The sequence below is a fragment of the Elgaria multicarinata genome, chromosome 1 (genome assembly GCF_023053635.1).
Source record: "Elgaria multicarinata webbii isolate HBS135686 ecotype San Diego chromosome 1, rElgMul1.1.pri, whole genome shotgun sequence".
Taxonomy (NCBI): domain Eukaryota; kingdom Metazoa; phylum Chordata; class Lepidosauria; order Squamata; family Anguidae; genus Elgaria; species Elgaria multicarinata.
The window spans coordinates 153,714,544-154,175,156 of record NC_086171.1 but is presented as its reverse complement, the minus strand read 5'-3'; the positions used below and the strand labels follow the sequence as shown (position 1 = coordinate 154,175,156).

Below are 460,613 nucleotides of genomic sequence, written 5' to 3'. Positions count from 1 at the left end.
AGCTGATAGGAATTATAGTCCAAAACATCTGGACAGCAGGTTGGGGTAAGTTGCCTTAGAGTAATTGCTTTGTGCCTTGTCTGCAAAATGAAGTCTGGATTATTGCAGAAGTCTAGATAACAAATTTAAACTTGCCAGCTCCTAAATTTGCCACATAATCCCAAATGTGGCACATACCCCCCCCCTCAGAATGGTCTCTGGTTGTGTAAAATATGAAGTGTCAAAAATGCTACCCTCCAGTTCTCTTACAGGCTGCACACTTTAGAGGAGTGTCTTTAGAGGAGGGGTGGTTTTGCCAACTCTCTTGATCCTATCCTGTTCTTTCCTCCAGTTCCTACTTCCCTTCTCTATTCCTCATTTCCACTTTTAGCTTTCTGAGGGCTTCTCCAGAAGAGTGAAAGAGACCACAGGTCATCATGATGTTGGGATTGTTATACAAATAAATATTTCTTTTCCCAAAGCTTCTTCACTTGAAAGTTTCAGGTGCTGGAAGCCTCTGCTCAGTTTAGAAAGCCTGGGCTTTCTGTAACTCTCACAACCTAGCAAATTCCAAAGTTCTGTCCCTTTCATCATGCTTCTGTTGTCCCCTCACAGGTCTCCAAAAAAATATGATGCAACACAAATGATTTAGAGTAGCTGGAGATCACATCAAGAACAAGAAAATGACAAAGCTCTTAAAAGTGGTGCTACATTACACATCTCTTAGGATCCTTCAACTTGGAGTTTCCTACTTGCCTATTCAGGCACATGCCATCTGATTTGTGAAAGGGGGAATTGTATCCAGTGACTGTTCCTCCAGGACCATCTTACTTTGACTAAGGGGATCTAGTTCTAAAACCTTTGCTTTGCCTTCCCTTTCCTTATCCCAGGCTTGCGGGGGCTAAAACAACTTCATTTACCTAGGGAACACTCTGCTAAAATCTCTCAAAGTGTCACGAGTGGAATTTTCAGATGCCTACAGCAGGGGTAAAGCACCCTATATCCACAGGCCAAATTTCATCTAGCCTGCAGCAGCATCTATTTCACCAGACACTGCAGGCCCAGTGACTCTTGCCTCTTAGGACCATCTCTTCCTCTTGGTGCTGGCAGAGGAGACACAGCTGTGTGTGTAAGAGATGAGCATGGAAAACAAATGGTGGGGAGCTCTAGAACAAACTGGAACGGCTCTGGCACCTAGAAGTGAGCCACTGGGAGAGGGCAGACACAGAAAGCCAGCATGCCTCCAATGGCTCTGGGCTGGAGGGAGATGGCAAAGGTGCTTCCTTTTGTCATTGACTTCATGCTGCATTTCAAAAATGAAGCACGAGGTCAGGGAACAGGGCAGTTTTGATTCAGTGCAGAGCAAAAGAGGGGGACGGGCTCTGCTCACCACCAGCTCCAACCTTCAATGGACTTTTCCTGTTGGTTAATAGACTGCTAAAAATGAAAGGTTCTCCACCCCTGGCTTGCAGAAACAGTTTTAAGCATGCAGCTGGAAGCCTTTAAGAGGTGACATGGTTCAGGGTAAAAAAATCCCCTTGAAAATTGATCTAGAAAATGAGTAGGGTTGAAGCAGCCATAATCAGACAAATCTAGATGACCAGATCCACACAAGTCTGAAAGATGTTAGTAGGGAAGTATTGACACCTGCTCCTATACATCTGCTTAAGTCCCACTGAGATCAATAGGGCTCAGCCCAATATAAATGTGTGTCGAGGGTTATAGCCCTGATCTTCAAATAACCACTACACAGGAAGTCCACTTGACTGCAGGAATGAAAGGTCTAGGCATACTTCTGCAGGGAGGCTATTTTCTGACACTGACTGCCCTCTCATACCCAGCCACCTGACCCCTGAGGGGAGACAAGAGAGGAGGGTATACAACTCTGCAAGCAGTATACAACCCAGTGGAATTCCCAGGCAGGTTTGTATAGGAGGGTATTTCTGCTTCTCCTGCAAAACTGCATACTTCTAGTTTGCAGCTGAGTGGGTTTTAGTGCTGCAACTTCCCTGGGGCCTAGCCCAAAAGGGTATTTGAGGTTTCACTGCACAACAAGGAGTCTGTTTGACAGCGCCACAGTGGGCAAGGTGCCAGTTCCTTATATGTCCCTTTGAAGGCAGCAGAAGCCTTTGAGGAGTTCCTCTGGGTTAGTGGGTTTTTTTAAAATTAATTCCAGGCTCAAGCATAATTACATTCATTAGCAAAAGGCTAAAAATCAATTTCAGTGGTTACCTTTGAAGCTAAAAAAAAAGTGGGGCACAAATTCAGATAAAAAGAAATCAGACCTGCTGAAAACAAGCCACTTCCCTCAGGAGTATGCATCCATGTGTCTGTGGTAAAGCAACAGAATAGAGGGAATATTTACACAGAAGATGGCAGGTAACAAAGCCAGCCAGAACTGGGATTTGCTTTCTCGGAGCAGAAATCCGTGGCCCTCAAATGTTTGTTGGAAAGTTTTGTTTGGAAAGTAAGATATAGACTATGAGGGGAGGGAGAGGAAAGCTATCAGGAAAGCTGCTCTTTCATTACTCTGAGCTAGCAGCAGCAAGGCAAGTGGAAATGGTACACCCAGAGGGCACAGTGGCTCCATCAACAAGAGCCAGCATGCTGTAGTGGTTAAGACTAGTACCAGATTAGGACTAGGGAGCCCTTGTTCCAATCTCTACACTGTGATCTTGGTCTTAGTCACAGTCTCTGCAAGCCAAACACATCTTGAAGGGTTACTGTTACAGTAAAATTGGGAGAGGCAGTGGTGGGGAGAACTGTGCACTCTTTAAAGGAAGGGCAAAAAAAGAAGTAACTGCAAGGCTAATTATGGCCATCTCAAAGCTCTAGTTACAAAGGGCCCCTTCCATTCTACGTCTTCTATGTATGCATCTAGAAATGTCATATAAAGTGGCCCGGGTCCACAGAGTTAATAACCCTGGGTTGTTGGCAAGCCAAATGGGAGAGGGGTGTGCATGCTTGTTCCTGTCTGCCTGCCCCGGAGATAAACAAGGTTATTCATCATGCTGTCCAAACCCAGAACTCTACATTGCTAGACAACACAGAGTTGGAACCCATGGTTAAACTGAGAATCGGCATGCACATCCACTCCCATTCATCTTTTCAACAACCCTTCGTCTTTTATCTGTGGGTAGTTATGTGTGAACCAGTCATTAAGAAAAGACATTTGCTACATGCATTATTCAGGTCCATGCAGCAGGGAACCAGGAGCTATGGCTCATGGTTTATGTACACAGGGCAGCAAATGTTTGTCATACATGGGTGAAGTAGCTCTCATCAACTGTTGCAGTGTTTCAGTGCAGCCTTCCCCAACCTGGAGCCCTCCAGATGTGCTGGACTACAGGTTGTAGCATCCCTAGCCAGCCAGGCCATTATATATGGACATTTCTAGATGCACACATGCTGGGTGGGAGGCCACCAGGCTGGGGAAGTGTACAGCCCGGGGTTATGCAGAGACATTTTGTTTAGTCAAGTGAGTACCATGAGCAATCTATGTTTTGTGCCCAGGCATCTTCCATCATATTACAAGGGATCCTCTGTCACTTCTCTCAGACAGTGAACCATTTCTTCACTATCCCTGTAAATCTCACCACCCCAAGCAGCTACTTGCCCTGCTTCTGTAATTAAGCTAGCTGTATTTACAGGAAGCCAAAATAAAAGGGCTATTTATCCTGCGAGCCGCTAAAATGTTGCTTTCCAAAAGTAAAACGTGGAGTTTACAAAAGCATTTGCAGAGGGGAAGATCGAACTATGAAGTTGTTTGCAAATGTCTTAAAAAGGTAATTTAGAGGGCAATGTACTGTTGTGCCTGGGGGAGAATGCTCTTCATTATTAGTCATTTGAAGGGCGAACTTAAATCATTGAGCTGGAAGGCCTTGATACCACATGAGCACGGGTTACTCTCCTCCAGTTTCTATTACTGTTTTGCGGTTCACGTTCAGATGAACGCAAGCCAAAGCACTGGAATCTAGGCTGCTTAACCTCATGGCATTACATAAGAGCAAGGTTATTGTTATGACATCACGTAATAGAAGCAGCCACAGGGTTTTATTTCAAGCTGATACACATATTCAAATCTGAGTTATTTTTATAGATGATTAAAAGGTCACTAGCTGTATGGAAAGCTCCATTCCCACCCCATCATAGCCTCAGTAACAAAACATCCTAAACAAGAGAGAAATCTGCCTGCTGCATGCATGAAAGAGAAATTCAGATGTGCCTTTCAGGCTTTCCTTGGCTAGTTCTTTTAGAGTTAAACTGTTCAACATGTTTAGTATTGCTTACTCCTAGTGTATTAAGGGGACACGGCTTCTAGTCAAATTCCCCAGTGAACTTGTGTTTCTCCCTTTACCAGCAGTGATCTTGTTTCAACAGTGTAACAGCTCAGGAGCCAAGTTAGCATCATATTCTAGTTCTCTCAACAGAAGGCTGCACTTACAGACTATAACTAAGGTTTGGGGCAACAGTGAGTGAGAGAAAAAGCCTAGGCACAAGCTGTCTCCCAGAAAGACATCACTCCTATGCCGTTCCTCCGTCCTGAATTGCCAGAATGTCTCCTCTGTCCTGATATGTGCTAAAGACGTTTTGTCTTGCAGTAAGTAGAAACATTACCTTTATAGCATGGTAGAAGTTCTACTACCACTGAAGGTACTAGTAGTACTACTTGAAGGTACGTGTAGTACTACTTTGGGCAGTATGAATAATCCCTGCAATTTATTTATTTATTTAAAATATTTATATACTACTCCCCATTGAAAATTTCGGAGCGATGTACAAGATAAAATGAAAATAAAAACAGAATAAAACACTTAAAATAGATTTTAAAAGAAGCAAAAACAGTGACTCATGGCTGGACGTTAAGGAAAGGTTTCCTGGAATAATGTTTTCAGGAGGCGCCGAAAGGAGTACAAAGTTGGCGCCTGCCTGACCTCCAGAGGCAGGGAATTCCACAGGAGAGGAACCACCACACTGAAGGCTCTTCCCCTGGTGGACTCCAATCGGAGGATGGATCTATGTGGGACCACCAGCCAATGACTGATCACGGTGCAGACTCAATCAGAACAAACTCAAAATACAAAACAAATTTGGTTATGTTTTTATATATATTTCTCTTCAGCCCCTTCCCATTTATTTTAAAAAAAGCTTAAATTCCGTACAAAAACAAAACCCAATATAGATCAGTTCTAGAACTGAGCAACGTTCAAAAGTTAAACACAGGATTTATCCCAGGAATACAGTCAGTTATTCTTTATGACAAACTGTTCCATCCAGAGGTCATGAATTCAGACTTTCCAGCCTGTACTTCCCCAGCCCTAAAAACAAGCCAGTGTGTTAGGAGCAGCGTAGAACTAATAAGCTCTAGAAGCAACCATTGCTTGCCAGCGCTCTTTGAACTATAATGGAGCATCTGTTGATTTAATCCCCTGCGGGCAAACTCCCCTCCCTTTCCTCCCCCTGCCTTTAATCCTTTTTCTTTCTGAAGTGCTTTCACCCTGAAATTGGACATGCTCCCTCCTGTAGGCCGTTCTTAGAGGGATTCTCCTTTTAACACAGACTTCCCTAGCTGTTACGGGGGAGCTTTGTTCAATGTGTTGATGTGTCACACACAAGAAGTCCAGGGGCTGTTACATTATTCAAAATAAAATTGGGGACTCCATGTCTATTTTAATAGCCTGAACTTCCAATTTGGGACTTGAGAAGGGAGAAAGAAGCAGTTGAAACAGCTGCAATTCTCAGTCAGCTTTATCTCGTCTCCTGATAGCACTGACCTGCTGTCTCAGAAACAGTGTACAGGAAAGGGGTTTTACACTGAACGAATCATCCAGGCCTGTCGTTTAACTTCAGTTCTTAATAATAAGGAATCACCAGGTCCAGACCTGGAGACCTTCTTTGTAACGAGGAATTCTGGGGCAGCAAAATAGACAGCACAGCCCTTGCTCAACTAGTTTATTTATCTACTATTCTTTTTCATTGCTGTGGGCTATAACAGGAATCCTGTTTACCACAGAGGCATGAGAGAAGCCCAAGCCAACAGTCAGTTTAAACCCTGCTGCAACTCTCATCCTGATGCGCTAAACGCCGCAGTTAGGCTCCAGCAACAGGCTACTCCATGGGGCAAATGACACTCGATGCACAACTAGATGCAATGAAACGATGGTTGGGATCACACAGGGTTGAGTATGGGTTGACTGAGGGTTGTTATTGTTGAACTGTGGGTTGTTGTGTTGTGTGAACCCAGCTGTGCTAACAAACCAGTTTGTTAACCATGAACCACCCACAGTATACAACCCAACAACAAACTCTGAGTTCTTTTTGTGGGTCGTTTCTGGTTAACCCATGGTTTGTCAGCACAGCTGGGTTCACATAACACAACAAACCACTGTTCAATAACAACCCATGGTTCTAGAATAACCCACACTCAACCTTGAGTATGGGTTGTCATGCTATGGGACAGGTGTTGTGGAATAGGGGCTGGTTAATGCCTTCCCACCCGCATTAATTGCTCTTCCATTCAATATTGTCCTCCATGGGCTTCTAGATAAGATTTCTGACATCTAGAACACCAAAAGGGGGAAAAGCAGCTAGGGGAGCTTTTTTTAAAAAATTAAAGTTTGCTGGCAGGGAAAGAATTAAGCAGCTCCTTGCTGCAACGTACACAGCTGCTTTTTTTAAAAAATAAAATAATCAGGACTTCACTATATGTATTACCTATAATATGTAGTTTGTGGCTATATTTGACCATCTTGGCTAGTAAGTGGCTGATGGGCCTCATTCTACATACACATCTAGCTTGGCTGAAAAAATATCTTCCTAATGAAATCAAGATGGCAAGCAAGACTCTTGGGTTTCTACCTCTGCCATTCACTGAAAAGGATCCAAGGCCAGATTAAAAGAACACAGATGAGTGCACTGAGCTATATTTTACTTTCCCACCTAAACCAAAATCCACAAAAATTAACTGCACCATTACTAAGGTAAACACATATCTGGCACTGGAGACCATAGTTCACCCCTGTTCAAACACCAGCAGCTCAAAGGGCAAGGAAACTTACGATGCCCACAGCATTTTCCAGATATCCCTTCCTGTTCCCAGATGGAAAGATGGTCACAGGTTGTGCTCTCCCAGGATGTCTCACCTTCCCCACCCCAGGGCAGTAAAATACATCCAATCATAGCAAGCATGTCAATGACTGGCTCAATAAGGGCAACATAATGGGTTGTATCCAAAATTAGTCCAACTTAAGTACTATTAATTTCAATGGGTCTACTCTAAGCAGGACTAACATTGGATACAGCCCATTATATGTTCCTATCTTCCTCAATGGAGTGTTCACCTTCACATCTGGTTTTACCTTAGCAGTGCTAAAACAGGAGAGCCAGATGTTCTTGTGTGGATAAGCACAGTGGAACAGATTAACAGAATGTGGTCTAAGCTGGATTAATTTCCAGAATGTTTTGTCTTGCAGCTCAGCCTCAATATTGGGTTACAGACGAATTAAACAATAGGAGAGTTGGGAATGACCAGCTCCTAGAAGGAAGCCAATATGTTCCAACACACACACACACACACACACACACACACACACACAGACTAGCAATACAACTGTTCCTTTCCAGAAGGTATGTTGGAAGCCTCTGAACAAAACAGACACAGTCCTCTTGAAGGGTTTTGGGCCTGCACCTCCTACTCTGATGTGCTAACTTCACACGGGTCACAGGCTGAGGTAACACTGTCCCTCCTACCTAATTTTGAATCTGTACAAAAAGCAGCTCAGCATGCAGAAGAGCAGTCCATATGTTTCTCCTCTTTAATTTTTTTCCTCATTAGAAAGAATGAGGCAGTCCTTCGGTGAAGCTTTAAAGGTCACTCAGGTTGAGCTCGGGCAGACTGGTGGACAACTCCGTGCTGAGCTCTGCTCTCTCCAGCATGCCACCAGTTGCCCCTCCAAGGGAACTCTCCTCCAACTCCAAGCTTGGTATGGAAATCTTGTCATCTACAAGTACAAGACAGAGTAGTTAGCCCACTCCTCTGATCCTGATTACACGTAATCACCACCATGCAGCATCACCTCCTGAAGTCAATGTAGTCAATATACTCGCAAGGTGCAGTAAGTTTATTACAAGTGATGTCAGACAGACACATTTTTCAAGTCTTTCAGAAGAGCCAGTTTTCCCTAACAAAATGCAAGAGTTTATTCAACTCATGTCATAGGCATGAGTTAGACTACAAGATCTTTGGGCAAATGGAGCCAGTGAAGTTGCAGAGGGCTACAGCTCTAGGAAAGGTCCTAGAAAAGATCTTGAGAGTCCCAAAACAGATCTACACAGAAGCTGAATTGCAGCAGCTTCATTAGGAATGACTGAGTCATCGGGATTAGTGTAGAAAAAGAGCAACATGCAAAGAGGTTTAAGAGACCCAGCCCCCAGGCACTGTTCACAAGAATCTTAAGCATCTTAATGAAATAGGACGTGAATTCCCCTGAAGAGAATGTTAATCCCTTTATTCCCCAAAATGGGGGTTCCTCAGCATGATGCAATACAGGCCCTGGAAGTTCCAGGGAAAAGGAAAAGCAAACATTGCAGAGAAGCCTTTTCTGTATCAGCCCCATCCTCTTCCTGGCTAGACATAATCATAGATATAATTCAAAACAGAAACTCAAGTAAAAATGTAGACAGAAACCTCATGGCCCCAGAGAAACCAAGCAAGGGTTTCAATAAATATTTCAGAGTGTGCCGGTTACACCTGGGCTCACCAGCAAGTTGTGCGATCTCTGGTTCACTGAAGAGTTCATCTGAGCTGACATCTGTGAGACTGAACTCGGAGACTGAATCATCACTGAGAAAGAACAAGGCATCTTCATGCAACAATCCTTTGTTTTTTTCTAGGAAAACAAAACACCCAAACCGATTAGGAAGAACAGCAGCTCACAGCAATTCAAGGTTCAGTTTCCACAAGAAATGTTTACCATTAGTAAACAACTGAAAAGCTGCCCCTTTGACTGTCTGAAGCCGAGGATCCAGTAGGAGATTCAATGAACAGTACAAGCACACTGTAATGACAATTTGTATTGTTTCCTTAAACATAAAAAAGAGACCGACAGGCGTGTACGGCTCCTCTTCTGTATGTTCTTGGTGAGCGTGCCTTGTTCATGTCCTCTAACACAGAAGTGGGGAACCTCAGGGCAGGGGCCAAATCCAGCCCCTCCCAGGGTTCCCCAGAGGGTCCCACCCTCTTCACTCTGCTCTCTCCAGCATGCCACCAGTTGCCCCTCCAAGGGAAAATATAAATTGACCTGAACCCGCCCCCTTCCCCCCAACCATTGATCATTTGGTGGTTTCTGGATTTTGTGCTGCCCCACCCCCACCCTTCTCCTACAGCTTGCTTACTAGCAGAAAAAACTTGAAGCTAGTGTTTTTTTATATTTTTGGCTCCACCCCCTTTGCCTTTGGCTCCACCCACTAGTGGAATGCACTCCCTGAGAGCTTCTCTGAAACTGAATTCCTCCCTTGGGCTGAAGAGGTTCTCCAACCCAACTATATTATGTGTGTTAGCTACATAATTTGGAAATGTGAAGCACTTCTCTGAGCATCTCTCTCTTTTACACATGCAGATTATTATTCCCAGCTGAAGGGAAAGAGAAGCCAGAGTGATGGTACAGTAGGATCACTCAAAAAAGTTCTAGTGAACCAAAACTAGCAGGTTGAGGGCCATTTTACATGCAATGTTTTTTTTTCTACAAAAGATCTGTGTTGTAAAAAGCAAGCACTCTTTCGCATACCTCAGCGTTTATTTTACAGGAAATACTGACAGATTTCAGCAAAATAAACAGCATTGTCACACTTCACATGCGATCACATGCACCCTTTTTCCTAATCAGAGATTACCTCTATGTAGTGTTCTAACTGGGCCTGGCCAATGTGATCATATTATGCCATCTGCACTGACTGCCATGCCATTTCTGGGCCCAATTCACACCGCTGATTTTAACCTTTAAAGCCCTAAATAGCTTGGGGCCATGTTACCTGAACATCTCCCCCAGGTACTCCCCAAAAAGGAGCAAGGCAGATAGCCTTTTCAGTGGTGCTATCATTTCTGAAATGTTCCCCAAAGAGGCTCACCTGGCATCTACATTGTGATCTTTCTGGGCCATGTGAAGACCATTTTATTCCCCCAGGTATTTTAAGAACTGTTTTTAGAGCTTTTAGTATTTTACTCTGTTGCTAGTTTTAATTTGGTTTTACATGCTAAAATGGTTTCTTCTTTGCTGCTTGTTTTAATCTGGACTATTCTTATTTTTGTTTTGAGATTTGTTTTTAATGCATTGTACACCACCCATGAATTTTGCTTATTGGGTGGTTTAAGTCAATAAAATAAGAATTGGCCCTTACTCATATGAATGCATTCTTCCTTAAATGTCATAGCATTCAGCCTGTCCTCCAAGTGGAGACTTTTCACCTGTTCTTTTAGGTCAGTAACTGCAGATCTGATTAAAAACAAACAAACAAACCATAGCAGCAATTAGTTCCGAGGGAAGGAATACATACAAGTTGAAACATGAATTCTTGCATGGCAGACCATCTGAGAGACTTAGTTAAGTTCATAACAGCTCTGTGCAATTCAATTATGTACAACACAAGAAAGGTAATTAATGTCCTAAAGTGCCCATAGATAGGGACATAAACAGTACAGCGACTGATGAAGTAATGGAAAGCAAGCCATGATTGGCTAGTGACAGAAAAGCTGGCATTATTGCAAGAACAGATGTAATGCCAGAATTATGGCATATCTCAAATGTTTCTCTGGTGTTGCTCACTTAGAATCATTTATGGATTTGAGAGGAACACAGAGGAATAAAGAGCTACAGAGAAGAACAACAGTATTTGTTCCTGTAGATTCAAACCAATATCATACAACTGACTTACTCCAGGTTTTCTGAACCTGGGTGATGATAATTGCTAGAACGGAAGGCTCTTTCATCCCTAAGTGATTAATTCTAGGAGGGAGATCCAGGTAAGCTATGGTTAAAGGCAAAGGGCGCAAAACAACAGGGCAAGAAAGCAAATGCCCCATTTAATGGAAGTGGGATGAGACAGGAAAAGAGTGGAGACAGCAGGAATTTAAAGCAGCATGTCTGTGAGAAGCTGCAGGCAGGCAGGCAATTCATTTTACTAGTCATCCCTTTCTAAGCAGCAGCAAGAGCACACAATTCACTGAGTGGATGTGGTAACAGCAAAAGGTCAACCTTATACAGGACCTTTACAGGAAGGTTTCTGCCTGCCTCTTTTGGCAAACACTGTGAATAGGGGGCCCTCTTGTGGGCAGTTGCCTCTAGCCACCAAGTTGAGACTTCCCCCCCACCCTCACCCCCCTTTCAAATGAGAAGAACAGGAATTCTAATCTAGCAATCATGAACATCTCAGTCCTACAGAGCCACCTGCACACTTGCCCACTGCAGCACACAAGGAGTCTCACACATTTCCCTACTTGACGTGGCTGAGTTCCTGCTGGGTGCTCTGGGTCTCATTCCGAGCTTTATCCAAATCCCGAGTCTGAGTTGTATGAGTGTTCATCAGATCTTCCAGCATCTGGGAACAAGAAAGAACATAGACAACTGTGGTCTTCAATCTAAGTGTGTGTTTGATTTTGTTTTTAAAGATAAAATGAGCATATTCCCATACAATCATATAAGAAGGGGAGTTTCTATGGTTTGGGTTTTGTTCTTTTAAGTACAACCATACGGTTTCCCACTCATGTACTTCCTCGCAGAGGTTAGCAAGCGCCTGGACACAAAAGTGAAATGGCAAATGTTATTTGTATCCGCACTCCCACTGTCATAGCACTGTGCTACATTTCTCAGGCTAGGGAAATGCAGGACAGCATTAGAATGACTATATTCCAGCCTTAAGAGGAGGCCACAAGTGCAGCTGCTCTGACAGCGCATTATGTTTAGGCAGTTGAAGAAATGCAGGACTGCTTTGGTGAATGCAACACGCCCACCACCCAGCAGCTCTGGAGTCTGTTGGCCTGCTCACACACACACACACACCGGTGCTCTCCTGCTGTTAAAGCCGTAAGAAGAAAAATGTACACTAAGACTAACAGCAGCTCTAATGCAGCACCCTTTCTATAGTTATATGAACGATCACCAAGAGAGGAAGGGCACTTGGGCGAGCGGAGTAGAGGATGGGCCATGACATTTTGAACCACTTATGTGTGAGTATCACCAAGCTTGTGGATCACTAGTCATCTCCGACTCTCTTGTCTGTCTAATGAAGATTACTGGCATCCTGGGTAGGAGCTGCATCCCCCTCTGTGTTCAATCTAGCACTGCTGACACTAACTTAATGGGTAGCAAAAAGTAAACTTCCCAACGTTATACCTGACAGTATCGACTTTGAGTTCTCTTAATCTCATGGGTTGCTGACACTTGATTGAACAGATCTTCCTCTTGTCGATCTAAAAGATGCAATAAGCCATATCATTTTCTCAACTGCATGCATCCTCCCCTCTTCCCTACTAAGGTCACAGGGAAAGTGGTCTTTACTCTAATAGTTATTAAAGTAGAGGCTAGGGGTGCAGGAGCGCGAAGCAGTACTTGCCAAGTTTATGTTTCAGCTGCTCTAGCTCCCTTCTGATGCACTCGTACTCTTGCCACAGGACTTTTTTACTGGAATAAGGGGGGAAAGCAGGAGCATGAGCAACAGGACAACAGGGATCACTTCTCTGGACCAGCTGCAAAGTCCCTTGGAAATTCAGTGAATGTTTTAAGATATGAATACTGATGGAAATGCAGCAAACTAGTCCTTTGCCAATTTGAGGTGTAGAGAAATGGTAGACTAGAGATCGTCAGTACTCCTAGCTGGATCTCCATAGGTTAGAAATGAGTGGAAAAAGGTAAATTCACTCATTTATAGCCTACAGGCAGCCAGGTAGGAAACATGATTTACTATAAGCATGCGGTGATTAGCAGGGGCGGTGGGGAACCTAATTTTCCCCAACAGAACAACCCCATTCAAGGGACTTAGCAGAGGCCAAATATATTCAAGCCTTTGAAAATGTGCTTAGACTCTGAATTACATTCTATGAACCCAAAATTATTACACCAAACATATTTTGTGGATGGCACCTGGAAATGCACTGTTTTGCCCTATCCATCACTAATCTCAGTTGTGGATAAAGCCAAGTTGCTTTGGTTTGCTAACCCAAATGCTGACCTCTCCAGCATATCTTGCTTGATACCAGGGCTGGAAAACAAATCAGGAGTGCAGTCGCCATCTGATTGTTGAAACACTTGTTGATGAAGGCTACGGAGCTCACTCTTCAACCCTTCCATCCTGAGTCCCAGCACCGATTCCAAGGCACCGCGGGAATTGTGCTGCAGTCGGTCTACCTCTTCTGCAGCGATAAGCAGGACAGGAGAAAAATATTAGCCAGCAGGACTCCCCTTGACTGCTGCAACAGACAATGGTGGGGATATAACGGTGGCCTTGATGCAGATGCTTTATTGGTGCAAGGAACTCCATTAACTGCGCAACAGGAAACATTTGTCTCCATTTGGGTACTGCAGAGCCAGTTTAGGCACCAGGAATGAGGAAGCCTCCAGAGGTTGCTAGCAAAAGTGAGACATAGATATGGGTTCTATACCCCAGTGCCAACAGACTTAAAGGCCATATGGCTTCGGATAGGAAGGGTAAGAATCCAGATACTTAGGTAGCCTTTTTCATATGGAACACTCTGTAAAGGTATGGAATGCACATTAGAATGTATTACATGTATATATGTGCACCTCCACAGAGCTATTAGAAAAGCAGGAGGCTATCTGCAATTATAAAAATTCATCTAGTGCCCAAAGGCATAAATCAAAACACAATACAAATAGGTAGGAACCTGTGGATGATTAGATCAAATAAGTATGTTGAATTTAACATCCCACCCCCTGTTTTTTGGTACTCAGTGCCCTCTTATGGTTGCTGGTACACAACACTGCAGTGACACTGCTTTCTCACAGGGTCTAGATTCCAGACCTGGCATCCCTATGGCTCCTAGGCTTCCTGACCCACAGTCCCTTGCTTGCCAACAGTACACAGGCCCTCCTGTCTAGGGGCCCTATGTACAGCTTTGCCCTTACTCCTACTTTTTCCTTGCCTTTTCCTTTCTCCATCATCCATAGTTTTCTCAGGGCTCTGAATTCCCAGCTAGAGCCTACATTATCCCACTTCTTTTAGCCACTCTATCTCTCCCACCCCATGCCCCGCGTAGCCTATAGTCCCTTCTGATCTTAGCTGCTATAATGTTGTTTTTAGAGTCTCCTTTCTGATTAACCCTTTTCTGGCATCAGTTCCCTGTCCACACAAATCTCAAGTATTCCACACAAGTCTGGGCATTCCCCTCCCTTTCCTCCTCTCTTCCCTCTGCACTTTCATAGGTCTCTCTGAATCACCATTTCTCAGTTCTCCCTTTTTCTTCTTTCAGTCAGTTTTGCTCCATGACTCCTTTCCCGCCTCTCCTTTTTTCTACTTCCCTTTATGGAGCTCAGTGACAATGACCCACAAGGCCTTTCTTCGCCCAGCATTTCATTCCCCTAGCAATTCACACTAGTGATGAAATCTGTGCATAGTAGCTGGCTAACCACAACAGACTAGAAAAAACTGGTACAAACTTCACCATGTGCCTCTCAATTAAATCCAAAGGGAGAGGTGGGTAAGAAATATTATTATTATTATTAATTCAGGGAGAGGAGGAATGCAGACATAGGCAGGCCTTCTCCCACTCCAGCTTCTATTTTTTATTACTTTGATAGGCCATAGACATTCCTACAAAGAGGTGGGGAATGACAGTAAACAGGAGATACTTTGAATTCCCCCTTGGAGCCACAACTGACCCACAGGCCTTATGTTGTACAGGCCTGGTTTAGAGAAGCTGCTTGGAGAATTCAAAGAAAGAAGTAAATTGCTGTACTGACAAGCCAATTTAATGTTTGAGAAGGAAAGGGAGAATCTTCAACATCGTCAGTGAATTTTTGTTTGGTTTGTTGGTTATTACCTTTAAAGCCCTAAGTGGATTAGGACCAGAATATCTAGAAGATCATCTCCCATATGAGCCTGCTCACTCATTAGCATCTGAAGAGGCTCTCCTTTGCACCCCCTGCAACATATGGATCAGGTTTGGCTGGGATGCCTCCTCTGTAGTTGCATCTAGACTATGGAACCCCCTTTTGAGGGAGGCTTGCCTTGTTTCCCTCGCTGATAGACGTTTTGCCTGTCAAACTGTTGACGATTAAAAGTCCCTGGTTTGAGGTTTTATCTACAGTTTCCTGATCTATTCCTCAACCCCATCTTGTGGTTTTAGACTATGTGTTTCTTAAACCATAGCTGTTAAGATGCCTTAAGCATTTTAAGGCCTGTTCAGACAACACGCCATACCATGCGCTGCTTAACCACAAAATGGTTAATGGAATGCAGTAAGGGTAATGCATTCCGTTAACCATTCTGTGGTTAAGCAGCATGGTTTAGCATGTTGTCTGAACCAGGCCATAGTGTTCTAAATAAAATAAACTGGTTTTTTTTTAGGGTTTACAAGCAAACCTTTGTTTTAACGACACCAGGCGATCAAGAAACGAGGGCACCTTTGGAAGAGCAATTGCCAAACAGGGAAAATCTCTCATACCTTCTAGGTGACTGATACTCCGCTGCTGCAGTTCCTTCTCCTGTTTCAGCCGATGTACTGCCTGAGTGAGGGACTCTATGACCTAATGAGAAAGAGGAGAACCCAAAACCTGGTAACAGTCAATTTCACCTAACAAAGGGCTCTCAAAACCTTAGCTGAAATGTAAGCAGCCCAATAAAGCTAAGCTGAACCAAAGAATTGGTTTGAAGATGTGCATAGTTCTCTGTGAGCACCCCACCCCATCCTGACCGGAATTTCATTCAAATGATGGGATTTCCCTCTATTTTGTCCTCACAACAATTCTGTGAAGTGGGCTAAACTGAGACGCAGTAACAAGTCCAAGGTCACACAGTGAGCTTCATGGCTAAACAGCGACTTGGAACCCAGGTCTATCTGCTTTAAGTCCAATTATCTATTTCATGACATCTCTTATGTGCAACACTTTGCATATGGTTTTGCTGAATTAATTAATTAAAGCTCCCATTCATTAATTTAGAAGCCTCCAAGGTACAGACAATCCCTTCACAAAAGTGTTTACGAGGGAAGAGTGCGTGTATGCACCCAGTTATGAACATAAACATGTTCTCCACCTCATAGCAGAAAGGCTGCATGTCACTGCAGTCTTGATTACCTGGGCTTGTGAATGCAGTTGCTTGCTGATGGCTGAGAGCTCGTCGGTGGCCATTCTGCAGCATGGGTGAGCTTCACATGTGAAATGCAGGGGTGATGGTCCACTCTGTGGCTCACTTGGAAGAGCAGTTTCGGTATTTATTCTGTCTAGAAACAAATCAGCTGTGGGGATAGAAAGCAACAAAACTGGCCAATCTGCAAAGCATGAAAACCGTCTAGAATTGGCTTGATACTTTATTTAGCCCAACTGCAAATAATTTATTTATTTAAAACATTTCTTGGTTGCCTTTCAGGGCAAAGTCCTCACAAGGCAGCTTACAATAAAATACATAAAATATCAAAATCAATAAAACAGCAATTAATATACGTTGACTCCATATCTTCCCCCACTCTTGACCACTTAACTGTCCTACCATATCTTGGTCCCATATCATTTTAATATGTTCTTGTTGTTTTTCCATGCTCATTAGTATCTTATACACCACACTCATTATACCCCTACCAACTAACTTTCCAGTCTTGTTTTCTCTTTGTAAAATCAACCTTTCCATTTCTGTACACTCTCTACACTCTATATTTTCCTCTTTCCACTTTTTTGTCCATTGTTCTAGTTGTGGTGCCTCCATCCAAGCATTTCGCCTCTCTCTTACTAACTCTTTTATTTTGTCTTTATCCATTTCCTTCATCCAATCTTTTAATTTATTTATTCCCTTTTCTCTTAAATCTTTCTCCAATTCTTTCTTCAAATTCTCTGGGAAATCCCCCCTCATCACCACTGGCATTAGGGGAGATATCTTTGGCATTAATTTTTCTTTATATTTGGCCCAAACCTCTGTTATATTTTTCATCAGGGGGTTCTCTATTCCCCCCATTTTTTTTTTTAAATTATAAAAAAAGAAAGTTCTCCAACCTACACTTCTTCTCTTGCGTCTCCTATTCTAACCATTCCAAATCTTTATTTCCTATCATCCCCTCTATCACATATCTTAATTGATTTGCAATGTAATACCACTTTATATTAGGGAGACCCAATCCTCCCACTTTTGGAGATTCATACCATATCTTCTTATTGATCCTTGCTTTCTTATCCCCATTAACATAATTATTAACTACCGTTTGCCAATATTTCACTTCTGCCTCCGACACTTTAATTGGTAACATTCTAAACAAAAAATTAATCTTTGGTATGATCTTCATTTTTATAATTGCTATTCTTCCAAACCATGACAATCTTATTTTCCTAAGCTCTTCCATTTTTTTCTTGATCTCCTGTTTCAGCCCTTCAAAAATTTTCTCTCCCAGATCCTTTAAATCCTCAGTTATATATACTCCCAGATATTTAATAAACCTCCTCACTTTAATCTTTACATTTCTACTTATCCCCTCCTGTATCAGTTCCTTATTATAGTTAAATAACGTCATTTATGATTTAGGCCAATTAATCTGTATCCCTGTCATTCCTCCAAACTCCTTCAGATGTTGTTTAACCCTTTCCATTCTCTCCAAAGGCTCCTCTATAGTTAATAAAGTATCATCCACAAAGAAACTTATTTTGGTTTTCTCTCTACTTCCTATTCCTCTGATACTTTCATCTTTTCTAATTATTATTGCCAATGTTTCTATTACTAATGCAAATAAAATCGGGGAGAGGGGACATCCTTGCCGTGTACCTCGGGTTAGGAAAATTCGTTCTGTCAACCTATCATTTACCTGTACCCATGCACTATTTTTTTGATATAACTTGTTTATCATACCTTTAAATCTCTCACCAAATCCCAATCTTTCTATTATCATTTTTAGCACTGGCCATTCCACGCAATCAAAGGCTTTAAAAATATCTAAGGCTATCAACCCCGCTATAAATTTATTTCTCCCAATTATATCTATTGTATTAAGTACCCTTCCAATTAAATTAGACATCTGTCTTCCTGCTACAAACCCGCACTGGTCCCTTTCGATATAATTAGCTATAAACTTATTCATCCTTTTAGCCATAATTGCTGTCAATATTTCTGCGTCTTGATTCAATAACGAGATGGGCCTATACGACCCAGGATCTGTCGGGTCTTTCTCTGGTTTTGGTATTAACACTATCAATGATTGTTCCCATGATGGTGGGATCACTTCCCCTTCTTATACCCTATTATATAACACTACTAACTTAGGTATCAACATTCTTTTACATTTTTTATAATATTCTCATCCCAATCCATTTAATCCTGGTGACTTCCCCCCTTTTAGCCCATCAATAACCTCCTCTATTTCCTTGTCCGTCACTATTCAATCCATCTCCTTTCTATCTTCATCCTGTAGCTTTATTTTCCAGTGTTCCTTTATATATTCCTCAATTTTTTCCCAATTTACTCTTCGATGTATACAATTCCTGATAAAATTTTTGAAAAATTCTAACTTTTCTTTCATCAAATTACAATTCTTCCCCGCTTTATCCTTAATTACTCCAATTAAGTTCCTACTCTTCTTTGATTGCACAGATCTGGCCAGCCATTTAGAACTCTTATTACTATGTTCAAAAAATTCTCTTTTTAAATATAGCAAGTTCTTTTGTATTTCCTCAGTGTTCCTTTCCTCCCATTCCTTCCTCTTTGCCTGCAGCTGCACATATGAGTGCTCCTTCTCTAATTCCTTTGCTTTCTCTTCTTGTTGTCTCCTCATCCTATATGTCTCCCTAATACAAATCCCTCTAGCAACTGCTTTCATCGAATCCCATAATATTGCTTGGGTACATTGTCCTGTGTCATTGATTGCCCAAATATCCTCCATTTCTTTCTCAATTTTCTTCACAATTTCCCCCCTATTAAGTAATCTGTTATCTAATCTCCATCTTCTAGCATCCCTGTAATCCTTCTGTATTTCAATATCTACATTAACTAAAACATGATCCGTAACTTTGATTATCCCTATTTCTGTATTTATTAATTTCGACACTAAACTCTTTGATACAAAAATGTAATCTATTCTAGAAATATTGCGAGCTGAGGAAAAGTATGTGTACTTTAACTCATGCCCCTTAATCCACCTCCACACGTCTTGCATCTCATTTCTTTCCATAATTTTATATAACCCTGTAATATTTTTACGTTTTTCTTGTGCTGTAGGCTTCAACTTATCTTCCTTTTTATCTAAAACCATATTAAAATCTCCAGCCATTATTGTTGATCCATTTTGCAGGCCCCCCATTTCTCTAAACACTTGTTCGTAAAACTCCACTTGATTCTCATTCGGGGCGTATATATTCACCAATGTGTACTTTTCTCGGCCCACTTCTCCTTGAATTATTATAAATCTTCCCTTTGTATCCTTCTTTACTTGTAACACATTAAAACCACATTTCTTCGAGATTATAACCGCTACACCCCTAGACTTTGATGATCCATATGCTTTTTCATACGTGGTTGCCTACCTCAATTTAAGTTCGTTATCTCCTTCTTTAACTTGATGTGTTTCTTGTAAGAATATAATATCCACTTTATCTCTGGTCTCTAAAGCGTCTATTCTCCGTCTTTTTAACACTGTTCCTAAACCTTGACGTTTAACATAGTAATTCTCATTCTCACATCGACAAGAATAAAAGAACACTACTACAAATTAGTATGGAGGTGGTATTTAACACCAGTAAGATTACACCAGATAGATAAGAAATATTCAGTAAATTGTTGGAGAGGGTGTCAGGAAATAGGTACGTATTTTCATATGTGGTGGGATTGTAAAAATATTCAGAAGTTTTGGCAAATGGTATTTAAAGAAATAAATGAAATAATGAGATGGAAGGTAGAAATAGGCCCAAAGATAGCATTGTTATCAATATATGAAGGGGTCCAATGTATGCAAAATAGTAAAGAATTAATAACTAATTTACTAACAGCAGCTAGACTGATAATTGCTAGGAATTGGAAAGAACAAAGAGAATATAAAATAGAAGAATGGTATAAAGAAGTCTGGGATATTGCTATTAATGATAGGCTAACGGGGTGTATGAAAGTTAAGAAAGGAATATTAAAGCGGAATGATTTTGAGGAGATTTGGAAACCATTTGTTAAATTTGTATTAGGAAAAGGGAAAGGGTGTAAACTGTCACAAGATGTGTTACAATTTTGGAGTGGAGAATAATGGTCCCAGGGGGTGGGTTGCACCTTTTATTATTATCATTTTTATGATGGTTATTATTGTTATTATTAGATTATTGTATTAAGTAGTTTTTTTCTTTGTTCTTTATCGTTATTATTGTAATTATTAAAAAAAATTAAAAAATAAATAAACAAGATGTTGGTTGAATTTAAAAACAAAACAAAACAGCAATTAAAACAATAAAACCAACAATAAAATCAGCAGGAACAACAATAGCATCAATAACAACAATAACAGCAATAAAAACACTCATCATGTGAAGGCCATGGTAAAATAAAATATTTTAAGGCCTTTTTAAAAGCCTGCAAGGAAGGTGCATGGCAGACCTCTAATGGAAGTTTGTTCCAGAGATTTGGGGGCACTGCAGAGAAAGCCCTCTCCCGTGCGGACACCCACCTAATTGCCCTCACAGGTGGGCAAATGAGAAAGGCCTCTCTCTCTCTGATCTTAAAGTGCAGGCAGGCTGATATGGGTGAAGGCGGTTCTTCAAGTAATTTGGTCCCTCATCATTTAGGGCTCTAAAGGGCAAAACCAGCACTTTGAATTGGGCAGCTGGTGCAACATAGACGTTATGCGGTCAGAGCGCCTTGGCCAGCTGCATTCTGCACTCAATAACTGCTCAATGCAAAGGTCAGTTGCATTGATTATATCCAACTATCTTTCTGTTCCTTTAATCTCTCTGTTCGAACTAATATTTCCTATATCTGCTTGGATGTCAGATCAATCTTCTCAGCCAATTAAGAGTCTGAGCATCACCTTTGATCCTTTTTATTATTATCCTCTTTTTTGGGCTCACATCAGCATTTTAATTAATGTTTGTTCGTTTGCTAATACTTCTAAAATCCACCCCTTTTTATCTAGTGAGTTTATTAAAACCTTTATCCAGATGCCCCTTCTGTCTCTGTGGTGACTACTGTAAGATTCTGTTTGCTGGCGTCCCTGACTCTTAACTGAAATGTATTGGCGTCCTTCTGAATTCTACTTTTAATATTTACAACTCTTCACGGTTTCCCCCTTATCTGTCTACAATGTTTCTCTCTAGTTCCCCCAGTCTCCATTTAATCCACTTTTTTGTGCTTTTTCTTGTGTCTGTGCACTCTCACTCATGTTGCCCCTTATGTGGAGAACACTTTCTATTTAAATATCCAGCTGGCCTCCTCTTTGCCCCACTTTTAAGAAATTAAAAACTTACATTCTCTCTTGCATTTCTATCTCATCCTATTTGACTTTGTCTCTTTCCTACTCCTAGATTAATTCTTGTAACCTTTTAACTCTTTTTCTTCAACTCCTTCCAAATTCTTCTCGCTTCCCGGTTTCATTTTTTAAAAAAGATTGTGAGCCTGCAGGCAGGGATTTGTTAGATACTTTTATAACTAACTGATAAAAAAGAAAGATTACATTCCAGTTTTAAAAGCAAAGCCTAGAGTTTATATCTGCTATATTTATTTATTATATTTCTATACCACCCAATAGCCAAAGCTCTCTGGGTGGTTCACAAAATTAAAACACTAGAATGAAACATGATAAGCATAATATAAAACCTTTGAAAGTTTAAAACAGAATAAAACTAAAATAAAAACCAGCAACAGAAAAAAAATCTTAAAGCACAACACACAGTCAAAAACAAACTGAAGAACTAAACAACCTGGGAAAATAAAAAGGTCTTCACCTGGTGCCCAAAAGATCACAAGATGCTTGGTGAACCTCTCTGGGGAAGGTATTCCACAACTGGAGTGCCACCACCAAAAAGTCCCTCTCTTTAGCATCTACCCGTCTCACCTCATTTGAGATGGGTGGCAACTCGTATGAGTTGAAAAAAATAGCAAACAGAGGGGGTAGATGTGACTGAGATTCAGAGACAAAATCATTCAGCAGGTTCAACAAACATTAAGAATTGCCTTGCTGGACCAGAGTGAGGTCTATCTTCAGGGGGAGTGAATCTGTGGCCCTCCAGATGCTGTGGGACTACAATGCCCATCAGCCCCAACCATCTGATCAAAGACGGCCAGATCTGGTAATCAGAGGTAAGAGTTGTAGTCCAACAAAAGCATGAAGGCAACATATTCCCTACTCCTGGTCTATCTAGCTTAACATTCAGTTTGTAATAGCAGCCAGCGAAATGATGCCGCAGAGTGTTCAGAAGCACGTGATGACAGTCATGGCCTTTCCCTATTCTTGGCTCTCAGGATCTGCACACATCTGAAACAGCAGACAGCTGCCCCACCGGATTTCTACCCAGAGAGATGTTCTAATCTTGTAATTCAGAAATTCAAGGCATTAGAGAGATTTTTCTTCTGCGGCAAGTGCTTTAGAATTACATAATACAACCACTCATCCTTACCTTTGGAAGAACTGCTGGCTGGGTTCAGACGCTGCTGTAATAGAAGCAAGATGATGTTAAGTTATAAAAAATTCCAGATACTCTCTTTGGAAACTAACTTGAAGCACTTTTGTAAACCGCCCAGAGAGCTTCGGCTATGGGGCAGTATATAAATGTAACAAATAAATAAATATTGTAACCACTTTGCATCAAAAGCAGCTTAGCTTGTTCCATATAAACACTTGGAGAGCAACTGGCAAGACAAAATGCTCTCATATTGTACTGCCTTCAATGGGCAGGCAACAGTAACATAACTTGTATGTAATATATGTAACATACACAGTCTGAGCAAGCGAGCACGGTCGTAAAATGCCATGTTTCCCACACAATTACAGAAACTGTCACTTGATCGCTTGGCTGAATGAAGACTAAAGCAACATTTCCAACATCCTTTATTTACAAGCTGTCAAAACTGCTTTTTAGCTGTCGCTCTCAAAGTGGTGTACAAAATAGTCAAAACAAACATCTTAAAATCACACAGGCAAAACAAGAAACCTACAGACTAAACAGTTTCCTGGCAGAAAACCACACAGTAGAGCTAATTTCCAAAAGCAGAATGCAATATAATAAAATGAAAATTGGAGTGGGTGGTTTTTACCTGTTTCCAGAATGCCATGAGAGGGGGAGTCAAACAAACAGCTCTTAGAAGCTAATTTCATAGCTCCAGTGTGGCAACCAAGAAGCCCTGCTTCTTCCTGGAGACATGTCTGGCCTCCTTATGAAATGGAGCTTGAAGCAGGGTTCCACTAATATTTTTTAACTTCAGGAAAATTCATTGGGGATGCAGCTTTTCCTCATATATCCCAGTCCCACACGATTTAAGGCTTTATAGATTAAAACCTGTATCTTGAATTGGCAGAAATTCAGCAAAATTTGTTTCAATATAGGTCCCATATAAAATACAATTCAGAGACGAGTGAGTTCCCAACCACCTCCATGAGTAGCCATGTTTACAAAGCACTGCAATGGTCTACACTCGAGGTTACCAAGGCATGGATAACAGCAACTAGGTTTATTTGCCAGAACAGGGCACAGCTGGCATACTAACTGGTAAAAGACACTTTGGGCCACAGCCAGGGGTCTGCAGTCAAACTCTCCCAATGCCTCCCCCACACCAGCACTAGCCTTTGCCAACAGAAAGGCCAGCAGGAGAGTGCCAGGTTGCACAATGCTGGTCAGAGGTGCCCCAACACCCTGCTCCTCTGCTCACCTTGCCCAAAGGGAAAGGCCAATGGGAGAGCGGCCAGTTGCAGGATGCTGGTCGGAGGCAACCTGAGCACTGGTGTGCATCATCCCCTTCTCTGTCAACCGTTCCTGTCAGGAAAGGTTAGAAGGGGAGCAGCTAGTTGAATGCCACTGCATGTAGGCATTTCAAGCACCTTCAAGCAGCAGCATCCAACTTTCCCTGCACCTTTCCTGCTCCAGAGAAAGAAAGACTAGCCAAGAAGGGATTTTCTTCGTATGGTCCTATGTGGCTGACTGCTCATCATGCTCACCAGAGGGCAGTGCCCCAGTCTCCACAGTGAGCACGGCAACTGAGTGTATCGAATCCTGCCAGCCATCACTAGAACAAGGCCAAGTCCAGAATTTCCCCTAAGTGCCAAGCCTGATCTTTCAAAGAGAGCAAAAACCTGCCTAGAAGAGGCATTTCCCTCTTCCACCCAGCTATTTCAGTGTGACAAACCTAACAGCATCACTTATGTCTTCTCCAGATTGAGCTTAAGTTTGTTGTCAGAATGAAATAGCTGCTTCAGAGGATACATGGTAATTCTTTGCTATGTCTCATGCCGGTTATTCAGGCCAACACACATGCGACTGATAGGGAGAGACAAACTGGAATAATTCCATGTCATTTCAAAGCACCCCCCTTCAAGAATGTGTGACATATGGGAGTCAGTTTTGTCTTATATGCTCCAAGTCCAGCCACAAACTGGACAAAGCTTAAGTAGTTCAGCAAAGATTGCAAGAGTAAAATGCCTAAGAAAAAAGTTTAAAAGAAGACAACATAGTTAAACTTGAGGAGAGATGATATGGTAACCATTTTAGTTTTGAAAACCATTATTATAAGGAGCCCAGTTATTCTCAAGGACCCTTAAATCTGAATTCAATGCTTGTCCAAAAGATTCCTATTAATCTCAACTTTTGGGCCCATTCAGAAGACACCTTCTTAAACCATGGTGGTTAAGCCAGAAAGCCAGGCCGTGTTCAGAAGACACCTTAAACCATGGCTTTAACCATGGTGAATAAGGCTTTTTGCTTTATTCACCGTGGTTAAAGCCATGGTTTAAAGTGTCTTCTGAACACAGCCTAACTTTCTGGCTTAACCACTGTGGTTAAAGCCATGGTTTAAGGTGTTTTCTGACTCATTATACCCCTTTTACCACATTCTCAACCTACCAAGCTGTCACTCCAGAAGGAACAGTAAAAAATTAATAGTCATCTTTAAAAATTAGGACCAAAAATTTCAGCAGATTCTTGAAATTTACTAAAACCGGATTCTTGGAAACTATCAATAATGTACTTGCCCCTCACAAAACACACCTATGACGTGAACAAGTATCAACAGCATCTTTAACAGTCTTATTCAATGACCAAAGGCCTTTCTTCAACACTGGGAGGGGGGGGGGTGGAGGACACAGGTCTATATGTTGCTCTGAAGCTGAACTTGCCTTAATTTTGGCCATGTTGCTGTCTGTTTCAGTCAATATTGAGCTGAGCTGTGTGTTCCAATCCATGTTGTTGGCAAAAAGATGCTTTTAGCAATTCACTGGCTGCCAATTTGTAACCTAGGAGGAATCCTTGGCTAGAAAGAAATCCCAGCAGGAGAGGAGTGCCTGCAAAAGCAGCAGGAGAAATGTTGGTTTTCTTCCGTGATCTATACTGATCCTCATCACAGCCAAGGGAAAAAGAGCAACTACCAAGAAGTACAGACTTGAAAATTCAGGTCCTTTCACACAAAGATGTCCACAAGGTTTTTTTGTTTCAAAGCAGCTAAGGAATACCCAGCATAGAAAATACCTCTAAAGGGAATACACCACCTCACATCTGCCACAACTCCATCTCTAGGACAGACTCACAACAATAACCCTTCACCCTGAGAACCAGGAGCACGTTTGAAAGAGCACTCCCACCGCCCGCCATCAAAACACACAACTGTTCAGGAAATCTGTAAGCTCCCTCAAGGATGGACATGAACATAAACATCTAAGCAGCCCCCCTCTGTAGGAGCAATAAGAGCTCAAGTGCCTCTTTCTGTAAGCAGAGTTATATCCATGTTACCTTGTTCCATTCATTTCAATGGGGTCTACTCTAATTAGGACTAACAATGGACAATGACACACACACCCTTTTAAGGGGTTGTGGCCAAACCTTATCCATGGGATTTATTAGTGGGGCACAGACATGTCCTTGGGTGCTTTGCGATAGGGACTCACTCGATCTCTCTGATGATAAGGCAGAGCAGAACCCCACCCAACCTTCGCCGGTGCTTCTGGCTCGGAGGGTTCACACAGATACTTATATCAGCCTCTCGCCGCTATGGGGGCTGTGGGCGCCCAGGCTCCTCGCCATAGCAGCTCTGGATATCCCGACTAGAGAACAGCAAGTAAGCAAGCAGAGCAGGAGGAAGGAAGACGAAAGAAAAGATACGGTGGCGGCCTTGCCCGCATCCGCAGCCTGTCCCTTTCCACGGCAGAGATTCGAACACGCACTCCGGAGACCGCTAAAAGCCCGAGGGCAGGTTCCGCCTTCCGCTACGCCGCGGAGGCTTCTGGAGAGGAAAGTCCAGAAGGAGTACCAATTACAATGAGCAGGAAACTTACTTGGACTACATTTCCCAACAGGCATTTCACCACGGAAAGAGTGAGGGGTTGTGGGTGGGGGGAAGTCCTTTCCGTCTTTTCGTGCATAGATGCGCGGCCATTAGCGGAAGGTCGTAATATACGACAATTGGAGAATGCACTACCAGCCGGCTCAGCTGTGTCTCGGAAGGCACATGGTGTGGGCCTGTCGGGCCCACAGGAAACTACATTTCCCGTAATGCTCTTCGTTTGGGTACCATGGAGCTACACATGGTCCATCTGGAAAAGAGAATCCAAGACCACTTGGAGAGCCTGGGCTTTGAAATCTACCCATTGAAGGTACGGCGTACTCGCCAGGGTGTAGAGCGGGGAAAGGGCCGGCGCAAGAGCGCCTGCCGCCGCCCATTCCTAAGTATTGGCTGAGGATGGCCCTGGAGAGCGCCTGTAGAAATCCTTTCTCGTCTTTCGCTTTGCTTGCTGCAATCTAGACTCTTAACTGCTTGTTCCTGTCCCTCCACCGACAGTTTCCAATTCCTCACCCTTTTCTGTGCCCTCCAATTCTTTCCGTAATATCACGAAACGTTTGTGAATAATATTTTGAGGATAATGAGCAGGAGCATAATTCTTAACTAACATCTGAATAGGTCTGGAAGAACCACCCCCGTTTCAACCTATGTTCTTTTTTCCGTATCAAGAGCCGTTTCTTTTTTAAATATATAAAGAGACCAGTGTTGCAAGATGCTGGATCGGTTGTAAAAGTCACTGAGAACATTTTACCTCAGGCAACACACCTCACATACGGGAAGACCTTATAAAGTAGGGGCAGGCAATGTGGCCTCTGCGCCACAGTGCACCCCTCAGACATCTATCTTGATGCCTGCTGAGGTGCAACTTTTTATTTTTTATTTTTTAAAAAAACATGTCTTACTGGCAGCTGGGATTGTTTCAAAGCAAAGTGAAAGCATTTAACTGCTCCCATTTTCTTTTGCCATGAATGTCTCTGGGCTAAACGTGGGGGTCAGAGATAATCCTTAGGAAAGGAAGATGGCAGGTGACTGCAGGCCAGTGCTTTCATTTGCAACATACCCATTTTGTATTTTCTCAAGCTGCCAAATGTGCCTATGGGCTCCAAAAGGCTGCCTCTGTGTTATAAATGAATCCTGTTGTTTTAGCTTTGCACCAAATCTCCCATCTTTTACCCATTGCTTCTAGAAGTGTTCTATCTCCTGCACTTTCCCATTGGTTGCATCCAAGGATAGCATTGTACATGTACCTATGAGTTTAATGCAGATTTAACTGGCTGGGGAATGCTGGCTGCAAAATGCTGGGAGCTATCTGACTTTTTTTCTGTCTAAACGTGTAAAGGATTGCACCCTTATGAAGAAGAAACACTTGTACTACTGAAATCCACATATAGAATTCTGGAGTAGATACATATAAGATTAGCTGATAAAAACAGGAAAGAGCACAATTAACAAGCATCAAAAGAATTCTCAATAGCATTTAAGATAACAGCTGAAGAAGGAAATACAAAGTGGAGTAGAACTGGGAATGTGGCCAGCAATAGCTGGATATGGAGTTGAATGTCAAGTTCGTTGGCTTGGAAGTTAAAGATTGACACCGAGCAGTTAAATTACTAATGTGGAGGTGAGGTATGTTCCACCTGTGACTTAAATATTAACTAAGGGAAAGAGGGGGGAAATGTTCTCTTGGAAACCCAACAAATCCTTGTTTTCCTACAAAACTATATTCCTTGATTTTGAATTTATTTATTTATTTATTATACCACACAATAGCCGAAGCTCTGAAGGTTGCTTTTAATAACCTTGATGCAGGCTCTCCTGCCACAGCATAACTATCTTGCGGGAGACATTCCGAGAAATAGCTTCTTTAGGGGAGGAGAAGATACATGACAGAAACAGCCCCTTTGTGGTTTGCCAAGAAGCCAATGAATGCTGGAGGCTATGATGTAAATTAAACTAATGAGGCCTCAGGGCACACAAGGGGAAATTAAATGTAAAACATCCACATGACATTTTGCTAACTGTAGCTGCACCTTCTAATGTCTGAAAAGATGAAAGCCACATATTGAATCATAGACACTTAATTTCTGGCTGAAAAGGAAAGCATCTATTTTGCTTTCCTTACCTTGAAGAATAATTTCCTAACTTGCCCACAATAGGTTTATTTACTAAAAATTCAAAGATGAGGAATTCCCCTTTAGAGAATACAATGTCAAACTATTTCTGCTCATAGCAAGTTTTGGCAGACTAAACACTGAACAATAAGGCACTGCACATAATCGGAATCTGATGCCAGTTCTGTGGAGATCTAATGTTCTAAGACTGAGGAAGGACTGTTACGATTTTGCCTTCGTAGCAGCCATCTTATGCCAGCCCAATCGCAGGGTTCTTCCTTGCATAAAAGTGGAGAAGATGGTAAAAGGCTACAGCAGGACAAAACCAAGGTAGAGAACTTAGCAAGCCTACCAGCCACTTTCCTGGCACCCGTGGTAACACCACTGACTCCCACTGATCATGCAGTGACATACTGGGCTTGTTCAGACAACATGCTTAAGCCATGGTTAGGCCGCTAATCCCTTTGCAGCAAATGATTAGTGAGTGTGTTTAAACCATGATCATGTAGCCACCATGGTTAGAAATGATTCACACAACATGCTAAGTCCTGGTTCACACAACACTCTAAGCCATAATGTTTAGCTCAAAATACTTAACCACTGTGGCTTAGTGTGTCATCTGAACAGGGTCACTGCATGACTGGTGGCTTCAACTATTAGCTAGGCATGGTAGAAGCCAGTATGTGCATTGCAATGGGGAAATGCCTCTAGAACATCACTGTACCCATTACACACTCAACGCACTACCCACCAAACTTAAGAACAACTGCAGCACCCTCCACAGCAACCACCTTTGTGTATGCAGTAAGAGCCCTAGGGTGAGCAAGAATCCGGAGCCAGATCTTCATCTGCTAACCCTCATTATCAAAGAAACAACAGAGGCAAATAGCCTAAATGTTTTTATTGAACAGCGTCAAAGATGGAGCATGTTGTGGAATCAGGACACATGAATAAGATCACCAGCCTTCATGTCCCAGCAGGGCTGTTTGAAAGCAGCACAACAATCAACAGGATAGCAGGTGATAATTTACCCAATTGCTCCATCCCTGTGCTGGGTACAGCTTCACCTGTTTACATAAGTGTCTGCCAAGGAGCCCGGATGGGACAAGAAGGCTGGCAACTCCACAGATGAACAGCTGCAATCACACCGACCAGTGCTTCAGATCAAGCTGTAGGCCTTACTTATGGTCTGTATTGCAGTGGGAGTGAGGAAGGCCCTTGCCTCTGTATCTGCTGGAGAGCCAAGAGAGAGACAGGGACAGAAATAGCAATGTTCTGCAGCAATTAGTCTCTGGCCCTAGTTGCACTATCTGTGATTCGAGAGATGGGGAGAAAGTTAGCAAACAGGTAGATGGGGGGCTCTCACTGTTGAGGGTGGGTGTGGGGAAAGCGTAGTCACTTAAATGATGCTTACCCCTTCTCTTTGGGGAGTTGTAGTGGAACTTTGTATGTGGCGGCTGTTCTCTTCCATTTGTCCAGCTGGGATCCTGCAAGGAAAAACAGTCATGAGTGTTTGGTCAGCAATAGCAACCGTCAAAGTGCCTGACGTTTAGGGTCCCCCTTCTGCACAAGTGCATATCTATTATGTGTCTCTCTTGTGTGGGAGACACTGCTACTTGCTGTTAAGGAAGGAAGGCATGGTTAGCTAATGTGACTTATCCAATTCATCAGCCTTCCCTGACTGGGAATGATAGGAGATGCAGTCCAACATGTCTGGAGGACACCCGGTTGGGGAAGGCTGCAATACAGTTTTCACAGTTTGCAAGGGAGAGGGGAGAGATTTGCAGCAATCCAATTTTGAGGTATGGATTTCCCCTTCCTTTGTTTACCTGTGTAGGGTGCTTTGTTCTTCCAGCCTCAGTTGAAGGATCCAGTTGGTTGGTTGTGTATGGAGTCCTGAGGCAAGTTATCTGTAAATGTTCTGAGAAGAGAAGGGTTAGCAATCTGCTCTTCCTGTATTTTTTCTGGGCCAGGGTGTGGGTGGGTGCAAAGTGCCCTTTTTGTGTAAAGTGCCATTTCTCCATAGTTTTATCATCAATGTCCCTCATAATTTGCTCTAAGCATGCACAACATGGCGCATACCCTGTCATTTGACCAATAGGTTCCCTGACGGGTTTCCATTCTGCTATGGGTGCCCTGTGACTGGGTGTAAATTCAGACAGAATGCTATGCTCTATTACAGTAGCAGAGCAGGGGAAAGTGGGTAGCGATGTGTTTTGGCTTTCTGTTCAGCGCCATGGTAGTGTTGTTGCCCACCCCTTTCATCCATGTAATGTGACAGTGGTATTGGAGACAGAAGTGGTGTCTGCAGGCCTTTAGGATTCAGACTTAAGGCCAGTCCTTTCCTGACCTATCCCTGGCATTGCCCTTTTTGGGCCCCTTCATTGGCATAATGTTGTGCCACCATATTCTTGACATTTTGCCAGAGTCAGGGCAAGTCTCCAAAACCTGCTGATGCAGTGGGTTTACACCGAACCCCAAAGTTCTCAAGGCAGCATCAGTGGCACACCGCTCCACTGCTAAGTCTGCTCTTCATGAGGAACATGCGGCCTTCCAGATGTGATTGGACAGTAACTTCCATCATCCCTCACCATTGGCTGTACTGGTTAGGGCTGATGGGAATTGCAGTCCAACAACAACTGGAGGGCCAAACATTACCCCTCCCTGATGTAAAGCAAGGTGCCATCAGTGGCCAACACAGTAGGCTTAACTTTACTGCAGTGTGAGGCAGGAAAGGAATTGAGACCTCTACCAAATTGAGAGCATGCCTGCGTAGAAGATACTACTTTCTACATTGAAACCATGGTGCTTTTAAATGGAAGTGGTTCCATTGAAATAAACTGAAATATGTGGAAGTAATTTTCCCAAATCAGTGGGACGTTTTTGGAGTTGGGCTTTAAGTGCAGCATTGTTTACAGCATAGGCAGGAAGCGCATACATTTCCCTCCCAATTTAACCATGGTGTATAGCTTGTCCCACAAACCATTAATTGACTGTAATCATATTTCACATTCACAAATGATTATTAAATAAAAATAAAATATTAGCAAATTGAAATTTCGTAAGTGCAATTACAGATATATACATCCAGGCATGATTTAAAATATTCCATTATTTTTAATATGAACACAGTTTCACCGCCACCAACCAAACTTCCTCACTTCGGGGGGGGGGGGAACACCATTCTCAGTGGGTGCGTGTTCTCGGATTTTGAGGAGAACATGTTGCAGAAAACAGTATAGGCTGTCATGCTGGTGATTGAGCAAAAGAATCTATGATTTCTGTGTTTTAATAGTCCTAGCATTAAGCTTTAACTCCGAGTTCTTTGTCAATTGAATTGAATTTTATTTATTTTAGACTTAATTTTATTCTGAAGGAAATGACAACAGTCCACCATAACCAGTTTAGATAGAATCCCTGCTCATTCTTTTCTATGCACCCTTTTTAAAAATAAAAATAAAAAAAATCATGGGATATTAACAAAACTACTGAAGTCAAGTGTTACAAGATCCTACACATTACTATGATGTGTTTTCCTGCTGTGGAACGTGTGATTTGCTGGTAAATCCTCTTAATGCCCCTTCCTTGTTTGTCCTTGTTTCTCTTGCCATATTCCTGCTCTTTTAGGAAACTCTTTTCCTGGCACTTTCATTATAACTGTATTATTAATAGACAGCAGACTGGTATAAACAGAAAACTTGTAGAAATGCAGAATTCTTAAAAACAAATCCAAACATTTTACCAGTCTTATGTTATTGTTTTGGTTGGCATGATGGAATAATGGGGGACGTTGCTAACCCTCTGAAGGGGGTACCCTTTGTGAATAGCAAGATAGTCTTTCCCAGATATGTATTACCCCATTGCAAGTGGTTTGTGAGGAGAGTTAGAGAGCCCAGGCATATTAGCTTGTTGAGTTAGAGAGCTGGAAAATGTCCAGCTCTGATTTAAGGTGAGTTCATTGACTTCCCTACGCATAGAAGGAGAGTGATAATGTCTTACTCTGCAGTGCCAATGGAAGAGTGAATAAACATTTCGTCCGGCACGTTGACAAATTTAGCCACGTTAGCCAGTACACTTTGCTGCTTGCTTATATTGAACACAGAGGGGCTTCTTGAGAGGTCCTGTTTACTTTATGGGAAGTGCTTGTTGTTTTAGCTCTTGTTAACATGAGATAATGGCTCATGCATAGGCTGCCTGATCTTAGTTAGAGCCGGGGAAAACTTTTCTATGTAATGAGCTGAGGGCACAAATGTAGGAAGATTCCCTTAAAGGAGGACAGAGTAGAATTATTCCATCATCACCACTGAGGGGTTAAACATTCATCATGAGAGCAGTGTGGTGTAGTGCTTAGGGTGTTGGACTAGACTGGACAGATCTAGGTTCTAGTCCCCACTCTACCATCAACGGTGCTGGGTTGCCACTGCATTTAAAGAAACCCCATGCTTTCTCTACTGCAAGGTGGCAGCTAATCTTGAGGCAGAGGGAGGACATGGGCTTTCCAGCAGCCATTTGGCTCACCAGCCTGTCCCCTGCCCTTTGCCCAGATGGACAGCAACCAATCAGAGCAAGGTTAGACAGCAGATGTGCTGTATTCACCTTGCTCTGCTGAACAAGTTGGGTTACAACCCCAGCTTTTTTACCTTGCTGCTTTGTGGGAAAGCCCCATGATAGCAGTGTCACTGTGCACCCACCACAGGTCTTTCAGATCGTCTAGGCCACCCCTGGGTGACTTTGGGCCAGTCACTCACTCTCAGCTTAACCTACCTCTTCTATCTGTGAGGATAAAATTGAGAGGAGAAGGCTCATGTACTCTGCTTTGGGCTCCTTGGAGGAAAGGCAGGATATCAATGTAAAATAAATAAAAACAACCAACCAAATAATATATAAGATACATACACACACTTCTCATTTTGCTTGAATACAATTTTGGCAAAAGTCCTGCAAACATCTGCATGTACAATGCTGCAGTCCTAAGTATATTTAGGAGTCCTGTTGTACTTGGTGGGACTTGGGGCCAAGCTAAGCATGACGATAGCATCTCCATAAGTTTAAAGATACAATGGCCCCTATCATGCAAGAAGAGGCTGTGGCTGTCTGATTTTTAACAGCTAAGAGGCACATGGGGGAGGAGCGCAGAATTCTTTCCCTCTCCACAGCTTTTCTCCCCTTGTGTTTTTCTCATCAGCTGAGCTCCAGTATCGGAGGTGACCTTGGCTGGATAAAAAGTGCTTGGGGAGAGGGGCTATAAAGAGGGAAGTGGCAAATGTGGGGTAGGCTCAGGTCTTCCCAGACACAAACCTTGGCTGCTGGGCAAAATCAATTGGAGCAGATTTATGGTGAAAACTGCCACCATCTAGTCCACCCCTTAATTCTGAGCACAAATGCATAAGAGCAGGCTCTAAGATCACGGCGATATTACCTGTTTCCACGTAGCACTTCCAAAACCCTTTTTGTGATCTTCTGCTCATGACCCCTGCTGCTTGGTCTGCCTTCTAGTTCCTGATCTTTGGGCATGAATCACATGGCTAAACTGAAGGCCCCAGACTTCTCGCTGGCTGCTGCTCACAACCCTTATGACATCATAAGGAGCAGAGATACTGTGTCATTAGCCTATATCAGTGGTTGGATCATGAGCTCTAAATTAACTGAATCCAGTTTTTACAGCCCCTTTTCTCTACAGCAAATTAACTGGCAGTAGAAAACAAAATTGATTTAAGATTTTTATTTATTGCTAATAAACATTTTAGTGCTAAAGTTGAAATGGTTTGAAATTGTTTAAAGATCCTGGCTAGTTCCAAAGCTGGTAACCATAATTTCCCAGTTTGGATGAAAAAGGAAATTATAGTTAATTGGAGACTTCCAGATTTCATTCAGGCATGCAGCAAAGGAAGGAGAGAAGGATTTGCATGTCTGGGCAAAAGGCTCATTCATATCTCATCTTATTAAACTGAGATATAATTACCTGAACACAGCTAGTGTTTTGCATGATTCTCTGTCTCTTCTCTGTGACTACCACTGCCTGAATGATTAAATAAACCTCATATGGGTGTCCTTGAAAAGCAAAAGCACATTCTCAATCCTTTAGACATCTGATCCTTGGGAAATAGAAAGTAAAATTATTAGTAAATTGTGTAACTTTGTGTTGCTTTGGGTTGCTTTGATGGACCCAGGTACCAGGTTGTGAGATGAAGGCAGTTGGGAGTTTTGCTTTTAGAACTTGTACCTTAGCGTGGAATTTTTCTTCTGTGCAAATACAAGGCCCAGAATGCTCAGAATGTAATCCTCCTTGTTTCCAGAATCCAGGCTTCCTGTTCTTCTGTAATTTGTTTTTATATTTTCTAAAGGTAGGGTGGTACAATGCAGTCCTTGCTCCAGCTTTTCATTTGCCATACTCGAATAACACACTGGCATTTGTGGTGCTCAGCATTCCTGCCATGTTCGACAGAGCCTTCAAACCCTTCTTGAAGAATCAGCTACTGAAAAAGATTCATGATCCTGTGGATCAGTGCATTTCACATCACTTATCACTGGTTAGGGAGGTAAGAGATTTTAATGCTTCGTCTCCTTTTGTCCTTTCTATGAGTAAACACCTAAAAGCCGTCCTGCTGAACCAGGCCGAAATTCCATCTAGCCCGACACCTGTTTCCAACAGTGGTCAGCCAGATGCCTCTAGGCAGCCCAAGTATGAAGGCAAAAGCCTTCTCCCATTGTTTGTCCTCTAGTATTCAGATGCAGCATGTCTGGGGGTTCTATTCAGCCATCACACTGAACAGCAGTTGATACATCTATTCCTCCTTGAATGTATCTAAGACACAATGATGCCTTCCAGTGTAATAGTATATGTGTGCACCTGGTCCTCGTAAACACTACAGAGCAGTGGTACGGCTGTGTGCAAAACCAGCTCTGGCTGCTTTGGCTGTGGCATGTGATGATCTAGCCTGGTTTCCTCAACTTCACCCTGTACAAGCACCTAGACCAATAAAGGTAAAAAAGCTTTAAGGTCATCACTTAAAAACCTCCAGAGTGGTTTTTCGTTTCTCCACTCTCCATCACTTTGAATATTAATTCAAATCTTTATCAGTCAGCATGTTTAGCTTTTTTATATATGATATTGTAAACTAAAAGATAAAGAAGTCATTGTGACAAGTCTAGGGAGTTGGAGAGATTTGCTTTTAGGTTAGAGTGGCTTGTACACTACATATTGAAGGTCAAGGTTCATTTTCACATGAGAAGGTCTGTGAACTCTTTAATGGAATTGGGTGGAATAATTTTGGAAATCCCAAAGCAGAATTCTGTTCTGCTTTGAGAGAACAGGATGACACTTGCCTCAAACCTTCTCATTGTAGGAGGCTGTAGCTTCTTTATCAAGATGTCGCATCATTAGAGAATTGAGACTATAAGAGTAGAGGCCCAACTTGGTGGGAGCTGGGGGGTGGGGGAGAGGCAGGAGATTTCCCAGCCAGCAGGGGAGTTGCATTCCAACACATCGGGAGGTCACCAGGTTGGGGAAGGCTGTTGTAGACCCTCTCCCTACATCAGGGGTGGCGAACTTCCATCAGCCAAATTTCATTTCATTTCAGAGAAGTTCTCCGGGGCTGCATTCCAGCGGTAGGTGGGGTCGAAAGCAAAAGGGGCGGAGCCAAAATACCAGCATATTTTAACTTAAAGCTCTTATTGCCAGTAACTAAGCTTCGAGAGAGGCATTTCAAATGTTCAGAATTGAGTGGTGCTGGTGGGGAACTACACAAAAGTCAGGAAACTACCAAATGATTGATGGTTGGGAGAAAGGGGGCATGGCCATCTGGGACCCCCGGGTAGGCTGGGTTTGGGCCCTGAGCCTCTGCATACCTGGGCTACAACGTCCTGGGGCTCCTTGACATGAGAGATCAGATCTAATAAAGACACTTCTTTCCCAGAGCCTTGCTGACCAGCAGGTTGATATCATGTATGACTACGAGATGCTGCCCAACCGGAAGCCCAGATTCTTGGCCCAAACAGCAGCACATGTAGCTGGTGCTGCATACTACTACCAGCGGAAAGATGTGCAGCAAGATCCCTGGGGAGAGAAGGTGAGAGCATGAGAAGCAGCAAGTGGGTGGTGGGTAAACTGTACTGTTTTCCATTTAGGAGGGTTGAGTCAGGGCTCTTTGCATGCATACGCCACAGATCCATGTTTCCCACCCAAAGAAATCCACATTCTTCTCTTGGATAAATTATGAATTTAATTTCATCATTTTCCTTTAACACAATATTCATGTTTCTCCAATTTCAGAATACTTTGGCAAAGAGTGGAGTGTCAGAAGGAATAAACATTTCCTCCAACATAGTTGGAGAGACGGAAGGGCAGCCACGGTTGTTTTTGAAATTTCAGCCTCCACAATTACAACATTTCCTCGGCCCATTTTTAGACCTTAGAGTTGCAATTATTTCCTGAAGTTGATTTGAAGTGTAAACTTAGATTTCTTTGCTTTGTAAAGGAAATCATGCCCCGAATTTAAATTCTTGCAAGATGGTGCACATGCAGAAATATATGGAGCACACACGGTCATAAATAATCTGGCTGGGGGTCCTAGGAATTGTAGTCCAACATATCTAGAAGGTACACGATTAGAGAAGGCTGGTCTGGATTATTTCTTTCTTTATTACATTTATATCCTGCCTTTCCTCCGAGGAGCCCAAGGCAGCGTACATGATCTTCCTCCTCTCCATTTTATCCTCAAAACAACCCTTTGAGGTAGGTTAGGCTGAAAGTCAGTGACTGTTTACTTGGAGGTTTACTTTGGACCAAAGTCACCCAATGAACTTCACTGCCAAGTGGGCACTGGAACCTGGATCTCCTGAGTTCCAGTCCAACACTCCAACCGCTATGCCACACCAACTCTGGATTATGTGGAATAATCTATTAGGAAAGGTGATACAGAGGAACTTGCTTCACTGCAGACAGCATATGTGTTTGGGTAGAGAACTAGTAAATAACTCTTTGAAGTTTCAGTTATATTGTCAGTTGTCTGTGATAATTACGAGATGTCCTAAAGGATTTCCCACAATAATATTCCGATTTATAAGATGAAAAAGGGGGAAAGGAGGTAGCAAAACACTTGAAGATGAGCTGTAGCTCAGTAATAGAGCACAGGCTTTGCATGCAAAGGTCAACGAAAAAGTGACAGAAGAGTGGCAATGTTGGGTAAAGAATGATTGTGACATGTGAAAGTCTCCTATACGTTTGTTCACACCAAGCTTAAGATCCTGTGTAAGAATCCCTATTGCTCAGAGGTAGCCCCAAAGTCATACCTTTTCTTGAAAAAGTACAACAGATGTTCAACACGTGGCTATTTCACCTCATAAATGAGTGGCGACACTATATTTCTAGAGCATATGTGCTACATTTCCATCAAGGGAGCCACATGGCCAGAAAACACCTGAGGAACTTGTGCTCATTTTTGCCAGGAAACCAGAATCAAATAAGAGCTAGCACTCTCTCACGTATGTGCTCTCTCTCGCTCTCTCTATGTATAAATTAATCCATGTCTGAGATCTAAGGTAGGCAGAGAAATGTGGCCTCAGAGTCCCATAAGAAGAGCCCTGATGCTGGATCAGACCGAGGGTCCATCTAGTCCAGCATTCTGTTCACACAATGGCCAACCAGCTGTCGATACTCTAAGGATACACTCCTGTATTACTTCTGAGTAGGCATGTATAGGTTTGCACTGTTAGAATGCAATCTGATGTACATTTACCTGGGAATAAACCACTGAATTTGGTGGGCGTACTTTAAAGTAAACATGCATAGGTCTGTAGTTATAGGGCTGGGCTGTAAATTAACAGCTTGCTTTTTCCATAGTCAGTTATGTATGAAAACCATCAGGTGCCTAAAATGGAGACTATGCAGCTTGGTTTGGTTTTCCCAGTGTTGAAGGTAGTATGGTGCTTATGGGATGGAATCCATATTTTCACCTTTGGTTAACAGTTTCTGTATTGTTTTGCAAACCCTCTTTGACCAGCGGCAACATTGAGGGGGAACACTATGTAAACCATGGACAGTGATGACTCTCAGAAACCACTTTCAATTCTCTTCAAAACTATTCCCAGACTCATTGAAGGCAGATCTCCCATGGCCAAAGAGGTCTGAGATTTGGCAGAAATGGAACCAGCCCAAGCCCTATTATTGTGGGATGGCAATCTACATCTTGAAAAGATGTTTGCTAAATACTGTAGTTACGTTTGTCTACTTTAATACCTTGCCTCGCCTGCCACCCCAGGACTTGAGCATTGACAGACTTAAATCAATGACTTCAATCTGTTTTCTTCCTCTCTAGAAGATCTATGGTGTCTGCATCCACCCCTCTTATGGTGGCTGGTTTGCCATCCGGGCTCTTGTGGTTTTCCCAGATGTTCAGGTGCCGTTCTTGCTACAGAATACCCCTATTGATTGTGTGACAACAGAGGAAGAAAGAATAGAACTGCTGGAGAAGTTCAATTTCCGATGGTGGGACTGGAGCTACCGGGACATTGTTGAAGTGAAGGAGAAGTACTCAGAGGAACAGAAAACCTACTTTGCAACTCCTCCGGCTGAACGGTTAAAACTCCTGAATCTGCAAGGAGAATTACAACAAAATGGCATTCACTAAGTAGCTGTTTTCACTGTGCATAAGGTTCATCTAGCTTATTCTACTATGTCAACTACTATGGAGACAGGGCTTGCTGGTTTACTTGGTCACTGAAGCTGCAATCTGGAACACTAGGAAGTAAGACCTGTCAAATGTAGTGGGACCTATTTCTGAATAAATATGCATAGGATTGTGGTGTAATATTAGTAACACTGGAAGTCTGCAAATCCAGGCATAGATACACTAGGTTTCTGAATTCTAGTTAGATGCTATTTCTAAATCAGGTTTGGGGGGCTTTGTTTTTTTATATATTAGTAATTAGAGATTGTTCTTTTTTGTGTGTGATCCTTTGGTACTTGGTGTTACTAGCTCAGGGGAGACGTTTTTGTAAATTGCACTTTTTGTTGTCCTGTGGGAGCAATTCTCCTGGAAGCAAATGTTTTTGAAGGATATCATTTTGTCATTTTCACAGTCTAAAATCATTTCAGGTATTACAACTTCCTACAATTCTCAACACATGTTATGAGGCTTTGAAATCCTTGAATTTAGTTCCAGTGGTCACTTTCTTTCCACTCCTTCTCAAAGCATTTGGAGATACTGTCTAGCTCATGTCATGAAGGGGAGGTGATGAAGTTGTTATCAAAGTAAAACTGAAGAAGGCAAAAAGGTCTGTCTCTTTTTGTGTGTGTGGTACTTATGCTAGATTGTAAGGCTTTCGGTGAAAGTACATTTCATTGACATGGTTCACATGAAACAACCCTCAAATAACCCATGGCCTGTTGCCATACAGACCTGGTTCAGATGATATAGGAAGCTGCACCCAGGTGGGTAGTTAGGGAAATAGCAGCCAGCGTGCACTGAGGATTAAAACAGCCTGGTGGCTTGAGTGATACTGTAAATGCCCATTGAATTAGAATGATACAATAGAAATTCAGGTGCAACCTAGTCCATTCCCACCAAGAACTAAATTCTCTAATGTTGACATCTACATAGGCAAAGCGCTAGGCATTTCTGTAAATACTTCACACATCTGTTCATGTAATGAAATGCACCTCTCAAGAGAGTTTTTTAAAAAGCAAGAGAGAATGGGAAGGAGTTGCAAAGATGGAGCATGACTATTCCTCAGGGCAAACAAAGTAGCACACTTCCTGCACTTACATTATGATAGTGCAGATAGGATAGTACAGCACTGTACTGTAGTGAAGAGGTGTGCAATTCATGCATAAGTAATATGAGCATACTGGAATAGTAAAACATGGCATGTGGAATTGGTTTGTCAACAGCTATTGGCTGTTCTATATAGCAGGATTCCCCCCACCCCCATCTGGTGCCCACCATAAGTGTTAGACTACAACATACTGCCTGGGAGATCTTGGGAGCTGTAGTCCAACACATCTGGAGAGCACCAGGTTGGGAAAATCTGCTATATACTAACAGCAAACTCATTCCCTGTGTGCTAATCCTTATCTAGACAAAGCAGCAACACTAACATGCAGGAGGGAAGTATCAGCATGCCTGGGGGAACCCCAAGGTTTGCAGATGTAACCCTCCTAAATTCTTCGGACAAAAAATATTAAGGAGGGGGAAACAACTCAAAATAGCCCAATGAGGACTGGGTATGCTCAGTGAACACAGGATGCTGACTGTTGAGAAAGGAAAATAGAAAGGAAGAAATAAAGAAATGGAATATCCCAGAAAAGGGTATGGCTGGCTGGAACCCACATTATCCTGTAATTTTCTGTGCCTCTTCTCCTCTCCTTGATGTCAATCAGTGCTGGGGCATGAGCTGTCAAGAGCATAGGGTCATGGAGGTATGAATCCCAGCTGATACTCTATTCTTTTTCTAGCTTTTTATTCTTTCCCTTGGCTTTCTTGCCTCCTGCCTACTTTTCCTCTCAAGAAGAGCAGTTCAACATTTAGTGCAGTGTTTTGTTGTTTTTTCGTTCAGTCGTTTCCGACTCTTCGTGACTTCATGGACCAGCCCACGCCAGAGCTTTCTGTCGGCCGTTGCCACCCCTAGCTCCCCCAAGGTCAAGTCTGTCACCTCCAGAATATCATCCGTCCATCTTGCCCTTGGTCGGCCCCTCTTCCTTTTGCCTTCCACTTTCCCTAGCATCAGCCTCTTCTCCAGGGTATCCTGTCTTCTTATTATGTGGCCAAAGTACTTCAGTTTTGCCTTTAATGCCATTCCCTCAAGTGAGCAGTCTGGCTTTATTTCCTGGAGTATGGACTGGTTTGATCTTCTTGCAGTCCAAGGCACTCTTACAATTTTCCTCCAACACCACAGTTCAAAAGCATCTATCTTCCTTCGCTCAGCTGCCACTTTTTTTCTCCACCAGCCATATCTTTAATGTTCTGGTCCAATTCTACCTTTTTTTCTGATTGGCATGGAATGGTGAGCTATGAAACATTGATCCGACTTGTGGTGCTCTCAACCATTTCAGCCACTGCAGGTTAATTCCAGCATACAAATCATCCCACTTTGCAGGAATTAATTATCAAATATTGTTAAGGGATATCATGCTCAGGAATACTTTCTAATTGTTCTTAAGATACTGGGGGGAGACATTAGAGAATAATGTAGCCTTTCATGATGCTTTCTGAGCTGCAGTTTGGTCCTGAATACAAAATAAAGGTTCTGCCTTTGAACAGGCTGCAACCGTTGGTCATCTTTCCAAGCAGTCTTCCTCAAGAATAACATTACTATGGGAGTTTGATGGGGACGGAAGATTTCCTCCTATTGCCTTCTGTTTGCAGGTATCATAGCAGTCCTAAACATACTAAGAAGTCAGTCTTCATTAATTCAGTAAGGCATAGTAAGCTTGCATAGGCAATTAATGGCTAGAGTGTGAGAGAGCCAGTCTATAACTCCTGCTTTGCACTATGGTTTAGATACACCTTCCAAAACCATGATGCTCTTGGTGTGAGTGGTTATGGAAGGAGGTAGCTTTCACATGGTAACTGCTCCATGACACAAATATTATTTCAAGCAGTCTCTTTGACCACTCAAAGAGTGGATGACCACTCTTCAGTCTTCATCTAAGATGCCTATTTGACAGGGAGAAGGTTTAATTAATGACAAGAGTCTATTCAACACTGGAAGGGATCTGTGTGGTACTCACAGGAGGCAGAATCTCTCTATTCTACAGCTCCTAGTTACTTCTGTGCTGTAGTGGTAAATTCTGAAGTGCTGATGTTCATGATGCTAGTCCCCATGACCATGGCCCTCCAAGGAGAGTAAAAACATTTATGCAGCTGGTTTGAGCCATATCTGTGTATATGGGTGTTTTATATGTCTTTTAGGGTGCAATCCTATCGATTGTGCCTTCACCGTTTCGAAGCTCCCAAACTCAAAAGTTTCCAAGTTTCCTATGCCCTTCCAAACACTGTCTCTGACCCTGGATAGGTTTTACAAGCCATCCTATGATCAATGGAATGCTCTCCTAGGGACCATTGGATTGCTCACATCAGATCACCACCAGATCTACTACTGTGGACAAGAGGATCACAGAAGAAATGGAGTAGCCTTCATAATTAATAATAAAGTGGCTAAAGCAGTGCTTGGATACAATCCAAAAAACGATAGAATGATCTCAATTCGAATTCAGGGTAAGCCATTTAACATCACAGTGATCCAAATATATGCCCCAACTGCCGATGCTGAAGAAGCAGAAGTAGATCACTTCTATGAGGATCTGCAGCACCTACTGGATAATACACCAAAAATAGATGTTATTTTCGTTACAGGAGACTGGAACGCTAAGGTGGGCAGTCAAATGACATCTGGAATTACAGGTAAGCATGGTCTAGGAGAACAAAATGAAGCGGGACATAGGCTGATAGAATTTTGCCAGGACAACTCACTGTGCATAACAAACACTCTCTTCCAACAACCTAAAAGATGGCTTTATAGACGGACTTCACCAGATGGCCGACACCGAAATCAGATTGACTACATCCTTTGCAGCCAAAGGTGGCGGACATCTATACAGACGGTAAAAACAAGACCTGGAGCTGACTGTAGTTCAGATCACGAACTTCTTATTGCACAATTTAGAATCAAACTAAAGAGAATAGGGAAGAACCACAGATCAGTTAGATATGAGCTCACTAATATTACTAATGAATATGTTGGGGGAAATAAGTATTGTTGTACAAATTCCTCCGCAGCTCGCAAATTAACGCAAGCGTGAGTTTTGAATCTTCAACGCAGTTTATTCAGAGAAGTTCTTCAAAAACAAAACAACCAGGCTTGTAGCAGCAAATTATAACAAAGCAATTGTCTCACCATAAATCAAAGTAAGCATAACAGCTTTACGGTTCTCCTTGACAAAAGTTGGCTTTGCATCAATACAGCATACTCCTTTCTCTGGCAGCGGCAGCAGCTTACGCCATACCCTCAAACCTCCACTGGCTGACTGCATATTGCTATGGAAGAGTGAGCCTTATACTCCCTTCACTCAATCACCAACAGGTGTGCTGAGCTTGCAAGTCTTTGCCAATAATCTGCCTTAATTACTGTTAAGGTTAACACGAAAACCTGACAGAATATGCAGTGGAAGTGAAAAATAGATTTAAGGGACTAGATTTAGTAGATAGGGTCCCGGAAGAACTATTGACAGAAGTTCGCAACATTGTCGAAGAGGTGGCAACAAAAAACGTCCCAAAGAAAAAGAAAACCAAGAAGGCAAGATGGCTGTCTGCTGAGACGCTGGAAGTAGCCCAAGAAAGAAGGAAAGCAAAAGGCAACAGTGATAGGGGGAGATATGCCCAATTAAATGCAAAATTCCAGAGGTTAGCCAGAAGAGATAAGGAATTATTTTTAAATAAGCAATGCGCAGAAGTGGAAGAAGACAATAGAATAGGAAGGACAAGAGACCTCTTCCAGAAAATTAGAAACATCGGAGGTAAATTCCAGGCAAAAATGGGTATGATCAAAAACAAAGATGGCAAGGACCTAACAGAAACAGAAGTGATCAAGAAAAGGTGGCAAGAATATACGGAAGATCTGTATAGGAAGGACAATAATATCGGGGATAGCTCAGACGGTGTGGTCAGTGAGTTAGAGCCAGACATCCTGAAGAGTGAGGTTGAATGGGCCTTAAGAAGCATTGCTAATAACAAGGCAGCAGGAGACAACGGTATTCCAGCTGAACTGTTCAAAATATTGCAAGATGATGCTGTCAAGGTGATGCATGCCATATGCCAGCAAATTTGGAAAACACAAGAATGGCCATCAGACTGGAAAAAATCAACTTATATCCCCATACCAAAAAAAGGAAACATTAAAGAATGTTCAAACTATCGGACAGTGGCACTTATTTCACATGCCAGCAAGGTAATGCTCAAGATCCTGCAAGGTAGACTCCAGCAAGTCATGGAGTGAGAATTGCCAGATGTACAAGCTGGGTTTAGAAAAGGCAGAGGAACTAGAGACCAAATTGCCAATATCCGCTGGATAATGGAGAAAGCCAGGGAGTTCCAGAAAAACATCTATTTCTGTTTTATTGACTATTCTAAAGCCTTTGACTGTGTGGATCATAACAAACTGTGGCAAGTTCTCGGTGGTATGGGGATACCAAGTCATCTTGTCTGCCTCCTGAGGAATCTGTATAGTGACCAAGTAGCAACGGTAAGAACAGACCACGGAACAACGGACTGGTTTAAGATTGGGAAAGGAGTACGGCAGGGTTGTATACTCTCACCTTACCTATTCAACTTGTATGCAGAACACATCATGCGACGTGCTGGGCTTGATGAATCCAAGGCTGGAGTTAAAATCGCAGGAAGAAACATTAACAATCTCAGATATGCAGATGACACCACTTGGATGGCTGAAAGCGAGGAGGAGCTGAGGAGCCTTATGACAAAGGTGAAAGAAGAAAGTGCAAAAGCTGGGTTGCAGTTAAACCTCAAAAAAACCAAGATTATGGCAACCAGCTTGATTGATAACTAGCAAATAGGGAGATAACGTGGAGGCAGTGACAGACTTTGTATTTCTGGGCGCAAAGATTACTGCAGACGCTGACTGCAGCCAGGAAATCAGAAAACGTTTACTTCTTGGGAGGAGAGCAATGACAAATCTTGATAAAATAGTTAAGAGCAGAGACACCACACTGACAACAAAGGTCCATATAGTTAAAGCAATGGTATTCCCTGTAGTAACCTATGGCTGCGAGAGCTGGACCATAAGGAAAGCTGAGCGAAGGAAGATAGATGCTTTTGAACTGTGGTGTTGGAGGAAAATTCTGAGAGTGCCTTGGACTGCAAGAAGATCAAACCAGTCCATACTCCAGGAAATAAAGCCAGACTGCTCACTTGAGGGAATGGTATTAAAGGCAAAACTGAAGTACTTTGGCACCATAATGAGAAGACAGGATACCCTGGAGAAGAGGCTGATGCTAGGGAAAGTGGAAGGCAAAAGGAAGAGGGGCCGACCAAGGGCAAGATGGATGGATGATATTCTGGAGGTGACAGACTTGACCTTGGGGGAGCTAGGGGTGGCAACAGCCGGCAGAAAGCTCTGGCGTGGGCTGGTCCATGAAGTCACGAAGAGTCGGAAGCGAAGAGTCGGAAGCGACTGACCGAATAAACAACAACAACAAGGTCTTTTGTAAAGCGAATGAGCCTTAATTACTAATTGAAGACCAGTCATTCCAAAATACTTATGATTACAACAGGGCTAGCTCACAACAATACGTTGTGGCCAGGAAAATCCATTTTCCCCACAGCTACTGCAAGGATTGCAGCTAATCTCATAAGGAAGCCTGAGATGAATGGCTATTCAAAACCTTGCTTTGACCATGTGAGCCCTGGGTCCCCTACACCACCAGTTATTTCTGGAGGTTTTGCGTCCCTTTTTCTTCTGTCTCTACACATGCATTGCTTTTAACAACCCATTTATCCTCCCCACTATCACCTGAATCCCTGCATATAAAATATTCCTTCTCATTCATTGTGACACCCCTGCTCAATACCTCCTACAATGGCTGTGGAATCTGTGTATATAAGCACCCCCCTTTTATTCTGTCTTTGAGCCTGGGCTAAATTGTTCAGCCTGTACAACAACTACACTTCCCCCAGCATCAGGGTATGTTGCACCAAGAGCTTCCCCTCTGCCTTGTGTGCAGAAAGCCAGACTTGCAAAACACACACTGACACACACACAAAAACCATTTGCATGTGAAAATCTGGGATTCATAAGGATGAAATTGCACTCCACTGGTGACTTAGCGCCCATTTTCAGCTGTGTTTTCCTTCTTCCTGGCAGCTGTTTGGCTACATAGGGATCAACTCTATCTGCATTAAGCAGCAAATTGGGTGTTTAATCCCCTCTTGCTGGTACCATAAGCAGCTGGGATTGGAAGGCCATCTCTGAAAGATTTGTGTCTGCAGTCTGCTGGGGTATGGCTAATTTCTAAATCCCTCACAACCTCCTCTCCACATGTCTTCTCCTTTGCATTTCACCAGCTGAGGTGGAGGGGCCGTTGCAGTGGAATCTTAGGAGCAGTGTTTGCACAGTACAATCTTTGCGTTCCTGCAGGAACAGCTGGGCCCCTGATGATGGCTACATGAGGGGTTTTGTGAGAGACAAACCAACTTTCATATCCTGATAAGAGGTGCACAAAATCATGCATAGTGTGGAGAATGTGCATAGGGAGACATTTTAGTCCCTCTCTCAAAATACTAGCACCTGGAGTCATCCCATGAAGCTGATTGGTGGGAGAGTACAGAGAGATAAACTGTTAATAAAAGTCTGATCTTTTGTTACCCTGTACAGATCTAGCCTCAAACTCCATTGTTACATTGCTGGTTACACTGAGACCACTGTCCCAGGTAGTTACAGGTAGGACTTCTTCACACAGCACATAATTAAACTATGGAATTCGCTGCCGCAAGATGTAGAGACGGCCACCAATTTGGATGGCTTTAAAAGGGGGCTAGATGTAAATCCCTGAAGGAGAAGGTTATAATGGCTGCCAGTCCTAACAGCTTTGTGCTACCTCCAGTAGCAGAGGTAGTATGCCTATATACACCAGTTGCTGGGGAACATGGGTGGGAGGGTGCTGTTGCACTCGTGACCTGCTTATGGGTTCCTGGTCAACAGCTGATTGGCCGCTGTGTGAATAGAATGCTGGACTAGAAGGCCTCCATTGTTAATGTTATTATTTCATGGAGGCTATTTCCAGATTTGCTCTAAAAGTGCAGTGTGTCATGGCTATGCACTTAGACTGTCCACTCCAGTCCCAGCCAGCTGCATTATTTTGGCCAAGGAGTGTGTGGTACTGTTACCCAACTCAGAAGTTTATGGTGTAGTCCCACAACCTATTGTTATGCACATATTAGGCAGCATGGAAGAAGATGTTGCTATTCTTGGAGTGTGTTCTAGATGTTCTGAACTGGAGAGAGGTCACCAGTTCTTCTGTGGCAGCATTAGGGATGCTATTGCTACAACGGTGGGATGAATAGAAAGATGCACATACTCTAAATCCCCATCAAAGAACAAATGCACCCAGCAAATCCAGTAACTGGGGACACAGCACACAGAAAGGATGAACAAGAAAGTATCTGGACTGGATTCTGAAGAGCATAATTCTCAGCTACACCTTATTTCAGCCATGTGGAAAAAAGCTTTGAGGGAGCAATTAGCAGGTACAATTAGTTGGAAAAGGGAAAACTCTATGTTACAGTGATGATTGTTATAAAGGTTTGAAACAGTCTTGCTGCAATGTTCAAAAAATTATTTCTACTGGGGAAAATGAACAAGATTTAAGGCTCTTTAAATTGTTTGATGCACTAGACAGTATTTAACGATGCAATCCTATGCATGTTTAGATCCGGGGGGGGGGGGGAATCCTACAATTCCCAGCATTCTGGGAGTTGTAGGCCTCTTTCTATCTATACATGCATTGTGTTATGCCTTAAGAGAGAAATCCTAACACTACCAGGTTGGGTGGGTGCTGTAGCCTAGTGGTAGAGTATATACTTTGTATGCAGAAGGTCCCAGGTTTAATCCCGGCACCTCCAGGTAGAACTAGGAAAGAATCCTGCCTGAAAACCTAGGAACTGCTGCCGGTCAGTGTTGGCAGTATTGAGCTGGATAGACCAATGGTCTGCCTTGGTGTAAAGGCAGTATCCTGTGGGATGTGTGCAGAGGATTGGTTTTATGGACTGTTTAGTCCGGAAGATCTTATATTCTCTGAATTTTCTTCACGTTTAAGCTGCTTGTGGTGGTGAATTAGCTATTTCAACCTGGAGGTGGCATAACTGAAGGGCACAATTCAGACCTCTGTTAGGGAAATGAAGGGGCCTGTTTCTGTCCCCTCCCAGAACATGCCATTGTCAATAGTATATTTACATCCACAGAGCTTTCTATAGGAGTAACAGGTGCCTTGGGGTGGACACCACCTTTTGCTGGTGGAGTTCCATGCCTGCTGCATCTTAACCTCTCTAAAATGGCTATCTAAAGCAATTGGGATTGCCCTGCCATTATCCCAGGCCTGGGATTCAATAGCTTTTTGCTGACATGGGAATGTGCTATCTGTACAGTAAGAGACATTATTGTCTAAATCTGTAATTCTTACTATTTCAAGGTATAACACACAAGATAATAGTGCATATATCAGGCTCAGGCTCAGAATAAGATTTTAATGGAAAACTGTATTAAAGCACACAAATGTCTTTAAGTGGACAATACTAATCAACAGAGTAGTATTAAATTTCCTGTTATAAAAATGGATAACAGAAGTTATTTCCTCTTTCTCCCTCCCCCATCCCACAACAGCTGTGGGGTACCCAGCAAAAAACTGATTGCCAAGTTGGACTGCTTTGGAAATATATCCTAGAGACAGCAGCTGAGATCAAGAAAATGAGCAAGTGGAAATATAAAGAGAGATAAAAGCATAAGTCTGAATTCCCTTTCTATACCATGTTTCTCCCACTTTGATGCACCTAGGATAGTTTGGGGTGGGGAAAATTCAAAGAGGAATGTTTCACTTCCTTTTGGTACAGGCACAACGTAGGGTGGATTGTATCTTGCCTGCAAGTTTCCCCACAGTTGTATAACATGAATTGCACCATTTATTTAATTAGTGTCATGTATCCTAGTTGCTGTATGCTGCCCTCCCCCAACCTGGTGCCCCCCAGATGTGTTGGATTACAGCTCTCATTAACCCCAGTCAGCATGGTTGGAAAGGGCTATTGAATGTTTCTGGTTTAAATGTTTTCCTGTCTTTATTCCAAATGTTGGGATTTCATGGTGAAGAGCCCTTGCGGTCAGGGCTGGCCCAATATATTTTGCTGTGTGAAGCGAAGAACAAGATGGCTCTTCATCCTGTTCCATGTTCAAAAGCTGACTGGACTGCACATGAATCTGTCTCAAACACTGAAAGATTGGACAGTATCTTCCACTGCACATAAAGTCAGCTGGTTAACTTAAGGGGTGCAGAACAGGCCACATGACACACAGGTCTCTCCTCAAACACCTCTCAACATCTGCTGCCTGAGGCAATGGCTTCATACCACCTAATAGTAGGCCAGCCCTCTTGTGGCTTAGCAAAAAGACAGCAGTAAGGGCTGGCATCAAGGATAGGCATGATCAGGCACCTGCCAAGGGCCCACAACCCAGCAGAGGCCCACCTACTTGAGCTCCCTGAAGTTGCTTCTCATCTTCACTATTGTAACCTGCTTGTTTGCCTGCCTCCCATCTGCTCCAAGCAATGGCGGTGGTGAGGAGGAGGAGCAGTAGATGCCACTGCCTACTTACTCACTGGCTAACTGCTTCCAAACAAGCAGGTGGTAGTAATGATGAGAAAGAGGGTGGCAGCAGGTGACAATGGTGGTGAGAAGGTAGACTCACTGAGGGAGGGGGGCCTTTGAGGGTGTCTTCCCTAAGGGATCTCAAAAACCTGGAGCTGGCATTGATCATTTACCCTCATGCTGAACTCTGGCACTAGTCTGAATAGATGAAGTGGGCCTAGGAACCATTCTGGAAAGTTAATTTGAAATGTCCTGTTTACTTTTACTTTTTATTTGATTTATTCATGCTCTTTCAGGCTGGCAAAAATTATCCCCATGTTATTTTAGTATTTCTAATTAACTAGAGTGAACATGAATGATTGGGGGGAAGTATGATTCACTTGGGGCTCTTTTTTGTTGTTGCTGAACTCAGCACTGCTTTCAGCCAAGGCCAGAAGCCTTCTCTCCTGGATCGATGAGTAACATTCTGGATCTCAAACCCCTTATTAGCATTTCCTCCTGAGGGGAGGAAAAGACAGTAATTCCTTCTGCAAGAGCCCAGGCGTTGCTCGGCAGTATCTTGATATTTGTCAGCACATAAAATTATTGTTGGCCTCCAGAGCAAATGTATTTGTAACAGAAAGATGAAGTAATGTGTTGGATGAACCTCCTTCTATTAGAATCTAAGATGCCTGTGTGGGATGATTGTCCCTTTGCTTACCATGTGGGTACCAGGTTTTGAAAGGAGGTCTAGTCTGCTTACAGTTCAAATTATGTTGGCTGAAACTTCAAAGGCAGAACAGTTACTTTTCATTCATTTATAGAATTAAGAAGCTGGGGTGTGGGACAGCTTGAGGGTAGACTGAAAACTAAAAAGGGAGCAGACATCTTGAGGACAGTTCATTTGGGAATAATTTGCAACCGCACAAATTTCTCTCACTATAACATATTCTGTAAGTGTTAAGTTTCTCCAGTGACACTCTGTTTGATGCGCCTGAACTATGGCCAATTCTACTAGAAGGGCTCTGGTCAAATAGGTATCATTCATTAATTACATATCTACAATGCCCCATAGCTGAAGCTCTCTGGGCAGTTCATGAAAATTAAAAACCATGAAAATACACTATACAAAGTACAAAAAGGAAAGCATCTACATAAAACCATATAAACAGATAACATACACAGAGACAACATATATCTAAAAACAATTTGATAAACCATCAGCGAAAGATGATCCATCTTTAGTGGGAATGTCCCACTGCACTGATGTGCTGGTGTTTAGATGTTGACTGTCAAGAACGCCTCCATTCCAGACATGGGCTACTTTTAGACTTAACACGAAACCATGGTCTGTTTAGCTAAACGATGGCTTGTTTTAATGGCTGAACCCAAGCCTACCTGCAAACCATGGGCAGACAAATCAGGATATGAAACTAAAGTCTGAAGCTGGTTTGCAAGCCATAGGTTGTGCTAGCTGTCATTTTTTGTAATGTCTGAATTCCCAGACCATTGACAAACTACATTTAGGGCCATTGCTCCACCTCAAAAAGCTGCTGCAACACAGAGATGGGAGTGACTGTAAAAATATATATCCTTAAATTCCCCATTCCTCTTTTCATTTTCATTGTGCCTATTAAAGCTTTATCATACCAGGGTTATACTGTGTAATCATTGCGAATTGCATGCAAAGGACTCAGAAGTTTTCCACCTTATAATCTGCTTTTATTGTGAAGTACTCCCATGCATCCTGCTTTAATTGTGCTAGAAAGCCAAAAGAAGTGCAATATTTAGGTAGTACTTTTCGAGCGTATCATCTGAGCAGCCACTGGGGCACAGGAACAGGATTTTAAAGAAATGCTTACATCTGTGTAAGCTTTAAAGATAAAGACATCAAAATCAGCACAGTAATAGATATTAAGGAGAGCTTTAAGCATACGAAATTTAAATTGGATTGGGTCATCCGTTGATTTTTAATGATTTTTTTTTTTACATTTCCCCCCTTAAACTCACTTCCTGATATGCAAAGGATTGCTGCCACCTGGTAGCAACAACAACAACAACAATGTCGAAAGCTTAGCGCTATGGGGATAATTCGAGGGAAGCAGGTACTTGGGATGAAGCTCTTAGATAGTAAGCCTGCAGGCAGGGATGATCTTGGGTGTTGATCTCTGTAGAGTGCCTAGAAAAAAATTAAATCTTATAATTGATGCTGATGAAGATTTTATAAAGAATTTATAAAGCTGTGTGCTGAATATATGGGAAACAAAAGCAGTCAAGCAGCCTCGTATAAAGCATGGTTTTACATTATGGCTCAATCCAGAATGCAGATCTCAAATCCATATAGCAAGATGACTCTGGCTCCTACAGAAAGTCCTCCTTAACCAGCTATATACTGCTGTTAAACTATGCATGCCAAGGAACTTGAAATCTCCCCATCATCTTTCCAAGCCCAAACATTAGATAAAATATGGGAGGTGACGGTTATGTTCAACCGTTTTCAATTGCATTTACTTTGGGTATAAATATTGCCTTGTATATATAAATGGACCTCAAAGATAGTGTATTTTTGAAATGGTTATATGTCGTATTTTAAAGGAAAGTAAATTTTATGAAGTAAAGATAGTTATGTTGTCCATAAAAGAAAATAATAAAAATCCAAATTCCAAACTTTTACTGAGTCAATAACCCTGATATCTGTTGGGAGACCATTACTGCCAAAAGCGGCCCTTCCAAGAAATTCCTGACATGTATGGGTGATAACTTTCTCCTACAGAAAGTGGAGGAAGGAACTAGTGGATCGGCAATCCTTGACTTGTTATTGACCAATAGGGATGACTTAGTGGATAAAGTGGCAGTTACGGGAACTCTGGGGGAAAGTGACCACGTCATACTTGAATTCTTGATTATGAAGGAGACAAAAGTCGAGCGTAGCCATACATGTACTCTGGATTTTAGGAAAGCTGATTTTAATAAACTCAGAACTATAATAAGTAAGGTCCCGTGGCAAGTGAGCCTAATGAGAAAAGGAGTGCAGGATGGGTGGGAGTATTTAAAAAAGGAAATTTTAAAGGCACAGTTACAAACAATTCCAGCCAGGAGAAAAGATAGAAGACAACAGAGGAAACCAATGTGGCTCCACAAAAAGCTTAGAGATGACCTGAAAACAAAAAAGGATACATATAGGAAGTGGAAGGAAGGCCAGGCTACAAAAGAAGAGTACAGACATGTGGCTCAGATGTGCCGAAATGGCATCAGGAAGGCTAAAGCTGTGAATTAGCTGAGATTAGCAAGGGATGCTAAAAGCAATAAAAAGGCTTTCTTCAGATACGTGAGTAGTAAAAGACAGAGGAAAGAAATGGTGGTTCAACTGCTTAATGAGGATGGCAAATTGATAACAGACGACAAACAAAAGGCTGAAGTGCTCAATTCCTACTTTGCCTCGGTCTTCTCCCAAAAGCGGGTCTATGACCCCCCTGGAAAAAGTGAAGCAGAAGTTGAGGGGGCAGGATTGCAGTTTGAGATTGATAAACAAATGGTCAAAGAACACCTAATTTCCTTGAATGAGTTTAAATCTCCAGGGCCCGATGAACTGCATCCTAGAGTAATGAAGGAGCTAGCAGAAGAACTCTCAGAACCTTTGTCTATTATCTTTGCAAAATCATGGATGACGGGTGAGGTGCCGGACGACTGGAGGAGGGCTAACGTTGTCCCTATCTTCAAAAAGGAAAAAAAGGAGGAACCTGGGATCTACAGACCAGTCAGTCTGACATCCATCCCTGGGAAAATTCTGGAGCAGATTATAAAGAAGTCAATCTGTAAACACCTTGAAGTCAATGCAGTGATTACTAGAAGCCAACATGGATTTGTCAGGAACAAATCCTGTCAGACTAATTTGATCTCATTTTTTGATAGGATAACCTCCCTTGTGGACTGTGGGAATGCTGTGGACGTCATGTATCTTGACTTCAGCAAAGCTTTTGACAAAGTACCACATGACATTCTGATTAACAAACTAGCTAAAAGTGGGCTAGATGTAACAACTATTAGGTGGATCCACAGTGGGCTACAGAATCGGACTCAAAGAGTACTTATCAATGGAACCTTCTCAAACTGGGGAGAGGCAACGAGTGGGGTGCCGCAGGGCTCAGTCCTTGGCCCAGTGCTCTTCAACATTTTTATTAATGATTTGGACGAGGAGGTGCAGGGAACGCTGATCAAATTTGCAGATGACACAAAATTGGGTGGGATAGCTAATACCCTGGAAGACAAAAATAAACTTCAAAGTGATCTGGATAGGCTGGAGTGCTGGGCTGAAAACAACAGAATGAAATTTAATAGGGATAAATGCCAAGTTCTACATTTAGGGAATAGAAACTAAATGCACAGTTACAAGATGGGGGACACTTGGCTCAGCAATACTACAAACGAGAAAGATCTTGGAATTGTTGTAGATCACAAGCTGAATATGAGCCAACAGTGCGATATGGCTGCAAGAAAGGCAAATGCTATTTTGGGCTGCATTAATAGAAGTATAGCTTCCAAATCATGTGAGGTACTGGTTCCTCTCTATTCGGCCCTGGTTAGGCCTCATCTAGAGTATTGTGTCCAGTTCTGGGCTCCACAATTCAAGAAGGATGCAGACAAGCTGGAGCGTGTTCAGAGGAGGGCAACCAGGATGATCAGGGGTCTAGAAACAAAGCCCTATGAAGAGAGACTGAAAAAACTGGGCATGTTTAGCCTGGAGAAGAGAAGATTGAGGGGAGACATGATAGCACTCTTCAAATACTTAAAAGGTTGTCTCACAGAGGAGGGCCAGGATCTCTTCTCAATCCTCCCAGAGTGCAGGACACGGAATAACGGGCTCAAGTTAAAGGAAGCCAGATTCCGGCTGGACATCAGGAAAAACTTCCTGACTGTTAGAGCAGTGCGACGGTGGAATCAGTTACCTAGGGAGCTTGTGGGCTCTCCCACACTAGAGGCATTCAAGAGGCAGCTGGACAAGCATCTGTCAGGGATGCTTTAGGGTGGATTCCTGCATTGAGCAGGGGGTTGGACTAGATGGCCTTGTAGGCCCCTTCCAACTCTGCTATTCTATGATTCTATGAAAGGTCACAAAAATGTGCAAGCTTTATCTCTTTGCCACTTAAATTAAGTTGCTTATTTTGCACTCTTGGGGTTTGTTTTCCTCCTCCTTCTACTTGATGTGCTCTTTGTGGGGAGAAGATTCTGTTTTTTCATTTTACATTGAGTCATTGAAAGGAATGTCATTCAAAAGAAAAATGCATTAATTTCACATGTTGTCACTGCAGACCAATGAACACATTCTACTTAGATACAGAACTGTATATAAATCTGATATAATATACACAGCCTGTTTGGTCACAATCCATGCTGGGCTCCCTGCTTAGCTATTCAACTAGACTTAATATTTATTTATTTTGTGTGTGTGTTGACCCCCTTCTAATTATACTTCCCTTAATCAAGGATGTTGGGCAACTTTTGTTGAGTTCAATGATTATTTCAGTACGTGTTTGGTTATTTATTTTGTTTATTAACTTAAATTTGTATATTCATCATGATCTTAAATTGAAATACATTTCAATGAAATCCATGGGTTTTTTGTTTTTTGAGGAATGGAACTTGCCTCATCGCTGCCCATATTAGTTGTCAGTAGGTTTTGCACCCACATGCTAAACTACTTTGTATACTAAGGGTGCAAACCTATGTATGTTTAGATAGAAAAACGTGCTGGCTTGGGGATGCTGGGAGTTGTAGGACTTTTTTCTGTCTAAACATGCACAGGTTTGCATCCTAAATGGTTCTTTCTCAATTTATCCCCCTCCCTCAGGTGTATAACTAGAGATTGAGACTTTGCCTTCAGCCATGCCCCCAATCCCACTGCTCCTGCTGAACCCACTCTCTTGCATGAGTGTGAAAGGGGCTTGTGTAGACTCCTCTACACCATTGCAAATCCTGATCTCCCCTGGGTGCCCAATTGCATAGAAGAACCTATGCAGTGTACATACAATTGAAGTTGCATAGAACCACTTTAAAGCTAATGCTGCATACAGATGTCTGGGACGGCGGTCAGTGGCCTGTTCTCCCTCTGCCTGTTCAATCTATGCTGTTGTAGGGAGTTTGCAGAGCTGTCCCTACCATTAGGCAGAGTAAGGCAGCCACCTTAGGAGGCAGATGCTGGGGGGTGGGCCAATCAGCCTGCTCTTTGCTCCCTAAGCTAGCTGGCTTACCTCAGGTTCACAGGAAGATGCTGTCCTGTTGCCAGCATGTAAGTAAGATTTCGCTGCTAGTCTGGTCAGTTTCTGCACATGGAATGCTGGGGTATCATCTTGTCTTTTGCTTCAAGCAGTGAAATATCTCATGCTGCATACCTCTGGTGCCCATAATTCACCACCAACACCCCAACCAGCAAGTTATGTTCCACCTCGGTATAATAATTTCCTAAAGTGCATTACTAGGCATTTGTGTCATATATTCTGGCTAGAAAGCAACTGAGAAAGTGTCTGTTGCTATTAATTGAGCAATAACTGCTTGCCTTATTGCAAAGTCTGGGGATTTCTCTCTCTCTCTCTCTCTCTCTCTCTCTCTCTCTCTCTCTCTCTCTCTCACACACACACACACACACACACACACACACACACACACACACACACACATGCCTTAGCTATACCTGAGGTTTATCCCGGGATCGTCCCGGGGTCATCCCTGCCTGCTCCCGGGATATCCTGTGTGTCATTTACATGAACAGGGATGACCCTGGGATGATCCCGGGATAAACCTTAGGTATAGCTAAGGCCAGAGAGAGAGAGAGAGATAAAATGTTTAAAACAAAAAAAACATGAGGATGAATAGTATCTCCAAACTGGAAAAGGATTCTTTGCAGTGAATGTAAAACAAGAGAACCAACCACAGAGTCATGTCTGTCCATGTGGCAGGGATCCAAGAGTATTCCAAGATACAGGGAGGGAAAAACCTCATCCATGTTCTTTTTACTGCTTTGAGACCTCTGGCTATGGGGCAGTATACATATGAAATAAATGAAGATGATGATGAAGGAGGAGGAGGAGGAGGAGGAGGGAATGGGAACCTTCTCTTGACTCCAATCAAACTATGACACACATCCTATATTTCAGGGCTGAACCAAACAGCCCAATTCAGTTGGCACCCATTTTTTACAATAGTACTAGTTGAAAGATACTCTTCCTTTCTAACCTTCCCTCCTTTGTCAGATCAGATTGAGGTTGTTTGGCTACCAGTTGTAGCCCCATTCCTCAGGGGTGAGCTGGACTGAACAGTTGAGCTCAGTTGAGTCAATATTTTTACAGCTTATTTTTAAGAGCAGGAAATGAGGGTCAGATGGCAGGGACAAATAAATCAGGATAAGCTTCACAGGGCCGACCCTACCAGTAGGCAGAGTAAGGCAGCTGGCTCAGGCAGTTGATGTGTGTGTGTGATGAAATGGCAGCAAGTTGTTTATTTTGTAAACTGCCCAGAGAGCTTCGGCTATGGGGCAGTATATAAATGTAATAAATAATAATAATAATTTATTTAATTTATAGTTGTACTTTTACTGCCGGGGAGAGGTGTTCGTGGGATTTTTTTTGCCTTAGGTGTCAAAATAACTTGACCAGCCTTGGGTACTATGCAACTTGACTGGGGTAGGGGCCACCATTTGCTACTCCATCCCAAGCAGCAAAATATCTCCAGCCAGCCCTGGGGAGAGGACAATCCATTTACGCTTAATTAGTAATGGGTATGCTGTCTGTCCTCTTCCTGAGAGGACTGTGATTATTTAGATCTAAACCCTTTTTGAGATTTAATTAACAAGACACTCTATACCTCTCAAGACTATTGAGAAAGGTTATCTGCATATGCAGAAAGTTCTTTGTCAGTTAGCTCTTCTCCTCAATCAATACATACAATATCTCTAAACTGAAGTTCCAGTTTTTCTGAAGAGGGGGAAAAAAGCTGTCTTTAGGGACTGCACATCATACACTAACAATTTCCAGCACTTGCTTTAAATTGCATGCTACTGGGGGCAAGGAAGGCTTATCTTGATTAAATACCGAATATAAACAAGTACAAAGAAGAAAGAATTACGAAAAAATAGGACCCATTTCAGGTTTTACCTATAGTACCCAATGGTGTTCCTCTTCAAATGGCTGGTGAAAATATATTACCCTGGGTAGCTTGACCCTTTGCAGCAAATGTCCCAGCAACTACTGCAATCCACAAGAATGGAATGTAAGAATTGAGATGCATCTTTCATGCTTCTATTGGTTGGAACTGACCTTTGCATTATTTTCCTCCTTTCCACCACAAGAGGGACCTGGAATATAAAACAGCATTAATTAAATCCAAGCCGATTTAATTTCACTGCAGGAATCGAAAACAAAGCCCCCCACCACACACACACCTGAAACACCCAACAAGCCAGGGACTGTCAGTTAGCCTTTTGTTCTTTACCAGCTTGACACCAGTCAGTTGTGGAGAACTGAAAGTGCAGAAGTGTTCAGTTTTCAGACGAATCAGGAGAAGAAATGTAATAAAGGTTATCGAGTTCACTTGGCCTCTGATATCTTAACTCATTATAAAATTATTATAGATATGAACAGTGATGCTTTGCCTGTGGATGAGCTTTTCCCTCGACATGACTCCCTCCTTCACTTTTATTATTATGAGCTGCCTTGGCAATAAAGCTAAATACATACATAAATAAATTTGATCCCACAGTCCCTATCCTAAAAGAGAATTTATATAACACCTTAAAAGTAAGCCTGCAGGCTTTAATATATTTAATTGGCAGACTAATAAATGAAAGCAGTGGATTTCAAATGTCCTACCCTCAGGAAATCCCCATCCACACTGATTTGTTTGCAGAATAATCCTTGCGTATCTGCATTAGAATCCCTGCATGTTGCAGAAGATTCATGGGTTATTTTTAGGGAATGCTTTGGGATTTCTGGCCGCGCCCACTGGGCCAGTTACCATGCATCATTCCCTTACAACTGTACATAGTCCTGGGGATGACAATGAAGCCTTACACACACCCCAGAGCTGTTCTTTTCATCTTTATCTTTCATGGGTCCCATAGATCTGGAGAAATTATGTCATTTTAACATGTGGCCTGATATCACAGTGGTGGCCCTAATGCAAAATGGTGGCTAAAAATGTGCCCCTCTCTACTTCTGAGCCCAATATCTCATGCTGATAGTCAACACTGAAACAAAAACTGAACTAAAGCTGAGATCTATGAACATATTTTAATGGCACAGAAATGGACTATATAAGTACCAGCAAAGTTTAAAGTTGTAAAACATAGGAAAATTTATCACTTTTCAGTCAAAGACACGTATAATATGAAAATATTTTGAATTCAAAATATTAGTCAACTTGATTATTTTTATTTTTTAAATTTTATTTAAAGTGTTACAAAAAAAGAAAATGAGTTCAAACAATCCCCCTAACACTTAATATCAAACTGACAATTATATAGATATGTATGATATACAAAGAAGAAGAAGAAAGGTTGATTGATATAATTAGTAGGGGAAGGAAGCTTAATCGAAATAGAAAGAAAACTTAAAAAGAAAAAAGGAAAGGAAAATTAAAAGGAATATGTGTGTGTGTGTGTGCACGCGTGTGCGCTGTAATCCTTCATTTGTTGTTACAATGAAGCAGGCATACGTTGTTGTACATCCGGTTGTGATGCATATTGAACGAATCTATATTCTTCTACTTGATGAGTTGAGCAACTAAGTTGGTCGCTGACATGGCATGACCATTGGATTGTTCTGTAAATAGAGCTGATTCCATCCTGCATAGTCTTTGAATGGGCTAGGTTCATAACTTTGCACAAGCTTAATAAATTTCTTATGTAAACCTATAAACAAACTGTATGGGTTGCAGATGCCAAAGTATAAAGAAATATATTATATTGCATCTGTAGAGGTAGGTGCCTTTAGACATTCTCCCAGTCGCACAGGAACCAGTTATCCATGAGTAGCTCCTGTACAGCTGGGAAAAATGTTTAAATAATGCAACCATATGGATGAGAGCCAGTCGGGTTCGACCCACAACCACAAGGCTGGAAAATTAAAATATTCCCCCAGATGCATGGAAGAAACAGCTCCCACATGACTGGGAGCGTGTCTAAAGAATGTTTTAAATGAAGAGGGCAATGATGCAATCCTTGATTAGAGACATAAAATTGCTGGAAATTTTGAGGCCACAGAAAAAATATGGAGGGGTTCCATTTTTGGGGGGGAAGAGGGAATGGAAATTTTAGAAATAAAATAAAATAAACTGTACTAATTTTTTTAGCACTCTTTACAGATCTAAAATCCCTTTGTTGCTTTAAGACCACCTTCCCCAACATCATGCCCTCCAGATATTTGAATTTCAGCTCCCATCAGCCTCTAGCAGCATAGCCAATGGTTAGGAATGCTGTGCATTGTAGTCCATAACATCTGGAGGGCACCAGGTTGGGGAGGGCTGCTTTAGAAACAAAGAGCAGGCTTTCTGTTCCTAAAGTTATTGTATGTATAACTTAGTTTGCTCATAAAATTATCATTATATTTAAAAATGTTTAAAAGCAAACTCAGTAAATTTGTAATTGTCTGAATAGATTAGAACTACATTAAATGACTGCTAAAGAGCCAGAAACACAAGACTCTTTAGAACAAAACACAAACTGTCAAGAATGCACATTTACTGTCAGGAATGCACAATGGTGACTCTACTCACATGTTGGGAAACTGAAAATAAATGTCTATCAGTAAACTATACTTTAGATCAATAATTTTAATACGGAATGAAAGAAAAAACTATGCTGGGAATCTTACAGAGAGAATTAAAAATACATTTCCCCCCATGGCTTCATTATTTCCAGACATTTTACATCTCTAGCCTTTCTATTAAAGTCTTATTATATAGTTTTTAGAAATCATTTTGGGTGTAGTTAAATCTGGGTAACAATATATAAATACTTTGTCTTAGGCCACAGATAGACCTAAGGTTTATCCTGGGATCATCCAGGGTTCGCCCCTGCCTGAGCACAGGATCCCGTGTGTCACCTAGATGAACAGGTTTGACCCCTGGACAATCCAGGGATAAACCTTAGGTCTAGCTATGGCCTTAGATTCTAAAAAAACAAACATAATCCAAAGAAGTTCATTTTTTTCAATTTTTCAGAAATAAACAAACAAAAATGTTCCTCAGAAAAACAACAACCAGGAAAAGATGTGTCCCCCCCCCCCCCCCCCGCCCGTTTCTATTCCCTCCCTCAGGGCCTTCACTTCTCTGTCCTTGATTACTGGTTACCTTGAAGCAGATATCACATTTTTACATTTGTATCCTGTCCTTCCTTTCAGGATTAGTGCAGGATCCATAGGTTTCCAATCTTCTATCCAACTAGTGGTCAGCCCAAGACCTCTTCGCTTCAGAGATAGAAACATGTAAGACCGCTTCTGGCCCGCTTTTATGTTTCCAAGCTGAATTCAAAGTGCTGATTTTGACCTATAAAGCCTTACACGGCTCAGGACCTCCTGGCATGAAATGACCCATATTTTAACGTTCAGCATCTAAGGCCCTCCTCTGACTGTGGCAACAAGAGAGAGGGCCTTCTTGGTGGTGCCCCTCCCCCAGTTATGTAATAAATGAATGAAATGAATATCAATAACTTCAGAGAGAGAACTATAGTGCCTTCTGAAGACACATTTGCCAACTGTCAGCCAATAACCAAGATCTTCCATCACAAAGGGGTTCCTGGATGTCCCCCATTAGATGCATTGGTGTACAAATATACACCAATGCCTCTAATGGGGGACAGCCAGGAATCCCTTTGTGAGAAATAATGGTGATTTCTGAACCAGCCCTCTTAAAATAAAATATTGAGAAATTAGGTAAAATGAGATCCTAGTGATATAGGGTGGGATACAAATGTTTTAAATAAATAAATAATAAACTGTGCTTCCCAACAGAATTTCATTTCTGCCAACTTCTAATTATTTAACCTGCATTCTTCACTGTGACAGATGCCCTATATTTGTTTTAAATATGTTTTTGCAGCTTTATAAAATCTCACCTGCTCGTTCCTCTCCTGCTCAGTTTTCGCCACTTCAGAAGGCACGCCAAATGCGAGACAGCCTTTGTAGTTAAGTTTACTTTAAAGTTCTGTGCATTAATACTTACTCTGATGTAATGAAACTAGGCCCTGGGACATTTTAAATATTCATACGATTTCAGTTAACCCCCTTTCTGGGCAGAACAAGGACTATTTGTGGTTTTAATGGGGAAAGAGCAATAATAATGTAAATGCTGACTTTTGAATGCTTCGTGGTGCAATCCCGTACTTGAGACGCACTAGCTGTGGGGCATTGAGATTTGGTGGAAGCCCCTCTATGTCAGCAGAATTCCAGATATACTGGTGATAGAATGGTTGAAATGGGGCAGGCATGGGAGGGCTGTGGATGGCATACTTATGCCCTTTCAATCTATGGCCACACCTCTATTAGTGATGGAATTTTATGCAAGCGCCAGGCCTGGTGCAATAAATTTTCCTCCCACTGAATTCAATGGAAAGGGGAAAATGTTAAAGAGCTGCCCATGCCACTGTCTCCGGCCCTGTGCACATCTCCATGACAGAGCATAGGATATGGTGTAACTCAGCACTTGAACACAGCACACCAGTACATAAATCCCACGCAAGCAGACCGTAACTCAGATGACAGAGTGAGGGACATGGAGTTGTATCTCTCTGGGCTCATGTTGTGCACATGTAGCGCTCACAAGGGGGGACTTTGATGATGGGAAACTATGTAGAAAGGGCACTTTGCACAAAAACGGCTTCTCCCCAGAACACTCACAGGGACTTGAGCACATTGCTAACATTTCTCTGCTCTTACATCTGCCTCCCACTCTCTATACCAACAGCTACCTCACCTTGAGACTCCAGACACAAATACCCGACACCCTATACCCAGGTCCATTCTAACAACTGGGGGCTGGGCAGGACAAAGCACCCCACACAAGTAAGCAAAGGAACACTTGCTATAATGATTAACAACTGCAACTGTCTCCCGTGGCTATTACATTTTGTCTGAACCATATTGCTCCAACACACTCCCACCCAGCCCCTAATAATGGGGAGTAGCATCTCCCACACACAGGGAGGCCCTCATCCACACATGCAGGTAACCTCTCTGCTGGCAAAGGCCAGGCACTTCACTCCAACCATTGTCACTGCTGGCCATTTATGTGCACTTTTGCCTTACAAGACCACAGAACACGCTGTATTCGAGCATGCAGAATTCCACTACAACCCCTAAAGGAGAAGGGCTTCATAAGGCATAGTCACTGCTCTCAGTGGTATAGCTGAGACAGGAGCGCCGGCTAACCACTCAGGTAATACCACCCACTTTTCTCCCTCACTGCCTCACAAACCCCTCATGTGCATCCAAGTCTAGTCTGAAGTAGGAGCCCAGGAGGACTGAGGCAGCATCTAGGAGAGCTTCCAGTGAGCAAAGTGCTTCAACAAGATCTGAGACCAGGTTGAAGCCTTTGATGCTTCAGTCCACAAGCCCTTTTTAGACTCCATCCTTTCCCACAAAGTGGAAGCCTTAGATGGGAGATGTCTCTGGCTTGGAGCCTAGCGTTCCTCCATTTCTCCAAGAGTTCATCTCAGATTCACTACTGGACTTTGAGCACTAGCTCTGTGGATTGTGGAACTCTTGGAAAGGGGGTGCTGGCCTAGTGCTGGAGGTACTATGCTTGGTGGCCACAGTTGGTGGTCCAAGCTTGAAGGTTTCTAGCTCAGGGGTCTCCAGCATCTTGGGGTCTGTTTCCACAGTGGTGCTCAGATTTGGTGCCTCCTCTTTTGTCACTATTGGTTCCTCAGCCTCTGAGCCCATGTCAACTGGAGGTCAGCCATTACTAAAGGAGCTATGGATTTTGAAGAAGAGCAAAGACAGGGTGGAAAGGATAAATGAGCTAAGTGGAAAGCACATCAAGAAAATCCTTATTGCGGCTGTCTCCCATCTAGGAACCTGTGTCCTCACTGTGGGAGGCTGTGTGGATCCAGGATCGGCCTCCACAGTCATCTGCGGGCCCACTGTTGAAGTCTCTAACTCCGGAAGACTATCTTACTAGGATACGAGTGATCTCCATAACAATAGTCCATATGGTATTTATCTACAGAGTTCACTCACTCACCAGTCATCTTCTCTCTTTTGTTCTCTATATTTGTCTGTTTTTGTTTGTATTTTTTGCTTTTTGTGGTTTAAAATTTTGTATATTCTTTTTAATGTTCACTGTTTTTAACTTTTGTAAACTGCCCAGAGAGCTTCGGCTGTGAGACAGTATATAAATGTAATAATAATAATAATAATAATAATAATAATAATAATAATAATAATAATAATATGCTGTTGAGCTCTATGCCTGTGCATTGTCCAAGGCAGTGGATAACATATATGGTTGTGCGTGTGTGCTCTGAGTAAAAGAAAATGACTGAGCTTGCACAGGATATGGTAGGAATTAGTCATGTCTACTACTGATCCAGTCAGTCCCAACACTGATCTTGGTCTGAGAAGTGCATGCAAACCAATTGAAGCAAGGACTTCCCTTGAATGAATCATAGGTCTAAGAATGTTAGATAGCTGTTTGTTATACACATGTTTTTGCTTACTGACGCATACTTTGGACACTTTCTACCAGGGCATGGAAAATAAATGGTGTGGTACCCAACCAAAAGGCAAGTTAGGAACGCCTAAACCAATTTTGCTTCAGTAGTCTCAGGCATGTCTAACTGTGCATATGATCAGGTTGCAAGTATTCATGTGTGCAAGTTATAATCATGCAGATATGTGCTTAGCTAACATGCGGTAGCATACCAGTACAATTTCACAAAAACACACTTTCCTTTGTGTTGATCTTTGTGCAAATTAATGGTGTTCTTTTGTGTGTGTTAAGCACCATTTATTTTTTTCAAGAAAACACACTATAGAGTTGGCGGATATCTATGCGGGTGTCATGGGCTATAATGTTGCAGCGGCGGGGGGGTGGGTGTTGGAATGGGACCTTGGGTGATCTGTGAGTGGAGGGTCCGTGGAACAGGATTTGTTCTATGTGGTCAGGTGGAGACAGGCTGTGGTTGTTTTGTGAGGTTCTGTTTATAACATTGCAGGTTGATTGTCTTGGGCAGTTATTTAGCTATGAGGATTCTATAGCTTTCTGTTCTTTGAGATGTCCCTTCTTGAGTCTTGTATTATTGTTGGCCATATATATTGTTTTTCCCCCTAGGGCTGTGAGAAGCTAATTCTATGCAATTCAGGCATAATAAGAGGCGAATGGGCTTACTTCCCAAGGCTTTTCTAAAAGAAGAGGCTGGGGAGTGGGGGTGGCAGCAGCTCAAGCCTGCCTAGAAGCCATCCCAACTACACTTGACGCCTTCCTTTAATCCTAGGCCTGAGAGGGAGCCGGAGAAGTCAGCGGCAGGATAAAGACATCCTACTGGTCTTCAGAAGCACTTGCTCGCCTCTCCTATTCCAGGACGCAGCCCTAGAAGGAGAACTCGGAGCAGATTCCGAAGCAGAGCCCTTGCGCAAAGTAATGCCCATGAACGCCGTGAAGTGTGCGCGGCAGTCTTTGCGCCACAGAGTCCTCGCCACAAACGAAACCACGATTTCCCTTAGCAAAAAAAGAACACATAGGGAGTTATCGCGCGTAACAATTTTTGTTAAAGATGAAATAAATGCCCATTGGAATAAGGACCTGAAACGGTGGGGAGGGTAGCAGGGGAATGTTTGGCGAGGGGGGGGGAGAGAGAGAGAGAGAGAGACTGACTCCTCCCCCGCCCCATTCTGCTGGCACCTACGCAAGTCGAAGCCAGGAGAGGAGGGCAATTGTTCTGTCGGGGCGCACCGTTCCGAACGAGAGCTGCTCCTTGCCTAGGGAGGGGCCACGTGACACATAACCCCCCCCCCGGGTCTCTAGGGCGGCTGCCCACGCTGTGGTGCCCGTCCGCCCTCCCCCTTCTCCGCCGCAGTCTCCTCCCTCCACCGCCCCCTCCGCGCTCTCCCAGGCAGGCGGGCGGGTGGGCAGGCACGGGCTGGGGCTCAGTGGGTCGGACGCAGCCATGGCGGAGGGAGGCGAGGGAGAGGAGCTGCTCCGGCCGCCGCTGCCCGCCACGGGGTCACCGGGCCCGAAACGCCTATGCTCGCGGGTGGTGGGGGCAGCGCTGCCCCGCTCGGGGGGCTGCCCGGGAGGTCCCGTCGGAGCGGCCGTGGCGGCCAGCGGCGCCGGCGGTGGGGGCGGCGCCGGCACCGGGGCGCGCGGTTGTTGCCCCCCGGGCGGGCCGGGACCGGGCGCTGTCTGCGGGCCGGAGGGGCCGCTGCTGCCTCTGCTACAGCCCGAGTCGCTGCTGGACGCGGCGGCGAAGCGGGTGGCGGGCAGTTGGGCCTTCGAGCGGGTGGAGGGCCGCTTTCAGCGCATCCCGGAGCCCGTGCAGCGCCGCATCGTGTACTGGAGCTTCCCCCGCAGCGAGCGCCAGATCTGCATGTACTCCAGCTTCCAGCCCGGGCGCCCCGGCGGCAACGGCGCATCCGGAGGCGGCGCAGGAGCCGCGGGAAACGCGGCGGGCATCGGCGCCGGCGGCGAGGACAGCCCGGCGACAGCCACTGGCCCCGCCGTCCCCTCGGGGGCGCCGGGCACTGCCCCTTTGCCGGCCCCGGGCGCCCCAGCCAGCGCCGTCACCGAGGGGCTTCCCTTCCGCAGAGGCATCCGCTTGCTGGAGACCGGCGCCGTGGATAACGTGCTCCAAGTGGGTGAGTAGTGCCAGTGACCTCGGCGGCGGCCCAGAGACCGCCCCTTCTGCCTGCCTGCCTGCCGCGCGTCCCACGGCTTCGCTCGGCTCTCTGGACTTCTTGCTCAGCCTCCCCCTTCCTCTCCCTTCCTTTTCTCCTTCCTCCTCTCCTTCTTAAGCCCTCAGAGTCCTTTTCTCTCTCTTCTCACTGGTCTTGTCCGTCCACCCCCGACTGCTTCTCTTCGCTCTTCGGTGCTTTTCCGTCCTCTTTGCCTTCTCCGCTTGCCCTCCAATTCCCCTCCTTCCTGTCAAATTCCATTCCTATCCTTCCCCCTTTGAATAATGCCCCCCCCATTTCTTTTCGTTTCTCTTTTCAGCTTTACTCTTTCCGCCTTCGACCCTTTTTTCGTCCTCCTGCTCCTCCCCGTCCCCCCTCTTTTCACCTATTCTCCCTCCCGTCTCCGTCCTTATCTCTGCTGTTGTTTGTGTGCTTTAAGACCCTGAAATCCCACGCACCCCCCCCCCCCGCCCTCTCCACACACGCACAACAATCGCAGCCTTTTGTCTGGTCTGTTTGCTATTTGACAGTATTTCCCACCAGCATCGCCACCCCTGAGGGCGAGGTTGGGAGAGGGAAAGGCAGGGGGTGTCCCTTTTCACAAATGCAACCTCTATTTGGTGGTGCCTTGAGAAAGGAGCAAGCTTTTATCCCTGTAATTTTCTTTGTAAATGAGGGTGTTGCTAATGGGTGGGAGGGAGATGTTGGGGGTGAAGTTTGCAAAAAGATTAGAGCAGCTGCCAGCATCTAGAAACCTGAACTGGTTTGAAAAATAATACAACTCTTATCAAAATGCTTTCCATTGCAGCATTACCTGCTTGCAAAGCCCCTCTTCTCCCTCTCTCTCTCTCCCCCCCCCATGCTCAAGTGATACTGGGGGCTGCCAAAAGGCCAGATAAGGATAAAAAAGAGAACCCCACATGGGAAGATCTTGCCTCTAGGAGAAGTGGTGTTATAATACCATACCTCACACTCTAGCTCCTGGACTTTGGGAAATTGTGGTGGCTGTACTGCTTTTTAAAGGAAAGAAAATACTACCTTTTACTCTGATACTTGTAAATCTCATTCAATGCAGCAAATGGGGTTATTTAGGAGGGAGGAAGAAAACAACAAATGTTTAGCATTTATTAAATATGCCTTCATATTTAGAGCTTTATTCCATTCCATGTAGTGTATGAGTAGACACATAATGTGTGTATTGCTGTATAGCATTCTCTTGATTTCATTGGAAACTGAAAATGGAAATGAGGTCCTTGACTTTATTGACATTCAACACAAGGTTCATTATTACTAGCCTTGTCAGGGGACTTGTGAGTGAGTGACAAAGGTGGTTTTCCTTCCATCATTACCCTTGAAATCTGCTTTTACACGTTGCATAAAATAATCTGTTTTACACTGTTAGTGGAAGTGAATAAAATGAGTGTTCCCATTAAATTGGCATTCTGGTATAATTTGATTTGCAAATGTGAAACGTAAATTCAATTTGTACTGAGGCCCATCATCATGCATATGAAGTAACTCCCCCTTTCCTCAATTTTATAAATAGTTTAATCTTTCAGTGTATATCCTTGGCAGTTTCCCCCCAAGAGAAAAAAGAAGAGGTACAATGATAGAATCCAGTATTAATCCAAAATGCAAAGATGTTCAGATTTAAAAAAAAACCACAGTCCTTTTAACAACAACAAAAACAACAACAAAAATCCTTCTGGAATATTTCCTTTTTTAAAACCATAATTAAATTATATGTTGTTTTGCCTTAAGAAGGGTTCAGTTATCCAATTTTTGATAAATTAAAAGGCTCAAAGCTTCACTTCTTAAGGTAGCTAAGAACTGAAAAGGCAACATGAAATATTGTTCTAAGAAGGGAAATAGGTCTAAAGAGTCTCTGGATTAAATATGTTATTGATTGCAGAGGTTATACAACAATTCCATTTGATATATATTTCAACAAGAAAAAGCAGTTTATTAAACTTGTTATCAAAATAGTATGAAATTCAGTAGATTTTTAAGTGGGTGAGTCAGTAGCATGTGAATGTTGTGACTGGAGATCTCAGGGCTGGTTCTATACAATAAATTAATTAGAACTGAACATTTTTTAGACTTCTCATTACTCTGGCAATAATATAAGTCCAATATTATGAATAAATAAGTATAAGGTATTCACTCCTGAATATTTCTTGCGTTAGGAGTCTACAGATGTTTGGATCTTTGTTTTGTACTTTATTGTCAATATTTCCTGCAGCAGTTGGAAAGTGTCTTTTGGAAAGTATTTTTAAAATACTTTGAGAGAAAGTAGAGGGATTTTTTTAATGACAAAGGTGAGTTTCACAGAAATTGAAGGAAGGGAAGCATTAGTTATGCAAAGCTCTATTATCAGTGTACTAATTAACAGTTTCAGAATAGACCAGGCCTTCTTATGGTTATATAGAAGGAATGAACATTCGTGTGTCTTTGCCATATCATGGTGCCATGACTAGGTGAAGCAGTCTCCTGGGACTTGCAATTAGCAACATGATACCTGAATTTGTCAGATACCATGTTACATAAATGCAAAACTTAGTTATGAATTGATACTTGTTCAGTTTTAACATGTTGTTGTTTTTAAAAGATCAGCAGTGTTTGAAGGGGTGGGGAGGGCAGTGGATTTTTCTTGTTGAATTACATATCATGGAAATGTTCTGTAATGCAGGTATGGCAACCTCTGCCATCAGTGACAATAAGGAGAGGTTGTCAGCTTCCATTGATGCTCTCCCCCACTCCTTTTAAAGTTTGCCAGCCATAGATAAATTCATAACAGGGCTGGGGAATGAGATGAAAGACTGCTGATTTAATAGGGGAAGGAGTTGGTACATATTTGCATAATACTGTAAGCCCCTTCCTAGAGAAGAGCTGAAAGAGAATTTAAATAAAACAAAATGCTCTGAAGTGATGAATGTTTATCTCATGCAGATGGTGGGCATAATGCTTTCCATATCTCTACTAGTAACCACATTTATTAATGTATAAGGTAGGGTAAGCCTAACCAACAAAGAGGTTTGTTGGTCTTGGAAGCATTTGCATTGAAATTGGAGCTTTTGATGCTAGGATGTATGAAAGCTTTTATATTTTAAGAGGGGGGGGGAAAGCTTGGCCACAATGGTTGTTAATTTATAATAAAGGCCACCTGTAATTCTGCTTTTCTGTATGTTCATAATATGATACTATCCAGTCAGTATGTTCTTTGATATCTGTTCATATCCTGCAAAATTGAATGCAAAATTAATATTCAGTGGAAATGTCAAACATAGACAAGTGGATATTTGTTCTGAAATTGTCACAAACAGTAGAGGTGGCCTGGACAATTTATTTTTATATTTAACCTTTTGCAGCTTGCTATTTATTCTAGAGATCTGAGCAATGTGTTTAGTTTTTCCATGCTTAGGAAAACTTAAAACATGGCTTAAACCTGGTCTCAGTAGGGTCATTCAATTGATTTTTCAGTTTTAGGAAGCTGTTGGACACAGACATCTTTATCTTTTAAATACATTACTGTTCATATAATAATACATGTTCATCTTTGTATGGCAGTGATAGCAGAGTTAAAAAATTACTGGACAGATACCAAAGCTTAAAAGAATAGAGGACCTTGGGTAGAAGTATACTGTCTACTGGGATCCCCAAAAGATTTAAACGCTTTAATGATGGGAGTTAATTTTTTATAAGTTAATTCGTATAAATACTTTTCAATAAAAGTTTTTATGGGGAATATTTTCCTCTGAGAATATATTGTTTATGGATGGTGATAATTAACTGTTACCCAGCATTTAAAAATGTGTCTAGTTTTCACTTATAATGTAATGTAGTTTGTCCTTGATTTGTCATGCTTGCAGACTCAAAAGTCTCTCAGTTTAGATGGGAAACTATATTTATTGCTTTTTGTGATTAGAGTAGAATCTCAAGTAAGGAAAGGTACCTTTAAACACATTGATAGCAGTATACTTTGAACTTTATATTATAGAACATACAACCAGGAAACCTGAAATTCTCTGCATTATGTATCTTGCTGTGCTAGAGCTCTTACAGAGAAGTTTATGTGCATTGCAGTATGTGGTATGCACTTCAGCCATAGATATATAAGGATAATTTAGCACTGCAGCCATGAAGAAGAGTTAAAACTATATTGGCTTAGATCCTGACTAAAGCTGCAATCCTATACACGTTTACCTGGGAGTAAATACCACTGAACTCTATGGGACTTACATTTGAGTAGACACACATGGGGTTGTGCTGTGAGTTAGTTGAACTTGGGTCCCATTGATTTCATGGGACTTTTGTTCAACTAACTTAGGCCTAATCTACACCAAGTAGAATATTGCACTATGAAAGCGGTATATAAGAGGCAGGAGCCACACTATTGCTTTATAGCAGTATTGAAGTGCACTGACAACTGTTGGGGCCCATTGATACATACCATATAGTGCTTTCATAGTGCTATATCCTGCTTGGTGTGGCTCCTGCCTTTATATACCGCTTTCATACCACTTTCATAGTGCAATATCCTGCTTGGTGTAGATTAGGCTGGATCCCACCCATTGTAATTTGTTGTATAACCACTCTAATAGTGCAGTCGTCATCAAGGCTTACCTGGGAGTAAATACCATTGAACAGAGTGAGACTTCTGAATACACATGTTTAGGATCATGTTGTAATTGTGTTTTTAGTCTTCCTTATAACTTTACAACACTCCTAATATGTTGCTTCAGATAGTTTTGGACTAATCTCCTTGTATCTAATGTTGGGAATAAACATTATTACTCTATTGGGAACATATCTAGAACCACCTTCAGTGGATGGATATTTTCTGCCTTGTTTTGACCAACTGTAAATATGGTTAAAAGTAAAAAATACACAAGGAATTATGTGTACAATTGTTTGCATTCATAAACTCCAATCTGAACTATCAGGTGTATAAAGGCTATAGATTAATCTAGTTTTGTTGAGCTTTAGCCATAAAGCCATTATATATCAAAACAGGACATTTTGAAAATGGTTCAGAGGAAAACAAAACAAAAATAAGTGTGTTTCCTCTCCCTTCCACCGTACCACGTGAAATTAATGGAAATTTATTTAAAATTTCAACTAAAAGCAGGGGAAAGGAAGTGATTAACTTTACTCTTGGGATGATTTGCAATACTGCTTGTTCGTTTGTGTGTAGTCCCAGTAACAGGAATACTTATGCATCACTTAAGTAGTTTGTGGATTGCTCCTAAAATCATAATGTACAACACATTTACTAGGTGTTATTGATTTTTAGTGGACTTTACTAACCATAGGTAGTACAATTTTACTGAAAACAGATTTAGCCTGAATTCTGCAGTCTTGCTTGGTTCAACTAAACTCCACAGATGTTTTCTTCTCTTGAATTGTGCAGTCCAGTGCCAGTTAAGCATGCTTATGTCCAACAGTTTCAGTGAATGCAATGTGTGCTTAATTGTTTTCTCAATTTCTTTCTAAAGATCAAAATTTAGTGCAAGGAAACAGTGTTTCAGCTTTTTTCTCTAAACATAAATACGACCCATTTTCATTGGTACTCTCTGAAAACAGGCTTATTGGAAATTAGCAATAGGGAGCAGCATATATTAAATTAAAAACATATTTTCTGTTATTTATGTATATATACTAGTAGGTACCACATGAGAGTTATGGTGTCTGTTTTCTCTTCGCGGTGTACCATATTTTGATTCCTTAATTATTTATGTTTTAATAATTGGATAGTTTTTCCCAAACCAGCATCATCATAAAATTAAAAAAAAGATTTAATTTAACAGTTTAGTAAACAGAATTATAGATGTAAAATGAGTGAAACGTACGAATAGTTTGTGTTGTCCAAAATACTCATTCTAAAGTTTAAGATGTAATCTCGCTTTAAGTTGTAGGAACTAATTTTGGAGGCGGGTGGGTGGTTTTGAAGTTCAGGTGGGGGGGTGTTTAACCCTCCCCTCCCCAGAAATCCCCCCACAGCAATTAGACTTGACAGAAGTCTTCTATTGATTCCTTTGTGTGCAGTGGTGGGTGAGGAGGGGCTGCAGGCCAAATGGAAATGCCTCACAGCCTGGAGGTTGCCACCCCCTGCCTTAAAGCTTCATGTATATATCTGGTTTATCACAGAAGGCACAAATTAAATATTTCTCAAAGCATATTTGTGGATAGTATAAAATGCAGCTTCGAGGGTGAGATGACAAAATAACAGAGGTGTTGATTACTGGCAGACAGAGATCAAGGCCAAGGATAACTGGAAACAGGATTATTTTAGGATATGTACAGATGTACATAGTTTGTATGGTTAGCCTGCTGTGGATCTTCACTTGTCGGATTTAGATCAGAGGTACAGTCGTTGTCAGAGAATTGATTTCAGGAGCAATAATTTCTTTCTGTTTTCAGCAGAAGCAAGCAGAGGTGCTGATTGGTTGGCCCTTCTGACAATTGTGAAGCAATGGAATAATCTTGGCTTGTCAGACATGGCTGCCCATAGAATGTTCAGGATTGGGGTTTTGCCTGACACCAAAGAGCTTACATATGATTCTTAGGCAGTCAGGACTTGGGATGTCCTGTGACATGGCACAGAAAGGTGGGTTGAGCTACACGTCACAGCCTCCATGTGAGCAGCACCAACATGATGGCTTCTTCATGCAGCAGTTTTAATATTTATTTTTATTTATTTATTACATTTATATGCCACCTTTTTTCCTCCAAGGAACCCAAGGCGGCATACATAATCCTCCTCTCAGTTTCTATGCTCACAACAACCACCTTATGAGGTAGGTTGGGCTGAGAGGCTGTGACTCGCCCAAAGTCACCCAGTGAGCTTCCATGGCCAAGTTGGGACTAGAACCCAGATCTCCCAACTCCCAGGCCAACACTCTAGCCACTACACCACACCGGTGCCATTTATTAGTTGATCTGCACGTTGGCAGCTACTAGGAATGTGCAATGCAACTATAGATAGTGTTATGGCTAATACCCTATTTCTTCAATTCTAAGACACACTTTCCCCCCCATATAAACATCTCTAAAAATGGGGTGCGTCTTAGAATCGCAGGTGTGTCTTAGGTTTTTTTTTTCCTGTTGGTGGTACTGAAATTAGTGTGTGTCTTACAATCAATGGTGTCTTACAATCGAAGAAATACGGTATGTGAAGAAACTGCCACACAGATGCTATTTACAGTGGCTACAACATGTAAATTGGTCCTAAGTCAGCTTTTCAGGGTGGTTGGTTAGGTAAAGTCTCCCCCTCAGGATTCTAGTCCTGTGGGAGCCAGTAGTTCACATAGGCCTTAGCTAGACCTACCTTTTATCACGCGACGGAGGAGGGAAGATCTCGCGTTGTGTTTAATGTGAGATCCCTCCTCCGTTTACATGTGAGGTGCGACGACCTCAGGAGGGGAGGCGTTGTGCCCACCATTTTTTCAAAGCAGCAGGAGCGCACGAGCGCTAAAAGGTAAGTGTTTTTTTTAAAAAAAATTAAATTTCCCTGCTCCCCCCACCCTACCCCCGATAGGTGCAGCTCCGCACGAGGAATCGCATGGAGCTGGGTCAACCTGTGGCAATGGGCCACATGTTCCACAGTCTCAGGCTCAGCCTGAGACCGCAGAAAAACCGGGCCCAAAGCATAGGGCTCTATCCTGGGGCAAGGGAGGGATCATCCCTCCCTGATCCTGGGATCCCCTGTGCGTCATGTGGATGCACAGGGATGATCCCGGGGTTCGCCCTGGGATAAAGCCCCATCTAGCTAAGGCCATAGTATGATGCACAACAGGTAGCTGTAACACAGTAGTTGGTTTAATGTGTTTTAAAGGGCAATTTATTGCTCTACTGTGTTCTGAGGCGGAAGTCACTCATCCTACTTTCACCATTTATACGTTTTGTAGATTTTGCTATTATTTGAAAAATCTCTCAAACCTATTTGACCAGAGGTGATAGGGGGGACAAAAGAAATAGCTATGTACAGCATGGGAAGTAAAGCCCTTTTCAACTAATTTCAATTTTGAGCATAATTGTCTGCCTCCAGAGCCCAGCCTAACTTGCCCTCATATTCCTGGGTATACATTTGCAACGAAAACATAACTCTGACTCAAGCTACTGTGAATAGGGTGGCCAGATGCAAAAGAGTACAGGGCTTCTACACCTTTAACAGTTGTGCAGTAGACGGAATTTCAGCAGATGCAGTTGTCATGCAATTGACATCTGAAATTCTCTTTTTCTGCGCAACTATTAAGGGTGTACCTGTCCCCTTCTGCATCTAGGTGTCCTAACTGTGAATAGAACCACAGCTTCCCAGTGGTGATTTTTGTAATTGTAGCACCACCTTTTCAGCTATTACAATCAGGGGATTTATTTCTGGGCCATAGCTAGACCTAAGGTTTATCCCAGGATTGTCCTGGGGTCAAACCTGTTCATCTAAGTGCCACACAGGGCATCCAGTGCTCAGGCAGGGACGAACCCAGGATGATCCTGGGATAAACCTTAGGTCTAGCTACGGCCCCGGTTAGGTTTCTTCCAGCTAACACTTTACATTCTAATGTCCTCTGGAGTTGATTTTCAGGCTGCAATTGTAATCATATTTTCTAAGGAGTAAACCCCATTGAACACAGTCAGACTGAATTCTGAGTAAACATTTATCACTAAAAATACTGATAAAAATACATTATTAATAAATTAAATGAATTATTCCCTTTTGAAATTTTCTATTTTGTAAACTGCATACCAATTTGTTTCTATGACAGTTTATTTATTGATACTACTTTTTTTTTACCACTTGTTTATTTATTTATTACATTTATATACTGCCCCATAGCCAAAGCATTCTGGGTGGTTTACAATCTGAATATCCTAAGATTGGTAAGCTGTTCACAGGTCACACACAGACACACACTGTATAAAACCAATATACAAATAGTGAAAGAACAAGCCAAACAATAAATACATAAAATATTAGAACAAGGCAATCATAAAATGAAGCAGTGTCAGAATCCACCATAAGTCAGGCAAAGCCTGTGTAAACAAATGTGTCTTCCAGGGAGGTATGCCTAAGGGTAGGTGCTACTACCAAGAAGGCTTGCTTATTTGATCTTACTTGGTAACATTCTGTTGGTTGAGGAGCAGCCAATAAAGCCTTCTTGGAAGATCTCAGGGATTGATTGGGTGTATATAGGGGAAGGCAGCCATCTAGGTATCTTGGTCCTGAGTTATTTAGGGCTTTGTATACTAATAATGAACCTTGAATATGGTTCGGTAGCTAATAGGCAGCCAGTGGAGTCCTTTTAACATAGGTGTGATATGTGTGTAGCTCATTGCTCCACTGAACAGTCTAGCTGCGTCATTCTGCACAATCAGGTGCAAGGCCAGCCCCACATAGAGCACATTACAGTAGTCTAATCATGAGGTTATCAGGGTAAGGATCACAGTGGCTAGGCTATCTCTTTTGAAGTTGGTAACGGGGTGTTCCAGGTCCCTAAACAGACAAGAATACTGATTGGCAGCTTAAATATGGCATAGGAGCATAATCCAAAATCTTTCAATTTATAGCCCACTTGACCTTTGCATTACAGCACAATCTGCTTGGAGACTAACAGTGCATGACTACTTAGAAGTATGCTCCATTGAGTTCAGCAAGAATTACTCCTGCGTAAGTGGGTATAGCACTGTAGTCAAAATGAGGAATTCTTACATTAATGGATTTCTGTTGTCTCTCTGTACACGTGCAAGGACACTAAGCAAGATCACTAACTTCAAGATTAAATCTCTAAAACATTTTAGAAGCAGGGTTGGTAGATAATGAACAGAACAGTGATTGGGTTGAGACAACACAACAGGCAACCATGGTTTAAATAGTTGAAGGTTTGTTATTTAATCCACAGTGGGTCATCGTGTTGTGTGGCGGGAGTTTTTAAACTAGCGGTTGGTTATTTGGCCAAAATAACCAATGCTGTACAGAGTTGTCTATTTGATCCACTGTTGGTTATCATGTTGTGTTATCATAAGCCACTGTTGGTTATTTCATCAGCCACAGAGTCTCAAGGCAAAAGCAGTCAAAGTGACAGCTGCTGCTCTAGTCCAGCTGGCAGGATAGATTTTCAGCAGCAATAGCTGATGGGATATTAGTGGGAGGACTGAGTGGGTGGGAGAGAGGGCGGGGGATGAGTGAATCAACTCAGTGTGGACTAATAGGCAACTCATCACTTATTATCATGCTGTGTGGGTAGATAAACAACTGTCAAGTTGATTTTTACCCCACTGTTGACTATCGTGTTGTCTGAACGCAGCCAGTGTTTCTGAAATGGACAACAAAGGGCCTTGCTAGACCTACCTTTGAATCCGGTTGGGAGGAGGGGCCAGCCCACGCTAAAAGTAGCGTGGGCTGTCGCCCCAGTCTAAATGTCAGATGCGACGGGCTGCAGGAAAGCCCCGTCGCGTCCACCATTTATTTTTTTAAAGGGCCGTGTGCGCAGGAGCACACCATCGATTAAGGTAGGCTTTTTTTTAAAAAAGGGTTCCCCACTCCCCCTTTTTTTTAAAAAAGGGTTCCCCACCTCCCCCACCCTGGCCACGATCCCCCTGGCTCCGTTTCCCCCCCATCTCCCCCCCCCGCCCTGATGGCCGCAGCGCTCCTGTGGAGCGCTGTGCACCGTCCACCACTTTTCACGGCTACTCGCAAGTAAATGCGGTAGCCGGGAAAAGCGGTGGAACGGGCTACACGCTCAGCCTGAGACTGAGCCACAGCTGAGCCACTGCCGTTGCCGATTATCCCGGGCCAAGGGAGGGTTACCCCTGCCTGAGCCCAGGATCCCCATGCATCATCTGGACACACAGGGTCCAGGCCGGGGCTCTCACTGGGCTACCCCGTCGTCTAGCAAGGCCCAAAGACAAAATCTAGCCAAAGTTAAACAGCAAGTCCCATTGATTTCTATGAGAGAGTACAACAAGGGTATAACACTCTTCCTTTGAAGTTAATGGGATTTATTGTACCCTAAATTCCCATGCTGTTTGATTGACAGTCATACATATTCATAAATTGACCTTTAAAATCAGATATCTTCCCCATGATTTGTTCTTTTATGTAGAAAAAGCTGGCTTTGGCTCAGTATGTTTGGTAAAGGGTCATGTATTCAGTTTTAAAAGGTTAAGTGTTGACTTTTATGTGTTAATTCGGTATTGAAATCAGTTTTTAGTTTAAACCAGATTATCTTGAAAGAGAGACACTTATTATAACTGCAATTAACAAAAAATATAAATCTGATTCTTTAAACTTTAAATTATCAATATTTTTAATACACATTGTCATTTGGTGAAATTCCCAGGGATAACCAGAACATATATTGTAAAGAAGTTTCTGGCATGTCTTAACCCAGGGGTGGACAACCTGTGGCTCTCCAGATGTTTTGGCCTACAACTCCCATCATCCCTTACCATGGCTATGTTGGCTAAGGCTGGTGGGAGTTCTGAAAGGTGACAAGCTGCCCACCCATGTCTTAACAGATTTTACTTCACCTGCAATGCAGGGTACTTCCAGTGCCCATGTGAGACTGAGGGGCCAATTTCATGTTACATGCAAATGCCAAAGCATGCATTTAAACTAAGTCCATTTTTCTTTTGCTGTTTGCAGGCACTGCAAAGAGCATCAGGAAGGAACATTTTAGGGAATCTGAGGAGAGGGGACAAATGTTGGGTTAGGGAGTGAACTTCAGTATAGCAAAAGCAGGGGCTGAATTCTATTTTGGATAAGTTCTTCAGGGTTGCATTCCAGTGCTCGGTAGCTGAAGGCAAGGGGATCCAAAGGCAAAAAGAGGGGGTGAAAAAATACAAAAAATACATCTTGTTTTAGCTTAAAGTTTTTACTACTAGTAACTAAAGAGGCATTTCAACCTTTTAGAATGGGTGGGTGAGAGGGACAGTACAAAAGCCAGGAAACCACCAAACAACAGAAAGGGGGTTTGGGCCAAGGGAAGGTAGCATGGCCTTCTGTGGATTCTCGGAAGGGTGGATTTGGACCCTAGGCCTGGAGTTGCCCATCCCTGCAGTTCAGAGTGTTTCTCTCAGTAGTCACATGTTGTCAGATGACCTCCCCCCTCCCCAGATCCCACAGAAAATGCTAAATGATAATATAGCACCACCCTGAGGGGCTTCCAGATAAATAAATAAAAAGTCTAGAGGTCTGCCTTTTTTCATTCCTTTTTTTGGTCATCATATTGGTATATGGCGATTATGGGGGAAACCGCCATCTCTGTTCTTAAAATGTTACAACTTCAACTTTAGGACCAAATGATATGTTCCAGACAGCCACATCTTCTACTGAAATGTAGCTACAGAAAGTGGAGATTTTAAGAACAGAAGAAATAGGAGGGTGCATAATTCCTGCTCTGCTTATTACTATTATGCTGCAACTACCTACCAGGTGTTCCCCAACTCCAGCCTCCTTCACGTGTGCTTGCAGCTATGACTATGTTCAATGTTCAATAATGTGCAGAAACCTGCCGTTTTGGAAAAGAGGATTCTCTCTCTCTCTTCTTCACTGTGGGTTTTGCCCAAACTATTTCTGCAGATGTTAGGTTTGCTTAAGACTAAATTGAGGGAAACCCAATTCTTATGGTCAGGACGGAGATGAAGATGTAATTCATCAGCTAGCTATATGTATGGCTACTGTGGATGATGATTCATATACACACAAATACATATGTGCATCTTTCAGTAAGAAATAAACATAGTGTTGGTACTCATAGAATTACCCCATACCTTAAAAATACAGTTTGTTTAAAAGCCTTTTTAAAAAATCCAAGCAGAGTTTACCCCCCCCCCTTCCAGCAAAAGAGTTCAGGTAACACCTCCTGGTCTTTCTTTCTTTATTAGGAAAAGAACTTAACCAAAGTAATACACTTGCACAAAAGGAAGGGTCGTCCTTCCTTCATTTTGTTTGTCTGATTGTCTGGCTTGTGATGTTGGACTGGAGATAGAGTAGGGCATGGGCAACTTGTAGCCCTTAAGGTGTTTTGGCGTACAATTTCCATAATCCCTCAACATTGGCTATGCTGGTTAGGGCTGATTGGAGTTATAGGCTAAAACATCTGAAGGGCCAAAAGTTGCCCACCCCTGAGCTAGAGAACTATAGCTGTACGGGAAATATTGCTCCAAAAAGGTTATACGTGTGCCCCCCTCCACTAAATTGGGATAAATTTTAGGCTGGAATCCCAGATACGTTTACTTCCAAATAACATGCATTGGATCAGACCACGAGAAGGAACACTTTTTCCTAAAGATCGTGTGTGTGTGTGTGTGTGTGTGTGTGTGTGTGTGAGAGAGAGAGAGAGAGAGAGAGAGAGAGAGAGAGAGAGAGAGAGAGAGATTGGGTACTTCAAATTCCTATTTACAAAACTGTAAGAATGTTGCCCAACTGCAGAACTAAGTATTATTCAATGCAGCTGTCTGCTGCACCATATTGAGAGACGGGATTTGGAGCAACCCATCTGAAATTATTTTTTGATAATCCAGATACTAATGGCTTAGCATTTGATGTCCTATCCCAACCCCACTTAATCATATGAAAAGGAGAGAAGAGGTTTCCGCTGCTAATCTTCCTAATGCATTGTCCGATTGACAATAGTTTCCTTTCACAGTGAAGATTTTGGGAATTCCAGAGTTTAAATATTAACACAAGCAAGCAATGTTTCAAGCAAGGGTTTACCTGTGATTGGCATGCACATGTTAGAACCCCCAAAGGAGATGTTTAATTCTAGATATGTGACACTGAAATTTAAATATGAAAATGCTTAGCCACCTTTACATGATCTCCCTGTTCTGTCTGTGTTCATGGTTTAAAGAGAAACCTTGAACTATTCATAGGACCAAACCAATGGTGAGCTGAGTATTTCAAAAAACCCTTCCACAACTACCTTTGCCATCCTTAATTCCTGCTTTTGAAATTCCTTTAACAGTCCCTGTCAGCAGGATTTGACAAAAGTCTGCTCATACCTCTAGGTCAAGTGTTCTTCAGCCCGTTTGCTCATTGGTTCTTCTCTTTCTGAAAAGTATTCCCTTCTTCCTCAGGGCTCTGTCTACTCATCCTTCTCTTCATTCAGAAAACACTGTAGTCAATGGTGGGTTAATAGTCAACTTACAGTTGGTTATTTTGTGGGTACTCCCCACACATGTTCCTACACCACTGTGGAGTGTTGGGGCTGGTGTTGAGTGGACTAATAGTCAACCCAGCATTTGACTGACACAGCCCTGCCCCTCTCCCCTCCCTCAGTACTCCTGGTGCTATCCCAGCAGCCTCTGCGAGTTGTGCTGGCTGTAGCAGAATGGCCGGTGCGGTTTTGGCCACTCTTGCCTGGGAACTCTGTAGTCCGCTGAAATAGTCCACTCAACTCTGCAAAATAGTCCACTGAGCCCGGCAGACAATGGCGCTAACCAATGGTTGTGCAAATGCTCAACCCTGCAGAGCATTGGTTATCTCAGTTGGTTATTTTGGGGAAATAATCAACCGTGGGGTGGTTTTTGCCTGACAGACAACACAATAACCAACCGTTGACCACTTAACTGACAATTGACTACTTAAACCACCGTTGATTATTGTGTTGTCTGAACCCAGCCTCTGTTTCTCACCCAGCTTCATCCTGTACCTGCCTTTGGTTTCCTTGCTCTTAACTCCTCTTATATTCTGGTGTTTCTTCCTGCAGAGATTCTCATCCTCCCTTTCTGGCCAGTACTGCTGCCTTCTCACTTCCTTTGTGCCCCTAGGCCCAGTGTGTGGGGCTTTGCACTCAGCTAAGCTGACCTCTCAGTTTTGTGAGGGACTGCTGCTGACACTTTTTCACCTCAACGGTTGGAGTACTCACAAATGTATTGTAGAAGGTCAGGTAACAACTGGGGACCCTAGGGTGACAGGCAGTTTTTGAGAGAGCAAGAGAGAATGAGTGTGATTCACTACCATAGTATTGGATTAGTACAAAAACTACAGCTTCCTTGGATGTCTTCATAATGGGGAAAGGTTTAGCATGCTTTATTACATACATACATATCAAATGAGCGTCCTATGTACCTAATTTATTTAATAGGGACAAGCATTCATAATTTCTTTTCTGAAGCCAGATGCCATAAATGCATTTGGAAATGCCTCAGATCCCTTGACAGTGATGAACACTGAATCAAGAGGAGTTGCATCATGCAAAACAAGCTTTTAAAATAAAACCATTTATGGCTCCAAAGCACAAGAGATACACAATTATGTCCAGAGGTTATGAAAACATCAGTGAGTTTTGTGTTGCATTTACCGTTTTTGTTTTAAAGGTATGCATTCACCTAACTATTTCAATAGCGATCATGAAGACCGCATTTGAGAGAGATCAGAAACAATAATTCACATTTTAGTTTCTTCATCACCGTGGGTAGTGCTGTATTTTAATATGCCAGAATTGGTGTTTGCTAGCATTTTCCCTGCTGCTTTCATTGTAAACTAGAAATGAAAGACTAGAACTAGACATCAAATTGCATGCATTTGTATTTGGGCTCTCTCCCTCCTCAATGGAGTCTGAGCAGCTGTGTTAATCCACACACAGCTGATGACATCCGCAAATCAAGTTTCCTGCTACTAAGGGGAATAAAAATGCTCCAATGTGCTTGACTGGGAGAGATTGGGTGGAACTATTGTGTGTGTGTGAGAGAGAGAGAGATTGATTGATTGTTTCCCTCTGTACTTTCCTTTGCCTGTTTTGGTTTGGTTAAATGGCTATGCAATGGATGTTGTAGTACTGCATGATCTAGTAGAATGAGCGCTTTTGTCTGGATGTACATTTCTGTGTTTTGATTTTTTTTTAAAAAAACTGCAGAGTGAATTGCTACCTCCCAACTATCTCCTTCAAGCAGCGGCTCTTTTTGGCTTTGTGTTCTCGTCTTAAAAAAAGTAAACCTGCAACATATTAGGGTTTCTCTCTGAAAAAATAAGAAATGTAGCAAAACTGAGAAATACATTCCAAACAAGTGCAGGAATCTTTACCTTTATTCCTCTTTACGTTGATTAATGAGACCTAATCTACAGTGGAGTATATTGCCTGAACACATGATGCTTTCTCACTGTTAAACTTCATTAGTGTAGGAGACTGCAGGCAGTCCCTGATTTTTATTTAGCATTGTGTCACATATTGCTAGGTCTCTCAAGAGTACATGCTGAAATCACTTATTCAATGCTCTTTCTGTGTATTAAGTGAAATTTGCACTGTAAAGATGTATGAAACTTTGACCTTTTTCCTGCAACAGCATTTTCTTATTTTCTTATACCTGTAATTGTTTTGTATTACTTTATACTATCAAGGGTTCTATAAAATAAATGTCTATATGACCCTTTATCTTGCAGAAAAACAGGCTAACCCATTTTTAAAATAAATGTTGTAGTCAGCAAAGCTGTACAAGGCTATGCTTTCACACGGCTGATAGGCTGGGAGAATGTTCAATGGACTTTGGTTTAGGAGACAATATCTGCTTAAATTAATCTTTGTCAGATACATGCCAGAGCAGACAATTAAAATGCTGTTCCCTTTTCTGACCTTGTTAATGCTTCCCCACCCCAAAGTACCTTACACTAGTTCTTTTAATAAAATTAAAGTTTTGTATGTTATGTTCTGGTTGCAAGGGTACTATTAGAAATGATTATAAGGGGATTTGATTTTTTAAAAACACACCAAAGCAGACTTTTAAGCTTTGGATATGAGGGTTTCCCTCTGTCAAAGATGGATGTCAAAGATGGATTTGTTAAAAAAAGAAAGAAAAGCGCACACATCTGCTATTGCTTGTGCTAACTGTAACCATTTTGAGTAATTGTTATATGGAGGCTAGGATAGCGCAGTAATTAGCAGGCACACACTTTTTTCCTGTGTACCTAGTGCCAGGCCTACACTGTTAATTTTAAGAGTATTTCTAGGGTACATATTCCCCATGTTTCAGTTCTAGAAGAAAGTTCTTTTGCCCTAGTTATCTAAAGAGGTAGAAAAGTCTGCTTTTATGTTCCTATTTTATCCTTCTAATAATTATAGGGTGATAATATGAAAAGGAGGACAGGGCTCCTGTATCTTTAACAGTTGCATAGAAAAGGGAATTTCAGCAGGTGTCATTTGTATATTTGGAGAACCTGGTGAAATTCCCTCTTCATCACAACAGTTGAAGTGCAGGAGCTATACTAGAGTGACCAGATTTAAAAGAGAGCAGGGCACCTGTAGCTTTAACTGTTGTGATGAAGAAGAAATTTCACCAGGTTCTCCATATATACAAATGACACCTGCTGAAATTCCCCTTTCAATACAACTGTTAAAGATACAGGAGCCCTGTCCTCCTTTTCATATGGACACCCTATCTAATAGCAGGACTCTTGGACTTTTCTTAATTCCATGCTATTGGTCCTCTGTAATTCCATGCATGAAGCACTTCCCCCCTATTTTAATTGAGTGCTGAATAAGGTATACAAATTGACCACTAAATTGGCCCCAGTTTTCCCTACTTGGTATATGCACACAGTGCATTGCATTATTGCTGGGGATAGGAGGCCAGTGTGTGCCTCCTCCCACATCCCTGCTCAGCCCTTCCTCCTTTGCTTGGAGGAGGAATGTGAGCTTAAACCTCATGTTCTTGAACAAGCAGAGCATGCAGGCTGAAGGGGGCTATGGGAGGTGGACACAGTTCTCCCATTTCCCATAACTATTTGGTATGATGCCTGCCTGCATTTCCATGCATGTGCCGCAAGGTGAAGTAGGAAAAATGGTTCATAGAGATATCCTGTGAAGATCCCTCCTTGCATGACTGCTCAGCTGTAGGATCAAGTTATATGTCAATAAATGTAACAAATGCATTAGTACAGCTTCCTATTGATTTTCATGAATTCACATCTCTTCAGAATTTTTCATCGAATACCAGCAGCTTTGAATAATGTTTTTTTGGCTGCATCTTGGGTTCTTTCGAGATGGAAGACTCCTAGTGCTACCATTCAAAAGGCATTGTGCAGCTTTCCCGTCTTTTCCTCCTCAACAGATTATTTCTGGTAAGAAGAAGACAGAAGAAGCAGTAGGAAAACAATGTGAGGGTTACAAATGGTAGATGGCATTTGGATGTCCCTGTAAAATTCCAATGATTGCAAAATAAAAGCCTCATGTGAGACCCTCATTCTACTTATATTTGGATAGGATTGGTGATAAGGTCCTGGTGAGTTTAAACCTTTCAGTAGTTTGGTAGATTTTTGTTCTTTTCAAACACAGGAAGTTCTTAATTCATTAAACATTGTGGAAAGATTATTAAGATTTGTTTTAACAAGTTGCTCATGCAAAACACTATATTTAGTCTGTGGCTATCTGATTTATGATGCCTCCTTTTATTAACAACACGTAGAAATAAAAATGCAACATTTCATAAGGTTCCTGAAGCAAACAGAAACAAGTCGAAGTGCTCATTTCTAAGAGGGCGCAGATCAGTGGAACTTGCAGAAGGGAGCTCCACTGACTAGCCTACTTCTGTAAATGAGTATTTCTGTACTTCTCTGTTGTGGAAGTAGTGGATCCCTGGAGCGCAATGGAACCAGTGGAGGCGGAGCAGCTCTGTTGGACACTTCGACTTTCTATGAACATATTTGAACTGTAAGAATTTGCTAAGAAGTGATCCATACATTTGTGCCACAGCGCTGGGATATTTATTTATATGGAGAGATTTAAATACTGCCTTTGCAAATGCCTCAGGGCAGCTAACAAAGGCAATTAAATTAAACAATAAAATCATATTACAATGAAGAGCAAAGGCAGCAGATACAATAATAATAATAGTAACAATAAGACAATACATACAAAATTGTGGATTGCTGGGTAATATCTTACTATGCCCCAGTGCTAGCGCTAATGATGTTGTGCTAATGATGATGTGCTAGTGTAAACCAACACTTGTGCAATGTAACTACCACTTGTTAGTGGCAAAACAGTATTCAAATTCAGTGGCAAATCAATACTTGTCGAACTAGGTGTAAATAAACAGTGCAAAGAATTGTAGTTCCATTATCGTAGCCTTTTCTAACCTGATACCCCCCAGATATGTTGTGACAAGTGCCCTGAAAATTAGGTATACTCCCTGAAATTTTGAGTGATCACTTCACCTGCATGTAAGGGACATACCATGCATTCAAAGGGCTAACCAGCTCATTTTACAAATACACTCCTTACCAGGATGATGAGCATGCTACACAATTTTGCTTAAAGGGATAAGTGTGATGTCTACAAATCTACAATATTTTCATTTCCTAGTAATTAGAGGACATTTATTTGACTGATTCACTATTAAGCCTATTAAAGTATTTTTCTACTGAATAGCTTCGTTCCTTCCTTTTAAATATCATAAAATCAATTCTATGGCAAATCTTAAGAGTACTGCTTCAATTAAGAGACAGAAATAAACTGTTTGCAACTTTACAATGAGTAACAAGACAGTTTTCAAGCAGTACTCTCACTTAAAAACCCAAAACTTAAACCTGCAGTTAATATTCAGTCATTGTTCAGCCGGTGTTCTTAGTTGGTTGCTCTACTATGGGAGGCAAGAACCCTTTTCAGGGTTCTTCCCTGAAAAGGGAGCATAGTACTTTTTTATACAATTGGCATTGCTTGTCTTCTCTAAACCACATTATTAGCTGACTGCCATATAATGTTCTCACTTCATAACTGTAAGGCATTTTAAATAGCTATAAACATAACAAACCTAGCAGATCTGTCTTTTTTAACAACAAACTTGATCACAAACTGCTATGAATGAGGTGAGAGTATCTCCAGAGAAATAGTATGCTTTCTCTGCCGCTATTGTAATTATCAGCACTTTGAGAGAGGATTTTTGTGTGTGCTTCGCTATGCGGATGCCAGAGTACAAAATGCACACACCGAACTTCAAGTAAGAATAGGGTGATTTCTTCAAATGATTTTGAAGGAATTTGGAAACAGTTCTTAATATTTGTGTTTTCTAAAGGAAGTGGGAAACCGCCAGCGGAAGAAAGCATGAGATTTTGGAAGCAGGAATAGATCCCGAGGTGGGGGGGGGCACTTATATGTTAAGAATGGTATATTGTATGATAGGATAAGTAATAGATAATATTTATTCAATATATATGTATTCAACATTTAGTTAAATGTATGTAGTATGTTGTGTTGTTGTTTTTGTAAGATGTTTATTTTGTGTGTTTTTTTTTTAAAAAAACTAAAATAATAATAATAAAAAAGAATAGGGTGATTTCGACGCACATGTTCCACTTCAAAGACATTTAAGCAGGTCCAGGTTGGCCCCCTATGTGCAAATATTAAAAGTGGAACACATGACAAAAAATCTATGTAGTCTTCATACTTAGCAGGCAGAGCTTGAATTTATACAAGAATATAAAAATATTCCGTGAAAAGCAGCTTTGAATGTTTATGTAATATGAGTGCATATTTATAATTAACCTTTGAGTAGCCAAAGGATGTTGTGAAAGCAAACAACATCATAGTTAAATTAACAACAACAAATCCAACCCAACAGCAGTAGAGCTTACCTGAGTATCATAGTGACTTGTTCTTAAGGACATTTCACTGGGGGAACAGCTAAGGACAGAGGGATTATTGAAACTTCCAGTGATTAGGCTGTTATCTAGATGTCCAGCTGCTCAACGTAACATTTCTTTAACCATTGACCTGTTTCTGTTTCTGAATTGACCACAGCCATTCAGTGTTTGTGAGCTGGGTTGCTTCCAGATGAGGCTTTCATCATGTAGTCATCCTATCTCAGTCATGGAATTTACAGGGGGTCCAGAGATCATTGTTGTCTCCCATTGTAACCTTCCCATGTTTTCCCACTGTTTCTTTCATCCTTTTTTGTTACCACAGAAAATCTGTTAAGGAGGGGAAGATGGAATAGCTGCACAATGTCTGTTGATCAGTGCTTCTAGGAGCTGTCTGCCTGGAATGACTTGGGCCATAGTTAGACGGGGTGATATCCTGGAGTGATCCCCGGGATCATCCCTGTGCGTTCACATGACGCACAGGGGATCCCAGGAAAAGGGAGGGATGATCCTTCCCTTGCCCCGGGATCTCGCCCTCCACTTCTAGCCCGCTTTTTTTGTGGTCTCAGGCCGATCCCGAGACTGGAATGTGTGGGCGGGTGTCGCGGTTTGTCCCAGCTCCTCGTGAGTAACCGCAAGGATTCGGGAGCCAGGCAGGGCTCTGTGCCCATCGAGGGTGGGGTGGGGGGAGCTGAGAAAATTAATTTAAAAAAAGAAAAAGACTTTTAAAAAAAGACTTACCTTCTGCGCACGAGCGCTCGTGTGCTCCCTCTTCTTTAAAACAAAAAAAAGGCGGCCGCGATGTTGTGTGCCGCATGTAGACCAGTGCAACGATCTCGCGATCATAAAATAGCAAGATCGTCATGGTAAAACCCCCTGCTCTGGCTGTTTGTTTACTGACTTTCTTTTGAAATAGGGTCCCACCACCACTACCACCAGAAAGCGGAAGGATGTGATGAACTCATAGTATATCTTGGATCATAAGACATGAATGTAGCTAAGGCAGATTTGAGGAAAAGTCAGTAAACAAACTGACCAAGAAACCAGAAATACTTTCAGCTATCCATTATTGTCCATTTATTAAAATAGTAAACGCTTGCTCATTCTCAACACGTGGTTAACTGACTTGACTGGCTGTTCCTCAGTGATTATGCTTCTTCTATACTCCACATTGGACCCAAATCTGCTCCTCTCACAAGATTTTTTGGACTCTGGTATCTGAAAATAAAATTCATATCCTAGCCATTAAGTATAAATTACACATATCTTTACATTTCATCCTGTTCTGTCTTAAAACATAGGCAAGTGGCACTTGGGCCAGGACACTTTTAGCATGTATTTTAAAAAGGAATCCCCCCCCCACACCTGTCCTTCATATTTGAGTATTGACACAATACCCCTTGAAAAAAAGGCCCTGAACCCCTGCGAATCTGTGCTCTACTAGCTGTGCGTTGGTCATGTGGGCCCTTTGAATTCCAGTGGCTTAAGACTAAAAAGGGATCATGCTCCAAACAAAATTAACTTCTTTCTTTTATCTGAATTTCTTAGCTTGATCTTATTTATAACTTTAAATGTTAAGGTGGAATTAATTGTTTGACATAATTGTTTGAGTGAAGTACTTTGTTTTGTGGTTTCCCTGTAGCTTAGCTTCTGTAGTTTAGCTTGGCCTAAAATCTAGTTCCTACACTTGAGAGATGATTGACAGGTGAGGAGGTAGCCTTTGAAGGTGCTATTCAGGTATTTCTGCCTACAGTAATACCAGTCCTTAGATGGAAGAGAAAGCTACATAACCTTCTAAATGTTTTCACAGCAGCTTTCCCCAGGCCAGTGGTTTTGAGAATTCTATCATGAGGATATTTCAAAGCCAAATAAGCAGCAGAAGTACACCATTAAAAATCCTTGTTGGTTGGGCCTGGTTTTTTTTACTCTTCATCTGACAGATTACGTTGACTTGGTTTAGACATCATAATAAAATACGGTTTGACCCGCAGTGACCTGTGGGCTTGCAGGCTCGTCCCCTCTCTGGCTCAGCTGCAAGGAGGAGATCTGAAGCTTCCAGTTCCATTTTTAATTAACAGCAATTTAGTTTTTCTTCTGAACCCTAAACTGGAGTTAATCCTAACTATGATTTGTTGAAACAAGCTAGTTCCATAAATTCTGGTTAGAAGATGGCTTGTTTCAAACAAGCCATAGTTAAGATTAATCACAGTTTGTTGGTGGAAGAGGAGAGGGGAGGGAGGACATGCAAGCCAAGGCTTGCTTTAGCTCATTCCTGTCAAGAATAACCATGGTTTATTATGACGTGTGAACTAGCCCATTGTATATAATTTTCCTTCAGTGAACTGATGTTACACAGGGATGCAAATAATTCTGAGAGCCACTTTTATGTCAGTAACAGAACTGCATCTCCTTCTCTGTGAGCCTCAGATAAAGAAGTTGAGAACCATCAGAACATAAACATAAGAAGAGCCGTGCTGGATCAGACCAAGGCCTTTGCTAGACCACGAGTTAGCCCGGGGTGAACTCCAGGCTAGCCCCTGTGCGTCCAGATGACGCACAGGGGATCCTGGGCTCAGGCAGGGGTCAACCCTCCCTTGTCCCAGGGTAACGGGCTCCAGTTGTAGCCTGGTATTTCCTGCGGCCTCGGGTTGAGCCCGAGACCATGACCGTGTAGACCGTTCCACCACTTATTCCAGCTATCACAATTACTCACGAGTAGCTGGGAAAAGCAGTGGATGGGGCGCAGCGCTCCTCAGAAGCGCTGTCCCCATGGGGGCAGGGGGAGAGATCGCGGCCAGGTGGGGGAGATTGAGGCCGGGGGGGAGATCGCGGCGAGGGGAGATCGCGGCGGGGGGAGGAGATCGCGGCAGGGGGGAGATCGGGGGCAGGGGGAGCGGAGAAACTTTTCTTTTTTTAAAAAAGTTGGTTGATCGTGCGCTCCTGCGCACCCGGCCCTTTAAGAAAAAAATGGCGGATGCAACGGGGCTTTCCTTCAGCCTGTCGCATCTGACCTTTAGACTGGGGCGACAGCCCATGCTACTTGAATCACGGGCTCACCCCTCCTCCTGCACGGATTTAGAGGTAGGCCTAGCAAGTTATTATTATTTATTTATATAGCACCATCAATCTAGTCCAGCATTCTGTTCACACAGTGGCCAACCAGCTATCGACCAGGGACCAACAAAGCAGGACACATGCAACAGAACCCTCCCACCCATGTTCCTTAGTAATTGGTACATATAGGCTTACTGCCTCAGATATTGGAGGTAGCGCATAGCCATCACGACTAGTAGCCATTGATAGCTTTCTCCAGGAATTTATCCAACCCCCTTTTAAAGTTACCCAAATTGGTGGCCATCACTACATCTTGTGGTAGTGGATTCCATAGTTTAGCTATGTGCTGTGTGAAGTACTTCCTTTTATCTGTCCTGAATCTCCCACCAATCAACTTTTTGAGATGACCCCAGGTTCTAGTATTATGGAAGAGGGCTGTAAAGCAGTACAAATTCTCTCTGGATGGGGGTGCACTTGGCCCAAAGTCCTCATGTTGTGTAGACCTGATGTTACGTTATCAGGTGTGAATACTTTTATGCAAAGCTGTTACTTCTGTTTGGCAAATGAACAGAAGCATGTAGTCAGGACAAAAATAGAGTCTCTTACTCAATGTCCATTCCTATCACTTCCTGCATTGGGAAGGTACTGCTGAGCTTGTGAGATCTGCCAGGCTCATAGCCAGAAACGGAATAGCAGTGTGCTCCGTTGATGCTGTTGGCAATTATGAAGCGCAGTGTGGCCTTTGGTGACATTCTGTCGCCATCTAAATCTGAACACAGATCAGAGAAAAGGGTAAATGTAAGTCAAAAACTGTGATGATGGGTTTAACAGTACATGTTACACAACTGAATTCTTTTGCTTTTTTTAAAAAAAATGTTCTAGTCTTGGCATGTAAAAGATTAACCACTTCTATAATGACAGGCCAAATGTATTGACTATTTGTAATGTGTGAACGGATTAGTGGTCTTCCTGGCCATTAATGCAGCTTTAAAAGCAGGAACAGTAATTTTACCGCTGCCTGGAGACACAAGGCTTGCCCTTGGTGTTTATGATGTCTATAGTAAGTATAAATGGAATACATTTTAAAAGCTTCACTGTGTTTGGAAGGGAGGGCGCTTATGCGGGGATTTCCACTGTGTAGCCATTCATGACACAACCTACTGAATGATACTATACTGCGCAAGCTGCACTGAAATGAACAGAGGTTGCACAGTATCTGCTTGGTGTCAGGGAAGTGTGGTGTTTGAATATGGAATCTTTTTTTTTAAAGTGCTTAAACTTAGTATTTAATATTTTAAAAAGATCTTCTGCATTTGAATCTGCTTCAAAAGGGAATGCTGTTAGCTACAAAGCAGAATATATCCGAGGCCCCCTTATCTGTGCAAGATAAATTACCATTGTTTAGGAAAGGCACTCCAGGGACTGAAGAATTTAATTAAATACATGGGGGTTATGAATATGCATGTAAATTAGGCAGGCTAGATCTGAAATGGCTTTAGTACAATTGAGGGGAATTTTTCTGGCTTCAAACAGGCTTTGTTTTTTGTAAATCTGAGTATCAAGACCAGTAAGCATCTTTTCCCATTTTGCCAGGTAGTCTTGATGATGTGGAAGGTTTCAGGTAACCAAACAATGGAAATTATCCATAGCAGATCAGTTGTGGACAGGCAGCCTGCAAAGAATGGCGTACTTGATCCTTTTTCTCTTATCCTGGCCTTAATGAACCTTGACAACAACCAATAGGGTAGGGATTGTGGTTATGCTGACCCAGATAAAGGGCTAGGAAAGCAATGAGGGTGTATTTTTATTGTGCTTGAAAAGAGGGAGAGGATAATACAGACTTGATGAAAGCCGGGACAGCTTTGTGTCTGGTTACTTTCTGTGTTTAGGGTATATGCAGACAGCATACATGTTATTGCTAAATCATTACTGAGGACTTCACATTGCTTTTGCTGTTGTGCTCTTATTAAAAGGACTTTCCTAGTAAATATCCTAATAGCTGCATCTTACTCCTGACATAGTATTCCCAGTACTCAGCACGTATTGATCATTTTTAAAATTTAATTTCCAGTAGTGCAAATTGTTGGCTTTCTCCCCTCCCCCCCCCCTTTGGTACTGTTCACAAAATAATACCTCATCAAGTTTGCATGAGGAATGGTATTGCAACTTAGCTTCTAAAAACTGTTTTATTCTCAAAACTACTCTGATGCTTGTATTTATAAGCATTGTGTAGATTTTGGCAGTATAAAATGGTTTTTAATAGATCAATGTAGTTAACATTGTGAGTTTTCCCTCCTCTCTGCTTTTCAATTCTGAGAAATGTTTTTTAAAAGAGTGCAATCCTATACATGCCTATTCAGAAGTGAATCCCATTAAATTTACTCCAATGTCAGTGGGTAGAGGATTGCAGCTAATGGGTGGTATTCAGTTAACCCCTCCCACTGATAGAATAGCTTCTGTCAGTGGAATGGGGAGACTGCAATTCCCACTCCCCTTTGCTGCCGCCCCCCCCCCCTCTGTGCACCCTCAAAATCTGCTCTACACAGTTGAGAAATCTTCCAGAGATGACTTGGGGGAACAGGGGATGCAGGAGGGAAGAAAGCAAAGTAAAATCCCATTGTATGAGGAGACATTATTGCGTAATGTTGAGTTTAACCCATTGCTATTAAGTGATAGGGAGTTCAATTTGGCTATCTGAGACTTAACATTTACTGTGAAAGCTATTTTAAAATCATGGTTTCTTATATGCATATATACTTATTTATTTGATTGCCTCTTGTGCTTGTGGTGGTTTGTATTGCATTGTTGGAGGCTGTTGCAGAGAGCGTTTTGTGGCCTGCTGTGTCATTGGAGTAGATAGCACTTTGTTCTTTGTTTGCAGTGCCAACAGCCAAATTAATGGATAGAATGATCACACTGTGTTTCCAGCTTGATGAAAGCTAATTCGGATCTGGGTAGGGGGATTGAGCCTTTGTTTAAAGCATATACAGTTGGGTTGAACATGCTGCTAACTTTTTTCTGCACAGAGTTTCATTCTCTCATATTCGTAAGCATTCTTGTTGATTAGTGATTGCCTATTACTCCTGGCTTCTGGAAATTTGAGATGATTTGAACAAAAATAATTTATTCTGTGTTACTATTTCAAATAAAGCAAGTATTCAGTAATATTTCTGGTCAGGTGTTGATGATCTTTCTTAGTCCTTTTGGCTGAGTTTCTGGGGCAAAACAAATACAAAGCTTGGATAGCATCACTGGGAGGCAAAAAAACAAAAAGTGTGTGTGTGTGTGTGTGTGTGTGTGTGTGTGTGTGTGAATTCCAGATGCTAGAAAAGAAATTTATTCCAGGCCTGACATGTTTTCAGGGGGGGAAACTTCCTCATGGGCATGTACTTATAGTACCCGTGAGGAAGGATTTTGCCCTGCCCCCCCCCCCCCCACTTCTGGAATGAATTGGGCCTGAAATAAATTTTGTTTCAAGCATCTCGCATTTCCTCCCTCTCTAAGCTTCTGTGGCTCTAATGCCATCAATGGGCAGAACCAAAATAAAAGTGGGCAGTGTCATCCTCTCTATCACTCTCATTGGCTCAATTCAGACAACCCGCTAGTCAATGCAATGTGAAAACTCCACTCAGTGATTTTTTAAGCAGTACTCCCCACACAACATGTTCTAACTCCTCTGTTGTGTGACTGTGGGTTACTGTGGAATTGAGTAAAATCCATCACGATGTTTGATTGACAGTTCCTCCACCCTCTCTCCTGCCTCGGTCCTCCGGATGGTATCCCATTAGCCATTGCTGCAAAAAACCAATCCCTGCACCTCTCCTAGAGCGGCATTTACTCCTTTTGCCACTCTTGCCAGGGAACTCTGTAGCCAGTGGGAAAAGTCAACTCAACACAATAGGAAACTCCACAGAGCCCTCCACATAACATGCAACACAATGGTTGTGCAGAACTGGATATTCTGTTTGGAGTGTTTTCCAAAAAAAACCTCCACCATGGGGTGGGGTTTTCCCGCCAGACAACACATTTCTCAATGGTGATGTAAAAATTCTACCATGGAATTCTAAAACCACCATTGAGAAACGTGTTGTCTCAACTGACACCCCCCCTCACACATACACACATCCATACATCTATACACCCATATATATTCATTCATACAAATATACATTCATTCACACATTTTCATGAATGCATGCTTGCATGCACATATGCATACACATCACTGCTCCCTCTTTGCCTCTGCTCAACTGTTTATTGAGTGGCTTTAAACCTCACCTACCTGCAACCCGCCCCTGCTTAGCTGAGCTGTGGCAAACAGGGTGCCACTTTCCCAGCCCAATTGGCTGTATTGCTAGCCTGATCAGCTTCCATACCAGCCAGTAGGGCTGGCAAACCAGGACTCCGTATAGTCAAGCATGCTAGTAAAGCAGCCCCCCACTTCAACGCTGCTCAAATGAGCAGTGGGGGTGCAAGGTGGGGAGATCACAGGGATGGGATGTTTAAAGTTCAGGGAACAGCTGGAAGTGGCCAAGAGGGAACTGCACTGTTGGTGCTCTGGGTGTATTCAGGCGGTGGACTGATGGAGCAGGCTTCCCTCACCTTCCGTGTTGGGAAAGGAGAGGGAAGTCTTTGAGATCTGCTCCCTAAAGGTGCTCCAGGCACCTTGAAGCAGTAGCTCCCAACGGAGCTGCTTTCCCTCACCTTTTCCAAGGGAAGGAGTTTCAGTGAAGGGGAAGAAACTTGGACAGGTCCTTGGCAGGCTGGTTGGGGAGACCTGGCAGCCAGGCTGCACCCTCCCACAATCAGGAGGTTCCCTAGTCCTCATTTAGGTAATACAGGGCTCATACTTGATCCCTAAAACTCCCTAAACTGAAACAAAGCCCCTAAAAGTCCCTTTTTTTAATCCTAGGTCCCTAAAGTCCTTAAAAATGGGTATATGAATTTATTTATTTTGAATAATTTATGTAATTTTTTTTATGATTTTCAGTATAATTTTTAGGCAAGTTGCAGCAATTCAGGACCGATGTCCTTAAAAATTGGTAAGTTTCAAATTTCAACCTTTTGTCCCAGGTACAATGTTGTATTTCACAGGTTTTGGAATGTTTTCTTGTGGCAACATGTTGACTAATTTTTTCAAAACCTTTGGTTACATTTATTTTAGCGTCACAAACAATACATAACCCTTCAGTATCACTTATAATTTTTGCCCAAGTCACTATTTGATGTCCAAATGAATCCTTTTGTAGCAACCAATCTTTACCACAACAACACTCCCCCATTTAACAAAGTTAAACTTTTGACCTATTTTTTCCGTATCTTCTCCAAGCACCTATAACAAAAAAACACAACAATCTTAGCGCTTCAATAACCTAACACTTCTAACAAGAAGTGGCCAAGGGAGACCTACAGGAAAGAAGAAAGGTACAGCTAACACAAGAAATGGAAGAAATGCCAACCAAACAGGAAAGACTTCAGGGCAAAAATAATAATAACAAAAAAACTTAACAAGGGGAAAGGGTCCTGAAGAGGCAGTTTAATGTCGTACCCGGAATGAAAGGTTGAAACTTAGCAATTTTTAAAGACATTGGGCCTGAATTGCTGCAACTTGCCTAAAAAATTATACTGAATATCATAAAAAATTACATAAATTATTCAAAAAAACTTATTTTTGGTCATTTAATATGGCTAAAATAATTGATGAACTTAAAAGTTGAGTTAAAGTTAAAAGACAAGCTAAAAATTGAACTTAAAGAGTTAATATGCATTGAAAAGAGTTAAAAAGAGTTTTTTGGTTTGATGTTAACTGGCTTAGTGGTTGGGTTTTGTTTATTTGTTTTTTTAAAAAAAACATTTTTTTGAGTGATGTTTTTGTTGTTTCCTTAATTTTTATGAGGTCCCTATTTTGGTCCCTTTTTTTGACCCGAAAGTACCCTAAAGTCCCTAAAATAGACCTGAATATGGAGTATGAGCCCTGGGTAATAGAAATCGATGGCATTGTGTGTCTCTTCTCAAATTTTAAATATGCCTGTTTGTACATCCAAGCCAGGAGGGAGACATTGAGAAAGCTCTTGACCTAAAAAGATATATGTAGCAATAGGAAGACAGTGTTTGTGATATTTCACAGTCACATTAATCTTTTCCTTTTTAATATGTGACGCTCTGAAGGGAAAATGGTTTCTCTCATTACTGCAGTGTATTATTATTTATGGATCAGCCTCTGGATTATATTTCTCTTCTGACAGTGTATTATTTTGTATAAGCTTGTCCTTTTCTGCCAAGATTACAACTTGTGTTTCAGAGTTTCCATATTAAGCAGTGACAAAGGAAAGGTGTTACTAAAGTAAAACATTGATACCCAATCTTGACTGAATGATATTTTTTGCAAGGTGGGGGGAATACTTTTTAAATGTTATGTAACCAGGACATTTTAGTGGGAATAGAAAATTAGGAACACTTTAAAACATGTTTTGTTACACATGTACCTTGGAGGCTTTAGTTATATCCACAGCAAGTTAAGCAACTCTGAATGTTGGTCAGTAATTTTGGATCAGACACAGTTGTTGTCTGTAGGAACAAGAAGCCAAAAGGTGCTGTGGCACTCAGAGCCTGAATACATGTTACAGAGGATGTGCAGTTGTCACCAAACTGCATTCCCCCGTACCCCAGCATTGCATCCCCCCCCCCCCCCGGGTAACAATTTAGTAAAAGAAGCATACGATGGATAGCCTTCTTCTGCTCCCATAAATTGGACTGCTGTTTGCTGGGAAAATAGGTGGGAGCTTGACACGATGAGATCACATTGCACATTTCTTTTATCAAATGTTACTGGGGAAATGTGTGGGGAGGGGAGGTATAGGTCAACAAGCCCTTAGAACTAGCTGTAGTTCTTACAGAATATGTGTTTGCCTGCAACTGCAAATGTTCTTTTGTGTGTTGTTGCCAGCCGCACTTCAGAAGGTGGGATTGCACTGAAGAGCCTCATCAACCATCCTCAGCGGCCTGTCTCCTTCCATATGAACCTGCCCGCTGAAGTCTTCTGAAGTGCAGTTGGCAGGAATGCATGAAAGGCTCTTCTTGGTTGTAGTTCCCAAAATGCAGAACTCCCTGTCCTGGAACATTTATTTGACTCCATCACTCTCCGTGTTTCACCATTAGCCGAAGACACTGTTGACACTAGCTTTTGGCTTGTCTGCTGCTTGAACTGAAATTAGTTACTGGCTCTCCATGATTTTGTTGCTTTTATATTTCATATTGTATTATGGTTTCATTATTCATGTTTTATGGTTTTATTATTGATGTTAGCTGCCTTGAGCACCTCTCTGGAACTGAAAACGTGGGAAAGACATTCCTTAATAAATAAATAAACCTTAGGCAAACCACTGCTGTTAGCCTCAGCTCCATCTGCTGTATGTGGATAAAAATACAGATCTATCTTACAGGGCTGAGTTGTTATTAAGTAATTACTGAGATAATGTATGCAAAGTGCTTTGAATATTTGAAATGTGCTATATTAATTATTTATTGTTGTTGTTGTTGTTATTGCTATTATTTTGGGATGCTGATAACAAGGTAATCAGTAAGTAAGCTATGGCTGTGTTCAGATGATCAGCCTTTGGCATAATAATCCAGGATATACATAAACTTCGTGCATCAGCACATAGCCCCTTTGCTCCTTAGTCTCTCCTCCCTTTGTGCGAACAAGCTGGAAAGCTGCAATAAACCATAGCTTCCCACTGAGTGGCTTTGTATAATACGACAGCATATTGTGGATTAATTTACCTGCAGGGACTGTCACATTGTGCAGGTGCTCATGGGTGGCATTTTTGCATGATGCCCACAGGTGCCCAGCTTGCCATGGGTTGTCAAGTTGTGCGAACCCACATGGCAGGGGTTGTGTGAGGATTAGACAAACCTCAAATAACCCTAAAACAAACCATTGTCTAACCCTCAAACAACCCCTGCTGCCTGGGCTCGCGCCGCATGCCCCAGCATGATCCGACAGCTCCAGTCAGTAGGTCATTGTGTCATGCAAACCAGATCATTGTGTCTCAACCAGGAACTGTGGTTAGTGGCTTTCAAATAGGCCTGGATTCAGAAGCCAACTTTAAACCAGGGCTTCATTTTCTAGCTTATTTCTAGCCATTATCTGTAGTTTCTTCCTTTGGACATAATGGGAAGCTATGATTAACAGTGGCTTGTTTCCTCATTTGCCCAAACAGAAGAGATGGAGCAAAGGGCTGTGTGTAGACCTACAAAGCTTTTGCAATTTCCAGTTTATTAAGCCAAGATTTGATTGTCTGAACTGAGATATGATTGACGAAAGCATAGACAAAGAAGAATAACTAAGTACAAAAGTCCAGTCTCTGACTTAGGAATATTTGGTGAAACTCTTCATTTCTCTTTCAGATTTTGTAGAACCATAGAGTTTTAAAGGTGTAAGAGTTTTGAAAATAATCTTTTCCACATATTGTTGTAAGACCTTGACTATGTAGTTATGTATGTTATAATACAACTGAGGGCAAGAAACTTGCTTTGGTGAATGAAACAAAGCTTTTAGATTGTAAGCCTGTGGGCAGGGACTGTCAAGAAATACTTTTGTAAGCCACCGTGAGAGCCTTTTTTGGCTGAATGGCGGCATAAAAATGCTTAAATAAATAAATACATAAATAAAACCAGCCTTTTTGGGAATCAACATTTTGTGCTGCATTGTGCATTGCACAAATAATACTTGGCAGCAGTGATTTATTCAGCCTTTCTGTCCATGGAACAAAGCCGTAGGAGGTCATGTGACCTGGCTTTTTAAAGTTGCTTAGCACCCTGCAAAATGTAAGCAACTTTGACTTCTCACAAAAATGGCATCCAATACGGTTATGTGAATATGTTCCTCATGTAGCAAAGCAATTGATGGGGGAAGCTTACCACTGCCTTAGGCTTTTACTTTGATAAGTGTTACAGGCTGATCTTTCACTTCTGTTGAAGCTGTTCAAACTTGACTCTGTTCGAATCATTTTGCTGCTGAAGAACCATTGGATAAATGAGATCAAGAAAAGCTAACAAATCTTCCTTCTGTAAAATGAGGGTGGCACAAGTAGCAACACAGCATTGGTTGAGGTTCAGATTGATGTCAAGCTTGAAGCAAATTCAAGGCAATCAGATAAAAGCTTTTTAGTCTATTGGATGAATGCACAACAAGATCTGGCTGGGAGCAGATTTCAACAAATGTCAGTCTAAGAATGACCCATCATCACTGATTAAAATTTGTGTTTGGCTGTAGAAACAAATTACCAAGGCACGTGGGTGGCCTTTGTCATTTGGAGATTCTCTGGGAAATATTAATTCGTTCTATAATTGAACCTAGAAGTCTAATGCTAGAAACACTAGACGGATATTCATTGGGCTGTGTTCAGGAAGTACTAAAAACAGCAAATAGACCTTTTGCTTCTTAAACGAAAAGCTGAGTTATAGATTCAGGAATAGCATGTGGTGTTGTCCTTACTGGACTAATTTGCTTCAGACTGCTGGGAAAGATTATATATTTGAATGCCCCATCATTATGTATGGAAAGCCATCACCAGGAGAGGTGGTTTATCTTTGCCTGCTCCCTGACATCTTTGTTATATGTGTACAGAGAGCACTGAAATATTTGATCCCCCACCTGCATTTTGAAATGGTATAGTTTGGGAGGGACTGTGGCAACTATTATATTTCTGAATATGTAATTCAGCACTTAAGGCACAATCCTCTGTGTGTTTAGACAAAAAAATGTCCTACAATTCCTAGCATAACCTAGCCAGAGAAACAATTCTCGGGCCTGACCGTCGACTCCTCCTTGGTGCCGCTCTTACTTGCTCAGAGCTGTCATCCAAAGCCCAACACTGTGTTGTGGGAAGCCTGAGCATTATTTATTTATTTATTTATTATTTATTGCATTTCTATACCACCCAATAGCCGAAGTTCTCTGGGCGGTTCACATGGTGGGTTGTACTGCCTGGTGAGGCTCCTGAAGGCCACGACACACGAATGGGCATCTTGGGGGCTGCTGACTGCTCCAGGGTGGCCAATGGCAGTGCTGCGTCCTATGCAGGAGCTCAGTGGATGCCAGCAGCTCCATCCCAGACATGCTGGGATGTATAGCCATTAAAGAGATCTCGTGAGATCACCCATGTGGCCGCACATGATCCCCTGAGATCTGTGAAACACCTATACCTCCCAGCATTCTTTCAGAGTTGCTGGGAGTTGCAGGCTTCAGCCTAGGATTTATTTTTAATCATTTATAAATAGTTAAACTGCAGAAATTCTGGTTTTCAGATTTTGTTGGTGCGTTGTACATGAAGACCTATCAGCACTCTAAATTTCAAGATTGCAGCTCATCTGGAAGGGGGTAAACCTTTCCGGACATACAAACCCACACAGATACTTTCAGCTTCATAGGTAGAGATGTTTGTATGAGTTAATTTCACCATATATTTGAAAGCTACATGAAGAATGCTTTTGTTCTCAAAGAGGTATTTGTTTAGTTTTTCTGTTGCCCTTGTGACTGAGGCTGCAGCTATGCAGTCTGTGGCTAATGTGTACTTTTCTATCTTCATCAAGCAGCATTGCAATGGGGACAGTTTGCATGGGGGAAGCAATGGAGGAGGGGTGCTTAACATTTATTCCTGCAGCCCCCCTTCTCCCACTCCAGCTGGGGTTCCAAACTGTTTGTAGTGGAAATCAGTTTTGCCTGCTTGGTTACTAAAGAATATGAAGATAAGCTCAAACTACTGCAGAGACCATATCTTACTGTCTTCAAGTTGTAAACCAAAGTGACAATTTGAAGCTTAAGCAGCAGACTTAATCAGCAGCAAATGCAGTTAACATTTTGCCCCTCTGGAGCCAAGTAATAGACAAGGAAGCACCACTGGATCCATTTGTCAAATGATTGTGATTCCTTCAGCACACAGACATCTTACAGCATAGTCAGAAGTCTCCATTTTGTTCTGCATGTAAAATTTGGCAAATTTCTGCAGAGCCTAGTATAGAATCAGTTTCTGTGCTTCAAATTTATCCACCGTCTATGTGTTCAGATGTACCACTCTTGGAACATTAGAGCAAATTTATATATAACTTGTTCAGGTGTAAATTTGTTTTTTTGTTTTTGTTTTTTTAAGTGTCTTAAAAGGCAAAGCAGTTTTGAAACATATAAATTATATAGATGTGTTCATCAGGGAGCCTCGATTATGTGATTCCTGACATATGATGCAAGGAAAGACCCTGAGTCTTGGTATTATCAGTAGAAGAAATATTTTTGTTCGATTTTATTTGTAAATATTTGTAATATTTGTAAATATTTTAATTACAGCATAAAGTGAGTTGCTAGTTGTTGTCTTCATGAAATGAGACGCTGCTGCTTAAATAAAATCTTAGGAGTCCATGGAAAGCAGACTCCATCCTGTGCTAATACTGGCTTAGAATACAGCTGGATATACTTATTAGAATAACTAGAAACTGTAGGGAAGACTGAATGTTACACTTCTAAATAGGTATATTGCTTACACAAACATTAATTGCCACTGAGTGACAAAACAGTTTGATTGCTTATTTCCTAACTGGCATTTCTCTGTGTCAGGCACGTTCCTAGGGATCTTTAATTGATCGACTTTTTAAAACAGTAATTAGGTATATGGTACTGCACAAGGAAATGGGGTGGGCATTGCGTTAAGCAAAATACGTGGCTCCTGCTTTATAGAGAAATTTCCTGTAATTGTTCATAACTGCCATGGTATGGTAAGACCTCATTGCCACCCTATACACCGAGAACCTGGTGGGAATATTAAGCATTCAAACACCACAGGCATACTTTTTGCAGTTTTTCTTGACCTCCTCCCTGGCTCAATCCAAGTTAAGGGTGAAATACTATTTGCTATGCTTTTTGTCCCATAAGTCATCATACTGTTGATCCCCCATTCACTTTGGGAGAAACCAGAGGTCACATGGGACATGTGACTAGATCTTCCATCTTTTCCTTTGCTTGAAAGCAGCTGCCTAACAGGGGAAAGTAATTTTAATCCTCTCCCTGTGCTATTTCTCCAATTTAAATTGCTCCCTCCCTAAGACTGCTGTTAGTTGCAGAAAGAGAAAATTACAATTGCTTTAGGGGAGGGGAGAGTTAAATAGTGTAGGGGGAAGGGTTAACACCCTCTCTCTCAGGCCATAGCTGGAAGGGCCTTTATCCTGGGGTGATCCCCGGGATCGTCCCTGTGCATTCACATGACGCACAGGGGATCCCAGGATCAGGGAGGGATGATCCTTCCCTTGCCCCGGGATATGGCCTTATGCTTTAGGCCCACTTTTTCCGTGGTCTCAGGATGATCCTGAGACCGTGGAAAGTGTGGCCCACTGTCACTGTTTGTCCTGGCTCCTCGCAGTTACTCCTGAGCTCCTCAGGAGCTCTGTGTCCATTGGGGGGTGGTGTGGGGGGAGCGGGAAAACTGTTGCCTTGGTCTACATGTGGCGTGCGACATCACGGCTGCCATTTTTTTAAAAAGGGAAATGAGCACACGAGCACTCGAACACTAGGTAAGTTTTTTTTTAAAAAAAAACAAACACCTCGCCCTCCCCCCACCCCACCCCCGATGGACACAGAGCTCCTGAGGAGCTCTGTGCGCTGTGCCCAACTCGCGGTTATTCGCAAGGAGCCAGGACAACCTGCGACACCTGCCCACATGTTCGGTGGTCTCGGGATCATCCCGAGACTGTGGAAAAAGCGGAATTAAAGGGTAGGGTGAAATCCTGGGCAAAGGGAGGGATCATCCCTCCCTGCTCCTGGGATCCCCTGTGGACTCACAGGGATGATTCCAGGACAATCCCAGGATATAGGCCTGGTCTAGCCACAGTCATAGTTTAAGTAGGGACAACACACTTCTGGAGTTTACCCTTAGTTTAGGGATGGGTTGTACCAGGAAACTTGTCTCTCAGGGCCATTTCCCACAGTTCCAGAAAATGCTTGTGTATTAATTAGGGATGGACGAATCTGACAATTTCTGTTTCTCCCAGTTTCTCTTTTTTTCCAATCTTAGGTTAGGTTCTTCTTAAACTTTGAGAATTTCTCCAGTCTTAAATTTCATTCACCCCAAACTTTTTTTTCAGTTTGGATGAAAATTCATAAGCATTTTTGTTCACATGTCTCCGAATACATGTGTTTTGTTATGCACTTTTGTCTAATATATAAATTTTGTTGCAAGCATTTTTTCTAATATAGTACATTTAAAATGTTTTTTTCCTAATATGCACTTTTTTTACACATTTTTGTTTGGAGAACACTGCAAAATCTAGAGTAGTGCAAATTGTGATTCGTAAAAGAGTTTTGGTTTGCTTATTGGTTTGAAAGTGTGAAATTAACTAAATTGACATTGAAATTAAAACTGAACAAATCTCCCGTCTCTCCCTAATATTAATGTAAATATGAGTATCATGATGAAAGTGGACACACATTCATTTGCAAAAGGCAGAGCAAATGTCTGTTTCATTGTGGGAATAGGCATTAGGAAATTAATGTCCCTGGGTGGTTGAATTCTGGCTGACTTGTATAATGAAAAAGAAGCCAGATCCAGGGCTATATATGACCTCTTAGATAAACACACACAAAAATTTGTGCTAAAGTAATCCAAATTCTGTAACCAGAAAAATAGAATTCATTGCCCTGTCTAAATAACATAAATTAAGTAGGTTTGCATGATTTCTGTTATTTTGCATAGTTTATTCTGCTTCTGTAGTCCTAGGGAGGAGCAAGGACCTATACAAAACACTGGACCACTTCTCTCTGGCTGCTGGAAATCTTATTCAGGAACTTCCTATTCAGGTCTTGAGATGTCACTAGGAACCATCCTATGCTTTTCAATCAGATTTTTGCAAACTTTGGTATGTTTATTTAACTTATATATGAGAGTACAGAATCTCAGGAAGCTGAATTCGACATCTTTTCTTGTTAAGGATCTGGAAATTAATTTTGTAGGGTGCAGTATATTATAGGGTTAAATTTCATACAAGCTGAATTCTATCAGTGTTAATTAGGCCTAATTCTAGCCTAGGCCGGATCTACACTACTGCTTTAAAGCACTTTATAACAGTTATAAAGCGCTTTAACTGCTTTAAAGCGCTATAAAACTGTTATAAAGCGCTTTAAAGCAGTAGTGTAGATCCGGCCCTAGTTCACTAGTTTCAAGGAAAGGGCTAAGCTTGAGAAGCAAAGCTCTAGCAAAGTTCTAGCTCTTGTTTAAGCAAAGCTAGAATCCTCCAGTTCATTTTCACTGTGTAATAATCCCTTCCTTAATATGCATATGAAGTCTCAAAGTTTGTAGTAGTGAGAATATAGAAGGGGTGTCCATTGCAGTTTTATGTAAAACAAAATTTATAGTTTTGTTAACTATAAATTTATAGTTTTGTTAACTATAGTAAAACAAAAGGCCAGCCAGAACAAGAACGTTTTAGCCTGCCTCCGGAAACACACCAGGGAGGGAGCCAATCTAGCTTCCCTGGGAAGGGAATTCCAGAGCCTCAGGGCAGCCACTAAAAAGGTCCTCTCCCAAGTTCCCACCAGGCGTGCCTGTGATGGTGGTGGGACTGAGAGAAGGGCCTTCCCTGAAGATCTCAGAGGACAGGCAGGCTCATAAGGCAGAATACAGTCTTCTGTTGCAGCTATCTCTGGTGTCCTGGGAATTTTTCTGCAGAAGTATCTTCAAAATAATAGATGACTTTGTTAATGCTAAAAAACAAAACAAAAAAACACCAAACCAAAAACAACAGCAACAAAACAACAACAACAGCAAGGTTTATAAATTATACTTGTGACTAAACCCATCTTGCATTGCTGAGCCTTGTAAAATATACACTGCAATGATATTTAAACTGAAATCAATTTACCTTTCCTGTGGGATTTCATTAATGTTTTTCATTTTTGGAAGAGCTGCTGTCACTTTTCTCATACCTGTGATTAAACTAGGATTTTTAAACTTGAAACCTATCTCACTCTGCTTAAAACTGAAGTGTTGATCTGTGACATCCATGGCAGCTCATTTATTAGGAAGAAGGAATTACTATAGAGTCTGACTGGTGCGAAATTGCATGATAATCTTGCTTTATAACATTTTAACATACAAAGCATGTTGAAAGAAGCTTGTATTTTTTGTAGAGGGCAGGGAAGAAGCCCTTTTCCTGAAGGGGGGCTTTTCCTGAAAGATGTCTGTACAACTTTATAATGTAATCCCAATAAATAGTTTGAGTGAATTTATTCCTTTTTATAAAATAAAAGAATATACAGAGAACTTAAAAGATTTTAGAATTTGCAGAAAACTCATTACCTATCCATTTATATCACTGTAAAGCATTGTATTATTCTTTGGCAGATACTGTTACATTTTTAAAAAGCTAAATGGAACATATAAAACATAAAATCACATGTTGTAATTTTAAACTTGTTCCAACATAAGATACAAAAGCTTATGTTTCATAGAGCTGTCTCATCTCAAGTAGAGTTACAGTCTTTCCAGACGTCGTCTTTAAAGCCATGATTTCTCTACTGCTGTTTTGAAACAGGAAAAAGCCTTAAAGACAGCAATTTGAGTTTGCTTTTTAACGTCTACTTACATGCTCCCGCATTTGAAAATATTTCTGGCCCACGTCACACGATCACAGGCCTCTTAACCACCCTGCATGCGTCAGTTGCAAGCCTGCTGATTTGCAATTACCCTAGCTGGATGCAGATTCTCATGTTGTCAGAATCCAGCGAAGGGTGGCTTATTAAGGGGTGTGTGTTAACAAACCATCCAGAACTCAAGGCCTGTTATAGGGTGGTTTGTTGATCACCCACCCATGGGTACCGCAACCCACCATGGCTAGTAAGCCATGGTGGGCTGCAGTGATCATGTAAACCAATCTCTTCTCTACTGGACAGTGCAAATTGTCATATGAAGCAGGCTTGGTTTGTATTCTCCTTCTGAAAACAAAATGAAGTAGGTGGGGAGTACAAGTTGGATCCTAATCCATTTATTGTTCAGATAGTGAATGTGGATGTAACTTCGCACCTGCTTGGCTGCAAACTACAAAAGTTATTGGACACTTTTCAATTTGTACAGCCTGAGGATGTGGACAGGATCCTTGGAGAGGTAAGAGCCACCACATGTATGCTACATCCTTGCTCTTCCTGGCTCATAAAAGCAGCCAGAGGGGGACTGGCCGAGTGGGTAAGTGGAGTGGTTAATGCCTCCGTCCGCCAAGGCAGGGTTCTACCCTGCCTGAAGCAGGCGGTAATATGACCTATGTTGAAAAGCCCTCCTTGAACCCCAATGTATTAGTCAATTCTTGGCTAGTCTCCAATATTTCATTTCTGGGCAAGGTATTGGAGCGCGTGGTGGTCTCCCAACTCCAGGGATTCTTGGTTGAGACGGCTTATCTAGATCCATTTCAAACTGGCTTCAGGACTGGTTATGGGACAGAAACAGCTTTGGTCACCTTGGTGGATGACCTATGCCGGGAACTAGACAAGGGGAGTGTGTCCCTGTTGGTTCTGCTGGACCTCTCAGTGGCATTCGATACCATCGACCATGATATCCTTCGAGGCTGCCCCACTTGGATGGGACTTGGAGGCACTGTTTTACAGTGGCACCATTCCTTCCTGGAGGGATGGACCCAGAAGGTGGTGCAGGGGGACTTCTGTTCGACTCCTTGGCCATTGGCATGTGGAATCCCTCAGGGATCCATTCTGTCCCTCTTGCTATTTAACATATACATGAAACTGTTGGGAGAGGTTACCGGAGTTTTGGGGTGCAGTGCCACCAGTACGCTGATGACACCCAACTCAACTATTCCTTTCCACCTGGTTCCAAGGAAGCTGTTTCGGTGCTAAACTGGTGTCTATCGGCAGTGATGGACTGGATGAGGGCAAACAAATTGAAGCTTAATCCAGACAAGTCAGAGGTGCTCCTGGTCAGTCGAAAAGCAGATCAGGGGATAGGGATTCCACTTGTGCTGGATGGGATTATACTCCCTCTGAAGACACAGGCTCGCAGCTTGGGTGCACGCCTGGATTCAGCCCTGAGCCTGGATACCGAGGTTTCAGTGGTGGCCAGGAGTGCATTTGGACAGCTAAAGCTAGTACGCAGCTGTGCCTGTTCCTAGAGATGTCTGACCAGGCCACAGTGACACATGCCTTAGTTACCTCCTGTTTGGATTACTGTAATGCGCTCTACATAGGGCTGCCTTTGAAGAGTATTCGGAAACTTCAGCTGGTTCAAAGAGCTGCAGCCAGATTGTCTACCAGGGCTGGTTACAGGGAGCATACAACTCCCTTGTTAAAACAGCTTTGCTGGCTTCCAGACTGTTCTGGGCACAATTCCGGACCTATAAAGCTGTATACAGCTCAGGTCCAGGTTATCTGAAAGACTGTATTCTCCCTTATGAGCCTGCCTGTCCTCTGAGATCTTCAGGGAAGGCCCTTCTCTCAGTCCCACCACCATCACAGGCATGCCTGGTGGGAACTTGGGAGAGGGCCTTTTTAGTGGCTGCCCTGAGGCTCTGGAACTCCCTTCCCAGGGAAGCTAGATTGGCTCCCTCCCTGGTGTGTTTCCGGAGGCAGGCTAAAACATTCTTGTTCTGGCTGGCCTTTGGGGAGTAGTCTGGACCTCTGCTTATGTGTTATTTATGTGTTAGATTTTTAAAAACTGTTTTAAGTGTTTTAAATGTTTTAAAATTGTAGTATGTTTAATATTTTTTTTGTATATCTCTATTTTTGATCCCAGTGGAAGCTGGTTCTCAGGCAGCCGGCTCAGGTCGACTCAGCCTTCCATCCTTCCGAGTTACGAGTACCCAGCTAGCTGGGGGAAAGGTAACTGCGACTGGGGAAGGCAATGGCAAACCACCCCGCTACAAAGTCTGCCAAGAAAATGTCAGCGAAAGCAGGCCTCCCTCTAGGAGTCAGCAATGACTCACGTGCTTGCATGAGAGGTTCCTGTCCTGTCCTATTTGTTTTAACTGTACATGTTTTAATTTGTAAAGCCGCCTTGAGTCCCAGCAATGGGAAAAAGGCAGGATATAATGATGATGATGATGATGATGATGATGATGATGATGATAATGATGTCAAATATTGTCAGTGCCCTTGTGCAAGAACAAAGCATCAGGAGGAATGAGTCTCTGCAGAAGTTGGGTCCATCCATCCATCCACTCTTCATTTCGGAAAAGATATGTCTGCTTTGGACTATAAGTATAACCAAATTTTAAAACTTTTTTATAGTTGCTCCGTGTTTTTATTTTATTTTAAAAAACCACCTTTGCAGCTGTTTGGTATAATGTATTGGCTAAAAGATTGATCTTTGAATTGGGAAGCTTTCTGGCAAACAACTCTTGCAGCTTCAGGCCTTCCATCTGCAACATGGGGGATAATAACAAACTTAATTTACAGGGTTGTTGTAAAGATCACAACAAGATAATGCACTTGTGAAGCACTTTGAATACTTGAAGTGCTGTACAACTATTAAGAATTCTTATTCTGATTAGGGTGGTCTCTGGGCCCCCACAATAAAAGCCAAGAAGAATGGTTAAATCTGTTGATTATCATTAATACAGATTTTTGTCACATAGAAATTTGCACACCTTTATTAGTTGCCAGCTAAAGCTTATCTATAGATTGATAATAAAGCGAAGTATGGAGAGCTCTGCATTGCCTCCAGCCCTCCTAACTTGGGCTTTTGGTTGAGGTGGCACATTAGAAAATACTGGGTTTTTCCACTGAGTCCTTGAGCTACCCCTAGCCACTCGCTTATATTGGAGAAAGTAAAATCATGTCATCAGGCGCGCTCCATTGTTAAAAACAATCATTTTTTCCTGAATCTTGATGATGATTTGCAGCTGGTAGTACTTTGAAAGTTTTCAGTGTAGTCCGTCACTTAACGGAAGGACCAAGCTGCTTTTCTTTTTAAAGGGTGTCCATTCACTGCAGCCCAAACACCTAGTCGCACATGCATGCAAGCAGTCATCAACATTCAAGATGAAATGGTTTTTAAAAAATGGAATCATGATATTCATGTTCTGCTTCTAAAGAGTTCAGCCAGTTATTAGTTGCATTTTTAATATGGAAAAATGTTCAGTATGAATTGTTTAAAGAAATTAGTAACATTGCAATGAAATTTGTATAAAGCAAAGGTGTTAATGGTATGAGTAAGCTTTGCTCCTTATTTTTCATTGACACACCACTCCATCCCCAGTTTGCGCGGGGGATACTGATTTTACATTACAGGAGTCTTCAACCATGCCTGTGTTGAGCTGATCATTGGGAGTTAGTGACACACGAGAGTGCAGTAAGGCCAAATTGAAAAGTCTGAGAAATGTAGTTTAGGACTTCCCCATTCTCCTGCCTTGCCAATTTCCTAATTAAAAGAAAAAAAATGAAGCAATGCCTTTATTAAAATAAATATGTTTAGCTGAATCACAGTGGAATTCATTTTTTAGGAAGAGTTCACTCTGCTTTGTTCCAACATAACAATAATGTTCAGGGTCAAGGAAAAACAGTAGTAGTTAGGAGCAGGGTATGGAGCATATATAGCAACCAAAAACAGCTTATTCAATACCATTATCAAGCAGTGTGCAAAATAATACATATTTTTCTCACTTTCATTTCACGATCACAATTTAGCCCTCCTACAGCTGTGGTTCTTCCAGATGAGGCTTTTATTGTGCCATCGCTCTGCCTCATTCACGGAATTGTGTGATGAGTTGAGGCATCATCAACTTCCAGTTGTAACCCTCTCTTGTTTTTCCACTTCTTTTTATATATTTTTTCTTACCGCAGAAAATCTGTTAAGAAAAGACAGAATAGCTGCGCAATGCCTTCTCTTAGGTAATGCTAGGAGCCCTCCTTGTAGAAGCGTCCCTAGTATTGGGAGAAGGGTTTCCAGGGCAGTTGTTATAATTTCCAGGCAGGTCTGAACACTGGAATCTCTTTCTTTAGAATTTAAAAACAAGTCAGCATGTTTTATGCACTGAAGCAGCACCTGCCTGGCAGCCAATGTTCTCTTTGTCATATCCGCTTCTATTCTTTGAGAATGACTCATGAGGTGGCACAGATATAAATCCTTTTCTCATGACTGTTTCTATCACAAGAGTGACTTGCTGGGGCATTGCCATGAATTATAATCATAATCTGAAAAGCAGCACTGAACCCCTGGCTTGTTGAAGATATGCTACCTAACTTAATTAACTTTTTTGAGGAGGGATGCTTCTGTAAACATAACAGTGCTGCCTTTGCCTTGAATTTGGGGCATCAGCATAAAAGAGGGAGCTAAATATTTGGGGATGGCTGCAGCTCAGTGGTAGAGCACATGTTTTATTTGCGAAAGGGTCCAGGTTTAATCCCTGATACCTCCAAATAGGACTGGGGAAAAACACTTGCCTGAACCCTGGAGAGCCGCTTCCATTCAGTGTAGCCAATATTGAGATAGATGGACCAATGGCCTTGACAATTTAAGGGAGCTTCCTATCTGTGGGTTCTTCTGACATATATTTTTTTGCCATGGGAGTGAAACAATAATTCCATGTAAAAATGTAGTGTTGGATGTAATGCCAAAAATGTAATGCTCTCAGAAGATCTGCATAGTGATATTAGACTGTCACAGAGAATGGGCATAAAGTCCTTCTAACTTTCATAATTTTCAACTTGCAAGATTTGTGCGTGTGTGTTTTATGAAATATCAGAAAGGTTCAGCAAAATGTATCAACTTGTATCTCACCCCACAATTGTATCTCACCCCACAATTCTAGTGAGGGTGTAATTGCATTGTCATTTGTTTCCTTTCTTGTTTATTAATGTTGTATTTCTGGCTCCTCTCCAAGGACTTGGTGAATCTGTTTCAAATGAGAGAGAAATGTTCCTCACCTGCCAATTTGTCTTTTTGTGTAAAACACACTCTCTCTCCAGTTTTAGTGGCTCGTTAACAGCATCTTTTAAACAAGAGAGTAAGTATAATATGCACATAAAAATTCTTCTGTGATAATATGAGTAGGGTTGTGTATTGAGCAAAGTGCTCTCATTGGATCGTTCCTTTGTGCTTTCTCAGCAGCCTTCCATAGTTCTGTTTTATAGGTGTGAACAAGAAGGGGAAATGAATGTTTGACAAATACGGAAAGGGTTAGGAGGATAGGCTCCTGTCTATATGCAACACAAAGCCCTTTATGGCTTTTTTCCAGATTAGGTTCTCAGAATGGCTACAGTAGGTATTCACATTACCCAAATCTTAACGTTCCATTCAACATCATATGAGCAGCTTTCCCTTTGCAGAATGGTTACCCACTTCCTCTCCAACTCTTTGGAGTAGATTTTGGGTTGCACAGGAGCGGGATGCAGGGGGGGAAGAGGGAATCCATTCCGCTAACTGTGTTCATGCTATTGGTGAATTTCACCCTTAGTTATCTAAATTCCCTGATTAGATGTTTTAGCTTCATGTCTTTTCTTTATTGCACTTACATTCTACCATTAAGCCCAAAGCATATAGGTTTAGGTGGTGTCCCATTCAGGCACTGACCAAATCCAGCTTCAGCAAGCTGACTTCATGATGTGCCTTTCTTGGGCCTTGAAAAACAGTGGGAATAGCACTCCTGTCCACCCAGACCCCTACTCAAAGGCTGGTTCTCGTAACTTTTTAGATGATCCCAACACCATTTGGAGACATGAAATCATACTGCATTGGTTTGGTTTTGTATCATATAATTTATAATAATATTTCTTCAGTCACTTGTAAAGTTGGGTGATGGGGCGATCTCTGTAAAGCAGTTCCTACCTCTTGATGTTTCATTAATGCAGTTACTGCCATATAAACTCAGATCACTAGGTTGTCCAGTCTAGGGAGAATGAAGCACTTGCCTTGAGTTGCAAATTCTGAGCAGTGTTAAAGATCAGCAGATTTTCATTTATTTATTTTTACCATAATTTGGATTTTCTACTTTGTGCCAAAATATCTTGGATCAGTGCTTTATTCAATCTTGCATCTTGGTTATGATAATTGTAATGGTTAGTGCCAAAGATGCCAGAATATGGACTGATTCACCATAATTCACAAGCTTTTGGACAACTATAGGTTAGGTAAGGTTTGCCCTTCATGCTCACCAGGATTCATCAGATTTGGCCTAACCTTTCTCTACGTGAATAGAACTGTATGTCTAGAGATATGCATGTGTCTTACATGCAATGTAAATGGGCTGTGCAGATGTTGTGAAAACTGAAAGTAGATGCACAAACAACAGAGGCTCTCCCTGGTTAGCCTCAGATTTCTAACGCATTGTTGCAGTTTGAGCCAAATCCCAATTAATATGTTGTCTTCTTTGTCATCTAGTTCATATTTTGTTTTCCTTGATACAAAAAAGAAAAAGAGAAAAGAAAAGCTGTATCTTTTCAGCAATAACATAACGTTTATATACCACCTCATACCTCCAGCTATGGGGCGGTATATAAATGTAATTAATAATAATAATATGATGATGATGGTGATTTGTTCAGGAAATTGTCTATCAGTTTTGTCAATGTTGGGTCAGGGTGTTCTATGTTATGTAGGATCAGGGTGTTCTATGGATGCTACTTATATGGATGTCTCAGAGGGGACATTCATTATTATCCTGAGGAGACTAATTGGCTAACATAAGGCAGGGGAAATGGAGGATAAACACAGGCTTTGCTTGCTGGATGAATTGTATTTGCGCCTCACACATGAAAAATCATGAAGCACAAATGGAAGCTTGTGATATAAGAAAGCATTCTGCCCTGTTTATAAGTCCAGTGGTCTAGATAAACCAAATGGGTCACTCATCACAATGACTGGGTTCACACAATCACTGCAGCCCACTGTGGTTTTTTATTTAAACCACAGTGGTTTGTGGTGCATGCCAGAATATTCAAGCTTAAGCAGGCGGTTGCTTTGGCTTATTGTGTTCATATGAACCCTGGGAGGGTGGCTTATGCAAGGCTTAATCAACCCTCACAAAGCCCATGGGCTGTTTTGAGGTTGTTTCACCCTCACATAAGCTACCCTCAGCAGGTTTGCACTACACGATAAGCCACAGTGACTGCCTCTCATGCCTTGAATATTAAAAAATGGCCACTTGAATATTCAAAATGGTAGGTTGCAGCAATCGTGCAAACCAGCCCAATGTGTTGTGAGCTCTACCCTTTTGCTGAAACCTGCTGTGAATTCCCACGGTTTGCCCCTAAATCTTATTCTTTTGCAGGTTCGGCTTCAGTTGCTTAAGGGTGTTAATGTTGTGAAGCTTTCCTTTGCCCAGTTGAACTAGACCCAATTTTCAGATGCTAAAACAGATGCTACCTTAATTTTGATTTAATAAAAGGTGGAAGGGTTTCTAAACACATAAGTTTGTCCAGAACAGCTTATCTGAAACTGCAATTAAGTGTGCAGCAAAAGAGCATTTTTTGGAAAGACTGTCAGATTACTTCAGACCATCAGAAAAAAATATTAAGCTGCCAGCTTCATTAGTAATTAAATGTCCAATTACTGCATGTAATGTTTCTGCTTTGCTGAACTCCACAACTGCATTCATAAACAGCCCTAAGGAGGGCGTCTAATCTGTGCCATTGTTCTTCAAGTGGTTTGCACATGCAGAAAAAGAAAAGCGAAATCAACTCGACATATATAATATGGAAAGAAAGGGGGAGGGAGGGGCTGTTAAGGAAAGAGGAAATCAAATCAATGCTCCTCCTCACCAAGCTTAGGAGCCTTGCCAAAACCCACAGAGAGCCCCTCAGGCCTCTCTCAAGCATGCAAATGTAATTTTCTATCCAGACAACACTCTCACTTCTTAAAGTTCATTTAAAAAATGAATGCAGAGCAGAAGCAGGAGATAATGTTATAATAAAAGAATAAAGTAACAACAAATAGTCAGGGGTTCTGTGGTGGAGTTGACCGTATAGAGCATTCAAAATTTAAATAGACATAAAAGATAATGAAGGTAAGGGGGATTGTAATCAAAATTGTTTGGGGGCTCTTCAATCATTCACTGTATATGCTTGCTGGCTGATGTTTTCTGCAAAGTAGAGCAGGAGTAATTTATGAATATTCACTTGAGTTCAAATCAAATTCATTAAAGGGAGGGGTCCTGTTGAGGCCCTGCCGCCTTCTGTCTTTTGCTTAGTTCTGGCAACAAAAAAAGGCCTCTTTGTGAATGTGTGAGTGTGAGAACATGTGCACCCATATGAGTTGGGGGGTGGGAGGGAGACATACTGACTGAACCATTCAATCTGGATAATGTTGTCCGAGAGACATTTACACTGATGCATGAGTGTAAAAGTGAGACTAGTGTAATTTCTGGGGGGGTAGTCCTTCAAATTAATGGCCTCTCCTTGTTTGCTGATTTTGCTAGCTCTCCTGCCTTGGCAAAAGCAAAGCTGCTTCTCTAAGTGAGTTTGGGAATCCAACATAGTTTTATTTTGATTTTATTTATTTAATCAATTTGCATACTGCTTACCGTATCTAAAAATATCGCTAAGCAGTTTAATTTTTTTAATAACATATAGAACTATGACTGCAATGGTGGTGTCAGTTTAAAATAGCCATGCTTAACTTGTTGAGCCTTGAGTAACCTGGGATTTCAGGGAAGGAGAGGAACGAATGCTCTTGGTCATTTGGTGAAAGCAAAAAACTATCAGGGAAGGGGAATATAGTTCTGTCATGTGAGGTCTGTGTTTTGCCCCCTTATATACATGCTATGATGTCTCAGAGATCTCTGAGAAGACTCTCCAAGTGGAGAATGGGACAGGACAGGGCATGAGAGTCAGCTCTGAATAGTGGAAGAAGATAATAGGAATGGAAACCTATCTAAATATGTATTTAATTTGAAGCAAAATCTTACTGAGTCAGAAATAGCTTCATAGCAGTTTGGCTGAAATAATTACCACATTATATATTTCAGTTTTGACTGTTGACTTGAACTCCTTTCTCTGCTCAAGGATCAAAATTGAGCTTGCGATGCAGATGGTATCCCCCCTGTAGAGGAATAGTTTCCTTAATACCAAGCCAATCAAAGAAGCATTCAAGCCCTTTGTCATAGGAGCATGGGTGGCTCTGAGTAAGGAGATTGGAGTCTTTACTGGCTGCTTTTCCCCTAGCATATTACCAAGTTCCTATGAGCATGGCAGACAAAGGCTTTTCAGACAATGGACTGGTGATAGCTTCTCCTGCATGTCTGGTGTGAACAATATCACAATATCAATCTCTCCTTTCCCAGGAAGACAGGCGTTATATCAATGTGTCAAGTACCAAAGCATTGCTATTCACCAATTTCTATTCTTCTTATATATTTATTTCTACTCTCCCTGCTCAGTTTGAGTAAAGGGTATGTGACACAGTTATTTGCCTGTTTCTTCTTAGAGGAATGTCAAGCTAAGTCTTTGAAATGGCATGTTTTTTGAAAATATTTCATTCTGTTGAACCATAGAAAAGGACTATGCAGGCAGCCTATGAAAAAGGAGTGGCTGCAGAGAGTTTGGGATATTTTAATTCTGCTGACACACCAAGTATATATACCTAGACACTCAGCTCTGAAGTCTAATTTCCTTGGGATTTGGTTCTCTTTAGGTTCATATTCAGAGAGTCCTAATAGATGTAAATACATTTATTTGTACTAATTCGGTATCATTGTGGCTAGGGCCATTGAGGACAGATTTGGTTGCTATTAATATTTTTAAAAACCTAATATGTGTGTATTTCCCCCCTTATTTTTCTTCATTATATATGGTGGGTAGAATTTATTATGTTGAAAGCGAATAATTCTATGCATTTGTTTTGGTGTATGCACCTTAATTTTATTTATAATTTCACTTATTAATATGTGTTTCAGTTGCATTACTCACCAGTGTAGGAGTTGTAAAAATGTTCAAACTTTTTAGTAAAAACTATCTTTAAATAACTATTTTTAAATAAATAGAAAAGGTAAATGTGAAGTTCAAACTCAGTCAAGCCTCCATAACAAAACAGCAAAGTTTTGTGTCTTGGGGTGCAATCCTATGCATGTTTAGACAGAGAAAAGTCCTACAACTCCTACATGGCTGGCTGGGGAATGATGTAAGTTGTAGAACTTTTTTCTGTTTAAACATGCATAGGATTGCACCTTAACTACTTAAATATTCAATTGATTCATAGCTCTTTCCTTTAGGGAAATGCAAATAGCATATCTGCCTGCACTCATTGAATTCCCTCCCTGTTTGGTGAAGAACACTTAAAAAATAAATAAGAGAGAGGACAAATGCACTTTTGATTTGCAGATCCACAAGTAACACCCTCCCTCCACATGTAACCTATTTCAAATTTTAGCTTCTCCATCTTAATCAATGTCTATTGATTAATTTGCCTCTGCTTTTTATAAGATTGGAAAGGTTGTTATCAGGCCTGTGTACTGCACACACCCTTGAAGTTGATTGAGAATATCCATCTTCATAATGGAAGCTTTAATTAAAAAAGAAGACTGTACAGAATTACTTGCAAATGCATCAGCACTGCTTGCTAATGCTTAGAAGCAGAGGGGAGCCTAGGGGCATACTTTCTTGGACTTGCATTGCACTCTGTCTTTCCCCAGAACACCAAGTCATTCTTCCCCGGATAGACAGCCGTAGTGTTTCATCTCTCTCTTTTCCTTTTTACTAAACTCTAGATTATGTTATGCAAAAATTGAATAGCCTCTAACAACAGTGTCTTGCACAGAATGGAGATACCTTTAGCCTTTAGAACTTCAATTCTTATCTATTTACAAGTATTTTAAAGACGTACTAGATGTGAATTTGCATTTTGATATTGTACATGGGTACAAAAGTATTGTAAAAATTGCCTTTAAATAAAGACATGGGTACCCAGAAGTCTGTATGACAGAGGGCCTGATACAGGCCTGGGATGTCAGAGTCCCTCTAGCTGGCATAGGCTGAGCTGCTCCCATGTTGCAAGAGAATGTTGCATGCTTTGAGCTAGGCAGCTGTTCGCTGTATTTATTTAATTCAATATATATCCATCTCTGGTCTATCACAAGAGCTTGGAATGGCTAACCATACCTTTGAGTGATGTAGAACGGCTCTGTGTTCTTTAAAGAATCAAAATAAAACCACTACAGATAAAGGGATACACCAGGTGGGGCAAAGCACTGAGGGGACTAGAGAAGAACAACTTTAAAGTATTCACTGTGACCCAGCAAGGGGGGTTGGTATAGAAAAGCAGCCTTTTGCATGTGGATCCTTTTGCTGGACTGAGAACCCCACTTGCAAACAGGTGCCTGGCTTAGGAGGAAACTTGATTCTGAATTCTAAGGTACCTGGGCAGATTGGGGCTAAATCAATCTTTCTCTCTCTTTCTTTCTTTCTTTCTTTTCATGCTGTCAGTGTGACATAACAGTGACAACCTCTCATACGCTGTGGCCTTAACTAGACTGGGCTTTATCACGGGGCGAACCCCAGGATCGTCCCTGTGCATCCATATGACACACAAGGGATCCCGGGATCAGGGAGGGATCATCCCTCCCTTGCCCCGGGATAGAACCCTCCCCTTTGAGCCTGCTTTTTCCGTGGTCTTGGGCTGAGCCTGAGACTGTGGAATGTATGGCCCATTGCCGCGGTTTGACCCAGCTCCACACAATTCCTTGCCAGGAGCACTGCACCCATCGGGGGTAGGGTAGGGGGAGCGGGGAAATTAAGTTAAATTAAAGAAACCCCTACCTTTAGCACACAAGCGTCGTCTTTAAAAATAAAAAAATGGTGGGCGTGATGCCTCTCTTCCTGAGGTCATCACGCCTCACGTGTAAACAGAGGAGGGATCTCGCATTATTCACAGTGCGAGATCTTCCCTCCTCTGTCGCGGACTATCAGGTAGGTCTAACTAAGGCCTGTGAGGACAAATCCCTGTCCCAAGAAGTTTACATTCTAAACCAGTGTTGGGAAACCTGTGGCCCTCTAGTTGTTGTTGAATTACAGCTCCCATCTTCCCTAACCATTGATCATCCTGGCTGGGGCTGATGGGAGTTGGAGTCCAACAACACCTGGAAGTCCACAGGTTCCCTACCCTCAATCTGAAGTTCTCCTGGCACAGGAGAAACAACAGAGTAAAGAGAAACAAGAGTAAAAAATATGAACTTAGTTCTGTTACATATGCTTCGATCTCAGGCTTACTTGCATGGAAACAAGGGGGTTGCAACTTGCACCAAAGACTTAATGGAAAAGGTGGGTTTTTTGAGGGGGCTGAGCATGCAGATAATTTGTGCTGCTCTAGTGCCTTTCACCTGAAACAGGCATTATTAAATTGGACTCTACATAAATTTAACCAGAGCTTTTTAGTTATGATGATAATAGGAATGACTGATCCTGCAGCTATATAATTGGTGCCTCAGGCTGCAGTTCTGTGCTTACTCACTTGAGAGTAAACATCATTTACTCCTTATGTCAGAAGTTGGCATAGTTGGGCATCTTCTGAAGCTCTGACTGGATGTTGCTATTTCGTACAGAACCTTATTGTTGCCCCACCCTCAAAGAAGAAAACATTGTTGGACTCATTTGAACTTCCAAGTAAACAAGCATAGGATTGGGTTCTGCGTTAAGAAAATGGAGGTGGCATGGAAGCTTGGTATAGTAAAAATAAAACAAAATTCAAGTCTATGAACTGATTAAATGGTTGGAGAGCAGCTCCTAAGGAGGCATCCAAAACAACATGGAATCTGGTTGTATTGTATCAGTTTTGAGACCTGAGGGTATGGACAAGGTGCTTAGATGGGTTCAGCTGATTACCTGTTTACTCAACCCTTGCCTATCATGGTTAAATACATCTAGCTGGAAGGGTTTGACTCAGTAGGTCCAGGAAATTATTAGTGCTTCTATGTGAGAAGGAGTATGCCCAGCCACCTTAGACAGTTGTGTGGCCTCTCCTTAAGAAACTCTGTCCTCTCTGCACCTAGAAGACTAATAACTTGCTTCTTCCAGTAGCAAATATCCCCTTTTTGAGCAATGGCTGCTGGTGGCTCAACTCCTGGCACTCTTGGATGAAACAGATTAGAGCCATTTCAGTCTGGTTTTAGGATTGGTTTTGACACAGACAGAGCCTTAGTTACCCTGATAGATGACCTATGTTTGTTGAGAGTCTGGGGAGTGATGAAGTGTCAATGCCTTATAATAACATCAGCTATGGTAGCCTTCTGGAATCACTTTGGAGGTTGCGACTGGCAGGCTTAGTGGTACGGTAGTTTTGTGCTTACCTGCAGAGTCAGTATTGGGGGATTGCTTCTTGATCCTGTGGCACTTGTGCTATGAGGTCCCACAAGATTCCATGTTGCCCCCTTTCTCTCCGATACTTATATGAAGCTGTGAGGATTGGTCATCCAGATATTTGCGACTAAGGTCCCCTAAGTATGTTGACACACAGTCCTATTTATGTAGACTCAGGGCCTTGCTAGACCTGCCGGCTTACGCCGGCAGGGAGGCGGGGCCAAGGCACGCTACCATTAGTGCGCCTCCCCCAGGCTTCCACATGTCAGACACGCAGGGACGTTACGTCCCTGCGGCGTCCGGCATTTTTTTTTCCCCCTTAAAGGGGCCGGGTGCGGCCCGAAGACTCCGGAGATGGTGAGTGTTTTTTGGGGGGGGGTGTACGGGGGGGGCGAAGGATGGCAGGGTGGGTGGCAAGGGGGGGCGGGTGACAGAGGGCGCGCCGCTGCTCGCAAGCAGGCGAGCGGTGCTTGCCCGGGCAATGCGAGCGGCGGCGGCGGTGCGCGGCGCTCCCTCTGTCACCTGCCCCCCCCTTGCCACCCACCCTGCCATCCTCCCCCCTCTCCTCTCTTTCCCCCCCGCCCCCGGGCCAATGGGCACAGCGCTCATACAAGCGCTGTGCCAGGCCAGACCGCGGCTTTTTGCGGCTCCTCGCGAGTAAGCGAGGAGCCGCGAAAAGCTGCGGAAGTCTCCACACTTCCCCCAGTCCCGGCCTGAGGCCGGAGCTGGGGAAAAAGCGCGCCATAAGCGCATTCGCTTATGGCGCGTTGGAGGAGGCCTCAGCGCGGCCTGCCTCCGGATTCCCCTGTGCGTCATCTGGACGCACAGCAGGGAAACCGGGTCAGAAGGCGCGCTAAGGCCTCGTCTAGGAAGGCCCTCAGGCTCCCAGCACAGAACCATCTCTCTCCCAGCTGCAACATCTTTTTGGGACTGGGAGCTTAAGAGGCAGGCTCCTGCTACTTGGGATCGTGTCCATCTGATCCAGCCAGGAGAGGAAGCCTACAAAGCCAGGGGCCAATCAGCGGCTGCTGTTATCCTGCCTTGGGGGTTTGTCTAGTCTGTGGAATCTCCAACTGCCTCCTAGCAGACTCAGGGTCCCAGCACAGAACCATCTCACCCCCAGCTGCAACATCTTTTTGGGACTGGGAGCTTAAGAGGCAGGCTCCTTTGGGTGTGTTGTGTATTTTAATTTTTTTAAAAAAAATTTTTTTTACTTTTCTTTTCCTATGTTTCAAAATGTATGTTTTATACTTTGTAATACCGCCTTGAGGCCCAGTATTGGGCAAAAGGCGGAATACAAATAAATATAATAATAATAAATATAATAATATTTTTCTTTATCATCTGAATCAGGTGAGGTTGCTAAAGTGGTGCTGAACCCTGATTAGATCCTAAGGAGAAATAGATCCCAGGACTCATGGGTGGAAATGTTGCAGTCTTACCGACATCCAACAAAAATGTTTTTATTTATGTGGGCATTTTAATCTGTTGTAAATTGGTTTGATTTATTGTTTGATTATTGTATTTTTGTTATAATATTCCTAAATGGCTTGGCACCTGGATAGCTAAAAACAGTCTTCTACCACATGAACCTGCAGTCCTTCTCTACATCCAACCCCCACCTCCATCTGAAATTATGAGGTTGGTGACTGAAGAGAGTCTACATGGTTTGGGTCTGGAGCCAACTCTCTCATTACAGTCTGGACAAAGACCTTTTAATTTGCCCAGGCTTTTTTTAAATCAGTAGTTGTGTACTCTGGCTGTAGTTTTCTTCTATTCCTTCCACTGAACTTTATGGGCCTTTAATTGTTTTATGCTGCTTTTACTGTTTTATTTATTGAACTGTTTGTTGTAATAATAGTTGTTGTTAAATACTATTTTTATTACTTTGTTGTAAATTGCCTTGGAAAGTTTGCCTGAAGGGCTGAATTAAATAAATAAATAAATAAATAAATAAGGGCAGTATCCATTGCTGTCTAAGTACCAGCAGGACCCACCTCTAGTATTTTAGGAAGCTAGCACTTTCTAAAGCAACTGGAGCCAAGCCAAAACACTCATTTCCAGAATAGTATAGGTTAGCGGAGCCGGCAGAAGGGAGAACCTGTTGACATGTCTCATTCCAGAAATAAGCATTTTGGTTCATTTCCCAAGTTGCTCTAGGATGAGCTAGATTCATGTTGTGCTAGCGGTGGGTCCCAGAAATGCAGTGCAGTGGCAGCACTGACTATTGCTCAAGATGTTCTTATTGATTTATTGATTAACCAGTTACACTAAATATTGGGAATGATCTTGGCAAGTTGTTTATTACAAATGTATTTATAACAATTATATAATTGTGTAATTAGAATAATTATGGATGGTGTGGAAAGAATTAATAGAGAGAAATTCATCTCTCAGAACATTAGAATTTGGGATCATCTAATGAAATTGGTTAGCATTATATAAGCACAATTTTTTAAAAAACAAACAAACACCTGCTTCATGGAACTTATAATTTAAGTTGTGGAATTAACTGCCATGAAATATTGCAATTGCTACAACATAGATAACAACAGGTTTAGACAAATTTGTGAGTGTTTCATTGACCTGTAGCCATGATAGCAAAAATGGACTCTCCTTCATTACCAGCCATTGGTGATGAACATCTTTGTGCCTTGGAGCTTTCTAGGGACATCTGGCTAACCACAGGTGGAGACATCTGAGTTCTGAGGTACATGGACCTTTTAATTTGGTCCAGCACAACCATTCTCATTGTTTGGGACATACTGCCAGAGTTTTTCCAACAATGCTATTAACATTTAAACCCTTTCTCAAGAGAAAACTCTAATGAAAATTTGATTTAAAATCTACAGCTTAATTACAGGTAATGAATTATATGATTGATAGTACTACCAATTAATTACTCAGTGCAGTCTTATTACTGAGTATGCATGGAGATACCAAGTAAGAACACTGAGAACATTTCTACATTAAGGGAAATTTCGTTGTTTGTCTTCTGTGCTTCTTGGTTGTTTTGGTGTGATTGTTATGGGCTGCATTACACAGTTTCATTGAGACAGCACCATTTAGTGGTGGAAGATCCTGCTGTTTTCCAGTTATTACCACTTCTTTTGGTTCTTTTCATACCGGGATTTCCAGAGGATTCAGCGGGTAATGTCCTCGTCTTTGACGACATTTAATCAACACTAAAATGTCTATGAGTGGCCAGTCATGCATGTGCTATAAGTCACTCATTTAGAGGAGCCCTTCATGAACGTTCTCCATGTTAGAGGAAATGAAGCCTAGCAATATAAGACCTTGGTTTCTTAGGACAGGGGTAGGCAACATGTTGCCCATGGGCACCAATAAACCACTGGAGACCTTCCTTGGCATCCACCAAGGTGTGCTACTCCTCCCAGTTTTTAGGGTTTTTCTTAATTAACATATTTTCTTACCAGCAGCTAGGATTGCTGTAAAATAGGTTTCTTTTGGTGTTGAAAACTGTGGGTTCAAAGGAGTTCTTTAGTACTTTAGTTCAGCCCCTACCTCTGCCTTGTACTCAGTCTTTTCAGCAGGTTACTTGTCCTTTGCCATACTTCCCATGGCAGGACAGTTTTTCAAATTGCCAAATGTGCCCACGGCCCCCAAAAGGTTGTCTTCCGCTGGTCTAGGATCATGGGCTACTCTTTCCCTGCTTCAATATATTCAGAGACTTCATGTTTGCGAGTGGCTTAAATGTATCCTTGGGTCTTCCAGTTGTTGCCAAAGACAAGAGGCTTGAAGCCTGGAAATGGAGAATCTGTGTATCTGTCAATTATTTCTTTACCGGGGAAGAAACCTAGCTTTATGCAAGTCTCTTCTAGAATTTAGCTCTCTTAATAAAGAGTTTCATAAATAAGGAAAAAAGGTAATTCAAGTGATAGATTTATTTGGTAATCCAGTGTATTTTTTCATTTAAAAGCCACCACCACTAAGGAAATAAATCCAAAACAACCTGCAAAAGAAGGTTATCACAATCACCAAAACAGAAAGACATTTGTTATTCTGTCATTCTGGCAACCCCAGGTTACATCCAAAGCAGCTAAAATATTCTTCAGCGTTTTTTCCTGAGAGCTAGTGGACATGTAGAGACAGACCCAATTCTCCAGAGATGGTATCAACTTTCCTCGCTCATTTGAAAAATCTCCCACCGACACCAGACAGGCTGAGGCCCTGAGTATTCAAAGATATGCGAGTAAAAATTTTCTCATACAACAATCTGAATGTCAGAAGAACCTATCAACTGTCACTTCAACTGAAATCCCATCTTGAAAATTTCACCCTCCCAGTTCCTTCGCTTGGAAACAAACTTAAGCAAATTTGTCTGCTGACAGTTAACAGAGCTTAACACACGGACATGAGAGTTAGCACAGGAAGAAAAAGGGTCAGATTTATCTGGATCAAAGTAGTGCCATGACTGCCAAGGCAACAATAAAATTAGATGCCTAGTCCTGAAATTTCACAAGAATAATTGTGTTGTGCTTCTCCAGTTTGCCCTAGTCTTGAATTAGTTGGAGTCTGCATTCCATGGATGTAGGTAGTTTATAAATGTGAATATTTTTGAAACTTAAAAATGGAAAGTTATTTCCCATGAATATTTTATCCTCTTACAAATCTGGTCACAGAAAGCACATCAGGAGAGTAAGGAATTAGTGTGGGGGGGTGTTAAAAAAAAAGAGGGGAAAAGGAGTTGTTGGGAGTCATTCACTTTTGGAACTATGCTCACCAAATGGTGTTACAAGTTTATCAGATGCTTCAACGCCAAAGATTGCCAGGCATTGATTTTAATATTATGTATAATCTTAATTATGCTTTTCTAGCAGCATTAGTACTTTGGCAACTTATACTTTTGATTACAGAGGAGAAAAACATTTTGAGATTCAGAACAGTGTTATCTTTCATAAACAACACACACAAAAATTATCATTTGTCAGGGTGTGGATAATTCTCGGAACAGGGGTGAGCAACTTGTGGCCCTCCAGATATTTTGGCCTACATCAGCCTTAGCTAGCATAGCCAAGGGTGAAGAATAATGGGAACTGAAGGCCAAAATATCTGGAGGGCCACAAGTTGGCCATTCCTTCTCTAAAACAATATGGCATCTAAAGTATTACCCAGAGAGACTATCAGAATGGATTAATTAGTATTGGTGTTTCTTGCATTTCAGGAGGATAATGGTTGCTGGAGGATGTCTTCAATTTGATTGGATATGTCAGGGAAAATTTGCTCCAGGGCTTCCTGGATGACCCATTTGACCCATCTTCCCTTGACCTTTTTCAGTATGGCTTCCAATAAGGTTTTGGAACCAAGACAGCTTTAGATGACCTGGTTGGTGACCTTCATCTGAAAATGGTTCCCTGTTGATTCTCTTTGACTTGTCAACAGTGTTTGACACTGTGAGCCATGACATTTTATTGTACCATCTGGAATACTGGTAGAAATATAAAGGTTGGCATTGGACTACCTTACCTCCTTTTTGTTGAACCAATTCCTGAAGGTAATTATTTGAAGTTTCTTATTCTTGAAAGATGTGGTAGTTGATTTTATAACCTATGATATTTGAGCCACTGGGGAACAGATTATCCATTATTTGGGGACTAGTTTCATCAGTATACTGAGGATACTGAGCTATACAGTTCTTTGGGAATAGCTATCACTGTTCTGAATCAGTGGAAGCTATTGTTAGATGGATGAAGTTTAATAGATTGAAGTTGAAGCCAGATGAGATAGAAATGATGCTGGTGAGAACAACTGAGGCTCTGGAAGTATAGGGCCTACTTGCTTTCTATGATGTATGTCTTGCTTTATCTGTCCTCTTCAATCTACTGCTGCTGTTGGAGAAGCTCATGGTAACAGTGAACAGTAGTGCTTTTATCAATATTTCTCATAGGACAATCATGTCAATTTCTGGAAGTTACAGACCTTGCAACATGCTATTGCAACGTCAAAGATTGATTAGTGCAATGCACAGTACATGGAGTGGCCCTTGAAGACTATTTGGAAGCTGAAGCTAGTGCAGTATACCACAGCCATTGTGATATTTATTGTGGTTGTTAGATGACTTGGGTACTCTGCATAGAAAGACTGGGATATAAATAAACAAATGAAATGTTACCACGTTAGACTGGCTGAGCAATTTTCCATTTACATATATTGAACCTGATCATTCTGTGGTCACCGTTTCCAATTAAATTCAATAACAGAAGATCCTGGGTACTACTCAAGATTCCAAGACACAGTTAGACTGATAGTCACTGAGAAAAGGCTGCTTTTCTCCTTGCAGGCTGCATGTATTCTCAGAACTATTTCCTATTCTGCCTCCCACCCATTGCTAAAAACAGCAGTTGTCTTCAAGTTTGGGAATTATGCTCTTAGTAGCAACCATTGTACCTATCCCCTGCCTTTTGCCTTATGCAGCCAACAATTGTACATGCTAGAGCAGGAAACAGCAGTAAGTTCCTGTCTGATTCCTTACACTCAACACCCCTCCCATCCTAGAACATAGGGGAAGAGGAGAATTTAACCTGTAGCCAATATTAAGATCTTCCAAGAGATTAAGAGAGAGAGAAAGGGGTAATTAATCATATATTGGGGGAAAAAGAAAGAAAGAAGACAATCCAGAAAGGAGTTGTATGTGTGTTCCTTCTCCTGGAAGCTTAGTGGTTTTTAAAAAGTGCTCTTGCTGTAACAAGAAAAGCAGGACTTTATTGAGGCAATGATTCACCTGGGACAGGAGACAGAAAATTGGAGCTGTTCTAGGTGAATGTTGACAGTTGGAGGGTATGTGTTAAGACAGTCCAATAAATCCCCCTGCCTGCTACAATAGATAGCATAGCAGGAATTTAAACTGGTGGCAGTTAAGGTCAAAAAGCCCAAAATTAAAGTTAAGAACTGTAAAGTATAATGCATTCTTGTGTGTATTCATCTGCCACATGGGGGATATGTGAGAGAGACAAAGGGTAAGACATAAACCACCCTACAGATAAGCCACGGTGGGTAAGCCACTTTACTCCCGACAAATGATTGGGTGCACTGCCATTTGCCATGGGTTGGTTCTCCTTCCACCTGCTCCTGGCACATACCCCATGTGCCTTTGCGGCAGAACTCCTTGTTTCCTCATTCCTTACATCAGCACCCTTTTGGCAATTGGTCCACTAAGGTTGCTAACTCCTGAGGAAACTCCTCCCACCACCACATCAGATCACCAAAGGGTGTAATATCTGAACCTTTATGAACACAGTAATGCGTTCACAAACTTTTTCCCCAGGGCCTTGTGCAAGTGCAAGACTGCCTCTCCACTATTTAGCCCAGCATACCAATAACCCCCTCTTTTTACTGTTCTTTTAAATTTCATTCTCCACTTCAGCATTTCCCTTGCTAGCAAACACCTTTTTTAAAAAAAGGCTGCTTCACCTATTCCCAAAGTAATTAAACCACCCCAAAATCCCCTTCTCTTGCAGCTGCTGGCAATTTTTGACTCTCTCCCCTCTCCTGCTTTGTGTTTGTTGCTTCCCTCCACTAGTCACCATTATTTGTTGTCAGACATACATGTGGTTTACAGAATAGTGAGGTGGATTGGTAAAGATACACAAATTTCAAGGTAAATATACGCAAATTTCAAGGCAGCACAGTGAAGAGGATTAGTAAAAGTATGCAAATTTCATAGCACTGGAATTTTATGGAGTAGAGAAAACTCTGTTGCTTGGCTGATGAGTTTTGGGAGCAATCGTGTATTGATCCTGACCATTTCCTAGTTTCAAGAGTTAACTAGAGACTGGGCAGGTGTCTTGGCCAAATCTGCAGAAAAAAACTGCAGAGACACCAGGAAACCATTTGGACCCAACCATCTCCAGGGATGGACCATCAAAACCAGTCCACCATCCAGTCCAGTCTGGGCTTCTATTTGACTATGGCCTTAGCTAGACCTACCTCATAGTCCGCGATGAAGGAGAGAAGATCTCGCGTTGTGATTAACGTGAGATCCCTCCTCCGTTTACACGTGAGGCGTGATGACCTAAGGAGGAGAGGCGTCGCACCCACCATTTAAATTTTTTTTAAAGACACAGGAGTGCATGAATGCTCGTGCACTAAAGGTAAGTTTTTTTAAAAAAAATAAGAATTTTTCCTGCTCCCCCCACCCTACCCCCAATGGGCGCAGTGCTCTTGAGTGCTGTGCCCCATGCACGGCTCCTCGCACAGAGTCGGGTGAAACTGCAGTAACGGGCCACACGTTCTGCGGTCTCAGGCTCAGCCCGAGACCGTGGAAAAAGCGGGACCAAAGGGGATGGCGAGATCCCGGGGCAAGGGAGAGATGATCCCTCCCTGATCCTGGGATCCCCTGTGTGTCATGTGGACACACAGGGACGATCCCGGGGTTCGCTCCGGGATTTTACCCGGTCTAGCTAAGGCCTTTATCTCTGAAGGTGGGAGTACTTGGAGCATTACCATTAATGATCTTAGTGGACAGGTAGGTTCATATGGAAGTATGAAATAAAATAAAAAAATTTTTTTTTCCAGACCTAACATTTGTGATGACTCCTAATAAGATTCTAATGTGTGAGTTGCATTTCTTATTACCTATCGTTACATTATGCACTTTCTAGAAGCCACTGACGGTTGTGGCTTTGCAGTGCATGCACATGCAACCATGTTTGTGGGTGTATGACTGTGATAATTATACATGGTTTGCATAATAGAAATGCTCTTCATGCAAGAATTTATTACATCTGAATTGGCCCTGAGTAGGTGTAAGGATCGTTATGTTTGCCTGGTTTTGTTTTTGAAATGCTCCCTACAGGTTTCTTAGAAGCTTTTAGAAATAAATTTGAAATAATGGGATTTAGTGTGTCTGGCCCTTCCTTAAAATCCTCATTCAACATGCATAAAAGTGCCAGTCATATGTCCCGGTGCACTGGCCAGCATAGTAAATGGTTTTATTTATGCTTGGAGAAGCACAGCCAAAAGATATAAACCCAATAAAGATTATAAACTGAACCATGGAATAATAAACTTCAAATTCATGAAATTTCTAATGTTCCACTAATGGGCAAAAAATATGTTTAATGGCTGCTGAGTGATACTTGGCTGAAAACTTAAGACTTAACATTTTCTTAACTTGCCAATAACATTTCAGAGGCTTTTTCTGTTTCCCTAGTGTGTGAACTCCCTTTTGCTGAATGCTGGAATTTTACTTCTTATCTCCATTAGCACAATGAACAGATAGGATTTCAAGTTGTAGTTTTGTTCATTTTCCTTTGGCATGTTGTAGCTTCAGCTGTCCTGTCCTTTATTATGTTTTGTATAGTGTGGCCTTTAACAATAATTAGCTTTGGATTACAAATCCTGCTGGAAGAATTGATTTGAAAATTATGATGATGATAAAGTGCAGTTCACACAATCCACCAAAATCCTTAAAACAACGACACTTCTGGAGTGGTTGCATAATGCATATAGAGAAGGTGCCTCTGCCTCTGCAGTTTGCATTTACTGCGTAATGGAGCTCTGTAATAGGGTAGTCCAACTTTTGCTGAAGCTTGGGCAAGCTGGGCACATCTCTTATTAATCCATCGAATAATGATGTGCCTTCTCTTTTTGTTAAAATTCTCCATCACCGACAGTAGCAGTATGATTTTTTTAAAAAATTATTGTTTAGTATTAGTGAATATTTCTTGCCGGCTGTGTGCTATGGCTACTGCTAGATAATTCTCCTACAAGTAGATCAATACTGCAGTAGATAATGCTCATTCTGTATAAGTTTGTCTTTGGCCTAACCTAGGTAAACAGCTCATCATATAAGAAACCAGTTCCAGGGCTGTGCATAGAGTGGTCTTATATGGGAGGAGCATTCAAACACTCCCCCACATTTTCAAGGGACATATACCTTAAAAAGAATAAATGAGCTCTTTCCTCTCCACACACCACCCTGAAGTCACATTTTAATGCTTTGTGGTCAGGAAGGCTTGGAAATCAACTGAGTGTATGCGTAAAACATTGATCAAGGCAGATTTTGTCAATTTGGTTAGTTTTCCTGCACAGTATAAGTATCTACATCTGTCTTTGTAATATTATCCTTCTGCTAACTATGTAATATGAAGCATTGTTGTAAGGAAAACTAGAGGGAGTATCTAACTTGAAGGAACCTTCTCCTTGATGTATGGAGATAGATCAAGAGTTGCCTTCTGATCTTTGGATTTCAACAATAAACTGCAGATTTCCACCAACATATTGGGTAAAAATTACTGGTGCATTTTAAGAGATAATGACTTGTGATTATATTCAGTCTAGTCTGCCCCTTTAAGGTCACAATTCTGCCAAGCAAATTTGCAACGAAAACAAAAAACCTGAAAACAAAAAAGGATACATATAGGAAGTGGAAGGAAGGCCAGGCTACAAAAGAAGAGTACAGAGAGGTGGCACAGAAGTGTCGAAATGATGTCAGGAAGGCTAAAGCTGAGAATGAGCTGAGATTAGCGAGGGATGCTAAAAGCAATAAAAAAAGGCTTTCTTCAGGTATGTGAGTAGTAAAAGACAGAGGAAAGAAATGGTGGTTCAACTGCTTAATGAAGATGGCAAATTGATAACAGATGACAAAGAAAAGGCTGAAGTGCTCAATTCCTATTTTGCCTCAGTCTTCTCCCAAAAGCGGGTCTATGACCCCACTGGAAAAAGTGAAGTAGAAGTTGAGGGGGCAGGATTGCAGTTTGAGATTGATAAACAAATGGTCAAGGAACACCTAACTTCCTCAAATGAGTTCAAATCTTCAGGGCCTGATGAACTGCATCCTAGAGTAATAAAGGAGCTAGCGGAAGAACTCTCAGAAACGCTGTCTATTATCTTTGCAAAATCATGGAAGACGGGTGAGGTGCCGGACGACTGGAGGAGGGCTAACGTTGTCCCTATCTTCAAAAAGGGCAAAAAGGAGGAACCTGGGAACTACAGACCAGTCGGTCTGACATCCATCCCTGGGAAAATTCTGGAGCAGATTATAAAGAAGTCAATCTGTAAGCACCTTGAAAACAATGCAGTGATTACTAGAAGCCAACATGGATTTGTCAGGAACAAATCCTGTCAGACTAATTTGATCTCATTTTTTGGTCGGGTAACCTCCCTTGTGGACTGTGGGAATGCTGTGGACGTCATATCTTGACTTCAGCAAAGCTTTTGACAAAGTACCACATGACATTCTGATTAACAAACTAGCTAAAAGTGGGCTAGATGGAACAACTATTAGGTGGATTCACAGTTGGCTACAGAATCGGACTCAAAGAGTGCTTATCAATGGAACCTTCTCAAACTGGGGAGAGGTAATAAGTGGGGTACCACAGGGCTCAGTCCTGGGCCCAGTGCTCTTCAACATTTTTATTAATGATTTGGATGAGGAAGTGCAGGGAACGCTGATCAAATTTGAAGATGACACAAAATTGGGTGGGATAGCTAATACCCTGGAAGACAAAAATAAACTTCAAAGTGATCTGGATAGGCTGGAGTGCTGGGCTGAAAACAACAGAATGAAATTTAATAGGGATAAATGCCAAGTTCTACATTTGGGAAATAGAAACCAAATGCACAGTTACAAGATGGGGGATACTTGGCTCAGCAATACTACAAACGAGAAGGACCTTGGAATTGTTGTAGATCACAAGCTGAATATGAGCCAACAGTGCAATATGGCTGCAAGAAAGGCAAATGCTATTATGGGCTGCATTAATAGAAGTATAGCTTCCAAATCACGTGAGGTACTGGTTCCTCTCTATTCGGCCCTGGTTTGGCCTCATCTAGAGTATTGCGTCCAGTTCTGGGCTCCACAATTCAAGAAGAATGCAGACATGCTGGAGCGTGTTCAGAGGAGGGCAACCAGGATGATCAGGGGTCTGGAAACAAAGCCCTATGAAGAGAGACTGAAGCAACTGGGCATGTTTAGCCTGGAGAAGAGAAGATTGAGGGGAGATATGAGAGCACTCTTCAAATACTTAAAAGGTTGTCACACAGAGGAGGGCCAGAATCTCTTCTCGATCCTCCCAGAGTGCAGGACACGGAATAACGGGCTTAAATTACAGGAAGCCAGATTCCGGCTGGACATCAGGAAAAACTTCCTGACTGCTAGGGCAGTACGACAATGGAATCGGTTACCTAGGGAGGTTGTGGGCTCTCCCACACTAGAGGCATTCAAGAGGCAGCTGGACACCCATCTGTCAGGGATGCTTTAGGGTGGATTCCTTCATTGAGCAGGGGGTTGGACTCGATGGCCTTTTAAGCCCCTTCCAACTGCTATTCTATGAATTTATTTGGGGGGTAGCATGATTGGCATTGAGTAAGAAAGCCAAATTCTAAACTAATGCCTTTGACTGTCCCAGTATAGGTAGTTATATAGCCTGTAATCTGATTGGAATATAAGATTTTGAAGTGGGGGAAAAATCAGAGGGTGGGTAGGAAATGCCACTTCTAGATTGACCTTCCTGGGGTATTTTTGTTTCTAGCCCTACTGTTATGTGGAAAACTACTTGCTTGAGTCCAAGCCCATTTTCTCACATACACAAGTTCTTCATTGAAATGTCCATCTGGCTCTCACTGGCAGAGGGTGAAATTTAACTCTTGCTTTGTTCGGTCAAGGTCCACTTCTGCAGATATTAAAGAGCTGTCATTTTAGGAGCAATAACTGAAATGTTTCTACCATGATTCCTTAAGGCAGCCATCCAGATGTTTTGGACTTCAGCTCCCACCAGCCTCAGCCAGCATGGCTAATGTTCAGAAATGCTGGGAGTTGTAGTCTGGAGAGTACCAGATTGTACAAGGCTGCCCTAAGGAATGTCCTTCTTAGGAGCCATTCTTAAGTTCACTTATGAATGACTTTCTCTTTATGCTTGCTACCATGGATTGTATCTGATATCATTCCTAGTGGGAGTAGATCCATTGAAACGAATGAGAATTAAGTTAGTCATGATTAACTGAAAACCCATTCATTTCAATGGGTCTGCTCTCAGTTTGACTGACATCAGATGCAACACCAGGCTTTTCATCCAGTAAATATTGTTAGAGTAGTAAAAGAATGGACATATTTCCTCATTGTTATAAAGAGCTATAATTAGTGACATAAATATTGGTGGGAACGCAGGAGAGTGCCTTCTCGGTGGCTGCTCCAGTGCTCTGGAACTCTTTTGCCAGGGAAGCTAGACTGGCTCCCTTCTTGATGTACTTTTGGAGGCAGGCAAAAACTTTTTTGTTCCAGCAGGCCTTTGGCGCATGATCTGGACCTATGTCTGTGCCAAGGACTTTTAAAATTGTCATTTTAAATGTTTAAGTGTTTTAATATTGGAACATATTTAATATATTTTAAACTTTTGTATATTTCTATTTATAGGTTTTAAATGTATATGTTTTAAATTTGTAATGCTGCCCTGAGGCCCAGGATTGGGCGAAAGGCGGGATATAAATAAATAAATATAATTTGTGAACCGCCCAGAGAGCTTCAGCTATTGGGTGGTATAAAAATGTAATAAATAAATAAATAAAAATAATGTAGAACTCAACATTAAAAATTAAAAACTTTTAAAAGTATAAATGTATATGGGCCAGTTATAATGCCATCTTTCCCTACTTTCATTTTAAAACAACATGCTTCAAAATTTCTTATTGCTTCAATAGCTAAAAATATACAACTTTTTTGATGTTGGAGGAAAGACCAGAAGAGAGTATAAGACTTTGCAGCTCCAGGGTATGTAGAATTTTACAAGACAGACTGGGCTCATACTCCCCCTACTTACATTTTCTGCCCCCCTTCATTACATTTAAAATTATATGTATTTGGTTGGATATTTAGATCACCTTATTTAGCTGCTTAGGGCAATATAGTGTTTCAGAGCAGCAGGTGGTATTCTAAATTAATTCAGATTTTGCTGTTGTTGAAAAATGGACAGCACCTTGTGTTCATAAACCCCCACAACTATTGAAGTTTGTTAGGTTTCCATAAAAGTATGAAGGGCTCTTCTTGGTCTTGTAATCTTTAGAAATGGAAACTCCCTACCATCTTTTACATCTGTTCCCTCTTAATTTACTGACAGGAGATTTATGCATAGGGACTCCATAGGTCAGAGTCGATTTGCTTGATCTTACTCACTCATGCTGTCTTTGGGTATAGTTAGCTTCCTTGTGCTTTTTCCTTGCCTGTATTGTGCTTATTTTAAAGTCTTGTTGACCATATATGCAACTACCATACTATGCTAAAGATTCTGCTTAGCCTTCTATCTGGCTCAAGCAAGGATACAGTGTTTTGTTTTATTTTATGTGTTATTTCCCATGTGGACCACCCTAAGAGCATTTTGTAACAAAGGCGTTATTGACAATTTCACCTGTTGCTAATGCCTTTTAAGTTTGCTTTGGCATAACAATAACCCGGGTGTTGGCTTTTCTCATAATGAGACTGAAACTTTAAGCATTTTAATAAGTGTGTAAAGAATACTCAAAAGTATTTTTTCATGGCCAGAGAAAGCTAAATTTGTCAGTTTACTTTTATTTCTAATTTTATACTTGAAGCATTATGGGTTGGAAATTTTATAGCAAAGTGACTAGTGGCTAAGTGTTAGAGGAACATTTTGACTTGATGTAAGAGAGTGCAGGTGGCAGAGCTGGCTCTGCCATCAGGTAAAGTAAGGCAGTTGCTTCGGGCAGCTGATTTTGGATGTTATTTAATTATTTAATGTTACTTTGCTTTTACTCCCAGAGGGAGAGACTAGTGGCGTTTTCTCCCTCAAGAAACAAAATAACTTGGTCAGTCTAATATGCTATGTAACTTGACTGGCATGGGCACATGGGGGATGACAACCATTTGCTGTCCCACTTAGGCAGCAAAATATGTTTGGCCAGCCCTGGCAGATAGCTCCCATATTAAGACAAAAATACCATTGGCTGAAGCACGTTAATAAGAGGTTAGAAAACCAGTGTGACTATTCAATATTTAACCAATGAAATGGGTTCAAGATGTAGTTTTGAGCAAGCTTAATGATTTCGATGCTTCATGGGGGCTTGGTCAGGTGCACTACTGATGAGCTTTTGACAGTTAACTTTAAAATATATAATTTCTACAGCTAGTAAAAGTATATTTTTAAAATCTGAATTTTGAATTCTGTAAAATGTATAATGTACTAATTCAAAAGACCAGTGTAGGCTAGCAATTATGTGAGATCCAACTCCCAAGGACAACAATATTGTGTCAAAAAACTGACACCTGCTTACAGTTTAGCTGTATTATTGGAATCCCAGTAACATGTAGACACAGGACTTGTTCGGATGTCATGGTGGCTTTTGGTGGCAATTTAAACAGTTACCGACAATTTGTGGGTTGTTTCCAGGAACAATCTACGTATGCAGCATCACATCCGAACCTGGGCGCTTGGGATTCTTCATGGATTAAACTACCCCAAGTTTACCTAAGAACAAACCAAGGGTTAACCTGGGGTTAAACCCATGAACAACTGCAAGTGCCTGTGTTCAGATGTTACCGAAACAACTTACAAATGGTGCATTTGTAGATTGTTCCTGGAAATTGGAAATGACTTGTACAGATCTCCACAATTTGTAAGTCAATATATTAATCCACGAATTGCCACCAAAAACCACTTTTACACCCAGACAGGGTCACAGAGTCTGATGTTCTTGGCACAGTGCTGTGCATGACGGTCTTCAGTGTGTGTGTGTTCCCACTGAAAACATGGTCAGTACTTTAATCTCCCAATTTGCCCAATAGACATTCAAAAGCCGACCTTCTGTTTGGTGTGCAAATGTGAGCACACCTTTCCAATGTCCATAATATGAACATATAATACTTTCCTTCTAGCACTAGATCATGATAAGGAAAAAGAAATGAAAATTTCTAAAATCATCTGGAAAGGCCCCAACAATAATAATCTGTGCAATTTAATTGAAGAAGATAGTACAGTCAAGATTGACCTTTTTGTATTGTTACTTATCCATTTGCCTGTACAACAGTCAACCCTGCTCATTTTTGTTCCTCACAGTAAACCTGCCTCAGCCTCTGTGGTCAGGGATAAGATGAGCTCTGCTGTGTCCCTGATCCAATTTTAAAGGTTGTTGTGATTCAAATTTGGCATGGCCCTGGAAGCTTAGCTTAATTTTTAAAGCACCCAATGTGAATAATTCCCCTTTGAATGCAGATAGAAAGAGGGGATATTGATTTAAAACTTTAAAGCTGGTGGTTATGGATTTTTTTAAAAAAGCAAGAGGGAAAAAGGCGGGGAGAGGTTTAGTGTTGGAAGGGCTGCCTGCCTAAGTGTTTGTCTTTTGCAAACATATTTTTTTGCTGAGCACTATGTAAGGGTGAGAGAGAATGCAGTTGTGTTTGAAGTCTAGTTGGCTTACAGCTGGCAGCCAGCTGTGGGGCACTCCCTGCACTGTGGTTTCCATTCACATGGAAATGTTTGATATGAACTCCCAGGCCTTGTGTAAGTGAAGTTAAGTGAATTGGTTTGGTTTCCTGCAGTAAGACTATCGAGTTGCTTCAGCTTTCTAAACCCTTCTCGTTAGCCTAATCCAAATAGTCTGAAGGAAAGGAAGCATAGGGAGGGAAGGAAGTGGAAGAAATTAGGTTTGTTTTCAACATCATTTCTTTATGCCCAAAATGGTATTAGTGAAAAAGGCATTAGAGCAGCAGGCTTAGTTCAGAGCAACTGGAAGAATAGTTCAGAGCCTAGAAGAGTCGTCCCAATAGCATATAGGTTATAGAAAAGATGCTGCATTTTTCAGTATAGAATTTGGTCTCTCAGCAAACTGTTGAGATGACTCTGTAACCTCAGCTTTCTGAATTATAGAGGTGGCTGTATTAATTATTTGTTTTAGTAAATCTTTAATAATGCATGTATGATAGGAAGAGAAGAGGCAGTCCCTCGGTAGTTCATACCCATTTGAGGAACCAAATTTTCAAAGACTGGATTGATTCCATTGTGCAGAAAGGGGGGGGTGTGCGTGCGTGTGTTTCATGTGTGGGGAATCAGTAAATGGTCATGCATGCTTCTGGATTCAGTGGCCAAAATCCAAATTCAATGGCAAAAAAGTTGGTGATTTTGCTTTAAAACAAGGCCCATGGAGAAAAGCTTCCGAAGAGCGCAATTTCACTTAAAAACAAGGTGTGTGCTCCCTGCAGGCCTTGTTCTAAAGCTAAATAATGTGGACGGGAGAGGATAGATTTGGCAGAAAATTTAGTGGTGTGCTCCGTGAACAGGAGTGCAATGCGGCCCCCAACCTGCAGAAATTGCCCTGGTCTAAGGGATGTCCTGATTAATAGTAATATTAGAGGTAAACATTAACTGCTGCCATAGGACAGTATTGATAAAAAAATATGTTTCAGAACAAATCTGTACGTGTTTAGTCTGAAGTAAGTCCCATTGAGTTTAATGGGACTTATTGCCAAGTAAATGTGTGTGTAAGCTTACAGCCTTTAATTCTAGGAAAAGATTTAATCTATTAGCAAACATTTGTTTGAATGGTGACATTGCATAGATATTATGGCAACAGGCTTGCAGAGTAAGGCAAGAATGACCTGTATACAAATAACAGCAGCAGCATGGCTCAAACTTAATAAGATTAATTAAATCTATTTTCCAGCTGGACTGAATTAGAAAGATACCATATGCTTACCATAGCTAATTGCCCAAGCCATTTCATACATGATGGATATATAGAAATTAGATTCTAGGTCTGTTGTCTTCGCTAAACTACTTTAATCGTGTGGCTTTCCATAGTTAGCCCATGAAGTTTCTAGAATTTTTAAAAAATGCTCAGTTGAGGATTGGAGATTGAAAAGGGGAAATTGCTCATCTCTCTCTGCTTAAACAATAGGCTGATGTATTTCCTGAAAACACCAACAACCCCCTGCAGTGTTAGAGTAAGGTAACCCAATGCTTTGTGATGACACGTTGATGTATTACTTGGTATGCTTTCTCCTAAGAACATAAGTGCCATGCTGGATCAGACCAAGGGTCCATCTAGTCCAGCACTCTGTTCACACAGTGGCCAACCAGCCATCGGCCAGGGATGAACAAGCAGGACATGGTGCAACAGCACTCTCCCACTCATGTACCCACAGCGACTGGTGCACACAGGCTTAAGCAGTTATCTGCTGGTGTAGCAAGTTCTAGGATTCAGCTTAAGACAACTTTCCTCTTACGGTGTTATATGAGGTTTGGACTATGATGAGTGAAATCTGGACTTTGGGGAAATTCAGCTTTCGGAAATCTCCTGGCCTTAATTTAAGAAGAATTTGCAGACTATTCAAGACATAACCTCATGCCACTCACCCCATTTGTTCAAAATAAGGAGAGTGCAGACTGAAGAACATAGAGAAAACAAAGGAGTTCTTCAACTAAGGTATCTGGTAGTACTGTTTTGAGTTCCCAGCTGCAATCCTGCACAACAGTTTGTGATGGGTGTGAAGCCATCTCTCTTAGGGAGTCTTTTCGTTGTTGCAATCACTGGCATTGAAGAACTACTCTTACACTTCTTGTTTCTGGTCTTTGGATTAATGCTTATGAATTAAGAGAGGATTGTAATTGGTATTTGTTTGTATTTCTAATTATGCTTACATAATTTAAATGGATACTGTTGTTTTTATACTGTTTTTATGTGTGTGTGTGTGTGTGGTTTTAAATTGTATACTTTTAATGTTTACTATTTTTAAATGTTGTAAACCGCCCAGAGAGCTTCGGCTGTGGGGCGGTATATAAATGTAATTAAATAAATAAATAAATAAATATGCATGCATATGAAGTCTTTAGCAAAGGAATTGGTTGGTTAGTTCAAATCAGTATGTGAAATTCAGCTCCTGCTTCTTGCCTCCTGATGCCTCCTTAGGGTTACAAATCACATTGGTACAACAACAGTGGAAGTCATAACTGACAAAATTGCTTTTTTAGGGAACTCTTAATACAGGGGTCCCTTAGTTCAGTGGGCACATTTGGAATTTTAAGAGAGTTGTGGGTGCTGTCACAAAATGGCTGCCATGAAGGCTTTCCTATTCAAAAAATGGTTGCCGTGGTGGGCATGGCCATTCATTTCCCAGAAGGCAACTGATAAAAATAAAAGAAAAATAACTTGCCCAAGAACCTAAGTACAAGGCACAGTGGGTCTGAGCTCTAAAGCATAAAACCATTTCTTTGAACTTGGGATATACGGATTTTGTAAAAGCCATTCTGATTGCCGATTGTCAGGTGCCTTTTGTTCCATCATCTGACAGAATCAGATTTTTTCCAATTTCCTGAATTTGTGCAAATTCACACTTGCTCAAATTTGGACTTGTGAAAATGTGCATATCCCCCTAAATGTGCAAATCCTCCTAAAATGTGCAAATCCACCCAAAATGCACACTTTAATTCTTTAGCCTATGGTGAAAATTATTTATTTATGTTATTTATTTATTACATTTCTATACCACCCAATAGCCGGAGCTCTCTGGGCGGTTCACAAAAATTAAAACCATATTTAATTTTGCATATTTTTGGCCTACTTTTTTATTTTATGTATTTTTCTACAACTGCATTGGCATAAATTTCTGGAGAAGTTTTTTAAAAATGGTCCCCAAGTCCACATAATCTATGCGACTTGGGAAAAGCCAGTCCACTGCGGAATTCATGGGTCAGATTCATAGAAACCTGAACTCATTTGATTTATTTGCGGATTTCTCCATCATCCTTACTTTGAACCCAAATAAAGATGGTGCTGGAGGATAGCACTTTCCTTTGCAGCATACTAGCCTCCCAGGTAAAGTATTAATAATTTTACAATCTTAAGAGAACAGCCCTATGCCCCCGAGACAGTGTCTGTCGGCGGGACGTAGGATTGTTTGGTTTCTGGGACCCAAGGTCAGAACCCATTGGAGCCCAGAAACCATGCTCCCTGCCCTCGCCCCCTCATAGCCAGCGTGATTCTGTTCATACCACCTATGTCTCTGTGTTTGGAAATGGATTGCGGAGACAGGGGAAAGCAGGTGGTCCTGGAAGCAGTGAGGGGAGGAGACTGGGGAAGCTCTATTACGCAGCTTCATATGCGCGCTCTAGCCTCCTTCCTTCCCACTCAGAAACACTGTGGTTAGACAGCCGAAATCGCCCGTCTAGTGAAAATGCAGGGTGGCTGGAGCATAGAGGCAAGGATTACCTCGCACTCTGGCTGCCCTGCATTGAATGCCTGGCAGCCTCAGTCTTTGCAGGCTACTGACTATAGTCTCCATAGGATTGTGCTCTAAATAACACTAAAATCAGGCAGGTCAGGGAGCCTGGTGGGCAATGCCAAGGGAGGTTTCCATGGGCACCACATTGGAGACTCCAGTCTTAAAGAAACAGCAGTCTTGCTTAGATTCTAGTTCTAGTAATCCTCTACCCCCTTGTTACCCAAGCCCACAGTCCTCAGCCCTCCAAGCCTTGGCCACTTCCTTCCTACAAATAGTGCTCAGCTTTGTTGTTGTTGCATGTGAGATTTTGCACTTGTTTTACTTTCTTAAGCTCCATTTCTCTAGTACTCAGACTTTCCTTGGGGTGCTGTTTTACAGCCCTTTAGCTCACTTCGTTTAGCTATCCCTCTCTTGGTACGAGTTCCTAGAATTTCCTCACAGCATACAGCTCCTCTGACCTTAAGCACTATTATTTTATTTCAGAGCTTTTTCTTGCCTAAGGCACTTATAAAGTCACTCTTCTTCTTGAAAGCATAATTTGGCTGCCATGTAAGCAGTTAAGAAGTTATACTGTCCCTTACCTTGCTTCCAACTTATGTTCCATGCATCTGTACCTTTTCTTCATCTTTCAGCCCCAGTTCTCTTCTGCAGATTCAAGGCAGTAGTGAAACTGTGCACAGCATAGGGGCAGTGGATATCAAGATGCCCACTGACGCCCTGCTTTCAATTTATGCTTTAATCTGAGTTGGTGAGAATGGCACATTAAGTTTGAGAGATGCTGGATGGGGGGAGAGAGAGAGAGAGAGAGAAGATGCCCTGCATTCTGAATAAAATATTTGTGGTTCTAAAAGAGTGTCCCACACTTTATGATAGAGCCACTCCTGCCTCTCTGTGGTATATATTATGACACTGTACTTAAAAGTATCACTCTTGGTTGTGTATTGTTAGTCCATACTTTTCTGTCTGGAAGTAACGTTAATTATTAACCTGGAACCTGTGGATTCAGCTTTTGCTGTAGCGGTTTGCAGAACATACAATCTTCTCTTAACATCAGGGCTTTACTAGGCCCCATTATAGCACTTGACCAATGGGGTCCATCAGAAAGGCTTTTAGAACAAGCCGTCTCCCCTCTCCTTTCACCCACCCCCCGGCCCTTTTTGGATGAGATAGAGCTGAAGAGGCATCTGGAAGAAAAAGTACAAAGCTTTTCTTAGGAACTGAAATGGACACTCATTTTTCATTCTGCAGAACTAGCCAGTGATTTGGGGTTGTAAAAGCTTTTGTTCTGAATCCATGTAAACTGGAGGAAAAAAATGCAATTTATAGTAGTATTTGCAGCTTGAGTGTTTATAGTAACTTTACTGTTTTGTAATGGTAAGATTGACTTTGTCTTAGAATGCCGGGAGTGATTAAAACCACCTGAATTCTGTTAGGGAAGAAATATGATGGAACAAAACTGTAAAAAGTAACTTCTCCCCTCCCCCACCTTTCGCCTTGTTCAAATTGGGAAGAGGCATCTAATTCTTGTCCACAAATCTCAGCACTTATACATTGCCCTCTGTATCTACCTGAAACAGATTGATCTGGAGACATGGAAAATTAATCAGAAAATCCCAATAACCTATAAATCATCTGAGCATGATTAATGCTTCTTGAAAGTGAAAGGTGGTGAGATGGTAGGTTGGGTTGCCTTGCAAGGCTAGCAGTTTTTCCATGAGAGCAATTAGTTTCAAACATTGATCCAATAGATTATGTAAGCCAAAAAATTGATGCTTGCTTGCATTATAAGGTTTTTACCACTGTACTAAATTAGGTTTGCAGGCAGAGTGTTGCTGAAAGGCAGTAGATTACATATGCAACCAATTTTCTCTTGGAGATGCAATAGAAGGGAGATGCCACAGGGGGAAGGCAAGATTTATCAGTAGGCCTATCATAGGTTAGAAGTATTAGTGCTGTGGGCTCTTGTCTTCTGATTTCTTACATCAATAACTGGAAAGTGCATTTGCTGAGTAATGCAAATTCATAAGAATCCATGTAGACCTTTCAAAAGTCTTAACCGGAATAAAATTATTTTTTGAATCTTTTAATATTTTTTCTTACACTAATTGCATATGGATCTTCTATGAAAACCATTATTTCATTTAAATTGACAAGTTCTCTTTCTTTTATCGTCCAAGGCCAACCTGTTAACTCCATCTTGGGGGAGGCCAACATCTGGAAATATTTTGTAAGTGGTATCTTCACTATAGACATATATGGCATTTTCGAAGAGTTTTAAAAAATAATTCAGGGGTTTTTCAGTCTGGCTCCTAACTCTGAAAACTAAGTTGTATAAACCCTAAAATTAGGGAACAGGGGAATAGATAGCTGCAGGGGTTGTTCACACATAACAGCGGCATTCAGCAGTAAATTGCTGGTTAATTAACCCACAATTTGTGGGGATGCCCCTGCATGTAGGCCGCTTCCAGTTTTTAGCAGTAACCTACAAATGCAGCATTCGTCAATTAATAGCATGACATCTGAATCCAGACACTCTGGGTTATTTGTGGGTTGAACAAATAACACTGGGGTGTGAGATAGTGAAGATTCCCCCTGAAAATTCCTGTATTAAGATGTGAGTTGGAAGGCCTCCTTCAGGTGTATATTATTTTATTATTTTAGTTGTAATTTTATACTACTCTGAAAACTTCTGTCTAAAAGCAGGATAAAACAATTAAATTTAAAAAGCATATAGATGAACAAGCCTTTCTAATGAAGAATCAGCATTTCTTCTTCAAAGCGAAGTCCTGCTTCACCAGCTTTTTGATGTTCTTTGTATGTGCCTGTATATGGATAAGAGTGACTGGTAGATTTTTTATTATTATTTCATTTCATTTCTATACCACCCAATAGCCGAAGCTTTCTGGATGGTTCACAAAACGTGCTTGGACTTCCAAAAAGATTTTGATAAGGCTCTTCAGTAATGTTAACAGCCATGGTATAAGAGGACAGTTTATGGATTAGTAACTGGTTTTTCACTAACATCATATTAAGAACCAGGGTTACACAGTGAAATTGATTGATGGTAGTTTTAATATAGGCAAAAATAAAGTAGTTAACACATAATTAATGGAATTTGCTTTGAAGGCCATTAGCTTAGATGACTTTAAAAGCAGATGTGACAGATTTGCACAGAATAGGTTTATCAATGTCTGTTAACCATGATAACTACATGAAACCTGATTCAGAAGCAGAGGCTTCTGGTTGGCCAATTTGATAAGAAGGATGATGGACAAAATGGGCCTTTGCTCTGATCCAGCAGGACTGTCATGTAATGTATGTTAAGTTCTCCTTGAAATATTGAGAGTGCAGAGTTGAGACGAATGGTCTGCTTTTTCACAGGAGTCCGAGGCTGGTGGTTCAGCCTTTGCCACCTGTTTTAAATATGGGAGTTAGTTGTGATGTCATGTTCTCAGTGTATCTTCATAACACATCACCCCTTGCTCCATCATCATCATTATCAACATTTATATTCCACTTTATTTGGTGAAAAGCCATCAAGGCGGTAAAGAATTTAAAACAGTAAAACGTACCACTTTTTTTTCCTTTTAGGAACAGTTCTTGGAAAAAAAGTGTTGCTGCAGTTTGAACCTGTTTCACCATAATAGCCAAGAATATAAATGTTGCATATCTTTCCCCAATCTTCACCCCTGCCATGAGTTCCACAAGTCATAACCTCACTGATAAACCAATTTCCCCCCTGTCAGGAATAAAATGTCCCTCTTCCTCTCTTCAAAAAGTGGCATGATCTGTGCTTCTTTATTCCCTAGATGGGGGCTTCTTGTTCAGTCCCAATACAAATCTGTTCTGAAGTGTTCAGTTCACTCTTCCCCCAGTGTGGTAACGGGAAATGCCTTGGGGTGCTGCTTTGAGGATATGCCAATAAATAACCAGCATGTTCTAATTATAGCGTTACAAATCACTGTTGGCAAGGAGGTAGGAGAAATGCTGATAAAACGTACTGTAGTGTGTTCAGTATGCAGCAAAGTCTCAACTTTGCAGTTCTGTTTTAATAAAATTATTATTATTATTATTATTATTTATTTATATAGCACCATCAATGTACATGGTGCTGTACAGATAACACAGTAAATAGCAAGACCCTGCCGCATAGGCTTACAATCTAAAATCAGGTGGCATGCTGCAGAAATTTGTCTCAGAAACAGCAGCTGAATCTGCATTGTGTGGCAACCAAGTGAAAGCATTTTCTTGCAGGCAGCCATTAGAAGGACGGCTGTCTTCCTTTTAAGCTGGGAAGTTTTGACAGTGTTTTATCCTGAAGAAAGGGGCACCAGGAGTGGTGTGGGGAAGGGGTGAGAACTTCCCTTTTTGATGCTGAAGCAACATCCCTGATTCATGACTGCTAATATTGAAAACCTGGAGACCAAATGAAGGAAATTAGAAGACAGTTCAGATTTTTATTCATGATTTCAATCCCCCTTTTTATATACTTGTCTTCTAAATTTGATTGTGTGCTGTTAGCAAAACTTAGGACTCCCAGATACAAGATATACTCTAGGGCAGTGTTGGGGAACTGGTCTGCAGGGCCTCCTCAAAGGGCTCACAATCCCTCTCCTCAGCCATGCCCCCCTTGCGGATTATCACAGAAGTGCCTATTGAGTAGCTTTGTCATAACATCTATTGAAATATTGGGGGGAAATATGTTCATTGGCAATATACAGTACTGGCGTTGCATCTGTGCTGGTTTCGTTGTACTTGCAGAATCCATGAGCTTAACAGAAACTAGTACTTCCTAAAGGATACGAGTAAACAAGTAGAAATGGTTGTTTCTTGAACAGGACAAATCAGCGGGGCTTCTTTCTGCGAGCTCTGCTGACCTATGCCATTCTGAAAACAAGTGTTTCTGCTCATTTCTGATTGCTTTGGGAAGCGCTAGTTTCCTATTGCACTAGAAGTTGGTCCACTAGTGCAAGAGCAGTATTGGATACTGCCCGTAGAGTACAAAGATGGTATAAATTCCTTTGAAGTGTAAACTGATATGGCATTTTATTTCCAGTTATTATTATTATTATTATTATTTATTTATATAGCACCATCAATGTACATGGTGCTGTACAGAGTAAAACAGTAAATAGCAAGACTCTGCCGCATAGGCTTACAATCTAATAAAATCATAGTAAAACAATAAGGAGGGGAAGAGAATGCCAACAGGTACAGGGAAGGGTAAGCAGGCACAGGGTAGGGAAAAACTAACAGTAGAAAGTAACAGTAGAAGTCTGCACAACATCAAGTTTTAAAAGCTTTAGGAAAAAGAAAAGTTTTTAGATGAGCTTTAAAAGCTGTGGTTGAACTTGTAGTTCTCAAATGTTCTGGAAGAGCGTTCCAGGCGTAAGGGGCAGCAGACGAAAATGGACGAAGCCGAGCAAGGGAAGTAGAGGCCCTTGGGCAGGCGAGAAACATGGCATCAGAGGAGCGAAGAGCACGAGCGGGGCAATAGTGTGAGATGAGAGAGGAGAGATAGGAAGGAGCTAGACCGTGAAAAGCTTTGAAGGTTAACAGGAGAAGTTTATATTGGATTCTGAAGTGAATTGGAAGCCAATGAAGAGATTTCAGAAGCGGAGTAACATGGTCGGAGCGGCGTGCTAAGAAGATGATCTTTGCGGCAGAGTGGTGAACAGAAACCAACGGGCTGATGTGAGAAGAAGGAAGGCCAGAGAGAAGAAGGTTGCAGTAGTCCAACCGTGAAATAACCAGTGCATGAACAAGCGTCTTGGCAGAAGAGACAGACAAAAATGATCGAATCCTGGCAATATTATACAGGAAAAATCGACAAGATTTAGCTACTGCCTCAATATGAGGAATAAAGGAGAGCGAGGAGTCGAAGATAAAGCCAAGGCTACGAGCTTCCTTGACCGGAGTAAGCGTAACATCATTGACAGTAAGAGAGAATGAGAGATGAGGAGAAGGTTTAGGAGGAAAAACAAGCAATTCAGTCTTTGCCATGTTAAGCTTCAAGCGACGATGAAGCAGCCAAGCTGAGATATCTGAAAGACATGCCGAGATACGATCGTGAACATCAGGAGAAAGTTCCGGAGATGACAGATATAGTTGTGTATCATCGGCGTACAGATGATATTGGAGACCATGAGATTGAATAAGCTTGCCCAAGGGCAACATGTATAAGGAAAACAACAACGGGCCAAGCACCGAGCCTTGCGGAACCCCTACTGAAAGGGGAAAGGAGGAAGACGAGCTGCCATTAGTCAACACGCTGAAAGAGCGACCCGCTAGATAGGAGGCAAACCAGTTATAGACAGAGCCACAAAATCCAAGGTCATGAAGGGAATCTAAGAGAAGATCATGATCAACCGTGTCAAAGGCTGCAGTTAGATCAAGGAGAATAAGAACGGAATAATGGCCTTTAGACTTGGCAGTAAGGAGATCATTGGTGATCTTAGTAAGGGCTGTTTCGGTGGAATGCAGAGGACGGAATCCAGATTGAAATGGATCCAAAGCAGAGTTACTAGAAAGAAAGTCAAGACAGCGAGAGTAGACCGCACGCTCCAGGATCTTTGAAACAAAAGGCAACAAAGAGACAGGTCGGTAGTTAGACAGAGATAGCCTATCAAGAGTAGGTTTCTTGAGAATGGGAGAGACAGTAGCATGTTTAAAAGCAGAAGGAAATGAACCAGAGGACAGAGAAAGATTAATAATATGTAGCAAGGAAGGGAGGATAGCAGGAATAAGATTAATAAAGACGCGAGAAGGAATCGGATCACGAGAACAAGTGGAAGGCTTCGAAGAGCGCAGTATTGTAGACAGTTCATCCGCAGAGACCGAAGGAAACGCAGAGAAATTTGCAGGAGGAGCTGACAGATGAGGAACAGGAACTGGAAGAGGAGCAGAGCTGGCCAGATCAGAGCGGATAGTTTGGATTTTAGCATTGAAAAAAGAGGCAAAGTTGTTAGCAGACAGAGAGGCGGGGAGAGATGGCGGATTAGGCTTCAGAAGAGAATTGAAGGACGCAAAGAGCCGCTGAGGATGCCTAGCATTTGACTGGATCAGCGTTGAGTAGTACTGCTGTTTGGCCAGTGAGATGGCAGAAGAGAAAGAGGAAAGTACAAATTTGTAATGGACAAAGTCTGCCCGGTCCCTGGTCTTACGCCAAAGGCGTTCAGCTGCCCGGGAACAAGAGCGAAGGTAGCGGAGGGAAGAGGTGAGCCACGGTTGGGGTTGAGAAGGGCGAGCTATCCGAGTTGTAGATGGAGCAAGATTATCAAGAGTTGAAGATAAGGAGGAATTAAAGAAGGAGACAGCTGAGTCCAAGGAGACAGCCGAACAGACAGAAGGAAGGGAGGAGGCTAGAGACTGGGAAAAAGCCTCGTAATTGATAGATTGCAAGTCACGACAAGAGCGAGAAGCGGGACGTGAAGGAGGAGGATTATGAGTAATATTGAAAGAAACTAGGTGATGATCTGACAGCGGAAAGTGAGCAGTAGAAAAGTCCAACACAGAGCAATTCCGAGTGAGAACAAGATCCAGACAGTGTCCAAGGGAATGTGTGGGTGCATCAGACCAAAGCTTAAGATCATAAGAGGAAGACAATGAGCGAAATCGTAGAGCTGCAGCATCTTGAGGGTCATCCACATGAATGTTGAAATCACCCAGGATAAGAGTAGGACAGTTGTCAGAGAGGAAAAAGGACAGCCACGAATCAAAATCAGAGATAAATTTTGAGGACGAGCCTGGGGGGCGGTACAGAACTGCAACCCGCAGTCGCAGTGGAGCGAAGAGCCTCACCACATGTACCTCAAAAGAGGAGAAGCAATGTGAAGGTGGAATGGAAAGAGGCTGGAACTGGCACAAACTAGATAATAAAAGACCCACACCACCACCCCGACCCTCTGGGCGACTAGTGTGAGAGAAAGAGAGTCCTCCAAGAGAGAGGGCAGCAGAGATGGCAGTATCATGGGCAGGAAGCCAAAGGTGTGTTACAAACGCTAGATGACTGTGCTTGTCTTTTCAGTGCTTTACGTATTGAAAAACATTTAAGGCCTTCAAATGTTTCTGTTAACTCTATACCCAGTTTGCATCTGGATCTTTACAGTTTGATGTTTATGGCCATATGGAGCTTAGCGGATGCTCAAAAAATACACAGTTGAATGGATCCTTTCATGAATTGACCAGAATTCTTTTGATGTTAGCTGTTTTTGAAATCTCTCAAAGAATTGATTTAGCAGATAAAAATATTTTGAACCCTCTTAATTTGGGAGGAAAAATCTGATGGAACAATATACTTTAATGATAAAGTTTCAGAAAACAAAAGTCAAAAGACTTTTTCATATTCAGTGTCCTCATTTGGAGTCTGTATTCCTCAGGTTTTTAAAATGTAATTTATTTTTGTGCACTATTTGAAGTTGCCATCCCATTGAGCATCATAGTATTTAGCTCTATAAGCAGGGAAATTTATACTATCTGATAATATAAGGGAAAATTATACTGTCTGACGTTTGAATGATAACTACTCAGTATTTAGCTCACTACATTGAGTTCATAAAAATAGTGGAGGGGTGGGGGAATAATGACTATGTAACATACATTTCAATGCAACAAATGCTTCCTGTCTATACAGCGTATGCTTTGCAAAGGGGTTGATGTTACTGATCTAGTTGTGGTTATTAAATTTATTATTATTTATTACATTTATATACTGCCCCATAGCTGAAGCTCTCTGGGTGGTTTACAAAGATTAAAAACAGTGAACGTTAAAAACAAATATACCAAATGTAAAACCATAAAAAGCATAAAAACAGACAATACCCATTTAAAAACAACACTTGGGCAATAACTCTGTGGTTGAACACATGCTTCCCATGCTGAAGGTCTCAGCTTCAGTCCCTGGCATCCACAGATAGGGCTAGGAAAGGATCCTGCCTGAAAACCTGGAGAAATACAATGCTGGACTAGATGGACCAGTAGTCTGACTCAGTATAAAGCAGGTTCCTATAGTCTCTTATTTTCCTAAGCAGCTAATTTAATGAATGCTAAGCCATTCTCCATTCCATAACTGTTTTCCAGTGTCTGCTCCGACTATTTTTGTTTATAGGTTGAATGCTTTTTCCATTTGGCTTCCACTGTCCCTAAAAAGGAAAGTGTTAAAATCCTCCTCTCAGTACACTAAGGTCCTGATCAGATTGGGGGAGCCTTGTGGCTGCTGTTGAATCATATCTGGTCCCAGTGTCCCATCTGGTTGTGCCCTGGCAAAACGTGAAGCCAGTTTTGGTAGCCAACTTCTTTTTTTTCCTAGGAACTATTCTCAGATCTGCCTTATATGCTCTGAGGTCTGTGGACCTCATTCTGTCTCTTTCATATTGTTTAGCTTGGAAAAAAGGAGGCTAAGACATGATAGAGGTGTACAAAATTATGCATGGTATGGAGAATGTGGATAGGGAAACATTTTTCTCCCTCTCTCAAAATACTAGAACCCGGGGTCATCCTAGGAAACTGATTGGTGGGAGATCCAGAACAAATAAAAGGAAGTACTTCTTCACACAGCGCATAGTTAAATTATAGAATTCACTACCACAAGATGTAGTGATGGCCACCAATGTGGATGGCTTTAAAGGGGGGTTGGATACATTCCTGGAGGTGAAGGCTATCAATGGCTACTAGCCCTGATGGTTGTGTGCTATCCCCAGTATTCGAAGCAGTAAGCCTGTGTGCATCAGTTGCTGGGGAACATGGGTGGGAGGGTGCTGTTGCACCATGTCCTGCTTGTTCATCCCTGGCTGATGGCTGGTTAGCCACTGTGTGAACAGAGTGCTGGACTAGATGGACCCTTGGTCTGATCCAGCATGGCTCTTCTTATGTTCTTATATATGTCGTGTTTTTATGCAGGGCCCAAGCATGGTGAGTGGGGAAAAGGGTGCATTTTGTCAGGGCCCAGAGATTCAGAGAGGCCAGGCTGCAACTCTATTACCATGGGGGTGGGGAGGCTGCAACCCCATTATCATGAGATGGCGGGAGGGGGGGAATGAGACTAAATTGTAGATAGTGCTTGAGAATATTTATGGAAACATATTTACCAGATTTTATGAAATTTGTTGGCACCAATCAGAAGCAGTGTTAGAGCAGAAGACGTGACAATCTGAACAGTGAGTTGCTAAGCCAGGCTGTTCTCTTGAACAGAGAAAGTTTGTGCATTTAAACTGAAGATGGAAGTTTGAGAGACAGAGACATTTCTGCTTCCCTAAATAACATGCTCCCTCAAGAACTACCAATCCTAGAGTTCTTTACGCAGGAGGTAGGGATAGCTGGTAAGAGGGGCAAGACACCACAATAATCAGGAGCATGATCCTAGGGAAAGTGGAAGACCATACTGTTGCTGGCAGGATTTTCAGGCCCAAAACAGATGTGAGTAAATGTCTAGTTCACACCAACACACACACACCAATCATACTGTCATGTTGGCTATAAATGCATATATTGGGTGGGTTCACTGTATGTGGGAGGGAGCCCATGTTACAATTTTGTACTTGGCCCCCCAAAATGATGATTGGCCCTATATTTATGTGCAATTTTAATGCTGAGTCTGCGCTATGAGGTATGCAGCATTAGCATGTATTGATGTGGTCTACTATGAAAAGCTAGAGATCTTTGCTTTGAAACTTTCAGAGAGGAAATGGGTGTCTTTGTTCTAATGCCTGAGAGAATTTAGAACTATGAAAATCCCACAAGCCCACAAGGCCACTCCCTTCATTACCCTCTTGAGTTATTGGATTCAGATTGTTAGTATATGATTATTTTTACGGTTAATGTTTAACAGAGCTGAAGACCATAAAGGAGATGGCAAGAGAGCTTCCAGACTTGCACAGCTTCATCACAATAAAATGTGTGAAGTGATTTTGCACCAAGCAGTTTCCCCCTCCCCCCTCCACTAGCCTGGAAGTACTACCACTTTTAATATGTTAAGAGACAGATTGGTCTGGTGCCCAGAATTGAATCCAGATTGACTTAAAAAATGGTACGGTCACCAAGTCTTTTTTGTGTCACTTGTATTCACTAACTCTAAGCATGCCGCAAGAGAGGTGTGTAACTCTAAGCATGCCACAAGAGAGGTGTGTAGGTGTGTTTGTGAGAGAGAGGGGGGGGAGGGTTGGTTGGTTGGTTGGTGGTTATTCTGAAGTAGTTAACCATAGGCATTCACTGCCACACAATATTTTGCTGCAATCTGGGAGATAGCTATACTGCGTATTTGCATGGGTGAAGATGAGTGGGTCTGCTTTATGCTGGTTGGGCACTAATGCACAATTGACCTGTGCAGTTTGCATCACATTATTGTGTAGGTTGTTTATTGCGACTGAATGTGAGGGGAAGTCTTTTCTTACCAGTGCATTCCCCTTCTGTAAGAGCTCCCCAGAAAAGTTGCTTGAATTTATGATTGATTGAATTTGTTTTGGTGCATATGTAGACTGTTATTTATCTTTGTTAAGGGTCTCTCTTGTTTGGTTCTTGGTCATTGTTGCATGATTTTATTGTGTTTATTAGTTGTAACCAACTTTGGGATTATATATGAAAAGTAGGTAAGACATTTCATAAATAATACCCTTACAATACAAGGGGTGGCCTAATACCCATGCTATCTAGCACATGGGGAAATTTTTAGAAAGAAGGTGGTGTTGGAACAAGGTTGTCTAACACATCTAATGGTGTCTGTACTTGATGAAATCCATGGGCTGGTTGAATGTTAGATCCATGCAGATGTACAGCTGACCTGTGTGGTCTTCACTATGATATGGGTTGTATATCAAATGTTCCGCTGTCTCCTGCAATCTGTACTGCTGTTATGTGAGCTCACTAGTGTAATTGTAGGAACTGGTGTCTGTGAGTGTGCTGTATCAAGAGGTGTCAGTACTGTATTACCTCGTATCATCTTGTTCCTATTTAATCATATATATCCTGTCATGGATGGTTCATCTTACAACAGTAGTGCCAAAGTCACAAGTATAGATACAGTCAGAAGGAATGCATTTTCCTTGACCTTCCCTCTTCTTGCTGTACCAGAGTTGCACTGTCAGATCAAACAGTGTTTGTGGAGTTAGGCAGCAGTTAGGTGGACTTGGGAAGCATCAAGCCCTTATGGTGAAAATTCATCAAGAATGTAAACAGGACCAACAATGCTTGCTCCCCATCATACACCTTTGCTGTTCTCTTAGATTCTTCCACAGGTTCTCTTGCTGGTCTGTTTTGGAAGAACAGCTTGCATTGCAGGAATTTGGAATTGGAATTGCTTGACTTCCATATTAACAAGTGCTGTTTTGATTGCTGGAGCATTCCAACTTGGTATGCAGAGCAAAGCCAGAAAATCTAATGGAGAGGTATTAGGAGGTTACGTCCTCCTCAAAAGGCGATCTCTCCAGTGGCATAAGGATGGCAATTTCTTGGCTCTTGATTGCTCAGGTTGCAAAGCCAGCTACCTTATTCCTCCTAAATTATGTGTTGTAATTCTGAGCTTTGGCTGAGTGCCTCAGTCTGGCTCTCCTTCTGAAAAGCCTCTCCTTGCTTGAAGCCATGGGGATGTTTGCAAAGTGCCGCTGGAATGCAAGCCAGCATTCCTGCAAGGCAGCCTCTGCTGAGCCAATCCAGAGGGTCATTGTATGAGGCATGTGGCAGGCCTTAGTGGGAGAAGGGGGGAAGATGTCACTGGGTAGTCTGAATGAGAACATCAGTCCTCTTGAGTTTGAACTTGACATTTGTATTAGCAAAAGACACGAGGTTCTTAACTGACCAGTTCAATCTCCTAGATATAGAGTGTTGTAAAATATCAATAGCTTAGAAAGTGTCAGACAAAACCTGCCAAGTGTCCAACATCATGTTCCTGCTTTTAAAACATGCTTCTAAATGAGCAATTTAATTAGCTGGAACTTTGCCTTCTCTTCTTTTGCTTGCCAGCCCACAATACAGAGAAGCTTGTACAATATTTGCATTGCACATCTAGCAGCCAAGTATGGGTAAAAATGTGCAGCCATACAGAATTCAATAATGCTATGTGAGTTGAACAGCAATAATTTGAACTGTGCCATCTTTGAAATTAAAGTAAATACCTTTCAGAGATGGGCAATGTGGAATATCCAGTCATGGAATCTTTTGGTAGAACTAGAATAGTATATGGCTAAAATATGTTTGAGGTTTTTTATTATTATTTTACAGAAGCTTTCCTTGCTGCTGCTTCCTCTTACTTGCTTCTACGCCATTCCTTTAGCCCTTTGCACTGTTTTGTCAAGATCTGCTTAATTATAATTATGGAGTATAATTACTATTTTTATACCTCTCTTTAATCATATTCCCAGGGCAGTTTCTGAACTCATGTGATTGTTCCAAACATATTTTCACCCACACGCACACCCCATAGTTCCAGCTCACCTCTTAAGAATAACTTCAGAAGGTGAACTCACAATCTTTTCCAACCATGTTTGTCATGGGTTTTTGGATCACACCTATCTTGGATTCTTAAATCCTATTGATTACATGCACATCTAGCCACCAAAAAATGTCACTTTGTATTTACCCACAATTACTTCAGCTTTGGGGAAAATATGTATCTTCAGATCAGTTGCACTGTAATGGGTTCCCATGGCTCCAAAGTATGCCAGTGTCTTCATGGCTGACTTAGGCCATGGCTCTAGACCTACCACTCTAGCACGACGGAGGAGGGAGGATCTTGTGATATGGTTATTAGGAGATCTCCCCCTCTGTCTACACGCGGCGTGCAACATCCTAGAAGGAAGAGGACATTGTACCCGCCTTTTTGTTTTTAAAGGAGACGGAGTGCATGAGTGCTCATGTGCAAAAGGTGAGGTTTTTAAATATATATATATATATATATATATATATATATATATATATTCCCCACTCCCCCACCACCACCCCCGATGGGCACAGAGCTCCTGAGGAGCTCTGTGCCCCATGCCTGGCTCCTTGCGGTTACTTGCAAAGAGCTGGGACAACCTGCGATGCCTGCCCACACTCGATCATCCCGAGATTGCGGAAAAAGCGGGGGAAAGGCTATGCTGATATCCCGGGGAAAGGGAGGGATCATTCCTTCCTGCTCCCAGGATCCCCTGTGCGTCATGTGGATGCACAGGGATGATTCCGGGGCGATCCCAGGCGTATCGGCTGGTCTAGTTATTCCCTTAGTACTGTACTGCCTCAGTTCCTGCTCCCAAAAGCCTGCTCAGTACCTGAGATAGATTGACGACATCTTTATCATGGACAAGAGGCAATTGGAAGTTCCACTAGGACTTGAATAACTTCCACCACATCAAAATAAGTGTAGATCAATCCATGCAGCAGGTTCACTTTCTGATATTGCTGTTCTACTACATAAGTGCTACCTTATATTGGAAATCTACTGACCACTACATTTACTTGCATGGTTCCAGCTTCCACTGAGAACATACCACAAAATCTACAACAAAGCCTTATGATAAAGCTATCTCTTCAGGCTCCTTGGACAGGGACTCACAACTTAAAGGTTTAATCAAGGATTTCTCAAACTACATTACCCAACCAACAAAGTGGGGAAAAACAGTTTACCAAGGCCTGACTAGTACCAAGAATAGTTTACTACGATAGTCCTAGAAGAAAAAGAAAATTACAGAACACTACATCTGTACAGTAGCTACCACCTAAAAGCATTTGAAAGTATCATCAGTCAGCTACAGCCCATCCCGAACAGTGACACATCCCTCTGACAGGCCTTGAGTGATAGGCCTGTACTTGCTTACAGATAGCCTCTCCTACCTAAAACAGCTACTCACTGGCGCAGGCCATCTAACAAAAATACAAACTCCTCAGGGACCAGACACTGCAACAAACCCCAGATATCTGGGTTAGATATCTGTCCCCATATCTACTGTGGCAACACTGTCTTAGAAATCATAATATGTCACCCACAACATCACAGGTTCATTCACTTAGTCATCTTCCAGTGCCATCATCTGCCAGCAGTGCCCTTCTGCATAGAGCAGATAGGCCAAACTCTATGCAAAAGAGTAAATGGACACAAATCTGACATTAGAAATAGCAGTATTCAAAAACAAGTGGGAGAACATTTCAGTCTCCCAGGACGCTCTGTCACTTATCTTAAAATGGTCATTCTTAAGCAAAGATACTTCAAAGGGCGATTGAACAAGAGACTGCTAAGTTACAATTCACCACGAGGTTAAATTCTGTCTCGTGTAACTTGAAATGGGTAAAGGTGTTTTTTGTTTATTTATTATCAGACTCCATATATTAATTGGCTTATGTAAAGCTGGGACGGTTGTGTTATCAGCAACAACCGTTTTATGAATAGCCACTATTACTTGGAAGAATATACACTTGTTTCATTTGTGAGTCGCTGCTGTGCTTGCATTTTTTCAAGATGCAATTGCTGCTCTCGGGGCACGTGGTAATGAATACAGCACAATATCAACCACGTTCATAATGCAACCAAGTGCTGCATTCAAATACATGGTATTGTAATTGCAGGAGAAATAGGAGGAGTTTGAATGGTCACGTGTGTTTTATTATTTGTGTTTATTTGTATTTATAGTGCAAGCACATGCTATAAGCCGCAGTATATTGCTACATGCAGGAGAAATGGGCGGGCATGCTGCCATCTCAATTTTCTTTTGTAGTCCTTTACCTGCATGTGCACCTTCCCTCCTGCTCAAGCATGGAGGTTTAAAAATAAGAGTGTGTAATTATTCACTGCTGTACAGCTGAGTAGGTGCATAGTGAAAAAAATAGCCACAAAAAATTAGCAATCACGTTTTTTATATCTGCAAATCTCATGAAAATCAGTGTGAGGCAAGAGCAGAGAACAAAAGGAGAAGGAGGAGAAAGAAGTGGATATCCTACCACAAGAAGGGGGAAAGGGGAGGAATATTGCAAAACAGGTTATTATTATTATTTATTTATTTATTTATTTATTTAGCACCATCAATGTACATGGTGCTGTACAGAGTAAAACAGTAAATAGCAAGACCCTGCCGCATAGGCTTACATTCTAATAAAATCATAAGAAAACAATAAGGAGGGGAAGAGAATGCACCAAACAGGCACAGGGTAGGGTAAAACTAGCAGTATAAAGTCAGAACAAAATCAAGTTTTAAGAGCTTTAGGAAAAAGAAAAGTTTTTAGCTGAGCTTTAAAAGCTGCGATTGAACTTGTAGTTCTCAAATGTTCTGGAGCCACTCCCACTTATAAATACAGCTAGATTAGAATAGCTTAGTAGCGTATGGAATCGTGAAGCGCTGAAAAATCATAAAAAATTAGAAAACCTTAGAAAAATTAAATATTGAGGGAGAAATAGTGACAGGGCAACAGCTTGGGAAGTGTGTCGTGTTCCACACATGGAAGCCAGACTTCACAGGGCTTGCGGTTGTCACTGTGTGTACTTTCTGCATTTAATTTCTCTCTGACCTCGCTTCCACAATTCTCCCTGTAGGAAACCAACAAGTAAGACATGAGCACCATAGCACCCTTTCAGTTGGGTTCCTCAACAATTGGTTTATATAGGCATATAATGCCTCTGATACTGGAGGTGGCATATAATCATCAGGACTAGTAGCCTTTGATAGCCTTATCCTCCATGAATCTTAACTAATTCCATTTCAGGCCATCCAAATTGGTGTCTTATCACTTTACCTTGTGGTAGTGAATTCCATGGCTTAACTATGTGCTGTGTGAAGCAGTACTTCCTTTATCTGTCTTGTATCTCCCCAACCATATATGATAGGATAACATTCTACGCATCTAACAAATTGAACTGAGGTCCACAAATGCTTCTACCATACTAAATCCATTAGGGTGCTTCCAGAAAGAGGGCTCCTAGTGCTACCAATTGGAAGGCGTTGTGCAACCCTAACCTTCACCCTAAACTTCCATGAATGTGGCATTAAAGCCTCATGTGGATGCATCCTTGTCTTTAAGGTTTCATTAAGCTCTTTGTTTTTGCTGGAAGAGACTTACATGGCTACCCCTCTGGAAAATGCTTCTTTTAGGGTCAGAAATTTATTTGGAGCATTAGTCCTTATTTAAGGAAATCGGTTTCAGCTTTCCTCGTTGAGGTGTCTGGAATTATAAACCAGACTTGTTTAGTCAGCTCTTGTTGCTTCTGCAGGCATGTGCAAACTCAACTATGAAATGGCAAGGAAAATGGCTCTGTGTTTAAGGCTTGATACAAGCCTAATACTACGGGACCAGAGTTGCTTCAGAAGCAAAACAATTAAACAGTTGTTAATCCAAGGTAAACAGATGGCTTTTCTAACAACATTTTAACCCTTTGCTCAACAGTGCAAAGAAAATATCGGATTGTCCCTGTGATTTCACAGGGCAGGAATGATGCTCATAGGCATTGTGCAGATTATGCCCATAAAAAATACTGGCAGATGTGACATGCATGGCCAGTGTAGCTGGAATGACATAAGGAGTAAATATAATTTTAAATCTTTGCACTTGCAGTATAGTATATACTATGGCTACACTGAATATACATGTCTAGAAATCAAGAGCATAGGCCAGCAGGGGTGATGCGTTTGCCCTCTCTTTTGTAATATTTTCTGAATTCTTTTCTTTTTCTCAAGTCCATAATAATTATGAATACTACTATGACATCCTTATTGTTAAACCCTTTCACAATTCACTGATATTTTCGTCTTTAATTTGGAATATTACTCCAGAGTGGAACTACCACTTCAGATTGAAAAATCAATGCATTTTGGGATAATTACAAACCGCATTTTCCTCCCATAGGAGATATCAAACTAAGTTCAGATATATTGTCCATGAGACAAGACCTTTGAATTTGGAAGCAGCTTTACAATTGGACCCTTGCTCACAGATGCGTGTAATGCTAAACCATGATTTAGTACTATGTACATGAGCAAGAAGAAGCCTGAGCGAAGCCTCCAGATTGCATGTGCCACCTCCCCTCCTCTCACACAAACAGACTTTACTAGTATTTCCGATTACTTCCCACTTATCCTAGCTTGTAGTTATGTACACAGAATTATAGTTTAAACAAACTGATCTGTTTATAAACAAGCCAACTTTAAAGACTGGGTTATGAAGAGAAGTTGTTTAACTTGAATTTGTATTGAACCATGATCTCTGTTTTGTACATAATGATAAGCTAGGATTAGTGGCGTGAAACTAAATATTAATGAACTTGCTTCTCAGATATACACCTGATCACATGTGGGTGAAGGGAAGGGGAGAACACATGAGCCTGAGGTTTTGTGCAGATTCATTCCAGGTTGTGCACAAAACACTAAAATATGGTTTAGTGCAGGGGTGGACAAACTGCAAAATTCATTTTTTTTAACTAGGATATTGAGATTAATCAATCAGAATCTTGTGCAAAAGACATACACTTCAAAGGAAATCATTCTAAGTCCAGGAATTTGTTTTGAGTGTCAAAACTGAATTCACACTACAGTCCTTCCACACAAGAATCCACTCCTGGTTACACCCCCGCCCCGAAGCTTTCTCCATCTCAGCAGTATAATTTAGGGGGTCTGGGGGGAAGCAAAATTTTATTGTTGCTATTCCTGAACAATGGGCAATCTGAAATTCATGCCAATCTACTGCATATTACCCAGAAAACTACAGTAGAACCCAATGCTCACCCCTGCTTAGTGTCATATGCAAACCAGCCCCCTGAAGTTGGGAGGAGCCGCAGGTCAGTGGTAGAGCATATGTTCAATCTCCAGCGTTTCCAAGTAAGTCTGGAAAAAATCCCGCCTGAAACCTACAGAATCACTGCCAGTCAATGTTGATAGTATGGGGCTAGATAGAACCATGATCTGACTCGGTATAAGGAAGCTTCCTGTGTTCCTAGGCCCTTGCTGGAACTGAAGATATTTGTGTAGATTAAGTTCATGGGATACTTACAGGAGTAGGAGCTCTAATTTCACAAGCATGTTCACTTTCCTTTACATAGAACTAATATGCTGGCGGTTCAGGCCCTTTAATTTGAATGAATGGGAAAGCATAGACACATGGATCTCTATTTCTGGTTGCATATGGAATCTGTACGCTGTGATCTCTGAGGCCTTTGCTAGACCAGGCTATATCCAGGGCTGATACCCGGGATCGTCCCTGTGCGTCCAGATGACGCACAGGGGATCCCGGGATCAGAGAGGGATCATCTTTCCCTTGCCCCGGGATACAGGCCTACCCTTTGGCCCTGGTTTTTCCCGCAGTCTCAGGCTGAGCCCGAGACCGCGAGCGTGTGGCCTATTTCCGCAGCTTTACCCAGCTCCACACGATTACTCGCGCAGAGCCGGGAGCTGCACACGGGGCGCAGTGCTCCTCAGGAGCGCTGCGCCCATTGGGGTTAGGGCGGGGGGAGCGGGGAAATCCATTTTTTATTAAAAAAAAAAAGACTCACTGTTTGTCGCTAGAGTGCTCCTGTCTCTTTAAAAATAAAAAAATGGCAGCCGAGACACCTCTCTTCTTGAGGTCGTCATGCCTTGCGTGTAAACGAGGGCGAGATCTCGCGTTATTCACAACGCGAGGTCTTCCCTCGTCTCCCCCGGAACAACAGGTAGGTCTAGCTAAGGCCTGAGTGACCTAGAGATAACATTTTAAGGGTGGGGGAAGCTTTAGAGATTATACTGTGGTCTAAGAGCAAAATGTTAACAGGGACGTATAGCATCCCTCTTCTCCCCCCATCCCCAAATATTTTTTGTATACACACTACTTACAGGGTGACATGTAACACTGTATATTTGAGAAGCAAATTCAGTTGCAGTGATAATTCAGAGGGTCTTTCATACCACTTTCAGACAAAAAAAAGGGGAATCTCACTCACTCTTAAATTCCTGGCTTTAATGCCCCCTTTTCCCTTTAGATTTTTGCTTTACCTGCAAACCTTCTTTATCCTGAGCATTTATATTTATGGATTTCACAGAGGACAAGTGTCCTTTTTTCTTCATTGTACATCTGCATCTTTCCTCCTTGTAGCAATAGTCACCCTGATGATAGATCTTGTCATTATGTGGTATCATTATAGATGTTTGCACTGCACCAAAAGCAAATGAAGGTGGCGGCAGCATAGTCTGTGTATTGAATAGCAATGTTTTCCAGCAGTTTTAATCAGGGGTTTGAATTTTAGTGAGGCAGCCTGCAAAATGTCTCCCTCTTCAGAATGGTGACAAATTTTAATAGCTTGGACACCTTGAGTCATCTTCCATTTATAATATGAAATGAAATTGTGCCATCTGTTCTACAGAATTTTCTACAAATCAAGGTTTCTGACCAGCAAGGAGCCTATCAAGAAGCCAGTTATGTCATGTAACATCCTTTTCATTTTTGGAGAAGGATTAAATTTGGCACTAATTTAAAGTTCTTAATTCATTGTGTCTTAACATAGAATTAGCTGGCTATCTGCCTGTCTTGAAAGCTCTTTGCTGACCAGCTTCTTTGAGAGAAGGATTAGCAAAAATGCATAAGGTCATACTGTTGTCTGAATTAATTCAGTCTGGAGCAATTTCTTCTCCTTAACTCATGGAATAGAATTGCCAATCTACATGTAACCGTGTATTGAATTGGGAAGAATAGTCACCTTGGCTGCAATCCTATACACAAAAATGGGACTTACTTCTAAGTAGATGTGCATTGTTTTGCATTGTTAAATGTTTTAAAAGGTAATTAAGGTGTAATCCTGAGCATACACCCCTCTCCAACTGCCTCAGTTTTGCTGTTTTGCATGGTATTAATACATTCAGAGTAGAGAGAAATGTATGACTTCGTTATACAGTAAATTGATTTTAAACAATCAGTGGGCCAGATTCTTCATGGCAGTGGGTGTTTGTGTCAGTTGAGAAAATGCTTGGCGGTCTGGTTAGACCTCACCAGGACACAATGCCAGGACTCATCCCAGGAGCATGTACTGAAGATTGCATCTAAGTATGCAAAGAGTACTAGCCACAGCCAGCCTACACACATCTGGGATCATGGTGAAGGATGCTGAAGTGAAAGGTGTGATTTTCAGACAGGCTTCAGCCCTTCAAATCAGAAACGATACTTTTTGCCTATTAGTAGCTGTGCCTAGCCTGTGCCTGAGCGTTGTCTCTAGAACTCACTGCCAAGGGAGGCTCTCCTTGCTCCTTCTCTGATAGCCTCTGATAGCGGCACGAAGACTTTCTTTTTAGAAACTCATTTGGGCTATAAGAAACTAGTTTTAGTCTTTCCCTGGTTTGCCTCTTACAATCTTTTGTCAATGTAACTCCTCAGCAGGGCACTTCAGTTTTTTATTTATTTTTGCATTGCTTGTTAGTGAATTTTATGTTCTTTTTTACATTTGTTGTTGTTGTTGTTGGATTGGATTCAGATTTAATCATATTTAGGCTAATATAAGTTCCATTGGTTTCAGTGGGTCTACTCCAATTATGGCTAAGCATGGATCTAACCCATTGTTTTTATCAGTTTAAATTACTAGCTGCCGTGGGATATATATTTTTATTGGGAAGATAGCAGTCTTCAAACAAACTGTTCCTTTTGGTCCTGCAAGTCAAGTATGCTGGTCTTACAAATCAAGTCCCCACAAACAATTAGCATTGATTGCTAGAGAAAATGAAAGGTGGACTTTGAATTTTAAAGGAGGCTTGTTCTTTTTCAGTTTGCCTTCTCTGAAAGTTTAAGCAAAGTTTCCAATCTACATTTTGAATAAAATAGGAACCAATAATGCAGTTTTTAGATCTTGAAAGATACCAATATTGAAAGACTAGAGATGCTTATTACCAGATGTAACCTTGCAGAAGGGCACATGCAGACGTGTGGCAAGCTGGTTGTAGTGAAGCAAATTTTACCATGTATTCAAAACCAATTGAAAGTGAGGGATAGTGAGATGTAAATTCACCTCAGTGGCTACTAGTTCCCCAAATGGTTGCATATATCCCATGTTAAGTTTAGAAGCAGCCACTGTTTGTATCTACTTTCGTTTGTATACCAAAGTTACGTAAGAGGTTCTTTGAGAAATGGTCTGAATCATGATTCAAGCAGGTGAACACATGAACACAACTCATAGCAGTGGGGCACATGAAGATATCAGGGACACCTGGACACAAGGTTTACAATTCAAACAGAGAAAAATAGGCAATGTTTGGGTAAAAAAGGGAATGAAGATTAAGCATGCATTGATAAACTAGAGGGAAATCCACCTTTATAACATCACACCTTTGTGCCCTGTATTCAACCAGGAATAACACGTGAGGTGCCACTTTTTTGTGTTCAAACCTTTGGGAACCACAAATTGCCCTGGAGAATGAGGGCTTCAGAACGTTCCAGCCAAGAAGACTGAGTATAAAGCAGGGATGGGGAACTTCTGGCCCACATGCTGGATATGGCCCACAGGACCAGCCTCCCTGCTGACGTAAGAGATTTCTCCTCCTCCTTCCCCCGCTGAAGAAAGGCTTTAAAAAAACCACTTCCCCAACGCTCCCACCCTGCCTTGAAAAATCACCCCTCCTCTTCTGCAACTGGGCTTTTAAACACTCTCCATTGGCACTAGGGATGTACGAATTTTGTTAAATCAGTCCTGTCTGTGTTTTGCTGATTGTCAGGCATCTCTTGTCCCATTGTGTGTTCTTTGATGAAAAAATGGGGTTTTTTTAGGGGTGTACGAGAATTTTGTTCCTGTTTTTAAATGTGCAAACTGCCTTCCCACAGTAAAAAAAAAACACCCTAGCCTGGGTGTCTCCAGAAAAGCCAGTCAGCTGTGGATCCCCCAGGTCAGATTCATAGAAATCTGAACTTATTTGAATCTGTTACAAAGATCCCTACTTGGCACCAGTGGAGGCTTTTACATTGTGCTCTCTCTCTCTTTCTGTGGGTGTAATTGTAATTGTAACTGTGTTTGTATTTGAGTGAGTGGTGTCTGTGCAGTCATGTTGGGGCTGCTTACCATCAGTGGGGTGGCCCTGCCCACTTCTGTCATGCAGTGTCTAATGTGCTTTCCCAAAATTAAGGTTCCACACCCCTACTGTAAAGCAAGAGGAAGGATTCTTGAACTGCAGCTGTGATAGCGTGGACAGTTCTGGAATATCTCTTTGGAATATTATTCTAAAGTGGTCTATAGAGAAATGGTTTGGTCTATTGTGAATATACCACCAAATGGGGGAAACCATCTTGATTGGCTGAAGCGGAGCCAGAATGTAACAAGCAGTTTATTAGCAAAAGTGGGAAACTTTTATGTTATGCCTAAAGGGCCAGCATCATAGACTGACTTAGGCCCTTTCTATACTATCTGTTTTTTGAGGGATCATCCCTGGATCCATCCCTGTGTGTTCAAATGACGCACAGGGGATCCCGGGAGCAGAGAGGATGATCCCTCCATTTCCCCGAGATAACTGAGACCTCAGTTCTCCCGGTTTTACCTGTGGTCCCGGGATGATCCCGAGGAGCGCGGGCAGTGTGGGTGCCCGTCCTGGCTTCTTCCCTCTTCCCTGAGAGTAGCAGGGGTCATCAGAGGGAAGGAGCTGGGATAGTGGGGAGTCCAGGGCCCTCGAGAGTGGGTGGGGAGCGGGGTCGGGCCGTTTTTAACCTCAATTTACGCTGGAGTGCAAGTGCTCTTTCTTTTTTTAAAAAAAAAATGACGGCCGCGGCTGTTCTATGATTGTATTGTATATTTATTGTATTCTGTAGTTCAGAGACAACTTTTGGTTATACTCATTGTAGCTGTCCTAACATTGCTTAAAGGGCATGTTTAAAATATTTTGATTATGTTGATGCTGAAGCTAGGTTGGGGTCTGACCCCACTGCCCTACCACCACCATCATAAGTTTCTTCCTTTTGATAATTGCTTCATGAGAGGAGGGCTGAGCCTCCAGCAACTCCTTTGTTGGCCCTCAGATTGTCTGTATATAAATGTACATTCTCAGCATTTCATCACACTCTAGCCTGTGCAAGAAACAGATTTTGGATGAGCTGTAAACCTGGCTGTAAGTAGGCAGTAATGAAGGACACAGTCTGAAACCTTATTTTACCCTGACACTGAGTGGCCTAACTAATACCCCTAGGTACCCCGTGGGGTGGTGTACTGTATCTCTATGCAAAAAGTGTACATTATAAAACCCGTGGGCCTTTGCAGTTTATGGTCCTTCCTTTTACAGATACCCTGCGCATAATAATGGACATTGTGCTATAAGAATATAGTTGCCTTGCTTATCTCATATTTATCCACTTTTGGCAGTGACTTCCTCTAGCAAATGAATGTTTATTAGTATCATCTATGTGTATAGCTTTTACATTGTGTATTCATTATTATTTCATTATTTTGTGATTATAGGCACCTCCCTATGGGATACCTATTGGTAGATGCTAGGCCACCTGGTGTCAGTGGTAATGTGAGATATCAATCTGTGTTTATATATAGTGCTTATATAGCAACATCCAGCTCTAACAGTGTTATCCCTGAAGGTCTGAGCGGTAGTGCTTCTGTGCACTTTCTAGCTTGTCTTGAAATGGTAACAATGAGCTATGTTACCATTCAATAACCTATGTAATGCCTTTTTTTAGTAGCTTAGTTAAAGGCGGAATGAGGAGAGGCATTCATTGACTGGAGTATTGTGGTCTTAGCCAGGACAGCTGTGGGATTTTAAAACAACAGCATATTTACTTAATAGTGGCTTTTAATAGTAAATTGTTTTCCATTTACATGTCTAGCCATATGCATATGGGGACAAAAACCCTCATTTTACGCCTTACTAACCAAGCTGTCACCAAGAAGCTGTTCTGGCTTCAGGCAACCAATAAACCTATTCTGGTGCCTAGAGCTGGGACGTGCCCAAAGAGAACAAAAGGCCTGGAAAAGTTGCAGACGCAGTAGGGAGGCTGTCTCGCTGAAAAGCAGGTCAGCAGTGGGAATGGGAATGCGGACAGTTTCCATACACTGAAGGTGTGGGGGGGAGCTTTTTTGATACCAGAGGGAAGAACACAAACCAGGAGACTGAGACAATGGGTACAAGGAGACTATGACCGATTAACAGGATTAGGCAGACATAACTCAATTTTTATTCAGCCAGGAATGCTGATGCTAGGCAGATCTTTGGAACAGCTCAAGGAGATCTGAATCTTGGCTCCCTTCAATAGCCTAAGCAAAATAAAACACATAGGCCCAGTCTGCAGGAAACGACAACCCAGTGCTTTTAAAAACCTTGGGTTCTTGTGAATGAAACATCATGCTGCGATCCAATATGGAAGTAGTTGCTTGAGCCTGTCTGAGCACCTTGTCAGTGTCCTTGAACTGTACCAACTGAAACTCATCCAATATAATTGGACAAGGCTGGGCTCTGGATACTTCACCTGAGCCACCTGTTATAACAGTGGAGTCTAAGTCCTGGTGGATGCAAGAGATTTTATCTTGAAAGTGCCTTGCAAATATATCACTGCGGATCTTTGATGGATCTATGGTGTCCTTAGGGCCAGTGTCAAAAAAGCCCCAGACAATCCTGAAGAGCTCCAATGGATGGCACATAGAGAATTTCATAGTTTTTGCCACCTTAACTTCCCCTGAGTAGGCTTGAGTATAGGAACTTATCAATGTATTCACTGGGAGTTTTCCTCCATCTGAACTCAAGCCATCTCCTATTTTGTTTCGTTGCTCTCAGCTACAGGGTATACAAGATCTACTATGGAGAGGGCACTCAGGAGCAATCCTGTCAATTGCCCAGGTCATTTCTACATTCCACATATCGGAAAACATCCAGATCCACTAGCTTCCGAGATTGGACTAACTTAACAGGTATCCCACCCTTGCAGAGGGGAAAAGCTGCTGTCAATCTAAACCTCAACAGGGGGTGATCTGACCAAAGGGACCAATTGTCATGATCAGGCCTGTTGCCCTTAGTGTGGGGGCAAGGAGTTTCAGGCTATGAATTGGAATCAGATTCTGAACCAGAAGAAGCAGAACTAGAAATGTACCAGCCTGCACAGGAAGCTGGGGCAGAGATTCTCCTAGAATCTTCGGCAGCCAGGGATGAATCTTCACTGGACTTTCTCAGTGAAAACTCTAACAACTCAAAGTCTGTGGGAACTTAGCAATCCTCAGTGGGGGAAGGGACTTCAGAGTTGACCGATCTCAGAGTCCACCGCAGATTCAAATGGGTGGAACTAAAAGAAGGTGAGAGGCGATCAACTCCGCTAGCTTCTCGCCAAAGACTTCTTCAGAGGAATTCTCCCTGAAGAGGGCGGTTGCAAACCAACTCCAAGAAGTTTTGGATGACACAGATTTTCTAGACCCATTTCAAACCAGCTTCAGAGCAGGATACGGAGTTGAGACCGCTATGGTTGCCTTAGCGGATGATCTACGCCTAAGTATTGACAGGGGGAGTGTGTCCCTGCTGGTACTTTTGGACCTCTCAGCGACTTTTGATGCCATCGACCATAGTATTCTTCTGGATCACCTGAGGGGATTGGGAATCAGGGGAACTGTGCTTCGTTGGTTCCAGTCCTACTTCTCGGGCAAGTTCCAGATGGTGATGCTTGGGATAGCTGCTCCTCAAAGAAGGAGCTGCTGTGTGGCGTACCACAAGGTGCCATCATTTCCCCAATGCTATTTAATATTTACATGAAACCGCTGGGAGAGATCATCCAGAGGCATGGGGCGGGGTGCTATCAGTATGCTGATGATACCCAAATATATTTCTCTATGCCTTCGACATCAGCTAAGGATAGTGTGTGTCCTCTGAATGAATGCTTAGAGGCGGTAATAGGCTGGATGAGGGGAAACAAACTGAAGCTGAATCCAGGTGTTAGCTGTCAAAGGCCACAACCTAGGTTTGGAGGTGTGTCAACCAGTTCTGGATGGGGTTACACTCCCCCTGAAAGACTGTGCTTGCAGCTTGGGGGTGCTTCTGGATCCATCGCTCCAAATGACAGCCCAGATAGATGTGACGGCCAGGAGTGCCTACTATCAGTTTCAGCTGATTCACCAGCTGCACCCCTTCCTAGAGTCAGAAGACCTAAAGAGGGAAGTGCACGTGCTGGTAACTTCAAGGCTTGACTTCTGCAATGCGCTCTATATAGGGCTACCTTTGTGCCTAGTCCGGCACTGCAGCAGGAAGGCTTGTAAACCCGACACCTATTCAAAGTTCCCTACCTTTAGATCACCATCTCCATGACCAGCTGGAAAAAAAAGTCTAGAGTGTGTCTTGCTACATGTGTTGGGCTGATGACATGTTGGGACAGTCCTATGGTTGGCATGGAGTGCATGAAATCCTGAGCTGCCCCAGACGTTTAGCTCTTCATAGTAGCTACAGTGTGCTAAAAGGGTTAAATTTACCTTGCAAACAAACTAAAGCTCTTTTCTCCGTTATTTAGCAGCATATAATGAGTTTGATCGGGTCCTGGATTTGTTGTATGGTAGATTGTTTAAAGGTGTTTTAGATATATATTAGCTCTGTGTGTACTCTCTGTTTGTTGCGTTTTATTTAACTGGTTTAAAACTTTGTATACTGTATATTTAGTGTCCTTTAATCTTTGTAAACTGCCCAGAGAGCTTTGGGTATGGGGTGGTTGTAGTAGTAGTAGTAATGTGACCATTTAAGCACTTCATAGTGCTAAAAACACCTATTTTTTCACTATTATTTTCCCTACCATTACCAAGTGTGGGAGGCACATGTTGCACAGACCTACACTTAAAATCTTTACACATTTCTTGATTTCAGGCAACTTAATTTTAGTAATAGTCCTTCCTAATAATAAAAGATTGGTGTATATGCAAGTCCCTTCTCATAAATAGTCCCATCAGATACTGAAAGACTTACTTGGTTAATTGTTTAAAATGTTAAAAACAAGATAATTGACCTAAATGCTTTTAAGTAAGATATATCCTAATGTTATTAGGTTTTGTAGGAAAAGCACGGAGCAAAATTAATCCACTCTTTTAATAGTGACTTGTGCAGGACTGTAGAATAGTTCAGAGCAGCCATTCCTAACCACTTTCTTCCAGCATGCTGGCTGGCAATGATAGCAGTGCAGTCCAACACATTTGGAGGGCACCAGCTTGGGGAAGGCTGTTCCAGAGGCACATGATGCAGTTTTGCTGGTGAAGTATCAGAATGAGTGTACATGTGTATCTGTGAAATGATTAAACCAGTAGAACTGAAGAATTTTGCTTTAATGGGATACTGCTGATGTTTTGCTTTAACACAACAGTATTCATTCTATGCTGGCAAATGTATTACCTAGTAGAGGGTAGCTATTCAATACATCTCTTCATAATAGAGGTCAACGTGAATAAGAAACCTAAACCAACAGTATCAGAAGGAAATAGTCTTGGCTGAATTGCCCTTCTCAGTCACTTTCTGTGTATCTTCATGAGGATTTACTGTATTTCTCCTTAGTTTGCAGTCTGCCTGATTTACTATAAAGCTGGTACACAAATATAATTTTCGCTGCTGGTGTAATTGAACTGTTCTTGGTTCATAAACTCCAAGGCTTTGTTACTATTTATTTCATTTTTCTCCCTCAAAACAACCTTATGCAAGTAGTACCAAATATGCAGGCATGGGCAGATTAAAAATCCATATGTCTAAGGAATGACAGCCTGCTAGATGTGTTGGCTAATGCCTTGGGTCCTGACTGGGGTGAAGGAGATACTCCAAGCCTTTCATTCGAACATGTTCTAATACATTCCTCTAATAATTTGGGTTAGGTGGATATGGGGGGATTTAGGGGGGTTGATTTGTTTTGCTGGAATGGAGTACAGAAAGCATTGAGCAAATGGGAAAAGTTCCATTTTTTGGCTTCTGAACAAGCAGACATTCCAAATCCTGTATGGATAATAGTAGCAAACAGTGGGAAATTGAGTTAATACCAGGGCATTTGTGTAAGTGAATGCTTGAAACAGGCAAGCTGCATTGTTCTTTAACTCTACTAATGCTGGAACAGATGGGAGGCGAAGGCCACTTCACGCATTAGCTGGCGCAGATAAAGAGCAAAGCAAAGAAGGGCCCTTGTGGGTGATTAGAGGTTAACAGGAATAGAATCTAGCAGACTGACTCTTGATTTGCAGGAGGTGTTCTGGGAAAGGAGCAGATGGCAAGAAGAACGTCCCTGCAGCTTATTCAGCTGCTCAGAGAAGTTTATGGCGACCTCTGATACAAACAAGCCTACTTAGAGCCTCTCATTTTAAAGGAGCTCCGTGCATTTCTTTCTGCCAGGATCACTGCAGCTCACCTAAATCTGCAGACATGAGTGTTGCCTCCTCCCTTTGGCCCATGTGTCTGTGTCTGAGCAGGCTGCATGCATGCAGTCATTTAATTTAATATATATATATACATATATATGTAAGGCCTGTTTGGCTATGTGTTGTGTTTTGAAGTTCAAACAAAGCTTTCTAACTCAGTTTCATTCCCCACCCCCCGCCCCGATTCCTCATGGTCAGGCTTTGCCCCCAAACCACATGCATTGTTTATTGTACTCTTATTCATCAAACCATTCAAAATCCTGGCTTACATGTTGGTAATAAATAATGGGGGGTGGGGGGTGGAAGGAAGAGAAGAGAAAATGTGTGATGTTAATGAAGTGCCTCCTTTTTCTGCTGTGTCAGCATTCTTCCTGCTGAGAGAGAAGCAGCCACCGCCTCTTGTCAAGGAAAGGGACCCACACAATAAGGTCTCCCCTGGTTGTAGGTTCTCAGCATACACTGTCCAGAAGCTTTGCTGTTCAGAAGGAACAGAATATGAACTTGATTGTTACAGACCTCTAAGATGTCTTGCCTGTCTGTGCAATGGGAAGAAAATTAACAAGGGACTTCTGAGTTAATTATAACTCTTGATAATAAATTGCCTTCTGAGGAAAACTGAGAGGAGCTTATTTCCTTCTTCAGTATTGATCTCTGTAATCTGTGTGTGTGTGTGTGTGTGTGTGAGAGAGAGAGAGAGAGAGAGAGAGAGAGAGAGAGAGAGAGACATTACAATAAAATCTGCTTTCCTACTCCATCTGTTTTTTTCTTGCGGGGTTGGGTAGAAAGGGGGAATGTTTTGCTGCAAAGATTAGGTTTTCTTTCCCCTTTGTGCATGGCAACACCTGCCCAGGGAGTCTGTGTGTATCAAAATAGCAGCAAAAAAGTGGGTTTAATTGCACACATCTTCAGTGGACTCTTTCTGGCACTTATAGTACAAAAGGCCATCACTGAGCTGTTTTCAATGGAGGCTGGGAGGGCAGGACTGAGAAGAACTCTCCACTATTCTCACAGGCAAGCAAATCACTTTGCAGGAGCATTGTCATGTGGAAATGAGTTCAGGAGCCCATCTTCTTTCCAACTGCAAGGTCAGGGATAGAGCAATTTTCAGTTTCAGCTGGCTGGAGCAATTGATCTGTTTGCTAGAAAATGTTAGCTTATCTCTATTGCCTCCTGTGCCAGTATATAGATCTCTCTCTGTGTCTCTTGTATTGGTGTACATACACCCGGTACACTATATATTGATTTAAGTTCACAAGTAGAAATTAGCAGTCACTCCGCTTTGCAAATGTGTTCATTAGTGTGTCATAAATTGCTGCCAGTGTAGCAACCCTTATTTAATGCTAGTTAAGACTTTTTCTTGGGAAAATCATAAATGTCCCTCCCACCACCACCGCAGCAATCTTACCATGTGGGTGCATTGAAGAGATGGAATTCTGTATAGATTCATGTTTCTACTCTTCCAATATGGGACTTGAAAAATACAAAATGATTTTGAATCTTGATAATCCTGATTGGGTGACTTATCTTGGGAAGTGTAACTAAACTTGCATACATCTGGCCAAACCTTATTTCTGTTTCCGTATATTTGCATCTCTGAAGGGTAAGACATTGGACATGTTTTTTCATCTTGGAACAAATGTCTCAACTAGTGGTGCAGTTCTAGCTGGGTCGTAGGGCCAATGTCTAGGGTCTGTAGCCTAGACATTTGGAGGGGGGGGGCATGATCGAGCAGGTGATGGCAGAAGAAGCAAGCTCCATTTTACTCCTGTAGTCATAGTGGTGTTAATGATTTAAATAAGTTTAAAATGCAAAAGTGCGCATCTCAGTATTTTTTTCAAATTAAGGCTGGCAAATAGTTTTGTCATTGTTCTAACATAACAGGAATGTAGAAGCAATCGTAAAGCATGGGGTGATTGTGGGAGAGAAATGTTAGGCTTTAACTAGACCTAAGGTTTATCCCAGGATTGTCCTGGGGTCAAACCTGTTCATCTAAGTGCCACACAGGGCATCCAGCGCTCAGGCAGGGACGAACCCAGGATGATCCTGGGATAAACCTTAGGTCTAGCTACGGCCTTAGTTGTGTGCTTCACTAGTTGAAGTAATACCACCTAGCCATTTAAAGAGAGGGATAAAACCATTAATTCCAGGGTCTAAAATGACCTAGCTGTCTCAACCATAGGCAAGCCATTATCCAAAGAGTACATGATGTCCCATGATTGACCTTCACTCTATCCTGGAAGGCTGATATGTTTAGGGAGAGGGAAATGTCGTTTACTCATCCAAATGAAAAAAAGAAGAAGCTGGTGAAGTCAAGCTGGTTCAGGAAGAGCCATGTGAACTTAGTCATTCACTACATTTCCTTGGACTCAGGCAGCTTTGTAATCGGACAGCAGGCTGTTATGCAGCAGACACACAGTTGAAATTGGGTTAGTCTGATTAGATGTGGGTGTTTCAGAGCTGGAGGCTGAACATGCTCAGTAAGATGATATGCTACCTTAGAGTAGTGGAGAGAGGCAGAAAGCTGCATTGTTACTGAGCAGCTGCATCTTATGGGGGGCATGCAAGGAAGTATCAGCAATGCCTGATGGGAACAAAATGTACTGGGCATAGCTCTCTGCAATATATTTTGAAAATACTCAGATCCTTTAACAAAGAAAATCTAAACCTATGAGCAGTGAATAGCTTCTATTACCGTTGCTACTTCTGGGATTTATAACCCTGTTTCTTTGTTTAAACTCCCAAAGCTGCTGCTGCTGCTGCTGCTGCTGCTGCTGCTGCTGCTGCTGCTTCTTCTTCTTCTTCTTCTTCTTCTTCTTCTTATTCTTATTCTTATTCTTATTCTTATTATTACATTTTTAAATCCTGCCTTTTTTCCTTCAAGGAACCCAAGGCAGCGTACATCATACTCCTCTCTATTTTATCCTCACAACAACAACTTTGTGAAGTAGGTTGGGCTGAGAGTCTTTGACTGGCCCAAAGTCACCCAGGCCATGGCTAGACCAGGCCTATATCCTGGGATTGTCCCGGGGTCATCCCTGTTCATGTAAATGACATACAGGGGATCCAGGGATCAGCCAGGGATAACCGCGGGACGATCCCAGGATATAGGCCTGGTCTAGCCATGGCCCCAGTGGATTTCCATGGCCAAGTGGGGACTAAAACTCGGATCTCCCGACTCCCAGTCCTACACTTTAGCCACGACGCCACACTGGCTCTAATATTTATATAGAATAGTTCACATGTTAAACGTGATTCATGTGTCACAATAAGTTTCTTGGTTTTTTTTAAGATTAAAATTTAAAAAACCTGTCTTTTAAAAGCATGTGCTGGGCTTGCTTGTTCATTTTTCAAAATAACCAAAGATATGGTTGTTCCCAAGGAACAATCATTTGCAATTTGGAACTTGGGAGACTGCCTCACAAAACATGTGCAGGGAATATATGTGGGACAATTCAAATGTGTGTCCTCTCACCTAAAGCGATACAGTTCAGGGAAACCTTTAATGCTCTGCTGCTTGTAAAAAAGAATAAAAAATGGCCCTGAATTGCTTCCTTAACATTTGGGGCTGGCAAAAGGGAATTGTGTTGCATCCTTGTTTGCAAATCTCCCAATCTAAGACTTCCCTTGAGAAGACTGAGAAATGTTCCTCTTTCGCATATTCTCTCCCCTTCTTCACCTGGCTCAAATTTTCTTTGGAGTTGCTGCCTACAAATGGGATGCTTTGGGGAAAATCTGTTGTTATATCTCTATAGGAAGCCCTATAAACAAACATTTGTGATATTGGCAGGCATTGAAAGAAACCAAATCTGGGTTTTGGATGACATATATACAGAACATAGAAAGTCCTTAATCACAATGTACTTGGATATAACTTCTTTTTAAACGTAAGAATAGTGTTGGATTAGATCAAAGGGCTATCTAGTCCAGTTTCCTGTTTCTCACAGTGGTCATCCAGTTGCCAACGGGCAGCCCACAAGCCAGCCATGAGGGCAATAGCCCTCTCCTACTGTTGTTCCACAGCAGTATGGTATTCAGAGGTATACTGTCTTTGATAATGGAAGCAGCATGTAACCATCATGACTAGTAGCCATAATAGACTACAGAAGGATACAATATCCTTTTTAATATGCAACAATCAGACTTGAACACAGAATTCCAAATGGGATCTCATTGTGGATTTGTACAAAGGCATTATGATATTGGCAGTTTTATTTTCAGTGTCTTTCCTAGTGATCCCCAAAATGGACACAGCTGCTGCAGACAACATTTTCATTGACCTGTCCACTGCATCTCCAAGATCTCTTTTTTGGTCAGTCACTTCCAGCTCTAAAGATAGGATCCCCCTGCCCCCACACCCCCAATGTGTATCAGTTTACACTTACTTGCACTGAACTACATGTATTATTATTATTATTATTATTATTATTATTATTATTATTATTATTATTATTTCTTACCCGCCTCTCCGCTTGGATCGAGGCGGGGAAGAACCACAAGCACAAATACATAAAATTGATTAAAAACATATTACACATTATTAAAACATCCTAAAATTCCACTGCGTAGGCCTGCTAGAAGAGATCAGTCTGAATAGCTTTCTTAAATGCTAAAAGACTTTTAAGTTGACGAGTGTCCTGTGGCCATTCCACAGTCTGGGAGCAGCAGAGAGAAGGTCCTCTGGTACTATTTTATTGTCCATTCATCCAGTTTGGAGAGATAATTCTGGAGCTTTTCGCAGTCCGTTTTGATTGGCCACCTCACTACTGACCCCTAACTCTAGGTACTTGGGGGAAAGCATCTCTCTATTGCAAGAACTGTCCATTTATTCCTACTCTCTGCTTCTGTTCTTTAACCAGTTACCAGTCCGTAAGAGGACCTCTCCTCCTATCTGTCAAAAGCTTCTTGAAAGTCCAAGAATACAATGTCAACTAGATTGTGATTTGTTGTTCAGTAATTTGAGTATGTAATCTGCCTCCTACTGAAGGCTCAGTACAGACATATATATATATATATATATATATATATATATATATATATATATATATCTCCATCTATAAACATATAAAAATAACAATTTAAAAGAAATGAATCAAGTCTAGCATATATTAGAACACTATGCCCTATATCAGGTTATTTTTGGCATCAAAGGAAATAAAACTGTAGCAGGTTGTGGAAGAGAGAACACAGAACTACCTGATTTCTCAAAGCTTAGAAGTTAGTTTGTTATTTACATGGCATCATCAGTGTGCATGGGGCTTTATAGAGTAGCACCAACAGAAGACTAGTGTCTTTCCGGTGGTTCTTAAAATCTAAATTTAGGCCAGGGTGTTTGGGGATGGGGGAAGACAGGGACAAAGTGAGGGTAATGAGAACAGTGTGAACCCTCTACCTCTCCCCAAAGTCCAAATGAAGAAAGTTTGTATCTATCCAACTTAATTTGCATCTACATTATAAAAACCACAAGAACTATTGTGATTGGGGCAAAAATTATGTTTTCTGAATATTGAAATCCCACCCAGATGCCTCTGAATATTCTCAGTTTTTTCCCTCTCTGTCAAGAGGTCCATATTGGTAAAATTCTGTATTTGGCCAAATGTACACACATTTCTAATTATATAGGCCCTTTTCAGCCCAGTAATCTAGGAGTCGCCATTCCTCATTCATTTTACAGGCTCCCACATCTCTGATCAAGAAACCAACCCTCTCCTATATTCCATTTTGAAATAGTAAAGTAAATGGACACAAAGTAGTATTACAAAAATTTTATTCTACCTTTATTTAGTTAGTATGCTTTCCCCCTTTTATCCTCATAACCACCCTGGTATCTCCCCACCCCAAACTGAAGATCAGTATATTAAAATTTTAAAATTAAAGGAGATAGTGACTGGCTCAAGATAACCCAGTGAGTTTTATGATTGAGCAAAGAATTGAACCCTGGTTCCCCTGGTTAAAGTTCAACATGCCACCCACTACATCACACTTAGCTCTCATTACTTTGATTATTATGTATGTGTGTGTTTAGTGAATGAGTCTGAATAGTTTCCCTTTGAATGGAGTTATCTCTTCTATATGAGATTCATGTTCTGGGGCCTTATGTATGGTACTTGACAGTCTAGCTTTCCTTATGGGAAGTCTAACTGGAGCAGTAACTTCCTGCAAAACATTTGTTCTTGTATTGGAGTTTGCTAGTATTTACTCTTAAGTGTGGCTGATGTACTAGCCAGCCAACCAAAAGCATCCCAAGTGCTCATGTAAATACTCCAAATACAATAACTACTTGAGCTAGCCTTTTTTCAGAACAGTGTTTAATCTTTGGCTAAACATTTGATAAATATTTTGAATATGTTTTTTCCTAGTTAATGTTAAATAGATGTGCTGTCATGACAGCTCAAAATTAAACTAACACTTGATTTAAAGCCTAAACACTAGATAAACATGGCAGACTCCAGACATATTTATGACTTATTTGGTACAAAAATGTAGGATGTGGCTCATTTCCCCCTTAGACTGTTTTTAGCTGTCATAGTAACTTCTGGCCAAATGTAATATGGCTTTGGGCTACTTTCATGATTCCTGAAAGCAAATAATTAAAATTAAGTTTCTTCCTGGGTCTACTTTACTCTGAGGCTGACTACACAGATCATAGACAGAACAAGCTTTAGGCTCATTTTGGGTTATGAATGGGGAGTGTTCCGCAGGCTTACATGCTTCCTCTCTCTTCTCTTCTTTCCATCCTTTGCTTCTGGATTGCTGTAACAAAAGACATCCATGACATTTGAATCTGGTAAACTATGCTTAAGACAAGCATCCAAACCATGTTCTAGAGGATAGCATTAACCAGAGCTACCCAATTCAGAAGTCTGGGGAAACTATGGAAGAAAGGAATGTGACAGGAGAGGAGTGTGTGAGCCTGCATCCAACAGCACAATTCTGTGCAGGTTTACTAAAAAGTAAATTTTGCTGTGTTCAGTGATGCTTCCAGGCAAAAGTATGTAGGATTTCAGCCTAAACCATTGAGGATCTTCTGCACTAAGCCATTGTGTTTATCATACCGTATGCAGAGTTAGTATTTTCCCTTGGTTCTTAGACTGCTGCCAGAAATAGAAAGTGCAAAAGCTGGGTTGCAGTTAAACCTCAAAAAAACCAAAATTATGGCAACCAGCTTGATTGATAACTGGCAAATAGAGGGAGAAAACGTGGAGGCAGTGACAGACTTTGTATTTCTGGGCGCAAAGATTACTGCAGACGCTGACTGCAGCCAGGAAATCAGAAGACGATTACTTCTTGGGAGGAGAGCAATGACAAATCTTGATAAAATAGTTAAGAGCAGAGACACCACGCTGACAACAAAGGTCTGCATAGTTAAAGCAATGGTATTCCCCGTAGTAACCTATGGCTGTGAGAGCTGGACCATAAGGAAAGCTGAGCGAAGGAAGATAGATGCTTTTGAACTGTGGTGTTGGAGGAAAATTCTGAGAGTGCCTTGGACTGCAAGAAGATCAAACTAGTCCATACTCCAGGAAATAAAGCCAGACTGCTCACTTGAGGGAATGGTATTAAAGGCAAAACTGAAGTACTTTGGCCACATAATGAGAAGACAGGATACCCTGGAGAAGAGGCTGATGCTAGGGAAAGTGGAAGGCAAAAGGAAGAGGGGCCGACCAAGGGCAAGATGGATGGATGATATTCTGGAGGTGACAGACTTGACCTTGGGGGAGCTAGGGGTGGCAACGGCCGACAGAAAGCTCTGGCGTGTGCTGGTCCATGAAGTCACAAAGAGTCGGAAACGACTGAACGAATAAACAAAAAAAAACAGCCCTTTTCACTCTGGTGGAACACCTTTGATTATCACTGGAGGCTTCTACCCCCAATCAGAGTACAGAGTAAGGGCTTTCATCCCTCTTTAGCCCTTTGAAATGCCAATTAATCATTTATATGATTGCGAATTTGCCTGAAAGATTTTTGTTTAGATAGTAAAGGATTTCCGTTCAAACGCCAGGATAAAATATAAGCTGGAAGGAATCTGGCAATGTGATTAAGGAATGCAGTCCAAAGAAGTGGTAAAATAAAAGCACTTTTTAATTTCACCTTTTTGAGTGTCATTCTTCAACAAAGTAACTTCAAAAGGAGACTCCAGAGTGAATTTGCTGAATTAGAATGTATCAGAGTATGGTTATATTAGGTTAGACCTGAATTGAGGCAATGATTTCCTTTCCCACTATTGGTGTTAACTAACATAACCAAGCTAAGTTGATTGTATTATCAATTATTGTTGTTGTGAATGGTCCTGTATACATCTAAGCTTTACATAGAATTATCACGGACTGTACCACTTTACTTTACGTGAACATTTGGCCCTACTGTTTACACTTTTTTTCTCTGTACCCAGATATGGCAACTGAGGAAACCGTTTCATGCATCTGATGAATTAGGCTCTGGTAATCCATGAAAGTTGATTGCCCCAATATAAATCTGCTAGTCTTTCAGGGATTACAAGATTGTTATTTTTCCTCAGCAGACTAACATGGCTACCCCTCTGGAATTTGTTATCTAGGATTTGTAAGATGCGTTCCTCACAGGAAGAATGGAGTCCTTGACTAAGATTTTCTTTTATAACACTCACACCTTTGTTCCTGTCTGCTTGTGATGGAATCTTACAACATGTTACCAAGAGAGGGAAAGAGGAGAGTATGAGGCTGTAGAAGATAGCTTTACAGAGTCTGTTATACTGAGCCGTTATTGCCCTCAGCACGCAGTGTCACTGTGTAGTGGTAAAGGAGGAAGTAGCTCCTACTGTTGCACAGAAATAATTGTATACAGCCTGAGAGCTGTCTCATATGATGCTTAGAACGAATTATATGAGGGGAGTGGATATGTTTATTGGACAGGTTTTGAATGGTGGGTGCTTTTTCGGGCATATTCCTATGGAGTGCTACCCTTTATAGTCTGTTTAGAAGGCCTTTAAAAAAATCTAGTTCTTAAAGTGAAAGAAACTTCTCAATACTTAATCAGATCTGGATGTGGGTTTTGGCACTGCTTTAAAGAGAATAGTAGCTTATAGATGATTTTGATGCTGTTGATTAAAAACCTCTGGTAGAATTTGTCTCAGAAACCTTGTAAGGGTTGGCAAACACACAAGGGATTTATGCAGTTAATGTAGTTTAATCATTTTTCTCTTCTTTTGCTATCCATAAGCCTTTCAGTTTCCTCTAGTGTGAGTTTGCGTTTGAAATACATTTATAGAAAAATTCCAGCAGCATAGGCAATAAATCAGCATCTGTGAGGAAAAATGGTACTGTGGTTGAAGTTGTGTAGACTCATGGATTCCTTATAACACATTTTGTCCAGTCATATTGTAAGTTTAGGAGAGTCAGCTGGTTTTTTATCTTACTATTTTCGTCTTTTGCTAAAGATATATGATGAGGACTACTCTGGTGTGCACCCACACATTTTAGGAACTGTTTTTCATTGGGATTTGTTGTTTGAAAGGTGGTGTGCTGAAATATTAGTTCTTTTTGTGGATTTTCTATTGACTGCCTTGGAATGTTTTGCCTGTGAATCTTTCCCTCCTTCTCCAGGACAGCCAAAACCTGGATGCCACATTGGCAAACATTCCTCTGTGGGTGTGGGAACTGAAAGCATCTTGTTTAGCTCCTTTGAGAGGCTAGTGGGATGAAGAGCTCTTCTGAAGAACAATTTGATTGCATAAGATGATGCTAAATGTCCAATTCCTTCTCCTTCACCCAATTTCTTTGGATCACAACTTCAGTTCTATTCTAAGACTGTTTCTCTTAAAAGTGTTTGTCTATTCTATGGATTAATGCTCCAATGCAATGCCTGCCTGCTTGTTATGATATTGGTGCAAAGGTGAATGCCATTTTGCTCCATATGCATGCCTCGTGATAGCTTCTGTTTTTTAGCCTTCCCTGTTAAAGAGTCAGGAGAGAATGACATGATGACTGGGTCCAGACGACACAATAACCTACAATGGGTTAAATAATCTATGGTGGATTATCATGTCATGTAGTGGGATTTTTTTATCCCATGATGGGTTATTTTGCCAAAATAACAGATGGAAGTAACCAATGATGTGCAGAGTGGGTTATTTAAAGGGATGATAGGATACAAGCGAGGAGGGAGGGCAGGGGGAAAGTTAGTCAATGCATCATGGGTTAATAATCCACTTGCTGGCTGAGTTCGGACGACACGCTAATCAATGGAGGGGGGGAATAGGAACAAAATGGAAGTCAACCGTTGATTAGCATGTTGTCCGAACTCAGCCCGTGTGGGGAGTACCCACAAAATAGCCAACTGTGAGTTGACTATTAACCCACCATTGACTATTGTGGCATCCAAATGCAGCTGATGGCTCTTTCACACTGCTTTTACCCTGATAAGTTAGGGAATTAATAAATATGTTTAAAGCATGAATATTTTTATTTCTTTGCTTTGAGCTCTACAGAATTGGTAATTTTTTTTCTGTGTTTATGGTAGTTTGTAGGAACTGAGCTAGCTGATCCAGAAGAAGGATGCTTCATCCAGTTTCCTAATGCATTCTAGATGTGTCCTGAGTTTGGGGTAGTTCAGTTCAGCATTTGTACATCATGGGTTTGAATATAGGATATTTTGCAGGAGTATCTGGTGTTCAGCTGATTCTGAAAAGCTTGGAGTTGCCAAGATATATGAAATCGTATTTTCTGTCGGAGAAAATGTACAAGATGCAGCATGATATTAAACCCACTTTGCCATCAGATGAAAAAAGTAATCTTCAGGTTGCAGCCAAGCCCTACTTGTTTGGACAGTGACAATAAAACGAAGGAAGGGATAGAATTATAGGGGCATGAGAGGTTTTTTGCAGGATTCACTGTGTTCTATTAGCCATTTAGAGGACTCAAAACAAAACAGCCACCTTTTTCTCTAAAAGTTCAATAAATTTGCCCATAGGCTGGTTGTAGCTTAAAAGTTTAAGACAATTTGGAGTGGGTCTTATGCCAGCCCAGCTGATTCAAAAGTAAATTGAATATTTTACATTCCATTGGATACTGCAGTTGGTTTGGGATCATTCTAAGCTGGCAAAATAATACAGAACGTGGCTGTTCAGCTGGAAGCAACCTTCATGCTGAGTTGATAATTTTCTTGAGCCCCAAACATATGTTCGTTTTATAAAGAGAGTTCTGTGGCCAGTGGCTATGACCTGTCTTTTGTGCACAATAGCTTCAAAAACAGTTTATGTGCATTACTGAAGTCTGAGCTATGTGGTGTTCTATTAAGAGGAAGCTCCTTTGCAAGACTAAATATCCTTTTCCTTGTTCTTGTTCTCCTCCTAGGATTCCACCTGAGTGGTACGGTTACAGAGTCTGCAACTGCAACAGAACCAGAAATGACCTACAAAGTGGCCATCAGCTTCGACCGGTGCAAAATAACTTCTGTGACATGTGGTTGTGGGAACAAGGACATTTTTTACTGTGCTCATGTTGTGGCACTCTCGCTGTACAGGATACGCAAGCCTGATCAGGTCAAACTCCGTCTTCCTATCTCAGAAACCCTTTTCCAAATGAACAGGGACCAGCTCCAAAAGTTTGTTCAGTATTTGATCACAGCCCACCACACTGAAGTGCTCCCGACAGCCCAGAAGCTAGCTGACGAAATCTTGTCCTCCAACTCTGAAATCAATCAAGTGCATGGTAAGTCTTTCTGGTAAAAATAACCACTTCTGATAAATCCTCAAAGCAGCATGTAATCTGGCCAATAAATAACGCTTACTCAGTAGTAAGAGGGTGTAGCTGGAGCTTTAAATTTTGTGCTCATTAATCTTCCAGTAGAAAATGCTGTCAATAATCTGGACCTTCCTCATGAGGGAAGAGCTGGTGATTAGAGCCAAACTGGCAGTTGGCTGTGTGATTTGTAGTCGTAGATGGAAGAGGCTACATTGAGGCAAAGGTTATTTGAGAGTTCCATTGAACAACAGCCTGAACGCAATGTGGAGGCCTGAAGCTCCACATATTTCATGGCTCCTTTTCTGGTCTATTGAGTCACTTACACCATATATTCCAATGCCTCACAAATCAATATATCTTTGCTTGGGTGATGAGATGGAGAAATGTTATTCTGGGAGTTAATTAATGCCCATCAAATATCTTGAAGGTGAAAAGTCCTGTAGAAGAGAAAGTGAGAGTGTATCATTATTCACAGGCAGTGGGCCTATTTGCCAGCCCACTATGGTTTAATTGCCAACCCAAGCTGGAGGGCTTGTTTGAGGGTTAGACAACCCTTAAATAACTCTAAAACAAGCCTTGGGTTATTTGAGGGTTGTCTAACCCTCAAACAACCCCTGCTGCCTGACTTCACACGTCATGACAAGCTGGGTGCCTGCATACACAGCAATCTCCACAGGTAAATTAAGCCACAGTGGGCTGTCATGTTGTACGAACCAGGTAAATGGGAACATAGGAAGCTGCCCTATGCTAAATGGTATTTGGTCCACCTAGCTTGGGATTGTTTACACTGTTTAGCAGTGACTTCCCACGGTTTCCAGCAGGAATGTTTTCCCAGCCCTTCCTATGGAAGACATGTGCTCTGCCACTGAGCTACCATCTTAAAATGGGCCTAGATATTGAAATATAGCATGTATGTGATTTTGCTACCTTCATGCCACCCCACTGGAGTCGGGAAGAATTGTGTGATGGCTGCAGGTCCTAAAAGGATAAGAAAACCTTTATTCTTATTTTTTTAGTTTCCCTTTTATGCTTAGTCAGGATTGAGCTGCTCTGCTTTGTAAGGTGAGGTTGGCTGGTACGTCTGAATTTCTTCAGACATGGTCCTCTTGGCATGTCTGGCATTGTGTGCTGAATCTGGATGAGGATGTATTTGTGTGTGTGTGTGAATCGCCACCACATTCTGAAGATATGAGGAGGATAACCCTTTAAAACGGGTGGGCAACAAGTGGGCCCCTGCTGCTGAATTTGTCACCATGACACTAGTGGCAAAAAAAGAAAGAAAAAAGAGTGGCAATTTTGCAAGAAAACAAGGTAGACATACCTTGTCTGCAAGCAGAATCACACTCCCGGAAGCTTCCTGGGTGCATGATTCTGCTGCCATACTCCCCATGTGCTTTGCCACATGGCAATTTCATCAGGAGTGTGGGTGCCTGTGGTGCATGCTGGGGGAGGCAGGGAATGTGGCCCAGAAGACCCCCAGCAGTTGCTGCTTTAAAACATAAAATCCTATCCAGCTCCTCACAAATCTTTCCCAAGCTCATTTTCTTCACTCTGGCTACTCCCAACCATTTCTGTTTCTACAACTGTCTCCTGGAAAAGGGACACATTTAAACATTCTAGGGCAGCCTTCCCCAACCTGGTGCCCTTCAGATATGTTGGACTCCAACTCCCATTGTTCCCAGCCATTATGTTGGGGAAGACCACACTAGGGGGCTATGAATGTTACCCAGTTCCTTCTCAGGCCACATAAACCTTGAATGAAATGTTGGGAGGACAAAGATTGAACATCTGGCACTCTGCCCCCTTTTTGTAAATCCTGATACACCTAATACTGTGACACTCTTGCATCACATGCAGTGACCGGGGCTTGCTACTGAAGGTGGTGGCAGATGTTCCCCATTAGCTGAGGAGAATGATGAAATGTATCTAAAGGCCATAGCTAGATGAGGGCATTTCCTGGGGATCGCCCCGGGATCATCCCTGTGCGTCCACATGACGCACAGGGGATCCCGGGAGCAGGGAGGGATGATCCCTCCATTTCCCCAGGATTTTGCCCTACGCTTGCAGCCCGGTTTTTCCACGGTCCAGGGCTGATCCCGAGACCATGGAACATATGGCTGAGCGTCGCGATTTGTCCCAGCTCCTCGTGGTTACTCGTGAGAAGCCGGGAACTGCTCTGCACCAATCGGGGGTGGGGTGGGGAAGCAGGGAAATTGAGCGCACCAGAGCTTGTGTGCTTCCTTTGTTTTTTTTAAAAAAAGAAAATGGCAGGCACGACGTCCTCTCCCTCCAAGGTCATTGTGCGCTACCACCACGTGTAAACAGAGGGGGAAATCTCGCGATAAAAATATTGCAAGATCCTCACCCCTCCATCGCGCTAAACCAGGTAGGTCTAGCTGAGGCCAAAGTGTTCTTATTTAACATTTATTTATTGTTGCATTTTTATCCTGCCTTTTCCCCTCTTGCAAGGAATCCAAAGCGGCTTATATAGACCTCCTTCTCTCCATTATATCCTCACAACAAGCCTGTGAGGTAGGTTAGGCTGAGAGTCAATGACTGGCCTAAAGTCACCCAGTGCGCTTCATTGTGGGGACTAGAACTCCCAACTCCCAGTCCATCACTCTAACCCCTACAACACACTGGCTCCTCATTTGCCCATCCCTGGTTCAAGGATCCTTCCTCAGTGCCAGTAGCAGAAGACTATTCAGATCAGCTTTTCCCATCCTGGTACTCTCCAGGCAGAAGTGAGCTGTAGTCCAACACATCTGGAGGATATCTGGCTGGGGAGGGCTGGTTTAGATCAACCCATCTTTACAATGAGATCCTATGAGGTGGGCAGACTGCATGTTTCAAAGGATGCGGATAGCTGTGTGAGTCCCTCCTCTGTTCCATAGCCATGGGGGTTTCAAAGTCTTATGCCTCAGTATGTTACCACATGGGGATTTGTCAGCTGCCATGGTGCAAGCAGAAGGCACCCAGAAGCTTGTTGACTATGATACTAAAAAAACAGAAAGCAGTGTGGTTTCTATTTGTAGATATTTTGAAATGAGGAGGAGTGATTCTTAACCCCCCCCAAAAAAAAACTCAATTTAGATCCTAGCTAATTATCTTGAAATGAAAAAACAGCTCATATTCACAGCATCTCCTCTGAAACATGTTTTGCTTTCTAACTGCCAAATGCAAAGCCTGTACCCTTGAACCTCAATGATGACACACCAGACATGCTTTCTAGGGTAGGATTAAAGATCTTTTATGCTTTGGCATTGATTAGGAAGAAACAAATCCTAAATCAATGGATTTCTCCTTGCATGCCATCATTCAGACATGGCTCAGAGAACTTGAGATATATCACCTGTCCCCTAAATTGACTTGCATGTTAAATGGATTAAACATCTGGACAGTGAATTTCCAAAATGGAAAATGTTCTGGATTTTCCCCAACCCCCAATACTTTATATTGCCACAGGAAAAAATGTTTCATAAGTTTATTAGTAGCAGTGAAAGGATGCCAGTTGCAAATACAATATTAGGCATCCTTGGCAGTTTCAAATTTGCAGATAAGTGGTTGTCAGCATACCATGTACAGTTCTTTGGGTTGCTAAAATGTATTAGTGTGTCAACAATTTTCAGTACCTTTGTTGTTTAGAATTTAAACATTGTAAGGGAAGTACATGCTATTGTTTTTAAATTTTTACAAGTATTCCAATAAATATTTCTATAAAATCAGCAGTATCCAGTGCTTCCCTTGTGACAGCAGGATCCATTGCTGGCACAATGGGAAGTTAATGCTTCCTAAAGCAAATGGAAATGAAGTGAAACACTTGTTCCCATATAGCACAGGTCAGTGGAACTTGCAGAAGTGAGCTCAGTTCACCTTTCCCATTCTAGAAATAATTGTTTTGGCTCATTTCTGGGATTGGTCTAGGAAGCACTTACTTCCTGAAGCAGCAGCGGTGGGTGCCGTTGACGCCACGTTATCAGTGAAGGTGCATGGGCACTGTTGGATACTCCCCAGTATGCACCAGATGCTGGGGAAATGGGTGGAAGGCTGCTGTTGCACCGTGTCCTGCTTGTGGGTTTCTGATCGACAGCTGTTTGGCCACTGTGTCAACAGAGTGCTGGACTAGATGGACCCTCAGTCTGATCCAGCATGGCTCTTCTTACGTTTTTATAACTCTTAAATCTCATTAAGTGTATTTTAATTCCCCACCCCAAAATATTTAAGGTCCAATAGTTGTTGTGTATTGGGACCAAAAAAAAATAGCCTGAAGTACTTTTTTCTTTAGCCTTGTTTAGTGTAAACTAGCATGCTAAATTAGATCACTTTCTAATGCATCAGAAATTTTTCCAGTGCAAATTACCTTAGGGCAAATTAGGCTAATTTTCATAGGGAATTTTTCCATTTCAAAAATTTCCAGACAACCCATTACTACATCTGGGGCACCTCTTCCCAAGTCCAATATGCCTTACAAGTTTGATTAGTAATGTAAACATGGATGCATATATTCACTGGCCTAAAGTCATCATGAAAAAACACTTGGGTATATAAGGAACAAAAGATGCACATTATTGACCAAAATGATAGTTGGGTCGAAGAGGCTCACTGTTAAAAATCTAAGGGGAGCAAATGTGCCAATTGTAATTAGGAGCTCCATAAACTTCATACAGATTCCAGCTTTCCCTTTACCCTGACCTTGAATTTATTATTAGTAGCTGCTTTGAGTTAAGTTTGTACTTTCCTAGGTCAGATAAGGTTCTCCAGCATGTAGAATTTCGTGGATCTGCTCCTTAATTGCAACTAGCTCTGTGTACCTCTCCTCCCCTATAACATCTATGATGTTGGGATATATGACTAGGGTACTATTGTGTGTAGTGTTGATGGCATATTGTTACAGATTTAAGGGAGAGAAATGGTGAATTGGAGAAACGGCCTTTGTTTTTAGGCTTAGAAATTAGCTAATTTTCTTTGGAATAAATGTTTTTCCTTTCAGGTGGGGCTGCCCTTGAAGCTGCTCCGGAAGCTGGAGCTAGTGCAGAATGCTGCAGCTCGGCTGTTGTCTGGAGCTGCCCCTTTCCAGCATGTAACTCCTCTGCTGAGGGAACTGCACTGGCTGCCTATTCGCTACCGGGCCAGGTTTAAGGTTCTTGTACTTGTGTACAAAGCCCTAAACAACTTGGGACCAGGATACCTGAGAGAGCGCCTTCTCCCTTACCAACCTGCCCGGTCACTGAGGTCATCCGAGGGCCTGCTCCTGGTGGTTCCACCTAGATCCATCCTCCGATTGGAGTCCACCAGGGGAAGAGCCTTCAGCGTGGTGGTGCCCCTCCTGTGGAATTCCCTGCCTCTGGAGGTCAGGCAGGCTCCGACCTTGTACTCCTTTCGGCACCTCCTGAAAACGTCTTTATTCCAAGAAGCCTTTCTTTAACATGCAGCCTTGGATTTCTGATTTTTGCTTCTTTTTAAATTTTGTTTTAACTGTTTTATTCTGTTTTTATTTTCATTTTACCCTGTACACCGCTCCGAAATTTTTCAATGGGGAGCGGTATATAAATATTATAAATAAATAAATAAATAAATAAATAAATAAATAAATAAATAATACAATCCCTTTTTCCTATTTTATATATCTGATATTGCTATCGCCTAATTCCCCCACCCCCACAGCTAAAGGCGCTTATAGCAAACGGTAATATTGATGTTAAGATCTGTGCCTGCTCTATCAGCAACAACTTTTGCTTGCCGTATATTATCATCACTCCATCCTGCCCACTCATCTGTGGCTTCTTTCTACCATATACCTCTCCTGCTCTCACCAATGTGTTTCTCCTTTCCCTCGTAGGCATCACCTTCTGCAAGAGCTCTGTCTGAAGGATCCCATTCATCATGATCACTCCTCCCCTTTATGGTACACTACCACCCCCACCACCCCTAAATAAACACCCTTGGAATATCTCTGACACCTTCCCTTGTGTCTTGTGGTGGAGTGATGCGAGCACTAGGCATAAGGGGATCCCTAGATGAAAAGAGAGAAAGGCGCTGTTCTTGGAAAACTCGTTTATTGAATAACAACTGCTCTAGGCCAGGGAAACCAAAGGTGATAAGAGTGGAAGGGGAATGACAGTAAAGGTTTGGTATTACACCTTGAATCTCCTAGTGGCCTCCAACCATCTTTCCTCTTTTGCTGTTTCCTCCTCCATTTTGCTGCCTGGCTTGAGGTTTAAGTCAGGTGTTACTATGTGCATCCATTTGAAATTTGCCAATAAGAAGGGGGGAGGCTCAGGTACGGGATGTACTAGGTGGTTGGAGGTGTGAGCTCTCAAGGAAGCTGCTGCACGAATTACTCAAGTGCTTCCCTGCAGAAGCTCTTGAGGTGTCGTTTAACGAGCTCTGTTGTTAGTCAGCCTAATCAATATTTAAATATTCATCTCATGTTTGTGATTCAGCTGATCACTTGCCACCTGGCATAACTGAGCTTTAAAAATGTGAGCTTGGTTCAAAGTGCACTTAATTCCTTAGTCAAGTTCTACTTTTGGTGACTGCATTTACCTTAGAGTAGTCCTCAAATCAAATGTTACAAAGGTCTACGTTTGCCCAAATAAATCAAGCAACTAATATAGCCTTCCCTAAACTGGTGTCCTCCAGATGTGTTGGACTACAGCTCCCATTACTCCCAGCCGGCATGGCCATGCAGGCTGGGAATGATGGGGACTGTAACCCAACACATGTGGATGGCATCAATTTGGATAGGGCTGGTCTAGTAGCATAAATACAACCTGACAGAGGCCAGGTTTCTCTGATAGCTCTAGTTGTAAATGTTGTGCGGTGAGTTGAGAACATATTTTCATATGGGACAGAATTTGAAGTGTTAGTCTTTGGCCTAGAGCTTTTGTGAACCATCCAGGGAGCTTCGGCTATTGGGGGCATAAAAATGCAATAAATAAATAAATAAATAGTTTACACAGTAGGAGATTATGAGTGTCTTTCAGAGGTTTTTATCTTGAATTGACAACTTCCGTTCTGGTTCTACTAGTACACTTTTGGGGATCCATGCAGTTTGAAGGATTGGGCACACCAGATTTTTGCTGTATCTTCCCTTTCCTATTCTTACATTTTGCAGGTACTGACCATGGTGGTATTTATATGGTAATTTGCTGCAAAAGGTGATACAACTTGCCAAGGCGAGGAATCATAGAATCATAGAATAGCAGAGTTGGAAGGGGCCTACAAGGCCATCAAGTCCAACCCCCTGCTCAATGCAGGAATCCACCCTAAAGCATCCCTGACAGATGGTTGTCCAGCTGCCTCTTGAATGCCTCTAGTGTGGGAGAGCCCACAACCTCCCTAGGTAACTGATTCCATTGCCGTACTGCTCTAACAGTCAGGAAGTTTTTCCTGATGTCCAGCTGGAATCTGGCTTCCTTTATCTTGAGCCCGTTATTCCGTGTCCTGCACTCTGGGAGGATCGAGAAGAGATCCTGGCCCTCCTCTGTGTGACAACCTTTTAAGTATTTGAAGAGTGCTATCATGTCTCCCCTCAATCTTCTCTTCTCCAGGCTAAACATGCCCAGTTCTTTCAGTCTCTCTTCATAGGGCTTTGTTTCTATTCAGCTTGTGATCTACAACAATTCCAAGATCCTTCTCATTTGTAGTATTGCTGAGCCAAGTATCCCCCATCTTGTAACTGTGCATTTGGTTTCTATTTCCCAAATGTAGAACTTGGCATTTATCCCTATTAAATTTCATTCTGTTGTTTTCAGCCCAGCACTCCAGCCTATCAAGATCACTTTGAAGTTTATTTCTGTCTTCCGGGGTATTAGCTATCCCACCCAATTTTGTGTCATCTGCAAATTTGATCAGCGTTCCCTGCACCTCCTCATCTAAATCATTAATAAAAATGTTGAAGAGCACTGGGCCCAGGACTGATCCCTGCGGTACCCCACTTGTTGCCTCTCCCCAGTTTGAGAAGGTTCCATTGATAAGTACTCTTTGAGTCCGATTCTGTAGCCAACTGTGAATCCACCTAATAGTTGTTCCATCTAGCCCACTTTTAGCTAGTTTGTTAATCAGAATATCATGGGGCACTTTGTCGAAAGCTTTGTTGAAGTCAAGATATATGACGTCGACAGCATTCCCACAGTCCACAAGGGAGGTTATCCGACCAAAAAATGAGATCAAATTAGTCTGACAGGACTTGTTCCTGACAAATCCATGTTGGCTTCTAGTAATCACTGCATTGATTTCAAGGTGTTTACAGATTGACTTTATAATCTGTTCCAGAATTTTCCCAGGGATGGATGTCAGACTGACTGGTCTGTAGTTCCCAGGTTCCTCCTTTTTGCCCTTTTTGAAGATAGGGACAACGTTAACCCTCCTCCAGTCGTCCGGCACCTCACCCGTCTTCCATGATTTTGCAAAGATAATAGACAAAGGTTCTGAGAGTACTTCCGCTAGTGCCTTCATTACTCTAGGATGCAGTTCATCAGGCCCTGGAGATTTGAACTCATTCAAGGAAATTAGGTGTTCTTTGACCATTTGTTTATCAATCTCAAACTGCAATCCTGCCCCCTCAACTTCTGCTTCACTTTTTCCAGGGGGGTCATAGACCTGCTTCTGGGAGAAGACTGAGGCAAAGTAGGAATTGAGCACTTCAACCTTTTCTTTGTCATCTGTTATCAATTTGCCATCCTCATTAAACAGCTGAACCACCATTTCTTTCCTCTGTCTTTTACTACTCACATATCTGAAGAAAGCCTTTTTACTGCTTTTAGCATCCCTCGCTAATCTCAGCTCATTCACAGCTTTAGCCTTCCTGACGCCATTTCGGCACTTCTGTGCCACCTGTCTGTACTCTTCTTTTGTAGCCTGGCCTTCCTTCCACTTCCTATATGTATCCTTTTTTGTTTTCAGGTCATTTCTAAGCTTTTTGTGGAGCATTGGTTTCCTCTGTTGTCTTCTATCTTTTCTCTTTGTTGGAATTGTTTGTAACTGTGCCTTTAACATTTCCTTTTTTAAATACTCCCACCCATCCTGCACTCCTTTTCTCATTAGGCTCACTTGCCATGGGACCTTACTTATCATAGTTCTGAGTTTATTAAAATCAGCTTTCCTAAAATCCAGAGTACGTGTATGGCTACACTCAACTTTTGTCTCCTTCATAATCAAGAATTCAAGTATGACGTGGTCACTTTCCCCCAGAGCTCCCGTAACTGTCACTTTATCCACTAAGTCATCCCTATTGGTCAATATCAAGTCAAAGATTGCCGATCCTCTAGTTCCTTCCTCCACTTTATGTAGAAGAAAGTTATCACCCACACATGTTAAGAATTTATTGGAAGGGCCGCTTTTGGCAGTATTGGTCTCCCAACAGATATCAGGGTAATTGAAGTCCCCCATCACTACTACATCACACTTCCTTGAAACACTGGCAATTTGTTTCTCAAAAGTTTCGTCCTCATCATCTCCTTGATTGGGTGGTCGGTAGTAGACTCCGATTATCATGGTTTTTTTTATTCCTTGCCCCATTTATTTTAATTCAGATGCTCTTGATGGGGCTCCCAGTCTGATCCGCCTGTATTTCTGTGCAGGGATAGGTATTTTTAACATATAGTGCAACTCCCTTTCTATTTCTTCTGATCTTTTTGAACAAGTAATAATAATAATAATAATAATTCCAGTCATGAGAGTCATCCCACCAAGTTTCAGTTATACCTATCAAGTCGTATTTGCCTTCATGTAATAAGAGTTCAAATTCATTCTGTTTGTTTCCCATGCTCTGGGCATTAGTATATAGACATCGAAGACCATGTGTTTTATAGTCTGGCTTTGTTCCTACATTGTTGCGGACACTATTTTGGGGCACTATTGGAGCTGTTCTCTGTACTGTGGTGCATCGGCGTTCATCCATTGTTGCCTCGAAGTTTACGTCTCCTGCCCCCGTAAGATTCAGTTTAAAGCCCTCCTGATCAAGTTCTTCATGCTGTGGCCGAACACATTCTTTCCAGCCCTTGTGAGGTACAACCCATCCCTTGCCAGAAGTCCATGTTCCAAGTAGTGTAGCCCATGGTCCCAGAATCCAAAACTCTCACGTCAGCCCCACCTTCGTAGCCAGTCGTTCATCCGGAGTATTTTTCTTTGCCTTTCTAATCCTCTTCCAAGAACCGAGAGGATGGATGAGAAAACTATCTGGGCCCCAAAGTTCTTCAGTTTCCTTCCCAGAGCTTCAAAGTCTGAAATGATTTCTTCGTAGCTCTGCTTGACGACATCATTTGTTCCTACATGGATGAGAAGAAAGGGGTATGTGTCCATGGGCTTTATGAGCTTCGGTAACCCTTCAGTCACATCTCTAATCTGTGCTCCAGGGAGACAGCACACCTGGCGAGTCCATGGGTCTTCACGACATACTTGGGTTTCAATCCCACGCAGCAGGGAGTCTCCCACAACGACTACTTTTGCAACAACGTTCCAAGCATCTCCTCACGGTTAACTCACTGTTAACATTGTGAGTTCTGTAAGCAAGAACGGGGCTGAAACTTTACATTGTGTAAATAGCCCCCTGGAGAATGTCTGGAAAGTTGATTTGAGACCAGATTTTGAAAGCAGCAATGTTGCTGAATGAGGGACTGTTTAAACCATCTCCAGGCCCTCTCTATATTCAGTCCTCAATCAGCCTGGAGCTAAGATGAGAGAATGGCCCATTGTCTTACTTAGGTTACTGTTTGCCACTGGCTGGCTTAACTACATGTTAATTCATTTATTTATTTAAAGTATTTTTATAGCGCTGCCTCACCATTTCTGGCATCGAGGCGCTTTACAATAACATATAAAACAATTCCATTAAAACCCTCAACCCACATTAAGACAATTCCATTAATATTGGCAAAAGGAAATTGGCAGTATGTCTTATTAATATTTGAACAAAAAACAACAAATGAGTGATGGGTTGTTGTTGTTTCGCTCACTGTTACGTTTTAAAAGCGGAATAATTTCTGGTTCAATATATAATATGGCAAGCATTTGCAGAGCTGACAAGATTCTTGTACTTCTCATTGATGTCATTAGGGAGTGCATTGCTGCTGGACAGTAACCCTAGCCTACTGTTTCAATTGGCTAGGAACAATTTGGCAATGTGAGCTCTGGGTGAAGGCCTTTCTGCTTATCTGAAGCAGAAACTTGAGGCAATAGGAGACCAGTGTTTTCCTCTTTTAGGGTGCAAACCATGCCCTAGAGCTTGGCTGGCAAGTCTCTTTTGCTGATTGTTTTTAAAGGTTTAGGAAAATAGAAATAGTTAATCTTGTCAAATAAAAACAGATGCCTGTGGGTGGAAAAACTACTTTGCCATATCACCCTGCCTTCATAATTCTTGTGAAGAAGCTGGTTTCATTTTGATGGGCGGATTACAGTTTGACTTTTCTTGGTGTAATATTATAATGTACTGCTCCTGCTCCATGAGCAATTAATTATCTTTGCATCCCTGGGGTTTGAGAATGCTAACTGCCGCTGGCCCCATGAAGGATGAGGCAGAGATGTAAAGTCCTGCAAGAAATTCTTAGTATCCCTCCCATCACCTGAATGATCAGGGCAACATTTACTAAGCAGAAACCTCTGAATGGGAGTAGAGATGGACTTTTACTGACGAGCAGAATTCCAGTGGAATAGATTGAACTGGAAAGTGCTGTAGCCGTTGCTTTCCTTCTTCTGCCCATGTCTTGCTCTTCCAGCGATGACCCCTTTACTCACTGAAGTGTAGTAATAAGCATGAGGCAAGTGGGTTAAAGTTCAACGGAGCATGCTGCAGGCACCATGATTTTTCATTGTCACAATTTTTCATCCAGGAATTTCTGTGCACAGAGCCAGCCTAGTGGAGGGAACTTGTTTTTGTTGTTGTGATGGTGGTGGTGGTGGTAATGGTTATCTAATGTCAGACATCCAGATGCAGAGATGCTGATAATTTCTACAAAGTAGCAGCATTGTTCAGGTCCTTACAAAGCTGCCTTTGAAGCATTTCAAAGGTTTGAAAATGGAATCTATTTTTTTCTGGCTTGTGTAAATTGACTACAACATGACAATGTGGAATGCTTTCTAATTTCACGGGCGTGCTCTACAACTGAGTGCTTCATAAATATTGCTTTGTCCTCTCCAAGTGCAAGCTGAATTTTTTCTGGTGGCTTCAAAGGGGAAAGAAAAGCTCGTCAACTCCGTATCCTTCATTTTTGAGCTTTGCTCCGTTTGACTCTACAAGGTTTTTGATTCAGTCTTGTGGCATTAGGATCCTCTACAAGGAAGCAGTTCATTGTGCAAGGCACATCAGCTAGGCAACCAGCTGCTCTTGCAGACCAATTGCATGCCTTGCAGCATTGCCGAATACAGGCCTGGAACATAAGAGGCGCTGAATGTGTGGGAGTGTGGAAGTACTAATCAGAAGTATTTTGAGAAACAAAAAGGGGAAGATGTGAGGCTTTAGGAAAGAGAAACAGAAGCCTGTTCTTTAGGACATGATTATTCTTCCTTAAGAAAACACTCTGGGTGAGCAGAGTGTTTTATTAAGAGTCCTTGGTGTGGCTACCATTGCACAGGAGAAGAGTTACTTGCAGAAGTAAAGCAATCTTCAAGGGCAGTATTTCTCTAAAGAGATGTGAGTTGTCTTGACCTTAGCTAAAGCAAGATGATTCTCCTAAGCCATTGGAAACCAGTCACCCATTAAGTACAATTCCAGGGACCTGTAATCGCAATGATTCCTCCCTGAATGCACTCAGAAGTAAGCAGGCATGTGTGTGCTTGAACACACACACCCCAAACACACGCACACACACATACAGGTCATATGCACGGAACCTCAGATCTTCCAGAAGTAACAGGCTGTGCTTGGTTTAGCAGGATTTTTTCTGCTATTTCCTTCTGTTCTCTCCTGCTGCTGGATAAAGGGAGGAATATAATTTCCCATCCAACAGCAGAAGGCTGAGGCATGGATGCTCTTGCCATTAGTAATCAGGAAACAGTCTGTTACCTTGTGCCAGTTCTGGGACCAGGAGATGAAACAAACTGAATTGAATTCTCCCCCCCCCCCCAGATGCTTGTTGGTTTTCTCAAAGGTGTTTTTTCGCCCTCTTTTTTTCTTACTCCTCACTTTCCTGTTGCCTAGGGTTGGTAGCACAAGGGTGTATAGGGCTACTTAATGACTCGTTTTTATTTTCACTTCCATCTCTGGTTTGGCTTGCACATGCTAGTAGTGTGGATATTGGTCCAGAATGCCATTTGGCAAGCTATTGGCCATCCTGGCAATACCTGTCCAATGAACCCCCATTAGCTATAGCCATGTGATACAACTGGCTGTCGTTTTGTTCATTCTGGTAGAAAGATAATCCAAAAGTGGTTAAGATAATGTTTTCCGTGGTCCTGCCATCACTAGCCCTCAAATTGCTTTCCGTGTTAAAATTGTGATCCTGTTTTACACAACTCTTTGTTGAGTCTTTCTTGAAAGAGCAGGCCCACAGACCATTAGCTAGGATTAAAACATGTTAGAGGTACTGCATGTTTTCAGCTTGGACGACTCCTAACATTTCATGAAGCTCACTAGCCTCCCTAGATCCAGCTAATGATTGGTGCTTGTACAGGGTGTACTCATTGGCTGAGTTGGAGATGCTTTAGTTTAGAGAGATGGTTTCTCCCTGCTGAGATGTACTAAAGACCATCACACAAGAAGAGCTGAGCTGAGTACGAATCGGCACAGCAAGACTGACTATAAATATGGAGGGAGCCATCCAGGCTATCACATGGTCTAGGGAGTATTTACATAGCTGATATGAGGCTTCAGCCCAAAGTGAGATGTTACAGAGCTCTGGGGAGCCCAGATGGGACTTGCACATGCCTGAATCGTAGCTCATTTCAAGAGCTGCTGTGCCAAGAACAAATGAATGGCAGTACAAGAAGTGTTGTACCTATTACGCTGGCATGGAATTGAAACTTTCTCCCCCACTATTGTTCCGTCTTCTCAGTGCTTCATTTTGGGTAGCTCATTCTAAGCTGGGGCATTAACCAGCTCAGTCAGCTTCTAATGCCCCTACAGTGTAGCAATGTTTGGTCTTCACTGAGAATAAAAATTGGTTGTGAAAATACTGCAGTGCTGGTTTGTGTAAGAGAATAATTTTAATTTCATGTTCCTCTTTTTAAAATAATAATAATAATAATAATAATAATAATAATAATAATATCTGAATGAAATACAATGGTATCCTCTTAACAAATGAACGTGGTTGGTGGGAACAATAAAGCCATTCCACCGTTGTGATGCCTCGGGACATGACTTCTTTCAATAGTTGGGCTTTTCTTGCCACAGGTGCACCAGACCCTACCGCAGGGGCCAGCATTGATGACGAGAATTGCTGGCATTTGGATGAGGAACAGGTTCGAGAGCAGGTGAAGCTGTTCCTCTCCCAAGGAGGGTACTATGGCTCTGGAAAGCAACTCAATTCCATGTTTGCTAAGGTGAGGACTGGCTTCGTTTTCTCCCCCCTTTGGCAAAAACTTAGCACCCATCTAACTTGTTCATAGTATTCCTGTACCTTGCAACTCTCTCCCCTGCAAGCTCCAGAAATCAGCTTTTGGTACTTGTAAGAGTACATCCCTTAGACGTTTCCGGAGACTGAGCTGGCATGTGCATGATTTAGACGCACTCGTTCATTGATCTCTAGGGATCAGAGCGAATACTCCAGGGTGCATCTTCTCCTTGCTCCCAATTAGTTTGTCACTAGATATGTCCACCTAGAAGAAGAATATAAATGAACAGGACATACTTGGCATCCCCAAAACAGATATTTCTAGTGAATTTTATCATGCAGGATGTTACGATAATGTTGGATGCATGAGTGTGTTACTATGTGTCCATTGAGGAAAGGCTAACTTGTCACATGTAGTTACGTTCCAGTAGTTCAAAATGATGGGTGTAAAATGTTTTTGGCACAGTAAGATTGCACTGAGATACATTGATAAACTAGCATTATGTGAACGAGCGTCGGACTAAAGTGCCACTCCCCTCCCCTCTTCTCCTCTGGCAAAGTCATAAAGAGGAGATTAAACGTGCCATTCTCCTATCCCTTGATTCTCAGGGAAGAGATCTCCCACTCTGCCTTGTCCTTTTCTCCTTGAGCAGACTGTGACTTAAGTTAACAAGGTTTACTTCAGGGATGTGGAACCTGATCAGAGATAAGACATTTTCTCCTGCTCCTCCATTTTGCCATTGAAGGCTTTTCAAAAGCTTAATTTCAATGGATGAGCATTTCCAGTGTGTGTGTGTGCTAGGGAGGGAAGGGCTAACCCTCCCTTCCCAACACTAAAAATCCCCCTCAAAAATCACCCCTATCTCACTAGGCCTTTTAAAAGCCTACATTGGTATCAGGAGGTGGAAGTATGTGTTGTGTGGTGTGTGTGGTCCTAACAATCACATTGGGGGGACACATTCAGCAGTGGGATGACTCCGGTCACTTGAGTTGGTCCCAACGACTTTAGGAAGCAGCCCCCGGCGTGCTTGCTGAGAGCCAGTTCACCCCTTGGGCTAAAAAAGGTTTCCCACCCTGGTTTACCTTTTAGTGCCACATCTTCACTACCACATAGGCAGCATATTAGCTAATTTCTTGCCACCTGGTAGAAGTATACAATTCCTCTGAGATAGCTTTTGATTTCCTATAACATGCAAAACGTTGTCCTTGCCTCTCTTAAATGCATTCCACATGTAACTAAAAGTACTCTGCTCTTCCTCCTCTGCTCTAGGTCCGTGAAATGCTGCGCATGAGAGATTCCAATGGAGCCCGGATGTTGACACTAATAACTGAGCAGTTTATGGCAGACCCACGGCTTGCTCTCTGGAGACAGCAGGGAACAGGCATGACAGACAAATGCCGACAGCTCTGGGATGAACTGGGTGAGTTTCTGTGTCTTTGTGCAGTTTGATGGAGGTCAGTTTGTCTTAACAGTTTGTGATGGAAGAGTCCAGCTCAAACCCTCGTGGAACACAAATCTGAAAGGCTGCAGGACATTTGCCAATCTCCTCCGAGCAGATGGCTTCTGGGGGTGGTTAGAAGTTGTATGGAACTAGGAATGGGCATTCGATAGGGGAGAGGCAACAGACAGGGAGTGTGGGTTTTGGCAGTCAGTCTTAGAAATTAACTTTCCCCTTCAGATTTTGGAACATAGGAAACTGCACAGGTTTTCTCAATCACCTGCTACCTGATTATTTTTCCACTGGAGATACCAGGAATTGAACCTGGGACCTTTTACATGCAAAGCATATGCTCCAGGACTGAGTTATTGTCCCTCCCTTAGGTGTGGTTCCTCTCCTCCCCCCCCCCCCCCCCCGCCCAGACTGCCGTTTTACCAGTGCATGGGCTTGTCTCAGCATTTAATATCTGAGTTTGGGAAACTTTTGTCCTCCTGTCCTTTTAACTGCATAGGAAATGAGTCATGCATAGAGAGCTGGCTTGCCTGTAGGCCACGTCTCTGCCTTTTAGCAGCCAGGGTAAGTGGCTGCCACTGTTAGTTAGTGTGGCAGCAGCCTGTAGGCTGCCATGCAAACAGCCTCTTTGAACTTTGCTTGTGGCTTAAAATGGAGGAAGAGGTTTATATTGTAAGGCAGTCTGCCATAGCCTTTCATTTAGGAGATGGTGGCTGCGTTTGGACATCATGATAAACCATGGGAATGAGCAGTTGGGCACACACCCCTTCTCCTCTGCAGTTGTGAGGAGGAAATTGGAAGCTTTCCGTTTTTTATTAAATGCAGCTTAACATTATGTCGGAATCTGAAACTGTAGTTAATATTAACTATGGTTTGTTCAAACAAGTTAACGTTCACTTCCATTTTTGATTTCCCACATTCTTGGGTTCAGATGAAACAAATTGTGGTTAATCAAAAATGGAAGTGAACACCTTGTCACACCTGCACTAGAGGAGGAAAGTATTGCAGAAGCCCGAGGCTTGCTGGGGAGCTAGTAATTACCCTTCAAACTAAGCAGCCTGCTGTCTCTCTTGACCAAACTGAGTAGCATTTGATCCAGAACTATGTACGGATTGGTGCTGCAGCCTGGGCCTGAAGTTTAGCAAAGTTCTACTGTTAAAAGTAACGAGGAGAATATTGTTGCGAGGCCGAATCCAGCATTGTTTGATCCAGGGGTTGGCAATTTGTGGCTCTCCAAATGTTTTGGCCTGCAACTCCCATCATCCCTCACCATTGGCTATGCTGGCTAGGGCTGATGGGAATTGTAGGTCTAAACATCTGGAGGGCCATGAGTTTCCCAACCCTGGTTTAATCTTTACAAGAAAAGGAGAGAGGGAGAGCTCAATGCTGTATTGAGGAATACTAAATGTGACACTAAGTATAAATGTGTATGTTTCTATATGTATGATATTGGAAAAGCGTAAAACTGAGAGAGGAGAATATGCAGGGAGAGAGGGGGCAATAGGGGCAGGGAAACAATGATTGGGAGCCATGGAGCAGGGAAGTCTCTGACCAGGGGTCACTGAAGATGGGTCCAGATTCCCTTTCTCCCCAACCCCTTCCGCAACTTTTTTCCAGGTCTTTAGCATATACTCCCCACGTGTTTTCAAGATTTTCTTTGTATTCACACCAGATCAAGTAAAATCCAATGACACTGAGAAAACAACACCTTATGGGTGGGAGCACAAGCCGTTCAATCTGAGGCAGCCTAGGAATCTTTCATGGAAAGATGAAATTTTTTTTTTATTATTAAATATTTTTATTTGCAACACAGCCTTAACAACAGCAGACCCCAAAAAGGGGGGAATTCATATCATGAAACATATCAATATATAGCAATAATTAATATCTCCCCTGATATAGGTAAAAGGGGGGGGACACCTGAGGCGAAGGATTAATACTTCCATTTCAAATATATGCATTTATATAAGTAGTCCATATATCTAAATAAGCATCCATGTGTGACTTTGATGGTAGTAGGAGATATGCTCAAACGTAGCAAGAGCAGTCCATGGGAGTGATAGGTAGTGGGTGTTTTTTGTTCCAAGCTTGGAGTACAAGTCTTTTTGTAATTATAAAGGCTCTCAGTTTCCACTTTTGGTGGAAAGATGTGATTAGTAAGGAAGTCACTCTTTGATTTTCTGGCTTTAAGTATGCATTATTTCTATTCAGATTCTTTGTAGATTGTCATTAACCTGGTTCGTACATAATCGCAGCAATCAGCAGTATATTGTGGGGAGATGTGCCACATGTGAATTGCTTCTGGTTTGCAGCAACAACCTACAAACGCCCTATTTGTAGGTTGTCAGTGTGACAGCTGAACCTGAATACTTTGGGTTGTTTGTGGGTTAAACAACAATCACAATAGTTTATTAGCCTGCTCATGTAGTGGGGGGGTCATGGGCTACTGTGAGTAACTTATTAACTCATCTTGGGCTATCATGACGTCTGAACACAGACTGTGTTTGTCCTTGCCAGAACTGGAGGAAACATCTCTCTCTTTAAGAAAGTAAACAGGGCTGCCCTTCAGAAAGACTTATTCAACCTTTTCTCTTATGTGGGTACACAAAGTTAGAAAAACTACCTTTTATCATCTGAAAAGACCCTAAATCCTTACCATGGATAGCCTTACCATTAGGCAGAGTGAGGTGGCTGCCTCAGGCAGTAGATTTTAAGTGTGATAAAGGGAAGCAAATGGTTATTTCTCTTTTTATTATATTTTTTACAGCCAGGGAAAGGGAGAGATGCTTGTGGGATTTTCTGCCTCAGGGTGCCAAAATACCTGGGCTGGCCTTGTGTACTATGCACCTTGATTGGAGAGTGCCATTTACTGCTTTGCCTCAGGAATCAAAATATCTTGGGCTGGCCTGATTTTTGTGACAAGAAAAGAGCCGGCCATCCTAGACTATGCATGCTTTTGAGTTCATGCTGAATCATACATGTAAACCACCCAGAGAGAAGATGATGATAATAATAATAATAATAATAATAATAATAATAATAATAATAATAATACTAATAATAATAATAATAGCAGCTTAGAATCACCATCTAGTTAGTAATCTGAACAGTGATTTATGTTAAAGGAGTGCTCTTATTCCTGGTAAAATTCAGGTATTTCTTCAAAGCTGAAAGGGCTCAAATGGTGTTTGTACATGATCCTACCCGTTGAAACACAAGAGGAAAGCTAATATTGCCATCGCATGAGAATTTTTGAAGCTTTAATCACAGTGCACTAATACTGAAGATTAGATCCTAATTGTGAGAAGTAGATTGAAAACAGTTGGACTAAATCTTGACCTTAATCTGTCTGGAGTCTGTTTATATATTTCTTTTGTTTACTGTTGGGGATTGGACCAGGTTGGGGTGGAGAGCAAAATTCAGGAAAACTATGCTTGGTTCAGATATAATGGCAAATGAGCAAGCCTCAGGCTCACATGCTCCAGTTCTCTCCATGCTCTCTGATTCTTGGTACGCCATAGTTTGCCATTTTGTCTGAACCAGACAAATCATGAGAAGAGGAAGAGGAGGGAATGCATGAGCCCAAGGCTTGTTCTTGTAATGCCAAATGATGGTTTGGCATTGCATCTGAACTGACCCGTTGTGTTTTTGAATCCACTGAATTAGTTACAAGACAGTGGCATTGTGGTCGCCTCTGGCATCTCCTTAAGGCAGTACATTTCAAAATTCCTGTCCTCAAGGAACATCTGCACGTTGCAGAGGATCCTGGGTTATATTTTTAGGCTCATTTGCAGTTCATGTCAGGACCAGTGAGGCCTGTTGTGTCCAAGCTGTCATTCAATACTTGGACAAATGCTTTCTCTGCTATTGCAGTTATTATAATTGTGGTTGATGAAGTTTCCGTGAAATCCTGCTCACAGAAAACCACTGTCTTAAGAGAAAGATTTAGAGTGCACCCTTTATTAATCTTTAATCACTCAGATACATTATTTTATAAGGGTTCAGAGGAGAGAAATTGCTTTGAGTTGGTTGAATCCAGTTGAGCCCCAGTGCTAGCACTAATGACGTTGTGCTAGCGTAAGCCAATGCTTGAGCAATGCCACTAGTTCTTCTGAGGGCAATGGGAAAAAGAAGCAATTTGCTACCGAAAGGCTTCGGGAATTATTGGTTGGGGTGTGAGACTGATAGGCTCTCACCAGTGTTCTGTGTTATCTATATGTTCATACAGATTCTATGTTGTTCATTATCCTTTCTTCTGGCAGTAACTTGTACCAGATTTCAGAAGAACATGCACAAGGAATGGGGCAATTAGAGAGCGCTCCATCCCCTGTCATTCACTTCCAGCAGTCTGAGGTTTCAATCAGCTGTTTTGTATAAACCCAAAGGAGAGTTTAAAAACCTGCCACCCAGGAGCCAGATCTGTGAATCACTTTACTCTGAGCATCGCGGCGCTCTCCCAGCCCTGTATCAAAAGAACTGACTCTTTAAATTGGCAGCTTTGGGAAAGCAGCCCTCCTGCAGGGCATTGAACTCCATGGGAAGACTTGCGGGCTGGGAGACTTCAAATGCCAGATCTGTAGAGCTGCTTTTTTTTTTCCTGTAGAAGGGAAGGAAAGAAACTCTTAGAAGTTCAAGGATGGCTGCCCTGTATTTGTGGTTGGGCCCCAAAGGGAAATGCCAGTAACGCCCCCAAACAGTTCCATGGCGCTTCTGTTCAGAATGCTCTAGATGCAGGAGGAGTATCCTGCTCAGACTGCAGAGGTGTGCAGAAGTGCCTGGCAGGGCAGGGATTAATAGGCTTTGAAGAGGGAAAGGCTGGGGCAGGGGAAGGGGGCAGGCATTAATTGGTATAATCCAAACCTGCACAACATCTGCCCACCAAACTGAAAGCAGCCCACCAGCCATGTCCCTGTGTTTGCTGTTCCAGACAAGCAGAAACCACAAGAGGTTAATAGAACCCCATTAGGCTGCTATGCATAGCTGGTTGTCTCCGTTCAGCTTGGCGGGTCATGTGCTACACAGGCCTGTGAGTGGAATTGGTAGTTTCTGGACTACGCAGGAGTCATCCCTGCCAGTACCAGTTGAGAGAGAAGAGCAGAGGTGTGTAGTACTCAAGACGTGTTCTGGGTATCACGATACATATTTTTTAGAGCTTGTTCTGTTGGTGAGAAAGTATGCAAGCTTTTCAAGTTACATGTAACTCCTGCAGACTGTGAAATTGGCCCAATCAGATGTGTGTGTCTGTGTGTGTCTTTAGGACAGCTCTCTTTACCAAGCCATAGCATGCTGAATTCTTTGCCATGGCCAAGTTGAGTTCTGCCCCTTGTTCTATGTAAGCTATGGGACCAAAAACTGATCACTATGGATTGGATCCAGAGTAATGCTTTGCAGCATTCTGCTCACGCTGGAAGAAATAGACAAGGAGGTGATGGTTATTTCTATTTCTCTCTGCAGCTCCCCCATGCCTCCTGAAAAGCTGCCCTGGAAGTTTGGAGTACCCTCCAGAGCGCCATGAGAGTCGACACAGGGTGGGGTGGCGAGGGAAGGGGGAAATCACCTTCTTGCCCTCCTTCCTCCCGTGGGGAGCAGATGCCTTCCATGAACAGAAGGAGCCCTTCCTAGATCCAGCCCTATATGTTGTAATATGGTGTCAGTTCAAAAACTTACTACTTCCTCTCCTAAAGACACTTAGGAAGTAAAGGCATTTTTTTCGTGTTGTCAGATAATTCTTCCCTCAATTCTTGTTAAGAATATAGGCATTGGTCCCCTGTAATGTCTGTTGCTTTCTGGAGTGTGTTGAGGATTCTTAAGGCTGTGCGGTGTGGCCCCCTCCATATGTTGTTGAACTGCAATTCCCATCAGCCCTTGGCAGCATAGCTAATAGTAAGGGATGATGGGAGTTGCAGTCGAATAACACCCATTTTCCATCCCTACTGTATGACTGGGCTTTTCCTGGCTAATTAATAGCCTATGGGAGAAAGAAGAGAGGTGGGGCTACCTGGGTGTGTTCTAGAAGACGGCACAGCTCTCTAGTATGCTAATAAAGCATGTGAGTGATGGCAGTCTCTCTAAGGGCCAAAACACACATGAGGCCAAATCTGTGGTCAAATCTCCCAAAATGTGCTTCAAACAAACAAACAAATAATAATACCATCAGAAGTGCCCTAATGCTGGATCAGACCTAGGGTCCATCTAGACCAGCATTCTGTTGTTGTTGTTATTATTATTATTATTATTATTTATTTATTTATTTATTTATATAGCACCATCAGTGTACATGGTGCTGTACAGAGTAAAACAGTAAATAGCAAGGCCCTGCCGCATAGGCTTACAATCTAATAAAATCATAGTAAAACAATAAGGAGGGGAAGAGAATGCAAACAGGCACAGAGTAGGGTAAGCAGGTACAGGGTAGGGTAAAACTAACAGTATAAAGTCCGCACAACATCAAGTTTTAAAAGCTTTAGGAAAAAGAAAAGTTTGGGAAACCCACAAGCAGGACATAAATGCAACAGCACCCTCAATTGCAGGGGATGCTGATTTCGAACAGAACAGTGGTGATGGAAAAGATGTTTAGTCCATTCTTTTTATCTACTTTTCCCAATCTAAATTGCCTCTCCCCCCCCCCTTCCTGGGCTTAGGAAAGGGGATTTTAAATTAAAAGCAGGGGGGAGAGTTAAACCCACCCTTCTCCAATACCACTGCCTTAATCAAGATGAAAGCCTTCCCCTCCCACCATAGCTGACGTTTGTTTTGATGTAAGAGATCTCATCTGTAGTCAGATCTCACACATCATGTCCGTTTAGCCCCTAAAAACCAAAGTAATAAGTTCCATTCTGTCTGTCGGAGGCAAAAAGAGCATTTCCATGGAAGCGTTGTACTACCATACTTGGCATTTGTTTAAAATTGTATTGACTTGGGAATGGAAGCACTAGGGATATCTCGAGCAGTGCTTGTAACAGCAAGTGCCTCTGATCACTCATAAGTAGGTGTGGGTGAAGCAAGACCCTGCTCAGCCTATACCTTGAGTCCCTGTCTTCACCACCTCCGTATCCCCTTTCTCCTGCCCCCAGAAGGCCCCCAGATATACCTGCTGCAGGAGAAGGGAAAGGTGTAAGCACTGACCTACGTCAGTGTCAGAGTTGAACAGAGTTATTGGTGCAAAGGGAGTGGCGGGTCTCTACTTCCCTTGCTCGGCTTCGTCCATTTTCTTCCGCTGCCCCTTACGCCTGGAACGCTCTTCCAGAACATTTGAGAACTACAAGTTCAATTGCAGCTTTTAAAGCTCAGCTAAAAACTTTTCTTTTTCCTAAAGCTTTTAAAACTTGATTTTGTTCTGACTTTATACTGCTAGTTTTACCCTACCCTGTGCCTGTTTGGTGCATTCTCTTCCCCTCCTTATTGTTTTATTATGATTTTATTAGAATGTAAGCTTATGCGGCAGGGTCTTGCTATTTACTGTTTTACTCTGTACAGCACCATGTACATTGATGGTGCTATATAAATAAATAAATAAATAAATAAATAAATAAATAATAATGACTAAGGCAGTGGCAGCAGCAGGGGTGGGTGGGGCTCAGCTCGTCAATGGAGCATCACATTCCCACTGAACATGCTTTGTGGGGACATGATGCCAATTGTGTCCTTTTCTGTGGTGGCCATCAGGTTCCCACCAGGCACCTGGCGACATGTAGTCCCTGTGCCTCTCTTTGCAGGAACATGATGCTCCACCACCCCTCCTGCCATTGCCTTGGTAGCTGCTTTCCCCCCTTTTCCTGCCACAGGTAACTCTGAAGGCCCTCAGGAGGCAGAAAAGGGAGAATAAGGTGCCAGTGAAGGTGGCAGCAGGTACTTAAATTCTGCACAAGTGTATCATGTGCATTCAATTGGACACAATTTTGTGTGCAAGTGCTTGGAGCACAGAGGATTGAACCCCGCTGGGAGCAAACAAAAGGATGCTTGTGCGTCTTTAGTAAGCACAAAGATCAGCACATGTAAGATATCTACAAGGGGCTCTGTAGAAAAGTAAGTCCAAGTGTGGACATACTAAGTAGGAACTCGAGAAATTTTACAGGGGTCCAGACGTCATCACCATCCATTTTTAACTAGAAAAAAATCTTTTAAAGAGGAAAAGAAAGCATAGCTAGGCAAAATCTTTTGAGTGGTAGTGCTAGAAGCCCTCTGTCTTGAAGCATCCTCTCTCAGGGGGTGTCTTCACGGCACTGGGCCGGTGCTGCCGATGCCAAGGAGGGAGTGTGGGGTTTCTGAACAGCCTTCTGGGGACCAGAACTACTCTTCCTGGTGGAAGGCACCCAATCGCAGGTTGCTTTCCACCAGGCACCACCCATCCGTACCTCCATTGGGACTCTGGAGTGAGGCTTTGGGACTGTTTTGACCCTGTCTTGTGAGTCCTTGCCTCGCTCCAGAGAAAAAAATCGGGGTAAATCCCCAACTTTTTCTCTCTGCAACTTCAGCGGAAAGCCCCAGGGTGGGTGCATGACTGCAGCGTCATCATATAATTGATGCCGCGCCACCGCGCACCCACCACGGGACTTTCCAAGCATTTCGACAGGTTCCCAGTGTTAGGATGGGGTCTCTGCAGGCTGGATTGGCAACCTCTGTGGCCAAATTGGGCTTGGCAGGCCCCTACTTTATATGGTCAGGATGGTAACTTCTGGCAGGGAGGTATGGTTTATCTGAGGAGGCTTGTTGTAAGGGTTGTATTGGGGTTGGAGCCTTGGAAGATCCCAAGCCAGCGACTCTCCCACTGTGGCATTTACCACCACCACGTCAGCTCTATGGAGAGCCATTGGGCAGTGGTGCTCTTGTGAGACCTAGGTAAGAGCCCTGCCACCGCTTCTTGAGGCCAAGTGGCTCTCCACAGAGTTGATGCCTCCACAGCAAGCATAAGGGGAAGTGGGTGTGCGATGGTGTGTGTGTGTGTGTGTATGCAGTGGGTGGGAAGGGACAGGGTGTTATCTCCTGCCTCAGGCAGCGCAAGAGAGTGCTTATTTCAGCTTGTTTCAGCACAGCATTATAAGGTTTTGAAAAAGGGGTCGTGTCCTGAAAGAGCCTTGTTATAATAAAAGATAGCTTTGGAGAGAACATTTTAGCGGGTTAGGCTTTTTACCAGTGATCTTCATGATCAGGAAGAGAAATGTATTGGGGGCATTACCAATATTGCTGTTTAAATCCATTGGAAGAAAGGATTACATGTAGTGCTCTTTCCTCTGGTTGTGGTGTTGCTTTTGTTCAGAGAAGTAGAAACCTGAGTGCAACTATACCGTAATATGTAGTACATTAGTCTTACTTCCTGTCTCTTCCTCATAAATTTCCTATTCTGATCTCCGTGTTGTTTGAGAGCTGTGGCAACATCACAGTGAGGGGTGTTATGCCAGCAGGACGCAGTAGAAAACTTTGACTTTCTCTGGAGTCGTTTTGGGAAATAAGCATCAATAACCTCTTGCATGCAAATGCGCTGAAGAACAATGGTAGATGAAATGCCGTTCTTGATCCTGATTTTATAAAGTGGAGCAAAACATGTACAGGGTAGGAATCAGTTTATTGTTTGGAGTTACTGACACTTGGGCTTGCTGGCGTATATTTAGGCAGGCTTTGATGTGCAGTTCAAACAGAAGATTTGTCCTGGCAGACAGAAATAATCTCAGGTGCATATGCAGCCATCTCTCAGGAATACAATTTAGCTTCATTATGGAAAATGTTTTCTTCAGTTATTTTCTTTTATAAATTCTCCCTCTGGGGCCCTGTGCATTTCTCTGAAACAAGATGAAGGTGTTTCTGAAACTTTCCCAGCAAGGAAACAGTGGGGTTACCTTGTTGCATGCTCATGTCAAATCATACTGAATAACTCCTTCTGCATGGTTGCATCTGGCTTGCTCTTACAGGGGCCTTGTGGGTGTGTGTTGTGTTAAACCCACACTGCACACTAGAAGAGAAGGCGTGCTGGCTGCGACAGCTCCGGAAGTGGGGAGATATGGATGTTTGCCCGCTGGAGGATGGGAATTACGGCAATGAACTTCCCAACATTACTAGTGCACTTACTCAGAGCTCCAGTCACAGGCAAAGTAAGTTGGAAGTAAGGTGTTTTTGTCTTCGGCTATGGAACATTTTCCCCATTGGATGTCCCCAGTCTTTCAGCGAGCAGTGGAAAATAATCAAACAAGATCCCAGCTGTGCATGAGTATAAAGCTTGTTCAAATGAGTGATTACCCCTATTGTTGCCTATGCATGTCAATTGATAGACTCCTTTATGGAGGTATTTGGATGGTGTTTACAGTATGGAGGCGCATAGCTCTCTCAATAGGGGTTTCTGACCTTGTTTTTTGCTTTACGTGAGATATAGTCTGGTTAAAATAGCCTATTAAGGAAAAACTGCAAATGTTAACAGGTCTGAATGTTATCAGTACAAATGTTATCAGGTCTGAATTCTTAGAGCTCTAAGAATCTTGTTTTCTTTTTTCTATATCTCTGGTTGGGGAAAAGGTTAGGGTTGCTTACCTCTCTCTCTCTCTCTCTCTCTCTCTCTCTCTCTCTCTCTCTCTCACACACTCACTCTCACTGTCCTTCTCATTACCTTCCTCTATGCTTGCTGGGTTTGGGTCATGGGGTAGGTGGGTACTGCTGTACATTTGTTTGTTTTGCATTCTAATGGTAACGTCCCTCTCCCCCAAAAATCAAGGAAATTTAATGTTCAATTTACCTTGTCTGTCTCAATTATTCCTTCTGCTGTGTTGTACTGTCATATATCTCATTTGTATAATAGCTGGAACTTCAATATGTACTAAGTAGAAGCACCACTGGTAAATTATGCAGTCTTGGATATTCCTACCCAGCCTTTATATGCTGTGTTCTAGTTCACTGATGTTTTGATGTAGCCATTGAGGAGAGAGGAACCTGCGTCAACTATGGTGTGTGGAGACTTTAACACTTCTGGGTGTAATTAGTTATTCAAAGCCTCCTGTCCCTCAAGCTGTGTGCATACCAGAGTTTGGATTAAAAATCCGAAATTCTTTGACTATCACCCTCTCCCCTTTTATCCCGAATCCATCCCGGAATATGCATGCTAAATGCATCCAGATTTGCATAATTTATAGCAGTGGTAGAAACTGGGATATTCAAGTGCAGAATTTCTTACACTTTTGCTTATCAACAGTCAAACTGAACTTGAGTTACTTGCAAGGAAGCTCTGTTGGTGCCTATAGGATGTTGTTTCCTTTGAGAATATTGTTTTATTCGTTTGATTTATACACTACCTTTCCACCAAGGAAATGGCATTGAAGGCAACTAACGATAATAAGAACCAACATCTAAAATAAAAACTTAAATAATTATAAAACAAATACATTAAAAACACAATTTTTAAAACCTCAACAATAAAAGAATAAAAACGGCTTCCAGCCCGACATGCCATGGGCTTGCTTGAATGAAAACTTCTTTGCCTGATGGCAGAATGACAGCATAGAGGAAGCCAAAATTCAAATTTGGAAGCCAACCTAGCCCCCCTCCTCTGGGAGCAGCCACCAAGAACGGCCTCGGTGTTACACAGTGCCCTGTGTCCAGCATGTTCTCTTTCACTGTTCTAAGCTCTTTGTGACAAATGCTGAGATTTAGCCAGCATTTAGTTGTGAAATGACGCAGGAGGCCTTACGCACACCTGGACACTTTGCCTGTGTTTTTTTCTTCTAGGCTCTTTAGCAAGGCCAAGACGCACAGTGTTCACTCGTGCCATTGAAGGCTGTGACCTGCACTGGCAGGATAGTCACCTGCAGCGGATAATCAGCAGTGACTTCTACATCTCTCCCTCTTACCAAAGGGAGGGAGAGGGCCTTCTCTTCAACTCACAAGGACAGCCATTGTGGTTGGGTAAGCGGTTACTCTTCTTGGTAGTAGCCATTATACCCATGCTCACTGCACACAAGTTGGGGAACGTCAATATGCTGACAGAGGAATATTGTGTCCGTGCAAATAAAGCTGCAAAGTTAACTTTGAAATCCCTCTCTGATAACATAATAATAGTGCACATTTGCATGGGTGGTCACTCTCTAGGGAAGAACACTTCCATCGACTCACCTTTCAGAACCTGAGAATTCATGGCATCTAGTCATTTCCCTGTGCAGATTGGGTCCCTTCACAGAAGGACTATTTCTGGCTGTCAAGAGCAGCTATTGCTGTGCTGTTCAGGGTATAGACACTCAGGGACTCCATAGTATCTTGTTGTAGCTGACCAAACAGCACAAGCAACCCAAGTGATTGCTTTGGGACAGTGGCAATATTTTAGGGTGTGCCAGTGAAACGGTGTCAGATTTAATGGGTGCATTTATTTGATCCAGTGGATGTGGCTGCTGCACACAATTCATGTGCTGGCAAAATGCATGGGATCCAGGGTTGCCCTTTTGAATCTTTTTTGGGGGCAACTGTGTTGTGCTACAAATAGTTATAGGCCATCCCATTATCCTGCTCCTTAGCTCTCAGTCGCTTACATCAGTTCCTCCCAAATTTGCAAAACTATAAAATTGCCAAAGGAATTGATAGTACACATTGCATTTCTGAAATGTTGCTGTCCTGTCTTCTGCCTTTTTCTTGGAGCTCCTCCTGGAGGAAACTGACTGCATAATGGAATTGCTTTTGATTTGCCAGCAACTTCTGAATGATGTATTCAGACAGACAGACAGACACACACACACACACACACACACACACAGATCTTTCTTCATGCGATGAATAAATGCTAAGGATTCTTTTTTGAAATGTCTGAGCCTTTTCTTTAGGAGCTCATCTTCGGGCTTTAATAGCAATTGGGAAATCAGCTGGAGATTGGGAGGAGGAGGAAGAGGAGTACAGCTACATTTGAAGGCCTAGTGGAAAATATTTCCTTTGGAGATGATCCCTCTCCTGCATAGGGACATTTGTAGAGGACCAGCGTTTGTGTTGCTTTCCATGCAGCGTGGGTCATCTGTTCCTCCTTATGACTTCTCCCTCAGAGTCATAATCCTCTCTGCAGTAATTGTGACTTCAGGTGGAAGACAACCAGCAGGAGCAGACGAATGTCTGCATCACACAATTGTGTTGCACACAGGGTAAAGCTATTTTCTGGTAAACTCCTCAGGAAGGGCACAAAACACACACTAGATGCAAAAGCACTTCCAGTGAGGCATTGAAGAAGCTGAGCCCAAATCTATAAAATTTACAGGAAAGGATGCAAGTCTTTCCTTGACAAAGAGACTTGAATAAAGGAGTAGTGTGAGGAGTGGAACAGTCAGTGTGGCCCTTTATTTGAATCCCCAGAGGATGCTAGATTAGGATACCATCTTAGACCATCTCTAGCAGCAGATATACACAACAAACTCAAACACCTCCTTTCCCATGGAAATCTAGCATTTCTGTGAGAAGGGTAGGCTAAAACCCTTGTTTTAAATGGCAGCTTTCCTTGCTTTTGGAAAATTCACTTGTCAGAGAGAACTCTAGAAGAACTGTACCACATGGTATTCCTGCACATGTATTTCAGCGCTAAGAAAGAACCAGGAAAAATGGCAGAAATAGAATTCCGAGCTCCTAATGTTAGCTGAATTGATTCTCTTAATTTGTCTGTATTTCGGGCTTAATTGCATATGGTGTTTGCATTATGCCACAGAACATGTCCCTACAGCCTGTGCCCGTGTTGATGCCCTTCGTTCCCATGGATACCCCAAGGAAGCGCTCCGTCTCACCGTGGCTATAATCAACACCCTGAGATTGCAACAGCAGAGGCAGCTGGAGATATACAAGCATCAAAAGAAAGGTATGGGCTAGCCTCTTGTGGGAGGCTGGACACCAATCCAGCAGATGACCAATACTGGTTGGCCCTCTTGATGGATAGTTTCCATGCTCTTTGCAGCATATCAGTTCCCTGCCGTAGCTACCTAAATCTTTTCCAGACAATCAAAAAATGCAAGTCCTCTACCACATATTAGAGCAATTATTTAGCATAGATAGTTGCCCATTTAATGTATGTGTGTCCGTGTCCGTGTCCACTCGTACGCGCACACACACACACACACAGCCTTACTGCTGCAGAATTATGTTGATCACTGTTCTTTTATTAAACCAAAGTAATGTATGGAGGTTATAGCATCTCGAAATCTGATGCCTGAGAGAGGCCACCTCACTTTGCTTAATGGTAGGACCACACTGGCCATGATGGAAGTTGTATCTTGGAAGATTAGGGCTAGAGAGCATGCACCTTATGGCAGGAAGGCAGGAAAAATATAGAAATAATTATTGTAAAATTTCTCTTGCTCTATTCACCTTACTGTAGAACTGCTGCAGAGAGGAGCAACCACCATCACAAATCTGGAAAGCTGGGTGGGGCATCCTCTCAATCCCATTGGCTGCTTATTTCTCACTTTGACAGAAGCATGTCGAGTAGAGGATGAAAACTGCCTTGAAATTTCAGGTATGAGAATATGAGAATTCCAGATTGCCAGACCCTGAATCCAAAGCAGACCTTCTGTTCTGTCCCTTTGTATCCATTTTGGAGCCATCCACAGGTTGCTACTGCCGCGGTGGCAGCTAAAAATAAGCACTGTATATATATTTAAAGAGAGTCCCCTGTCCCTGCTCACAGTCTAATAGACATGATACAAAAGGAAAATGAAATGGGGAGGGAAAAGGAAAGCAAGCATTGGGGAGGCAGATCCTTCTCTGGCTGAAGGATGGGAACAGGTGGACTCCTCCCTTCCTGTGGTCTTCTTCCTGGGAGTCAGGGGGCTGCAGTTTCCCAATTGTCCTTGGTCTCCTTGCTGGTGGAGGAAGCCAGAGCATGCTGCCCTTCAGCTCTAGCTGGTACTAGTCAGGCACAGTTATGCTGTGTGCGGTTAGCACAAGCTATGCATTCTACATGGCGAGCTTTCTCTGGTGAGCACAGAGTGTCCCATAGGGCAAGATACCTGGACAAGCCCTTTTTGTGAAAGATGCCAAGGTTAGTTGTTGACCCCAGAAACACGGATGCCAGCTTGCTTGCAGATAGCGTAAGTGGTGTCCCTCAGTGTTAAGCCGCCCAAGGGACCCCGGTGCTTCTGTGGTGCTCTGTGGACTCCATGCATTGCAGTTCTTCATGCAGAAGTCACTGGATTAATCTGGAGTCGATTAATCTGTCTGCGCAGCAGAGCCAGCGTATTTGGGCACATGAACTACATCAAGGGACAGCCACTGGGCTGGTTCATATATTCGCTGCAGCCCACCATGGCTTATCTAAGTCATGGTGGGTTGTGGTACATTTATGGCAGCCATTGTGAATATTCAAGCTGCAGTGGCTGGTTGCCACAGCTTATCATCACATGCAAACCTGGTACAGGGTGGGTTGTTGCTGTGGTTAACAAGCCACTCATAATCCACAAGTTATTTTTGGATTGTGGGTGGTTTAAATAAGCCATGGTGGGCTGTGGTGATCGTGTGAACCAGACCACTGTGTCGTATTCTAAGCAGGTAGGCCGCAGCTAGACCAGTGTCAGTGATGGTGCCAATCAAACCGTGAATCTTGGAAGGAGGCTGGGAGGGAGGCACATCATGAGGACTTCTCTACCATCTTATTGATAACTCTCTTCTCCATCAGATTCTGGTGACTCCAAACCTCCAGTCTATCAGCACATGCCTGTGGCCAACAGTTGCCCTGAAAGCGGGGAATCCTACCTCTCCCTGGCTTTGGAAGTGGCGCTGATGGGGATGGGGCAGCAGCGGGTGATGCCGGAGGGCCTTTATGCTCAAGACAAAGTGTGGCGTAACGAGGAGCAGATTATTGCCCGCCTGCAGGAGCTGGAGCTGGATGCGGTGCTGGTGCAGACGCTACGCAAGCAGAGCATCCTGCTCCTGGAAGGTGAGAGGACCGAGGTGCTGCCATTCATGGTCATGCAGAACAAAGCTCAACCCACTAAAACAGTCTAGATTCCCTGCATTAAGCTCCATATTCTGCTACACCAAATCCCCAGAAAATGCCCCTTGGTCACAGTAACTTATCCAAAGCAGGTATGGATGGACAAAGGACACTTGAACAGAACCATCAAGCAGCTACTGTATATGTGTTACTACAGGATAGAAGGTGGCTGTTTGTGTCACCATTGGTTAGAAGGAGGACATGATTTCGTGGGTTGGGTGGGAGGGTGGGAGGGAGGGGGAGTGTATAGATATCATCCTTCCCTAAGCGCTAGGAAAACCACACAGGCCTCCTCTTATGTTTTAACAAATGCTGCCTGTATACATTTTTTCCATTCCCACACCCTGCTGTTGCTTTACTGAAAAGAAACCCCTTACAGTGATGTCTACAGCTCCTCTGCCCCAAGGCAGCTACATTGATGGAGAGGGGAATCCCCGGGAATCCCTTGCTCCTCTTGAGCAAACCCCTCCACTCCACTGTGCCTGCATCAAGAGCCTACATGCTCACACTTCTGTAGTTCCCACTGAAAGGCAACAGAGGATGTGGGCAGAGGAACAGCAGCCATGGGGCAATGAGTGAGTGAGTGGTGTTGTTACCTTGCAGCTTCTCTTAATGGTGATGGTGTTTGAGTTACGCAGCATTGGCAAGAATGGAAGCAGAAGCATGTTTTCAGTGTAGTGCTAGGAGAGGTTGTAGCTCTCTTCCCACTTGGCCCTTAGGAACCCGGACTCTCAGGTTGAAATCACTAGTATGCAAGGGAAATGCCAGGAGGTCTCCTTTTGCTTGTATAACTACTGACCCAGCAGAACTCCCTCTGGCTAAATCCTGATGCTCTGGTTGCAAGACAGATGCTGATTTGGTTCTGCTCTTGCCCAGGTGGTCCCTTCAGTGGCCTGGGTGAGGTCATCCACCGCGAAAGCGTGCCCATGCACACCTTTGCCAAGTACCTGTTTTCTGCCTTGCTGCCCCACGATGCTGACCTGGCCTACAAGTTGGCACTGCGCTCCATGAGGTTGGTACCGCTTTCCCCACTTCCTTTAAAACCATGTCAGTCAGTGATGCAAAGTGAAAACTACAGAACATTTTCCTAAAGCTTGCTACATGTCTTAAATTCTTCTTTTCTAAAACGTCTCCAGCATTCCAATTGTTGCAGTGTATTCCTGGCAGGTTTTTAAAGAAAGAATTTGCGTACATTTTACTTTTTAAAAAAAGAATGTGAAAACAAAGTTACTGATTAGCAGGTGCTGTTTGTCTGTTTCATCAATAAGCTGTATTTCCCTACTGACTTCGCTTTTGGAAAGCAGCAGTATTTTAATCCAGACAGCCTCCTGAAATTCCAGTGATCCCCAGGCATTCTAGTACCTTCGCTGTGGGCTTGAGACAGAGGCTGTGTCAAGGGGTAGTGATGGAGAGTACAGAACTGGAGGGTTGTAAATTATGCATCTTTTGAATGCTCTCTGAGTGGAACTTGTTTACTACCCTTCATGCTTGATGTTAAGAATAGTTGTATGTTGCTTGGCTGTTGCTGCTCCAGCCAGATATGCAGAGAATTGGAAAGAGTAGGCAGGCTGAAAATGGATAGGATAATTTGTCTCTGGGCTAGCATATTTGTCATCCTTATCTGCAAGGCTGTAATAATAAATGCAGGAAGCCATCAGGGGCTGTAGTAGCTGTGTGTCCTTGCATGCAGGCCTGGGTGGGAGGGAGAGTTCTGGCTTCCTGTTCCTTGGATTTCCAAGGCCTTTAAATACAAACATGTGAGCAGGTAGCTCCAAACTGCAGCAGATGCCCTGGAGCAAGACACACAAACACACACACACACACACACACACACACACACCAATTAAGCAAAACCAGATGACTGCTGTGTAAATCCTGCTTGGCGCTGACATAAAAGCACAAAAGGGGGGAAGTTTCTAAACTCACTTTTTTTCTTTACAAGTTTATAAATCATTCCTCAGTTCTCTAGAAGCCTTTCAAGTTTGTTCAAGGCTAGTCTTGCATCCATATGTTGTAGAAGCCCTTGAAAGGTTTTCCACATGGTTTTCCACCAGCATGAGACAGAAAGCCTTTACGTCTACCGTTCGTAGCTGAGTGCCCCTTCATTGATGTGATGTTGCTGCTTTGGTTCCTCCTAGGCTGCCTGTTTTGGAGACGACTCCCTCAGGTGATGTCACGCACCCTCACCATATTGTTTCAGTGGTGCCTAGCAGGTACCCACGCTGGTTTACTCTGGGACACTTGGAATCGCAGCAGTGTGAGCTCGCTTCCACTATGCTGACAGCAGCCAAAGGTGGGTGAAGTACTCTTTGCACATCTGAACATAATCACCAGAAACTTCATATGGTGCCCTCTGGGTGTGCTGGTACTGCAACTCCCAGCATTCCTAGCCATGCCAACTGAGAATGCTGAGAGCTGCAGTCCAGCACAACTGGGGGGGGGGGGCACCAGGTTGGAGAAGGCCGTTCTAGGTGGCCTAGAGCTGAACAGAGAAATGTGTAGTAAGAAAACAATCACTGTAGATGCCTCTGATGGCACAGCAGAGCCTTGGAGGCTGCCATTTCTGTCCCTGAGAGGTTGACATTTACCAGGAGCTATTTCATATCACAGGGACTGCCAGGTAGCTGAGAATCAATGAAGAAAGGGGAGCCTTGACCGTTGGGGTGTCTGCATTTGGGGGACAGGTGGATACAAAATAAACCTTGATGCTTTGGAAGTGAAAAGAGAGATGGGCACGAATGGAAGACAGGGAGCATTTGCTCTGTGTTGACGAGGGACATCCTCCCCTCAAAGATTTCTGAGCACAATGTGGATGCCGAACTGCAGCCATCTTTCTGCTGACCTGTACCAAGGAAGCAGGCTGCTGAGAAGGAAAACTTTCCACCCCTCAGTTTATTTGCAAAGAGATATGTACATTCTTTGATGCTTAGCCCATCAGCCTGTGTTAGGTGGAAGGTCTATTCAGGCACAAAGGCCTCTCTCCTTGCTGGATGGTGGGATTGCTAAGAGCAAAAATGTGCTCCCATGTGGTGATAAGAGGGTGCTTCAAGGCTACCCCATTCCACCACTGCATACAGATGAGGCTGAATGTGCCTACCTAGTATGGTTGCTAATCCTGGAGAACGTGGGCTGGTGGGGCCAACTGTATTGTACCAATGACTGTTACTGTTGTTGTTGTTGTTGTTGCTTCTCTAGAGTCCCCCTTCCCAGGCACACCTTAAGCCATGTGTTGGAGCATACAGGCTGTCTCCCTCCTTTCCCCCCACATCTTCCACATGACTGCCAACAGGGAAACCATTTGTCTTCACTGTGATTGAGGAAAGTTTGGAGATGGTTTCTTTAAATTAAGGAGAATCACTCTGCAAGCTGGAGAGTTTCTAATTTTACAGGTCAAATGGGATTCCCCCTTATGTGTCCCAACTAATTGGTGCAGAAGCTCATCTAAATCGCTCTCTCACTGGCAACATGAGCTTCTTCTTGCCCTTGCAGATCTGCTTGAGGTTGTCTGTGAACTGCGCAAACTGGATGTAGCCACCCTGAGCCAGCAGGAAAGTCTCCCAAGTTTTCCTCGGAGGAAAAAAGGCGGGATATAAATGCAACAAATAAAAATAAATAAAAATAAAACTAATATATAAATAAGGAAAAATAATAGGCTGAAATGGGCAGGATTGGGTGAATACTAATAGATCAGATGTCAGAGTGTTTCTTTCTTGCGAACTTCGCTCCTTGACTGGTTACTTTCCGGCAGGGCTGTAGGAAATGATGCCAGCACACATGGTCAGACGATGGAATTTGCTAGCACAGGATGCAGTGGTAGCCACCAATTTAGATGGCTTTAAAGGGGGATTAGATAAGTTAATGGGGGTTGTGGTTATCAGTAGCTACTAGTTTGATGGCTATATATTACAGATACTAATATTAGGGGCAGTATGCCTCTGTATACCATTTGCTGGGGAATATGAGCAGGAGGGTGCTGTTGGACTTGAAGTCCTGCTTGTGGGCTTCCCACAGGCACCTGGTTGGCTACTGTAGGAACAGAATGCTGGACTAGATAGGTCTTTGGTCTAACCCAGCAGGACTCTTCTTATGTTCTTAGACTTATGGGTGCAGTGCTGTCCAGTTTAGACAGGGAAATGTTGACATATTATTAAGAGTAGGGAACTGGCATTCTAGCAAGCCAATGGATGAACTCTGTTCTGATTTCTACGCAGGTGACATGTTGCGTCTACGGACTGTCCTGGAAGCAATTCAGAAGAACATCCACTCTTCCTCCTTGATCTTCAAACTGGCCCAGGATGCCTTCAAAATTGCCACGCCTGCCGACAACAACTCTGACACAACCTTGCTCAATGTGGCACTGGAGCTGGGGTTGCAGGTAAGGAAGATCAGTGGTCACTAGGAAAACTGGGGAGCTTTTCCAGATATTTGTTCTTGGTCACAGGCCCAGCTTGAAGGTGAAGGAGAAATTATTATTATTATTATTATTATTATTATTTATTTATATAGCACCATCAATGTACATGGTGCTGTACAGAGTAAAACAGTAAATAGCAAGGCCCTGCTGCATAGGCTTACAATCTTCATAGGAAGACATATCTGTTCAAAGAGTCTGTTTTCAGAAACTACCAAATGTCACTCTGATCTTGGGCACTCCGGCTGCTTCCTAGTAAATTCTTATACTCAACTCTGCCCATTAAATGACTGCACTTATTCCCATCTTTCTGAGGAGTTCAGAACACCTTGTGTATGGTTCTTGGCTGGCCTTCCCCCTTGGCAGCTTATGAGGCCAGACCTTATCTTCAGCGCCAGAGATGCATCTTGTCCCTTCAGACCATTCTCTTGATATGTTGATCCTTAATAAACAAAGTAGTCCTACAAGTCTCCTAGGAGGTGTGCTTTTGTAAAGCTAATGGGTCTTAATTGCACATTCCAGACCAGGTCACCCCAAAATACTTTACATTGCTATAAGGAACAATATATTATTGCTGGGAAGTCATTTCCCCCAGCTACTGGATTATAGCTAAACTCAGATGCTAATCTAAGAAAGTGCAAACCCTTCCTTAGTAGTAAATAATTGTTCTCCACTTGTTTTCTGGCCAGGTGATGCGAATGACCCTATCAACCTTGAACTGGAGAAGGAGGGAGATGGTGCGATGGCTGGTGACCTGTGCTACGGAAGTGGGTGAGTATCTCTCATGAGCACGTCCTTAAAGCAAAGACTGCATTACAAAGTAAGTCTGTAAATTCTGATGCATCAGTGGTCGGTCCTGCCAGCTTGAAAGATGGTGTGGTGCTGCTGAGCAACATAGCCAAGAAGGCATAATAATAATTGCATTTATATTACACCTTCAAATACTCAAAGCACTTCACATATATTGAGTATGGGTTGTCAATGAACTGTGGGTTGTTGTGTTGTCTAGTCACGATAATAAGCCATGATTTGTTATCATTGCTGAGTTCAGACAAAACTCATGTTTCAACAACAACCCATATTAAACCATGTGGATGAATTATTGTGTTGTGTGAACCCAGTCATTATCTTGTTTAAATCCTTAAAACAACCCTGTAAGGTAGGCCAGTATTATCCCCAGATGTGTGGGCTGATGCTGAGAGAAAGTGCCATCTTTGAAATCACCTACTGAGTTCATGGCAGAGGTGAGATTTGAATTGAGGGCATTTTGATTTATAGCTCATTCTCTTATACATTATACTACATAAGCACAAAACATCCACAGAGAAGATTGCGTTTTCCCATGACACGGGTTCCTGCACCAGCCAAAAAATAGAGGAAACTAGAATTTGATACTGCAGAGCTTGTATCAATGAAGATGCCTTTGTGGGTAGCAATCTGTCATAAACTAGAAATCTCCCAGTCACAACTGAGAGAAAAGGCCGTAGCTCACTGGTAGAGCATCTGCTTTGCAGAAGGTCCCAGGTTTGATCCCTGGAATCTCCAGGTAGGGCTGGGAAATCTCTTGCCTGAAACCCCGGAGACCCGCTGCCGGTTAGTGCTGATGATATTGGGCTAGATAGACCAATGGTTAGACTCAGTATAAGGCAGCTTCCCATATTGCTAATTCATTAAGCTAATTGCATTACGCTTCCAATTATCATAGCAACCTTGGTTGGTAGCACAAACCTCCACTGCAAAAATAATGATTATTGCCAAATTGTGCAGTAATATCCTTCTTCTCAGATAGAGACAAAGAGGTTAGAACATGTCTAACCTAGTCTGCAATATCGGGCACCTGAAATGAATAACAAGATTGCCGTATTACTGATTGAAACCAAAATGATGGCTTAGCTCTTTTAGCTGCCACCACACTCTCAAGTGTTTCATAATCATGCTGCCACTTTATCACTGGCTAAGAGGCTTATACTCCCTCCTTGCAGGTGTACGGGCCTTGGTCAGCATATTGCAGAGTTGGTATACACTCTTCACCCCAACTGAAGCCACCAGCATAGTAGCAGCAACAGTGATGTCTCACAACACCATCTTGCGCCTCAGCCTGGACTACCCCCAGCGAGAAGAACTGGCCAGCTGCGCCCGCACATTGGCCCTCCAGTGTGCCATGAAGGACCCGCAGAACTGTGCGCTCTCAGCCCTGACTCTATGCGAGAAGGACCACATCGCCTTTGAGACTGCCTACCAAATTGTCATAGATGCTGCTTCCACAGGCATGACTTATTCACAGCTCTTCACCATTGCACGGTACATGGAGCACCGCGGGTACCCACTGCGGGCCTTCAAGCTGGCATCGCTTGCCATGACACACCTCAACCTTGCCTATAATCAGGACACACACCCTGCCATCAATGATGTGCTGTGGGCATGCGCACTCAGCCACTCCCTGGGCAAGAATGAGCTGGCAGCCATTATTCCACTGGTGGTGAAGAGCGTGCACTGTGCCACTGTTCTATCGGACATCCTGCGGCGTTGCACGATGACGGCGCCAGGCCTGGCCGGCATTCCTGGCCGCAGGAACTCTGGTAAACTGATGTCAACAGACAAAGCACCTTTGCGCCAACTGTTGGATGCTACAATAAGCGCTTACATCAACACCACACACTCCCGGCTCACCCACATCAGCCCACGACATTACGGGGAGTTCATAGAGTTTCTCAGCAAAGCTCGGGAGACTTTCCTGCTGGCTCAGGATGGCCACATCCAGTTTGCGCAGTTCATAGACAACCTCAAGCAGATCTACAAGGGCAAGAAGAAGCTCATGTTGCTAGTGAGAGAGCGATTTGGATGAGCTTCTGCACAAAGAGCAGGAAAAGAAGACACCCTGATCCCCATTGGTGGAATTATGCTTACTAGGCAAGACTGATTGAATTTTCCATCCAGAGGAGATTTCCAGATTCTTCGAGGACCGTAAACCAAAAGCTGCACGGCAGGAAGGGTTTGCTTCCCACCTACCACTCGCTCGCAAACACCTCGGCAATACCAAAAGCTATCCAGGAAATTGAATACCTCTTTCCCAAAGGGCATGGCCGGTAGAGGCTGGAAAGCAAACCAGCACCATGGAGACAAGGAAGCACGCCGTTCAGCCTCTTGCGTTGCCACCTGTGTTCCCTGCTGGGGGCCTCGTGAGAGGTGCATCCTGCCAAGACTGGCAAATTTCACCAGTGCGTGTGTGTGTGTGTGTGCGTGCGCGTGAAAGAGAGAGAGAGAAATCCTTAATTAAAAACCTAAAGTTAATTGTTCTCAGGGATTGCTTCACTAAAAGTAACAGAAGCATTTATGATATTGTAAATACAATAGTGTATGTGTCAATTATTAAATTGTAAAGTTCTAATTATTTATAATTCTCTTTTTGTTTGGGGGAATACTTGAAATGTGATATGGGCTGGGATATATATATATATATATATTGTTCTTGTTAAGCATTTCTGAACATGAGAAACATGAACTTTTCTCAGGTTTTCCCCAGCACTGTTGAAGAGGGATGGGTGGGCGGGTGGTGTCTGACGAGCGGAGATTGATCCAGCATGTATGCAGAACTAGGACGACCACAGCAGCCTTGGAAGAGAGAGATCACCAGGCTGGCAACGGCAAGGCCAGATGCACCTCAACATTTCAAGGCCGTGAGGGTGTGGACTTGGCCCACTGGCTGTCAACCACAGCACCCTCCCTTGCCTCTTCTGGTTTGTACTGTGTTTCCAGTGTATGGGATACAAAGACCCCCCCAGGAAACCAGGTACCTGGCTGTGAAACAGTTGAGCTTGCACTGTAAATAATCTACTTTGGGCCGTTCTCCATGTGTGTACAGATGGATGGGTGCAAGAGTCGCATACCTCTGTGAACATAACACGTGGGAAGGCTTCTGTCTTTCCTCTTGGCAGGTGGGGAGCAGGAAACCCAACTTTCTCTCTTGCTTATGTGTGTCTTTATTTTCAACTCCCATTTCTCAATGGCAGCCTTCAATGGCTGGTGCCCTCTTGAGGACAGCTTCCTGTTAAACACCTTCCTGCTGCACCTCCCACTGCTCACTCTCATCTTAATTTTAAATTTGTTCCAATGAAACAAAGGGGGAGGGGGGCTGGCAGGAGCAAAAAGGCTCTTCCTTATTCCAGTTGTCTTTGTGTTCCCCTGTTCCAGTGTGTCCTAGTTTTAAAAGGGGCAGGGAGGGAATGCGGGGCAGGGGTTGGGTGAAGTGTAGCTTAGGAAATGTGGATTAAAAGTTACCTACTGTCTGACTCCAATTTTTGTTTTTTTTAAAAACCCTGGAAAACTGGTCCCAAGGCCAGGCAAACCCAGCTCACCCAGTATTTGTTGCCATAGAAGTATCATTCTTCACTTCTGACTTTTTATTTTGTGTGTACAACTTCTTGACCTGATGTTTAATAATAAAAGAAAGAAAGAAGGAAGACTTTCATACCCCTTCTCTATCACTCCGGATGTTTCTCTACCAGTCACAGAGCTATGTCAGTTAGAAAGTACAGCTGTTCAAAGGCAACTTAGCCAAGCTATCAGTGAGACGAGAGTGGATGTCGCCTTTTGAACCACCATCTTCACAGAACTATAGGCTGAGCTTCTTTGGAAGAGGAAAAGCTCATGGCTTTGCCTCTTCTTCTGCACTGGGGCTTCCCTCAGCAAGATACTTCATGTGTAAGGTGCAGGGGGGCTACTCACCTGCACCTCAAGATGCTGACCCTGGCAACACCACTCTTGGCACCTGCAGATCTTAAACTGTGAAAGAAAGAAAGTGCTTGGCCAGAGGAACAGATTTGCTGCCAATGTAAGACGAGGAGCCACATCACTACAAGGAAAGGCAGACCAAGTTCTATTGTAAGCAAAAGGTGTTCATTGATTGTCAGTGGAATTGCACTACTACCTTGTAGGAATAAGTTAGACATTTTACACCATGAGACACATTCACTCCATTCCTTTACAAGACCAGCCACTCCAGCCGTCTCAAGCATTGTGCCAGTGTGAGTGGGGAGAAAGACATTTTTAATCATGTGCTATTGAACAGCTACACCCTCCTTCCTGGCTGTCATTGATGGCTGGGTTTATAGTAATAACAAATAAGTTCCTGTCCGTATGCAACCTCGTGAGTACAACATGCTCAGCACATTGTCCACTTTCCAGCCTAGGCTCTGCTCCCACAAGGCTTTATTGGCTTTTGTTGAGGTGGCGAGAGTGCATATGTACAGCATCCACAAAGGCCCCCACATGTTCTGGACTCATGTCAGGATAGAGCCCATGGCCCAAGTTGGCAATGTAGCGCTGGGAACCAAAGCCTTCCACCATCCTCTTCACTAGCTCCCCAATCTTCTCCTGAAAAGAAGTGAAAAAGAATTGGTGGGTCATAGCATCATAGAATAGCAGAGCTGGAAAGGGCCTATAAGGCCATCAAGGTAACACAGTTGGAGACAGTAGTTGCACGTAGGGCCTAACCTTCAGTGTTATACAGGGAGTGTTTGAGAAACAGGCTTGATGCAGAAAATACATCTGCAATCCTCCAAACCATGCTTTGGAAACTAGGAGGATCTTGTGGTCTTGTACACTTCCTCCCTCCTACAACCTCTTTTCCTGCTTTTCCATTATTTATTTATTTCATTTATTAAAACATTTGTATCCTGCCCTATATCACAAGGATCTCAGGGCAGATAAAATCATACAAACAATATAAAACAAATATACACAGCTAAAAACAAACCATTAATAAGCTAAACCCGGTATAGAATTTATAACACTAAAACCAATTAAAACTATGTACAGGCTTGGTGAATTTAGCCATAAAGACTTTGTTAAAAAGCCATGTCTTAACTTGGCACCGAAATGAAACCAGTACCAGCACCAGTCGGGCCTCCAAGGGCAGGGCATTCCACAGCCGGGGTGCCACAACAGAGAAAGCCCTCTCCCATGTCCCACCATAGCGTATGTCTCGGGTTGGTGGGATGCAGAGGAGGGCTCCACCAAAAGATCTCAAATCTCGGGCAGGCATACACAGGGAGAGGTGGTCTCTCAAGTACTGAGGTCCCAAGCCATTTACGGCTTTAAATGTCATTACCAACACCTTGAATTCCAACTGGAAGCGAATAGGCAGCCAGTGCAATTCCTTTAAGACCAGTGTTATGTGGTCTCTGTGAGATGTACTGGTCAGCAGTCTAGCTGCTGCTTTTTGCACTAGTCGTCTTCAAGGGCAGCCCCACGCAGAGTGCATTGCAGAAGTCTAATCGGGAAGGTACTGGTGCATGCACTACTGTGGCTAGGTCTATCTCAGGCAAATGGCTAGAGCTGACCATAGTTTGCCTCCAACTCACAATTTGAATCCATGCTTTGAAAGCAGCCTGGGTAAAGTGCTAACCAGTTTTCGCGAATGGAACATCACGCTAAGCTGATTAGGCAAACCAGGAAAGGGTGGAATGCGCAAGCCCATAGGGTAACCACAAATACAAAACCATGGTTTGGAGGATTAGTAGCAAGCCATCTAATCCTCAGCATGGAAAATGCTGTTAACAACAGCAACCCCTTACTAACAAGTTCAGCAAGATTTCATTTGCAACTACAGAAGGTTCTTCTCCCCAGACATACCAAGTGTCATCATGACCAGGCTTTGAACTTGGTCAAAGTATTATGTCTGTGAAAGAGGTCCCAACCCTTAGATTTGTACTAATCCCATGACCTCCAAATAGGGCTTTTTTTTTAACTTAGAGAAGTACCAAAAAACAATAACCTGGACCAGAATGATGCAAAAAGCTAACAGCAGGAGGCACAACCCAAGCTTTGCTATATGAACTTTGCCAGCCTTCTTAACCTGCTGCAGCTAGCAAAAACTCCTGTTGCTATCTTTACTCTTCACCACTCTGTAGTGAAGGCAGCTGATCCAATAAAATGCAATTTCATGGGCTTGTGATGCCTGCCCCTTTACCTTTGGTGCATAGAGGGCACATGGATCCAAGTTCCCCTGTAAAGTAATGCTTTTTCCTGTCCGCTGGCTGAAAAAGAAAAAGGAATACCTGTATTGGAGTTGGAGGAGGGGCATTTAAGCAAGATAAAGCACCATGTGATAATAGCCTACTCAGGTGATTTTAAAATGGGAAGATTAGTCTTACCAAAGGCCAATAGCCCTAACAGCTAAAGATGGTAGCACACTTTTATTTACCATCCATTAAGGATAAGCAGGAAGCACCATCTCTATTATGCTTTACCTTGTACTGTCTCAGATCTATCTGGCTAATTCTGGCTAGAACGCTGGAGCAGATGAAACTTGGTCTTCTATTCAACAGGGTAATTCTCATATTTCTCAGACAGGACAAAATTACCATTGCCCTGCATGGTGTATGGCTTTCCCTGCTTCTAAAATGCTAACCAGAACTGGCTTCCTAAAGGTAGAGCAATGAGACACTGGGCCTGTTCAAACAACACACTAAGCCATGGTTAGGCTGCTAACCCTTTTGCAGCAAATGGTTAATGAGCATGGTTAAACTGTGGTTATGTTGCCACCATGGTTAAGAATGGTTCACATGACATGCTAAGCCATCATGTTTAGCTCAAAACGCTTAACCACCATGGCTTAGTTTGTTGTCTGTCAGGGTCGATGTGCCTCATCTGAGCACAGCTGAGCAGATTCCGGCTGGACTTCAGGAAAAACTTCCTGACTGCTAGAGCGGTATGATAATGGAACCAATTCTCTATGGAGGATGTGGGCTCTCCCACACTAGAGGCCTTCAAGAGGTAGCTGGACAGTCATCTCTCAGGTATGCTTTAAGGTGGATTCCTGCATTGACCAGGGGGTTGGACTCAGTGGCCTTATAGGCCCCTTCCAACTCTAGTATTCTATGATTCCTATAGAAATGCAATAAATAAATAGAGACAAAGTAATGGGACATTGTGCCCCATCTGCTGCAGAGTCTTACTCCAACTCATCCTGTTGGGAAACAGACCTATACTCTTAAGAAAGTGTTTAAAACATGGTTTCATTAGGCGAGAGCTGAGAAAGGTTTCCAGACACAGACAAGTGTCCCTTTATTCTTCAACCAGCACATGTAAGCAAGATCTGGCTCTTCCTAGAGGCTACCCAATGGAAGGGCATCCGGCATCTAGAGTTGCTGGCTAAGAAGAAAGGACTGGGAATAGTACTTGTTTTCTCCACAATGCCCTGTCGCAATGGGATGAATGAACATGAGCTCCTGTGAATGGCACTAGTAAGATTAGACACAAATGACTGGGAAACAGAGAAAGTATGGCACTGGGGAAAGCGTCCAGCTTACAGAGGAAAGCACTCTGTGAATACTACAAACCCTCCTACAGTCCCCAAGGGAGGGCGGTTTCTCACCGAGCTTCCTGGGGGCGGATAGTCCAGTCCAAGCCGACCACTTCATACCCAGACTGTGCCAAGTCCTCCAGTGCGTAGTGTGCATCTTTGGCGAAGACAATCTGGGAGGGGATAAGAGGAGATGGGGGGAAAAGCAGGGGAAACCATCAAGGCCCTGATTTTACTGGTTCTAGGCCCTCTCCAGCTAGCTTTCCACTTCTCCACTGGGAAGTTCTGGGAACCAACGCAGGACGCCAAAGTACAAAGTACACTCTACAAAGTGTAGAGCCCTTACTGCCGAAGAGAGAACAAGGGTTCAACCCCAGGGCTGGGGAAGAAAACGGAACAAGTATCCAGTTTCTATTGACACCAGGCAAGTCATTGCAGCCAGAGTACTTACTGGCCTGCTTTGAACAGCTGGGATTGCTTTGTTACTTGTCTTACATCTAGTGGTGAAATGGAACCACAACAACTTTGGTGGGGGAGGGGAGGGGGCTGATCATGAAAGAAGATCACCTTAAATTAAAAGAAGGATCAAAAGCAAGGCAGGAAGCAGGGAAGGGGGGCAGGGAGCAGAGAGACCAGCAGATATCTCCAGGCTGGAGAGAGGGCTCAGAATACAGGTGATTTTAAGGCATCAATAGACTTTCTCTTAAGAAGCAACGGGCTTGGTGCACCAACCAGGAAAGCAGGAGCAGTTCCTTCTGCCAGACGGCTCCACTTCCGTTACTGCTAGGCCGCAGAAAGCTCCTTTATATCCAATGGAGATACCCAGTGCAAAGCATCTTGGTTAGCTCCTTTAGAGTTTTCACTGAAACCCGGACTGGATTCATCACCCCACTGACACCAGAGCCACCAGCTCCACTGTTTGTACCTGGCCAGACCATTCAACCAGCTAGCTCAGACTGGCAGCAACTCAACTGGCTCTCAGGCAGAGTTCTTCCACATCACCTCTTACATGACCTTTCCAAGAGGAGATGCCAGGGGGAGCTTGAGACCTTCTGCATGCAAAGCATGTGCTCTTACCACTGAGCTCTGCTCCTTCCCCAGGTGGCAAGTCATGAGGGAGCTACCTCCAGTGCATGGCTGGGTGCAGAACAGGTTGATCCACTCAAATATCAAATCGCCTAGGATAGCCTTCCCCAACCTGGGTGCCTCCAGGTGTTTTGGACTACAAAACTCCCAGCAGCAAGGCCAATGGTCAGGGATAATGGGAGTTGCCCAAAACAGCTGGAGGGACCAAAGTTGGGGGAGGAGATTGCACTAGGGCGTAGGAAGGTCAGTGGCCCTTCCACTGAATAGGTAACTATTCACCATGACTTGGGGGTGGGTAGGTTGGAGTTTCCAGCTCCTCAATTCTCACAGCAGGACTCTTGACAAATGTCCCATTATCATTTGGAGTCTGAGACCTCCATGCATGGAGGATAAGGCTAGCAATGGCTATTAGTCATGATGTCATGATACATTATCTCCAGTATCAGAGGCAGTATGTGTCTGATCTAAATGCCAGTTATGAGGGTGCTGTTATAATCACGTCCTGTTTGTGGGCTTCTCGTGGGCATCTAGATGGTCATGGCTGGAACTGGATGCAGGACTACCCAAGCCTTTGGTTGGAGCCGGCAGGTCTGCTCTTCTGTTCACTTATACCATACCCCTGCCCTGACTATTTCTTCTGGAAAGTGTCACTCAATGGCCGCCTATCCTATGCTCAGTATGAAAAGATGGGGTGATCTCCAGTGGCCACATCTTTAAGCCACCACCATGTGATCTTTGAATTTAAGATGAGCAGAACTCAGGTGGCCTTCCAGGCAGGGTGACTCCAACACTGGCTGATGCCAAGAATCCTCCGAGGAAACCCAAGGGAACAGCCCTGCCTCTTACCATGGGCACTGCAGGTAAGGCATCTTTCTGCAGCTTACTCTTCACTTGCTTGGCAATGGACTGGATGAATGGGAGGGCAAACTCCGCAAACTGCTCTGGCCCCAGATGTCCTGCGTGGGACTCAAAAAGCTGCAGAGCCTGTCAAGAGAGAGACAACCAGGAAACTGGCACCCCTTCCCAAGAGAGCCCTTCTACTGCTCTTGCCCAGACAATGAGCACAGAAAAATGTGCTCCTTCCAGTCCAACCTCTCCTGGCACAAGACAATTCTAATAATCTAGAATTCTTCAACTGGAACAAATTCTGCATGCAAATTGCTTTAAGGTGGCCATCCTAAGCACACTTATTTGCAAGTATAGCCCATTGAAAACATACACAGAGTAGGGCTTACTTCTGAGTAAACATGGATAAATTCGAATGCTAGTTTGCAGCCCTTATTCTTGTTGTCATCATCATCTGAAGGATGTGTCCTAAGGCTTTGTTTCAAACACTAGGGAAACCAACTGGTATAGCCCATTTTTGCCTTCATGCTAAATGCATGGAAATTGGGAGGGTATGGAACCAGCCAGCACAATCCTGCTCCCCACTACATGCCTCTGCTGTATGTCTATGTGGGGTAGTAGTTGGACTGGAACTCAGGAGATCCAAGTTCTAATCCCTTCCTGGCCATGAAGTTCAATTGGTGACTTTGGGCCTGCCTAACCTACTTCACAGGGCCTATTGTGACGATAAAATGGAGAAGAGGAGGACTATGTAACTCACCTTCGGTTGCCAGAGAAAAAAAAGGCAGGATATAAATATGATAAAAATACAAACTGAGAAGAGGATTGTTGAGAAGTTAGGGATGAGAATAAGTTTCCTGTGGATTTAAAGCTGTAAAGAATGCAACTTTGAAACTAGAGGAAATCTGGGTTGGGATTTTTATTTGTTACTGTGAAGGCTAGAAATCTACTCTTAAAAACAAAAATGAGTTGAAAGCTATCAGATTCTATATTAATGTTATGTTCTACAATCAGAGGCATGGAAATCAAGAATCTAATGAGTTCTCAGAGGTGCCAAAGTGAAACTTGTTTATTTAAGTGCAACATGATTTGGAGACTGAGGCTCCTTCATCAGAGGCAATCTTATAAAATGCAAACACTACAAATAAACTCAGCCAGTTTACGAAGGTGGTGTGTGAAGGACAGCCAAGTTTCATGTTGGCGTCTCTGAGAACTCGCTCTCTTCTTGCTTTCCACTCATCCTGGCTGCCTCTCTTCTGTTTTTTGTTTCTATGATTAGAAGTACAACCATAGCATTACTGATTCCATGCCACCACCCTTTACCTTCCCCTGAAGGGGTCTTTCTCCATATCTCACTTGTCTTACTTTCTTCAGGGTTGTCATTGCAAGAAGATAAGAGGTATCTCAGATGAGTCTTGAAAAATGAGGGCCAGACCTGCTCAACCTCCAGCAGTGCTTGTGGGAAGAGGCTGATCAGAATCTACAGCTCCTCCCAAGCAGGATGATGACACTTCCCTCTACTCCACTCACCTGAGCTCCAGCAGCCACCTGTCCCACCAGGTAATCTACGATTACCTCGGTCAATAACGTGAGGAGACAGTGGCTGGCCTTAGGATGCCGGTAGAGCCAGGCCTTGGCTTTGGCCATGGTTTTGGAGCCACCACCTTCGATCATGTAGGACATCAGCGTCCACTGCGAGGAATAAGCAGAATTTTAAGGCAGGCCTGAATACAAGAACCCTAATCCCCATGCCCCACCCTGCTCAAGCCAGCTTCTATAAGCAAAGGGCCCTTGCTAGAGCAGCAACGTAGTCCTGCTCTGACCAGATAATATGGTTGGTATGGAACCGTGCCTCTCAACCCCACGGGATTCCCATAAACCATCAGCTGCACAGGCCTTAACAAACTATTTCCTCCAAGAAGTGGCCCAGTTGCACACCCAGCCTGCTGCAAAAGTAGCAACACCCCAAATTTCATGCTCTTGTTCTTTGTCACATCCCACTTTTGGCAACGCTAATCACCTAAATGTATGGACGTTCTGAATTTGGACACAAGTTACAGAATTTAACCTTAAAATGAAAAAAAAAAGATTAGGTGGGAGATGGTGAGTGTTCTGCACACTTGGCTTTCATGTCCACCATAGAATACTGATATGAAAGCGTGGGGGGGAGGGAGGGGGGGAGCCACCTAGCTCCACCACCTGCCCACAAGGTAAGGCTAACCAGACAGACACCCATCAGTTCCACAAAGATCAACCTATGAATTCAATGGCTGACCAGCCAGACAGGGCATGGAGTCAACAGCCTTATAAGAAGAGCACAAACAGGATGCCAGGGCGTAAGTGATATGCCCCCATGACACTCTCTACACCCTAGAGATTTTGCCAATTGCTGCTGCTATGAATCCATCAGACACAGAATCCACTCAGAGGCAACACAGGTGGCCAGCATGCCTCCTCCTGTCTTCAGCACCCACCCCAACAGGGCATTCCGAGGGGTTCAGACAAGGTCTCTCTCGGAAAGGTTCATATCCAAGGAATCGTACTCACTGGGGCACCAGAGAAGCCAATCAGAGGCACCTTCCCCTCCAGTTTGTGCCGCGTCAGCGTGATGGCCTTGAAGACGTAGTCCAGTTCTGCTGCCACATCTACCTTCTGTCGCAGTTTCAGCAGGTCCTCTACCTCCTTCAGCGGCTCAGGGAAAGTCGGTCCTTTGCCAGGCACCATCTCTACCTCCATGCCCAGTGCCTGGGAAGAGAGCAGGATGTTGCATGGAACACAAATGGTGGGTAAGGAGTTTCTCTTTAAAAGGCGACATTATAAAAGATACAGCCTTCATCCCAGCATCTCTTACCTGGGGCACCACCAAGATGTCCGAGAAGATGATGGCAGCATCAAGAGGAAAGCGTTGCAGAGGCTGAAAGGAAGGACAACAGAAAACATACTACATATGTTGTACCCTATTTTACCTAGAAAGTACGTATGTATGTACGTACGTGTGTGTGTGTGTGTGTAGACAGACAGATACTGCCCATCTTTCTGATATATGAGGGCCAGTATCTAGTGTAGGAATGATGGTACACTTTTGGAAAACATAAAGGCCAAAATCCTTTGGTGAGGGGGTGGGCAGGATTTCTGCTGAGGCCCAGCAACTGTGTGCAGCATCTCCTCATCTCAGAGGATGAGAGACAGTGTGAGCTGCAGAAAGCTCCAGAGAGAGCCTGAACCCCATCTGTGTAACCCATTCACCCCACATTGCCAGTCTGGCTTTTCAGCAACTGTGGTACAGACCTGCCCTGCACATGTATCCATTGCACTGGAGGGCTTTCCCGTAGCCCAGCCCCAATATTTATTTCTTTGTGGCATTTGTATATTGCTGAATATATTAAAATCCCTCCATGTTTTACAATATTAAAATATATTAAGAAACACAACATTAGAAGTACAACATTAAAACAACTACAGTAAAACAAACTATTAAGGAGCAGCAAAATGGAGTGGCATAATTAGTTTACTTACAGCCCAGGGAAAGCCTGGCTGAAAAGATGGGTTTTAGGAGGCATTTGAAAGATGCCACATCCTGAACTGCATGGGGAAGGGTTTTGTGGAGGGTGGGTTCTTCCACAGAGGAGGCCCGCCATGGATATTCTTCATGGCAGCATTCCACTCACTTTGCCTTGACCAGCAAGGCATCCTCTGATGATCTTAAAAGTCACCAGGGTATGTAGAAGGGGAGGCAGTCTGCCAGGTATCCTGGTCCCAAGTTGGCCATCAGATGTCCACATCTCCCCTGACTGTTAGCAAAATTTTCAAATTCAACCAAAACTGAAGTATCACTTCCTATAAATATACAGTGGGATATTTATATAGATACAGTGCATTTAGATAGATACAGTGCAAGCAGTGCCTAAACGGACTGTGACGGTGCCACTTGTTTCCCCTCAGGCTGGGGCCTAAAAGAGTGGGTAAGAGTAACGGGAATCAAGAAATGTGCGCCCGGCACAGTGTGTCACCTGGCTCAACTCCCTTCCCATTTCCAGATGTTCAGGATCCCTTGAGCAGCTAGGAGACCGACCATATTCCCCACAGCTTAAAAAAAGGAGGAATTGTTGCTTGGGTCCCCCTGGGCTATACCAAATCCAACAAAAAGGGAAGACAATAAGTGACTGCTAAAACAAGGAAAAGGGGGAAGGAAGAAAAGAAAGAAAGTAAAGGATAAGGTACTGAGTGGGTTTGCGCAAGCACGGAGGGAAAATAAGCCACGATCATGACCCATCTAATTAGCATAATTACTCTCACTGGGTGCAGGTAGCTGTGATGTCTGAACCCAGTAAGGCTGGCTGGCTGAGGCAGTTTACAATCGATGGCTGAGTGTTTTGTAAACCATCCTTGCTACCCACATTCACCAGGTTTGGACATCATGGCAACCTGTGCCCAGTGAAATTAATTATGCTAATTAGGCAGCCCACTGTGGCTTATTTTTCCCTTGGTGATTGCATGAACCTACCCACTGAGTTAGGAAAGCATGGATTAACAAAAAATAAATAAAAAGGGACCTAAATCGGAATTTTAAAAAAACTGCATGCGGTTGGGGGGGAAATCAAGCAGTTAAAACAAAAACAAAGAAAAGTTTTTTAAAAAAACAATTTAATGGCTTGAATCCAGCTACTCCCCCCAGCGGAAGGAAACCACTTAAGGGATTTCACCTCCCCCTCAGCCCCCACGCACTCCAAATCTGCTCTGGAGGGTTGGGAGACCTTTTGGAGCAAATCTGAAGGGACACATGGAAGACTATAGTAGGGAGAGAGAATGTGGAAGTCCATTTGCACAATGTGGATTTAAGCCCATAAAAATGTCTTTAAAAGAAAATTGGGTGATACTCAGCAGCAGTAAGGAAGGCATAAATAAAGAAGTTGCAATTTCAAAAGGGGCAGGAGCGGAATGCAAAGGTAAAGATAAGGACCAAACTTATATTTAGTTCAAGTCCAATCAAAAACCATTAATGAACGTCCAAAATAGAAAGAGATAAACGTGTGGAGACAATGGAAAACTGAGGAAAATAAAATGAACTCATGAACATTTTAAAAATAGACTGAAGTAATGTTTAAAGCTATGCTGTCAGATAGACAATGAACACAGAAAAAAATAGACAGGTTGTATAATGAAGTGAGGGAAAACAGAAGGAAACATTGTATAAATACAATATAAAAACGGAGGTGAAAACTCAGCAGTACATTAAAAAAAGTTTCACAGGCAAACAAAAAGGAACATTTAGACATTAATAATATTTTCAGAGAGAAAGACAAAGCTATGTGTGAAGAAAAGGTTAATGAATGTTACTAAAATAGAACTAAAGGAAATATATGAAATGTTGTGAAAGAGAACATTAAAAAAAACCACAGTCAGTGTGTAAGAGCAAAAATAAAGAAGGTGAGGAAATGCCAAAAGCAAATGAGAAGGGAAGACATCCTGGATGTACACACACTAACCAGAGTAGAGCAGATGAAGTATTAAAGAACACCAAGGAAAAGCAGAGAGCTTCGGCTGTGGGGCGGTATATAAATGTAATAAATAAAATAAAAATAAATAAAATGATGAACACATGTGTGTTCTTTGAGCAGAAACAAACAGTGTATGTAGCCCTGTGGGTTAGTGGTTCCAGAGTCTGGGAGACAGGCTCATTGCCTGTTCTGGATGGGGTTGCACTCCCTCTGAAAGATCAGGTTCATAGTTTGGGGGTACTCTTAAATCCATCTCTGTCATTGGAGGTTCAGGTGGCCATGTCGGCTCAGAGTGCCTTTTACCAGCTTCGGCTGGTTCGCCAGCTACGGCCTCTCCAGGACAGGGATAGCTTGGCCACGGTAGTACAGGCATTGGTAACCTCAAGATTGGATTACTGCAATGTAGTCTATGTGGGGCTGCCCTTAAAGCTGCTCTGAAGGCTGGAGCTAGTGCAGAATACTGCAGCTCGGCTGTTGTCTGGAGCTGCCCCTTTTCAGCATGTAACTCCTCTGTTGAGGGAACTGCACTGGCTGCCTATTCGCTACCGGGCCAGGTTTAAGGTTCTTGTACTTGTGTACAAAGCCATAAACAACTTGGGACCAGGATACCTGAGAGAACGCCTTCTCCCTTACCAACCTGCCCGGTCACTGAGGTCATCCGAGGGCATGCTCTTATTTATTTATTTATGACATTTTTATACCGCCCAATAGCTGAAGCTCTCTGGGCGGTTCACAAAAATTAAAACCACAGTAAAACACCCAACAGTTTAAAACACAATTACGAAATACAGTATAAAAAGCGCAACCAGGATAAAACCACACAGCAAAGTTGATATAAGATTAAAATACAGAGTTAAAACAGTAAAATTTAAATTTAAGTGGTGGTTCCACATAGACCCATCCTCCGATTGTAGTCCATCAAGGGAAGAGCCTTCAGTGTGGTGGCCCCCTGCTTCTGAAGGTCAGGTAGGCACCAACTTTGAATTCTTTTCAGTGCCTCCTGAAAACATTATTCTTCCAGGAAGCCTTTCTTTAATGACCAGCCATGCTTCACTTCCTTTTTGCTTCTTTTAAAAATCTATTTTAAGGTGTTTTATTCTGTTTTTATTTTATTTTATCTTGCACACCGCTCTGAAATTTTGAATGGAGAGTGGTATATAAATATTGTAAATAATTAAACAGGTAGATAGGTATTACATTTATATCCCTCCAAGGAGTCCAAGGCAGTGTACATGATCCTCCTCCTCTTCCTCTCCATCTTATCCCCACAACAACCCTGTGAGGTAGGTTGGGCTGAGAGTCAGTGACTGGTGCAAAGTCATTCAGAGAGTTTCATGGATGAGTGGGGACTAGAACCCAGCTCTCCCAAGTTCCAATCCAACACTCTAACCATTACACCACACTGGATCTCTGGTGCAGAAAACCAGTGCGTTAGATTTTTTTTAAAAAAAGGTGTTGTTGGCGCACACAACATGCCTTTGTGTTTAAAACACCACACACACCTACCTTTATTTATACAAGCATGTAAATTAAAAGAAAAGAATGCAAAGGCCCCAGGATATGCAGAATGTTGACAAGCGGAAGGGCTGGTGGTTAGAAGAGACCCAAAACTAGATTAACATTTTCCTGCAGATGGCCTGCTTTAGCCTTGTCATCCAAGGTCATGAGCCTTTACTTTCCCCATATGCCAACTTACGATGGCCTTGTAATTTAACATACAATGCCAATACACAGACTGGTGTCAGAAGTAGATTCATACAATTGCAACACAAGTTCCCTACCAGGGAAAATTTTACACATCATAGTACAAAACCTCCAAGTGTGGCGGAAGACATGGGTTCCTCCTTTTCGTCCTCTTCTTCTTCTTCCCTCCACCACATTCTGTCATTCTACCTCTGCAACTCACCCTTACTTCTAAGTCATGGAGACAGACAGACAACTCTCCCTCCAGGAGCCCCACACACCTGCAAAGTGAGTTCACAACATCTCTCCGGTGACCGACATGTAGCAAAGAAATCTTGAGCTGCTCGGGTCTCACGGAACTCTGTCAAAAGATCAGAAAATTGAAAGGAAAGGGAGGGGACGCCCCTCAAAGGGGATTAAGTCTTAGAGCAGGGGTGGACTCATTTTGAGAGCAAATACAAAGGGTGGACTACTCTCTTCTGCAATTCTCCCAAGGCTCTGGCCTTGAGAACTATCTCCACACTATCCATGTTAAGAAAAATATGCTGCTTTCCTGAACTTCAAGACTAATGTACCTCACAGGTACAGAGAATGATGGGTATTGCTCAGTAGCAGGGCCATCGCAACCCAAAGAACAGGCAGACCAGTGCCCAATAGCCAGGAGTGGAGAACCTGTAGTCCTCCAGATGTTGCCAGACTTTAGCTCCCATTAGCCCCATGCAGCATGGGGCTAATGGGATTATGGGAGCTATAACCCTACACTATCTGGAGAGCCACAGACTCCTTGCCCAAGCCGCTCCAGTTACCTCACTTACCTGGGAGGTACCTTCCTGCCTGTCTCATGCACCAAACTGGAGTGTATTCCGTCTCTTCTCCTTGTGCCGCTCGGAGGAAAGTATCATTCTTCAGTTCAGGAAATCCTGTGGGACTAATCAAAAAAGAACAAAAGCTTAGCACAAGGAGTAGTGGATGCTTTGAAGCCTCAGGTCCAATCATCAGTGATTGGACTGAGCATGTGAGTTGTTCCTCAGCCTAGATTATATCTCTAAATTCCTCTACTTCCCTACCACTAAGCATGGCTGTCCAAAGTTAAGAGTTCCTACCATAAATATGCCCATGGATGCAGGTTACTGGGGGAGGGGGGAGTCATGCTCTTATGCAGTGCCTATTTTCACATACAAAAAACACCAGGGCTCAGTTCTGCCTAGAATTCTACCTTTGTGTAGTCATGGTCACTTTAAAGATGAAGGAGAAGCATTGTGCAGATACTCAGAGATGCTCTGGTAGTCTCTAATCAAATTAAGACCTACTCTTATAACCAGGCCATGAGCTTTATGAATGGTACCCACTCACTATCTGCTATGTCAAATATAACCAAATGGTCCAGTACCCTGCATCAGGAAAGACTGGACATGTATATCTGCATGCATAAAGAGCCTTCCAGTTCAAAGCAGATGTCTTCTCTCTCTTTCTCTCCCTCCAAATACTAAACTGATGACAAGGGAAGGAAGAGAGTAGCAGCCAATCCATAATTATGCATTGTAACTACAATCTGTAAGAATAAAGGTATTTACTGCCAGCTTCCTTTCTCATCCCCCATGTTCTTCGCTGCAACAGAGGTACAGCCCATTTTGCTTCCTCATACAACCTATTGCCTTAAAACCTGATACCATGAACCAGGAACACACACACACACACACACACTCCCCACCCACCAGCCCATCTCATGAAGAGTCACTGATTAAATTATCAGTGCCAGGCAGGAACAGTTGCACTAGACTGAGCTGGAGAGGAAATATATGGGCACAAAGTCATAGGATGTCCTCGTCACTACACTATGGTCACAAGACACCAAAGCTCTCTATGAGAGAACATGTATAACAACACACTCTTTAATTCCAGGTTAATAAAGAATAATTGCTACCTCTTTGTGTCATGTTACGATCACTATCATGGATCAGAAGCAAAATGTGGGGATGGATGATGACATTCTTCCAGTATCGTTCGATTACTCTCTATGCTATTATGAAGGAACTGTTAAAAGTACATTGACGTAAGCGAGATAAACAGGGCAGGAATACATGTTCACTGAAACAAGTTCCACTGGGCTTAGTGGGGCTTACTCTCAGATATGGTCTAGAATTCAGAAGAAAGTAATCCTTTCTTTAACTCCATTCCCTAAAATAAACAACAACAAAACTCATTTTGCACCTCTAAATCTCCACATACCAAATGAAGCGCCACTCTGAAAATCAATTTCTGTTCAATGTTGAATATCATGTGGTGGCAACTCTTGAGTGGATAGAATAGTACCTTCTTACATGGAGAAAATTAACACAAAAATACCTAGAAGTGCAATCCTATGTACGTTTAGACCCCCCCCCCAAAAAAAAGGCCAAGGACTTTGTTCTGTCTAAACATGCATAGGATTGCACCCTAGATGACCACGATGATGATTTTTAGATTTCTATACTGCCCAATAGCCAAAGCACTCTGGGTGTTTTAGATTACTTTTTTGGGTATAAATATTGAAAGAAACCAAAAATATTTAGCACTACCACATGCATTTCACCCTGATGTTTTATCCTTGAGACTGAAAGGTACATTTTTAAAAAGTGTCAAATGTCAAAGACATCATGACAAATGGCTGAGGGAGATAAAATGCTGGAAGTGTCCCTTTCTCTAGATTTACTCTCTTCTTGCCACCCCCTTTCTGGATTTTTTATGTGATCTTTCACCCAAGCATTCAGACACACGAATCACACAGCAGACAAGGAATACAACTGACACTGGCATTGAAAGTCTGTGTGGTATAGTGGTTAGAGTGTTGGACTGGGACTCCAGAGATCCATGGTCTAGTCTCCACTTGGTCAGGAAGCTCACTGGGTGACTCTGGGCCAGTCACTGACTCTCAGCCTAATCGACCTCTCAGGTCTGTTGTGCAGAAAAAATGGAGAGGAGGGGCACCATGTAAGCTGCCTTGGGTTCCTTGCAATTGGAAAAAAGACAGGATATAAATGTAATTCAAAAATTTGACATTGGTTGCCAAACTGGGACTTCATACAGTACACCCTTTGGATCAGAAACTGAACTGGATTGTGTACCTGCAGAACATTTAATGCAATAGGACACAGCCTAACATTTCTCATTCTCACACCCACACCCACACCCCCACACAGCCCAATCCCATGAATATTAATCTAAAAGTAAATTCCACTGGGATCAATGGAACTTATCATCAGGTAAATGTGTGTAGTACTGCCAGCCTTAATAACATGGTTTGCAAAATATTTTCATACTTGCCACAGTGTATCTACTTTTTCAGAATAAGTATAAGCAGAGCAACTCAAAAGGAAGGAATCAAAACACCTAAAAAAAAGGTGTGTGTGTGTGTGTGTGTTAGGGGAGTTGGAAAGAAGCCTGAGCCCCACTCCAATTTTCTATCAGGACAATAGAGCTACTCCATATCAGTGCATATTAATATCTACCAGTAGATTAAGAAAGTACAAAAGGTGAAAATTCTGCTATGGCGCTTGGCGCCTTGGCATTCAGCACAGGACTGGGGGCTCAGCACTGAGTAGCCCTGGCTTGCATTCAGAGGCTCAACCCAACTACGAGGACGCTGGGATGAGCAACCGCAGGAAGTTTCCTCGCAAAGTTGCTACTTCTTCCCTCTGCCAGCTTCCCTGCGAGTCAGCGAAGGCTTCCGTGCCTGCAACTACTGGCGTACGAAGTACAGCCAGGATTTGGGGGGGGGGGGGGGGAGGCGGCGGCGGCAACCTATTTCTCTACACTGCGTTACTCGGTATGTAACTCGATACCCCATTGAGTTACCTCTTCCTTCCTCCTCGACCCTTGTCCCTCCCGCCTCATAACTGGCTGACCCCCATAAACCTTGCACCTGGCCCGTGCAGGTGTTTCCCCACGCCCTCGAACATTGCCCCACATTCTCTTCCTGCTGCCTCCTCCTCCGCTGCTACTCACACGACCGGCTCGTTCTTCGCCATGCTCTCTGTTCTCCTGCTGCTGCCACAATCTCCCCGCCCCTATAGCCTACCAAGCAAGGAGACAGACACCGCCCCTCTTCTTAACTTCCGGGTTCCCCCCCCCCCCAGCTGCCCTGATTGGTGTCTTTAGGATCCTCCCATCGCTACCACCTTGCTTGGAAGAAGCGGGACGGTATTACCGTAATGCACGCCGCAGCAGACCCCTAGGAAAAGGGAAGAAGCAGAGGAACCTAGTCTTAAAGACTGGTAGAAGAGAGGACGGGTAGAAGAGAGGACCTACTGGTGATAGATCGTTGGATGATGTACAACAGATCGGCAAGGGTTTCTGACTCCCAATAGTTTAACAATAGCAACAAGAAAAAATACTTCTCGTCCCTAAATTAGACATTAAACAAAAACAAAGAAATTTGTGGCAAATAATCTCCATTTTATGCATGAAGTGGGCAGCGCCTACGAAGTCATGACGGAATGAATTCGTTAGAGTGAAATCATATGCATGTTTAGACAGGAAAAAAAGTCCTATTACTCCCAGCACGCTCCAGCCAGATATATTTGTATAGGGTGACCATATGAAAAGGAGGACAGGGCACCTGTATCTTTAACAGTTGCACAGAAAAGGGAATTTCAGCAGGTGTCGTTTGTATATATGGAGAACCTGGTGAAATTTCCTCTTCATCACCACAGTTAAAGCTGCAGGTGCCCTGCCCTCCTTTAAATCTGGTCACTCTAGTATAGCTCCTGCAGCTTTAACTGTGGTGATGAAGGGGGAATTTCATCAGGTTCTCCATATGTACAAATGACACCTGCTGAAATTCCCTTTTCTGTGCAACTGTTAAAGATACAGGTGCCCTGTCCTCCTTTTCATATGGTCACCCTAAACCAACACCAGAGTTTTTTAAATAATAAAATGATAACAACAACACAGAAAACCAGTAACTGGGCCTACCAAAATACACCCACACCAACATCCAGAAAACAGTCATACTTAAAACATGATAAATTGTCAGGAAATTCTGAATCATTAAAAGACAGCATGACCTAGCAAAGCCCATCATGTCTATCTAGAAAAACAGCCCAAAGTGAGAAAAGAAACAATATTAATAAATGGGATCTGCAACAAAATGTTGCACCACGCAATGCACAGGATTCCAGCCATTGGATATGCCATCCTATTCCCCTCCCCTCCTGTTTTTCATGCTCAGTCCTCATTTGTTTGGGTTTGGGGGTTACCCCCCTTATAGTTTTGTTTCCAGCATGTTTTGTATTTCTGAAAACCTCAGGGTTTTCCCAAGCCTGCAAATTTACCTCCGTTTTTGGCATGGATGGTGCCATTTTGGCTACATAAAGTTTGGCACTTGCAGAATTGAGTTTGCTACCGCCCAGAGAGCTTTGGCTATGGGGCGGTATATAAATGCAATAAATAATAATAATAAATAATAATATATAGGATATTGCTACTGAGCTGTGGATCAGAAAGTGAACACTTGAAACAAAGGAACAGACAAAACTGGCTTTGGCAAGATCTCCAATTTTTATCTAGAGGAGCCCAGGTGGAGCTGTGGTTAAGGGCATTTTTATCTGTAAGCAGAGAGCACAATGAACCCATGGAGGAGGCAGTTTTTATCAGCCCAGAGCAGGGGATGGCCCTTATCTATTAAGAACAGAAATACAACACATATTGATGAACCTAGAACTAGTAACAGGCCTCCAAAGCTGTACACAAATGTATACTTAATTTATAATATTCTGCATAGTCACATTCAGCATGGAAGCAAACTAATTTGCTAGGGTGACCATGTGAAAAGGAGGACAGGGCTCCTGTATCTTTAACAGTTGTATTGAAAAGGGAATTTCAGCAGGTGTCATTTGTATATATGGGGAACCTGGTGAAATTCCCTCTACATCACAACAGTTAAAGCTGCAGATGCCCTGCCCTCTTTTAAATCTGGTCACTCTAGTATAGCTCCCGCACCTTTAACTGTTGTGACGAAGATGGAATTTCACCAGGTTTTCCATATATACAAATGACACCTGCTGAAATTCCCTTTCTATGCAACTGTTAAAGATACAGGAGCCCTGTCTTCCTTTTCATATGGTCACCCTATGTAAGCACAATGGGCGTGAAGTTCTCAAGGAGTGAACTACCAACAGGGCCTGTTGAACATTTTGCTGCCTGAGGTAGACCAGCAAATGCCCCTTCCCACCCCGTGGTGCATAGTATCCAAGACTGGTCAGGTTATTTTGGCACCTGAATCAGAAAACCGGCTTGGGGCCAGAGTATCTGAAAGACTGCCTCCTTGCGTGTCTGAAATTTGCTGAAATGACTGCCTGAAATTTGCGTGTCCCACCCAGGGCCGGGAAAAGCTGGTAGTAGGCCCAGGCCAGATGGAAAATGTAGGCCCCATTTCAAACTGCTCATTAAGTATTTTTAATCAGTTCTAAATACATACAAACTAGAAAGATTTATTAAAAAGGTAATGGCAAGCACTTTTATTCAAGATGTATATAAGACATCACTTCTTCACATTCAGAAATGCTTTACATGCTTTTCTTTGGGCAAATTCATCAACAACAGAAAAAGCAAGGAACTTTGCCCAGGGAGTTGGAGTAGTAGGCCCCGTCAAAATTGTAGGCCCATGCCAACTGGCCCCACTGCCCACCCCCCTCTGCCCAGCCCTGATCCCACCTCCTGAAGAGGCTAGGCTAGTGGGCACTCATAACAGAGTAGTAGCATCCCAGTTGTAGATTGCCTTCCCCAGAGAGGTGAGGTTATTTGCTGTCCTTTCATGATACCCCCAAGGACCTGCCTGGCTACACCTAATGATGGTGTTTGGGCCCTCACTTCTCAGGATAATCATTGGTGAGCTCACTAAAGAGAGTTCCTCTAGCACCTCTACAGTAGGCACAGGGACCCAGACACCTGTAATTTCTATTGCAAAATAGTGGTCCTTTTTGCAATAGAACTGGCTGGCACGAGGAGGGCTAAGGCAATCCGGATTGGGCCCATAGCGAGAGCAGAGTTAACCTCCCCGCTAGAGTCCCTATCCGAATCGAGTCCCCCTCGAGTAAAAATAAAAGTAAGCCTAAGTTAAAGAATCCGACGTAAAAGGGCTGAGAAAAATTTCTGCTTGACACTTTGAAGACGCCAAACTTCTCACTCTCTGACCGATCAGAGAAGTCTGTCCGTCGGCTCTGTTATCTAGTTGGAAAACAGATGCACAGTCTCCGAAGGACTGACCCGAAATGTTGCGGGGCGCTCTACCGTCGCCGCCTTTAGGCCTACGCCTAGATGGCAGGAGGAGGACGAGGCAGAGCTCGCCAACCCGCCGCGGCACCGCAACCTCTCTCGTTTATTTCTCGTTAGATAGGCTCGCTCATTTATTGGTCCGCCCATAGAAGCTGCTTTACGGTACGGGACGTAGAATGGAGGAGGAGGAGGAGGAGGAACGGCACTAGCAGGAAGCAACCTCAGTTGCCTCCTGCTCGCTGCTGCGCTCTGGGGATCGGCTCGCCGGTTTCAGTAGGCAGGCAGGGAAGAGACGCCGGCAACCGGCGGAGCTGCGGCTCCCCCGCAACCCTTGGCGGTCGCTTCTCCCCCTCCTCGGCGGGCGGGCAGGATGGTGCCCTCGGCTCCTAGCGAGTCCCCGCACCAGCTGTTGGGCCGGCTGCGCTTCCTGAGCGAGGCGATCGGGTGCCTGAGCCGGGCAGAGCCGCTGCCCGCCGCCTTGTGCTACGTGCCCTGCGAGGTGCAGTACAAGATCTGCAAGGACCCCAGCGGGCCCGCCTCCGCCTCCGGCCGGAGCCTGCTGTCGGTGTGGGAGAGCCCGAACAAGGTCGGCGGCAGCGGTGGTTCTGGTTCCGGCGGCAGGAAGGGCCCGGGCAGGGGCACCATCGAGCTGCGCAAGGGATCGTGCATCCGAGCCAGCGGCGAGGAGTATTGCAACGGGCACGGGCTCTGGGTGAAGCTCACCAGGGTGAGGCGGCGGCCTGAGGCGGAACGTGCTGCGCGCACACACCGGGGTGGAGTGGGGAGGCGCGGCGGCGGCGTACGAACACGACGTGGAGGCGTCTGAAGAGAGGGGTGGCAGCGGGGCTCAAAAGCCAGGAAGAGCCAAGTCCTCCTCTCTGATCTCCTTGGTTCAGCGTGCTTTTGTGATAAGGATGGGAAGTGCACTCTGGGCACGCTCAGAGGCACTCAAGGCTTTATAAAGACTCGAGATATTCCAGAGTTGAGCTCTAGCTTAATTTTCACATTTGCTAGAGAAAATAGAGAATGGGGCTTCTCTAGGGCAGCTTTCTCCAACCTAGTGCCCTCCAGAGGTGCTTGACTGCAACTCTTAGTATAGCTGGCTGGGGAACGCTGGGAGATGTAGGCCAACACATCTGGAGGGCACCCAGTTGGAGAAGGCTAGCATAGGTGCTAGGGCTAAACGTAGCAACCTCATCCCCATCCCTTCATCCCCACATTGTTTGGGACTGGCCTGTGCATACACACTTGGGAATGGCGAACAAAGAGGGTAAATACCCCTACTTTTGTGAGAGATTCTGCCTGTGATACAGTCATGCTTTGCTCTTGGAGAGGATGCTTTCTTCTTTTGCTCCTAATGCATGTGGAGTCATGGGTACAAATCGTTTATACTGGGTGATGGAATAAACACAAAGGTGTTGCCCATACCACAAGCACAGAGATGAGGTGAGTAGCAGATTTGTAATGGGGAGGCACAAGCTTCATGCACGCTTGTACGCATGCAGATGCAAAGCTGGGATTTTTGATAGCTGTCGTGTTTAATGTGCAAAGTATGTGTTTTTATAGTATTATATGCCGCATAAAGTTCATTTTGCATTGCGTTGATTACCTTGAAATAACTACCACACTGATCCCCAATTACAATTCTGAACATGGATTGGAATCCCACGTTACCCTAAATGTGCATTTGAAAACAAAATGGTTTGGAAAAAGCCACCCTTTAACCAACTCCTATAATGTCCTTTGTTATTTGTCTGCAGGGATTTCAGCCGCTTCCAAACACACACTTCTGCTCTCCTCTCCCTTGTTGTATTTTGTTTATCTGTTTCTGCTAGCTGTGCTGAGTCACTATTATCCCTTTTTGTGGGAGTAATGTGGAGATGTAGGTTACCATGCTTCAGTAATGATGACTCCCACAAGGTGTGGGAGATACCTGGCCTGTTTTTTAAGGTTGAATATAAACAAAACAAATCTATCTGAGTTTCAATTGTCATTGCTTCCTGACTTTGTTGGGGATGGACAGTCTGAGGTCTATTTCCTCTTCTTGGTTTCATTTTTAAAGTATCCACTTCCTCGACAGCTAATTCCCACCCTCCTTATGAGATTTGCTGCATAAGTTTTCAGTATTGATACCGACTTGGGACAGGAAAAGCCAGAAGGCATTTTTATCAACCTTGTGCTGACTTTCTCTGCCTCACTTACGCTTTGCCCTGTCAGGGTTATTGCTGTAATAAACAGGCTGCCATGTTCTGCTCTTGGAACATGCAGGCTATAAGTGGTGCATGGTCAGCTGTGGTGCCAAGCAATGCTCCTTGCCTGAGCTACAGATTTGGTTGATATTTATTTATTTATTGCATTTTTATACCACCCAATAGCTGAAGCTCTCTGGGCGGTTCACAAAAATTAAAACCATTCAAAGTATAAAACAACAGCATAAAAACATGATATAAAATACAATATAAAAGCACAACCAGGATAAAATCAGCAGCAGTGCAGAAATACAAATTTAAAACAAAGTTAAAATTAATTTATAGACTGTTAAAATACTGAGAAAATAAAAAGGTCTTCACATGGCGCCTAAAAGAATATAGTGTGGGTGCCAGGTGAACCTCCTCAGGGAGCTCAATCCGCAGCCGGGGTGCCACAGCAGAGAAGGCCCTCCTCCTCCTGGTAGCCACCTGCCTCACTTCCTTTGGCAGGGGCTCATGGAGAAGGCCCCCTGAGGATGACATAATGGTCTGGGCAGGTACATAGGGGACGAGGCGTTCCTTCAGATAGCCTGGCCCCAAGCTATTTAGTTCTTTAAATGTTAATACCAGCACTTTGAATTGGGCCCAGACCTGGACTGGCAGCCAATGAAGCTGGAAGAGGACTGGCGTGATGTGGTCTCATTGGCCCATCTCTGTTAGTAAACGGGCTGCCCTGTTTTGTACCAGTTGAAGTTTCCGGACCATTTTCAAAGGCAGCCCCACGTATAACGCATTGCAGTAATCCAAACGAGAGGTTATCAGAACATGGATATCTGCATAGCCACCAAAGGCTGTGGGTTGCAAGCCTCAATCATATCCCAGCCTATGTATTTACCTCGGCATCCCCCTGTAAACATTTAGCATTCATGAAGTTGCCTATAATTGTATTTGGAAAGACAATTTCATACAGTTTGCTGTATTGTGGAGGGTGTGTGGGTGTATGTATGATTTGTTCCAAGTGAGAAAGTGCTGGTCCGTAGTGATCAGAAAAGGTTTGCATGGGTGCAATCTTTAATCACCGCTTAAAGCTAAAAGTTGGTTTTGAATCAAAATGGACTTGGAGCTGTAAGTGCTCCTGGATCTCTTGATTGAGGTCGTTTGTTTATGTTGAGCTCCTTAGTTATGCCCGAGTTGTGCTATTCTACTCCTGATAGCGCAGTGAAAGCTCAGGCTTCGTTGGTCATCCAACACTTGCATTCTTTCCTCATAGGAGCAGCTTGAGGAATACAAGACTGGCTGTGACCTAGAGGAAGGCTGGGTACTCATGTGTAAGCATGCCGACGGTGGGGACAGGCTGGTGCCAGTGGAATCTGTGGAGAGAATCCAGAGGCAGCAGCAACTCTTCGGCATGGACTACAAGCCTGTGATTAGGTACAGGAATCTCAGCCCCTTGGATTGATTGGCTTTTGAGGGCACCATTGGACAAGGCTTTGGGTGTGTCAAGTGTGCATTATATTTCTTATGAACCTGTAACTTGCAGAAAGGGCAACCAATATGCCATTGTTGCAAGCTAAATTTGTGGCTTCCAATTATTTTGCTACCTATATCAACAAAAGCATTTTGCTTTTGCTCAGGTACCTGCGAGTCTGATCTCAATCCCAGCCCTTGGTATCGGTGCTAGGGCTGCAGAAAGTCTTCTCAAAGAAAAATATTTGGCACAAAAGGAGACCTTTCAGGGAGTCGAGGAAATTTCCTCAAATAACATGCACACATACCACTCACCCTGGTCATCTCCGGTTTACTTCCTGTTCATGGCTGTTTGTTTCCCTGATCTTCTCCTTGGGTGGATTTTGGGGGGGCGGGGCGTGTGTGTGTGTGTGTGTGTGTGCTTCTTCTGGACTAAATGATATCAGCCAGTTGTAATCATGTTATCAGTGTGGTAACATTACAATGCAACATACCCAATCAAATTTGGCTGTGTAGTGATGTCATGAAGTCAATTCAGAGTGAAGGGAGGAAGCTTTGCCCTCACTCTGAATGTTTGTTGGGGAGCGAGGAGTACAGCTGCCACACTGCAAACACTGCAATTCCTATTAAAGCAAAATATTTGGCAGAAAAAGAGGCCTTTCAGTGGATTGGGTGGAATTTCCTAAAATACATATGTGTGCACAAACACTCTAACTAAAATTGCTACTATACCACTTCTAAAACTGCCATAAAGGGGGTTATTTTCACAGATCTATATGGAAATATTTGCAAATGAGTGTGCAAACCCCCTACACACACATATATTGGCTCAACCCTAATCAGTGAGTCACCATCCCTTGTAAAAAGTGGCAAGTGCTGAGTTCCATATGTATTCATTTTATTGTTCTATTAAATAAATCTAAGCTTGTTTGTATAACAGAACAAAAAAAATACTGGTTGCATTATAAATATGTTATAAGTATATCAGAATAGATCTGATCATTATCAGTATGACTCTCCTGAGCCTTAACGTCCTTAGATTTATTCTCTTATGTTTTCATAAGAGCTTTCTTCTTATTTCTGTTTGCCTGAACAGGAGTTTACACTTGTTGTTAAAGCTGCCTTTTTTTTTAAATTCCAGATGGGAACAAGTGGTGGATTTAACATATTCCCTGTGTCTTGGGGCAAAGCCAAAAATCATGGAGCCAGATGTAGCTGCAGTAGAGAGTCTCCGGTAACTTCCTGTGTGGGAATTAGAAAGGACTGGAATGGAAACTGCGGTCTGCATCATTGAGCAGACTGGATCCCTTTGGATATTAGCCCAAACTGCTGCCAGGCTTTGTAAGCCTCAGCACTTAATTTCGTTACTCCCTCTTCTTGTGTAGAAGAGGGAGTAAAAAGGGCATGTTGGAGGATGCATATGGAATGGGGAGGGGAGAGCATGGCAGGGTAAATAGATGACAATGCCTGTAAACTGACCACCACCTCTTTGTTCTCATCCTCTATTATTAACTCCACTCATTAGGTTTGTACCCCCCACATGGAACTATGAATGTGATGAAGATTTGGTGCATTTCCTTTATGACCACATCGGCAAGGAGGATGAGAATCTGGGCAGCATCAAGCAATATGTGGACAGCATCGATGTCTCCTCCTACACGGTATGGTGTTTGCAAGGGCTGTGCTCCTTTGTATAGGGCAGAGGTGCAGAACCTCTTTCAGCCAATGGTTGAGTTCCATTTTGGAGAAGCTCTTGGCCCTATTCCGGTGGTGGGCAGGGCCAAAGGCCAAAATACCAGCATAGCTTAGCTTAAAGCTCTTATTCCCAGTAACTAAGCCTTTGGAGAGGCATTCCAGCCTTTTAGAATGTGGGGGGGGGGGGAGGGACAGTATAAAAGCTGGGAAACCACCAAACAATCAGTGATTGTGGAAAAAGGGGTTGGGGGCCAAGGGAAGGGAGCATGCCCATCTGGGGACCATGGGAGGCCAGATTTGGCCCCCAGGCCTAAGGTTCTGCACCCCTGCCATAGGCTATTTCCCTCAGGTGGATTGTCCCCTGTTGCCTCAGAATCTTCATCACTGGGTCATCTTTTGCAAATAAGCCAGGGTTTCCAGAGGCAGCTCATTTGTCGCTAGTACCTAAAATCTAAGGGTGAAGTGAGTTTAGGCATTGTTAGGTCAAGATAACTGATTTGTGTAAGTAGACCCTGGAAGCCTCATTGCTGGTGATGGCAGAGAGTTTGTGGTTGGTTGTTGGGCTCCACTCATGAAATGAACTGCACCTGTCCTGGCTGAGGAATGGACAATTGCTTTATTGGTTCCAGAGAATGAGAGAAAATGACAAGCAAAACAGTGCATTTTATTAGGCCAGCTTCTGTTAGTGTAGAAAGAAATACACATACTTTTGAGTTCTGCCTTATCCTGGTGTAGGTCTACAAGCTTTTCAGTTAAGTCCCCCCCTGCTGATCTTAGGTACATTTGAATGAATATAGCAAGTTTTCTTCCAAAGTCACTTCAACCAAAGTTGTGATAAAATATAACTCGTTTGGTCAGTGCTGGGTTACTGTGCCTAACGTCCTCTCTTTATAGATTGGCAGACTGCCTCCCCTGGCCTGGGTGGAGATCCATGAAGCACCAAGGGAGGTGGCTGCGATGGGTTAGGAACATAGGAAGCTTCTCTATAATGAGCCAATCAATGATTTATCTAGCCCAGTACTGTCAGCAGCTCTGCAGGATTTCAGGCAGGAGTTTTTCCAGCCCTATCTGGAGATGCTGAGGGCTGAACCTGGGACCTTCTGCATGCAGAGCAGGTGGGCTGCAGCCCCTGTGGTTATTCTTGGGGGAAGCAGAAAAGGGCAACCGGATGCTTGAAAATCTCAGACTAAAAGTCTTGGTTTGCTCTGGAGTTGGCATCCTCTGGAAGCCCGGGAGGGATCTCACATGTATCTGGAAGCAAGCTGCTAGATGGAGGATTAGCCACATGGGCCGGGTACTGCGCGTCTTTCATGTAGTTTGGTAGGAGCGGGGAAATGTGTGGCTCTCCTAATGTGGGTGGAATGCAATTCTCGTTTGCTCTAGCCAGCATAACTGATGGTGAGGGATGATGGGAGTTGCAGCCCAAGAGCCGCTATGGGTTTTTCCTTTTACTCTTCACTTGCCTGCCTCCATAATTTTCTAAGCCTCATTTTTAGTTTGTATTGAGGAATGAAAGAGGTACAATATCCCTTGAAATGCCTCTAAACACAGGCCTCACGCTTGTGTGCGTGAAGGGTGGTGATCCAGCCCTTCTCAATCTGGAATAATGTGCTGCGTTGCTTACCCCTCAGGAAGAATTCAACGTTTCATGCCTGACTGATAACCATGCCGACACCTACTGGGAGAGTGATGGGTCGCAGGGCCAGCACTGGGTCCGTCTCAACATGAAGAAAGGAACCATTATCAAGTGAGTTGCTAGTGCTTCTCTTTCCTTTACTACCCTGTTCCCTATAAAATGAGATTTCCCTCCGTCACTAGCTGCAAGGGGGGGGGGGAATCCTGGAAGGCACTTGGCTGCCCTAATGCCATCAGCCACTTTCTCTGTCCTTGTTCTACCCTGTCTCCTTTGCACTCCTTGCGTGTAAAAGCCACATCAAGAGAGCTGAAGGAACATTAGTTGGTCTTGATTTGTGCTTGGGCTTCCTCTGGTCCAAAAGAGCCTGTTCAGGGGTGTTTCATAATAGCAGAGACTACTAGGTAGGAGCTAATCTCCTGCGTAATAATAACTTTGCTCATGGATATCACCATGGCTCTCTCACCCCCATAATCAGAATGCTGTTTTCAAACAATCTCAGATTGGCCACTCTAAATTGCAGAGTAAACTCTTGGTTCAGTCTCGCTATCTCCTTTCCCAGTGTGGTGTAGTGGCTAAAGTGTTGGACTGTGAGTCAGGAGATCCTGGGTTCTAGTCCCCATTCAGCCATGGAAAACCAAATGGAGAGTAGGAAGATTATGTACACCACCTTGGGTTTCTTGGAGGAAAAAAGGCAGGATATAATTGCAATAATAAATAAAATAAATAGGAGGCAGAGGCAAGTCCATTCCTACTCCCATTGGCTTTTTTTATTCAGTAAGACCTGAAAACTTCTGTGATGGGCAAATGCTCCTCCCCATCTCAATTCAGAATGGGCTGGGTCTTTTTCAGTCCTTAAGTCTCCAGAAAGGAAACTTTAAAAGCTCGGAAAAACTTTGAAAAAGCGCAAGCTTCTTTCTCCAAGCCTTAGAAAGATCCAGTCTGGGGGAGTTCACCAGTGCTAGTGCTCTTGTTGTGCTAGTTTCCCCACTTCCTCTCTTCCAAATGTACAAATTTTGGGATGGGATGGAAGCTGAGAGCCTTTGCAAAAGCTGAGGGTTCTCTTGAAGTTTTCTGCTCTGCAGTGACGGTTTCTAAGCATGCTTGAACCCTCTACGCTTTTCAAGAACTCTGGAAGCAGGTCCTGTTTGCCCAGAACTGCCCTGCTTTATTATTATTACTATTATTTATTTATATAGCGCCATCAGTGTACATGGTGCTGTACAGAGTAAAACAATAGAATATCAAAACCCTGCCGCATAGGCTTCATTCAGTTCTGACTGCGCCTCTCTAGGCTTCTAGTCCTGACAAAATTTGCCTATTTTAGAAGTTTTCTCAATATATCTTCTAATTCTCTTATGTTTGCTCTTTAATTTTCTCTCTCAGGAAACTGTTCCTGACTGTGGACACAACAGATGAGAATTTCATGCCCAAGAGGGTGGCCGTGTATGGTGGCGAGGGAGATAACCTGAAGAAGCTGAGCGACGTGGGCATTGATGAGTGAGTCAGGGTAGCAAGGGGGCAGTTGGATGGTGGGGAAGTTGAGCTAACGTCCTGGTCCAATTAGTTTATCTTGCCTCATGCAGGCATAAAACTATGAAAACCATAGTCCTGCCTGTGTTGGTGAAGTGTCTGGGGGTTAATCCATGGCTCTTTGTTTTTGAGGTCATAGCCTATCAAATCTCAGATTCAAAGAAGGAGACACCTCATTATTAAAGCCTTGTAAATAAGCTACTAGCCTGCAAAATGTTTTACCAGCTGCTGGTGTTTGGCAGAAAAGAGCTTTGTTGTTCCTGCAGCATCCTGATATATTTCTAGGCTGGGTGCCAAGGAGGTGAATTCCCTCCTGGGGCAGCCAGCTTAGTTTCTGTACTGGGGACAAAGGAGGGTTGGAGTGACCTGACCCTTCCTTACCAGCCAGCTCACTCATCTGTGCCTTGTTGCCCAAGGCTGCCAGGCAAGTGCTCAGACACAAGGCTACATCGGCATCATCAGAAAAACAACCTCTGTATTTGGTTAATCCTGACCACCAAATGCCTGCTTAGACAAAAAGACACTGCTTATTAAATATGCTCAAGCTAGATCTCTTCTGAGCTTCCAGTGGAAGGGAGTTCCATCAATTTCAAACACAGGAGGATCTCGGGGCCATATTTTCTGTGTGGAAACTACTTGGAGAGGCTCATGATATGGAGAAGTGGTATGGTAAACAGTTCTGTATGCCAGTGTTTCCCAACCTGGTGCCCTCCAGAAGTGTTGGACTACAACTCCCAGTGTACCCAGGAAGCATGGCAGCCTGAGGCATGTTGGGTGTTGTAGTCCAATGCATCCAGAAGGCACCTGGCTGGGGAAGGCCGCTGTATGCTCGAGGAGGCACTTCTGATGGCTTCTGCATGGCTGGGGTAATGCATCAACCCACCTTTAGTGTGCAACAGTGTCTTGGGAAAGATTACGCAGGCAAGCTCCCCTCCCCCAAATAAACCAGTGGGAGGTTGGTGGTTCAGTTTTGGTCAGGGGTGGGTAACTTCTGGCCCTCCAGATGTTGTTGGGCTGCAACTCCATCAGCCCTCCCTAACATAGCTAATGATGAGGGGTAGGCTAATGCATCTGGAATGCCACAAGCTGCCCACACCAGGTTTAGGTTATCCAGAACGTTGGAAATGGATCCCAGGAGTCTGGGTTTCCAGCTCCCTCCCCCCATTAATGTAACCTGGGCATGTAAGATGAAAGAATTGCACATCGGGAGGGATAGGTCTACCCTGTGCAAAAGGAAACCACTGTTTTTGTGTCCCCAGGAGCTTCATCGGGGATGTGTGCGTGCTGGAAGACATGACTGCTCACTTGCCTGTAATTGAAATCCGCATTGTGGAATGCAGAGGTGTGTGGGGGTCCGCATAGGGAAGAGCCCCTTGAGCCTTGGGAGGTGGGCTGACACGACTCTCATGCCCGCATTTGGAAAGCCACTCCACACGTGTACGTGCGCTCAGACAGCCCTGGCACGTCCCCCTCCAGAGTCGGAGTGGAATTGGGACTCCCTAGCCCAGGGGTGCAGAACCTCTGGCCCAGAGTCCCAATCCAGCCCTTCAGGGTGCCTCAGGAAATCATGCTCCCTTCCTTTGGCCCCACCCCTTTCCCACCAGCCACCAGTCATTTGGTGCTTCCATACCAGTGTGGTGTAGTGGCTAAGGTGTTGGACTGGGAGTCAGGAGATCCGGGTTCTAGTCCCCACTTGGCCATGGAAACCCACTGGGTGACTTTGGGCCAGTCACAGACTCTCAGCCCAACCTACCTCACAGAGTTGTTGTTGTGAGGATAACATGGAGAGGAGGAGGATTATGTACGCCGCCTTGGGTTCCTTGGAGGGAAAAAGGCGGGATATAAATGTAATAAATAAATAAAGGCTTTTGTGCCATTTCCCCCCAGTTCTCAGAGATTGAAACGCCTCTCCTAAGGCTGTAAGAGATTTAAGCTAAAGTATTTTCTGGGTTTTAGCCCCGCCCCTTTTGCCTTTAGCCCACCCACCCGCCATCGCTGGAATGTAGCCCCCCCCCCCAGCTTCTCTGAAGTGGACTTTGACCCTGGGGCTGATTCGGGTTCTGCAGCCCTGCCTTTGCAGGTCGCTGCTTGACACCTGCCTTGGGACTTCCTCTGCTGTGGAACGCCTTTTGGGGATGGCTGTTTTTCCTAGCGAAAGCAAAGGCAAATCAGCAAAGCCTGCAAAAGCTTACATGTAGTATATTTGTTAATCTTTAAGCTGCTGTCATGGCAGCAAATGAAGAGGGCTCTGGCATTCTCCAGGTATAAAACTGACCCAGCCTCAATATACGGCAACTCCATCCCTGCTCGTCCCTGCAAGATTCTCTTCTCCCTTTGCCGGGAAAAATGGATCCTTCTTCAACTGCCTTGCCTGAGCTGCACTCTCCTTTCCTTTTCTGCAGATGACGGGATTGATGTCCGCCTCCGGGGCATAAAGATCAAATCTTCTCGGCAACGGGAACTGGGGCTCAATGCAGACATGTTTCAGCCATCCAACCTTGTGAGGTACCCTCGCCTGGAGGGGAGAGACCCTGACGTGCTCTACCGGCGGGCTGTGATCATCCAGAGGTATGGAGTAGGGAGTGCTGATAAGGAAGACCAAGCAGGTATCTCAAAGCAATCAGATATGGCAGATAGAAGATCTAATAAGCAACTCATCTGCAACTGTGGAGGGGAGTAAGATGGTCTGTGTGTGTGTGTGTGTGTGTTTCCACATGCATACAAAGTTGATGAATGAACTTCTCAAAAAAGGGAGAGAGCACCAAGACCTCTATCATCAATTTCCTCTCCTATGTCTGGATCAGCCTGCTCCCAGGAGCATTGAGCACTATGGAGCTTAGCACAGGGAGTTACTTAGCACTGCTCATAGGAACTCTAAGCACATTTCTTTGAGTGCTATGCTGAAGCACGGCTTACTTGAATTTTTATATCCGTAAACCAGTGAGTGTTTTCATTTGCAGGTAAAAGGTGAGAGATTCCCAGAGCCATTGATCTGAAAATTCTGATGCTGCTATGGATTTGTCATGTTTTTTTCTTTTTCTTTTTTGCTGCTGGTTTTATCTTGCATTTAAATTTTATCGCTGTGGTTTTACAGTTTAATCTTTTTATGTAAATGTTTGTTATTGGACAGTATATAATTGATAATTGAATATAATATAATTATATTATAAGTATATAATATAATTGAATGAATGAATGAATGGTGCTTGGTGGTGGTGGAGTATGTGTTCATTCATAACATAAACATACAGTACAGCATCAAGTACCCTGGCTATCAAACCCTACTGAATTCAGATAGTTTGCGCCTACTTTTTTCATGCTCTGCACTTTCATTTTGGTAGGTTCATCAAGATCTTGGACAGTGTTCTTCATCACCTTGTTCCAGCCTGGGATTACACACTTGGCACCTTCAGTGAGCTCAAGGTGAGCCTGGGTCTTTCTAATGTGACAGTTTCTATATTTCCTGACTTGGGCAACTAATACAATAGCATTTTTCTTTATGGGCAACTCTGTCTAAGAGGCCTGTTTGTATGAGAAAAAATAAACTGAAAAAAATGTTTCTATCTCTCGGCTCTGACTGGGCAATCAACTAGATTAACGTTGCCATCATGCTTCCTGCAGGCACGAAGGACTGTGCAATGAAAAGGCTGTAGCAGAGATGAAATATGAATTCTGCTCCTCTGGAGGCTCTCCTTCAGCCTTTCTACGGAGTGACACAGCATTTAAACAGCATTTAAATGGCTGCCTGTCTTATTTTAATTGATGCCTATACTGGACATGAAGTTTCTTGCTGAAGGAAGCAAGAGACTCCAAACTGGATTTTAAGATACTCAAAGATTTAGTTTGGTTCACTCAAAGTTTGATCACACCTGATCACACTGTCAACTTGGACGCTGTGTCCTAACTTGCAACTTTAAAGAATGGAAACCTTTCTCTAATGATCTTTAAAGAGGCTTTTGCTTTAGCTCAAGTGATGGAAATTTAAAAGAAGGATGAAGTTTCAAGCATGGTTCACGTGAGAGGCTGTTCCAAGTAGATCTTTCAAGTTCCAAAATAGTTTTTTTCAATCCATCGTCTGAAATAGACCGTTGGCTACTTTAAACCTGCGTTTTGAGTTAATATGAAGTCTGCTTTTTAATAGAACGTTTTATATAAACCTTCTAATAAATCAAAACTACATTGAAATTTTAGGTGGGAAATAGAAGTAACTTTCCACCTTAAATATGAATTGTGCTACATCAAAGGGTTTCCTAAAAGGAAAGGAAAGTGGGTTATCTATGGTGCTAGAACAGTTTGGGGTTGATATTAGCAGTAGATCCAGGCTGGCTTGGGAAGGTGGGAGAAGGATCATGTTAAGTGTTGAGATATTGCTGTCCCACTTTGTCCATGATAGCACATCAAGCAGTTCCTGTTGCTGTCCAAGCGACGCCTGGTGCTGATCACCCAGTGCCTCAAGGACTCTGAGACTAGCAAGCCCAACTTCATGCCACGGCTCTACATCAACCGGCGTCTGGCCATGGAACACCGTGACAATCCAACACTTGACCCTGGCTGCAAAAACACTGTCTTCACCCAGGTAAGGTCAGCTCATCCACTAATGCATACACTGTGCAGTGAAGGACTGTAGAGACTTTTTCTGCCTTTGCAACCTGCTACTCCACATCTATTAATATTCTTCAGGTGCTTTTCCTCCAAACCCAGTTTGGTTCATGGTAAAAACTGTATCCCAGAGCATAAACTACCCTGCAGCAAGAAAACAATTTTGTAGGGTCGTGCAGCTTCTGCCTGATTGGGAGTCACCCCTCAATATTTCTGGATCTTTTCACTTTATGAAAAACTTTCATACAAAGTGAAATTCAGCAATTCCAACAGAAATGGCATAGATGTGCAATGTGAAAAAAAGGATCAGAGCTTAACTCCCTGTCTTCTCTGACACAAGGAGTTAAGTAACCAACACATCTGATCTCAATCTTTCCCCGAACAGAACAGTTCACATGTCTCTAACTGTAATCCCAAGGTGGTTTCCCCCCCAAGATTCACAGAAATTGTTTTGTGTTTGTACCTAGTTCTCATTTCTGAGACCTCGGCATAAAAGGACATTTTAATTTGTTTGTTTCTTTAATTACTATTAATTTTGACCCATCCTTCCACCAACAAGCCCAAGCTTGTAAATGGGGTGATCTCATTTTTTCCTTATAACAATTCTGTGAAGTTAGGCCAAAAGGTAGTGACTTACCTATGGCCGCCAAGGGAGCCTCGTGGCTGAGCAGGGATTTGAACCTGGCTTTCTCTATCCAGTCACAGCCACTTAATCACACTGGCTTTTAATTTCATGAGTGTCCCTTATTGCAGATGCATTATCTGCCTAACCAGACAGCATCATCAGAATAACGTCTTATTTATTTATTTATTACATTTTTATACCGCCCAATAGCCGAAGCTCTCTGGGCGGTTCACAAAAATTAAAACCATAATAAAACAACCAACAGTCTAAAACACAATACAGAATACAGTATAAAAAGCACAACCCCTGTGCCGCTGTCTTGTAGCTTTTGGTACCTATTGCCTGTCCCCCAATCCCCAGCTGTGCAACAAGAATAGCATGAAGGCCTTCATGGGACACACATTCCTGTACTGCTGTCTATAAGTGTTATTGCCCAATGTCTTCCCCTCTTAATGCCTTGGCTGCATTCTCTGCTCTTCTAGGTGTATGAGGGCCTGAAACCTTCTGACAAGTATGAGAAGGCACTGGATTATAGGTGAGTGCTTTCACGATTGCCCCAAGAGCCGTCTGTCTGTCCTCCCTGGCCCTTCCACCACCACCAAACTGTTTGGTACCTCCTTCTCTAAAGGCCTGAATGTCAGGCACCGCGGGGCTTGTTGGTAAAGCAAAAGCTCAAGCCGCAGAAAGAAGATAGATCCTGATTTTTATAGACAAGAGCTTGCTATAACCACTTAGATGGAAGTTTGTGGTCCTGGAGTATGTTTAAGTTGGTTTACTGCAAACCTATAGGAGGTTGTTGCATGGGGAACAGCTGCCTGCATTTAAAAACTTTCCACTTGTTTCGTTTAAGGCATTTCTCACTCTCTTCTTGACAAATGTGCGTTGTAAGGCTGTATTCCTTCTACTCAATCTTTTCGCCATTTTTGAAGCTTGGCGGTGCTGGGACTGGCTTCCTGTCATGAAAATGTTTGAGATCCTCCCTCCTGTGTATTCCTTTTGGATAGTCTCTGAGATCATAATTCTGAATCTGATTCTAAGATGTGCTCTTTTTTGTGCCTCCTGCTGTAGATAGACTTGCTTGTAAATATCTTTATTATGCAGATGCATATTTAAATCTATTGAAGTCCCATGGATGCCATAATTATATGGGATGTTGAATAAAGATATCTATATTTGTGCAAAAAATAAATTAAAATAAATTGAGCTTGCTCCAAAAATCCACTGCACACTAGTCATCCAAGGAACTTAACTTTTGACCCTGACTTTCTCCAACAGTGGAGCAACTCCTGCTATCCTACACTGATACCTTCAAGTGCTCATTTTTCTTTCATCTCAGGTGGCCATTGCGTTATGACCAATGGTGGGAGTGTAAATTCATTGCTGAGGGCATCATTGATCAGGGTAAGTTCTAGCCTTTGTGCGGTCCAAAATTGTAGCTGATTTGCATCTTTCAGTAAGAAGAAAAGAAAAAGAAGCAAGCTTCTAACCATCATGGTGGCTGGAAAAATTCAATCTTGGAATTTGGCTGGTCATGGGTGGGTTCCGTAGCCCTCCTCCATGACTCCTATTCTCTGCCTTCAATCTCAATATCTTTCTTCTGTTCGCCATCATGACCACAATACCTGCAAATATTTTTGATTTCCATAATTTGGAATTTTCTTTGAGACAAATTTGGATTGTTGTTATTTTTTTAAAACACATTCCTGGTTAAGAGGCATGGATCAGATGATAAAGATGACGACATGCAGTGCATTAACTCTTCTGCTGCTTCAAGGTGACTATTAAACCAATGGCCTCCTTGATAAGGGGGCAGTCAAAAGATTTCTGTCACAGGATAATGGTACTGTGGAGCCCTGAGCCAAACAGGGTCCAACAGGAATTTGCCAAACATGAGTACACTTAGGAGATCATAGTTCTAATGATTTATCTGTGTATATTCTTAGGATATTCTGCTTGCTACAGAAGATTGAGCTGGTCTCCAGAGTGGTAATAGGAAGACCTGAAATGTTGATAAAGATGTTTTTAGGAGCTGGTGGCACTAAAATGAAAGTGCCCCCCCTTTCTCTCCCCTTTTCTCTCTCTCAGGTGGTGGTTTCCGAGATAGCATCGCTGATATGTCTGAGGAGTTGTGTCCTAGTTCAGCCGAGACCCCTGTGCCGCTGCCTTTTTTTGTCCGCACATCCAACCAGGTGCTTACTGCCTGCTCAAGCTAAACCTTTCCTGCTGTTGCAGATACCAGAGGAGCACGAGTCTCAGAACCTGTTAAAATGAGATCAAGGGCAAGCTCTGGAAAAGGGAAAGTGCTTAGGAGGCAGTAGGGAATAACCAGTATAGATGCGAAAGCTCTGTCTCCTAGCTCCATGCCTACGGCCATCAAAGTAACTTTTCCAGAGGCCAACTTCGACCCTTGCTACTTCATCCTTCCATTTGGTCCTACTCCGTGTGCTAATTTAGCCTGCCTCTGTTGCATGGCAAAAATGGCTGAGAGAAAGTGGGTTGTATTTTGTACCATCATCCTTACATCCAGATCACAGCACTGTATTGTGTCAGGGAGTACTCCAGTGTATTGCTTAACCCTCTAGAAACTGCCGCAGCCTGGTCATCTCTTATGGGTTAAGCTGTTGCTAGGCTGGTGGCTCCAGTGTCAGCAGGGTGGTGAATCCACTCCAGGTTTCATTCAGGGCCAGTTGGAATTCTAAAGAAGCTATCCATGCTCCTTTAGCGATCTGACTGGTTCTGACTGAAACCCGGAGCAGATTTCTCACCCCACTGGCACCATAGCCACCTGCCTCCACTGTTGCTAGATATTCCGGTGTGGAGGTAGGCCCTGAGGCATGGACTCTGTGCTGACTTGATCCTCACACTGCAGCTTGGGCAAGACCTTTGAGGTAAGATGTCTGTCATTTCAGGGCAGTGGTACTGGAGAGGCCCGAGACATGTATGTCCCCAACCCCTCCTGCAAGGAGTTTACCAAATATGAGTGGATTGGACAAATCATGGGTGCAGCCCTACGTGGCAAGGAGTTCCTGGTGAGTGTCAGCTAGAGACCGGTCTCTCCTTGGTACTAGCAGTGGAAATCCAGCTTCCCATTCCACCTTCCCTTTTCCGCTGTACCTAATTATTTTCTCTTCCGGATAGGTGATCACTCTGTACAAATACATCTAAGTATGAGTAGTGGATTGTAAGGTTGGTCCCCTCATACATGGATTAAAAATACGATCAAGATGCAACAAAACACTAAAACTGGGGTCTCCAGTGTGGTGCCTGTGGGCACCTATGTGGCCATGGATTCTTCTCTTGGCACCTGCTATGCTTCCTGCCCCTCCTGATTTTTATTTTGTATCTTGTTATTTTTTAAAAAAATAACTGGCAAGCTGGCTTGATGCAAAGCAAAGTGCTGCCTTCTAGTTCCATCTTTATATGACCTCAACAGAGTGGTTTTGTGTTTTGGAGTTCAGAGCCCACCTCTGCCTTGTTCTTGGGTTCTTGGCAAGTTAATTCTCACTTAATCTCATCTCTTTGCTTCTGGCAAATAAGTGCTTTGTGACTGCCCATGCTGGCTCCCAGCATGGGAGCCATTTTGTGAATGGGCAAGCCCCCTATGGCAGCCATTTTGTGAGAGCACCCATGACATGCTCTTAAAATTCCAAATTGCCTACTGACCCAAAAAAGTTGGAGAGCCATGGACGAAAACATCATGTTTTAAAAGAAGTATTCCTAATAAAGCAAACCTAGAGTTGCCTTCCTTCCTGAACATATTCTTTGGGTACAGTGGGACACAAAAGACTGCATCTAAGGACAAAGTTTTGCAGATTGCGTATCTCCTTCATCTGTCTCCAAGGTCCTGGCCCTGCCTGGCTTTGTCTGGAAGCAACTGACTGGAGAAAACGTGAGCTGGAGTAAGGACTTCCCTGCTGTCGACTCTGTGCTGGTGAGTCACTTAGAGATGATGTATCTGTTGTTATTGTTGAAACTTGGAGCACAGGCTCCACTCTAGCACTTTTCTGCATGCTCTATGAATTTGGGATAACTACATGGCAGAGCAGTTTGCTTTATCTTTTCTAAAACTGCCAGTGGGGAGGGGAGTGGTGCCTGCCTTCCACATTTGTATTTAACACTTGGGAGTAGCCCACAAATTCTACAGCTTCCAACCTTACCAACTGTGTGGATTATAGACTTAATCTATGCTCCAGGCTGATAGGGAGATGTTTTTGCAATATGTTACAATAGCCATTTAATTATGGCTGTGGTTGTATATAGTATCCCAGTCACCCCCTTTCTTGCTGTCTTGGCTATGGAAGTTATGGGTGAGACTTTTTTCCTCCCGTTCTCAGGTAAAGCTTCTGGAGATGATGGAAGGAATGGATAAAGAGACATTTGAGTTCAAGTTTGGGAATGAGCTGACCTACACCACAGTGTTGAGTGACCAGTGCATGGTGGAGCTTATTCCTGGTGGTACTCGCACTGTGGTGCGCCATGAAGACCGTCTGGATTTCATCCGCCTGGTACAGAAGGCACGGCTAAATGAGAGCAAGGAGCAGGTAATGCAGTATGGCATTTGGGCATTGTAAACATGTCTGGCTTCCCATCCATCACTGTTCAGTGCCTGCCTTTCTTTGCTGTGTCTCTTGCTTGCTTGGGTCATTTGTGGTAGAGTTCCACAGATCGTTTTGTCCCTGCATATGACCTATAAACCCCATTGCCTTGATCTTGGGATACAAGAAAGTGTCACGTTACTTCTTTTCTTGCCTTTTTCTCTCTTCCAAGCAAATGCTCAAATTATGTGGGGAAAGGTAGGTAAGCCCTTGATGAAATCCTCAAGCCCCAAGCCCTAACTCCCATCAAACGTAGCCAAGTTATGGCCCCTTCACCTTCTAAATAGTAAAGTTACCACTGCTCCCCATACAAAAGGTATGGGGGGGGGCAGGCTTCCCTCTGCACCCCTTGTAATTCGAGCACTGCTTCCAAGTTCCCTTCTTTTTTGTGAGGTTTTGAGACTATGGTATATGCCTTGACCCCACTAGGGGAAATTAGATCTTATCACCACATCTGTTACCAAATCCTTGATGGTTCTGGTAGGACCAAAGGTGTTACAAAGAACACCAATAGTCATGTGGGTCTCCAGTTTATCACCCAGCTGCTTACCTGCCAACATGAGGACATACCAGAGCAGGAGCTGAATTCAAGTTTCTCATGCAGAGATGGGGGATGGGGATGGGGGTGGGGAATTGAAGGAAGAAGGTTTATTGGACAGTTGTGGGACTGCATTTGAGAGCAAGTTGATCCAATTTATCAGTGACCCTGTTCAGATGACACGCTAAGCCACGGTTTGTTCAGGTGCGACTTTGCAAACCTAAGCCGTGCTGCCACGTTCTTTTTAGAGAGAAGAGGCTTTCTCCTGGCAGCCTTTCCAAACAAACCATACTTGTTCAGTCTTTTTCTAATTGTACTGTCATGAACTTTAACATTTAACATGCTCACTGAGGCCTGTAGAGTCTGAGATGTAACTCTTGGGTTTTTTGCAATTTCTCTTGAGCATTGCACGGTCTGATCTTGGGGTGATTTTGCTGGGACATCCTCTCCTGGGAAGATTGGCAACTGTCTTCAGTGTTTTCCACTTTGGAATCATCTTTCTCACTGTAGAATGATGGACTTAAATTGTTTGGAAATGGCCTTATAACCCTTCCCAGATTGATGGGCAACAGCAATTGCTTCTCTAAGATCATTGCTGATGTCTTTCCTCCTTGGCATTGTGTTAACACACACCTGAATGCTCCAGACCAGCAAACTGAAAAAACTTCAACTTTTATAGAGGTGGTTATACTTGCTGATGATCACGGGCATTTGATTAGCAGCACCTGCCTGCTACTTAGCATCTTAATTCCTATGGAAGCAGTAAGGGTGTACTTACTTTTTCACACATGGCTTCTCCATTTTGGCTTTATTTCTGTTAAATAAATCATGACACGGTGTAATATGTCATGTGTTGTTGTTCATCTGAGGTTGTATTTACCACATTTTTAGACCTGCTAAGGAACAGATGATTGTTATTATGTCCTGATATGTAAAATCATACAATTCCAAGAGGGTGTACTTTCTTTTTCACATGACTGTAACCACAGTTTAAACACTCTTACTAACCATATGCTACAAAAAGGTTAGTGCAGAAGCCTAACCATGGCTTAGTGTGTTGTCTGAACAGGCCTAAAGTGTTATTAGAGACTTTGTGGAGTCCCTCCAGTTCTCATAAAGTACGTGTGAAATGTCATTTAATTTCTCATCATTATCTAGATTCATGTCATCTAGACACTTCTTATGAGAGACTGGGCATTGTTTTCAGTGGGTTGCCTGTTAAGAGACTGTTCTGGAAAATTTCACAGACAAACGGATTTTGTTTTGTTTTTAAGTTCTATTCCACCATTTTTGGTATTATGGTACCTTTTCCCATCTCTTCTTCCTTGTCTCCCAGATTGCAGCCATGCAAGCTGGACTTCTCAAGGTAGTGCCTCAGGCTGTATTAGACCTACTCACTTGGCAGGAGCTGGAAAAGAAGGTTTGTGGTGACCCTGAAGTGACAGTGGAAGCCCTGAAGAAGCTCAGTAAGTGTGGGGGGACCTTGCGCACCACTCCCCTTGGGTAGTGTACAGAGTGAGGCATGTACAATTCTTGAGTGCAGCTATGACTGGCAACTCCACGTGCAACTGCTGCAGTGAGCAGAGTTCTTCCCCCGTGAGTGCCATATCAATGGGCTGTGCTATAAGTTTGAGGTAGTGCATTAGCATCTCATGTCCATGTGCCTGACAAATGGAGAACTGGATTTTCAGACCCATAACCTCATTGTGATGGTTTTATATAATGGCAGGAAGCTACGAGCTATTTTTGTATTGTACTGATTTATTTAAAGTATTTATATTCTGCCCTTCTATTGTAATCATCATCAAGGTGGCCCACAACTTACTTACAATAACCAAAAAGGCATCCAAGTGTACATTCAGAGTCCTTCGGTTTCACAGAATGCACGGCAGTGGCAGCTAACATACTGAATTGATCAGATGGCCATAAACAGAGGTAGTAATAAATACCTGAATAGCGAATAAGTTTCATTAATAAACACAAATGGAAAGTAGCAGAGTAGTATTTTAGAGTTCAAACAGAGTGTGAACTCAAAGGAATAAGAAGGGTATATGTCCTTTTCTTCTGGAGGTATTCCACCCAAATATACACATGTCTTCTTTCCCTCTCCCCTTCCATTGGGCCTTGATAGGCTGTAGGTCTGTGTCAGTATAGTTCCCCCACCGCCAACGTACACTGTCTCTGGTTTTTCCTCTCACAGCTCGTTTTGAAGATTTTGAACCATCAGACACCAGAATTCAGTATTTCTGGGAGGCCTTGAACAACTTTACTAATGGTGAGTGGACACTAGCAAATGTGTACTGTTGTGCAATGGTGATGTAAGGGAATCTGTACCAGCTATTAGTTTGACACAGGTTGGATGTGTTTTAAGAGACTCTTCCCAGTGGATCCATATTATAGCCACTCCCTGCGGAATCCCTTTCTTGAAGAAGAGAACCAGCTGCATTCCTTTTGATGATATTGTTTGTTTAGGCTAATGATTGGAAGGGAAGGTTTGAGCAGTGGAATGGAGGAGAAGAACTTTAAACAGACAGTTGCAATACTTTAACTCCCAAAACGGAGTGCTTTTCCCTGTTTAAGTGGGTCCGTTTTCACTCCTGCTTCATTGACCAGCTCCCATTCTGCCACATACTTTGAGTATGAGCTTAAAATAGGTTGCTCTTCATCTGTTGGATGAGGAGTAATTTGCCTTCCAAGGCTTGAGTCTTGGGATAATCAGGCCTCATCCCTATCTACTTACTGGGCAAGTAGGTTGTGGAGAGGGGATTGTAGTGAGATCTCCCTGAGAATTTCTGAAGGTTATGCACTCTTCCCCTCAGAGGATCGCAGTCGCTTCTTGAGGTTTGTTACTGGAAGAAGCCGACTTCCTGCTCGAATTTATATCTATCCTGACAAATTAGGGTGAGTAATGTTTTTCCCTCAGGGGTAGGGGCTGGACTGGCAGCCATTTTGTGTTTCTGTTGTCTGGTAGAGTCTTCCTCACAGATCTGACTGCCTTATTTTTTTTCTGCTTCACAAGCTCTGAGACCACTGATGCACTTCCTGAATCATCCACCTGCTCCAGCACACTCTTTTTGCCCAACTACGCCTCGTAAGTCTTGCTCTATTAGAAAGCTGTTGTGGGGGAGGCAGTGTGTGATATAGGGTGTTTGTGGCAGAGATCTGAGAAAGACTGCTGAAAAGTTTGGGGCCATCTCATACAGCATGGGAAGAACAGCTACAGAGGGCAAGGTGGGCAGGACTGTGACTTGGTGGCCAGGGAAGTGACATTCACAGTGGCTAGTGGGGCAATGAGAGAGGATGATTATGGTGGTAGAGAAGTGGAGACAGGCTAAGAAGCATACAGGGAGGCATGGCTGGCATTAAAGCCAATATAGAGTGAAGATGGAGGTATTGCTGTAGTAATGAGTAAAGCCAGCCAGGGAAGGGCCTTATACTTGGGAGTTAGGGGTGGGTTGATGATGACCATAATGTATGTGCAGATGTAATGATGAGTTTTCTTTTTTGTTTCTAGCGCCAAGGTCTGTGAAGAAAAGTTGCGTTACGCAGCTTATAACTGCGTGGCCATTGACACAGATATGAGCCCATGGGAGGAATGACACGACGCTGGGGTGTTGCCAACCAGTTCTTCTGCATTTTGTAGATGCTACATGGAAGAATGAGCCTAATATGCCACAGGCTCCAGAAAGCATGTGTGTTTGTGTGTGTGTACATATATATATAAATATATATATGGTAAATTATCAAATGTGAAGACTGCATTATATTGATCAGCAGGTACAGATGCAAAATCGACCGCTTGGGGCATTAGGGTTTTGGAGAATAGGGCCAAAGGATAAAATGGTTTATGGTAAAAAGGGGGGAAAAACCTGTTCATTTTTGACACATCCTGAGAATTAGATACAAAATTCTAGAATCTAATAATACTAGCTTCTCTTTCTTTGAAAAAGTCTCTAACAAAACATGCAGATTGTTGGTAGTTAACTACTGTTTTGCTGGTACTTATATTTTGACTGAACATAAGAAGAGCCATGCTGGTGCTCTCACAAAATGGCTGCCATCCAAATTGGTGGCCATCACTACATCTTGTGGTAGTGAATTCCATAATTTAACTATGCGCCGTGTGAAGAAGTACTTCTTTTTATTTGTCCTGAATCTCCCACCAATCAACTTCACAGGATGACCCCGGGTTCTAGTATTTTGAGAGAGGGAGAAAAATGTCTCCCTCTCCACATTCTCCACACCATGCATAACTTTGTACACCTCTATCATGTCTCCCCTTAGCCTCCTTTTTTCCAAGCTAAACAATCCCAGCTGTGGCAACCTTCCCTCATAGGGGAGATGCTCCAGCCCCTTAATCATTTTAATTGCCCTTCTATGCACTTTTTTCAGCTCTTTAATATCTTTTTTTAAGTGTGGTGACCAGAACTTAGTGAGGTCTAAGTGTGGTCGCACCATGGATTTGTATAAAGGCAGTATGATACTGGCCGTTTTATTCTCAATTCCTTTTCTTTTAATGCCTAACATGGAGTTTGCCTTCTTTACAGCTGCCATGCAGTGGGTTGACATTTTCATCGACTGAAGTATTTTGCGATGCTTTTACTTCTCTGCTTAAACCTGTTTACCTTTTCAGTTCTGTGTCTTCTCTTAGGCTGCAATACTATACACACTTATCTTGGAGTAAGTCCCATGGAACCCAATGGCGCTTACTTCTGAATAGACATATAGCCAAAGAAACATGTGAGAGCCACGGACAGATACAAATCATGCTGCCCCCTGCCCTCATTGCTTGCTTGCCAGTATTGTTAATGCCTTCGTGCTCAGGATCCCCTACTTAGCAGTAAAGATACTATTTCTATGTCCCGCTCTGTTTTCGCCCAGGATTACAGAGCAAAGTTTTCAATGCTCTTCTCTGTTCCCTTGAACACTTCTTCTGGCCATTGTGCACTGTGGGTTTTGGCTTAGTAGTTGCACTGAATTGCTCTGGCCACCAGTGGGCATTATGGAACCATAATTAAAAGGAGCATTCTAAGCTTTCCCACACTGTCATCTGTTCTCCCTGTTTCCTTTCCTGCCCAAGATATAGTTGTAAGGCAAGACAGGGAACAACAGAGGCTGAGAATGGCATCTCCAGTTCCTCTGCCTTACAGGAATTGGAGATGCCATTCACAAAGATGGTGCTGAGACTAAGGGAGAGCAGGCACTTCTCTGCTTTGGTGACTGTAAAATTGCATACTTCTGCTCCTCCCAGCTTCTCTTTCATTCTAGCCATTTCTTTGGGTATGACCTCCATTAAAGTCTCTCTTTTTTTAGAGAGAGAGCTGAGGACCTGTAGCAGGAATAGTGGCTGAGTTATAGTCTGCAAAAAAATAAGAATAGAATTTTTGAATGACATTTGTATGATACATTGGGGGGGGGGGAATAGGTTAGGAAAGAATGGATTTTGAAGTTAAGCTTTCCAAAATTCATAAAACTGGGTCTGCCAGTTCCCAGTAACTAAATGGAATCTACATGGCTTTCACTTCAAAGCTAAAGTGCTAAGCTTCACTTTCAATTTATCCAAATAGGAGCAGCAGTACTTGTATTTGTTTCCCAATAACAGCAATAGGCTGCCTACGCAGAATGGGACGTATCCCTCTGGCAAAATGGCTCTATTCATGGGTCGAGGATGTGCTGTCTGTGTTGACTGCCTGGGTGGGCTGCAGAGCTGACGGCTATTGTGGCCACATAATGGTCTTGATTGGTAATTGGGGAGGTGAATTTGGTGTGTGGGGAAAGGGACGGTGTCATCTCTGCAGCTGGGCTTTTGTCATGCAAAGAGGGGCAGGAAGGGAAGCTTAAATCCACCGACTTCACAACACCTCAGACCTCTTGCGTGCTCCCCTCCTTTCTTAAAAATAAAATAAAATCTCGCAGCCCATGTTTTCACTCCACAGTTTGTGCAATGCGCCCTCTATCCCAACTCCTGTCCCTGCTCGGGCTTCGCAATAAGTCTTGAGGGGCTGCAGCAAGGTCGCTGCGTGTGTGTGTGTGTGTGTGTGTCACTTTAGCTCTGAGGCAGTGAGCAGGGTAGTGGGGTTGGTTTGTTTTTGTTTTACAAAAGGGTAATTTTAGATTTGGGGCAAAAGACCCTCTCACACGCTCTGCAGGATTCGTAGCTCCCCATCCCCCGCAACCGCACGGCCTTTTCCTCTACACCAGGCCCCTTCTGACTCTGACAGGGAAGGGGGGGGGGTGTTAAGAGGAAGAGGGAGGTGCTGGCGGGCCCCCTGAGGCGAGTAACAAGAACCGGGGATTAGTCGGGGATGCCAGGGCTCCCCTGCTGGGCGAGGACGTGTAACTCCCCTACCGCCTGTGGCGGGGGATTAATTACAGACCACACAGCAGGCAAGTGAGGGGCACCGATAGCCCTGCGGGCTGAGGGTTGTGTCCCAGGTCCAAGAGTCTGAGGGGGCGCCCCGTCTTCTGAAGAGTGGCACAGACAGGGACATTTCTTTCCTACACGCCATCCCTAGTCCCTAGTGGTGGTGGAGAAGTTGCAGCCAGCAAGTATTCTCCCCTCTGTGCAACACTTCAACAACTGATGAGGCTTCTCAGAGGCACCAAGCCTAGCAGAGTAAGGGGTTCTAGCATGGGGTTGAGCTCTTGGAGGCTGGTGACTCTGATGTCAGTGGGGCGACGAAGCCGCTCCAGGTTTCAGTTAGAACTCTAAAGGAGCTCTCCACATCTTGGATAGCTCCTTTACAGTTTTAAATGGTTCTGACTGAAACCCAGAATGGCTTCACTGCCCCACTGGCCTTAAAGACTAACAAATGTGTTCTGTCATAAGCTTTTGTGGACTGTAGTCTACTTTATCAATGCATGGAGTATTATGGATAATTTCATGTTTTTATATAGTACATATAGTGCAGGGAGGGGTGGGAGGGAGAGAATAATAATAAGTTTGGAAGGAAATTCAGTTTTACCACCATCACCACCACCATCTAAAACTATATGAAAACCTAAAACTCTCCATGATATTCCATGCATCTGATGAAGTGGATTCTAGTCCCCAAAAGCTTATGACAGAATAAATGCATTAGTCTTCAAGGTGCCACAAGACTTGGTTGGTTTTGCTGCAATAGGCTAACACGGTGAAATGGTTCTAAAGGAAGGAGATGGTCAGGTGCGAGAGCTGCCTCAGACGTAGGAGGCAGCTGAAGGGGAAAAGCCAAAGCTGTGGGCGGGCATCGCAGGACACTAATGGTTACACCTATGTGGTTTCTTTTTAATGAGACTGATGAGGGATTATGAGCCCCGTCAGACAAGCGTTTTATTGCACGCTCATTACTGGGCACTCAAAGATTTTCGTAGGTCCGTCTCAGGATGTCTGCCTCCTGCACGCCTCCCACACCTTCTAGCTCTCTTCATGTGACAAAAAAACACCCCAGAGCATCACCACCGGGGAAATCGCATTTCCTTACCATTGTTTCTCTGCCCACATGGTTGACCATCATTGAAATAGAGAACATGCACGTGGGCCATTCAGTGGGCCATTTTGTTTGTGCTACTTCTCCTGCACACAGCTGGAGATAGCGGCAACTTAGGTCTCAAACAAAAAAAGTTGGACTTACAGGGGTGGGTTTTGTTTTGTTTTTTGTCATGTGAAGAAGGCTGGAAGGGGCAGGAGGTGCACAGGATGCAGACAACATTGTGAGAGGGACCCACGAAAACCCATGAGTATTCAGCAACGAGCATGCAATAAAACGCTCATCTGATGATCCCTTGATCCAACTTATTTTTAAAGACAGAACTTGCTGCTATCCCTTGCTGTGTGCAGGAGAAGCAGCGGGATCAAAACGTCCCACTGAATGGACCACGTGCAAGTTGTTTACTTCCTCTTTCTAAAGAGGAAGTAATGAGGGACAAATGCACAGGTGGAGAAGCAACAATAAGCAAACACGATTTCCCCCTGTGTGATGATGCTCTCTGGCTGCTTTACGGCATCAGAGCAAGCACAAGCTTGCCGGTGACTGCCCAATGCCCAGCAGGAGGCACTGTAGTATAGCCTATCCATCCTGTCATGTTTGTACATAAAATACCTGATTGCTTCCAGTCAAGCTAAGACTGAAGGGTTTCAAGAGAGGTTTTGCTTTCCAGAGTGATATGTAGGCATACATGCATTTATCCTAGGATCTACTCAAACTGATTTTGCATATTTTAAAAGCAACATAAATTCCTTGCAAATTCTGTTTACCAGAAGTGAAAGTAGGATGAGTATATAGCTGCATTCTCTTTTTAAAAATCCATCTTCTTGAGGAGGGTGGGGTGGGTCTGTGGTCAATTTCATGCACTAGAGTGCCATCTACTTTCATTCCCAGCTCTATCATTGAGCAACCAGGCAGGAAAGAAGGCAATTCCTATAACGTGTGATGAGTGTACAGTTGCTGCTCCCTCGTTCCCCTGTTATCTCATATCTATAATCAAAGATGAAAAAAGGATTCCTCTCCCCACCTTAGCCTAAAGTCCCTGGTAGCTTCCAGGGCAGGGTGAGGGCCCTGTAGAGGGAGCCTAATTGGGCTGCACTAGCTGGATAGACAACCTCTGTGGGCCAGATTAAGCCAGAAGGCTGTTGGTTGCCCAACCATGCTATAAACTAAGTTTCGAATAGGTTGGAAGCTGAATATCCCAAACAGCTATTGTGCCCGGGCCTTCCGGCTTGTTGCCGCAAGGCCCTCTCTGTTACTCTTTTGATAAAATTGGCATACAAGATGGGCAGGAAAATGTGGGTTAGAGTCGGTCGTCTAGACTTAATGGGGAGACAAACAGGAGACACCTAACCATCCAAGCCTAACCTGGCCTCTGGCGTATCAATTCAGTGGAATGGGTTGGTCCTTTCATAAGTGCCATTAAGTGTTCTAGCCTTCTATCTGGGATGGTCGTCCTCTTCCACCGAGCGCGCAGCTTCAGGAGGGGTGAGGGAGGAAGGGGACACCTGCCTAGCCAGCCAGATCAGCCGAATCAACTCTGGCGATCAATGGGGTGACAGACGTCACAGCCAGATCACCCTCACATCCACCATTAAGTGTACTAGCCTGGTTTCCTGCAGCAGCAATGAGATTTCTGAAGTTTGTGGATTTACAAGAGCGACATGATGCAGCATTTGTGAATTATGCACCTCTATATAAGGGACAAACTATATGTTAGCATCGCAGGCACTGATAGATGTGTTTGTTAAGACAAGCTACTTCAGGAGGTTGCAATTTGAAGTGGTAAATCTTGTGTGGGGGGAGGGGTGCTTCACCCTTTCTTCCCTGTTTTGTGCTCCATATATCCCCAAACTGCACCCCCAGTTGCCCCCAAACATGCACTGAAACCTGTGGAGGGAGAAAGCAGCTGGATGAGTGATTTGAAGAGGAAAACAGTGGATGGGGAAAGGGTAACGCTCCACTTTCCCACCATCATTTCTATGGCCTTCCAAGGCTGCTTTTGAAAACAAAAAGGATCCCATTGGGGACCATTGCACATCTTGGTATATAAAATGTGATTTGTCAATAAATTACCTAATTTGGTTCTACAAATGAGCACAGAATGGCAGTTTAGAAAGGAGAGCTCTGTGCAGCATTTGCAACTGATGTACTGCCTGGTACTTGGTATCTATAGACTAAAACTAGAAGTAACACAAAAACCAACTTCGAGAGAAATGGTCCAGAGGAAGAGGTAAAATGAGCAGGGATAGAGATGAGAGAAGGATACAGAACATGGTAGTTATAAAAGTCATTTTTAAACAACACAAGGCAGAGACATACACAGTCCCTTATTACAGTACTAACATATCAGTGCAGTGAATGAGCCAAGTTCCAGTAGGCAGTTGTCACATGCAGAATTAGTGGCCATAACATGGAGGAGAATATGAAAAGGAACAGCTGGTAGGTCAAGTAGTGTGCAATTTAGAAAAGAGAAAAATCTTCTCTGGCAGGATCTCAGAGAAGGGAGTATGAGTGAAAAGAAGAGGCTCAAGTCTTGAGCAGAGCGCGTAGTGACACCATGTTATGAAGCCACTTGCATGAAGAAGGCAGAGGCAAGTAGTGGGATAGATACACGGAGTCTGGGTCCTCAGTGAGAAGCAGCTTGCCCACCTGAAACTGAACTGGGGAAAATAGGATCAGGATTTGGGGTAGTGTGTGAGATCTGTAGGGGAACAGCTTCTACAAAGCGAGGTTTTTGCGCAGAAGATTTGAAACATATTTAGCTGCTTTCTAATGCTCAAGCCATATTTACTTCTAATGGGCTAGTTAATAGATGACCCTACTACAAGCGTGTTGGAGCCCAAGATTTCTCAGGGCTGATGCATAGCCCCAAGTAAAATCCCTGCTTCTCAACATGTGTATACACACCAGCTGCCAATCTAGGATAGAACGGTGAGGACTAGCAAGAAGCAGATCCCACTCTTGACAAAGCAGACTCAGCAGTCTTCCCCCTTGGAGTATCCACTGAATTTTGAATCAAAGTTACACATTTGTGTATCCAAGCATCTGCCTGTCCAGATGTTTTGGTTGCTACCATAGACAATTTCCCTCGAAAAAGCAATTGCACAGCACACAGCAACTGCAGAGGCTCTTCATAGGGCAGCGAAGTCACATTTGCCTTATGAAGGGAGTGCCCCTTACCGAGCCCCCAGCCTGTAACGCTGTGTGTGAGAGTTCTGGTCTCAGTTTGTTTTTCTTCATTCTGTTTGTTGCTCTGCTTGTGGAATCGGCTCAGCTGTGGTTCCTGCGGCTGCTGACAAGACACACACACACACACGCTGGGCTGTGCCCTGCTCTGGGCTGGCTTCCTGCACACACTACGGAAAAATAAACATCGCCAGGCAGCTGCAGTACGGCCACTGCTGGGATGGAGGTGGAGTGTAGAGATGTTGATTGTGCCAGGGCGGGTATCCACTGGGATGAGGCTGCTTGTACCAAACTTATCTTCGTTCTTTTGAGCTCTCCGAGCAGAGGACATATATTGAGAATATATTTCACACACACGAACAAGCTGCTGTTCAACAACATACACGTCCCTAAGATGATGAGCATAACTGGGTAAGATGTCAGCAATCTGTTATGGTCTCTTTTGTGTCTTCAAATTTTAGCAAATAACAGGGTTATTTGCTAAATGGGAGATTCGGATCAGGACCATGATTTAGAGGAAGCAGAGTTAACCACTTCCCCTTGCACCATTTTTTCAGATGAAAATCTCCCATCCACCTATTTGGCCTGTTAGGAAGAACCTGTGTGTATCGCCTGTGGGAATCCATTAGGTGTGATCCTGTCTACAAGTACACAGACTCCCCCTCCCCTCCGCCCATTGCAGCAGGGACTAAAAAACATCACACGGGCACCATCGGAACATAGGTTTATATATAATATATATTTACTTTTAAAAATAAAACTTCCATTGCAAGGCTAGAGGTCTGTACAAACTACAAAAATAAATCTTTTTTCTTTTTCATATAAATAATTTATATGGCATGACATTTTCAGGTTAAAAAGTCTCCAGCACACCCTCTACATACTCACATGCACACGCGCACACAAATACACACATGCATACACCATGTGTCCCCTTTCCACCATTTCCCCACGCTTTGCTGGTTCCAGACTTGGGGAGGGGGGGGCGGGAAGCACCATTTCTATTGTGAGTTTCCTAGAAGCACATCACTGTTTTTAGATGGTGGGTGGGTGGAAGGAAGAGGGGGAGAGGTTTAGAACACATGTCAACTATTGCTAAATCCTAACCTTGGCAGTAGTTTCTGGCCTATATAGTAGTTTCATGGTGGGGGAAACTGGACAAATCCAATGTCCAGGTATGGCATGTTTCTACTGATAGCTGAATGAGTTCATTTTAACAGGAGGCCCAGTCCTACTGAAGCTTTCACATTACAACCAAAATGTGAAAACCTCAGCAAAAATGCCCTTGGCAGAAAAAAATGGATAGGGAATCCAATGTAGGCTGGAGAATAAAATTACAGCAGTTCTTGGGTTAGGGGTTATTTAAAGTGCCTGGGGTTTAGAAGGAGGAATGCCACTGGGGAAATGAATTCAGGGTGAATCAGCCCTGCTCTCCTATACAAGTAAGCTGACTGTGGTGCTTCAGCCTCAAGGGGACACACAACCGTATTCCCAAGTAGTAGTTAAAGGACAGCTGCACTGCTTTATCTAATTCTAAAGACAAAGCTGTAAACTTTACAATGTAAAGTGTTAACTCATTGTACATATTAATACCATTGTTAAGAGGGCAAACTCCTAGTGTCTAATTGCTGGGCAGAATCATGCTGAGCAATTTCTGGAAATGGAGCAGGGAGCACCTACTGAAGTCTGAAATTCCCAAACCTGTAATCATTCAGGACGAGCTTAAGTAATTTTGCTTGCTTGGGTGAAAAATAATTGTGCTCCCCACTCCTTGCATCTTACTGTAAGAAGGGTGCTGGTAGAGGATTGTTTCCAACTCAAGGTGACGGTGTTTGTATTTTCCTTTAAAAAAACTTTAAAGAGGTTTTTTCCCCCCAGTTGCAGCTCACGTTTCCTCTTCCAAACAAGTAAATGGATTCACTTCTGGCAGGGCTGGGGACACACCAGCTGCCCCCATCTCAGATCATTATTCCAATGGTCTGAAGTAGGGAATTGTGCTTTCAGCTGAGAGATTTACCATTTAACTTTGAGCTCCAGGCAGCTGCTTGTACTGTCTGTTGGGTTGCAACAGCTCTGACTAATAAAATCATGAGAATTTTAAACTTCTTTTCTAGTGCGGAAAACTGCAGCTCTCCATCAAACTCAAAAACCCATCAGGTGAAATGATGGGAGCTGTGTTTTAATATAGGGGTGCTGGTAACATCATGTAAATGATTATAACCAAAAGAGAATATTGCTTTAGCTCCCATCCTTTTTCTTTTATAGCATGTCAAAAAGAAAGGAAGAAAGAAATAATTTAAAATATTTTGTTAAATCCAGAAAGTTTTGTGTTTCAATATATATGGTGTGAGCCATTCCCTTGGGATCTCCAGGACAGAGCTGGCTAGAAACTAGCACTTTAAATTTCATGCAAATTTCAGATTTCTGTCCTGAACCAGAATGGAATAACTGAAATGTTCCATAAAGCAATTTTGACTTGGTTATGTGGAAACCAAGCGTATCAGATGGAAATGGAACTTGTCCTTTAGAACCAACCCAGTTGCCAAGTGTTCATTTCTAGATTTTTCAGCCAAAGAAGCTGAACCAGAAAGAGATAGTTCAGAAACAGCAACCACAGCACTCATGCTTTTGGGCAGGAAATGAAATGTTTTGCCCAACCTTCGCCTTTTCCTTTGAACACTTTCTGCCCTAATGACTACATGGAGATCTTTCTGAGTGGAAGAGATTTCTGCCACCCAAATATTCCTGTTGGGTCAATTCAAAGGGTAATTTTACATGCGAGTTCCCCGCCCCCCCAACACAGAAATAACCTCCGTGTAGGGAAGGAGGGAAAAGCTCTGTGTATCATCACTTGTGGTTGTACTACAACTATGCAAGTCAGGAAACCAATTATCTCACTACCAGAAAAAAATCATTGTGTGTTAAAAGACCCAAAATGGTGTGTGCCATCAACCCCAATGAGAATATGGAGTAATGTATTATACACTTCCTCAAGAGGGCAGTGAAGGGCTGAACTTATCACAAGGGCACCTAGTTTTCTTATTCAAGTGTTGTTCTCTCCAGCTACCTCGAACATTCCCTCCCTAGCAACACAGTACACATGCATTTTGTACTCATCCAGCTGTGTCAGAATACAAAATATTTTGTGAGAAGCCTCTCTTAAAGGATGGAATCAGAAAGACACAAATCCACACCTGTACAAATTGCTTTTCCAGAAGGCCCAGCTCTGATCTCCAGGGACAACTGTCCTGTCTGGAGACCTTCCAGAGCCAACAAACTGTATGGCCAGATTCTCTTTCCTGAACTATCCCTGTCTTCTATGAGTCATGAATTAACTGATATTCTTGGGAAATCATGAAACTGGAAGCTTAAACACTAATAGGAGGTACACTTTAGCTTTGCTTACGCAGCACTTATGTGATGGACTATCTTGGGCTGATAAAAGAGGCAAAAGAGCTAAGGAATAGGGCACAGAGGAGAGATTTTCGGGTCTGGGATAGGATAGGGAGGAACTGAACAATTTTAAACAACCACATGGCAGATGCTGGCACAGGCAGCCATGCTGGTGGGAGCGGGAGCAGAGCGCAACCCACCCCACACAGCTTGCATAGAACGTTAAGATACATTGTGCCCCTCCATTGCATGCTCCCTCCACTCCACACTCCCAGGGGGTGGTGCTCTCCCCATTACAACTTCACCCTGGTGCTTCCCCTTAAAGGGATACCGCCACTTTTTTTTTTAATGAGGGAGCTGTGAAAATAATAAAAAATAATTATTATAATTATAAAGGGGGAGGGTTTGTGACTCTTTTTATACAGCTTAAAATAATAATAATATTAATATTAATTAAAATAAAAGAATAGCAGCACAATGAGGGAGAGTTCCCTCACACAAAAGTTGAGTCCTGTTCTCTCCACGGGAGGTTGGGTGTTTGGGCCATTCTGATGCCCTGCCCCAAGGATGGCCACGAGACGGTTCACATCGCATATGGGGAATGGTCATGTCCATTTTCCAGACTCGATGGGACTGGAACTTGACCTGTCTGTAGGTGCATGGGCCCGATGCTAGGCCAGTCAGTCAGTCCAGCATAAGGACGAAGACTGGGGTTGTTCTGAAGCCAGAAGCCCTGGAAACCAAGAAACCAGTGTACTTTTGGGTGGCAGATAGACCTAGAGAAACAAAACACAGCAAAGTGGAGTACCAGATGCTGAGAGATTCTCCCATCAACGTTTTCACTGAATGGTTACTACAGAAGCTCATCTGGCCTCCTTGCTCCAGTTCTCAAAGGCACCATCTATGTCTACAGTTGGTCAGACACAGTGCAGGAATTTCCACAAATCCAGCCTGCTTCACAGTCTGGTGTGTATGTGTGTGTGTGTGAGAGAGAGAGAGAGAAAGAGAGAGAACAATCTGGGCCTCTGCCCTCACCTGGGCCTCTGTGCACATCCCATTCCTGAGGCGGGAGTTCTAGAGGCAGGGTTTTGGCCTGTCAAAGTGGGGAGCTAGTGTCTCTGGTGTAGGTCTTGCAGTTCCAAACTGTCAGATGGGTTTATGCCAGTCTCCTCAGGGCCATCAGATTCAAAGCCCTCGTGTGTGTAGCCCCGGCAGGAGCCAGGCAGGGACGGGTGCAAGGCCAGCATCACTGACGCAGTGGCTGTAACTGTGGTAAATGTGCCACCTGGTCCAAGAGGTGGCACTTTGGTGCGGTGAGCAATGGGGTCGGTCCGAGGGGGAATGGGGGCAGTCCGAGCCAGCCGAGGCCCTAGTCTGTGGTTTGGCTGCTCTTGCTGCTGTGAAGCTTCCTTGATCACGGCGGCGGTTGGCAAGTGGGTCCGGGGGATTGTGGGCTGGGTCCAATCTGGGCTGCACAATGACAGAGGCGATTCTAGGCTTGTCTTGTAGCTTTTCACCACCTGCCCAGGAGGGAAGAGATTGATGTGAGCATGTTGGATAAGGGAGGGAAGAACATGCTAACGAAATACTGTGGGGATGAAGCACTTCTAATGACAGCACCTCTCAGACCTTTTAAAAAAGAAAACATTAATTCCGCAAGGAGAACCTGAGGCACAGTGAGAGACGGTGATGTTGACCTGAACAAGAGACTTCCACAACTATCGCTTGGCACCATCTCTTCTAACTCCTAAAATGCTTGTTGAGCTGGGAATGAACACTGACTCACATTTCCCCAATAGAAGCCACACTGCACACCAGAGATGGGGGCGGGGGGGGGGGGAGTCAAGCACTCCCAGTGCTCTTGCTCTTCCTTACTATGGCCCAAATCTTTCCAAAGATACCAGGGTTCCACCTACTTCAGTCTATTAAAACTCCATTCCCACCTCAGTAATAGGGCCTTGGAAAAGAAACCCAGATTCCCTTCTTCCCTCCCCTCCCAACTCATTAGGGAACACTACTGTAATATTGGAGGTGGAATTCAGGACCCTTTGCTCCTTCTCCTGCCGTAACCTGAGACTCCACTGTCCCTTTAGCCAAAGCAGAATTATGGCTTCGCTGACTCCTGGTGGGCACTTACGGTGATTTTGGGGAAGCTGGGGCTTTTGCTGGCCCTGACCAAGATGTGTGATTGTGTTGGAGGGATGATGTAGGTGCTGCGGTCGTCTTCACCGATGTCTGATGCCCCAGTGCTCTCCGAGTAGTACTCTGAATCTGAGGAGTCGCCAAAGGCCCCGCCCTGCTGGCGAACATAAAAGCTGTGGTGGCTGATGGGTGGGGGGACGGGGGACGGAGTTGGCAAGCGGCTGCCATTATCGGCGGGTGTGACCTGCATGATGAAAAGCAGAAAGCACAGGATGTCAAACAAAGGATTTCCAGACTTTGTGCTTTCAAACATGACCCCTAAACGCAGACAAAGGTGCAACCGTTCCATGCAGTATAGCAAATCCTGAAATCTAGTGATGGCAAGGTGATAAGGAAACCCTGTGTGTTACTCACTTGTGGATGAAGGTTTTGCATGAAGCCTGGGGGGATATTCAGGCAATGGGATGCAGGATCCCGTCTGCCCCTTTACCCCTGGCGCAAATTGGTTAGAAACTGGAGTTCTCTTACCTCTGCTGGTGGTCCAATGATAGACAACAGGACAGGCAGTAGCACCAGGCCATTGAGCAGCCCCAGAATTGTCAGGATGGTGAGCACAGCGAAGAAATACCTTGGGTAAAGAGAAGGAGGTCAGTAATTGCCCTGTGTGCAGCTCATCTGCATATAACAGGCCCTTTAGTATATAAAAAAAATCATAATGGCTCCTCCTGTTTTCTTTCCCCATTGCAGCAGCTAAGAAAGTGAAGCTTTGTGGTCTGTGTGCGATGGAATAGTATTTATCCAGGTGGTGGCAGATGTCAGCAAAGCATCTGGGCTTCTCATCAGGGCAGCATGGGGGCATGGCTACAGAGCTTTCTCTTTCTCTCTCGCTCTCTCTCACACACGCACACTCCTCACTCCTGCATTTTGTTCCCTGGAAGGGAGTCTAGATAGATGGGGCAGTGGTTTCATCTTGTTTTCGTTCTCCAGCCTATGAAGGCCAGACATGAGATAACTGGTCTCAAGTCAGAATTTCTCCATATGGAAGACATAGTACACCACCCTTTCCCTAAGCCAATGCACCCACCAACAGCTTACACACCTCCCCTGCTATAGGGGATGGGTAAGCAACACACAGACCATATGCAACCCCCAGTCCTTTTTGCAGCCTCCATCATCCCCTGCTACTACCAAATTTGCAGCCCCCATGTTCCCCAGCCACAGGAAGCGCGTGCCATGTTTGGAAGGAAAACAGCTGGGTTTTTTGGGGGGGGGGGTTGCTATTGCACCTCCAAATTTCAGCAGCAAATTCAGTAGCAAAGCAACAGTGGGGAGGGTGGTGGTGACAAAGAGCCCCCTGGACATTGCCCACCCTGCTGGAGAAGGTACCACATATGGAACAAATAACCCACAGAATATCTTCCGCTCAACTTGAAAAGTTCTGTTCTTCCACAAATTTGGCAGAGTGTACTAATCTTGCCATAGGACTGCTATGCATCTTATTAAATTTTGCAATCATTTCTATTCTTGGTTATTGGGTTCCTTAGACCTATTGCCCCGCATGACATTGACAAAACTCCCAACAGAGCACAAGAAAGACAATTTCCCATCTAACTGCTCATCTTAATGATATCCTAAGGCCTTTGGGACTGGCCCACAGGGCATTTGCCTTTTTGGTTACAGTGGACCAGAGGGGCAATGGAAGCGGAGAAGAAAGCCACAGGACAATACCTCAGAATGAAGTCGAATTCCGAGCCAGCCAACATGAGTACGCCAAGCAGAGTAGAGACAGCACCATCCATCACAGGAGCAAACATGTGCTCTAGGGCTACAGTGGAGCGCATGTTCCGGTTGCCAATGGCTGTGAGAAAACCCTGAGATAAAGGACAGACAGTTAGAATAGAACAAAAAGAATGACTTGACCAAGCAGACACTAAGAAAGGAGCAGGTATCAACATGGCATTTTAAAGGTGCCACCAGGCTGGGGAAAACAAGAGGAGCCAAAAATCCAAATCTAGGCTGATGCTATTGCTGAAGCTGGGATAGCCTCATCCAGAAATGAAAGCTCTCACATGGGTTCCTTTGAAAGCCAAACGGAACTTGAACAAGGCCTTTCACCCAATACATAATTACATCCTTATATTCTGCACTAATAACAGAAGAATGACCAATCCACTGTTCTGTGTACGCAGTTACAAGAGTGGATTAAATTTCATTCTGACCATCTAGACAACAACAGGATGGTTAGAAAGCATTAAGGAATAACAAAACCACTTTAAATGATGTTGAGGATCCATGGTTTACTAGTACTGATTGAGCAAAACTTCAATAATCCAAAAGTTCTGGGCTATGGTGCCATCAAGGCCATTTGAATAAATTAGGTTGTAATATTGCACACCAAGTTATCTGGTGTGTGTGTGGGGGGAAGTGTGTTCAGAGAAACACTTTCCTTTCAATATGGGCCCACCCAGGTTCAAAGAGGGAGGGAGAGAACCACAATCTCTTGACAATCTCAGGATATAGGGTGCAGTAGCACAATAGGTCATGATGCGTGTGTGCTTGTTTACTTACCAGGGCGACATGTACGGTGAATTCCACACCAATGCCCACAGAGGCAATGAGGATGACTACAGGGATGGCACTCAGTTTGATGCCCATCAGGCCCATGATGCCAAAGAGCTCAACTGTCATCATAGCCAGAACAAATACCTGGAACAGAGAGAAGGGGCAGGTTAATCTCTCAGACCGAAACTAAGGTAATGGACATGTCACTTCTAGCAACTAAGCAAAGCCTTGTGTGTTAACTGGCAGTTTATGAACAGGAATCTATAAATCTACATGTTTATTAAAAGATCATCGTTCTTGAGGAATCCTAGCAGCCCTAGGATGTGACTAGACCTTGTGATTGCAGAGGAAGTTGTCTAAAGGATCAAAAACTAGAAGGACACTCTGTACAGCCTTCAGTATTTAAGGGCTCTGCACAAAATTAATCTCCCGACACAAAAAACCCCCCTATTCTCCTGCCCCAGTACTACTTCCTTTTCCTTGTGCCATTTTTTTAAGCAGAGAATTTGGATTTTTGGTGGTTAATATTAGGTTTCTATAGTGCGATAGTATAGCCTTCATGGTTACGAACATTAATAAACTACAAATACAGTAAGGATCATGAATGAAGAATATAAATAATCAAAGTATCAAACAGGCATAATGGTGGGCAGGTGATTAATGTTGTTTAATTCATAGTTAACATTTGTTATCAGTCATTCATGGGCCAAAAGGAGATGTATGTAATTTCTGAGTTGAGAATGAATGCAACAGAGTGGCAATGGAATTATCACAGGAGACAAAGAAAGAGCAGGGGTGGAGGGCTGTGGATGGACACCCCATCCATAAGGATAGATAAGGACACCGTGGGCAATATCCAATGGCGACCGCTCACAAGCCGATTCCATTGTGCTCGCATAAAAGGCGCTCTGCTGACCTGTTCCATTCCAGAAATTAGCATTTCTGCGTATTTTGGAGCTTGCCCCTAGAAATGCTAAATCTCTGTTGCGCAAGTGGTGGGTACTGCTTGGACAATGGAATCAGCAGAGCTGGCTTCTTGCAGAACAGCAAGGGCGGTGAGCCCTATTTGCGGATGGGCAGCATTGGATACTGCCCAAAACATGGTAGAGCACTTGTACTGTATCTGTGTGGAGGCCAGTCTCATGTAAGCTTAACCCCTTCAGCACCATGGAGAGAAGCTTGAGGACACAACATAACATTTGCTTTGTGCTGCGAAGATTCATATCTGCTTTCAATTCTATGTGGTAGCAGACTGTATGTAGATGCAATGGCAATCTGTGACCAATCCTAGTTCCTTGGTGCATGCACCTGTAGAATACCTAGACTGGTAAGCATGTGTTTGTTGTGTGCATATATGTGCAAACCCCTTTTTGTGCTCATGTAAATAGAGAAATGCTTTCACTAAAATAAATCCAAATTCAGCAATCAGAATAAATGCTGCAAACTAACTACTGCAACAACTTGTTTTTCTAATTTATTCCAGCTGAAAAAAATGACTTTTTGCAGAACTGGAATTGCTTAAAATGGTCTTTGTTGATGGGAGGAAAAAAATCCCCAGGCCATTTTGTAAGGGGAGACAAAAGGAAAGAGCAGAGGAGGGGAAATTGTGCTCTTTTGACTCCCTGATCCATGGAAGCATCACACAAAATTACCCCGTTCCCAAGTTTCCTGTCCCTAACCATGAAGGCTAGAAACCATCTATGTCAATTTTACAAAGGCAACCGTGTTTGACAAGCATATCACTTATTGCACAATACCACACTGCTATTACATATAAGGCCTGGAATCAGCAAGCCAAGAGTCTCTGCTATTGCTAGGTACCCTGTGGTTTGTGAAGGAGAATACTCACAATGATACTGGCTGTCCAAGGATTGAGGAGCAGCAGGGTGCACACCAGGAAAGTGCAGGCTAACACAATGCTGATGGCCTGCAGAAGCCAGTGACGCAGGCCGATGTACTGCTCCCAAAAGAGGAAAGGGTAGCCGCTAGGGTAGCTGAGCACACCCCGTGTCTGGGCCACCTCATCACAGATGGCACGCACACTCTCGATGGCTGCCACGAAGTCCGATGTCTGCCGCAGTCCGTTGAGGTAAAAAGGGAACTGAGCAAATTCCAGGGGCTGTGCAGCTGGGACTGTCAAAAAGAAAGGCAGCCTCAAATACAGTGACCTCCTGCCCCATGCCTCTCTCTAGGGCCCAAGATGAATAGTCTCCTTTGCCCTTTCCCCCACCAATTCAAGAAGCCAGGCATGGCTTTCAGAGGTGGGAAGATGCAGCATTATGGTTTACGCCACGGAATGAACTTAGGACAGGGGCTAGGGCTAAAACAATAATGTAGGATAGATGGCTGAATGGGAACAGGGATCCAATTTGCACTCACTTCGAAGGTTCTCTCCAGTGGCATCGTACTTGTCATGGATCCACTCTGGTGGTGGTGGGTAGAAGTTGGCCTGGGAGGCAGCAAAGCCAAGGGGGTCATTGCTCACCCACACGGTCAAGCAAATGTAGAAGATGTCAGGGGGAATGATCCCATTCTCATCCACCAGGCGGCGAGTTGTCAGCTGTGGGGCAGATGGAAGGAAGATGGAAAAGTTTGGTCAAGGTGCTACTACACAGCTGCTATTGTTTGGCAGGAAAAGGGCCGTGGCCTCTTTGCTTATGCTCCAGTTCATCCTTTCCAATGCTATGCAGATCTCCTGTGTCCCTCCAAATTTCCATTTTGACGCCTTCCCACCGCCACCTGTGAAGAAACTTTTCCTTTGCTCTCCCCATGCTCATTATCACAGGAGACAGAGGTCTTCAGCAGAGGTCTTCTCCTTCCACCAGGTACATCAAGGACTCACGTTTAATTCTCACAGCTCTGCAAATACCCTTTGCCTACCCTTTCCCCTCTAGCTAACCAATTTTTACCTTAAGCCTCACACTTACTTGATTTAGGTTGACGGGTTCCTTCTTGTTGCCTGTCTGGATGAGGAGCTTGTAGGCCAGAGCACCATCCTCTGACCCGTTTCGGTAATTCTCCTTGGTGATGTGCCCAGCTTCCCAGTCCCGGTCAAAGGCTATCTGTAGACCTGAGGTAGTTGGAAGAGTACATTTCAAGAAGAGCCATTTGTAGGATCCCATGGCCCAGAAACAAGAGTTCCTCTCACCAGCTATGCCTATCTCTTCCGCTCTATATGGCCTCCATCCCCTATGCTTTTTGCACAGTAAGCTCATAGTTTGGGCATGTTTTTGCCCCTACTTTAGAGAAACAGGAATAGAGCTATCAATATTAGAAGGCAAAAGGAAATCTGTACATATATGTGTGGAGGTGAGCATGTACACACATCAGACCTGTGTCTGCCTGAGTATGCAAGATAAAAAATACTGTCTATATTCTCAAGGAGCTAGATTATTTCTAGCAGACTAGAATAATGCTATCTAGAACAGCTTTTCCCAACCTGGTGCACTCCAGATGTGTTGGACTACAACTCCCAGAATCCCCCAGCCAGCATGGTGTTGCAGTCCAACACATCTAGAGGACACCAACTTGGGGAAGACTACTCAGAGCATGTGAAATAAAGATATGATGCTTGCCTTCCCTGGAAGCACCTGGCACAAACTCCCATGTATTCCCCTGCCCCCAGCAGTGCGGACTAGCGGACATCTCATCCCATCCTTTAAGTAGAAACAGTGCAGCTGAGGGGAGAGAATTCACACAAAGACTTTCACTCACCTCGCAGCCAGTCCTGGAAGTAGTGCAGCCACATTTTAGGCAATTGGCGGTTCTCATCACGCACTACGTATTGGATGGCGTTGAAGGCCTGGTGCAGGTCATAGAGGGCCTCCTGTGAGCTGGGGTAGTCAAAGCCTCCCTTGGTTACCACGAACATGTTGTAAAAGGAGAAGTACTTGAACTGAGCGGAAATGAAGGCGTGCTCTTTCGTGCCTCGTGGCACAATATCTGTCAGGTAGAGCCCATCGTGCACCTTGGTTGTACCATAAAGGCTCAATCCCAGCAGTGCCAGGAATAGGGCTACCACAATTCCCTGAAATGCAGGAAGGAAAGAATCAAGGTGGGAGCAGTCAGACCCCAGCCCTTTCTGCACAATCCAACATTTTTCCATTGTTCCTATCAAGAGACTTATTTATTTATTTATGTATTAAATTTTTATACCGCCCAATAGACGAAGCTCTCTGGGCGGTTCACAAAAATTAAAACCATACTAAAACAACCAACAGGTTAAAAACACAAGTACAAAATACAGTATAAAAAGCACAACCAGGATAAAACCACGCAGCAAAATTGATGTAAGATTAAAATACATAATTAGAACAGTAAAATTAAATGTTAAAATACTGAGAGAATAAAAAGGTCTTCAGCTGGCGACGAAAAGAGTAGTGTAGGACCTCTCTGGGGAGCTCATTCCACAACCGGGGTGCCACAGCAGACAAAGCCCTCCTCCTAGTAGCCACCTGCCTCACTTCCTTTGGCAGGGGCTCTTGGAGAAGGGCCCCTGTAGATTATCTTAAGGTCTGGGCAGGTACAAATGGGAGGAGGCATTCCTTCAAATAACCTGGCCCCAAACCGTTTAGAAGACTTGGCCTCTTCTAAACAAAGCAAAGGCTACCTGGGCCCTGGAGTGGTTGCTATCCATCTCCACTCTCTAGTGCCTGCCAGTGTGGTATGAGTGGCCTCCAAGCCTCACTTGACAACAATGGAGTCAAGATTTGGGAGTACAGAGCATACTTGTAAGACAAGAACATCAGCAATGACAGGCCAGAAGTCATCCATGTCAGATACCACATCAGTGTTTCTCCTGATTAACCCTGAGAAACATAGCTCTTTTGTCTCTGTTCTTAACCATTTTTATCTTTTTCTCTTTCAGTCAGACAATCTTGGACAATCCAAGATTGTTGGTACAAACAGAATCAATGTATCATGAATTACCCAAGGAAGTATTTATTTATTAATTAAAACATTTGTATCCCATCCTATATCATTGGGATCTTAAGGAAGAGTACAGATAAAATGAAAATATGGATTCTCCATCCTTGACTGAGTGGGCAAAAATGGGCTAGAAAAGACATTCACCTTTGAATAATTATATTGGACTTGATCTGCCCCAGACATGCTGTGGTATTGAGATGTAGATATACATATATGTATGTGTGTGTGTGTGTGTGTGTGTGTGTGTGTGTGTGTGTGTGTATATATATATATATATATATATTCAGACACATATACTTATATATCTCATTCTTCTAGATTGGGTGGGCAGGGCACACTCAGAGGGGACATCCTCATATGGGATTCATTAGAAGCACACAGTGAATGCATCCCGGATTGGTTTAGAGAGGAACTCTGCTCTCATCTGCAACTGACCAGGCCCGTTTGCCATTGACTGGAGTACCTGCACCACAGATTTACTACCCAGGATGCTGTGCTTATCTTTTGCCTACATAGGGCACAGTGCCCCACAACACTCTTGAGAGCGTCTCTCTGCTGCCTACCTTAGTCTGGCTCTGCAGCAGGACGGGTGCATATTTGTCACGAGCGAAGCTGGAAAGGTTCCATCGACAGAAGGGCAATGGTACACACTCCTGGGCACCTTTGCCCTCATCCAGCTGTGCCAGAAGATCACGGGTGGAGCTGGCAGGAGTGAAGACTTGTGAGCCCAAAGGGTTGGCAGGTACGAGAGTGGAGGGGGTAGTGAAGACATGCTGCGTGGGTGGTAAGATGGTGACCACGTGCCGCCCAGAGGGGTCGCACTGGGTGAAGGCCTGCACAGTAGTGGTGATGCGTGTGCTGGTGGTCAGTGCCGGATGACCATGGGAATAAGCAGGTGCAGTGTGGCTGTCATTCGCATCAGCGTATTCTTGTGGCTGGATCTGGATGATGCGGGAGGAGCAGAGGCTGTGGGTAGAAAAAGACATTTGTTGTTGTTATTTTGGAGTTTTCCTTGCAGCTGTGTTGGATCCCCTGTCATTATGCCTAATGCTTTTCTCAAGCCTCTGCCCCCTCTATAGCATTACTCTCTTCTCCCAGGATGTTTTTTGGTGCCCAGCCTTGCCCTGCTGAGTGCAGGAGCCCCCAAGGGAAAAGGGATTCTTTTGCTCTTTCCCACTCCTAAGACAGTACCTGTAGAAGCAACACAGAATGTCAAGCCTCTTGTTTTCACGCCGGTGAAGGTCCAGGCTCAGGATGGCAGGAAAAATGAACAGCACCATGGCAAAGTTAAACACGACGACTACAGCAGCCTGCAGAAGAGAAGATGAAGAAGAAAGGACTTAACACACAGGGAAGACCCTGAGCCATGTCACCCTCTATGAAGAAGGGCTTCTATTCTGCCAGTGCCAGTTCCCTTCAAGCAAACAGATCACCCAGGCTTCTAGCCAAGACCACGAAGACTAAAAGCCAAACTACACGTGACATTATAAATGTGGTTTGCCCTTGAGTAAAAGTGTTTTCTTTCTCAAGTTGCCAGACCCCATGACATGGGAGGATGGGGGGTTGGTTTACTTAGGAGAGGCATTTCAACCTTTTAGAATGGGGAAAACCTACATGACACTCACGAAACCACAAAAGAACTAGTATCAGAGGCAGAAAGCCTATATACCCCAGGTGCTGAGGAACATGGGTGGGAGGGTGCTGTCACATCGTGTCCTGCTTTGTTGGTCCCTGGTCAATAGCTGGTGGGCCACTGTGTGAACAGAGTGCTGGACTAGATGGACCCTCGGTCTGATCCAGCAGGGCTCTTCTTATGTTCTTAATCGGTGTTTGGGGGAAAGGGATTGGGGCTAGGGGAAGGAGTTGTGGCCCTCTGGCAAACCACAGAGGAACAGATTAGGACCCCAGGTGGGCTGGAATTGGCCCAGGGGGGCTGAGGTTCACGAACTCTGCTTTAAGCATTTGCACCCCACCCAACCCGCTCCAGTCCCAAGTCTTGCACCTGCTACTTGCCAGGGAAAAGGAGCTCTCGTTGAAGGGCTTGGCTAGAATCAGGTATAAGAACAAGACTCATGTGCACAAACACTGGATGCAGGCATACCCGCATGGAAGAACTGCAAGCAGAAATGCTTACCTGCAGAGAGAAGGCACGCAGTGCTGGGATGGGCACAAGGGCGGCCATGAAGAAGGCGATCATGTTATTGACAGAGGTGAGTGCCACACTAGTACCACTACGCCGGAGGCATTCACCAGTTCGCTCCTGTGTTGGGAAAGTGCAAATGAGATATACAATGAGCACTGAGTGGAAGGCTGGTCTGAGTAGGCAGCAGTACACAGGAACCCAAATTGAGCAAGGACGTGGAAATGGACTCACCTTAACAGGAACATCTTGGCTGGTCTCTGTGAAGGCATGTGCCAGTAAGAACATGTCATCCACACCAATGCCCAGTGCCAAGAAGGGGAGCACCTATATAGATACAGAGGGAAACACAATTAGATGGGCTTGTCCAACTTCCACAAAACTAGATATAGGTGTCAGGGAAGGGAATGACTAGAAACAGACATGGTGGGCTGGATGGCCATCTGTGAAGGATACTGTAGCTGCATCCTGCATAGCAGAGCTTGCACTGAGCAGGGATGGAGGTGAGATGAACTCCAAGGTCCCTTTCAACTCTATGATTCTATGTATTACTTTCACTCTTATGTTCAGGCTCTAAACGATCCGCATATTTTTCCAAACACAGGTTGTCTCACAGCTTCTATGGGTTTTTTGCTTTCTCCTAACACATACGGCATAACTCACACACTTGAGAAACATGGACTTAGGTTTATTAGGCTCCTTCCTTGCCTTGCAACTACTTTAGCTGAGGTCCTCCTTGTGCACATTCCTAATCAGGATGCAAAGGATCTTGCCTCAGGGCAAATGGACAGTGGTTCCTTCTAACTCAATTATTCTATGACTGTCCTTTATTTCCTCAAGCACCTATGAGTGAGAATATAGACTGCTAGAGTCTTCTGAGAGGTGAAGGCAGCAGTATGGTCAATGATGGAGCCTAGGAACACTCATGGGTGTGAAAGGAAAATGATCTCTACAACACAACATCGTCAGATGCCACACTAATCTCAGTATTGCTTAACCTGAGAAATCAGAGAGATTGGACTATTCTCATGTTTGCAGAGCAAGAGGAAGACAGAGAGATGGAAAGCACAGGATGGCCCAGAGTTGTTATGAGGGAAGGTGAACCTCTCCAATGTGTGACGTACCTGGGTGGTGGCTGCATTGAATGAGATGCCTAGCAGGGAGCAGAGTCCAAGTCCTGCTGCCACTGAAAGGGCAACTAGGAGAACGCCAGCCAGGCCCACAGCACCCTGTGATTTGGAGCAGTCCCAGCGCAGCATGGTGACACAGGCATATGCTAGCTGCAAGAAGACAAAAATGACCATTAATGAGAAGGAAGGAAGGAAGGAAGGAAGGAAGGAAGGAAGGAAGGGAGAACTGCTGCAGAAGGAATCGGGGGGCATGCAGGAGAGAAGGAAGAAGCTGCTACACACCATCAGAAGGTACCCGCCAGCCACACGGATGGCGCTCACATCGGAGAAGGATTTCATGATGTCATTGAGGGTGGTGGTGGTGAAGGCGTGGATAGTCTGGGAGGAATTTGCAGGGAGGGATTCCTGGGCCAGCTGGAAAGACACAAGAACTTTGTAATACTGGAAGAGGAGCACAGTCATCATCTCAATGTCTGCACATAATCACACTGGGACCCTTCTCACATACATGCATGCACAGGATCTACTTACAGATCTGCCACTAGCCAAACACAGGGGCTCCCGCTGAAACCTACGTCCCTTACTGAAACATCCACTCACAAGCAGTCTGCTGCTCAGTGAAGAAACCTGCTTACAACCAGCGCTGATTTACACGCAAGCATCCACAGGATCTGAAACCCTTCCAAGAAAGGATCTACTCTCATCCATTCCCACCCGGCAGGCCACTTATGTCCATGCATATCACCATACAGGACCTACTCAAATATATCAGACTTCTTTCCACTGTCAGGATTGCATTTCATGTCGCCCCCATTACTGATTTGATGTCACCAGGCCAAAAAGGTCACAAGGTGTCAAGAGGGCATGAAAGACCCTATACATTACTATTCGTCATGAACTGAACAAGCCTGAGCCCTGTGGAGGATCCAAACTCACTATTTGGGGAAATGAGGGATCATCCTTCCACCCGAGGAACCGCTTTGCACACCATTCTATGTTCTCACAAGAATCCATGCACGTGCAGGTACACAGCCTTTCCTGTTTACACATGCCGATCCACATGCAGTCCCACATTAAGCCGCCCACCCCTCATCCCCCAGTCATGGACCCGCAGGCTTTCCTACACATCACCTTCCTGGCATTCTCCTTTCACAGCCACCTTCCAGCATTTTGTTGATGCCCTTGTGCTCTCATCCACACCCAAACACATCTCTCTTGCATCAAGCAGCCTCAAAACCTCCACACAAATGCCAGCGTTACCCTGCTACATCCCTCTGCCCACCTCACCTCAACAAACTCCCGCTGCCAGGCCTCCAGCACTGCAGCTGCCTTCTCCTCGCTCCAGCTGATGTCGTGTATCTCGTAGTCATCGCGGTAGTGCTCAAAGAGCTGCCGTGGGCTCATTAGCAGGAACATGCTCTGCAGGGCTTCAGCTCTGTAGGAAGAGAAGCGGGCTCAGGCACACCTTCTCTTGCTCACAGTGGAGGAGGCAGGAGTCCTTTTAATGCCAGATCACAGTGATGCTCTCCTCCCCCAGCTTGAGGCAGCAGCCAGGAACTCTGCTTTCCAGCTCTCCTTCTCTCACAATCAGCCCTCATTTGGAGCCGATTCACAGGTTTCCTTCTTATGCTTCTTTCAATCCACGCAGCTCCCTCACCCCCAATCTAAAAGCATGCGAAGTGAATGATCATGCTGTGACAATAATCGTCCATGTGAAACAAGCCACTGCCTGCTGTTCCAAGCACAGCATGGGAAGAACCAATAGGCTTTTCCAACAGGCCTGGGATTGCGCCAACAGGCCTATGATTTGTGCTTGTGGTGGATCATTTGCACATCTGGTTCACCACATGCGCATCCAACATGTACAAGAAGAAAAATAATGAAAAAGAAGGTCTCAAAGTGGCTGCATTCTAGAAATGCATGGGAGGGGCTGGAAATAGCACCTCCTTGGAATAATGGAATCTCTCTCATACTTGCAGACGTGCCTTTTAACATTAAGGTGTCATGCATCTTTTCTGCCATTTTCTGGCTACCTCCTTACAGATGGTTTTAAAAATGAGAGTAAGGCCATCCTTAAACAGCCTTTGTTCCTAATTTCTCTCCTAGACTTTGGCGATCTTTTGGCAGCCAAGGACAGAAGGCTCCAGGGACATTCCCATCTATAGGAAGGATTTTTCTGGCAAGTACAGTGTGGTGTGAGAAAGCTCCGTGATGAGCTGCTCCCACTAGTGTGCAGAATGTGGCCCACCACATTCAAATGCACTCATCGACAGCATAGTTAGATGGCTGAGAATCCAGTACGGGAAACATCATAGACTGCAGAGGCTGGGTATGGGGCCAACTGCCAAATGCCTACTGCTCTAGGCACAGCTGAGCCTCTTTCTGGGATCTGGGCTGTGGATTGCTACAAGCAGGTGCCTGCAAGACAACATTCATGTCAGCTGGAAGGGAACCGGGGTTAGGCAGGTGGCTTCAGGAGGCAAGGGGTGATGACAGCCAGAGCTTCAAGGATCAACATACATCCCAGGGCTCAGGAACTCCTGCCAGTTGCTCTTGGGATCAGGTCATGGACATGAACCCAGCACTCCAAAGAATACGAATCTCAGTTGCATCAAGTTACAAGCTGGCTCAGGGGTAGTTTATCATCATCCCCAATTGTCAGAGGGGTAGGAGTGAGAGGCCAATCAGTTCCCAGCAGTCAGGTCCTCTCCTCCCAAAGTTTATGACTTTGTCCATCATCTTTAATTGGCCCTACCTGCAGGGAAGAGCCATCTGCCCTGCAGAAAGAATTCTTTAGCTATTGAGTTATTTCTGGTCAGAGATCTCCTCTTGACATGGACAGACAAGCACACACTTACCTCTGCAGTTTGCCCTGGGAGTCCTTCACTGTTCCACCCAGGATCAGCTCCTCTTGCCAGTGCATGTATTTTCTGGAAAATCCATGGCAGCCACCTGTGAGCTCAGAGGGGATGTCTGGTTCCTGGTGGTGGAGCAAGAACGGATTGTAACATGGGAGCAATAACTTAAGACATGAGCACAGGGCGTTCAGAGGATTATGCTGGAGTTCCATCAATAGTTTTCCACAGAGCAAGAGGCCCCTCTGCACACATCCTCTGCCTCCTGGCCCTTGTGGTATGTGCATTTATTGCTACCATTGAAACAAAGCTGCTTTGCTTCAAGGTAAGTGATCAATTTGCTAAAAACCTGAACTAGCTGTCTAATAAAGCAAAAGCCAGTCACTTGGGAAAACAAGGGCAATTGTTGTTCCTTGGCAAAAGTCACATGCAAGGAAAGCCCAGGAGGTATGAGAGGCACTCTAGTCTTGGAGACAGAATATCAGACTTGAGCAGGTTTTTAAACCCGACCTAACCATGAGTTCAGTGAGCTCTTGGGGAAGTCAGTAGTTCTCAGCTTCAATTCCCCATCCATTACATGAAAATTAAATACTAAAAATTGTCACAGAGACTGCAAAGGACTTTGCATATTATCAGCGCTACTGGACTGATCCCTATAAACAAACTACCAAGAGTTACCAACGTTCCATTATACTCTCCCCATATTTTGTCATGTCCAGGTGTGACCAAGAAGGGAACCTTATTTGGGGCTGTGCAAATAGGAGCAAACTTGATTCTCAATGGCTGGGGGTCACTGGGGTCACAAGGCCGTAAGAACTGTGCTGAATCAGACCAGAGGCTTATTTATACATTCTGTTCCCACAGTGGCCAACCAGGTGCCTATGGGAAACCCACAAGCAGGACATAAGGGCAATAGTCCTTTCCTGCTGTTGTTCATTTGTTTATTACATTTATATTTCGCCTTTCCTCCAAGGAGCCCAAGGTGGCGTACATAATCCTCCACCTCTTCCTTTTAACCTCACAGCAAGCCTGTGAGGTAGGTTAAGATGAAAGTCAGGAACTGGCCCAAAGTCACCCAGTGAGTTTCATGGCAGAGTGGGGACTAGAACCCAGGTATTCCCAGACCTAGTCTAACACTCTAACCACTACACCAAACTGCCTCTCAGCAATTCCCCAGCAACTGGTATTTATTTATTTATTTATTTATTACATTTCTATACCGCCCAATAGCCGGAGCTCTCTGCGCGGTTCACAAAAAATAAAACCATTCAAAGTATAAAACAACAGTATACAACAGTATAAAACCATAATATAAAATACAATATAAAAGCTCAACCAGATAAAACAGCAGCAATGCAAAATTACAAATTTAAAACCATGTTATTTAAAATTTATAGATTGTTAAAATGTTGGGAGAATAAAAAGGTCTTCACCTGGCGTCTAAAAGCATATAATGTAGGTGCCAAGCGAATTGAGAGGCAATATACAGCCATCATGACAAGTAGGCAATGATAGCCTTTCCCTCCATGAGCAGATATAGCCGTTGTCCCCAAGTACACTGCTTTACTATCTGCCATTCACTTCTATGGGGAAATGTTATGTACTGGGGATGGCATTGGGGTGTGGGCTAAACCTGCTTACCAACCATGGTGCTGGGTGGCCAATCCCTTCCTGACAGAGAGCTTACATAAACCCCACCCCATGTACAAACACTATTGAATTGGTCCTTCTGCAAACAACACAGACATCTTAATGACAGATGTTTTGCAAGTTATTAATAATGGGGAAAGCTTGAGATACTCTCTAGAGAAGATCTATTCAGTGTAGTGACACTGACCCTAGACTAATGAAGTTGGTTTAGTAACAGGTGTCAGCATAATACACTTCTTGGAGCAGCCTGATGCCTCCCTAGTTGCCCTGGATGGAAGAGGGCTCTTTCACATGCCATATGCCATTGCCATTGCCACCATTATCACTATGTTCTGAAGCACACCATCTCTTTGCAGGGAGTTTCGAGCTTTTATATGACTGTGCTCCGGGCGGGTTCTCTCCTGGTCTAGGTATTGCTACAGAATGAGGGGCCAAAATCCGTGCGGCTCATTCAGCCTGCAACCATCAGTGAATGAGTCATAATGCAAATCACATCTCCAAAGATGCAGCCTACAGGCCCAATGCAAGCCTCAAGCAATGGGAAAAGTAGGAAACTGCTAGATCCAAATACACACAATTCATTTACTTTTTTAATCGTATTATACTTATATCCCATCTTTCCTACAAGGAGTTCAAGGCAGTGCACCTTGTTCTCCCAATCTGTGAGGTAGGTTAGGCTCGGAGATAGTGACTGACTGGCCCAAGGTCACCCAGTGAGTTCAATGGCTGAGTGGGAATTTGAACAAGGTCTCTTAACCAAAAACACTTTCCAAAACCTCACAGATCAAACCTCACGTTTATCTACTGTATATGTCTATACTGCACATCTCTCAGCAGTATTTGCCATGAACAACAGAAATCTTGTATACTCTATTAAAACAAGATTTATCCAACAGAACAGAGAAATATAAGAAGAATCACTAGCTCTTATAACAGATAACATGGACTGCAAGAAAGGAGCAAATATATTGCCTATTCCAATTTGATCTGGGAGATACATTTGTAGAATCCACTCTGACTGTAAGATTGAGTGTGCATTTGCCTGCCGGCACACTGGGTGTTCCCTTCAATCCTAACAGCATCTCCTTCCTGCTCCTGTGGTGGCAGCGAGAGAAACTGGATAGCTATAATGATAACAGTCTGGCTTTCAAGCCAGGAAATGTGGAATTATGGCTGCAACCCCATCCTCCCGCTCCTTGTGCTTGCCCTGGGTCATATGTGCTCTGTGTGTGTGTGCACGCGTGCGTGCGTGCGCACCCCCCCCCCCCCCGCTGCTCCCTCCTCCTCCACTTTCCAAAAGCTCCTAAGCTGCCATCTGTTCCGGGACACATTCCAACTATGACCACCTGCTGGCCAGCACTTGCATTGCATCTGCCTGGATCAGCACCATCAGGCCTGCCTGTGCCTCCCTGGCCCAGTGCCATGCATTCCACATCTCTTCCCATGCCCGGACACAGAAGGCAAAGCTACGGAATGGGGGACCCCACCACAGTTCGTTGAACCCTTTTGGGCACGCACCGCCTGAAAAGAGGTCCCCAGTTCCAACGAGACACAAGATAGCTATCCCTTTGTTTTGCACAAACATTACAATCCACAGAGCTCTGTGGGATCATTGAGGCTATTTTCCCCTCCTCCCAGAAGCATCGCTGCTTGTTATATTCAGAATGTTCATTTTCTTTGGCTATATCTATCTTGTGTCACGGTACTTGATGTGTACCTTGGCTACTGGCTTGAAGCAGAGGATGTGAGTGATAGGGAAAAAATGCCTTTTACTTGGGTGGCTCGATTTAAGAGCAATTAACGGCATTCTTACATTTCTTGCTTCATTTATCAATGCAATTTGCAATCTCTAAGTTCTTGCCCTGATTAACATTCATAATCTACAAAATTCTTCACACAGATGGCAAATTTTGCATCCATTCTGCAAAGTATTCAGAATTCCTAACGAGCACACTTTGCAGTATTACAATTCTCTCTCCCTTTTTCTTTTTTAAATAACATAGCTATTAGAAGCATGCCACACTGTGATGCAGCTGTCCACCCTGTCTTACTGCATCTCTTAATACTAGACGCAGCTTTGTATGGGAGATGCAAAATATTACGTGGAACATTAAAGAATTTGCTCAAATCATGGCCACATCAAGCCAGCATTCTAGGCAATGTTTTTGTGCACATGAGAATAAGTGATGAGAATAAGTGATTTAGACAAGAGGCTTTAAAAACTGATGGCACATGCCTTATGGCTGACTGTTGCCCACTGAAATGCTGGCTTATTGAGTCCAGCTGGACACAACTCGGGCTGAGGATTCACGTCTAAGTGAACCGATTATGTTGTGTTGGGGATACAAATGCACCCCCCACCAACCCTGGCAATCAAAATAAAATCAATAACAAATTTTAAAGTACAAAGCAATAAAACCCTAGTAAAATGGCATTAAAAGCAGAGAACAGCAAAGTTTTTTTTAAAAAAATCACCCATTAAAAGCTAGGGAGAAACAAATTGTGTTCACCTGGTACCAAAATCTGAGTAAAGTAAGAGATAGCCATGCATCTCTGGAGAGAATATTCCTCTACCTGGGTATCATGACTAAAAATAATTTATCTCTGGTGACCATACTCCTCACTTCTGAAGTGAAAGCACTTCTATGCACCCATCCCCCATGGGTCAAGTAGCAGGTTCCAGTGAGGGAGGGGGCAATTTAGATAGGAGAAAACAGCAGAATGAAATGGATTAAATGCTCCCTCTCCCAATCCGATCTCCCCAATCAGCTGCTTAGAAGATCTGATCATGGATCTCCCATCTTCTCAACTAGTTTCGCTCTGACTGCAAGTAAAGACATAGATGATAGAAAGCTTTTCTTTACGAATTTAAGAACAAAGAGTCTTGTGGCACCTTAAAGACTAACATATTTATTATAACACTGTCCCCTACAGCAGGTTCAACTGATGGTGGACAGTGTCCATGAAATCTTATGCCATAAAACATTTGTTTGTCTTTTTGGTGCCATAACACTCTTGTTTTGCTGCATCAGCTACCACCCTGGAAATCCTTGCAAATATATTCCTTACACAGTGCAAGCTAGATGCAAAGGAGAAGGTTTTTCCCTGACATATTATTTTTCTACATGCAGAATTTGAAATCTTTTATTGTTGGGAAATATACGATCATGCAAGCTATCAACTGTAGTCTGAACCACAGTAAAAGAAAAAAGAGTTTACCACTTTATATACCATTTAGGTCACTCATTCATACATTCACAGGGCATAACTCAAGCCTACCTTCTGGCTTTGGCTGTTGGGGGCACTAGTAGGACACTCAGGGTCAAAGGGGTCAAGGCAAGGCCGCTCCATATAGGCCTGGCCAACCTCTGCCTTATCCAGCATCTCCTTGAATCCTTCTAGTGAGGCAAACTGGCCCAGCTCTTCCATCAATTGAATTGGATCTAGGTTGGTCCACTGGATATCCCGTCGGCCCCTGTAGAAAAAGAGGGCTGTGAGTTAACAGTGCAGAGAGAGTATCCGGATAGCAACACTTATTGATATTTCTTACAGCAGATGCACCACTGGGACCATATAGTGCATGCACTGAATACCAAAGGAGCAATTTGACATGAATCGCCCATAATCTGGCACACGAGCATAGTGGATGGGATGGTGTGACATGGAGCAGATCCCCTCACCTTGCACAGTCCACTTCAGGTTAAAAGTTTGAATTTTGTTCAGTTTGAGGCTAAGAACTTGGCCATACTAAGCTACCTTGTTGCCAACGGCAATTAGAAATTGACCCAAGGTCATCAGGGCCCTTGCTTGGCAACATATTTCACAGTATGGGTGTAGCCCTTTACTAAAACAAATATTTTTAATCCATTGTACATGCTCAGTTTAGTTCTGATCTAAACTATCAATTATGAAGATAGCATTCTTGGCAGAAGCCTCCTGGTTAGTTTTGCAAAGATCCTTTTTGGACCCATCAAGGCTCAATGATGTAAGACAAGGAGTCAGAGTTATTGGGTTTCCTGTGCTTGGTGAGTACAGTTTTAAGCTTTGGAAGGAGCTCTTATCAATATTGATTGCAACTCTTCTTGTGCTCACATGTATGTAGCCAAAACAGCAGCACCCTCACAGAAGAGCAAAGACTCGGGGTAACCCCAAACGTACAAAACACACACACAAACAATTAGAAAAAAACAAAACAGAAACAGCCCAATGAGGACTGAACATGTTCAGCACCCACAGATTGACTATTGAGGGGAAAACTGAACACTGCGAGCTGGGGAGGGAATGGAATAGAGTGCCTGGAATCCTGAACAAGGAGCACTCCACACTGTAACATTTTGTTGCAGGTCCACAACAAAATGTTACAGCATGGAGTGTTTATCTCCTTTTATTTACCTTTTCCTTGCCTTGAGGTCAAGTCATAATGGAAGATATGACATAAACTCTAATTAGATGTTTGCATTTGCTGCAATTGCCTTAAGAGGGAAAAAAGCATGAGACAGAGCCAAACATACACTGGTGAAATGACGTGGAGCTGTGGATGGCACAGAGAAAGAGCATACTTACACCATATATTCCACCCTTCAATTCATGGCTATGCCCCCGTTGATAGCACAACTTTACAAGAGCCCCAAACCTGGAGCAAGGATTTCCCTTTCATTGACTCCAATGAGAGAGAAAAAAACTTTAAAATTAGCCTTCCCCGCAGCAATGATTGCTCCACCCATCTCCCCACAACACAGCATATGGTATGACAGACATCAGTACCCAATCATAACACACAACCACTAGTATATAAACCCCACACAAGGAGACCATAACTATGATGATACATGAGCTTTTGCTTCTTTCTTCCCCCCAAAATGCTGCTTAGAGCTTTGAGCAAAGGGGAAAACGCACAGTAAAATCCAACTGCCTGGTTCCGAGAGTGATTTTTGCAGAAAGATCATCTGCAGCAGCCCAGGTGGCCAGTGGCTGTTTCAAAAATGGAGCTCAGCTGAGAGGAAGTGGGAGGGGACAATGCAAAGTAACTGTGTTGTGCAGTCTCCTTCCCACTTCCTCTCAGCTGAGCTCCATTTTCAAAATAGCTGCTAGTAGTGGACCTGGCTGGAATGCTTGGCTCCAGAAGAGAGTATGAAAACAAGCTGGAGCATATTCAGAGAGGGCAACCAGGATGATCAGGGGTCTGGAAACAAAGCCCTATGAACAGAGACTGAAACAACTGGGCATGTTTAGCCTGGAGAAGAGAAGATTGAGGGGAGACAGGATAGCACTCTTCAAATACTTTAAAAGTTGTCACACAGAGGAGGGCCAGGATCTCTTTTTGATCATCTCAGAGTACAGGACATGGAATAATGGGAAGTTACAGGAAGCCAGATTCCAGCTGGACATCAGGAAAAACTTCCTGACTGTTAGAGTAGTATGACAATGGAACCAGTTACCTAGGGAGGTTGTGGGCTGTCCCACACTAGAAGCATTCAATAGGCAGCTGGACAACCACCTGTCAAGGTATGCTTTAGAGTGGATTCCTGCATTGAGCAGCGGGTTGGACGCGATGGCCTTGTAGGCCCCTTTCAATTCTGCTATTCTATGATTCTATGATGATTGCCAGCCAAGAAAGCAGGGTCTCAGTAGGGGAACCAAGGGAAGAGAAGTCATGGTGGCTTTGGGGGCCCTGGCGGGCTTCTGGCTCACAGTCCCACCCCCCACAACTTGTGGGCTCAGAGCAGTGCTCCTGGCCCCAAGCTGGACACATTTAGAGCTTGCAAGAGAGACCTTTAGTGATAGAATTATGGGGAAAGGGCATTTTGCACACACAGAAAGCATCTTTCTCAAAACAGCCTGGCCTCACAACACACCTGGGAATTGAGCACCTTGCTAGAACTTCCTGCCTAGAACCCCAACAGGTACCTAACTTTGGGAGTCTAGACACAAACACCCAGCCCCACTCCAACAACTGGAGGTGCCAGGACAGGGCACCCCACATGGGTGATGCAAGAAAAGGGGACACACATGCTGTAATATATAAGTGCTGTGACTGACTTCCCCCAACCCGCTTTCCAATATGTGAATGCTGTGCCTTATCTGAAAAGTATTGATGGATCACTTCTCCATGCAATTGTGAGGAGCAATTTTGCAGGAAGCACGCACCCTCTGATTGCAGGTAAGCTCTCTACTGACAAAGGCCAGGCATTCCACCCCAACCATTGCCACTGCTGGGCTAACACTTGCGAGCATTTTCACCTTGGAGGATCTCATCCTGGATACATGAAGCAAAATAAGTTGTCTCTGTATGCAAAGAGTCCCACTGCAACCCCCAAGGGGGATGGAAGGGGCCTGTATACTCACACACACCCCACCACCATGGGAGAGAATAGGGGGAGGGAGGCAGCAGCTAAGGCATGAGCACTGGCATAGCACTCGGGTCGCAATGCTCGGTCGTCTCTGTCACTCCCTCACAAACACATATTATCCAGGTTTAGGGACTATGTGCTCCAATTGCTGACAATTCTATTGCTTGCTATTCTGTGTCTCCCCTTGCTCTTCATAAGCCACTCTCCCAAAGGTACCGAATCCTGGATGTGACCTGATCCATGCTGACCATGAGACAGGCCCACCCAGCAGTAATGGCTAGGATGCTCCTTGCTCTTCCTCCATTGACCTACTTCCTCCAGGAAGGCTCCTGTGCCAATGCAAGTTCCACGACAGGCAGTTACACAGCAGGTGAAAGTGTTCCCAGCGTTGGGCTGGTGCCAGAAGGGACCCTGCACCTGCTACCCTGCAGTCTGTCAAACCACCATCCAAGGTGCAGGAAACGTGTCTGTCATTTTTATTCTGTATTTTCTGGTTGGGTCGTTTTCTCCTCCCATGCTGGGCTGAGCATACATCAGAGGCAATGGCTGTTTCACCAGTGAAGCAATGGTGCATCTCATGTCCCAGCTTAACGTGAGTACAGAATTGCGCTTTAAGATTTCTTTAATCAGAAAAACAAGTTCTAGTAAAACTTGTCTCAAACTAAGCCCCACACATTTGTGTGTGTGTGTGGATATGAATGTTTTCCTGCAAGGTCCTGCACAGTATGTTTTGTAAATAGGTGTCAGTTTGGAAGAAAAGAACATTTGTTTTGATTCTGAAAAGTGAGAATCTGTGAAGGGGAACCAAAAATGAAAGCCTCCTATACAACTGTGGTCATGATTTCTCTATGTTCCCTTTGAAGTTAAATCAAGGTAAAATAATAATAATAATAATAATAATAATAATAATAATAATAATAATAATAAATAAATAAATCCCCAACTATTTTGATTTACTTTTGGTTATTGCTCTTCTTTTCCTTTTGTAATCTCAGAGTAGCTGGGTTTTCAAAACCTGTTGTTTTCCAAGGTGTGAGATTAGAAGGTTGAATTTCTTTTTACGGGTACTTTAACATTCATATATGTATCATTAAGTAGGCAGGTTACAACAGGCTGGCAATTTTTGTGGACTTAACTTGCAACACTTAACCTGACTATAGGTCTTGGATGCAGCAAACTTAGGCACACTGTGGGCACTTGAAATAAAGAGACTAAATACGGAGTCTGGAATCCGACACCAGCCCCCAAGCAGAAAGACAGGCAGTTCTCCGAACCCGTACCAGTTCTGACCATCAATTACACAGTGTGGTTCCAAGTCCATTTCCCTTGTCCATCTTTCTACACTAGTAAGACTGGGAAGGCTTGTGGGGTATTGCCTCTCCCTTTCATGCAGGATCCTGGCTGTCCCAACACTGGCTCTATCAAGATGTTAGCACGCTGGTGTTAATTGCCCTGACTGGCTGCACAAGACTCATTTGGGGATGGGAGGGGTTTGTGCAGTGCTGGAATAGGGCTTCATTCCCTTTGTTCCTGTGCATAACAGGATCAGGCATGCTGCTTTCATTTGGCATCTGGTTTGGAGTGCCAGTGCTAGAGGAACTGGACAGTGCCTTCTCCGTCAGGACCAGAATTGTGTGTGCGTGTTTATGTACAAGGATGAGTTCATGTGCAGGTGGTGGCATCATTGTGGATTCCAGAACCAAAAAGGAAGATTTCAATAAAGATTGGTGAGGAAGGAAGAGTATTTCCCCCAAATGGCATTTTGTCCAGTGCATTTGCATGTAGCTACACATACACTGACATCATGTATGTGTGTTCTGTCTGTTTACGTTGGCATGTGCATGATACTCTTATGTGGAAAAAGGATTTTGATAGAAGAAAAGATGTTCTGCCCTTGCCCTAACAAAAAGGGCAGCCCTTTAATGGGTAGGCATGGAATAATTTGTTGCAGGGAAGCTTTGGCCTCAAACATCATATTCACAGATGACTTGTACTATTGAGAAGTCATATCCTTCACACATATACTACTAGTACTGGGGTTCCTCCACCCACCACAGAAAGGCCTTATTCCTCTCTCCAAAACACTCCAAATTCTGCTCAGCGCACTTCAGCCAGTATGTTCCACAGGCTGATCAGCCTCTGGTGGAACCTCAATTCTTTGATCCCTTTCCCGTGTCACTGAGTGTGTCGCTTGACCTCATAATGTGCAAAAAAGTCAGTAATCCACCCAGGGGCATAAAGCAGCCAGCACACTGTAGTTGCTCTAAATTTTGTGTTTCATTTTCAGTCTCCAAGGTCAGGGTGGCAGCTACAATCTAAGGAAATCCCCGCATCTTATTTCAGTTTTGGCCATGTCCAACAATTCCTTTTCTCTACTGCCTTTTCAGACAGCTTCTTTTCAAGATGGTTGAAGCCCCTTTCCAACCTGTGGTGCTGCCTACACCTTTAAATGCTCTAAGATGCTGAGGCTGCAACCACTGCTCCTTTCTGCTGGCGTTTTCATCCTTTACCAGCTGCGGGGCAATAGCTGCATCCTACTGGCAAGCAGAGGGAAGTGGCCCAGCAATTGTAGCCTCCTTCAGTGCCTTCGTATGGCCCTGACAATCTTAAAGTAAAGGGTATTCTTTGCATCTCTTTTCCAACGGATGGCGGCAGAGACAGTCCTGCTCATACAGGCATGAGAGTAACCAACCCATGTTTCTGTGTTTGTAATAGCTATGTGACCGGAAAGTTTGACAAGTATGGTTTTCCATCTTCATTTCATCGTTGTAATGGGGGAATATACTCCTGATTAATAGTTGTACAGCAGGAAGTTATTCAAGTCACAGTTCAGTTTGGGTCATACGAGTTGGCAACTTCATGCAGGTGGACTTGTCCAGTACTGCTAAAAGAGATCTGTGGAATAAGAAGCTCTTTGACTGTCTGTATGCTCATGATCTGGACCTAAGGTTCCACATTCAATGCCTGTTAAATTCCCAGAAGCCTTTATGACTGAAGTTTGTCTCCCAGGCTCTGCTGTGTGCTCTTTCCTGTGAGAGTTAGTGAGCCTTTAGGGATTTTCTTTCTTCACTCAGGTTTATTTTGTAACCAAACAAGTTAATTTATGTTTGAAGACTGAAAGGAATGGCCACAGGGATGAAGAAGGGAGCTGCAACATTTTGTCTTTCATCAGGAATCGTGAAGCAAAGTTTAGGGTTTGCTTGCTGCTTTCTTTTTTAAACAGATGGAAAAAGCCAAATTCCAAGATGGGGAAAAGAAGAAAGCTCAGGCAGAGAAAGTCTTGTCATGCTCAGGGCAGAATCACTCTCCAATCATTCATGGAACCCCAGGTCCCAAGAAGGTTCCTTCTTGCCCGATTCCCACATTCCAAACAGCCCAGCTCCTGCTCCCAAAGAGAGCTTCTTTTATCTGCTGTTTCTTGCTTCACTGAGCCAAGTCGGGCCCTTTTGTTTTTCCATAGATTGCTGCCCTTTGTTCTCCCAAGTTTTCGCTCCCTTTGCGTTAAAGGAGGGAGGGGGAGAGAGAGAGAGAGAGAGAGACCCTCAGCTGAACTGAAGCGGAAGCTGGGCCCGAGGAAAAGACTCCCCCATTCCAGCCATTCACAAGCAATACTTTGGGATCTGTGTGTGAATTTTCGGAGGGACGAGGAGGAGGATATGAGACACGTTATAAATAAACACACAACCCAAGTAACTAGGTGCAGAAAGTAAGGGAGCAAGGCACAGTGATTTTTTTTTATGGAAGGGTCTGGGAAAAACAAGAAAACCCTGACTTTCTTGCCAGCTTCCCTGGTTGCACCAGAAGCTGAATAGTTATGAAAAGTGTGTGCTTAAAGCCCCATACCGCATATATTGTTGATGTTTTTTAAAAGAAAGCTGAAGAAGACAGTTAAAAGGTGGGCCCCAAAAAGTAAAAACTGTAACCATGAAAAAAAAATCTTTTAAGAAACTCTCTTATTTTGGGTGGGGTGGGGGGTTAAGAACAACTCTCCTTTTTTGTTCCGTGAACAACGGCCAGCAACCACACAATGTAAACGCAATGGGATAAAAGCAGATCTTGTCCCCTCACCTTGGATTTGTGCTGCTGCTGAGTTCCAAAGAGAAACGTTGCACCCCATTCTAACCCCTTTTCCTGGAAGTTTGATATTAAAATCCCTCCCTATTTTAATTTTTTATGAAACCCATCTTCTCCGCTCTCCCTCCCTCTCTGTCCCCTTTCTCTCTGCAGCAGGCTAAATAAAGCTACTATTCCATTTGTTGGGCAACTTGGAGCTTTCAAAGTGTCATTAGCATGAGAATACATGGTGTTGGCGTTTGCTGACAAAGCATAAGTCTCCAGGGCCCCTTATGGACAAACACACTTGTAAACAGAAAGAATGCCGGCTATTGTTCCTGGCCCTCCCTCCCCCAGTGCCTCCAGAGGGGCTGGTCCCCACATCTTTACTCTCTCTCCCCCTTCCTCCCCCATTTTGTACACCTTAATAGAAACATAATTACGAGGCAGCGGGAGCAACAAAACAAAACAATTGCCCCCAAAGTAGAAACCTGGGGGGGGGGGGGAGCGGAGAGAGAGATATTTTTCCTCTGCTTTGGAAGTGGGGCAGGGAGCCACGGCTGTGGACCTACTCCCAAATTCTTTGGGGGCAGGCTGGAAGATGTGATACTATCATGTTGCCACCCATGGCCTTGCTGCTGCCACCCCCTCCCTAATGTGACTTTGCAAGCAATGCCCCCTTGGCCCCGTTCTGGTGGGATATAAGAAAAGTAAGGCTGTAGTATTATGGTGATACTACAGCCTTACTGCTGTTCTAGAGCAAGATCACAAGGGCTCTCTTGCCCGTGCCACATTAACCACTTTAATATAGATGCCACCGAAAAGCTTCAGTTCAGATACGGCTGAAGCCCTTGTCCTGGGGTTCTCACAAAAGATCCGGCACCTACGTCTCTGTTTCCCTCTGCAAGCAATAACGCTGAATGCCACTGAAAGGCAGGCAATTATCTTGGATACACCAGAAAAAGAAAGGAACTTTGCCCAGGGTACCAAGGAAGAAACCCACTTATCAGACAAAAAAACCTGTGGCTCTCTGCACAGGGAAATTGTGAAGCTGCAAAATGCATTTGAAAATCCATCCATCACCAAGGAGCAGAGGCCCATCTCCAACGTCATCCAGGCACACACGTTACTCCAACTCTGGCTTTGTGGATGAACAGAATTCTTGATGAAACACTCAAAAAGGTATCACCATGTTTTGGGGCAGGCCCATGTACATTCCTGATCAAGACTGCTCCTTGAACCTTCCCCCTGCTTGACCAGCGATGACAGGCAAACATTCCTGCCACATTGGGACGGATGTCTTTTCCCTTCATGGACACTGCTTAGTAAATAAGAACTCAATTACTGTAGAGAAGCCTTCCCCAACCTGTTGGCCCTGGAGAAGTGTTGGACTACAACTGCTATCAGCCCAAGCTAGCATGGCCAATAGTTAGGAATAGAGATTAAAAGCATGAGCTGGAAATTCCCAGTTTAAATCTGTTTATCTATGAATACACTTGAGGCATCAGGCAAGACTCTGTCTATTACCCTTTAGTAATGTTCCCTTTAATATTGGAAGGATGATACTGTTGTATCTTACAGGGAAAGTGCATCATCATCATCATCCACAGCCTGTGGAAGAACTCAGGATAATCTCATCAGCTGAGGAAGCCTCAGAGAAAAGATATCGAAGTGGCTGCTAAGACATGTACAGTATTTCTATCAGTTCCTACATCACAGATGGGTCTTTCTTATGGGAAACAAAGCAGAGACAGCTAGTCACACCAGTCCTCTCTAACAGAATAGCACAGGGTCAACTGGAAAAAGCAGCCCACAGTTTCATTAGCCCCAATCCTTGTGCTGAATGCTAAGAAACAACAACACACCTACAGACTCTCTTCTACACAGGCCTGTCCTCAAACGCCAATCACAGTGGGGCAGAAAGGTGTGCCAGAAAAGCAGGTACTCACGGAAGGTAAGCAGAACCCCCTTGCAGCTTGGCACCATCCCAGAAGCAGTCCAGTGGGGTCACAACAACACAGGGAAAGAGTTTCTCGATCATCTGGGAATGACAACAGAAACAGTCACAGCAATAAACCACATCCATCCAGTTCTCTTCAATCCATCATCTGCCCAAATGCTCACCTAATTTCACTGCAGGTCTCTCTACTCTCTCTCTACAATTTTAGTCCTACAGCTCTCTACAACTGTCATTAAATCCTAGTAAAGCACATCTTGTCCCTCCCATTTTCTCTCTCTTGCAGTCTTCTGGAACAGACAACTGCTTTAGGAACCGAAGAGACCCATCCCAAATACAAAACCCACAAACCAAACAGATCCCTTACTCTGGGAGATCTTGGAAGCCATGTCCTAGCCAAGCATAGGAAGTATTTACCCTGAGAACACCAGCCCAGTTAAATGTGGCAGTAATGTTCAGTGGCTAGCTGCATAAAGGACCAGCAGCATTGAAGTCTCTTGCAAACCAGGCATGCAGAACATAAACCTCTTATCAACAAAGGTCAGGCACAGCTGAAAGCAGAAAATAAAATGGGCTTTTCTCTCCCAAATTCCCCAGCACATGGCTGGAAGGGAGATAGAAGCCCATACTTAGCTCTTATCTCAGATACTCAGGAGTGAGGGGGTCTAACAAAAAGGAATATGTCCAGTCTGCACAGAAATGCCAAGGTCTCTGAACCCAGAAGGATGCTTTGGAAAGCTGCCCCTGGTGACAGCATTATTTTTTTTAAAGATTCCACCCTATCCTCATAGCAACCAAGAGACCCTCTCCAGGACCCACCCCATTCTCCAGCCAACCAGCCTCTCCCCAGGGAATTATTTACACAGTCCAACAAAGAGAATTTCCCCAGTTGATCATTCTCATTTCCATGGGTACTAATACAATCACTATTCCTGCAGATGCATATATTCCCTTAGCAACTCACCCGTGCAATCATTCCATTCTCAATTATGGGGACACCTGACTTGTAGCATATTTTGTTGAGATCCCAAGACCTGAGAAAAGAAGCAGAGACAATGAGTCAGAGGCATCTCCACACCTTAGCTAATACAAGATTTGTATAATGACAACTTAATGGAACCTCCCTATATAGAGGCAATTTACTTCTGAGCAACATATACTGGGCACAAACATTGGTGGGAGGTCAAACCCTTCATGCCCTGCTTGTAGGTGCCTACAGGCACCTGGCTGGACCCGGATAAAAAACAGAATACTAGACTAGATGGTCCTTGGTCTAATCAAACTAAGAAATAATTATTTGTGTAATGCAGCCCCTCCAATTCAGACTCACTTTCCATAGAGTAAGACTTGCACTTTGCTAGCAGCCTGAGCAGCTTCAAGATGCATTCCCAAGGCTTCTGAGGTCAGGATGTTTTCTCCTTCTTGTTTGGGAGTTTGTATCAGCATCTGGGATGTGTAGAGAGATTCTTCTCCTAGCTTTTCCTTTGTGTATCGGAGCTCCTGGCTGACACGGCTGCCTTCTGAAGAGAAAGAGAGAAACACTGGAATCAACATAGCTCTCACTTAGCTTTGCCCTCTACAATGGATCTCTGATATTATCACCAGAAGGAAGACTAGAACTGAGAATATGTTCTCTGGACTGTATCTTCCAATCCTATGGATTAACACATTTAAATAATCTTTTGCTTCAAATTATCAAGGTGGTGAAAGTAGGCATTTCCCCCTCTGAAGGTTTAAAGAGCGGATTGTTGATTCTAAGGGATACTCCTAAGGACGGCTGGAGAGGAGCATAGTGGTAGATCTCCCACCACATCCCAAGCCCCGACAGCTCATGTTGGTCAGGGCAGAAGGTTTAGGACGTGGTTTTGCTCAACCTTTCAGTTTGGCATACCTGTATAGTCACAATTCCCTCTCCCACTGACAGCTAATAAGCATGGCGTGGGCCCATCCAGCAGACCTAAAGCTGGCTCAACCCCACCCCCACCCTGCCCGCTCAGTGCCCTGCTTTGGGGCTTTCACTGGCTATTGCCAGCAGGAGAACTGCCAGCATAGCTTTCCCCCTGTCCAGGCACAGCAGGGGCCTCTGCCGCAGCTGAGCCCTCTCTCTGTAGCACTCCTCTCCATTAAAGGCGAGCCAACAACACACAATCCTAAACCCCTCCAGCCATCAGTATTTGTGGGGTGGGCAGGGTGGGAAGGACTGCATGCTTAGTTGTCTAATTAATTAAGACAAATTTATAGGGCAGATTCAAGATACAGAGCCACATTATGTTTAGGCACAGGTAGTGTTTCCCTCAAATTTTGTTGTTGTTGTTTACAAAATGCAGCTGCAAAAGGCACAGTCTACAGCAGAAGGCCTGTATGGGGAGGAACTCCGTAAGCTTTTCCCTTCAGCAAATTTTCTGCTAACAATCACCTGCCAAACAACTCCCCCCCCAACCCCTATGACAGAAACCCTTGGCGTGGGAAGGCAGGAGGAAAGCAACTTGCAGTGCTGGGATTTCTGAAGGGGAAGGTTTTAGAAACCTCTACTTCCCCGATCTTCCACTGCAGATTGCAGCTTTTGTGACAGTATTTTATTTAAAAACCAACAACCATACCTGGCCGCACAGGTTGGAACGGCCATTAGATGATGATGATGATGATGATTAATTTATTTATGTATTACATTTATATCCCGCCTTTTTTCCTCCACGGAACCCAAGGTGGCACACATAATCCTCCTCCTCTCCATGTTTTCTTCACAACAACAACTCTGTGAGGTAGTTTGGGCTGAGAGTATGAGACTGGCCCAAAGTCACCGAGTGGGTTTCCATGGCTGAGTGGGGACTAGAACCCGGATCTCCTGACTCCCAAAGTCCACAACTCTTAATATGCATGCCAAGTTTCAAGTGTCTACATTTCACGGTCTTGGAACTATGGCGCTGACAGATAGACACACCCACCCTAACATTAACTTCATCATCTTCATTGTTATTTTTGATGATGATGATGATGATGATGATGAAAAAATGCTGGGTTGCGGGAGAGGCTACACATGAGAAGCTGTGGCCAGCACAGAGTGCTGCAGCTCATCTCCTGACAAAGGGAGGTGCCCAGTGTACACTGTACATGTGCTCTAAAAGCCACATTAAGAAGTGTAGCAAATATGACTAATTAGCTCATTATAATAAGAACGGAGGGAGAATGGCTTGGTTTTCCCCTGTGGCTTTTGGAGGGACAAGTGAACTAACACTGCCAAGAGCAAATGCACTGTATCCCCAGCTTCCACCTGTGGAATAACTTGATGTTAGCCTTAGATTGTAAGCCTATGCGGCAGGGTCTTGCTATTTACTGTTTTACTCTGTACAGCACCATGTACATTGATGGTGCTATATAAATAAATAATAATAATAATAATAATAATGGTGCAAAATGACTCTCCTGCAGCTCACCTTGTAAATCTTTTCAAACCATCAGTCCTCTGAGTGCTCCAGTGCTAAAGAATCAGACAGGTGGTCTGAGGAGAGTGGGAAACAGCCACCTCCTCCACCCTATCACTCAGACATCCCCTGTTTTCTTCCTCAGGCCTCAGTTCTCCTCCCAGCTGTTTTTAAATCCAGTGGTTTTCAAATGTAAACTTTTGGGAAACTCTTTCTACAGCGACTGGGGGGGGGCATTTGCATGTAAGGGCACCATACAATTACTGGAGACCAGTGCTGCCCTGTTGCCCCCACCCCCCGCCTCAGCATCCGGAACACTGCTAGTCCCACCTCTGAAGATCCACATGCCAGCATGGATGTCTGCAAGGAAGACGCATACACATGAGCAGCTGCGTGGCCTCCACACAGTCAGTACACTGAGGGGCAGGAGCAGCAGCAGGGTACTGCTCCCAAGTAATTGCATGATGCCTCCTTTGTGTGTGAGGGGGTTTCTGCCTGCCAAAGAACTGTTGCACCCAGCAGAGGACTCTGGGACCTATTCTAAGGAGCTGTCAATACATTCAGAGCAACGCTCAAGCCTCCCGGGTCTCACCGCTTACCCTGTACAAACTAAGAGTACACCATCTCTCTCTCTCTCTCTCTCCCCCTCCCTCCCTCACACACACACACACCCCATTCCTCTGTGGCTGCAAATTGCAGTAGAAGATGGGAAGTGGACAAATAAAACCATCCCTCAGGGTAGTTTATCCGCCATTATCATTTTCTCATTGAAGAATCTCACCTCATAAGCTCCTGAGGAACACCAGCTTGAAAAGCACTTTTTAAAAATGATTATTTATATAAATATAACATTTATACATTTATGTTTATTTACATTGCTTCACCTTTTGTTATATGACATATTTACGTTACAAATTTAAATCAATGTTTCTGCCATGACCCTGTTCTGTGACAGGATTATGTCTGATTGAGAATTCAAAGCACTCTCACAAAAATGCCTACTATTTCCATGCTTCTTGTGGGGGTGGGAAGGCATGACAGTTTAATCAATTTCAAACTGGTTCAGATCTGTAATGGAGATGTGCCCTCAAACAACTTTGCAATAAGCATACAAGGGCAAGTCCTCGCTATGCCAATTTTATATATATGGACACTCAGATTAAGAGACACAGAACTTGCTTATTGACACCAAGGCTGTTTTGAACCACAGTCTCCCCCTTTCAAGTCTAAAGTTCTGTCTTCTAGACCATAACCCCCCCCCCCGATTGGACCATGGAAAATCTGATTGCTAAAGTGGGACAAGAGTTTCAGCAGAGTTTGGCCCCTGGTTTATGGAGTTGATGACAGTAACTGTCCCATTAGAGTCAGGATCCAAAGGAAACCTAATTATAGAATTTTCTAAGAATCTCATTTTCCAAGATTATCTCATCTCCACACTTCCCCACCTATTTTTTTCTGAAGATGTACATGAGCATATCTACACTATCATCTCCAGAGAAAACTGATAAAATTCTGGAAGAAAGTTTGGGATGAGTAACAGAATTCTTAGCATCCTCACTAAATACATTTCATAGGATTGTTTGGTGGTCATGACAGTTAAATAGTACAAAACCAAAATATGTTTGTAATGTGGACATGTCTTAAGGCAGCAGCTATGACTACAAAAGGATTTGCACTATAGGGCACTTGAACACAAGTAGCCACAGTGCTGCTCAGCCTATGACTTACCAATAATTAAATTAGTTTTTGAAGAAATGAACTAAGTTTTTTAAAACACACACCATAAAGGCAGTATCCAAACTATTTTTAATTGTTCTTACAGAGGGCAATACAACCATTTTAAAGGGAAGGATTCTGATAACCCAGTTAAACCACCAAGGTGTTTTTCTTCTATTGGAGCACCATTGTATCATTTTATTAAACTCTTTGTCTCTAGCGGAGGCAGCCTGTCCAAATATGGTTCATATTAGAAGAATTGAGTTCTAACACATTTTTCTTTTATGAAAACACTATATATTTTAATCTCTCTCACCTTATTTTTAAGATCAGAAATAGAAAATGAGGACATAAAACCCCCACAACACGATGAGTATGTCCCTTATTGGTGTTCTCTTCCTCTTTCTGGATTCCTCACCAGAAATCGTATTTTTTATATTTCGTAATAAAGATAGCTTGCTTCTACATACATTTCAGTCTCACTGCTGAGAAAGCAATTCTACATGTGTCCTATTTTGACCTGCTATTTTGTGACTTTTTGTCCATATAAATTCTAATTCTAATATTTTGTGGCTGTTGAAAAAGTTTTTAAAAAGCAGCTGATTGACAGGCATACTTTTTGTTTCCACCCCACACTCTCTAAAGGAAGGGTTGCAAGGGAGAACACCATGCCAAGGAACATAGGGAGGGGGCAGATGCTCTGCGTCCGAGCTGGGAGGGAAGCATCAGAAGCAAAATCCAAACCATTCCAGGCTATTTGGGAGGCAAGGCAGCAGAAGTCATGCTGAGCAGTGCTGATCTTGACTAGGCCACCCAGGAGAGAAACCACACGTACAACCAGAATGTTGAGGAAGGGTGGGGAACACATTCAGTCCAATCCTTGAAGCCACAAGCAAAGATGGATCTTGAAAATTAGAGTAGTCCTTCATCAGATGGACTTTATGTACAAAACTCCATTAATAAGTGCCAGAAGATGGCTTTGTACCATGTGATGGCCAGGGCAGAAACACTGACTCACACACACAGCCTCTTACCCCTACAACTTAGAAAATGAGAAAACTCTCTAGATTTTGCACCTCTCTTATCTGCTGCCAGTCTAGGAAATCCCTTGAACTGAACTGGAAATTGCCTCAAGACATTGCCCACTCAGCAACCTTGTTCTTGTTCTGTACTAGGTTGAGGGAGTGAACACTGGAAACATGCATATATGTATGTATTAATATCTGCAGCAGAAATAACAGTACATCTGCAAGTGTTGTGAAGGAAGGAAAAGAGAGAGAGAGAGAGACTCCTGGTAATTAGGGTTAATTTGGAACAGGACAATCTGAAGCTTCAAAGGGGAATGAGGAAGCCTCAAATTCCAACACCCTAATTAACCAGGGAGAACATGAAAAGACAAGGCAAAATGAGAGGGGCTGCCAAGTATGCTTTACATGGGGGCACTTTCTTGGCTGATGGGGAGGGGGCTAACCTAGGTACTGTCGCTCAATGTGCCACAGGCCCCCCAGCTGCTTCTACTCACCCCACCCCTCCCTCTACACTGAGAGAGCAGCATTGTTTGATGCAAAGTTGGGGGAGGGGATTCTGGGATCCAGCGAGGTAGCAACAGTGAGCATGTTAATGAGGAGCCCTATGCAAATTCCTTTTTACTCCAATTAACAAAGGAAGCCCTCTCCTTTTTCATGCAAAAGGTCCCTCTCCTTTCTGATCAAACCCCCAATTGTACTGCAGCTTTGGCTTTGAGTATTAGATTGGATTATCCCTCATTCTGCCCCACATGCATTGCACACATACAGATCCCAGAGATACCATATCCCACTCCCACAGCCTCCCCAAGAACATTCAAAGATCCCCATGAGAGCATGGATGCAAACACTAAGGCACCCACTAAAGCATTGGACTCTCCTGGTACTTGAGACCCCCAACTTGCTCTAAGTTGATGTTGCAGGCTCCATCCCGTCAGTGGGTCTCTGCACCATGTGGGGTCCTGCCTACCTGCATTGCTCCATCTTGCTGTAAAAAACAAGCGTATGAAGCACTCTTCCCTACCAGAGCCTCTTTGGCTCAGAAGATGTATCCCAGCATGCTCCAAAACACCATAAACTCCCCTGGCCTCCTCCATCCTCCCCATGTCTCCCCACAGCAGCAGGGCTGAGCACCAGCAAGGGCAACAGAAAAAGCAGATTTGGTTGGGAGCCAAATGGAGAGATGCCTAGTAGCCCAGAGTTGGCTGATCTAAGAACATCCTCACAGCACGTCCGGCAGGACTTGTGCCTAAAGGGCCTAGCCAATTTACTTTTACAAAATCATGGAAGACAAGGCCCTCGAAGTGCCACTGGCAACCAGGTACTGTGGTGGAGGCTACACAGTAAGGTTCCTCTGCAGTAGCTTTTACTTCCTGCCACCATTCCAGGCCACACCCTGGACTGGGATTCACTGTGTGGGCCTTGCCATGTGGCCATTCACTGAAGCAGCCGAATGGATTCCAGGATGCTTGCTCAGCTAGGGCTACACAGTCAGCCGCCTTCGAGGCAAGTGACACAAGAAGCCCTGTCTCTCAGACCAGCTGAGAAATGGACAGTTGTGTGAGTGAGGAGCTGGGGATATCAATTACCTGGTGTTGACAAAAGCAATGTCTCAGGCCTGGGTTTCACATGCTGACACTGGCTCTCCCCTTTCTCCCCACCCCCCCGGCTTCAGCAAAGCAGCTTCCCAGGCAGTGGAACAGGCCGTCAGAATTATCCCCATAATTACAGGCTCTTGGATAAATTGCTGGGCTGGGTACCTCCTCCTTCCCAGCTGGGCCACCCAAATGGGCCCTCCTGCTCTGTTTCCACACCAGCTGGGAGGCCCAAGAGAGCCTCAATTAAAAGGGGAAGGATAGGGCTCTTCTATTAGTGGCCCACCTGGCTTGGGAAACCGTTTGGACGATAAATGCTTCCCCCCGCCCCAACAAAATACACACTCTCTCTTCTAGAGTGAAATCCCCCTCAGCCAATTTATCTCTACCACAAAGAAATGCTCTGTCATTAAAGCTTCATAGTTATTATTATGGATATTTATGGCAGAAGGCAAAAATCCAACCCAAGACACAAAAAAGTAAGAGACTTTTTTTTGCCTCAAACAATTGAAAATTTGGACTGACATAGAGGGGGATGAAGCTCAGATCCATAGAAGAAAAGCAACTGAAGTTTCTCTTGCTCCACAGCATGGGCCAAAAAGGCAACAGAGCTCCTATTGAAAAATACTGCATCATGGGCAGAACAAAAAGTAGTGTAGTGGTTGTAAGTGTGTATGACACAAAACTCTTGAGAGAAGCCCTTCTCAGAGCCTTTCCAGACAACAAAAAGCCTAGCTTTGATTCAGAGTGAGATCCAGCACTAGCAGCACAATCTTCTGTCTTCCATCCAGTTTGAACATGTGACAATTCCTGGGTTGTTTAACCTAACTGAGCGGGAGGGAACGAGCAAACATACTGCCTCTTGCACCCATATCGCTTCCATTTTCAATCAACAACCCAGGAATGCCCTGTTCCTGGATTGTTATTGTGAGGTCTGAACTCTGGAGTTATTTAGTGATTAAACAACCCAGAGTTTACCCACAATCACCCATGGTTCTGGGGTTTTGATTAAAAACAGAAGCGACAACCCAGGAATTGTTATTACATGCAAACCGTGTGAGTAATAGATAGCAGTAACTTTGCTGTCATAAGGTTAGCCTTGTTGTAGAAGACGAGTCATCCACCACTCAATCGACCAATCAATCAATATCCCAGCACTGGAAAGACAGAAATAATAGGGTATTTTGGCAAGGTGGGATGTGTGTGTCTGTCAGTCATTCTTGCTGGTATTCCTTGCTATCATGTTGGCATAGTAAAACAATTAAGTTTCAGGGCCCAAGCATGAGGGCCAAAGTAGGGGACACCTTTACCAATGGCAGCAAATAGCAGCCAGGGGGTGTTCTAAATTGGGACTACAGTGCAGTCAAAGGGTTAAAGCCCCTCCACACATTACAGTCCCGATCCCAATCTCCTGCACTGGTCAACATTATTTATAAATTGATAATTTAATTAACATCAGAAGTATTTTGACCCAAAGAGATGAATACACCTCAATGTGACATGCTTTCTCAAGAACTACATCCCAGAATTCCTTTGGTTCCTGACGGCATTACATTACTTATGCACAAGCAAGAGAAGCCAACAGGGTGTCATCTCTATCTGGCAGCAGGACAGAGAGACAAGCACCATAATAATCCAGGACAGCGACATACTAGGAAGTGGGAGCCAGCTGACAATAGGATTTACATGTCTCAGAACATATGCAAGCAACTGAGTTTGGCCTCTAAAGTTCATAGAAGAATTGACACTAGATCTAGGGACAGTGAACACTGTCAATAAGGACATTTACCACTAGTGTAAAATTAATACACATAAATGCCATACTGCCATGTCTGGCTATAAATACAAATCAGGCAGCCAGAAACATAAAGAACTTAAGCAATGGGAACTAAAGAATGTAATGGACCCCAATCAGTGTTCCAATTTTTCAAAAAGTCCTTTCAAGGGAGAGCCACAGAGGAGATTGGGGTGGTGGTGGTCATGGGGTGGTGGTGATGGTATTTGGGCATAGAGAAATTATTCTTAGACACTGGAGAGTGCTCCGGTTTAATATATAGTAAGAAATAAAACCAACTAATAAAACATGGGGACAGGGCTGTTAGTTGTGACAATACCATCCAATAGGTATCTGAGACTTCCAAGCAACATTGTTGCACATAGTATTCACAACACCATTTTCTCAGTTAATGCTGTAGTTTGAGTGCTGGGAAAATGTAATATTCTCGAAACAGAAACACTTCCTTGAGGAAAGCAGTCTGTTTCCCATTGATAGCAAATGGATAACAGCACTAAAAAAATAAATAAAAGGCTTTCACAAAACAGTCCTCTATAGTTCCCATGTATCACAAGGAAGGAAAATTCCATCATCACCCTTTTTCGGTGTAAAAATGCAATCCATTCTGAGATTAAAAAGTTCACCAGAGTGAAAAATGTATAGAAACAGAAACTATCTTCGGTTAAAAGTGGCCAGTGCTTCTTATAGCAACCTTCATTTAAAAGCATTTATATTGTTTGGGAGCTAAGGAACATATATATTCTCATCACCAAACCTTTTTGTACAGATGGGCAGGAAACCTACAGCACAGCCACACAGGGCTGCTGCAGCAGCTTCCTGATATGACTTGCATTGCACTTCCAGGAGAGCACTAGCTGGGAAACAACACTGAGCAATTTGCACGCTACTGATCTGGATTTAACCCAGGAATACAATTGCCTTGATTCTAGGAATAGTGCTACCCTATAATTTGCCCTGGGTATAAACATTGATAGTAGGCCCTTGGTCAGACAAAAAGGAGAGCACCAGGCACGGAACATAGGACAGAGAGAAGATGCACAGCTTGGGACCTTCCAGGGATCCAGTGACTGGAAGGCATCAAGAGAGTATTGTATAATTTATCAGCCAGACATGCAGACTCTTTTCCATACATACAACTGGCCCTCACCTTTTGGCTACCCTATTAGTCCAGCCTAGGCATTGTCACCACAAATAACAATTCAAAATAGGAGCTTGTATTCACTCTTGTATTAATACATGGCATGCTCCTTTGAAATCCATCCAATGGGAGATATCAGGGTCAATAAGGGAGAAGAGATACACACTCCAAGAACGTGCCAAAGAATCGTAGACAAACGGAGAGTGAGGAAATTTGCCTCGGGAAGATTGTCAGGGCACTCAGAGGTTATCCAAATGATTTTTTAAAACTCAGACATACTCCTTCACGCTGGTCATAATCCAGCAGCAGCTGTACAATATCCTGTCTAAATTTCATGGGGGTAGCCTTGCTACAAGAGGCAGATAGGAGCCTGCCATGCTGCTCTGAGTAGTTCGTTGCTTTTAAAAAGAAAACCAAACCAAACATGGGAGATGTGTGCTCAGCTAGAGAGACAAATCATACAATCTCCAAAATGTGTTTTTAAGTTTTTAAAAGGTTCAATAAATTAATGATTGTCTTGCTGTAGAAGAGGATAGCCCCCATTATTTTTGATACTTCTTTTTTAAGGTGCTATGTGCACAGCCCCATGCTTAAGGAGTTCTTATTGTTTAATGAGGAGGAAAACAGGGTTGTAAATCTTAAAAGTCCTTAAATGGCTCTGGGAGGAGAAGATGTACATTTGTGAACAACTATGTCAAGTGTCATCCATGATCAATTATGCCATGTTTATCTTCCAACAGGTGCCCATAACACTTGTGTAGCCACATTCCACCCAACAAGTCAAGCTGTTATGGCCCTGCTACCTGAGGAAATTCTCTCATTGAAATATATGGCAGCTTATACTAAGCAAACGAAATACCCACAGAAACAGAAGCACATCCTTAGTAGGGGAAGACACCTACATTCTGAAACAATTATACATCTATTGGTCAGAAAGTCTCCAGATTTGGCTCCTGAAATATATAGCTCTGTTCAGGCGTTCCTAATCCGAGTACAGTTAACACCTGAGGAGGGGAAACATGGTAGTCCCTCCCCCAGTCATCATTGTTGTCACTGTCTAACATGTAGAGAGTGACTTTGTGAAGAAGAAAGCCACCTCTATCCATGGGGGTCTCCATGCAATCAAGAATGATGGGAAATCAGCATTCTCAATTTCGTGTAGAGAGAAATGAATGCGACCATGGAAGGAGTGGGGCTAATGCTCTCCTCCTCCTTGTGTGTTTATTGTACTCAGATTAGGAACACCTGAACAAAGCTATAGAGTCAGCCCCAAATTCTAGTAGGTAGAACTACTTGAAGAAATCAGAAGGGAGAGGGTTTAGTATCTGGAGATATGGACCAGATGGCCTTCAACATGTGGCCTAAGATACAACACAGCCATTTCTCACAATCACTGAACTGCCCTCCAGCCTTTTTTGATCTGCATTGTACCCATATGAGTATTCCAACAGGTATACTTAGCTAAAAGCAATATTGGCTCCCAAGTGCAAAGGCAGTGATATTCTAAGTGCAAAAGAAGGCAATCCTATAATGTCAGAGTCCAATCGTTCAAAGCGTACATGGCTGGAAACAAGACAAACTGGTTACTTTTATAACTTTTATATTTTTATTTTTATTTACTGTACAAATTTTAAGACTTTTCTTCTGATGTGCCCTGGAATATGGGGGTGAGAAAAAAAGGGGGAAGGAGAAAATGGGGGAAGGAAATAGCCAGAAAATTGGGGTGAGAAAAAAGGGAAGGAGAAAATGGGGGAATAAAACAGCTAGAAAATGGGAAGGAGGGGAAAAAGGGGGAAGGAGAAAATGGAATGAAACAGCCAGAAAATGGGGGTGAGAAAAAAGGGAAGGAGAAAAAGGAGGGCAATAGAGAAGACTTTTAAGGGAGACTGTTAGATTGAGAGGAGGCATTTATGGAGGGGAGACTCCATAAGACTCACCTCTGGAAAATCCACCCACCTACCGTCCCCTCACTCACTCACCCACCCTAACCAGCCTTCATAGCAGCCCCTCAGGGCACCATAGAAACCATGACGAGGCCACAGGCAGGGAAAGTCGGAAACACACACCTCCGGCTCCTAAGCGAAGGGGGGGAAAATAGGATGGTCGTGCTGCTGGCCCACACCCAGGCCCCAGTCACCTGAGCTGGACAACTGAGTCACCCCCGGCCCACGCCTGAAGATGGGGCAGAGGATGGCCGCACTCCTGGCGATCTACCTTCTTGGTGCTGCTGGTCGTCGTCTGCTGCGCCGCACCGCCCACTGCTGCTGCCTGCTGCTCCCACCACAATGGCTGCTGCTGCAGCACAGCAGCAGGCAGCCAGCCGTGTCTTCAGCACACTCTAAATCTCGTGAGATCTCGGCTGGGAAGTCTCGTGGGAAACCGGAAGTCTTGGAAGACTTCCAATTTCCTGGGGAAGAAGGCCAGGCCGACGGGGAAAAGAATGCCTAACGCAACCACAGGGCCGGGAGCCCCCGTTTTACCAGTGAGTTGGCTCTCAACTCCGGTTGCTCTGGTTGGCCTTCTTTTCCCTGAGGTGTCCGGACTTCTCCGGTGGGTATGGTCAGGCTAGTTAGATTGACCTTTTATATGGGACCACTTTTCTGAGCCAAAACAGTTTTGCAGATACCAATTTGCTTTTAAAAAATTCAATTTTCTAGTATCAAAGCTCAGCATGTAAAGCACCAAGTTATAGGAAAAATATAAATAATACTGCTAATAATATTATAGTTAAGCTGAAGGGAAGGGAAAGCCCAATAACCAAAGGAACAAACTGACAGAAGTAGGGACTGATTCACACTCAGAATTTGCATCACTCATCACTTTGCATCACTCATCACTTGACGGATGTGCAACCTGCCTCGTTGAAAAGAACTGGGAGCAACCCAAGGAAAAGCAGTCATGATAAGTCCCATTTCATTACTTTGGATGGGCCTTAGTTGTGACTAACCTTTGATTATGCCCATCAGGTTTGAAGTGAGAGGACACAAAGACTCTGTCTATGATGTTTGATCGTGAGGACTGTTTTATCGTGATAAACATTCACGTGTGAACTTACTATTAATGTGCTTTACAATTGGGGAAACTAACATGGAGCACCCTCTTATGGAGGGTATGTTATGCTGCATGATATGATCTTCTCTCTATTTCCCTGTATCTCATAATCTCCTTTTAAAAAGTAAATCACAGACATTTAGGATAGATGGAGGGTATGTTCTGGGGCATATAAATGTGCAGGAGTAATAACAAGACAAATGGGAACAAAATAGTTTCTGTGAATAGAGACTGTGGGGCTTGACTGCCTAGTCAAGAAGATATGTTTCTAATAACTACAGAAGCCAAAAAATTATAAATCCAACCAAGTCCAAGATTGTTCCATATAAGAGAGGGCACAGAGAGCAAGCAAGCATCATCTGGGCTGTAGTTTCTTAGGAACAATTCAGTTTTTAACACACATGTAAGTAAAATGTGTGCCTTTGTACTATAGGTTAAGACATAAACATGGGACCTATAAACGCCAGAGAAGGTCCAGAAGATTTTCAAGACATACACCTCATATTCACATTGGACCCTTCCAATATTAAAGGGTGCACATCTATTATTATTATTATTATTATTATTATTATTATTATTATTATTTATTTATTTATATAGCACCATCAATGTACATGGTGCTGTACAGAGTAAAACAGAAAATCGCAAGACCCTGCCGCATAGGCTTACAATCTAATAAAATCATAGTAAAGCAATAAGGAGGGGAAGAGAATGCAAACAAGCACTGGGTAGGGTAAACAGGCACAGGGTAGGGTAAAACTAACAGTCTAAAATGATGCAGTTCCCGACGCTGTTTTAAAATGCTGGAAGAGAAATGTAATTTTCAAAGTGATACTTTGAACCAATGACTCACTAAAGAACATGATCCTGATGAGATCCCATCTAGTGGAGAACTCGTTCCTATGTATGCCACAACAGCATCATGAAAAACAGTTATCTCCTCAATGAACCTATTTAATGCCTTACCGTTGTGCCTATTTAATAAGTATATTTTTTGTTCCCTTTTACATTTGGTGACATATACTAAACCTTCACCCAGTACTACAGCTTGTCTGTCACATGTACCTATCAGTCTGGCAGGAGACTATCTTACTTAGTGATTTCATTTCTTAATTTTTCCAGAATATACTTAATTTTAAAATTTGAAACTTTGTTTTTGTATTTTGTGTACTGCAATATACCAGTTATCACACATAATTTTCTCAAATGTAGAGGGATAGCCATGTTAATCTGACACAGTTCTTAAAGTATGAGCAGATTTACCATAAATTAAACTCTTAGTTTTTAAAGTGCCATAATACTTTAAAAAATGTTTTAACACAAACCCTTTAGAACATTTTTGACCATCTTTTAAAAAATAAAAAAATAAAATAAAAATCAAGGCCTCAATCCAAAGGTTGAAGAAAGTTCTTTCTTCCCCACTCCCAGGATCCAGCTGGGATCCTTCTGTTTACAGCAGTTTGCCAGAGGAAAGACTTCAGTGACCAAAATCACAGCAGTTGGGTAAGCTCATTGGGGCTGAGAGCAGCAGCCTTCAAAGCCAGGAATGGATACTCTGGATCTTTCTCTGCAGTGAACCTGCTTGGTGTTAGCACAAGTGCAGAAGCTGGGTTACTGACACAAAAGTTTGAGAGAGTTTGTTTAGAAAACACATACATCCAACACAGGAGGTTTTAAAACCAGCAATAGAGATAGCTAAGGAGACATGTGATCAAATGGACTAAAAATGGACAAGAAAACCATGTTATGCCTGTTTATATGTCTGATGGTCTGTTGACCGTAACAATAAAGATTTGATTTGATTTGACCTTCTTTGCCATTCCAAAATATATGGGCTATGCTCCCAGGTCAGGATAGGAGGCAGACATACACAAAAGAAGAACGGATGCCTATAGGAGCATTCCACCCTTTCCTGTAACCTCTCAGGACACTTCCCGAGAGAGGGCTCATAACGCTAACAGTCAAAAGGTATTGTGTAGCTGTTCCGTCTTTTTTTCCCTTAATAGATTTGTTTTTTCTGGTCAGACAGAAAAAGCAGTGGAAAAACATAGGCTAGAAATGGAAGATGAGGACATTTGGAAACACACACAGACACACACAAACCACCACAATAAAGTTTTGTGGAGGCTGTGCAATTGCACATTAAAAGCCTCACATGGAAGTTCTTATTTTGCCCTAGCAGAAGATGGCAGACTATGGCTGCTTATTTTTGCATGCGGAGACTTGACTAGGAACTCTTTTTGACTTCAGGCCACCAGCTTCTGGGGACAGACACATAAGCAGTAGTGGGCCTTACGTCCAGAAGTCTCACATTGGGTGACAATCTGAGGCTTCTGGAAGCTAAGGCCAACTGTTGCTCATCTCTTTATGATCCAGTTTCCCCATCAACAACAACTGAGTAGTTAACAAATGCAGCAGAAGCATGCATGCATGGTGGTTCTCACACACCTGCTCACTTCTGCTGTGATAAACAACCCAGGGATGCCCCACCCTTGGGTTGTTTATGTAATGTCCAAACCCAGAACTTTGGGTTTTTGGGGAGTGGATTATCAGATTGGAAGTGGGCAGGTGCATCGGAACCAGCACACATGTTTGCCCCCACTGCATTTTCAACTATTTGTTAACCGTGGGTTGTTGCCTATGTGGAAATCAGTCTGTGACTAAAATTTCCTGCAAATCAGCTACCCAGTGCTGTTGATTTGAGCCTTCTTCCAACAAGGAGAAGGAGGCCTTTCTGAGCAACCATTGGTCCCAGCTCAAATAATCTAATTTGGCCAGAAACAAAGTTCAGAATTTCATTCATATATTTTACATGGATTTAGGTGTGTCTTGCCACCTCACAAGCTGCTCAAAGGTTGCCTCACATTGTGCCACCAACTACCCTGGCCACAATCAAAACAAGACACCCACCTCCTACCATATTTGTTGACATATCTGTACCCTAGAAGCCAGAAGATCTCCAACCCAGTGGGAAGGAAATTGGATTTGAAGAGGTCCAAGCCAGCACCTCAGTAATCTGATCAAGTCTCTGTGATTTCAGATCCATGGTGGGGGAAGGGGGGAGTGAGAACTATCCAACTCTAAACACCCTATAGATGAGAAACCTCAGATTAGGTAATATCTTCAGGCCATGCTGTACAGAAAAATAACTAAGATCACCAAGATTCTGGACTTCTCTTTATCTACCTCAATCTCCACACCCCTTCTTTCTCTAACCAAATATGCTAAATACCTACAAGCATGTGCTGGCTTTTGCCTGTCTCTGAACCCATTCCCCAGAGGAGTGGGAGGAACCGGCTAAATTTCAGTAAATCAGCTGAAGTGCTATCTTTTCCAGTCACAAGTCAGGCTTCTCCCAAGCTGGATGCAGCTTCCTCAAAGGACACAGCACTCCCAACTGCTGGCAATTCAATCTGCAGACCTTCAGATATAAAAATGCACTAAAAAGGAAGTTGCCTCTTAACACCTCTGCTGCAAACACTTATTTTGCCAAAGCTCTCTGGTCCTGGTTAGCTGATACTAGGGCTCAACTTCAGTAGACAAAAGGACTGATTCAATTGTCAACAAAGTCTCTGGGCTACCACTATAAATATTTTAAACAAACAAATGACAAACAAATAGCATAGCACAGGACATCTTTTTGCTTCTGCTTTAATAATCAACAAGAAGAAAATCCAATTCTGCCCTTTGGTTTTCAGCAGGCATAGAGATCCACTGGCTTTGGGAGTGGATTCTTTATTTCACAATTGGCCAGTTGTGGCCTCTTATATGCATTCCCTCCTCTACTTGAACCTGGGCAATGTGCTTTACAAGACTGAAGTGCAGGTGATCTTAATCACAATATAGTGACCTCACAGACTGTGGATCCCAAGCTGCTGGAATTAAATATTGTGACCCTTCTAAAGCGCAAATAGATGCAAATACACTGGATGTCAACACTCAGTAGTCCATCTACAACTGTGAATTCTGAGTCTGACCACTTGGCAACTTAAGCAGGGAGCATACAAGGCTCTCAGATATTCATACAGAGTAGTGTTCAAAAGTATTTATGAAGCTACTTAGATAACATCTGTGTCATGGGGTCAACCGTATGGGATCTGCTCTTCCAAAGCCAAGGTCTACCATACCCTAGACTTTCCACAGGATAGGATATAAGAGTCTGTGAAAGGTGAATTTCAGGTGAGTACATAGATGAATTAATAGGAGTTAATACTTTCTGCTTAGGGTGAGCTTCATTTCCCCTGCCTTTCAGGTGACTTGTATCCCAATCTAATGCTAATTTACTCTTCAGCCCTCCTCCCCTGCTTCAGGTAGGCTGTCTACCTTAAAATAAAACTCCAGTGTCTTGAACATGTATTCAATTAAATTACTTAAAAAGACAATACAATATTTTCTTTTAATCTCTGGGGAGATTGATAGATAACCAGCACTGTACACAGCTGGTTACTACTGGAAATAAGCAAAACCAATTTCACCTAAGCTTGATCCTGCAATTAAGATTGTGCAGGCGATCAAACTGGCATGAGTCAGTTCTGCAGCAGCTTAATCACTCTGGTTATGCATATCTATAAGTACATTTATATTTACTGTATATTCACATACTGCATAATCACATTATGCACACTTGAGAAGTCTACAGCCACTTTCCATGTGGCTCACAGAATCCCTGCCCGCTTTTCCCACTGCCTTGATGGCAAACAGATAGCTGTTTCCCCACTGTTATTAAGTTAAAGCCTTTCCCTTCTGCCCCAGGAATCTTGATGAAGACTGCTGTCACGGGTGTGGGAAGGATGGATGGTATTTGTGTATGTGCATGATAGTATATGCATATGGGTGCATGCATGAGCACACGCTCCTGAGTGTTTGTTTGTGTGCACATGGGAGTGCGGGAAGGTATGTGCGTGCACACATGTCAGTGTGAGAGAATGTATGCACATGTACATATGCACTCAGGGATGCAACCCCCAAGTCACCACCTATCGCCACATGTAGTCCTCATGTTTGCTGCAAGAAAAGTTTGCCCAACTTTGACATAAGAGATCATGAAAAAAAAAAAATCTTACTCACTATCTTACAAATGTCATTAAAATAGGAACAAATATTTAACTGGAAAAAGACTAACAAAAAAGAAACATGCAAAATAAGAAGTGCATTATGATTAGATATCATGTATGTTATTACCATAATTTGTTTTTTCTTTGTGATGCTTGATCTAAACCAATAAATTTGAATATTAACTATTAAAACTACACATTGATGAATGCTTATTCGTTGTCTAAGATGAGAATGTGTTAAAAGACCATTTTTTGAAGAATCACATATATCTATATTTGGTCTTCATTGCCCCTTTATAGGACTTAGCTTAATTTAGGGACCTTCATTATGACAAAAATTGTGAACCCCTGGTTTAAAGAGTTAAAGATTAGATTTGAATGCCAAAATTATAAAGCCTTGATGCAGGCAGATTATCCCCAACTGCCCACTACAGAACTGGAAAGCTTCCCCTAAAAACAATTAGAGAAACTGCCCATTCTAAAGTCAGACACTAGTCTAGATGGCCTTGGAATTGAGCCAGGCTGAAAGCAAGGCCTACCATGGACAGTTTATGTTTTGATTTAATCCATGACTATTCCCATCAGCAACAAATTGAATAATGCAGCTACAATGAGGAGCAAGGGGACAGCTGTGTCGCCTCCATATCCATGTGGGGATCTGATTCCTTGACAGGCCTAAAACAGTGAAGAAAGAAGGGTGGTGAAGGGTAATATGCACTCACCCCACCCCCTCATACACGCTCCCTCCTCATGGCAGTGGCAGCCACAGCTGAATCTGATTTCTTGCAGCGTCCTCAACACAGTGCTGCACGCACATGCCGTAGGCCACCTTCAAAGTGTTGAGGGGCGGATTAGCTGGATTAGGGAGGCTGTGAAAGGAGCCATGCTGCTCGGGAGGAAGTCTCGCTGGGGGCGTGCTAAAAGAGCCATTTTTACCTGTCCCGGCTGCTCTGAAAGGGCTGCCAGCCGCTAGCTGGCCTATGGCTGTCAAAACACGTCCAGCCAGGATCCTGTTCACCATGGAGAAGCAGCTAGTTCCATGAAGACAAGGAAAGGAGCCCAGGCACCCATTAAACTGATGCCCTGGGGCTAAACATTGCTGAGGGCCGAGGTAGGGGGAGATGTGCAGTACTGTGTCCCTTGGTGCTTGTTCTCTAACAAACCTAGTCTGACAAAGACAGAGACGCCAGGCTGCTTTCTAAATAAACAAGGCAGAGGGGGTGGGGGTGGCTGGAAGGCTGGATGGGGGAGCTGGCTTTAAGGAGAGCACTGAAAGGCCCGTTTGAGGCCTACTCCCTGTTCCCCAGGCCTGGCCTGGCCTTTTGTTTATCCCAGACCTAAATTAATGTCTTTATTTACCAGAAATCCGAAGGACTCAGGTTCCCAGTGTGGAGGGGGCGGGCGGGGAGAGGAACGGCACGAAGGAGCCTTGGCCAAAGATGAGGGGAAAGCCCGACCCCCCGAAAAAGGGGGCTAAAAGAGATTCAGTTGGGAGCCATTCACTGCTAAGACTCCTGTCAGCATTGACATAAATTTCCACTGGTGTTGGCATTTACGCATTTGGCATTTCCATATGTATAGAGTTGCCTGGACTAATTATGCTAATCATCCCCTCTGTTGGCCGCTGTGAAAAATGCCCACATTAAGCACTCCACTGCCTGCTAATGTGACTTAATGTGCGGTTGAAACATACATTCATCCCCCTCTGAATGGCGAAATTTTTCCACATTGCTGCCTTCATTCAGGCAAGAAATGAATTTTTTGAACTCAGACCACTTTTCCAAGCCAGGGGGGATGGACCAGAGAATAACACTCTCTCCTTCTCACTCTCTCCACTTTCTGTCCCCTGCTCACAGCCCTTGCCAATAAAGTAAAAAATAAAATAAAATCTCTAGGGTTGGGCCAGGCACCCTTCTTCACATATCACTTAAAAATGAAATCTCCATATGCACAACTAGATCAGCGAGGTGGGGAGACCTCATCTTTATCTAGAAGCATCCTTCCTCCCACTCTTCTCTTGTCCACCCCCCCACCCCGCCCCCAACAAAAGGAGCTCTTTCCTCCCCCAACCCTTCAATTCTTTGGGAAACTGAAACAGCCTGAGTGGCAACTCTAGCAAGTTTGAGCTAGTCTGAGAAAAGAAAGATCCTTTCAAAGCCGGCCATGGTCACAGTAGAAGATGCCTCTTAGAGCAAATGTCAAAGCAAAGGCAGAAAACAAAGCAGATTTAGAGGATAATGGGCAAAGCTCTCTCCCTCTGAGGATAGAGAGGCTGAGGGGTATTCTCAAATATACTATTTATTTTTTTTACAGTAGTTAGGGAACAGTTTTATTCTATAGATGTTATTATCTACTAACAGCAGTGTTCACATGAGCAACCACCCCAGCAATTATTAGCAATGATAATAAATACACTGCTGTGCCTGATAACTTTTCAATGACCTTTTCTTCAAGTGTGTATATAAACGACTGGATTTAATCAGCACCAGTGTTACTCTACCAGTGGAATTAGTTTACTACCAGTGGAAATAGAAAATAATTACTTGCTGACAAACGTGTGTATGTGCTTTGCACTTGTTAGTTTTTTTTTCTTGTTTGTCACTCATCCTTTTCTACTTGCACTGGTCATAGCATTTTTTTTATTGTGACCCATAGACAATGTCATTTTTTTTAAAAAAAAATTGCACCTATGGGTTCTGGATAAATTAAAACCTCCTATTTCTCTCACTGTCTGTGCCAACGATTCTGTGCTCAAGCCTGTCAGCTGCTACTCCAAAGAAAGATAGGAGAGGGCCTGGGAATAATGAATACAGGACCGAGGTGACTATGGAAGAACCCTGAAAGTGGGTTGACCCAGGTAGGTCTGACTGTTTCTTAAAACCTTTGCCACAGGAGGTTCATCTAAATTATAGCTTGTGTGGGAGAATCATTACTTCCATAGAAAAATGGGTGAACACAGGTTATTAGCCAAATTTAAGACATCAAACGGCACACCAGTAACCATTCCTATCAGCTGAAGGAACAAAGTAAACTGTCCCTTTCTTGGAATTGTCTATAGGATTTTGGAGAGTGTGAGGGAAAGATGCTGGGACACACTCCAAAAATAATGTAGAAACTGTGTGCTGCTGTGGCAGCCTAATGCATTTCCTTATGGAAGAAATATGATAGGCCTTAAGTTTATACCCTGCCTCCCTGAATTGCCTAGTTTCTTCTGTTCCTGTAGGATCCACATGCTTCCGCTGCATCACAACAGTTTGGAGTTTGCTTTGCTACTTATATACTCCAGTTTGCTGCTTAACCGGTTTCATCCTGCCTATGCAAGATCATAAACTCTTCCTGCAGTGAGCCTAATCCTTCTTAGTTCTGTTGCCAGCCTACTTTGCTTCTAATAAGGAATGCAAATACACAACATTATGGGAAGCACACTTCAGGCCCGTTCATGTCACCCATCTCCCCCATGCTCTCTTCCTTTCCAGAGCCTTCCTTTCCCCCCTTATCAGCACCAAGGCTACATCAGAGCCTTCTGCTAGCCACTAGGCCACCCACCTCTACTGCCCACCCAAGAATATTACTTACACGTTTACAATGAGGCCCCCTTGGCCTCTGCACTCAGCTGCCTTGGGGGCTTGTTTATTTGCTCTTATGAGTGAGGTATGCAGGCCCCACATCCACAGTTTATTTATCTGTTCAGAAAGAAGGTTCAGAGTAGAAAAGCCTCATTGAACATATGCTGAACCATCTAGCATTCCTCACACGGTCTGCTTTCATGGGGTTCATCACCAGGCTCAAATACCCTGAGGTCTGACCCAATTCAAAGATGGCTTTACTCCTCCCGTGTACTGAGACATCAGGCTAAATCTGTGCATGCATCAGCCTTCTCTAAGAAATCTGCCACCTCTGAGCCTCAGCACTGTCTATAGAGTGTTCTTTGCTAAGCTTTCAGTTCGGCAATTTAGGCATCCTTCACTGGACATCAGATACAGAGATGGGGCATTTTTATAGGCCAATGGTGAATGGATTCCGGGCTTGAAAGGAAGTCCTAAAATGGGGGCTGAGTTCTCTGCTCACACTGACCCACATGCCATGTTTGCGTACTTTAGGACTTTCCAAATCACAGTCACCCTTTCTCACAAGTTACCTCAAGTCACATACAACATTCAAATTTACTAGGTACTTCCTCCCATGCCTGGCTTTTCCTATTTCCCCAAGACGGAATTGGGATAGGTAGAACTGCCATCACACCACTCCACAAGCTACAAGCCAGGAGCGGGCTGCCCCAAATACTGTATGGATAAAAGAATTTCCTTTTTCCTTTCCTTTTTTTTTTTTACTATTGACAGGAGGAATACCCCTTGTTCCATCTTCACTGGACATGATTATGTTTAAGAAATAGTTCAGGACAAAGAAACAATTTCATCCCCTGCAACAAGAAGTCCTTTTATAACCCTTTACCCTCAAAGGAAAAAATGGCTATCCTTACTTATTGAAGATGTGGAAATATTGTTCAAGGTCAGAGGGATAGTGAATGCTAGCTTAGAACACAACTGCACTCACCACCAAGTTTGCTGAACGGCTCCTTCTAGATCTCTTCATACTGGGCTTATGTCCTCCGGTTTGTCCATCCTGCAAGGGCCTCTGTCCAGTGCCCAGCAATTATTCATCCCTTCCCAATTCGTGCATGCTTCAGTATGGGTGGGCAAAAATCCTCCATCATTTCTTCTAGCCTCCCCCACACTCTCAGGAATTCAAAGATAAAAGCATTTCCTCTGGCAGGACAGCCGTCCAGTAGCAGCGACCTTTAAAAAGGCCCTACAGCCACACAGCTACACTAAAATGTCCTAGTTAAAAATTAAACCTGCCTTCCTTTGAGGTCACCCTTAGCCTATAAATCAACCATGACCTTTTGCCTCCCAAATGCTGGCTTGTTTTCAAGTCCCAGGCTTTAAGTTTAATTCCCACTGAGCAGTCTACCGTAGTCATAACTATGCCAACAGGCAAGTGCCTTGGGAGAAGTTTACCTGCAAGTGTGTACAGCCATTTCCTGTTGGCATCAACTCTTGGCATATTCTCCTACACTGCAACTGGACAGGAGGATCAGCATAAACACAACTGTAGGCATAGATGATATATACTACAATGAGGTGTCTGCGGTCGCCACTTGCAGCTCCAAAAAGCAGACCCTAACTAAACTTTTTGTCTCTTTTGTAATCATATAGATTCCTTTACGGTTGAAGTGAAAAATCTGCAATTCCTTTGGAACCAAGTCAAAAAATTAAAATCTTTTAGCTGTTAGTGTCAGGACACAATCAATAGTAGTTTCGGTATTTTTGTAGGCTTAGTTCTCACAAACAGCAAATGAGGTGGTAAATATGTTTCAGCACTATGCTATTTCATATTGCAGGTTGAGGTTGACATAATTGACTGCTTTTCCATACTAAAAAACCCTGCAGGAGGAAGACTAGCCTTTCAGGGAGAAGTCTAGGCTAGGACATTTTTCTCTAATAGCCAGTTTTCTGTATAGAGGATTGTATTTATTTTATTTTATTTTGTATATTGCAGCCTTCAGCCTTCATTGCTTCCACTTGCAGTTTGAAGTGGTGCAGCCCAAACAGGTTTACGACATGGCCTTTTCCCATTGCACTAGCAAGTGCTAGTTACGTTGCACAAGCGTTTATGTATGCTAGAGCAACATCATTAGCTGTAGTGCTGGGGCAAAGTTGTATCCTGTTCTATATTAGTTAAATTAGTTATGCATTTTCTTTTTTAGCATCATACCAACTTGGTCTTTCAGGCCTTTCCCCACTACCACTGCAGAGAAGGGGATGCTATAAAACTACAGGTCCACAATTTAAGACACTGCTCTATGGGCTAGTAGTGGAATAAGCTCATGCTTTTTACTCCAAAGTATTTGCAAACTTCAACACTCTCAATTTATCTTGTCATTTCCAAGAATAGGACCCCAATCCTAATAAGGCCTGGCTGATGCTCATGCAACATATTTTTCTTAATTACCCATAGTTCCCTGATGAGTACTTGGAGGGGAAATACAGCCAATCTCTTCAAAAAGGGTATTTTCAGTAAGCATTGACTTGAGGAATATATGCCCAAGCTGTGAAAGAAGAGCTCAGTCTATCACTGCTAGAGCCAAATGTCAATACAAGAAACCAATCAGAGACAACTGTTCTGATGGACCTTGGAGACCAGTGCTCCTGCCTCTTTTCCTCACCTAAACTTCAGTGTGAACTCAGAGTGCATCTTTGCATACAACCCAGATCTATGGAAAGGATCTACCAAAGACATCATCAAGCCCTCTGTCTGGATATCAGAGATGCAAATAACCTGTTCACTGAAAATAAATGGATTGATCTTCTAAAAGAGTCAATTTTCCTGTCTCAGAAAAAATCAGGACCACTCACAGATAAGGAACCATGAATCAGGTTGTTTAATTCAGTTTGGCAGTTCTTCATCTCAAACATCTAAAAGACACTGGCCACAGTTCTGAAATAGGGAAGTACAGCGTGGAGAAAAGAGACGGCCAAACAGTGCCTTTTACTGAGAATAATATCTATATTATACAAAATCAAAAGCTCTTGGGCTATGGGATGAGGGCAGCTCTCACCTATGATGTACAACAACACTGAAGATGGAATGCAAGGCAGAGTTTTAAGAGGAACACTGCAGGAAGGAAAGACAATCACAGCGATGTCCAGAACAATGGGGAATCAGATGTATTTTTGATCTCTGCTGTACACAAGGTCAAAATATTTCTTCATCCTGTACTGTCCCTGCTGGTCCACACATCAGTCTGAATGCTACTTTTCTGCTTTGAGCACAAATGTCCTGGGCAGAAAGCAAACACCACTTTTCCCAAGGATGTTTCCAATGCTGATTGTAGTGTAACACACTGCTAAACTAAAAGAGTGAGAAGTTGCCATGGGTATACGTTGGCAGGAAGCAGATCTATACTACTGAATGATAAAATAAACTCTCCCTAGAGCAAGGATGTGCAACCTCAGGGCCACATGACACCCTCAGTCTAATTTCATGCAGGTGAGGGGAGCACAGAGGGAAGGAGCACAGGAGGAAAAACAGGGGGGGGGGCAGATGGAGTGACAGAAGGATGGACCCCTTGCAAGCAATCTGTTCAGATCTCTGGCAAGGAGAGGGAAATGGTTGGGAGTCAAAATAGACACAGCTATGGAAAGGGGAGAAGCCCTCTGCAAATGATTTGCTTAGACCTCTGACAAGAGTGATCCTACCCTCCCTTGGCAGTCTGCTGGATGAGAAGAAAGAGGGAGAATGGCTAAAGGGGGTGGCAAAGAGAGAGAAAGAATAGCAGAGAGAAAAGGGATGGGCCTGCCCACTTTGGGTTCTGGCCCACCCACTCTGGGCTTCAGCCCTGCCCATTAATAGCATGCAGTCCTTGACAGAAAAAAGGTTCCCCACCCCTGCCCAAGAGATTATTTATTACGTTTCTATAATGCCCAATAGCTGAAGCTCTCTGGGCAGCTTACAATATATACATATGAGGCTATGCAAAGGGCATAACATTATCAAAACCCAGTCATAGAGCTATAGCCATCATTCAATTGCAGGACATTGCAAGACCTATGGCTAAATAACAGATTTAGCTGGTTTGTCACCTGTACACAATCTGTGCTGTATGCAATTCTACATGGACACAAAGGAAACTAAAGTGAGGAATTCCTGATCTAGAAATCAAAATACTGACAGCAAATGATTTCTGATCCAAATGATCCACAGCAATTTAGAAGAGGGATGCAGGACAGTTCAAAGGACACCTTCACAGCAGTGCCCTCAGATTACTGTGAGATTCCAACAAAAGCATCCTGCATCACAGCAGCTAAGCAATTACAGCTGCATTTTACAGAAGAGAAAGTAGAGGGAAGCAGAACAGGGAGATCTACAGCTGTGATCTTTTCCCTCTTCTATTTGCATGCCAGGTCTTCCCAGCCAGCTTTCTTGCCACACACCAAGCAGCCAACTGAAAAGCAACATTGGAAAGCCCTGCTTGGCAAGTGCCAGCCAACCAAGAGCATAAGCTATGATCCCCCAAAAAATGCAAGCGATGGATCAGAACATTGTTGTTGACAGTATTTGCTGCAGTATAGTTTTTAATGTGGAGAAATATAATCATCATAATCACAGTGAGCATTTCTTCTAAAAGTGAACATATGTTGAAATATAATTTGTAGCAAAACATGTTTCCAACAAAATAGTCCCACAGAGTTTGATGTATGTTCTTTAGTGCTACACACACACACACACACACACACACACACACACCCAAGCTCTAGATCTTGTGCTCCTTCAACTTTGTGTAACTCGCAGGCCAACACCCCAACCATGGGACAGGCAAAAGTGAAGAAACCTTTTTGAAGGGTGAGCAAATGTCAGCATCAAATGCAATAAATAAATACAAGCCCAACTGTGCAGATTCTCAGGGGATGTTCTTGATTTGGGCTAAGATGTGTTGGTTACAAAAGGGGGATTTCCCTTCTTTAAATGTTTAACAGCTGCAGGTTTTGATGGATCTCCTTTTTGCTACAAGCCTCTGTAAGGCAGAGGCAAGGAGAAAGGGAGGGGGGAAGGCTAAGGTTGAGGCATTTTTTCTTTCCAACCCCCCTTCAGTGTGTGAAACAGGTGGGTAAACTTTACTGGCATTCATGTGAGTGTGGGTTTTATTTAAAAGGGAGTGGGAGGGTGGAAGAGTAAAGTTGCTTCTATTGTTGAACAAAATCCAAGAGTAGTTTAGGACCACACATGGAGCTGGGGTTGTGCAGGGGGAGGAGGTGTGGAACGCCAAAGATCGCTGACAGTCATCACAGAGAAACATCTGCTCTTGGAAAGCTCCCAGGCTGCTTGCAAAAAAAATAAATAAAATAAAAATCGCAGGGTGTGAAAACTCAGCACAACCTGGTGTCGAAAAAGAGAGGAGACTGCAATAGTAGGGAATGGAAAGCAAGGAGCAGACCTCAGGCACTGCCCGCATAAACTGATGGCAGTGCCGAGAAGGGAGAAAGCATAGCATGCTGAACTTATTAATAACAAAGGCATCATTTTTATCAAATGTTTCCAGTAGGAAATTAGGATTTGCTCCTGGGTGACCCCTTCTGCTTTCGGCTGTTTGCGTTTAACCTGACTCCATTCTCAGCTGGCAAGAGTGTGTGACCCAAGTCAAACTTCAACTGACAGGTCTGTCGTAGATGGTAATTATCCTCTCCTTCAGCACCACCCTCAGAAAGGTAATTTAGGATTTTAATATCAATAATGTAATGCACCTAGCAGGGCCCGGTGGCAAGAAACACCATCCCCTCTGAGATGGAGAAAAAAATTTAATTATACTTGTCTGTGTGGAGGCATGTATTTGCACTGATAGAGATCTGGATTGAACACGCTTACAATGACATGGCACGCACAGGCACACACATGCAGAACAGCATGAAAAGATTGATACACACACGTATACTCTTGGGGAACAAGTTCGACACAGAAATCAATCTCTCTTTAAAAAAAATAGGAATGGTTAACTCTTTGGTTTGTGGGAGAGGGATATTTCCTAATAATTTGCTGCCTTTAAATCATAGTTTCTCAGAGACTGAGTGAAACGTTACCAAACATGCCTGAGACCAAAAAACGAAAGGGAAATCCTGGCTTTGACAGGAAGTCAGTCTAGAGGATCACCATGACTCTCCTACTGGAGAGTGGTTTGAAGGTAAATGAGGCTCCACTGCTCCAGGATAAATGAGGCTCCACTGCTGAAGCTAAACAGGTCTGGTTCTATATGGTGCTTGGATGGGAGTCTGCATGGAAACCGTATGTGAAGAAGAGCAGGGTACAAGTGCAATAAATAAATACATCCCAACATCTATGGATCTGCTTCCCCAAAACACTGGAAACCACCTGCCATGAATGTGATACATCCCATTCCTGGAACCTCCAAGAACAGAACTGCCAGATACCTCCAAATCCAAACCTTAATCTTTGGCACAATCTTAAATGATGCAGAAAGAAAGAAAACACTAAAGACAACCTTATATTCTCCAATTATTCTCATATTCACAGTTATACTTTGACATTCTATAGATCTACATGAGAATTTAAATTATGGAACAGAAGCTTTCCATGCCGTGACATTTACAAACAATGCCCATCCTTTGCATATCAACTAGTGTAATTCCAAAGAATTATGATTGAGCCCCTAGAATCATGGAACTTGTTTTGAAACCATTGGCACAGCAACCCATTAAAATATTTCTGGAGGAACCCCTTCAATTTGGATTTATTTGCACAAGGGCACACACAGAGACACATTCTCACCCAGCTCTCATTCATATCACAGAAGCTTGCACAGAAGAAGTTCACCATGCAACAATCCTTTAAAAATAAAAAAGGCTTCTTGTTTTCATTTTTTTTCCTTTGCCAAGTGGCTTTGAATACTTTACAGCATATTTTTCAGTCCCATTGTCAAGCTTTTTGCCACTATTATAAGACTTACAAACCCTGCTTTAATTATAGAAAAACAGTTAAAATGGAGACAACCAAGATTTATTGCAAGCCTTGAAGTAGAATAAAGTTTCCATATCCAAGAGAGTGAACATGCGTCTGTTGCTTGGTACATGCCCCCAAGGAGACAACGTGTCAAAGCTGAGAAGCTACATGCAAATCTGGATTTACACTCACACATGAGGAGCTTAGTGATGGAGCCCTTTGACAATATCTCCTGTAAAAGGCTTTCACAGACTGAAACCAGAATTCATTTGCCCTCCACTGTGTTGGACATCTCCACATACACACAACTCAGCATGCCACAGACTTTACACCGTCCTCACAGCAAGAACTTACCTTCCACCCAGAGCTGCTCAATATCTGTCTCAATGGAGGCTACTCGCAGCCCTACAGCCAGTGCCCCAAAGACCAGCAGCCCCACAAAGAGTACTTTGCCACAGTGACGCTGGATCCAGCAGCCCAGTGTAAACAGCAGGGCCTGGAACTGGGCCCGTAGCCACAGCGGAGCTTTCTGGCCCACAGCCTTACCCTGGGGAGAGAAATGGAGAATTAGCCCAGACACTTTTGCTATAGGGAACAGCAACATCCTACTCCAGGGAAGCTGGCATCAGGGGTATGGCAGACCTCATGCCTTGGGAGAAAGCATTCCCAGAATACCTCTTCACAGGCTGGGGGTGGCTAGAACCTGCCAGTGCCCATCTCCTTGCTGCCTACCCTCTACCAGTCTGCAGAGATCAACTAGTGAGTGACACCTTGAGATATGGGTGAATCTCTTCCACGTACTCTGGATGACCATCACAGGAGAGAAACAGGCCACTTGGAAGCTCATGCCATGAGGGGATTGTAAGGCTTTCCTGTTCCACAGGACTTCAGCATGGGAAGAATGACTCAAAGCCCAGTTCCAGACAACCTCTCACTTGTAGGGAATCCTTAGTAGCTGAAGCTCCCTTTTTAAATGGAGTTTCCAGGGGTCTTGCAGCCACAACTGGATATATTAAGGAGCCTCAAAGTTAAGTTCCCAGTTAGATGTATTTGGGGGCAGGCAGGTTCCTCAGGTGGGTCCTTTTGCCCTGTCAAGCTTCCCTGCTGCGTCTCTCCATTGTTTCCCTCTGTCTTCCCAATGTCCTTTCACCAAGTCACTGACCAAAGTAAACCCTCACCCCCGTCTTCTTCTCGTTCCTGGGCAAAAAACCACACTAACCCCCAGCCCCTACATCTTACCCCGAAGCCGCCCGCATCCTCTCGGGCAGTTCCGATCTCGGGCAGGCCTCTCCCAAGCGCCCCGTTTACACGCAATCCCTCCTGGACGGCTCCATCGCGTCTCCCCTTTCAATAAACAAACTCCTGGGGCCACGGAGCGGGCTCGCTTTGGAGCACGCATGCGAGAGCTCGCTCCCTCCCTCCCTTCTTTCCACCCCAAAGAAGCCGAGAGCTTTCAGCCGGATCCGCCACCCCACCGCCATCCCCACGCCCGGGCCCAGAGGAGCCGCTTGGGGCTTCCGCTCCTTTATGGCCGCTGCCTTGCGCGCCTAGCTCCCCTCGGATGGGATCACCCTAACTTTTCCCACTCGCCCCCCACCCGTGGGAAAGCGCCGCCGCCGCCCACTCCTTCCCTTACCTTGGAGATCTGTTTGAGGGCAAAGGCAGCGTGGCAGTAGCTGGGTCTCCGGAGAAGATCCGAGTTGGCAGCGGCAGCCGCGTAAGGCGGCGGGAGCTCTCCAAAGCAGCTCCCGGCCCCAGGGACCGGCCGATCCGAAGCCATGCTCCGGGGTCGAACGAGGACGGCGCTGCGGGGAGGCAAAGGGGCGCCGGCGGCTTCCCAAGCGCGGTAATCCAGGGGGGAGAAGCGTCGGCTCCGAGGCTTCAGAGTGGCTGCTGCTGCTGCGGGGCTCCCATGTGCACATTATGGGGGCGAATCCGGGGCCATCCAAGCGCGCCCCATGCGCCCTTGGCGCCGCCCAGCGTGGCCCCTTCGCGACGCGCGGCAGGAGACGGCGGTGGCGAGCTCACACAGCCCCGGAGAGTCGAGGCGCCCGGGTGCCCGGCGGTGCAGTGTGCCTCGGATCCCGTCCCACCAACATTTGGAACAAACAGTCTCCGCCGAGATCCTGAAAAGAGGAGCGGGGGGGGAGGAAGGTTTGGTTTGATGGGAAAGTGCCCCGGTTCCCATTGGCCGAGGAAGAGGCAAATTACTCCGCAAACATCTCCTATTATTAGCTGCTAAGCAACAGCTCACCAAAGTGGAGAGAGGAGAGACCACCCAGGCAGCGCCTCCTCCGCCTCCCTCCTCCCCGCCTCAAATCAATGAGGGCAGAGGGAGGGAGAGAGAGAGAGACAGAGGCTTGCCTTCCACACAGGAATTCTGCTCCACAGATTTTCAAATGCTGCCCGTCGTTGCCCCCTCCCAGCTGCACTCCAGCGCCCCCCCCCCCCACACATGCAAACGGGCTCCTTTATTTATGATTGCAAGCGGACGTAACGATACATCGCGACAGCTGCAAACTTTGCGGGGGGAAAGGGGGGACCTCTGCAAAGGATTTGGAGGAGAGAGAGAGAGAGAGAGAGAGAAGTAGCAAACCTTTTGGTGTAATGGAAGATGCGGTGGGGGGAATTGGTTAGTTTCATGAAAAAGCCTGCATGGATACAAAAGGCAGGAGAACCCAAATTGGCACTACTACCGGCAGCGGCACAAAAGAGAAATGCAACTTTTCCCATACAGCGCGGTTGCTGGTGGTGACTTTTTGAGTTGGTAGGGCTGCAATTAAAAAACAAACAAAAAACACCTCCTTTCTTTGCACCAGAAATAAAGCAGCACTCAAAAAGGAAACAATGCCTTTAACCATGTACAGAGTGCTATGAGAAACGTCACATATTTTCTACACTCCATGGTTGGAATAAATGGCTTCTATGTGAGCAAGGATGGGTATGAAACTTCCAAACAAAATTGAGTCCCAGCACCTGTCGGTTAGAAATTAAGCCAGACCACATGGCACAGATTCTTGAATTCATGACGTTTTAGGGGAACACATGCAAACCCATTGCCAAAACCCAAGATAACAGATGCCATCCAAGCTTTTAGTTCCCCTCTCCACACACAAAAAAACTCTCTCAAAAGGCAAATGATGTCTTCACATAAAATTGAAATAAATAAATGTTTCAGTCACACAGACAAAGACAATGGTTTAAATTGAGCCAAGTTCCAGCAGAACTACAAATTAGAATGTATTTTTAGTTCAATGTCCCCCAAATGTGAAGGAATACCTCAGACATTTGCAAAGTACTCAGCCCAAAGTAGTCACAACTAGCCTTCATATGTCAATGATGAGGGAGAATCTTTTCCAGGTGGAGCATGGGGGAGGGAGGATATTTATTTCTTTTATTTATATTTTGCCTTTCCACCAAAAAAGATGGTGCTCAAGGTGGCTAAAAATAAAAATCCAGATTAATAACAAACTCTTAAACTATATTTTATTTATTTAAAATTATTTTATGCCATATCTAAGGGTGAACCCCTCTCATATTACATAAACACAAATAAATTAAAAACACAACAATAAAAGAAATCAACATGCAATTAAACCCCCTTTCAGCAACAACAGCTTATATGCCAAAGACCTGCCTGAATAAGAACATCTTTGCCTGCTGGCAGAAGGACAACAGGATGGGGACCAACCTAGCCTCCCTTGGCAGGGAGTTCCTTGGCAGCGACCACTGAGAAGGCTCCCTTTCATGTCCCCACCAAATGTGCCTCTGATGGTGGCATTACTGAGAGAAGGGCCTCCCCTGAAGATCTTAAAGCCGAGGCTGGCTTGCATGGGATAGGGTTGCAATTCTAAAAATTCACTGGCAAACTGTCCCTCAAACCACCAAACCACAAAGACAGGCAACAAAAAGCCAGCTGTACAGTCAGTGGCCTGGTTCACATGATCGCTGCAGTCCATTGTGGCTTATCTAAACTATGGTGGGTTGTAGTGTGTGCCAGAGACCACTGTGAATATTCAGATCATGGCAGGGGAGATCAACATGGCTTATCCTGACATCTAAACCCAGCACAGGATGGGCCTGTTCACACAAGGCACTAAGCCATGGTTAGGCCGCTAACCTTTTTGCAGCAAATGCTTAATGAGTGTGTTTACACCATGGTTATGTAGCCACCATGGTTAGGAATGGCTCACATGACGCACTAAGCCATAATATTTAGCTCAAAATGCTTAATCATTGTGGCTTAGCATGTCATCTGAACAAGGTCAATTAGTTGTTGTCATGGCTAACAAACCACCCCCAACCCCAAAACAGCCCATGGGTTGCAGGTGGTTTCTTAACCACCACCATAATCCATCCCTCACCAGGTTAGGACATCATGATATGCAGCAGTGATCATCTGCCAAAGCACTGAGCAGAGTGTTGGATTTGATGGCCTTATAGGCCCCTTCCAACTCTACTATCCTATGATTCTATGATTATTCATAATCGCCACCAGCACATGCCTCAACCACCATGGCTTGAATAAACCATGGTGGGCTGTGGCAATGATGCAAACAGGCCCATTTTTACTTTCCACCATTAAGAAAACATGGTGTATGTGTGTGTAAATGTCCACAAAGGGAGGGGTGTTATTGTACCACCTCCTACTTCATACTCAGAATCTCATACTATATCTCCTGGCAAGACACTTCTCCCTCACACAAAGAAGTGACATACCTTGCAAGCTGATATCCCCCTCCCACAATACTCTTATTTAAATAACAAAAACTAATGAACTGAAACATAGGAGCACGCCCAGTTAGGAAAATAACCACAGTATCTTTCATCAAAACAGGAGTGGGAGTCTGGCTGTGCAGCTATGCAGTGTTGCATACACAGGGAAATAGGGTCCAAAAATGCAACTATATTGAGAGAAAGCCTAATATGCATTTCATACTGAGGCAGTGGGAAAGAAGAGGCTGAGTGAGCCATATGTTTATTCAGGATGCCTCTTTTCAGACTCCAGCCAGCCAGCCAACACCCCTACCCTTCCCAGTCCATTCCTATGAGCAGGTGATGGTCTCTCAGCCCTGCAAGACAGCTATTATATTACCTTTGCCAGGAAAGGAGGAGGAGCAGTACTCTCAGGCAACCAATACGCAACCTTGATTCCAGCTGCAAAGCTTGGGCTGGAAGAAAATAGACTGACTAGGTGGGAGGGACTCACCTGCTTATCTTCCAAACAGATGTGTGGCAGCCTGAGTAATCATATGGCTCATTCTGAGCTGACCTTCAGTTTGAAGAACCAAAATAAATGATGGTTGTGTTGAATTGCATTTCTCCATTTGCCTTTGATGGGGCTGAGGGTTCTGTCTTACAGCCCATCATCACAGAGCCACTCCTGTTCCCATATTAGGAAACAATATGTTGCTTCTTTAGGGAATATTTGGGAATGTAAATTTGACTAGAGAGCTTGGGTGGTAAGGAGAAAGAAACACATATGGATAAAAGACAGTTTATGTGGTTTTTGTGATAGAGTTTATGCATATGTATTATACTGTGAATGCATATATGTGATAAGTGTTGAGAGAAATTTTGTGAGTATTATGAAGTGGCTTCATAAAGTTGTATGCTTGGGGATGGACACTGGCAACAGTGGAGGGTCTTTATTTCTTCTGAAGTGATCAAATGAGAGCTTGAGTAGGTTTCAAAGCAAATAAAGACAATTTTGCCAAATTTCCTTGGAGGCTTCATTGGGTGGTTCACCAGACCTGAAACAACACCCATTATCTTTAAAATTGAGACCAGCAAGTCATCTACTTTCTTGTTTTCTGCTTCCCACTCCCACCAACAATTAGAATGAAACATGTGCACTTTCTGTCTTAACCATTATCTGTAATAGCTTTTCGATTATTTTTCTTGGGGAGGGGATTAAATGACTCCATTATATTTTAATCCTGAAACAGCAGCCTCCTTTCAGCACTCCCTCAAAAGTGGCATTTGTCTCAATAAGTTGTCACAACACATGATGGCGTCCAATAGAAAGGCAAAAGTGGGAAAACCTGCATTGCAGAGCAAGGCAATGTTCATATAGTTTCAGGTATTCTGCCCCTTACTGTCCACCGTTTTGTCCATCAAGGCAATAACTCTGTATCATCAGAAAGCCATACAAAATAATTTATTTTAGGGTGACCATATGAAAAGGAGGACAGGGCTCCTGTATCTTTAACAGTTATATTTAAAAGGGAATTTCAGCAGGTGTCATTTGTACATATGGAGAACCTGGTGAAATTCCCTCTTCATCACAAAAAGGTGCAGAAGCTATATTAGAGTGACCAGATTTAAAAGACGGCAGGGCACCTGCAGCTTTAACTGTTGTGATGAAGAGGAAATTTCACCAGGTTCTCTATGGCAAATTTCACCAGGTTCTCTGTGACAAATGACAACAGCTGAAATTCCCTTTTCAATACAACTGTTAAAAATACAGGAGCCCTGTCTTCCTTTTCATATGGTCACCCTAATTTATTTATTACATTTAATAATGTGTTTCTTTAAGCTTCTGAAGGGCCTTGGTCCCCATTAACAAATTATTATTATCTCAGGACCTTCCTCTGAGGCAATGGGATGCTGCTGACATATTTAAGGCAGCCAGGGTAATGAGAACAAGGCTTCTCATAACATCCCACGCATTCTGTCTGTCTCGCTGTACGCAGCACCAGCTGTAATTATGACTCTTTCCCACCCACCCCTGCTCCATCCTGAAATGAAACTTCCTCACAACTGCTGGCTTGGTCCCATCCCAAGCAACCATGTAAGTGGCATCCCTGGCTTTCCTCATCTGTCATCTACTCGCTACTTGCCAATTTGGTATCACCATCTGACCTCGAAGCCTCAGGGTTTCTTTGATAAAGGCCTAAAAAGGCATCTCCACACCGACTTCTGCCCCTTTACAAGCACACATCACTCAAGGCTCCTAAGGCTGATGCTCTTGCTGAAACCCAGCAAGCACCAATTTTACTCCATTCTATAGTTCATCCCAAGCAGGTTTCTTTCTACCCAATAGGGACAGCATCTGGTCCAGCATGAGAAAATGCCACATTCTTATCCTAAGCAGTTATAAGATAGTTTGTCCACAGAAAAGCCTCAATACTAAAACCCACAAAATTAGTAACAAATGGTACTGAACAGGAAAAGTTGTATCTTTTCCTACATTTTGCAATGTGTACATTCATGAGCAGAACTGATTTCCCTCTTGAATGTTGTGATACCTTTTGGACTCTGCTTCCCTTCTGGGCAGAGAATTACACAGGCCAGATTTGGAGCGTCATCACACAGCGGGAAATCGCATTTGCTTACTGTCGCTTCTCTGCCCGTGCGTTTGTCCCTCATTACTTCCTCTTTTGAAAGAGGAAGTAAACAACGTGCACATGGCCCATTCAGTGGGCCGTTTTGATCGTGCTGCTTTTCCTGCACACAGCAGGAGATAGCAGCAACTTCCATCTTTTAAAATATGTCAGACTTACTGGAGTTGTTTTTTGTTGTTGTGCGAAGAAGGCTAGAAGGGGCGGGAGGCAGATGACATCGTGAGAGGGACCTGCGAAAATCTGTGAGTGCCCAGTAATGTGCAAATGTGCAATAAAACATTCATCTGCCAGAGCTCTTGGTCTTCTTCCACCACTAGCTGGCCCTTTCTTCCAAGGCTATTAAATGGTAGAGAACCATCCTCTCCTTCTTTTGATAAATGTGCCTTACAGAATAGTATCATGTCCGCTCTTATTTCTTCCTTTTCAGAAATTCCAGGCTCAAAAAGTTTTGTTTTTGCTATTTCTATGCACAAGTTTTCACAACTTTCATTTCTAATCATGCATCTTCCCCAGTCCCTCAGAGAGCTTCACTGATCACTTGATAGCAAAATTGATGGCCGTATCTCAGCCTCACTGTTCAAAAAGGCAGGATATTCACACCTTTGGGTTTCATTCCCCTCACCAACACAGTTCTGGGGGGCATCTACACTACTGCTTTCAAAGCACTTTAAAGCGCTTTGAAAACGTTTTGAAACCTGTATATGCAGTGTGTCCTGGGCCCCAACACTTGTCAAAACTGTTATAAAGCACTTTAAAGCAGTAGTGTAGATCCCCCCCCCCCTAGCTTGGAAGGGGCCTTTCCTCCCATCTCTGGTATTTTACATCATCTCGACCCTCTTTATCTTAATTCATGTTCACAGGATATATTCATGACCCACCTAAGGGCCATGTCAAACAATGGACATCTTCTGCCACACCAATAAAGATTATGTTAAGCATAGTGGTTAATGCTACCATTTGTGAATCTACTACGTTAGCCCTAGAGAGACCTATCGGTATAATCACTGCCACAGCTCTATGGCTTCACTAAATTCAATTGGTCAATAAGAAGCACCCAAAGCATCAAAAGAAGGAGTGAGAACCCCCTAGTGGACAATGGTGGGATACGCTGCCCCAGAACATGTTTGGTATTCTCCCTCCACTCCTCCCCATGAATAAGTTAATGGCAAACGACTAAGAGATGGTTGTACAGCATCTTGCAGAGAAGGCTGCATCACACAGTTATTAGGAAATGATCAGTTGATAATTTTTATCAATCAGAAGGTTGATGAAGGCAGAAATATCAGAGGAATTATCTATATTAACTATTATTCCTTAAAGAAGTGGGACACACTCTAGAGTATTTAGAGTATACTAAGACATATGCAAGAGCATCAGAATGAAAGTGTGTTTCATTGTGGGATCAGTAATAGCGGACTTATGGCAGGGCTGTGGTTCCCCCTTGGCCAAAAGTCTTTCAGCTTAACCTACCCTCATGTTGCTGCTGCAAAAATAAATGAGATTATAACCCTCCCCTACAGCTATCAAAATAAGTGTGTGTGGATTTGCTGGATTTGCTTTGTGCTGTGATCACTAATTTCAGCAGTGTTTCTGATGTTCAGCAGGTAAATAATTACATGTGCCTTGGGAAGGTTGGACAGAATTGATTTTTATATACTCAACAGTCAAGTGTCTGATTTAAAGTTGTTCGGCTCCCGGCACTGAAAATTAGGAACATGGAAGCTGTCTTATAGAGAGAGATTTGGATCATTAGTCCATCAAGCTCAATATTACTTGCACTGCCTGGCAGCAGCTCCCCGGGGATTTCAAAGAGGAGTCTCTCACAGCCCTATCTGGAGATGCCAGGGACTGAACCTGGGGCCTTCTACCCTTCAGGCTCCCTATTCTGCTCATGGTATTCAGTCAAGTTTCCCACCTTTGGGGAAATTGCAGGGGTCAGCACACCCAGAGTGCAATGGATGAGTCTCACTCTTGGAAAACCACCATCATGATCATGGTGTCTCCCCTGTCAAGTAAGTATGGTATGTTAAGGTGAGCTATAACAATGGGGTAGGTGGGATTTCCCTCACCCTTTATAGTTTATTTCTTATAATTTTCCTAACCCTCTCTCCCCATACATCACCCTCAAATGTTCTCTCTCTCCCTCCCCCCACACCCACACCCCTTCCCCTTCCTATACTAGCCCCACCACATTCTGACATTGTATAGATATTCAATGCAGTCACATAAGGTAGGTAGGAAAACTACCCAAACTGCTAGTTTCTACCACAGAGGGTAACTCTCATGTCGCTAGTATCTACTTTGGCAGACAGATCCTGAGGTATGTATATGAGAAATAGCCAGTGGTGAAGTCAGAAATAGCTGCTTAACATCTATGTAAAGACATGTCTGAAAAACCAGAAAAAACTTGGTCAGATACACACGCAGAGGGAAAGGCTGAGAGGGGTGGTGGGTGTGAAGTCAACAACACAATAATTAATTTAGCAACTGATCATTAACTGGGTGACGGAATCAGCACCATCATTTGGGCACGTATGGATTTTGTTTCATATGTAAAATGGTAAAAAAGAAGAATACAAGAGTTCTGTGTATAAAAATGGTTAAAGCTGAACAAAAATAAGGTAAATTGAAGTGTAATTCATCTGTTATTCCCCACCTCGATCCAATCGGAGAGGCGGGTAAGAATAAATTATTATTATTATTATTATTATTATTATTATTATTATTATTATTATTATTGCATTACTGGAATTCATTAATCTTGTCATACTAAGATAAACCTCTCTAGATAAAAGGAAGAAAAAAGTAAATTGAATGGTTTAGGAACATTTCCCTTAAATTCCCTTCCAGTTCCTGGAAATAGAAGAAGCAAGATAAGAACAAAAGGGAGCAGCGTGGAGACAGAAAAGTAATTTAGGTTTAAAGGACAACCTGGCTTAGTGCTTGGGGCTGCTGATATTGCTCTGAGCCAGGGCTAAACAACCTACTTCCTATAAAAGGCCATTGATCCATATGCACTGTCATTTGGGGCTCTGCAGCTGATGGTGGGTGGAGTCAGAGCCAAAGGTGTGAGGAGTTTGCAGTATTGCATAGAGGGTGCACATTCCCCATCCCAGCCTTAAGCAATGAAAGGCAACACACTTGATTATTCTCCACCCTCCCCTCAAACAATGCATAGTGCATATGTGTTACTAAGTAAAGAGATAGTGATGACCCATACACTCACTACCTTCATCTTCTAAGGCTCTCCTCCAGGGGATTCCTTCAAGGGAGGCTCAGAAGGTGGCAACAAGGGAAAAGGCCTTCTCAGTGGTGGCCTCCCAATTATGGAATAACCTCCTTGAGGAGGCCCACCTGGCTTCAACATTGTTATATTTTTGGCACCAGGTTAAGACCTTCTTATTCTCTCAGGCACTTGGCAGCATATGATGAAGTTTTAAGCAGGTCTTGGATGTTTCTTTTTGTTAACTGTTTAAAATTGTTTTAGATATATGTGTGTCTCACTGTACACTGTTTGTTTACATGTTCTTATTAAATGGTTTTATAATATATTTTAAAATTGTTTTTAATGTTTGTAAGTCACCCAGAGAGCTTTGGCAGTAAAGAAATGTAATAAATGAAATTTATATTTTTATTACTTAGGATCAACATTTCACATTGGTTGGTTAGGTTGTTGTTTTTAAAGGCCATTAAGTGTCTGACAGCATAGCCCTAAACATGTTTACTCAGTAGGAAAGGCCATTATTCAGAAATAAGGCCTTAGGCTACAAACCTAAGGGTGACCATATGAAAGTGCAGGAGCTATACTAGAGTGACCATTTTAAAAGAGGGCAGAGTACCTGCAGCTTTAACTGTTATGATGAAGAGGGAATTTCACCAGGTTCCCCATGTATTATATACAAATGACACCTGCAGAAATTCCCTTTTCAATACAACTATTAAAGATACAGGAGCCATGTCCTCCTTTTCATATGGTCACCCTACTTAAACATACTTACTACTGAATAAGCCCCATTAGACATAGTTACTTCTAAATGAATGTGCTCAGGCTGTAACAGTACAATCCTGCACCTATAGAAATCAATAGCAAAACTCCTATTATCTTAAATGAATTAAGGTTGCAGCATAATATAGCTTTGGGCTGCAATCTTATACCTGGGAGTAAACCACTTTGAGCACATCAAGACTTACTTCTGAGTTAACATGCACAGGATTGTACTCTGTTAATGGGCAGATCCATCTAGAAAAAATAGCAACTCACAAGCTGTCAACAAACAACACAAAGCTCAAAAACGTTCTTTCTTTTGCCTCCTCCTTTGCATGCCTTCAGCCTAGCTTGTATGTACAAGAGAATGTTATCCTGTTTCATCACCCTTCCCATCAGTAAATTTCTGCATTGTTTTAGTAGGACATGACAGCTGTCCAGATCTGGAAAATGCTGGAGTGCTTCCAGACTATGCATAGCTAGAGACTATCTAGACAATATTTTGCACATGGCAGAAGTACCACAAAGTAAATTGTGCCCTTACAAGCTGGGCCTACTGGTGGTGCGCAGGCCACCACGGGTTGAGATGATTTGGAATGGTTTACCTAACATCATACTTATATGAGCATAGTCCCCTTCAATAAAGAAAATGGGCTGGTCTACACCTAGAGGGGGATTCTGTATCTTTAAGCATTGCATAGAAGAGGACATGGTGACCACTGTGAAGAGAAAAACTGCACCTGGTCAAAGTTTCACTTCTGTGCAGGTGTAGGAGGAGTCTTCTTAATATCTGGGTCTGGCAAACCTGTTGCAACATTCAGAATGCCATAGAAATTGCTTTTTACAGGCCTCTCTACCATAAGCAATAGGCAGATGCAACAGAGGGCAGGGCTTCTGTATGTTTAAGCATTGTGTAGGGAAGTTACAAATGCAGCATGTCCCACTAATTCAATACGCCATACACAAGATGTAGATTTAACAACCAATACAAAAATGATGTGGTTTGTGTGATAAGATGATGGCCACACCAACTGCAAATTAGACAAGAGATTCCTGAGCTAAGGAACTGTGAAAAAACAAACCAGAAACAAATAATGGGCATTGAAAATAGAATGATCGAATTCATACTGAGCAATAAATAATTCACTTTGCAAACTTCAACCATTATGAAACTGAAAATGCATATTTAGGACTCCGTTTCAGCATGGGCTTGTAACTCGCATATCATGCATTAAGTGGGATTTTTGTCAGTGCTTGCATGCTGGTGGGAGGACAGGGTCTCTGAGGAAGTGTAGAGTGTCTTTTACCACCATGTAACAAAAGGCAGACCCCACCCCCTATGCAATATTAAGGGGCAGGTCTTCTTGTCAATGCATGTAACTTCCAAGCAAGTTTAATTTACAAGTTTAAAAGCAGGGATGTTCCCGCCCCACAGCCCACCGCAAAAAATAAATTTTAAAAATCATGAATGACTATTAGTGCAGATAGTCTTGCAATCCTAAACTTCTAAGACTGCTGGAGGCTGGGTGGGTGGAAATGGATGGATGGATTATTGAGCTGGAAAGGGCTGCGAAAGTTTTTTCTGCATTTTCTGAAGCACCCATTATAATTACTGCCAGAGTCAGGACCCTGGGCTGCAGGCACTGATTAATCAGCTGTCATTTGCAGTGGAGAAAAAACAGTCAGGAAGCCATCCTTATCCCAAAGACATCTAAGGAGCCAGAGAAGGTGAGAGAGATTTCTTCACCTCACCCTGAGCTGTGATGGCAGGACAAGGACACAACGCTGGGTGTACATGCACGTGAGGAACAAGGCTCAGACAGACTCAGGCTGCTCCGGTCCTACAAAGCAGGGGTGACTTGAGGGTAGCAAGGGGGGGGGGGATAATTTGGGAAGGAACCAACACACATCACTGGGATAGGAGCTCTGGCAAAGAGAAGGCAACCCTGCACTCATCCTTTATCTCACATCCTGGCTGCCTACCCAGTGCACAGGAGGGCCGAACTCCATGACACACCAGCCACTGCCACCTTGGAAGACAGAGGGCCTCACCACCCACCGCCAGCCACAGGATTAATTATGATAATGTATTTCTTTTCCCTTTTGTCACCCTAATGAATGGGCCCCTTTAAGATTTTAAGGCCCTTTGTTTGTCCAGTTTTTAAGGCGGTATTGTAGGGTAGGGGACAGCAGGTGGCACGGCCAAAACAGGCTCTTTTGTATTCTTTGGGGGCTTTTCTTTTCCTGTGGTGGTTTTCGGGGGGGGGCGGTGGGGGGGGGGAGGCTGGTTCAGAATGCAGGGAGGCAGAGCCAAGCTCCTCCGTCAGTTTCACGGCACAGATAGTGACAGCCTCCTTGTCTGGGGAAAGAGATTTTAGAGAGAAGCATCTTTGCTTCTGTCTCTCCCCAGCCTCTCTCAGCTTCTATGGGATGGGACTCATCCTATGTCAGTCACTGCCAATTCATGCTATCCATCCTGGATTCACACTTGAGTAGATGTAAGAGAGAGAGAGATCTGAAACCAAGGGCATCCATTACTGTCTATGGCAGGGCTGAGCAGAAGACAAGATTGGGAACTACTGGTAGATCTCCTGCTGATTTGCAATAGATTAGCAAGGGTCTTTAGCACCCATTATTTAACAATAGGTATCTTAAGTCTAAATTAGACTGTTAGAAGCCTGATCTGCAGTAACTCAGCTGTCGATTTTGGTATGCTGTTGATGCTGTTGAATGGTTTATGGTGTGCAGAATATAATTGGCTCCATCCCACAAGCTACCATTTTACATCTGGCTCCATTTGGCTGGACTTGGAGTTCTATTAAAAATCACAGTAGATCTAGCAAGCTTGAAGAATGCCCTCCTCTGGTTTATGGAGCAATGATATTCAGTGTGGTGTAATGGTTAGAGTATTGGACAGGGAAGACCTGAGTTCTAGTCCCCACTCTGCCATGAAGATCTCTGGGTGACTTGAGGTCAGTCACTGACTTTCAGCCTAACTTTTTTCACACGGTTTTTGTGAGGATAAAACAGAGACAAGGAGGATTTTCCTCCAAGAAGCTGCCTTAGGCTCCTTGAAGGAAAGGCAGGATAAAAGTGTAACAACCGGACAAGTAAATAAATGAGTATCATTTTTCTCTTCAAAGGAGGACATTCTACAAATCTTTGATGTAAACCAGAATCAAATCCAAGAATGCCCTCAGTTCAGCTTGGTCAATATTTTAAGCTGAACCAGTTTCAATGTACCAGAATGGAGCAATGCTAATCATGCTTCTAGAAGGTGGCTATTCAGGTTTCAGAATACAACTGAAAATGTGTCCTGCAAAGCTATTTTGTCCCAAGACCATGGCTGGGCATAGACAACACGAATATGTGTATTGCATCACAATAACACCTCCAAGTCTCAGAAAATCTACCATCTGTACTCAGCCAGGGAAAGGTTCTGCTCCAGTGTCCAAAATATTAGGAAACATGTAAAGGACACAATTGATGTGAGCAGACTACAGGCTTCTGGGATCTACTCTGTTCTTTAGTAAAACCTCAAGGTCCATCAACAGGAGAAAGTGAAAATAGTGGCTCTCGGCACAAATATGCTGAGTAAATTAAGAAATGGGTGTCTCTGAGCACATGGCTCAGACCAAGAATTTGTTTTAAATATTTAAATTAAGCTTTAAAAAATCCTCTTCTGGTTTCTCCATTACAAGCTTTCTTCATTTCAGAAGTCTAGTTTAGGTGGGAAGAGTCATTTTGTTGTTGTTGCTGTTAAACAGTCAGAAACCCTTGCCAATCTACTGCAATTCACCCTAAGATGAATTGCAGTAGATTGGCAGTAGATCCCAATGTACCTTGGGGGGCAGTAAATCCCAATGGACCTTCTGACCCCCCTCTGTAATATAAGATTAAAATGAATACACCAAATGAAAATGGCACTGCTCTACAGAGTTAAAAGTCTCTCTGGCACACTCCTTTTGGGGAAGGATCCCAAGTGATGTCCTACAGAAACAGTAAGACAGTCCTGTTAAATGTTTTCATTTGTGACTTTGATGAAAGCACTGTGAGCATGCTTACAAAGTGTGCATAGAGCACAACACCTGGAGGGATCATAGAACCATAGAATAGTAGAGTTGGAAGGGGCCTATAAGGCCATCAAGTCCAACCCCCAGCTCAATGCAGGAATCCACCCTAAAGCATCCCTGACAGATGGTTGTCCAGCTGCCTCTTGAATGCCTCTAGTGTGGGAGAGCCCACAACCTCCCTAGGTAACTGGTTCCATTGCCGTACTGCTCTAACAGTCAGGAAGTTTTTCCTGATGTTCAGCCGGAATCTGGCTTCCTGTAACTTAAGCCCATTATTCCATGTCCTGCACTCTGGGATGATCAAGAAGAGATCCTGGCCCTCCTCTGTGTGACAACCTTTTAACTATTTCAAGAGTGTTATCCTGTCTCCCCTCAATCTTCTCTTCTCCAGGCTAAACATGCCCAGTTCTTTCAGTCTCTCTTCATAGGACTTTGTTTCCAGACCCCTGATCATCGTGGTTGTCCTCCTCTGAACACGCTCCAGCTTGTCTGTGTCCTTCTTGAAGTGTGGTGCCCACACAAACATTCCGAACGATGAAATAAGTATTTAGGATCATCCTGATAAATTGGAGTTCTTACTTGGTAGCAAATGGAACTGAACAAGTCAGGCTTTCCAACTTGGAGGTCGGACTAGTGAATCCTTTATACCCTTTCCTGAGTGACACTGATAGGGGAGGCTATTTGTAGCTGGAATAGCAGGACTAGGGACAGTTGGGATTCGTGACCTCCACCTGGACTTGACACAAGGTTCAGACAACCTCAGTGTTCAGTCACAGTCGTTTGTGAAAGGTCTTTACCCCTATCAATGGAGGTGCTGGGAGAGCCAGCCTGACCAGCTGAGTCCTGATTGCATGAGGCTAGCATGCAGGAAGAGCTCATCTACGATGAATTTGTGCTTTACTTTTTCACATCTATTTCTTAATTTTTACTTTAATTGCACTTGGATCAGATTCCAGATTTGGCAAATTAATTGTGTGGAAGATGGTGTCAGATAGGTTAAAGAAGGGAAGTGGTTTGATGGCTCTTGGGAGGATCCCAGGATCTGTCCGGACCAGCAAGACTAGTGCTGTGATTGGTCTGACCTGCATGGTCAAGATATGGCCATAGAGCCAGACATGAAGGAAGTAAGGAAGTCTTTCCCACCAAATCAGCACCTCAGCCATCCCCCCTCCCCTCCCTGCAACTTGCATTCTCTGGGACTAGTGCAACTACAAGTCTCACAAGATGCAGAAATCCACCTGGCACAGTATTAATACAGCACTCAGCTTGGAAGACTGAGGAAGACGCTTATCACACAGGAAAGGCACTATGGATGCTCTTGTGCTGGCTGTGGGGCACAAGACAGGAGCTCCCACCTCACTTGGCTTAACCCATCCTATTTTCAAGTTTTCTCTTCAGGTCTTTCTCAACGGACAGACAAATAAACCCATGAAGGAGGGAATGGGATGCATCCCAGTAGGCCCTTTCATGCCAAGGCCTGTTTATGAGGGAGGAAATTGCTTGCGATTCAGAAACGCAGGAGAAAATGTAAGAAAGTGCCCTATGAAGACACAGAGGTCAGACGCCCAGGCAGACTCCTTGAAACTTGGGTGGGCTCTGCTTGATCGGGCAGGAGCAAAGCTTTTATCTTGTCCTTGCTCTTCCATTCTCACCCCTCCTCTCCTCACACCCAAAAATCTGCATGAGAGAAACAATAGGAGTGGAGTTTGCTGCAGAAGGCCATTGAACTGGGGAATTGGGGGGGGGGGAGATGGGGAGGGAGAGGACAGCCGTAGCAGTGAACTCACACACTGAGATTCACAGCACAGACATGCGCACACATGGAAACCTGTTCAAGCTCTTTTGCACATATACATACGCCTCCAGCATGGGGGTCAGGCGTACCACCCTTCCAACTGCTGTTGACACATGCACACAACTGCACATGCACACACAAGCACACACATGTCAGGAAAAAACTGGGATTATGCAGAGCCTCCAGCTTTCCTTCTCATCATCAGAATTAAAGTGTCACGCACCCTTCCCCTCCGTGCCTCATAGTGTGTAGAAGTGCCCCTCTTGTTGACTTCAACATGAATGGGGATTTATGGAGAAGGAGTTGCATTAGACAGGAGCTGAGCATGGTTTGGGAGAATATTTCTAATCCTCAGAGGTCAAATTTTGCAATAATCTGCGGGAGACATATGAAGGGTACTAAATGAGGTATGTAGATGCACAGATGTATTGGCCCTTATAGAAACTCCTTGGGTTCAGCAACGCAAAACATTATGTAGAGTGACCATATGAAAAGGAGGACAGGGCTGCTGTATCTTAAACAGCTGTATAGGAAAGGGAATTTCAGCAGGTGTCATTTGTATATATGGAGAACCTGGTAAAATTCCCTCTTCCTCACAATAGTTAAAGCTGCAGGAGCTATACTAGAGTGACCAGATACAAAAGATGGCAAGGCTCCTGCAGCTTTAACTGTTGTGATGCAGAGGATATTTCACCAGGTTCTCCATATATACAAATGACACCTGCTGAAATTCCCTTTTCGATACAACTGTTAAAGATACAGGAGCCCTGTCCTCCTTTTCAGATGGTTGCCTTATATTATGGGAGTGCTAAGAACAAACCTTTCATCCTCTCATAAAGGAGCACACCAGTAGAAGCCATCCTTGACATGTTTTGGCAGACCCATGACATTTTTGTTCATATCTGTATGGTTATAGACATGCATAACGGCACGTATACTAACCAGTGGGAAAACCTGTGGAGACCAGTGGGAGGCTCATCTCACAATGCTACAAGTGCGTCAAATGCAACTCTAAGAACTTACTACTAATAATAAAGTGTGCAGGTTTGTGAGTATGCGGTGGCTGAAATATTTTCAGGAAGGTGGGTCGGTGTTAGGCCTTTTGTGCACAATGCCACAGCTCTGCTACTTGTGATGATGCTTGTGCCTGGCACAGTAAAACTAAATTACATGGCTTTTGCCACTGCGACACTCTTAATCTGTCTACAATGCCCGTCTACGTGGTATGATAGTAGATTAGTCTAATGGTAACCAACCACCATGCTACCACTGTATTTGCTGGCATGATAATTACTTGTGGAATCAGGCTCCTAGACTGGAGGTTTGAATCCTGTGCCCCACCCTCAACCCTGGGTGAAACATAGCCGTAGTAAGCGTGGCCCTTCAATAGCCAACCCAGAAGTAAAAACATGATAAGGCTGTGGACTTGGTAGGAGGCCAGTTTGAGGGAGTGAGGGGTGACTACCACCTTCTCAGAGTTACTCTCTTGTAAAGCTACTTCTTGACAAGGGTTTTAGATTGTGTTCTCCATTACAGCTGGCCTGAAGTCTACCCTTTATTTGGTTTAATTTGTCCTCGCCCAAAAAACAATTCCTAGCATTTGTTTGTTTGCTTCGAATTTTCTTGAGCTGTAAGGCCCCAGGCCGTTAAACAGCTGTCGAAGGCCTTGACAACAGTTGCGAGAAAGGAAGCGGGAGCGCCCCTGCCTTCCTCCCCCACCCACCCCCATCCCCACTGCACAGAGCAAACTGACAAACGAAGGAGTTTTCCATATATTTGTCTTGAGGCCTGGCCAAGTCCTGTCTCCTGCAAAGCAACATGTTCCTAATTTTCTGTAGTTTTAACTCCAAATTAATTTGTAAGTGATCTGGGTGCCTTGTTCCTTGAACGACACTTAATAGTGCAAAGGGAGTGCCTGCCAATCGAAACTTTGCAGCGGGCAAAAGGAAAGCAGGTCAGCAAGCATGACCCCCCTGTGAGTGTTTAACAAGGTGTCAGCCCAAGACGTTTGCAGATCAGACTAAGTGACTGTGACACCAGAATCCTTGCTGAGGTGGGAAAGGGAGAAGGGACGACAAGACAGAGCAGTAGAAGCCCAGTGCCAAAGATGACTAGGCTGCCTAGGACCATCATCAGATGAACGTTTATTGCACACTTGTTACCGCCTGCTCACGTTTTTTCGCGTGTCCTTTAGACGCTGCCATTTGCCTTCCACATCTCCTGCTCCTTCTGGCCTGCGTTCCAACACAAAATAGACCCTGGTAAATCCATTATTATTTTTTAAATGAAATGTTCTGCTGTATGCAGGAAAAGCCTCGAGATAAAAATGCCCACTGAATGGGCCATGTGGTCATTGTTTACTTCCTTTTTCTTCCCCTGTGTGAAGAAAGAGGAAGTATCATGGGACAGAAGCAGGGAGGAAAGTGATGGTAAGGAAACACGATTTCCCCCATCTGATGACGCTCTAACACAGATCTGCTCAGGATTGGTCCTTGGCTGAAAAAATAATTAACATGCTTTCCTCTGGGATGAAGAAAAAGCTACCCCCATTCTGAATCAGCACTCCACATGGAGCGCATCATCTCCAGGTTTAAGGAGGCCCTGGGCAAAGCGTTCTTTCGTGGGTGGGTGGGGCCCTTCTCCTCTCTCAGTGTGTGCCTGGCAACAGACAGCAACACTCCAAATAGTGCCAGACAGCAGGGTATGGGAGCCGTTTTAATTTCTCGCAGTGCCTGAGCGCTGCATCATGCACCCACCTATGGTGGGTGCATGATGGGAAATTTAAATGATGGCTAGATCCAATCATCCAGGACTGTTCAGAGGAGGGTTGCCCAGGGCAGGCATCTCCAGGTAATCCTACTAACGTTCTAAGACCCCAGCAGCTGCCTAAGGATCCAAGGAGCTGAGGCCAGCCCTGAGCATATGCCTTTAGGCTTACCCTTGTCTCTCTACTAACTTCTTAGTAGGGATTCTTTGAGTTGAACTGATCATCAAAATTCCAATGCTTTTTAATAGAAGTTTCAGGTTCTGCCACCTGTCCGTCTGTCTCATCTATCTTGCTCTTGGCTTAGCCCTGTGGTTGAATAATGTAGGCATCTGTCCAAGGTATCCTCCCTCTGTGGGCCAAGCTGAGAGGAGTCCTGTATGCCATTTTCGTGGCTTTTCCCTTTTATTGTGGCATTTTCTTATTACTTTTATTATAGCATCACAACTCTGGAAAGAACCCAAAAGTTATATACTAAAACTACATATTCTTCCATGAGTTAACCCCACATCAGCTCCACAGCTCGAGATTATAATGCATCCTCAACAGAGGTCAGGAACAAATAAAATGCATCTCATGGGAAATGTTTGTAGGTGGGAAATGTGCAGGAATCTCTAAAACGATAGTATTTAAGACAGAAACATAGAGGATGTCTTATGTTTCGCCATCATGCATTTTACTGCACATGTATAAATGGCAATAAACATGACATCTGATTCTAAAGTATTGCTATCACCAATGAAAATCACTGGCCAGGCCAGCTGCAACGCAAGACTCAAGCCCTGCAGTAATGGATTTGTATCTTCCGCAGCTGCTTCTGAGATGAGGAGTAAGCCCATTTCTTGCTAGCCCATCTCCAAAGGCCTATTCTTGGCCTTAACAAGACAGCTGGAGACCTTGGCTTAAAGGATGACTGGGCCCATGCATGTGAGAGCTCATTGGCATTCTTACTATGGGAATACAGGGGAGGCTGTGGGCAATCATAGGGTATGTTCTGAACATAATTTTGCCCATGCGAATAAACAAGCTAGGGCCAGTCCTGAGCATATACAGTACTGTGCAAACGAAGGAATATTACATAAATCGCTGATTTGAAGATTTGCCTTGCCTTGTGATGGTATTTAGAATTTTCGTGCAAGAACTCTGATGGAACTAGGTTGTTTGGTGGAATAACTGGAACAGTTGAGGGGGGCTGAAGTCATGAGCTGGGAGGTTCCCTACTGAGGATTACTGGAAACTAGTTGTGTGAGCCTGCAGCATGCCTTGTTGCAAGATAGTGATGAGTATAAAATTTATTAAGTCACCAAAGGATCAAAGGCTGGCTGCATTGCATCAGTGGCATTCTTGGCTGTGAGGCCCACAAAGCCCAATGAAGAGCAGGATTCTATAACATCATTAATTGCTTAGATATTGTGTGTTAGGGAAATTCTTTGCCCAGTGTACAAGGGCAAGAAAGATATGTGCAGAACAGAAGAGTAGCAGGAGGAAGAAGACAGTTGCTGTGCTATAGGGGTGTAATACAGAGTCAAAAATTGGCTTGAAGAGATGAAGTATGAAATTGGCCTGAAGTATGAAGACAATGAAGGAGGTGTACAAAATTATGCATGGTATGGAGAATGTGGATAGGGAAACATTTTTCTCCCTCTCTCAAAATACTAGAACCCGGGGTCATCCTAGGAAACTGATTGGTGGGAGATCCAGGACAAATAAAAGGAAGTGCTTCTTCACACAGCGCATAGTTAAATTATGGAACTCACTACCACAAGGTGTAGTGATGGCCACCAATTTGGATGGCTTTAAAGGGGGTTGGATAAATTCCTGGAGGTGATCAATGGCTACTAGCCCTGATGGTTGTGTGCTTTCTCCAGTATTCGAGGCAGTAAGACTGTGTGCACCAGTTGCTGGGGAACATGGGTGGGAGGGTGCTGTTGCACCATGTCCTGCTTGTTCATCTCTTACCGATGGCTGGTTGGCCACAGTGAAAACAGAGTGCTGGACTAGATGGACCCCTGGTCTGATCCAGCATTAGGGCACTTCTTATGTTCTTATGAGGTGGAAAGGAGGAGGCTACCTCCAGGAACTGGAAGCCAAGTTTGACTTGGTGGCAGTGCTAGAAAGCCAGCTAGAAAGATTTCCCAAGAGAAGCTGGAGAGGAGGATTTATCACCCTTTGGAGAGATGCTAGGAGAAAAACAAAGCTGTAAACGAAAGCTATTATTTGGTCCAGTGGCCTTTGCTCTGAGTCAAAGCATATGCATTGCATGCAGAAGGTCCCAGGTTCAAATCCAGACAGGATTAGGAAAGTCTCCTGCTCAAAATCCTGGAGAAATACCAGCAATCAGAGTAGCCAATATCTAGCTAGATGGGCCAATGGGTCTGACTTAGTACAAGGCAGCTTCCTATGTTCAGTGCAGGAGAAATCTCCGCATAGGAGCAGATGTCTCACTGAGAGCAGTCCTGCATGTAAGTGTGAGTGTGTGCGTGCAAAATAGGTGATGTGGCTCTTGAAACAGCTGCTGCAGCACAGGAGATATGAGGGGAGTGATGGCAGGGAGTTGGGCCTCCCCATTCATGTCTTCCTGGTGCATTCTCACTGAAGAAACAAATCTCTGTGCTTCCAAACAGAAGAGGGGAGCTCAGAGATGATTAAATTGGCCCAGGCCCTTGCACCATAGGAAGCACAGACATTTGAGTTGGCTGGAGGGGTGTTTTAACCTTGGCATGTGGACAGAAACCCTTTTGTTCCAAGACTTGCTCTACCTAGAAACTCCTGAAGCTGGCTAAGTCCCCACAGGCTGCCCAATGCTCACCTCAGACCTCCTCATGCATGGTGAAGAGAGCTGGCCAAACCCACTGCGGTTCACCAGTGTCCCAGGGCTCCCTGTTCTTAATAGGCCACTGCCAGAAACCAGGAAGTCTCTAGCTCCCACCAGGAGTTAATTAACGGGGAAGAAATACTTTTAAAGTCTGCCAACTAAGCAAGCTACAGTGTCAGCCCAGGTTACCACTATACAAACTGGGCTCAGCATCACAACCTGCAGCCAGGATCCATGACACACACAGAGAGGGCTGCCGGCATCCTCTGTGAATGAACAACTCACTCACAAGATGCCTGTGGAAAAGGGCAGTGGTAGAGCTATAGGTTGGATCCAAATTATTTAGCTATTCGGTTAGGAGGCTTCAAATCCTTGGAGGATGAATTAGAATTCAAGACATGAAACATTCAGGTGAGGGGGGGGGGAAACACTGGACTCAGGCCTTAGCATAGAGTCTAAAACATGCTGGCCACCTCATAATCAGGATTCAGCCCATAGCCAGAATTGTGGGGCAGGGAATTAATGCAGAACAGCTGAAAGAAAGAGATCTAGCCTAATGATCTAGTTTGTACGACACGATAGCCCACCATGGGTTAATGTACCCACAGGGGCTGTTGCATTTTGCCAGCTTGCCATGGGTTGTCATGTTGTGCAAACCAGCCAGCAGGGGTTTTTGAAGGTTAGACAATCCCCAAATAACGCTAAAACAAGCCAGATGTTATTTGAGGGTTGTCTAACCCACAGTGGGCTTTTGTGTTGTGAGAACCAGCTCAATATGTTTACAGCAGAGGTAGGCAACATAATCCCCCCTGATGTTTTGGCCTACAACTCCTATCAGCCCTAGTCAACATAGAAATGGTTGGGGATGATGGAAGTTGTAGGCCAAAACTTCTGAAGGGCAGCACGTGCCCACCCCTGTTTTAAAATGAAATACAGTGCCATCTTGTACATGTCTACTCAGAAGTTAGTGCCACTGAATTCACGGGGCTTTCTCTCAGGTAAGTGCATATAGGATTGCCGTCTTAATTGTACTAGTCAGCAATTAGGTAGAACACTGCCTGCATTCTTTCCCTTCTATCTGCATGTGTAAAAGGGTAGAGACTTGCTTTTTAAAAAATGAAAGATGAAAATTCAGGGGGAGGATCTCAAATATCTCTGAGGTGGCCAGGCTGCCCTGTGGCTACAATCCTGATCAGAAAGTCTGGAGCTGACAAATCACATTTGGGGTCAATGGGAGTATGCAAGAGTACATCTCTGGATGAGAACAGAAGCCACTAATTTCCAAGTCAGTTAATCTTGTTTTTTCTTCTGTGCCCCCATTCTGAAAGATAGCAAATGACTATCCCACAATCAGATGAGAGAGAGAGAGAGAGAGAGAAGGAAATCTTAAAATTGCCTCATTGCTTCTTCAGGCAGAGTGGGCATACTTGCCAGTCCCAACCAGACCTTGCTTTGGCTCCTCTGGCCTTGAATAAAGCTAAAGAGCTACACACCAGGCAGTCTTCTATCCTGTCTCCAGCATATCATCATCATCATCGTCATCATCATCATCATCGAGCATGATGAATTGGAATGTGTGACCACCACTGAGTACCCAGAAGGCATATGCTCCTTTTATGAAATCAGCTACCCTTGGATCACATCCATCATATGAGGGGGGGGGAAATCTTAACTGTTACCTAAGCAGGAATGTCTGCAGGGAGCAACTACGGCCCCTGAAAAGAAAGAATACCCTTAGCCCCCGTCCTAGCTGTGCCACATTGTTGACCAGACTTCCCCGCACACATGGGCCCTGGCAGGGGGCAGCAGCAGGGCCTCCATCATCACACCTATCCCAGGCCTCATAAACCTCCTGGGCAGCCCTGTATCTAAGGGGGAGCTCAGGGCAGCATACATAGTTTGCTCCCCCACTATTTTATCTTTGCAACTACACTGTGAGATAGATTAGGCTGAAGGATAATGAATGGCCCACGGTCATCTAGTGAGCTTCATGTCCAAATGGGGAACTGACCCTGGCTCTCTCTGGTCTTACTCCAACTCTTCCAACTTGGTGTCCTCCAGATATGTTGGACTACAACTTCCATCATCCTTCAGCCAACAGGGAGGAACCAGAAGTCCAAAAAGCTATCCGAGGAGTGTGGACCAATGTGGATGGGTGGAAAGGCAGTGTATCATCTCTGTCTTTCTTATACTACCAGACCACTGGCACATGTTACCATGGTTTTGATATAGCAGAGGTTCTTTATGACTGAAGATGCAAATTGTCTCCAGCCGTCTAATGAAAGAGAAACAAGCACCTGGCCCCAAACAGAGAGATTAGGGTTGTGCCCTGGATTAGTGACCGACATGCAGGTATAAAACCCAGATTGTATCCCACTAGGTTGTTCTATTTCTCCCCATCTTCCTCTGGCTCCGGCTCCCTGCTCTTTTTTAAAGCCACTTTTGAAAAGGAAGGCATGGACTCTATTTTACTGGCCTCTGGCAACCTAACTGTAGCAGCGGTTGGGTTAAAAAGCGCCTGACAGACGAAGATTAAAAACAATCCAAGGAATTTGTTGCAAACTTCCTGGATGGTTCCCCACACGCAGTGGCGTTTTCTTGGCTGCCTGGCTTATAATCAGCAGAGTGGAATGTTGTAAATTAAATATTTTTAAACAACTTTGCTCTCTCCCTGGTTAAACATTGCAAAGATTGCTCTTTCTTGTCTGTTTCGTGCTGGGTGGTCTCCCCCCCCCCCATTTGCCTGTACGTCTTCCTCAAACACAATTAACCATTTAGATGTTGCACAAAGGATTAGCTTATGCATACAAGGCCAGACGCTAGTCCTTTTCGTTGGGGGGTTGAAAAGGGGGGGGCAAGGAACCAGGGGGCAGATCTTTTACTTTCTGCTAAAAAACAAAAGCCAAGAAAATCCGCTAAACCCTCCAGTTTTCCTTGAATGATAAAGGCCCAACTGCAGGCTCCTCAGCTGTCCTCCAGTTTAGGCCTCACAGACTCAGGCCTTTATTATCTTTACGATTAAAGAGTCTTAAATGTATCAGTTTGTGTGACATTCAGAAATTCTAGTACCTTTAAAACCTGAAGTTTGCCTTAACACACTGTTTACAAGGCTCTGAGGAACTGTACTTTAAATATTCAGTGCCCTGTTGTGACTACAAGGATTTCTAAATCACTGTTTTTCCACCAACAGACACCTGACAGCACCATCATACTATTGCATGTACATATTATACCTAGGCCTAACCTCTATTCCCAAACACAAAGGCTACATCAGAGTAATTGAGACATTAGAGAAAGTACATTCAGAAAACTGAAAGGCATCTTTTTCCCCAGGTGCACCTACCAAATAGGGACCCTACATGTACATGTATTGCCTGCTGTTTTCATCTTGTATGAGAAGAAGCAGATCAAACCTGGGAGTTCAGGCAAAAACTCTGCTACTTCAGGATTAGCCATATTCCGAACTTGAGTTACCAGCACTGAGAGGGAGGAAAGCTTTCATAAAGTGTATACAGGTGCTGCCTCTCTCAGGAGCCGGACAGAGGCTGAAGAAGCCTCTATTTGGGTTGGCAGCTGCATTGTAGTCCCTAAATGAGAGCAAGGGTGAAAGAATAGTGCTGGCATGCATGTCCCGCACATGAACACACGCCAGAGGCATTTCCCCAGACCATGTCTTTGTCCTGGCCAGGGAGCAGGGAATGGAATTATGCTCACAAGATCTCCCAAATGATATGAGCACACATACTTGATCTGCCCTCCCTCCTGGCTTAGGACAGAGAGATACAGCAAGTTCTGTGCCTGTTTAGTTTACTGCATTTATATAGCTGGGGCACTGCCTATACATGTAGGTGTCCCATGCTGGGTATGGGAAGTGAGGATGCTGTTGTGCATGTTGGCTGAAATGGCACTCTGGTGCAGACAGTTCTTGCCCAGACACATGGGATTTCAGTAAGAGACTACCACTCTAGCACCACTGGCTTGGTTAGAGCTGGTAGGTATATGTGTGTATGTATTCATGCGTATATAGGTATCTGCACTAAACCTCTGCCCTCAAGACCCGAAACAAAACTGATGCTGCACATTTACTGAGATATGCATAATGTGCACAATGCTTAATAGATCCTGTGCTAGATAGCTAGATTCTTTGGGTATAATTGAAACTATGCCGATTTCTAGACCTCCAGCTATAACTTAACACTCATTAAAATGAAGAAAATCACATCAACCTCACAATTAGTGTGTTTAGGAAAACACTGCTTAATCATGGCAAAATTACAGCAGTTAATTGGCAATGCTGCTGGTTTTGGCCACACACCTGGTGTGGCCAAGAGCCCACCAGGTAACTTTTGTCTTAGATCAAGTCTTAAAATTACATCTAAAATTTGGTGCTGTGTTCAAACATGCCTTTTAAATTATTAACTGGTTTTCCAGGCTGGAAAATGGGCATCTCCAGATTCAAACTGTTAAATGCACTAAGGGCTTCTTCACACGAACAACATTAAACACGCTCATGACTGGCCTCTCACGGAAATTTCCATGTCCTTTTGATGATGTCGGCATCAGCCGGGATGTCTCCTGTGTCCCCCACTATTCCATTTTAAAATAGATCAGACAAAAGCTACAAGATACGAAAGAGGGCAGGGCTCCTGCAGATTTAACTGTTGTGATGTAGATGGAATTTCACCAGGTTCTGCATACATGCAAATGACACCTGCTGAAATTCCCTTTTCTATACAACTGTTAAAGATACAGGAGCCCTGTACATTTCATATGGCCACCCTACGGTTTGGCGAAACCCCTCCCCCACCTTCTCTGGAGCTACTTAAGACCTGTGTGCCCTGTGGGAAGGCAGAAGTGAGGAAGCCCAGCCTGAGGCACTCATGCCGTTAGCTCCTGAAGAAACTTTCAGTCAGCCAGAAAGAGCTATTTTCTGACTTTGTTGTTTTTGTAGAAATTGTTTTCAGTATTTAAAAATTGTAAACTGCCTTGGCGGAAAGGCGATATACAATTGTATTAAGCAAACTGAGACAACAGTGCTGCAGTTGCTAATGATTTCAAACCCGTGAAAATGAAAGTAGGCCTGTTGCCACATAGAAGATGTAGTTCCCTATAATCTTACTCATGAAGACAAGAAGCACTTTAGACTGGAGAATGGTAGGTTTAATTAGGGGAAATGGAGTATAAAGAATAATTGGCCAATAGAATATAGTGTTGGGAAGAACCATTGCTAAGCGGTAGAGCATGCAGAAACCTCAAGGTTCAAACCCTGGCATCTCTAGTTAAAAGGATCAGATAGCAGCTGATAAGAAAGAACTGGAGAGTCTCTGACAATTTAAGTAGCAAAAGCAGGGGGAGAAAAGCATCCAATGAAGTGAAAAGTAGGGAGAAACGAATTCTCAGGATACTGAACTTTTTATTTGTAGGTTGTAAAGCCCAACGCGTTTCAAGGCCTTCTTCAGGGGAGTGCAGGAAGATGTCTGCAAAGATCTTCTTATCAACAGAATGTCTTTCTCTGACTGTTAATAGCAACATTCTTTTGATAGGAAGATCTTTGCAGACATCTTCCTACAACCCCCTGAAGAACGCCTTGAAAAGGTACAGGTCAAAACGCGTCGGGCTTTACAACCTACAAATAAAAAATTCAGCATCCTGAGAACTCGACAATTCAAATAGGCAATACTGAGCAGCCTAGGTGAATAAATACTCACTTTTCTATGTCTCTAACAAGCTGAAATACCACCTTTCCAAGGTGTTAAGTCATGGCTGGAAATGTGCATATGAATCAGTTTGGGTCAAACTACTTTTACCACAGTTCAAGGTGCTGTGCCAGATGATATTTGAAATTTCCTCAAGCCAGTGGAGGAAGTGCTGGGGAAAAGCCCTCACCCCATCTTCTTTAAGTGGTTTTATATAACCACATCTTCAAACTTTGGCTAATGCACATCTACAGGTTCAGTGTTCTTTGTTGAGAAACAAGAGGTAAAAAGAACAAAAGCTGTGTGCTGATACCTGCTTCTGAGCCTCATTTGTCTGCATTGTGCTGTTCACACAGTGTGAGCCACTATGATTAGTGTGGGCTTTCTTTGCCATATAATTTCTTTTTAAAATGGGACTTTATTTGTCACATTCCAGTTGCACTGACTTCAGGAGGTTTGGAGTCCATGAGAAATATGCACAACAGGCATGACTTCAATGGGAAACCAGAGAAGGTACGGGGGGGGGGGGAACTACAGATTCCAGCTTGAACCCCAACTCCCAGGCTTTGTGAAAAGAGTACTATGAGCTAGATCTTGTCAAGGATTAAGTTATTTTGTAAACCGCCCAGAACTTGGAAGTGGGGACCTAAGAGTTTAGGGTCCCAAGGTGGAACAGGGTCAAAGCAGGCAAATGCTATGCTGTGAGGAAAGAGCAACTGCCCATATGGGGATGTCCTTTTAACAGGATCTGTGGGTGATTTACCAGTAAATTGGCAAACATTTCTGACTCCCAGTTTAACAATAGTAACTAAAAAAAAAATCTCTGCTGAATTTGGCCTTCTGTTAGCCTTGATATTCTTCACCTGTGAAACATAAATAGTAATTGGTTGCATTTGATGGGGTCTTTCTGCAACTCTGCTAGCAAGTTTTACGTTTTACTGTTAGAATCACTGATCTGTAGCAACTGCTATAGATATGTACTTGTATATACATGCTATCCTAAGAGTATGATTCATGAGGTGCAGTGGGTAATTTTTCTTTTCTTAAACCTCTCCCCATTAAAGAATTTCAGAGCAGTGGACAAATAAAATAAAATAATAAAAACAGAATAAAAATACATTAAAAGTACTTTTAAAAAAGAAAAGAAACAAAGTGCAAATAAAACCACAGCGGGTCATTCAGGAAAGCCTTCCTGAAACAACAACATTTTTCAGGAGGCACTGGAAGGAATACAAAGTTGGCACCTGCCTGACCTCCAGAGGCAAGGAATTAAATAGAATGGGGGCAACCACACTGAAGGCTCCTTCCCTGGTGGAGTCCAATCGGACAGTAGGTCTATGTGGAACCACCAGGAGCATGCCCTTGGATGACCCCAGTGACTGGGCAGGTTGATGCTCTCTCAGGTGAATAGGCAGCCAATATAGTTCCCTCAGCTTTGTCCCCTGAGTCATTATTTTGCATCTGGTTCTGCTTGGTTGACCTTGAGGTTCTAAGGGGGAAAAGTATATCCCACAAACAAGTAGCTTACCCACTCCTATCCTGTAAGACAGAACTACATAAACACAGAAGCAACAGCTCTGATAGCAATGGATATATGAGGTGAATCTTGTTCACAGTAGACCCCCAGAATCTGTCAGATCACTAGAGGGTTAAATTCCCAGCAACTGTCTTGTGAATTCTGGAGAAACCATTATTTGGAATTATTCTTCATAATTGCAGTCCTGCCACACACGATGACTACATCAAGAGTAAATCTTTGCTTTGATAATCTACTTTTATCTCGTCCCAAACACCTGCGGGTCATAAAAGGCAAAAAGCAAAAGTTTGTTCCTCCAACAGTCAACAACACTTGCAAGCAGCACAGAACATGGATTAAGGACCTCAGTTCTAATTTGTACACCAAGGCTTCCTATCTCCTCTCATCCTCTCATCATACTAACCAAAGGAAGGGCACGAAGACAGGATGTTACAGTCTCAGACAGGTCTATGGAATCATCATAGGAACAAAGACCTTGCAAAAACCATGCTGATTTTTTTTAGGTTCGCTTCTCAATGTATATTTTGTATTCAGGCATAGATATATAAAATACATTTTGTTTCAAATGGGAATGGCACAGCTTTGGTGAAATCACCACTTTTCTCAGCAAAACTAACACGTCCATATTTTTTCATAAGAAAAGCATTGGTATGTGCACCATTTTCAACTAATGTGAAAAATGTGCATTTTGTATCTAGGCATCTCTAAGTCATAGAACAGGCGAGTGGAGGGTATGATCTCTGGGCCATTCTCAATTTTTTAAATGAAAATTGAGAGCTGCAGGGTTTTGCCTAATACACAGTCAGAACTTGACAGATCTCACAACTTATAGCACTGTCATGGCTGTGTAGTCCCGTGATTATGTGCTAGTGACCCTGTTCAGACGACACACTAAGCCATGGTGGTTAAGCACTTTGAGCTAAAAATTATGGCTTAGCATATTGGGTGAACCATTCCTAATCATGGTGGCTACATAACCGTGGTTTAAACACACTCACTAATTAGTTGATGCAAAAGGGTTAGCATCCTAACCATGGCTTAGCGTGTCATCTGAACAGGTCCATAGTGTTTGTTTTTTAACTTCTGAACTAGTTACAATCCACAAAGTAGTTCAATATGAAGGTGCCTTGGAGAGATCTAATGTCACCTGCATTGATTAAAAAAAGGGCAAAATGATAACTGAGTTCTGAAGTACTCTCTTGTCTTTTCCTGCATTTCAGAAATACAATATACAACTGGACACAGGAGCAGCAAATAAGGGTTAGATGTGCGGTTAATTTGGGCCACACATGAGTACCCAGAGAGCAGCAGAGGGATGCATCTGGAGAGGTAAGCAACCTTTCATCTGAGACAGCTGCTTCTTCACATTTTCCCATTCTGAGCCAGTTCTTTAATGTGGTTTATTTTTCATTTATGAAGGATTGGGCAGGGCTGGATTATAATTTTGATTCTCCTCTGTAAAATGAAAAAAAGTCCCCTAAGGGAGGAAAAAGATCAGGAATATATTTATCATTTTACCTAATGAAAATGAACCAATATTCCTCTGGGCCAATAGCTGGAAGCACTTCCAGTCTCTGAACAGCCAGGTTCAGATGTGTGTTTCAGATTCCTGCTAAACAGATACCTGCAAACTAAATATTTAGGAAGAGAAGAACCTCTCTTTCCGACTCACAAGTTTTCATGAAGTTTTATCTCACACCATGATCCAAGCATAATATTTCAAATTGTTTTGTTATACTGTTTTAAATTTTAATTCACTCTAAGATGTCTATAGTTGGCATGTGCTTAGAAAGATGGAATATACATTTGGTTATAAATGAAATAAATATTTTTCTAAATTAGATAGATATGAATGCTATTATTTTACTGGTATAGCCATGGGAAAACAAGCTCCTATGTAATATTATGCATCCATCTATCTATCGATCTAGAAGAGTACTTTGTGTATTTAAAGATATTTTACCTTCAAGACTTTCACCTTCTTCTGCACCCAGTCCCTTTTCTCCAACCATTGATTGGTTTCCCAGCTTTTGCCATTTTTTCTTCCATTCTAAAACACTGAAATGCCTCTGCTAAGGATCTGTACTGTCAGTAAGTGCTTTAGGCTAAAGTATGCTGGTATTTTGGGGGTTTGGCCCCTCACTCCATTTTCCTTCGGCCCTGCCTGCCACTGGAATGCAGCTCCCAAGTGAAACAGAACATGGCCCTCAGACATTAAGATGTTCAACGCCCCTCTTAGATATTTTAATTTGGGCTCCGGTTTCCTCCCTCTTGCCTGCCCCCAATACAGAAAACAAAAAGGTCTTGGACTCATTTTCAAAAATATCAAGCCCTTGGTTTCATAGAACCACTGTATAATCTTGTATTTTACACAGTAGAATTCAGTGAAGCAAGAGCCACTAATTTGATGTAGTGAACCAAAACAGATGGATAGATGTAGAACCATGAGGCAGGATCATGAAGTACTGTTTTTTAACTTCTACTCCTAATGAAAATTAACAAGTGGAGTGCAAACACTGAAAGACTACAGGAAGTGTAGTTAAGAATCACAAGAAAATTAAGAATCACAAGAAAAACCTGTAGTGGTCAGGACATACACTATTACGGTAGAAGAACTGTAATCTGTGCCTTCTGTATGCCACAGTTCGTCAAACCTTGGAATGAACAACAGGACTTGGCTTGCTTAATAACTAGTCCATACGTAGTCCACAACAGTTCATTCTCCTTTGAAGAGCTGTGTGAAGCTTGAACATTATTTGGTTTTGCATCTTCCCAAGCTGGTTCGCTTATTTAGGTTTGGTTTACCTCTGCCAACAGATAACAGGGCACGTCCACATAGCACACTAGCCCATCATGGGTGACAAGCTATGCACTGGGGGTTATCCTATATCCAAAAATATAGGGACTTGCCTTGGCTGCTCAAAGCAAGAAAACTCAAAGACTTGGAAGACTCAAAGCAACACTGTAGCAAAGCTGTTTTGGCAGTTCTACATAGTTGATAGGTGGGGAAATGGGATGTAGCAAGGTTGTTCTCAGGGTTCAGTGTTTTGTCCTGGACTTTAGGGTTGCCCTGCTAGGAATCCCCACTTGCTCAAGTCTACTGCACCTGGTTTTAAGGGTGCCTGAGGCCCCACTTTCTCTCCTCAGATCAGCTGTCAACATAGAAACAGTTACTTCTTTGGGGATAGGAAAAAGGGGAAGCGCCCACTTTTAAATGGAAACAGTGCTCGGGGCTTGGGGTGAGGTGCCCTAGAAGGAGGGGATCCACAGGGGTTGGGGGTACTTTACATTAATTATATTATTATTATTATTAATAATAATAATAATAATAATTTATTTATATCCCACCTTTTCCCCAAAACTGGGACTCAAGGCGGCTTTACAAATTAAAACATGTACAGTTAAAACAAATAGAGACATACAAAAATTAAAACAATAATTAAACAAGCTACAATATTAAAACATTTAAATCAGGGGCCCTTGGCTAACTGGGTGATCTTAGCACTTTTGAGAGGTGGAGAAAGTGCTCAAGATCCCCTAGTTAGTTGAGTATACCCCTCCCGATTTAAAGTCTTGCTCCCAGCAATGGGGGTCCCCTCCTTCTACTTCACCCCAGTTAGAGTCAGCAGGACCCCAATTCCATTGAAAAGTGCATTCCCCCCTTTTCTCACTTGTTCTATTAGCCGTGTGGGATTTTGACAGCTGTCAGTGAACTGTCAAAATCCAGTTTGACGAATGGACAGGGGAGGGAGTTCATGGGGGAAACAAATGCCTCTAGTGGAAAAAGACTCTTTATGACATATACTGAAATTATATGGACCTATTCAAATATTGGTTGTTTGTCGCTCAAAGACACTTAGAACGTACAAATTATGTAAATGTGATCACATTCTGTAGCAAACAATCACATCCTTTTGCAGTGAATTCCAAACCTCAAATATATTCTGTGTATAAAACCATTTCTGGCAACACCTATATTTCATGCAAAATGAAATTTTCTTGTTTTGTTTTAAAGGGGAATTCATGATTTTATTGAAAAGCCCATATGGGCCAAAATGTGGGCAAATACAGCTTTTAAATCAATTTAAAGCAATATTAAGGAAAACTCATTAAAATTGAGGCACAGATGGTATCTCATTCCCGTGAGAATGAGTTTAATCAATACATCTATCTCTTAGAAATGCTGGAGGGTGTGTGAAAACACGGGCACATACTTGCATATGTTTTGGACTTGCCCCACAGTTAATCAATTCTGGATAAAAGTATTTAAAGAGGCAGAAGAAATTACAAACCAGAAAACTGAGTTCTCTCCAGTTTAAGATTTTTGTCTGCTCTATCAATTATGGATAATACACCTAAAGTACAAAGAGGGTTTTTTTTTGCAGTGCAATTACCATAGTATCCTCCTGGAAAAAAGAGCTAACAAGCTAGCCTTCAATATATACAAGTAAACTTTTGTCTATTGATTTAATGGAGAAATTAACATGCCAGTTTAAACAAGATAGGTCCAAAACGTACAAAGACAGTTTTTATGGAAATTGGGAAGCTTTTATACATTTTGCAAATATTAAAGATAATATAGAACATCCATACTTGCATGGGTCATGTTGGAAAGATGTTTAAAGATAAACCGAAAAGCTTATTATGGATAGCATATAAAAGGCAAAGAGATATCTAAGAGCATTGTCAGACAAGTGCTTTATCACATGCTCATTACTGGCCACTCATGATTTTTTGTGGGTCCTTTTGACGATGCCGTCTGCCTCCTGCACATCTCTCCTTCTGCTTTATTTTCCGCAACAAAATAAGATCTGGTAAATCCGATTTTTTTGAGGTGAAACTTGCTGCCATTTCCTGTTTTATGCAGGAAAAGCAGCATGATAAAAACACCCATCAAATGGGCCACGTGGTCATTGCTGCTTCCTCTTTCTTCCCCCGTGTGAAGAAAGATGAAGCCGCTCGTCCCTATTGTGGGACAAAAGTTGATGGTAGGGAAATGTGATCCCCTCCCCCCGTGATCTGATGTCGCTCTAACTCTTGTTCAAACCTCAAAACCCTTTATTAAATGTAAAATGGTAGTGATTATAGAAATGCAGCTCACCCAGTGTTTTTATTGATATTAGTTTATATGTTTATAATGAAAGAATACATATTGTATCAATTTTATAACAAAATCAATAAGAATATATTATTAAAAAAGGAATTTGTGATTTTAGTTATATACATACTATTCTTTCCTTAGCCCCGACTTTTTTGGGGGGCAAGTGGAAGGGTCCTAATTAGCTATAAGAGGCATTACATACTCTTGATAGTTTTGCTTCTGCTTTTTTATACTTCCTTCAGTTTTAGTATATTCTTTTAAGGAGGAGTCAGCAGACATCTAAAACAATTCTCACCATAGTGACTGCTGGCATTATATATGTACACTTTCTGCAAAAAAATTTTTTCTTCTCCTCCTCACAGACTGTTTGCTTTTTGAGGGTTGTAACACTTTGTATTGGTGATTTTAGAGACTGGAAACACAGGTGCAGAGATGCTTTTAGTGTGTGAGAATAGTTCAGAATCAAAGTGCAATTAGCAGAGGATATTTTTCTAGCTGTGCCTCACCTCGCACCTACTGCGTCTCCTCCCTGTTATCTAATTGTTTTGTAACATCGTGTAGTCAGCCTCATGACTGAGTCATCTTGTACTATCTTGCTTTTCTAAGGTACTAGTACCCAGAAAGCTGGTACTTTTATCACTATGAGAACAGCTAAGCTGTTCTTTTGACTGAACACAATCTGTGTGGTCCCTGCTCCTAGCTTGGCTGGCAACACAGTGCACTTGTTGGATTTACAGGAACCAATACCACCCTCTGCAAGGCAGCATGCATGTTAATGAGGGGAGGAGCAGGGGAAGAGCCAAACAGAGGAGACAGACAGGCGGAAGACACTGTAAATATTTCTTTATTAAGGTGTCAGTGGGAAGCTGGAGCAGAAGAGGCTATCAGTGATGCCAGGAGCAAGTTCACAAAACAGAACCTCTAGCTGTGCCGCTGGTTCAGGCAGCCAGAAAACCATCCTTCATTTCTGCCAAACTCAGATTTCCATCAGCTGGTCAGTACCCATAATAACTTCATTAACGTGTTTAGCTGTAAGAGAGGAAGAGAGGAGGAGTTTAAAACCTATGCCTTGTCCAGTCAGACATGGGGGTAGGTGGGACACCAGACTGCTGTGCTTAAAAGCAATTTGTTTGCTCTGATCTGAGACAGGCCACACTGACCAAAGAGTAGCAGAAGGTGTCTCTAGCAAGAGTGTTTACAAGCAGGTATCCTTGCCACCACCCATCAGCTGAGAGAGCCAGCAGCTGTGGCTGACAGGTGGAATATCAGCATGGAATTACACCGGCCTAAAAGAAAGGCAGTGCTGTAGAAATTAGATCCCCGCTCAGCCCCACCCAACCAAACTCCCCATTTGCAAGGAGCTAAACCTTCTTCTGTCAGTTCTATAAGGACGTGGGTCCAGATTTAGCAGAGACAAAAGGGCTATGTAGCAGTTTTCACTCCCAGGTCGAGAGGCGGTTCTTTTCAGTTGGCTTCATCTTGTTCTCAAACCCAGATAGGCGTTTATAAATTTTCCACCTCCTCAGAAATTTCTTACCAGGCTGTCTTTTATTTGCCATTGGCAAGGCTTCAGATGCATTCAAGTCGCAAAGAAAGGAGAGGGATTAAAGAAGGTGCTTTCAAAAGGGTCCCAGAATTTGGACTCTGTTTGGAATGATTGTTTCAGACTGAGAGCATCTGTGCCAAGCAGATCCAGAGCCACATCAAAATGTCTGATTAGCCCTTGGTGAGGGAGCATTGCCTGGCCCATTTGTTCTGGGTAGTCCAACCTGAATGGCTTGGAGAATAAGTCACGTCGTACACAGGAATTGCTACTGGAACAGAAGATTGCTGCAAAAAACAAGCCCCTTGGAAAAATGCAGCCTGAGAGTACCTTACAGAAAGTTTGGGGGTCTAGAAGGCTGATGTGTTTCTTTTCCAAATAAACTGTAATTTGAATAAACATGGGGACAGAAATGACTCATTCCTAGCAAAACTCTATCTTGGTCCTGGACATGAATGACAAAGTGCTTTCCTCAACTGGACAGCAGATATTTCCTGGCAGCTTCTGCCCTTCAGGGGGAATCTCAAAGCATCTCGTTGTTTGCTCAGTTAGCGCCAGACAGATTGCTGCTGGTGGTGGCAAAGCTAAGCTGTAAAGGAGGAGGAGGAGGAGGAGCAGCAGCAGAAGGGTGTGTGGGAAGAGAAGAGAGAAGGGGCTAGGGCCAAAGCCCAGGACCACCACGAAGTTCCAGCCCTCAGGGGCTCCAGAAAACGTTCAGTTTACTCACTCAATTACATACACTGTTTTATAAATCCTTTAAAATAAAATAGAAAACAGTCCCTGGCACAGAATTACTGCTCTATTATATAGCAGTGCTGAAAGACTCTGCTGTCTAGGAGCAACCCATAAAGACTTGAGATAGTATTAAAACTAACAACTACTGCCACCATTTTAAAAAAAGGAATAGGAGGGGGAGATTGGGGGTGAGGTTGCTAAATTCAGATATGAGTTTACACACGCATGTACGCACGCACAGACACGGTGGGTTGAGCCAATGAAAAAAGAGCAACCAGTGCGAAGAGCAACTATACTAGATGTTAGGTGAACTAGAAGGATTCACACAAGGACTTCTGGATGCAGAGAGCAGCAGGGTAGCTCTGGAAGTTCCATGTGGGGGGAGAGAAGGGAAACCAGTGGTGTAGCTTGCTTGCTTGTGTTGGTAGGGTGAGTGGGAACTCCTGGTGAATGCTTGCTCTATTCTCTCAGGCTTTATTTAGATAATTCAAAGGTGGCCTCCCCCTGAAGGCCCACAGGCCTAAGATGGATAATGGAACGGTACAGTTGAGCTGTCAACACCCACCTCTGAGGAGCAACTGCAGTCCCCTGGATGCAATGCGCCATTTCGAGATGTGGTGTCACCAGTTGGCAGATGCACTTACTAAGATGGGTTGCGTCAGAGGTATTAGTTAGCAGACCTCTTCAGATAAGCCATATTGCTGCATTCTGGACAACTGCCAAGCTACCCATTAACAAAAGGTATTTACTAGAAACAATAACCTGCTTGGACAACCACCCTTTTGTTGTGGGACTAGGGTATTCCTACTCAGAAGAGAGATGTGCTCTTCTGTATCTATCCACCAAATCTACATCTATGTTTCATGCATCACGTCTTACAAAAACATAAGAGCAAGGCAATGAGGGGCAGAACAGGAATCAGCTTCCACAGATATCTAAAGGAACGGAATATCCACGGGTCCAATTGTGGCAGGAAACCACCAGCTGTGCTGCAAAACCCTGAATTTAGCATCCTTCTACGCCTCTTACAAAATAGCCGTACGTTGCAGCTATCACAGAGGAAAGGAATATCTGAGGTGAGCTGTGCCCATGATCCTTGAGGAGAGCTTCTTGCTTGGCCCAGCTCAGCCAGGCTGCCTCCCATGCACTTAGACCAATGGAAGTTGATTCCATCATTTTGGGGCAACCACAGTAAAGGCCCTCCTCCGTTATTGATTGGATGTGTAGCAGGACCCGATTTGATGAATTCAGTGTGTGTCTGTGTGTGATGTGACCTCAATTCCAGGCACAAAAGGATTTTAAGGTTTAATGCAGGACCTTAACTTGGGTGTAGCAGCACACTGGCAACCTATGCAGAAGATATAAATGCAGGTTGAATATGATCATGATTTCCAATAGTTCTTACAAAGAGTGGATGGAACCCTGCCCTCCTCCAATGAACATCACACACAATGACACAGGGGCTCACTTTGCAAATTGTTTCTGGCTTGATGGACTGTCATGGCTGCCCAGAGATCGAGGCTGTTGGGAAACAGCAAGAACCCAATTTCTGCATTAAGGCAAAAAGGATGCAGGCCTATGGCTGGAAATTTCAAACCAAAGTGTGCTAAGACTCATATTGTCAGGATTTAAGGAACTGCCAAGGAGAATTTAAAAATCCCATTACTTTCAAAGACCATTTTTCCTAAACCTTGAAGTCACTGTGTGGAACATGGAAGGTGTTTTTTTTTTTTAAAAAAATGCCTAAGCATCCAATTCTGGAGAACCACAAGTTTCCATTTTAGCTGTGTGCAGTTTAAAGAACTAGTAATATCTAATGGACAGGTTTTCTAAAATCATGATGATGTGCTCTTTGTGGGTCACTTGAATCGTGACCCACACAAAGTCCTGAAATTTTCTCCTTTTCTTTTATATAAGGTATAGCAGTCTTCTCTGTGAAAATCTGCCTGAGGTCAGGGATGGGTGGAAATGAGGCTGAATAAACAAATCCAGACAAGATGGTGATGCTGACTGCAGGTCTGCTGATCTGGATTTGGGGAGAGCTGCCTACTACTTTTGTTGAAACGTTACCCCTTAAAAGAGAAGGCTTACAGGCTGGGGAGCATGTTGCTAGTCCTGACATTGCTTTTAAACAGCTAGAGGACACCCATGGCCAGGCTGCCTTCTGAATCCCCATCTGAAAGCAGACAGTTTAGCCATTGGCATACCTGCCATGGTAACTTTTCAACTGGACAACTGCAAATGTATTATATAAGAGGTCTGCCCTTCAAGTGACAGATTGCTGTAGCTCAACCCTTAGTCTGAGCAAGCAGCCACATATATAATGCTGAGTCTTTATTATCTTCACTGATGGCTAATTAGTTTCCAGGCTCAATCAGAAGTGCTGGATTTGACCTCTAGAGCCCAAAAAGGTCTGGGTCTGGAAAACTTTAAGGAGTGTCTCCCCACTTTTATGCTCACTCAGGAAATAAAAACTTCTACAGAGCTGCTTACTCAGGTGCCAATGCTAATTAGTTGTAGGTGTTTCATCTACTAGAATCAGAGCCTTTTGAGCAGTGGCACCATTGTTAGCGTTTTCAGATGCATATGGGGCCGATGCATTTTAAGGGCTCCCCAGCCAACTTCTGAGCAGGAGCATGAGAAAGCAAGGACAGTTGATAAATAGGTATTGCAGACTCTTGCACTAAGTTCCTTCTATTATTGCAGAGCCACCCATGTACAGATGCCACTGTAGGCTGTATATATTTACAGCCAGTTCCCTAGAGTTAAATTTCCAAGGCCTTCCAGATGGACAGTTGCTATTATACAAATGTCATGTGGTGATTTGGACAGCTAACAACAAGTCTCTGACTCACATGGGCTGTTTACAGAGAACCTCAGGCCACACAGAGCAGTTTCCTGTTGTGGTGGATTCTAGTCCAGGATAGACCTCGGCATTAAAAGTTTGATCTCTTTTGACCTCTCTACAAAAGTATGATCATTATTACAGAAGAAGAGACACACATTTTTAAATTTCTAGGTGACAAGAGCCTGGGCATGGTTTCTGTCGCAGAAAGTAAAGTCGGATTATAAGGCTACTGCCAGGTATTGGCTACAGCAGATCTCCTAGGCGGGCTGTAAAACAGACTATATATTTTATGGGCATGGGAAAGCAGAATATTTGCCACGCTTGGATATCATTTATGTAATGATCTTGACTATTACAAATTGTTTGACTTACAAAACCATAACAGCATGTCAAAATGGGCTAGAGGAAACAATATCCCTAGCAGTTCCTCTTGAAAGACCCTAGTTCCTACATTTCTAATACTATTAGTAAATGAAGGTAATGAAGAGCTTCGGCTATTGAGCAGTATAGAAATGCAATAAATAAATAAATAAATAAATAAATGGTTAAATTCCTAGCTCTGGAGCCTGCATGGCCTTCTGAAGGAAGCAAGTTCTATAGTATCACAGAGAAGAATCTGTAGGGTCAGAAATATGGACCTAAATGTGGATGAGAGTCTGTAGTGCCAAGAAGGCAAAATGTCAGATTTCATGAAGCACTGCTAGGAACTAGCTAGGCTTCAGCAGGAGTATTCTGTCCAGTTTGGATCATTAAGAATGTAAACAAATAGAAACAAACACAGCGAAGACCCACAAAAATAATAAAGTACTTGAAACACATGACGTATGAAGAATGGCTATAGGAACTCTAGACTTTTAAAGCAGATGTTCTCAAAAGTTGTTAGCATAGTTCCTACCAAGTCAAGGGGGACAGTCCCCTAATACTCCCCAAATTTAAAAAGAATAAAAGAGGGGTTCACAGTTTGCAACATTCCCTTCCGTTCTTGGCTTAGAGTTAAGGCAATAAGTAACTTGGTGTGCAGTACACTTTAAGGTGTCAGAGAGAGAGAAAAACCTCTGTATTTGTTCAATTGATCTTAAGTGCTGAAAGCCAACACAAGAGGTTGAGATTCTCACTGTAGCCAAATCAAGATACTTCTAGAGTGGTAGTAGAATCAGGGACGAGCTTGAATCTCCTATAATCAAAACTGCTGATGCCTCATGTGGGAGGCCTATAACGCATTGTTTCTGAGGAAAGAAAGATGAAGGGAAAATAAAGAAGTGGTCAAATATTCAATATACGGTAGGTGGAAAAATGAAAAGGGAAAACAGCTATCTGCTAGTATATTGGCACACAACAAAATATAAAATGATGGGCAGCATTCAGCAGAGTGCAACTGCTAACATAAATTATGTTGTGCTAGCATAAACTACTCTAGCCTAACGCCAAAAAACATAATTAGTTGGTGCACTGTTTTCCCTGTGAAACTGACATGAGAGCTAATGCTATTGTCATTGCACTAGAATAGTTTACACTACCATAATGTAATTTACATTACCTGCTGATGGATACTGACCTATGGATCCGATTTTATAGCAGAATAGTCTAAAGGTAGAGGGTAGAAATCACCTGTCTAGCTGTAAGAATAGTTGCTAATTGAACAATTTCCCCTAGGATGCTAGGTGTGTATTTTCTTGAATTAATGTCCTTCAGGAATATGCTAAAAGATTTAGCCAGTGAGAGTAGATTAGGCAAGATTAGATTACTCTTGAGTTCTCTTCCATGGATGGAACAATAGAGACAGACTGCACTCTAAAAGGATGTGAAAGTAGTTCCAGATGACAGCACCAGGTAGTGCTGTATCTGACTGAAGTACAAGAATATAAAAGCAAACAGTGAAGGAATACAGAGAGGTGTTCTTGAGGGCTGCTCCCTACTCTGGAAGTCCCATGCTCCAGCAACCCAATGAAGTCCAAGCCTGATGAGCTGGGACCAGGGATGAGCAGGAGAGTCTTTTAATGGCAGAGCCTAGAAGATTTGCTACTTATTGCTTTAAAAAGTCATCTTCAAACTTTTGGGGATAGGGTAGCTTAAACATCCGTAGGTGAAGAAATAATCATTATCAGAAAGCCTGCATGGTGCCTGTTCACACCCATCAGAACTAAATCTGGTTTTTGTGTAGTACCTTGAGCCCCCAGTGGTAGAAGGCTGATTTAGAAACATGTCTAACAACAACAACAACAGAAACAACTGCAACACCAACAATGAAAATGAATTAGCGTCCAAAGTAAATTATAACATACAGTGTAAATGTTTTAGCAACTAGGGTAATACACAGTGAATACACAAATCCAGCCAGCATTTCCATTAGAGACAGTTAAAACCTACAAATCACGCAACTTGATAAGGGGGAAAAAAGGCAAGCCATCCATTTCCAACACAAATGAACCATTTAATGCAATGTTTTCGGCACAACACCACACCCAAAGCAACGAAGCTGCCAAATCCCTCTTAGATGTTCGTTTTAAAGCTCTGGGTAGAGAGCAGTTAGTTTAGACAGCCTGTTGTTCGTCAAGCCTGGGCTCACTAATTCAGTTGCCAAGACTGCAGTAATAACTCCTTGAACTGTAGTGAACAGCTTCTCATCTAACTCACGCTTAAAGGAAGGCAGTCGGATGCCTGTGCTCCACCACGATTCCAGTGTCCTGGATCTAGGCACAAGGCAGCATGTTGGTCTCTGCAACATCTATCCAGTAGAATTTTAGGATATTTTTTAGTATGTTTTAGGATGCTTTTAGGATGTTTTTAAACAGTGTATGCCATGTTTTTAATCAGTATTTTATGTATTTTATGCTTGTTGTTGTTCCCTGCCTTGATCCAATCGGAGAGGCGGGTAAGAAATGTATTATTATTATATTATTATTATTATTATTATTATTATTATTATTATTATTATTAGCACTTTCAGAGACTACGGGCCACTGCACAACTCACCAGACTGCATATCATCTGAGCACAAGCTCATTTTACAAACATACATGTACCCGCATGTTAGCAGGTACTGTCACATAACTGAAATTATTGGTTTAAGTTGGCGCCATGGGTATTCAGGAACCCAACAGTAGATATGCAATAAGGTGGTGTGTGTACAGGTGGTGTATATACAGATAACCACTCTTAGAAATCTGTCCCAATCTAATCCCCTCTCCCCCACTTTGCTTCATATCTCAAAATATTCAGGCCACCAAATCACATCTGGTTTGGCTGGTGCAGTACTGATCTGGGCACGTGACAGAAGGCAGTTAGCTAGCAACTCCTTATGTTAAATAATACTTTATGTGCGATCTAAGTGTGGCCATCCTTTTGAAGGACAGTGCTTATCCAGAACAGGGCCAATGGGAGTTTTGCTACTGTATTTATTTGGGGCAGGATCCTAAACAATCCCCATTTCAAGATATTGCTTTTACCACTATTGTGCTGCATTAAGTCCAACAATGCTTTATTTGCTCACTTGCATTTTTTTGCCCTGCTCGAGAAAGGATAAATCCTGGAAGTGGTGATGAATTAGGAAACCAGCCCTTTTAGCTACCACTGCTTACATGAAAGGACCACTCTTCCACTTACATTTGGGTTCCAGGTGCTGGCTGTTTCCGATCAAACAATCCTTGATGTCAGCTCCTTTCTCTATCACTGCATTATGACACACAACACAATTCTGCAAGCTGCACCTGCAAATATAAACATAAATGAAAATTTAAAATGCAGCTGGAAATTAGGTCAAGCACAGGAGTGACTATTTGACCCATCACTACTGCCAGTAGGGATGTCAGAGAATGACAGTGTAGGGGAAGGAACCATAGTGCAATGGTGGAGCACATGGTTTGCATGTAGACAGTCCCATCTCCATTTTAAAAAAGACTCCAGGAGCAGGTGGTATGGAAAACCTTCTGCTTGAGGCTCTGGGAACTGCTGCTCATCAGAGTAGACAATACTGGGTTGGATGGACAAACAGCCTGTCCTGGTGTAAGGCAGCTCCCTACGAGCAGACCTAGGACATAAAACCTGCCTTTCTTCAAATTCTAGCCCTCTCCTTTCCCAGCCGGGTGCTTAGTTGCTATGACAGAGCTCCACTGCCAGATGTCACAAAGGAAGCACACAAAAGGACAAAGACAAGACAGTTGCCACCTTTCACATCCAGGATGCTTTTCTATTTGCAGCTTCTACTGCCTTGCAGAGCTCCCCCCACAACCTTTTGTATTAGGGTAAATATTGCCACTGACTTTGTATTCATGCACACACAAATACTCTGCTATGTTAAACCAACAAAAGGCAAGGAAATAAAGCCGGGAATGCTCTCTGGTTCAGGGATTCCCAATTGGTGCAACCTTGCACACTGTTTGCTAGGATAACAAGGACACCGAAAATAGTAAAAGGTAGATTCTCCTGCCCACAGTCTTTGCAAAAGGATTTCTTTTAAAGAGTCACAGTTTACAAAGTGTTAGAAGACAAAGAAACAAATTTTAGGTTCCTGATGCCAGTTTTCTCAAAATCATATTTACAAGTAGCCCTGTTCACTGGGGATCCATGGATCCCATATTTATTTATTTATTACATTTTTATAACGCCCAATAGCCGAAGCTCTCTGAATGTACAGAAGAATTTACTGCCACTAAATTTCCTTCTCACACACATACCAAATATATACGATGGTATGTTTTTGCTTGTACATGTAGAAATAGAAAAACTAAACTGCAGGCATCCAGCTATTTCCACAGGTGTGATTTCATCACACAGCACATAATCTTGCATTTCTAGGTCTCATAGACAAGAGGCTGGTCCTCAGAAACTAAAGACTTGAAATCTGGCCACACCAACTCAGAAACTATAAGGTGTTTTTAGGTGGCTTCCAACACAATTCTACACAATTCACCAGCCTTTCCCACAGGCCCTTTCACAATGACCCACAAGGCTAGATTTCTTTTCATCACCTAGTTTTTGGCATTATATCCCAAAATTGGGGGGGGGGGCAGTCAGATTTTGCAGCTGGAAAGAATTTGAAAAAACATTTGCAATTTCTGTTTGCAGAAGCTGCCAACATCCCTTGAAATGTAAAGTTAAGGGTTTTCTATTTTTATTTTCCCAACTTACTGCTGACAAAAGTTGGGGATCTAAACGTTTCACACAAAAGCCCCACCTATTTTAGAAGAGTACACAGGGTAGACCTAGACCCTGGGAAAGTCCTCCCCCTATTGGTTGCCACTGTCATTGTTCCAGCGGAACGCTGCTGTCAAGGCAGGGAAGCCGTCCTCTGCAAAGCTCATGACATATAGAGGGCTTCAAATATCAAGACACAGACCTTGACTGGACTTAATGAAAATTCGCAGGGATACAATCATAATGCCCTGGGTTGCTAAGGAGACAGACTCCCATCTCAGTCACACAATCAGAAACTGAGCTTCTGCAGTCAAAGCTGAGCTGACAATCCTCTCGTTGAAAAGAATTTAACTCCCTCTCTAAGACATCATAGGATTCAGAGAGGAGCAGGCCTAGGCTATGAAAAGGGAGACATTTTGAACAGGCAAGGCTCTCCTTGCTCCAAGCCCAACTGCCTCCCCTCTCACACAGGAAGGCTGCAGAGTTATGCATGATGGAGTCATCTAACTCAGGTTGCCTTGGCAAGGCCTCTTATTGAGATGTTAATAGGGGGGAAAGGCTGTATAGACAGCTCTCTCCCTATTCCCGCTGCACTGACACAGCTGCTTCCTTTCCAACAGCTCCATTTACTGCATAGCAATGATAGTAGGAAGACTGACCACCCTCCCGCATAGGCAACAGGATTTTTAAAAAGTGTTTAGGATCCTTTGGCTTTTACACCAGAAGCCCAGAGTGCTGCTAGATTTCTTTCTCTAGTGGTCCATATGGAAGTTTAACACACACATGCCCCAAACTACTCCTATTTGAGGTGCAGTTTCCCCACGACCCCCCTGTTTTGCTATCACAGAGAACTGCAAACAATAACTTCCCAAGCCTTATAAGGGACTTATCCTGAAAGATTCTCAGTATCTTGGCTCCAGTGCAAATGTCCTGGAAGTAAACAGCACTCTCCCTTTTTTATTGGTCATTTGTCTGTGCTGCTAATTAGAAGGCATTGGGCAGCTATTCTGTCTTTTCTTTCTTAATGGATTTTCTGCAGTAAGAGAAAAGATGGAAAGAAGTGGTAGGAAAACGTGGGAGGGTTACAAGTCGAAGATGTTGCTGTCTGGTCCCTCCGTAAAATTCCACAGATGTGACAATGTGGTGGTGTCATAAAAGCCTTGTCTGAGAGCACCCAAGGCGTCAGAGGTTCTGATTTTGGGGAATATCTAAAGTAATTGCTGAGTTGTTCTTTATTCCACCGCACTAGTATAAACTAAGCTGATTAGTCTGCAAAGAGCTTCTGGAATCACGGTCTTAGAGCACAATCCTATGCATGTTTAGACAGAAAAATGTCCTACAATTTCTAGCATGCAACAGCCATCCTGGCTGGCTGGAGAGATGCTGAGGGTTGTAGGACCTTTTCTTCTGTCTAAACATGCATAGGCTTGCACCTTTGAAGACTATACCACCTTATAGAAAGGGCTTATCCTCGAACAGCTTTTCTTCCATCCCTTTTTTTTCATTTTTAATATTGAGCCTAAGAAAGAGTTCTTCGAAGTTCAAAAGCTAGATTAATGATTTGTGACTTTTATCTGGCCAGTAATAAAAGTATATAGTGATACTGATCCTGTTTACTCTTATTAGGATAAGAAATTGTATTGCATACAACATTTGTTAGGTTGGAAGCATCCGTGAAAGAACAGAAATCTCATTTTGTATTCCATATGCCAGCAAAACTAGGGTGTATTTGCTGGCTTCAGGATGACAACAGCATACCAGGGCTGGAAACATTTTAGAATTCAATCTATATTTGCAGGATTTCAAGCACACATTGATAATTCTAGGCTCCCACTACAGCCTTGCCACACAATAGAGCAGTTGGGCTAGCTTTTACCACAGGAGTGGAAAACAAATTGAAGAAGTAAAACACATTTTGTGGGTGTTCCTTCCACTCACTGACAGATGTAATACAGCCATTTGAAAATTACTTGCAAATGCTTTTTTGTGCGTATTTTAAAAATCAAACCATCCAGGCTGCCAGCAGAAGAATTTTGTGTTTATAATTTCAACCTCCTTTCTGTCCCCTCCCTGCAAGCCAGCAAAAAGAATGAGAAAAAAGCTTATTTTCTTATATGGTAAGCATTTCAATTCATGGTAGCCCAGATTCCAGTTTTGAGCATTGTATCCCTATAAAATTATAAATATTAACTTCTGTTAGCCCTTGTAACAGCTTTGATAGAAGCTACCTGTACATGGAAAAGAGTGGTTCCTAATGAGAAACAGATTGTTCAAAAGAGAATGTCTTCAGACATTAAAAACTGAGGAGATAGTTGCAATTAATTTAGAGTACACAGATTGGCCAATATGTTCACAAAATTAGGCTATGTAGACTTCCTCAACCTGGTACCCTTTAGAAGTGTTGGACTACAGTGCTGGGTAGGGATGATGTGAATTATAGTCCAACACATCTGGAAGGTACCAGATTAGGGAGCATTGCTCTATGCTAATATTATGTTAACTCTTTTTGTCCAATAACCTTTGCACATCAAATTTTGTTTGAGAAGTATAGCCAAGTCTCAGATTGTAAGAATAATAAAAGGAAATATTGTTATTAGATCTTAATATAAACCAAGAAATCAAGAAAAATAATACAAAATGGAATAATATTTCAAGCCGTAAGATGGCTTGGTGTTGTTTTTGTTCTTGTTTTTTGGGGGGATAATAATGAGGCTGAGCTCTTTGGGTAATAAGATGAAGGAAGATATAGATAAATTACAATAGAAGACTCAATTCAGATGGACAAGCCTCACAGTACAATATAAAATAAGATAGTTAAAAGGTATCTCATTTACCTAGTTTGAAAGGGAACTTTTAACTGTCTTAATTTATATCGTACCATGGGGCTTGTGCATCAGAATGAATGGTAGAGAGAAAATGGTTGGATCCAGAAAAAGACAAAGTGGAGTTCCACTTACACAAGGGGGCTTTCCAACCTCTTCCTCATTCCTGAATCCCCCACCCCACAAAAAACTATGCCTGAGGGCTGGAAGCACCTTTTCCTGGTGCAAGTGGCTCTCTAGATTCAGCCTGTGTGTTATTTTTATCAATTTATATTTTCAACATTAGAAATATGGGATAAGAGTATTTTCAACTACATCTCTGTCAATCAATTTTAATCGACAATTTAAAATCACATCTAAATCTTCCATATGGATAAAACATGGAACTGTAAGATTTCAAGAAGCATTTTCTGATGACCACTTTGTGACTTTTTGGATGATTCATTAAAAAAAAATAATGGAAAAAAAACATCCAATGGTTCTAGTATTTTCGGAGATGATCTGAGTTAAAAAGTAATGGGGAAAAATGAGAACCAGATTAACTGATTTTGAAAAATTAGCTTTTAATTGCAAAGATTCTAAAGGCGTGTTATTTAGAAACTATTGTCAATTGTTATCCACAAATTACTAGTATGGAACTAATTTTAAAATGAGATGGGAAAAATGCTTGGAAAATTCTTATAGTGTCTGGGATAAAATCCTTATTAAAAGTTTGGAGAATTCTGTTGGTATTAATATATAAAAGGAGCTTTATAAAATAATTTATGCTTGGTATTTAACCCACAAAAATGGAATAAAATACATGAAAAATATTTTAATAAATGCTGGAGATGTGATGTGCTTTGTGCTATTTTGTATATTTATTTATTGCATTTTAATACCGCCCAGTAGCTGAAGCTCCCTGGGCAGTTCACAAAAACTTATTTACATATGTAATGGAAGTATCCTGACCTTATAACATCTGGATTCCAAAATTCATCTTGGTGTATGTGAGGCCAACCAAACAATCACAAATTTTTTCATCAGGGAAGATGTTATAAAAAGCAGGTGTATATGTGTGGGGCAAGAGAGAATCCCACTGTTCCCTGACTTGAAGGTGAAGTCATATTGTCTATATGAGTCCCAAGGTAGAGGGAGGGTGGTGGTGGAGGAGGAGTCAACATTGAAATTAGGCTGCAAGTCATGCAATTGTTATAGGAAGGATCCACTGCTGCCCCTAAGGCTGCTGGGATGAAGGAACGAAATGTCTGATTCTATATTTTTGAATATATAAAATCCAGCTGTTGTCAGAAGCATTTTTCATCCTGGATGAAGCACATCGGGGTTTTTTACTGGTGGATCATTGAGAGAAATTAGGCAGTCTTTATATTAAAGCAGGAAATAATTTTAAATGCTGTTAAATACACACACACATACATCAACTGAAGCCAAATTGGGTAGTTTTACCTAGTAGTTGTAGGGGATGAACCTTCAGAGAATAAAGTCTCAGCTTCTGGTGGTACAGACACACTGGCGGAATTAATTCCCCCTTCTCCTGCTGCCGCCCCCGGTGTCCGCAGATTTGCTCCCAAAGGCTGGGGTACCTCTTCGAAGCAGATTTGTAGTAATGCAGGGATGTACTGGGGAAGATAGGAACGGGAGTCCCACTGTGGGCAGCCCATTCACTTTACTGGATGAAATGGTGAGAGATGATTACTTATTAATCTCTCATTTATTAACAAGAGTTAAGATTGCAGTTGTTAAAAATAGGCAGAAAGCAAAACCCAATAATAAAAGAATGGATCGCCACAGTATGGTATACTAAAAGCAAGTAACAGTTTATTTTATTTATTTTTATTTATTTATTACATTTTTATACCGCCCAATAGCCAAAGCTCTCTGGGCGGTTCACAAAAATTAAAACCATAACAAAACAAAACAGTTGTGGAAGGAAGCCAACAAACAGAAACTTTTGTGAAAATACGGTATTCATTTATTGAATTTTAGAAGCCTATGTATAGATTGATACAAATGTTTATAGGGTTTCTTTTCAGTTCAGTAGTAAAATTCGATTCATTTGTTTTGTGAAGCAATTTTGGCAGTGTTTTTACTTTTTAAAGATTTACAACAACAACACAGAGGAGCACTACCAAGAATTTGATTTAGGGTTGAAATTACAATCTGAATTTGCTTGAAGCTGAGCAAAAATCAAATAGCTGAGTTGGTCTCTTCCAGCACTCTATGGAGATGAGGGGATTTGACCCAGTTTTGTGGTAGTAACCCAAGCGTAGCCATCAGATGCTAAAATACGTTAATGTATTGTCCAGGTGTGATAAAGCAAAAGAGGGTTGGGGAGACTTTTTTTAAGGCAGGGCTCATAGAGGAGAGATGACCAAGAAGGCATAAGGGGAGGGGGTAGATTACAAGGGTTTAAGTCTTTAAAGCAGGGACCACCTAACAAGATGACTCCAAAATGCTTCTAATTTCAGTAAGGCCGCTACCCTCCCCTCCCCTCCCCCAAACTGCCATTGTAAACAACTAATCCCAGCAGAAAACAACAGAGAGTAAAATGTATACTCATTCTGCAGCATTCCAAGCCTTGCTTTATCTTTTATTTATTTTTCTAAGAGGTCAGAGATTGTTTGAAGGGGGAGGGGGGGGAAGGAAGCCAAAGACACAGGCCATCTCTTGTGTGGGCTTAAAGGAAGCTGTTTTAAAGGCGATGTCCAAGAACATACAATCTGGAGTTTTTATAGCAGAGCAATCCCAGGCCTCATTCTCTCCCCCCCCACCCCCTTTCTGTGGTAAAGCTACACAGCTTTAAATCAAAGGACAGGGTGGTCGATTGCTTCGGAAAGAAATGTAAAGAATTGGGAAATAATTCCTTTTCCTGTTGAAACTATAAATAAGGAAGGCTGATTTACACAGTGCCAGGACTGCTGACTTTCAAAGCTTGCTATCTGTCTATAAATCAAGCATGTTGAGGGAAGTTAACCCTATACTTAAAGGGGGGGAGAGAAGCAAAGCCTCCACCACCTAAGGTAGCGAGAGTGCCAAGGAAATGTGGTCTTCTATTCTCTTCAAACATACTGTGGAGGAATGGGGAATGACAAGGGAGGGAGACCAAAATCTGCAGCGTTCAGCACACAAGCAACAGTCTGCAGAAATCCAAAAACACAGCCTATAATTACAGGCTACCCACCAATTATTTAGGACTCAATGATTAAAGTAATGAACAGCCATAGAGGAAAAGGAGCTTAGATGACTGAGGTCAAGACCTCAAGCAGAGTCCTGGCCCTAGACTCACCTACTGGGAAAGGTATGGATGACAAACACTTGCCTTGCAGCCAGCCTGGGGACATGGAGAAGCACAACACATCAGCTCCTTTAACTGGTACTTTTTAATGTCACATCAGTGGCTAATGAGGCAGCTGCTCTGCATTATTTAGTATTGGGTGATGTCGCCAACATACTAACCAGCCCTGACTGGACTTTGCAGGGGGTGCCTATACCAATCCAAAGAGTTGTGACTGGATATGTGGTGAAATATGTGCCTGAGAAAGGGAACTATGAACCATGATTAACCATAATTTGTGAAGCTTTCATCCTCTTTATCAGGTATCCTATGCAAAATTATTGCCAGTCCGGCTTGTGTGTATTTCTCAATTGGAACTGGGGCAGCCTAGAAATCTTGGAGGTGTACAGCAGCCTCCCCCCAACCTGGGGCCTTCCAGATGTTGTGGACTACAACTCCTGATAAATGGCCATGCTTGCTCCGGCTGATGGGAACTGCAGCAAAAACAGCTGGAGGGCAACAAGTTGGGAGATGGCTGGTGTGCAGAATACTCTACTTCCTTACAGATTCCTGGCTGACCTGTCTCAGCGCTGGTGTTGAGATCCCTAGACATAGGGCTCTGTGAAACTTCAATATCCAGATCAATGGTTCCTTGTCAGAACTAGATTGACCTCATTGCTGCCATTGCAACCATGGAGCTCACAAAATGTAACAGCAGCCCAAAATATGTGGCATGACATACACTTTATTTTACACAAGCCTAGAATCTGTTGATCTGTATATTGGGGCTTAAGAATATCTAAGATGCTACTTTTAGATGCTTTGGCAGCGCATGAATCTCAGGGACGTTTAACATTTGGATAGATGGAGAATTGGTTAAAATGGCCGGTCTGGAGACTTGTGGAACTGATTCATTTCCAGAGCGTAAAATTGCTCATTGACCTTGCATGTCTTTCTGCCAATTCTCTAGTTAGCTTCTAAAATAGTACATAACATGCAGACTATCAGCAATTGTTTCTAGGTGTTCCCTACCCCTACCCCATTGCAGAGCCAGGCAACTTCCTGGTTTAAAAGGGAACAATTGGTAATGAAGCTGCAGGAATGACAGAATGCAAGTGCTAGAAGACTCAAATTGAATCTGACCAAATATGCCCAAAAGCCCCATTTGAAGGCCTATGATGTGGCAGCAAACCTTACCGCCACCACTGCAGCTAGAAGAGTTGTTCAAAGCAGTACAGCGGCTGATATAACCTTGTTCCCCCCAATTGAATATTATGGCATCCAAACTTGCTTTGACTTTTTATTAGGTACTTGGAGATAAAATAATCTGTATTTACTTTGACTGAGCCACCACAACTGAAGCAGAAACTGAGCCAGAGATGTCCAAAGTCCCTCCTTGTCGCCAAGGCTTAGAGAAGTTTCAGTTGTTGTCCAAGGATGTTTTTACTTGGGGGGATATTAGTACAGTTGTCTAAGCCTTGTCCCTAGGTCATATCCCCATTAATAAATGAGCATACTTAGGCATCTTTTCCAGTCACATATCTATTACAGAGTTTATGCCCCTGGAGTACTTTGTCTCTAATCCTTGACCATGGTGGAAAGGAATTTTACTCTTCCTAGTGTAGCCAGATGATTACTTTTGAGAATGTTCCCTAGCCCTCTGGATCAGATTTAACACAGGGCACTAGTTGCATACAATTGCATACACATACCTTCTCTCCATACTTTTACATTTTTGCCGAAGTGCAGTAAGCAACAGAATATATATTCTCTCATCTAGAAGCTCCAGAAAGGTTTTTTATTCCTTCTATATGCATGGGAATTTTATTTTGTTTGATCTCTGGCTGAATCTCATAGAACATTGACTGGTTACATTTAAGGCAACAGAGGTTGTGGCACTGAAGTGACAACTAGATTTGGGGTGTCTTAATTATATAGCAGAAGCAGAAACTATCACCTTCCACTCCCATGTCAAGTACCTCCAGGTTTCATATATCAATAGTTGCCTGATTCAGAGAATTACCCATTTAGGAGGCTCTTTGTACATTTTTCTCAGACTCAGGTGTCAATCAACATCTCTGAAACAGATTGAAGCAGCTCTTAAGTCTTTTTGACTGGGTGGGGTGGGGAAGAGAGAGGTCCCTTCAGTTTGATCAAATGTCTACTGCTTCTTGCAGTAGGTTTATATGAATTTATCACTGCTTGCAAAGAAATGCAATGAAGAGTTTTGTAGCACTCATCAGTGTAAAACACATTATGCAAAATAAGGAGGGATGAGGGGGGTAATTGGTATAAATGACTCAATTCTTCAAGCTGGGACTTGGTCTTTTGGCAGGGCAACAGGAAGAGACAGTATCACAAAAACACACACAACATATTTCACCCAGTGGGCATTCCCATGAGCTCATAGGCCACTAAGCAATGCTTCTGGGTGGTCTGATGACTTGGGTCTTCCATAATGGTGAAGGACATGTAAGGTGTCAACAAGCGACTTTCCCTATTAGTATAATGCAGTGCAGAGCTCATCGTAGAACTCCAGAGGCATAGTTGGCCAGGCCCAATGCCAAAGCAAGCATCTTGATGGCTGTTTCTTGTCTGTTCTTTGGCAAGGGCTGCTTTGGATTTAAATAGAAATCTTACATGGGAATATTTTCTATATTTTTGTCCCTTTTAAATGGTGGACATCATCCACAAAGCCCATGGAATATAAACAGGTACTTCCAATTTCATGCTGCTCTAGTTTTGTGGGGGAAATGGTTTCTTCAGAATCCAGCAAATTCTACATCACATTAATGCCTGAGCGCAATGCTTAGGCCTTGCTGCCTGACTTATGACAAACTGTCTTTCTTATAGCACCCACCACTTAGCATTGGACGAAAGTACTTTTCCCCAGTGTGTCCAATATGAGAGAAGCACACCATTCGGCAAGCCCAACAAGGAGTATGCCAAAATGATATTTGATGGGGTGGCACCCACGTGACAGCTACCATCCTAAGAAGCAGGCCACCACAGAATAAAATGTTTGATCATCACCGCAGGAGCTCCACATTATATGCAGCTTTGCAAATGATGAGGTTGGAAACAACTTCATTTTCTCATTCCTTCCCAGGAACGATTGTGTTGTAAAATATATTTTATGATGCCACACAAATACCGCCTTGGCAGCAGCCTTGCTCTCTTGTGCATGTTATACAAGGTGGGGGGGGGAGCTTCTGTGCTGTGCCCCTATAAATCCCCAATACCACCCTGGGCTTAATTAGAACTTTCTTCAGATCACTCACAACTTAGTACATCAGGTGCTGATTTGGCACTATCGAGGAAACAACCCATAAACTACACAATCAATATGCAGTTAGCAGCCAGTTCCTCTTGCTTTGCTTGTTGGATTGTTGTTTTTATTTCCCCTTGTACATATTCTCATAGAAAGTAGCATTAAATTGGAGACATGTGGTAGGCGGCAACAGGGCTTAACTAGACACATGTGCTCTCTCTCTCTCTCTCTCTCTCTCTCTCAAGCCTGCTGCCTGAACTACAGCAAATGCATCTGCATCAGCCACTGAGACAGGTTATGTGGAATGTGCATAACACCAATGAGCAGCAGCTCACTTTCTATGGACTATACAGGTTTGTCAGTAACTTTTTTATTTACTTCTGACACTTCTATCGTGACTTTTTATACAAAATATAATTGGGGTGGCTTACAAACAATAAAACAATAATGATCAATAGAACAAAATAATCTAGAAGAGGTCACAACAGTAGTTCCTTAGTCAAAAAGTCCTGCTGAAATAAATCCATATTTGCTGCTCATTAAAAAATGAGCAGCAGTGGGGCCAAATGTCCTGTTCTTGGGGGGCTGGTCCAGATTCTGAGTGCCAAGGACCTCATCTAGGTCAGTGGCAGGCAGACATTTGCAGGCACTTATTTTATTTGTATATTATTATAAATTATTATCATCATTATTATCATCATTTATATCCCACTTTTTTTCCTCCAAGGGACCCAAGGCAGTGTACATAATTCTCCTCCTCTCCATGTTATCCTCACAACAACAACAACCCTGGAGGTAGGTTGGGCTGAGAGTCTGTGACTGGCCCAAAGTCACCCAGTGGGTTTCCATGGCCGAGTGGGTACTAGAACCCGGATCTCCCGACTCCCAGCCCAACACCTTAGCCACTACACCACACTGACTCTCACATTAGAATCCTGAGATCCAGCAACCAGAGCCAAGTGCAAAATAGCGTGGGGTGGGGACAGGGGACAGGACACACACACTAAGAATTAAGGAATAAGGGTGCCCTCAGAGCACATATTCAACCCATTCTGGGTTCTCCCATAAACCTTCCATTTCAGCAGCCTTATTGAGAAGAGCAGGCTGGGAGAGCCTTTTCTTGTTACCGTTGTTAAACAAAAGGGTATCAGAAAACCTTTGGAATCTACTGAAATTCATACCAAGATCTACCAGCAGATTCTGATCTATAGTAGGGGAGCATTTGTAATTGCATGGCAGTTTTAGTGAGGAAAAGTGGGATTTGTTTTATCTCATCAGAAATGTTATGAATTTTGTTGGAAGCCATCTTGATACTACATGCCACACACCATAGAATGACACCATAGAAATTATCCATCAATTGGTAGTTTCTGATGAAACCAAACCAGTTCCACCTTTTCCTCACTAAAACTGCCACTGAGCATCATTTTCCTACATATGCTCCTGGACTACTACTTTCTGCCCAGCCTGGACGTAGGCTGTGTACAAATCTTGCTACTTATTCCTCCCCAACTCTTTCAAAAACCTCAACTTCAATCCAGGATTTCTCACCTCAGCCTTCTTAACTGTCACTTCTGTTTCCCATCACACTCATCACTTAGCATTCATACTTAGTTGCAGACCTACTATGAAGGAAAGTAAGACAGGCAACAAGTTCAACTCAAAACAGATTTTGGTCAGCAGAATGACAGAACACATCTGATCCTTGCAGCAGAATCCACTAGACACTTTCTTGGCAAGCCCCACTGAAAGGAATGGGGAACCTCACAAAAGGATGGTAGTTCCTTTTGTAACCTTTTCAATGAATTTTGAGCAGGAGAACTTCCCTATCAATTGTGCCACATCAAAGGTGACAAAAGGATTTTTTTGACCCAGGCACCCTGGTCCTCAGTACCTTTCATCCCCATCCCTGGAAGCCTTGCACAAATGTCTTCATTCTAAGCATATTGTTCCACTAGGGGAACCTCATCTGATTGACCTCTGCTCCATTAGAAGATCAAGCTTTTAAGTTTCCCCACTATCACCAAAGTATGAACCAGGGCAAAAATTCTATATACCATAAAAAGGATTCAACATGAATTCCCCAGGCTAGTTCTGAAATCACAAAAAAATATGCATGAATGGAAGTTCTTGATCATTCCTAGACTTTCCAGAGTGATCTACTGCCGTGCTCATACTCAAGAACTCCATGTCTTCACTTGTCAAAAGTGGACTCAGAAAGCACTTTGTTTGGTTGATTTTGTCTTTTAATATCTTTAACACAATGGATTAACTGTTGGGACCCAGAGGCAAACATTTTGTAGGCAAACATAACCAGTTTAAACCCCATGGCTTCTGGGAATGTAGCCGAACACCTCTAGTATTTAAGTAATATGCTCAAAATAAATCTGACTGAATCATACAATACGAGCAAGGATCCTGCCAAACATGTTACTATTACCAATGACATCAGTTTTACTCTGATGACATCCACTGCTACTTTAAAATTTGTCATCTGGCAAGCTAGCTTCCCAGCTGTGCTGTGCATTCTGTGAGAACTGGTCTGTAAACTCCCAATGAAATGCCACATTCTTCTGCCCATTTGATGGTAGCAAATAGAATACTTTAATGTGGAGATGTTAAAACAAAGAATAATTATCAATTGTAGGGCACTGTAGCAAGTAGCAACAGAATCCCTTTTCAAAGAGTTGATTGTGCATGTGACTAGACACCTAGACACTCCTATTAAATAATCCACTGACGATCTGTCAATTTAGTATCCTAGAGGTATTTCCCCTACATTCCATTTACATGTCAAAAACTGAAATCTGGATAAGGACTTGATGTTTGTTTCACTACTTCTTTCAACTCCCACAAAACTCAAAATTAGGTACTATTTAGCTCTAACGCATTTGAGCACATCACACATGAACTAAACCACTTAGTAACTGCAACATACTGCCAGAGCTTATGCTGAGATGGACGTACATCATGGAAGGGGGCAAAGTTCACAGTTGCCCTCACCTACACATCTTCTCCTTAAATTGCTCCTTAAATAAGATTACCATTTCTTCTGCTTTCTCTATGATTGTGGACGATACAGATTCAACTGCACAGATCTGCTGCCTTCATATCCGGTTTAGTTCTGAGTGATACTACCGTGTTTCCCCGAAAATAAGACAGTGTCTTATATTAATTTTTGCTCCCAAAGATGCGCTAGGTCTTATTTTCAGGGGATGTCTTATTTTTCCATGAAGAAGAATACGGTACACATTTATTGTTGAACAAAAAAAAGGTCATTTTCGGGGGGATGCCTTATATTACAGCGAGAGGCAAAACTGGAAGTAGGTCTTATTTTCAGGGGATGTCTTACTTTCGGGGAAACAGGGTAGTTGTGCTCCCTTTAGCAGTGGATCATTCCTGTGCTTCAGAACAACTTCAACTCAGGCTCTCTTGCTTTAGGGAAAGAAGCACTGAATGCCTCTATTAATGGTGCCCTTTTTTCCTTCTGATGCTATGCGTAGATTCTTGACGCTACAGCAACTGGATTTTAGCCATTTTAAAACACAGTAGTAGAAACTCCGGTCTCAGTAATGGTCATGGAGAAGAGGAAGGAAGAGGTGCCTCTATTTAGCTGTATTGGCTGTTGTGGAGAGATTATGGCTATAAAAGCACCAGATTCCTAAACAAGCCATAGTGAACAACTTCCATAATCATTGCCCAATGTACCCCTGAATTTGCTACAGAGGGAGCAGAAAGGAGCCAACCATAAGAGAAAGATACAAATCAACATCCCCCCTTCAGTTATTGTCAGAGGTCATTGCTGCTTGCATGATGTGATGTAAAACCAGAAGATTTGAGTGTCAAACACTCAGAGACATAAATAATATGACCCTACTATGATATACTTCACCCGAAGTTACAAAGCCAATGCTCATTCCCAGCTGCTACAGAGACTGAAGGAGTCCACATGGCTCTTGTGCAACATGCACAGAAACACCTAGCTGCCAACTGAACAGCTTCTACAGCTTGGTTAGTAGATTCTACCTGACTGCAGTGTGTCCACGTATCACTGAGACCTTGAGAATGTCCACAGGGAAACCATGACAATTCCCCATGCCTGTTAACTGATTTTCTTTATTTGCTCACTACATTTCTATATCACCCAAGCACTCCTCAGATGCTTCATAAAACAAAAAGCCATAAGATATACAAGTATAATAAAATGATGTTAAACCTAAAACAAATTAAAACAACTACAGAATAAAACAGTAAAGGTTCTAAACAAGGATGGGGAACATGTGGGCCTCCAGATGATATCGGACTGAAACTCCCAGCAGCTCTCGCCGGCCCAGCCAATAGGGACGATGGCAGTTGCTGTCCAACAACATCTGGAGAGCCACACATCCCTCACACATGTCACACCAAAAGGTTTTACAACTGAAAGACTTAAAAGACTGGGAGAATAAAAATTCTTCACCTAGCACCAAAAAGACTATAATGTAAATTCCAGGCAAGCCTCTCTGGGAAGGGCATTCCATAACCAAAGTGCCAACACTAAAAAGGCTCTTCCTCTAGTAGCCACCAGTCGCACCTCATTTTGTGGGGGCACCTAGAGAAAAGCCTCAAAAGATAATTTTAGGGACCACAAAACACGATAAAACAAGGTTAAAAACATGATAAAACTATAGGGCTGGAAGTGAGGCCTTGAAGCTCAAAGCAAAACAACTTCCTCCATAGTCGCCGGAAGCTCCCTCCTGTTGAAGCCCAGGTTGCTCTGTCTCTTTGCCATCGGACTTGCAGGCGAGGAGAAAGGCTACTTTAGGGACCAGGAAGGTAAATACTTGATTAGTCAGCATTTCTCAGGTATTTGTATTGTTCTATAAATGATTTCCTCTACATACACTTTAAATTGGGCTTGGAAACACACCAGTAAACAGTGGAAGTAGTGCAGTATATGCACAATATGATCTGATTGCCTCTACCCCAACATTTGGGTAGGGCAGATGCATTCTGAAGCAGCTGACATTTCCAGACTGTCTTCAAAGGTAGGCCCGCATTAAAGTAGTCCAGCCCGGACATCACTAGTGCATGGATAACCGAGGAAAGGTCCATCCTCTCCAGATAGACTGGAGCCCTAAGCTGGTAAAATGCATTCCTAGACACTTGAGCTTCCCCAGTTAGTGCAGAGTTCAGAAGCATTCTCAGACTATTGGGGTGATCTTTTAGGGGGAGTGCAACTCCTTCTAAGACCACTTGTAAACCTCTATCCAGAGTAGTTGGTTTCCCAACCCAAAGTACCTCCATCTTGTCTGGATTAAGTTTCAGCTTGTTTACCTTCGTCCAGTACCAAACAACTTCCAGAGTTCAACAGCCTCCCTGGGATACATAGATAGAAAGGAGAGGCAGAGCTGTATATCATACTAACGACACGTTAGCCCAAACCTGTTGATGACTTCCCGCAGCGGTTTCATATGGACGTTAAAAGGCATGGGGACAGGAAGGAACCTTGCGGCACCCTACAGGCCACAGGGTGGGACAGAAGTCCCTCAGCATTATCTTCTGAGACTGCTCCTCCAGGAAAGACCAAAACCACTTTAAAACAAGGCCTCCTAAACCCAACCCAAATAAACAACCCAGAAAGATACCATGATTGTCAGTATCAAAACCAGCTAAGATAGCTGCTGGTTAAGGGTCACCTCCATCCAAATTAGCAAGCTAGAATTGTCATAAAAGACAACTGCTTCATACTTATGGAGAAATACAAAATAATTACTTCAGCATATCATGAAAAACTGTATTTTGGGATAGGAGAGCATCTCAGCAGGTCAAAACTTTCTCAGCTGAGAAAGTGAGCTAGCCACAGCTGTAGAAGGAAGATCCTCATAATTACATGCTGCTGTATTTCACATTTCTTCCATGATGGATGATTTTTAACCTCTGGGAGGGCCAAGGAAGACAAAACCTATTTTCAGTTGTTTGATAGATTTCATGTACAACTTAGAAGAAAAATTCAGTTTAACACAGAGGAGTTCAAACAGAGTCTCTGAACTATAGTCAGCAAAGCAAGTGATTAATGGGGTTTTCAGCTACTGGATATTTAAAATAAGTGATCAGGAAAATATTAATGTAATAGCAGATTATTTTAACACACAAAGTATATAAAATGTTTTCCAACCCAGCCTTAGGCACTCACTGCTAAATATAGTATGGGTAGGCCTAAAACACTCATGACAACAGGAACATCAACAGCTACTAGACATCTTACAAAGGATGATTTGAAGCAAGAAATGAAAAGACAGGACATTAAGAACTCTAGTAATTCCGATATAGACTCAATCTAAGGCAGGACGACTGAATTAGATGGATGGAAAGCCTATTTGTTTATAAATTGAATATCCCCATCCCTTTGCTTTCCATTTTCACTTAAAACTCACAATAGAATAGAAGTGCTATTTATCAAGTTTAATTCATTTTCACCACAACAGCAAAATTGTACAGGATCACTTTACAAACGAACTGGAGACTAGCTATTATCTCTGCACTAAGGGATTCTGATTTATGATGTGCTTGCAATGACTCAAAGTTTGGCAACTGGGCGCCATGCTCACCTGTAATTTAGTTCTGTAACTGCAGTGTCCTCCAGAGATCTTACATCGTTCCTTGGATCCTCTACATCCAAGCATGTGACTACAAGAGCCAACTTCACATTTTTCAGTGGCCTCACCACTCCCTTGAGTACTATCAGCCAACACCAGGCTTGAAGAGGGAGGGGTCAATTAAGGCCTGTAGGATTTCCTACTCACTAACAGTCACAGGAAGCTGCCCAGTAAAGGGAGGTGGAACCCTCACAGAGCAACTATCACTTAGATAGCCATTTGTCTTTCTCAAGTCCAGGGCTGCCCTACAATTAAGCAGCAGGAAGCAGGCATTGCAGGTGGCACGAACTGGGAAGAAAGGCGAAAAGGGCCTGCTGCTGCTTTGCCAGCCACTCTCTCCCTCCTGCCACCGCTGCCTCCCTCCCTAGCTGCCTGCCTGCTTGCTTGGTCAGCTGGTCAACAGCTTGTGGCTGTCCGGCAGCAGCTCCTTCTCCCTCCCCTGGCTGGCAGCTCCCACCTTCTGCCCCAGCTGCGGGACTCATGGCTGGGAAACTCGGCCAAAATACTGCTCTAGTTTGGTGGAGTCTCCCAGCTGGCCGATGAAGTATTGTAAACCACCCAGAGAGCTTCGGCTGTGGGGCGGTATATAAATGTAATAAATAAATCAATAAATAATGAAATATATATAAGTGGCGGTGGCTCGCCTGAGGCAGCAACTTTGGTTGGGCTGGGCCTGCTCAAGTCGTACTATTATGCTGTAGGACTGAACGGACACAGGATCAATAGCTACTGAGAAAAGCTCTCACCAAGTCCAAAAATAGAGAGTGTAGTTCTCTGGGAGTGTCTCTTGTGTGAGCCACACTGAAACAAGAACACTGAATAAGTTCACGATTCAGGTAAGATTTGAACTAGGGGCTTAGTGGTTCAGACTCTTAGCCAGGATGATAAATTAGCTCAAAGAACAAACGTGTTCTTCACACTGGTCTACTGGTCTTGCCACCCATGAAGTTTATTTATTTATTTATTACATTTTTATACGTCCTCATAGCTGAATCTCTCTTACAAAAGATTACAAAAGTTCCAAGTAGATTGTTCCCAGTCTTGGAAAATGAAGATAAAGGGTACCAAGCCCCTAGCACTTCTAAAAACATTAGAAAGAGGCAATGTCCAGTAATACTTCCATGTGCCCAGACCAAAGAAGAATTAATCTCAATATTTTAATTGTCAGGAGCAACATCCCAAATCACTGGATACAGAAACAGTTTCCACAGGGTTAGGCTGATATGAGGGAGGATATTGCAAGGGTAGGTTGCAGAAGAAGAGAAAGACGGGGTTCGGACAATTGCAGGGGCAAAAGAAGCCATTGGGCGTGCTTTATGTGTGACTTTAATTTGTATAATTATGCAATGCAGCTCGGGTTGCTGTTGTCCAAACCCGGTGTGGTGAGGGAGTTGTTTCTTAGCCATGCCACAACCCATGGCTGGTAGTAGGGATTGTGGAAGTGGCAAGAAGCCATCCCTGCTGCACCGTGCTGGGTTCGGGTTCAAATAACATGGCTACCCATGTTGCATTGTGGGTAATTATGCAAATCGCAGTTCTGCGCATGGTGGAAGAAAGCATGATGGTTTCTTTCACCCCTATGATCGTCCATGAACACAGCCAAAAATGGCTAAATCTGGAAGTATGGACAATGAATTCCGTATGACGGTGAATTGTATTGTCAAGAGTTTAGCACCAAGACAAATCATTGTGGGCCTTTCATATATTATCAGGTTTTAGTGGACTTGTTGGACTTTTGTTACTCATGTGGTGTACAGTTCCACATGTTGTCTTTCTAAGACATGCTTCGGTTACAGGGAAATAGCATTCTCCTAGTACTTGATGTTTTCATACCCTGGAAATCACTGGGAATCGTTCACCGATGTTTCAGTATTGCTGGGATATTCTTCCATCAGTAGACCCTAGCGGTTCAGTGCCCCAAATATAAACATATATAAAAAACAACCAATTTTGAGAAGACCACCTACCCTTCCTCAATTCTGACAGAGTTCATGATGATGCAGTTAGTAATTTTAACTTTGTCTTTGATAATACATGAAGTGCCAATAACAGAATGTTTAACTGCAGTCTTCTCTCCTACTTGTGTAGCAGCACCTACAATGCTGTCAGATCCAACCTAGAGAGGAGCAGAAAGAAAGCATCACCAAACTGATAGAGCATTAACCAGTCCCCCAGTAGCCTCTTCTTGATATTGGGACCAATTCGCACCCAAAATAGACCCAGGTAATTTATTTATTTATTTATTACATTTCTATACCACCCAATAGCCGGAGCTCTCTGGGCGGTTCCCCAAAATTAAAACCATTCAAAGTATAAAACAACAGTGTAAAACCATAATATAAAATACAATATAAAGGTAAGGTAAGCTTATGTAAAAGCCAAAGGGACAGTTGAAGTGCAATCCCTTACAGTAGAATAAGGTGTGCAATGCCCCACATGCCTCCCCACAGTTAAATGAAGTGTGTCTGTGGTTCAAAACTCCAAGGATCTTTTCCGTATGGACAAAGTCTGTTTTCTTCTCTTCAGTGCCCATGACAACATCACATTCCAAATTGATTGGCTGAAGACAGAAGTCTTTGCACATGTTGAGCTGTTTGTGTGCACTACATCACACCTATCATATTGGAGCAAAGGTGTTCTAATGATCAAGATCTTTGGCTGAGGAGGAGCAGGAAAAACAGAAAGAAGAGTACTGCCATCTGGCTTGCTCTCAGAATGTAAGAGTTACCATTTATAGCAGGGTAGATTGGAAATCTGTTGCACTGGGTTGGGGGATGTCTTGTCTAGTTGGATGTGAATGCTGACCTCATGATCTATCAAATTTGACACAGGCCAGCCTCCATGGATACAGAAAGCTAAGTTGAGGGCAACAAACGTGACGAGGGAGGAGCTGGGGCTGCAGTGCTTCTTCTCTTCACATGTTTACCCTAATCAGGTTCTGAATGCTACAATAGGGCTTTGGAGACTTCTGCATTGCATTCAGGCACCAAGAAGACAGAAGGGAAGCAGTGTGTATATGGACACAGATACTACCATCTGAATTATTATTTTTATTATTATTGCATTTATATCCCACCTTTTTTCCTCCAAGGAACCCAAGGCGGTGTGTACATAATCCTCCTCCTCTCTATTTTATCTTCACAACAATTACCCTGTGAGGTAGGTTGGGCTGAGAGTCTGCGACTGGCCCAAAGTCACCCAGTGGGTTCCATGGCCAAGTGGGGACTAATGCAGCCTCTGAGACCTTTAATTGCATTATACAGACAACGAATATGGAAGGAAATTGTGAAAACAAAAGGCAAGGAATATCTAAAGTTTTTACTCACCAGGCATTTGTCAATTATTTGTGCAGTGCTGTGAACTAGTAGTTCTTCTGGACAAAGTGAAGGCAGCATCTTAGGAACCTGGAATATGAAATCCAAAGTCACAAGTTAATAGGAATTATTTTATATAATTGCAATCACTCTCAGTTTACTAAACATTTGCAAATGATTATCTTCAGATGACTGAAGAAGATACTTATAGAGATGAGCAATATTGATGAATATATGGGACACCCCATATGCCCCAAAGATGCTATCATGAATTTTCCTTTAATAGGTAGTAATCAGGTTCCAGGAGATTTTGCAGACCAGCAATATGCAAAACCTTTACATATTAGGACAAATTCTGCATGCTACAGAACAGAATACACTCAGCAATATATATATATATTACAAGCAAGACCTTGTGCGAATAGAGTGCTGTGACATGAAGCTGATAAATTTGGGTTCAAACCTTGTCAGGGCCAAACTACAGGCGATCAGAAATTCTGAGGTGTCTCCTCCTGACTTTAAAGGACAAAATGAAAAATGGAGAAAACTGAAAGTTGGAACAGAAGACCATGAGGGGAGGGGAGGAGGTACTGCTTAACCCTTTCCCTTTCTGTCACCTGTCCACTCAAAATTGTCCCACCTGGAGGGGAGGGGGGGAAGACACAGGAGCTCTGTGAAGTTGTGTACATATTTAATAATGTAAGATTCTATGTGTTGCCCTATTTGCATCTTTATTAGAGGACTAAAGCAACAATCAATGACAGAGATAAGAAACATTTCTAAATTGTTTCAAGAAAAAAATAGATCTGCCAAGATAACCTTTTCATAAGCAAGTTCTGCTATCCAGATCGAAGACATCAGAAGTTGCATAGAAAAACTGTATTACAAACAGAAGTCAAGGACTTCAATGGCCCTGTTCAGAAGACACCTTAAACCACAGCAAAACTGGCTTTTTGCCTTATTCACTGTGGTTAAAGCCGTGGTTTAAAGTGTCTTCTGAACAGGGCCAATAAGTAGAAAAAAGTAGAGTGTAGACAGGACATGGAACTGGGTTTGCCTCATCCCATCAATTTACTGGGTGCCACTCAACATTACACCAGCTGGAAATGTACAAAAGGTGCTGTTCTGCTGGCCTGTGTGCAAACTGTTAGCAGAACTACTATCTCAATTAGCACACACAACATTAGCTTAACGAAGGTGTAATGAGTTGAGCAATGGAATCAAAATACTGGAGTTTACAGAGTCTCCGCAAGAGATAGAAGCTTTGTGCCACTGAAAACAATGCAATGTTTCAGGCTACCTGAAAGCTCAGACAGACATTATAGTATTTGTTAATTCTTTACATATTCTGAAAGACTGCTTTGTCAGTGTAAGGGCTAGAAAAAATGGACACGTGACCTGCTATATCACAGAGGATATTCCAAGGCTTAAGGGATGAACCACAAGTAGCAGGAAGGTAGATATGAGAACATCTAAAGCAGGACAAACGAATGGTGCATGTAGTTCAAGATGCTTGAAAAAATATGTAACAGTATAGGAGCGTTTTCTGTTCCATCATAGTCAAATTTGAGTGAAACTAGCAAGATGCATCAAGAATGGTTTGCATGTATAGTCAAGGCGCAACCCTCAATTACATTATCTGCAGCATGAGAAATGACCAGAGACAGAAGCAATTCCTCTACAGAGAAAAAGGAAGAGATGAAAGAGAGCAGGATTTTCAGGGAGTACCAGGGTCAATGGGAGGCCTAGCGTTTCATTTTTTTCTGATTAAACCTACTTCCTGTTCTTGGAGCTGCTCCCTCCTGCTGCCACCTGCCCACACAAAGGCAATAGCAAACTTGAGAGGTCAACTGAAACAAGTAAAACATTTCCTGACGACAAGGACAGGGACGTAAAATGCTGTTCTTTCTGCTGCTTCGGCAGTGTTAACAGCTGCTTCACAAGTTATTCATAAAAAAAATGTATGCTGTGTTCACACTGCCACAGTTGCACATGCATTGATTTCACGGTGTGTACACACACAATGAAGCTACAGCGAAATGTGCCTCCTTCACATGTATTCAAATGATGGAAGAGCTATTCCAAACATGATCATACATTGTGCATACAAAAGGTGTACGCTCAAGCCGAAATATGTAAAGCAGTCTTAAGAGAATAATGCTGTAGGTAGGGACTCTTACTTTCTGAATTAATCCCTCATTTTGACATGATTTCTATAGTATCCAATTGCTTAAATTAGCTCACAAACAACTAGAATGGATGAATGAAACTTTACACATTGAAACAGCAAAAGCAATGTGGAAAGGGGGGGGGGGAACCCACCCAGATAAACACACAATGAATATTTTGTACTAGAACTTGAAGGTGAAAAAGAGGTATCAGAATATTAGAAATAAGAACTGCCTTTTAAGGACTCCTCATTAACTTTTGCTGTGGTGTTTTACTGTGATGTTTCACCTCAGCATAGTTTCCTTATTAATGATACCATCCTGGAAAGTTAACGATTCAAGGAAAATCTTCTCTGACCATCTAGACCAATGTGAGGATTTACACATTAGTTGGGATTACCACCCAGGTGCAAACATACTTCTGATACTGACCCCAAATGTTTCAACGATTTTAATATTTTTAAATGGGGGAGATAGATAACTCACACAGTTTCTGGACTAGCTCAGCCTTGTAGCTTCTTAAAACAGGCTTCCAAATGCACAAACTTGCTTTCCCTCGTCTTATCCTTGTAGCTCAAGCTTAGCATTGATAGCAGCAAGGCATCTTTCTATTCTACCTCGCCATAAAATGCCCACAATCCTAGCAATGCCATAACATAGGCCCCAAATAACTATTCCTCATAGGGCAGAACAATTTTCTGAGCTATGCCTCTGTCTAGCCATACCAAATGGCATCCTTTAAAAGCGTGAGCAGCTTCTGACCATTCTTTCTCTTTCCTCTGCGTGACGCAGAAACGCCAGTCCAACTTCTACCCACCCTACCCTTCAATTGCATCTTGCGATCTCTTTTGCTACATTTACAATTAGTATTGGAAGTAATTTTGTCCCACGGTATTTTAGATTTCAAACAGATTGCATGGTATGACCCAAAAGAATGAACTGATAGTGCAACACTAACCCTGACTCCTGCTGGTTGAAGCAGGCTAGGATAGGGTGGGGTGCCCCTAGACTGGTGGAGAGGAGCTCCTCCACAAACGGGCAGGGTGTGTTCATTCTGAAGGCCCCAGGTACATCTGTGGAAAGCTCTGTGAGTGTTCCTGTCTGTGGTAGCCTTGAAACTATAGCATTGTGGGAGTGGGGGCAGTTGTTAGGATAAGGCCTAGGCTTCCTGGTTATGTCTCACATGTTGAGTCAGACTCGGAGGCAGAACTAAAAGAAGCCCAGCTAAGACAGGCAGGAGGAAATTCCCCAAGACTCTCCAGGAGTCAGGGAGGAATCTTTCCAGGAGCTTATTGAACAGGAGGCTCAGGTTCAGAGATTGTCTTCCCCTCCCCTCGCCCCTGGGAATTGATAAGATCCCAGAGTCCACCACAGGGTTAAGTGGGTGGAGTTGAGAGGAGGGGGGAGGTGGTCCATCAGACTAGCAACACGTCAGAAGTTGCAGCATGAGGACCCTCCCTGAAGGAGGAGTCCAGTTAAAGCCTGTTGGGCACAGCAGGAAACCATCCATTTAGTTGATAGGCAACTGCCTTGCTTTGTTCAGCTAATTAAGCTTAGAGGATAGCTCTTAGCATTCACAGTCCCTTCAGGTGTGAAAAGGTTTTTGGGTCTTTTACTGAATAAAGACTTTGTAGCTTGCACAGCAAACTCTTTGTTGTCCCACATCTTAGTGGGAGAGCTTGGAAACACGACAGCAGTTTGGGATCCAAAAGCCCTCCATTCCTTTAGGAAGCCCCCGAATAGGAACTGTCAACTATGTCAGCCTGGAGATGGCATAGCTATTTCCCCTGCTCTTGTGAGGTTGGGTGCGTTTAGGGTTGTCATTGTTTTTTTAAATAAAGATCTGCTGGGCTAAAAGTCTGGTAAAGTTGCTTGCCTACTCCCACCTTGGCTGGCATGAACTGGCAGGGCTTTGGAAGTAGCAGAAAATCCACCAATTCACTCCCCACCCCAGCTACAACTTAAGATTGCTCTGTAAGAAAGACAAAAATTCTTTGATTTGTATATTCATGACCATAGCCCATCAGTCCATATTGGACTCTTGCAACTCTGTACATGCCTCTAGCTTCCTGAAGCCAAACAATATTTTTAAATTACCCCAGTGGGCAGACAAACATGCCAATGTTCCAGTGCTGTGTTTAATACAGTGAATTCATTTATGTATTGACTCACCTGTCTATTAGCTTCAATGTACAGCCCAAGGGTGTTGACTCGGTAGCACAGCCCATGTTCCATGATGTGAACATAGCAACGAATCTTCCCTCCGTGGAATGCCTCTTTCATGTCTCCTCTACGATTGTTCCAGCACATTTGGCCTGTACCCAATTCAAACAGGCTATCATCCTTCAGGAAGCTATAGATATCTGTAGAATATACACAGGCATAAAAGTGAGATTAGAGCAAACATCCCATGGGGAATGGACATCGCACAATTTCACATACATATTTCCATGTGCTATACAGAATGGACTGGACTGAAAAAGAAAGGAGTGGGTAGGAGGGGAGCTGAGATTTCTTCTCTTAATACAAAGACTCAGCCTTCAGGTGATTTTATGTTGCACTAGTGGGCATTCTAGTCGCTGCCACTGGCCAGAGGAACAAAGGTCACTCATTCCGTCATAGTTAAAACATCATGGCAAAGTTTACATCCCCCTAAACATCAGAAAGACCTTTCCTTTGTCAGTTGCTCTGGGACTGCAAAAGCAAAGAGCAATGCCACTGGATTTCTGCTACTAGCTAAAGGAACAGAGACTAATGTGAACCAGTTTCCCTCTTCCCTCCCAGGAAGAATATCATGGTTTGGTTCAGATATAACAGGAAACCATATTTTCCAGTAGATGGACAAATATGCTCAAGCTTCAGTCTCTTGTGTGGCTGCAAGATGGGAAACTTCCATGTTTAAGCAAACCACAGCTCCCTGTATTATCTGAGATCATGAAACTGTGGTTTCTTTGAACTGGTTTGTTAGAACAAGTGAGGACCTGAAAACCAAGTTTTAATCCTGGCTTGTTAAAACAAATCATAGTTCCCGGAGTCTGGACATAATGGGAAACTGCAGTTGCTTCTGGCATTCATCAAATGGATTTTCTTACTCTACTTTTCTTGTGTGCCTTGTCTTTTTAGGTTGTAAGCTCGAGGGCAGGGTCTGTACCTCATTTTCTCATGTACAGTTCCTGCCATCAGCACTGCACTGATTTTTTAAAAATTGATGTTATCCACTTTGGGTAAACATTATTTGTCTGCAAAGCAGGATAAAAAATTACTTTAAAAATAGGTAATATAAGAGCAAGATCAAATCAGCAACAGCACATAGTAAAACCCGTATCAGGGATAAAACAGCGCAAAGATTAAAAAAAAAAAGCACTAAAACAGTTCCTAAAATGCCTGGGAAAACAAAAAAGATTACCTGGTACCAAAAAGACAATAATGTAGGTACCAGATGAGCTTCTCTGGGGAGAATATTCCACAGATGGGTCTTGGTAAGTAAATATAGGAAGAGATACTCTTTCACTATTTAGGTCTTTAAAAGTTACAAATAGGACTGTGAATTGGACCTGAAAACCGACAGGCAAGCAGTACAGATGGCAAAGTACTGGCATAATGTCACTGTATTAGCTAGTATCCTTAATAATCTAGACATCCCGATCTGGACTACCTAAAGCTTCCAGACCATTTTCAAAAGCAGTCCCACTTATACTGCATTATAACAAATAAATGTTTGAATTATTACATTAGGTAATCACCACACTAGAAGCATATTCTCAGAGTGACTTTCAGTTTCTCTCTTTTCTAAGTGCAGAGTTAGGCCTTCTACTGGTTGTATTTTGCACTCACCTAAAGATTTCTGGTCCTTTTTCTTTTGGTCGTGCTCTTTGTTATTTTGTGCCTGTTGCAAGGGTACAGGAGAAGAAAATTGTTTCCTAACCAAATATGGAATCAGTTCACTTCTGATTGATGTAAATGACCTAAGGAAATTAAAAACAAACATACACAGAGATATTAAATCCGGGTACCTGATAAATCTGAGGAAAACCAGTTTGTTTACCTGTAACTGATGTTCAAGTAGTTCTCTGCCCATTTACATCACTGTATTCAGCTCCTGTGCAGAACATTTCCAGAACCTTCTAAAGCTTTAGATTGTGAACTTGAAGGCATACATCTGTTTTTTATGTTTCTGTACAGCACTTAGCACACCTTAGGTGCTTAATAAATTATTATGATAGGCAGGGAGCTGATACTCCTGTCCTTCCTCTGAGGCAGAGATAATTTGGCTTGGTGCCCTGAAGAACAGAGGAGAGCACATTCCCACATAGCCAATATGCCAACCATTGCACAAGACACATTATAAAAGGTGTCACATCTTTCTTCAACAGTAGCAATAGGACAGCATCAACTGCATCTGAGGGAGCTGACTAGCTTAAGGGAAGTAGGGCAAGCCATGGGGCACAGACAAATCTGTCCTCCAACATCACATTGCTCTCTACATCCCAGTACTTGCTGTTTTAGGTGGCCACCACATTCTGCCTAATGTCAGGCCCAGCTCTGTCATGCACCCTCACTACTGGTGAAAGGTAAGTGGCTGGATATTATCTACAGGTGTTGGGGCTGTAACTGGTGCCCCAATATCAGCACAGATAAAGTAGGAGCCAAAGCAGAGGTCAAAAGCTTGGTTATCACAAAGCCCTTGCCAACATGCTAATGCTGCTGCTTCAGCTTATCAGCAGTATGCAGTTCTGAAGGGGCAGAAAACTCAGCCTCTAAGTTTAGGCAGCTCTTGGAATGTTCGGAAGCCAACTTAATAGTGTGTTTAGTCTTTACAAGAGGGCTGAGCCATCAAAAGCCACCTGGGCGCTGAGGTTGAAGGCAGGCTTGGAAGGTGTCACAAGAAACTATCCCTAATGCTTCTCTGGAAGGCTCCTCCCACTCAATCACTGAGGCCATCTCAGAAAAGGAAGGTGCTTTGAGGCCTGTACTAACAGCTAAGCACAGACTCTAAAACAGCATTCCATAACGTGGTGCCCTCCAGATGTTTTGGAGTACACGTTGGGGAAGGCTGAATGACAGATTTCAAGTTTCTTCTGTGAATTTCTGACAGTGGTCACAGCACTCCATCATGTGCCCTTACCCAGACATTTTATACAATTACATTGCCTGCCCAATGTGAGAATTTCACCCCCACAATTGTGGCAGTTTGAAAACATTACCTACTATGCCACAGGCATGGTGGTGGTAGTGGTCAAAAGAACATCGTTTCTGCAAAATAGAAATAAAATTGGTGCTAAGCCAACTAACTAGAAATACTAAGAACAGGCAAGAGAAATGAGGAAAATTACTGAACTCAAAGAGAATTCTCAGAAGACGCTCCCTGAGATGTTGGGAACTGGACAGGAAGATATATCCTGCCCCTTGGTACATGCACATGGAATCTCATTCTCTAAAAGATTCCAGAGATGCACAGAATCCAATGATGGGATTTCACCAGTACTACCACCAATTCACTAAGCAAAAGCATTAGTTATTTCTGTTTTTGTTTTTAATGGATAGAACTAAAATCTGAATATCAAGTACTGAAAATATTGGTAATTCCAAGCAATCCTCATTAAGTGGGCGTTCTTGTTCTGTACTGGAATTTTATCATGACTTCTGATTAACAATTTTGTGCTGAACAAATTAAAACAGCCTTTTGAGGCATTCTAGTCTTCAACACCTGGGGTTGATTTACTACCCCCTTGAATGCTCTAGTGGTGCCATCATATTTGCATCACAGAATGAGGCATGCAGGAACACTGCTTGTTTAAAAATGTAAGTTCCTGGACCACACAATGCTCCTTTTCCTTAGAAGAGCAGGCCTTAGGTCTTTAGGTTGGCACATACTGAAATTGAGGGAAATGTATTATTATGGACAGTGCCTTCTTTCTCATGATTCAATGGGTTCTTAAAAGATACAACAGAAGCCTGTGAGATACATGAAGAACAGTTCTGTTCTAGTTGGCCCTCTTCAAGGGCTATATGTGTCTACTTTTTCAAACATGGAAACTGACTTCAGTGCTGGAAAAAGTGTATATTGCAATGTGTGAAGTGAAGTGACAGTGATTTTAACATCTCAAGTTCATACATCAGGAAGCCATGGTGGTATTTGCTTCCTGGTGTATGTGCACCACCTGTCACACATTATAGGGCACCCACTTTTTCCTACTCAGAGATCAATCTTGAAGAAGTAATATGCAAAATGGCCTTGAGACATAGGGAGGTTGCATTAGGTTTGAAGCCAGAGTTGTTTTTTCTTTCCATCTCTGAATTTCAGCTTTCATAGACCTACTGTAAAGATTAAACCCAGAATTTTCCTGGCATTAATACTGAATTTTTCAACCAACGTTTCGTAATTGTACACCCTTTGAAATATTAGGTGCTGCTTGTGAAGCAATCTGTAATATCCTAAACATTATCATATTATTTTGTCATAATTTTACCCTATTTTGTGCTTTGTATTTTTTAGTCTGTCCTTACCTTTGAAATAATTAGCTATGATTAAGAGTGAATGAATAACTCTTCATTTGTGAATCTCAAAATCTCTCCCTGCTGTTTACAATCTACAACTTGTAAATCTATGGCTACTCTCCCACATCCTTACCATGCACAGCCATGCATGTGGGTGTGCAGATGGGCAGTTTACTAGCTTAAAATGTTGTGTGCAGCTGTGCCAGTCAACAATGATTTCCTGCTTTGGTTTTATACTGTGTCCAAAAGTGACAGCCCTGTGTTTCCTGCAGAGGCTGGCCAGGGGTAGGCACTTCTGGGATCCATTACATATAAAATCTCATTACTTGGCAGAGGCCACCATCATGTGATGCAATGAACAACATAGCCTAGCAGGAAATGGAATGGAAGAGCTGGAAATGGAGAGAGGCCATACTTTGGCTTGGTTGTGCAAGTTGCAATTTTTGTCTTGATAAAACCTTATCTCAGAAGGGTACATCTACCTATTTTATATAGGTTACCATTACAGTAGTGAAGCAGGTCTTGTGTGGGACTATCCCAGAGTCTACTGCTTTTGGTAGTAATTAATTAGTAGAAAGGCAGTGGGTAATAAAGTCTTTGGAATGTTCTTTAAGGCTATTGCCAACATTTGATGATGGCATGAGAATGTAACATGAAAGCCTGCCTACCAATATGGCAAACTAATGTAGAGCTGGTGCTAGGAAAGGGAAGGGAAGGGAAGGCAGGAGGACTAACAGTAATTTGGGGGTAATCAGAAGGAAAAGGACGGGAGACAAAATGGCCAGCACCTATATTCTTGAGGTAAGAATCCCAAAATGTTTCTTTATTGAGTACAAGCAGCACTCTTTTCAGATTATTAACAACAAGATGTAAGGTGATAAAATCCAGAGATTTTTCCTGTTGGCCTGGATCCCACAACTTCCCAAAGGGCCCCAAGTGGTTGAATTATTAATGTCTGATCCAGACACAGAGAAAAAATTAGCCAGCCCAGGTTGCCAGAAATGGAATCTGCAGAAGCAGCAGAAGGAATATAGAGAAGCAGAATGATAGAAAGAGGCCACCAACAACCTGATGGCTGCAACATGGCTCCCAAGAAACCATGTTGTGATGAGCATAAAAACCTCAACACATTAAAAAAAGGGGGTGGCTATATGATATTTGCACTGATAATGACTAAATAAACAACACAATATGGTTCATTAAGAGATGTCACTAATTTTGAGCATTTGCTTTCCAGTAATCAAATAAAAATAACATTCAATTTATAAAAACAGCTGCATGTGGAGCCAGGTGATTTGGAATCTATGCGAAACGAGTATCAAAATAAATGGGGAAATGCTTTAAGAAAAATAACATCACAAGAAACTTGGGACTGGGATCTGGAATCATATAGTATAAGAAATTCTAAATGTGAATTGTTTAGATAGTACATAACAATATAACAAGAGCCATGATGGATCAGACCAAGGTCCATCTAGTCCAGCACTCTGTTCACATAGTGGCCAACCAGCTCAGCAGGACACAGGTGCAACAGCACCCTTCCGTCCATTTTCCCAGCAACTATATAGGCTTACTGCCTCAGATACTGGAGGTAGCAAACAGACTTATTTTTGATGCCTCTGACAAAAATAAGATCTACACCTTGTGTCAAATCATTATGAATCTGGAATAAAAAGCAGGAAATATAATTTATGAAAGTGGTACATGGAATGTGGATTGTGCCCCAACAGTTATCAGTGCACTTGAATACTGCTGTAAAGCAGTAGTGTAGATCTAGCCTTAGCTGGGTGTATACAGCAATAGGAATATAATTACTAAATGAATGACAAAATATGGAGAGTGACCAATTATGAAGATGTGGATCTGCTTGGGCTTAAGTATTATAAATTTTGTTCTTGCCCCAAGATAAAACAACAACAATAATCATTCAATTATTGGAAATCAAGGAGGTAACAGGCTATGATCCAACTGTTATTTTGTTTTGCTCTGTCAAAGCTCTAGTATTATCTGAAGAAATTGAGACAGTTATACATTTACTAACAGCTACCCACATATCCATAAGTCAAAGATGTGGGGGGAAATGAATTCACCCCTTCCAATAGAAGTTGAGAATCTGGAAGATGGCCTTTATGATGAAACTCACCAATATGGGAAGAATAATAGTGAGAAGACAACAGGATGACTATTTTATTAAAAGATGGAATTTGTTCATCACATATTAGAATAACTGAATAAGGAAAGGACAAAAGCTCAGTTGATTTTAGATGGTTACCTGCCTTAGTCATAACATGAATATGAAGGTATTGATAAGTAGGTTTTTTTTAGCATATATAGGCTGCAATCTTATATCCACTTACCTGGGAGTAAGCCCCACTGAACTCAATGGGACTTACTTCTAAGTATATATGTATAGGATCTAACTGTGAGTGCCCAGGGCTATCTTGGAAAAAGCAACGTTTATTGAGAAATTTTTCTCCTTTGTTAATATTTTATTGTGAATTGCACCTCATCAAGCAGCACCAAAGAAGTCTGACAACAACTATGTGCTATGTAATAATAATATGTTATAACTGGAACTTTTGTTGCAATTATTTAATAAAAACCACATTGTTGATGGAAAAATCTCATCTTAGATTAAAAAAAGGTTTTGAACAATGAACATAATTTTGAAAGCCTAATAGCATACATACAAAAGGCTAATAAAATTACATTTTATTAGACACAAAAGGCTAATTTTTTAAAACAAAACAAAAAACAAAAACAAAACTCAAACCAATTGTACTTGGAATCTCATGATTTCCAAGCAAAATCTGAAACAGTTCTGGGACTGACTTCATTATGAGATGTTCAGTTGGTGGCCAACTGAACATCTATACTTCATCACAGATGAAGCTTCATGAACACTTTCATGAAAAAGATGGAATCTCCATTATCCAAATAAAATATGTAAAATTAGCTGCAGGCCTTCAAGTCAGAACATACTTACAAAAGGGCTCTTAGTGTAGAACAAGAAGCCAACCCAGCAAAACAGGACCCTAAAAAGAGGAATTTAATAAAAATACTCTAACTCCTGCAAAGTATTATGACAAGGCTTTTAGTAACTAAAGTTGGTTTTCTGTTGCTCTAAAAATGCCATTCCAAAATCACAAGTCATATTGATAATTCTTGCATGGCCTCCTCTGCCTCCTAGTCCTCAAACTGCCTTGAGGATCGGTGATCGTGTGGTGCTCTTTGGCCTGACCCCCGGCAGGGATGGACGCAGCCACTGCATATAATTCCCTGCACTGTTTCGTGCTTGCTTGAGATGTTTTTACTACAAGTGTCACTCCCATTTTACAGGCTGTCGCTCATCTTTATTTTCTGTGTTTAAACTTAAACACCAGAAAACCCTATTAATGAGTATTAGCATTTTAATAGCTCTCCCTATTTTACTGATCTGTGATGAAGCGTGAAATCTTCCATTGTTGCCAGCCCCCACCTGCGAAATCTGCTATCCTTTCTTAAAAGCTAGTTACAAGGTGGGAGGGTCCCTGTCCTAATTAAGAGCAGCCCCACCACTTTTTTCTTCAGGTATAATAGCTGTTATATAGATCAAAGCAACAGAGCAGACTATTTATTTATTTATTTATTTACCCTTTAGCCAAAAAGGCTCTCAAGGCAGCTTACAAAAATATTTTTAAGATGTATTTTTGGCTTAAATATCAGTGGTCTCCCTAGCCCCCAAACAGTAATTGCTTTATTTGAAGGTTTGCAAGACCGTAGGTAAAGAGATTCTTAGCATACTTAGGAATTTATCCTAAATAATTATAAAATTACTTTCCTGGGCCTTTTGAAAATGGCTCTTTGGTATCTATGTCTCATTCCTCTGCTGCCATGCCTGCCAGCCCTGCTTGGAATTATCTCTTTCTAGTATCTTTTTACCTTTATCTCTGCCATGCTTTTACTTCCCCTATCAGCTAGCAGCACCACCTTTGGCAAGTTCACCTGGCACTTTAGAGACCTGTGACTTGATATACATACCGGTCTGTTTTTTTAAGTTTTTTTAAAGCACCATCTGCTAATATCTGGCTTTAATAAAGGCAGAGATTTGGCTAGACGCATGTATCTTATTATGATCAGGGGATTCATATTAATTTCAACAGGAATATGCCAGAGCTACGTCTATAGAGTAATCAGTTTCTAACAGAGAGGTTCTTATTACTTAAGTAAGAAAATGAAGCCCACAGATTCAGTCTTGCTGAATTTCAAGATTCATGCAGCATGATAGAAGTGCCGGCTAGGGGTGGAGGATGGAAGGAAGGAAGGAAGGAAGGGAGGGAGGGAGGGAAAAGGAAAGGGGATGGAAGAAAGAGAAAAGTTAATTATGAACCCTGTAGGTACATAGTTCATGGTTCTCATCGTTTTAAGGGATAAAGCCAAATAACGTTTAAAAATGCCGTGTAAGCCAGGCGCACTCTTGTTGGATCTCAACATTATTTTCTCCTGATCCTTTGATGGAGATTAAAAATTTCCATGTGAATACAAATAATGAAACAACAGTTACTTGGAGGTTTTCCCCCCAGCTCTCTAATGCTCCAAACTAGAGCAACCAGTCACCATTCCCTTCCCCTCCCTATCCCCACTGCTTTCAAGAAAAAAGTCAACTCACTTTGAAGAAAAAAAGACAAAACAATGCAAAGAACAGGGGGATTAGGGAAATGATATTTATATCATGGACCAAATTAAAATGTCAATGCAAGAGGCGGGCAAACAGCCCCTACCGTATATACACACACCAAGCATGTCCCTTCAAGGAAATGGGAAAAAGATTTGAAAAGAGTTAATGCAGCCCCCAGTTAATGCCACCTGCCTCAGACTCAACATTCCTTAAGACAGGGTTTGGTTGATTTCCCACAATATGGCTTTAGTGAGCACAATGGAAGAAGCCATTATGAGCTTCTTCGTTTTTTTAACCTTCTCTTTACTGACTCTCTTTTTAAAAACTTTGGAATTTCAGAGACATGCTAAGAATGTGATACTAACCAATGTGGGTTAAGGGAAACATTGGGAAGACAGACACACATCTTTCTCTGTGTGTTTTTTAAATGTACTGTTGTACATCATTTGGCCCATATCTCTTTATCCTCCTAGCTCCTGTTTGTTTTCCAGGAATCCAAAAAAAAAAAAAGATTTTTAACCAACAACAAACTAGAAGAAGAAGAAGAAGAAGAAGAAGAAGAAGAAGAAGAAGAAGAAGAAGAAGAAGAGCAGCAGCTGAAGTAGCTAGGTGGACCAATAAATTATTAAGCAGCTCCTTGTGCATAACTCAATTTATAACCACCATGATTCGGAGTGAATATGCCTGCCTTCTTGCTATTTGCAGCCAAGTCTCTGGCTGCAGAGATTTATGGTGTAAGCGTAGCATATTTTAAACTGAAGTTAATAATAAATGATATAATGAAATGCCTTGTTATCAATTTCTCTGTCAGTGCTATTTCTGGAGTAAAAACAAAATGCTAGGACAAAGGTGGCTATCATTGTGCTGCTAGATACAACTGCTAGCTGTTACAGGGCACTCCACTTAGGCCACCAATGGCCTAAGACAGGTATAGCGTTTTATTATTTCATGTTTTGTAACTTTTCTTTTGTTTTAGTATATTAAATTACAAACCACGATGAATGCCATGGCAGAAAGCCAATACGTAAATGCCGTCAGTAAATAAAATATTGACACTTGTTTATATCAAGTCAGAAATTGGTATATATCGATAGATGAGACTGACTACTTATCCCATTCACTTCTCATCCTATACTGAACATGTTTGCTTCAACATGCTTCATAATAAGAAACACCTATCTAAACTATTTGCCTAGCTTTTCTGTAACAGGGTTGTGAGAAATTTACTTGTAGCTGAAATTCCACTTGTGAGTTTTATTGAAATAAAAGGTAAGAATCAGCACATTCTAAGGTTAGCACGTTATTTCTCAAGCTCTGCCATGATTCAGGAGCTAGAGAAGGTCAAGCATGACATTTAAAGGACCTTTCCAGACAATTGCTTTATTGTGCAATACGTGTGCTGTTGTTAGGTTGTTGCAGGAGATCCAGAGTAGTCTTCCCCCCATTTAGCATATCCATTTTGTCACCTCTCCCTACACTCAAATAGCAATATTTTGTCATTGGGGAGAAAGCTAAATGGCTCTAGCTTGGAAAAAGTTTTGGCTTGGGAATGTCAACAGTTTAAGCACTGCCTTGGTGACAGAAGTCACTACAGATCACAAGGGCCACCCAAGGAGTTTGGCAGATCTTGTTAAAGTTTCAGGAATTAATCTCATCCCTTTGCAGACAACAACCTACCTTTCCCATATGGCCGCTTCCCTCCCATCTCCCCCCATTTTTCCTAGTGGCTGATTGCTTTCTTTCCAGACTGATCCCACCTGCACCAAATGTGGCTCCCGGTAGAAGCTTTCCCCCTGCCTTGATGTATGTTTGAGCTGCAGACTTTTTTGCGAAGTGCCTGTGGGGGCACGCTTGCTTTTGCAAATTATACAGAGGCATTTTGGCTCTCACACCTAACGTGTGTCAAATATCCCTGTCAAAAGTGATGTATTATATAAAAATACAAATGCTCATATTTCAATGCATCAAGAAACAAAGGGAGCGTATACAATTCTACAATCCAAACTACTCACATACCTATAACATTATAAAATGACAATTACCAGCACTGCTAAAATATGACAGAAAGCCCCTATAAGAGCTAGAAATGCAATCAAGACTGGTTGCCCAATCAACGTGGGTAAAGAAATCAAATTTGGGCAAAGCATGGCTTCCTGTGGAACAGGTTGTGATTTTTATGGCCACTATAGTTCACTCTTCCTCAGTCACTTTTCCCTGCCCTGCTTTCACCATGTTCACAACCATGTTCAACTTTCATATCCCCCCTTCTCTCTTAGATTCATCTTTAATTTTGACACTCCAGCCAATTTCTAAAACAATTCTAATAATACTTAACAACAACCCATTTCTACGTTTATAGGATCTGATTTTATAGGAGATCTTGAAGTACTTGCAAATCAGTTAATCTCAATAAGATGAACTATACCTGCTTATTGGAAATCAGCAAGAATCCCTTATTTCAGACTAGTATAGATAAAAAAAAATGAAATGACAAATTTCATTTCATGATATTATTCCATATACTAATTTTCTCTTATTCCATATTAAACTATTCTATTACTTAATTTTTCATATTCTTTACTCTTGACAGTTTTATACTTTAGTTATGCATTTGTAGAATTTGTTGTTTGCTATTTACAGATATTGTTTTGATATTTTCATTATATAAACACTCACACACACCTCTTTGAAGCAAATTATATTATACAATGTGAGAGGGAGAAAAAAACAAGGGACTGCCAGAATTACGGAAAGCGATGCTAGTGGTGTTTTACAGTAACCTAAATGTGGCCAACTGGTAAGCACTGACAACCAATATCCTGTTCACCAATTCGTTATGTAACACAAGAGTTCCATAGCAAATGCAAACCAAAAACAGGTACTGTACACTCACAGCTTATAAAAGCAGCAGCATTGATCACAGCTGTCTATGGCCACCACCAGTTAACAGGTGGCAGAGAACAGATGTGGAGTGCACAGCATGAAGAGTAATCAAGATAATTCTGATTGTGAAGAAAATTTTCTAAGTCGGTGTGCCTTTATTATCTCATAACAAGCTGGAGATTGCCAAAAACAAACAAATGCCAATTGCAGATGTGAAATGATGTATTTGCTGCAAGCTGGTCACAGGTGGCACTGACAACATTGTGAGTGGAGTTGTATTATTGTACAGTGAAGACTGTAAAGTGCCACATACAAATCTGAAGAGACATATGATGTTCTTATCCATAGGTTCCCTGCTGCGGCTGCAGGTTCACATGCTGAGAAGGTTCACATTCTATAAGAGGTGGGAGCTCCCATGGGTCTGTATTGTGACCACTGCTTTTTAATTGTTCAGAAACAATCTGGAGTCAGAGGGAAGCATAGAAATGGCCAGGTTTGTTAATGACGCCAAACTTTTCAGGGTGGGGAAAAAAAGATTCCTTAGAGTTTCAAAAGGGATCTTTCTAAATTGAGTGAGCGGGCTTTCAAATGGTAAATGCAGTGTAAGCAAGTGTAAAGTTATGAACATTGACGCCAAAGTTCCTAACTTCTGATGGGATATGAGGAGGCAGTAACTGTCCAGGAAACAGAACTTGGGCTCATGGTAGATAGCTTGTTGAAAGTATCAACCCAACTTTCACATTTGGCAACTGTGAAAGAGGCATTTTCCACGCTAGGAATCGTTAGGGAAGGGATCAAAAATAAAACTGCCAATATGATAATGCCTTTAGACAAAGTATGCAACTACACTTGGAATACTGTGTGCAGTGCTGTCTGCCCTATCACAAAAGCTGGAAAAGGAGAACCCAAATGCTCAAGGGGCTAGAAAAAGTACTTCCTTTTAGCTTCCCTGAATCTACCATCATTCAGCTTCACTGGATGACTCCAGGTTGTAGTACAAATTAAAAAGCCCAAGAATACATTATCTACTGGATCACCTCAATCACAGGGTAATTATGCTGGCCTGGTTCTGACAAGAGCCTTGGGGTTCGCCTCTTTTCCTTTTCTAGCACAGCTGCAAGCAGGAAATAGGAAGCTTCGGCTTCCATTTTCAATTAGCCATAGTTAAACATTATGTCTGAATGTGGACAAACTGTGGTTAATCACAACCAAGGCTTATTAAAACAAGACAATAAACCATGGTGTGAAGATAGTCCGCCTTGGTAAACCATAGTTAAGGCCAACTGCAGTTTGGCAGAGTTCAGACATAATGCTAAACTTTGGTTAAAAATGGAAAGCAATGCTTCCACTTTCCCCCCTAGGACCGCACTGCAGCAAGCAAGGAGAAGGGGGAATTGACAAGACCAAGGCCCATTCATGTAATGCTAAACAATATTCTCAAGGAACTCTAAAAGTTTATTGAAACAAGAGTTAGCTTTGCAGAATCCATGTTGATTTTTTGTCAGCAACGCTTGTTCTTATACAGGCTTGGTAATTTGATGTTTAATAATGATTTGCACCAATTAACCCTGTACAGATGTGGAGCCAGCAGCCTGTAATTTCCTGGATCTCCCCTGGATCCCTTTTTAAAAATTGGTGTTATGTTGCCTGCTTTTCAGACCTCTGGTACATGGGACAAACTTAGGGGCTATTTGCGTATTTTTTGTTTCGTGCTTCTTAGGTATTTATTTTTCAATGTTAGAATTAATGTTTTTAACAATATGATCTTTACATATATATTTTTGCACCCCTTATTGTCTGCATCCATTTATTTTGTCAAAGTTTGTATTCCTTTTTGTTCTCTTCATTTGAGCAATATTTCCTAAGGAACACACATACAGCAGTATCCCATATGCTTTATAACATATGGATTCATATTTATTTGTTAACTTGTCTCTTTTCTCCCTACTTCACAGAACCAGTTTTTTTTTAAAAAAACAAACAAACCATCAATGCAACAAATTATCTATAACCTCAAGGAAAATGCAAGACCGGAGATATTTCTTAATCCCAAAGAGAAACGGCAGCTCCAAGAATGATGAGATTTATGGAGTGCAACTCTTAGGATGAACTGGTGAGAGCCTCTTCACAAACCAGTTGAAATAGTAAACTTCAAGCAAATTTCATTACTCAAACCGTTTACCTCCACAGACAGATGTACACATAAGAAAACATCACCATAATTGACGATAGCTTGGCTATCCAAGAGCTTTGTCATTAATAGCTGCTGTGAAGAAGTGATACTGCTGGAATTTTTAATCAGCCCTAAACTTCCCCATTTAAGCGTTGCTGAGATATAAACAAATGACACCATTTAAAATGCAGGCAGGCTTGAAGCTGTGGTCTACCTATAAAAGCTTCATACCTGCTTCCCTCGGATTATCCCCATAGCACTAAGCTTTTGCGGTTGTTGTTTTTGCTACCAGGCGACAGCGATCCTTTGCATATCAGGAAGTGAGTTTAAGGGGGGAAATGTAAAAAATCATAAAAAATCAACGGATGACCCAATTCAATTCAAATTTGGTATGCTTAAAGCTCCCCCTCATATCTATTACTGTGCCAATTTTGGTGTCTTTATCTTTAACACTTTCGCAGATGTAAGCATTTCTTTAAAATCCTGCTCCTGCACCCCAGCGGCGGCTCAGAAGATACGCTCAAAATGTAGGCAAATCTTTTGGCTTTATTGCACAATTAAGGCAGGATGCATGGGAGTACTTCACAATCAAAGCAGATTATAAGGTGGAAAACGTCTGAGTCCTTTGCGTGCAATTCGCAGTGACTGCACAGTAAAACGCTGGTGTGATAAAGCTATATAAGTAGTGATGAAAACAACAACCCACCTTTAGCTGCATATTTCTCTACCACATAAGATTTCGTATTTCTTATTTTAATTTATTTTGCATATATTTTGTCCACGTCTTGATTGCTAGGAATATCCCAATTTGCTCCATTTCTCCTGAGCAAATTTGTTTCTTTATGAATTTTAATCACAAGGAAAGTATTCATTATACAACCTGATCTTTACAGGGCAGCAAAATACATTCCAGCCCTACAGCTGACGTGTTCCCGCTTAAGTGTCCACAGAGCAAGCTCTGTTTTGCAGCCATCTTTTCAGCAGGCAAGAAGAGAGAGAAAGAGAGAGAGAAAGCCTGCATTAAGCCAGAAGCTTGGCTTGGCCAGACCTCCCTCACAGTCTGCAGGCCTTGCCAGGAAACACAGGTGACACTGTGAATGATAAAAAGGCATTGAGAGGGGGAAAGCAAAACTATGGACTGGTTTAGTCTGGGCAGCATCTTAATGTAAACCTGCAGGGGCCTCTGTGTACAACATACCACAAAGCAAATCAAGCAGAAGCCTGTGGACAAAATACACCCTCATCAAATGAAGCTTCCCACCCCCTGGTAATCTTGGTACTCTTCATAGGAGGTACAAGACATATTTAAGTTTTTTCTTCATGGGAAGAATTTCAGCCTGTAGCTCAGGTGGGAGAAATTATCTTTTCTGGAACAGTTTTCCAGAAAAGGTCAGACCCTGGAGACCTTGGGAGGCTGACTGAAGGAATGGGAACTCCGGAGGAAGTGGCTTATCAAAAGGCAATGTTCTTCAACCACCCACAGAGTTTTTTTATTCCAGTTTTCCAGCAATGCTAAAGGTGACAGATTAACCTCTTTGCTCAGGGAAATGCTCCATACATGGCAATAGAATATAGCTAACACGGGTAAAAAACAGCAGGAGACGACAAAACTAATTCAACCACTTAAGTTCTAGTTCAGTTTGCTTTAGAATTCATGAAGGAAAGTTGCACAATGGAAAGTTCTTCATAATTTTCTTCAGACTAGTGTAAAGCCCATCAGTACTAGTAGTATGAGGGCAAAACATACTACAAACTGCAAATTGCCAGGAGGAGGTGGCACCTTTGCGAGGGCTGCTGTTTTCCAGATTGTGCACTTGTCTTCAGCATATAATAATAATGGATTATCATTTAAAAATTGTTTTAGGCTAGTTGGAAAGAAAGCACAATTGCAAGTAGAGAGACTTGGGGAATCAGCAACAATGGGGTGGTAATGGAGGGCTCAAGATACAACCCATAAAAGGAAAGGGGCAAAGGAGGCTTCTCTTTTCTTGGTGGGAGGGGCAAAAAAAGGCAGTGGGATGTGGGTGCCTTTGAGAGACTGAGGGAGAAAGAAGAAGCCACTTCTTGAAAGGGGGGGGAGCATTTAAAGATGAGATCAGGGCCATTTGGTTGGGGAGGGCTTGCTATACATTCTTGGGCATTCTTGGGCATTCACGGGCATTATTGTCATTTATTTTTTTCTGAGGGATGTTGATGGCGTTGTATTAATTAGTGAACCATAACCCCCCCTCACATTCAGTTGGGGGTGGGCATGGAGGGAGGCAGAGAAGGGCCTGGAGGGTTTCTATGGCAGCCACAGGGCCTCTTCTCCCACCTCTGGGAGACTGCATCGGCCCTCAATCGAATAAGGTGACAGCCCCACTACATAATTCACAAACATTGTCTTGCCACTGCCTCCTTCCCAATCGTATTTATTTTGAAATTGATAAAGATTTTCCTCATTAACTTTTGGTCAGGGGAAGACTTTTCTGTGAATGCGCACCATCTAGAGTGCTTGAGGGGAGGATGGATAAACACGGTGACGGGGACCATCTTTGTCAATGGCAGAGAGGCTGTTCTTTTTGAAGGGATGATGGCAGGTCTTTGCTTCTGGCCAGGATGAGCTTTTTGTTTTTAACAGAGGTGGATAAGGGAGAGAGAAACTGACCAGCAGAAGCCAGTTTTGTTTCTGGCACAGAGGTTTCACTTGTTAATGTCGCAACAACAAGAAACATTATTTTTGCTTCTGCATGGAGGCTATTCTTGTTAACATACTGTTTGGGCTATTAAACCTCAAGCTTTGAATGTTTTCAAACTTTCAAAATTTTCTGCATGTCTACACTTCTCAAGCTTCAGTTTAAAATAAAAATGAACAAAATTGGTCTGGTAGATCTCTAGTAATAAGCCTTACACTACTGAATTCTTATATAAAATATATTCTCTTTCTGGTGGTTCTATTTTGCATTCTCTCTTGCACGGTTAAGTACACTTTTCCCCTTAGAATCAGGTCCAATGGTCACACTATCAACTTTAGTTGTTGATTAGAGAGGCAGTATATATAATGGTTAGTGCAGGGGTAGGCAACCTGATATGATGATATTTGAAGGTGCAGGACTTGCTATTATAGATGAGGTCCAGCCACTCTAATTGCATACTTTTAGGTGTTCACAAAAATTGTTCCAAGGTTTACATCCATATTCACAAGAATTGTTCCCAGGTTTACATGCACATGATGCTGTCTCAGAATACTGACCCAAATTATCTTATGTGATTTTTGACAATAAGAAAAGCAGTCATACATAGTAAATAAGGTCAATACATTTACTTTTAAATTACACTCTGATCCACACAAGCACTATTAGCCTTGCAATTGACAATATTACACCTTTTGTGGTCCTTTTGTTCTGGCTTGAGAATTGTGTTGAGGATTCCTTACATGTTTTTAGGAGCCACGAGGGCTAGAAGCAAAGTCCTTAGATCTGTGCGGTGCTACCTGATGTAGTGTACCACTGGGGCTGCATGTCAGACAGTTCCTTCAGCTGTGAGGTGTTCTTAGATTCCAGATCTACCCAAGCACCCTTTTGCTCCCTGACCTGGAAAGACGATAAGGTTTCCAGATCAGGCTGATACTCAGCCTGTACAAGAGCAGTCCCAACTGTTCCTGCCTGCCTCCTCACCCTGTCCTTGCCTAAAGCCCAGCACCGACAGTTCTACAATCTTCAGGTACTTCTAGATTCAATGTTGGAGGTGGCTAGAAGACCTTCCAGCAGTTATACTTAAGAGAATTTATGCCAATAGAATAAAAGTGCATACTCCATCACTACTACTGTTTCTGTTTTGCAGTATAAAGAATTATCTATTTCAACATGCGCAATTATTTAATGAAACAAGTATGGTCCTGCTCATGCAAAATGTTCCAGCACTTTGGCTCCTTCAAAATATGGCCACCCAATTGACAGCAGGATTAAGAACATATGAACCGAATATTCAAAAGGTCTGCAGTGGCTAACTTTTCCAAAGCAAGTTCTCTTCCCCTAGGAGGCTATGAGACCGCTAAGACTGGGCTTTTCTACCTTCATGTATAAATGAAAAGAGAGGGATTTCAACAAGGATCTGTATACAATGAAAACAAAATGTAAATCATCATCTCAGTTGTGGCTGTAAATTATCTAATTTCAATGCCATCCCCTCTATGTGAGCTTTTTCAATAAAACCCCTCACAAACAGTTGCACCTCCAAATGTTTCTAAAATACAAACACTACCTTTGGTTTCCATTTCAAAAGGAGGACAGATACTGAAGAGCACAACCTACTTAATGACTATAGTAGGTGGCACTAAAAGCCATGTCCTTGGGCTCACCTGTAGGCTGCTTCCAATTTAAGGCAACTGCAGCAGCTTTCCCGCCCGTCTCTAGAAAACCATTATAGCCAGGATCACTCTGATCTTCCATAAATGGATGTTTTTCTTCCTCTCAGTGGGTGGTCTCCATAGTAGGAACACCACAAGTTAAGAATACAGGATGTCTCAAAAATAGCCCACATGCCAAGTTATCCAGGCCAGGCGGGGAAGGGAATTTGCAGATGAACAAACAATGTACACACAGAAGACACAAAAGGAATGGAATATATATCCATATTATTGGTGAACAAGGACACCACAATAGATATGAATGAAGAAAAAGCAGGCATGTCTTAGGTTTCCCTAAGAAGGCAGCAAGATTATTGGTTCGATGTGGTAATCCTCCATCTTCTATTGCTACTGCTTTGAGATGGAAAGTTACCAGTCATATACAAATGCAGGTTTGGGGATTTGGATTTAATTTCAAGTGTCTAAACAACTTGTTTTGGTTTTATCAATTAGAGTTAATCGTCTGGCATTTGTGTTGAATAAGCTTGCCTCTCATTTGATATATTCCAGAGAGCAGAAGTCCTGCAGATACCTCTCAGTTAAAATCAACTGGATACTGTAGCCTCCTCTCTTAGACCAATTTCACATGTGTCACTTGGGATCAACGAGTTTCGGGTGGCCAACGAAGAATGCCTCATTGCCAGGAAATGATCTGGACCTCATGCTGCATCTTTGAAACACAGTACCTCTGCTGTTCTAGCCAGCAAGAGGCTGTGGATTCCTGGTGGCTTTCTGTGGAAGGTGCTTCATTTTTAAAACAGCTGAGTTGGGGAGGAGGCTTTTAGAGTGGGTGGCCATGACCAGGCAAGCACTCATTGTCTGTACTTGCTGGATGGTTAAAACTCCAACTGCCCAGCAGGTGCAGAGACAACCCTTTGCACCCCCAATAGGTCCTCCCCAGCTCAGAGGCAGTAAAGGGAAGGATGCGCATGCAGGTTCTGTCTGTGATTGATGGACAGCTGGAGCTTCAACTACGTAGCATGCAGAGGCAAGACAACAGGAAGGGAGAGGCTTATTTTGACTCTCTTCTTGCACCGAACAAGATCAGGAACTGCAGATGAAGAAACTTTGGAAAGCAGTAAATGTCTTGCAGGTAGTACCAAATTTGCTTTTTATACAGAACACGGCCAATTATTGGTAGATATATGGCTGCTTGGAGATGGGCTGGCAGGAGCAGTGGGAGAGGGGCAGAGAAATACTATGCCTGGTCACGGCCACCCACTCTATCTACCCCCCAACTCAGCTGTTTTAAAAATGAGACACCTCCCACAGAAATTGGAATAAACAAGACAGAAATCTTTATTTCACCACTCTATTTTCTGACTCTTGTGTGTGCCCATTTTCTTGATAATTTGGGGTGGGAGTTTAGCAGAGGGTTGGCTCAGCATTGGAAGAGCTTATATTAAGGAATGGAGGTGGGTTACACTGCAGCTGCTAGAATTGAAGAAGCTGGAGTGGTTGTTATTTAAAAGGACAGAAACCACAGGGAAAGCTAAGTTTTGGAAATGAGCTGGAGCAACAATGTGCATACTCAGATGTAAGCATGGTATATAACTGGGGTTCAGTAAAGAGGGATCACAAAAGTATCTTCTCTGTCTCACCCCCTCCAAGCATGTGAAAGTCCTTGAGTAGAAGAAAATGGATCAGAAACCCCACAATGCACTGCACACAGTTTAAAAGTTACACAACTTGTTAAAAAGATGCCTGTGGGGTATGATAGGATTGCATCAAAGTCTAGTCTCAGCTTGAAGGGATGTGGTGACATCTAAAGCTGGAAAAGCATTACTTGTGAATAGTGGTAATGCACTAACTAAAATAGGTAAGGTTTCCAGTGTGATAATTAAAGCATTTTAAAATGCACATATGATTTAGGCTTTCTTCCTTACTTGTTCTCCACAAGGAAGTCTACCACGCATTTCTTCAAGCAGTACAGATGAGCATCCATCAGTCCAGTCCTGATGTGCATTCTAGAATGCCTGGAAGGAGGGAAAAAGAGAGTGAAGTCACTCAACTCTACATTGCACAGCCATTTTAAGACTCCCCTTTAAAATCACTAAATGGTAAAAACTTTATAAGGACATCTGGGTTTCCAAACCCTTATTGTGGAATTAGTGGAGAGGTGAATCATGACGGCTTCTGTGACTAGAATGTATCATGCAAACATACACCTGCTGACCCAGTTTGCAATTGGCCTCATTCCATAAGCAATGGGGGCTCTAGTCCACGAAAGCTGATGCCACAATAAATCTGTTAATCTTTTAGGATACCCCAAGGCTCTGTCCGAGTTCAGATGATCACGAGGGTAAGGAAGTCATATTGGCTTCTCCCCCTGCACATATGACTGTAACTTATTGTGGGGGGTTTCAAGCTACAGGAGAGATCGTGCCACCCCCCACCCCCAAAATCCTTGAGGGATGCGAGAGATGCTTGCAGCCTGACACATGAGCCCCACTGGGCAAGAGTGGCAGGGGGTTTCTGCCATTCTTGCCTCGTGACTCTGTATGCATGTGAAATAGCCAGCGGAGCCCGCCACACGACACAATAATAAACAGTTGTGCAAATAGTCAACTCTGCACACTGTTGGTTATTTGCACTGGTTATTTCGAGGAAATAACCAACCATGGTGTAGAAAAGGCTCGCCAGACAAAATAATAGTCAACAGGTGACTATTTAAGCAACCGTTGACTAACGTGTCATCCAAACCTAGTCAAGGTGTTAATTCCCCTTTCCTCTGCTTTCTGTTTTTAAAATGGAAACCATGTACAAAATATGCCACATAATTCTTTTGCCAAATTTATTTGCCTTCATTGAAGGGAAAGTGTTTGATGCAGCCTAGAGTAGTCCCTCCACTCCCCAGACATATTTTAGGTTTGAGCTGCAGTTTATTTTTATATACGTATGGCCTCTACATGTTTCAGGTTTACTCCCCATGTTCCCTTGCTATCCACATGGCCTCTCTTCTCATATACAACTGAGAACAAGATACATCTGCAACAGACAACCATTTTCTTGAAGAACCTTGAACATCCTTTCTGTACTGAAACATCTATGTCACCCTGAACATAGGGAATCACTGTGTAAAGTGTACTTTTTATGTAGAGCATTTGGCAATCAAGTTACTGATTAAGAGAGAAGAGTCCCCCTTCTCCAATTCTTTAAGATAGTATCTGAAATGAGCCAGGTTGCTCAAGGGGTGGGTGGGGGATGAGTGTTTGGCCAGAAAGGTAGAAGGGTTGAAGCTAAGGTGGTCTTCCTAAGCTTCTCCTGATTTGAACCATTATAGCTTCCCACAACATGACATGGACTACAGGATGTGCGATATAGAGGAAGAGGTCAAACATTTGAAATCTAGTTTCTGTGGTTGATCACCTGACATCATTTTAAATTCTGCTCAACAACTGCGTATGGTATTAACACAAAGTAACTCCCATTTCCCTGGATGCCACAAAGAGACCAAGCCCCAGATCTCCTGTAAGTCTGAGACCAGCCACAGTATTCACAATGGCCATTAAATCTTAGAGTTTATGGTACTGAGCTTTAAATGGCTTGAGAGGTATAGATTTTTTTTAAAAGGAAGAATAAATTTAAACTGCTTGTTTACTAGCACTAATTAAATATGCCAGATATCTGGATACACTTCTTTGCCTGTGGCTACTATATTACTGGCTTTTGAAACAGTCAACATGCAGAGAAAAACAAAGCAAAAATACAACACAGCATAGTATTTTGTATCCAATCCTGTCTTCTGCAAGTGATGGAAAATGTATCGGAAAGGGACTGGAATCATGCAATTAGACATTTGATTTTATGGTTACACAATGGAGCAACATATTTAGGGATAGAATTAAGCACGAGGGCCTAAAAGGAACAAAACAGAAACCATACACCAACAGCAGCATGCTTAATTTGGATGAGATGATTGTTCTAGTTTTGCTCCTATTGCAGTTCTGCTATTTACACCTAGGGGCAAAGACTTGGGCTATAGTCTTCAAAGCTGTGTGATTAACATCACAATCCTATGTTTACTCAGAAGTAAGTCCCAATGTGTTCAATGGGGTTTACTAATTTGTAAGTGCATACAGGATTGTACCTTTAGGGTGCTCACATACCTGGGAGAAAGTCATATTGAAATCAATGGTCCTTTCTTCTGAGTAGACGTGCATGGGATTGCTCTGTCAGTCAGTAAATCCAACTCTTATACATATGAAAGGTTCTGTTAAAAAGGGCTCTTCCATGGACTTCACTGGTATGTTGCCTCCAATGGAGATGACCTCATGGAGCACACAAGGAACTTTGCATTGTAGCCATACATGTCAAACTTCTTCTGCTCAGAGAATTTAGGGTTATTTATAATTAACTGATATTCCTGGACTGTGGTAACTTAGCCACAGTGGTACAGCCATTGGTAGCCTCAAGACTGGGTTATTGTAACACACTCTATGTTAGTGACCTTTAAACCTGGTCCAAAAGTTGCAGCTGGTGCAGAATGCAGTGGCAAAGCTGCTAACTGGGGCCTCTTTTCAACAGCAAATTGCACCCTTGTGAAAAGAACTGCACTGGCTGCCAGTAAAAAACCTGGCCAAATTTAAGGTGTACATAAAGCCTAAATAACTTGCAGCCAGGCTACCTTAGGGAGCCCCTCACCCCTTACGTCCCTGCCCAATCTCTGCAATCATCAGAAGGAGCATTTCTGAGGGTGCCACCTGCTCCTCATATTCACTTCAGGAGCTCTTGCTGTAGACCATTTGGTGCTGCAACACTCACCCTCTGGAATACTTTACCAATTGATATCAGACAGGTCCCTAAAATTCTGACATTTACGTGACTTTTCAAAACCACAGGCTTTCCCTGAAGTTTCACCCAGCCAGCTATGGTTTGTAGCACATGGTAGATTGTGCAGTTTTCCTGCTGATTAATTTTTATTGTGTTTTATTGTTATGTTTTATTATTGTTCTGATTCCATTGCATTTTATGTTCACCACTTTAATACCTCTGGAAAGTGGTATACAAATTTGATTAAATAAATAAGTAAACCTCTGGGCTAATGCCCATAGAATGCCTTCCATTTAATTCACTGGTAGAACTAGAAGATTCACCCAAGTGTGGCAGCTACGGACACTAAAGAAACCCTTGGAAATGCAACCTTTTCTCTGGCCTGGTAAACTGGAGAATCTACAATTTTCATATTTTGCCGCCCCTCACAGGGCTGCTCAAATCCAATGCAGCTGCAAGTCACATTTCAACAACAACAAAATCCCATATGCATTCCACTAACTGCATAAAGCAGGAAACACCTCCCTTATTCAGGGTTGTATACCACAAAAAATAATGAGGTTTTTGTTTATATCTGAGCTTTAAGAGAGCAATTCCAGAAACTGCAAGTTTCTACATGGTAATATTGATTTAATTAGCCTGCACAGCACATTTTGTTTGTGTTAAAAGACCTCCAACACATTTATTAAAATGGAGTCATAAATGTTAACTGCTTGCTCAACTACTTAAAGATGACCAAGTGTGTGGAAGATACTTCAAACCTCTTTACAAGCAAATGCAACATGTTTTAAGTGAGTTCAAACTGTATTTAATTAAAAAAATTACCCAGTCAGTCAATCAGATCATACAACTCTTGCAACCCTGCCAACAATCAAATACAAATTAAAGTCATGAAAGAATTTCTGGAAGTACAAACCCTGCAGCACTGCAACTCTATTCCTGGCAAGAAGGACAATCTTCCCTGTTATAACAAATCTAGACAGCAACAGAATTAAAAGAATATTGCCCCATGGAGTTCAAACAAGTAGGGCTCCTCAGAGTTTGAGGCTAGATCTAGGATTAAACGTATCACACAAGCCAACAAATAAATATTTATTGGCCAATATTCAAGCCTCTTAATTATTCCCTAAATTTCTAATTTCCTTCTATTTCAGGGATGCAGAACTTCAGGCCCAGGGTAACAGTCTGGCCATGCCCCCTTCCCTGGCCTTACCTCCCCCCCCCCCCCCAGCACCAATTGTTTGGTGGATTCCCAGCTTTTGTGCCTCCCCCTCACCCCCACCCTAAAAAGATGACATGCCTCTCCTAAGGTTTAGTTACTAGCAGTAAGTGATTTACACTAAAATATGCTGGTATTTTGCCTCTGCCCATTTTGCCTTCAGTACCACCCATTGCTGAAATACGGCCCCCAAGAGCTTCTGTGAAATGGAATTTGGCCTCAGGCTGAAAGAGGTTCTGCACCCCTGGGCTATTTGATCCAGTACAGTGAAATTAAACTTGAGCACCTACAATGCTGACTGATAAAAATTATAATCCCCATAAAATATGGAAACTCAAAAAGCAACATGGAAACTCAAAAAGCAAACTTAATACATTAATAGGCAAATCTTCAAAAATGGTTATGTTTCCATGCCACTTATACCATGAATTATGGTTTAATACAGGGGCGGCAGAAGGTAGATTGGAATCTACTGGGAGGTATCTGGGTAATTTGCAGTAGATTGGCAAGGATTTCTGCCTCCAGAAATGACTCCCCGCTTCCACCCTGGGTCTAAATTATACTGCTGAAATTAAGAATGCATTTAGATGTTTGTGTGGATGAAGGGCTGGGAGCTCCGTGCAGTTCTGATACTAAGGTAAAAAACAAACTAACGTAGGCTCAGAATTAATTAATTCTAAGTGCATTTCTGAGATTCTAGGAAAAAAATCAAAGTAGATTCTGCAGGCCTGAAGTCTGTCCAAGCTGAATAAACCAGGATGTGAATGAGCTGCATACAGCCTGTTAATTTCAATCCTCTCTTTGCACAAGCCAGAAAAGGGAGATTTTCATATGTACCCAAACCAGGATTATCGTTTATTGCACCCAAACCAGGGCTTGCTGTTGGCTTATGAATCCTGGGTTCTATGGGTGCAACAAACCATAATTCCAAGTTTACACATCTACTGAAATTCTCCTTTTCCTGGGAGTCATTTACCCTTTCATGCAAAGCAGAAGTGAATGGCTGCATGCACCAGCAAGCTGCTCATTCATTCTAGTTTATTAAGCCATAATTCATTGCTTATAGTGATGTGTGAACATGGCCAATGTCTGCATGAGAGTCTCTTACTATAGTATTAAATGCTTCACTGTTATTGTCTCATGCCTATATGCACCTTTGCCTTTCATGAGTTTAGGGATTGGGGGAGATTTAAGGCAGGGTATGGGTATGCATCTGTGTGCGCACAAACACTGTGTTTTAAAACCAGCTGTGTACCCAAACTAACCCTGCTAACCATTGAGCTACCCACATAATGTTTAAAAGGGCAGGTGGAGAGAAATTTCTAGAATCAAAGAATAGTTGGCAGTTGTACAAGGTAGGAGATAAGAAAAACTGTAAATGGATATTATCTAATCTGTTTTTATGGTTTTAAATTTTGTATATCAGTTTTAATGTTCAGTGTTTTAATCTTTGTAAACCGCCCAGAGAGCTTTGGCTATGGGGTGGTATATAAATGTAATAATAATAATATTAATAAGCAGCACTGTGGGAATGAGGGCATTGGAGAACACCATAGATTTGAAAGAAAGAACAATGAGAATTTAGCAGGAAAGCCAAGACAATGGGCAGAACCAAAACACTTGAAAAAAAAACCTTGGGGGGTTGGGATCATTTCAAAGGAGAATGAAAACCCGTAATAGATTCCAAGCATGCAAAACAGATGGCGTGGAAGATCCATTACCAAAGTATTCTCTTTAACAGAGACTTGAGCTATTGACAAAATAGCATCAGGGCAGGGTGGTGCATGGGATGAAAGTTCAAGAAAACCCACATGACTCTGCCATCAATAAGTCACCAATATTATCTAGCTTTGCCATATTCTTTAAAAAAAAATTCAGAGAAGATATCAGAAACAAATCATGTACAACAAATACACACACACACACACACTGTGGTACTATAGCAATGAACAGAGAGTTTAGGATCTTCTTAAATATTGCCATGTGCTCAAGCTATACTGAAATAAAGAGCAGGATAGACATGTGCCAAGCACTAGCAGTTGTCAGGCAGTTTTGTTTTTCATTCTGCATCTTTGATGTTTTATTGTGAACACTTAGAACATGCAAGAGTAATTCAAGCGAGTATTATACACATACTGTACTAATTATATTAACACTAGCATGGAACATAGTTGTGGATAATAGACGAGTTAATAAGACATTTGAATGTTTTGGAGGTACTGACTAACACAGAATTGCTAGAGCCAAGCCTGAAGATTGATGTTATTAAGTAGGAATTGTACATAGTAAAAATGGAATGGTGTAGCAATTGCTTCCTGGGATAATTTTAAAAGGTAACATATAGTCCTGAAGTAGCAGTAGTGATATATTTTGTGGCATTAATCTCTCAGCATTATAAATGAACTGGGGAGGTCAATGCTCATGACATCTTAAAAGAGGGAGGAAATGAATACACACATTAGAATAAGTTATATGAGGTAAGATCACATCAGTCAGGAAAGGAGACTGACCTGTAAAGAAATTTTCATAGCTTTCAGCTCCATGTCCTATGCAGAAGGTCTGGACCAAGTTTCATTAAAGGTCAGAAAGGGGGATTTCATCACCTAAAGAGTGATATGTCGTCAAGACTAAGGGCCACATCAGAATGCAGCAGCTAATTTAGGATGACTAGGGGGTGCTTCTAAATGATGGTGCCTAGTGCTACCAATCAAAAGGCACTGTGCAGCTATTCCGTCTTTTCCTCCTTATCGAGGTTCCTTTTTGAAGAAAGAAAAAAGAGCCAGGAGTAATAGTTGGAAAACATGGGAAGATGGATGACCATCAATTCTTCGACTTCTCTCAAAAGCAAGTAAAGCCTTGCAATAAGTCCACATCTGGAAGCAGTAGCTTTCCTGTAGGGAGTCCATATAGCAGCTTCCATTGATGAATATACAAAGCATAGGGCAGGGCAAAGGGAATAGTGCTTCAGCACTGAAAGGAAGGTGGAAACAGGGCTCTCTAAGTTACAGAAGCTCACAGATTTGTCCTCCAGCTAGACATTGCCTCTTTGGGTAACCTTAGACATTATACAAAAGCACCGAAGAGATACATTTTCCACACATTCAACACCAAAGCAAAAATATCCAATTCTCCCTCCCAATGTATATCTAATGCATGTATCTCCCACATGGGAGAAGACTACGAGAAATCACTTTTGATGATACCAAAGAAAGAAAGATGCAAGAATCACTTGCGCATTCCTTTCCGGCACTTCTGAACAACATCTGGAGCCACCCTTTGGGGGGTAAACGAACACTGGGTTTGTGGAATAGGGACTCATGTTGTAATTGAGCAGAGATTCACAGTACTCTTTCCACTGCAAGACGGCTTTTTTCAGACACCTTGCAGAATATATCCACATGCACCACAGTAATACAAATGACTCATCCACCTTACAACAAGAGAAAGCCTTTCATCTAAGGTTTAAATTACACTTTCTTCATCTCTGTCTCTCTGGGTCATAAAATACTTTCAGATGTGTGATGACTGAAGTCAAACAACTGCCATAGGAAACAGGATTAAAAGACAAATCTTCTCCTTTGAGGGCTTTTGACAGCTTTCTTCTTCTCCCACCACACTCCAGACATCCAGTAGTTGTACAGAACTTCATTAAGAAACACACAACAAAGTTGTAGATGGCAAGCCAGAACTGGTGGATTCCGAATTATTAAATCTGGATATAAAAACCCTTGACTTGGCTCAATTATAAGACGGGCTTTGAAATCTTAAGTATTCCTATATTTTCCTCTGATTTCCAAGCCCTTAGTAAAGATTGGTTAGATTTCCGATGAGAAAAACACAACTGATTTTTCTGAAAACAATGAAAACTATGATTCAATCCTTGATTTCTAACAAGAACATGAGATATTCAATTCTCTACAATTATTCAGCTTTTGAATCAAGACTAGAAAGGAGTAGACCCATAGCACATACACAATGGACTAGCCCCAACAAATGCAAGCAATCTGAATTAGCCTCTCTTCTGTGAACCAGGGGTGGGGAATGTCTTCATGAGGGGATGGGACGGGATGACTGCCACCCATTGGGGCCTCCATGGACCATATGACTAAAGTAGCCATTCCTCATTCCTGCTGTTGGTTGGAAGATCAACTATGAAAAAAACCCACTGCACACTCACACAGCCTGATGATTGTCTACAATAACCCTACAAACTATTCCTCTAGCATGGAAAATGTTTATTTTTTAAATGGACTGGATTTTCCGAAAGTGGAGATAATCTGAATTTCTGACTGAAAATTTCGGTGGTGGCAAGATGAGCCATCTTTCATGCAAGTGGAGAACCAAAAGAGTAAGAAAGGGTTTTTTTTAACCCAGTCCTTTCTCGAAACACTCTGAGTTGAGAGGGTGAGCAAAAGTAAGGCTGACACACAGAAATAATTTTGACTCAACCACAGCTTCAGAGGTCTAGCCATTAGGATAAGAATAGAGCTGAATGTGGGAAGAATCCATTATTCTTTCAATAGCGTCTGGTGCAGCTAAATATGTGCTCACATACTCTCCTTCCTGAAAAGCCTAAAAAAATTCAATAGCTGCTAGGCCTGGGAAAGAGGTGTTCACTGAAATGCTAACACATGGGCCAGGCACAGAGCACTCACACTACCTGAGGAACAATATTTTTCAAGTACTCTTAAAAGCAAAGACTGCAGGAAGAAAGGAGTCTGAAGAGGCCCAGTTCTCAGGGGCTTTTTTTTACCCATTCTATTAGGGGGCTGCTCTTTGGGTGCAATTCTCCAACCATAGCCCAAGCCCATTCTATTGCAAGAATTGAAAAATGGGGCCCCTCTGAAAATAATCAAGCTTGCTGAAAGGTCTTTCCTGCACAAATAGCTTTAATAATAGCACAAAAAAGAAATTGGCATTTATTTATTTTTACCTAGATTCTAGTTGAAATTTATAGCACTACTGGCCTAGATTGTGTTATTACTGTTCTACCTGGCTGGGATTCAGAGTTTCAAGTGGGGAGCGCAAAGATTTTCAACAATGTTCCATGTATTTGGCTATAGCAAAAAGCAGCTTCTCCAGTGAATGTGGTGTTCAAAACCTAACACTTTAGAAATTAGTGACATCTACAGAAGAAGCTATGAAAGGCATCTGATGGTCTCTGGGCTGTTATAATGATAATTTCTATGGCACTTTTAAGCAAGCATGTCGTTTTGATATCTTTCATTCTCATGAAAGTTTGGTTAAACTCCTTTTCTTCTGCTCCTTACACTGTGAAGAAAAGGAAAAAAGACTATGGTGCATAAGAGGAGATGAATATAGAAGCTAATGACCAATAATAGCAAAAACAGAGAGTGGTCATATACCAGAAAGTTCCTTCATGTGCTGATTAGATTTTCCTCATGTGCAGTTGTAGTGGACGTGGAACATGTTATACATAGCCCCAATAGCCAACTAAACTGAAGTACATAATACTAAAGCCCAACTATTCCTATCTCCATTTCCTCCTCCTCCTCTTGTGTCAGTTTTTAGTTTGTAAGTCCTTGGGGTAAGGACCTGTCAAATCTGTTCTTTGAATCATGAACATAGATGGTGCCATATAAATACATACATCGATACTTTTTCTACACATAGATTATGAATGTGTGGAACAGACCGTAGTCTTGAGATATTTATCTGAACATTTATATTTCCACTTGACTAATCCAGAACCAGATTCTTGAAATGGCTTGTTCAGTTTCTTTCTCCTACAGAAGTACTTCCATGTTATTGAGGAAGTACTCTTAATTGTTGACAAATTAAGTTCAATGAGATATTAAGATAATGGCCACCAAATTGGACAAAAGTAGATGACCCCCCTTCCCCCCCTTCACTCCTAAACATCTTAAAACTATCTTTTAGTTATTTAGCCTGCCACTGCAACCTCTTAACAAAAAGGGAGGAAATGTGGTTATGTCCACACCCATTTCAGTCTGGCTTCAGGCCTGGGTTTGGTACTGGAATGGCCTTGGTTGGCCGGACAGATGACCTTTGCTGGGAGAGAGATGGAGGAGTGAGACACTGTTGGTACTCCTTGCCCTCTTAGCAGCTTTCGACAGCACCAATCATGGTATCTTACAGGAGCAGCTCCATGGGTTGGGTGCTAGAGTCACCATGCCGGCAGAGTCCATTGCAGAAAGTGGGATGAGGAATTGCTTAACTCCACTACATTTAAGCTGTGGGGTCCTGGAATGATCCATATTATTCCTTATGCTCTTTAGTATGTATATGAAGCTGGTAGGTCAAGTCATAGGGGATTTGGAGCAAGGTGGCATCAGTATGTTGATGACACCCAGCTCTATTTCTCCTTGGCATCCAACTTAGGTTAGGCTATGCAGATCCTGAATTGGTGTCTGAAGTCAGTAATGGGCCAGATGGGGTCCAATACGCTGAAGGTGAATCCCAACAAGACAGAAACCTGTGGTTAAGTGGTTCTCGTGTCTGGGAATTGGGTGCACAGCCTGTTCTAGTTGGGGTTCCACTCCCACTGAACAGGTGTGTAGCTTGGGGATATACCTCAATCCAGCATTGTCACTTGAGAACCAAGTGACCTTGATAGCTAGGGGTGCCTTTTACTAGCTTTGGCTAGTTTACCAGCTACAATCATTCCTGGTCAGGGATAGCTTGGCCATTGTGGTGTAGGTTCTGGCAACCTCCAGATAAGACTACTATAATGCATTGTACATGGGGCTGCCCTTGAAGAGGATCTGGAAGCTTCAGCTAGTGCAGAACGTAGCAGCCAGAAGTGGAATCAGTTACCTAGGGAGGTTGTGGGCTCTCCCACACTAGACGCATTCAAGAGGCAGCTGGACAAGCATCTGTCAGGGATGCTTTAGGGTGGATTCCTGCATTGAGCAGGGGGTTGGACTCGATTGCCTTGTAGGCCCCTTCCAACTCTGCTATTCTATGATTCTAAGTGCAACTAGCACAGCCTGGCAGAATCATATTACACTGTTTCAAAAAGAATTATCCTAGCTACCTACTTGTTGCTGAACCCCACTAATATTGGTGATGCTTAGATACTTTAACGCTCTAAGTCAGGGGTAGGCAACCTGGTGCACCCAAATATTTTGGACTAAAACTCCCATAATTCCTGACCTTGGTCATGATTGGTGGGGATTATGGGAGTTGTAATCCAAAACTTCTGGAGCAAGTTCCTTACCCATGCCCTAAATGTTTTGGTGGGCAAAGTCTCTGAAGGGGTGCTTCTTCCTATACTGGCCTGCTCATGAGTTAAGATAGTCAATGGAGGCATTTGATGAAGTACCCTCAAGTATGTGTCAACAAAGGACAGAGTCTTCTCAGTTCTGCACCCTATGGAACACCCTTCCCATAGAAGTGCGGCTGGTGCCAACATTGCATTTATTTTAGAGCTAGCTCAAGATCTATTTGTTCGCTCAGGCATTTTAATTGGTTGCTTTTGTATATTTTATTGTACTCGCTGCCTTCTATGTTCTTGGTGCTTTATTGCTTTATTTATATTTGTAAACCGCCCTGGTGTCAACAATGACATTGGGTAATTTTAAAATATTTTAATAGATAATGCAAAAAATAAAATTTGCTCTCGTTGTCTAATGTTAGAGCAATTCTGGTTGGGGATAAACTGAACAACAACAATTCAAAAGACAATTCAGTGGATTTTTCTAAATAAAAAAATTCTAAAAACATCACCAACAAAACCAGAATGCCTTTGATAACATCACAAGAAATCTGCAAGTTCTACAACATATTTCTTGCTGATATTTAATTTGCTTTTTCAACCTGTTGATGCTCAGTTGCACTACTGTGAGTATGTTGGCCATGCACTATTCCTTCAGCAGCCAATGTAGTAAGTGTAGCAAATTGGCATTATGTAACCCCACTTCGTTCAATCAATACCAAATGTCGCTAATTTTGAAAACAATGAGATCACTTTTGAGTGTTTTCAAACTGCAATGCATCTGTGAACTAAGTGATGAGGTTTAAGTAAGAGGTCTTTGAGGCCAAGGTTTCTTGGAGTAAGGCAAATCAATAGTAGTTTGCAAGAAAAAAAAATCCCACTGGTATTTCTCCGTAGCCAGCTGGAAAATGCTGTATTAAGGCACATTAGAGAGTTGCAGGATAGTAAAAGAAGCTGCAGAAAAAACTTGAGCTGAGTTTTCTACTACAAATCCTGCATCTCTTAAGGATTGAAGACATTTGACTTTTTTTTAGGAAGGAACACCCACATGCCTCATGCTCTTCTTGAAGTGCTTTATGTAATATTTGTTTCTCTATTCCTCTTCCTTACATTTGTCAATACATTTCCGACCAAGGCAGGGGTGTTAACTCGCTCTACATTCCAGGCTGCTTTGCGTCATGGAGTTCCACAGCCTATTGATGACTAACATATGCCTAACATGTGGCTGAGAAGTTTCAGACCGTGTTCAGACAGGCATGGATAACTCTTCTGACCTCTGACTCAGCCTTCTGTGCCATCCCAACAGCACAGTAAAATTATTCTATGTGGCTAGACAACGTAGGAACCGTCCACCAAGAGGGCTACTACACACATTCAAAAGACCAAAACTTTAAATAAACCCTAAACATACACACAGACACACATCATGGACTTTTAACAACGGGTCTAAAAGAAACACTTAGAATTACCAATTTTGAAATTCTCATCTAGGAATGTGACAGTGCTTTCCAGCCTCGCCATGTGAAATGTATGATTAATATCATTAAGACGTAGAGTCACACAGTTACGGATTAATGTAGCTAGAGGTCATCCAGTCCAACTGCTCCGCACTGAGCTAGAATCGATCATTTTCCAAATGTTAAAAGTTTTATTAACATCTACGTCAGTGGTTCTCAACCTTCCTAATGCCGCGACCCTTTAATACAGTTCCTCATGTTGTGGTGACCCCCAACCATAAAATTATTTTCGTTGCTACTTCATAACTGTAATTTTGCTGTTATGTAGCAAAAATTATGTAGCTCGGTTACTAAGACCATCGGAAATATGTGTTTTCTGATGGTCTTAGGCGACCCCTGTGAAAGGGTTGATCGACCCCCAAAGGGGTCGTGACCCACAGGTTGAGAACCGCTGATCTACGTTATGGAAAGAGGGAGAAATCAAGGTACATTATCACAGGGCTATTGTAAAACAAGGTGTATATTTATTAAATCTCCCAAATTACTCAAACAAGCAAGCCACATGACTTATTACAGAAAAGGAGAAAGTTTAAAAAATCAGTTGCAAATCTGGTCGGTTGGTGGGAGTGGATTCCTTACACAATTTAATACAAAACAATGTATGCAAAACAAACATACAACACACACACACACACACACACACACACACACACATGCTGTTAGTAGGTTATCAGGTATATTCCTAGGGGGAAAGACTCCTCAGAATGCCGGAAAAAGTGGGGCAACGCCACGTTGATGGATGATGCAGTGCTGCAACTTTGGAATTCATCCCCAGCTACGCCTACCAGGCTACATCTCGTTTCAGCTCTAGGCAGCCAGTGAAGACACATCTGCTCCACCAGGCCTTCAATTTCTCTGAGAGTTTATAGCTAATTTAAACAATTTAATGAGCTTTTGACTGTTTTTATGTAGTTTAACCTACTAAAGCTAGTTTCTAGCTTGCGTTCAGAACATTGCTTGGTTTTGGTACATACACAGCTGTTTGCACTTGAGAGGAATTTTTCTGGCATTCTTTTTATTGATCCAGTCTTCCCTGGACACTGCAGCATCCACAGAAAGGATCAACATGGGGCCAAAACAGCCTTCTCCGTCACCCCTCTTCAGGTATGCATGGATTTTAGAGGGATGCATGCACAACCTTCAGTTTGGCACGATGACCAGTGTATTGTGATCTACACATGCCAGAAGATGGGAACTCATTTAGCTCTATTGTGATCCCTTCTGAAGGCACAGCTGTACCCATGAAGACCGGATTATCGCCATAGTATTTTATCACTTCATTTTCTGTTTTCAAAGTGCCTAAATATGTCTGATACAGAAAGGCAGGGGAGAGAGAAAAATATCAACGTAACACAGTGCTTTCAGCCTAGAAGGATTTCAAAAAAGAAATGTGCCTTTTAGTTTAGATTTAGTGTGTTGTACAAACACTCATGATATTAACAGAACATTTTCCATTACTTTTTATTCTACCCATAATCCATCTTTGCAGTTAGCAATCATGTCTCTTGCTGCATTCAGACAAAATGTTAGCAGAATAAAAAAAGCAACATACTGAAAAGCAGATGAATGCCTAAGTACAGTGTTTCTCTAAGTTTGAGCTCCAACTCCTCTTCTAAACTTATTCCATCTTTTGCCCACACCCGCAACCCAGCAAAAATTATACACTAGTGGTGTAACGGTTACATTACCATATTGGTATAAGGCTGACGAAGCATGACCTACCCAACACGTTACTGTGAAGATAACATGGGAAGGAAGCATATATGCCATCATGATCTCCTTAGAGGTAAAATAGGAGGAAGAATAAATGGTCTCTTCTACAAACGAGAACACAGATATCCTTGCACAAAGTCTTGGGTATCCCAACCCATCTGAGTACCACCATGCTAGCTGGGAATGAAGGGAGCTGTAATCCAACACATATGAGGGCCACCAGGTTGGGGATGGCCAACTTAAAAATCTCTCCTACACTTCAACTTTTCAGGACAATTTCCTCTGAATATTTATATGGGACAGAAACATATGAAAAGCTCCTGTCCCAAAGCATATATAGGCACGCGCACACAAAATTCCTTTATAGTCAGCAATCAAACATGGAGAAGAGTTCCATAATCATGCTAGTTATGGTAAACATCGGGGGGAGAGGTGGAGAGAATCCACTGTTTCTCCCAAAAAGAAAATTCTTTTCGCTCTTTAACATGCCTGTTTTGCTAGATAGCCCCTTTCTAATCAAGATGATTTACGATGCCTTGGAGGAAGTGGTAAAAACCTCAACGTTGACATAAAACCCCAAATTAACCTGAAATATGTACTTTATAGGAGCTACAATATGTTATGGAGTTATATTATAAAAGGTAAATAGGAGTCGAGTTGGCTTTCAGAAAGAGAATTTCATGAGGACCATCGTAACAAAAAAAGAAATTGCAAGTGAATCTATTTAGGATCCATTCATTTAAAAAATAATAATCAATTTTAAAGTTGCATGAATCAGAATTATCAGTGTACTAACCATTTTTTTGGTTCATAAAAATGTGCTTTCTTCCTACAATAAGAACTTTAGGAGGACTAATTTTTACTTGCACCTTAGCGTGAGACACAGAAAAAACGGAAACACAACCACCTCCTTTGCATGTATGAGAGTAAAATCTTCTAACACAAGACTGCCCAGTCACTTCAAAGTGGTTCTTGCGATTACCCCGTACATTTAGGAGGTATTCCTTTCTGAATGAGGTAATGAGTAGTCCGGATTGTCACTGTGATTTATTAGCACATCCTCTCGAAGCAGCGCTGCACCTGCATTTGCACAGATGGAACACCCACGAAGGCAGATGGTTTATTGGGGACAGCTCAGCCTCAGAACAACCCACAGCGTTTTAAAAGGAAATGCTCCAAATTTAGACCTGCTCCAACAGGTGTCTTTTACTGTCTTTCTTTGTGCGACCATAAATGTCTAAGGTGAGGCAAACAATTCCTGGCTCGTAGTAATCATTCTTTGAAAACAAATACATCAGCCCCTCCACCACCTTTGAAGGGGGAAGGAAAGCCAATGGAATTCTCATTATTTGTCCAACCCCATGGCTTGCCAAATGCTTAGAGAGATGGGGGCTTGAAGCAAGGCTTCAAAGTACATACGAAATGCCCAGATCCAAACATCCATCTCACTTCTATCCTCAGGGTTTAACGTCAGGCTATTTTAACACTTCTTCCTTTGGCACAAGTTACGTGTTTATCCAACACTTAGGTCAGCTTTTAGATAAGGATTCTTTTATCTCAGCTAACTGGTACATCTAAAACTTGGCAAGTAACAATGGAAATTAATAGGGTCAGTGTAAATATGGAATTAAGTTTTCCTATGGCACAAAGGCGGAACTGGCATTAGCTCAATATGGTATACATAAAAAGGACTTAATCTCTTTCATGACACTAGAAGCTCCACTACACAGACTTCTTGGATACAGAGTGTCCTTTCCTTGAAGGCACTTGGAATCAAATTGGATATCTTTGAAGGAAAAACCAAGTTTTTACTGTTACCCTCAACTCATGCATAGCTAGGAATTTAAGTGACTCTACTGTCTGAAAACTAAAATTAGGGAATATGAGAGAAGAGATAGATACTAGCAAAAGCCAGGGAGTAAAATAAATTAAGGTGTGAGCTGCTATCCGGTAGAGATTGCAGAACAGAAATGGGCTGGGTTAGCTAGGATCCTCTTCTGAGAAGAGGGAAATAAGGGGTGAGAACAAGGAGTTGCGGGGGCTCGTGCCAGAGGCAAGGGAGCAGGCTGGTGTCAGCCCTTGGTCACTTTAAGCCACAGAGTTTAGTAGTCAAGGAGTTGAGAGTATAAATTTTATCTATGAATGTAAGATTTGTGCAAATCATTTTTTCAGAACCTGGATTTCAGAAGCTGTGGATTAATCAGATACCTCTATTTTAAATATTATTTCTGAGCTCAAAGGACACCAGAACAATACTGGTATCTGAGTAAACACTGCAAATGCTTCAATTTTCCAAAATTTGTTTTCATCCAGGAAAACAACAACTGGGCTCTCCCTTCACCCACCCAAGCCCAGAAATTTAAAATCTAGTTCAGGATTACCAGGATGGCTAGATGTGCTTGACTATTATGATTATTAGCATATCATAATTCTGACAGGCATGGTCTCTTCCATCAGGATAGCAGTTTCTAGAGCTGATCACCCTATTCTCTCTCCCTTATCTAAAAAGGACACCTCATGAATAACTTTCCCTTGTATAAACCTACCCACATACTAATATTTTCTATAAAGACCTGGCTCCATGCTCCCCTTACACTGCAAGTGCAGAAGGCGATAATGTAAGGGAGAGCCTGTACAGTACTGTGTGCTATTCCTGCATGTCTCTTAGAGGAATTACTGCAGGAATCAAAAAGGGAGGTGGTTTTTTTAAGGAGAACACAAGGCACCTGGAGGACTCTATACACTGAGCCTAAAATCAGAGTATTATTCTTGTTTACACGTACATGACTTATGCAAATATATGTATTCTGACTCTCTTCTATGGAGTCTTCAGTAGAACTATTATTCATACTCAAAGAGTCTGAAAAGAATAAGAGATAAATCAGCTGATACTACTGGTTTTGCAATGATAGGGTGGACAGGGGTTGTGGCCCTCCAGATGTTTTGCCATACAACTTCCGTCATGTCTCACCATTTGTTATGCTGGCTAGAGCTGATGGAAGTTGTAGGCCAAGACATTTGAAGGACCACAAGTTGCGCATCGCTGGCAAATGGTAAACAAAGATGGAGAAATTGGTGTAGTAGCAGGAATGGTTGTTCTCCCTATGCTAGTTGTGTGCCATCTTGTAGACCTCTAAGCAACTTTCAGTTCCATTAACCATGTGAACAGTTCTGGTCACCACACCTCAAAATAGATACTGTAGAATGGGAAAAGGTGCAAAAAAAAAAAAAAAGGGACCCATATGAGAAACGATTAGAACATCTGGGACTGTTTAGCTTAGAAAAAAGGCAAGTACAGAGAGACATGATAGAAGTGTACAAAATTATGCAACGTCTGCAGAAAGTGGATAAGGAGACATATTTCTCTCTCTCTCATATAATAATACAGCCTGGGGTCAACCCATGAAACTTACTGGTGGGAGATTTAGGACAGATAAAAAGAAATGCTTCATCACACAGTGCATTATTAAATTATGGTATTCACTATCACAAGATATAGCGATGGTTGCCAATTTGGATGGCTTTTAAAGGAAATTAGACAAATTCATGGAGGATAAGGTTGTCCATGGCTACCAGTCATAATGGCTATACTGTATGTTACTTCCAGCATCAGAAGCAGTATGCCTCTACATACCAGCTGGGGAATCTGAACAGGAGGGTGCTATTGCATATGCCATATGTATGGACTTCCCACAGCTGGCCACTGTGTGAAAAGAATGCTGTTCTTATGTTATCCTTTTGGACTGGCTGAGTAGGTTAGGAATTGGGGGCAGCACATTACTTCAACACCTTTGACTAAAAGCACCCAAAGAAAAGTATATAAGTTAAGAGGGAAAGTGTGCAATCTGCTCAGTTGGCGGATCCTGTTTTTTCTGCTGCATTATGTTTATATCTCGATGCATTAGTGTGTTTTAGATTATGATTTTATGGTTTGTCATCAATTGTTATAGATTATTTTAATTTGTTGTGAGCTGTCTTGAGAGAGTTAATCCTGGAAGGCAGGCTGCAAATAAATAAATGTAAAGATTATACAGGTCACACAGACTTGAGATTTGGGGGAGAGTGCAGAATTTTGATTAATTTTAATTTTTTTAAAGTACAAAATATACACATAGCCAGTCTATGTGCCCACAGCTACCTACAGGTGCTACCTTTCACCTCGGCAATTGGTTCTTTACCTTTCAGTCCTTTTAACAACCCTATTTGATTTCAACACATTTGAGCATATCGTCCTACTCTGGTAAAAATAGCTGTAAAAAGTCCCAAAGCTTACTTTTGAAGGATGGATCTCTTAATGACAATTTCTTCATCTAGATCTGCTTCGTTGGCCATGAAGAGCAACCTCTTTCCTGAGTCATCCACTCCGATGAAGTCACGCTGCTCCACTGAAGTAGAAAATCATAACACAACCATTTTACAGCCCTGCTTAAATGCTATCTAATGACAGCAGGGCTGGTCAGCATTCTACCTGAATCATAGCATACATAAATGTCAGCACGCTTCACTCATCAAAGATGAGAGCATTCCTGAAAATTCTGGAACACACATGCCATGCAGGAGAAGAAGCAAAGGAAGACCAGGATACTGATCTGTGGTGTGGCCCCTACAAACTAGAATTTGAAAGATACGTGCAGAGAATTGCAAGCCCTCCCCCAAACCTGAGTGAATTTCAGCACTCATCTCATATTTTTGCACTCATATTTGTATTACTGTTTCAAAATGTACTTTATGAAGAATCAGAAATAGACGATGTCCTCCCAAGCAGCTTTCCTCTCCAAACAGCGGAGAAATTTATTGCTTCATACAAGACGATTCCTTAACAGTAAGACTCCTGGACACATGCTAGGGACAAAGGCTGCGGTGACCAGAAAAAAATCCAGAACCAAGTCATCTCTCTTTAAAAGTGACAGTATCAAGGTTAGAGAGCAGCCAGGAGGGTATAAGCAACAAGGCAGCAGCAGTTTTATTCAGGAGAGACTGTATCCCTGTTCAGGTGTAGATCCTGAATGAGGTATACAAACACAAGTAAGAGATATGGAGCTCTGCATGCAGACCGCACTCCTATGTCCCTGCATGCTCTACTCCTTCCCCCTCAGCCCCTGATCTCCTCATGTTGAGCAGGGAGGCCCAAAGAGGGCCTCAACCCACGTTTGATTAAATGCGAGTAGAACTCCCCTGCTTTATCAGGGTCCTGATCATAAAGAGTTCCCAACCTTGTCGCAAGATCTTCAGATCTTGTGACAAGGTTGGGAACTGAGCAGGGAAGGCCCAGCATGAATCAGGATGTAGGGTAGGGGCCAGGGCCAGCGTGTGCAGCTATGTGCACCTTAGTCATGTTTATATATCCTGTTCACACTTAACACCCAAACAGGGCTTGAGTTTCTTCTATCCAAGCAGAAAAGGGAGACATAACCTATATAGGTACTCAGTTTAAATTGTCACTATAAACATCATGAAGCAAAACACCATATTGGGCAGCTATTGACCTAGTTTGGATGTGACAACCCAGAGGTTTTTTAAGGCCTGGGTTGTCACAAATGAAAAGAAGCAAGCGTACATACTGGTTTCTGCCACCTGACTGCAGCCACTGCAAACGGAACGAGCTTAACAATCCAAGGATGCTCTGTCCCTGAGCTGTTTAGAGTTGCATGCGAATGGTGAATTATGGGTTGTAGCCCAGAGTTGGGACCTGGGGATTAACCATGGGTTCCAAGTCTGGGTTGTCTCTCCGCCTATAACCCTGAATTCTTGGTCTGCATGCAGTGGTAAACAACCAGGGACAGAGTGCCCCAAGCTGTTCAGCTCCTTCTGCTTACAGCAGCAGTGAACAACTGGCAGCAGCCAGAGCACTTGCTTAGTTCCGCTCATTAGTAAATAAACAGGGCTTCAAAAAATCCTGGTTTGTTGTGGCCTGTGAACTGGGCTGTTGCACAATTTGCAACTGGTATTGAATTATTTATTTTTCCTGATTCTGTAATCAGGCCAATTCAAATTTTGTACCAAATAATTAAACATCCTGCAACAAAGAATGGAGTAGAAGCCTCGGATCAGGACATAGTACAAGAGTAAGAGAAACGTCTGTTGCTGACAGCAGGCTTTACCTCAGCTGGTCACAGGACCTGAAATGTCCTTTACTCTATGAGGAGATATTGTTATCAGAACAACATGGCGATAACACCCAAGACTATAAACAGGTATCGGCAGACAGCTGTAGAGATGATCTGGCGTACATTCCAGTTTGTAGATTCTGGGCAGTATCCTATAATGACGCTGCGCTTTCACTAATTCTGTTGCATCAGTGGAACAGACAGCTAGAGCAACAGGATCTAGCAGTTCCTGAAATAACACCGGAGATTAGCAGAAATGCTCATTTCCAGAATAGGACATGTCAGTGGACCTCCCTTCTGTGAGCTCCCCTGACCTACCCAGTTCCAGAAACAAGTGTTGTCACTCATTTCTGCAGTAGTTCTTGTTGTGCTAGTGGCCTCTTCCGCTAGTGCAGCAGCAGTACAACATACTGCTCATTGATTGGATTTTTTTTTGGAAATGTCATATTCTTCAACAGCTGTCAATTCCTGTGAAAAGTGCAGCAATCAGGATTCCAGAATAAAGAGTACCCACTTACCTAGCTTTTTCTTCCCTTTTTGTCCTGGTACAAGCTCTGTTGGTTCATAAGCTTTCTTCATTAACATAGAGAGTGTGGCATCATGAGCTCGAAATAAGTCCACTACTTCATGAAGAGCAACATCTGTAATCAGATCGCAACTCAGAACCAACACGTCTGTCTGTTCAAAACACAGAAGGAAAATACATATATTATAATAATACATACACACTTTTTCTCCTTCTGAAATGTGAATATTAAGGAGAAGGCAATGTGGGAGGACTTCTCAGCAAGTACTGCTAAGCATTTTTATCTAGCATCTACATCCAGCTACCAGTTACAAATGGAGCGTTTCACAAAGCCATTTTGACCGTGATACATGCACCGTTACAGCACACAAATCTTAAATAATGGTTTTCATTTAACATATTTCTGTTGTCAATACATAATTTAGAAAGGACCAGCTAAACTGCACAATTAACCATCCTCACACCACCTCTTATTGGGTTGCAGAACACTAGCAATGTACACAAGTTCATAGCCATCCATTGTTAAAGTTCTGTCATTGTCATTGAGTAAGCATGTATAGGATTACAGCCTTAGAGAGGTTTATTTTAAAGAGTTCCTGTTAAATGAGGCTCAGAAAATATACATTATTCACTATATGAACTTGCAGTGTGACCCCAAGAAATAGCTGGGCAGGGGCAACTGGTTGGTGGGGGAAGAGATGTATGCTCACACGTTACACAAGCATCTGGAAGATCCTTTACCATATACACACTTGCTCTGAGACATAGGGGTAAATAAAACAAGTGTACAACCTATGCCATATTAAAATTAAAGAGCAATGAGCTACCATTATACAGTTTTGTTGAGCATGACACAATATTCTCCACAAAATTAAGCACCCAATTTGGCCTCTCTCTGCATCACCTACATTCTGAAGTAGATTCTTGGATAAGAACACTTGGAAATATTTGTTATTTAAACATATAAACACTTTACCATGCAGATATAACTCCACTTAACTCAAATTAAGAGGATACTTCAGATTACTCCTCCCTAGGGGTATTTAAAGAGCCTTGTGCCAGAGGGAAAGAAGGAAGAGTAGAAGTAGCCATGCCAACAAGTTCATGCCATAAAGAGATCACTGAGGGAACTGTTCGGGAGCAGACCACCACCACCTTTCTCTACTACCCAATTTAAAGAGACATGTACCCTGAGGTGACAGCAAAAGAGAAATCTCTTTAAGACAGCCGGTTCAAGACAGCCAACAAACTTTCATAACTTTTTGTTAAAGCATTTTAAATTGTAAACCACTTAGAATGTTTGGCAGAAATGCACTACATGAACGTAGTAAGTAAGTAAATCATTTTCATCACTCCAATAGTTTTTCATCTTTCATTATTCTACTGAGTTTGCAAGATCTGCCTTGGGTTGGAATAGGGCTTGAACTAGGCAATTCATTTGGCTCCTTCCAACTATGGAATTCTATGGTTATATATAGCTTAAATATATAGCTCTTATATAGGTCTGCAGAGAAGCTTATCATATTTCTGTGAAATGCCTAGAATATATGAGAAGTAAAAGGAAAGAATGAAATTAACTAATTGGTAAACAACAGTTTCCACTTCCATTTCAGAAATCAAAATTTGTTTTTGAAAAGAGTGAAATGAGTGAAAGGTGAAATATCTGAAAAACATACAATAAAGCATCGTTGGGAATAACATTACACGGTGATGTGTGCATCGTACCAGCAATACCTTTCCCCAGATGAAATGCAGATACATTCACACAACCCACAGAGCACGTTGTACACAAATATGCTAAATGTGTGGGTGGAAATCATTCCATCATTATCAGCTTTTGCTTTAAGCAGAACTATTTTTTTTGAAGAGTTAAGTTTAAACCTATCTTTTCAAAGAGCAGGAGTTGATTCCACATTAACTTCATCAATACAGCAGTACTCTACTGTTAACAATGCCTGTTTCATTAGAAGCAAATCCTTTCTGTTCCTCTGTGCTTGGGCACATCTACTCAAAGGCTTTGCCCCAGGGTGGCTTTGCAGTAGCGGCACATCATCTACATGACGCAGCTGCCATTGCGAAGCCATCTGGGGGCAAACCCTGGAAACTCCGCTCCCAAAAAGTAGGGCACTTACCCTGGCTTTTTTGGCAGCGGAGCCAATGGCGCCCCCCGATTGGTCGCCATGGGCAGCCTCGTGCCTCTGGAGAAGTTAAAAAATAAAAACCGGGGGGCGGGGGAGGAGAAGAATGAGCTATTCCTCCCCACTTTTTAAAATTTAATTATCTATATCTGCGGAGCTCCACAGATACAGATAATAAAAATAAAAAGAAATGGGGGTGGGTGGGGAGGAAAGGGCAGCCAGAGGGAGGAGGCGTGGTTCGCCCAGTACCTCTCGTGTCCTCCTCTGGCTGACTCGTTCCTTCCTACCCCCAGTTTTTATTTTTATTATTTGTATCTGCATAAAAAAATTTAAAGGGGGGGGGAGGAATGGCCCCATTCCTCTCCTCTCCCTCCCCGTTTTTTTTAAAACAAGCACGGGCCCAGAAAAATCGCAGTTGTCTTCCTTCCTGTGCAGAAGCCAAGAAGGAACACAAATGCGGGGGGGGGGGGGCAAGGCGCTTCGCGGCACCAAAGCACCACAGTAAAGACGGGGGCCCTGTTTCCAGGCAAAGTGGCTATCTCCTTGCACTGAATAAGGCAGGGATCATCGGATTCCAACTCCTATCAGCACCAGTCAGCATAGCAAATGGTCAGTAGGGGATCATAACTAAAAACCATTTAGGAGACACATGTCCCCCACTCTTGCAATAAGGGTTTTTAAAAGGACACTTTATAGCCAAACTACTTAGAACATAAGAAGAGCCATGCTGGATCAGACCAAGGATTCATCTAGTCCAGCACTCTGCTCACACAGTGGCCAAACAGCTGTCAACAGGGAACCAGAAGCAGGACACAAGTACAACAACACCCTCCCACCCATGTTCCTCAGCAACTGGTGTATATGGGCTTATTGCTCAGATACTGGAGGTTTCCCAGGTATCCCAGGAGGACAGAACCATTCATATATATCTTCCAAAGAATCCAGGGGAAACAGGAGTGAACTACTACTACCAGATCTGCAAGGAGGAATTTAACACGAAATTACCACTGGTAAAATGTAAGCTGGACAGAAATAGGAACACATCCAGCAATCATTAAGGGGTAGAAGTGTGCAAATGTGTTAGAATATCAATAAAACTGCAAGTGTTATTATCAAAATGGAAAACTTCACCCATATCCCTACTCTAATGTTGTTTTTTAAGGATAATTTTCCACTATTTTTCTTCAAAGAAAAATCCCAACAGATAAAATGCCACTTGTCTACTCCACAGCAACCATACCTTAGCAAAACTGTCAACCTTTGCAAAGCAGAAATAAATTTCACCAACATTTGACAGCTGCAAATGGCCGTTAAGATTCCATGTGTTTTTCACCGGTTAAGACAATTTAAAAGCTGTGAATGTTGGACCTGCCAAGTTCATTGTGACAGCACAAAATTTGTTGGAAATGGGTAGGCAATATAGTTACAGTCCCACTGCTTTTAAAGACACTAGACTGTTCTTTTTCCAATGGGATACTTCTTAATTTCAAAATCGAAAAACACTCTCCTCAATGACGAAAACCACGTCAGTCTCATGGACCTGCCTACTGAAACAGCTATCTGGACTTGTTAACTCAATCTTGTAATTATTTAACTAATGTACTTTAATCTGTCACCCTAGTAAGCTGCCAACAAGGCTTTCATAATTGCGAACAGGCTTCTCATTTTAGGATGAACTTTGGCAAAGGCTGAATGCAAGACCCCCGAGGAGCGCAAAGGGAACAGAACCACCAAATGTCTGGTTGCCATCTGTTCTACCCATTTACTCGCTCCATATGTAAATAAACGTCAGAGAGCAGAGGGACCAGTGAAACACACCGTTGCTAAGTAAAGCCCACATTTCTGCCTCTCCTCCTGATGAGCAGAGCAGCGGCCTCAGATGCACGCTGAGAGTGCACCATGAAAGGCTCTTTTGGGATTCAACAGCCTCCCCTTTGAAACACCAACACCCTCATAAATAAAGCCCTTACTGTCTGAGGGATGCCCTTTTTCCAGTGTGGAACCCCTGAAAGAATAAACTAATGGCTGAATGAAAAAATAAACCAGGCGAGCACCCTAGTAGAAGGTTGTATTTTCCTTTACTTTCAACGGCTGATGCAGTAGAAAGAAAATAAATGGCACGGTCTGTAGTTTTGAAGCTATATACTCCAAAATCTATTACACCCTGATGAGCCACTGATTGGGAGGATATAATCAAACATGTCGCTTTGGTAAGAAGGGGTGGGAAATGTGATCCCACTTGATTTCATGAATTATGTAAATATGAATACCAACAAAGCAAATATTAAATATATACCACCTCAGATACACCAGTGGTGTAAAACCACTTTCAGCCCAAGGGCCAAATTCCATTTCGGAGAAGCTATTGGGGGCCACATTCCAATAGTGGATGGGCCCAAAAGCAAAAAAGTAGGGTCAAACCCACCCACCCCCGAATATATCAGCAACTTTTACCTTAAAGCCCTTACTGTCAGTAACTAGGCCTCAGGAGAGGCATTTTAACCTTTTGGAATTGTGGGGAAATTGCACAAATGCCAGGAAACCAGCCAATAATTGGTGCCCGGGGGAGGGGCATATGGGATACTCCAAAGGGCCAGACTGGGACCACAGGACAGCAGGATTTTATTGGAGATTTATAATTTCGTAGACTCATAGAGTTCAATGAACGTCAAGGAAAGCCTTGAAGAATGCACCCATAGGAGATGTTCATATTATTCAGCTTTCTCCCCTTTCACAGCAGCAATGAGAGCCCTGCTTCTCTTCAAACAGGACTGGCCTTAATCACCTCCTTGCTTGGACAATTCTAACTTTACAAGTCACCCATCTCCTCCAAAATCTTCACAAGGGATATACCATCATTTATAAAAGGGTACAATAGATAAACCAGCCCCCTCTGTGTCTCTTCCATCCCCAGGGGCTGGGGAAAGGGAGCATGAACTACACATACTGACCTTCAGTTATTTGTGCAACTGTGTACACACACACGTATGTGTGTTGGGAATTTCTGTATTATTTTCAATGGCCCATAAAACAAAATTGTTTTATGTAGGAAAACTGGATTAACATAACATCACTTGAACTTGACCTCCATATCTCCCAAAGTGCTCCTCCCTGTACGAATTCCTTCTATTAGGGCCCTGCTTAGCGTCTCTTCAGTGAAAGAAACAAGAATATCTGAGAATGAATGCATATGCAAGCTCAGCAAAGAGGTGGTTAGACTCCTACCTGTTTCTGCTTATGGCTCTTTCCTGAAAAATGCATGCAGGTTTTGCATTGTATTATCTAATGATTTTCACATGTGTTCAATTCTCAGAATTGGGCCCTAATTTGAGCTATTTCCGTGATTTTATGTTATATATTCCACTGCTAATCCCTTGAACACTTTTTTTTTTGCTGTACAATGTGCTAACATCATATGCAAAGCACAAGAGTCTCCACGGCACCATCAAGAGAGGTAAGTGAGGCAAAGCAGTTTTTATTTGTATTTTAGAGAGACACATTGCAGCCCTAAAGTACACAGAACGTCCTTTCAGCCTCAATAAAGGAGTCTGGAGAAATACTTTAAGAAAATGAAATGCTCTGTTTATCTATTTCAAAATTAACTTCTAAGTGAGGGAGGAAAAGGTCCCATTTGTCTCCTTGTAGATGGATGCCATGGTTCTTTTAAAAAAAAAATAAAAATAAAAAAAATCTACCAGCGGTCCAAAAATATCTCTATTACGAGCTTGAAGTTTTTCTTTCCATGGTCACCAAGTTCTCGTCAACTGTATGAGAAAGATTCAGATTCCTCCTCCCAGCCGTTACAGTGAGCCTTCTTACATCATGTGTTTGGAAAGGGGATTTTTCAACAGAGGAAGTGAAGCGCTAAGCCGCTCTGTCCAAGACTACATGGATCAGTGACCCTCAGCAGCATACAGACCACTGCTGTGACATCACACTTTCCACAATGTGGCTCCAAAAGATGCGCATACCAAACAAATCTGGAGTCCCAGTCTTTGTTTAGCTGTTCTGAGAAATTATGTCTTTCTCTCCCTCTCTCTTCATTATTTGTGGAAGGATCTTGAGGGTAGTTTTTGGAACTTTGCTTTGAAGAAATTGGGAGAAACCAGGTGGGCCATCTGACATATCATTATTTCCTAGTCAAAGTTTTATCAACAATGAACCGCCCAGAGAGCTTCGGCTATTGGGCGGTATAGAAATGTAATAAATAAATAAATAAAATAAATAAATAAATTACAGCATGACAATTAATTCACCAAGTATTAGTCAAGCCTTCTATTAGCACACCTATATAAAGGAAGGAAAATGTAAAAATTGTTCCACTGCTGGAACACTACGTTTTAATAGCTGGCCAGAGTATAGGTAGTGACACAAGGCGGAGAAGAACTTAACAGCCTGAAAAATACTTAGGGAAAACAAAATGTTGATCCAGCATATGGACGCATACACTCTCTAAAGATCTAGCTTTGTATTCCAAAAATCCGTCACATGATCTATGCTCATAATAAGCAAGGGGCTTAAGAACACAGCATAAAAAGAGCCCAGGTGAATCAGACCAAAAACCTATCCAGTCCAACAGTCTGCTCTACAGTGGCCAACCAGGTGAAGGCTACAAGCAGGACATGAAGGCAACAGCACCCTCCTGCTCATGTTCCCCTGCAACTGATATTGAGAGGGGTTTCAAGAACATCAGCTGTGCCGGGCAAATTACTTCTGTCACTGAAGACAAAGATAATAGGCATCATCGTATGCTGATCAAGGAGCTATACTTCTTGGCCACATCTGTGGTTTTGTGTGGCTTTATAGCAAAAGCCCCTTCCAACATCACCCTTTACTGCATGGGCTCTTTCCTGGGCCACTTGGTGAAAAGTCAAAGGTCATGGAGGAAGAGCTTATGCGGAGTTTCCTTCCCATTTGTCTGGATAATTAATTTCTGACGAAGAGGTTTCAACATAGAATAGACACTTTTTTCCTGTTTTGGCAATTGCTGGAAGCAGAATGCCAATACATTAACAAGCATCAATTGTTGCCTTAGTTTCTTCACACCAGCTCCTCTCCACACTATTTGTGCTCCCATCAAATACTTGCCAATTATACACCTTCTTATGCTTTGCATTTGTATTAGAAAAGCTCTACAGAATATAAGATATGCAGCAATTTGCAATGAGACAGTGAAATGGAGAGGCGTTCCAGGAATCTTAATGGCTATGGCTGCACTGCAAAATGGGGGAAAGATCCTGCATTATACAATATGATGACTTCAACAGGCTTGTGAGCTCCCTTAAAAAAGAAAACAGAAGCTCTTGTGGTTAGAGAGGAAAAGTTCTGCATATGTAAACTGTTTCTATAGAAGACTGAAACCACAGATAGAATTTGGGCAGCCAGTGATCAGAATTCAGCAAAGCTTCCAGCCCCTCCTTATGGTTCCCCAGAGATTTTATTTTATTTATTATTTATTTATTATTACATTTCTGTTCTGCCTTTTTTCCTCTTGAACGGAACCCAAGCCGACTCACATAGTCCTCCTTCTCTCCATATTTTCCTCACAACAACCCTGTGAGGTAGGTGAGGCTGAGAGTCAATGACTGGCCCAAAGTCACCCAGTGAGCTTCCATGGCCGAGTAGGGGTTAGAACCCAAACCTGCCAAATCCCAATCCAACACCCTAACCACTACACCACACTGGCTCTCCAGAAGTAATTCCACCTTCCTTCTCATGCACCAGTAATTGTTTTAATTGGGGGGGGATTTTAAGTTTTAAAAAGCATAATTTGGCTTTTAATTAGCATATTTAAGATGTTGTGTGCATCTGCACATCATGGTAAACAATTAATCCTGGCTTAATAAACCATGATATTCATGAGCAGCGTGCTAGTGCATGCAAGCTAATTGCTCCCACCATTCCTACAAATGATATCTCCTTATAGCCTTTACACAAGCATTTAAGATTTGGAAGCAATTAACTACAGACCCCAGTTTGGATGTATTGGCACACTATGCTTAATTGTAGGTTGTATTTATCTGCTTGCACAAAGCAAAGGAGCGATGCAGGAGCAATTGGACTGCACGCATCACTATGCTGGTCATAAACCTCATAATTTATTAAGCCAGGATGGACAGCTTACTGTGATATGTGAAAGCTTGTGTTTTAGATTGCCTGAGAATCTGTTGGTGGGATATAAATCCAGAAACAAACATACAAACAAAATAAACAATTTTACAAGAATTCTGCCCACATAGTTACTCAGCACCTGGGATGTACTCCAAAATGTCTCCAGTGCTACAAAATTATTACCCTATTTCTTCAATTCTAAGACGCACTTTTCCCCCCATATAAACATCTCTAAAAATGGGGGGTGTCTTAGAATCGCGGGTGTGTCTTAGGGTTTTTTCCCCTGTTGGTGGTACTGAAATTAGTGTGCGTCTTACAATCGATGGCATCTTACAATCGAAGAAATACGGTATTTATTTATTTATTTAAATCCCATTGTCTGCATGCCTTCTTGAAGTAGATTCTAACCTGGAAGTCAATTTGGGAATATTGAGGTATAGCTAATGAAGAAAAGGGAGGCTGCCATTAGGCAAAATCAGATGGCTGACCCAGGCTGCAGATTTCGGGGGTCATTAACAGCAGGTGTGTGGGAGTTAGGCTTGAATCAGTGCCAGGCAATGCTCTTGCACAGTTCCTGTTCATCTCAAATAGAGCTTATGCAGAAGAACATTTCAGAAGACTGGGCCTCTTGTTAATTATTGGGAAGGGGACACTATTTGCCTTTGGCAAGGCTTGCTAAACACAACTATAAGGAAATATCATTTGTAGAACCAACAATGGGCAGGACAACAAGTTCTTATACTTAGTTTTTAAAAAGTTACCAAGATTAATTGTATCGTTCATTCTTCTTATTACACATATGAACATTACTCGTGTTTATAACAATCAAAATACTGTGAAATGAATATTTCTAAAGCAATAATGACAGTAATACCTTTATTTTCGCATGAATATGTCGTAACGAGTCTGCAGTCCCCATATCGGCATCATCAATACACACAATATCCAGCTTCAACTTTGTCTCCAAGTTTAGCACTTTAGGAACGTCTTTCGTTGTAACCACAATGACCTCTAAAGAGCAGAAGAAAAGTTGAGGTGAGTACAACTATGAAAAATTATACACCATTCTGCTTGTCTGTTGAACTGAACAAACATCCCTTAAAGCTCTCAAAACTTCCAAAAGACCTTTGCAAGTGAATTGGTAATTTGATCAAGCTCTTCAAGGCTCCAGAGTTCTCATTAAATGGAAAATACTGGCAAAGCTAGAAATTTCACTTTTTCCTGACTAAAAAGAATTACAAAATACAAGCTGTGAATGGGTAACATTCATTCCCTGCAGATATTTTATAACATTTAATTTTATATACTTGTTACACTAGAATAGAGGTGGGGAACGTGTGGCCCTCTGAATGGTTTGTGGACTGCAACTCCCATCAGCCCCATCCTGCATAACCAATGGTGAGGGATGATGGAAGTTGCAATCAATCAACATCTGGCGAGCCACACATTCCATATCCCTGCATTAGAGCCTGACAAGCAACACTTTCACCAAAGGACCTCATAATTAAAGTACAAGAGAGATGCCAAAAATGGAAGAAGACCGTAAGGATGTGGTGACACCTCTGCTTAATGTGACATTCCATGAATTTAACAAGACAGCTAGATCCTAACACAGATATATATTCTTTGAGACACATGGTTTTATAGGCACATAAGAGCCTCACAATTTAACACTCAGAGGAGCATCTAGAACGCTGAATCTGGATGTGGGAAACCAAAGTTCAAATCCACCATTAGGCCATGAAACCCACATTTTGGGCAAGCCACCAACTTTCAGGGCCTTTCACACATTTTGGGACAGTAAAACCCATTTCGGCACTGCAATCAGTATCAGCTCCTGGCAAGCTCCTGTACAATAAATACATTTGCAAAAAGGCATTTGTGCATTACTTCATTTACATATAAATTTTATAGCTGGAGTAGCTGGAAAACCTGATGGACTGCAGAGAGCGCTCTGAAGAATACCTGTCCCCCAGTACTTCCCTTTGGCACCATTATTATTATTATTATTATTATTATTTATATAGCACCATCAATGTACATGGTGCTGTACAGAGTAAAACAGTAAATAGCAAGACCCTGCCGCATAGGCTTACATTCTAATAAAATCATAATAAAACAATAAGGAGGGGAAGAGAATGCAAACAGGCACAGGGTAGGGTAAACAGGCACTGGGTAGGGTAAAACTAACAGTATAAAGTCAGAACAAAATCAAGTTTTCAGGGGAGCCATTTGATACTATTGTTCAATACCAGTCACAGCATGTAGTATTCTGGATCCATTACTGTGAGGGTAATATAATCTGTCTATGGATCTAATTTTATTACTGGGAACTGTTTTGAGAAACATCATCAGCATCATATATTTATTTCTTACCCACCTTTCCCTTTGGATCGAGGCGGGGAACAACATTAAATATAATATAATACATAAAACTAGTTAAAAAAGCATATAAAATCAATACAACATTAAAATAACAATCACAACATATTAAAATCTTAGGTTTAAAATTCATCTGGGTAGCCTGCAAGAGAAGACTAGTCTTTATGGCTGTCTTAAACTCGGAAAGAGTGTTAAGCTGACGAATCTCCTCCAGCAGGCCATTCCACAGTCTGGGGGCAGCAGAAGAAAAGGTCCTCTGGGTAACAGTTGTCAGCCTAGTTGTGGCTGACTGGAGTAAACCCTTCCCAGAGACCTGAGTGTGTGGGGTGGATTGTTCGGGAGAAGGCGATCTTGAATGCAGGTAACCTGGACCCAAACCACGTAGGGCTTTAAAGGTAATAAAGTTTCCTAACTATGTGATAGTTAAGACATAGTAAATAGGGACAGGAATATGACAGCTTTAAAGTCTGAGACAAAACCTGAACAAAAGAGAAGACTATCTAATATTAAGTAGCAAACGATACTTCATTCAGCACTGATAGCCAGGTTAGAAACATATAATGTGTTGGAAAAACACATCTAGCACACATTTTAATTACTATGCAATTAATATCATTAGGTTACAGCTTACTGACCAATAGAATATTATTTGCCTGTTGTAAGACAAAAGATCAAATACCATGTTTGTTTTGAACTGCACTTACATTAGTGGTAAATAAAAATGCTAAATGGAAAGCTACAGCTAGTTATCATCTTCTTTTAAACTTTTATTCTACTAGAACACAGTAAACCTTGGGCTTTTAAATTTGCCTCCAGAGTTTAGTAAAAATGTTATAAAGTTTTTGAAATAAATGCCTAGACAAATGGGGGAGAACTCCCCAGGGATAAGTATTTGCTATTGTTAAACGAATTATGAGTGATCTATTGCAAATCATCCAGCAATCTACTAGTAGATCCCGATGTACCTTCCACCAATCCCTAACTTAAAGCTATTTATAGCCCACAACTGATAGGAAGAATGAAGCATTTTCTAAAAACTGAGGTCAAAATAATCTTTGTTCTGAACTTTGTCGTATGTAAATTAAAGTGCGTATGTAAATTAAAGTTATTAATTTTAATTAATAACATTTTAAATCTTCTGAAATTCAGATCCTATCTTAGAGTGTTGTAAATGCAGACAAAGACAAAATGAATATTGATTTTGCTGGAAGAAACAAGGATAAATCAATGGCAGCAGACTTTTTTTTTAGCAAATGTGACACAAGTCATGTTAGACAGTATCTCTATAGTGCATGAGTAGGCAACCTGGTATTCTCTAGATTCTGCGGACTACAACCCCTATAATCCTCGATCATTGGCCATGATGGTTATAGTCCAAAATATCTGCCCTGCTCACTGGCCATGATAGTTGTAGTCCAAAATATCTGGAGGGCACTAAGTTGCCTACTTCTGCTCTAGAGTGGACTATAACTCATGTGCAGCGTCCTTGCCTGTAGCCTACTGAGATGCAGGGCAGACAGTAGCAAAGAACTGGAGAGGCGAACAAGAATAATACAGACTTAATTATGCCACAGCCAGGCTGCAGGCCTTCCTACTAGTCAGATGTGCCACACTCCTTTGCTGCCAGTGCCACAGACTGGCGCGCCACACTCCTTTGCTGCCAGTGCCACAGACTGGCACTCCATAAAATAAATAATCAGACCAGGGTGGGTGAGGCGGTGGCACACTATATACATTGGAAGTTTCAATACCCACAACACAGGCACATTAAAAAAACTGAATCCTACAAACCCAGTTAATCTGAGCTAATCATATTAAAAACAATTAAACTACTTTACCCTAATTGGTATGACATAATGTATACAGCAACCCAAGTCTGGATGAAAAATGGATCAGTGGGCTGCAATTATTATAGGAAATTGGCAATTTTTTCTAGACGATGACCCCATAGGCTATGCCAGGCTTCCCCAAACTGGTGCTTTCCAGATGTTTTTGGACTTCAAAACCATCAGCCCCAGCAACCATGATCAGTGTTCAAGAATCCAGGGAGTTGTAGTCCAAAATATCTGGAGGGCACCAGGTTGGGGAAAGCTCCTCTAAAATATGTTACAAGTGTAACAATCTGATCAGGCCTCCATCAATTTTTGTTCTTCATGCATGACTCACAAAAGTGTAGTCCTATGTCATCTACCTATTCCTCTTAGTATCATTCATTATTATCATATTGTGGAATTCTGCAATGTTTGTTACTTACCTTCAAAACCAACTTGTTCTAGCAGGTTGAGCGGGTACCATATTAAGGGTTTATTGCCAATAGGAAGGAGAGCTTTGGGGATGCTTGAGGTCAGATCCATCATGCGGGATCCACCACCAACTGCCATCACCACTGCTTGGAACTCCATGGTAAAGATCTGAAAAAGTGAAACAGAGAACAATCCATAAACACAGGCAGCTGACTACAACCCTATCACTCCTGAAGAAAAAAGTGCAGAGCTAGTGGCCCTACAACCAGATCAGAGCACTGAGAAGTAATTGCCTCTGAATCCACCAACAGGTTTCTGTACTGTCTTGGAGGACAACTCCCAATTAATATCCTCTTTACTAAGCTTGATGGGAGACAACAGGTTATGCTGTTGACAAAGGATGATGATCTCACTTGTATGCTCCTATTTGTTAATTTGAGAAGGAGCAGGTTGATGGGCTGACAGGACCAGAACTCAAACCTGCTGGGGCAGGGCAAGCTGTGGTAACTCAGTGCTGAGGGAAAGACACCCTTCACATGCTCAGTCTTATTATACCTGTGTTCTTACTTGCCTTATGTCTTTGGGCTGTGGAGGGGTATGAATGCAGGCTGAACTAGGTAAGCTGAACGTGCTCCATCACCGAGCCATGCTATTAACACGCTCTGTGTGCCAAACCCCAGAGACTTCCAGTCCCTCTCTACTCCAGCCTTCCTCAACCTGGGGCGCTCCAGATGTGTTGGACTGCACCTCCCAGAATGCCCCAGCCAGCTGGCTGGGGCATTCTGGGAGTTGTAGTCCAACACATCTGGAGTGCTCCAGGTTGAGGAAGGCTGCTCTACTCCAAAAGCGAACGAGGCGGTGTTTTGAGATCCACTGGCAACGTCAAACTCCTTATGACGCCGGGAATGTGAAGCTGACCGAGTCCATCTCTGGCCACTCACAGCGAAGAAGGTATGGGCAGGATGGCCTCTCAGTGCTCTGCCCGCGCACCCACTCCCCTATCCCTATTACCTGAATCCCAACAAGGTGCCGGCTATTTCCGTTTCACGGTGTGACCAGGAACCAATCACAACGACCACAGCTCCCTTCCGGGACGCTTTCTCGCTTGCTCCGCCAACAAAACGTGTATAAACTTACAGCCGCGTGTTTACTCGTGGAGCGAATCGATGAACAGCCTTAAGGGAGAGCACCGAACAACCGATCTCCCTCCGAGGACTTGCAGAGAAAATAAGCCAGTGTAAGAGCACCGAGCTATCGATTCCCGCAGGGTGGGGACAGAGAGCGGAGCGCTGAGCTATCGATCACTCAACAACTTCGGAATTGCTCGAGGAGCTCGATGGCTGGCCTATAATAAACCATTTCTCATTTGCGTGATAAAAGGCCAGTATTCGAACATGAGAAACGAGTTACTACAGTGATAACGGTTTATTATAAATGTTCTATAAAGAACAAGAAAAGAAAAGTGATTTAGGCTGCAATTCCACTCATGCTTTCTTGGGAGTAAATACGATTAAGCACAAACGTCTGAGCAAGCACACAAATGTGAGCTGTGAAGTTCCCAGCCGCAAATTTACTTTGGTCACAATCCTAAACACACTTAATACACGATAATTCTTATTAAATTTAGTGGGATTTACTTTTCTATAAACATCTTGTATTGCTACTGGATTTTAAAAAGCCACCATGGTTTGTTTTTTGATCATGCAAAACAGTTCAGTATCCGAGCCTCAGAACTAGAATAGTGTTCTGCAATATGAAGGTCATATTAATTGATCCTTTATGATTATTCTAATGCAAGCAACTAACATAGTGATGGTCCCAGGGAGAGATTTAATCTCTCTGATGAATGTAATGTGCCAAGGGTTAAAAGATGGCTTCTCTGCCAAAGGTTGGCTACAGGTGGCTACATGCCACATTTGCATTCCTTAATGGTGGACATCATGTCCTAGCAGACAAAGAAAAAAACTTTCGACCAATAGAGCATCGAATGTAACCTATGACTCATTGAGATTGTGCACCTTAACTTGAAAATTGAACATAACTTAATTTGCTAATCCAGAACTGACCAATAGAAAGGTTAGAAAGAGAATAACACCCTCTTGTAGTCAGGGCCTATATATATACTGTGAGATTCCTTTGTTCTGGGCGCCTCCATTTTATGGAACCGGAGAGCACCCCCATACTGCAGTATCGGAAGTAAATGGATTACGTGTGTTTGATTGGCTATTAACGCGCCGGGGTAACGGGCCTTTAAATCCCTGGTTGAGGGACAACAATTGCACCTAATCAGATTATCAAACCTCTCAAACCAATTAACCTGGCACAGGTTTCTTGCGCCTACCCAAACCCTTGATCAGTTTTGCCTGATGGAAAGCAGTGTGAAAGCTGAAATATCACTTTGTTTTAGAATATCTAAGAAGATAATGATTCTGAATTTGGGATTAAATTATGGGTTTTGTCAGGATTGCTCTGAAAGACTCCCAGATACCCAAAATTCAAAATTTATTCCAAAATAGGTGCCCACCCGCTAGTGGTGAATGGGTCAGTATAAACACTGCTATGATGGACCAGATGACAGGTACAAATACTGGGGTGGGTGGGAGAGTCTCTCTAGCCTATCTACACAAAAGTTGCCAGAGAGCCTTTAAAGCAAACACACACAATTATCATCACTTAGCCAGTGAGGAAAACAACAAAACCCAGGCTGCATTACTTGATCTACTTACCTGGGAATAAGCCCCACTGAACCGAACAGGAGTTACTTCTGAGTAGACATGTATATAGGATTGTGCTGTCATTCTCTTTCATCAGCTAGTGTTCTAGTGCTTCCATATGCATAGTTACATGGATAGAAGGCTTCAAAATACTAGAGAAGATAAGAAGCAAAACTGAAAACTCTTTGTTTACTATATAGATAAGTGTACATGTGTGGCATCCACACAATACAGGATTAACTATGTATATTACTGGAGTACTAATATCTACCTGTGTGGTTGGTGAAGGCTAGTGGCTACTGGAAACAAAGTTGTCCCTAATTACCTACACTATCCACAAGCAAAGGTTTTCCTCTTTTCAATCCCTAATCCCTGGTTCACTGCTTTCCCAGGAGAGCTAAAAGGTTAATATGGAAGATATACTGCTGAAGCAAAACCTTGAAGATGGCATAGAAAAGGCATCTGAAGCTTAACTGGAGTCCTATCCCAGCTGACTACATTATGAGGGGCCACATCAAGGTGGAAAAGGTGAAAGAACAGAATAATTTGGAATCTATGGGTT

General features: G+C 42.9%; 7 protein-coding genes and 1 pseudogene across 10 annotated transcripts; 3 read left to right on the top strand and 5 right to left on the bottom strand.

Moving 5' to 3' along the window:
* Positions 1-6,441: 6,441 nt before the first annotated feature.
* Positions 6,442-26,530, bottom strand: LOC134407772 (uncharacterized). The gene is made up of 12 exons (XM_063139714.1): positions 26,243-26,530; positions 25,478-25,642; positions 22,770-22,803; positions 16,284-16,444; positions 15,653-15,734; positions 13,201-13,381; positions 12,586-12,653; positions 12,366-12,442; positions 11,471-11,571; positions 10,375-10,469; positions 8,739-8,867; positions 6,442-7,979 (listed from the first exon to the last, which is right to left on the bottom strand). Exons 2-12 carry the CDS (start codon positions 25,541-25,543, stop codon positions 7,843-7,845), a joined length of 1,131 nt encoding a protein of 376 aa, XP_062995784.1. The 5' UTR covers positions 25,544-25,642; positions 26,243-26,530; the 3' UTR covers positions 6,442-7,842.
* A 225-nt stretch (positions 26,531-26,755) lies between these two features.
* Positions 26,756-40,018, top strand: MMACHC (metabolism of cobalamin associated C). Its single transcript, XM_063118614.1, has 4 exons — positions 26,756-26,947; positions 35,090-35,284; positions 36,662-36,814; positions 39,062-40,018. The coding sequence occupies exons 1-4, from the start codon at positions 26,867-26,869 to the stop codon at positions 39,371-39,373; spliced, it is 741 nt and encodes a 246-aa protein (XP_062974684.1). The 5' UTR covers positions 26,756-26,866; the 3' UTR covers positions 39,374-40,018.
* Positions 40,019-66,212: 26,194 nt separating this feature from the next.
* ZSWIM5 (zinc finger SWIM-type containing 5) lies at positions 66,213-221,590 on the top strand. The gene is made up of 14 exons (XM_063139683.1): positions 66,213-66,930; positions 180,613-180,969; positions 195,335-195,483; positions 196,765-196,915; positions 206,851-207,030; positions 208,652-208,828; positions 210,597-210,743; positions 211,260-211,397; positions 212,556-212,816; positions 213,750-213,885; positions 215,012-215,166; positions 217,085-217,248; positions 217,974-218,055; positions 219,267-221,590. The coding sequence occupies exons 1-14, from the start codon at positions 66,243-66,245 to the stop codon at positions 220,127-220,129; spliced, it is 3,648 nt and encodes a 1,215-aa protein (XP_062995753.1). The 5' UTR covers positions 66,213-66,242; the 3' UTR covers positions 220,130-221,590.
* Positions 221,591-222,158: 568 nt separating this feature from the next.
* UROD (uroporphyrinogen decarboxylase) lies at positions 222,159-238,776 on the bottom strand. 2 transcript variants are annotated; one of them, XM_063139704.1, is made up of 10 exons: positions 238,687-238,776; positions 235,518-235,630; positions 234,984-235,063; positions 230,373-230,435; positions 230,069-230,266; positions 229,052-229,213; positions 227,522-227,659; positions 225,662-225,762; positions 224,255-224,321; positions 222,159-222,657 (listed from the first exon to the last, which is right to left on the bottom strand). In XM_063139704.1, exons 1-10 carry the CDS (start codon positions 238,707-238,709, stop codon positions 222,493-222,495), a joined length of 1,110 nt encoding a protein of 369 aa, XP_062995774.1. In that variant the 5' UTR covers positions 238,710-238,776; the 3' UTR covers positions 222,159-222,492. The 2 variants fall into 2 exon arrangements, with proteins under 2 accessions (XP_062995774.1, XP_062995766.1); XM_063139696.1 differs by lacking the exon at positions 238,687-238,776 and adding an exon at positions 238,604-238,672.
* A 3,414-nt stretch (positions 238,777-242,190) lies between these two features.
* On the top strand, positions 242,191-264,578 carry HECTD3 (HECT domain E3 ubiquitin protein ligase 3). The gene is made up of 21 exons (XM_063139671.1): positions 242,191-242,683; positions 245,416-245,576; positions 246,754-246,846; positions 247,138-247,273; positions 248,939-249,054; positions 250,327-250,440; positions 251,733-251,815; positions 252,876-253,041; positions 253,815-253,896; positions 254,867-255,049; positions 256,180-256,232; positions 257,034-257,098; positions 257,783-257,886; positions 258,607-258,726; positions 259,539-259,628; positions 260,032-260,238; positions 262,167-262,296; positions 263,031-263,105; positions 263,650-263,731; positions 263,850-263,921; positions 264,345-264,578. Exons 1-21 carry the CDS (start codon positions 242,327-242,329, stop codon positions 264,427-264,429), a joined length of 2,574 nt encoding a protein of 857 aa, XP_062995741.1. The 5' UTR covers positions 242,191-242,326; the 3' UTR covers positions 264,430-264,578.
* A 7,635-nt stretch (positions 264,579-272,213) lies between these two features.
* PTCH2 (patched 2) lies at positions 272,214-335,797 on the bottom strand. The gene is made up of 23 exons (XM_063139638.1): positions 335,591-335,797; positions 334,309-334,501; positions 305,977-306,166; positions 305,611-305,680; positions 304,639-304,730; positions 295,566-295,761; positions 290,640-290,761; positions 289,069-289,216; positions 288,064-288,195; positions 287,776-287,931; positions 286,886-286,978; positions 286,646-286,771; positions 285,703-285,821; positions 285,075-285,477; positions 283,297-283,609; positions 282,510-282,652; positions 281,962-282,142; positions 281,432-281,715; positions 279,589-279,726; positions 278,749-278,891; positions 277,549-277,648; positions 277,016-277,264; positions 272,214-276,398 (listed from the first exon to the last, which is right to left on the bottom strand). The coding sequence occupies exons 1-23, from the start codon at positions 335,732-335,734 to the stop codon at positions 275,988-275,990; spliced, it is 4,146 nt and encodes a 1,381-aa protein (XP_062995708.1). The 5' UTR covers positions 335,735-335,797; the 3' UTR covers positions 272,214-275,987.
* A 7,344-nt stretch (positions 335,798-343,141) lies between these two features.
* On the bottom strand, positions 343,142-343,320 carry LOC134413445 (U1 spliceosomal RNA; annotated as a pseudogene).
* Positions 343,321-369,894: 26,574 nt separating this feature from the next.
* On the bottom strand, positions 369,895-460,087 carry EIF2B3 (eukaryotic translation initiation factor 2B subunit gamma). 3 transcript variants are annotated; one of them, XM_063118586.1, is made up of 12 exons: positions 460,064-460,087; positions 457,349-457,505; positions 453,587-453,723; positions 444,456-444,615; positions 442,104-442,215; positions 423,297-423,386; positions 404,647-404,777; positions 402,985-403,175; positions 398,657-398,734; positions 397,298-397,446; positions 377,796-377,899; positions 369,895-370,095 (listed from the first exon to the last, which is right to left on the bottom strand). In XM_063118586.1, exons 2-12 carry the CDS (start codon positions 457,494-457,496, stop codon positions 370,043-370,045), a joined length of 1,353 nt encoding a protein of 450 aa, XP_062974656.1. In that variant the 5' UTR covers positions 457,497-457,505; positions 460,064-460,087; the 3' UTR covers positions 369,895-370,042. The 3 variants fall into 3 exon arrangements, with proteins under 3 accessions (XP_062974656.1, XP_062974665.1, XP_062974673.1); XM_063118595.1 differs by lacking the exon at positions 460,064-460,087 and adding an exon at positions 458,349-458,453; XM_063118603.1 differs by lacking the exon at positions 460,064-460,087 and adding an exon at positions 458,256-458,263.
* Between the last annotated feature and the right edge of the window lie 526 nt (positions 460,088-460,613).

Excerpts from the sequence above, each read along its gene's own strand:
- HECTD3 (XM_063139671.1), top strand. The coding sequence starts at position 242,327 with ATGGTGCCCTCGGCTCCTAGCGAGTCCCCGCACCAGCTGTTGGGCCGG. Across the intron at positions 249,055-250,326 it reads AAGAAAGGAACCATTATCAA|GAAACTGTTCCTGACTGTGG; the intron begins GTGAGTTGCTAG and ends TTTCTCTCTCAG. Across the intron at positions 260,239-262,166 it reads TAAATGAGAGCAAGGAGCAG|ATTGCAGCCATGCAAGCTGG; the intron begins GTAATGCAGTAT and ends CTTGTCTCCCAG.
- UROD (XM_063139696.1), bottom strand. The coding sequence starts at position 238,650 with ATGTGGGGCAATGTTCGAGGGCGTGGGGAAACACCTGCACGGGCCAG. Across the intron at positions 224,322-225,661 it reads ATCCGCCCCCAGGAAGCTCG|CCAGCGGACAGGAAAAAGCA; the intron begins GTGAGAAACCGC and ends TTTCTTTTTCAG. Across the intron at positions 222,658-224,254 it reads GTGCCCTCTATGCACCAAAG|GAGAAGATTGGGGAGCTAGT; the intron begins GTAAAGGGGCAG and ends ACTTCTTTTCAG.
- MMACHC (XM_063118614.1), top strand. The coding sequence starts at position 26,867 with ATGGAGCTACACATGGTCCATCTGGAAAAGAGAATCCAAGACCACTTG. Across the intron at positions 35,285-36,661 it reads ACTTATCACTGGTTAGGGAG|AGCCTTGCTGACCAGCAGGT; the intron begins GTAAGAGATTTT and ends CTTCTTTCCCAG. Across the intron at positions 36,815-39,061 it reads AAGATCCCTGGGGAGAGAAG|AAGATCTATGGTGTCTGCAT; the intron begins GTGAGAGCATGA and ends CTTCCTCTCTAG.
- EIF2B3 (XM_063118586.1), bottom strand. The coding sequence starts at position 457,496 with ATGGAGTTCCAAGCAGTGGTGATGGCAGTTGGTGGTGGATCCCGCATG. Across the intron at positions 453,724-457,348 it reads AGAACAAGTTGGTTTTGAAG|AGGTCATTGTGGTTACAACG; the intron begins GTAAGTAACAAA and ends TCTGCTCTTTAG. Across the intron at positions 377,900-397,297 it reads TCTGTCAGAATTGAGGAAGG|GTGCAGCTTGCAGAATTGTG; the intron begins GTAGGTGGTCTT and ends TTATATTTGCAG.
- PTCH2 (XM_063139638.1), bottom strand. The coding sequence starts at position 335,734 with ATGGCTTCGGATCGGCCGGTCCCTGGGGCCGGGAGCTGCTTTGGAGAG. Across the intron at positions 290,762-295,565 it reads CCAACAGCCAAAGCCAGAAG|GAACCAGACATCCCCTCTGA; the intron begins GTAGGCTTGAGT and ends CTCCACCACCAG. Across the intron at positions 286,772-286,885 it reads GCCAAGATGTTCCTGTTAAG|GAGCGAACTGGTGAATGCCT; the intron begins GTGAGTCCATTT and ends TTCCCAACACAG.
- ZSWIM5 (XM_063139683.1), top strand. The coding sequence starts at position 66,243 with ATGGCGGAGGGAGGCGAGGGAGAGGAGCTGCTCCGGCCGCCGCTGCCC. Across the intron at positions 195,484-196,764 it reads TCAATTCCATGTTTGCTAAG|GTCCGTGAAATGCTGCGCAT; the intron begins GTGAGGACTGGC and ends CCTCTGCTCTAG. Across the intron at positions 211,398-212,555 it reads AAACTGCCTTGAAATTTCAG|ATTCTGGTGACTCCAAACCT; the intron begins GTATGAGAATAT and ends CTTCTCCATCAG.
- LOC134407772 (XM_063139714.1), bottom strand. The coding sequence starts at position 25,543 with ATGGATTGGAACACACAGCTCAGCTCAATATTGACTGAAACAGACAGC. Across the intron at positions 22,804-25,477 it reads GCAACATGGCCAAAATTAAG|CAGCGTCTGAACCCAGCCAG; the intron begins GCAAGTTCAGCT and ends CTTCTATTACAG. Across the intron at positions 8,868-10,374 it reads GGAAGAATGCATTCATATGA|AAAAAAACAAAGGATTGTTG; the intron begins GTAAGGGCCAAT and ends TTGTTTTCCTAG.